Raw genomic sequence first — 462500 nt, 5'->3', positions numbered from 1 at the left:
TGTTTCTCAGCCATTTGGCATTCCTCAGCTGTGAATTCTTTGTTTAGCTCTGAACCCCATTTTTTAATAGGGTTATTTGTCTCCCTGCGGTCTAACTTCTTGAGTTCTTTGTATATTTTGGATATAAAGCCTCTATCTGTTGTAGGATTGGTAAAGATCTTTTCCCAATCTGTTGGTTGCCGATTTGTCCTAACCACAGTGTCCTTTGCCTTACAGAAGCTTTGCAGTTTTATGAGATCCCATTTGTCGATTCTTGGTCTTAGAGCATAATCCATTGGTGTTTTGTTTAGGAAATTTTTTCCAGTGCCCATGTGTTCCAGATGCTTCCCTAGTTTTTCTTCTATTAGTTTGAGTGTGTCTGGTTTGATGTGGAGGTCCTTGATCCACTTGGACTTAAGCTTTGTACAGGGTGATGAGCATGGATCGATCTGCATTCTTCTACATGTTGACCTCCAGTTGAACCAGCACCATTTGCTGAAAATGCTATCTTTTTTCCATTGGATGGTTTTGGCTCCTTTGTCAAAAATCAAGTGACCATAGGTGTGTGGGTTCATTTCTGGGTCTTCAATTCTATTCCATTGGTCTATCTGTCTGTCTCTGTACCAATACCATGCAGTTTTTATCACTATTGCTCTGTAATACTGCTTGAGTTCAGGGATAGTGATTCCCCCTGAAGTCCCTTTATTGTTGAGGATAGCTTTAGCTATCCTGGGTTTTTTGTTATTCCAGATGAATTTGCAAATTGTTCTGTCTAACTCTTTGAAGAATTGGATTGGTATTTTGATGGGGATTGCATTGAATCTGTAGATCGCTTTTGGTAAAATGGCCATTTTTACTATATTAATCCTGCCAATCCATGAGCATATGAGATCTTTCCATCTTCTGAGGTCTTCTTCAATTTCTTTCTTCGGTGTCTTGAAGTTCTTATTGTACACATCTTTTACTTGCTTGGTTAAAGTCACACCGAGGTACTTTATATTATTTGGGTCTATTATGAAGGGTGTCGTTTCCCTAATTTCTTTCTCGGCTTGTTTCTCTTTTGTGTAGAGGAAGGCTACTGATTTATTTGGGTTAATTTTATACCCAGCCACTTTGCTGAAGTTGTTTATCAGCTTTAGTAGTTCTCTGGTGGAACTTTTGAAATCACTTAAATAAACTATCATATCATCTACAAATAGTAATATTTTGACTTCTTCTTTTCCAATCTGTGTCCCCTTGACCTCCTTTTGTTGTCTGATTGCTCTGGCTAGAACTTCAAGAACTATATTGAATAAGTAGGGAGAGAGTGGGCAGCCTTGTCTAGTCCCTGATTTTAGTGGGATTGCTTCAAGTTTCTCTCCATTTAGTTTAATGTTAGCAATTGGTTTGCTGTATATGGCTTTTACTATGTTTAGGTATGGGCCTTGAATTCCTATTCTTTCCAGGACTTTTATCATGAAGGGGTGTTGAATTTTGTCAAATGCTTTCTCAGCATCTAATGAAATGATCATGTGGTTTTGTTCTTTCAGTTTGTTTATATAATGGATCACGTTGATGGTTTTCCATATATTAAACCATCCCTGCATGCCTGGGATGAAGCCTACTTGATCATGGTGGATGATTGTTTTGATGTGCTCTTGGATTCGTTTTGCCAGAATTTTATTGAGTATTTTTGCGTCGATATTCATAAGGGAAATTGGTCTGAAGTTCTCTTTCTTTGTTGTGTCTTTGTGTGGATTAGGTATAAGAGTAATTGTGGCTTCATAGAAGGAATTCGGGAGTGATCCATCTGTTTCAATTTTGTGGAATAGTTTGGATAATATTGGTATGAGGTCTTCTATGAAGGTTTGATAGAATTCTGCACTAAACCCGTCTGGACCTGGGCTTTTTTTGGTTGGGAGACCTATAATGACTGCTTCTATTTCCTTAGGAGTTATGGGGTCATTTAACTGGTTTATCTGTTCCTGATTTAACTTCGGTACCTGGTATTTGTCTAGGAAATTGTCCATTTCCTGTAGATTTTCAAGTTTTGTTGAATATAGGCTTTTATAGTAAGATCTGATGATTTTTTGAATTTCCTCTGAATCTGCAGTTATGTCTCCCTTTTCATTTCTGATTTTGTTAATTTGGACACACTCTCTGGGTCCTCTCGTTAGTCTGACTAAGGGTTTATCTATCCTGTTGATTTTCTCAAAGAACCAACTTTTGGTTCTGTTGATTCATTCTATGGTCCTTTTTGTTTCTAGTTGGTTGATTTCAGCTCTGAGTTTGATTATTTCCTGCCTTCTACTCCTCCTGGGTGTATTTGCTTCTTTTTGCTCTAGAGCTTTTAGGTGTGCTGTCAAGCTGCTGACATATGCTCTTTCCTGTTTCTTTCTGCAGGCACTCAGCGCTATGAGTTTTCCTCTTAGCACAGCTTTCATTGTGTCCCATAAGTTTGGGTATGTTGTACCTTCATTTTCATTAAATTCTAAAAAGTTTTTAATTTCTTTCTTTATTTCTTCCTTGACCAGGTTATCATTGAGTAGAGCATTGTTCAATTTCCACGTATATGTGGGCATTCTTCCCTTATTGTTATTGAAGACCAGTTTTAGGCCGTGGTGGTCCGATAGCACGCATGGGATTATTTCTATCTTTCTGTACCTGTTGAGGCCCGTTTTTTGACCAACTATATGGTCAATTTTGGAGAAAGTACCATGAGGAGCTGAGAAGAAGGTATATCCTTTTGCTTTAGGATAGAATGTTCTATAAATATCCGTTAAGTCCATTTGGCTCATGACTTCTCTTAGTCTGTCTACGTCTCTGTTTAATTTCGGTTTCCATGATCTGTCCATTGATGAGAGTGGGGTGTTGAAATCTCCCACTATTATTGTGTGAGGTCCAATGTGTGTTTTGAGCTTTAGTATGGTTTCTTTTACGTATGTAGGTGCCCTTGTATTTGGGGCATAGATATTTAGGATTGAGAGTTCATCTTGGTGGATTTTTCCTTTGATGAATATGAAGTGTCCTTCCTTATCTTTTTTGATGACTTTTAATTGAAAATTAATTTTATTTGATATTAGAATGGCTACTCCAGCTTTCTTCTTCTGACCATTTGCTTGGAAAGTTGTTTTCTAGCCTTTCACTTTGAGGTAGTGTCTGTCTTTGTCTCTGAGGTGTGTTTCCTGTAGGCAGCAGAATGCAGGGTCCTCGTTGCGTATCCAGTTTGTTAATCTATGTCTTTTTATTGGGGAGTTGAGGCCATTGCTGTTGAGAGATATTAAGGAATAGTGATTATTGCTTCCTGTTATATTCATATTTGGATGTGAGGTTATGTTTGTCTGCTTTTCTTCTCTTTGTTTTGTTGCCAAGATGATTAGTTTCTTGCTTCTTCTAGGGTATAGCTTGTCTCCTTATGTTGGGCTTTACCCTTCATTATCCTTTGTAGTGCTGGATTTGTAGAAAGATATTGTGTAAATTTGGTTTTGTCATGGAATTTCTTGGTTTCTCCATCTATGTTAATTGAGAGTTTTGCAGGATACAGTAACCTGGGCTGGCATTTGTGTTCTCTTAGGGTCTGTATGATATCTGTCCAGGATCTTCTGGCCTTCATAGTTTCTGGCGAAAAGTCTGGTGTGATTCTGATAGGTCTGCCTTTATATGTTACTTGACCTTTTTCCCTTACTGCTTTTAATATTCCTTCTTTATTTTGTGCGTTTGGTGTTTTGACTATCATGTGATGGGAGGTGTTTCTTTTCTGGTCCAATCTATTTGGAGTTCTGTAGGCTTCTTGTATGCCTATGGGTATCTCTTTTTTTAGGTTAGGGAAGTTTACTTCTATGATTTTGTTGAAGATATTTACTGGTCCTTTGAGCTGGGAGTCTTCACTCTCTTCTATACCTATTATCCTTAGGTTTGATCTTCTCATTGAGTCCTGGATTTCCTGTATGTTTTGGACCAGTAGCTTTTTCCGCTTTACATTATCTTTGACAGTTGAGTCAATGATTTCTATGGAATGTTCTGCTCCTGAGATTCTCTCTTCCATCTCCTGTATTCTGTTGGTGAAGCTTGTATCTACAGCTCCTTGTCTCTTCTTTTGGTTTTCTATATCCAGGGTTGTTTCCATGTGTTCTTTCTTGATTGCTTCTATTTCCATTTTTAATTCCTTCAACTGTTTGATTGTGTTTTCCTGGAATTCTTTCAGGGATTTTTGCGATTCCTCTCTGTAGGCTTCTACTTGTTTATTAATGTTTTCCTGTGTTTCTCTAAGGGAGTTCTTCATGTCTTTCTTGAAGTCCTCCAGCATCATGATCAAATATGATTTTGAAACTAGATCTTGCTTTTCTGGTGTGTTTGGATATTCCATGTTTATTTTGGTGGGAGAATTGGGCTCCGATGATGCCATGTAGTCTTGGTTTCTGTTGCTTGGGTTCCTGTGCTTTCCTCTTGCCATCAGATCATCTCTAGTGTTACTTTGTTCTGCTATTTCTGACAGTGGCTAGACTGTCCTATAAGCCTGTGTGTCAGGAGTGCTGTAGACCTGTTTTCCTGTTTTCTTTCAGCCAGTTATGGGGACAGAGTGTTCTGCTTTCGGGCGTGTAGTTTTTCCTCTCTACAGGTCTTCAGCTGTTCCTGTGGGCCTGTGTCTTGAGTTCACCAGGCAGGTCACTTGCAGCAGAAAAGTTGGTCTTACCTTTGGTCCCGAGTCTCACATTTGCTCGTGGGGTGCTGCCCACGAGCTCTCTGCTGCGGCAGCAACCAGGAAGATCTGCGCTGCCCTTTCCGGGAGCTTCTGTGCACTAGGGTTCCAGATGGCGTTTGGTGTTTTCCTCTGGCGTCCGAGATGTGTGTGCAGAGTGCAGTCTCTTCTGGTTTCCCAGGCGTGTCTGCCTCTCTGAAGGTTTAGCTCTCCCTCCCACGGGATTTGGGTGCAGAGAACTGTTTATCCGGTCTGTTTCCTTCAGGTTCCGGCGGTGTCTCAGGCGCAGGGGTCCTGCCGCTCCTGGGCCCTCCCTTACGGGAACCCAGAGGCCTTATACAGTTTCCTCTTGGGCCAGGGATGTGGGCAGGGGTGGGCAGTGTTGGTGGTCTCCTCCGCTCTGCAGCCTCGGGAGTGCCCACCTGACCAGGCGGTGAGGTCTCTCTCCCACGTGGTTTGGGAGCAGAGAGCTGCTGCGGGCCGGGATCCGCGGGTGTGGGACTTCCGGTAACGACTAAGGCAAATCTTAAGAATAAGAATAATGTTAAATTGTCCTTTGCTTACAGGTTCAGAGGTTCATTCCATTATCATCAAGGTAGGAACATGGCAGTGGAGGAGCTAAGAGTTCTACATCTTCATTTGAAAGCTGCTAGGCAAACACTAGCTTCCAGGGAGCTAGGGTGGGGGTCTTAAAGCCCCCCACCCACAATGACACACATTGTACAACAAGGCCACACCTACTCCAACAAGGCCACACCTCCTAATAATGCCACTCCCTGGGCCAAGCATATTCAAACCATCACACAAACAAACAGGCAAACAAATGAACAAAAAAGAATGCTTTCTGCTATTTCAGAGGACCAGAGTTTGGTTCCCAGCCTAATGTACAGTGACTCACAACTGCCTATAACTCCAAGTCCAAGCATTAGGTGCCATCTTCTGATTTCCAGATGCATCCATACATACATATCACACACACACACACACACACACACACACACACACACACACACGAATGAAAATAAAATAATCTTTCTTAAAGATATGTATTTCCATTTTCCTTTTTAAAAGTGTGTATATGTGCATATATTCTATATGTGCAGGTACACATGTTTGTGTACAAGACCGACAAGTTTGGCTATTCCTCCTCAGAATTCCATGTTTGTTTGTATGATTGTTTGTTTGTTCATTTTTTAGACAGGCTCTCTCACTGATCTGGAACTTGGCGAGGAAGAGTGACCTGCAAGCCCCAATGATCCTATTGTCTCCATGTCCCCTGCACAGGGATGACGAGCATGTACCACCAGCCCTGGCTTCTTGTTTTGCTTTGCATGGGTTCTGCACACTGAACACAAACCCTCATGCTTTCGAAGTGAGCACCTTACAGACTGAACCCTTTCTTTTTTATTTTGTAAAGATGACCTTGAAATTCTATTCCTCCGGCCTACCTCCTCCAGATGCTGAGATTTCAAGCCTTAACCTTTAGCTGAGTTTATTCAGTGTTGTCTTCAAACTCAGGAATTTGTGCATATTAGTCAGGTTCTCTACTAACTGAGCTCCATCCCAAACCTTCTAAAGTATTCTTAAATTTTGCCATGAGATGGTTGTTCTCTATTCTGTGCTTATACATGAGATCTCCCAGAAATGACTACATTGTCAGGGGTTAGCTTTTGTTAGCAATGGTTCCATACACATTGACCAATCTTGTGTTGGCAAAACTCATCTTGCTGAAAATATGGACAGGCAGTACTGCTTCTATTCATGGGCACTGATCTAGAGTGGAATAAGGAACTAAGTAATAAGGCTTTGGTTTACTGTCTGGAAAGGAATCACTTAATTACAAAGAAAGATAAGCTCTCCGAAGTAGTTCAAAAATAAATGGGACAATTAGAAGGACACAATGAATCACATGGATCTAAATGCAGACTTATGATTGGTCCTCCTGAAGAGAAAGGTCTCTTAGGTATTTCCCCTAAGAAGACAACAGATGTCTTTTCTTACCCTCTGCTCTACTGCCCATGCTTACATCCTCAAACCAGATTTTCCATGTTGGTTTGTCATAGAATATAATCCCAGCTCTCCCACGTTAATATATGCTACTATCATATGCCATCAAAATGCAAGTCCTCAGAAACCAGATGTCCAATGGCCATGAACAGGACAGTAGAGGAAATGTGCGGTAAGTTCTGGCAGCCTACAGAGTCTGTAAGCCAGGGTGTGCACTGCATGTCATTCCAGAATGTGTTAGCTGCAGATCATATTGAGAGGTGGAGTGTTTGTCAGCTGTGTACAGGCCCTGGACCAAAGGTCAAATCTAACATAGGCCTCCTCATCCACTGAACCAAGTGTCCAGTCCCTAGTACAGCCCTCCACATCCACAAAAGAACATGACCCTATTATGCTAGAAATATTTGTAACCCAGAGGGTAGATTTGAGTATATTCATTTCTCTAAAGTTTACAGAAGCCTAAGGGTGGATGGGGATATTGATTGCATTACAAATGTATTGCAAATTATCTAAACATTGCAGACAATGTTCTTATTTCAGCTCCTTGGTGGACACAGCTTAGCTGTACTTTTATTCTGATGTCTCTCAGAAAGTTGCAGTCAATATATGAGAGTAGGTCTTCAGCTTCAAGTCTTGATGAACAGCAAGATTTGCATAAAGTTGGCTCCTCCACATGGCTGCTGACAGGATGCCTCAGCTACTTGCTGTCAGAGACAAAGTGATCTCAGACAGAGAGAGAGAGACACAGAGAGACACAGAGAGACAGAGAGACAGAGATATGGAGACAAAGACAGATAGACACACACACACACACACACACACAGAGAGAGAGAGAGAGAGAGAGAGAGAGAGAGAGAGAGAGAGAGAGAGAGCATGTACTGTAACATATCGTCAAACATCATTCCTTCCACCATTCATGAGATGCCAGACCCTGCTCTGTGTCTACTTCCTGGTCAATATGTGAATTTTCATTAGATTCCACCCTTTGAATGGGCTGGTATTGGAGAATTTATGACTTATTGTGAAATCATCACATCTGAAGATCCATGCCACCCAGCCCTTGTCCCATTTCACAAACTACAAAAGGACTCCATCTGTCTACACAGAATCATTTCTTCTTATTTTTCTTCAATGACTAGTTAGAGGTGGAGATGTAGTTTAGTGCAAGAATGTCACAGCACTAGTAAGATCCTGGACACAGCCCCAGCATGTTGGGGAACGTTGAAAGTTACTTGTGATCTTTCCATAAGCCTCTACTTCCTCTCAGTCCTTCAGACAAACTTCCACTGCTCTGAAGGCCTGCATGTCATGCTTAGATTTCACTTAGATTTCGGAGAATCAGAGAATTCCTCTGTTCCTGGGCCCTCAATCACTGCCATTTGAATTTCTGGGGAGAACGGTTTCCTGCCCTCTCTCCAAGTCCACCTACACTCCCTGCCGGGAGGACCTCCTGCTTTTACATGATACATATGCATTTCCTCTTTGGAAGAAAGAAAGGAGGAAAAATAAGAGAAAAGAGAGGAGAGTGAAAATTAGGAGGGAGGGAGGGAGAGAAAGAGGAGAAAAGAGAAAAGAAGAGATTAGAGGGAAAGAAACAGAAGGGAGGGGACAAGAGAGGGGAGAGCAGGGGAGGGAAAGACAGAGATGAGAGGAAAGGAAGGAAGGACGCTTTCCTCTGGGGCTTCACAATTGTGATCTTTGTTTTTTTTTCTTTCTATTTTTGCGTATGTTAGCTCTCTATAACAATGGGCTTCATACATTTTGATGCATGTATAGAATGTGGTTTACAATGCGTTATCCTCTCCTCCAACCCCACCTCCACTTGTCCTTCTGCTTAACAGATAATCCCCTATTCTGTTTGTTTATTTTTAATCCAGTTTTTGAGTTTTATAAGACACTGGGTGAAGGGTTATTTAAAAGTGCATGAACAATAAAAAGAGCAAGTCCATCCTCCTAGCAGCTAACCTACTGAGGAAAATGCTTCTTTCTCCCCCAGGGACCTCTAACTCCGATTGATCATTTCGGGGAGGGTTGGCATTCAGGAGCCCCTCCCTTCAACCACACCAGAAGTGTATTCATAATGCCACCACAGTAGTCCGTTCACACTGTCACCACGAAGGACACCAGGTTCCTATTCCTATGACAGGGCTGTCACAACAACACATCTCACAACAAAACAAAGAACATAAAAATCAGTACCAGGACATCTCAGAGAAGGCTACAGTACATGGTAACATTTAATTCATGGATTAAAAATAATAAATCGTCTCTCCTTTAAATGACAAGTGACAAAGGATGTTAATTTGTGCTTTGGGGGAAAATCCCGTATAGTCTAGAATGAAGGAAAGGGATCAAAGACAGAGATTACAGCATAAATCCTTTCCTGCTAGACAGGAGTTAGAATTAAAACCTCATGTTTGAGAGATGCTTTTGTGTCAAGAATTGATGTAAGACTCTCTTTATAGCAGGCTGCAAACTCAGTGCTTGCATTAATGTTTACTGGGCAGCCTCATTCTGTCTGCTTGGGCATGATCTTCATAGCCACCATACTAAGAAAGAAAGGAAGCCGTAACAGGGAAGGGGGTGAGGAAAAAGGGAGGGAGAAAGTTTAGTCACAGAATTGATTTTATGTTGGAAAAGAACTTAGAAGTAATGTATTTCAGTCACACCATCTTGAAGGAGATGACACTATCATCAAATCATTACTATTCTCCACAAACCTAAGACCCAATCATGTTAGCACAAATTACATTTTGCCTGATGCATGAGCTGTTTGTGCAAAATTGGGAGATTTTCCTGGGCATGAGGCTTTTTATACTGAAACCAGGAATGTCAGCAGCTATATTACTCATTACCTGCTCCAAAACAAATTATCCAGAAACTCAGTAGCCAGAGCAATAGTTATTGAATTATCTCAGTTCCTAAGGGTCATGGAACCAGGAATGAATACTTGGTTTAGACCCACGGTTTCTCCTGGTGTCACATCGAATGTCTCCAGGCTTCAGTCACTTAAATCTCAATAGATCACAGAATTTGTCCTGCAGATGGTCACAAATGTGCTTCAAACTCACCAATCCCTTCTTAATCTGGCACAAGATTCTGGGGAGCAAATGATCAGATTAGAGATAGATGCAAGGGTGGCTTCATTATCTGGCAAGATAAGGGTGGTACCATTCTATATTCTGTTGATCAAACAGTCAACCCTGTACAGTGTGGCAGACAACAGCTACAACAAAGACCTAGTGAATGAGGACCATGGAACCCAGAAAGTTAATGAAAGCTGCCTTTGAGATAGATGTGGTCACTGTGTTCCTCAGTGCTATGCACAAATGCATGACAAATGCAGCTTCGGGAAGGAAAGCTGTGTTGGCTCACAGTTTGTGCATACCATGGCGTAGAAGGAATGGAAGGAATCTGGCTCTAGCTATGGCAGCAAAGACTAAGGCAGCTGGTCACGTTGCATCTGCACTCAGAAAACAGGGAAAAATGGGTGCTGAGGTGCAAACAACTCTCTCTCTCTCTCTCTCTCTCTCTCTCTCTCTCTCTCTCATTTATTTACGTATTTACTTTATATCATCCCCAGAGTTTCCCTTGCCTCCTTTCCTCTCCTTTCTGTCTCCTTCCCCTTCGCCCTCCACTCTCCCTGTTCTCTTCATAGAAGGGGAGGCCTCCCATGGACATTAACCAACCTTGGCGTATGAAGCGGCAGTAGGACTAGGTTCATCTTCTGCTATTAAAGCTAGATAAGCAGCCCAGTTAGGGCACAGGGTCTCCAAGGCAGGCATCAGAGTCAGAGACTGTCCCTGCTCCCCTGTTAGGTGTCCCACATGAAGACCCAGCTGCACAACTGTCACATATGTGCACAAGGCCTAAGTCTGCTCAGTTAAGGCTTTATGGTACAGTCTCTGTGAGCCCCTATGGGCCCACGTTTGTTGATTCTGTAGGTTTTCTTGACATGTTCTTGGCCACTCTGCCTCTTTCAGTTCTTCCCCCCATCTTCCACAGGATTCCCCGAGCTCTGCCTAGTATCTGGCTGTGGGTCTCTGCATCTGTTTCCATCAGGTGTTAGGTGAAGCCTCTCTGGTGACAGTTATACTAGGATTCTGACTGCAAGTAAAACAGAATATTATATTGACAGTGGCTCCTTCTCATCACTGGACCAGTCAGGGATTGTTCATTCCCTCAATTTCTGCTATATCTTTACCCCTGTACATCTTGTAGGAAGGAAAAATTATAGGTCAAACTGTTTTGTGACTGGGTTGGTGTCCCTCCATTAGAAGTCGTGCCTGGTTACAGGAGATGGCCAGTTCAGGCTCCTCATATCCTCCATTGCTAGGAGTCTTAGCTTGCATCACACTCAAAGATTCCTGAGAGTTTCCATTGCCCTAGGTTTCTAGGTTCCAGTATAATCCAGTAATCTCTCCCTCCATTTTCCCCAACCTGATATTTCCTGTTTCCAACTCCCCCTCCCCGTTTATTCTGCTCCCCATACTCCTCATAACCACCCTCCTTTTCACCCACAATTCTATTATAATTGTCCTTCTTACTGAGATTCGAGCACACCACTGTAACCTTCCTTGTTACATAGCTTCTTGGGTCTATGGACTGTAGCCTGGTTACCATTTACCTTATGGTTAATATCCACTTACAAGTTTGTCTCTATTTTTTAATAACCGAGTAATAGTTCCTTGTGCAAATGCAGCACATTTTCTTTATCTACTCTTCAGTTGAGAAACATCTAGGCTATTTCCAGCTTTTGGCTACTACAAATAAAGCTGCTACAAATGTAGTTGAGCAAGTGTCCTAGTAGGACGGTGGAGCACCTTCTGGATATATGCCCAAGAGTGAGATAGCTGGGTCTTGAGCTATATCTATACCCAGTTTTCTAAGGAACCTCCAAATTGATTTCCAAAGTGTATGGACAGGTTTGTACTCCAGCCAGCAATGGCAAAGTGTTCCCCTTGTTCCACATCGTCACCGACATGAGTTCTCACTGGAGTTTTTTATCTGAGCCATTCTGATGGATGTAAGATCGAGTCTGAGAATCATTTTGATTTGCATTTCGCTGATGACTAAGAATGATAAATATTTTTTAATTGCTTCTCAGCCATAAGAGGTTCCTCTGTCTGGGTCTGGCAGTGTGTACTCTTTGGATGGTGGTTTAGTCACTGGGAGTTCTGGTTGGTTGGTATTGCTGTTCTTATGTGGTTGCAAAACCCTTAAGCTCCTTTAACCCTTTATCAACTCCTTCACTGGGGGGGGTCTCACTTCAAAGGTTGGCTGCGAGCATCCTCCTCTGTATTCGTCATGCTCTGGCAGAGTCTCTCAGGAGACAGCTCTATCAGGCTCCTGTCAGCAAGCACTTCTTGGCATCCACAATAGTGTCTGGGTGGATCCCCAGGTGGCACAGACTCTGGATGGCCTTTCAATCTCTGTTCCACACTTTATCTCCCTGTTTCCTCCTGTAAATATTTATGTTCCCCCTTCTAAGAAGGACTGAAGCACCCACATTTTGGTCTTCCTTCTTCTTGGCCTTCAGATGGTCTATGGATTGTATTTTGGGTAAGCCAAGGTTTGGGGCTAATATCCACTTATCAGTGAGTGCATACCGTGTGTGTCCTTTTGTGTCTGAGTTACCTCACTCAGGATATTTTCTATTTCTATCCATTTGCCTATAGACTTCATGAAATCACTGTTTTTAATAGCTGAGTAACACTCCATTGTGTAAATGTACCACATTTTTTGTATCCATTCTCTGTTGATGGGCATCTGGGATACTTTCCAGCTTCTGGCTATTAAAAATAAGGCTGCTATGAACATAGTAGAGGATATGTGCTTGATATAGATTGGAGCATCTTTTCGGTGTATGCCAAGGAGTGGTATAGCTGGGTCCTCAGGTAGTACTATGTCCGATATTCTGAGAATCTGAAAGACTGATTTCCAGAGTGGTTGTACCATCTTGCACTCCCACCAACAATGAAGGATTATTACTCCTTCTCAACATCCATGACAGCATATGCTGTCACATAAGATTTTTATATTAGCCATTCTGACTGGTGTGAGGTGGTATCTCAGAGTTGTTTTGATTTGCATTTCCCTGATGACTAAGGATGTTAAGCATTTCTTTAGGTGCTTCTTAGTCATTCTATATTCCTCACCTGAGAATTATTTCTTTAGGTCTGTAGCACATTTTTAATAGGGTTATTTGATTCTTGGGAGTCTAACTTCTTGAGTTCTTTATATATTTTGGATAATAGCCCTCTGTCAGATTAGGATTGGTAAAGATCTTTTCCCAATCTGTTGGGTGCCATTTTGTCCTAATGACAGTGTTCTTTGATTGACATAAGCTTCGCAATTTTGTGAGGTCCCATTTGTCAATCTTAGAGAATAACACAGTGAATTTCGGGGTTGGGGATTTAGCTCAGTGGTAGAGCGCTTGCCTAGCAAGCACAAGGCCCTGGGTTCGGTCCCCAGCCCCGAAAAAAAAAAAGACAGTGAATTTCTGTTCAGGAAATTTTTCCTTGTGCCCATGTGTTTGAGGCTCTTACCGACTTTCTCTTATATTAGTTCAGTGTATCTGGTTTTATGTGGAGGTCCTTGATCAATGTGGACTAGACTTCTGTATAAGGTGATAACTATGAATTGATTGCATTCTTCTGAATGCTGACCTCTAGTTGAACCAGCATCATATGTTCAAAATGATATATTTTTTCCCACTGGAAGGGTTTACTACTCTATCAAAAATCAAGTGAACATAGGTGTATTGGTTCATTTCTGAGTCTTCAATTCTATTTGCCTGATCTACCTGCCTATCTCTGTACCAATACCATACAGTATTTTTTTATCACTACTGCTCTGCAATACAGCTTGAGGTCAGGGAGGGTGATTTTCACTATCCTGGGTTTTTTGTTATTCTAAATGAATTTGCAAATTGCTCTTTCTAACTCTATTAAGAATTGAGTTGGAAATAGTGATATTTTGACTTCTTCCTTTCCAATCTGTATCTCTTTGATCTCCTTTTGTTCTGATTGCTCTGGCTAGAACTTCAAGAACTATATTGAATAAGTAGGGAGAGAGTGGACAGCTTGTCTAGTCCCTGATTTTAGTGTAATTGATTCAAAGTTTCTCTCCATTTAATTTAATATTAGCTGCTGGTTTGCTGCATATGGCTTTTACTATGTTTAGGTATGGGCCTTGAACTCTTGTTCTTTCCAGGACTTTTATCATGACGGGGTGTTGAATTTTGTCAAATGCTTTCTCAGCACCTTATGAAATGATCATGTGGTTTTTATCTTTCAGTTTGTTTATATAGTGGATTACATTGATGGTTTTCTGTATATTAAAAAATCCCTGCATCCCTGGAATGAAGCCTACTTGACCATGATGGATGATTGTTTTGATGTGCTCTTGGACTCGGTTTGCAAGAATTTTATTGAGTATCTTTGCATTGATATTCATAAGAGAAATTGGTCTGAAATTCTCTTTCTTTGTTGGGTCTTTGTGTGGTTTAGGTATAAGAGTAATTGTGGCTTCGTAGAAGGAATTCGGTAGGGCTCCATCTGTTTCAATTTTGTGGAATAGTTTGGATAGTATTAGTATGAGGTCTTCTATGAAGGTCTGATAGAATTCTGCACTGAACCCGTCTGGACCTGGGCTCTTTTTGGTTGGGAGACCTTTAATGACTGCTTCTATTTCCTTGGGAGTTATGGGGTTGTTTAACTGGTTTATCTGTTCCTGATTTAACTTTGGTACCTGGTATCTGTCTAGGAAATTGTCTGTTTCCTGCAGATTTTCAAGTTTTGTTGAATAGGCTTTTGTAGTAGGATCTGATGATTTTTTGAATTTCCTCTGGCTCTGTTGTTATGTCTCCCTTTTCATTTCTGATTTTGTTAATTTGGACATACTCTCTGTGTCCTCTGTTTAGTCTGGCTAAGGGTTTATCTATCTTGTTGATTTTTTCAAAGAACCAGCTTTTGGTTCTGTTGATTATTTGTATAGTCCTTTTTGTTTCTACTTGGTTGATTTCAGCTCTGAGTTTGATTATTTCCTGCCTTCTACTCCTCCTGGGTGTATTTGCTTCTTTTTGTTCTAGAGCTTTTAGGTGTGCTGTCAAGCTGCTGATATATGCTCTCTCCTGTTTCTTTCTGTAGGCACTCAGAGCTATGAGTTTTCCTCTTAGCACAGCTTTCATTGTGTCCCAAATGTTTGGGTATGTTGTACCTTCATTTTCATTAAATTCTAAGAAATCTTTAATTTCTTTATTTATTTCTTCCCTGACCAGGTTATCCTTTAGTAGAGCATTATTCAACTTCCATGTATATGGAATATATTTTCCTTATTATTATTGAAGATCACCTTTAGCCCATGCTGGTCTGATAGGATGCATGGGATTATCTTATAAAACTGCAAAGCTTCTGTAAGGCAAAGGACACTGTGGTTAGGACAAAACGGCAACCAACAGATTGGGAAAAGATCTTTACCAATCCTACAACTGATAGAGGCCTTATATCCAAAATATACAAAGAAGTCAAGAAGTTAGACCGCAGGGAGACAAATAACCCTACAAAAATGGGGTTCAGAGCTAAACAAAGAATTCACAGCTGAGGAATGCCGAATGTCTGAGAAACACCTAAAGAAATGTTCAACATCTTTAGTCCTAAGGGAAATGCAAATCAAAACAACCCTGAGATTCTACCTCACACCAGTCAGAATGGCTAAGATCAAAAACTTCAGTGACAGCAGATTCTGGCGAGGATGTGGAGAAAGAGGAACACTCCTCCATTGTTGGTGGGATTGCAGACTGGTACAACCATTCTCGAAATCAGTCTGGAGGTTCCTCAGAAAATTGGACATTGAACTACCTGAGGACTCAGCTACACCTCTCTTGGGCATATACCCAAAAGATGCCCCAACATATAAAAAAGACACGTGCTCCACTATGTTCATCGCAACCTTATTTATAATAGCCAGAAGCTGGAAAGAATTCAGATGCCCTTCAACAGAGGAACAGATACAGAAAATATGGAACACCTACACAATGGAATACTACTCAGATATCAAAAACGATGACTTTATGAAATTCATAGGCAAATGGATGGAAGTGGAAAATATCATCCTGAGTGAGGTAACCCAATCACAGAAAAACACACATGGTATGCACTCATTGATAAGTGGCTATTAGCCCAAACGCTTGAATTACCCTAGATGCACAGAACAAGTGAATCTCAAGAAGGATGACCAAAATGCGAATGTTTCACTCCTTCTTTAAAAGGGGAACAAGAATACCCATGGGAGGGAATAGGGAGGCAAAGTTTAGAACAGAGGCTGAAGAAACACCCATTCAGAGCCTGCCCCACATGTGGCCTTTACATATACAGCCACCAAACTAGATAAGATGGATGAAGCAAAGAAGTGCAGGCTGACAGGAACTGGATGTAGATCTCTCCTGAGAGACACAGCCAGAATAAGGCAAATACATAGGCGAATGCCAGCAGCAAAACACTGAACTGAGAATGGGACCCCCATTGAAGGATTCAGAGAAAGGACTGAAAGAACTTGAATGGGCTTGAGACCCCATATGAACAGCAATGCCAAGCAACCAGAGCTTCCAGTGACTAAGCCACTATCCAAAGACTATACGTGGACTGACTCTGGGCTCCAACCGCATAGGTAGCAATGAATAGCCTAGTAAGAGCACCAGTGAAAGGGGAAGCCCTTGGTCCTGCCAAGACTGAACCCCTAGTGAACGTTATTGTTGGGGGGAGGGTGGTACTGGGGGGAGGATGGGGAGGGCAACACCCATATAGAAGGGGAGGGGTAGGGGTTAGTGGAATGTTGGCCTGGAAACTGGGAAAGGGAATAACAATTGAAATGTAAATAAGAAATACCGAAGTTAATAAAGATGGAGGAAAAAAATAGTAGAATCTCCTGAAACACAATTTGTTAGAAAACTCCATAATGATCTCTAATACTTGTATGCGAATTTAGATTTAGAAAAGATGATGTGGGGGCAAATGTAAAAAGTAATCTAAGAACAATAATAGCAGAAAGAAAGAAAGCTCCCCATTTTGCATTAGCAACCTTGCTTTCTCTTTAAGCAAGTCTACTTAAATCTGTAGTCACTGCAGCCTTGCCAGGGCACTCCGGGGCAAGCACTGTATTTTCCAAATGTGTATTAAGGTTCACAGTCTCTGGAGGTATCTATTAAATTGTGTTGTGGTCAAAAAAAAAAAATAAAATAAAAAAAGAATTGAGTTGGAATTTTGGTGGGGATCGCATTGAATCTGTAGATTGTTTTTGATAAGATGGCCATTTTTACTATCCTGCCAATCCATAAGCGTAGGTCTTTCCACCTTCTAAGATCTTCAGTTTCTTTCTTCAGAGACTTGAAATTCTTGTCATACAGATCTTTCACTTGATTGGCTAGAGTCATACCAAAGTATTTTATATCATTTGTGACTATTGTGAAAGATGTCATTTCCTTAATTTCATTCTCAGCCTAACTGTACTTTGAGTAGAGGAAGGCTACTAATTTGTTTGAGGAAATTTTATATCCAGCCACTTTGCTAAAGATGTTTGACAGCTTTAGCATTTCTCTGGTGGAATTTTTGGGGTCATTTACGTACTTTTCTAATTTGTATCCTTTTGACCTCCTTTTGTTGTCTGATTGCTGTGGCTAGGACTTCAAGGACTATATTGAATAAGTAGGGAGAGAGTGGGCAACCTTGTCTAGACCCTGATTTTAGTGGGATTGCATCAAGTTTCTCTCAATTTAGTTTAATGTTGGCTACTGGTTTTGCTTTCTACTATTTTTACTATGTTTATGTATGGGACTTGAATTCCTGATTTTTCCAAGGCTTTTACTATGAAGGGGTGTTGAATTTTGTAAAATACTTTCTCAGCGTCTAATGAGATGATTATGTGTTTTTTTTTCCTTTGAGTTTGTTTATACAGTGGATTACATTGATGGATTTCTGCATTTTGAACCATCCCTGCATCCATGGGATGAAGCCTCCTTGATCGTGATAGATGATGTGTTCTTGGATTCAGTATGGGAGAGTTTTATTCAGTATTTTTGCATTGATATTCATAAGGAAAATTGGTCTGAAGTTTTCTTTCTTTGTTGGGTCATTGTGTAGTTTAGGTGTAAGTGTGTTTGTGGCTTCATAGCAGGAGTTGGTTAGTGTTCTTTCTATTTTGTGGAATAGTTTGGAAAGTATTGGTATTAGGCCTTCTATGAAGGTCTGATAAAATTCAACACTAAAACCATCTGGTCCTGGGCTCTTTTTTGTTGGAAGACTTTTAATGACTGTTTCTATTTTTTTAGGGTTTATGGAACTGTTTAGATGATTTTTCTGATCCTGACTTGACTTCAGTACAAGAGATCTGTCTAGAAAATTTTCCCTCCAGATTTTCCAGTTTTGTTGAGTATAGGCCTTTGTAATAAGATCAATGATTTTTTTTAATTTCCTCATTTTATGTTCTTATGTCTCCATTTTCATTTCTAATTTTGTTGATTTGGATATTCTCTCTGGGCCCTCTGGCTAGTATGCCTAAGGGTTCATCTATCTTATTGATTTACTCGAAGAACAAGCTCCTCATTTTGTTGATTCTTTGTATAGTTCTTTTTGTTTCTACTTGGTTCATTTCAGCCCTGAGTTTAATTATTTCCTGCCATCTAGTCCTCTTGGGTGTATTTGCTTCCTTTTTTGTTCTAGAGCTTTCAGATGTGCTGTTAAGCTGCTAGTATATGCTTTCTCCAGTTTATTTTTGGAGGTACTCAGAGAAATGAATTTTCTTCTTAGCACTCCTTTCATTGTGTCCCATAAGTTTTGGTATATTGTACCTTCGTTTTCATTATATTCTAAAAAGTCTTTAATATTTTTCTTTATTTCTTTCTTGATCAAGTTATCCTTGAGAAAAGTGTTGTTCAGCTTCCATGTGTATGTGGGCTTTCTGTCATTTTTGTGGTTATTGGTGACCAGCCTTAGTCTCTGGTGATCTGATAGGATGCATGGCATTATTTCTGTATTCTTGTATTTGTTGAGGCTTGTTTTGAGACTTATTATACGGTCAATTTTGGAGAAGGTACCAGGAAGTGCTAAGAAGGTATATTCTTTTGTTTTAGGATGAAATGTTGTGTAGATATCTGTTAAATCCATTTGGTTCATAATCTCTGTTAATTTCACTGTGCCTCTGTTTTCTTTCTGTTTCCATCATCCGTCCATTGATGAAAGTGCGGTGTTGGAATCACTGACTATTATTGTGAGAGGTACAATGTGTTCTTTGAGCTTTAGTAAAGTTTCTTTTATGAATGTGGGTGCCATTGCATTTGGAACATGGATATTCAGAATTGAATGTTTATCTTGGTGGATTTTTCCTTTTGATAAGTATGAAGTGTCCTGCTGTATCTTTTTTTGATAACTTTTAATTGAAAGTTTATTATATTAGATATTAGAATGGCTAATCCAGCATGTTTCTTGGGACCATTTGCTTGGAAACATTTTCCCAGCCTTTTACTCTGAGGAAGAGTCTGTGTTTGTCACTGAGATGTGTTTTCTGTATGCAGCAAAATGCTGGGTCCTCTTTATGTATCCAGTCTGTTAGTCTAGTCTTCTTATTGGGGAATTGAGTTCACCGATGTTGAGAGATATTAGAGACCAATGATTGTTGTTTCCTATTACTTTTGCTGTTAGAGGTGTAATTATCTTTGTGTGGCTAACTTCTTTTGGGTCAGTTGAAATCAGATAACTCCCTTGCTTTTTCTATGGTATAGTTTCCCCTCCTTGTGTTGGAGTTTTCCATCTATTATCCTTTGTTGGGTTGGATTTATATAAAGATATTGTGTAAATTTGGTTTTGTCTTAGAATATCTTGGTTTTTCCATGTATGTCAATGGAGAATTTTGCTGGATATCATAGATTGGGCTAGCATTTGTGTTCTCTTAGAGTCTGTGTGACATCTGCCCACGATCTTTCATAGTCTCTCTTGAGAAGTCTGGTATAATTCTGATAAGTCTGCCTTTATATATTATTTTAACTTTCTCTCTTAATGATTTTAATATCTTGTTTGTTTAGTGCATTTGGTGTTTTGACTATTAGGTGACAGGAGGAGTTTCTTTTCTGGTCCAATCTATTTGGAGTTCTGTAGGCTTCTTTTATGCCTATGGGTATTTCTTTCTTTAGGTTAAGGAAGTTTTCTTCTATAATTTTGTAAAAGATATTTACTGGCCCTTTAAGGCAGGAATCTTTGCTCTCTTCTGTACCTATTATCCTTAGGTTTGATCTTCCCATTGTGTCCTGTATTTCCTGGATGTTTTGCGTTAAGGTTTTTTTGTGTTTTGCATTTTCTTTGATGGTTGTGTCAATGTTTTCTATGGTATCTTCTGTCCCTGAGATTCTCTCTTCTATCTCTTGTATTCTGTTGGTGATGCTTGTGTCTATGACTCCTGATCTCTTTCCTCGGTTTTCTATCTCCAGGGTTGTCTCCCTCTGTGATTTCTTGTTTCTATTTCCATTTTCATATCCTAGATAGTTTTGTTCAATTCCTTCACCTGTTTGGTTGTGTTTTCCTGTAATTCTTTAAGGGATTTTTGTGTTTCCTCTCTAGGGGCTTCTACCTATTTATCTGTGTTGTCCTGTATGTCTTTAAGTCCTCTAACATCATCATGAAATGTGATTTTTAAGTCAGAATCTTGCTTTTCGGGTGTGTTGGGTTTATCCAGGACTTGCTGTGGTGGGAGAACTGAGTTCTGATGATGCCAAGTGGTCTTGGTTTCTGTTGCTTAGTTTCTTTCCCTTGCCTCTTGACATCTGCTTATCTCTGGTGTTAGCTGGTCTTGCTGTCTCTGACAGTGGCTTGACCCTCCTGTGTGTCAGCACTACAGGGAGATCAGCTCTTTCCTGGCAGGATTTGGGTATGAAGAACCGTGGCACAGGGTCCGTACCTGGTGCAAAAGGAAACCTGATGGATCCTCTCCGGGACTGTTCTTGTTTCCTGAGGGCTCCAGGTGGGTCCCTCAGAGCAGAATTGTGCTCTCATGTGTGTCAGCACTCCTTAGAAACCAGCACCCCTCTGGCAGGATCAGTGTAAAGAGAGCTGGGGCACAGGTCAGCTCCAGGTGCAGCCTATTTTATTCTTTTGATGGTGTTCCGAAGTGGAAATTTCTCGTTTCTTAGAAATTCAGTGTGTCATGTGATGTTTTTCTGGAAAGTTCTGAAAGAATGTTTTGTTTAGAACAGAAACATATTTTTCTAGATGCTGCCTAGCGAAAGGGTATGTGGTACTTTACTAGAGCAGACATATGAGAGAACAGGGAATGTTTGGAAATGATACAAATGTAATCCAACAGAGAGTAGACGATGCTGTGTGGTATCAGTTTACCTTACTAATCTTTGCTAGTGTTTGTTGGGCTTGGCTGATGCTGAACTTTGCTGATAATGCTGTAGCATTGGTTCACCTTGCCTTCTTTGCTGATCATCATTTGTCATGACTTCTTAAAGAGAAATGCTCCAAAGAAATTCTCATGATGTCCCAATGTCTTCTTGCCTCTTTTGAGGTTCATGAATGGTGTTTGCTACTAGATTAAGCTCTTGTTGATAATCATGTGTACTGAATTGCTGATATCCTGACAATGATTGGATAATCCTGCATACTGGATTCAATGCAAAGAATTATTTCTACACATGTCCAAATCTTCTTTTCCCCTATTAACCCTTCCTTCCCACTACCTCTGCTGGGTTGTGGGCTAAAAGGGAGGTTAAAACATTTAAGTACACTTATTAAAGTAAGTTTTGAAAAGCATAAGCCTATAGTGTCCTTTGCCTTATAGAAACTTTTGAATTTTGTGAGGTTCCATTTATTTTGTTAATCTTAGTACCTATGCTATTGATGTTTTGGTCATAAAGTTTTACCTGTGCCAATCCATGGAAAGCTATTCCCTAACTTTTCTTTTATGAGGTTTGTTGTATCCAGTTTTATGTTCAGGTCATTAATTCACTTGGATTTGAGTTTTGTGCAGAGCAATAGATATGAGTCTATTTGCACTCTTCTACATGCAGACACTCAATTAGACTAGCACCATTTATTGAATAAGTTTTCTTTTTTCCTACTGTATAATTTTGACTTCTTTGTTGTAACTCAAGTACTCATAGGTGTGTGCCTTTACATTTGCATCTTCTATTCAATTTCACTGATGATTCCTCCACAAGTTCTCTTATTATACAGGATTGTTTTACTTATCTTGGGTTTTTTTATTTTTCCAGATGAAGTTGAATATTGTTCTTTCAAGTTTTGTACAGAATTGGCTTGAAATTTTGTTAGGAACTGTGTTGAATTATGCTTCAGTGAAGTGTTCTGTAGATATGTGTTAGGTCCATTTGAGTCTTAATGCATATTAGTTTTATTCTATCTACTTTTACTTTCTGTCTGGATGACCTGTCCATAGATGGGGATAGGGTATTGAAGTCTCCCACTATTAATTGATGTGTGATATAAGTTTTATAATCTTTATTTTATAAACATGTTTAGGCATTTGGAACATAGATATTCAGAATTGAGAAGTCATCTTGGTAGATTTTTTCATTGAAGAATATGAAGTATCCTTCCCTATCACTTTTAATTAATTTTGTTTGAAAGTCTGTTTTATTAGACATTAGAATGGTTATTCCATCTTACTTCTTGGGTCCATTTGCTTGGACAAATATTTTCCAGCCCTTTACTCTGAGGCAATGACTATCTTTGATATTGAAGTGTGTTTCTTGTATGCAACAGAATGATAGATCCTGTTTTTGCATCCATTCTGTTAGCTTGTGCCCTTTTATTGAGGAATGGAGTCCATTGTTGTTGAAAGATAATAATGACCAACGATTGTTAAGTCCTATTATTCTAATCTTGGTGGTGGTTCTCTCTCTCTCTCTCTCTCTCTCTCTCTCTCTCTCTCTCTCCCTCTCTCTTTCCCTCCCCCAATTCTGTGTGTGTGTGTTTCTTGGGTGTAGTTAACCTCTGTGCATTGGAATCTAGAATTGCATCTAGAATCTTCTGTAGGGCTGGGTTTGTGGGTAGATACCGTTTAAATTTGGTTTTGTGGTATAATATCTTGTTCTTTCTATCTGTGGTGATTGAAATTTTTGCTGGCTATAGTTGTCTGGTCTGACATCTTTGGTCACTTTCTGAAGTGGAAATTTCTGATTGTGGTCATTGATGCACATGGTATTTTTTGAGATGAGACCTATAAGAGGATACATGATGTTTGGACAGTATAAATAGGATTCAATGGATAGTTGGCAGGGTGCTTGCATAGCTAGCTGTACAGCTCTCTGTTGGTCTTGAGTCTTGGTTGATCTTCACTTTTTCCAAAGAATCTCAGCAGAGAACTCCTAGCATTCTAGCTGGTCCTAGTCACTTGATTCCAAGGAGGCCTGGCAGTTTCTGCTGGACTGTGCTACTTTTGCTGACTCATGTTTGGTAACACTTTTGAATTAGGCTGTTGGTATCCTAACTCTACTGAACTGAACTGATAAAGAGATTGAAATTGCCTCCAAAGAACTACTTCTAAACAGGTCTACACCACCTTGTCCTATTTACCAACTTTTCTACCCCACCTTTGGATGGTGGGCTAAAAGGGGACTTGAAGCATATGAGAACCCTTATTAAAGTAGGTTTTGAAAAATCTAAGCCTATAATTTAGAGTCTTCAAGATATCTGTTTAAGCCCTTCTGGCTTTTAGAGTCTTTGTTGAGAATTTGGGTGTGATTCTGATAGGTCTGCCTTTATGTGATACTTGGGTTTTTTTTTCTCCTAAAGCATTTAATAATGTTTTGTTTATTATATGAAAGAGGGGCAGGAGGCTTTCTTTTCTGTTCCAATTTATTTAGTGTTCTGTAAACTTATTGTATATTCCTAGGCATTTCTGCCTGGACCTTTGAGCTGCGCATCTTCTCCTTCTTCTATTCTTAGGTTTGGTCTTTTTATAGTGTCCTCAATTTCCCGGACATTTTATGTCAGGTACACTTTAGATTTAACATTTTCTTTGACTGGTGTATCAGTTTTTTCTATTGTATCTTTTACACCTGAGATTTTCTCTCTTCCATCTCCTGCATTCTGTTGGTAATGTATGGTATCCAAGGCTTGCTGTAGAAGGATAGGTGGGCTCTTGTGGTGCCTGCCACATTTCACTGGGTGTTGTTGATTGTGTTTTTATGTTGGTCTTTAGTCATCTAAGTTCTGGGCTTATAATAGGTTTAAGGCTGGTTTCTGTGTTTATCTTTGTTAGATAGATGGTTTTTGGACATTTTATCCCATGTGGCTTTTGCTGGTTTAGTTGGGGGTTTTGGGTGTTCTTTTCTTTTCCTTTTCCTTTTTTTTTTTTTTTTTTTTTTTTGTGGTTGCAGTGAGTTTGGGTTTTTTTGTTTTGTTTTGTTTTTAGTTTGTTTGTTTGTTTGTTTTGTTTTGTTTTATTCTTGGTCTTCTGATCTTAGAGGTCTTGGGTTCTGGTGACCAGCAACTCTTCAGGTTCAGTAGGGTGCCTCCACTGGAATTTTTGTGGCCTGTGTGACCTCTGAAATTTTGGGTACCATTGTTGCCTCTATGGTTCACAGTACTAGCATGGCTTTGGAAAGTAGCTGAAGGCCAGAAAATGTCGCTCAGGGCACGGTGCAGTTTGCTGCTATTGGATGTGCTTTGAGGGGGTGTTCGTAGGCATAGGAGGGAAGGATCTTACTTCATTTCCCTCAGGCCAGTGTGACTTCTGGGGAAAAAGTTGTAGCTGTGGCAGATCACTTTCTTTTATATTTCATTTTTATTCACCCTAAAACCTAAGCCCACGAGATGGGAAGTCTTCTTTTCTTGGGTAAATCTCTATGGAACACCTTCATGGACATGCTCAGGGGTGTGTCTACGAGGTGATTTTAAATCCATTGACACTGGCAATGAAGATTAATTATCACAGTTTGAGAAAGTAGAGTCAAGCAGATCAGGAAATGAAAATGTCCAAAAAGTTTCTTATATTTCTAATTTCTTCTTAAAATTCTTCATACATTAAGATTATTTTAAAATAATATTTTACTGCATTCCAAGTCATGTGCTGGGCATGAACCTGATGGAGCAATACCCAACAATTACCTTCAAAAAGCAAAGAAATAGGTTACCATGTGACATAGCCCAGAAAAAGGGGGGACAGGTTACAGTGTATGTACAGATGACTTTCTAAAGATAGTGAAGTCAAGACTGAAAGGAACCAGAATTACTCAAAGGGAATTCCACAGGAGGGTTCAGGCAAAAGTCCCTGGCAGAGAAAAAAATGTGATCAGCCACAGATTCTGCAAGGAGTTGAGAATAACTGACATGGAGGTTACACTAGAACAAAATTGAGAGGTGATTCAGGGAAGGAAGGAGAATGGAAATGACATTCAAAGATGTCAGACCCAACCAGGACATATGACTTTTGCATGTGTCATAACATTACCACCCCCTCTGGTAATGTAGTCTTAGAGCTTGGAGAATCCAGGTTCCTGACTACACATTTCCCAGAAAGTAGCTGCAGAAAAAAACCTAGGTTTCTGTTCGGAATCAGTAAAGAGAAACATGTCAGTTACAACTTGCCGACAATGTTGCATTTCGTGGCCAAGTTTAGATAAGTGTCTTTTGAAAGAGTTATAGGCATAACACTTGCATATAATCTTTCATCCCCAAGTAGAAAGATATTTACAAATGGTGTCTAGCAAAATAAAATTGGATATATGTACTGTCCTCAAAACACTTCCTCTCTTCTAAACAGCCCATCACAGTGTGTGTCTCCTTGGTAACCTGAGAGCTCCAGGAATACACTCTGGCCTGACTCCATCTTGGATGGCAGGCTGTCTTTTCCATGATGTCTACCCAGCATAATTCCACTAATTTCCTCCTAGTCAAAACGTACTTCTGGATCACCCCTGAGTTTTATTTTGAGCATAAAGGACACTTGCATAATAGATTACTTCAAGTAGTTGCAGTCACTGGAAATGGGAGTGTAACAGGCATAGAGAACTGATCTAGCCACCTGGTGAAGGTATGATTATTCCCTATGACAGGGTGGCCGCACTGAGCTATACAAACTGAGTGAAGTGAAGCCCAGACCATCTGCGCATGAGCCACTTCCGATGGTTCTGATGCACCTGGATCAGCCCTTTCCTGAAGCAATGAAGTCAGCAGCACATGTCCTCACGGAACCTCCACCCAGCAATGTGCTGACTGCCACTGACTGTGTCCAAGGCCAGACCATAAACAGAGAAGCTGCAGATATAAGCAGACTATTGGTTCTGTTTGGGAATGATGTTCCTCTTATCACTATGTAAGGATTTGGTTCATCAAGTACAAGAGGCATTAAAATCAATAAGAAGCACAACTGTGCTCTTAACTAGGCTATTCATTGCTACCTATGCGGTTGGAGCCCAGAGTCAGTCCACGTATAGTCTTTGGGTAGTGGCTTAGTCACTGGAAGCTCTGGTTGATGGCATTGTTGTTCATATGGGGTCTTAAGCCCCTTCAAGCTCTTTCAGTCCTTTCTCTGATTCCTTCAACAGGGGTCCCATTCTCAGTTCAGTGGTTTGCTGCTGGCATTCGCCTATGTATTTGCCTTATTCTGGTTGTGTCTCTCAGGAGAGATCTATATCCGGTTCCTGTCAGCCTGCACTTCTTTGCTTCATCCATCTTATCTAGTTTGGTGGCTGTATATGTATAGGCCACATATGGGGCAGGCTCTGAATGGGTGTTTCTTCAGCCTCTGTTCTAAACTTTGCCTCCCTATTCCCTCCCATGGGTATTCTTGTTCCCCTTTTAAAGAAGGAGTGAAGCATTCACATTTTGGTCATCCTTCTTGAGATTCATGTGTTCTGTGCATCTAGGGTAATTCAACCATTTGGGCTAATATTCATTTATCAATGAGTGCATACCATGTGTGTTTTTCTGTGATTGGGTTACCTCACTCAGGATGATATTTTCCAGTTCCATCCATTTGCCTATGAATTTCATAAAGTCATTGTTTTTGATAGCTGAGTAGTATTCCATTGTGTAGATGTACCACATTTTCTGTATCCATTCCTCTGTTGAAGGACATCTGGGTTCTTTCCAGCTTCTGGCTATTATAAATAAGGCTGCTATGAAAATAGTAGAGCACGTGTCTTTGTTATATGTTGGGACTGAACCCCCAGTGAACGTGATTGTTGACGGGAGGGCAGTAATGGGGGGAGGATGGGGAAGGGAACACCCATAGAAAAGGGGAGAGAAGGGGTTAGGGGGATGTTGGCCCAGAAACTGGGAAAGGGAATAACAATCAAAATGGAAATAAGAAATACCCAAGTTAATAAAGTTGGAAAAAAAGAAACACAACTGTGTTTTACATAGTGTTTGCCAAGCTTCTCACTAGAATATTTATATTTTTGTATTTATTTGTGTGTGACTCTATATATGTATGTGTGTGCGTGTGCATGTGCACACACGGAGCTAAAAGAATATTTTGAGTGAGCTACTTCCCTCCTTCCACCATGTATGTGGGATTGAACTCAGTTCATCACGTTTGGGAGCAAGTCTTTTATGTACTGAGCATCTTCCCTGCCCTGAATTATTTATAATCTTCCTAACCATCTGTGAAGTTGTTATTACTTCTATCTTATAGTCAAGAAATGGAAATGGAGAGAAACTGAATAATCCTTCTAAGATAACATAAAATACTATGTAATAGAGAACATTTGCCAATAGCACTAGTCTCATTCAAAAATGAGAAGAATCTAATCTTGAGGGGGTCCCAGAGAAAACTGCAGAATGGAGCTTAGTTTTCTTTTTGATATGTCCAGCGGTTAAAGAGAATGAAATTCTGGTAGATGTGAAAGGAAATTGCAGAGGTAGAGAAATGCAAAATTTTTCCAACCAGGCTGGGATGTAGGTAGAGTTTCCTTCAGTGCTATACCACATGTCCACTACTATTCCAATTCCCCCCTTCCCTTCCAAATGTACCTGAGAATGACCTTGAACTTCTGTTCCTCTTGCTTTCACCTCCCAAGACCTGGGCTTGAGGGATTTTACCTGTACATCTGGCCCCATCTTTCATCTTTTAGTTCTATGAGTTGATGAAAGAGCATATTTTCACAAAGCAACTATGCCAAAAAATACCTCATGGTTTTATCACTTCTCACAGACACCAGTTTTATCCAGGGATTTGTAAATTGAGCCTCAAAATCTCCTGAAATCACTGTCTTCTTGATGAAGAGACTTCTTGGTGAACTCTTTAACACTTCCTCAAGATTAAGCTGCAGATTAGGAATCTGTATGGTAACTGAGGAGTGCCCATAGGACTGTAAAATAATCTAGTGATTATGACTTGGACTCTTGAATTGTTTCTATAACTTTAACACCTTGTTTGTCAAAGGATTATTCATTTATTTAAAAACAATAACAACACACTTCTACTCTTCCTGGGAAACTTACCAACTGGAAACTGAATATGGTCTACAACTGCCAAATTCAAATCTACTCATCCAAAGTACACACACACACACACACACACACACACACACTCTCTCTCTCACACATACACTCACACACACACTCACTCACACACAGTCACACACACTCACACACACACTCACACACACTCACACTCACACACACTCACACACACTCACACACTCACATATACACTCACACACACTCACTCACACACTCACACACACTCACACACTCACACACTCACACTCACACACTCACACACTCACACACACTCATACACTCACACACACACACTCACACACTCACTCACTCACACATACACTCACACACACTCACTCACACACACACACTCACACACACACACTCACACACTCACACACACACACACACACACACACACACATTCATCGATGAGTCTAGCAACACCTCTTTTTCAGGCAGGACCTTGTGTCCAGGCTGATGATGAACTCACTGTGCAGCTAAGAATGGTTTTGAACTTCTCATCTTTCTGCCTGAAATTATAAATATTTGCTGTCATTCTCAATTTATATGATGCTAGGATTGAATCCAGAGTTTCATGCATGATAGGCAAACATTCAACCTTGCAACTCAGGCTAATGTGGTTAAGTTTGCTTGTTTACTTGTTTTCATTTGTTCTTCAAATCTAATGTATTAAAATAGTTTATTAGTGAGGTTATATTTGAGTTCAAAGGGAAGAAAACACAAATCGCAAAATCTCAATAATTCAGGGAATCTAATATGCCAAGTAAATGACATTTCCTGGTAGGCCCTATGTTTTACTGTAAGAGTTGGAGGACAGAGAGGAGATTAGGGTGAGGGGAGTAAAATCAGTTAGGAACCTTGGGCAAAAACCAACAAAAGATTGCTTCTAGTTACATCTCACCATGTGGCAACCACCATCTTGTCAGCCATATGTGTGAACCAGCAATTTCTAAACTGCAAAGCCCAACCCACCCAGAAGCAGCACTCACTTCCTCTTGTGCACCAGCAACCTATCCCAAAGCTTCCTCAACTAATGGAGATACAAGCAGCCTAGCTTTCCGTCCCCAGATTTTCATGACAGGAATTCTTAGGGGGCTGGAGAGACAGTTGTGTGCGAGCTCCCAGGGTGTGCTGCTCCTGCAGAGGACCAGGGCTTTAAACCCGGCACTTCCATCAAGGAACTCATCACTCCTCTGTCATTCCTGCAAATCGAATGCTCTCTTGTTGCCCCAGCAGGCAACATACCACATGTGTATGTGCCTGTGTGTGTGCACATGTGGGAACACACACAGACACACAATGATGATACGATGATTAATCAATAAATATATAAAAGCTTGAAAATACATCTAATTCTAGGTCTACTGGTTGTTTGTTTTGTTTTGTTTTCTAACACAAGCCGTGCTATGGATAGTTGTAGAAACTTGCTGTAGGGCTGTCCTTTTTCTTGCTAACACCTGAGACAGATAGCTCAATGGCTCTTTCTTTCAAAGAGCCCTCAGAGTGGAAGATTTGGGTTAAGATGGAGCCCAGAGACATGTACAGCTAAGGCCCCACAGTTGGTAAGCACCAGGTTTCATAACGTTATTGAAGATGTGCATTTTCTCATTCTCTACTTTCTCAGGATCTTGCCTACAGTCACATGCAGTCACAATGCTTGCTGCATTTCTAGGAGAAGAAAAGTCCCATTGCTTCTTTAGAGTGTCTCTTTATGTGAGAAAGTCTGCAGCAACAAGTGAAAAATAACAAAGAAAACAATAAGTCTGACAACACATGACTCTAATCTCAGCACTTGAGAGGCTGAGGCAGAGTTTTAGGCCGGGTTGGACTACACAGAGAAACCCTGCCTCAAACAAACAAACAAACAACAACAACCCCACAATGCTCCTTTATAAAAATCTCTTAGACTGAAATTTCATTTTAGATTATGCAACAAGATACCTCATCAAGGGGGAATAAGGATAGTGGAAAGACTTATTTTCTGTGTCAGAGATCATGGGTCCTAAGGACTAAAGTTCTAGCCTGTGACCCTGATGGCTACTAGGCTAACACTCTGTGTTTCTCCCCATACCACTGCTATTGAGCTCCAGTGGGCTTCCCTCAACAATAGCAAGTGCTACAACACACATGGCTAAGCTGATAGAATCAGCAGATTTATTAGGATACAGCCCTATCATAAGGAGGGGTTAAAATTTTACTTGTGATATTATCTATTTGCTCATTTCATCATTTACTTATAATTATTTTATTTTTATTAATTATGGATATGGATGTTTTGCCTGCATATGTGTCAGAAGAGGCATTTGATCCCTTGGAAATTTGATTGTAGGCATTTGTGTACTTCTCTGTGGGTACTGAAAAATGAATCTGGATCCTCTGGAAGAGAAGTCTAACCCTAACCTTAACCCTAACCACTGAGCCATATTCATTTTTCAAACAAATTCTCATTTAAACAGGTTGGCCTCAAACTAGCTATGCAGCATAGGATGGCCTTGATCTTCTAGTCATTCTGTTTCCTCCTTCCAAATGCATTTACTTTCATGACCACTTTATTCAGGGGTAAGGATCAAACCCAGGCTTCTTAACTGCTGATCAAGCTCTTTGCCAACTGATTACCATCCCCAAGCACACTGTTGCTTCTCGTATATGAACACACTCAAATTTAGTGGCTTTTCCCTCTGACCTGAAGACTAATTACAAACAATTACTGTGTTACAATAGTCTGAGGCTATAGTCTAAGATACATTTATCTTTACAGTTTCATGGTCTCCTATTAAACATCTGAGTAACCTCAATAATGAGAGTTTTCTTTCCTTATTAAGAACTTATACTTAAAGGAAATAAACTATGACTTTGTCTCTGCACATCTAAAGTGGCCAGAGTTACATCTACTGTACTTGAGCTGGACTCTATTTTCATGCTGATACTTTGACAACCTGAAAAAAAATCACCTTAGGGGAAGACAGTTTTGTTTCGGCTTATAATTTAAGGTCATAGTCCACCACCAAGGGAGCTCAAGGCAGGAGCTCAAGGCAGGAGCTCAAGGCAGGAGCTCAAGGCAGGAGCTCAAGGCAGGAACTTGGAAAATGGCCTCCTTGGTATACACGGCATCATCTTCAAACAATGAATTCATTCACAGCAACAGCAATGCAGGAAGGAACCGTGGAGAATACTGGCTGCCTGGCTGACAGATGCCTGAAGTGAGGATTTTGGTTTCTTTAAGAAGAAAGTGTCAAATAAATATGATTTTGTGTTATTCCCAGATATGGAATATGGGGCTGATTCAGATTGTCCACAGCAGCAGAACATGGTTTATCTCCTGCTGTGGCTGAGAGTGATTTTGCCAACTGCAGATCGTTTATGTTGGGAATTCTGAGGACTCATAAAAATACCAAAGCCCCAAGAGACTGCTGCTACTGCTACTGCTGGTGGGGGTTGTTGATGGTTGCTGTGGTTGTTTTGTGTTTGTTGCTTGCTGGTTGCTGGTTAGAGATCTTCTCACAATGAAGATTAGATATGCTCAAGGAATCGGATGACCCTAATCAACAGGACGTAGTCAAATGATATAGAAGACCCCTTTCTCTCTAAACCTTCTTTCTCTCCTATCTAGAGTTGGGAGATTGCAAGAGATAAGGGTGGTAGAAAAAAGAACCCAAGAAAGTGGCAAAAAAAATCCAGCTACAAATGCATGCTCAGCTAGTGGTCCTTATACAACATAGGACCACTCCCTATGGTGTGGTACTAGCCACACTGAAGTGGACCCCCTTGATCAACTAACATTCCCCATAGACATGCCAAAAGGCCAATCTGATTTAGTCAGCTCTTCCACTGAGATTCTCTTCCAACTTGACTCTAAATTGTGTTGAGTTGTCAGTCAAACCTAATTGTCCCAAGGCCATTCTTAAGTGAGATAACAGCTACTTGAAAACACTGCAAGTTGATCCGATGACCAAGACAGTCACTGTGAGACTGACAGGCAAGAGTCATATGAAACATGGATACATACACTGCACAGGGATAATTTGGGTTTTGAGGGACCTAGGTAGAGAAGTACAAACTTCACCCTATGAGGAATGACACATATCACTCTTGCTGTTTTACACCATTGACTGTGGATAAAGGGAGTTATCTATTTACTGATGTTTATTGAATTTTGCTTATGTTTCAATAAAGGCCATACTATCTACTAACAATTTTACCTAATATGACTGAGAGCTGAGAATCTTTACAATCATTCACCTGTTTCCAATTAGCCTGCTTGTTGTCACCTCTGGAAAAGAAAGAGCCCAGTGTGGTAGTGCACTCCTGTCATTACATACATGTCTTTAACTACAAGGAAAAGCTGTGTAAAAGGTCTAAGATAGTCTCTTTCCATTTGAAGAATGCCAGTGAACAGGGTTTCCCTTGACACTTGCCCTAATACTTCTTCTGTCTCCTGTCTCAACAGCAATATCTTAGAGCTTACAGTGCGATAGGGCCCATCTTACAACAACCAGTTTGGGCAAAAAGAAACACAAGCAACGATACCCACTTTAGCAGATTTAACAACCCACATGAATTCCTTCAACATGACTACCATGTGGGAAGCGAGCTGTGACAGACAGGAGTATGTTGAAGAAACGGAAATGTTGAGAGCCTCGTTTGTAGGTGTTTCCAGCTTTGGTTATGCTCTTGCACATGAGCACATGTAAAGAATCATTCTGACTTCTGACACGAGACTTAGTGCCTGACATGAGGAAGGCACCACAAGTTACCAATCTCTATCTATCTATCTATCTATCTATCTATCTATCTATCTATCTATCTATCTATCTATCCATCCATCCATCTAGCTATGTATCTGGGTATGTATCTGGCTAAGTATGTATGTATGTATGTATGTATGTATGTATGTATGTATGTATGTATGTATGTATCTATCTATCTATCTATCTATCTATCTGTCTGTCTGTCTCCCCTCCTCCCTCCCTTCTCTCTCATTGTCTCTCACTGTCTTTGACTGTCCCTCCTCTTCCTTCCTCTCTCCCTCCCTTCCTTTTGATCCCTTTTTCTTTTCTTCTCTCTTCCCTTCTGTAATATTGGAACTGTGGGCTCCCTAAGGTAATCTGAAAAATGCAATGCACAAATATCACATAAGAAATGCTCCTTTATCTGAAAGATAAGCATATCACACACTGGCAATCTAAAAGCCAGATTCTAGTATCTGTGAGCATCCCACTGAGGATAAGCAGAGTGTGAAAGGCAAACTGACACTGATGATGTTCTCACTGTTCTGCTAATTAAGATAGAATTCTACCACTGTCTGGATAGCCTTCTGTTCTTGATGCAAAAATGGAGGACTCCTTTAACTAGCAGGGCTTCCCCATTCTGTGACCTTTGTCTCCATATGCTTCTACCTGCAGAATGTCCATTAGCCTTAGATAAATTAAAGGTTCAACTTCCTTTCATCCTACAAGGACCCTTTCAGCTAGCACCTGAAATTCCTATAATACCTCCTCATGCTAATGAGACATCTCAGTAACTTAAGCCTTCAGCCAATGACATTTGCCTACCTTGGATATTTCTACCCACATTCCTAAAACTATATAAGCCTTTAATCACCTCCAAATAAAGTTGATCTGTCTCCCTGGAGCCGGTCCTGATTTCATGAATGCCATATGTACTTACAGGGTTTCAGAATGCTTCAATCTCTGTCCAGTCCTTCAATCTCTGTTTCAATTGTCCGCATGGATTGATATTTGCTTACAGTCAGTGGGGGCATAGAGGGTTATAGTCAAGAGTTCTTTGTCCAATACACTTTATCAATTTTATCACTACAGAAACCTGTAAGATACTTATGTGTGAGGGGAACCTATATGACTTCTAAAACAATTTAACATACTATGTGAGCATTATTATCAAGAAACTTAGGTTTATTAAGTTTATATTGAGAGAGAGAGAGAGAGAGAGAGAGAGAGAGAGAAAGAGAGAGAGAGATTTTACATGCATGTGGTTTCAGGGTATAGGTACAAAGCTCAGAGGATACCTTATGAGAGTCATTTCTCTCCTATTTCCACATGTGTTTTAGGGATCAAACTCAGATTGTCAGGCTAGTGGCAGGCACTTTTACCCTCTGAACCATCATACTAGACCCAGATACAATTATTGTTTTTTGTTTTGTTTTTGTTTTCTTTTTATTGGATTTTTTTAAATTTATATTTCAAATGTTATCCCCTTTCCAGGTTCCCACCCATAAAACCCCTATCCCCCTGCTTCTCAGGGGGTGTTCCCCCAACCATCCACCCACCCCTTCCTGCTCTCCATCCTGGCATTCCCCTAAACTGGAGCATAGAGCCTTGGCAGGACCAAGGGCCCCTCCTCCCATTGATGCCCAACAAGGCCTCTGCTACATATGCAGCTGGAGTCATGGGTCTGTCCATGTGTACTATTTAAATATTGGTTTAGTTCCTGGGAGCTCTGGGATTGCAAACCCCTTTATCATCTTCAATTCTTTTTTTTATCTGCTCGAATGGGGACCTGGATCTTAGTTCAATGCTTGGTTGCAAGCATCTGCCTCTCCCAGTGGGATTTGGGTACTGAGAGCTGTGGCACAGAGTCAGCTCCTGGTGCAGACAGAAACTGAAAGGATCCTTTCCCAGTCTGCTCCTCAGCTCCTGTGTTCTGAGGGCTCTGGGTTTGTTCCTCTTGGGCCAGGCATTTGAGCAGAAATAGTGGTCTCACCTGTGCTCTCAAGTGTGTCAGCCCTTCTGGGAGACCAGCTCTCTCCTGGCAGGATTTGAGTTTGGAGAGCTGTGACACAATGTCACCTCAAGGTACAGACAGAAACTGGAAGGGTCTCATTACTTTGTTAAATATTCTTAAAGTAATTCTGAAAGTTAAAAATAAACTAGAATAGGGAACAGGGAGTTGATGGGTTAATCAGAAGAAAGTGTGAATACTTCTATCAGGGCAAGTTGCTTAGCTGGCAGTCAGTTATGTAATGTTGAACAAAATGTTCAAAATAATAATGACAAATTCTCTAAATATCACTGGAAATATAAACTTCCAAATTCCAAAAGATGAACAAATACAAATACTATCATACTAAATAAGTCAATACCAAGAGGCAAACTCCACAACTCTACAACCAAAAACTATTCCGTCCTTGAAAGCAGAGAGAAGGAATAGCATCATCCAATGAGGCAATCCATCCAGCAGGCTTCTCCTTTGGAGCTGTGAGGCCAGTAGTTGAGCCTTTTCTCCAGCACTGAAATAGAAGAGCTGTCAACCCAGAATTCCACACTAGTGCAACTGTCTCTAAAAATGGCAAAAATCCAGACTATACCTCAGTTGTAAATAACTTGCTTACTGTACACATGCTCTGGCTTAATCCCTATAGTAAGCCCCTTCTACAAAAGCAGAACAAATATAAACCCAAGATAAAATAACAGGCTGCTATCAAACATCAACAAATATATTGAACCTATGTCTAATTTCACTCCCTTGATGTGAAAAAGCATTCCAACTAAAAGCAAGTTAGAGTAAACGAATAGTTTATTTCAACTACAGTTCCAGGTGACAATCATGGGGAGAAATCAGGGAAATAACTTAAGCAGGAACTCCAAGCACAAGCCTTGGAGGAATGTTTCTGACTTTCTCTCTGGTTCTATCATTCCGAGTTTCATGTTTAGTTAGACAACCCAGAAATACTTGCCAAGGGGTAGTGCAACCTGTGGGCTGACCCCCTGCTCTGCATTAATTACTAATCAATACACTCCCCAGAACCCCCATCAATTCCTCAATTGAGTCTTTGCAGGTAAATAGGTTACATCATGTTAGCAAACGAGAACAGTATGTTTAGTTCAAATACACCAAAGAAAGGATAAGTGGTTGGCCTGGTATAGGGCACTTCACCCATAATCCAAGAACAACTTTAAGGATATTGTTGGCTACAAAAAAAAATCTTCTTTCTTCTCTCGTCATTTATGAGTGCCTAACACAATCATCATCACAAAGGCTTCCTCCCTCATCTGGTGGGAACAATTCCAAGTAGCTTCTTTGTTAGAGATAGGATGTTGTATCCATGGAAAGCACCAATATTAGAGATGTGTGCAGCTATTTGAATGGATCTCAGCATCATCATATTTAGTGAGAAGTCAAGTCCTACGTTCTGCTTCAGGATTCTATTTACAGGAATTTCAGCCTCCTCAAAATGGGTGAACAAAGACATGAAAGAAAGCTGTGGCTACAAAAGCTTGAAAATAATGGGGGTAGGGAGCTCCATAGTAGAATTCCTATATGGTTTTCTTGGGATCTGCCTAGTTATCTTCAATTGTCTACTTGCCACAACTTTTTTTGAGTCATCAAAAAAAAAAAGACTCCACAGAGGGACCACTTAGTTCAGGATGTTCTGTGGCTATGTCTCTTGGAGGGACTGTTTTGAGTGTTAATGGATATAAGAGGAACCAGCCCATTTTGGGTAGTGCTGTTCCCTGGCAAGGTAGTTAGTCCTGAACTATATAAGAAAGCTACCTGAGCATAAGCCATTCTGTCAGCGAGAAGGCCAGCGTCTTCCAAGGTTCCTGATGTACTGTCTCAGCTAAGACGTGAATTCATTGGTGGGAACTAATGCTGTATGGAACAGTAAGCTGATCTTTCCCCAAGTTTCTACTTGAATTTCTGTCTTGATGTCCTTCAATAATTAGTAATAACTATAAGATAAATTACCCCCAAGTTGTTTTTGGTCAGAGTGTATTATCTCAGAAACAAGAAGGATATTGAAGCAAGACTATAAAGTGTTAATTTGATTGTGATATTCATCGTGTAGCAATTATCCTGCTCCCTGCGGATGTGGTTTCTATGCAAATATGCATACACTTGTGGCAAAATGGCATACAATTGTAAATATACCAATAATGAATCCCTAGTTTGGAGATTGTTTTGTAATTTTGAAAGATGTGACCTTTGGGGAAAGATGGGTGATGATCACGCAGTATTTCTCTGTGATAACTTTGCCAATACTTGTGACTCCATAATGTTGCAAAATAAAAAACATTTTTCAGTGAAGCAAAGCAAACATGGCCTTTCATAATAAAATTGGATTTGGGCCTAGAGATATGGCTCAGAAGTTAAGGGAGATTTATGTTCTTATGTTCTTACAGAGGACCCAAATATGGCTTCTAGCATCAACATGGTCTTCGATCTATTTTGAATTAATATTTGTATACGGTGAGAATATGGCAATGAGTTCATTCTTTTGTGGGCATCCAGTTTTCTAGGCACCATTTGCTGAGAAAACTAGGGGTTTTTTTCACTATATGGATTTTCTTTGGACAGTTTTATTGAAGACCTAATGGCTCTAGCCATGGGGATTTATTTCTAGATCTTTGTCCTGTCCTGTTTGTACCTGTTTCTGGAGCAGTGCCATGGCATTTTGTCACTGTGGGCTTTGGGGTAAAATTTGACGTCAGGAACCGTGCTGTCTCTGACATGGCTTTCTGCTTCAGCTCTTACAATTCCATGCTCTTTATTTTCCTTCTACCATTGGAATAGGAAAAGAGTTTCTATTAGGCATCTTGAAACACCTCAAATTATACCAGATGCTGATTCTTCTTTCATAGTTTTATTACCTTTGGTTGGCTTCCTTACACTGTGGCTTTCATTAGAAGTCCTTGCTTGTATCTTCCTAAGCAGAGAGAAGTCACTGCATCCAAAAATGGAGGAGCTTCTTCTTTTGTTTTTTTGTTTTTGTTTTTGTTTTTCAATTTTTCATGTAATCTCTCCCAGTGTATCCCTGGATGACATGATACTCACAATGTATTCCAGGATGACCTTCAACTTGTGGCAATCCTCCTGCATAGACTTACTTGGTGCTGAGACGATGCATGTGGCATCCCATCATGGCCAGTTTGACCTTATGTGTCCTTGTGAGCATTTTTATTGTGGAGAAGTCAACAAATGTAGTAAATATTCCATTATCAAACTTTTGGATTTGGTAGAACTTCATTGCTGAATCAGGATGGAAACCCAGTTCTCTGGGTATAAATCTCAAATTCTGCTAAGTACCGACTTCTTTTGTAACTCTTGCCTGTGACTCATACTGTTTGATGTAGAAGAGAATCTAGTATAAATCAAATCTGTTTTGGACTCTGTCTATGGGGATTGTGTAACCACATCATCAACCAACTCTCAGAATAGTCTTTGATTAAAAAAAAAAGTTACACACTACTATAATCACTCCACTTGAGAAATGAGGCTTCCTGAACAGCATGAGCTTACAATGTAAAACCCATCTCGTAAATACAATCAGGAAAGAAATATAAGGATGAAAAGAAGGGAGAAAGGAAGAAAAGAAGAGAGGAATGGAAAAGGAATAAGAAATAAGGAAGGAAAGGAAAGGAAAATAGGTTACACATATGCTTGGTTGATGGAACAATTTCAAATATGAATATTTGATTAAAGGCAAAAATGGAGCTGGGTATGGTGATGCACGCCTTTAATTTCCACACTCCAGAGTCAGTGGCAAGAGAATCTCTGAGTCTAGCCATCCTGGTCTAGATAGTGAGTTCTAAGCCAACCAGAACTACATATATAAATGCTGTCTCAAAAACACAGAAGAAAAAAGGAGTAAGTGGACGAGAAGGAGGGGGAGGAGGAGGAGGGGGAGGAGGAGGAGGAGGAGAAAGAGATGGTATTGCATTGACAAACAATTGTGGGGTGTTAGGCATAATGAGAACATCAAATACCAATCAACCATGAGATGATGTCAGCCTCTGTGATGTCACCACAACAGTACCACAAAAACACTTGATATTTTTGGAGTGTGTGCCTTTAATTATACCTCCGGTTGCCGTTATTACAATAATTACATTCCTTGTCTGTGAGAGGCATAAATGACAGTGGTGACACAGACAGCAGAAGTCACCTCTTTGTTCTGTCTGTTTTGTGCTCCCCAGGCAAACAGACTGGAGAGGTCAAAAGACTTGTCAACATAGAAAGCAAGAGGTTAGCAGTTAAATTTGGGGAACAGGACCAGACCATTGAGGAAATAGTTATGGGTTGCTGAAATGGTTCACAGGTTAAAAGTGTTCGCAGCCCCTTGCAGAGAACTGAAGTTCAGTTTCTATACCTATGTGCTGTGCCTCGCAGCCATCAGTACCTCCACATCCATGGGGTCCTTTCTAGATCCCACGAGTACCTGCACAAACACATACACACATCTACTTTTAAAAGGAGATGGAGTCCCTGCACATCAAATATAAGAGTAGTGTTAGAGGAAGGCAAACCATAAACGATCTCACCATCTGCATCCAAAGTCAACAGTTACGTCAGCAACCCAAACAGCTTCTTTTTAATTTAAGAGTTTCATGCTTAATATCTGAACTTTACCCTATAGTGCCTAAAAGCTTCCTGCCCAAGTGTGACTTTGTGCTTAACAGCCTGTGTGATTGCCACCGATCCTGTTCTATGCTGTAACCAGCAGACCAAAATTAGACCAATAATTTGACCTTCCCAGATGACCTCAAGGGGCTGTTACAAAATCCAGGGAATTGTGTATTTGGTGGGAAGATTAAAATTATAGCTTTTCTCATGGGCTTTTAAAAGTCCACAATTATGCCTGGAGTAGCACAGCATAATCGCTATTTTACTCCATTTTTCTTATGTGTATGTGATTTTGTTTTGAATATGCTCCAGATGCCAAAATTAGATCTGAAAAGTAATGTTTTTGTGCTGCTTTCTGCTTTCAGCCAGTTTTTTCAGGACACTTTCATTAGATGTTTGCTTCCTGCCACTCTCCAAATAGTGTAAACTGCAAGCAGGGTTCAGATGTTCAAAAGTCAGTAAAGTCAACATCACACAGAGAGACACAGGCACCAAAAAACCTATCAGCAACACCACTCAAGGCAGAAAATCTTTAATGACATTGAAATTGGAGGGTCCTTCGTGCATCAGGAGACTTCACTGACATAGTTACAAGTTTATTGTGTGTGCTTGAGATGGACCCAAGAGCCAGCTAAGCTCATCTTGTATCCCTCCACAGTTCATTACAATTTACCTTGAAGCTAATAATTTCCATTCTGGCTCCTTAAAACAACATTGCAAGGAAAGTTTTGAAGGCAGAAAACAGAAACCTGGGGGACTATTCCAATTCTTCACTAGTCTATAAACTTCATATATATATATATATATATATATATATATATATATATATATATATAGTTATACACGACTATAATCACAGACACTTGAGATATGAGGAAGGAGAGTTGTGGCTTCCAGACAGCCTGGGCTATACAGTAATATCCTATCTCAAAAATCCAAATAGTAAAGGAAAAGGGAGAAGGAGAAAGAAGTTAAACTAGCAAATGAGATAAAGAAAAGAAGGGAGGAAGGGAAAAAGGAGGGAGGGAGAGTCGGAGAGAGGAAGGGAGGGAGGGAAAAAGGAAGGAGAGAGAGGGGGGAGGAAAAATAGAGGGAGAGAAGGAGGAGGATATCTATGAGTTTGGAATCAACTTATCTATATAGTGAGTTCTAGCCTGGCCAGGGCTGTATAGTCAAAGGTAAAAAATAAAATAAAATTCATACTCAAGCTGGTAAACTGACTCAGTGCTGTTACTAGTCCTGATGTTTGATTTCCAGACCCCACGGCAGAATAAGAGCACTGATTTCCAAAAATTGTCTTCTGACCTCCAAAATGTATGCCCACACTCACACATACATACAACATATATAAACACCAAAGATAATATTTGGTAAAATTTTAAAATATTCATATATTATTAAATAGAAATATGGTTTATAATCTTACAATTATAAAATATGTATTTCACATGAACTAGCATCATTGTGTTGCTAAAAGGCTGATTGTTATGCATAAACACACACACACATACACACACACATACACATACACATACACACACACACACACACACACACACATATGCATTTGACTGAAAACAAATGGACACATTTTGTGGAAAGAAGAGAGCAGCAGAGGGTGAAATGGGAGACACGAGAATGTAGCCAGGGATTTTAGCAGACACACACATGCCAGCTAATTTTGATATGCCTTGACTCTCTCAATGGTTGGGCACTTCTAAACCTCCCCACAGCTAGCACATACTTCACTCTGGTATTCCTGACTTAAGACCTTCTAAATCTATATTTTATCTTTGCTGCACTGTTACCTTCTGGGTAGCCCCCACATAGAGCCACATTCCCTCTCCTCTACATTCTCTCTTGTAGCTATTAAATCTGATCTTCCTCCCTCTGTGTCATCACAATTCTGCTCTTAGTCCCCTCTCTCAGTCACTTGCCCATGTGACTAAAGGTTCCACCTCCATCTGCCTGTCCAGCTATTGGCTGTACAGCAATTCTCTATTCCAATCAAAACTATCCTTTCAAATCTAGAACTTCTACAATGCCAAACAACTTAGGTGAGATTGTAGAACTAAAACTAGTCTTCAACCCTGTCAGAAATCTAAGAATGAATTACTGTCTGAATATGTAGGAAGCACAAAAATATAGCTTCCAAACTTCAACAGATTGTAGACACAGCTGACTATTTGGGCAATCCCCTATTACTCAAAATATCTGAACATCTGTCTTTAGTTTTCCACTCCAGAACCATCTGACAAACCTTGAAATGAAGAAGAAACTGTTAAGGACTTCTCTACTCTGTTTTGGCAGAGCTAAACTGTTGACTATCCCACGTTGTGTATCCTTTCTTGCATAGTATTTTTTGTCTGTAGATGAATAGGGTAATTTTTGTCTAGTAGCTATCTTGCCATAATTGGAAAAACTCCACATGGAGGTTTTGATGTTCAGTTTCTTTTTTGAACATAGAATAGGGTACTGTAGGGAGCAGACATGTCTCCAGTCAAATGATCTTTAATAATGAATTAATATTAAATGTCATATTCTGTGGATTTCTGCTGTTTCTAAAGGCTATCTAGCTATATAAAGTATATCTGAATTGTTAAACCATGACTATTCTTAGCTAGTTCTATTTGAATATTATAGAAAGTACCTTAATATAATTAGATCAGAATCTAATATAAGCCTGAGTTTATTATCTGGATCTTAACTTATTACTTAATCATCCTAAGCAGTTTATAATAGCAGTTTAGAAGGACTGGGCCTAAGCCTTGAATTCTTAAATGAGTTGCAAAGGCACAATGTTTATATAAGATTACTAATATTAATTTCAAATTTTGTATCAATATAAGAAATTTATACCTATGAAAATCTCAAATCATCAATCTATTAATCTAAGCAATACAAAATTATAACGTCACATTGTATCAATTATAAAGATTTCTACTAATGTAAGATTGTGGCTACACAATGCTTTGCTTAAGAATAAATTTAGTAATCCATCCCATCTATTTACTTCCTGTTCAAAATTATAACTATTTCCAAATTATCTCTTAAAATGACAACCTATCCATTATTTATAAAATAACCACAACCAGATACCCAAATCCAAGGGATCAGGATGAGCACCCATAACTACTTTCTGCTGAATAGAGGTAACAAGAAATTATTTAAAAAGAGTGGAGAGAGAAATGAACCCACACACCTATGGTCACTTGATTTTTGACAAAGGAGCCAAAACCATCCAATGGAAAAAAGATAGCATTTTCAGCAAATGGTGCTGGTTCAACTGGAGGTCAACATGTAGAAGAATGCAGATTGATCCATGCTTATCACCCTGTACAAAGCTTAAGTCCAAGTGGATCAAGGACCTCCACATCAAACCAGACACACTCAAACTAATAGAAGAAAAACTAGGGAAGCATCTGGGACACATGGGCACTGGAAAAAATTTCCTGAACAAAACACCAATGGCTTATGCTCTAAGATCAAGAATCGACAAATGGGATCTCATAAAACTGCAAAGCTTCTGTAAGGCAAAGGACACTGTGGTTAGGACAAATCGGCAACCAACAGATTGGGAAAAGATCTTTACCAATCCTACAACAGATAGAGGCCTTATATCCAAAACATACAAAGAACTCAAGAAGTTAGACCGCAGGGAGACAAATAACCCTATTAAAAAATAGGGTTCAGAGCTAAACAAAGAATTCACAGCTGAGGAATGCCGAATGTCTGAGAAACACCTAAAGAAATGTTCAACATCTTTAGTCATAAGGGAAATGCAAATCAAAACAACCCTGAGATTTCACCTCATACCAGTGAGAATGGCTAAGATCAAAAACTCAGGTGACAGCAGATGCTGGCGAGGATGCGGAGAAAGAGGAACACTCCTCCATTGTTGGTGGGATTGCAGACAGGTACAACCATTCTGGAAATCAGTCTGGAGGTTCCTCAGAAAATTGGACATTGAACTGCCTGAGGATCCAGCTATACCTCTCTTGGGCATATACCCAAAAGATGCCTCAACATATAAAAGAGACACGTGCTCCAATATGTTCATCGCAGCCTTATTTATAATAGCCAGAAGCTTGAAAGAACCCAGATGCCCTTCAACAGAGGAATGGATTCAGAAAATGTGGTACATCTACACAATGGAATATTACTCAGCTATCAAAAACAACGAGTTTATGAAATTCGTAGGCAAATGGTTGGAACTGGAAAATATCATCCTGAGTGAGCTAACCCACTCACAGAAAGACATACATGGTATGCACTCATTGATAAGTGGCTATTAGCCCAAATGCTTGAATTACCCTAGATGCCTAGAACAAATGAAACTCAAGACGGATGATCAAAATGTGAATGCTTCACTCCTTCTTTAAAAGGGGAACAAGAATACCCTTGGCAGGGAAGAGAGAGGCAAAGATTAAAACAGAGACTGAAGGAACACCCATTCAGAGCCTGCCCCACATGTGGCCCATACATATACAGCCACCCAATTAGACAAGATGGATGAAGCAAAGAAGTGCAGACCGACAGGGGCCGGATGTAGATTGCTCCTGAGAGACACAGCCAGAATACAGCAATACAGAGGCGAATGCCAGCAGCAAACCACTGAACTGAGAATAGGACCCCCGTTGAAGGAATCAGAGAAAGAACTGGAAGAGCTTGAAGGGGCTCGAGACCCCAAAAGTACAACAATGCCAAGCAACCAGAGCTTCCAGGGACTAAGCCACTACCTAAAGACTATACATGGACTGACCCTGGACTCTGACCTCATAGATAGCAATTAATATCCTAGTAAGAGCACCAGTGGAAGGGGAAGCCCTGGGTCCTGCTAAGACTGAACCCCCAGTGAACTAGACTGTTGGGGGGAGGGCGGCAAGGGGGGAAGGATGTGGAGGGGAACACCCATAAGGAAGGGGAGGAGAGAGGGGGGTGTTGGCCCGGAAACCGGGAAAGGGAATAACACTCGAAATGTATATAAGAAATACTCAAGTTAATAAAAAAAACAATTGATAAATTAAAAAAAATAGTGGAGAGGGATAGGAAAATTAGACAAATTTGTTAGTCTTAATAAAGCTAGCTTTAGCATCTGTTATCCATTGTGTTTAGAAGACTTAGTTCTGACTGGATCTGTCTGAAAGGTTTGATAAAGTGAGGTCATCTGAAATCACCAGTATTCCTGAACCTGTTTTGGAAGAAGTTCTCTGGAAACAGTTTCAAGAGGTAGGGAACTGGAACATTTCAGTGTCCAGGCAAATGAATCTTGTCAGAGCTGTATATTTTACAACATATGAATCTCACAACTAAAATTTTAGTGCTACTAAGATATTCATATGGATTGTGCAAGGTGCACAGATCAGTTAAGGGTGAATTTTGTTCCTTATTTGAGGAGGTGAAAGACATCTATACTTTTATGAGTTAATTTGATCAATAACCAATTGTAATAAATCTTCATTCATGTCACATAGTGGAGAGCATGAAGAACATTAAGGATTCCATAACTTCAAGTTTTATTATCTAAATTTAGCTGAAGTTTTGACTAGAGATGTTTTTATAACTGTATATGTAAGTATATTATTGTATTTGGCTCACATTTATGTCTAAGCATGAAAATAATCATAGGGAAGCCCACTGTTTTGTATACACACAGAAGAAAATTCCTGTTGTCAATGGATAGCCAAGACCAATAAAAAATACAACTGTATCCTGTGTGTCCAGAATCAGACTAGTTAACTTTGTAAATGGTTGTATTATGTGGATTGTTTTTATACATGATGTAAATGTTCTTTCATTCATACATACACCAACAATGTATACACAGAATGTATACACCAATAGGTTATCAGTGCCATCTCTGGGAAGTGGAATTTCAGAGTTTATTTTCGGACTTGTTGTTTGGTTGGTTGGGTTTTCTCTCCACGTCCATGGATTCCACATCCACCTGACCAACCATAGATCAAATTATTCCAGAAAAGAGTGCAGCTCTCTTAACATGTATAGATGTTATAACAACTGCTTATAGGACATTCCTATTCTGTTAAGTGCAATAAATAATATGCAGAATATTTTAAAATATAGGAAGATGTATATGGGTTGTATGAAAACATACTATTTTATATAATTAACTTTATGTTTCATTTTTAGATTTTTAAAACTATTTCTTTCCCTCCCCCACCGTGTGTGTGTGTGTGTGTGTGTGTGTGTGTGTGTGTGTGTGTGTGTGCAGGTGTGTGAGTCCCATATACATGTGGAGGTAAGAGAACAATTTTCAGGAGCCATCATTCCTTCTATCATGAGTTCTTGAACTCAGACTCAGGGTATCCTTCTGTGTGGCAAGCACCTTTGCCCACTGAACCACCTGGTCAGTTAGGATACTTTAGTAACCATAGATTTTTGGTGTTGTCATGTGGGATGGGGATCTTGCAACAGTGTTCCCCACCAAATCTGAGCAATAAAACCATTTTTAAAGCCAAGCGGTAGTGGCACACACTTTTAATCTCAGCACTCAGGATGCAGAGGCAAGCAGGTCTCTTGAGTCCAGTACAGCCTGGTTAACAGAGCAAATTCCAGGACAGCCAGGTGTACATGGAGAAATCCTATCTTGACAAAAAAACAAAGAAAACAAAAAAATGGAAATAGAATTTAAGTAAAATGAAATTATTACACAAGACCTGTTGTGGTCATTTAGAAACAGGGTCATGGATATTTAAATAGATCTGAAGAAGAAGACTGGAAACAGGATGGACGTACCAGATGCAGGTCTTAGAGGTCAGCAAGTGTGGAGCCATCATGGCAGAACACAGAGACTGATTTGAGAGGACTTAAGACTTCTAAACACAGTGGCTTTGACTTTGGATATGTTTGTAAGATGTGTGGGTTTGGGGGGAATTTTTTTTGTTTTTTTTTTTTATGACAGAGTTGCAGAAAAGGCGACTTGGTTAAATGCTGTGTTTTCAGACTGAAGATGCAGCTCACAAATATTAAAAACAGTACATCAATAAGATCAATAATAATAGATGCTCAAGAAATAGCAAGCAGAAAAGAATAAGAGAATCTGGGAGTGGCCTAATGTGGGGTTTACAGGGGTTCTCAACCTGTGGGTCTAAATCCCTCTGGGGGTTTACATATCAGATATGCTGCATATGAGATACTTACATTGTGATTCATAACAGTAGCATAATGACTATCATAAAAGAGCGACAAAATAGTTTTATGGTTAGAGGTCACCACAACATGTAGAACTGTGTAAAAGGGTTGCAGCACTAGGAATGGCTGAGAACCACTGGATTAGAAGATATTAGAAGCAAAGAACTGTGGGTAAGTGAGTTCATTTATAGGCATCATGCAGAGTTAGGGGAGAGCACCATCTGGTATGTGATGTGCCAGTGGAATGTCACTGTCTCCAGCATCCTAGTCTATCAGTACATGAACCTCATTGTGAATGTTGGTCACTTCCCTGTGGCCTATTAACTGGGCATGCAGGAATAAATTTTGTGAAAGACCGGGGCTTATATGACATCCGTTTTCAGGGATGTCATATAATGGTTGGCTTAGGAACAAGGATGATGTATTTAGACCACAGAAATTGTTGTATGACCTAAGTCAGAATGTCTTAAGTCTGATTAAATACTTAACAACCCAGTACTCTTTGTGTACATGGACATATAAGAAGTTTGTGTGTCAACTTTGAGTTTAGCTGATCTTCTGTGTGGCCACTGATCCACTGACTCCTAAACACTAAGGATGTGTTCAGTGTGTCAATGCAAGGCCTCTGGCTTGGACATGACTCAGGAGTATCTTCCTGACAGCCTCCTTACCACCATCTTATGTTAGCAAAGGTAACCCTGGGGACTAGGGAGATTGCTTCATTAATAACATTATTGCCTTGCAAGTATGAAGATATAAGTTTTATCCCCATAATTCACTAAAAAGGCCAGCCATTGTGACATATTTATAATCGCAACACTGAGGATGCAGCAACAGGTAGATCACTGGAGCTGACTGGCCAGGAAGCTCCACCTGCTTGGTAAGCTTTAGACTATTAAGAGACCCTGTCTCAAAAACTACTGTAAATGGGCCAGTGACACATGTATTCTAAGCACTTTAAAGGTAAAGTTAGATAGGTCAAAGGCAACATAAGAAACAATTTTGGTAGGCAGGCAAAGTTTGACAAAAGCCTTCTTCTTCTTCTTCTTCTTCTTCTTCTTCTTCTTCTTCTTCTTCTTCTTCTTCTTCTTCTTCTTCTTCTTCTTCTTCTTGGCTTTCACTTCCAAAAAGTTTCAGCAGTCCAACCTACGGTGGGCCACTCCTAGGCTATTGGTCCTGGGTTCTATAAGAAAGCAAACTGAACAAACAATAGGAAGAAAGCCAGTAAGCAACACCCCCTCCTTGGCCTCTACATCAGCTCCTGTCTTCACTTCATGCCCTATTTGAGATTCTGTCCTGATTTCCTTCAATGTTGAATTATGATATGGAGCATAAGCCAAATAAAACCTTTTGGTTTCAACTTGGTTTCATTCATGTGTTTAATCACAGCCTTAGAAGTCACTAAAATAAAATGGTATTGGGGGTGGGGCATTGTTGTGCCAGACCTGACACAGGGAGAATTGCTAAAGGACTTTGGAACTAAAAAACCATTGCGTGTTCTAAGGTTGGTGAGGGAACTTGGAAGGGTGTTGGGAGAAATGCAGATGACAGAGGCCTGGCTTGTGAAGTTCCAGCAAGGAACTTGACGGTCACTTAAAGAGTCTGTCAGGGGCTTTGCATATTTTGAGAAAAGAATCTTCACTTCTCTTAGCTATGATCAGCAAGATACCAGAACCACTAATGTGAATTTGCCACGATACTTGATGCTATTCAGGCACAGCTGAAGAGATGGTACCACTATAGGGAAATCTTCTGGGATGAATTTCCTCAGAATTAGCACACAGAAGCCATGTCAGAGACTATCAAGATTGTACCTAATGCTGGAAGTCAAATTTAGTCACGTAAAGTGTCTCCCAAGTGGTACTGCTTTGGAAACTGTGTAGGGGTTAAGGAACTGTTGAGGCTTGGCACTGTGAAAGGCCAGTGGAAACCAGGAGAGAAGGTACAGCCTTGATAGCAGCTAAAGCCAAAGTCTTGAGGAGTCATGAGGAGAATTGGAGGCTTGGCACAGTGAAGAGAGCCCAGGAGAGGTTATTGGTGAAAGTGCAGTCCAGTTGCAGAAGAAGACCCCAGTATTTTCAAATTATCAGTACCATGGAATGACCACAAAGAACAGGAATGGTGGTAGAGTGGAGGCTTACAAGCTTAGAAGACAAGTTGTGGGTTTTGCAGAGGATGTAGGTAGAAAAGTGACCCAAGCATCTTGGAGGAACCTAGAAGTTGTGATGTTGGACATTGAGTTATTTTCATTATTGGAGTTTGGTTTTGTTTTGTTCAGATTGTGGCTGTGCCCAGGTTCTTCCTTCTTGAAATAAGAAAGTATTTAAGTTTATTTTATTTTTTAGGCTTTAGTTTCATGGAGATTTTTGGATCTCAAAAGAGGCTGAGTATTTTTTTACAATTTTAGAATGTTGGGATTTGTAAGTCTGTGAGGCTTTTTACATTTGTGAAATGTTTTATATTATGATGTTGATATTAATGTATGATCTTGGGGAGGGGTGGAAATGGAAAGGTTATGACTTAACAATGATGTGTTTGTATGTCAAGCAACAAAGGGTCAATTATGCTGGACAGTTTTTTGACACAAGCTATAATCATCAGAGAAGAGGGAGCCTCAGCTAAGAAAATGTCTCCATAAGATCGGCTGTATTCAGGCTATAGGGCATATTTTGAACTAGTGTTTGATGTCGATGGCCTAGACTATTGAGGGTAATGCCACCCCTGTGCCAGTGGTTGGGAGCTCTATCAAAATGCAGGCTGGGGTCTGGAGAGACGGCTCAGTGGTTAAGAGCACTGGTTGCTCTTCCAGAGGTCCTGAGTTCATTTCCCAGATGGTGGCTCACAACCATCTATGTGATCTTCTACTCTCTCATCTGCATGCAGGTGTACATGCAGATAGAGCACTCATATACATAAAAGAAATAACTCTTTAGTTTAAAACTGTGGGCTGAGAAAGTCAAGAAGAGCAAGCCAGTGACCAGCACTCGTCCATGACCTCTATGTAAGCTTCTGTGTCCTGATGGAATTCTTGTCCTGACTTCCTCCAGTGATCAACAGTGATGTGGAAGCACAAATCAAATAATTCCTTTCAACTTCAAGCTATTCTTGGTCATGATGTTTAATCAAAGCAAGAGAAAAGTTCCCAAGATAGAAGGGAACAGAGAGAATAAGAAACAAGAAAAAAGAACAAGTGGATGTAGCCAGGCTGAGTCCTCTACAAGTAACAGGTAAGGCAAACAGAAACCCCACCCAGAAAATCACCAGTCACCTTTGTGTTACGGGTCACAGACTTTGTGTTCTGAGAAAGACCGTGGCTGACTCATTCCCCCTAGCCCTCCCTCTGATATTCTCCAATCTCTTCCAGGGTAACCATGTCTGTGTCTACTCATCTCATGACTAAATGAACATCTTCTGGCGGTCCCCAGGCTACTCCCTTTTCTGGGTAGTTTTCACCCATCTGGAGCAGAACAGTTCCAAGAGATTTCTAAAGGACTGGGCAGCCTGGGAACAGTAACCAGGCAGGTGTTCCAGCGGGTGGTCGAACCTGGGCAACGGATCAGAAGAAAGTGAGTATCGCTGTACCCCACACAATAAACTCTGGGCAGATACTCAGAGAAGGAGCCAATTTTCCTTAGCAGTTAATGGGGTGCCTAGAAACAGTAGGAAGGCATGAGATACATCATTTAAAACCTCGCCATTCAATAGCGATGTTAGCCAATGTGAATTTCCCCTGGTTGCTTCTTTTACTCCTTTTCTTTTATTCATGCACACACTCCACTCTGTGAACATTTATTGAATATTAAATGGCACCCCCACAGCATCAGTCACAGAGAACTCCAATTGGAGTGAGGCCGGAAACAGTCCTCCTCCGACTTCCTCAGTGCCTACTTCTTTCTCCCTTCTGGCAATGAGGGATCATAAATCAGAAACTTCTTTGTGAAGCCTCTCAAATATTCAAAAGATTGCATTCCTGCTGGAATACACGGAGGATGCTATGAACGTTCAGATGTAAAGTGCATTTTAAAGAGAGTGGCAGTATTCAGTGGTGGAGTAGGCATCACAGCCGTCTGCAGCTGATGCTCAGAACGCCCAGTGGGACTGAGCTGACAAGAGCACAGCCTGTGAGAGAAACCGTGGGAAATTTTCTAGGAGAGGAAGTTGTATGTCCTGATGAACATAAAAGGATCAAAATACAGTTTCAAAAAAAGAAAGAAAGAAAAGCGAGCCTCAGTGCTGGACTCTGATGCTTTTTTTCCCACTAATTTATTTATTCACTTTACATCCCAATAACAGCCCCCTCTTCCCAGTCAGTCCCTCCATACAGCCCTCCCTCTGTCCCTTTCTTCCCTTCTCCTGTGAGAAGGGAGAGCTGTCCCGTATCCCTCCACCCTGGCACATCAAGTCTTTACAGGACTAGGTGCATTCTCTCCCACTGAGGCCAGACAAGGCAACCCAGTTAGGGGAATCGGATCCATAGGCAGGCAGCAGATTCAGGGGAAACCTCTGCTCCAATTGTTGGGGGACCTGCATGTAAATCAAGCTGCACATCTGCTACATATGTGCCAGGAACCTAGGTCCAACCCATGCTCTTTGCTCTTTGCTCTTTGGTTGCTGCCTCAGTTTCTGGGAGCCCCCAAGCATCCAGGTCAGTTGACTCTGTAGGTCTTTTTGTGAAGTCCCTATCCTCGCCCAGTTCCTCAATCCTTCCCCCAACTTTTCCACCAGACTCCCTGACATTGGTCTAATGTTTGACTGTGGGTCTCTGAATCTGTTTCCATCAGCTGCTGGGTGGAGTTTCTCAGAGGATTGTTATGCTAGGCTCCTGTTGGCAAGCCTAACAGAATATCATTAATAGTGTCAGGGATATAGTGACCTCTCTTGCACATGGTCAGTCTTCAGATTTGTTAAGCAAACCAACATGATAATAGTTATGTATTTCAACATTTAAGCCTTAAGGAGTTCAGTTGTAACTAAGGAAGAAGAGAAAAGAGAACTCTAAACTGATTGAGATCAATTTTTAATTAGGCTTTCAATATTCCATTATATTGAGAGTGGGCAAGATGGTTCAGTGGGTAAAAGAGCTTGCCTTTAAGCCAAACAACCTGAGTTCAATCCCCGAGAGCTACATGTTGAAGGAGAGACAACTCTGACCTTCATACCTGTGCCAAGGCACTCAAACACACACATGCACACATATATAAATACATACATACATATATGCAAATTCTAAAAGTTGAATATATATTGCCCTATACCCTGACATTTGAGTCTAAGATTCACACCTGCTACAATACTTTTATACATTAATATATATGATCTCCTTTTTTCCTTTTTGTTTTTTGGGTTTTTGTTTTTGTTTTTTGTTTTGATATTGTTTTGGCTGTTTGTTTTGTTTTTCTGTTTTGTTTTTTTTTACAATGTCTAATGACTACCCTTGCATTCACCATATATCCAAAGATGACCCTGAATTCCTGGTCTCCCAAGTGCTCCCCCATACCTGGCGATCCTGTATAGCAGTTCAGTTGTCCTTTTCTGAAACTGAGGAAGAAAAAGAGTGACAGGTGTTATCATGACAACTGTGTTTGAAAGAAAACAAAATGAAGCTGAAGATTGGATAGCACAGGACAGTCTGGGGCAACACAGAACTCTGCTCACTTCCTCTCCTAGTTAGCACCCAGTTTTCCTCTTCCCAGCCACTTCCTCCAGGAACCCCGTTCAGCTCCGAATGGGACTCTCTGCACAAAGGATGTTTTGATTTATTTTGGCTTCTTACCAAGGGTTGCTCTGTTGTAACTGTAGGAAGTCATGTCTCTGGGCTGTGACAGAACCTTAGGGTCATAGCCCAAAGGGAGGGCAGGATGCAGTAGGGCTCTGAGGGATGAAGAAGCAATAAATGCAATTGTAAGGCACAAACGACATAGTGAACTTGTCTTTGATTCTATCAACTATCTGTGTCCATGGAGACCTATTCTGGCATGTAGTCCATGATATCAGGCGTCTCCAGGAGAGGGTGGGTGGAAGACATAGGCTGCAGTGTCAGAGTTCAGAAGCTCTGTCTGCTGGAAGCAGGCCCCCAGCCAGAGCCAGCAGCTGGGACTATCCAGCTCTAATCCAGCCAGAGAGGAGAGCTGGCAGAGCGTGTTATGCTGGCAGACCTCAGACAAATGGGCTTGTATTTAGAACAGTGTGCCAGCTGAACCCAGGAGAAGGGTACCAGGAAGAAAACAAAGGATGTGACTGTCCTCTCAGTGACTGCCTGGAGCCAACGGCCGTTCCAAGAACACATGGCACACAATTCAAGTTTCAACATCTTTATTAAATGCATGGGCAGGGAGAGGGGAGAGAAACAGAGAAAAATATTAAAACTACAAGCCAAGAGTTCGTGTGTCAAAAGGGGGGGTGGATAATTATAGAGCTTTGAATGAGACTCTTTGAGACAGGGAGACGAAGAGAGAAAGGGATAGAGAGAGACAGAGACAGAGAAAGACACAAAGATATATATATATATATATATGTAGAGAGAGAGAGAGAGAGAGAGAGAGAGAGAGAGAGAGAGCTAAGTTCATGGTCAGCCTGGTCTAAATAAGCAAGTTCCAAAGGTCCAAGTCAGCTGAGGATGTACAATGAGATCCTATTTCAGTAAGACAGTGTAGGGGGAGGGAGAGAGAGGTTGAGGGGGGAAATGGAAGGAGGAAAGACAGACCCTTGTTTAACAGGGTCTGCCTCTGCAGAGTGAAACTGAAGGATAGGAAGGACTTTTCAAATCAGTGAGATGGCTCAGGAACTAAAGCATTAGCTATGGAAGCCTGGTGGCCTGAGTTTTCCCAGATGCCGAGCTGGAAAGAGAGTAATATCTCCCATGGGCTGTCCACACATACACCATGGCAGGTGCACATATGCCTGTATGCATGGACATGATGATGGCAATGACGAAGAAGATGATGATGACGATGGTGGTGATATAAAAATTTAAAGGTACTTAGGAAGGGAACTGCTGGGTTTCACTACATGGTTTTTAAACAAGTTTTGATAGTAATAAACTGAGATGCACATAGCATAAAACCTTTCTGCAATCATTGTATGATTATGGGAGAACACAGCTGAGTACGGTAGGCACACATACAACATCTTTTGAGATAGGGTTTCATTTAGGCCAGGCTTGTGTCAGGCTCACTGAGGATGACCTTGAGCTTTGGCTACTCCTGCCTGCATTTCCCAATGCTGGACTTACAAACTACTGCCAGGATATCCAATTTTATAAGGTGCTGTTGACCAAAGTCGGGGCTTCCCGCATGCTAGCCGAACACTCTGAAGTCCAAACTCTATGCCAGCCCACAGTTACGACCTTCATGTAGAGCATTTTTAAACTTTCATTCTTAATTATGTGTGTTCAAGAGTGTGCATGTGTGCGTGCATGCATGCCTGTGTGTGTGTGTGTGTGTATGTTTGTGTGTGTGTGTGTGTGTGTGTGTGTGTGCGTGTGTGTGTGTGACATGAGTGCCTGGAAGTTCTCAGATTCTCTGGAGCCAGAATTGGGGCAGTTTTGAACCAAACTCCAGTCTTCTGGAAGAACAAATCAAGCTTTTAGCCATCATCTCCAGGCCAGACAGTCACAATCTTGGATAACCTCTATGATTACTGTATATTTCTAAAATGTTCCTGTCACCCCAAACAAGCTCAATAGTAAGATAAAGTCACTTCCCCATACCACTCCCCAATTCCAGACAGCAAGTATTCTTCTCTTCACCCCTCTCTTGGTCTTATAGTAAACCGGAAGTAAAGATGTCAGAGAAGAAACCTGAGGGAAAGAAAAGCTCTGCTAGTCTAGAGGAAAGTCCCATAGGGTGTTTGTCTTGCACAGTTCAGATGCAACGTCAAGACTTAGAGCATACCGTGACAGAGGGCTAGGGCGGTAATGACAGTCAAAGATGTTTTAAAGCTACAGAGGAAACTTAGAAAATGTCAGTCATAGATTGTCTGGACTTCCAGGTAAGGTAATCGACTAGAAGCCATATCAGAACCAATGGGTGACTACAGTCTGGGAAATAAAGAGAGGGGGGATAATTTATCAATTCATTAGCTACTTCTGCCCCAGAATCAACTTGATCAACATTGCAGACTTCTATTAAGGGACCCATGAACTTCCTCTCCCTTGGGGAAAGTTAGAGGAAGTCTGAGTCTCCACCAACTGAGAGCTAAACAGGAGTTCAGGGATATAAAATCTCCAGCTACTGATAAGCACTGGGGAGCAATGGCGGACACTGAGAAGCATACACTGGAAGTCACTGTGGAACACTAAATGGCTTACATCACACACTACATGGCGATCTTGCATCTCTTCCAGTCTTTCGAGACCTGTCAGTGTTGCTGGCGTGTTCCCCAGTAACCTGCATTTCTAAGTGCCTAGTTAGATTGTTAGTTGACAGTACAGAGCTTTTCATTATCCTGAGCAAACTTTTTGAAATATCTGACTTTGCTTTCTGTGCACCAATATAGCACTAAAGCTTGATGGAGGTATTCTGTTCCTTTGCCACTGTGAACACTAAATGCAGCACTGTCTTAGCAATACGTTGTGATAGTGCTATTTGGAGAACCACAATTCAACACCAGCAAGCCCGGCTGTAAACATCAGACGTTTTCTTCTCTCCAAAGCACACATTGCTAACAGGTGGCATTTATGTAGACCACTAGGGTTGTAGTTAGGTCATGATGGTATGCAGATCACAGCCACCCCAAGTGTCTTTGACTTCTCCCTGATCCTATATTCCTGCCAGCAGGCTGCTCCCATCAGAGATAGACTAATTAAGGTAATACAGTATGATTCTTCAACATGCCCCATCTTCATGTGCACTGTCACAACTAGCAGTGTCTACCTCAGAATGTCCCAGAACTCTTTAGTTAACATGTGATCAACAAATGGATTCCACTCTTACATGCCTTAAAAAAACTGTTTACTGAGTAAATACTCATCCACATCCCAAGCCTCTTCACCACAGGCATGTGTATGCTTCAGTCAAGCAGACCCACCAAATTTATCAGTGGTCCCTAATCATAAGTAGCTCTGAGTCATTTGAGTTTAAACTATGAATCTGACCATTTGAGGAGAAGACAACTGCATTCAAAGGATTAGACCTAAAATAATTGCTAATGTTTATCGAACAGTCTAAGTGTTACCTTTATTGAAAGCATCTCTCTTGAACTATAGCCATTTTATATACTTAACCACTGGGTGAATGGACAAAGTGTATATGTCACCTCCAAAATTTTTGCATGGAGTCAATGTGATAGAATTAGAAGGGGAAAGGTCAGTAAGGAATGAAATTTTATGAGCTGGATTAGTGCTCCATAAGAAGGACTCCAGCCAGGTGTGCTGGAGTCTTAGCACTTGGGAGGTACAGGTAGGAGGATCAGGACTTCCAGGTCATCCTCTACTACACGAAAGTTCAAGGCCACCCCAGACTACGTGCCAGGAACCAGCCTCAGCTTGAGATAAGGAAGGGGTATCTGGAAGTGGCTAAAGAAACAACTCAAGAGTCAGTGATGGGTGCAAGTTGACAGCTCTGTGGTCTGCTTAAAATAGCTCTCTATACAGTTCTGTAATTAGCTCGTGGATTTTCCAAGGAGAACATTCACATAACATAATATTAGCATAATACATATACATATTTAAGCAATCAAGTCTTACACCTACAACAATCGTAACACTCACGAAGAACCGCTCTGATCCAGGGGCAGGAACCATTACACACCGTCCCTTCCTTAGCCATTCCAGCCCTGGAAGCTACACAAAACCATGAGTCTTCCCTCTCTCTCTTTCAAAGAATGGCAGTATGGAATCCGGAAAAGGTCTTCCTCTGCTGCGGACACTGTAGTTAGAGACTTGTCGACTCCCAAATGGAGAAATAAATTTCTGTGACCTGTTTGCCAGCCATTCTGTGATGCCAAGCTACAAGAACTAGAACTAAGATGTGATGTCCATTTTATCATACTTACTTTCACTGGGCAAACTGAGGCACAAAGGTATTAACTAACTAACTCAACATTGCATGTGTAGTTCTCTCCAGTCAGTCTGTCAGTCAGACTATTAGTAGGAGACTCTACATACCAAGTTGCAATGCTATGCTTCTTCCTTCAGAGAGATTTAAAAGAGATTGCAAAGGAAGCCACTGCCAAGGGAAAGCAGTGGCCCACACTGGGGAGGTGGAGTCAGGGGGTCAAGGTGTCTGTGGAGGATACCTGTCTTCCTTCTGGTGTGGAGGAGGGGGCAGCTCTTTGCTAACTACACGTTTCTTAAGTTGTCTTGGAGTTCCTCTTATAAAAGAGCACAGTTCAGGATTCTGACAACTAAGTTGCAGAAGCAGAGTCTGTGAGGACCCACTAGACTTGTGAGAATTAAATAGAAATGAGAAGACCATAGCACGACACTGAGCAAGCTGTATGACTCTAGTAATGTGTCCTAACTGCCTGGCTTACATATTTCTCTTGTTTAAAAGGTCAGGCTTTGAAGCACACTGTGAAGTCTCAAGGTCTGATTCCCTGGTCCCTCCTGGAACAAATCGGCCCCTTGCAGCTCAGTTCCCATATGTGTGGAATGCTCCTCTGACTCAGCCTCTGCCTTGTCCCATCCACCACCTCCCACTGTTCTGACACCATCTGTTGTGTTCAGATGTCCTGTTAGCCCAAGACTTTGTTTTTTATACAAAAGGGTTCTCTGATGTAAGATGAGTGTCTACATATGGAAGATATGTTATTAATAAAACAGCACAAATACATTCATTCTTATCATGAAATTGTTCTGCCAGAAGGATCTTAATTTGGGGCAGGTGACATGGTTCAGCAGGTAGATGTGCCTGCTGCCAACCCTGAGGCTGTGAGTTCTATCCTCCAGACTCACAGGGTAGAAAAGAGAAATGACCTCTGCAAATATTTCTCTATCACATACATTGTGGTATAAGGATATAAGTGCATGTTCACCCTGCCCACACACACACACATTCACACATAAAATATGCACACATACATATACACATATAAATACATACATATACACACATGCGCACATATATACACACACATACAAGCACACATACACACATACATAATACCTACACACACTAAATAAAAGATAAATAAATAAATAGCTAAATAAATGAGTAAAATGTAAGAAATATTTATCTCAAATTATATACTTTAAAGTATGCACTATTAAATTTGAATACATTTATTTATTGTAGGAAAAAAGCCTGTTATATGAATCTACTGAGTACTATATCTTATTTTCTAATACTACTTCTCAAAGATTTGGGGTGATTGCACTCACTATAAGAAATTTGCTTCTGAGAGCATTAAGAAGGGGTAAGAAGAAAAGAAATGAGACAAGACCTCACTACTACACTAGCTGACCTGGAATTGGCTATTTAGAACAGGCTGGTTTCAAATTCACAGAATATATATGTATATATTCTTTTCCTTTATGCGTATATAGTGTGTCTGTGAGTGTGGACATGTGTGTATATGTGTGCATGTGTTTGAAGCAGATAAAGCAAATAATCTTTTATAAAATTTTTTCCCAAATCAACAGATCATATTTGGCCATAGAAACTCAGGCCTCACCTAGTTCTCTGGAAAGAAACACTGGAACTCCACAGTAATTTTGCACAAGCTCCTATGCTCTGTGGAGTTCAGTGCTAAACCAATCTGGTTGACCATTACAATCTAGAAGAGCTTCCCACTCATCATGGCTAACTAACCTGTTCACGCCCTATCATTTTATACCACTCAAAATCAAGAAGACTCTAAGATTTTATTCTCTTTATTGTTGCATCAAGTTACTATAACCTCTGTGTTGTGCTGCTGGTCTCTGTTACATTCACAGGAACCAATTCCATTCCAGTCGCACAGGATCCAAGAGAGCTACGGACACAGACACCTATGAAACTGTGCAGTGCTAACCAGAGAGGTGTTAACTAAACACATGCCTGGCTGAGCCTGAAAGATGTGTTTCCATGCAAACTTTCTACAGGACCCAGACTGATTCCCAGGGAGCAAGCTCCTTTCCTCACAGCCAGGGCTGTCAGTAGAGCCTGCCCGTGCTTGCTTTTCAGCTCTCTGGACATGTGACTTGTTCCTTGGGAAGTTTGTTTATTTATGCTCGGATGCATCATCTGTTTTCCCACTGCAAAGACTGTCTCCACTCTCATGTGAATCTAGGATAGCTGAACTGCCCCTGACCTGGAGGTCCACAAGCTGCCCACTCCCCAGCTTCTCCCAGCCCAGCGTCTCCTCTGTCACCGCTCACTTCCTGCCCTACATCCTTCCCTGTCTTCTCACTTTGGTCCTAACCTCCCTACTGCTCCTCTTTACCTTATTCCTTCTATTACTCAGTGGTTTATTAACACATACTAATTATGCCCAATACCAGGTTTCAGTGTGACATTGGTCCATGCCTATAACACACTTTGATCATATGCTTCCTGGATTACTGCCTCCTACCCTGCTCCCACTCCTGGACTCCTTCATCTACATTACTCGTTCCCCTTGTGATTTTATGCCTTTCATTGTGAGCTAATGAGTTAGATTAGGATGGATTGCTTTGCTTACAGTTAGTAATATGAGTGTGGAGTTAGTTGCAGAAGCTTGAACAAGTTACTCGTGGATACATCATGAACATTATGTTTCTCCACACCCTAGAAATACTAACTGCCTGTAAGTTTTTTAGTGATGACTGCCTCTTGTACACATTTTGGATGTACAGCATGATATTTTGATATATTTAAGCATATGAATGGTTACAATACCCAAACATCTCTCACACAGTAAACGCTTCTTTTGTGTCTGGGATAAGAACACTTACAATCTACTGTCTGAAAAATTCCCAGGATATAGACATACCCAGTCATCTGTAACGAGTCAGGATACTGAAAGAGCACTCCACTGTCAGTCGGAGAAACTCTTCCAATATCCCAAACCAAATGGAAAGCAAGTTTGTTAAGCTCCCCACTGTACCCCCATCCCATTCCACCCCACCCCACCCCACCAGCGGAACGGCCCAGGCAGGGGTAAGGAACAGGAACAATGAACAAGGCTTGCCCAGTGCTACTCCCAGAACCTCTCTCCACAGCCACTTGCAATGACTGATTTAGGTTTAATTAGTTCTGGGACAGAGTTGGAGGTGGTGGTTTGGCCAGATGATAAAGTTCACATTAAAGTAGACAATGCAGATCGCAATCTGGTTGGAACAGTTCTGCTCTTTCATTACGACATCACATTTGCATGTGATGAGCCATCTCCTGGATTCTGTTGCTGAGAACAGACTTTCATACACTAAGAAAACAAAGAATGTGAAGTTCTTTCCTGGAATCATCATCTCCAGCTGGTTGATTATTTATGATACCTCTGTGTGTTGAAAACATAGAACTGGTCATAGTGACACATGAATGTGATTCTAAGACTAAGGAAGTCACAGCAAAAGTACCACGGAAAGTTTGAGGTCAGCCTTTGCCACGGAGTGAAATTTAGTTCAGCCTGGGCTAGAGAAGGAGACTGTGACTCAAAAATACAAAAACAAATTCTAAAATTATGCTGAATTTTATAATTGGTACATATACTTAATGTGGGGTAAGCACAGAAGTAGTTCCCTTATAGAATCAACTCAAACCTTAGATTTCATTACATCAAAACAGAGTCTTCTTTCCTGCATGCAATATTCAAATAAGAGTAAACATGATCCAGGCATGGTGGTACTTGTCACACCAGCACTTGGGATGGGGAGGCAGAAAGGTCAGAAGTTCAAGGACAAGCTCAGTAACAAGAAGATACTGCACATATTGAAGTAAATCTCCACATTATAAGATACCCAAGGACACACTTTTTGTTTAAAGCTACCAACTGTTTTCAGCATTTTCAAAATTTCCAGAGAATACCTTAACAATATAGTAAAGAAGACTGGCCACAATGCATTCCTTCTGAAGCTACATCAAACATGTTATGATTTAGGAGTTGGGCAGATGCCACCAGCAGCAAGTTGCTCAGCCTGTAATTTTGAAACCAACCCAGTTAAAATCCTTAATCTTCCTTTTTCTGTCTTGTAGAGAATCATCAAGACTACCAACAGTAAAGAATTAAATTCATTCAAGTGTGGAGATTCTGCCCAACCCTTTCACTGATAGGAAATACCTATGCAGTGGTCAGAACCTTAAACATGGTGCCAGCATCTGTCAAAGACTTTCCCACTATGTGTAGAAAGCCATATATCAGGCTGGAGATGACTCAGTGGTTAAGAGCATGGACTACTCTTCCAGAGTTCCTGAATTCAAATCCCAGCAACCACAGGGTGACTCACAATGATCTGTAATGAGATCTGATGCCCTCTTCTGGTGTGTCTGAAGACATCTACAGTGTACTTACATAAAATAAATAAATAGAAAAAATTTTAAAAAGGCATATATCTGATGTATATGTCATGAGGAGGGTGCCATGAGGAGGGTGCCAAGTGGAGCTCTGCAGACTCAGTCAGGTCAATTCTCATGTCATCTGCATCTTGAACCCCATGGCCATCATTAGAATGCTGGTGAGCAAAGCAGTGGATTATATTCAGAGCAAGGACTTCTGGGATTATCTCATGAGTACAAAATTTTGGGGTGTACCAACTGGGGACTCCCCATTGCTGCTATCAATGATGTGAAGATGTCTCCAGAGATTATCACTTGTTATTATTTGACATCCGTGAGATTTGCCTACAAGGTACAACCTGGAAACTGACTTCTGTTTCCATACCTTGTAACAAATGAAGTAGCTTAGCTCATTCAGGAGGATGACTTATCAACTATGAGATGATAAGCCAGCATCTGCATTGCAGAGCATGACCAACTCTTAAAAGGGACAGCACCCTGGGCATTGCTGCCAAGGCCCAGATGACATCAGCATAGTCTTATTAAAGGAACACAAAATGCTACCTCGAAGAGCTATGCCAATGTAATGCAATCGCCAACTCTCTGTTGACTTATCTCTTAGAGTCTAAGAGTTGCCCCACAAACCACATGAACACAGATATCAGTCAGACAGAGATGGCTTGTTGAATGCACACCTTAATACTGATGATCTGACAGGGCTAAGCCATGACATTGAACATCTTTCTCTGTCAGCTTATAAAGGAAATAACACAAGAACAACAGTGAGTTCATATGCAGGCACAGGAAGTGCTGCCCAGTAGTCAGCTCTGACTCAAGAAATTTTAGATATAACAGTTCATATTGACCTTTGACTTGATGGATACTACATAAAGCTTTGCTGTATTTCTTAAAGACTAACAAAACTTAGAACATACAGATTATAACAAGATATGAGATCAGCATGACGTTGCTCAGAGTTATTTTTCTGTGTCAATGACTGGCAGGCATGTTACAGTAACAGTATGAAATAGCTGGTTGGCATGGAACAAAATGGGTACAGCTATGCTGGGGGGTGTGCAGAATTCAACATTATCAATGCTGAAGTATTTTCCTCCATTAAATATAGTTCAAAATATGTACCTAATTTAATAATTTTGGATGATGGTTCTATCTATAATAATCTGTAATAATGCATATATCATCTATTGGGATTTGTGTAATATAATCTAAGGAAACAAAATTTTATAACTATAAGCACTTAAGTAATCAAACTTTTTGACTTTTTCTTTAATGATTACAGTATATCCATCAGTTGGTCACATGTCTACACATAACTTCCAGGGGTAACGAGTATCATTTTCCATAGTGTACACGTCAGATCTGTAATTTAATGGCAATAAATGACTTAAAAATATTTTTTTAAAAAGCATATGTCTGGGATGAAGAGATGACTCAGTGATTAAGAGTGGCTACTCTTGCAGAGAACTCGGACTTGGTTCTTAGCAGTTTCATGTCTGTGAAGTATTGCTATAAATCCAGTTCAAGGAATCGGATACCCTCTTCTGATCTTTGCAGGCACTGCATGCACATAGTACACGTACCTTCTCAGGTGCACACCCATACGCAAGAACATACATTTAACTTAACAATACAAAATAATAAAACGAATGAATAAAAAGCAGGAGTCATTGTCTGATACAAACCATTGCAAAAGAATGACTCATGAAAATGAGAAAAGAAACATGACGAAAACTCAGTAAGTGTAAATGCTCACTCATGAGGGAAATGAAGACTATAAATCACTATTAGAGCCAATCATCACGGCAGTCGTCCAAGTTTTCATTGGTGATGATTTCTGCTAAAGCCTTGTTATGTCACATTTTTAGAGATTTGCTTTTATTCTTATTACATGTGTGCATATGTATCTGTATGGAGTATGTACACATGTGTACAGGTCCCTGTGGAGACTAGAAAGCGGCATTGGGTACCCTGGAGCTGAAATTTCAGGAGACTATAAGCCACTGTGTGGGTTCTAGGAACCGGAGCTGAGTTTTCTGCAATAGCAGCAAGCACTCTTTGCTGTTCAGCCATCCCCCAAGCTGTTCTCTTCCTTTGAAAGTATGATCATCAGTGATTACAGTATATGCACAAAGTTATGCAAGCTTCACCACTATCTAATTTTAGAATATTCTCACTGGCCTGCAAAGAAACCCAGCATCCACTAAGAGTCACTATCAATTCCCTCCAACTCCTGGAAGCTACTAATTTATTTTCTGTCTCTGTGAATTAGTCTATTTTGGACAGTTCATATAACATGTGGTCTTTTGTAACTAACTCATTTTATTAAACATAATGTTTTCAATGTTTGTCTGTGAGAAAGCACATTCTTCACTTACCAATTCATTTCTTTTCACAGTTCTAGAAAACTTGTGTTGGTGTTGTGGCAAAACTGAAGTCTCCACTCTTACTCCTAAGGCATTGAATTGAGTTTTTTAAAGTCTTTCTGGGACAATAATTTGGTAATCCCCATGAAAACTATAGAACTCATTGAAAATTCAATTTTCAATAAATGATCTCAGGCTGGAGCAATGGCTCAGCAGATAAGAGCACTGACTGCTCTTCCAGAGGTCCTGAGTTCAATTTCTAGCAACTACATGGTGGCTCACAACCATCTTTAATGGGTCTTAAAGACAGCTACAGTGTATTCATATACATAAAATAAATAAATAATTCTTTTTTAAAAAATGATCTCAAAGAAGTAACCAGGGAAATGTGCATGAATTGAATTTTAAGGATGGTGTTTAAAGTAACCAATTATGAGACACTTGGAACAAGGTGGTGCTTAAAGATCTGGGACATTTTTCATAGATGATGCTGTGTCTTACTGTGGGATACTATATTTCCATTTGAAACAATGTAGGAGCATGTTTTCTCCCAATTTAAAGTCTTCAAAAGACTCTAAAGAGAGACTCATAGGGATTAAGGAAGTAGACAACCCATAAATTTCAGGAAGTCCCTGAAATTTACCAGAACCACAAAGCTTCTCTCTTCCCAAGTGTTGTGTTTTATAAAAAAGAGAATGAGACAAAGATATATTTGATAGAGATATGGTTCGGTGAGGAGAAGGAGTGCCTAGGCTGGCCCATGATGAAGCATCCCTTCCCACTGAGGTACCAGTCATATGATGGATTTAGTATAGAATAGGGTTTATTTAGGGCATGTGAAGGGGAGTTAGGAAGGGCGGGATGGAGGAAGTGGGAGAGAGAGAGACAGACACACACACACACACACACACACACAGAGAGAGAGAGAGAGAGAGAGAGAGACAGACAGACAGACAGACAGACAGACAGACAGACACGGGTGGGGGGGAGGATAGCCAGGAACACATGGAGAGAGCAGGCAAGGGGCGGGGGAGAGAGGAAGAGGGGGAGAGAGGAGGCAAAGGAAGAGAAGAGAGAGAGGAGAAGGTAAATAGCCCCCTTTATAGTAAGCCAGGTCTATCTGGCTGTTGCCAGGTAACTGTGGCGCATAGCCTAGAAGGAACACTAATACCAAGTGATTTGAGCAGTAAGCCCTGCGAAGCAGAAGATGGTCTCCAAACTGTTGAACATGTTGTTCAGAGAGCTCTGAGATTCATTAGGTCAGCTCACAGCATTCTTTTTGCCTGTCCTCTGCTTTTTAGTGAGTGTATTAATCCCACATCTCCCCAGGAAAAGCCTCACACAAAAGTAAATATACTGTAAAACTTGAGGACCTGCACTGGGACCACAGGATTTCCAAAGTGTATGCTGTAGTACCTTTTCTAACAAATAGTTATACCCTTTCAAACTCAAATACAAAATCTGACTACACAACAGCCATGTTTTAAAAAATAGTTACCAAATAAATCTCACAAAAGAATACTAAAGTTTTGATTAGTGATGATACAACATCTACTAACAAAAGCAATTTAGTGCACCGTATACGAAATTGGCTCCTATGCTTTAAAGATGTTTGTGTGTATGTGTGCATGCAGATATGAACGTTCACCATGTGTACCCAGGTATCATTGGAAGCCAGATGAGGTTGATAGAGCTCATAGAACTGGAGATTACAGGGAGTTAGGAGGCATTGATGTGCATCATCTTCAAGAGCAGCATGTGCACTGCTGAACAATCTCTCTAGTCTCTGTATTTGGCTTGGATAGAGTGTATATAATATATATACAATATACTTAGTATATGTCTACTAAATATATACCATATATGTTGTTTATATATGGTTATTTAGTATTATGTTAAAATATATTAAAATATACTTATTTTAATATATTTTGACATATACTTTAATATATTAATATATAAATATATTAGATTAATATCTTGTTATAGTAAAATATATATCATTCTTATGAATAACATATAAATATATATTATATAATTATAGATATATATTAATTATATATTAAATCTTATATAATATTATAATATATTTATTATATACTATGTGATATATAAATATGAATATTATTATAAATATACATAAATATACATAAACTGTATATGCAAAAATACTTGGAAAATGTGTCAATTTTGTGTTTTTATGTACTTTCTAGAATACATTTAATATTTTAATTTTATCATAAGAAAAATTTAGTACTTCAACTATTTTTTCATCTCTGTAATTCAAAAAGAGCACATTAAGACTCTGTTTTAAAAAGTATCTTTTGTTTACAATGACAGAACTTCCTGGAGAGTTTAGTCCTTTCGGGTCGTTTCCATTGAGAATCTAGCAGGTGTACTTCAGCATGTCCCGTCGGGATAGGCATTTGGCTAAGCAGGAAAAAGGTTGTTTGTCTTGTGAGGCTCCGGTACCACCTTTAGACCCTTCTCTCAAAAAAATAAATGAGATAAAATTCTACTCAGTGAGATTAAAAAAATGAACTACTATTTTCCCATATTAGTTTATTCATTTCTCAAATTAGTTTATTCATCCATCTTCCTAGGAGTGTGGATTTGTAGAACTCAGGAACATAAGTATGGATTCACAAAACTTCATTATTTGTGTTCTATTTTTGAGTCGTAGTTTCATTATATAACTCTCCTGCCTCAGCCCCCCAAGGGCTGGAATTACAGGTCTGAGCTAGCGTACCTAGGTTCCTTCCTAATCTTTTCTGAGTGTAATGGATTTCTAAAGTTGTGCAATCCTCTGAGATTAATAATATTCATGTATCTCTTACTTAAGCAGACAGGCTATACTATTGCCATAAAAATGTGGATTATAATATTTTTCCAGAAAATGAACCATTCAGAAAGATTTTGCTAAATACCCTACTCTACAGATATTTCAGCCCTTTCTTTCAGAACCAGGAAATAGACACCAGTCATTAAATTACAAGTTAATGTCAGCCACTGCAGTTTCAAGAGAAGCAAAGTGACTCTATTCATAGAAAAGAGGATGTGGGAATGTACAAGCTGTGAAAAACTCAAATTTTTTCTCACCCCAATTATAATTAAGCACATTTTTTGAAAAAGATTTGTTTTGATTTTATGTGCATGAGTGTTTGCCTGCATAAATATTGTGTGTGTGCTACATGTGTATCTAGAAGTATCCATTAGTGTTTGCCTACATAAATGTTGTGTGTGTACCACATGTGTATCTAGACCTGTCCATGGAGGCTAGAAGAGGGCATCAGATGCCCTGGGACTATAGTTGCAGATACCTGTGAGCCACCAGGCAGGTGACAGGAACCAAACTCTGGTCCTCTGGAAAAGACGCTAGTGTTCTTAACCACTGAACCCTCCCTTTAGCCCCTCAAGTTATTAAATAATAAATGCCCAAGCATTGTTGTATGACAGTGGACCATGAGATGTTGCAGTAATTATTTAAAAATGGAATCTTTTATTCCACAATAGTGCCAGCACCATAGGCCACGTGGCATCTGCAGGTTCCTTCATCTCAGTGGTGGCCAGCTTTAGTGTGGCACCATGCCACTTTACCTATAGCTATCCTCTAGCCCCTGCAGTCTCTGTTCCCACTGTTAGCCACTTTCTCTTGGCTGTCTCTCTGTCAGCCGGGAACTCTCTGGTCGCAGCTATCCAGTAAAATCAGGACACTAGAGGTACTGCCGTGGCTGGCCTATCTCAGTTCCCTGTCACGGACTCTGGCCACACTCCCAGAAACTGCCCCCTGGTAGTTATAGTATAAGTTCCCAGTAACCCGTTAAAATCAAGACTCAATAAGCTGTAATTGAGCAATCAAATTTATATATTAAATTCTCAGTTCACAATATGTCTACACAATAAATTCACAACCAATTGATAAAGATATAAACCACCCACCTAGATAAGATAAATTGACCTATAGAAATCCATTCTTTAAGAAATACTTATAACTACGTATGGCCAATTAAGACCACACAGATCTGGGTCATCCTTCTCTGCCCCCATCTTGGTTCTTCTCCTCTCAAGAACAGTATAGATCTGTAGGAGAAATAGGAAATTTCTGCCCAGTGGCCACCTAACCACAATGTACCTTAGAAATGTTCAACTGCTTCTTTGTGTCCACAGATGGGGAGCTGTTAGGAGCAGCTATGTCTCAACAAGTGAATAAATAAAATTAAATGTCACATTCTGTGGATTTCCAATGATTTTGGAAGCTATCTATGAAGAGTAGTCTGGACTGTTGTCTGTTAACTACTCTCAGCTATTTCTAATATAAATATTTTTAAAATACACTAATAGTAAACTCAGAGCCATGAATTTGCTATCTGACCCCTAATTTCTGTTTCATCATCCTTCTCTGCCTTCATCTTGGTTCTTCTCCATTTTTCCTCTTCTTTCCCACCTTACAAAAACTTTGTTCTCGCCTTACTTTTTCCTGTCCAGTCATGGGCCTTGACCTCACCTGCATAAAGACATCAACCTACACTGACAGGTGCCCTGTCCTTGGTTGAGCTTTGAAGCCCCAGAACCCCTGAAGGGATGGTAGGAACCTTACCTTCTCCCAGGCACCAGGCCCCAGTCACTAGCACAGCTCCGCATAGATCTGTGGCCATCAGTCATGTAAGGACAATGTCCCAAGCCCCTCCACATGTAGATGAGGCATCCCTAACATCTCAGACCAAGAAAATGAGAAAATAGATGTGACCTGTGGTCACATAGGCTAAAGACAGTGATCTCCACGATAATGAGTCACCTAGAGGCCTGGAGGGCATTGCCAATAAGATTTTCTTCCCAGACATTCCTTTCTGCAAAACTTATTTAATCTCAGGCTCACCCTTAGAAGGAGGGGGTATGGTTTTACACATCTACTTCCTATCATGGCAATAAATGGTTTGGAACCAGGGATTGTCTCTTTTCGTCGAGCCATGGAGTAGGCCTTCACCTATAGATCCTCCATCTAGTCTCTGGTAGAAGGCCTCTCTTAACTATCAGCCATGATCCCCACCAAATCTGCCTCTGTCAAGCCAAGGAATATTACCGTGGGACCAGTCGGAAATTCCTTTCCCCCCAACCCCTAGGCTCTGGACTAGATCCAGCCTGCGGCCCGCTCCATTCTCAGCTCTTCCATGGTTCCCAGCCACACCCGGCTTTCTGAGATCCCACACCAGCGGACCCCCAAAACAACTCCTGTGGTTCCTCATATCAGACTGCACTTTTCTGGTGGTGTCCCCATGCTAAGTACAGTCATACTCCCCTGGTCTCGCCTCCCCAAGCAGCTGAGCCTGGGGTAGAGCAGATGCAGGACCCACAACCCTACCTGTACCTCTAATCCAACTGTGGTAAAAAGGGTCTTGGCTTTCAAGTTTAAAGCCAGCCTGGGCTACACGTCAAGGTCCTGTCTCAAAATAACTAAGTATGTATATAAATAAAATTGAGTTCCTTTTCCCACTAAAACTGAAAATATATGCAAATCCTCTTTCTCACCAAAGGCTGATAGCCAGAATATGCATGTCAATGACAGAAATGACAGTTGAAGATACTTGAGCTCTGGACTTGCAGCGTTCTAATCTCTCCACAATCTCTGAAGTTCTAATCACTTAACCAACTTTATCCCACTTAATAGTCATTTGCTGCCTTGCACTTTATGTGAACTAGAATCCAGGTGAACAGTGGGTAAATCCTTTGGATTTCTATCATCAGAGAGCATCTGAGGCTGTGGAGCTGGGGGTGACCTAAATCCGTTTCCAGCTATGTTCATGCACATTTGGCTCCAGCATAATCCTCCATAAAGGTGAGAGTTCTGACTTTGAATTGGCAGGTCCTGAACATCGATGATTGTTTTGGAAAAAGGCAGATCCTCAACTGCCACCTTGCATTCACCATCACTGAAAGGACCTGAAAATTGGCGTGTGACAACTAGAGACCAAGTTCTCAACAAAGGAGATTTATTGGCCCCAGAGGGACAAAGGGAAGGGAAATGAGACAAAGACAGGAGACAGAGGACCGAAGGAGGGGAGAGAGAGAACAAGGGTGGGAATGGAATTTTACCCAGACGGACAAAGGACTGTCTCTAGAAGGAGAGGAGACAGACATGGCCCAAAGGCAAATGACAGTTTATAAAGAAAAAAGGACAAATGAGTGTTAGCATGAGTTGGTTATGATTGGGCATGTTAATTAGGTGAGCCAAAAGGGGACTTTTGATTTCTGGATTCTGTCCTTTGATAGCTGGATCTTGGTAGTCAGACTCTGATGAGGAAGGGCCAAATAAGGGAATGGACCTTGGTGGCCAGCTTTAGGAATGTAGTCTAATGGTTGTTAGCAAGTCAGGGGGAATGAGAGTCAGCCAAGCCCCACCACAGTCAAGTTTGTAGTGTTCAGGGTTTCTAGAGTTCTTCCACGATGACCACTACCGAAAGAACTAAAGATATCAATCATGAGGAATTATGTCTGCTGAGTGGTAGTGGTGCACACCTTTAATCCCACACTCCAGAAGAAGGCAGCAACAGGAGACTCTCTGAGTTCAAGGCCAGCCTGCTGTACACAGGGCAGCCAGGGTTAAACAGAGAAAGTCTGTTTCCCAAACAAACAAAATGATGTGGTCAACAGAAACCCTTGCTCGAAGGTAAACTAAAGCAAACACTAACCAACTTTTTCTCTATAGTACAGAGACTATAGAAAATGGTGAGAGACACTACCCCACTCCAAGAAGTTAAAAATACTACTATGATTTGATGAAGTTCAAGGATAGCTTAGTCTTCCGGACATACATCCTAAAGAATGCGAGCTTACAGCTAGGAAGCAGAAGTGGCTGCTAATGGCCCCAGGCTCTGGAAGCTTTGCTCCAGCTCCCTTGGTAAACACTAGAAATGTAAGTGTTTGGTCCTTTTCCAAGGAATTCCAATTACCATGTGATACGGTTACTCTGCCTCAGCTTTGTTCTGAGTTCCATCTCTTGCTCTGGGTGGAGACCTGGCATTCCAAACTATCCAAAACGGGATTACTGCCCCTATGGTGAGATGATTGTCTCTCCTTGTTGCGGTAAAAATAAAAACCGGTTCCCTGGTGGTCCTGCTCTCTCCTCTAGCTCTACCTCTGATGGGCCATTAGAACTAGTGCTAATTTATCTCAGCGGCTCCATGCTGCCCCCATCTGCTTTCTGACCCAATGTCCATGAGCGGCATGTCCAACATGGCACCTTGTCAAGCCTCTCTGTCCTCACCAGATATACACATCCTAATTCCATGGCAGGCCCAGTACATCCAGCCACCATACACTTTTGAATTCAATTAAGTCACCACGTGAAATAACACATCACACAATAGCCTCTTATCCAATTGATAAGATATAATTTGCCCATCTGGACAGCACAAAATCCTGTACACACACATCCATCCCTTAAGAATAGTCAGAACAACCTGTAATGTGTACAGAGAGGAATCTTAACATCTACAACCATGTTCTCTCAACCCTCCCACCCCTGCTCCTCCAGCCTCCTCTGCCTCTTAAACTTTTCTCCCATCTATCCTTCCCTTTCATCCAATGACAGGCCTCGTTCTATCCTGTACCTGCCTTCACCTGCATAATAACATCAACCTACACTTCACCCTTTCTGTCTAATTAATAATAAAAAAAACCACCCTTTCTCTCAAATGTAAGCTGAGCACCACTATTATTATTTTGTAGTGTAAAAGCATAAAATGTACCTAACACCCAGTCCAACACTTATTAGTTCTCCTTTCCAGAAGGCCCCTCTCAAGGCAGATGCTTGTAACCCCTTCTGCCTGGCAGCAGCATGAGCTTCTGCCATGTGGCCTGCCTGTTTCCCCGAGTTAGGAAAAGTATAACTTTTCTTTATTCCCTTTCTTCTCATGGGAGAAGGGAGATACTGTCCAAAGCCTGAGCACCTTTCCCGGGTATTCCGGGCTTTCTCAGTCCTTCTGTAGTCCACCTCAGCGGTGGGCCTCCACAGCAAGCAGTTTGGCCTTCTCTTATATCCCCTTTCCAGGCAACTGTCAAGATTTACTGCTCATTCTCCCTACTGTTTTTCTCTTAAATTTTAATAAAATAGTCTCCGAGCTCAAACAAACAAAACAAAACAAAACAAAGCAAACAAAACAAAATCCTAACTTCTTTTATTTCAGAGATTAAGAACCACCCCAAGAGAACCACAGTTCCCCCAATAACAAAGCATCTATGGATGAGTGGGTAAAGACATTCTGATGCACATGAAATGTAATTGTTTAGACATCTCTAAAAGTTTATATACCAAGGTGATGCTGTGTTTGTGGGGTCAGGTAAGGCTGGAACTGGGTCATGAAGGCTACATTTATATGGCTACTAAAGTTACCATGAGGAAGGGAAGGTAAAAAGCAGGGGTGTGGAGGGCAGAGAGAGAAAGTACAGGGTGGTAGGCAGGCAGAGAGGGAGGGAGGGAGGGAAGGAGAGAGAGAGAGAGAGAGGGAGAGAGAATCAGAATGTTTGGATTACATACTGCATAGCCACTGGGGGAGAAGAAGCCTAGCCATTGTGCTAGAAAGTTCAAACTAAAGGGTGGGATATGGCAGCCATGCCTTGTACTGAGGGATGTAGAAAGATCCTGAAGCCAGATCCACTTTGGCATGTTAAACAATTACCTCAGCTACTTGTCTCGGATCTGGAACCCAACAAAGTGTCCTATTCACTTCCAATCCCATAGGATATCTTCCTATTGTGATAAGACTAAAAGGGGCTCCTTTTTCCTATTTATGAGACATAGCTTCCTTGGTCTTGGACTCCCCTGGCTTAAGCACCATGAACTGAATAATATTCTAGGATCTCTGTTAACATAGTGTTAAGTCTCAAATCCCAGTACAAAGGGCTGAGGCCCTAACTAACATATCAGAGCGAACCTGTTCGGTCATTGGGTTCTCCCATCTTTTCAATCCCCACTGGTAACTGGGACTTCCTGGTATATATACCCTCCCTGGACCTTGAACTCTCCAACTCAGGAGTCTGGTTGCTCTATCCTTATACAATCCAGTCATTTCAACCACCTGTCCTCTTTATACCTTTGCCTTCTTGGTTGCTTCTCAATGCTCTCTCTTCCCTCTTCTTGCCTTACCCCTTTCCTCACATGGCTCAGGGACAGGTCCACTCTGGACTTTCCCAGATGTCCCTGCCTCTGGCTGTGCTCTCCCACAGACCTATAATAGAATTTATCTTCCACCATATTAGAAGCAGTCATGTTCTTTCCTTTCCTTCTTATTTTTATTCTTTTTTTCACATAGGCAACATATGCCATGTCAGGCAGCTTTAAAAAAACAAAAAACAAAGCCAAGTAGTCTTGCCACCTTCCAACACTGACCAACTCTCAGACATTATATTGAGTGAAATAAATCGGTCACAAAAGGAAAGTACTCTACAGGACACCAGATTTCTTGGAACTTGAGATCCACGTAGGTGGTAAGCTGTCTTGTGGGCTCTGGGTCCTTGGCAAAAGCACCAAGGACTTTCAACCCCCAGTTATCCCTCTAGCCCAATAAACAGAAATCTTAAAAAAAATGTTTAAGATGACAAGATGGCTGTTCTTAGCTGCCAGAATGACAGGATCTAGAATCACCCAGGAGACAGCATCAAGGACAAAGGTTCCCAATTTGTGGGTCGTGACCCCCTAGGAGGGACGATGACCTTGTCAAAGAAGTTCCCAACAGTGTCAGAAAACACAGATATTTACATTACAATTCCCAACTGTTGCAAAATTATAGTTAAAAGTAATAGCAAAAATAATTTTATGGTTTGGGAGGACCTGTATTAAAGGGTCCTCTATGAGAAAGATTAACATAATCTGAATTAATATCTGCATACTCCTTACTATTTGCTAATTTTATTATGTATTTGTAAGCAGAGCCATATATAATTAATACAATTCCTTGTAACTTCTTCAGTGATTATTGTCAAAGACAAGATTGACAAAGGTTTTTTAAAAATTAATTGATTTAAAGGTCTTTAATTTATTTTTAGTTCTTAAAAATTATTTCCAGGTGTAGAAGTGTCTGTTGTTAATTGCAGTACTTAGGAGGTAGAGAGAGTGGAATAACAAGTTTGAGCCCAACTTTGGACATGGAGCAAGTCCCAGGCCAATCTAGGTACTGAAACTCCATCTTGAACAGTTGTCTATATTTGATCTGACCCAAACTAATCTTATATGAAGACACACAGCCAGTGATGCCAGAAAACAAAAAGAAAGGCCAGGAATGATTTGTGACAGAAGCTTATAGAGACAGGGCTCTACAACTCAGGCTTCATCTCTGAGGAAGGAAGCCTGTCTACTCGGTATGAATGCTTCAGGTCTTCATTGGGCTGAACCTCAAGTGAGATACTTAAGTTCTCATCTGTACAGAGTTACTATGCGGTTTAGATGAAATCACAATGTGACCCTTGGTAGGTTATCTGTGACGAAATGAGCCAATTCAAGCCAAATTACAGTATAAAGGCAGGTTTATTGGGGGCAATTCTTGGGCAGGTTTAACACTCCCAAACAATAAGGCCAGGGAGTCACAAAGCACACAGGGAGACAGAAGGAAGGGGGCTAGAATGTTCAAGGTAGAGGGAAGTATGCCAATCCTGCCAAGCAACAGTAGGAACTGAGGAATGCTGGGAGAACCTGGAGGCCAGGTCTACTTTAGTATATCAAATATGCACCTCAGCCACTTGTCCCCTGTCTGAAACCCAACAAACTTCTTAGATGTATTCACTGCCAAGAAGTAAGTCAAGAGTTAAGTGCAGAAACCAGACTTTAATGGCCTGAGATAGAACCCCTCCTGTAAGTATTCTAGCAGTGTCTCAGAAAATCTGCTTTTCTTAGTGACTCTACATTGAATAGAAGTCGCTTAGTCTTACTAGAGTAGCAAACTAAACCATTTGTGATGAAATAATTCACAATTATCACTCTCTATATACAATTTTTATTTTCCCATCTTATGACTCAGACAACTAAGCATAATACAAGTCAAGCAATTCTCCCAAGGACATGGAAGTTTTAGAGCCTGTATTGACCTAGGATCCCCCATAAAGTATATTATGTCTTACTACCTGTAGCAGAACACTGCTGACTGGGTGACTGGCAGTGGGTAGAAATGTGTTCATCTGAAAATCCACAAAATTGAGTACTGAGGCATGGGGAGCTCCATGGCTCTGTTTCCAAGCTACTGGTTTGAATGCATTGTCACATGTTCAAACCAGATGAACAACAACAACAAAAAAAATGGCTCTAAGCTCACTTTTCATAACAATGTTAATCCCACCCTCTCTCCTGGGTAGGTCTCATTGATGGGAGCAAAAAGTGACAAGAAGGAACTTAAAGAAGGAAGGATCATGTTAGCTTAAAGTTTGAGAATATATTCTGCCAGAAGGCATGACAATGGGGGTAGCTATGGTTACATCAGCAGGAATGTGAAGCTGTCCATTCCCATGATTGAGATCCAGTAAGCAGAGGGATATGTGAAGATACTCCGAAACATATATGTTATAGTTATAGTATAATATATATTATACATATATTATATTTATATATGCTAAACACATATTATAAGACCTAAGACCCTCCCACAGCTTCTCCAGCTTCTCCAGTTTCTCCAACTTCTCCAGCTTCTCCAGCTGCTCACACCCAGGTCTCACAGCCTCTGGAAAAAGCACTGGGGGTCAAATGTCTGCATAAGAGACTTTGAGGAATACTCCACACTCAAACTGTAACAAATGTCTCACCATTTAACACTGGAGTGGTGGCAATTAAATGTTAACATGATACTGGGTGTGGAGGCCACACACTTGTAATCCTAGCACTTAGCAGGTCCAGGCAGGAGAGTTTCGCTGGGATGTTAAGCCACCTCACACTGTGCAGTACATCCAGAGACAGGCAATGCTATCTAGCAAGACCCTGTCTCAAAAAACAAAACCAGGTATGGTAGTGGTGCTTATAATCTTAGCACTTGGGAGACAGGAGATTGAGAATCTTGAGTTTAAGGCTAGCCTCTGATACATAGAAAAGTCCAGGCCAATCTGAGGCACAAAATGGTGCTTTGTCTCTAAACAGACAAACAAACAAAGGAAAAACATTTGGTCTGGACACAGTGGCCCACACCTTTAATCCTAAGCCTCAGGAGACAGAGGTTATTGGATCTCTGTGAGTTTAAGGCCAGCCTAGTCTACAGTAAGAGGTGCAGCCCAGCCAGAGCTATTAAGTATGTGTTGTAGAAAATATTTTATCTTAAATCAGGGCTTTCTACCCAGGTTTTGGTTCCCAGATTTAAAAAAAATGCAACTATTTTTTACATTTATAATAAGTATTTAATGTACTAGAGCTGGGCACACGTGAACCTTATAAACTATTATGTCTATTTCCCTGCCAAAAACCCTGAGATATGACTTGCTATGTTCCATCTGGGCTCTCCTAATCCAAAATGGCCAGCCCTCATGGCCATGTTTTCATAACTCACCTACCCCATGGTATATGTCTTCTCTCCACCCTTCTCTCCTCCCTCAGGCCTCCAAGCCCAAACCATACCTATCTCTTTTCTGCCCAGTGATTGGCTGAAGGCATCTTTATTCACCAATCAGGAATAACTTGGGAGGAAAGGGTACATAGCATTTCTCCATCCTAGGGGCAACCAGGCCTTGAGGGAACCAAACCTCAATAAGTGAGACAAACAAAACAACAAGAAATAAAAAATTGCATCATGCATTTCAGAGGGGACAGTCCTTCAAATCATAGCAACCTGTAACATACTATAGCTCTCTGCCATCAGGCCTGTGAGACTGCGTGTCTCGGGGAACACCATTCTTTTTTCCTCTTATTTATTTTATTTACTTATTGTTATATTCCCAACCCACCCCACATTTCCACCTTTGTCTTTCTTGAGACCCACTATGTCGCACAGGCTGGTTTTGAACATGTAATTTTTCTGCCTATGCCTTCTCAGTGCAGGGATTATGGGCATGTGTCACCAAACCCTGCCACCTAAGCCCTTTAAATAGACTGACACAAACTAGGCCTTTGACATTTCTTAAAAATTTAAGAGTCTAGCAGGGATTCTAAAACTGAACTCTGCATGCTCTGGACTTGACATTTCATTTAGTTACTTCTTGAGGTGGGGTGTCATGTAGCTCTGGCTGGCCTGGAGTTTCAGCCCTCAAGCTTCTGTTGTTGTTTTATTAAGACTGGATCTCACATAGTTCAGGTTAGTCATGTGCTCTCTTTGTAATTAAGGGCATAGTTGGACTCCTGGACCCTCCAGCCTTCCTCTGCCTGGTGTGAGGGACACAGGCATGCCCTACCACAGCAGGCTCTTATTCAGAATTAAGTGGTCAAATTTCTCTAGTTCTCTTTGAAAATCCTGAGTGATCAGTCATTTGAAAACCATGGGAAAAGATAAAAATGAGTCAGCTTCAATCTTCCCAGATAGCAGCGAGAGTTGTAATCATTAATTAAATATTCAAGACTTCAAAGCAGCCTTCGGAGAGATGGGGAGTGAGTGCAGCACAGGCACTGTGTTCACAGGGCTTTGTAACCTCGATTAATTAGTGTTTACATCCCACCATGAAGTCATTGCATAATAGCAGAGAATAATAATTACGTGTTATTATTACACAGAATGCGCTATTACATAGAAAGGCTCATGAGAATTGTTAATACTAAAAAGTGCCATCTGGCCAAGCCCATAAAAATATGTATTTATGTATGCAAGTATGGAGGGAGGGAGGGAGGGAGGGAGGGAAGGAGGGAGGTATTTTATAGAAATGTGTTTTGATGCTTCAATCTGGGTCCCAGAAGTGGTTTGAAATTGGATAAGTGTTTTGCTTTGCTTTGCTTTGTTTTTTTGCCTGGAGAAGGGGACTAGGAAGAGAGTCAGAATGCACACATATAGGAACACAGCACGATTTTACTGTGACTTACATGATCCTAATGAAGCAGGACCCACCTGCTTCATAAGACAGTAAGAAGTGAACCCTGAGCCTCAGGAGATCTGGTCGATAGTGGAGTGCATGCCTTCTTGTAAAACTAGTTATTAAAATAGCTGCTACTACTGGTGGAAGAGTACTGCTCACCTTAAGTCTTCAGCTGTTTCTCAAGTGGAAATCTATGTCACAGTCAGCAGGCTCGCACACATCTTCTCCATCCCCCCTGTCCCCCGTAACTCACGGAGCCAAGTAATGGTACCCATATAAGCATGGGTGTGGGTCCATCTATAGACTATAGGCAACCTACCAGTGACCTACTCCCCCAGTGAAAAATGACTCACCTCCCAAAAGCCATCACTCGTCAATAACTCTTCTACTACAAGTGAGGCCCCTTGAACCTCTTCTCCAAATACGATGAAATTTTGCTTTGCTTGATCTTGTCCAGGTCTTAGACAGGTAACCACAGCTGGTCTGGGTTCATGAGGACAATGCCATGTCATGTCCAAGTCAAAAGACAGCATTTCACAGCGCTTTTCACAGCAGCATTTCACAGCTTCACAGAGCTGGCTCTGGCTCTCGAAGACTCTCCTCCCACTTCTGTGATGCCACCTGATCTCTGCATAGGATGGAGGAGGTGGTTGTTATAGATGTCCCTTTTATTCTTGACCATTCAGTCACTTATTCTCAGTGTTTTGACAAGTTATGATCATCCACATTGAATGCTGTGCACTGTTTTTGCTTTCATTTTTATGACAGGATCTTTCATGTAACCCAGGCTGGCCTTGAACTCTTGATTCTTGTCTCTCAATGCCGAAAGTGGGGAAACCTGCCACTGTACTTGCCTCCTCCCAATAAGTTTTTTCTGAATGTCTGGGAAGGTAAGAAAATTTTCTTGTTACCAAACAGAACATATAAAAGTCTCCTTTAACTGCCCTTAGTGACATTTATGAACAGATAACAAGGTTTGGAGATCTTACTGAACTCATGGGACTCTGCTATGAGAATCTGTAAACAAAAGCATCAGCACAGGCCAGGAGCTCTTCCCTCTCCATTCCCAAGGCTCTTCCGGACCCATCACTCTTGGGAATTTGTCAGGCAACACCTAGATCCTGACTGACTACTGTGGTTGTAGGCAGTAAGTCTCTCTCTAGCTGTAACTGAATGCAGATGAGAACCCACAGATGACACAGTGGCCTTTGAGGGCTGGAAACAGGGCTTGCAGGAAAAGGGACGTGCTCATTGATCCTGACGGCCTGAGTTTGAACCCCAGGACCACATGATAGAAGGACGGAGCTCAGTTCCCCAAATCGATCATCTATGACCAATTTAGAATAAAAACTTAAATCAGTTGATGGCTGAGTTTTTATCCTTCTGGTCTTGAATAGGCTAAGAAATGGTAAGATGGTGCAGAAATATTTTAGAAAGGCTGATGATGAACAAAATAGGCCAAGTTAGTATAAAATGTCCACTATTTAAAGTCATTATATTCTTAAAATCTCTAGAAATATTTAAATCAGTATTTTATCTATTATCTATTACTGTGCATAAAGTTACATTGTCAAATCTGCAGCATGAGTAGGATCAGCCTGTTTCCATAAACCACACACTGAAAATAGCATGATGTTATTTCATGAACGGACAGCATATTTTAATTCTCATAGGACCATGTTCTCTAACACCAAACGCATTATCCCATTTTCACAAGAAAAAAGCCACACGCTTATTTTAAGCACTAAGATACCATTTTGAAATGCCTCTTAACTATGTGGCCAAGAGGTTTCTATTATTCATGGAGTATTTCTAAGTTATAGCTCTGTTTTTCTTAATCAGACCCCAAGCAACTTGGTATATGAATTTGTCTCCTTGAAGCTGTGCTGTCAGCTCCTCTAGATTTGTTTAATTTAGTAGGATCGCCCATAACTCCCACTCCCTTCTCTTTAAATCAACTTGTTAAACCCACTTTGGGGTCTGCATTTTCCCCCAAGTCTTTCCATCCAGTCTGAAGCCGAGACTGTTATCTCCACAAAGCTATTTATTAAAGAAATATGTATTGTATAATTTTATGTATTTGTGTGTGTGTGTACATGCACACATGCATGTATACTCTTGAAGGCCAGAGAAGTGCAGTGGATCCCTTGGCCTGGAATTGTAGGCAGTTGTGAGTGGTTCTTTTTAAAAAAAAAAAATAAAACTAATACTTTTTTAAAGATGTATTTATTTATCTTATGTATGTTAATATACTATCACTGACTTATACACACCAGCAACCAGAAGAGGGAACTGGATCCTATTACAGATGGTTTGTGAGCCACCATATGGTTGCTTGGAATTGAACTCAGGACCTTTGGAAGAGTAGTCATCTCTCCAGCTTCGTTTGTAAGCTGTTCTTTGTGAGTGTTAGGAAATAAATCCAGGTCTCCTTCAAGAGCAAAACATACTGTTAATCATTGAACTATCTCTCCATTCTCTTCCTCACAGGGCTTCTGTTGATGACTTTTTCCATTTTTGTTTTGTAACTTCTGAACAAGTCTCTGGAGATAGTTTGATACCTCCGAAGTGTGTTAGAAAGAAAAGCAACAAAGGCAACAGTGAAATTGTAGAACAGTCCGGCTGTTAACCTGGACGGTTAGGCATCAGCTGACTTATATGTTCTGGGTGTTTGTAACTACCACCCTGGCTTTATGGCACAGGCCTATAATCCTAGCTACTCAGAGGACTGAGGCATCACGAATTCAACGCCAGCCTGGGCAATTAGTGAGTCCCTATTGTCTTTGTCAGTTTTGCTGTAGTCATGATAAAATATACTTACACAAGCAACTGAAAAATGAAGGATTGATATTGGCTCATGGTCTGGGGGTAAAAGACCAAGGCAAGACAGTAAAGGCAACCAGGTTTGAAGAGGCAGCTGGTCACGTTGCATCTACAGTCCAGAAGAAGATAAATGAATAGTAGCCTGGGACCCAAGACCAGGGAACAGAGTGATTCACTGCCAGTGTGGATCCTTCTACCTCAACGAACCTGATCAAGTTCATACCTCAGAGGTGCCTAGAGGTTTTTCTCTTTGGTGATTTCTGAGCCTTACAAGTAGAAAATAAATATTAGCCATTATACTGATCTTAATTAAATGTTTAAAAGGACTCAGGCTGTAGCTCGGGGCGGGAGGGGGAGGGGGGCACTTGCCTCACATTCCTAAGGCTTAGTCCAGTCTCCACTAACAAACACACATTTCCGTCCCATAGGTTCCATTTTGTTTTAGGAGTATAAAGCAGAGGTCAAGTGTACTACCTTGTCATCCTACCTTTCTCCTCTCAGGTGTCACTTTGCCTGACACCAGCCCATGTGAAACTGCCCTTCTAAAGAAGCTACTTTCTTCCCCTTGGTCCTCTTTGTCCTACCTAACAGGCTTGCTCTCCCCTGTCCCAAGTCATTCTGGTGCAACTCTCCCTGCTCCCTGCCCCCCCCCCCCATACTCTAGAAGAATTTTTTTTTGGTTTCTTTTTTCAGAGCTGGGGACCGAACCCAGGGCCTTGTGCTTCCTAGGTAAGCGCTCTACCACTGAGCTAAATCCCCAGCCCCTAGAAGAATTTTTAAAGAAAAGGTTTATCTTAGTTAGTGTTTTACTGCTGTGAACAGACACCATGACCAAGATAAGTCTTATAAAGGACACTATTTAATTGGGCTGGCTTACAGGTTCAGAGGTCCAGTCCATTATCATCAAGATAGGATCAGGGCAGCATCCAGGCAGGCATGGTGCAGGAGAAGCTGAGAGTTCTACATCTTCATCTGAAAGATACTAGTAGAAGACTGAATTCCGAGAAACTAGGACGAAGTCTTATAACCACAGTGACCCACCTACTCCAACAGGGTCACACCTTCTAATAGTGGGTTGAGCATATACCAACCATCACAATGATTAACAATTTCTTTCTCTTCTTTCTTCCTTTCTTCCTTCCTTCCTTCCTTTCTTTCTTTCTCTCTTTCTTTCTTTCTTTCTTTCTTTGACACAGAATTTCTCTGTATGATACCCACTGTTTTGGAACCCACTGTGTAGACCAGGCTGGCTTGAACTCAGAGATCTGCCTGCCTCTGCCTCCTAAGTGCTGGGATTAAAGGCATATACCACCATGCTCAGCTCAAAATTGTATTTTAAATGTTTTCTGCTTTCATTTCTTTTTTCATTGCTGTGACAGAATATATGGTAGAAGTAACTTAGAGTAGAGGGGTTAATGCTGGCTTGTGGTTTAACAGGATGTCATCTAGCACAGTGGGGAAACCATGGTGGAGTTCTATTAATAGTACTGCATGGTTGAGATTCCTCACATCATGACAGGCTGAGCAAATATATCACAGTGTTTTATATTCTAACAATGGCATCGTAGTCTATTCATTCATTGACTCTTACTTTCACAGCACTGATGTTTTTGACATTTATTTTTTAAATGATAGCAACAGCAAAACGATAATAACTTCTGTACCAAATATTTCCAAGGGAAAAAACGTTGAAGATTTTTTTTTGATGTGCACATATTGGTATTTCTTTTTCAAATGCTGGGATATATTTAAAGAAATATTTTCTTATTGTTTGTAACTACTTGCAAAATAGTTCAAATTTCTTTTTAGGTCATAAATGCACCATTTTTTTTTTACTTTGAGAGGGAAATGGAAATACCTATTTATACGCCTTTCTGTTCAAAAAAAGAAAGCAGAAGGTTTCAGAGGCAAGGTCTCCTGGATCTCTGGACAGCCTTGAGTTCACTGTGTTGCTGAAGATGACCTTGGTTGCAGATCCTTTTACCTCTACCTGCCAAGTGCTGAGATTATAGCTGAGTGCTACCATGTTCTTACCTGGTAAGAGCAAACCACCACCCCAAACAGGTTTCTTTTCATAGGCTGTCTGTGCTGGGATTCTCTCTGCGTATCAGCCTGCCCTTAAACTCACAGAGCTCCACCTGCCTTTGTCTCCCATGTGCTGGGATTAAAGGCATGTGCCACCACTACCCTTCAAGATCACATTTTTAAAGTACCTAGTGTTGGTCAGTGAAATGGCACAGGGGTTCAGAACAATGGCTACTAAGCAAAATGAACTGACTTTGATCCTTAGGACTCACAAGGTAGAAGGAAGAAAGTAGGCTCCTGAGAACTGTCCTATGACCTTCAAGTCAGAAATCCACAAAATTTGAGATTTAAAGTTATTTATCTTTTGTTGAGACATATCTGCTCCTAACAGTTCCCCTTCTGCAGATTTAATGAAGAATGTGAACATCTCTACCTCCAGGTAAGGCAATACTTTGTGGCTAGGCAGCCGCTGGACAAAACTGCCTGTTTCATCTGCAAACTAATACTGTCCAGAAAAGGACAAATTATGCAGAAGAGTTGACTGATAAGCCCTGACAAGATGGGGTGATCAGCCCTTCAAAATCTGCATTTCAACAGTCTGTCAGTTGATTTTTGGGCCAGAAGGCTGAAGACGTGCTCACATGTTGCTAAACAGACTGTGCTAGTGGAGATTTATCTCTACAACCTCTCAGTTCTGGAAGCCGAGTTAGGCTTCCCATGTGTCATTTCTATGTGATATTTGGTCATTCTCAGATTTCTGATGAATTGAAGATTGATTATAGTCTCATAGCATATCAGGCAGTTTAACTCTGAAAATACATATTTTATTGGATAGTTATCAGATAGAATACAAGCTAGCCAAGATATAGATTTTAAGCCTTTCTTAAGCTGGAATGGATAACTAAATGTTCTGTTTAACTGATAGAGCATTGGACTGGGTGTTAGATATATTTTATGCTTTTAATTACAAAATGATAATAGTTGTGCTCAGCTTATATTTGAGATAAAAGTTTTTTTTAAATTAGACAAACAGGGTGAAATGTGGATGATGTCACAGATAAGGCAGGTACAAGATAAAAGGAGGCCTGTCATTGGATGAGAAGGAAAGATGGGCAGGAGAGAAGTTTGAAAGAAGAGGTGGAGACAGGAACGGAAAGGAGGAAGGGACAGGAGGGAGAGGGAGAGAAGCTGTGGCAGGACAATATGGCGGGTGACGTTAAGATTCCATGCTGTGCCTTTACAGGTTGTTATGAATGTTTTTAAGGGATGGATGTATATTGGGCTTTGTATGTTTAGGTGGGCAATTATATCTCATGAATTGGGCTAAAGGTTATTGTGTTGTGTGTTCTTTCATGTAGTGATCTAAGTGTAAGAAAGTGTGCGGCGGTTGGTGTGGGCCACCACAGAGTTGGGATGTGTGTTTCTGGCATGGAAACTTGCCTTGGGAACTAGATAGGTAGAGAGATTGCTGACGGCTCAGAGAGAGGCCTTTGGCAGTGTGATATGGGATGGAGCAAAGTGAATGAGAGGCTTTGCTGACTGAGACTTAAGATATCCAGTAGATATCTTGGACACCGCAGGGCCGGACCTATTGGGGACAAAAGACATCATTTTTTATTTTTTATATTTTTACAACAACATCTCTAAGCCCATGCAAACATGTAACATACTAACATAGACACAGACACAAACAGGCACACACACACAGACAGGGAGAGAGAGAGAGAGAGAGAGAGAGAGAGAGAGAAATAAAAGTGAAAATAAATCATTTTTAATCAAGGCTGTACCATGTGGCATCCCTGACACACATACTTATAACCATGATGTGGCCTTTATTTACATCTCAGATGGTTTTAAAAGTAAAGAGGGCGCTTCTCTCTAGGAAGGACATTTTTATATAATGACAAATGGCTTATGTCACAGTCAAAACAACATGTGTGTGTGCTCATGAAGCAGTCTACACGATGGTTCCAGGAGGGGCTAGCGAGATGGTTCAGCAGGTAAGAGCACTTGTTGCTCTTGCAGAGAACCTGGGTTCAAACTACAACACCAACTTTTTGACTCACAACCATCTGTATCCCCAGTTTTGGAGGTTATAATGTCCTCTTCTGACTTCCACAAGCATAAGACACACGTGACGCACAGACACACATGCAGACAGAACACCCCCCCCCCAATATCTAAAATAAAAATAAATAAACCTTTAAAAAATTTTCCTATAAATGTTCCCGAGGGAGCCATGGAGAAGGTTCAGTGAGTAGAGTTCTGGTCACACAAGCACAAGCATCTAAGTTCGAATCTCTACTCCCCACAAAAGGTCAGGCATGCAGCTGTGTGCCTATAATTCCAAAGCTAGAAGGCCAAGACTGTAGGATGTTCAGCCATTGTAGCCAATCAGTGAGCTCCAGGCCAGTGAGAGACCCTGTCTCAATCAACAAGATAGAGAAGAAATATGGGGGAGACTCCCAGAGTCAGCCTCCAGCCTTGACACATGTACAAAACATCCACTGGATACCCACTCCTCCCACCCATCATTTGGCCATGTTTCTGCCTGATGTTGCTCCCATCCCTCCATATATTGTATAAACTGGGCTTGCCTCTTCAACATGAACACTCAAAGAACAGATTGCTATAACAGCTTGTAGTTTTTCTTTCTTGCATAACGATGGTTTATCCCTAGTCCACCACCCTTCCTCTGCCCGAATTAAACTGGATTGCTACCTTAAAAGGCAAGAAAGAGTGACTGTGTTTGTCACTGCTGGAATGGGATAAACAAACAGCTGTGGTTAGTGCGTAGGCATTTGAGATCTTCAGAACGCACATTGTTTGGATATCTGTCTAAGCACTGAGATTTCCAGGACAGAAGTCCACTGAAAACTTAGTGCATAGGTAAAGTGAAAGCCTCAAGGGCAGATTGAACCTGGAGGCCTGGTTCATCTCCTTCCTCAGTTCAGCGTGAAGTGAGACAGTGGGAGCAGACATTGAATAGGCCCCAGAGGGATATGTAGGAGGGCACTTTTCTTACACATTAGAAAATAAATAGGGAAAATCTGGTTTTAGTCTGTGTTCCTTCTGGTTTACCAAATGGAAAAGGCCCTGTGATTTTTTCTAAAAGTCTTGCCTTCCTTCAGTCTTCCTGTGTAGCTAAGAATGACCTTAAACTCCCAATCCCCCTACCTCAACTGCCAGAGTGCTAGAATTACAGGTGTGTGGGATCATACCCAACTCAATGTTATTTTTAGTTAGTTGGGTGTAGTGACTATCTGAGCACACCTTTTAAAGGACAGAGAAAGAGAGTGATTAGTGTTTCTAAGGAGAGCAGTGAAACGTGGGTGGCCAACCTATAAAGGGAATCATAGAGAAATTTATGTCCTTGGCTGGCTGGAGGGGTGCTTACACAGTTGGGCTTAGGAAGATCAATCAGCAGTTAAGAGCACTAGATGCTATTCTTGAGGACCAGGGTTTGATTCCCAGCACCTGAATGGTGGCTCAAAACCATGTGTAACACCAGTTCCTCTAAATCTGATACTTCTTATTGGTCTATGTGGACACTGTATGTCTATGTGTGTCTGTGTGTGTGGGAAGCCAGGGGACATAAGACAAGACTAGAGGAGACAATATAATTCGGGATGACTAGGAAGACTGTGAAAGAATCAGGAATATAAGGCTTTAGACATGAGGCTGTGTTTTCCTTGTGTAGGGATGATTATTCATAAGAATATTACGCATGTGGCCTTGTGCACCTGTCTTCTCAGAACCGAGGAGGAAAGGGCTGGAATTCAAGATCATCCTTAGACATAGAGAGAGTTTGAGCAAAGACTGGGCTCCATGAAATCAAACAAAACAGACACCTGTGATGAGCTTGGTGTACTACCAGAAAGTAAAACCAGGACGTCCATAGGAGCTAAAGGAGAAACCCCTATCTTCAAGGGTTTAGTTTAGTTGAAGGAGAGAAGTGCTGGGTTGAAACTGGACCATGAATGAGTTATCCTCCCACGCCAGTGAAGCAAACAAGTTGCTATGACCTCTGGGGTCAAGAACATCTTGTTCTAAGAATTAAATGTAAGCAACTAGGAATAAGAAATGGAAATCTATACCTCTACTCCTGGAACCTGGCTTTGTTCCATAAAGCCAGTCTCCCAATTTGCACACTCCCCCATCATGAGGGGCTACATGGAGCAGGGGTTACAAGTGCTTATGGTTCCTCCATAAAATCAGGGTTCGAGTCCTCATCAGGGTTATAACAATTACTGTATGTAACCCCAGTTTAGGGAACTGGATGCCCTTGTCGGCCTTTAGGTACCTGCACACACTGCACAAAAACCCATGCAGTTACACATGCTTGCATACATAGAAATAAATAAATATTTAGTTCTGTTTTCACGTGGGGGACAGAATTAACCATTTAGTGTCTGTCACTCTTTATCCTAGTACCAATGGACAATTCAACTCTGTACCATCTCATATGCTTGCTAAGTCATATGAGAAGGTAGTTTGCATGTTATATGTAGACCTGAAAACTAGTCTCAGAAATAAAGCTAAAGGTTGTATTTAAGGCTTTGCCCTATTTCCCAAGGTAAACTGAACACACACACACACACACACACACACACACACACACACACACACACACACACACACTTTCTCATAATCCCAGGGAAAGGACAGCCAAAACCAAAGGACAGACTCAAAGTGAATGACAAGGCTGGCTATAGTGTCCCATGCCTGTAACCTCAAAATTTAGAAGGTAGAGGCAGGAGAATCGGGAGTCTAGTACTATCCTAGGCTACATAATAAGTTTGAAGCCAGCCCGGGCTTCATAAAAACATGCTTAAAAAACACAAAACCAGACAAGAACACCTGGAAAATAGAGATGTGGAATTGAACCCTTGATATTCTTTGTGGTTTGGAACTTGTCGTATGTGGTTGCAAGTTGAATGCCAGCCACCATTCTGCCTCATCTGTAATCTTTGAGCATGCCTTGGATGGAGCTTCCAGTAAAAATTTCCCATCTTTCCATCCTATTTTTAGTTCTGATGATACATCAACCAAAATATAATCACCAGGTTTCTTTTGCCTCATTTGAAAACTCTCTATACTTTAACCTTAATACAGTTCTGGAAAGTGAGGGCAAACACATTTTTCAGCACATTCCCTGAGAGACAAGTAAGGTTTTTGAAATATGATACTGGAGTCAAGTTACATTTAGAGGAAGATTATAATTACTCTATACTCTTAATTTTTCTTCCACTCATGTGTATGGTGAGTTTTGGCCACCTACCATGGTAGTGGATACAGTTCTTTCTGGGCTAGGAAGGACAAAGCCAAATTTCACTTTGGCTTCTTTTAGGAGATGAGTGTGGAGTCTGTGTGATACAAACAAGATGCTGTCTTTGTCTTTGACGTAAAAGCAATAGTCAATAAAGTAAGCAAACACATGGACTCTAATGGACAGAGAGCACTGTAGATGAATGTGGTAGTACACGCCTTTAATGCCAGCACTCGAAAGGCAGAGGCAGGCAGATCTCTGCATTTGAGCCCAGTCTGATGTACATAGTAAGTTCCAGGCCAGCTAGGGATACATAGTGAAGTTTTACCTAAAATGAAAGGCCAAACCCTTGTCAGAACTATATTCATTCAGCAAGTTGTAATAACATTTGAACTTTATCTGTAATGAGTATGTCATTGAAAATACCCTGCAATGGCTGGAGAGATGGCTCAGTGGCTAAGAGCCCTTTACACTTTTCTAGAGGAATCTAATTCAGTTCCCAGCACCCACATGGGACAGCTCACAACTCCCTGGAACTCTAGTTCCATGAATCTGATCTCCATTTCTGAATTCTAAGAGAACCTGCATTCATGTCTGCACCTCTCTCTCTCTCTCTCTCTCTCTCTCTCTCTCTCTCTCTCACACACACACACACACACACACACACACACACACACACACACACACACCTTTTAAAATGAAATCTAAAAAATTTGTTTGCTTTTCTTACTCGTTAGCCAGTAACAAAGAGATGCCTTTTGAGATGGCAGCAGAAGGCAGTCATCATTGCAGCTTTCCTTCCTTAAACCATGCCTAACAGCGGAAGTGCCACAGGATACCATGCTTTTCTTGGGCAACACAGCAGGACTTGCCGTGTAGAGAGTGCCATGGAAGAGGCTGTGCAGAAGGTCCCTCTCACATTGCCCTTGTATTTATGACTCACAACATGCTTTTATGATTTCTAAGGACAATCTCCAAAGTTAAAACATAAAATAGGAAGCTTCTTCTCTTGTTTTGTTTGGTTTTGTTTCAGTCCAGGCTGACTGAGCTATGAAGTTGACTTTGACTAAGAATCCCTTGTCCTTCTTGCCTCCACTCCCAAGACCTGGAATTCAGACTTTTGCCTCCCCACCCAGACGGAAATTGGCCCCTTTGCTGCCTCTTGACCACCTGCAAGATTCCTCTCACCAGCCCATACAACGCCTTTTCCGCAATGAAGCTTAACTGCAGCCTGACTTCCTTCAGATTAAAAAAAAAAAAAAAAAAAAAAAAAGACAGTCAACAGCGCCAGAGATAGCAGTCAGCAGGTTGGCACACCTAGGAATTTGGACTCCATCCATCAATCAATGAGACCACTGAAGGATTTCAAACCCAGAGAGTAAGACTTGCTTTGTCATAAAGATAAGCCCATCTTCAACAACTGATTAAAAGATGGTTCACAGGACCCATGGATAAGAGCCAAAGGCTTTTTCATTCTGCAAGCAATTCCTGAAGCCAGGACTAAAAAGAAAGACAATTGACACTGGAAATACCAAGGTAACTTGGTACTCTGGAGGTACCAAGGATGTCAAGTCAGTCCCTCTGTCAAATAAGGAGGCACTGGGGCCGGGTGGGGGTGGAGGAAGATAATGCAATTAGAAGATCAGGTTAAATAAAATGCTTCTGGGATGTCCACTGTAGAGACAGAGGGCTGCTAGGAGCTTGGAAAAACAGATCTGGGTACAGTAAAGGCAGCTACCAGCAGAATCATTGGGAAGTGCCAATTTGGAAGGAGAGGGGCTACTTTAAGTTATCATCCTTTAGTCTATGCACTTAAATGGATGGTTAGTCTTTGTGGAATGCTTGCTTATTTATTTGCTTTGAGATAGGGTCTGTGATGGTTTGAATATGAGTGGCATGATTAGGAGGTGTGGTCTTGTTGTAATAGGTGTGGCCTTGTTGGAGAAAGTGTGTCATTGTGGACATGAGCTCTAAGACCCTCATTCTATCTTCCTAGAAGGCAATCTTTTCATGTTTGCCTTTGAAACAAGATGTTGAACTCTCAGCTATCCTGCACCATGCCTGCCTGGATGCTGCCACACTCCCACCTTGATGATAATGAACTGAACCTCTGAACCTGTAAAGCAGCCCCAATTAACTGTCCTTATAAGAGTTGCCTTGGTCTATTTAAAACAACAGTAAAATCCTAACTAAGACAGGGTCTTAATATATAGTCAAGGTGACCTAAAATGAACTTCTGGGAATACAGGCAGGCACCCCATACCTGGATGAAAAGAAAAGGTTGTTGCTGTTGCTATTGGTTGTGTATGTGTGTGTGTGCATGTATATGTGTGGTTGTGTGCATATGCATGTTCTTATATGTTCTTAAATGAGTGGTTGCACAAGTCAATAAGGTGACAAGGTTGGTGTCAGTAGTCTTTGCATTGCTTTCCAACTTATTCAATGAGGTAGGGTCTCCTGAAGAACCTGGAGCTAGACAGTCTAGTCACTTGATATAGGGATTCCCTGTCTTGGTCCTCCATTCATTGGGATGATAGGCTGTCACACCCACTTGGCTTTTTGTGTGATTTGGGGAACTGAATTCTGGTGCCTATGCTTGCTTGGCAAGCGTTTTATCCACTAAGCCACCTTGCTAGCCTAATTCTATTTTAATGCTAACTCACTTGGTCTTATGTTAGAAAACATGAGTGGACCACAGTTTCCTTCTTACCACTAACTCCTCAGCCGCCTCTCAGTCTCTGGAATGGCAGGGAGAATCGGTTAGCAGAAAGCAAACCCTGTGGCAGGACGTTGCTTTGCCAGGACGGAACAGTTATTTCATCCTCTTCTTGTTTGCTTTGTTTTGTTTTCCTTCTCAAAACAGAGTCTTTCTATGGAGTCATGGCAATCCTAGAACTCACTCTATAGACCAAATTGACCTCAAATTCCCAGAGATCCTCCGAATTCTGCCTCCCGAGTACTGGGATTAAGAGTGCACCACCATTGCTGGCTAGTTCATTCTTCCTAAACTACCGTGATTATCCAGGAGCCAAGCAGCTCCTAAAGGAGAACCTGGCAACCCCTCCTCTTTCTTCCTCCTCTTTCTTCCTCCTCTTTCCCTTTCCTCCTCCTCTTCCTCCTCCCCTTTTCTTCCTCTTTTTTCTCCTCCCCTTATTCTCTTCGCCCTCTTCTCCTCTTTCCTCTCCTCCCTCTTCTCTCCCTTCTTTCCCCTCCTTCTCCCCCTCTCTTCTTCCTTTTTTCCTCTCCCCAGTCTTCTGCTCCTTCTCCTTCTCCCTTTCTTCTCTTTCCTCCATGCTTTCCCTCTACCCTCAGCCTTCTCTTCTCTCTCCTCTCCCCTCCCTATCAGACAAACTCTGTCACTATTTATATCTTTGTCTCTTCATCTTTCTCTATTCCCAACATGAAAGGAAAAGTCAGATGGTGAGTCACTCCTTAGTCTGCTGACTGAAGGACCTGTAGGACAAGTTTTCAACACACCCGTGCCTGGAGACACTGGCCTCTATGCCTACCACCAGGGAGCCTTGGTGCTCAGAAAAATTCTCCCAAAGGAAGGACATCCTAGAAAAGGAAAGGGACCCCATCTGTCCCTCATTTACACCTGGCACTACCTGTCAAGTACACCCCTCCTCTCTGAGTAAAGCTAAGCCCACTGGTCTAGAATGAAACATTGTGTTTTGTTTTGAGTTCATTTCTTTTTCTTTTCGTTATAATTTTAACAGTATTTGCCTAGAAGACATGAAGTCCAGGTTTAATCTCCAGTACCACAGAAAACAGGCAGAGAGATCAAGAGTTCACGGGTATCCTCTACTATGTAGTGAGATCAAGTCCATCCTGAGATACAGGACACCCTGTCTCCAAAAAGTAATAATAAACAGGACAGCTGGAGAGCCTTTTCTGCAGCTGCCGTGCTCTGGTGCATGGAAACCTTGTCTTCCCAGTGGAATGGGAGCAAGAGCTGGAGACGTATAAACAGAGTATCTAGGGGTGTCAGTCTCCTTGGCTCCCTGTCTACTTTTGTTTATCTAGCAAAACCAACACTTCCTCTCAGCAGTGCACATCTTTCTCCCAGTTTAATAAACTGACGGATAGAGAAAAAAATGACTAACAAATGTTAAAATATGTAAAGTATAAAAATAATAACTCTGCCCTTTGCTGAAACAATGATTTTGTTTTGTCATTATTTCCACTGATTTTGAAAAGCTTTCTGACTTATTGTCTAAGCACACTGACAGAATGAACGTCATTGAGAAGGGGATCCAGTCTCATAGGAAGTGGCCACTCTGATTCCCAGCCAGATGCTCTCTTGCATCCGTTTTCCCCCTGTTCAGCCATCCTCCAGCTGCAGAGACTGTGGGTCTCCACCTTCTGTTAGGTTTAATCACTCACGAGTGGGCAGCACTCCAGAGCTGACTTCTTTGTGGTTGACGTGGAGCTATTTGTTTGAATTAGCTTCTTTAAGCCACCATGGGGCATGATATTTTCCTTAAAACATCCCTCCCTGCCTTTGCTGGGGGTAGCAGGTTGTCAACTTGTCCAGCAAGGACACACTTTGGACCTGGAAGCAAACAATGATCTCTACCCTCTCTTTCTACACCCAGTCAAGCTCTACCCTAAGCAGGGTAGCCTTCCCCTGTTTCTGTTCAAACACATTCTAAAACCTCTTCACAATAAACAAAACTGGGAGCAAACTGGACAGTTTCAAGGCATCCTGCATTTACAACAGGATCACTTAAAAGTCTCTAAGTCAGGGGTTCCAACGTTTCGAATGCTGCTAATACAGTTCCTTATGTTGTGGTGATCCCAACAATAAAATTATTTTGTTTCTACTATAATTTTGCTATGGTCATGAATCTTGATGCAAATATCTGACATGGAAAATACCTGATATTCAATCCCAAGGCAGTTGCAGCAGTTGAGAACCACTGCTTTAGCCAGAAAAGGCTATAAAAATGGGGGCTGAAGATGTAGTTCAGTTACTAGAGGCCTTGCTTCAGATTCAGAAGACCTTGGGATTTATTCCTAGAATTACATAAATCAGGTTACATGTCTGTTACCCCAGTATTTAAGGTTACCCTAACCTACATAGAGTTTGGGTCCCAATTCCACTACATGAGACCCCATACAAGGAAGTAAAAAAAAAAGAACCATAGCTATTTTAAGGTTGGAGAGAAGACTCAGTGCATAAAGTGTTTACTTCATTAGCATAAGGACCTGAACACAGAATCTAGAACCCATGATGTGCTAGTGTCTGTGGAGAGATGGGAGAAAGAGACACAAGAAGTCCTGGAAGCTAGTCTGGAAGATATAGTTGTGAACAGATACTCTCTCCAGCAAGACAGACAGTGAAGACTGATATATTTTATATCACACACAACCTGTTCAACATGGGGATGTGGCTAGCTAGGGCTGGGAATAATGGATGGTACAGCCATTGCCTACCTTGTTCAAGATCCTACATCTAACTCCCAACACTATAAAAAAGAAGCAGAGAAAGGAAAAGTCTAAAATTCTAGTGACGTATCAACATGAACTCTGAGATTCGCACATGGTACACAAAGGTACAAAACCACTCCTTTAAATGCAATAAAATCATGTTTTTAAAAATGAAGATTCAAATATCTTTCTTTTGAGACAGAATCTCTCTGGCCAGCTATGTAGATCACAGCTTTCAAATGACTTCAAAATACATATTTATATTTAGCATTTGTTCATTTTGACAGCAATCAAAGGCAGGGGGAGAGATGCATACATTAGAGACAGCCTATGAGAACATTTTTATAGCCACAGAAGATTCTGTACTTCAGTGGTAATGTCAGATATCAACCAGTCTGATGATAAATGGTGGGGATAGAATATTGTGGAGTAAAATCATGATAGCAACATTTTTAATGATTTATTTTATTTTCGTGTGGTGGTGGTGGTGGTGGTGGTGGTGGTGGTGGTGGTGGTGGTGGTGTGTGTGTGTGTGTGTGTGTGTGTGTGTGTGTGTGTGTGTGTGTGTGTGTACTCAAGCTTCTGCATGCATGTACTTGTGCTCACAGAGCCCAGAAGAAAGCATCAAATGCCCTGGATCAGGAATCACTTGTGGTTGTGAGCCCACCTGACAAGGCTCCTGGAAATCACACTCCTGTCCTCTGGAAGAGCAGCATGTGCTCTTACCTGCCTCGACACCTCTTCAGTTCTGTAAATAAACATAATTAGAAATCCTTGGCACATCAGAGCCTAATCCTAATCTTTTTTTCCTGCTGGTAGAAGAGTATATTAGAGACTTAATTGCTTCAAAACTGAATGTAGGGGCATGCACAGTGGCTCAGTACTGAACGGCGTGTACTGAAAAGCCTAATGACCTGAATTCTATTCCTGGAACCCAACCAGTAGAAGGACGCAACTAAGCCCTGCAGACTGTCCTCTGACCTCCACACAGGCCATGGTAAGGACATCTCCCCGAATAATATTTGTTGATGAATAAATATTAATCACTGTGATAAAAGTACCTTTAAGAAACTGCATGTTGATAGAGATGACTTTAAAACATGTCTTCTTTGCCTCCGGTGGCAATGACTGATATAAGCAATAGTAAGTAGACACAAAAAGGCCAAGTGTGCTCCCCTCATCCGAGAGCCCAGGCTGTTGAAGTCACACAGGGTGGGGGAGAAAAACAGAGCAGGTCCTGCCAGGCTGTGAGGTGGGGCTATATTTAGTGACTGGCATGATAAGAATAGTAAAATTTACATATATTTAACTATAGTGATTGATTTTTAGAAAAGAATCATGCTCTTGAAAATGTTACTATTACTTTTTTTTTTTTTGAGTTGTGGTCTATGTCACCCTGTCCTTGAATTTTCAGAGACTGCTTGATACTGCCTCCAGACTGCTGGGATTAGAGGCATGTGCCCTCATGCCTGGAGCTTCGTGTGTGTGTGTGTGTGTGTGTGTGTGTGTGTGTTTTGTTTTTTTTTCCATGTTGGAAGTCATAGACCTGGTATAAGAAAGAAGCAGAATGCTGTGAAACTTCCTCTCAGGGAATTCCTTTGAGACCAGGCAATGCCTAGCTGGAGACGTCAACAGGGACAGTGTCCTATACTCTCTCCCTCAGGAAAGGCCAAAGAGTCTACAGTTGGTCATAGTTTAGCCATTTATCTTCCCCAAGTGTCTCTGTAGTCTGAGGAGATTTGCTCTTACAGGCATAAGTGTGTTCTCAGGGGGACAAAGAGACGGCTCAGTGGTTAGGACGCAGGCGGCTTTTGTAGGGGATCTGAGTTTGGTTGTCAGCTCACAGAGGAACGATTTCACTTGCTGGGGACTCAGCAACCTCTTCTGGTTGACAAGGACACCTGTACCCATGGCATGTGCAAACACATGCACACATATATGCATTCGTATACATATTTAAGAAATAAAAGTTAATCTCAAAGAAAGGTCTGTTGTCAGCAACCACAAAACAATACCTTCCCAGAAACACTCCTGGAGGCATCTACCTGGGACATGGCAAAGGTTTGGGGGAAGATTCACAACACTGTGTCTGCTTCCCACCCCCATTACCTACTCATTCTTGAAAGGAAGCACACAGCAAATCTCCTCACCGATCTATGAAGAAAACAGTAGAGACATTTCACTGTGCCAATATCCAGGCCAGTGCCAGGGGGTGTGTTCAGCCAATAATATCTGTGCAGTCAGCAATGCCACGTACTGCACAAGCGGAAAGGCTCCATTTCGGTGCAGTGAAATTTCAGATGAGACTTTTTACTTGCCGATTTGGAGAGCTAACCTTTCGTAGCCTGTCTTTTGCATGGAATCTAACTCATTTGCTCTTGTTGGAGACTAATAATGCACAAACAGAAGTTGAAAAATGTCAGTAAATCTGTTTCAAAGCTGAACCATTTCTAATGTCTCAGATAGCTGGGTTAATGTGGCATGAGAGAAGGCTGGACTAAAAGGCACAATTAAAGCATGAATCACAGACTGAGTCACCATAGGCAGTGTCCATTCCTAACACGCTGTAGTTAGACCCTATTCACTGAAGGGGAGGCATACAGTCCCAGTTCCAGAGCAGTGCTCAGATGGACTCCAGGGCAAGTGTTCAGGTTGCTAGGCACCCTGCCAAGCTCCAGCATCTCTACCCCTGTTGCAGGGAATATACTCAGTCATTCTCTTGCTCAGAATCTCTCAGGGTCAAGCAGGATGCTTCAATTGTTCTATCATCCTGGTCTCATATAAATCACTTTATCTGGGTCTCAGTGGTGTAGACAGCCAGCCTAAAACTTGCACTTACCTCTCTGCCTGAGGAATAACAACTCAGGTCTTAGAATCTAGACTACAGCTGCCTATATGACTCACACACCAACGACAAAATGCTGCTTATCAAAGAGTGTCATTCACTTTCCACAGAATTAGTTATAATGTTTCAAACCAGACCTCAGCATTTAGGTGCTTAGAACAGCAGCAACGTGCAAAAGTTGTGAGGAAATCATTTGTTAGGTCTTACTGGCTTTCTATCCCTCAGTTTGTGTGGCAAATAGTTAAATCGCAGTACCTAAAAGACAGCTTACTATAGCCCTTTCATAGTCCATAAACAGTATTATCACCTTCCCCTGTACTTCCAAGAGAGGCATCTATGAAACTGACTCAGAAATTAAAATAACTATGACTAGGGCTGGCAAGATGGCTCAGCTGGCAAAGGTGATTGCTGCCAGGCCTGAGAATCAGAGTTCAATCCCTGGTATCTACATTGTAGAAGGAATCTGTTCCAGTAAAGTGTCCCTTCACTGTGTTCCCCATCCCTAGAAATAAATATAATTAAAATAAAATAAAATGTATATAATTGTGCTCACACATTTTTCTAATGTGTGCAGACTAATACTGAAATATGGGTGTTAGCTTTTAAAAGAAGAATTTGAAACAAACCATCAAACATTGTTTACATGATTTTGTCTGTTTTAAAGTTTTCATGCTATTTTTAATGTTATTGTATGCCTGAAAAAAAATGAAGCTAGAAGTTTCTGAAATTTAATTGGGAAAAAAATGTAAAGCACGTCCATGGATTTCCCCATGATTTGTACAAGTTTCTTTTTTCCTTCTTTCTTTCTTTCTTTTTTTAAACAGATGGTTCAAATACACAAAGCAGTGGAAATGTAGAAATGAAAAACAGATCCTTAAGAAAAGGAACGGAGTTCTCAGAAATCCTACAGATGCATGCAGGATGGGATAGAATAGTAGACTCTTGCTGCCAGGGTTTCAAGAGAACATTTATTAGGTGAACCTCTGCTTCAGGGGTAATTAATGGCCTCTTTGCAGGAATTCGTACTTCTACCCCAGAGACAGCATTTCTCTGTGTAGTCCATGTTGGTCTTGAACTCTTGGCAATTCTCCTGCTCCAGCTAGTTGAGTGGAGGTATTACCTACCACCACCACCAAAGGAATTAATGATTCCTTTGAAATGCTTGGTCAAGTCGTTGAAAATCTCTGGACTTGTAGGCCCAACCACCCAGGTGGCAATTTGAGACACTAAAACAGGCGTATAAAATATGTGAAATAAGTTAATTAATAAAACCAATTCCCCTTTCTGACGACCGGGGAAACACCCAACACACCTCCCTGGTGGTTCAAAGCCGGGCTGGGAGACAGGCAGGACACCCTTTCTACATGAGACTATTGGGCAGGACCCTGAAGTGAAAATTGAACCGGGCTGGAAAGTGGTACGTTCCTCAGGCTTGAGGTTACAGACTTTAGCCTGAGTTAACGGGGGACTCTTTCGAGTATGTCTGAGGAAGACACTGGGGGCTGGAGATGGTTTGGGGCGCTCAGGGCCTGACGTTCACAGTGCCCGGAGGGGGACGGGTAGGAATCGGGTGAGCTTGAAGAGCAGTAAAGGGAGCGAACTGCGTACAGCAGGGACCGGGCGGGGACCGGGCGGGGACAGCGAGGGGCGGGGAGGGTGGAGGAGGTCGGCCCGGGAGCTGCAGCCCGGCCCGCGTGCTCTCGGCACAGGGGGCGGGTTTCCCTGCGGGCCCGAGTCGCCGCGGGGCGCCGCCGGCTAAGTGCGCGCCACTGTCCCCACGGCCAGCGAGTGGCGCTGCCAGGAAGCTGTACTCTGCGGTGCAACCCGCAGTCTCGCCACCCCAACGGTGCGAGCGAGCGACGATGTGCCCCGGTGACAGCGCCCGGAGCCTCCGCCCGGCCGCCGGGCAGCTGCACTGAGCCAGGCGCGCGGGGCTCGGTCCTCCGCGCTCCCCAGCGCTCCCGGGTGCTCCCCGTTGCTCCCCGGCGTTCTCAGTGTCCCCCCGCATCCGCCGCAGCTAGCGGCCGCCGCGCCTGGGCCATGGGGCTGCCCACTCTGGAGTTCAGCGATTCTTATTTGGACAGTCCGGATTTCAGGGAGCGATTGCAGTGTCACGAGATCGAGCTGGAGAGAACCAACAAGTTCATCAAAGAGCTGCTGAAGGATGGCTCTCTGCTCATCGGGGCGCTGAGAAGTGAGTGACGGACCCCCCAAGTGTGCAAGACCCCGTGGGGTGCGGGACTCTGGTTGGGAAGCTCCTGACCGAGCTTCTTTTGTTTGAATGGATTGGAGACAAAAGCTGAAGGGCTCCCCTGCTGGTGGCCAACAAAGTTTGCTCTTAGTGGTGCTGTTTTACTTCCCTGGCAACTCCGGGAAGAAAAAGATCCCTGCCAGAGAGTCAACTTTGGAGACTTGTCGGGGGAAAAGTTGTTGGGGACTTTCACTTTTGTTTGTTGTTGCTAAGATTCGGTTCCTGATTTCTTTTGTTGTTGTTGTTAGTGGTAGTGTTTTTAAAAAATTGTTTGGATTTTCGTTTAAATGTCGTGGAGAGAGTCGGGCAGGCATGGTTGACGCATGTCTGTAATCTTTGCACCGAGGAGGGTGAGTCAGGAGGAATGCTAGCACTTCGAAGCTATCCTGAGTTACAAATGACATACCGCGCCAACTAGGGTAACAGAGTGAAACTCTGTTTGAAAAACAAACAAGTAACAACAACAACAACAACAACAAAATACATCAGTGCAAGCAAAACTCTTGTGGGGAGTGGAAATAGGAGTGTAGAGAGTTAAAGTGAAGCTTTAGTAAAATTTAAAGTGAAGATTTAGTAATACTTTAGAAAAAGTAATTTCATACGACAATGACTCCTCATTGAGTTGAGTCTGCATTTTGGCCATTGGTAAGCTGTTTGGACACAGTAGGGTACCCGTGGATTTTAAAGCCTTTGAGGGTTTTGTGTTCCTGTTAAATTTTGGTCTGCTTCATGTGCAGTGTTGGTCGTCAGTGACAACTCAGGTCTAGATTCAGTCAGTATCAGATGCAGCCTCCTTTCCCACACTCCTCCTGTCGGGATATTCCTTTCTCCTCTAGAACTTCCCCTTTTGATTAGTATAATATATACAACTCAAGCTTTCTAATACCGAGAACCAAGTCGGTTACTTACTGCACACTAAACTTTATCATCCCCTTTCCCAGACCCCGTTTGTGTCTTAGATGGAAATTGGGGAAGGCTTCCTGTCTTTGGCCTCTGGTGAGGGCCCTTACAGTGGCTGGAGAGGCCTCTGGGTGATCTGGCAGTCCTCGGGGTGCTGTAATTGTACAGGTGGGATACCTGTTGTCAATTAATTGGGATTTGAGACTACTATGGTAATGATTATTTTACTGTGCTTTGTGAAAATATGGCTTCTTTGCAGTTCTTTGAGTTGTTTTCTACACAAGAGTGAAGTCTCTTGATCTGGTTGAAATCCTGGTTGAGGTCTCAGAACAAATCTTACTGAGCATTAGAGAGCAAATGCCTCCTCACAGACACCAAACCATTCCCGGGATGTTGTACCAGGCGGGCCGACTCACACTCGGGGATGTCAGGTGCCCTGAATTTGGCGTTTTGCACATTGAAGATACTTCCTGACCAGTATGTTATTTCACTGGTGCTATTATAAACTTTGCTGGGACTCCTCAGGTTTGCTTTATAAAGAGAATGTGTTTCTCAGTGCTCACTAGGGCTGTTCTGTCATGCATACCTAAGGAAGGCGAGCCTGTCAAGTCCTGGAGAATACCAGGAACGCTCAACCTTTTGCCATTGTATCTGAAAACACGCTGTTGTGCGTTCACAGCTACTCTGGGATGAACGCAGCCTGTGGACTGGCCCTAGCTAGGCTGGACACACTGAGACCCTGCCTCGTGAATTCAGCCTTCTGCCCTTGAATATATCAACCTGTTACCTTTCCAGAATGCTTTGTGATGACAGTGTATTGCTGTAACTAACACACACTTATTACTCTTTTCATTGTGGAAGAAATGTTTTATTTGTTACTAAAAGAATTCCCAGGACTGGTGAGTTGGCTCCTTGTGTAAACTGGGCTTGCTGTGTAAGCCTGACCACCTGAGTTCACACTCTGGAACCTGTGGTAAAAGGAGAGAAGGAACTCCCAAGTCACTGCAGTTGATCATAGGCAAGCCAGCATGTGCACATGCACGCACGCACACACACACACACACACACACACACACACACACACACACACACACACCAGTATCAGCTATGAAATGTGGAAGCAAAGGATCCTCGAGGTCACAGTAGAGAACTACCTTTTGCTCACCAGCACACTTTTCCCTAGGGAGGATCCTCCAGGCCAGGTTACAGCTGTGAGATGCCTTCCCTCTGAAGTTGTGAGGAGATTGACTACCCTGTTTGAAGGGTTGATGCTCCAGTCACTCTTCTGACTTTTTCCTACCTATCCGAGGGGGTCTTCAACTAGTTTAATAGTTACGCCTGTGATCCATTTCGAGATTCTAATGAAACTTGTTTTTCTAGTGATTTTTCTAATATAACCTTGTTTAATAAATGATATCAGTGCCTGGCTTCTATTCTTAATTACATGGTAACTTTTTCTCCATGCATTCTTGTGTTTATTTGTTCGTTTGTTGCAGAGCCTTGTGTAGCTCAGGCTGGTGCTGAGCTCTCTATTTTGCTGTCTCTACCTCTGGTCCTGGGATTATTGGCTCATGACACTATATTGATTGTGCGTACTTTCTTTTGGCTTATATGTACAACATGCCTGTTTCTATAAAACTACACGTTTCTTGACCCAAGTTTCTTTAGTTGTCTGTATGGAAGATGGCTCATATATTCAACTAGAAACTTTATCCTGTGGGCTTTTTGTGGTTGTCGATGTTGTTTCTTGTACTTTGAGACAATGTGTCACTATGTAGCTCAGACAGGCTTTGATCTTAAAAATCTAGCTGCTACAACTTCCTGAGTTCTGGGATCACAGTATTGTACTACCATACTGAGTTTCAAATTGTATTTTATGTGTATGAGTGTTTGCCCCCATATATGTATGAACCTTATGTATTCAATGCCTTCAGAGGTCAGAAAAAGGTGTCAAGTCCTCTGAGACAGAAGTTATAGACAGTTGTGAGTCACCATGTGGGGTGGTGGGAATCAAACTCAGGTCCTCTGGAAGAGTAGCCAGTTCTGTCGTCCCCCCCACTCTCTTTCTCTCTCTCTCTCCCCTGAGAGGAAGTCTCAATATGTTTCCCAGAACCAGAATAGTTTTGAATGCCTCAGCTCAGTGGATCTTCTCGCCTTCAGTTTCCAGGATTATTTGTTTGATAGGCTCATGTGATCATATTTTAAATGTGTACAAGATGCCAGAGTTATTACATTGCATTCTTTGCCCACTCTGAGGGAAAGAATGATGGTTTAGCATATTGAGCTTGACTTCAGTTCGAATCCCAGATATGCCAGCTGGCAAGGAGCTACAAACCTCATTGCTATGCTTGTTTATTTTGTCCTGTACCTTATATCTAGAAGTGATATTTAATAATGTTCTTGGTAATAGTGACTCAAGTTCTGTTTGAAAAAAATCTCCACCCTGATCAAATAGTACATAATATGAACTTTATTCTTTTATTAGGCTTTAGTCTTAAACAATCATAAAATCACTTATTTGTTTTTTTTCTTTTAAAGGATAATATGTGCTGGAATATTTCAGAATTATTCTCTTATATTCTTTCCTGTGTACTATTTTTTGTCTATACGTTTAGTTTAAAGAATCCTTGAGAGAGAACAAAAATGAGGTTTTGTTCTTGAAGTGGGCGGCTGAAGGAGAATATGGGATTGAAAATAACTGGAATTTCAACTGTTCTACTGTAAAGGAGAGAGATGTATGCATGATGCACACATTGCTTTATAGCCATTCTGGGGTAAATGCATATGCTAGAATGTAATTTTGTGTGCCATAAGTGTATACAGTTTTTGTCAATTTTATTTGTGTGTGTGTATGACTGCACACAGGTATAGATCAGAGGGAACTCCTAGGCTGTCATTTCTTTTCTGTTTTCCACCATGTTTTCAGAGTCAGGGTCTCTCCCTCCTGGAATTTACCCTCAACTAGACTAGGCTGGCTGGCTGTGAAGCCCCAGGTATCTCTCTGTTTCTGTCTACCCAGTGTTGTAATTGGACAACCATATGATCACACCCAGGGTTTTGTTTGTTTGTTTGCTTGCTTGTTTTAATGGTGGTTCTAGGATCAGAGCTCTGGTCTTCATGTTTACATGGTAAGCACTTTACTGAGCAAGCTATCTCCTCAACCTAGTTTTTGTCAACTAAAATCAATCAACTAATAATACAAATACATATAGCCTTTTATATGTATGAAGTGATATTTGATAATGTTCTTCACTGTTTATACAATAAGGAAAAACTAGGCAAGAGGGAAAGATCTCACTCTGTATATAGACTTTCTCTTCATCATTTCCTTACTTTCTGTTCTACTGCAGTGAAGAGACACCATGACCAAGGCAACTCTTAGAAGGGGAAGCATCTCATTGGAGGCTTTCTTTCAATTTCAGAGGCTTTAGTCTATAGCGGGAAGGACCACAGCATGATGCTGGAGCAGTATTTGAGAGTTTTGAATCCTGGTCTGCAGGTATCAGACAGATGGACAGGGAGGGACGGAGGGAGGGAGGGAGGGAGGGAGGGAGGGAGGGAGGGAGGGAAGAAGGGAGGAAGAGACAGAGACAGAGACAGAAAGAAAGAAAAAGAGACATGGAGAAAGAGAGGAAAAGAGTCAGAGGGAGAGAGAGAGAGAGAGAGACAAAGAGACACAGAGAGACAGAGACTGACACTGGGCCTAGCAGCATTGGCTATTGAAATCTCAAAGCCCACTCTTAGTGACATACCTCTTCCAACAAGGCCACCCCTCCCAATTCTTCCCAGATAGTTCTAATAACTGGGAACCAAACATTCAAACACGAGCCTATGGAAGAACTTTCTCATTCAACCACCAGAGTCGTTTTCCCAAGCCAGTATTGTGCAACAGGTATTTACGTTGCCTTAGGGATGGTAAGTGGTCTGGTCTTGAGGTACAATGTGGATGGGATGTATATGGTTCTATGCAGATGCTATGTTCCTTGACACAGGTGATGCTCTTAGATTTCAGTGGCTCCGTGGTCATGGAACCGTACCTTGTGGATACTAAAATAAGATGACAGGCTGTGGTAGAATGAGCATTCTTCAGTCCAGCCTGCCGTGCAGCATGGGGGCCAGCCCTCCTCTATCCCGGCTTTCCTCTCAGTAGCTTATGCTGGAAATGGCTAGCCATTTTGTTTGCATGCGTCATGACTAATCTTCATTGCCAACTTGAGAAGACCTGGTGAGAGGGAACCTCAGTTGACGACTTGTCTTCCTAGGAGTGGCCTGTGGAAATGTCTGTCCAGCTTGTTCTTGATTGGCTAATTAATGTGAGAGGACCAGCCCCTGGGGGACAACAGTATCCCTCAGAACTGCAAGAAAGGTCGCTGACTGAGATGAGATGGGAGTCAGTAAGCAGTGTTGCTCCTCAGTTCCTGCCCTCATTTTTCTCAATGACAAAATGTGACCTGGAAGTATAAGCAGAATAAATCTTTTCCTTCCCAAGTTACCTTTGCTCCTGTTGTTAATCCCAGCAATGCAAATTAAGGCACTGTGTAAGCATGAAACCATTTCTGTGTGTTATGTTCCTACTATTTTAAAAGTCAGTTAGTTTACAATTTTAATGTATGCAATACTGAAAAACCAACACAAAACTTGTCAGCTCCAGTTAACTGTGCTAATGATGTTCTTTTGCTGAAGTTGATTTTCCTCTCAGAGACTGTTGATAGCATCCGGTGGAGTTTCAGTGTTTCACTGCTTTTGCCAATGGGAACTCTGTCAGCATTGATGCCTTGTTGAGAACTTTCCCTCACAGTCTGTCATTCAATGGACACACCCCAAGAAGATGCATAACACTTATTCCAGTGCTGCAATGGGGCACAGGCTGATGTAGAATATGCCTCTGGAGGGAGATAACTAGCATAGGCTAGCACAGTTCCCTGTAGGTATGTATCAACACAGTCAGACCTGAGTGTGAAGCTCACAGCTACTCGGTGTATTTGTGGTATGTTAGGAGGTAGGTGTTAAAGGTCAAAAGAAAACTCAGTGTCAGTGACCACCCTGAGTTTTCTAGGAAGCAAGCTGATACTCTGGCTTGGACCTGCCATCCTAGTACTTGTGCGGTGCAAGCAGGAGGATGAGGAAAGATGTCATGGCTTCACTTGATAATTTGGCTATGCAGCAAGTTGGAGGCCAGCCTGGGCTACCTGAGAGTCTTCAAAAACAATACAAACAAAAAGAAACTGTGGTAGGAAAGAGGATGCACCCATCTCCCATTCAAACTCAGCCTCGTTCTGTACAAGTACAGATACTAAGGTAAGTCTCCTTGGTATACTCGGGACCCACTTTGCAGTCGGAGGTTTTGTGGTGTAAGGAAAAAATTAAGTAAAAGAGGAAAGGAAACCTTTACAGTGCTTGAGAGACCTTCCCTGGGTCCCTCCTGCTTACACTGTCATTTGCAGACTCAGAAGCGTGACCTTGGGCTGTTCCTGGTGTTTGAACTTGTCTTGGACTGGCCTTGGCTGCCTAGAGCACTGCTTTAGTGCTGTAAATTCCACAGAGGTGGTTTCACTTGCTGGACTGAGCCGCACCATCGAAAGTGTGAATGTGGAATTACCGAAGCCTTTCATTTGCTCCTTATTGTCCTGAGCACTCCATGTAAGTGAGCGGACACCTTCCAAACAAGCTGTAATTAATGTTAGGAGCTAGATTCAGACTGTGGAGCTTGAAGGTCATTTCAGGGACTTGTTCCTCTGGAAGGTAATTGTGCTAATTTCAATGGGTGCCTTGGTGCTTCTTGGAGTGGAGCTAAGCCAGCCTGGCTGATTATTCTAAGCAACCTCATTGCAGGTTCCACAGGAGCTCAGTGGGCACTCAGGAATGGTGTCTGTTTCTCTTGGTTTCCTTTGCAGCCAGTGGTCACTGGGGCGTTCTGTTGTGTAGGGGGAGGACCCCTTTTGCAGTAACTGCAGCATACAGGGCCTCAGTCACTAGGATGAGGACGTTCAGAGAGCGCAGAAAATTCCGGAACCACTAAACTCAGTGACTGAAACGTTGTTTCAGAAACATCCTTCCAATCCTCATGGTTTCACAGATGTCAGGCCTAACTGAGTTAAAGGTGATGTTTAGGGCTATGCAAGAGAAAAAAAAACAGAATTTACATTTAGTATTGTTTTGGTGACAGGTATACGTTTATTAGAGTTTTATGTATTTATATGGAAAATGGCTCCTTTTCCCTAGATTCCTAAGCAGAAATAGGAGATTTAAAAACTGAAATATTACACTGCATTGAGTAGACAATTTATTGTTGCATTTATGCAACACTGACATGCGTTTGGTAGACAGAGGAGAAAGGGAGAAACGATGTGAGTTTGCATACCCTTGAATTTCTTTCATGAGTCTTCTTTCTTGGCAGAGCTCTGACTCCAGTGCCAGCCGTCTCCGCTGCTTGAATTGCAATTCTGCCATTTCAGCTTCCAGGCAGGTGACGTATCCCACTTCTCCACCTGCCACCTGGCAGGTTCAGCTCACGACTCTGCCAGTTTTTGCCTTTCCGTGAGCCTGCCAGACCCCTACCCAGACTCTAAGGATCCTTACAATGTGTCCCCAGTAGACCAGGTCCCAGCAGCCAAGAGCTGCTTTTCACTGACTTTCATCATGAAAGTTAGAGCCTCTTGCCAAGTGCCTGGTCATGGAACCTCAGCTTCATCTTTCCTAGCAGCCAGACTGTGAGTTATGATGGCTGATTTCTGTATAGTCCTAGCAGTGCACATGAAACTAGTTCATCCTAAAAGCCCCAGAAGCGAAGAAAAAGGGCCAAGGTGCTAGGTAGCAGGACAGTTGGTGAATGACATTGTTTGCGGTGGTGCATACCTCTAATCCAAGCAATTGGGTCACTGAGAAAAGATCAGGCGTTAAGGTAATCCTTGGCTACATAGTGAGTCGGAGACCAACCCAAACTATGGATGACTCTGTCTCGGAAGGGGGAGGTAGAGAGGAAGGAGAGGGGGGGAGCCAAAGAAGAGCTGGAGGAGGAGGAGGAGGAGGAGGAGGAGGAGGAGGAGGACGAGGACGAGGAGGAGGAGGAGAAGAAGAGGGGGAGGAGGTGGAGGAGGAGGAGGAGGGGAGGAGGAAGAGGAGGAGGAGAAAGAGAAGAGGAAGGAGAAGAAGAAGAGGAGGAGGAGGTGGAGGAGGAGAAGGAGAAAGAGAGGAAGAAAGAGAAGAAGAAGAAGAAGAGGAGGAGGAGGAGGAGGAGGAGGGGAGCAGGAGGGGGAAGAGGAGGAAACAAAATTAAGTTATGTAAATCTCTGGCCAGGTAAACTTAAATTTAAAAAGATAATATTTTCTTTGTGTGTGCATGTGCACATGCAGGGAGAGAACCTAGGCTGCCAGGATTATACAGCAAGAAACCCCCATCTGCCGAGCCATCTCCTGGGCTGAGATTTAAACGTTACTTTGGATATTTCTCGGAGCCGTCTAATCAGAAGTGGCTGAGCAGAGCTCTCCTATTTACAGTACCTAACTTCACTGTCAAGAATCCATTTATTGAAGCTGGCTATGGTGGTATATACCTTTCAGAGCAGCATTTGGGGATCCTTAGGCAGGAGAATTGTGAGTTCGAGGTTGCCCTGGGCTATACAGCCAGACCCTGTATGGAAAAGAAACATATTCCATGACTACACTGAAGCAAGCACTGTGGTGGAACCGGCACACACAGCAATGTGTCAAGTTCATGGTTTGCTTCAGAACAAGTGCCACACCGAGTGGTAAGGTACAAACAGGCCTCGATCTGCCGTGTTTTGTTTGTTTGTTTGTTCCAACCATTTTCCTTTTTGAACAGACATGGATGCCTAGAAAATAAGAAGGATCTGATTTTCTATGTTTTCCTTTCCTGAGTGGAAAAAGGACTTTGGATTATAATGGACATGTGGGGAGAGACAAGAATCATGGTCCTAAGGAAGACTCTAGAACAATTTGAGCGTGATAGTTGTTTGTTGTTGCTGCTGTTGTAACTTTTAGATTGGATATTAAAAAACTACTGTTATGAGTGCTTTAAGAAATGCAAAATTGTTACATTTCAACATGGTTGGCTTATCTGATTTGGTTGATTTTCTGGTATAATGGGAGTTTCTCATAAATTATCTTAAATGATGATCCTACCTTGTACATCTCAAAGGGAAGTAGGTACGTGAGCAGTTTCTCTAAACATAATGGGCCCTGATGAGATGAGCTGCGGAGGAGAGAAGTTTTTCCCACACAGTTTCTTTTCCACAGAGGCGCAGATAGACTGTGGGTGATAGTGATGTGTGTGTGTGTTTGTTTATTCGTTTGAGACATGTCTTCTCTGTGTAGCCCCTAGCTGTTCTGGACTTTGCTTTGTTGTCCAGACTGGTGTTGAGTTCAGAGGCCCTCCTGAGTGCTAGGGTTAGCTAGGATAAAGGCGGTTGCCATTACACCCAACCGATTTTGACTTTGAGGTCATCCTGGCATTAGTAGTGAGAGAAGACTGAGGTAGGATTGGTAGGCTGTTGTGGACTAGTTGGGAGCAGGCAATGATAGGAAAGGACACTGAGTTTAGAATCAGGGAAGAAGATTGTTGTGTCTCAATGTAAAGATTAAGTAAATCTATGAGGGTTACTCAAGGAAGAGGGAGAATGAGATTTGGCATCAAAGCCACCAGGAGGGATAATTGGATGGCCACTGTTTTATGTATAAATATACACATACACACACACATACACACAAACACATATATACATTTATACATGTATATAAATATACACACATATATACACACATACATGTATACATGTATATAAATACATACATATACATACACACATGTACATACACACATACATATATATACATGTACATATGTATATACATATATACATGCACACATATACAAATACATGTACATATATATGTACATATATACATACATATGTATGTATTTATGTGTATAATCATTGCAGCTCTGACCTTAAAGGGCAATTAGGCATGGGAGAATGTAGACAGAGGGACAGAAAGTCTGGCCTTTGGGGCCGGCATTGAAAGATATGACTTTTAGAGGGTTAAAAAAAAGAATATTTAATAATGATTATATATTCTGAGTAACTCATGAAAACTAGGAAAGGTCCAGAAGACAATGAATTTTGTCTCAGATGGTCAAGTTTTAGACTGCATTGGGTACTTGTCTTTTCTTCTCAGTACTCAGTCATGTATCTATCCATCATCCATCTATCTACCTAATCTAGATGCCTCTGTCTATCTGTCTGCCTGTCTGCCTGTTTGTCTGTCTATCTATCTATCTATCTATCTATCTATCTATCTATCTATCTATCTATCTATCTATCATCTATCATCTATCTTACCACCACCACTACCACCACCACCACCACCACCACCACCACCACCACCATCTCTCTACCTCATTAAGGTATTACTATAGAACTGTTAATGGCCTAGGATTTAGTAGGTAACGTAGGCTATTTTCAAATTCAGGGCAAATCTTCCACTTTAGTGTCATGAGTGATGGTGCTACAGGTGTGGGACCACATTCCTGGCTTCGGTACTCCTTTAATTCACATTGCTCTAATGAAAATTACAGTTCTGTGGCTGGCTGAGCTGTGTTTTGTGACACCCATTTACAGAGCGTGAAACAAGGCGACCTCAGTCACGAGGTGCTGTCTCCGACGTGCGTCTTCCAGCTTCCAGCTGCGGTTCCAGATGCACTTTGTCATTTGTTCTGAGACTGGGCTTTGAACGTCAGTCAAGCAATCCCGGCTTACTCAAATCATCTGAGTATTGAACCTGAAGAAAAGACACAGAAAATGCTTGCTTTTCAGATGAGCGTAACTCTGCCCCTCACGGGGATTCGGGGCTGTTAGCGTCTTCTCTGACTGCTAGAGCACTTTCAGCACTTGATACATTTGTGGGAGATGTAGCATGAGCAGGAGCTAGTCCAGTTTCATAGAAAGACATGGCTTTCCACTTACATTTGCAGTTCCACTTATAATTGTGGGTGTATCCCTTGCTTCTCCTATGACTGCTGACTTCAGAGTAGTTAATAATGTTTACTTCCATGCATATATTTTTTGTACTGGATATATTTTAAATTTTTTCTTTATAATGCGTATGGGTATTTTGCCTAGATATATGACTGTGCACTACATGTGCACATGCTGGGTGCCCTCAGAGGCCCTCAGATACCTAGAAGTAAAGTTACAGTTGGTCAGCAGCTGCCATGTGGGTTCTGGGAAACGAATCTGGGTCCTCGGTGAAAAGCATCTAGTGCTCTTAACTGCTGGTCCATCTCTCCAGACTTATATTGGATACTTGATATCCGCAGAGTATCTGGTGCAACGGATGTTAATTTTCTCACGCCTTCCCTCTCTAGTTAATGTTGACTCTCAGGAGTGAAGGTATTTATTACGTGATCAGATTTATAAGAGATTGTGCCCAGCTAATATATCAAAATGCTGAAGCTGAGGGTTGTAATCAGACCACTTAATAGTGGGAATGATTCTGAAACTCTCTGGGAAGAAAAATCATTAAGAAAAACTTCTAGAATACTATAGAATCTCACAACAATGAAATTGATTAGGTTAGGCTTTTTTGATATGTGTGGGTTGGGGATATGACTCAGTTGGTAGAGGGCTTGCCCAGGATTCGGGCAGCTCAGGCGATTCAATTCCCAGCACCACATAAGCTAGAGTGGTAGTGCATGCCTGTATGGCAGGACTTGGGAGGTGGAGGATTGGAAGTTCAAGTGAGTGTGAGGACAGCCTGGGATACAGAAAACTCCATCTCAAACAGGAAGGAAGGAAAAAGGAAAGAAAGAAGGAGGGGAAAAGGAAGAAAGAAGAAAGAAGGAAGGAGGAAGGAGGGAGGAAGGGAGAAAGGAAAGAAGGAAGGAGTAAACAAGTTGGCATTGGCATTAAAGCTTCTTTTGTTGGGCTGGTGGGATGGCCAAAGACTAATGAACTTAGTTTAATCCCCAGAATCCAGAGGAGGAAAAGAGAACAGACTTTCTGACCTCCACATTGTGTGCTGTGGTATATGTATACTTGTACTCAGGTGCAAAAAACACACATGTGCTCACACACACATGCTACATGCACATGTGCCCGTGCGCGTGTGCACACACACACACGCACACACACACCTCAATAAAGAATATTTTGTTCATCAATGATAATATTGTGTAGTGACTCAGTTACAAGGAACATTGCTACAGAGGTGAAATTATACAATTATGATTTGTTGTTAAAATGCTGTTTTAGCATTTAAAGGATTGTTTTTTAAAGACAAGGTCTCACTGTGCAAGTTTGGCTAATTCTCTAAATGGAATAGTCAGTCTGTTCTCAAACTCATAGATGTTCACTTAGCATCTGAGAGTTGAGATTAAAAGCGTGTACCACCGTTCCCAGGTCAAAGTGATGACTTTTAATTTTGGGAGAATTTGTTCTTTAAATGTCATTGTGTGTGTGTGTGTGTGTGTGTGTGTGTGTGTGTGTTAACAGTTTCTTCAAGGCATAAGTTCCTGCCATGAAACTTACCCTGCTAAAAATTCAATGTTTTTTTTTTATATACGTATAGTGCCTCCATTCCACTATTTTTAAAATATTTTCATTGCCCCTGGTTAGCCTTCTTGTCTCATATTTTTATAAAGTAATAGTGCTATTAAAATGCTCTGAAAAGAATTTCTTCTAAGTCTTTCTACATGATAAATTTTATTTCACTTTCAATTTAACCTTCCCATGTTGAAATGGACACACTCTAAATACAGAGTGCACAAACTGTAATATATAAAGTATTCACACCATTATGTTAAATATTTTCATTGCATCTGAGCATCTTTTGTTAACGTGGTTATAGTTGAGAGTCCATAGAGTGTGGTGCTATTCACACGTAATTTAAAACAGTCTCCATATTAAATGTAAAGGGAGCCAGAGCAGGCTGTGTTTTATGTAAAGCGACATCTGCAGTTGGCTGTAGTTCACCAACAGGAAATTGGATCATGTATCCGCTATGTGATTGAATAAGACTTTCATCTTGGGAAGAATTCCTCCTGTAAAGCCTGCACTTGTCTGTCTTTCTGAACTGAAGCCTGTGGTGTGCAAACTGTGATAAGGAAGCCCTGACATGCTGGGGTGCTGGGGTGCTGGGGTGATGGGTGCTGGGGTGCTGGGGTGCAACCACGGACTTTCCTAGAAATAAAAAAGCAGTCGTTCACAGCCTCCTTAGCTCGCTCTAGCTGCTGGTTTTTGTATGTCCATCAGCTGACGCCAGTCCCTACATAGATTTTTTTTTCAAGTATTAAGTGAGTTTTTTTAAAAAAACAATAGATTTACTCATTTCACATTTCATGTGTGAGCATTTTGCCTGTACATACAGCGATGCACCAAATGCCTATTGAGTCTGAGATGTTTGTTGTAGGACCCGCCCTTCCTCACACCTTGGTCTAGGACACTCAAACAACACAGAATGCACTGTGCATGCCCTCATGCTGGACACACCAAGGACCACAGCCCAAACACCTCAGCTTGGATTCTAGGCTGTCCCACACCAAGGACCACAGCCCCAAACACCTCAGCTTGGATTCTAGGCTGTCCCACACCAAGGACCACAGCCCCAAACACCTCAGCTTGGATTCTAGGCTGTCCCATGAACCTTTTGTTGGGCCAGTAGGGCGCTCAGAGGGTGCAGAAGGTTTTTCTCTGTTCTTATAGAAACGTGATGGTTAATTACTGAGAGGACTGATTTTTTTCAATATGCTGTCACCGTCATCTTCAGAATGTATCCCTTCAGTGTATAGTTGGATTCTATAGTAGCAAAACATTTGATTTTTTTAAAAGTTGTCCTTTAGGCTGGGGAGGTGGCTCTGTGGTAAAAGCACACACATTACTCTTCCAGAGGATCTGAGTTCAGTTCCTGGCACCCACCTCCGGTGGCTCGTGACGGCCTATAACTTTCTAGCTTCAACAGATCTAAAACTTTATTGCTTCCGTGAGGAGCACACACGTACACATGAAACACACACATACACATACATACAGACACACACACACAGGCAGAGACACAGACACATACACAGAGACACAGAGAAACACACACGGACATACATACACACACACTTAAAAAGAATAAAAATAAATCTCCAACTCAAGAGATGTAAGGGTTTTCAGCCATTTTACTACCCTATACCACCATGTATTGGCTGTGGTGCACTGCATATAAATAGGATGTGGTCCCTAGCAATGTAATTATATTTACTTAGAATTGAAAATAATTAGAAATGGCAAGCAAGTGCTATTACAGTTTATTAACTTCTTGCTTATCTATTAAACATAAATTTTACAATCTAAATTTGAGAGAAAAGGTAAGGCGTAGAATTATTTATGTATTATTGTCATTACACAGGGCAAAAATATGCCCATGGGAACACAATGAAATAAATAAACTGAAAAAAAATGTGTGTAAATATAGGAGTGGGGTGGGTAGGAGTTAGTGTTATCAGGGACATCCCACCCTTGTCCCTTTATAGGAAGTTAAGGATACCTACTGGGAGGCCGAGGCAAACGTTGGGGAACTGCTCAGCACCCTTCGGTCAAAGCCTTTCTCTACAGTTTTCTGATATGTGCACTGGGGGGTGTGCGTGAGTGTGTATGTGTCAGTGTGTTCTTATGGGAATATATATGAGTGTATGTGAGTGTGTGGTGTGTGTGTATATCTGTGAGTTTATGGTGTGTGTGTGTGTGTTTGTGTATGAGTTTGTGGTATGTGTGTGAGTGTATGTGAGTGTGTGGTGTGTGAGTGTGTGTGCGTGTGAGTTTGTGGTGTATGTGAGTGTGGTGTGTGTGTATGTGAGTTTGTGGTGTGTGAGTGTGTGTGCGTGTGAGTTTGTGGTGTGTGTGAGTGTGGTGTGTGTGTGTATGTGAGTTTGTGGTGTGTGAGTGTGTGTGCGTGTGAGTTTGTGGTGTATGTGAGTGTGGTGTGTGTGTATGTGAGATTGTGGTGTGTGAGTGTGTGTGCGTGTGAGTTTGTGGTGTGTGTGAGTGTGGTGTGTGTGTGTGTATGTGAGTTTGTGGTGTATGTGTGGTGTGGTGTGTGTGTGTGTGTGGTGTGTGTGTGTGTGTGGTGTGTGTGTGAGTGTGGTGTGTGTGTGTGTGTATGTGAGTTTGTGGTGTGTATGTGACTGTGTGGTATGTGTGGGTGTGTTTGTATGTGAGTGTGTGGTGTTTGTGAGTATGTGTGAATGTGTGTGTATGTGAGTTTGTGTCGTGTGAGTGTGTGTGAGTGTGTGTGGGGTGTGTAGAAGGGTCCCATGAACTTCAAATCTCCAGCATGTACCTGTAAGTCAGTCAGGGAGAAACACAGCTTTTCAGTCTTTAGACATCAGTGTCTTTGTTCATAGTCCAGGAAAATTCTCTGTAAATTGTTTGCTAGCAATTTTATTTTGGGTCCTCACAAACCTTGCCTTCTTGATTTGCTACTTCTAATTCTGGCTATTTAGTTTGCCCTTTCTTTTTATCTATTTTTGTCTTAGAAATGCTTTTTGTCCTTCAGAAAAGACATCAAGACAAATCCTAAAAATAACATATCCAGGTCTGGTTTATTTTATTTGGCTGTGGTAATCGTAAAGTTTTTATGGGCCAATTAATTATCCCAGGTGTTCGGTGAAAACATAACTAGTGTCCCTAGCTATGGTTCTTCTGAAGTACAGAATCAGGCTTTAGGTATCTTGTGAATATTCTTCTGGCAAGGATCCCAGCGCAGAGCCTATAGTGAGTTTAATTTATTTTGCAAGCTTTCTTTTCGTAAGTGTCTGGAAAGGGTTCCAGTTTCTGTAGAACTCCCTCACAGGAAGACATAACATTATTGTCTTGAGGTAACACATGCTGAGGCAGGTGGATCACAGCTAACTAGAGAAAGGGAGAGACGCTGGATCAGTAACTGGCTTGTGCTGCCTCCTAAGGTTTGCCTTCTGTTAGTTACTGTTAGTTGCTTTGGGGGTGGACCTTGACCCGCACCCTGCACTCAGCCTCTGGTGAATTTGTAACTCTGTGAGGCTGTGTGGTACTTCAGGTTTGGCATTGCTGGCTTTGCTACACAGATTTTAGCAATTAACTCCAATCATTTATTAACCAGTGTGTCAATCAGCGTTTTATTTTTATTTTAATTCAATTTCATTCTTTTTTTATCACTAACAAAATATTTCAGAAGATCACCTCAGCAGGGGACAAAGTTCGTGTGAGCTCATGTTTCCCAGGTTTCCTTTTGTCTCCTGTGTCACTCAGTTGTTTTAATGTTTTGGGAGCTCAGGACAGAGCACCGAGGTGGGGGAAAAAACTGTTCAGAACTTGAGAGCTAGAAAACAGAGAGGAGAACCAGAGGCTGGGGTTCCTCTAGTTCCTCAGGGCACCCCACTGTGACTGCATCTCCCAAGGGTCCGGCCCTTTCCACTTGTGCCGGGATGAAAGGTAATTTGCACTTTCTCTCATTTCTGGTGAACATCTCTTGGACATTCTAAGGACTTTAGCCAGGAGGAATTTGGGATAATATGTTAGTCGCTTGCTAGTTCTGCTTTAGGGAATCTGCAAAAAGTGTTCCCGTGGGAGCACGGCTGTGGCCTGCCCCATCTCATTCCTTGTCTATGCCCCGCTTCACGATATTCTGTTCAGTCAGGAGATCCATGTGTCTATGTCTGTCACGTGGCTTGGATTTCATCATACTTATCAGCCTTCTTTTCTAACCAAATTATTATACCACAGTGTCTTTTCTGCTCATTTTCTCTAAAAAATAAATAAATGAATTAAGGCAAGATTTTTAACATTGACCCTGCCTGGTGCCTCTGAGCAGATATGTTTTTCTAATCTGGTATCCATATCCTGACTCACTTTCTGCTATTTAAATCAAGAGTGAGTGTGGTGGAAGAACGAAGCAAAGATTTCTGGAATCTTGTTTTTGTGAAAGGAGAATCTTTTTAGCAGATCTTCCAAATGGTCTTCAGTTGATGAATCGATTTGTTTAAAAGGGAGTTAAAAATCTACGCACCTGTAAAGGCATTTCGTAAAGGGCCTGAGGTAGGAAGATTGCGGTTAGCGGCATTTCATAGTCCTACTTCTGCTAAACGTATTGAAATGTATTGAAACGGGGTTGGGGATTTAGCTCGGTGGTAGAGCGCTTGCCTAGGAAGCACAAGGCCCTGGGTTCGGTCCCCAGCTCCGAAAAAAAGAACCAAAAAAAAAAAAAAAAAAAAGAAATGTATTGAAAGGTTTTGAAACGTTTTGAAACGTTTTGGAGGATTAGCTTGAATTCAGCTGCTAAGCTCACTTTCATGTCAAACAAACGCGAGTGTTTGGGTGCTGGTGCTGAGACCATCAGTGTCATCCAGAGTTCCAGCCAACTCCATCTCCAGAGTTGATTGTTTAGTTCTCCTTCCTCTGCTGTTAGGATGTAAACGTTCCAATTAAAGGGACTCTAACAAGCCGGGGCCTGGCTAACATGGCGCTGACAGGCCTTGCTCATCCCCGTCCCCGTGCCTAAAATAATTTTAAAAAAATGCTGAAAAACAGTCTGATTGCATTCCTAAAACTGACCACCAAGACCCAGCTGTCAAAGTATGGAAGCCCAGCAATCAAAAGGCAACTTTGGCTCATCTAATAAACATTCCTGATTAAAATTAAACACCTCCTCCTAACACAGGGTTTCCTCTTCACCTATGAGCCACATCTGTGTCCTCGGTATCCAGAGACAGTCCTTAGTCTTTTCCCCCTCCAGGACAAGTACCCTTCCCTCCACCTGTTGTTCCCTTCCCCTTCTCCCTGGTCCTTTTTCTTCTGTGTTTGCCTCTTATTCCCCTCCCTTTGTCTCTCTGGGGCAGATAAATCTGCACTGTGCTGAGAACTTGGTATTGGAGTGTCTTGTTCCTTCAGCAATGTGGAAGGGTTTGAGCGAGCAGACACGGTGGCCGGGCCTCTAACATCTGGGCATGGTTCTTGGACTTGGCCTGGAGATAATGGACACTCATTAGAGCAGACATACCTGGTTAGACTTTAGAGTGACATAGCTGAACGATTCCAGATAGACGACTGTTATCTAAACCAGACTGACTTGATCACAGATTAATCAGACCACATACATCTTTCTCCATCTCGTCTCTAGTTAGACAGTGTGAGGGTGAAGAACTTGGTCTTTCTGACTGCATATGTAGGCCTAGAACAGTTGACACAAGTGGATGTTAGTGCCTGTGAGGGAGAATTTCTCTTTCTGTTTATTTCTTCTTTTCCTGGGTGAGAACTGTCTAGGACAAGCTAGGCTTTGTCCTGGGGTGGTCACACAGCAGAATAGCACAGAGAAGCTAGTTGCCTTTGGGGTAGAAAACCTACAGCAGAATGTTTGCCGGCTGTCTCAGATCCAAACCTCTGTCCTAGGTGTCATGCACTAGAGAAGCATGGAGAAGGTAGCTGCCTTTGGGGTAGAAAACCTACAGTGCAGTATTTGCAGGCTGTCTCAGACACAAGACAGAGAAACAGGCTTCTGTCCTGGACAGGTACCTAAGGCTTGGGGCCAGATTATATCTCAGGTTCCGTAGCCTCAGACTAACTTTCTGTTTCTTTAGACTTATCCTCTGGCATATTCTGCCAGAGCAAGGAATTTAGCTATAAGATGTTTAGGGTCTTCTCAAGAGACTGAAAACTGGTGCTCCCTTCCCAGGGAATGTGCCCTGGCATGGCACCTTGTACCACTAAGGGACCTTACAGAAAGAAGGTCTGGAAACAACTGAGGTAGGTGAGTTTTGATGATGGAGACATTACTAGAGCAACTCTAGTGAGTAACATCCACTATTTTGTTTGGGAGGATAGTCTGGCCATACAGGCTACATGACCCAAGCATTGAAAAGAAAAACGAATTATCTTCATGACTGGTTAACAGAATATGAGGGGACACATGGGAACCGGGACTTGAACATCATTGAAATCTGTTCTAAAGTACAGAGCCAACTCCCATGCCTGATTTCACTGATGGTTCTGCCCTTAACTGTGCTGGGTTCAAACATGGCCTGCAGTCATTCCATGGTGAATAGAGGCCTTGTCCAGCAATGTAACATTTACCAGTACAGACTTGTTTATGGTTCATTGTAAAGATACCAGAATTTAATTAGGAGTAAATTAAATAAATGAGCAGATTCTGGATGAAACAGATGTCAGGCAGTTAATGAGAACTGTAGCGTTAGTAGTTATGACAGTAGTTAGGACAGAGAGGAACTTCTAGTTAGCACAGATGCCAGTTGTTGATTCTGAAATGGAATTAGAATTGTGATTTTGTGGTTTTTATATCCTTGGGGTAAACATGTTTCTTTAGAGGGAACATATTATTAGAAAGCGAAACCAAAGTTTGTTAAAAAATGCACTCAAAAATAGAAAGTTAGAAAATATCTTATGAGTGTGGATTGTTTTATTTATTTATTTGTTTTTTTAAATGGGTCTGCAAGAAAGAAGGGGACACCTCTACTCCTCGTCCTTTTAAGCGGTCTAAAAGTTATTTTGTGAGCAGATAAAAATAAAATAAATCAGCAAAAGCAGAAATACTGGTTCAGTGTCCAGCTCTGAAGGAGGGTCTGGGGCGGCATCCTTGGATTAGCTCTTGAGGTACTTAGACCTACAGAATTCTGTTTCATTGGGTGTCATCAGCCTAGATAACAGCCTAACACATTCCTAACCATTTATCAACTGGGGTTGGCTCTGAGCCGGACAGAAAACACATTCAAAAGAGAACCATGGAGAAGCCATTTTGGATTTCTGCATGTGGTGAAGAGATGTCATGTGGACTGTGATGTGGATTTCACTCTGTGAGAACTCTTCTGTTGATCCTTTGGATCCTCTGGCACCCTGAGCTTCCTTTCCTGGCAAGTGTTCCATGGCTCCAAACTCAGTTTGATCCTAGAAGGTTGTTTAAATCAATAAGTTGAATTAATGTTAGGGAAAAATAGCAAAGATGTAATAATTTACTGAATATCTGTAGGAAAACATTGTTTAATGAAACTTGACTAACAAGTCACATGCATAAGGTTGGTGGGTTGGAAGATTTGTTTCTTTTTAAAAGGTACCTGTTATATTCATATCTCTCTGTCTCTCTGTCTCTCTGTCTCTGTCTCTCTGTCTCTCTGTCTCTCTCTCTCTCTCTGTGTGGGTGCGTGTGCCTGTGCGTGTTCTCTCCACTCATCATGTGGACTCGGGTTGGAACTCAGGTCATCAGGCTTTACCCATTGAGACACCTTGCTGGTACAAGTTGTAATTTTCAAGGTGAATCCTAGTCAAAGATTAGGACTGAGGGAAGCCCCATGCTGACAACCACATCACATGGGGTGAGTTGTCTCTAACCTGAATGGGCTGATAGCTGCCTTCCTCTGCTGAGGTGGAGAACTGCAGGCTGAGAAGTGTGTGAGTACTCTAGAGATCGTGTAGAGCCACAGTCCACTGGTGAGTATTGCATCTCACCCGGCCTATGAGGCCCGTCAGAGTAAAACTTTGCTTAACTCCCTGCAAAAAATCTAGAGGCATTCAGAGGTGTGTCGTCCTGCTAGTGACCTGAAGGTCAAGAGAGCTTATTCACCTCATTTTGAAAGCAGACATTTTCTGTTTAAACTTAGACCTCTGAGTTTTCAGTCTATTCTACTGAGAGTTTCAGAGTTCTGGAGGGACATGGATTGGCTGTTAGAAAAGAAGGGCAGATATGCTCAAGTGAGTCGGTTTGAAACAAGAGAACAAAAATGTTATTCTTTGGTTTCAAGATGGCAATAAATAAATTCGACGAAAATTTCAAGAAATAAAAAGTGGGGAAATTGAAGTTATATATAGGTTGGGAATTCAAATGTGTGTTGCAAATGAGAAATCTAAAATGAGTTCCTGAAGAACAATTATATATTAAATTAGAACCATCTAATTTATACTACCATAGGGTGGATAATAATTTCTCAATCTTTAGGACATTTATAAATATTGTCTACATTTATTATCGATAAAAAAGTGAATGGTGGTCTGGAGGAGAGATGCCCAGCTAAGAGAGTTAGCTGTTCTTCTAGAGGACAAGAATGCAGTTTGTAACAGAACACCAATGGCTTATGCTCTAAGATCAAGAATCGACAAATGGGACCTCATAAAATTGCAAAGCTTCTGTAAGACAAAAGACAGTTAGGACAAAACAGCAGCCGACAGATTAGAAAAAGATCTTTATCAATCCTACATCTGAAAGAGGGTTAATATCTAATATATACAAAGAACTCAAGAAGTTAGACTCCAGAGAATCAAATAACCCTATTAAAAATGGTCTACAGAGCTAAACAAAGAATTCTCAACTGAGGAATATCGATTAGCCACGAAGCACCTAAAGAAATGTACAACGCCTTTAGTCATCAGGGAAATGTAAATCAAAACAACCCTGAGATTCCACCTCACACTAGTCAGAATGACTAAGATAAAAAATTCAGGTAACAGCGTATACTGGCACGAATGTGGAGAAATAGGAATGCTCCTCCATTGTTGGTGGGAGTGCAAGCTGGTACAATCACTCTGGAAATCAGTCTGGAGGTTCCTCAGAAAATTGGACATTGTACTACTTGAGGACCCAGCTATATTACCCCTGGGCATATACCCAAAAGATGCTCCAACATATAACAAGGATACATGCTCCACTATGTTCATAGTAGCTTTATTTTAATAGCCAGAAGCTGGAAAGAACCCAGATGTCCTTCAACAGAGGACTAGATACAGAAAATGTGGTACATCTACATAGTGGAGTACTACTCAGCTATCAAAACAATGACACCATGAAATTCTTAGGCAAATGGATGGAACTAGAAAATATCCTGAGTGAGGTAACCAAGTCACAGAAGAACACACATGGTACTTGGCCATTTTGAAGTAAATCAGTTAGTGTGCATAATTTATTGTGTTAAGTTTCATGCTAGCACTCTTATGAGCTAACGGGTGATGTGGCCACACTGAGTTCATTTTCAACTTTGTACCTTTACCCCTCCTGCCTTGCCCTTTCTTCACATGTTTTCTAGTGAGGAGCCCTGTTCTCAGAGTTGTAAGTGTACTTGAGAGGCAGGAGCAGAGCAATGAACCAGAAATGGTAGACCTTTAATTGTGGGAAACTATCAGTTCTCCTGTTATGGCCCTGCCATCCCTTGCTGTGTGTATGTATATAATACTTTGTCCTTCATATGTGAAAGATCCACTGTTGGAATTCTTTGATGTATATAAACATTTGGTTAAAAAAAAAAGGATGCAGTTTGTAGCTGTCATGTAAGTGTTTCACAACTGCCTGTAGCTAGAGATCTGAACAATCCAGTGTTCTCCTGTGGTCTTGGCAGACACTACAGTCACATGTGTGCACACATGTACAAACATAGACATAAATAAAAATAAATCTTAAAAAGGTGTGAACTAGGAGGGCTAGAGAGGTAGCTCAGTGGATAGAGTGCTTGCCTAGCATGCACAGGACTTGGGATTCAATGTCTGGTACCACATAAATCTGGAGGGATCTTGTTCTGTGCCGGTGGAAACAAGAGGATGAGCAGTTTTAGGTTTGATACTACAGGGAGTTGGGGATCACCCGGGAAGACCTTGTCTCAAAAAACAATAAACAGACAGAAAGTGAACTAATAGTGAATCCTGTGTTGAACAAAATGTCATGTAAATTAATATTTTATCCATGTGTATTTGTTAATTTTCTGTTTTGTGGAAAGCAAATTACAGGAGAAAATGCTTTCAGAGATCCAGTTTTGGGGAGAGGGGATACAGTCCATCATGGCTGGGAAGGAAAGGAACAGAATCCTTAAGTCCCACCAGGCAGACAGGAAGCAGAGAGATCACATTGCACATGTGGAGGAAACAGGAAGAACAGGAAGTGGGACAAGCTACAAAACCTCAAGGCCCACCCCCAACAACAAGCTTCCTTCCACCAGCAAGGCTGTACCCCCTGAAGCTTCTATACAAGTGAGCTGTGTGGCTAGATCTTACCTGAAGCCCATACCATGTAACGGTTCTGTGCTTAATGTGGAGAACTTATTTGAAAGGATTCTTTTTTTAGTAGTTCTTAAATTTACTTTAATCTCATTTATTCTCAAATGTGTTTGAGACGGGGGAGTAAGGGAAGATATTCTTGACAACTCATGCTTTACATGACTTACTAAGCAGTGATTCTCATATAGATAGAAAAAAACAGTCATCATTCAAGGAAAATGCACACTGCTAGACAGACGTTGGGTAAGACTCATAGGCTTATTACAACACCAAGAATAACAGTGTTTTGTGCAGGGTGACCAGAAACATTTCGGGGAATGTCGAAATGATGACTTTTTTCTTTTTCTCTGTTCTTTTCTTCACTGTTAGATATTATTTACTTCTGGCTGGAATATTCACCCTGTGCACTGTTGTCAGAAAGCAGTTACACATCAATTAGTGCCCTGTGTAGATACAGATTTGATGGAGATTAAGGCTGGGACTGAAAGATGTGTCCACTTCATGCTCTCTGGGAAGTTTTGGCTATCATAACTATTTAGCATTGGTCTCTGTGGCAACAGCAGGGAAATGTGAAGCAAGGCTAGTGGGAATCACAGCTGGCTTTTGAAGGGTCACAGTCTAGCGCTGTTCTTTGCTTGTGCATCTGCCTGGGCCGCGCTGGGAGCTCTGATCTACATTGCATGTATACTTCAGTCCTCTCCCCTCCCCCATCTCTCTTGCCTTTTCTCTCTCTGTCTTTCTCATCTCTTTCTGTCTCTCCCTCTTTTTCTGCATGTCTGGTACATATGTGCATCCGCCCGTGCCCATGTGTGTGTGTGTGTGTGTGTGTGTGTGTGTGTGTGTGTGTGTGTGTGTGTGTGCTTTTTGGTTCTTTTTTTCGGAGCTGGGGACCGAACCCAGGGCTTGTAGGCTCACAGTGATAGGTAGTAAATGCAGCTCTTCCTGCTTGCTGTCTCCTGTAGATTTTACACATCTTGAATCTGTTATCCAGCATAAAAGAATGGTGCAGCCATTTCACATTCACAGAGGAGCACTTGGAAAGAGAAGAGGACCAGAGAAAGCTTATCGGCAAAGCTATTTGTCACTTGTTAATTCCAGGCACCCTTCTTCCAAATTCTTGCTGTTGTCTGAGTCACTATACTCAGTACCCAACTCAGCCATTGTCTGTCACCTCAGGCATCATTGCCTTAGTGGAGCACCCTTGTTTCTCCCCTGTCTCTCTTGTCTACGAGATGGCAGCCACATAAAGCATGCTGGGATTCTGGACAGTAGTGGACTCCTTGTACTTCGCCTCTGACAGAATGTATAGTCTGGGTTCTTCTAGCCTTGGATCTCACTGATTGATACAGGAGGTAACCCATGCAGACTATCCACAGAGGAACGTTGTTTGTGTATATCAAGTGGAATGTTTCAATCTGTCACCCCTTAATCCCATTCTTTAAGCTTCCACTGGGTTTTCAGAAACTAAATGGGATCTAACGAAGGAGTCTGTTTTCTTACCACCTTAAATAAACTGGAGGCTTCAGGTGGAAGTCAGGAGACTCCAGGGACAGGTTGTTCCCATGTAATTATTCTTTTTTTTTTTTTTTGGTTCTTTTTTTCGGAGCTGGAGACCGAACCCAGAGCCTTGCGCTTCCTAGGCAAGGCAAGCGCTCTACCACTGAGCTAAATCCCCAACCCCCCATGTAGTTATTCTTAATAACACTGGAAAGAGGGGGGGAGAAAATTTACACAGATGGCTCTTCTGATGGTGGGAATATAATTATTTTTGTTCTGTTTTCTAAACTTTCTCTAACATTTCAGTACTGTTTATGCAATAATGATAATTTTTAGTAATAACAGAACTGTTTTTCTCATGGGGAATACAAACTCTCTGAGAGGAAAATTCCAGATTTACAAAACTAACACGGCTAAATTCAAAATCTAAAGGAATGTTTGAAAAAGGATAAACAAAAATAAAACAAAACAAAATCTTCACAGGACTTAAAATCACTCCCACCATAGCTGAAAATGGTTTGAGGGGTGGGAGGGAGAGCCAGTTTCTTTGAGGGAGGGTTGACCATGCACCCTTGGATTGCCCTGCAGCCAAGCCTCCATGAGCAGCACACATTGAATTAAAAAGACAGAAGACACGAAGTTAAGGAGTGGGGTGTGAATCTAGGGCAGTCTAAGGGGGGAAATGAGGGTAAATATTAACAAAATACATGGTATGCCTATAATAAATTCTCAAAAATTGATTAAAAGATATTAAAAGAAAAAACTTAAAGTAAGGACTTCTAATTTTAACTTTCAGTGGCCTTGCTACTTAATGTGTTTTGAAAGTTTGTGATTGATGAGTTGTGTTTATTTGACATACAAGCTCCTGACAATTTAAAATATATGTGTGTGACCCTTCCATTATTCTTTTCCTAGAAACTCCTACTGTGACCATTTTCAAAATATTCAAAACTTGATAATTACAAGGAACTACTGTGTACAAATTCAGGTTCTATAGCTGTATAGCTTTTAAAAAGATTTTTCTAAATTGAGTCCATGTAATCTCCCTTCTTTTTCCTCTTCATACATGTGAAGTTTCCCCTGTTAAAATATAGCATTAAGTGTGGTTCATTTGTTAAAATGAGCAAGTCTGTTGCAGGTGTTAACTAACCAAAGCCTGCAGATTTCATCGTGTTCTCTCTGTGTTTTGCAGTGTCCTGTGTCTGTCATAATTCACAGAATGTTCTCATAATAGTTTGCATTCTCATTGGTCTTTTACCCAGGTGTATTCATTTTGGGGTGTGGTAGCTCTTTAAGTGTTAAACAACATTCTTCTGCATGTAGCCCAGTTAGTTTCTCCAGTTTGGCTTACCTGTTTTGCACATGTCTTCAATCACACCAGTAAACGTGCTGGTACAAGCTACATCTAAGAAATTGCAAAGTTACCTTTTTTTCAAGATACTTATGTCAAGTCTTTTTAAAAAGTTGAATTTTATGAGGAAAGGCACTACAGAGATTTGTCTGCAAGGCTTATATGACCTTTCTTTTGTCTGTTGATGTATCAATTGATTTTTAATGATTTAAAATTTTAGATTGTATTTACTTAACGTGTACGAGTGTTTGCCAATATGTGTATGTGTATCATGTGCATGCTGGAGCTCATGAAGATAGGAAATGGGCACCAGATCCCCTGGGTCTGGGGTTTTATAGACAATTGTGTGCTACTATGTGTGTTCATTGTTGAAGATACTTTTAGATAGGTATCCAAAACAAAAGAAGTCCACGATAGATTTAAAATTAAAAACCTATTAATTCTATATCCTCCCTTGCTTCCTTCAGTAATTCTAGAATTTTTTGGATTTGTTGAACCATTAACTCTAAGTTAACTTTAGCAACCGTGACAAAGAGATTATGGTCAGTTGCTCTTTAATGAGTGTGTTGGTTAGAGAATATACCACTGTTTCTTTTACAGGACATGAGTAGGAATAACCTTAAGCTTTACCTTCAGTAAGTTAGTAAGTGTAATAGTTAATATTTATACAGATATATAAATTTTAGGTGGCCAAAGGAAATCCAGACATCAAAAAGCTGAAATCCTGATGACTTGGGCTGTAATCTCAGCTGTTTAGGAGGGTGAATCAAGAGAATCCCAAAGTCAAGGTGTGTCTAAGCTATGAAGTGAGTTCAAGGCCAGTGAGGTTTTCTGAATGAAAAGTAGCGAGAGGACTGGAAATAAAGCTGGATGGTAGAGCAGTCACAAGCATGAAGCGCTGGGTTTATGCCCAGGGCATTGTTACTTTTCTGCTGCTGTGATAAAGCACCATCGCCATGACAATTATATAAAATGAAGAGTCTACTTGGGACTATAGGACCACAAATTGATAGCCCATCATGGAATAGAGGCAGGATGGCGAAAGGTAGGCGGGCAGGCAGGCACAGGAAGATCAGAGATCACTTCTCAACCATGAGCACCAAGTGCAGCGTGTACAGGAAGTGGAGTAAGACTAATAACATTCACCCCCCTCCTGCCATGACATACTTCCTGACTGACTTCTTAGAGATTCTACAGCTACCCCAAATGGAGCCTCCAAGTCTTCTAATATCCCAGTCTATGGGGACAATCTTCATTCAAACCACCATCAACAGTACAACAGAAACCAGACCACACTCCACAACAGACAACCACAACATGAAGAACTCACAAAACTACCCACTGAGGGCTTTTTGCTCCAAAGGTGGATTTGGCCTGGTTTCAAAGCCTTTGGCAAGATCTGCAGGAAAGGGAGGGAGTGGATGAGTTCCTCTAGTCAAGAATAGCTTTTTTAGATGAACTCTAACAACAGCTGGAATCCCAGTGCTTTCTCGTGGACTTTAAGACATCAAGTGTTCATATGCAAATCTGAATTCCTTTTCACTCAAGCATTTTCAGAAGGCAATACATGTCTCTGATTACACCAGTATACGTTCAGGCATAGCCTACATCTAACAAATTTTAGTTAAAGTTTAGATGTATATATGGCATGTGTATGTGTGGGAAGCACACCATGGCACTTTTGGAGGCCAGGGACAACATTGTAGTTCCGTTCCCTCCTTTCCCCTTTACATGCAATCTGGAGATGGAGCACAGTCTGTCAGGCTTCAGTGGCAAGTGCTTTTCCTAATGATCCATTTTCTCAGCCTCAAAACTAATACTTACCTAGCTATGTTGCTAGACTTTAATTCTATCTTCTCCCCTTTAAGCTGATTTTTAAGGTTAGAATACAAAGCAGTGGGTTTCAACGTGGCATCTTCATTTGCGAGTCATCGTACATTGTTCTTGTTCATTGACCTTCCTGTTCTTTATGTTTTACCTTTTCAGCAGAGTGATTGATGCAAACAGTTCTAAAGTTAAGTAACGGCGTTTGTTGGTGCCTCTTAGCACCCAGATGCTTTCTGTTAGTCGGGCTCCTGCAGAGTCAGGACTGGGTCCTGGTTCTGAGTGACTGTGGACAATCTTCCCTGGATTTTGGAGTTTGACAGGGGCTACTTGGGAGCAACAGGTTCAACACGTTGGTGCCCCTGGATTTTGTGGGTCACTTTGGGGACCCAGGGAGCATTGCTGAGAGTTTCCTGTGACTTTTGAAGGCACTGGTCACCTGCTATTGACTCCCACACTTTAAAGCTGCTAAAAAAAGACATCGGTGTTGTCTCCTACCAGCACCAGTCACTGGTCATGAGCATACCTGCCTTTGTGGAGGCAGCAGCATGCTAAGCATGCTGAGGGTTCCTAGCAAAATTGCTTCAAAGTGGGGTTCCCAGAGGAAAGGTTGAACTACTCCTTGGCTTCACTGCCTGCATTCTGTCCTATCTCTTTCTTAGTCCAGGTTGGCCTTGAACTTGTGTTTCTACTGGTTCATTCTCCTTAGAGCTGAGATTATAGATTTGGACCACTTATCATGTTTGCTTTTCTTAACCTCATTTATTTTTCTCACACCCCCTACCCCTGGTCAATATTCAAGTAAAGGCTGAGTGAATGAAGGCTGAAGAGGTGTTAAGAGTTTGAAACAGGCAGATAGAGTTCTTATGCCATTATCCTTGCAAACTCACAACCACAGATACATTGCCTTTATCCTGGCTTGTGTTATGTCCACTTGACACAAGCTAAAGTCATCTGAGGGGAGGTCTTAATTAAGAAAATGCCTTCATAAGATCAGGTTATAGGAATTTTCTTAACTAATGGTTGATGGGGGAGGGCCCAGCCTATTGTGGGTGGGCCATCCTTGGGCTGGTGGTCCTTGATTCTAGAAGCAGGCTGAGCAAGCCATGGGAAGCAAGGCAGTAAGCAGCAACCCTCATGGGCTTGGCATCAGCACCTGCCTCCAGGTCCCTGGTGTGCCTGAGTGCCTGTGCTCACTGCAACTGATAATAAACTGTTATATGGAACTGCAAGTGAAATAAACCCTCTCCTCCCCAAGTTGGCTTAGCCATGGCATTTCAATACAGCAATAATAATTCTGAATAACACACCCACAAAGCAAAGAGCTGTACATACAGGCTTGTAAGTGCAGTTGGGCACAATAAACTGTGCTCATCTGGCTTGGGAGAATCTTTTCTCTGAGTTCCGAGGTACATTAATTCCTTTAGGATGGTTTTGGACATGATAGGTAGTCATGTTGTACACTTAGATGGCAATGCCTCTAGAAGGCCCCAGGAAAAGGGCTGTGGGCACACACAGGGAGCAGCATCCGTGGCATGGTAAGTATCCACATCTCATTTACAGTACTCTTCTCCACTGAGACACTTACAATACCTCTCAGGTTTGCAAAGGGAAAAATCAATTTTCGTTTCCTCTGTGTTGCTCAGTCAGATCTACAATCTTGAACGAGGCTTCATGTGTTGATTCTCCAGCATTAAGATCTCAGATCTGTTAGGGCTCAAGTCAAGGTCATTAGCCAACCTCAAGGACTGTCAGGCTGGCTTACACAGATATTTCCTGCTACTCATAGTGGGATCAACCTCCGTGGACTCAAGCAATATCTGGATAAACAAGCTTTCACTTGATGCAGACTGAGTGTGGAGATAGTGGTTCAGAGCTCTGATTCTGCACTTCTCCTGCTGGATTCAAGTCTATGCGCAGATTCCAACTAGCTGGGTGTCTATACTCAAGCTGGGGGGATTAGACTCAGCTCCCAAGAATGACGGGGAGGTACAGATTAGAATTACTTAACAGCCCATGGCAAGATGCTGAGCACAAACTAAACGGTTAGTAAACATTAGCTTTAAAAAAAAACCCCACAGTTGGCAGAGTTTTCTTCATTCAAAGAGAAGGGCTTGTGGGGTTTAATTTTCAGTACCCATTTTGGCGATGAATCAATCGCTTGCTGAGTGGAATAACAAAGATATTGGGGTAAAACCAAAATTTCTGGGGGACTTCAGTTTCCTGGTGCACGCAAGCATGTACACACACACACACACTCACACACACACACACACTCACACACACACACACACACACTTGAGCTTATTAGTACTGGAGCATGTAATGACGTTTTTACATATGTATATGCTGGACTTTGAACACATCCCTGCCCTTTCTGAGTTACTTTTATAAACATACTTATGCAAATTAGTTGTTGGCAGCACTCATTACCGATTATCCCACAGGAAGTCGAAGTCAAAGGTCCTTGGATTGCTTTCTTTTTAAGGAAACTTTGTCCCTGAACCACAGGTTTTAGTGTCCTCTGTAGTGATTACTGAACTCTGAACTTTAACCTCTGGAGGAGAAAAGGTCCAATAGAGAGGTGCATTTCCTGACTTTAAGGGAGCAGCCCTGTGTCCATCTGGATGTCTTAGAAAGTGAGAGTGTACTTTGTCCACCTTTCTCACTAGTTTTCAAATCTATAGACCTGCCTGAGTTTGTCACTCTAGCCTATGTGTGTAGAGGGCTTTGAACATTAGCTGAGCAGTTTCCTCTAGGGGAATATATGAGAGTAAAGAAATGGCGAGGTGTTAATAAGAATCTCCTTATCAAGTCATCACTAAAGCCAGTTTTACAAACAGTGATTTGAGAAGTTATGGGGTGGGCAGGAGTCTGGTTGTCTCAAGGCTCCCAACTCAGTCCTTTTTTAAAGGTTCAGCAGCAGACTTTACAGTCTGTTCTATTTTGCAAAAATTTTGTCATCTTTGAATTTCTCTACAATGTTTTCTGTCAATAGTGTAGTTTAGATGTGAAAAACTCCTTTAGGCTTCTGTACTTGAATATTTGGTCTCCAGCTGGTGATGTTCTTTTGGGAGGTTGTGTCCTAGCTGGAGAAAGTGAGCTGTTGTTGTGGGAGAGTCTTAGTGTTTGTGTCCTGGCTTCATTTCCTGTGAGATCTCTGCTTCCTGGTCTAAGCTGTGAAGAAGCAGCTTTAGATTCCTGCTTCCATGCCTTCCTGTTTAGAATGTGCTATGTCCCTCCAAACAAGGAGCCACTAGACCCTTCCTCCTTAAGTGGTTCCTTGTCATCAGGTCTTTGGTCACAGTGATGAGAAGGGTAAGAGAAGAGGCTCAGACAGGAAGGGCACTTTCCATGAAGGCTGATGAACCCACGTGCTGGCAGGAGACATCTGACTTCTAGCTGTTCTCTGTCTCCACATGTGCATGGGGCACGTTCTCCCATGCATACACACTGCTGTGTGAGCACATACACGGTGAATAAATGTTTGTAAGCATAACAAAAAGAAAATCTTAGAAATGTTTGGACTATGTATGGCAAGACGGCACATCAGGCAAAGGCACTTGTTGCCAAACTTACCCACCTGGCTTTGGTCTCCATGAGCCATGTGGTGGAAGGAGAAAAACGATTGCCATTTGTCTCCTGACTTCCACATGTGTGTTGTGGGGCTGTGTGTATACACCCACACAGATAGACAGACAGACACACGAGCACACACATACACACAAATAAAATGTGAAAAAATGTGTCAGCTTTCACTGTGGAATTTCATTAACGGGACAGGACTTGTTCGTGAGATAGATTTCGAACAGTGTAGGCAAATGTTGTGCTGCACTCATCCCACAAAACCTTCCTAGGTGTCGTAAGTGAGTAGAATAGACTTAGTCTTAATTATACCCACACTTTTGCCCGTTCTCAGGATGTTTTGTCTTTTCTTCTGGTAAAGCATGAAGCAGATGTTTACGTAGTGGGCAGCCCAACCTTTCCGAAGGCAGCATACCCCACTGTGGTCCAGTGTAGGGTGCTATCTCTTAGAGTCTTCCTGCTCTGAGTGGATCTAGGCACCAGCACAGATTATTGGCATCAACAGTAGATTTCACCTAATGTACTAAGCTTGGGTCTGCTGCAGGCTCTACCCACCAGGAGCTATGGATGGTAACTCCTGAGGAGTGTGCTGCTTTCACGGAGAGCATGGCTGGGAAATGGTGCAGTACACCTGGCCCTTTATTAGAGCTGTGGAACCCAGACACACCAGTTCCGTTTGCTTTCTCTCCCATGCATGTAATATGCACATTCTTCAGGAGTACATACACATGAGCAAAAACAAGACATGAGAGAATGTGCAGGGTTAAGGGCAGGTTACTAAAAACCCTTTTAACTTTAACTTGAACAACAAGAAAAATCAAGTCTCGATTTCAAAAGACAGAATAAAAGCCCCAATAGAGTTCAAACTGTACTGGCAGCTGAACCCCATACTGTATTTTGGGGTACTTTCATTCCTTCTGAAAAATCTGCTTCTGGAAGCTGGGAAGAGATTTATTTCAAGATCCAGCTATACTACTCTGGGGCATAAACCGAAGGTCACTTCATTCTAGTACAAAGACACTTGTGTCTCGTTAAGGACCCCACCCCCACAACCAATGACGATAATAAACAAAACCCAAAACAAAACAAGTAGGAAATCATGAAATGCACAGGTAAAAGCATAGAACTAGAAGGAAATCATTCAGACACCAAAAGATAAATAAGCCATGTATTCTCCTGTATGATTGTTGGCCTTTAAGCCTTTGATAAATATGCCAGTATTTGCATAACAGCAAAGTAAGTACCTATCGAGGAGGGAAGACACTCCCAAGGAATGGGAAATAGAATATATAGTTATGGAGAAATGGGATACAGAGACTGGAATGGAAAGATTAAATAGAGAAGGGGAATATTGAGAAGGACAACTAATGTTAAGGGCCATTTGAGGTTTCATATGAGGGCTCAGCAGAAATTTCTTAAAATATGAACATATATATAAAAGAAGTCTAAATGTAATCACTAAAGAGTAGGGGAGACAAAGCCCCAACTAGACCTCTCCTGCCACCAAGTGAAACCTCCATTGTCAGGAATAGGTCACAGCAAATTGAGTGGTTGGCCAAAGAGGCCCATGGAAACTCTCAAACAACTCAGGCGATTGCCAAAGCTGTTGGTTGTTCTCCACAAACAAATAGCAAAGACCTATTGCTGAAGACAAGACTTACACAACTCAACGACAATGGAGAAGTTGAGCTGGTCCCTAACTAGAACCTTCACCCATACTGACTAGTGTTCACGATACTGGAAGGCACTCTGCAAGCTGCCAGAGGAGAAAGGTAGACACCAAGCCAACCACAAGCCTTCAATCTGTAGTGTTAACCTGCCTGCATGATATTCTGGTGCAATGTGATAGGGGCACAAGGACTGTTGGAATTTACAAACACTGTGTGGTTGGATTTCAGGCCCACCCCATGAGCTAGAACCCATGCCTTACATTGCTTTGGTGGTCAAGAACCTGCACATGGACTTCGGGGAAAGCCAAATACTATTGTTCTGCTAAAGCAGTAGTTCTCAATGAATGGATCATGGTGCCTTTGGGGGGAATCACATATCAGATCTCTTGAATATCATATAATTACATCACAATTCATGACAGTAACAAAATTACACTTATGAAGTAGCAATAAAATAGTTTTATGGTTGGGGTCCCCACAACATAAGGAACTGTATTAAAGGGTCGCAGCATTCGGAGGGTTGAGAACCACTGCTGTAAAGGAATATAGAAATGTGATGACTTCTAATGATATTCTGCTATACCGATCAGCCATCACCAGAGATGCTTCCTCTTGCCGTAGGTGGAAAGAGAGACAGACTCCCACAACCGGACAATGTACAGAGAATGTGAGACCTTGGGACTCTCAGTCCTAAACGGGATGACTTCATTAAACCCCTCAGGGCTCAGGGAACTATGGGGAAGAGGAGGTGGGAAGATTGTTAAGAGTCGGTGTGCATGGAAGACACCAAGGAAACAGCATCTCCCAGACACAGCAGGACTGATGCACATGTGGACTCACAGAGACTGGAGTACGCGCAGGACCTGTACAGGTCCGAGGCAGAGGGACTCCCAGCACTTCTGGGAATCTGGTGCTATTCCTGTGCGTAACCCTGATTGTTAGTTAGGGTTAGAGATTAATGTCCAATTGAGAACTGTGAGCAGAAGTAAAATGAGTTTCTCCAAGGGAGTCTCACTAGCATTAAAAACCACATTTAAGGGAGGCCCAAAGCCCAGTGGTAGGCAGATGACACACAGACTCGCTGGTACTGTGGTAGGTGTTTTGCCTTATATGCTTTGTTTTGGCATTTTTATATTACTCATCTTTTGCTTATATATTAGTGTTTATGATTTTGTGAGATTTGTGTGTGTGCCTTCCCCTTCCTGTTTTTTTTCTAGAGAGACAGAGAAGGAAGGCACAGAGGTGGATGGATAAAGAAGTGGGGACAGATGATCTGGGAGGATGTTAAGGAAGGAAAACTGATCAGAATATACCAATTGAAAACACCCGTTTTCCAATAAAAAAAAAGAAAGAAAAGAAAATTTTTCTTCCCAGTGTGTTCTTTTTACCAACTGTGCTTTTAGTGTAAACACCCAGAATCCACACATGACGTGCAGGCTCAGGACTCTGATTCTTCTCTGGGGTGTGGGGTAAGTTTGGGATCTAGCAGCTGTGCTCTACCCAGTGTTTCTATCTTCCTCTTACAGACTTCACTCGAGTCCCCAGGGATTTTCTTCTTTCTGGAATAAAATAGTCGAACAACCTTAGGCCAGAGAGGTTGATTTCGACTCCAGGTTTAAGGTGGTATAAACATGTGGTGAAGAAAGCTACTACTGCCTTTTACCAGTTTGGCCTAGGGTGGAGAGCCTGTGGTGTGGATTCCTCACATCCCTGTTCATCAGGAAACAAAAGAACTCAGTCTGGAAGCAGTTCCAGTAGCTTGTCCTTTCTTTCTTCCAGCTGTGCCTCCGTTGGTTCCACATGTGTGGGACCAACTGTCAAAACCCAGGAGCCTATGGGAACATTGCACAGGCAAGCCATGGTACATGACTAAAGGCATCTATCTATCTATCTATCTATCTGTCTGTCTGTCTGTCTGTCTGTCTACGTACTTATCTATCTACATATCTACATATATATGTATATATCTACATATGTATGTATGTATCTACCTACCTATCTACCTATCTACGTATCTACACAAATTATGTATGTATGTATGTATGTATGTATGTATGTATGTATCTATCTATCTATCTATCTATCTATCTATCCATCACGATAGTTATCCCTGAAGGCTTCAAAATGCCTTTGTGTGAGAACAAAATTATTTTGCATTGATATGGTTCACTGTCCACTAATCATGAATGGCTTGAATCACACTGTCTTTTTTTTTTTTTTGACATTCAAAAAGCTTTAATTTAAATTTGTCAGGTATACCACAAATATTCATAGATTACAACTAGACCTGGTAACCCATTCTAGATTTGAACTTATGGCTAAAATCTTAGAGAACGTGGATACAAAAAAAAAATGAGGTTTAAATAATATGGTCCTGGGGAAACCTATTCGACCTCAGGAGAACCATGCTTCATTTTCTCAAATCTAGACATAACCTTTGGAAAAATGTATTTGCCAGACAATTAAGTAGGCACAGAGGCTTGTCTAGCTCCTAACAGCTGAGGCCCTAATACAGACGAGATTTCACCAAGCTGCACATAGTTAAAGGCCTCTAAGCCTTTTATCAAGTGAATCGGCCGGTGCCTGACAGATCCTCTTCTTTCCTCAATCAATGAGTTGCTCGGAATCACTCATCAGTTCTACAGCGAGCACAGCCAGAGAAGAACAGCTAAAGAGCGAGTCACACTGTCTTATAACTGGCATTATATCTGGACACATCAAAGGTTTTTAGGGTTTTTTGTATCATTAAAAAATATTTATTTTTATTGATATTTTGTGTGTATGTTGCGAACGTGGGTGCATGCGTGAGTGTGTGTGTGTGTGTGTGTGTGTGTGTGTCTGTGCATATTACTACATGTTGCTGTTCACATGTGGGAATCTGGAGACAACTTGTAGGATTTGATTCTTTCCTAATACCATGTAGGCCCTGAGCATTGAACTCAGGTGCTCATGCTTGGTGACAAGCCCCTTTGCACACTGAGCCATCTTGCTGGCCCCTCTTCTGTGAATGTGGTGATTACTTTCCTTGCATGGGTTTGGAGTTTAATACTAAGCACACACATGCTATAAGCCCCAGCTGTTTACTTTAGAGTCTCTTTGTCTTCTAGCTTCTTCCTTATGAGGCTTGCTAAAGTCTGATGACTCAGTAGGCTAGGTCACCTCAGAACCCACATGGTGGAAGGAGAGAACTGACCCCTGTAAGTTGGCCTCGACCTGCACAGGTGTACCCACACATATAAAGTATAAATGAAAATGTTTAAAATACATAAACTCTGGTATAAGAAATAATTCAAGTTTTGTAGTGGCATTTAGAAGTTATAGGCTGTGGGAGGGCAGAGTAAAGATTAGAGACAGGACTGTGCTTTATCTGAGCAATAAGTGTGTGTGTGACCCTACTGCTGTCTTTGTAGTGTGGAAAAGCTGTGTGTGTGTGCGCGTGTGTGTGAGTGTGTGCGTGTGTGTGCGTGTGTGTGAGTGTGCGTGTGCATGTGAGTGTGTGCATGTGTGCGTGTGTGTGTGTGCGTGTGTGTGTGAGTGTGTGTGTGCGTGTGTGCGTGCATGCGTGCGTGTTCAGCCTTGGTTTTATTTATCACCGTGGCTAAGAGAAAGCAGCCCCATGATTTTTGTACAAGCTTTTAATGTGCTCAGGGTTTCTCAACCCAGTCTGATTCCGAGGCCTCAAATAAGTCCAATCAACGCAGTCAGTAAGGCAAAGGAAGTCGTTTAAAATGAGTCAGCGGAGGCTGGAGAGGTGAGCTTGCTCACTCCTCTCAGAGGTTAGGAGTACCTGTGTCACGTGGCTCACAACCGTCACAGAGAGGCCGGTGCCTTCTGCTTTTGTAAGAACATATGTGGCACACACACACACACACACACACACACACGCACACACACACACACGCGCGCGCGCGCGCGCGCGCGCGCACTCACGCACGCACGCACACGAAAGATAAAAGTCCAAAATCCCTAACAAACCCAAGAATCAGTGGCTGTGGGAAGGCTTAGGGAGCAATTTACAATATACATGAGGAGGACGCTGAAAGATGTCATGAGACATGAGCCGGTATACCAGAGTATAGAAAACAAATATAAAACCTGCTTAGACACTTGAACGTGACCACCTCGACTAGTATGAATAGTTGCTGCTAATATTATTCTGAATGATCATTGCCATATGGTTGTATGCTGATGTCTATCCACTGTGCATCCAGGGAGGTGGCTTCTCTCAGGATAGCTTAGTTTTTACATCTGCTAAAGCTCGGATCTAGATTTTCCCCAAAGCTACCATATATTAAATAAAGGCTTGCTCAGCAGTCTATGGCTCTACTGGGAGGTGCTGAAACTTTGAGAAGGAGAGATACGGTGGAAGGAAGTTAAGTCATGAGGGGCAGGTCCTTGAAGGGGATACTGGAAGTGGCCCTTTTCTGTTTTCTGGATACCTTGAGATGAAGAGATCTTCAACAGGAGCTCCCGGCAAAATAGGGATATAACCTTAAACTGAAACCATCTGTGGGGGCTGGAGGGAAGGGCAGGAGGGAGGGAGGGAAGGAGGGAGAAGGAGGGTGGGAGGGGGGAAGGAGGGAGGGAGGGAGGGAAGGAGAGAGAGAGAGAGAGAGAGAGAGAGAGAGAGAGAGAGAGAGAGAGAGAGAGAGGTTGGACATCAAACCTCAGGAATCATGCAGTCCAGCTAAGTGCTTTTACCAACTGTCTGAGTAGTCTGGTCCCAGCTTGGGCTGAAACATTGAAACTGTGATCCAAGACAAACCCTTCCTCTGTTATTAATGGTTTGTCTCAGATAAGAGTGTCATAGTGATGTGAAGCTAGGGAACAAAGGTGCTTATCTGGATGGCTGTATGTAATCACGGTGCCTATAGAATGAGGTAAAGTCTGGACATGTGTTGTTACGTGACCTGACCTTGCTGTCATCATGTCACGAGGTTCTCATAGCCTTTGAAATCTAAGCATAGCTTGCTCTTCACAAGCTCTGTGTAGTCATAGATCTGTGTTGATTAGGGGGTGGGGGAGGATTGGAAGATTCCAGTCTTGTACTGGAAATGACTGCTTTTTGCCTCTCTCTCTCTCTCTCTCTCTCTCTCTCTCTCTCTCTCTCTCTCTGTCTCATGCTGGCCTTGAACCTGAAATAATGACCTTGAATTCTTGGTTCTCCTGCTTTAGCCAGCTCTGACTTATTCATTAATCAAGCCTTTCCTCTTCTGCCTTCCTTCTTGTACAGAGTGCATGGTGATTTCTCTCTGTTTACATTCCTCATAAACTGTGAATGAGACTCAGAACCTTTTGTCACGTTTTTCACAGAGTATGTGGCTGCTAGGTATCCAAGACTTTATTTTTATGCCTAATGTAAGTTTTGGTTGTTTCTGATGGGAAGGGAAAGAACAGGAAGAATAGTCAATGTGTTTCTTACCCCACTATCATATGCACTCTCAGCACTGGGTCACTGTTACTTGTAAGGGAAGCGAAGCCTCAATAGCCGACATGTTGCTGACTGGGCTATAGTGATCTAGTACTTGAGAAGCAATTATTTACATATGCCCCCATTATTTTTCATGCTAGGGTTGGAGAGAAGTATTTCTTTAACATCGATTGGAACTCGAGTGTGGGAGGGGCCAATATTCACTGAGAGAACAGAGAAGATTGTGCAGTTAGCTATCTGCTGCTGTTGGGAGCTGTTGAGTTTGGAACCCTGCAGCATCATGGGATCTGAGGGAGCAGCTGTGTGATGACAACTTGGTGCCACCTATCTTTTAGAACTAAAAACGTTACATGGGAAATAAGAGAACATTGATTCCCTGAAGTTGTCCTCTGATCTCCAATCTCTCTCTCTCTCTCTCTCTCTCTCTCTCTCTCTCTCTCTCTCTCTCTCTCTCTCTCTTTCTCACACACACACACACACACACACACACACACACATGGACACACACCTACATAGACTACATAGACTAGATAGGTGGTGCTTTTGCAGAGGACAGAGGTTTAGTTCCCAACACTCACAGGGGTTCATAATAATCTGTAACTTCATTTCCAGAGTATCTGAGGTTCTCTTCTGACCTCTACAGGTGCTAAACATGCATGTGGTACACATGTAGGTGAAAGATGCATACATATTATGGTGTCTTGAATAGTAATGGCCCCTCATGAACTCATGTTTGAATATTTGACCAGTAGGAAGTGACACTATTAGGAGGTGTGGCCTTGCTAAAGGAAGTGTGTCACTGTGGGGGTGGGTTTTGAGGTCTCCTACGTGCAAGCTATTCCCAGTGTGGCACAGTTTCTTGATGCCTTCGGATCAAGATGTAGAATTCTTAAGCTCCTTTTCCAGCACCATGACTGCCTCTATGTAGACACACTCCCCTCCATGACGATAATGGGCTAAAATTCTGAAACTGTTAACCAGCCTCAATGGAATGTTTTCCGTTATAAAAGTTGCTGTGGTCATGAGTCTCTTCACAGCAATAAAGTCAATAAAGCTGAACTACAACGCATGGAAAGTAAAATGAGTAAATCTAAAAGAAACGTTTAAAAAAAACTGTACCCAAAAGGACGTGATATCAGTTTAAATACTTAAAGCAGAGAAACTTGGCCAATCTTACATGCATATACATTCTCGCTTTGCAGGTAATCAGACCATTGCTCAAGAGTCTTGTCCTGGTCAGGTTCAGTTATCAAGTTGACACAGTCCAGAGTCATATGAGAGACTCTCAATTTGGGGGATTTCCCAAATCAGATAGGTTTATGCCCATGCTTGTGAGAGCTTGTCTTGACTGACAGTTGAGATGGAAAGAGTCAGCCCTCTATGGGTAACACCACCAACCCAGATGCAGCCCTCTATGGGTAACACCATCCCTGGGCACCCCACACTGCATAAGAGCTAGCTGAACATGAAGACAGCAAGTTACCTCCCTCCATGGTGTTTGCTCCGGACTTCTGCCTTGACTTACCTTAATGATGGACTTACCTGGAAATAGAAGATGAGATAAGCCCATTTGTGCCTTACAGGGTTGCCTTTGAGCCTGGAGTTTACCACAGAGCAAACTAGAACAGGTCTCTTAACTGATTTTCTCTAAGGAAACTTCCTTGTTTCATCAGAGCGGTGTGTAAGCAGTCTGCAGGCCGTATATCCACCTTGATATGGTGAAGAGGATGCTGTAAGGAATTGATACTTGCCACTCAGATGATGGAAAGAGAGGGGACGTGTCTTACTACAAATACAGAAAATGTGTGGAGATCTGTTTATTACAGCTCATGCTTTTTAATATTCTGATTTGCTCTTCTTGAAGAAGCAGCAGGAGGAATTGAAGCACACAGCATTCCATGGTGAGGCCGATGTTCCACATTCTGTCAGACTGTTCAACTTAATAACATTCAAGCCGAGGCAGTGAGGCCCGTTTCCATGGGTAAATTCACAGCTGCAAAGAAAATGTGTACCGGAACTGAAGTAATAGGCTGCTTCATGAGATCAACCTTCATTTTAAAAAGTGCTTGTATTCTTTTTAGACTTCCGGGATTAAGACAATGAACCATTGAATGTATACACATTTGGCCTGCCCTCCCTCCCTCCCTCCCTCCCTCCCTCCCTCCCTCCCTGCCTGCCTGCCTGCCTGCCTTTGTGTCTTTCTAAAAATTTAAGATGAGGTCTTATGTCACTAAGGCAAGCCTCGAACTCACGATGGGGCTGAGGCTGGCTTCGAATTCCTGACTTTCCTGTCTTCATTTCCCAAGTGCTTAGACTTGAGCTCCCATGACTAGCTTATACTCCTTTAAAAAATGGAAAGAAGCTGTCAATATTAGTTGTATGACTCAAGATTTGTTAATTGGTTAATATTTTTGAACTGAGGTTTTCCAAAGAAATAACAAAGTAAGGGGCTTTTGTTGATTAAACTATTCTTGGATTTTTATGAAATTCAGGTTATTTCTGCCTGTTTTTTAATTAATTAATTAATCAATTTTAGCAAATTTGTTTCAACTAGGAGAACTCTTAATTTGAGACCCTGCAATCCTGAGATATTTCTTTGTAGGACACTGGAAAGTAACCTCAGATTGTATACATATTGCTCTGAAGGAACACAGTGAGCAGCGTCTTTCCCCTTAATTGGATTTTATTTGTGCGATTAGCTGACGAATTCCTTGATTTATGTGGATTTATCAAAGCCGTAGGGATGAAATGTTTTGTGTGCTGAAATGAACTAAAGCTTGCAAACCGTCTCTAGTGCTTTTAAGGAGAAATCGTTAGAGTGCAGTGTAATAGGAGTGTGCTCTGTATCTGTGTGCTTCTTTGTCCCTTCCCCCACCCCGAGAGCCCCCTCTTCAGTTCCCTTTGGTAAACATCAGTTGCTGATGGCCTGTACACTGTGAATGCCGACAGGAAGTGGGGTGAAGGGAACTTCGTTTCCCATGACCCCTCACTGTCATGTCCTTCCAAGGGCTCCTTACTCAGAAACGCCTTGATAACCACATTCATTCCTTTCATGCCCCACCCGAGCTACAGCTGCCGAAAGCGCCTGACCCGTGGTCCAGCCGCGGTTTACCTAGAGCAGCGGATGTGTACAAATATCTGTGTGGTAAATGTGTCTGGAGGCAGGATAGTTTTGTTTTGTTGACCTAAAAAATTGGAATGTTTGTTAATTCTTTTGGACTCTCTAAAACCTTTGTATTTCGTTAGTGATTTTGTATAATTAATTTCTGGAGTTTTTCGTGTTTGACTGAAGTCTAAAATGCTAATTAGATTCCGTTGTTTCAGTGCAGTTCAGGTTTAAAAAGCTCCAGCTGACTGAGTTTGCAAGTTTCATCTTTTAATTTTATTTTTCTTGGATACTTTATGTATTTACATTTCAAATGTTATCCCCTTTTCCTCCTCTCCCATCCAATCTCCCTCAGCTTCTATGAAGATGCTCCCACTCCCACTCATCCAGTCCCACCTCAATGCTGCCCTGGCATTCCCCAACATTGGGGAAATGAGCTTTTACAGGACCAAGGGTTTTTCCTCCTATTGATGTCAGACTAGGCCATCCTCTGCTACACATGTGGTTGGAGTCATGGGTTCCTCCATGTGTACTCATTAGTTGGTGGTTTAGTCCCTGGGAGCTCGGATGGGGTCTGATTGGTTGAAGCAATCCCACTAAAATCAGGCACTAGACAAGATTGCCCACTCTCTCCCTACCTATTCAATACAGTACTTGAAGTCCTAGCCAGAGCAATCAGACAACAAAAGGAGGTGAAAGGGATACAAATTGGAAGGAAGAAATCAAAATATCACTATTTGCAGATGATATGATAGTATACTTAAGTGACCCCAAAAGTTCCACCAGAGAACTACTAAGCCTGATAAACAACTTTAGCAAAGTGGCTGGATATAAAAATAACTCAAATAAATCAGTAGCCTTCCTCTACTCAAAGGATAAACAGGCTGAGAAAGAAATTAGGGAAACGACACCCTTCACAATAGTCACAAATAACATAAAATAACTTAGAGTGACTCTAACCAAGCAAGGAAAAGATCTGCATGACAAGAACTTCAAGTCTCCGAAGAAAGAAATCGAAGATCTCAGAAGATCAAAGACCTCCCATGCTCATAGATTGGCAGAATTAATATAGTAAAAATGGCCATCTTGCCGAAAGCAATCTACAGATTCAATGCAATCCCCATCAAAATTACAACTCAATTCTTCATAGAATTAGAAAAAGCAATTCACAAATAACTGGAATAATAAACCAGGTTTGCAAGTTTCTAAAGCACTTACCTATCACACATTGAAGGCCCTGGGTTTGATCTCTCAGATATGTAAAGCCAGGCGTGAAGGTACATTCCTGCAATTCCCACATGCAGAAAGAAAGAAGCAGGAGGATCATACCCAGCTACATATCTAGCTCTCTAGATAGCCTAGGCTACTCAAGACCCTGCCTCATTAAAAAACAAAAACAGGGGGATGGGGGGAAAGGACTGTGGTAGGGAGTAACCAGGAGGGGACAGTGAGCTGGATGTAAAGTGAACAAGTAAAAATAAACGAATGAATGAATGAATGAATGAATGAATGAATGAATGATGTTAGAAAACCCAAATCACAAAGAAACACAAACAACAACAAACTTAAAGGAAAAACCTAGCTGTCTGACTAATTCATAAGCCCCTCCCCCTTCCTTTGCCAGTTTGCACATGATTTCTTTCAGTGTAGAAGAGGAGAAAATATATTCGATGAGAAAACTTATAAATTTATTTTTCTAATCTTTCAAGCAACACTTCTTTTTTAGATAGAAAATTGAGACTACGAAGAAGAGCTTAAGTCATCTGACTGAGATAGAAAGAACTAGTCACTAGTGGGAATGGGATTCGAACCCTTTGGAAAGGCCACATATGCTGAGTGAGTTCTGGGGTGAGAACAAATGGGTGAGGGAAGGAAGGCTTCACTGGGGCGCTGTGTATCTCAGGCTTTGGAATGAAGGAGGAGACCTGGAAACTCCTGTGGCCTCCTGTGGTCCAGGCTCCACTCTGTTGCTCCAGGGAAGGCTCAGCCACTGCTAGAGTTTGACACAGGGCAGCTATGACTTTGGATTTTTACTACTAAATGTGTTACTGTAAAACACACATTGGCACATAAGCTGTTTAACAGTGGTCAAGAACTGGCTGCATGCATATATGTGATTTCACTCCCGTGTGGCCTAGATGTGACAGACTGTACCATCTGGGGTTGTGTAAGTATGTAGTGGCTAAAGCGCCTAATGACGCATTTCTTCAAATGCATCCCAGACAGCCACATGCCTGTGTTCATGTGTGTGTGTGTGTGGTGTGCATATGTAGGCAGAGTATTAACATTAGGTAGGTAATTGCTACGCTTCTTATTGCTTGTCCTAAGGAGACAGGAGAAATGAATGGTTCTGTATGTATGAAGCTCAGTTATCCCTGGAGCAAGGGCATGTGGCTTCCAATAACAGGGCTTGCTTCAGGGAGGAAGACGGGTTTATCTGACAGGCTGTCTGGATGCTTTGCAGAGTACATGTGAGAGAGAAGGAAGAGTGTGTCTGCATCGGGCCCTCGTGAGACCTGGGGCCTCCTGAAAGACCACAGGCAGTCTGGAAAGGCCTGGAGTTTGAGTGCCTGATGAAGACAGTGTGGGAAAGAAACAACTCAGTACTGCTTCCTGCTCTGTGAGCCTGTCACATGAGCGACCTTTGCACATTCCCTTCCTTTCTTTCTCTCTGGGTCCCCTCTGAGAGACTGATGCTCCTTGAATGCCTTGATTTTAAGCCCAGCATCTTCCTGGGCTCTGAGTTATTAGCACACCAATTGAGTGATGGGTAGGGAACACTGATATTAAGATACTGCCCATGAAGCAGAATCTGTGGGGAACTGCTTTTCCACGGTACCCCAAAATAAAAGTAGAGATTAAGTTGATGAAATAACCTAGTGTGGGAAGTTTTTTTTTAATCTGAAAACCATTGTTTTGTCTTTAGCAAATCCTAAGAGTAGGCTTCACCTGTCCTTGTGTAATGACTGATGCTTGTGTGCTGTTCTGACATGCCCAGGCTTGGAGGGAGAGCCACAGGGTGGCTGTTCCAAGCAGAAACTCCCAGGCTTTCTGAATGCGTTCCACAGGTTTTTAAACAAGCAAACTGGAGGGAACCTCTGTGACCTTTTCAGGAAATAGAAGGGCGACTACAGATGTTCTAAACAGAATGGACTTTCTTTCCTTCTTCTTCCTGATATCAGTTCCTACCCAGGCTCTGAGACACCTCTTTGCCTCCTCATCACGGCTGGCCAAGGGTTAAAGTGATGCTGATTCTATTGATGGCAATAATGTTTTATTCTCCAGGAGACTCGTCCCTCCTGGATAAGAAACAAGAACTTGTTTGTGGTGTGGCAAACACATGTGCTAGTGTGACAGGCTTAACTGATTGCCCTTGTCACACTGCCACCCAGTGCTGCCTTCCTGAGTTTTCTTTGAAGCTGTGAGACAGGGAGGTGACCCTGAGACTGAAATAGGGTGGAGTCTCAATCATTCCTGCTTCTCAAAGCTGGTCACTCTGCAAGGACCTAGCACAGGAGCAGGAATGGGATATTATTATGCCCCTGCACTCTAAATATCAAGCTGTCCTGTGTGGGCTGAGTGTGGTAGCACCTGCTACAAGTTCCTTGAAATGAGAGTGATCTGTGCTTTTCTTAAATTCTTTTTAAAATTATTTTTTCTATTTTTTGAAAATTAATATATTGTTTTATGTGTGAATTTTGCGCGCGCGCGCGCGCACACACACACACACACACACACACACACACACACACACACACACACCCCACATGTCACGTGCATGTCTTGGAGGCCAGAAAGCCTTGGCTCCAATGGACTAGAGTAAAGATGGTCGTGAGTCATATGTGGGTATTGAGAACTGAGCCCAGATCCTCTGCAAAAGAACCAAGAGCTGTTCATTGCCACACTATCTCTTACAACCCCTGTGGTTCATTTTGAAGAAGATAATCAGTAAGGTACATACATACATACATACATACATACATACATACATACATACATGTAGTTGGTTTAGTATGAAACCTACACATAGCCCTCTTTTCCATACTTATAACTCATCAGCAAATGATGACTCCATCTGTAATGCATCCAGAAAACCTTTACTAAAGAAATGCCTAAACAACAGCTCTATTGCAGCTGAACTGTTTTGGTCCCAAATAGTAAATTTGCCACTGACTCAAGCACATTTTCTTATGCCATTTGCCATAAAAACATTCTAAAACACATTCGAATGCCTCCAGTTTTGGGTTCCATTAAAATTTCATGTAAGTATTACCTCAGTGCTTGAGAAAGATACCGACATTCTAGCACATCAGTGTCTACTAGTTAGGGGGCAGCCTGGACGTGCAGGCCAGCTGGGACAACAGAATAAGACCTGTGTCACAACAACACAACAAAACACCTAAAAAGTCTAACTTGGTGCTACATGTAATCCTGGGAAGTAGTCAGGAGAACCAGGAGCTTAGGCTTCAGCTATGCAGGAAGAACAAGGTTCGTGAGATCTGCCTTGGTCGCTTTTCTCCTGTTCTGATAAAATGCTCTGACAATATTACAGAAGGAGAAATGGCTTGCTTTGCCTTATGGTTCTGCAAATAGCCAGATTCTGCTTGATACATGGGATGAGCATTCAGTAAGGTTCTTCCTGTGTGGCCTTAAGATAGGATGTGTATATCCTGCACTCAATAACCGAGAACAGAGCAAATTCAGATACACTGTGGGATAATGCGAACAACACATTTTGAAGACATTTTGGCTCGTGATAAGCAGAATAGAGCTGTGACCAGTCCTTGTGGTGGGAAGGCATGGCAGAGGAACATGAGGAGGACCTGTCACAGTATGTCTGTCAGCAGTCTACAAGTGGAAAGATAGGAAGTAGCTCCAGGATATTAGGGCTCAAGTCTCCTCCATCCCATCTCAATAATGTACTCCCTTCAGTAAAGCTCCGCCTCTTAAAGCTCTGCCTAAAGCATTTTAGGACTTCCCTAATGCAAAGCTTAAAACTCTTCTCCATTCCTCATGCAAACCAGTTCCAAAAGCCCGTGACCCACACAGGCGTGTTATTACTGCAGTGATCCCAGTTCTGATACAAATTTCTGTCGAATATTTTATTTCCTACTGCTTTATCAAACACTTGGACAATAGCAACTAAACCCAGAAAGGGTTTATTTGGTTCTCAGTTATAGGTTGCTGTTCGTCATCCTAGGGAGTCAAGGTAGTAGGAACTTGAAGTAGCTCATCATAGCCACAGTCAAGAAGTAGAGAGGATGAATGAATGCATGGCTGTGCTCAACTCGCTTCCTCCACTATCATTCAGTCTAGGATCTCCTGCCTAAGGGAATGATGCCACCCACAGTGGGCAGATCCTCCCAACTCAGTCAAAGTAATAAAGGCAATCCCCCACAGACATTCTCAGAGGCTAACCTGATCTAGACAATCACTCACTGAGACTTTCTTCCCAGGTAGTTCGAGATTAACTAAGATTAAAACTAAGCACAAGACTGTCTCAAAGAAACAAGCTAACTAAAACAAAAGAAAAAACAACCCAGGGGTTGGGGATTTAGCTCAGTGGAAGAGCGCTTGCCTAGCGAGCGCAAGGCCCTGGGTTTGGTCCCCAGCTCCGAAAAAAAGAAAAAAGAAAAAACAACCCAAGGAGCTTCATTCTCATATCTAATAATAAGCTATGCTTAAGCAGGAAATAATTGCAAACTCACCCAGATACATTCTTTTACAAATACAGTTTAAACGGAGTGAGATGCTGGGCTGTGAGCTTAAAATGCCGACGGAGTGTACTAGGCTTTCAGTGTACTCATCTCTTAGTGTATTTTAATTCCACCAAACAGACGTGCTGAGTCTCCAGCAGTACCGTGGCTATATATGGGCAGTATGGTTATGGCAAAGGAGCCTTTTTCACATACTAATACGAAGAATGTTCTCTTAAAGTTTGGAAATATTTTATAATGAATGACATTTGAAAGGAGAAGACATAAGCCACTGCCTTGGACAAGATGTGGAGTATGTTGGCTCCATGCCTGGCTCTCCACAGAAAACAAGGAAGGACACTGTGGAGTGGTGGAGCCTGGGCTGCCTCGGAAGTCAGGGCACAAAGATCATTATTCTCTACTTACACTGTGCGTTTTGTGAGTTGTTTTCAATAAACTCATTATCCCACATGTTTACAGACCTCATTTTCTGCTATCCTACTCCATTTTGAAACACTAAAGCAATTCTGGAACTATTTGGGGGTTTTACAAAGCCCCACCAGCCTGCATTTTAAAGTTGAAGATTTTAATGCAGACCTCCTGAGTCAGCCCCATCTCTCATTATGTGATGATTCGAGGAACAGAACAATTTTATTACTTCATTGTGCTTAAGGCCTATGCCCCACCTTTAATAATCCGATGAGCTACAAGTATCTGTACTTTGTAAGGTACGTGATAAGGTTGTTCTGAAGCCATTTTTATACCATCTATCTCACTGAAATACCACAGAGAAACAATCCACACAGGATTAGTTTTTATGAGCTAGAGTCCGCTGAAACGTGCCCTAACACTCCAACACCACTTAACCCTTTGTGAATTCATTTAATCTTACGTCTAGGAAATGGCTTAGCAGTAAAGGCACTGGCTGCTAAGCCTGATGCACTAAGCTTGATTCCCAGGACTCACATGGCAGAAAGAAACAACTTCCAAAAGTTGTCCTTTGACCTCCATACATATGTCGTGGGCACACGCAAACACACACACATAGACACAGACACAGACACACACACATACACACACACATATACACACACACATACACACACACAACACAGACACAGCCACACAAACACACAGACAGACACACACACACTCTAATAAAGTCAATGAGGATTAAGAATAGTATTAAAACTGTTTATAGATTATGTGCATCTTTATTAAGTAATACTTTAAAAGATTCTTTAAGATTTGTCTGTGTATAAGTACTTCCCTGAATGTATATATGAGCACATGTGTACCTGGTGCCCATGGGGATCTGGGAAGGTGTTGATTCCCTGGGACTGGAGTTGTGGATGGTTATGAGGCACCATGTGGGTGCTTGGGGATTGAGCCTGGGTTCTGTAAGAGCAATAAGTGCTTATAACTTCTGAGCCATCCCTCTGGCCCCATAGGTAGTTAACTGCTACTCTAGTATCTGTTTATGAGGGATGGTTATTCTGGAAGTGGCTGAGAAGGCAAGTTCTGTCCATATAACACCAAAATTCATTACAAAGCAGCATAATGGCAGAGCTTAGTGACATCCAGTTCCCAAACACGGAGCTCTTTCCTGGAGCTACTCACTCTTGTGCACTCCAGTCATCTATCATTAGCAGCTGAGCTGAGACTACAGAAGGGAGAAGACTTACTCAGCAGACACCCCAGGAATCCCGACTGTATCCACTTGAGCAACTCTGTCTGGCTGTGGAACTTCCCACACCCAGGAAGACGAGTTGTTCCTAGTTATGTTGTTGCTGGGAAAATAGAGACTTTGGGGCAATGGTGTCTTCCGGAATGTCGGGGTTAATTAGACTGCACGTAGGCAGCCTGCTTGAGGTCACTGTGACATTCCAAGCTTACCAAAGAGACAGAGCTTCCTACCTTTGAAATCCGGCTTTCTTCAGAACTTCAAAACCTCAAACCTCTACCTTCTCAAGAACAGGACACTTTGGATGCTGGAATTGGTGTTTGCTAGTTTGTTTTTTGAGGCTAGGCCCCTCTGCTGGGAAGGTCAGGCTTGTCTGGAACTCACTGTATTGTTCCTCTTGCCTCAGCCTGAGATACAGGATTGTAGGCATATGTGTATACGTGTGTACATGTGCATGTGTACGTGTGAGTATGTAGGGAGGCTCGGTGTTTTGAGTCCCTTTGAGCTAGAATTAAGACGTGGGTTGTAGGACACTCAGGTGGGTGCAAGGGCAGTGTGAGCTGTAAAGGCTTGAGAGATGTCCTAGAAAGCTCCTTCTTACAAAGTGTTGAGTTATTGATAATGCAACAATAACTCATTAATAAATTAAAATAATAATAAAGTAGGTTATTCATTTGATCAGATTGTTCTCACATGGGACTTATTTTGGTCACTCAAACAGGTTTGTACTGAGTTCTGGAGAGATGGCTCTGTGGGTCAGAGCACTTGCTGACCAGGATCTGAGTTCTGATCCTCATACCCACATAGGACAGGCATGGATCCACACAGTTGTTGGGGTCCGAGACAGGACGCTCACTTGGGCTTGCCAACTACCAGTCTAGCTCCAGATTCAGTAAGGGACTGAATAAACTGGAAAGAGGCACATGGAAACACATGTGCACACACACACACACACACACACACACAGTGTATCAACTTTCTTAAATAATGCTACCATCCTGGGCCTACAAAGTAAATTTAGAGTGCCAGAGATCTGAGGACTGTTAAGGACACAGGAGGCAATGAGTTCTGCAGGGTTAAAGACAATGAAGACAAAACACATCTCTAGCCATTGGAGCAGAGAAGACAGCTCTTCAACTTGTCAAACCACTTACCCACTTCTAGACTCATTAAAGGCAGAGAAGACAGTGACAGTAGTAGTCCATTGGCTGGAGATGAAAAGCAAGGAGAATTCTATTCCAATAAAACATTGGGCTCTTGAATGTCATGACAAAGCTGGTTCTTGCTTCCTAATCCTTTTCTTTCAGATCTTCTTAGTAACTCTTCACCCAACTGCCCTGCTTAAATCATTGCACCCCCTTTATTTGCACACTCCTTTGTGTTCCTCCCTCATTTACTTTTCTGATTAGCATTTACCTTCAGGACCCAGTGGGCAAGCTTACTGCCTGCCTTCAGTGGGAAGAAAGCTGAAGAATGCAGAAAGTCAACTATCCTACATTAGCTCACTGTTAAATAGCCAGATTCTGCTTGACACATGGGACGAGCATTCAGTAAGGTTCTTCCTGTGTGGCCTTAGGATAGGATGTGTATATCCTGCACTCAGTAACCGAGAACAGAGCAAATTCAGATACACTGTAGGATAATGTGAACAACACCTTTTGAAGACATTTTGGCTCGTGATAAGCAGAATGGAGCTGTGGCCATGATTGGTCTAATACTGAAAGCAGTGATCAAGAAATGGGGTTTGCATTTCCTTCATGGTCCTGTGGGAGTGATTTTGTAAGACTGCCTAGAAAGGACTACATCACAGCTAAAACAGCACGAACAGGAAAAAATAACATCCTCTTTCCAGAAACTACACTAAGAAATAAATAAGAAATTTATTCGAAGGCAAATTGCCCCCATAAGGTTGACTTGTCACATCATCAGAGACCATGATTAAGATTTTATACCAGTTTATTTCCTATGGGTGTGGAATAAAACTCATCCAGGAATGAAGGAATTACTGAATGGCCAAACTTTAAAAAATAATCCCAAGTTTGAGTATTTATTTCATTTAAACACTTATTAAGTGTAAGGTCTTTAATTAAAGGAATTTTTCCAGAAAGTTCTTGTGTGTGTGTGTGTGTGTGTGTGTGTGTGTGTGTGTGTGTGTTTAAAGATTTTGCTCTCTCTTTTTTGTTCATTGAGTTGTTTGTGCTGGTGGTGGGCATACACGTACCATTGCACTGCATTGTGGAGGTCAGGGAACAACTTTCGTGTCACTCATCTTTATTTCTACCAAGGGTTCCCAGGATTTGGCAGAAGTTGCCAGGCAGGTGGCCTCTCACCTTCTCTGTTCTTTTTTCCCCTCTTTCATTTTTAGTCTTGGGGAAAAAGCCTAGAGATGTGGTTTTTTTGTTTTGTTTTGTTTTCTTTTTTGATTTTGAGACAGCATCACACTTCCTTGGACAGCCTGGGGCTTGCTATGTCAACCAAGTCATCCTGGATCTCCCAGATATTTGCCTGGCTCTGCTGGGATTAAAGGTTACCATATCCAGAAGAAACAGGAGTTTGTGCAAACTAGAGAACTGATCCAGCACTGAGCTGCACACTCAGGCCATTTTACAACCCGTGAAAGCTATCAGTGGCTTAAGCTACTTGCCACCAAGTCTGAAGGTCTGTGTTCTATACCTGAGACCCACATAATAAACGATATTAACTGGTGGCCTTTCTCTGGCAAGTTGCCCTTTGATCTCCACATATGTACCATGGCGAATGAACTTTCCTGCATTTATGCCGCTTTCCCTGAACATACTCAATAAAAAACGTAAAAGAATGTAGAAACAGATTGATAAAGCCTGTACTTACATTTAAACCACTGCAATGAGATACAAACTCATTGCCTTACCAAGAAAAACTTTTTTCCGATCGTCTCCCACTGACCAGTCTAAAGTTAGTGTGTACCCCTTTGATCACAAGGTTATAAGCAATTCTAAAGGGAGACTCAGAGTCTAAGATGTTAAATTTGGAGACTGGGGCTGTATCACGGTAGTGGAACACTTGACTATAACATACAAAGGCCTGAGTTCCAAGAGCATCAGGGCCAGCACTGTGGACATTAGTTTGTTATGTGACCCTGAATCATGACCTCGGAGCAGAGTTCACTCCAGCCAAGGACAGATACCCCAAGTCCTCATGTAAATAAATCGATTCTTTTTTCTATTGCTGAGATAAACAATCTTTATTAACTTCGGCTGGCTTGAAACTCACTTTGTAGACCAGGCTGGTGTCTAACTCACAGATCTGCCTACCCTTTCCTATTTGAGTACTAGGATTAAAGGTGTAAATGATCCTACATGACTTTCAGAACTTTTTTACAAGACCTATTTATAACTGTAAGATGCTGAAAGAAAACAGAAACCATATTTTTTTCTATAATGATTGATGCTGGTAAGATGATTTAATGCCTTTTTAAAATTTTTTATTATATATTTCTTTACTTACATTTCAAAGGTTATTCCCCTTCCCAATTTCCTGTCCATAAGTCCCAATTTCCTCCCCTCCCCCTCCCCTATATGGGTATTCCCACTATACATACACCTTATTGCCCTGGGCGTCCAACCTTGGCAAGACCAAGGGCTTTCCCTCCCACTGGTGCCCCAACAAGGCTATTCTCTGCTACATATGCAGGTGGAGCCCTGGGTCAGTCCATGTATAGACTTTCCATAGTGGTTTGGTCCCTGGAAGTTCTGGTTGGTTGGCATTGCTGTTTCTATGGGGATTCAAGCTCCTTCAGCTCTTTCAATCCTTCCTCTAATTCCCCGCAAGAGGGTCCTGTTCTCAGTTCAATGGTTTGCTGCTAGCATTGACCTCTGTATTGGACGTGCTCTAGATGTGACTCTCAGGAGAGATCTATATTCAGTCCCTTTCCGCATGCATTTTTTAGCTTCATCAATCTTATCTAGTTTTGGTGGCTGTAGATATATGGGCCACATGTGCTTCAGGCTCTGAATGGCCATCCCTTGAGTCTCTGCTCTAAACTTTGCTTCCATATCCCCTCCTATGAATATTTCCCCCTTTTAAGAAGGAGTGGGAGCATCTGCATTTTGGTTATCCTTCTTCTTGAGCTGTGGCCAAAAAGCACCTAAAGAAATGTTCAACATTCTTAGTCATCAGGTAAATGCAAATCAAAACAACCCTGTGATTCTACCTCACACCAGTCAGAATGACTAAGATCAAAAACTCAGGTGTGAGAAAAAGGAACACTCCTCCATTTTTGGTGGGATTGTAAACTGGTACAACCACTCTGGAAATCAGTCTGGAGGTTCCTCAGAAAACTGGACATTGAACTACCTGATGACCCAGCTATACCTCTCTTGGGCATATACCCAAATGATGCTCCAACATACAACAAAGACACATGTTCCACTATGTTCATAGCAGCCTTATTTATAATAGCCAGAAGCTGGAAAGAACCCAGATGCCCATCAACAGAGGAATGAATTCAAAAACTGTGGTACATCTACACAATGGAGTACTACTCAGCCATCAAAAACAATGATTTCATGAAATTCATAGGCAAATGGAATGAACTAGAAAATATCATCCTGAGTGAGGTTATTCAATCACAGATAAACACACATGGTATGCACTCATTGATAAGTGGATATCAGCCAAAAAGCTCAAATTACCCAAGATGCAATCTACAGACCATAGCTGTAGAGTGTTCCTTTTTCTCACACCTGAGTTTTTGATCTTAGTCATTCTGACTGGTGTGAGGTAGAATCACAGGGTTGTTTTGATTTGCATTTACCTGATGACTAAGAATGTTGAACATTTCTTTAGGTGCTTTTTGGCCATTCTATATTCATCAGCTGAGGATGTTTTGTTTAGCTCTGTACCCCATTTTTTAATAGAATGATTTGGCTCTCTGGAGTCTAACTTCTTGAGTTCTTTGTATATTTTAGATATACAAAGCCCTCTATCTGTTGTAGCATTGGTAAAGATCTTTTACCAATCGGTTCGTTGCCATTTTGTCCTAATGACAATGTCTTTTGCCTTACAAAAGCTTTGCAGTTTTATGAGGTCCCATTTGTTGATTCTTGATCTTAGAACATAAGCCATTCGTGTTTTGTTCAGGAAAATTTCCCCAGTGCCCATGTGTTCGAGACTCTTCCCCACTTTTTCTTCTCTTAGTTTGAGCATATCTAGTTTGATGTGGAGGTCATTGACCCACTTGGACCTAAGCTTTGTACATGGTGATAAGAGTGGATCGATTTGCATTCTTTTACATGCTGACATCCAGTTGAACCAGTACCACTTGTTGAAAATACTATCTTTCTTCCATTGGATGGTTTTAGTTCCTATGTCAAAATCAAGTGCCTATAGGTGTGTGGGTTCATTTCTGGGTCTTCAATCCTGTTCCACTGATCTATCTGCCTGTCTCTGTACCAATACCGTACAGTTTTTATGACTATTGCTCTGTAACACTGCTTGAAGTCAGGGATGGTGATTCCCCCAGAAGTTCTTTTATTGTTGAGTATAGTTTTCGCTATCCTGGATTTTTTGTTATTCCAAATGAATTTGCAAATTGCTCTTTCTATCTCTATAAAGAATTGAATAGGGATTTTGATGGGGATTGCATTGAATCTGTAGATTGCTTTTGGCAAAATGGCCATCTTTACTATATTAATTGTGCCAATCCATGAGCATGGAAGATCTTTCCATCTTCTGAGATCTTCCTCAATTTCTTTCTTCAGAGATTTGAAGTTCTTGTCTTACAGATCTTTGATTTGCTTGGTTAAAGTCACACCAAGATATTTTATGTTATTTGGGACTATTATGAAGGGTGTCATTTCCTTAATTTCTTTCTCAGCCTGTTTATCCTGAGTAGAGGAAGTTTACTGATTTGTTTGAGTTAATTTTATACCCCAACACTTTGCTGAAGTTGTTTGTCAGGTTAAGTAGTTCTCTGGTGGAACTTTTGGGGTCACTTAAGTACACTATCCTATCATCTGCAAATATTGATATTTTGATTTCTTCCCTTCCAATTGTATCCGTTTGACCTACTTTCACTGTCTGATTGCTCTGGCTAGGACTTCAGGTACTATATTGAATAAGTAGGGAGAGAGTGGGCAGCCTTGTCTAGTCCCTGATTTTAGTGTGATTGCTTCAAGTTTCTCTCCATTTTGTTTGATGTTAGCTACTGGTTTGCTGTATATTGCTTTTGCTATATTTAGATATGGGCCTTGAATTCCTGATCTTTACAGGACTTTTTTCATGAAGGAATTCCTGATCTTTACAGGACTTTTATCATGAAGGGGTGTTGAATGATCTGTCCAGTGATGAGAGTGGGGTGTTGAAATCTCCTACTATTATTATGTGAGGTGCAATGTGTGCTTTGAGCTTCAGTAAGGTTTCTTATATGAATGTAGGTGCCCTTGCATTTGGAGCATAGATATTTAGGCTTGAGAATTCATCCTGTTGGATTTTTCCTTTGATGAATATGAAGTGTCTCTCCTTATCATTTCTAATGACTCTTGGCTGAAAGCCAATTTTATTTGATATTAGAATGGCAACTCCACCTGGTTTCTTTGGGCCGTTTGCTTGGAAAAATTTTTTCCAGCCATTTACTCTGAGGTAGTGTCTTTCTTTGTCTTTGAGGTGTGTTTCCTGCACGCAGCAAAATGCTGGATCCTCTTTATGTATCCAGTCTGTCTATCTATGTCTTTTTATTGGGGAATTAAGTCCATTGATGCTGAGAGACATTAAGGAATAGTGATTGTCTTTTCCTGTTATTTTCGTTGTTACAGGTGAAATTATGTTTGTTTGTTTCTCTTTTGGTTTCATTGCAAGGAAATTATATTCTTTCTTTCTGTATGGTGTAGTTTTTCTCCTTGTGTTGGAGTTTTCCACCTATTATCCTTTGTAGTGCTGGATTTGTAGAAAGATATTGCGTAAATTTGGTTTTGTCATGGAATATTTTGGTTTCTCCATCTATGTTAATTGAAAGTTTTGCTGGATACAGTAACTTGGGCTGGCATTTGTGTTCTCTTAGGGTCTGTATGACATCTGTCCAGGATCTTCTGACTTTCATAGTCTCTGGTGAGAAGTCTGGTGTAGTTCTTATAGGTCTGCCTTTATATGTCACTTGACCTTTTTCCCTTACTGCTTTTAATATTCTTTCTTTGTTTTGTGCATTTGGTGTATCAACTATTATGTGACAGGAGGAATTTCTCTTCTGTTCCAATCTATTTGGAGTTCTGTAGGCTTCTTGTATGTTTATGGGCATCTCTTTCTTTAGGTTAGGGAAGTTTTCTTCTATAATTTTGTTGAATATATTTACTGGCCCCTGAAGTTGGGAGTCACTTTCTTCTGTACCTATTAGCCTTAGGTTTGATCTTCTTATTGTGTCCTGGATTTCCTGTATGTTTTAGGCTAGGAGCTTTTTGCGTTTTACATTATTTTGACAGTTGTTGCAATGTTTTCTATGGTATTTTTTGCCCCTGAGATTCTCTCTTCTATCTCTTGTATTCTGTTTGTGATGCTTGTGTCTACAGCTCCTTGTCTCTTCCTTTGGTTTTCAATATCCAGGGTTGTCTCCCTTTGTGCTTTCTTTATTGTTTCTATTTCCATTTTCAATTCCTTCACCTGTTTGGTTGTGTTTTCCTGTAATTCTTTCAGTGATTTTTCTGTTTCCTCTCTAAGAGCTTCTACCTGTTTACTTGTGCTTTCCTGCATTTCTCTAAGGAAGTTCTTTGTGTCTTTCTTAAAGTTCTCCATCATTATTGAAAAATATGAATTCAAATCTAAATCTTGCTTTTCTATTGTGTTCGAATATCCAGTATTTTCTTTGGTGGGAATACTGGACTTTGATGATGCCAAGTAGTCTTGGTTTCTGTTGATTAGGTTCCTGGGCTTCCCTCTAGCCATTGGGTTGTCTCTGGTCTTTGCTTGTCTTGCTGTTTCTGGGAGTGACTTGGCCCTGCTGTAGCCCTTTGTGTTAGCACTCCTGTAAAACTATTTTCCTGTTTTCTTTCAACCTTTCCTGAGAACAGGTGCTCTGCTCTCAGCTGTGGTGGTGCTCCTGGAGACTGTCTTCCAGCTCTAGGTGCTGGCAGGAATCAAAGGGTCCTGCCTCTGATTGCTCGTGTAGGTCCTTGCACCCAGCAGTCACAGTTGGCACTATGTGATTCCCTCTTGGTTCTGGACTGTGGGCATAGGGTATTCTCCTCTGACTTCTCAGGAGTATCCACACTTCTGAGATTCTAGCTCTCTTCCCCACGGGATTTGGGTGCAGGGAGCTGTTTGGCCGGATCAGTACGGTCCTGGGTGCAGACCAGAACCACGGGTACTGGAGGCTGTCTGTTCCTATATCCCTCTGTCCTGAGGCACTGTGCAGTTAGTTTCCCCTTGGACCAGGGATGTGGACTGAGGTGTGCAGAGATGTCAGTCTGTCCTGCGGTGTTGGGATGTCTGCACTTTTGGGTGGTCTGCTCTCTTCCCCATGGGATTTGGGTTGATTTAATGCCTTTTAACACATTTTTTGAGGCTTTAATTCTTTTTACTTTATGTGTATGGATGTTTTCTCCGTGTGTGTGTGTGTGTGTGTGTGTGTGTGTGTGTGTGTGTGTGTACCACACATATATAGTGCCTGTGGAGGGTAGAGGGTGAACATTGGAAGGTGTGGGACCCAAACCCAGGTCCTCTGTAAGCACAGGTGTTCTTAAGTGCTAAGCCATTTCTCCAGCCACAGTTTAAGTTATTTTTTAACCAATGTTTACTCAACCAGATCTAATGAATCATTTTTAATTTTCTTAAAATTTTTATTATACTTTTGTATTTATGTGTGTATTTGCGTATCTTTGTGTGTGTGTATGTGTGTGTGTCTGTATGTTGATGTGTCTGTGTATATGTCTGTGTATGTGTGTGGATATGTATGTCTGTGTGTGTATCTGTGTGTGTGTGTGTGTGTGTGTGTGTGTGTGTGTCTGTTTGTGTGTGTGTGTGTATTGGGGGAAGGAGGATACATATAAGCAAATGTTAGTTCTCTCTTTCTACCATGGGCGTCCCAAAAACCTAATGCACGCAGTCAGTCTTGTTAGCAGCTTACTTTACCCGCTGAGGTGTCATTTTTTATGATAGCTCTCTTCTAAGACAATGCTGAGATTTTAAGTTAGTTAAGTTAGTAGGTAAAATATCTATCTGGCATCAACAATCTCTCTCTGTCTCTGTCTCTCTGTCTCTCTCCCTCTTTTCCTCTCTCCCTGTCTCCCTCTCTTCCTCTCTCCCTCTCTTCCTCTCTCCCTCTCTTCTTCTCTCCCTCCTCCAGCTGTACAAAAGACTTTAAAGAACTCATAGCCATCCCTTTCCTCAGACTCCACCCACCAGATTTAGTATTCATTTACTCACCTGAGTTTGCTGGGACTCTGGTTTTCTTTACCTTGTCTCTCACAGCACTCTTTACAGCTGGAGGTGAGTTGCACATACCCACTGCCTTCTTATCTCTAAATGCTCTGTTCTAAGTCTAGAAAGGCCTCGGTTTACTTTCATAAATAAATACACTGAACCCTAAGTTCTGCTCCGCTTAGCTGATTGCCCAAGTTCTGTGAAAGGAGGTTCTTCATCCTTCTGCGGTTTATTGCCTGGGAAGCCTGAGGGTCTATGGATGTCAATACCTGTAATTACTAAATGGAAACTCACCTAAGGTGCTTTAGCAGGTTTTCAGTGATGAGGACAATATCAGCACAAGTAATTGTTAAACTTCCCCTTGAAGCTCACTGCTGTGTAACTCAGTATTGCCCTCGCAGCGGTGCAGTCCTCACAGTGATGCAGTTCTAGCTCCTGGTGATCCCAGTTACCATCCTACTGAAGGCAGCTGGACATTGCCCCAGACCAGAGGAGAAAAGCTCTCTGAATGTGAGTTGAGATTACCTTCTTCTGGCTAGAACATTCTGCATGAAATAGTTTGAGAGCGTGCATTTGTTAAGGAGAAGGAAAGAAGGTGTATTTGAGTATGAGAGGAGAGGGGAAGTATTGCGTGGGGAATCATAATCAAAATATATGTAGAGAGAAAGTAATGTTTTTCAAAACTATTTAAAAATTTTCCTGTCTACCCTTTAGAAAGAAAACAGGAATCTAAGTTATAATAATAAAATAAAATTAAATTAAATTAAAAGAAACAAAATTGAATGTGACAAAATAACAAAACAAGAAAAAGAGTAAAAAAAAAAAACAGAGATGCACATGTTTACACACCCAGAAATTCTATAAAAAACCCAAATGGAAGCCACAGTATATACACAAAGAACTGGTGATGTAGAAATGAAATAAAACAAAGTTTAAAGCTACCCAGACTTAACATTATGAGATGCAGAAGTTCCAAAGATGCCTTTGAGTTTGTTTTGTGTTGACCATCTACAGGTGGGCATGGACCCTTTAGAGTGGTTTGATTCCCTAGTGAAACTCACTTGGAGAAGTCAGATTTTTCATTTGCAAATGGTATCTATTGGGTATTTGCTTCTGAGTTAGGCATGAGGGCTTGAGTCCACTTCTCCTCTAGGACCCCATCTAGTTCAGACCCTGTGCACACTCCTCCAGTCTCTGAGCTAGTATGTCCACCAGCCCTGTTATGTGTAGAAAAGCTTGGTTTTGTTCTGTCCTCCACCCATTCATTCTGGCATTTAAACTCTTTCCAATCCTTCTTCTGCCGAGTTTCCTGAGCTCCAAAGGGAGGGATTTGATGGAAATACCCCACTTGAGACTGGGTGTTCCAAGGTCTCGTTCTCTCTGCACGTTGACTGGCTTTGGGTCTCTGCATCTGTCCCATCTGCTGCAGGAGGAAGCTTCTCTGATGGTGACTGAGCAAGGCAAATGTATAGTAGGATTCTGTTAGGAGTCAGTCTATTGCTGTGTTCCTTCAGCAGAGCAGTTGTGTTTGGTTTCCCGTCGGCTCATCTGCCTCAGGTTCCTGCCCTTCAGTGCTTCGAAGCAGCGTTGGGCATAGGGTTCCATCTCATGAGGGGAAAATATATTTTCACTAAAAGCAGGGTGGGGGAATGACACAAAGCCACTCTCTGAAGTAAAACCAACGAAACCCTAGGGGAAAGATGATAACCTAGAAGACAACAGCTTAGTGTAGGCTTTGCAGGAGAATGAAAGTAGCCAAAGCAGGTTTCAACAGCAAATACATTTAGCATGTGATGCCGGGAAGGGTGGATGGAGGAAGAGAATAAATGGTTAAGAACTGGTAATAGACTGGTGAATGAAGAGTGAGCAAAGGCAACACCAAGTCCTGTTCAAAGTCTTGATCTTGGGTAGATGGACATGCTATGTGCTCCAGAGAAAGGTAGCTGCAAGTGTGGAGGACGAGTCCCAGGGCTTGTCACGCAGGCAGGAGGTCCCGGGTCCACACCGAGCACATACCTGGTGTGGTGCTGCACACCCACCGGCCCAGCCCTCAGGAGTTCAAGGGCCTCCTTGAGTATGAGTTAAGTTTGAGTCCAGCGTGGGCTCTGTAAGATCCTGTCTCAAGCAGAGAGATGAAGAATGGTTTTGAAAGCAAGCAGAGAAGCTGGGGAAGCTGCAGCCCCCCACAGGCCTCCGCTCTTTCAAGTATTTTCCCCACGGAAAGAAGATGTGTGGTTTATTTTGTCGTTTGAGCTATCTGTTTTTAACTAGCAATAGTGAAATCTTTGAGGCTTTTTGTTTTTAATTTTTATGGAATTTATGGCTCTATAGACATTGTAGATAAAATCTGGGCAAGTATTGGATTCTTGTTGTTGTTATTTTTAGGCTGGAATCTTCTGGAATAGTTTCCCAAACACATAGTGTTCATGGGATTACAGACTGTTTGTCTTCAAGAGCAGTCAGTCCCACTATTTATTTTTAATGAAGCTCCCCTGAAGATAGGAATTGAATTCCAGATTAAATGTTTTATGCTTACAATGAAAATATTTCATCTTCTGTATCTGCTATCATAATAAATAGGGATTTAATAGTTAATGATTGTTCTGAGTCAGTATTTGTTCTGAACTAGATACTATGCTTAGGAAATTTCACATAATATCCTCAGCAGTCTTGAAAGGAGTTGGTGTCCTTTTTTTTTTTTTTTTCTAAAAGAAACCTGGGACTCGCTGAAGCTAACTTCTTGCTCAGAGACGCACTCTGCCAGAATGACATTCATGTTTGTTTGTGTCAGTATATGACACAAGAAAATGATTCTTTCTAACTCAGGGACTACTTTCCAGCACAGTCACCTTTATATAACATGATTTCTGTGCATGCTAGAAAGGGATGCCTTGATGATGTGTGAACATGACTTCTGTGCATGCTAGAACGGGATGCCTTGACGATGTGTGTTGCCTTTGAGAGGAGTGAATGTATCCTGTGTCACATGGGTGCAGAGATGAAGATACAGAATGTTTATCTGAAAATGAGTGAGGTCATTCACACTGGGATGATGGGTTTCACCGTCTTTGGATGATGCAAAGTTCACGTGCTCCACCCTGGTACTCTGACTAGTTTGGTGGCCTTAGGTAACCTGTGCTTCTCTGTGCCTCCATGGCTCTGTGAGTCATGTTAGGGCCGTGTGGCCTCTGCTAGTTCTTTCTGTGGTGCTGTGTTTCCCACCAGCTTGACCACTGTGATGTAGCAATGTAGCGGCATCTTGGGGAGAGACTTTCCTTGACTCTGCTTTAATTTACATTTATCGAGTGACTAACAATCCCAGAGCTTTGTTCTAGGTTCTTGTGAAGAAGATTTCTTTAAATTATCCAACAACCGTTATTTTCTGACACATACATAAAATAGAAACTTGCAAAATAAGCCTATAGAGACTTTGTTCAAGTGAGAGCCATAGAAACCACGAGTCGCATTGTTTTCATTGGATTGTGCCACACCCAGCATGCTTTTCTTAAGACTTTCCTGCATAGAACAAGCTGATCCTTGTGATTCCAAAGAGAATGCTAAAAAACATCTCTGAGATGATTAAAAACTGAGGCTTATTTGCCGGATGCCGGACGTGGCCTGTTCTGTAATATGCTGTGTGGTTTTTATTAAATTAAACTTTTGTTCCATTACCATGAGCATCTCAGCAACTTATCTAAAATGGATTCTTTATATGATGAAAACTCCTCTCTTCTATGTCCCTCTCTGTTTCTTTCTCCTCTTCCCCTCCCCCTTATGTATGTGTCAACACTAGTGAACTAAGGTGTTTGCTTTTAGAGAAGCAAAGAATAAATACCTATGCCATACTTCCTCCAACAAGACTCTACTACCTAAAGTTTCCACAATCTCCTTAGATAGCACCAGCGGTCAGGGCAGGATTCAAATATACAAGCCAGTGCAGGGCATTTCTCAGTCACAGCACAACTATGCAAAGTGTAGGCTTGTAAGAGCATAGAAGGAGATAGTCTCTGAGAGATTTAGTTACTTACCTGGCTTTCATAAATCTGTGCTTTCAACCATTAAACATGTACTAATGGCAAGATGTGACAGGTACTGGGTAGATTCCTGGGTGACAGCCTTTCTTCACTTTATTATTCTGTGCTGGAAAAGTTAGGTTTACCCATACCTGAGATAGAAGGGAAATGAGAGACAGCCTCTGTGTGCAATACATACAAGAACTTCTGTATGCAGTACATACAAGAGCTTCTATGTACAGTACATATAAGAGCCTCCATGTGCAGTACATGCAAGAGCTTCTATGTCCAGTACATACAAGAGTATCCATGTGCTATACATACAAGAGCCTCTGTGTACAGTACATATAAGAGCCTCTGTGTGCAGTACATACAAGAGCTTCTGTGTGAAGTACATACAAAAGCTTGTGTGAAGTACATACAAGAGCTTCTGTGTGAAGTACATACAAGAGCCTCCATGTGCAGTGCATACAAGAGCTTCTGTGTGAAGTACATACAAGAGCCTCCATGTGCAGTACATACAAGAGTCTCCATGTGCAGTACATACAAGAGCTTCTGTGTGAAGTACATACAAGAGCCTCCATGTGCAGTACATGCAAGAGCTTCTATGTCTAGTACATGCAAGAGTCTCTGTGTGCAGTACATACAAGAGCTTCTGTGTGACATACATACAAGAGCCTCTGTGTGCAGTATATACAAGAGCCTCTGTGTGCAGTACACACAAGAGCTTCTGTGTGAAGTACATACAAGAGCCTCCATGTGCAGTACATACAAGAGTCTCCATGTGCTATACATACAAGAGCCTCTGTGTGCAGTATATACAAGAGCCTCTGTGTGCAGTACATACAAGAGCTTCTGTGTGAAGTACATACAAGAGCCTCTGTGTGCAGTATATACAAGAGCCTCTGTGTGCAGTACATACAAGAGCCTCTGTGTGCAGTACACACAAGAGCTTCTGTGTGAAGTACATACAAGAGCCTCCATGTGCAGTACATACAAGAGTCTCCATGTGCTATACATACAAGAGCCTCTGTGTGCAGTATATACAAGAGCCTCTGTGTGCAGTACATACAAGAGCTTCTGTGTGAAGTACATACAAGAGCCTCTGTGTGCAGTATATACAAGAGCCTCTGTGTGCAGTACATACAAGAGCCTCTGTGTGCAGTACATACAAGAGCTTCTGTGTGAAGTACATACAAGAGCCTCCATGTGAAGTACATACAAGAGTCTCCATGTGCTATACATATAAGAACCTCTGTGTGCAGTACATGCAAGAGCCTCTGTGTGCAGTACATACAAGAGCCTCTGTGTGCAGTACATACAAGAGCCTCTGTGTGCAGTACATACAGGAGCCTCTGTATGTAGTACATATAAGAGCCTCCATGTAGAGTGCTTAGTAAAGGGAGAGGTGAAGTGTGAAGCTGGAACAAGCCAGGGGAGACTTTTGAAGAGATGGGGTAATCTCGAGGGGACCATTTTGATTCCAGAATGTGAACTAGATATATGTTCTTTAAAAATATATGTGTGATTTTTATTTTATGTGCATTGGTGTTTTGTCTGCATGTGTGTCCTCGTGAGGGTGTCAGATCCCCTGGAACTGCAGTTATGGACATCTGTGAGCTGCCATGTGGGTGCTAGGAATTGAATCCTGTCCTCTTAACTATTGAGTCATCTCTCCAGTCCGTAAGTACGTGTTCTAAGTGAGTGAGGTGACATAACTACAAGACAGAACATGGTCTATTTAAGATGGTGAGATTTTCTGCTGCATGTGGGTTTTCATAGTATGGTTGGCTTTGTCTGTAGAAGCTGTGCTTTAGAAGTTTCTGGAAGAACTTATCAGCCTTGCTGGTACCTAGCTGCATCTCTCAAGTCTCTGTTTATATTGACACCTATGAGAGTTCTCCCCTGGCTGGATAGACTGTGTCTTCTGAATTGTTACCACTATCCAAAGACTACAGACTGTGAGGGAGGCTGGAAGTGCTGGTGTGCTTTCCTGGGTTCAAATTCTGGTTAACTTCTAATGTTAGCTTGTGTGACGATGGGGAGCAGTCACTGCCTTTCTTTTCTTTCATCTGTCTGTCTGTCTATCATTTATTTATTTATTGAAGACGAGTTGCATGTACAGCACAGATAGCACAGGTGGGGAGATTAGAGGACAACTTTCAGATACTGGCTTTCTCCTACTGTGGGCTCCCTTACCCTCTGTGCCACCTTGGTGGCCTGTGCACATCTGTAATTCAGGTTTTTCATCTGCAAAATGAAAATGAATGTTGCTATCTAGTTCTCAATGGCTGCTGCAGACAGGACAGGGTTGGTTGCATTAAGTGCTTTGAAAAGTACCAGGTGCAAAGTACGATGTGTCTGGTCATCACAGTCGGTGTTGTTAACCTTATAGGAGAATGTGTTGATCACCTCTGATGTAGGTAATTGTATCCTTCATGCCTCGATTGGACTGTGTGCTTTGTTTGGAAGCATTGGTACATCTGCTCTGCTTTGATTCTTGGTTTTTTGTTTTTGTTTTTTAATCTCAGACCGACTGAAACTTGCTATGTAGCTGAGGCTGATTTCGAATCCCTGATCTTCCTGGAATTGTCGCCTCCCATGTTTTAAGGTTACCAGTGTACCCCACCAGGCCCTGCTTTGTTTTGTACTCCCATTGCACATACTTTCTGCCCTCTTCACAGCAGAGTGAAGTTGAAGACACACATCTGGGAATATGTCTCCTTGGAGTTCTGTTTAAACCTAATCCTGGAAATGCTGCATTTTGGAAACATGGTTCATAACAGTGGACTGACAGGTTATATGTGTTCTGGTAGAAACGTATCTTACTTCTACAGCTAACAAGCCATAGTAAATCCATTGATGCTTCCGAAATATAGGTAGGTCCCACCCTTAAGTCTATGTGGAAGAAAACTATAATTAAGTATTTACTTGGGACTTCATATTCCCCTTATGAGATGAGGTTACAGCATTATCATTAGTGTTCTCTCTCCTGGGTGGTACAGGTTATTATTGCTGACTAGAGCACAATGCCATGTCTTCTGAGTTGAATGTGAATACTCAGGAAGACACTGTGCGCATAACTCTCAGGCAGGCAGATGGGAAGGAAACCCTGTGTGTGGCACCGCAAGCCTGCTGACTGTGGGTGCCATTGTTCCCAAGGAAATGAATGCAGTCTCTGCCCTGGCTCCAGATGGAGTGGGTTCTCTTGGTTGTCTTTCGACCCCAGTGTCTGTGCTAGATCCTCTGATGGCATGGTTCATATTTGTTTTAAACTAAATGCTTATTTATTTAGTTTTAGGAATATGTGCTATCTGAATGTGTAGATGTGCACCACGTGAATGACCAGTTTAAATGGAGGTCAGAAAACGCCATCAGACCCCTGGGACTGAAATTACAGAGGGTTGTAAGCCTCCATGTGGCTTCTCTGAGTCCTCTGCAAGAGCAGTGCTCTCGACTGCGGAGCTATCTCTCCAGCCCATGGTTTATGCTATTAATCTTTTCTTTTTGTATGTAAGGGGAGAATTGATTTTATGTTGTTTGTGATCATTTAAAATTTAACATTAAAAAATTTTTTTTAATGATACAATCTCACGTAGCCCAAGCTTGCATTAAACTTTCTGTGTAGCCGATGCTATTCTCCCGAGTGCACATCCGGAGAGCTGGGCTTACAGGTGTGCACCACCACATCTGGTTTATCTGGTGGGCAATGAGAAGCAGAGGTTTGTGGACGCTACCCAGACATTCTACAACCAGAGCTCTAGCCCTAGCCCTTCATTCGGTTTAAAAACCCAGGTTATTTTATGATGTTAGTCATCTTTATCTAAAGGAGGTTGAACCTGTACTTTCATTTAGGGACTTCATCTGGACAACTACGGGGTTGTGTGTCTCTGATTTTGTTTTATATGTTGGATTTTTAGTGTTGGGATTGAACTTGGGGCTTTGAATATGCAAAGTCTCTCCTTTCTAGTTAAGCTACACCCCCAGCTTGTGTTATTTTCAAACCAATGAAGGATATCAGGGTTTCTAATTCAGAATTGTAAACCAAGTAGGAGATAGAGCCAAGATTATGGGTTTAGGAAGCCTTCCACATTTTCTTACGTTGCATTGCTAACAGCAAACACAAGCTCTTCACTCGCATCATGGCATTGTTTGGCACTTGACTATAACCTTGGCAGCTGCAGGGTAAGACTAAACAGAAGGGAGATCAAAGGTTCAAAACCCACCAGCAACTGAGTGCGTTTAACTCTAAACTTTTCCCTTTAGTCTTAAAATTGTCCCGTAACCTGCTTGATGTCTGGATTCCTGTATGTAATCCTGACTGATATGCTTCCAGAAACACTGGGGTTGGGGGTGAGAACTGACTTAATCAAGTGTTGAAATAGACCCCAACCTGTTACACAGAGACACACAGTAACACCTGTTGCAGCTGGATTACTTCATCAGAGGGGAAACCTGAAATTTCTACATCTGATTTCTTGAGCGTGCTCTAGAGACTGTGGTCTGCTACGGCACTCCGACGATTGAAAGTTTCTGTTCCCCTTTTTTGAGATGCTTGCCTTGAAACACTCAGTGTGTTCTCAGTACTCTCCAGTTGCCAGGAGACTTTTTGGTGCATTGTCGACCCTGTCTAATCCTTACAGAGGCCAAAGGTAAACCATAGCCTAGCAGATGAAGACATTCAAGTACAGATGTCACTAAAGTTTCATTCTAGATTCCTTTATTCCCTGGGTCATAGGATGTCTGTTGAATGAATTCAGAGCATACACACACGAAGCATTACATAGTAGACAAATTTAGTTTATTGCAGAATAATAAGGTACTCATTCTATTTCGGGAATAGTCTTCAAGAGAGCCAATGAGGAAGAAAGCACTCACAGCATGAGAGAGGCTAGTGGCCAGAGTGACCACTATGCTGCCTGTATGTAGTTTTTATATCATCTCTGAAAGTTTTGGGGACAGCTTTTCTGAGCAGCACATTTCTAACCAGCTTATTCACAGGCCTGTTTGGATTCACTTTTGTAGAAGGGTTCAGTGGTAATTTTGTTCTTTAACCAAATGTCTCCAGTTAGATAGTGTGTTAGCTTCCAGGCGATTCCACCAGGCTCCTCCCACATAGCAGTGTCTTATGTCATAACCTGCTGCCAACACCTGCCATCACCAGCCGAGGTAGGAGAGGCATACGAAAGGACTGCCGGTCACCCCAGTGATCCCTTGTGTTCCCAGCCAGTATTTCTTTCTCTCCCTTTCTGTCCTCTGTCTCCCACCCCTTCTCTGCCCTCGGGCTCTGCTCCCATTTATCTGCCTCTACCCTCATGCCCCCTTCCCCACAATAAACCCCTTATACCAGATCTGTTGCATGGCATAATTTCTCAGGGGGACACCTTGGCATGGGCCCCCTCTCTACATTATATTTCATACAGAGTGACCTTAGGATCCTTAGGCCTGTTTGTGTGTCATGTCTCCACTTACTGTAAGAAGTATGTCTTAGATCCTTTCTTTTGAGTAGCAGTCAGAATCCTACAGTTTCAGTTCCTGCTTTGACAGCTGCTGATTATTGGATGGGGGTATTCATGAAGAATCCAAGGCTGCTTATGAATGACTGCCTAACACAGTCACAGAACTTACCCACACTGTACCCCTAGTTACTGCAAATCATAGGGGTAGAAACCATTCAACCTTCTTGCAGGATCAATGTCCAAGTGCTTGCCTGCATTGGCCGTGTCACTTTAAGCAGACACTTTCTTGTTTGAGGATAAAAATCACCGTGGGCACTCAACCGCCATGTCTGTGAAGGGAGCTTTTCCTTTGCGGTTCAGGAATCCATAGAGCTAAGGAGGAGTTTAGGGAGAAATGGAGCTTATACCCAGAGTTCCATTGGACGAAGTGTCTAAGCAGCTCATCTGGAATTACAGGCAGCTCAGAAGGTCTCTTGATGGTGGGAGAGAGGAGGAAGGAAGGACATTCACTGGAGAATCCCTGGGCTCTTGACCTGCCAGAAGAGCATGAGTATCTTTAGCCTTTGTGGGACAATGAAGAGGTTAAATGGAGTGCTTCCCTCTGGTCTTAGCAAGAGCTCTCACAGACAGCTTGGCTTAGTATGTCCTAGGAATCCGAATCACAGTGCCTTCTGTCTCTTTACAGTATTCGATATGGCTGTTACTGTTAGTCTGTTTAGTTTGACCTGGGCATTTTGGTAGATGTGTGATAATGGCCTGGTGTGCTTTTTTGAAAGGCCCATCAGCTTTACTGCCTCTGTGAGGGAGATCAATGATAATCATGGATACTACTTACTGTCTTGTCTAATAAGCACCAGGTACAAACCTCCTGTAGTCTCCCCAACAGTCCTAAACTACTAATTCCCTGTTGTGCAGATCAGAAAATGAGCCTGAGGAAAGAGGAGTACAGTGCACACAGCTGGGAAGTCTACCCCTTAAAGCCCTTCCTTTTCTCAGGAATAGTTCACCAGGAGAACTAGGAAGTCTACTCCTTAACACCCTTGCTCTTCTCATGAGGGCTGGGAATTCCACCCCTTAAAGGTCTTGATTTTCTCATAAAGAGTTCACGAAAACCAGGAGGCTCTCTTCATCTTTCTCCTTGAATTCAAAGTATCCAGAAGTAGGATTTGTAGCTGGCCCTAGAGTTTTCCTCTTTAATAAGCGGAGATGCCAATGGTTTATTTTGTAAACAAACAAACAAACAAAACTTCCTCCTAATACATTTAAAACAAGATGTCAACAGAATCTCCAAAGTTTTGAAACTTGGAGCCTGTGATCCTCAGAACTGCCTTTGGGGAATGCAGCAAGGAGGCCAATCCTTTGTGTTGGAGGATGCTCCAAGTGTCTTTGTTGATGGCGCCTTGGGTTTAAGCTTTCATGAATGTTTAAGTGCTGAGCTATGCTGCTGCATTTACAGCTAGGAGAGCATTCCTTCTGACACATGTTAACCGGAAGAAGACAGGATAGCAGAAGTCAGGACCACTGCAGTAGACATGAGACTGAACAAAGCCTGACAGAAATAGTGGAGGGAGGGTCTACCGCCCTGAGCAGGTTTAGGAGGAACTGTACATTAAAGAAAAAGGCAAAGTGATGTGCAAGGCAGGGCCTTTGTGCTGGAAAGAGGCCAGGGATTCCTCATCAAAGAATGGTGGGCATGGTGTGGGGGTGTGCTGAAGAAGCTGACTGGATGCTGAGGCAGGGGATTCTCTCTCACTTAGCAGGATCCTTGCTAAGAGCAGGGTCTAGAGACTCAGTAAGGAAGGTAATGGGGTAGGACTCTGGTAAAAGTTTGATCAAGGAGAACGTCTTAGTTTCTATAGATTGGGTCAAATAGAGGGGTTTAGTATTGATTTATAACTCATGCAAGGATACTGTTAAATAGAATACATGTATCATTCAATTTGAAAAGGCTGTACTCTTAATTTTTACTATAAATATCTTCAGAAGAGTCAGCAGACAAAGGTCAGCGTTGCTCTGAGAGATGAGAACTTCATAGTTTCCCTGACGATGTACTGTGAAGTTGATTATTTTTAGTTTCATTTGACACATTTGAGTGGAGTTTAAAGACCTGTCAGTGTGTTATAAATCCCTTGCAGATATTAATTCATTTAATTCTGGAAACCAGTCATTGTTATTCCAGTTTTTCGTCTGAGAGCGGGAGCAGAGATAGGCCCAGAGCAGTTCAGTGAGTAGCCCAAAGTAACAGAGCAAGCTGGTGGAGGGGCGTGGCTTTCAATCTAGGCAGCACAGCTCAGGACTAGAAATGCTTAGTCATTCTCTTGGGGTGCATCCAAGGTGGCTGCTTACCGAGGATTTACTTTTTGGGGGTCATGTCATTTAAAGTAATTTATTCTTCACCCCAGAAATAAAAATGAATTACTTTTCTGACTTTTCACTCTGATCCTTGTTTGTATTGAAGTCTGCATGGGAACGCGTTTACACAGGTCTCCATAAATCACAAAGCTCTTTGCAAACAGTCTCCCAGATCACCTTTTGCCTGTGGTACCTAAGCCAGTAGTTCACTGGGGAAGACCCACTCCTACCTTTCTCACAGGTGCATGAGCTCTTCCCTTCCACCATTCATTCAGCTTCTTCTCAGCCCTAGTCGCCTCTCTCAGGAATCCCTTGTTTTCAAATAAGTGTCTCATTTGTGGTGTGAGTGGCCATTCCCTGATAGAGGCTTCCAGATAATCCACTCTGGTCTTGAAGGGTCAAAGGGCAGCTTCATACCTTAAAGCATGTACCTGCTTAGTAGTCTCAGTGCATTTTCTTCAGTTGGCCAAGCTGGGATTTTAAAACCATGTGCATTTTAAAACTGTGTCTTTCCTTGATTTCCTGAAGCAGCAAACCTCATGATGGGTCTCTCTTCACTGCAGATCTGTCCATGGCTGTACAGAAGTTTTCCCAGTCTCTGCAAGACTTCCAGTTTGAGTGTATCGGAGATGCAGAAACTGATGACGAGATCAGTATTGGTGAGTACTGGAGTCCACGAGTGGACCGCAGGTAGTGTTCACATTGAAATCACAGAAACTGCACAGATCTAAGTCATAAATACTTAGGGTGGCCTCTGACTTTAATTTTGAGTTTCTGTGAAAATAATTACAAATTATTTCTAAATTGGCTGTTCTCCCTCTGCCCCGCCGTGTGCAAATTACTTAATCATTCCAACTCAGGTCAGTGCTTTGAGAAAATACTGATAACAGTGTTTGTCTCTGCCTTCAAACATGGGCTGAGCATGTACTCAATATGGGCGGTATAGGATTTAAGAGGCATCTTTCTTTTTTCTTACATTAATACTGAATTCTTTGCTAATACTAGCATTTGTTTAAGAAGAAGACAAAGAGTGTTAGTCATGTGTTAAACAAGTGTTCTAACAGACTGTGGTTCAAGTCTCAGGCAGAACATATATATATATATATATATATATATATATATATATATATATTTTTTTTTTTTTTGGAAAATTTTTTAGACCAGGTCTCATATACTCCAGATTTCCTTCAATTTGCTAGCTGACTTTAAACTCCTGGTTTGCGTGGTATTGGGGTGAAACCCAAGACTTTACAGATGGTAGGAAAGCCAATGCTTACTTGGTAAGCTATATGTATAGGAGTGTGAGAGGCATATGGATATGACTGGTACCTGGGTTTGTATATGGTTCTTGCTTCTATATGGGTTGGGAAGTGGCTCACTTATGCTGTCTGAAGTGAGGATAGACGTGTTTGCTACATGAACGTCAGACAGACAAATGTTCCTTCCTTCATCCTCAGTGTGGAAAGGATAGCAGGAATGGTCAGGCCCCGTTATCCTCTGCAAATGGATGGTCACTTTTTTTGTCACACTGACACAATATGCTTAGTGTACGCTGTCCCACTTGTTTCTGGCCTCTTTACATTTGTGTTGTGAATATATACAATCAACACAGCCAGATAAAGCCTAGACTATATTACCCAGAGAGTAACACACAAGCATCACCATTTAGGAAAATATATAAAACTAAATTCTGTGAACGCAAAAGCCAGGCCCCTTTATGTAAGTCTTTGCATATGATCCAAGCTAACCTCATAAAAGACAGTCTATCAGAGATATGATTTAAGAAGCTTTCAATTTTCTATGTGTTTCTAATAGAATGAATTAGTAATTAGTAGTTTTCCCTTTGCAAAGGATTATGCAAACACTTCTGAGTCTGTACAGGCACCATTTTTTAATGGTTTGGTGAGTTTTTCCCATCAGATTTGTACACATAAGCTTATGGAAGTTAATAGAATGGTGTCCGGAGTACATAAGGTTGCTCCAGATTTTCTCTCATATGATTGTAAGAATGCAGGCAACAGCTGTCCAAATAGTCTCTACCTTTCCAATAAGCCTCTGCTGTGAGGCTTCTTTTGAAGTCACACTCGAGGAACATGGGAGCTGCAGAGGCAGGGTCTTAGTCACATGCCGGCCGCTCCAGAGCCAAGCAGCACGAGGTAACTTCCCAGGTGAACTCGAGCTCTCTTCTGACTCGTTCCACTTTGACTAAACAAACACTGCTGTGTCCTGCTTGCTTGTAGATTAGATTGGAAAGGCGTGTGTAGCTCAGTAGCTAAGGCGTGCTTTCGACTGCCAGTATGTAATTATAGTCACGGCTAAGGGCTCTGGGGATAAGACAATAGATGAGAGATGAGGTGAGGGTAATGAAGGGGTGAGTGCTGCCTGCTAATTTTACATGAAGAGACTTAAGGATTATGTGCCAGCTGCTTTACTCGCCTCTTTGTGCTTGTGCTCCTGAAGATGGAGCTCAGACTTTCACTGAGTTTGACCACATGTAAAAGCATAGTAAATTCATTTATGTTAATCACCCAACATGTATATCTTATAACTCAGCCTCCAAATGCAGGATTTTAAAATAAATTCTGTAGGTAATAGAAGACTTTGATTAATTTCTGATTGAGAATCATGAGATTATTCCAATGTGTTTCTATGGACAGGGAACTGAGAGAGATGCATACCTCAGGCTGAGGTGTAAGGCTGTTGGGGTAGAAGGGGATGCCCTGGCATGCGCTCAGTCACTCCAGTTCTGCAGGGGAAGCTACAATACTTCGTGTCTGAACCCTAACTCACTAGAGCTCCAGGACATCTTTATTTATTCTCTTTATTTCTCCAATTCAATGAAAGAGGAATAAAATAAAGGCAGAGCTGAGTGTGGTGGTGAATGCCTGTAGCACTTGAAAGGAAAGCGCAGGCTGCTAAATCCCTGTGAATTTGAAGTCAGTCTGGTCTGTACTGGACGAGCCCTGTCTCGGAAGAAAAAAAATAACAAAACAAAAACAGAGAGAGAGAGAGAGAGAAAGAGAGAGAGAGAGAGAGAGAGAGAGAGAGAGAGAGAGGAGCAAGCTATGATTAGTTCAGCAACTGACTGATGTAACAGCTTCAGCCACAATAGTCTTGAGACTGATCCATGGCATAAGTGTAAAATCTGAAGGACTAACAGTGACAACAGAAAGATCTCCACTCAGTGTAAGGTGATGTGTAGTGCCACGGCGATGTTTATGAGGAGGGCGGGAGCAGGAGACAGGGTAGCAGGATTCTCATGTGCCCATGGTGGATGGAGACAAGTTCAGACCTTGATTAAAGAAAAGGAGGTGCCTTCACATGAGTGAAAGCTCTTCTGGGGAGTCTGCTCAGAGAGGACATCAGTATCCAGCAGGTAAATCTTTCCTCTTCTCCCCTTGCCCCCTTCTGCCTACACCCATGCCCTTTAGACCTTTTTAGGTGTTTGTTTTGTATTTGCTCTTGATTGCCAGTGTGAAATGGTTTGGAACAGTAAACTGGAATTCCTCATGTAAGACCCACTGAGAACTTCTTGGGTACACTCCCGTACTGAAGTCCCAATAGAGCATTCTATTATGCACACACCTTCACACCCCAAACTGCTAGAGGCCATTGCTTCTTTGCACCACAGGTAGGTGAGCTGTGGGCTTTTTTGCTTGCACTCACGGCTTCCCAGATGCATGCAGCACTGCGAGTGGAAGCAGCTTGCTGAATGCATCTAGATAGCGTTTCAGTTGCTGCTCAGATTGCATGCTTGTGTACCGTTCAGGAGTTCCGAGCTAGAGGCTGAGTTAGCAATCTGGGGGTCAGACATTAGTGTGGTGGGAGGTGTCAACCTTTCTCTTAAGTGATATACTTATAGGATAGATTAGGAAAAAGGTGCTTAATTATTTTACTATGATCTATAACTATGCAGTAATATTTTCCAATCACTGCAAAAACATTGCATGTACGTTTTGCAATGGTATTCCTGGTGCCCACACATGCTGGGATTAACCATGTTTCAACAGGAGTTATATACAGACCTTGAAGACTAGTAGGAACAAAAGAGTTTGTATAGAGAAAACAGTCTCGTTCTATTGAAAACTGTTTACAGCAATTTGGCTTGAAGATTTGAAAGTTCACAGATACTACTGTGAGCCTATCTAGGAGTTGGGCAGTCTTGTAAAGATAATTACGCACTAGAGAATGTAGGGTAATGAATTCTATGCATCTTCATATATTACGTTAGCATTTACTCCACTCATACTGAGGACAGAGCATGAAAGTTCCTCTGACTTGTTTTTCTGCTTAGAACTTAAAATTTGAAATAGCTTTTAATATTCTTGTATATGTGATGCATATATGTGTTTGTGTGTTTGAGAGTATGTGTGTGAGAGAGTGTGTGCATGCATGTGTGTGCACAGGCCATCATGAACATATGGGGGTCAGAAGACAAGCTCAATTTTGGTCCTGGCCTCCAGCTTGTTTGAGATAGTGATTTTTCATTCTTTGCAGCTGAATATTGCAGGCTAGATGGCTTGTAGCTTCTAAGGACTCTCCTGTCTCTGCCTTTCATCTGACTGCACTGTTCTAGGTGTGCATTACTGGACTAAGCTTTTACATGGACTCTGCTCGTTTAAACTCAGACCTTCATTCTTGAGTGACAAATGTTCTACCACTGAGCCATCTCTCTAGCCCTTGAAATAATTCCTGAACACCCTAGTCTGTCTGTCTGTCTGTCTGCCTGTTTGTCTGTCTCTCTCTGCTTTAAAGCAGTTCCGATAGTTTTAGTTAAGCTGAGCTCAGCACAATTTGTCTGTTCTAATCAATGCTGGAAAGCCCCCTGCAGTGCACGTGTGGCTGTGCACGAACATCTTTGATAAGGCTGCAGTGTCCTGTGCCGAACTCTTGGAGACTCCTAAGAACATCTGGGAAGAGATGACACTTGCACTCAAGACTTAGACAATTACCAAGGAGAGCCTGTGTGCTAGTAAATGTTTTAGGTGAAGACTGCTTTCAGTTAGACACACCCAAACAGAACACTCTTGTGTTGCAGGTACGTAACTCAGAGCCACCTGCCAAAGAAGGTTCATGCCAAACCCTTAGTTGAGAAAGCGGTTGAGTGATTCAGAGCAGAGTGTGTTTTTGTACTAAGCATCTAGCTATTTCTGATCTGATTAGTGTATTTCTGTTCCTGCACTTAACTCTGTTTTGAATGCAAATGTGCGCTCATAGTAACAAGGGTCATTAGTATCTACTTGTCTAGAATGAAGAACCTGTTGCCTTCAAAAACAAGTTACCCATGGCAATACAGTACACATTGTATGCATGTCTTTCATGGAGGGGTTTACTTGAACCAAAACCAACCTGTGTTGTATATCTGGCGTTGTTTTGGGTGGTCCTATATAGTTTTGATTCTTTTTGTTCTGTCTTCAAGGGACTATGGTGAAAAATGAGGCTGCAACTGTTAAATTTAAGACAAACAGTTTCGTTTGCTCTCAGAGTACAACATTATGGAGTTGTTCTATTATTCCACTTTTTCTAGGGTCCCAGAGATTGAGCTTCGATCCCCAGAATTATGAGGCAAAGTGCTTTACCTCCTGAGTCATGTCCCAGGCCCTACTTTTGTTTGAGATAGAGTCTCATATACTCAATGCTAGTCTCGAGCTTGCTATGTGGCTAGGAATAACCATGAATCCAGATCTGCCTGCCTGCACCTCTTAAGTGTTGAGATTACTGGTGTGTACCACCACACCCAGCTTAGTAGGTGTATTTGAGTAAACATGACTTTATCCAAGTATAAATATGTATTGTTTCATATCTCCTTGAGGCCGAGGGCCTGCCCATGTGGTACAACAGCAAGGGAACTCTATAGCGAGTTAAAGTTAGCCTGAGTGATCCTGTGAGACTGGTCTGAGGGTGTCAAGGGAAGACGTTCCTCAGTGAGGCAGTTGGAAAAGCTTTAGTTTGATCAGCTACTTTCTCTGTGTTGTGAGGAAATTCTTATGAAGGGTAGAAACACTTAGAGAGAGAGAGAGAGAGAGAGAGAGAGAGAGAGAGAGAGAGAGAGAGCGAGCACTGTATTTGATGAAGGCTAACAGGCGTATGCTGAGGAAATGGCTCAGCAGCATAGATGCTTGCTACACAAGCAAGAGGACTAGTGTTCCAGCACCCAAAGCCCACGGAAATGAAATGCCATCCTCAGAAGGTGCAGAAGGGGATCCTTAGAAAAAGTTTGCTAAAGAAATGTTCTAAGCCCTGGGGTGAACTGAGAAACTTTGCCTCAAAGAAAAGTGTAAGAGTGTTGTAGGAACATTCCTAATAACATTCCTTGGGGCTGTCACATGCAGACATACACATGTGCATGAGGATACACACACACTTATGAGTACATACACAAAGACACTATATTCACATAGACATGACAAAAAAGAATAAAAAGAATCAATCTATTATAAAACCAGAATCTCTCTTCTACTTAAGAACTCACTTTTCTTCAAAAAATAACTAGTGGCTAAACTATTGAAAACACATAACTGCTTTCCTCAGAATTTGGTTACCTACTTGAATTACTCACCCATCCAAATGCTCTTAGGATTGTTAAATGATAGCAAGGTTCATCAAGTGGAACTCTTTGTAGCCATGACACTTTTCTTGGGCATTGTTTGACCGCTTGGGCCTCTGCCTTCTACATGCTGATTTGGGGTCTCTTTTTAAACAATATCATAAACCAAAGACAACGATATTGTGAAGTACAAATTTTCTAAAGAGACCTCTGATGTTTTATTAAATCTAAGTAAAAAGAATCCCTCGTCATTTGCTGATTTGAAAGACAGTCTGTCAGGTTTTACAAACCATTGTTCTAGCCCACTTAAGTGTGGTTATGTGAATCAGGAAGTATCCAAAAGTGGATTCTTCTTTCAGTTCCAAAAGCCTGGATTGTTTATACAAATAACATTTTCCTTTGAACTCTGGAGGGAGTATATTTTACTCTTTAATAGCTGTCAGTCAGACAATTGAATTACTGTTTTCCATCTCTCCTTCTTTGTTAAGTCACCCCTATTTTTGTATCCTGCAACACCACCCACAAATAAGGCTGGAGACAGCAGAGTGCAGCCTAACTGGAACTGTAGTTAGTGAGAGAGCGCTGCTTAAGTCAGATCATGTTGTCAGATTTATATTTTATTTATTTTGTCTTAACTTAATTGGTTTATTTTCTTTTAGACAAGTTCTCATGCACCACACACTGGCCTGCAGCTCTCTATGTAGCCAAGGAGGGCTTTGTCATTTCAGTCTTCTCAAGGGTTTGGGCCATAAACTTTGGCTCATGTGTATTTTTAAGAAACTGGAGATTATTTGAAATTTTAAATGAAAGAAAATGACTCAGAAAACTTGCAATGCCACAAGCCTGAATAAAAGACGATTTTGTTGTCGTCATTGTTGTTGTTGTGTTTGGTTATTTGTTTTATCTTATTGATATGCATGAGTCCTCCAAAGCCATGTTTCTTCCATGGTCTTATTCTATTGAAAGTGGTTTGATTTTATTCTATGGAGGCTCCAGCTGTCTGCTCTAGCTGTTTCAAGGGAATAAGTTGGACACCGGTTTCTGCACTTTCTCAGAGCTCTGAAGTGCTGTTTGTAGTCAATGTTTAGTATTTGTTGACTGACTGGCCTCCCTGCAGTGCCTCCTACACCATCAATGAAATAAGCCTTTCAAAGATAGCTAGGTAGAACTTTAGAGTCACGCTAAAAACAAACTAATTGGGCATGCTGGCACATTCAGTAAGCCTGGCTACTTTGGCAGCTGACACAGGAAGATTGTGAGTTCAAGACTAGCTCAATGAGACCCTTTTTTATATTTAGACATGTCTATTATGACTTTTAAGGTATGGTCTTCTAAATTTGAGAAAGTATTTCACACATATGCAGGCATGTATGCGCATGCATATGATTCTTACATATGTGTTAGAAACATGTGTGTTTTCTAATGTTTGTGAACATGAAAGGAAATTTCAAAGCAGAATTGAAGATGGTTTTCTGTTCTTTTGCTAAGGGCTACCTGTTCTATTTTAAGCTTTGTGCATCGCTCTGGGGACAGGACCATGTGGGGTGATCCAAGCTTTTGCCTGTATGTAGTGCACTGACTCAAAGGTGAAATAGTTGCAATATTCCTTCCCTGAGAGCACATGACTTTAAGAAGGCCTATTTAGACAGGCCATCATTTATGGTTGATAACACAATGTCACAAAAATAATCTCAGCAAAAAAAAAAAAGAAATAAGTACAGGGTCAGCTAAAACACAGAATGCAGCAATGTGCAGTGTCCGCAAGCTTGTGAATACAAACTCATCTCTTCTCAGAGCCATTGTTTACCCAGTATTCCTGGTGCTTTCTTAGCCAAGAACAGAGGAGTCGAAAAGTTGGGTGGCCTGACCCGCCCAAACTCGCCTGCTTGAAGCATGGGCAGTGTGGTGGTGGCCCTGGCCTACTGGGGACAATAATAGGATGGTTGTTTCCCTGCCTTCTCTCAGAGCAAGATGCCAGAGCAGGACTATTAGAGTCAGAAACCTGCTTTGCAGCTTTCTCTCCACTCTGAGCTTGCCTGTGCTTGCATTTCCTGTCTGTAAAACTCATTATTCATAATAACTTAGCAGGCAGCCAGTACTGAGGCTCCCTCAGTGGCTTGGATCATTCATATTTATACTATCACTGGGGAAAACAACAGTAAAAGTCACAATGACGTCAGAGTTCTGTTGAGTGTGTCAAATGCTGCAGAAGCAACTTCCTTGGGCTGAGACCCCATCCAAGATAGAGCAGTCCTGGCAGGGTGGGAGGGAACCGGAAGGAGACTAAGTCCGAGACAGCGCTGTCTAAAGCAGCTGTAGGGAAGCATTATCAGAGGAGGAAAAGCATCTCTCACCTTTGGAAGGGAAGAGATGGCAGCCATAGTAACTGCTTCCACGTATTGATGACTATCATACGTGATGGAAACAACTTCTGCGGAGCAGGATTTATTGTGGCTGACAGATTGAGAGGGTCTTAGTCTGACTGTTAGGGAAGGCAAAATGGATGGAGTTCATGGCGGTAGGAGTGTGTGGTACAGGCTCCTCACTTCATGGTAGACCATGAAGCCGAGAGAGGGTTGGGAATCAAGGGTCGGGCTATAACCCTTAATGACCTCCCACTAGTGAACTATTCCATGAACTGTTACCACCTCTTAAAGGTCCCATGGCCTCCCCAGGTTGTGCTACCAGCTGAGGAACAAATATTTCAGACCAAGAACTTGAGGGGGACTTTTCAAACTGCACCAAAGACCTGAGGTGGGAGGGAGGAGGGTAAGGAAAAATGGCATGTGCAGGTCCTGGGATGGTGGAGCTGGGAAGTGTTTTACTTGACTGTCTTCTGGGTGCAGGCCCAGGTGACGATTGGCTGCGACAGCCTGACAGGAACTGTCAATATCTGCTGTATACACTCACAGTGCCATGAATAGCCACTGCAGAACCCCACAGGCTGTGTGTTACGATGAGAATGGTCTTAGGAAGTGGAACTCATGGTTGGCTTAGAACTTCATGGTCTTTCAGATTTTTGCTTAACAACAGAGCCATGTACTATTTTGTTTTTAATTTATGCATATGTGTGTGTCTATACTCATGCCTGCAAGTGCCGTCAGAGACCAGAAGAGGGTGCTGCAGTTCTTGAAGCTGGAATTAGACAGTGTGAACCACCCGACTTGTGTGCTAGGAACCAAACTCTAATCCACTGGAAGAGCAGGGAGCACCCCTGACCTTGGAGCTGACCTCTGAGTTATCAGTCCAGTCCCCAAGACAGGCTTTTTAGCAAGTGAAAGTCTGTGCAGGAGACAGGTGCAGTCTGCAGTTTTGTTATGAGAGTCTCTCAAACATTCGCTGAGGAGACCTCTTTTATTGGTGTCTTCCTCATCTGCTTGTGAAGTCTAGCTTCACGGATGCTGACTGGAACATAAGCTCTGCATCACGGTCCATGATTGTGTTACACCACAGTCCTTTCCTGTGGATCGTTTATGCTTCTCTGTCTGGAAGTTAGATGCTTCTAAGGTTTTCTACTTTTCACCCCTTTCTTTTGGTCGTGGGGCTAGCAGGATGGGCTCTCACATGAGCTCCTGACTGTGTTGTCTGTGTGAGTAGAAACTATTTGTCAAAGAAATGTTGCTGTGATTTTATAGAATTCCAATGTCAGTATGGTTTTTTTTTGGGGGGGGGGCTAACAATCACTGTTTTATCATTTAAATGTGCTTTATGTTTACAAAATTTTGGGTTTCCTTGGGACATTTTCATACACATTAGCTATTAAATTTCTCCTCCTCCTCCTTTTTGTTCTGGCAGTTAGGTCTATAGCCAGCCACCCATTTTCTACTTTACAAGAAATTAGGAAAGAGGAATTGTAGAAGGGAAATAGATTTATCACATTTTGATCAGATCCTGGGGTATCTGATCACCCTCCCCCACTTCCATGCCTGTGGCCATCTCATAATTGAGAAAAAGACATGAGCCAAAGGCTCGGACATGTGTAAATTAAACTGTGAGACAGACCAATTGGTCTTTTCTTTGAGAACAGGAAACTTTCCTGGGCACTCTTTGTTACAGGAACAGTTTTTTGTTCAAGTCAGAGTCAAGGAAAACGGAAATTTTAAGTTTCTCCCTTTTATTCTTGAGATGGGGTCTTCCTATGCAGTTCTAGCTAGCTTAGAAGTTATTCAGTAGATGAGGCTATCCTCTAACCTGTAGAGAATATTCATCCATTTTTGAAAGAAAAACAACCAATCTTGTATTTTTGTGCAATGTATATGATCCCACCCATCCCAGCCTGGCTGGTCTTCTATGCCTAGTTCTTTCATGTCAATCAATTTAAGTAAACAGAAGTAGGGGGGGTGACAAAACAGGGAGGGCCCAGAGTCTCCCTAGAATATCTCTGCGACTTCTGCCTAGGATCATAATGACACAACTCCTACTTTAATCAATGGGTTGGTCACACAGAAGACCATTTGGTGGTGACTAGGTTGGGGGTGGTACCAGATGTGCTTTTTGTGACTATACTGGTAGACTGACCAATGCATGGTACAGGCCATATACTCAGAAGGAAGTTTGGTTGTTTCCAATTGAAGCCTGGAAGAAGATTTTGTTTGAGGTATGTCCGTCTGTAGAATAAAAGAGATGAGGTTACAGTGAAAATTTCCCAGAACTATAAAAATCAAAACTAGGCTTTCAAATTGAAAAGCTATGGAAGGCATGGTTTGTCCTGGCTTTGGATTGAGGGAGTGCTTCTGGTGAAGTAAGGACAAGACTGCTTTGAGTATACCAAAGTCAGAGAAGGGACTGGAGGCTGGGGACACCAGGATCTAGCAAGAGTGGTAATTTGATTTGGGACTGGACACTTAGGTCAGGTGCTTTCGAAGTCAAAATACCAAGGTTAGAAATTACAGTGCTCTGTATTAATATATGAAACCAGGTGCTTATGACTACTTCATGGAAGCTACACATAGTGCTTATAATGTGAAAGTTGGAATTTCCTTATCTGTTAAAGATGCTGAGCTGTAAAGTGGCAATGTCAAGGGAGCCTTGTAAAGATTTTTATGTCCTGATGTGATGCTAGGAATCGAGAATTGGTGCCTTGCATTTGGTGCAAATGATCCACCACTGACCTAGTCTCAACTGATGATCATGTTATAACTTCAGAGCTTCAAATGGGTTGCAGTCTCCGATGCTGATGGGTGACCTTTTTGAGTATGGACAGAGAGAGATCAGCATTTGGTGACCAGGTGTGTAGAGGGAGGAAGTGAAGATAATTCTTCAGATGAGTTGTTGAGGAATTATAGCCACACTTATGTGGTTTTATGGCATGGGTCCTGTTGGAAATTCCCAGCCTTTAATTTGACTTGTTAAACTTAGGATAATGACTTGGGAAGGTGGGTTTACCTCTGCGATAGTGGGAAAGTGTCTACATTTCAGTGAGCTAATGGAAGTCAAAGAGTTTAACTGTGTATATGACCATAGAGGCTCTTACGCTGATTTGCCTCAGTTTACCTATCTGACAGGTTCATATGCCCACATTTGACTTCCTCCTGAGATACGGTGAGCAATAGTTTTAAATCCCCTTAAATCCACCTCATGTCATTCTTCTCTATCCTCCTCCACTCTGGAGAGTAGGTTGCTTCATGTTTGGATGTAGATCAAAAGGAAGGAATGGTAGCTGTGTGTTCTACTTAGTGTTGACTGTTGCCCAGACTGAACCTAGAGTTCCCTGAGAAGGGGCTGGGGTCTCAGTTGAGGGATTGCCTAGCTCAGGTCATCTGTCACTAGGGAATTTCTTGATTGTTAATCCATGTGGGGGCTCAGTCCATTGCTTGGATGGGTGGCTCTGGGGGGGCACAAGGAAGGCTTATTCAGAGCACGAGTCTTTTAGAACCAGCAAGCAGCTGCCTTCTGTGGGTTCTGCTTCTGTTTTCTGCTTCAGTCTTGACTTGACTTCCTTCAGCAATGTGCAAAGTAATGTGCAAGCTGGAACAAACCATTTGCTTTCTCTAATTTGTGTTTTCTTGCAATGTTTTCTCACAGCAATAGAGAGAAAAAGGGGCACCATGTGAGGAAGAAAAAGTGGTTATGTAAAGAGGAGGAGGGAAGAAATGGGCAAGCAAGGTTTGTGGTGTGATGAGAGGCTCGGAGGGGGAGTTGCCAGCTTCAGAGAGGAAAAGCCAGAAATGGAAGAGTGGACAGTGTTGATCAGGACTCCTTGATGTGTCTGTGTGGAACAGGACACCAGGGCATCTGGTGAGAATGAGGGAAATTTGGGGCTGGGTTCTGGAGAAGGAACATTCTTTTGAGATAGCCACTGTGGGAAATAAGATTTGGAGTAAACTAGGGTTGAATAGCAGGATTCCCGGAAACACAAACCAAAGGGGTTAGATAACGTGAACTTTTAGTGTCTTGTGGCTCACAGCCAGGAGGTCACAGCTGATGAGAGGTTGTGGAGCAGTGAAGCTGGGCAGGGAAGAGGATGTGAAGGCTTTTGGAGCGGGTTGCAGGAAGCCGCTGAGGGATAGGAATGCCACTGCAGAATGTGAAGGAATGTATGGTGGGAAGTTACTTCTGATGGCAGCCAGCCTAGCAGGGCGCCTGCTAGATAGATGTAAGTGGATGGTTGTCCTCAGCAAGTTCCTCAGGGGTTGGTCCACCCTCCCCCTTGGTGCTTAGTCACTCTTGGAGAGCAATGGCCCTGGGATTGTCACCTTTAAAGATGGACAATTCTCTCCTGTAATCTGGCAGTGTAGCAGGCTGGTACTGTTATCCCACAGCCTTGCAGTCACAGTTGGCTGGAAGAGTTTGGAATTGATCAAGTTAAATACCTACTTTGTCTCACACTCATTGTTTTGGGGCTGTGGGGCAAGGTGTCCCATCTTCGAGCCGTCTGTTCTTTCTCCTTTTTGAAATGAAGCCAATGTTTCATATTGCATGTTGACATTAAATTAGAGAAATAGGACTCCGAAACTTTTGTTTAGTCTTGAGACAGGGTTTCTCTTTGTAGCCCTGGCTACCTTAGAACTCACTTTGTAGATTGGACTGGTCTCAAACTCAGAAATCCACCTGCCTCTGTCTCCTGTGTGCTGGGATTAAAGGCATGTACCAATCACACTGCCCAGCTGGTTTCTGTGGAACTTAAAGTCACAGAGGGAATGGAAAGTCATATTTGATGTTGTGGCTGCCAGAAAATAGGAACTAGAGTTTTGGCTACAAATAAGGTCAGTATGGCAGCTACAAATAAGGTCAGTATGGCGAAGTGGGTGGGGTGGTCTGACACTGAAGTCAAAGATGGACCATACCCAATGACTGATGGGAAAGGTGGGGCCAGTACTGATACTCATCCACTGTTTCATTGACACAGCATTCACTATTCGGGCATGCCACAAGCAAATTGTGTTTGTTGCTTTGTGCTGAGGTTCAACTGAGCAGCAGCCAAAGCCTTGTGCCACTGACACTACTTCTGCGCTACCCTTGAGCTTTGTAATTATTCAAAGAAATAGAATCCTCTCAGCAGTTGTTCCCCGAGTAAACTCCTTAGGATACTCCGCCTCATAAGTCCCTGCATGTGTCTGCAGTGTAACATACACCCATGCATGTGGCATGCAGAATCATTCTACTTTGTAACATACAGATGCTCATGCTGCATGCAGAGTCATTCGGTTTTGTAACTTACAGATGCGCACCTGAGACACATTGAGAGTCTTTTGACTTTGTCCACTGATGCTATTTTTATTTTTCTTAGTACGGTTAGTTTTAGGAACATAAACTAATGCACCTGTCATAGCTTATCATCAAGCTGTGTCTTCTTCCTGTGTGTAAAACTCAATCCAGAGGGCTGCTCAAGGGGGAGCTTCACTGCCCCGTTTTGTGCTTCCAAGTAGCAAAGGTGTTGTAATATTGTGGCATTCTTGCGGGAGACTCACAATGTAATTGCAGCAGTTCGATCTGACACACACACACACACACACACACACACAATACTTCTAAGGATTCTCTGTTCTCCTTGGTGCTCACTTGGTTCTTGGCGATGGATCATTGGAAAGCTACAAGGGATGTGCTTCCTCCAGAGACGAGACCTGGCAGGCTGAGGTTGTCTGTGCCACTGAATTGGTGATCTGTGCTTTTCTTTGGGATGGGCACTGTTTCAGACTGAGGACGGATTTCTGAAAGAAGCATTTAACCCAACATTTTGTTGTCATGGTTTAAAAATGTGTAGAGCACATGCTGAGGGGACTTTAACAACCGAGTAGTGTGTGTCTGTCAACAGTGAGTAGGATGCCACTTTCTGTCTAGTTCTGTTTTGTTTTAAAATTTCATTTATTTACCTATCTAATCCCTATGTGGGAGTTGTACATGTGTCACGTGGGGCTCAGGGAACACCCGTGAGAGTTTGTTTTGGCTTCTGTACTGCCGGTCCTGGGTAATGAGTTCAGGTCATCAGGCTTGACAGCAAATGTTTTTACCCTTTGAGCCACATCTACAGCCCTGTTTGGTTTCGAGCAGCTTCACTCTGTAGCTCAGGCTGTCCTGAAATTCACCATGTACGTCAGACTGGCCTCAAACCTTAACTGACACTCTGCCTCAGCCTCTGGAGCGATGGGAAGTAGGGATGAGCCACCACACCTGTCTTGTCCTCTCTCAGTTTTGCTTCATTTAGCAGGTTTTCTAGTTAAAAAAAAATTAATTGGGTGAATGTATGCTTAAAAATTTAAGTCAATTGCTTAAAAACTGCTTAAAGGGAAAAGATATTTTGGACATTCAAGAATGTTGAAAAGTGGGTCTTTGGCAAATATGTCCAATGTTATCACTAAATCTTTTCACTCTCTAAGGTGGGATTTAACTGGTGCCTTTGTGAGTCGTTAAATTCACATGGCCCCTCACATGTTCACTTGGAGGATAGATCTCGCTAGTTCCCAAAGTGTTTTTCCAATATGTGTTGTGGAGATAAAAGGAGTATGCATAATAATATCTGTGACCTCAAAAATGTCTGTAGCGTTAAAATTTGTAGGGGAAACTCTCCTGGTGGTTTGCCAGGTGTCATGCGCTGCAGATGGGCAGGAAGGGAGGATGGTTAGCAATGAGTACAGTCAGGGAAATTTTATGCAGGTGGCTGTAGTTTGGATAACATAACTTTCTGAGATATCTGGCTTATCTTTTTGATGATATTTTCTATGTCAAAGACTAAAAGCTGGTATTTTTATTCTTGAATGTACATTGGATTGGATATACTGCATAGATATATTGTTTTTAACTTATAGATTAACACGGTGTTCGCTGGTGGAAAACTCATTGCATATTAAGTATTATTTTTGGAGAAGTTCCCCTAAATCAAGTTCTCATCCTGAAAGTGGGTGTGGTCAAAATCTGTAATGACTGTTACAGTAGATGCTACTCTGGACCTAGACTTTTATTCAGTATCAGTATCAGTAAATAACACATGAAAGGTCATTAGCAGATAGTTCTGCCTGGGTACTAGAAAAGTTTGTACAATTAGCAATCTTTTTAGATTTTTGCCAAAGTGACACCTTTGAAAAAATGACTCAAAGGTTCATAGAAAGTGGAAGCTGGAGGAGTAACTTCATGTTTCTTGTGCTTAAGGTCTGGGGTACAGTAAAATCCTGTGGACCTCATGTTCTTTCATATAAAGTAGTTTTAATAAATTAAGTTATTAATATAAATCGGTTTTACATGTTCGTAAGGTTTGCTGAGATTTCCGTACATAACTTTAGGGGTCATGTGTTCATCTCTCTTTCTCACACACTCCCTCTTACCTCTCCCAGCCCGCCCCCACTGCCTAGTGCTCTCATCCCTCCCTAGTAGTCTCTGGACGATTTCACCTTTCAGAAAACTCCTGTTTCCACACATAAGAGGAAACATGGGGTGTTTGTCTTTCTGGTTTATTTGGCATTGTATGACATCTGGTTCCATCCATTTCCCTTCAAAGGAATTGGTACTAGCTCAGGACACCCAGTGATTTCTTAGCACAAGAGCCTTGTTTACCCCAGAGGGACAGAGGACAGAGAATAAGAGACAAGAACAGGAGATAGAGGACCAGGGAGAAGGGGACTGAAACAAGGGAGATGCGGAAGGGCATTTGTCCCAGAGGGAGAAAGGACTGCCCTTGGATAGAGAGGAGATGGATTTGGCTCACAGGAAAATGGGGTTTTATAAAGTTATAGGGGGAACCCTATGCTAGAGCAAAGAGTCAAATTTTAATCAGACATGTGAATTAGGTGAGTCAAAGAGGCTTTTGTTTGCTGAACTTCCATACTTTGATAGATAGACCTTGGTTGGCACCCTCAGGAGGAGGAAGTGGTCAAATAACAGAATAGACCTGGTGGCTAACTTTAGGAATGTAATGGAATTGTTTTTGTTTAGCAAGGCAGAGGGAATGGGAGAGAAGGGCAGGGCCTGCCAGAACCACATGCTCGAGTATCCTTTGAATGACTTCAGCTTTCTGTATGGCTGGGTAATAGTCTGTTCTATGTGTATGCACGAATGAGACATCTCTATGGAATGCACAGCTTGGCTACTGTGAGTAGTGCAGCAATAAATGCAAGTACTTGGGTGTATATGGGGACTTTGCCTCCTTCAGTGCAGACCCACAGATGGTACGACCTGTTTGTAGTGGTTTTGAGGAGACTTTGTGCTGATTCCCTAGGGGCTGCACTAATTTAACCCCACAGCAGCACACAGAGCTTTATGCCTTCCACAGCATCACTGCCCTCTCTTCTAATTGATGGATTAATTGACTATCTCCATGCTGAGAGGGCTTAGGCGGAACCTCCCTGCACTTTTGATTGGATTTCTTTGATTGCTGAAGGCAGTGAGCATTGCTCCTGTATGAACTGTTGTTTACAGGACTATAAGTGAGAAGCATCTACTAATCCATTGTTCACTTGTTCTCTGAGCTATTTGTGGGATTAGAAGTGTTTTGAGCTCCTTATACCGGTGGACATCAGTCCTCAGTCTGTGAGATTTTGGAGGCCATTTTCTCCCATTCTTTGCGTTAGCCATTCACAGCACTGATTATTTACTTAGCAGTGCAGAGTGTTTTGATACATTCTCATGTCAGTTCTTCCATTTGCATCCTAAGCATCAGGGAATGCTCGCCTGTGCCATAACACATCGAAGTGTTATCCCATATTTCTTGTGGCACTTTCAATGTCTTGGTTCTTACAAGAAGATCCTTGATCCACTCAGGTTGAGTGTTTTTTTGTTTGTTTGTTTGTTTATTTTTATTTTTGTTCTTTTTTTTTGTAATGTTAACTTTAACTGTTAACAACTGAGACTCTCCTGGGAAGAGAGTCTCAATAAGGGATTGTCTACATTGGGTTAGAGTGTGGGCATGCATGTGGCAGACCGTCTTCATTAAAACAGTGAGTGTGGAAAGATTCAGCCCAATGTAGGTGTAGACAGTGGATTCTGCACTGGGTACAAATGGAGAAGTTAAACTAAGCACAGGCACACAGGTGAGCATAGCACTTTTATCTTGGGATGTGATGTGATTGTGACCACTGTCTCAAGCTCCCTATTAGGTGACTTCCCTGCAATAATGGGCTGTAATACGAAATCGTAAGCTAAACAAACCCCTTTACGTTTTCTCCTTTAAGTTTCCCAGGATGTTTATCACAGCAGCAGAAATGAAGCTAAAACACATTTGTATAAGGCTCTAGCTGGAATCACCTCAGCAAGAACCGTTCTTTCTCAGCCCTGTCTGCTGAGAAGGCTTTCTTTTCCCCAACACATGCTTGGCCATGTTTGTCAACGTTGATACACTCAGTCGTAGGAGTTTATCTTACACTGGTGCATGCTCCAGTTTTCATGACCATTCCATGATGGTTTTGATCTTTATCATTCTCTAGCACATTTTGAGAAAGGTATTCTCTTTGCACTGGAGTTGTCCCTTTTGTTGACAATCTCCTCTACTATTTGGGGTCCTTTGCACTTCCATTGGACTTAAGAATTACCTTTTTTTGTTTCGGTACAGTGTCACTGATGTTTCATGCAGGCCTGTAAATCTCTTGTGCTCTAAAGGCTACCTACACAGAGTTGATCCCTTATGGGTGTGCGGCCTTCCCACCTTCTAGTGTCTTCTGTTCTTTACTTCTGTGTTTGATAATTTTCATTCTCAAGGTGTTTCCACTTCCTTACTTGAGTTTATTCCTCGATTCTACTTTCTTTCTAAAAGCAGTCATGAACAAGATTGTTTCTCTGTTTTTTATCCTTATCTATAGCCAATGCATAGGAAAACTATTGTGTCTGTGTGTGTGCGTGTGCGTGCATGCATGCATTCATGAGTGTGGTACAGAGGTCTATAACCAGAGTCTTGCCTCTTGAATATCATACCCATAAGCCACATCACCAGCCTGTTGCTCAGTTCTTTTTATTGATTTTGTGTCTTTTCTGCCTGACTGAGTTTGTTTATCAGTTCTGTGGAATTTTCAATGGTGTCTTTAGGATTTTCTCTCTTTTTAAAGATTGAATTCATTATTATTTATATGCCTGTGTGCATGTTCATGTGTTTTCCTGCAGATGATGCCATAAGAGGGAATCATCCCGGGAAGCTGGGGTTCTAGATGCTTGTGAGTTGTCTTCTGTGGGTGCTGGGAACCTAACTGGTTTTTTGCTGGAACAAATTCTCTTGACTGCTGAGACTTCTCTCAGCCCATTTAGATTTTCTTTCTTTCTCTTGCTCAATTACTTTGATTAAAATGGCAAGTAGGTATTGACTGGTGAGCATCAATGTCCTTGTCTTGTTTCTGATTTTAGAGGAATTGTTTGCAGTACCCCATGGTCTTGTAGTCTCTTAAGGCATTTGTGGCTCTGTGTGCTAACACTGCATGTCATCTCTGGTGGCTGTCCAGGAACAGTACACAGCTGGTTCTACCCAGCTTTTGACAGCTTCCTGTTGGACTTTGTGGGAGTGGGGTGGGTGGGGGGAGTATAATGATTGGAGAGCCCCAGAAACTTGTGCTCCTAAAATCTGATTTACGTGTATGATAATAACTTGAGACGTTTATGCTTATTTTGAGGGCTTCTTGTCTTATTTCTGTTCTTCAAGTGTGCTATTAATGCAGTACCCCCATGATTATTACAGTGGAGTTAGGAAAGCTTCCGCCACATTCTTCTGAAGTTGATGGGCCAACCGACCGATTTATGAGACAGATAGTCACTGTTCCCGTGTGTTTACATTCTCAAAGAACACAAATGTCTCCGTTTGAACCAAAAATATGTATTTTTTAAGTGGAACCGGCTTTAGAATATTTGAAAAAACGAGTTTAGCTTTTTTGGGTTTTGTTTGTTTGAAGACTTTCCCCTGAAAAGTCAACAAAAGAAAAAGAGGGAACAAAATTTATTGTCAGATTGGATCCAGTTTCTTAAAACCGCTGGAGGCGGGTGGGTCTTGTTGTGGGGAACCAGACATTCAATTTATTTTGTATGGTAAAGTTCGTCTTCTCAGACATTTACATTATAATCAGCTATTATCTTGCCGAGTGTATAAATAGCATTTATATGGGAAACAGACCAGTTCAGTGCAGATAGAAAGTGGCACCACTCTCTTTTGAACAAATAGGCAGTGGAGACAGACAGGAAAACCTCATTTCTTACTCAGAAACCAAACTCCACCTTAGTAGATTTCCTGATGGAGCTTGTGGGTGTCAGTAGGTGTCTCCTGGGTGACCCAGGAGCCTGCCTGTGGGCATCAGCAGGTGCCTTTGGAGTGATCTGCAGCAGGTGTCTCTGAGTAGTCAGGAGCCTGACGTCACTTTTAGAGTTGATTAGCCAGAGGGTCTAGGTTTGAATTCTAAAGAGAAGGCCTATTTGTTTCTGGGTTCTTCACTGTTTGTGGTAGATACAATGTAACTTTAGAAAACTGTATCATGTGCAACTTGGGCCCTTCAGATCTGTGCTGTTAGAAAATAAAAACTGTAGGATCTCCCTTTTTTGTTAATTCTTTTTAAAAGTGCAGATTTTTATTAAACTTAACAAAACCCAGAAGTCTCTGTTCCAGCTGGTTCTCACTGCTTCTACTTACTCCCACAGACAGGTCAGAGGTCAGAGGTCAGAGGTCAGAGGTCAGAAGCCGCCATTTCTTATGCTTGTTTGCCTGCTTGGTTTTTGTTTTTTGTTTTTTGTTTTTTTCCTTTTTTTCTTTTTTTCTTTTTTCAGGACCGTAAGGGTCCTATTGGCCCTTGATTTCTATTTTTAGGTACTACTTCCTGATATCCTGGCATTTTTTTGTAATGTGCCCTTATTTCAAATTGCCACATCATCTTTCTATTCTTTCAATTTAGTTGACAGTTTTAATATTCATATTATAATGAGTAAGTGTATTATTTCTGACACAGGTAGCTTGATACCATTATGCCATTTGTATATCTTTGTTTTGTGAGTTTGTAACTGGCTTTTTCTCCCCCTTTCCTCCTTCCCTCCCCCTTTCTTCCTTCCTTTCTTTTTTCCTTTTCTTTTTTCCTTTGATCCTTCCTATTTTCTTCCTACCATTATTTTTCTTTATTCCTTTCTCCTTTCCTGTCTCCTTCCTTCCTTCCTTCTTTCCTTCCTTCCCTCCCTCCCTCTCTCCCTCCCTTTCTCCCTCCCTCCCTCCTTCTTTCCTTCCTTCCCTCCTTCCCATTAGTCACCTTTTGTGATAGGGTTAATTGGCATCTTGACAAAATCTAGACTCACCTGGGTGATGGACCTCTCAGCGTTCTTGTGGGTGTATCATCTTCATTACTTTAATTAAGGTGGGAAAACCTGCCTACCCACTGTGGGTGGCACCATTCCCTAAAGGGGTTCTGGAATATTAAAGGAAGGAAGGAACCAAGGAGCAAGTGCCTTTGCTGCTTTTGAGCCCAATCACAATGTGACTAATTTTCTTCTCCTACTTCCTTGCTTGATGGACTTAGCTGAAACTGTAACCTAAAATAAAGTCTTTCTCCTTTAAGTTGGTTCTGTCAGATTATTTCAATGTAACAGTAAAAGAAAACAAAACAACCTTAACCCATCGAATTCTCCAACCTTGTTCTGGTAACTCTCTTTACTCAAAGGAAGTAAAAAAAAGTATAATATGCATTGAACTCTTTAACACTCTTTCTCTATTTTGAGATATGTTTTCCTTAGCATATTGTAATCATCTACAAGGCTGGTAGGTGGGTTTCTTTTCTTTTCTTTTTTTTCCCTTTTCATCTTTTCTTGTCTTCCTCTGCTTTTCCAAGACAGGGTTTCTATGTTTACCTCCAACTCTCCTGGAACAAACTGTAGATCAGCCTGGCCTCCAACTCAGAGATCTTCCTGCCCCCTGCCTCCTAAGTGTTGGCACTACTGTCCAGCTAAATAAATTTACATCTATCTATCTATCTATCTATCTATCTATCTATCTATCATCTAGTGTATCTAGGGTGTGTTTTCCTTTCATGTTATAAAATGGGTTTCAACTTGACATTTTCATACATTTACGTAATGTGTTTGACTTTTTATTACCCTCTTTTCTCTCACTCCACTCTTTTGGATTCTCTTCTACTGTTATGCCTTTTAAATGGCCCAATGAATTTCATCAGAGTTGCTTAGATCATGAGAGAGAGATTGTCTATAAGACATTGGGCACTGAATAAGAAAATGTATTTTCCTCTCCCTCAACCATCAGCAAATCCTTAGAAATGGATGGGGACTTGTGACTTCCTTCCTTTTTCATGATGAGGGTTGCTGGGGGCTTAATCTTGCAAGATTTTGGGCAGCTGCTGCCTCTCATCATGGCTGCTGTATGTTAAGAGTACATAAGAGGTCAGCAACTTTCCCTCCTCTGCATCCCCATATTTCCTTCTGGATCTTACATTCTTTCTGTCCTTTCTTCCACGATGTTCCTGAGCTAATAGAATTTAGTGGGGGTGCTTTGCATTATTGAACACTACTAAGTATAGCTGGACAGTATTCCATTTATTAGGCCCTGCACGTGTTTGTGCCTGAGTGTGCGTATGTGTGCATGCATGTACATGTATGCATGTTCTCATATGCTCATGTGTGAGGTCAGAGGAGGGTATCTTCTATCATTTTCCACCATATTTCTCATTTGTAGTCTCATTTGTCCCATATCATTTCCTCCCTCCTAGCACAGTGGTCACAGGCATGTGTGGCTATGCGCAGTTTTTTTATGTAGGTACTGGAGAGCCAAACTCAGGTGCACAGGTTCACACAAGTGCTTTTTACCACCAGAGTCATTTCTTCTGCCTGGCCTATTGCTTTTTATAGTTTTGAAAAATGTTTTATACCCACAGACCACTGTTGAAAGAGATTCAAGACTTTTAAATATATGTTTCATATGTTAAATATATAATTTGTATTTGTTTTAGGATTGTTATAGGCAAACTTATAGACTTTAATTTGTAGCTTACAGAGAAATATGCATCTCTTACCCACAGCTATTAGTCACTAGCCTCATACCATGTACATGACTTTATAGATATACAAACAAAACCACATAGTTTAAGATATTCAAATGAATAACTAGCTTCATTGTAATGTTTGCTCCTAGGTAATTAACTATGAGCATTGAAAGAGGATTAATGTCTTTCTGTCTTGTTTTTAACAGCTCAATCACTGAAAGAATTTGCAAGGCTACTCATTGCTGTAGAAGAAGAAAGGCGTAGACTGGTAAGTTTGTTCCTTATTTCTGGTGAATTCTGCTTTGTCTGAGCATGTCCGAAGAAGGAGTAAACCTGAGTTAGATACCCATACAGCATATGAGGGCCAGAAACCCAAAACGAATGCTACACGCCATTTTGAAAAGATTTGAGACTGTAATTTCTACTGTTGCTAATAAGATAAAGCATGTTTATTTCTTTCCTTTGCCCACCAGGAATAAATATCTTCATCTGCCTTCTCACTTAATCGTTGTGAGAATTTAAACTATTGGAGGAAACTTTGTTAAGAACACATTCTTCAACAGATATTCACAGGTTATATTACTCCTGGACTGTAGATGATATAATAGTGGTGTATTTTCACCTTGAAGAAAAGCTGACATTTTTAGACATTTAGCATGAGACTTTAGAAATGGGAACATTTGAGCTAGGAGGACTTTTCGGTCTGGAAAAGGGGGTTAAAATGTTCCCATGCTAATGGGTTAGCTTGTGTAGGATATCACAGCATGAGCATTGCTAACACTTCACTTAAAACGTAATTTTGGCCTGGGTGTGGTATTCCATGACTTTAATCCCAGCACTCAGTTCAAGGCCTGGCTACACATTAAGTTCTAAGACAGCGAGAGATACACAGTGAAACCCTGCCAGAAAGGTAAAACAAGAAAAAGCCAAAACCAAACAAAAATAAAGAACAAACAAAATCCCAGAAAGCAGCAAGAGCAGCAACAACAAAAACCCCAAGCCAAACCAAAAAAGAAAAGGAATATAATTGTGAGCTGCTGGAGAGTTGGTGCAGTGTCTGAGAACACTTGTAGAGGACCCGTGTTTGGTTTGCAGCACTCATAGGTGTACATGACCATGTGCAGCTTCAGTTCTAGGGAACCTGAGACCTTCTGGCCTCGGCAGGCACCTCATGCACATTGCTCACAGACACGCATTCATTAATATGGACATGTGGTATGCCTGCATGTAGCTTTCTAGACAATGGATTGGAGGTTTACTGTTTGTGTGCATATTATGCTTATGTGTGTACTGTGTTTATTACAGTATTTGTATGGAGGTCAGAAGATATCTTTATGGAATTGGTTCTCTCCTTCTTTCTGTTCATTTTGGGGATCAAACACAGGTCACCAGGCTGGTGTTGCCAGTGCCTTCACAGGGAGACACTTCCCTACCCTTCACATTAACCATTAGAAATAAGTTTTAGTTATGCAGGCCTTGACATGAATGTAGTAATGAAATGAATTTTCTAGAAATTAAAATGTAAAGAATAAATATGTTAGTGTCCCTTGGGGATAAAGTTTAGACTTTTGTCTCCGTAACACTGTGACTTGGAGGCTACCCCGAAGGAGAGAGTACATCACCTCAATCCATCATAGCCTCACCAGAGGTAGTTACAGTTTCCATCACAGCCCCAACAGAGGTAGTAACAGTTTCCATCACAGCCTCACCAGAGGTAGTAACAGTTTCCATCACAGCCTCACCAGAGGTAGTTACAGTTTCCATCACAGACCCAACAGAGGTAGTTACAGCTTCTAATGCCTGTTGTTTCTTTTACTCTTTCCATGATGATAAGACACCCCAACAAACAGTAACTCCCAAGACTGGGGCTTATTCCAACTTGCAGTCCCAGAGTGGATACAGTCCTTCTTCATAGGAAGGTATGGCAGTTGAAACAGGAAGCTGGTTGGCTACATTTTCATCCACATAGAGGAGGCTGGTAGGGATAGAGTGAATCAAGGAGTCTGGCTGGGCTGGAGAACCTCAGAGCCCCTGAGCAATGTGCCCCCTCCAGCAAGGTTCCACCTCCAAACAGTTCCATAGCTGTCTCAAACCCTTCCACCAACTGGGGACGGAGTGGCAACAAATGAGGCTTGGGAGAGATTTTTATCACATTACCGACAACCTCAATACTCATACTTTTTTTAAAGTATGCATAATGACAGTTAAAGTTGTCTTAAAATTCTACAAATACCTCTGAATAGAACTTGTATAGTGGTCAGTGAATGGAGCCTGTGCGGGCAGGGTGCCTGCAAACATTTCACTGCTTGTAGACCGCATCTACTCTGCAGTGTAAGAAAGGCAAGGAATGAGAGATAAGGCCAAAGCTTCATAGTGTAATACTCACTAGCTTTTGGAAGAAGGTTTGGAAAGTTGTAATTTTCCTTTCTAAAACTCAGGAAATATATTATTAGGAGTTTTCTGTTCATGTCTGGTAATCCACAGAAGACTAAGTTGATATTAACTTCAAAATATTTGTACCATAGCATTCTGTTTTCAGGAACATTCAGGCATGTTTTTTCTCCTTTCAGTTGATGCCATAATGGTTGTTATTTTCGTGGTTATATATAAAATTGCCGAATTTCAAGATATATATGTGGATACATGAAAATAGACCCCTAATCTTTCTATACCTTCCTGTCTCCTAAGGCTTCTGTGTTCAGTCTATTGATTTATAGCTGTTGACTATCGGGAAAGATTTCAAGGCCTTCTCCTCCCAGATAATGCAATCATGACCCATATAAAACAGAACAGGCTCGATGAAGTCCTCTCTCATTTTTAATGACTTCTCATCATTTTATATGTATATGGTGATGAAAATTTCCTTTTCTGTTTTGCTACTTCAGCATAACTCCTTGGGTAGGGCTTTGATTGCTTACAGATGTAAGTGTTCTTTTTCCTAATGATGGTTTCCAAATGGACACAGCACTTGGGCCTGGTGTCTTTCTCTCTTGTTCTTTATCTTAAAGGGTTCATAGCTGCTACTCTGTAGACTGAAAACTGTACATCATATTGGGAAATTTTAGGCTTTACCTTTTCTCACTTTTTTTCTTTGTGCTGTGTTTGTGTGTCTGTATGCTCCTGGGTGTGTGAGTGTTAGCACACGCATGGAGGTCAAAGTGCAGCCTTGGGAGTTGGTCTTCACCTTCCACCTTCTTTGAGACTATATATATATGTGTGTGTGTGTGTGAGTGTGTGTGTGTGTGTGTGTGTGTATGTGTATGTGTATTTCTGTGTGTGTGTCTGTGTCTCTCTGTGTGTTTATGTGTGTGTATGTGTATTTCTGTGTATGTGTGTCTGTGTCTCTGTGTGTGTGTGTCTGTGTCTCTCTGTGTGTGTATGTGTGTGTGTCTGTGTGTGTGTGTCTGTGTCTCTCTGTGTGTGTATGGGTATGTGTGTGTGTATGTGGGTGTGTGTATGTGGGTGTGTGTTTGTGTAAGGGAATGGTGGGAGGGTAAGTGAGTAACAAGAGATGGTAACAGCACAGTATACACATGTATATACAATGTGCACATGTATGTAAATGTCATTATTTTGTATGTTGACTGAAGACAACGTACAGTGCCTGAGAAGTCTTTGAAAAGGGATGGACTCACATTTTGCAACCACTTAAAGTGTCTTTCTCTAAGTGGATATTGTTCTGCGGGCTGAGATTATAGCAAGGAGCCAAAAGAGTCTCTGCTGTGCAGCTGGCAGACGCAGATTACGCAGGAGAGAGTCAGTGTCAGGTAGTGAGCTGTGCTCTCACAGAGGTAAAGACAGGGGAGCGAGTGGCTGAAGGAGTGTAGGTGTAGGATTAGAAGACACTCGGCTGCCATGGGGCAGTGGGAAGCGAAGACTTAGCGAATAAGCGTGTCGTCAGTTTTCGGGGCTCTGCTCAAATGGCTTGTCATCAAGGTCAGAGGGATGGGGGCCACAGACAGCCTGGGGCTGAGAAGGTGGAGTTGGTGAATCACAGAGCTCATAGGAAAAGTCAAGATTGAGTGTGGTGAGTGGGCAAAGCATGGCTAGTGTTCTGGAATGAGACTCGCTCTGCGCAAGGTCTTCAGAAATGGGCTGAAGGATTTAAAGACAGACAGGGACCGAAAGCTTTCGTTCCTATTGCCCCTTCTTTTCCAAGTCACTGTTCTTAGACACCCTTGCATAGCTGGGTATGTCCACTCTTTCGCTGTGTACATGCGTCATAATAGTTACTCCGACGGAGGTAATACATTCAGTTTAGAGTGCCTTTCAAAATGACCCCCTGCAAGGCAGATTGTACAGAAAGAAATAGGGTAAAGGGTGGTCTCTCCACTGTGCATATTGTTAAAACTCATAGTACTTAAAACTTTCAAGTCTTCTTTACATTTATTTGAAGGCAAATCAGTAATTTATTTTAAAATATCTCCCTCCTTTTTCTCCTTCAAGCCTTTCCATGTAACCCTCACATACATGTTGTGTGTGTATGTGTGTGTGTGTGTGTGTGTGTGTGTGTGTGTATGCAGATGCAACTTCCTGACTCTTCCTTTTCATTGTTTGTGTGTATATGGGTTGCGAATTGACAACTGTGCATTGGATAATGAATATGCCAGCTCATTCCTCTCCTAGCCGTTATTAGTTCCCCGTAGTCCTCGCTGGAGGAGTGGGGCCCCATGAAAATGTCCTCTTCCCATGTTCCTATGGCCACTGCTAATGCTATTGTCCAGGTCGTATTTATGCAGCCATTCTAGGGAGAGCTGTTTTACAACAGACTCTCCTGTATCCTGGCGCTTTCCTTTTCCTCTTCTGTGACGTTTTAAAGATTTAAGAACAGCAGCAGCAACAACAGAATACAAGCTGAATGTGTTACTCTGAGCTTAGCTCCCATACACAAGCAGCTCACTCGTGTCTAGATGTGTTACCTTAAAGATGTGCAGGAAATGAGGAGTAAATAGTTCTAAAAAGGGCTATGGAAATGATGTTACTAACTGCTGTCGATATTTTAGGTATAAACTATTTTATTTGTTTTTGCCTATGTATGTGGGTGTGCACACATGTATGTGTATTTGTGTGTTGTATGTTTTTTTAAAGATTTATTCATTTATTATATTATAAGTACACTGTAGCTGTCTTCAGATACACCAGAAGAGGGGACGGATCTCTTTACAGATGGTTGTGAGCCACCATGTGGTTGCTGGGAATTGAACTCAGGACCTCTGGAAGAGCAGTCGGTCCTCTTAACTGCTGAGCCACCTCTCCAGCCCGTGTTGTATGTTTGAATGTGTGTATGTGTGTATATATATATGTATGTGTATGCTCAAATGGCTTGTCATCAAGTACAGAGGGATGGGGGCCATAGACATGCATTTTGTGTCTATGTGTATCTGTTTGTTCCTACATGTGTGAGTGCCTAAGGAGACCAGAAGACAGCAGAGTTCTAGGCTACTTGATGCTGGGGACCAAACTCCAGTTATCCGCAAGAGTAACAAGTGCTCTGGACTGTTAACCCACCTCTGCAGCCCCCGATTTGTTGTCTTGTAATCAGTGGTGTTCTGGACACCTGTTACTGTGCCTCGCTCTTTCACTCATCACCAGCTCTGAGACTCTCTTCATTGAACAAACACTTCCGCCACACAACAGTGCTGTATTCTCCCTTCCTCACATACACAAAGCCATCCGGCATTTGGCCTTCGGAGCCAGGCTCTCTTCACAGAGAATAACATCTTCAGATTTCCCATTACAGTGTGGGCCAGAACCCCTGCTGTCCTAAGACTGAGTACTGTTTCCAAGCATCAATACACACTTTACAGTCATCTGTCACCAAATGATACAAGGTTGCTTCTATTTTTGGCTCTTGGGAACAATGCTAATATGAACATGGGTAAATAGATGTGTTTGAGACCCTACTTTATGCACATGCACAAATATACACACACTGTTTTAGAACTGTGTTTAATTATCATTCATATGACTACTTTTGGTAGATTTTATTCTCTGCATACATAGAATGTATTTTGATCATATGCAGCCCTCCATTTCTCTCTTGTACTTCACCCTGCTCCCTCTGGAACCTTCTTTGTCTAACACATCCCACTCCTACGTTCATGTCTCTATCCCACTGTGTTTAGTGAAAGTCGCTTGCCTGCACTTGAATAGTTGTGGGGTTACTTACTCAATGACGGGTAGCTTAGCAGTGGCTATACCTCTCAGTGACCGCTCCTTCCCAAGCAAATCCTAACTGCCAATCTTTGTGTAGCTCGGGGAGGGGCCTCACCACACTGGGAAATTGATGGAATTGACTTTGTGAGGGTTTTCTTTCTTGAGACATGGTGCTATGGTTTAGTTAGCCAGACTGTTATTGAACCCTCTTTGCAACTGAAGATGGCCTGGAATCCCTGATCCATCTCCAGATTTTAGGGATAACAGTCGTTCACCATGGAGCTCCTTCAGTAGAGGTGGAATCCAGAGCGTCATGCATAACAAGCCAGCTCCTCACAGCTGAGCTTCCAGACCCACCTTTAGTTTTCTGAGAGACTGCCTTATTGTTTGCCAAGGTGGCTATGGCGTTCCACATACATAGTTCACAGGCTGTATGGTCTCTCTGCATCCTTGCTAACACTTCCTGTTTCTGTTTTCCTAGTAGCCACAGCTGCAGCATAATTTTGCTTTCATCTATGCTGGAGTGGGTGGCAGACACTTCATCCATGTACTTACAAGTTTATCAGTGAGCATTCTGAAGCAAAAGGCAATGTGGAGTATTTCAGAGAACTTGCTTTGTGTAAGACACTCTCTTTGTGGTGGGACAGAGGGTGCCAATATGTTAAAAAGAACTGTGGTTCTCGGTGCATGTTGACATGTTAGATGATCATTGTTAGGTGAATGATGATCACTGTAGACACACTGAGTCAAAGCTAAAGTGTGTTTACACTCTGGGTATTGTAGTCATTTGATGCTTCATTATTTTCATTGGCAATAGTTAAATAAGAGTCATTTCCTTTGTCTTCTGTTCTTTCCAGACAAGCATTTTAAAGAGCTTTTATTGCCAGCCTTTGAAAAGCATGCTATAAAAATGAGAATAGTTTGATATTTCCACAGCATTTTTCTTGTTGTCATAATTGGAGCTTTGATGGTGAGAATGAAAGTCAAGGCAGTATAGGATGTGAACCTGGCCCCAGTGGACATGTACCAACAGGTGGCAGAGAGGTGGAGGACGCTGTAAGAGAAACAAGCCTTATGGGCATCCTGTCATGGGGAGTGGGAGGAGGAATACAGCAGTGACTGGGACTACTGAGAGGAGAGCAGAGCAGGAGGTTGACCCAGGACTGTTAGCATTTTGAGCTGAAGGCTTCTTTACTGCAGAGGACTATCTCCTACCTTGTAGGACACTTAATGACATCTATCAGTAGAGTCCTTCTCTGTGTCCTTCTAGTGGAGATAGCCCCAAATAGCAGAGCTTGCCAGATAGACACAGCTGTGATCCATTGTCTTTTGATTTACCAGGAGCCATTTCTAGTGGATTCTGATGGTATTCCTTGACATCATCTGACTTACAGTTAACTGGAGTAGTTATTACTCAGGTCTATTAGCCTTTAGCTCTTAAATGATAAGGCTGCTTCTAGTAGTCACTTCTCATAGTTACTATAGGTATATAGTAAGCGGGTGCACAGGAAATGTTTCCTATGTTACATTCTGATGAAGAATTTATGTAAGAGCAAGTTTTTGCAACTCAGTCATAAGTTTTCTGAGGTCAAATAATATAGCCTTTATACCTTTCTATTAAAATTCATATTTAACCTCTTTTTTGTGTGCATGGCCAGAACTCTAGGATGTGCCCATTATGGGTGACTCCACCCTCGATGCAAGGAAGATTACCCAGCTTCGGTTTCAGGAATGGACACATCGAGGCCTGTCTATAGTGACTGCATGGTCAAAACCTCAGCAGGCAACCAGACAGGCAATGCTGGACCTCACAGAACACTGCTTTTTCGGTTGTCTTTGTTGTTAACAGCGAACAGGGCAGGGACAAGCTTTAGAGAATGGTACTGACAGTTCACAGACCAACCCCACCGGTGGGTCAGAACCTCACCGGTGGGTGCTCCAGGTCAGCTGGACAGGCGTTTTCATTTTGTAGCTCTTAACTGCTGTTAAGACCCATCGCATCATCTGATGTCTCCTGTGCTGTAGCGGGATGAGAGGCAGACAAGCTAGGCAGTGTCTGCCTTTAGGTGTTGAGTTGGTGATGAGACCCTCCACAAATAATAGCAGTGACATCAGGTATGCTGAATGCTGGTAGCCAAGCATGTGGGAAGTGCTGTGTGAGCTCAGGGGAGGTGTGGATTATTTCTGCCTGGAGGGATTTGTGAAGGGTTTGTGTACCAGATCTTAAATGATAACTAAGTGCCCTCAGCCGCACATCTGTGTCACGAGCATGTCAGTAACAGATCAGGCGAGCTGCGAATGGAAGGTGACTCCGTGTCCTTCCCTGATATTCTCTCTCTCTCTCTCTCTCTCTCTCTCTCTCTCTCTCCCTCTCTCTCCTTCCCCCTCCCATTCTCCTATCTCTGGCTCTGCCCATGTCCCCATCTATCTAGAGGTGACTGGGCCATTCTAAAGGAGCAGAGTGATAACACAGTAAGTGAGAAAAGCCGTGAGTACCAGTCCGTCAGTCACCTCGTGGAGCTTTTGGACTCTTGAAGGCAGCCAGGATCTGTCTTTGTGGATTTGCTGAGCCCCTGGGTAGGAGGACTTTGTTTTTCTCACTAAAGCAGCTCAGGGTGTGCTTTACCCTTTCTGGAAAGTTACTAACAGTTTTTAAGATGAGTCTTTAAATGGATTAAAGAGGTTGCAGGCCAAGGGATCCCTTACAGACTTGGAGAACTCAGCGTGGTGACACTTGCTTTGGTAGCTGGTGGTTCCGTGTGCTGAGTCATCTGGGTAGGGTCAAGAGTTCTGATGATGATGGCATTCAGTGAACTTTGAGTTGAAGCCAGCAGTGTCATTAGCTGTCTGGAGCACAAACATTTTAAAATAATTTGCTCTTAGAATATAATTTGTAATTTTCTCAAACTATGCTCTCAAGTGACTCTGAGTCGTCTACAGATTTGGTATTTTCCATATCCTACAATGCCTATGATTTGTGAACTTCATTTGAGGCTTCTGGGCTGCTGTGTTTTCATGTTCATGCTAAGCAGCTCCAGGGAGTTTCTGACCTTCCTTCTATCTTCAAAACAGCTTAATTCTGGATGACTGTGCAGGTTTCTGTCGTGGAAAACTGAGCTCAACCCTCAGCACCCACAGGAACGTCAGAGTAGTTGGCAGTTGCAGGGGCGAAGCAGACTGGTGTGTAGAGTTGGGGTTCGTGCTGATAATTGAAAAGGTAAAGCCAGTTATTGCTTGCGTGGCTGTCCACAGAACTGTGAGGTTTTTTTTTTTTTTTTTTCATGTAGAAAGTATGAGTAGATTGGCTCTTACAACCAAATTCCTCTGTGAAAAAGTTTCACTCTCTAGTTTTCTCTGTTATGGAGGGATGAGTGAATTATTGCTACAGTTTAGAAACTTTAGTGACGTAATCTGAATGACTTCCAAAGGAATGAAAAGAGAGATATTCTGTCATCACAGAAAGCTCCTCACTGCCTGCCCCTTGAACGATGGTGCCTCCCACAGTGCACAATTGGTGTCCTATCTTCTTTTTTCTTTTCCTTTTAATGATGTATTTATTTTTATTTCATGCTTATTATTTTTGATTTTTGCTTTTGCCTACATGTATGTCTGTGTGAAGGTGTTGGATCCCTGGGAACTGGAGTAACACATAGTTATAAGCTGCCATGTGGGTGCTGGAAATTGAACCAGGGTCCTCTGGGAGAACCGACAGTGATCTTAACCACTGACTTAACTACTGAGCCATCTCTCTAGGCCTGCCTCTATCTATCTATCTATCTATCTATCTATCTATCTATCTATCTATCTATCTATCTATCTTAAAAGATCCTTATATTTTAAAAAAGATATATACAACTCCATAAGAACAACAATACCAACTAACCAGAGCTCCCAGGGACTAAACCTAGTGAGTAGTCCCAAAGACTACACATGGACAGATCCATGACTCCAGCTGCATATATAGCAGAGGATTGCCTTGTTGGGCATCAATAGGAGAAGCCCTTGGTCCTGCCAAGTCTGAACCCCCAGTGTAGGGGAATGTCAGGGTGGGGAGTCAGGAAGGGGAATTGGTTGGGAAGAGGGAACGCCCTTATAGAAGAAGGGGGGTGGGGATGGGATAAGGGTGGCTTATGGACCTGAAACCGGGAATGGGAATAATATTTGAAACGTAAATAAAAACTATCCAATTATATAATTGGATATATATATATATATATATTATTGGATATATATATATTATTGGATATATATATATATATACATATATATATATTAAAAGCAGAGCAGATACTTTCACAGTTTGTAAGTATCTACTTATAACCCCATAGTGGAACATTTTACATAATTAAAGAACCTCTAAGAGTGAAGGAGAGCATTTGCTCACACATAACAGACTGTAACACAAAGCCACACATTTGCTTGAGTACCCTTGAGTGAGAGCGTTGGCTGTGCCTTGAAGTGAGTCCTTGCAGATGCTAACCTCTGGGCTGGACTAGCATGCAGAGTTCGGTTAGAGCTGAGCCTAGAACCATGCGTGTTGTATTTCACCTGTTAGTCTACTTATTTGATTTATTATCTCAAAGCCGTGTTTGCCTTCCCAGCAGACACGACCGTGCCAAGTACAACTTAGAAATGAAACTTTGGAAAACCAGACTGGTGGGAGGCAAACACTGAAAACCTTTTGTTAGAGGAAAAAACTGCAAATCACATGTTCACTTTGTGTTTAGTAGCATAATTTTTGTTTATTTTTTTCTTTTCATTTAACTTTGGTTTGTTTTGCTGTAGAACTATGTCCCTTTTTTAAAAATAGTTAAATGAATCACTTTACATCCCAATTCAGCATCCCCCCTCCTCCCGGTACCCCGCCCACAGATCCTCCACCCATTTCCCCCTCCCCTTCGCCTCTGAGAGTGGAGGAGGGTCTGGGGTTCCCCCACCCCCATCAAGTCTCTGCAGGACTAGGCTTGCGTCTTCTACCACTGAGGCCAGACACAGCAGTCCAGTTAGGGAGGCAGGATCCATAGGCAGGCAACAGAGTCAGGGACAGTCCCCTCTTCAGTTGTTGGGGAACCTGCATGAAGACCAAACTGCACATGTGCTCCATATCTGTGGGGGAGAGGAGGTAGGTCCAACCCATGCTTGCTCTTTGGTCGGTGGCTCAGTCTCTGAGAGCCCCCAAAAGTCTAGATTAGTTGACTTCCGATACAGTTCCTGTTGTCTTTGGGTCCCTCAATACTCCCCCCCAAGTCTTCCACAGGACTCTCCAAGCTCCATGTAGTGTTTGGCTGTGGGTCTTGGTATCTGTTAACATTGGCTGCTGGGCGGAGCCTCTCAGAGGACAGTTATGCTAGGTTCCTGTGTGCAAGCATAGCAGAGTATCATTAATAGTGTCAGGGGTTGGTTCTTGCCCATGGGGTGACCCGTGGGATTTGGGCCAGTGAGTGGTTTTCCATCCCTCTGTCTCTACTTGATCTTCGTCTCTGCACATCTTGTGGGTAAGACGCATCTTGGCTTGAAGGTCACTATGAGTTCAAAGAAGCTAAATAACAAGGAGAGTCCAAGGGAGGATGTTTGAATCTTTCTCAGAAAGGTGGATGGAGGGAGGGGTCTGGATAGGAGAGGGGAGGGGAAAAGTGGCGGGGAGGACAAAAAGAGCAGGGGAGAGGGGACTGAAATTGGCAGTGGGAGGGGCATCTGGAAGATGTGCCAGACACTTGGGAAGGGGCAGGGGGCAACTCTAACTCAGACTCCTAGCAGTGCGGTCATGGATCCCAAAGGGGCCAGGCAGGACTCAGTGCAGAGATAAGGACAGCAACTCTCACACAAAACCTTCAGATCTTGTACTTTCTTACTCTAGATGGCAGCTTACGGGACAGTCTGTGGGTCCTTGTCATTTTCCTTGTTTTTTTTTTTTTTTTTGTTTGTTTGTTTTTTTGTTTTTTTTTTTTTTTTTTTTCTGAGCTCCATCTCATTTCATAACCTCCTTGGAAAGGGACATCCAGTCCTGCCTTAACTAGGAGAGCTAGCGCAGGCGTCAGCCTGACAGTAGATTTTTTCCCTCTTTAGTAGGCCTCCCTGTACCAACTTCATATGATTGGGAAACTGATACCACATATGGTTCCATTTTATGTTACAGAGGCGGGGTCTGGTAATTCCCTGAGGTTTTAACTGGCCCCAAACCCAAATCACCCATTTGATCCAAGTGTTATTAGAGGGAATATTTTCTTTGGAGTGTTCTGTAGGCCCTTGAACTGGGCTGCAGGCAGTGAAACTTTTGATCATTTTCATTAACCCTTTGCTCCTGAGTCTTATAAACTGTGAACAGAAAATGCCAAGATGATTCTGTTACCACGTGTCAGGCCATTGTTTAGTCTTGTGAATGCTGTCCTTGGAGAGGCTGAACCTAATTCCACGGTGAAGTCACCGGTCTACAGGAAGAGTCACTTCTGCTGACACGCCCACATTTAAAAGCATTGTCATGGTGACTGAGGACAGTGGAGAAGAAGAACGAACTATTTTTGACAGGTTCCAAAAGCAAAACTGTAAAACAAAGGTTTTCGATGAAGTAAATCATGACTGTAGAAAATGAGGACGTCATTTGGCGGCGAATTTAACCACAGGTTTCTTAGAGGCAGCAGGTTATAATTGAGAACACGTTTGTGCTTCTACAGCGTGCGTCTGGAGCCACATGTGTGCTCACCGCCCACGGGTGGCTGAAGGAAGTTGTAGGAATATTTGTCTGTGGGAAATTTCCCAGGGCAGCAAAGAGTTGGTATTCAGCAGTCAGAGGGCCAGATCTTTTCTGCTTATGCTGCTGTAGACTGTGTGGCTTGCCCTTGGCTTCTTGTTCACATTAATGTCCATTTAACGAGGCTTCCTTTCAGTTCCTCTCCTTGTTGTTCACTGAGACTACTAATGACTCCTTTCCACAGGAGAGGTGTGGCAAGAAAGTGAGAGATGTGGTTTAGAAACGGGAAAGAAAAGCCAGAACGTCATTTCAGAGGCTCAGGGTTAGAGAAGGCTCTATTGGTTGCTTCTGTTCAAGCCCCAGTATGGACCTGGGAAAGCACATGGATTCATAACTGGCTTTATGTTCGATGGTAACTTTATGTCATGCAGTAGGTTACTCAGTTTAGGTGAGGGAAGCCCACTGTAGGGCTTACGTCTCTCCCACCTAGACTTAGTCAGCTGTATTAGGAATAATGTTTGAAGATCAGGACTCATGCCATTCCCCTCCACACTACAAAGTCTTGTTTGAGTATGAGCTGTGAGGACATTAGAATGGCAAGTATTTCCTCTTCACCCCATTTCTTTCCTTCTACCCCTGGTGATGGAAGCCAAGACTTTGTGGTCACCACTCTTGGAGCATTGGCGTCCTTGGCTCAAGGCACAGAGCTCAGCATTTAGCATGAGTGACTATTGTTATGAACAAACTCGATAGAGAAACAAAAGAAAGTGGTTCATACAACTGAGAGGTGACTAATTCCTTATTAATAATAAGAAATGTCATTGTAACTCCAAAAAGAATAACAATAGAAGGGCTTATGAGAGAAAGTTTGGGACATCTCTGTTGTTTAAAATTGACAGAGAGCAACTGCTAAAAAGTAAAACATTTTCCTTTAAGGACTTGGCTAGCACTGCCCACTGCCATTTAATAATTAAGTAGTGTGAGCTCTGTCAGCCTCAAGTGGCTTTTGTTATGCCGAACTGTCTTGCTGATCCACTTGGGTGTTATTTCTGATAGTATTGTTTAGGATGAGAGCGCTTACCCATTTAGAATAGAGTTATCTTGTTTACCTTTCTAGGCCAACTGATTTAGATTTGGAAAACATTGAATCAGGGAGCCCCAGATTCAGTGAGAGACTCAAAAAGAAATGGTGACTGGCATTTGAAGAAGACACCTTATGTTTGCCTCTGACTTCCACCCCCACATATGCACTTACATATGCACCCAATTGAATGTGTGTATACACATATGCTACACACGCACACCCACACACACACATAATTAGACTTTGGGAACCTAGCTTGTGTTACACTGGGGAGTGGAGAGGATTCATTTGGGGGCACTCTCTCCTCCGATGCTGTGCTTGCTGTGTGAGCAGACCTTTCTTCATGGACAGAACAGGATGGCTGTCTCTTCTGTGCAGTCTGCTGCTTAGATTGTCTCCAACTACCACTCCCTGGTGTCTATTGTGTTGCTGCCATCTTTATAAGTCCTGCGTGTGTGGCATGTCCTCACATTTAGGGCCCATGTGTTTTTCATCACCAGCCCCAGCCGTTATTTTCAAAGAACGTGGTTGTATGTGTTTACGTATTTACTCTGAAATGTTCATCTTTCCCAGCTTATTCTGTATTATATCAGACAAACAAGTGTGGCAGCTCAGACTGTGGCTGTCAGCTCAGCCTGCACTTCATGGAAGTTTGTGGTCTCTACTTCTGAAGTCTGTTCCACATCCAGGAGCTGAAGTGATGGATGCGTTATTCTTGCTGATGAAGTTTTGTGTTTCCCACTGTCCTCCCCTCCCGTCTTCTTACGACTGTGACTTTGAATGAATTAATTGACATTTGTGACAGGATTTTTAAGATTTCTGTGCAAAGCAATTTGAGAGGATATTTCCAGAACCTGAAACACATCCTGTAATGTTTTATTAGAGAGGCACAGATGTGGCACTGAATGTGTTACATCTTGTGACCGTTGTGTAGCCCAATGTCTCTGATCTCTATTGACGACCCCTACCACTCAGGGTGCTGAATACAACTGCACTTTTCCCACCCATGGACTTTTCAAAACCAGTCATCTAATCTAGACACTTCAATTATCCCTGAAATTATCTTAGGGAAGAATTTAAAAATAATTGCTACTGTGTGGTGGTAAATTCCTATAATCCCAGAATTTGGGAGGGAGAAGCAGAAGGATCAGGGTAATCCTCAGCTATACAGTGATTTCAGGGCATCCTGGGCTACCTGGAACTCTGTCTCTAAAATAAACAAACTGGCAACTACATAGAATGTCTCAATGTATTTCAGTACAAAATGAAATATTTTGTACTGCAGTTTGTATATGTTGCACCCTTCCCGAGTTGACACAGTTGAAAACATGCTGTCATGCTACTCAGGTAAACCAAACATCGTAGGCAGTGAGTGTCAGTGAGAAGACCTTACCAATAACAACTGTTCACTGTTCACGCATCATTCATCCAATCTTCAGACTGTAAGGGCTGTAGGGATCCATGGTCTCTGTTCTTATGTAGTGATTTTGGGGATACTTCAAGCACTGACTGACTTACTGTCTCTAAAATGTCCCTTCAAGTTGATGTCACCTATGTCTCTCTGGTTTGTGCAGCTGGGAAGAATGCTTTCCTACTGGTGTCCTGTGCAGGAGTGGGTTGCCTGACCAAGGTTTGGGTCTTCAGAGGATCACACAGTTCTTGTATTTAGCATGAAGAGAAAAAGTGGCCATGGGAAGGGTTTGCAGAAAGAGCCTTTGGGATTCGTGTAAGTCACATCTTTACAGAAAGAGGTAAAGCCTTCCACCGAACCAGCTCCAGCACAGTGTGCTTTTCCTGTAGTTATGGGAACACAGTGATCTGGCATGGCAGAACGGCGCTCCTGGGAAAGGGTGACAGTCCCGCCCCATGACTGTTACAAGCACATGGATCCCTAACACCCATTAGAATGCAGGCGAAATGTTTACCTCTGGTCCATTTGTCCCTGGAGATAAGGGTGGAGGCAGGTGATAGGAGAGAGACCACATATAGAGACTTCTGTTCAGTGTTCCCAGGCTTACCTCATCCACAGAGAAAAGTCACTGTCTGTGAAACACCAACAAAGGCTGTAAACAGCCAGTGAAGAAAGGATACCACATTTTGTGAGTCACATATTATTGCCATGATGAAATGCATGAGAAAACAATTCAGAAAAGTTTCTGCGGGTTCAGCGTGTGGGCAGCTTGCCCTGTTGTTGTTGGGCAGTAAGAGGGGGTGGTGGATCAAAGTTGCTCACCTCAGGATGGAAAGAGGAGGCTAGGCACAGGAGGTGCCCTTTCTTAGGGATTTAACTTCTTACTTCCTTTAAATAAGTCCCCAACTCCTAATACTCTATTGAGTTAAACTATTGATGACACTAGTCCCCTCATCACTCAGTCACATCTCAAGTGTACCTACCACCAGCTGGGGACCAAACCAACAACATAGGAGTCCTTTTTGCTTCAACCATGACACATACTTGTCACAGCTACATGGAGCTAAAAGTTGAAGGTTCTTCCCCTGCCATTGTAGTCTGTGGAACACAGGAGCACACTGTTTCCTGAATTCTATGGCAAACTCAATGGCTGTCACTGTATGTGGACTTTTAATGATGAGTCTCTCATAAATACTCGGAAATATGGAAGCAGGGGTTCACTTCAGGCTTACTAATGTGAACCCTGATGTCAATTCTACAAAGAAATCAGTTCTTCTAGTCACTTAATGCTAGTACTTGCATTGTTGCTTGGGTAGAAGCTCAGCTTTTGATGAACAGTAAACCCAGGCATCTACAAGATTTAGAACCATCCACTACAATAATACCCGGTGGTTAGCATTAGCTAATTAGGAGTCTGGGACAGAGACTGGTGAGAATTGAGCTTTTTATTTCAGAACCAAAGGAAGAAAAGCAGAAGGAAACATTCTTCTTGGAATACACTGTTTCCTCCCATTTCAAATTACCAGGAATGATGAAGAATGCCTTCTTCTATAAGGGCAGTCCCTTCCCCATCTATCCCCCCTTCCCAGCTCCCCACCATTCCCCTACACTGGGGGTTTCAGCCTTCACAGGACCAAGGGCTGCTGCTTCCATTGGTGCCCAACAAGGCCATCCTCTGCTACAGATGCAGCTGGAGCCATGGGTCAGTCCGTGAATAGTCTTTAGGTAGTGGTTTAGTCCCTAGGAAATCTGTTGGTTGGCATTGTTGTTCATATGTGGTTGCAAGCCGCTTCGGTTTTTTCAATCCTTTCTCTAATTCCTCCAATGGTGGTTCCATTCTCAGTTCAGTGGTTTGCTGTTAGCATTTGCCTCTGTATTTGACATGCTCTGGCTATGTCTCTCAGGTGACATCTATATCTGGTTCCTGTCAGCATGCACTTCATAGCCTCATCAATCTTATCTAGTTTTGGTGGCTGGATATATATATATGCCACATGTGGGACAGGCTCTTAATGGCCGTTCCTTCAGTCTCTGCTCCAAACTTTTGCCTCCATATCCCCTCCTATGAATATTTCTGTTTCCCCTTTTAAGAAGGAGTGAAGCATCCAGACTTTGGTCATCCTTCTTGAGCTTCATGTGGTCTGTGGATTTTATCTTGGGTAATTCAGGCTTTGGGGCTAATATCGACTTATCAGTGAGTGCATACCATGTGTGTTTTTCTGTGATTGGGTTACACTCAGGATGGTATTTTCTCCTTGTTTACTTTTAGTCAATAAAATGTCAGACAGTACTCTCTGCATGTGTGACTTGTGGTCATTTCATCCACCCAAAGGGCCTGTGTGCAGGGAATCCCACAGTTCTGCTTCAGGGCCCTGCTTCCTATAGAAGACCTGGTTTCTACTGGTTTTGCTTTTCTTGCTTGGCATGAATGGTGAGGAATTCCTTGTCCCTGCTATGCTGGTGCCAGGATGTGGTTGTACTTTCCGGTTTTTCCTTGTGCCCTGGGAGAGGAGGGATGCAGGCATTCCCAGCTGACACACTCCCAGTATCCATGCCTTATATACACTGAGAGCTAATTTGGGAACATGTCAAATATATGACTTAAGTGGGAAAGTGCACTGTGGGCTTCAAGCACTGCACTGTGCTTTAGATAGAAATGCGCATGGGAACAAACTCTGGGGACAGCATCCACCTTTTCTGTTGGACAAACTAGGCCATTTGACTCAAGTCTTAGTGGACTTGGTTGAGAATTAGTCTTTTGCATTCTTTGGGTTCATTTCTCCTTGGGTAGCCTCATTGTGTTCTGTAGGATTTAACAGCTAGCTTTGCACCCACCAGGGTTATTGGGTCTGTCTAGCCAGAAATGACCCAATAGTTTTCAGCCTCAGGGAACATCAATGCTTTATTAGAGGGTGCCACTTTATTCATTCTAACAAGTAGCCAACCATGTGCTGTCTAGTATTTTATGCAAGTGCTGGCCTGTAATCCCAGTTGCTAGAGACACTGAGGCAAGAGGTGTGGGAGTTTTCGGTCTCCCTGACTGACACAGTAACTTCCGGGTCAGCTTAGGTAACTCAGAGAGACTATTTTAGAAAGTACAAAGGGTTTGGGGATAGAATGCTGTAGTTAGAGAGCTTGCTTAGCAGGCACAGAGTCTTGCCTTTCATCTCCAGTCTCAGCACTAAGGAAATAGAGGCTGGAGGGTCAGAAGTTCACGGGGATCCTCAGCTATGCAGTAAGATCAGGGCCAAAGGTAGATTCGTAAGGTGCTGTTGCTTACAACACAAACCATGAAAAGTAAATGTGAAAAAAGGGCTAGAGATGTACAGTGCCAGACAAGCACACCACAGACTGAGTTCAGTCCCGAGAGCCCCTCCCGCACAGTTACACACACGCGCGCGCGTGCGCACACACACACACACACACACACACACACACACACACACGCACACACATACACACATACACACATACACACACAGACAAGCACACACACACATGAAGAGCAGAGATGTACAGAGCTGGCAAAGCACAACACAGATCGAGTTCAGTTCCCAGGTCCCCTCCCCACAGATACGTGCACATGTGTACATGCACACACACACACACACACACACACACACACACACACACACACACACAGAGAGAGAGAGAGAGAGAGAGAGAGAGAGAGAGAGCGCAGAGGTGTGCAGTTCTAGTTTTCTGAGACTGTAGCAGACTAACACAAACATTAAAACTATTTGCCCTGTTTATTACGTCATTTGTGAAGCTCTCAGCTGGCACAGTACACCCCCGTTCTGCTTGGTGGTCAGTGCAAGCAGCACTCCAAGCTCGTGTATTTGCCTTTTGTCTGGTGCTAAAAAGGTTTAAATACTAGGCAGGCTGGCCTTGGCTGCTTTGAGTGTTTCCCTGTGGGACTGATCTCAGCATGGGAGAAGTGTTAATGGATTTACAGACTTCTATGACAAGTCTCATTGAATATCATTAGGAGATTTTGACAGTTTCCAGTACATGCTTGGGGCTCATAATCTTATGTCTGAAAAATAGCACATGGTATTTAATATTTAGTGGTTGGAGGGTCAATGCTTCCTGTGTGATAGATATTGATAGCACTTTACATGAATAATCTCGTCTTTGTAGCCATTCAAAATAATACATTATTACAGAACCGATTCGTATTCTCACTTTTGCATTGACAAGATTTGAGCTTCATATAAATGAGAAACCGAGTCAGGAATGTAATGGTGGACCTAAAAGCCTTTGAACCCAGGCTTGACTGTTCCCTGGTTGCTGTTATAGAATTGTACCGCATGCTCTTCTCAGCCCTACAGCCTTCCTGTTATGGAGTGTATCTGAGTAGCAGTATTTCCTTTTGTAGGGGTCAAAGTGTACGTTCTTTTGGTCAGTTTTAAACTGTGATCTCAAGTTCTGCATGTTAGGACCTGGACCTAGGTTCATTGAGAAAGCTACAAAAGCTCTTCATACCTAGGAGTACATACGTTGTCACTCAGTGTTCGCGTCACACACCAGAGTTGAAGTGATACGTCAAGGTTGAATTCTAAGAGCTTAAGTTATCCCAGAAGTTTCAAACTCACAGCACGTAAAGGCAACCTTCCCTCCTGGAGGCAACATCAGTAGCACTGGGAAATGTCAAAAGCCCAGGCAGACTGTAGCCAAAGAAGCCTCCATAGACAGCAATAAATGCTATGACCAAGATCGGAACACAGTGATGGGTGGGGCAAACCAGACTCGGGAGGCAGAACCCAGCACGTGTGGGCCACACTCCGCTCCGAGCAGGAACTTCCAAGTCCTTTCGTGTGGGTGTGGGATAGGGTCTCACGTAGCCCAGGCTGGCCTCAGATTCACTTTGTAGCTGAGGATGACCTGGACTTTCTGGTTCTTCTGCCTGTACAACTTGACCAAAGAGATTGCAGGTCTGTACCATCCCACCTGGTGCATGTGGTCCTGGAGATCCGATCCAGAGCCTGACTCTGTACCAGGCAACACTCCAGAGCTGCACCCCCGGCCCCGATCACTGAGGTTTAACATTCTAAAGATCTACAAATCCATGTAGACTTTATCCTATTTACCCGAGTTGCACGTTTTCATGTGAAGTCTGATTTGTGACCCAGGAGAGTGATTTGTCCTTATATTTTTATCTTTTAAACGAGTGTGGATATAAATGTGAAAATCGAGCTCTCCACAGGGTTCCTGCTCTGCCATGCTGTGTTCCTATTGTGGCCTGATAGACCTTAAGGCACCACTGCACTGCGGTTAGCATTGAGCTGCAGAGGAACTGAGACATATTTCCACCATTTTGTATTCTCTAACCGAACGCCACAATGCAGGCAATTTTCTAGTTTAAACTATTATGATGTCTTTGTTAATTTGCACTTTAAGTTCTTCATGCTTGAGTTTTTCAGTGGTTGATGGTGTTTTCTTTTTTTCTTAAATATGGTTTGCGTTTTAAGCTTTTCTAAAATTACATTTTTTCTGACTTTGTGAGTGTCTGTCTGTCTCTGTGTGTCTGTGTGTGTGTGTGTGTGTGTGTGTGTGTGTGTTGCTCTCGTGCACGTGCTCTGCCTGTATGTGCTTTCCAGCGCATGTGCGTGAGTGATGTGGTGCATAGCTTCAGTGGAGGTCAGAGGACAACCTGTTAAGCGTTGATTCTCCAACACCTGACTCCTGGGCCTGGAGCTCAGACTGTCAGGCTTAGTGGAAAATGCCTCTGTTGACTGATCCATTGTACAAGTTTCCATTTTACCCTTTTAATAGATCACCTCTCCTCTGCGGCTCAGCTGATTTTGTAGATGTGAACTGATTAGCATGAAATTATCAGGCACATCAAAAGTACCTGGAATTAGCACTTGCTGTGTCAATCCTGAGCATGGTCTGTGCTGTATTATATATAATTGAGGCACACTTCCAGAAAGTGTACAGTTCAAACCATTTCCCCTTATTATGGTCTGTATATGTCTCTTATCATCTCATTAAACATGGAGTACTCAGGCAGCTGTAAGCAAGTGTGCTATGTGTTTCTATGTACCCCCAGATTCCCCGCGCAGGAATCACTCTTGTCTTTCTCCAGGAATTAAGCTGGTATTTTCTAGGACTAAATCTGATTTTAAGTTTTACCATTGTGTTTGAATTGTTCTCACCACATGAAATGCTGTGGTGTTTCAAACTCATGCTGGCCCTGTAATTATACAGTTAGTGTGATTGTGAAGGCGAACCCACACCAGAATCTCTTCTTGTTAAATATTCCTGTGTAGCGTGTGTGTGTGTGTGTGTGTGTGTGTGTGTGTGTGTGTGTGTGTGTGTGCGCGCGCGTGCGCACATGCCTGTGTTTACCAATATTGCCAGGTACCTTCTCATGCCACACTCTATTTGATTCCTTTGAAGCAGAGCTTCTTTCCCTGAACATGGAAAGAATTAATTTACTTTAAATAGAGTGGCCAAACCATTTATTTTCGTGATTGAATCCTGTAAAAGAAAATGCTCTGAAATTTTCAAAGTTGCTTCTCAGTAACTTAGAAGAGAGGCGAAAGCTGTCCCTAAATCTACATTAATTTCTAATGGGAAACCCTGAGAAGTCATTCCTGTCAGATCTAGGAAGATGGTGCTCCGTTAGTGTTGTCTGCTGTCACATGGTAGAGCAATCTTACGATGATGATCTTAGTCTGTGCCACTGTCATTCCAGAAGGGACACTATCTGTCCTATACTAGCTATACAAAGTTGTCAGTTTGCTTAGCTCCAAATTATTTTCAGTTCAGTCTAACATGGACATGAAAGACGCAGACTCAGTGTATAGATAGGCTATGGTATATTGCTTCCTGGTAAAGCAGGACCTACGTGTCTGGATCAATAAACTTTTATATTATGAGACAACATCCAAGTTACTTATGACACAAAGCTGCCTCTCATTCACCCAGAGAGCAGTTGCTTTAATTTTGCCAGCCCTTCCCTGTGTGGAATCATAGATAACAATTACAAACAGTTGGGCCTGTCTCATGGGAAGTTCCTGGCAGCTTGCATCAGGGGGTTTTTCCATGGTGGTTTCAGGGTTCTTGCTTTTTTGTTTGTGCAGGCGTTGGGTTCAGTTTCAGGTCAGGGGATCCTCAGTGGCTGTTTCTCCTCTCTGTAGTAATGGACTCTGGAAACCTCAGGAGGGACACAACCTTACACACAATAGTGTGATGAACAAGGGGTGTTCACTGTAATATAATTCACAGTCTTGTGTCCCTTAACCACATTCTGCGCTCATGAAATAATCTTGACCCTAGCCTGTGAGTCTCGGGGCTTCATGTACTGTGGCTTTGCCAGAGCCTGTGTCATAGGCTTCTCTCTCTGCGCTTCTGCCACTCTGGCCATGTGTCCAGACTCTCAGTGTGGCGAGCACACATGTCCTGCTCAGGGCATTCATACCTGTTCTTCTTTTTACCTCAAAATCCTCCAGAGCATTGAGTAGGGGTTGGGGAGCATGGAGTTGTGGGTGAGAGGAGTGTGGGGTGTGGAGGTGATGTGAAGTGTGGGTTTGTGAGTGTGGGTGTGGCATGGAGGGGTGAGGAAGTTCAAGCCAGTTTCAAGCTTCACTCTCCCCAAGCCCTTTGCTTTTCTTTTTGTTTGCTTTGTCTTAGACCTGTGCTTTATCCAGACAGTGCTTTATCACAACAGTCTGAGAAGACAGTTGATCTACATCTTGAGGACCTCTTTACTGTCTTGTCTTTAAGCAGCCTGTACATGGGAAGGAAAACAGCCATGGCCCTCTGGTCAGGTCAGGGAGTCAGTCTTGTCTCTGAGGTGCCTGGTGTTAGTGGTTTTTTTTCCCCCCCTGTGGTGTCTCCTCCCCAAAGCCAGGCAGAGGTTTGCAGACCCCAAGGCCACCAAGGCATTTTTTTTCACACACAACCATTTTACCTTCACCATCTCTTCCGCATTTAAGATCAGCAGCAGAAGGGGTTGGGGATTTAGCTCAGTTGTAGAGCGCTTGCCTAGGAAGCGCAAGGCCCTGGGTTCGGTCCCCAGCTCCGAAAAAAAGAACCAAAAAAAAAAAAAAAACAAAAAACAAAGGTCAGCAGCAGAGGGTCAAGTTCTCAGAACAAATTGCTCTGACCTGTACCTGCCAGGTTAAGGTATCGCCCTCTCAGCTCTCTGTTTTGTTTTCATTCTGGTGCCTCTCCTTATTTGTTGCTGCTTTAAGTATTATTATTATTATTATTTTGCTTATTTAATGGTCTTCCTGAACGTCAATATAAGCTGTGGAAGAGGAGAGGCATTGTCTTACAGAGTACTTGCTTATAGTGCTGATTTACATTTATTAACATTTATTAACCCAGGAATTAGTGGTTGAAACATTGTGAGCTAATCCCCAGACCCACATCACTATGTTTTACCATACTTAGTTGGTGATTAACTGAATTCTTACCTGGCGGTTATAAAGTGTAGCTTTTCAGTGTTTCTTCTGGTTGGATAGTAATCTCGAGTTTTCTATCATACTAATTGATGTAGAAGAGACCACCCGGCTGTAGCCAGTACATTCCTAGGCAGGTAACTGCAAAAGGTACTGTGGTGATGTAGGGGCAAGTCAGAGAGTGCCAGCACGGAGGCAGCATTCTCAATGGCTCCTGCTGTGCTTTCCTGGCTGTGGGGAGTCCTGGTTGAAGGAAATGGCTGCAAGCAGGAGCCAGTGGTCCTGATTTGAGTTCCTTCCTTGCTCTCCCTCAGTGATGAACTTAGATCTGGAGGTGTAAAAATAAATGAATCCACTCTTTCTCTAAGTTGCTTTGATCAGAGTTTTATCACAGCAACAGAAGGAAAATAGAGTGTTGGTGGTATTGAGCCATCCGTCCTTTTCCAGGGGCAATTGTCTTTCAGAACACTGAACTCAAACTGGACTGCCTGGAAACCAGAAGATACGAAGTAAACGGAATGATCCAGAGAATGGATCAGGGTATTCACAAAGGTACTAGTAGAGTGGGAAGGACTGAAGGCAAACTGGCATGTCCTCTGAGTTGCAGATAACTAGACCATAGGTTCCCCAAGAATGGTCCTTGGTGAGTGTATTTAGTGAAGAGACAGGGTGTTGAGGGTCTGCCTGGTTAAATGTGCACAGGAACACTAGAAGGAAATCAAAGTAAAGCAGGAGAGCAGAAATGGGCCCTGTGGGAGCAGCTAAAGAGGTAAACAACTTTCCAGGTTGGCCATTGCCCTCCTCTTCTGTTACCCCCCTTAGTTTTGTGCACATGCTCCCCTTGTACTAGGATCCTGTAGGACCATGGATAGAGTGTTCTCTGCCTGCAAAGCTGAAGGCAGCAAGGAGCTATGTGTCATGACCCAGTCTTCCAAGGTTGCTATGTGTCTAATTGAATCGTTGGCACACGGTGATAGGCATGCCATTCCTCATTCATCCCCAATAAATGGCCAGGGACGGGGGTCAGATTGCTCTGCCAGATAGCATTTAGCATGCCTGGTCTCCCTGCCCCATTCCAGCTTCTTATTCAAGATCCATTTCCAAAATGGTAAGTTCCAGAAGATAATGTTGAGAGGCTCAGATTTCAACACCCAGTAGAAGGTGATCTGCATTCATTATTGGCCAGAGTGTTTTCTTTCTGCAAAAGTCACAAGGAGGAATCTATAGTCTCAGGCTTTATCTTTTCTGGTGGTTCATAAAAAAAAATCCTATACTCAGTTAGTGTGTAAATGGATGGGATGCTCTTTGAGGCTGAGCTGGAATTTGATTAGGAAAATGCTGTTAACATGCACAAATGCCAAGTCAACACTGAGCATGATCTCACTTAACTTAGTAAGAGTTAGCTCACTTGTTTAGTGTACCCCCCCAAAAAACTGTATCAATCTCCAACTCTGTATAAAGCAGGGTGACAAAGGACAGACATTTCAACTCAGGAAAGACACAGGAAGAAAGATCAGAAATTCAAGATTCTTCTTGGTTACTTTGAGAGTTGGAGGTCATCCTGGGCTCCATGCAGCCATGTCTCAAAAATAAATGAACAGTGTCATGACATTTTGTATACGCTGTCTCTTCATATCTTCTCCATCTCTAATCAGTGGATTTGTGTTGATAAATGCCTTAGATTTTTTTGTCTAATAGCTGCACTCCATAATGACTACTGCTTAAGCCACTAAGAGGTACAAAAGGAAAGTGGGAAGCACCCATGTTGTGGTTGGGAAACTGACACATAGCACACTGCCAGAGTAGTGTGGTGGTCTCTATCATTTGGGAATCTCAAGAAATTCCTTTAAGACTTAAACAAGGAGCAGTAAGGGCAGATCACTCAGGTGATGGCACAGCCTGAGGCTTCTGTGGTGGAAATGTTTCAATAGACGGGCAGTGAGACGGGTGAGCCTGGGAAGCAAGGGTGTGAGCTTGAGCCTGTAGAGACGGCTCTACCTGGGAGGAGAGATGGCTTGCAGTGCATGAGAGGAGGGGGACTTTTGAAGCTCAGGCTAACCACCTCTGAGGGTCTTTGGTTGTTGACATAAGAGATGATTAGAGGAAGGAATTAATCTCTCTTTTTGTTTAGATACCACCATCATCTCTGTGGGAAACCAAATACAAGGTGTGTGTGTGTGTGTGTGTGTGTGTGTGTGTGTGTGTGTAAGTTCATCTTGGTAGGTTTGCCCAGAGGATGCAGTCGCAGAGAGTCATGATGGGATGCTTTGGTAATGGAGATGTCCTAGAAGGAGAAGCCACAGTTACTTGACTGCTTAGACTGGTTGCTGATTCTGGTATTCACTAGAAAGGACAAGGCCTGAGAGGAACCCGAACCTATTGGAAGCTGAGTTCGTGAGATACCATGAGAGAGGAACACTTCTTTTCAGACTTGGAGCTTAGTAAGTCTGAGTCTGTCAGAGACAGGCCATGAATCTTTACCTCACCTGCCTGTTCAGGCATGTGCTTGGCTCCTGAGGAGAGAATGGGCATTCTTATCTTAAACTGTAAGATAAGTGCGGGTTCAGATTATCTATCTTCCTTTTGTCCTGACAGATAACCCCAGAGAATTCATCCACATCAAAGGCCCTGATGTATACCTAGATGCTGGCCTAACAAGAGACAGGGCAGGCCTGGGATAGAGACACAGCATCAAAAGCACTGACCCTAATAGCTCTGTCTCCACGTGTTCAGATTAGTGTGGACAGCTGTTTGTCTTTTGAAGGTTGTAGCACTCGGACGAGTTTTATTTCATTCCTGAATTCTCCATCTCACATCAATGTTATATAATTAATTGGCTATATCACTTAAACTGCAATATTGATTAACTTGTGACTAGTTAAAAGATATTGTTGAGCATTTGTATGCTAGGATCTCATAGGATATTATTAAAAGAAAAGTGTTAACAAACAGGATGTGGTTGCTGACTGTGAAAGGGACGGGCGATTGTCCAGTTGTCAAGACTGTCTGGGGACCTGGATAACCATGAGATAGGAAATGGTTTGACAGTCAGGAGCAGTCTTTCAGGGTATGTGAACTGAACCCCTGACGGTTAGCTCTTTATTTTTCAGGATGACAAAGAAGTAGACATCAATAATTTTGTTGTTTTGTCTCCTTTCAAGCTTCTTCAAGGTGAACTGGTTTCCCACAGTGTATTGTGAATACTTGCATGTGTGGGGGACACTGAGAGTGTCTCAGGCACTACAGAAGAAAAGCATTTGAGAAGCTTGGTTACCTGGAGGGCAATCTGAAGCATCAGTTTAGCTCTGTGACCTGAAAGTGATTACAGCTATGTCTGGAGATTAAGACCAAAAGAGGTCAGAAGTTAATGATGTGGTAGTAACCGGCTGTGTTTTCTCTGGGGTCTCCATCCCACAGATAAGGGAAAGGAATGTCGTTTTTCTGTTGCCCGTCATTATGTGAAGAGAATCTGTTTCATTTGGCAAATCACTTGTACCTCTCATATTAGACCTTGAAGAAGCGGGTGAAGGGATTTTCTCATTTGACTGGTCAAGAAGGGATTTGACAGCTGTGGAGTGTGGAAAACTGGCAGGTAGTTTATGACTAGACCTGGCTTTTAAGAAGACCAGGGACAAGGGTTACAGCATATGGGACTTATTTATGAGGTAACTCTTAGTCATGACTAAGAGCCTGTGCTCAAATGCCTGGGAAAGTTGAAACGAAAAAAATTCCTGCAAAATAAATCATATCCCTGTTTTCAGATTTGCTGGGCCAAGGCCACTCTTGGCTATTCATGGATCTCCATAGTTCTCTCTTAAAGAGCTGATCTCTTCTCTTTTGATGACTTTCCCCTGGCTTTATTGTTTTTAACATCACAGAAATTCAACCAGTTGGCTTATTTGATTAAGGAATTATTTATTCAGAAAGAGTATTTTCTTTTCCTCATATTCCCAGGAGATCTTTTAAATGCTCACATCCAAGCGGTCCCCACAGTGGTAGTTACAGTACAAATATGTTCTGTGCATTTATGTGTGCATGGGCACTTGCCCTCAGACATCTATATTGACCCCTGGTGTGTTATAATTACCAAGTTTCCCATGTTTATATCAAGAAAATGTGTGACATAACACCTCATGGAAGTTTTCTTCCACGGAGACTGAACCAAGAGTGGGTTGTGCTTGTATGGTTGCTTTTAAGGGATACTCCCTTATCCCCTAATTTCTAATACTTTAATTGGAAGACTTGCCTATAGGCAATACTTCTACTTGAGGTAAATAGCTGGAGAGCCAACCCCTTGCCCAGCCATGCAGATTCTTACCTCACTGCTATTTTATTGCAACAGCTACATAAGCCAAGAAAAATCATTATTATTCCACTCAGCTTGACTTTTTTTAAAAAGAAAATCATATACATATACATATGTATGTATAAATATAGCTTCAGCACCACATGAACCTGTACTTTATTTGGAATGTACTCTGCAGGACATGGCTTTCAAAATGATTTATGACAGGAAATAGAGCAGATGTATTTCAAAGTTGAAAGTCTCTGACAGTAATCTGTTAGCTCATAATCAAGTTCCACGGCTCTCTTTGTTTTTTAATTATTACTATTATTAAATATTATGGTTTAGGGTATACTGATCCTTCAGGTAATGGTGTTAGGGAGCGGCCTTGATTTGGCCATACGGCACATTTTTTCTGAGGGGTGTTCTAATGAACACTGGTAGAATGATTAGCAGGTTAGAGTCTGATCCAGACTGACTTCCAGCTCTGGCTTTGCTGTCTATGAGGTGTGAGTGATCTCTGGTAAGTTATTTTATTTCTTTGGGCATCAGTGTTCCAAGCTGAGAGATGGGAATAATAATTTTATTTACCCATGGAGAAATTCTCTGTCCTGCTGAAAGAAAGTTCAGGGTTGTTGCTACCTGTGAGTCCAGAATCCCATCCCAGCTCCCCTGTGGGAGCAGCCTGTTTAGCTGTTCCCTTTTTGTTCTCAGGCCTAATCCTTGGGAACTGCCCCCCACACATATATCCATAGTATTTTCTCAACCGTTGATTGCCATCTTAAGAATGCTGTTTGCCAAAGAAATACATTCTTGTCCCCAGGCAGAAGGGTGCTGAAATAAAGGTTAGCCCTTGCCACCAAGGTACATATGTAGACCTGTGTGCATATGCTAAACCTGATGTGTAGCACTTGCTGATTGACGTGGTGGAACACGGACCCAAAGCCACTTGTGCTCATAAGCTTCTTCCAGCATATCCCATGCTGCATAGCTCCTGCAACTTCTGGTATCCCTCTGTGGCAGGCCAGCTTCTGTGTTCTGTTTTGCTTTGTTTTGTCTTCTTACACACAGCTCTATCTTGCTAAATTCCTGTGTTCTTGGTGGACAGCTTCTCTTCCCTGCACCCTCTCCTGTTTCTGTTGAACCACAGTAAAGAGTTTAAGAAATCTCCTATCCGTGATGATATCCTCCATCTTTCCTAAGGTTTGAGCAATTGAAAATGACCTAACTATTAGAGAATTCTGATTAAAATATTCTGAAATCTAACTACTAAGACGTAATCGCTGTCACAACACTATGACTCCGGGGTTTGTTTAATGAAATTTTGTTCTTCCTATAAGCTTCTCTCCTTAAGCAAAGATTGTCAGAAACTTGCTTAAAATAATAAATTAGTAGTTAAATCAGATGAACAATTTTATTTTCTCATGCCAAAGGCATTCTTTGTGATAAATAGAAGGAAGGGTACAATAAATCACCAAGAAGAAATCGCATTAAAATATATTTGCTGCTGGGGTAGAGGTTAGAGAATATATTGAATTATATCAATTTACCTATTTGCTGAAACTCTCTCTTCCTGTCCTCATCCAAAAAGTCATTTTTCTTTTCAACTCAATTAGGGTATAAAACACACAAAAAAGAAGTTTCCTGAGGCTACAATGAGCTCATCTCAGAGCGCATTGTGTTTCTGGTTCTTGAGGTCTGGGAATGGGTGGAGGTCTGTTTGTCAGGAGCCTGGGGGTGTTGGTATGCCCTAGCTAGCTGTTATGGGTTATCTTTGGCCACCTCATAGAGAGTTAGCAGCAGACAACAGCACTGGAATCTAATAGTGGCGCCACTAGAAGCATGCAGGTCTGAGGGGCCCTGGAGTATTAGAGGCGTAATCAGAGCCACCTTACCAGTATCTACAAAGACGCCTTTTCCTGAACTGGGTAGGAATGACTCTTCAGGCACCTGAGGAGAAGCAGCAGGGATCAGAGCACTTTTTATCTTTGCCTTGAGAACTCAGGTTCTGAACGGTGTACACAAAGCTCCTCTGGAATGGCTTTTGAGTTCATAGCATCTTTTTGAAAAGTCTATAAAAATGCTAAGTGCATTCTCTTTTCAAAATTGAAACAATGTATTAAGGTACACATAGTTACAGATGGTTGGGCTAATTATTTTTAGTAACCTTTAAGGCACCGATTCTAATTTGACCTCTTTGGAGGTCTTGTTATTTTTAGCTGGAAAGCAACCTGGAATTCTTTTTTCTTGGATTCCTTTAAAGTGTCATCATTTTCAGTTTATGTACTAAGAGTCATTTGTCGGGACAATGATAAAGCAGACAGGGTAGGAGAAGACTCGCACTGCAGTTTTTACAGGTATTTCCTGAGTGTGTACTGACTTTAACGGGACTTTGCTCTGACGCTGGCTCTCGTTGTGCAGCCCATGATATTTAAATGTCATCCTCTTGTCTTAGCCTCCTATCTGATGGGACTATGGGTATGCAGCACCGCATCGGGCTCAAAAATATTCTTTGCTTAACCTCTCAGTGATCTCAATTAAGAACAACAGCATGAAAAAGCTAAAAGAAGTGTCTCTTGGTTCAAATATTTTAGTACTTAGGAAGTTCCATCTGGCACAGCCTTGAGTTGTGACCAACTCCTATCAGACGAGATGAACATCTGTAATTGACTTTCTCTTTCTTGGCTTGATTCTTTCATGGTGGAATGACTTTCTGTCTCTTCACTGTATGGGAAATATATGATTTTATTTTGAAACAGCAAGCTACAATTTGACTCATGTTTGTCAGAAGAAGTCATAAACCCTAGAAGCAGAGAGGCTGGTAGCCATTTGTCCCTGGTGACTGTTCTTGTGCAGTTACAAGGGCTGCCTGACATTGAAGATGTGCTAGCGAGATTTCTTACATTTGAATTACAGTAGTAGAGTCTACTGTAATCTTAAGAATTGACATGTGTTTGATTGTATCTCATTTGTTCAGCATGACAGAGTGGGCTTAATAGGAAGCAATTTATGCTTTGTAAATCTTAATAAATGTATGACAGATATAAATATAAAGATTTGGTTTCTATTAGCAAGCTGTGAAATGAAGTTCTGTTATCATTACCATTAGACTTAGTGTGAATAACTTGTTCAGTGTTGCATAGCATTGGGGAATAAACTCATAACTGATATGGTTAACACAAGGCATGATGCTGGACTCTTGAGTGTGGCCTTGCCTTTGAAAAAAGGGTAGATTCATGGGCATAGGTCTCCAAGCTGACATTTCCTTTCCCAGTATATTCCAGCATGAAATGGGTGTCACCTCTAGTAAAAAATAGTTAGATGGAAAATGTTACTAATTTAAATTAGAGTAAGAGTTAAACAGTTGATATCTAGGGTGTTGGGACTCACAGTAGAACAATGTCCTGAATATGAAGAGGCTAATATTCAAATATAGAAGCAACAGTTAAATTTAAGTAAGAATTAACTGGCTAACTGTGGTGTCCAGATAGCTTGAATAGCCTTTTCTTTTTCACCATCATTGCTCACACTTGGAAGACATAATAAAATGCATTTTTAGTTTTGAGATGTGATCCTTTACTATCTGTGAGTCCTGTCCACATGCTTCACTTCCACATCCTGTATGAGTTTTGATCTTTAGCTGTGGTTGACAAGTAGAAGAGATTTGGTTGGTGACCTGGGAAAGGATTGCAGTTTGCAATGTAGAAATCTGAATTGTCAATACCCAAGAGGTGAGCCCTACTGAAGCCTTCCGACATACCTTAACAACAACCGTGTCAGACAAGATGCTCAAGAGGAAGGACTGACAAAGATCTGGGACACAGCAGAGGAAGGATGCTGCTTTGTCATCCCAAAGGGAAGCTCTGGTGTGTGCTTTCCCAGTTGTAAATATCCAGTAGGAGAAGCATCCATTTTTGTCTCATTGTGGATGTCGTTCAGTATTGACTGTCCTATGTGTACCTGCATATACCTCTAAAGTGTACCTGCAGTGACCTCCTTCTTTGCATGGACTGGCTATATTGATATCTCACAGGACATTACTTTTACAGTGAGGTATATACACCCATGGTTTCATGTAAATGGCATCATCTCTTATAGCTGTCTCAAACATCTGCTCTGGTTGGTACTATAGAATATGTTTACAGATTTGCTTCAAATATTCGAGTGCTTTGGGCATGTGCACATGTGCAGTAGTAATATCTTATTATTAGAAAGTTGCCGTATAGTGAAGTGCAGTCCTTATAGTTAATGAGCAACTGTGGCTAGAAACAATAGCACTGGTTTTTAACCAGCCGGGGTAGAGGCAGTAGTAAAAATTTAAGGAATCTTTATGATTCCTCTCATTCAGTGACTCTTGCTTGACAAACAACTTCACAGCAGTGAAAAGCAGGAACCAGTCATTCATGTAGACCATCACTTGGTCTTCCAAGCTCTGTAGGAAATTGTATCGTGTATGTGTAGTGATTTTGAAGACTCTTTTTTTTTTCTTTTTTCGTTTTTCTTTTTTTTTTTTTCTTGGAGCTTGGGACCAAACCCAGGGCCTTGCACTTGCTAGGCAAGCGCTCTACCACTGAGCTAAATCCCCAACCCGACTCTTTACTTCTAACCACATTAAAACAGTGGAATCCTTCGCTTTTGAGTAATGTCAGAGAATCATTGGGGCTGATTACCAGAATCACTTAAACACCAAGAGAAACTTAACAGCTTGTTTTAATGTTACATCCCATAGCTGCAGGAGTCTAAAAATCATCATGACAGAGTGGATTTACTAGGAGTAGTCAATGCTTTATAAATCTTAATAAGCATATGATAGACAAAAAGATGGCATTTCTGTAAGCAAGCTATGAAATGAAATTCTGTTTTCCTCTTCACTAGACTGAGTTTTAGGGACTCATCCAGTGTTGTACAGCATCAGGGAATAGGCTGAGAATGGACTAAGTTCACACAGGGCATGGTGCTAGAGTCTTTGATCTGATTTGCTTCTCTTTTCCCGAAAATAAGTGGAGTCATTGGCAAAATATTTTTGAATGTTAACTATGAGCCAATATCTATAAAAATAAAGCCAACAGTTTAGAATTAATAAGGGTTATAAATAATGTCAAGTAAGATGTTTCTTTTTTTTTTAAGTAAGATGTTTCTAAGACTAAATTTTTACCACTATTTATCAAGACAATATTAAGATTGTTCTTGTAGGGCTGGAGAGATGGCTCAGCCGTTAAAGGCTAGGCTCACAACCAAATATATAAGATTGTTCTTGTAGTTTTCCTAAGTTACTCCTGCAAAGCCAAACCAAGTCACAGAAATGGAGTGTGGATCCACCTTCTCTGTGACTTGATTGCACTTCTCGGAGGGACTTTAGCAGACCTTTTGTTGTTTCTTGGTTTTGCTTTGTAAATATGAGGAGAAAGTGTCGTGTGTGAACCAAAATTGTATTTATCTAGATTAAACAAAGATAATAGTAAGGTTTGTCACACAAATGACATCCTCCTTACAAACTGACTAGTGGATTTTTGCTATGTTGAGCACCATTTTCCTTTGCTTTTCAGGAGCAACAGTGTCTTTTAATTTTCTCACAATATTATTTCTCACCTCCTTCGTTTTGTCTGTGACTTAGAACATAACTGGATACTTTCACACATGATTGGGAGTGTGCACAAAGGAGAACCCACATTCCCCAGAGAGATGCAAAGACCAGGCTTAGAATAGCCAAAGCTGGTCATAAATCCACTTAGTGACCTGTATTTAGTGTTGGCCTTTGTATCAGAATCTCTTGGACTTACATCCTCATATTACGAACAGCAGCCATTGACTGGACATATCAACTCTAGATGCAAAAATTCCACAATGTTACAATGGTTTAAAGGAAAAATTACGCTCAAGTTTATGAGCCGGTGCCAGGGCCCTGCTGGATAATGCCTTTAGATTTGTCCGAGTTTTGGTTTCTTTTACTTCAGAGAATTGTCTTTTAAATTGTTTGTGAAGATGAGGTGACTGCAGAGGATGGAGAGACAAATGTGAACTGAGAAAGTGGCATGTGCCAAAATCATATTAAAAACCGTATTTATTTCTCCTGCGGATTTTTGGACACCCCAAGAAGCTTAGGAAGGAGTCGTCTCGGGGTTACCAGTTTCTGTGCTAAGATGCCAGCAAGGCCAGGCCTGTCTACCACTTGAGCTCCTGGTACATTTCAGATGAGTGTTTGCAAGTGTGACTTCCCTCCTAGTAAGCGGTGGCTTTAATCTCTGCACTGGGCCTTCTTATTCAGTTCTTGACTTCAAGCCCTGGGCTGGCCCTGCCCACACTCAGGGTGACTCTTCCCTCTTGTGTCAATCCTCTCTGGAAACATGATTTTGGAGTTAATAATGCCAGGGTCATGGGAGTAGCATCAGCATTTTAGTTTTGCCTTTGTTTGCATTGTCTCTGGGCATTCAGAGTATGGAGTTTAACAACTAAATCAAGTTAGGTTGTTATCTCAGTGGGGAACACTTGCTGAACTTGAATCTGGATTCCCAGAACTTTTTAAAGCTGGACTTGGTGTCACACATCTTTACTCCCACCATTCCTATGCTGAGGTGGGAGGTGGAGAACAGAGAATTCCCAGAAGTTCACAGGCCAGCTAGCCAGTGTGCACTGTCAGGAAAAAAGAAGACCGTTTCTTAAACAGGAAACAAGTATGAAGGTGAAGTTAACACTCAAGATTTTCTCTGACCTCCACATGAACATGTGTGTCCAAAGTTCCAGAAACACACACACACACACACACACACACACACACACACACACACACACACACACAGAGAGAGACAGAGACAGAGACAGAGACAGAGACAGAGACAGAGACAGAGACAGAGACAGAGACAGAGAGAAGCATACACACAGGCTTTAAAAAGCAAGTACAACTCAACAGAGACTAACCAGAGTTATGAAAATAAATGATGAAATAAGTAAAAATAAAAATATTGGCATTTTATATAAGATTTTTAAACGCATGGAAAAACCATATGATTTCATGCTTACAGAAAAGCTGTAACTGGATAAAACCACATGTTTCAGTGAGCATATTTGAAAAGTAGGTTTTCTTTTCTCCTCAGCGTTTCACTTGCTGCATATAGAACAAGTTATACAAGTTCTACCAAGTGAGTGCCTTGTGAAAAGGCATCACTCATTTGGTCACTGGGTCTTTCTCTTGCTTGCTTGTTGAAAGTTGTGTATGTGTGTGTGCCTGTGTGTGTCCCTGTCTGTGTGTTTGTGTTTCTGTCAGTGTGTATGTGTGTGTGTTTGTGTGTGTGTGTTTGTGTGTGTATTTTATGTGTGTGTGTGTGTGTGTGTGTGTGTGTGTGTGTGTGTGTTGCCTCTGTTTGTCCGGTTCACGCCCTTGTGTCTTACACACCCCCTTGCAGTATTCTTACCCACCCGCACTGAGAGATCTATCTGTTTTAAAGTTTAAATGATTCTCCACTTGGACCATGGAGACAAAGTGTTCTTTGTTGAAATGAAATCAGATACTGTTTTAGTTCGGGTGGAAATATCACCAGAGCCTTCAGGCAAATCCCAAGTGCAAGGAAACTCATTAGGTAAGAGAAGTCATGGAGCCTTTTTTCCCTTTGTACTTACGGAATTCTAGCAGCTTAGTGACAAGTGGAAGAGCTGTGCCAGTTTTAGGATGATGCCCAGAGAGGCGACATTAAACCAGTGTAATTAAAGGCATTTTTAAACTTAATATTCAAGACACTGTTTCTTAGTTAAAATGTAGAAGTAATGTAAACATTCAAAACAGTTTCAGTACTCTAAGAACTTACTTTCATATTACCCATAGTTTTGTTAGTATTAAGAGAAATCATACATAAAACCCACTCCATTATCAGGTAAAAAATGCAATAGGATATGAAGTTTAGGAAGTTTTTATAGAATCAGGCTTGAGAACAAAAACCGCATTATATAGGCTAAACGGAGACCATTTTCAGTATTATTGACATGAAGTTGTATGGAGTTTAATATATATGCATTTTTAATTTCAGATTCAAAATGCTAATGATGTGTTAATCGCACCCCTTGAGAAATTTCGAAAAGAGCAGATCGGTGCAGCTAAAGTAAGTGTGACTTTTTCCTTCTGCCTTCTTCTTCTACTAATTACAGGTGATGTAATTTCAGATGCTAATGTTTTGAAATTAGAATGACCTTTTAAAATATTTTGTGTTTTTAAATATTTTGTATGTTTAGGATGACATCATTTTAAATTTTTAAAGAAATCCTATTACAAAGATTGGAATTCTTTTTAAAAAATAAATGATATTATTCTTCTGCTAAGTAGAGGAGATGTGTGCATGCTATGTGGGTTCCTCCTGCTCTGCAATGGTTGGGAATTGACTTTTTTTGAGAAGAGGATCAGGATGGGGATTCATAAAAGAAAAGAAGCTTTGTTCTTACTGGAAATAAAATAAAACATTGGTCACTATATACTGAAAATGTTATCAAAACTCAAAAAGAAAGTTTTAAAAATTATTTATTTTTTGTCATATTTTCATGATGAAGTTTTCTATGGGGAAAAAAACTTTAAATACGTTTGACAGAAAGCTTTTCTATTCCTGTTTATTGGGTCATTGTTGTGTGTAAATATTTGGAAATATCATGAGGAAACACACACACACACACACACACACACACACACACACACACACACACACACACACGTCCTAGAGTAAGCATGTGCAAATCTGAGGACATTTTGCAGCAATTGCTTCTCTTCCTCTACTCTGTGGGTCCTGAGGATTGAACTCAGGTCTTCAGCCTTGGCAGCATATACCTGATGAACCATCTCATGAGAATCCACCATCTTAGACTTTCGTTTCCTGCACTTGCTAAACTGTGAGGGTTTTATAACCGGAAGCATTATCTTTCCCCCACTCTTTTTGTAAAATTTATTCTTTGACAACTTAGAACATGTGTCTGATATAATCTGATTAATATTCGTCTTGCATTGCCCTCTCTCCCCTTCCCATGGTCACCTCTTGTGTTACCCTCTTTCCCCTCCCATGGAACTCCTTAGCACACCCCTCCTGTGTTTATCCCTGCTCTTCTCTGTATGGGACTTTCTTGTAGTCAATCTGTGACAATCTGGGGGATTATTTTCTTCCCTCTCCTCCATCTTTTATGGCTGTAGCAATGCCATGTCTTACTGATTGGTCAGCAACCCCCCACTTTTATTTGCCAACAAAATGTGTCCTTTTAGATCATGTCATTCTTCCTCCCAGGAGAGCATCAGTGGTTGTGACAATAGCAGACGATTTAATCCTAATATCTTCCATGGTTTGGCCCCTGGCTACATGTCATGGCACTCAGGATCAGACACAGTGGGAGCTTACTTTCCCCCAAGTACACATACCTAAGCATCACTTGTTTTTGCTCGTCTTTCTCTCTCCTGTGGTATAGCTTACCCTCTCCTCTCTGAAGTTCTACTGATGTATTATGTGCTATGGCAGTGTCAGGAAGCAGACCTCCTCATTCAGCCCCTTTTCCTACACTCTTTTTTCTTTGATAAGTGACATTTTCCCCTCTCGAAGGACTGAATGAATACTTCTTTGCCTTGTTTCCCATAATAAGTTATCGGTGTTTGGCTTGAATTAGAGCTTTGAGTACAGTCTTCCACCAATTTAGAGCAAATTTCATAAAGAATGAGTCAGAACACTTCCTGCTAATTAACTCAGCAAATGTTTACTTTTGTCATGGTCGCCCCACTTGGTAAGTCTAGTGTTTGATAAGATTAAGGAACGCAGCTGTAAACAAGAGACATATGATCCTTTCCCTGTGTCCCTTACATCTCAGTGGACAACACTCTAACGTCATACAGAATGCACAGAAGAGTGTGACCCAGAGTGAAAGGGATAAGTGTGTAATGAGTGGACATCGGGGTGTGGTCCTCAAGCAAAGCTTTTTCAGATGCAAGTGCTCTGCTTCCTCTGTGTTTCTTAAACAGGATCCTGAGCCTCATGAGGTCTTCTCTTCTGGGTTTAGCATGGGCCACATTTGCCAGTCGATCCTGCAAGAGGTGATTTCAGTTGTAGATTGCTGCCTTCTCCCAGGAAGGCTAAGGAAGGAGCCTCTGCCCTCAAGCAGGAGCAGTAACACCCACTGGTTTGTGTCCTGAGTATCCCAGTCACTGGTCAGAACAACTGCAGATACACGAGGATATTGTGCCATCACCCACTAGCTGGGATGCTAAATACAAACCCAGTGAGCGGGAATACCTGTCTGTCTTCTGTGTTGATTTTGTTTCATGTGCCTCGGACTGTTCCTACCGAATTGTTAAGAGATCTTCAGTCAGGGGAAAAGTGAATTAAAAGCAAGTATCTTTTTCTGAAGTCAAGCATTTATTAGTTTTCTTCTGAGAATATGAAGCAACCATACGTGAGGGTATATGTCTTATTTGTTGCTCATGGCTTCTTTATTTGCAGATTTCCTTATTTGGTGTGTAAACCTAATTGTCCAAAGGATACTGCAACTGTTCAGTCTGTCCAGTGAAATTTTCCCTATGCATTTTGGGGCCAATTAGCCATCTGGGATGGGAAGACCAGGATATGGATGAGCCCGAGTCTTCCGTGGCAGTCAGCAAACTCTCCAGCTTGTTCATCCTGTGGACTGGAGTGGAAAACTCTGAATCAAGTGTCTCTGGCCTCATAGCCAGACGATGGTGTTCAGCTGAAGTGGATCAGAGCCCTAACCACAGACTTTTCTGTTGTTGCTCTGTGGAGCTTTGAGACACCTGATCCTCCACTGTGGAAAGTCGGGCTCTTAGTGAGCTCCAGTTGTGGGAAGGAAGCAGGCTGTACCAGAGAAAGGCATTCAAGAAGATTAATGATAGGTGACTGAACTAGAGGACAGGAGACAGGTCCTGCTTTTTGTGCATAGCTGTAGATTAGAAGGCTTATCTATAAACAGTTGTCATGGATGTATTTACTGGAAGGTTCTTGGTCTGATAGCGTATGAAGAATTGAACTCTATTGTAGGACAGACCTCTTACATGTGTTAGATTGAATATTTGCTTTAATTTATCTCATGACAATGTTGTTTATATTCTGTAAACATGAAGTGAAAGTGGGGATTCAAAACAATTACTATTAGCAAGAATTCCCAGTATGTTGGATGTACCCAGAAAAGCATTCTTACAGAGCAAGCTGAATCATAGCCTTCAGGGCTACTGTGCTGGAAATCTCTTCCTTGCTTCCAGAAGGAACAGAGGCAAGGCACAGCCACACCTTCTCCTTCACTCTCCTTCACTCCTTGTTCCTGTGTAGATTCTGATGGTAAGGGTAGACAGAGCTCTTCGTTTCTTTTCCTTTTTTTTTTTTAAGGCAGCACCTTGCTCCGATTTCCAAGTTGGCCTGACAGCTGATTTTGGTTCCAGACAGAGTGTGGGTTCAGTACATGTCCTTGCTTCAGCTCCATGAATGATAGCATGAGAGGTATCTGTCATAGCATCTGTATTCACCTGAGTTCTTGCTCAACAACCACATGTCTCAAAAAATACTGCAAAACTAGAATGCACAGCTGTAATTGTCACACATTTTTAAAATGGAAGTGACTTTAAGGAGGTCCAGGGATCATTTCTTAGTGACCCCCCCCCCTCTAGTGGCAAAATTGGCTACCACACTAGCAGTCTGCTGACTCTTCCAGGCTCCCGTACTGCTCCTCAGAAAACTCGTTTGTGAAATATTCAATTCTACTCTTAGTAAGTAGAGGATTGTGCAGAATGCACATTAATTACCAAAAATCCTAGGTGTGGCCAAACCTCCTCACTTCAAACTCAGCTAGTTAACAGATTCCCAGGCTGGCCCTGCAGTCTCCCGGACACACTAGATGCTCAAGACTGACTACTTTCCTAAAGAAAAGCAACTTGAGAATTCCTGGCCATAAAAATTGAAAGCTGTTTTCACTTCGGCTAGAAATGCTTTTGAAGATGCTGATTTTCATTTCTGAGAGAGTTTGAAGAGTTGAAGAGTTGAAGTCATGTGAACATTCGTCTGTGATTTTAATACAGAAATAAACAACGCAGCCGTAGTCACTGTGAAGTTGAGCTCCATTGTTCTACATTGACTTCATGTTAAAGACTGTAACAGAACACAAACATCCCTTTGTTCTGCCCGTAGTAGTTCTGTCTCTGAACATTGCTTATTATTTTTAAATGTGCCTTGCATATGTTACTTTACTTTGTAGTATCTAGCAGAGAAATCCAGGCAGAACTGCCAGAATTATATCACAACCACAGCGTCTGTCCATGTTAAAAAAAAATGGCTGTAGTCTGCTTTGTTGTCTCATGCATATACATGGCTTCAAATGATCTTGGAGAATTGAGGATGTTCTGAGTGATAAAGCTACTTTTCACCTTGTGAGTTGTCCATGCAGTGCAGTGGACAGTCTTGGACATGTGGGGAGAGTAATCTGGAGGGGGTGGTTTATGGTTCTCAGTGCTGGTTTGGTAGGTTATGGCTTACATTTTCTCCTGTTGTCAACAGGCCCCATAGGTACTGGTATGGTTTTCATGTGCTGTTTATGACTGCCCAGTGGCGAATTCTTCAATAAAAACATTTCAGTTCTCCAGGCAGATAATAAGCCATTGAATAGATTGAATCCACCTGCAAATCTCCTTGTTGAAGTTATTTTCTTAAAGATGTTATTTTTAATAAAATGAGTATGGGTTTCTGTGCGAGTATGTGCATGTAAGTGCAATTGCCCATAGAGGACAGAGGAGGGCATCATATCGCAGTGAGCTGGAGTGATTGTTAGCCACCTGACATGGGCGCTAGGCACTTAATTCAGGCCCTCTGAAACAGCAGCACATGTTCTTTTGTCTTTCCTTCCACCCCTCCTTCCTTCCTTCCTTCCTTCCTTCCTTCCTTCCTTCCTTCCTTCCTTCCTTCCTCCCTTCCTCCCTCTCTCCCTCCCTCCCTCCCTCCCTCCCTTCCTTTTCAAGTGTTTTCCAGACAGGGCTTTTCTGTGTAGCTCTGGCTGTCCTGAAGCTTGCTTTGTACAGTAGGCTGGCCTCAAATTCACAGAAATCCACCTGCCTCTGCCTCCCATGTCCCAAGATTAAAGGTGTGTCCCACCATGCCCTGCTCAGTACAGGTTCTTAACTGTTGAGTGCTCGCTCCAACACCAGCTGTAGCATCATCAGGAGAGCACACTACCTGTGCGAGCCTGAAAAGTTTTGATGGTTAGTAATTAGTCGTATTTGTAAACAATAACAATGGTCACCCTTTGCTGTAACTAACTGAATACCCTCCTAAGCACTTTACATGTAAACTCCTCACTGCTCACAGCCACCAGCATAGATGGGAAGCTGTTAGACCATTCTTAGGTAAGGAACCTGAAGAATGTAGAAGTTAAGCAAATAAGCTGAGGTGGGGTCAGATTTTAAACAAAGAGGAGGAAATTCACATGACTGTTCACTAACAACAGCATATTTAGGTAAATGCAAAACATATTTCTTTTTTTTTCTTCATCAAAATGGATCATGCATGAGCTCATTTGAAGAGTGAGGTCCTAGGAATACGTTTTATGTTAGTACATGAATGGAAATTGAAGCCTTGTTAACTAAAAACTATCTTCTGAACATTAATTCGTGTTTACATAGTAAGGACAAAAACGTTCCCTGCTTGTATTTCAGAGTTGCTAGTAGATGTGACCGTTCTGTGGGTTTTGTCTAAGCAGGTCAGCAAATATGTAGGGCACTTTACCTCACATTGTATCGTAGAGGAGACATGCCTATGTTGATCGTAGAAGGTTGATACGACGTGGTTCTCAGGGGTACCTTGGACGGACATTGCTTGGGTTAGACACACTGCACAAAGGCAAAGCACTACCACAGGTAGCAGCTTTAGAGTGGAAGCTGCCACTGTTTTTACACGACTCACCTGAAACTCCAAGAGACTAAGGGGCATTGCCAGGAACCCAGAGGTAAGCATGACCTCCCTCTGGGACTTGAGTCCAGAGTGTTTGGTACTGAATTCAGCAATCTTGGCAATGTACAGTGCCTGCCTCTTTCAAGCCAGCAGCATGGGACTGTCTTGGCAGCTAATCGTGTGTTCACACATGTACAACTCCTTCTGAGGGATCAGCTCTGGCTGTCCTCATCACTGCCACTCAAACCAGCCAGATGACATCACAGGAAGATAAGGTTGTCTCTGATTAGACAAGTGTCATCGTCCCTAGACTCCACATAGAGTCTGAAGAGACAGTGCAACAGTTAGGCTCACGGCCTCCTGGAACTCCTGTTGCAAGGACTCAACATTCCAGCCTCCCAGAGCTCGGGAACACATGTGCTACATATACATGTGTGAAAGCAACACAATCACATAAGAGAACATTCCAGCCTCCCAGAGCTCGGGAACACACGTGCTACATATCCATGTGTGAAAGCAACACAATCACATAAGAGAAAAATGAAAAAGAGACTTATGTCCTGATGTGTTGAATGTTTTTATGTTAGTTGTTGACACAGCAGAGCCATCTATGAAGCTAGTGTTTGAAATTAGATTATAACCCAGAGCCCCCCTGCTGAACAATTTTTAATTTAAATAAAACAAGACATTAGGTGCTCATATTATAATTTAATTAAACCTAAATTATAGAAGAAATTACCAATATTTTCCCTGTGAGCAATGCTTTACATCACTGGGTGAATTCCCATACTTCGGAATGTTTTATGCATTCCCACAAGTTTTATTTTTGTTTTGTCCTTATGATCCATTTTTAGGTCTAATACATACTTTTTAAAAATGCTAGAACCATTTCCATGTGTCATATATAAATTGTAGTTGGCTATAAAGTACAGTGGAGCCTTGCTTACGTCACGGTAGTATCTGTGCGGTGAGATCTTGAGAAATACTGCTATATATTAAATTTATCTGCATTCTTCAGTGGTCAGGACTAGATAGGAATCAAACTTGTTTTCTTATAATGAAGCCTTTTTCCCCCCCTTACTTTCTTTTCTTTTTTTTTTCTTTTTGGTAACAAATCTAGTTTCTTCTGGTAATTCTGGGAAAGATGTTTCTTGACAAAATGATGACAAACTTTTAAATGTTTGTTTTGCTTTAAGACAGTGTTTCACCACGTACCTCTGTGGTCCGCCTAGGACTTGCAATGTAGACCAGGCTGTTATGTAGACCAGGCTGTTATGTAGACCAGGCTGTTATGTAGACCAGGCTGTTATGTAGACCAGGCTGTTATGTAGACCAGGCTGTTATGTAGACCAGGCTGTTTTATAGACCAGGCTGACCTCAGAGTCACAGAGAAAGGTCTGCTCTGGCATCCCAGGTGCTGGGATTACTGAAGTTTCCTACGTTGCCTGGCTAACTTAAATCTTTGCTTTCAATGGCAGCTGAACACTCCATAGACTGACTTTTGGCCTCTGTATGCATAGTCACACACATACAATTACACCAATTTAAACACACATGCTCAGACATAAGAAACCAAAATAGAATAAACAAGTGTCCATGTAGTGCCATTCCTCACGTCGTCTAATGAGATAAAAATTGAATATTAGAAACCTCTAAGTTAGATTCCCTTCACCCCTTGCTTAGCAGACATTTTGGTGAAATTCTGATAAAGTTTCAGTTTCTTTATTCCAAAGTCATGAGACCCTTGGCATACAGACATGATCACACCCAGGCTGCACTTCCCAGTCCTGAGTCATTGAAGTGTTATTAGCATGCTGTCATCTGTCCTAGACATTGAAATGCTCTCTCTGCAGGCAGTACTGAGCTGTTTCATGCTCAGTCCCAAGGACAGACAAATAGCCCATGTTGCTACCCTCAGCACACACACACACACTAAGAGAAAATGTCAGAAACCAAGAGCTATGACGGAGCAGCATTAGCAGACTGTTTCCTAAACATGGCAGAAGAACAAATCTAGTCTGCTGACCAGTGGGGACCAGCAGAGGACTGAGAAATGTCAGCATTTATCAGATGCAGGTCTAAGACTGGCAGAGTCCTGGATGAGGTAGCACTTGGCAATAGTCCTGGCATTCGGGAGGTAGACACAGAAGGAATAGAATTTTCAAGGCAAGACTTAGCTTCAGTGAGTTTGAAGCCAGCCTGAGCTATTTGAGACTTTCTCTCAAAAACTACAGCAAAAACAAACAAAAATGCCTGAAGATTTCCAATTAGTGCAAAGGTGAACTGACTTCCCAGGCAAAGCAGAGGGCTGAGAAATGAGGAACTGTCACAGTGTAGAACATTTGTGATGTGTCTGAGGTGCTTCCTGCACATCGGGGGATTAGAGGTTTTGTTCTTCTTTGTAAGTTTTTAAAAATATGAACCACATTAAGTAATATGGTTTCCACCATAATTTAGTATGTATACTAACTGCATACTGATGTTACTCCTTGGGATAGATTCCTGTACTTTCCGTTGTACTGTTAGAAACTAAACATATGAATTACCAGTGTCATACAATCCATAGAGTGACTAAACCCTCTTAGAATTCTCTGTGTGTGTGTGTATGTGTGTGTGTGTGTGTGTGTGTGTGTGTGTGTGTGATATATACATGTGAGTGTATGGCCGTGAATGTGCAGGCAGAAGGCCACTTGGGCTTCATTCAGGTCATGGATGTCTGTGCTCTAAGCTGCTACTGCCCCGTTTCCAGTGACTCACAGATGTCTTGAAGTCCTCTGTCTTCCTTGCAGTTTATGTTGGGTCTCAGGTTTCGTGACATGTCACCTTTGTCTCTGCCTTGGCTTTGTAGCTCCTTTCCCTGTACTGTTTTCCTTTGTGTGCCTGCACACAGTAGGTCTCTACTGTGCCATGGTTTTTCATTACTATAACAAGTGCCTGAGATCAGTCTTTGCTCTTTCATTGAATTTGGTTTCAAAGTTCAGTTCGTAACCTCTCAGTTCCGTTGCCCTGGGTACGTTGCCCACAGTACTGCACACATCACAAAGGATGGTTGGCAGAAGAAAGTGCTCTCTGCTGTAGAAGGGGCACGCCTGGAGTCCCAAGATCCCCTTCAAGGACACAGCTCTAGTAACCTAAGTTCTTTCCACAAAGCCCTACTTCCTGACTTCTCCCAATAGTGTTACAGGCTGGTACCAAATATACAGTGGGGCTGTGGGAGGCATTCAGGTTTAAAATATAGCTGCCTTTAAAAATTATATGGCACTGTTTCTTGCTTCTTGGATGCTTTTAGGAAATTCCTAAAGGGAGTGTGACATCTGTGTCATCTGGGCTATGATAATGGCTCTTACCAAATATCTCTATGATGGACCTGGGGTGGCTGCTCTCTCTTCCTAATTCTTCCTTGTTGAATTAAGGGTAATGGTTTTTTCCTGTGATAATCCTAAACATGAATTTCATCTTTTAAGGAATAGGTTGAAAGCTATAGGCCAAGCAAATTACCTATCTGTGTCTGTGGACCACGAGATGTGAACAGTTAGTATTTTTCTTAATTTTGTTATAATTTAGAGAATAATATTTTATATCAGGGCAAATTGCATGAAAGCCAGATTTAGTACTCAGAAATGAAATCTTTGTTGCAATCCGGTACCATTCATTTGTCTGTTTTCTAACTTTTTCCATTCCATTAGCCAAGTAGAACACTTGCACAAGACAGCATGTGTCCACAAAGAATGAAATATTTACTCCCTGGCTCCTTACTGAAAAAAAATAAAAAAAGATTGTGTCTTAAAATAAATTTCAGTTTTCATTTGGTAATACATTCAGACTTAGTACTTGTATGGTGATTTGGCTCCTTTATTTTTCTACTCTGTGTTAACAAAGTACCCGAGGTTACCTTACAAAATGAATACGCTTCTTTGGTTAATAATTTGAGTGTCTGGGAGGTCCCAAAGAGACAATGCCGGTGGCCCCATGACAAATTCACAGATAGGGAAGTGGGCAGGAGCAGAAGGGAGATCTGTACAAGGAAGGAAGTCATCGAGATTTGGGGGAGGTACCCCCACCTGACTGTAGCCTTCTGCTCTCCTAACAGTGAAGAGAGCACTTTCCGCTAGCTTCCTGATCCTTTCTGAGTCAGTCTGGTGTAGCCCAGGCTAACCTCAAACTCACTCTGTAGCCAAGGAAGACTTGAACTTCTCATCTTTCTGCCTCTACCTCTGGAGTACTAGTGTCTGCTAGCCTGCCCAGTCTATGCCTTTCTGAGAATTGAATCCAGGACATCCTGCATGGTGGGCAAGTGCTCTACCCTATAAGCTACATTCTTTTTTTTTTCAGAGGTGGGGACCAAACCCAGGGCCTTGCTCTTGCTAGGCAAGCGCTCTCCCACTGAGCTAAATTCCCAACCCCCTCTAAGCTACATTCTTAGTCCCATAAATTCCCTTCAGATATCTAATCACCTTCCACCTTTTAAATGTTTTCCCTTCTTTCAACTCCACCAGACTGGAACCAAGTTTTCACACAAGTACCTGTGAGAAATGTATACCATACTCAAAGCACAAGTGTCATGCTTGAAGACCAGAGCATTTCTAGAAAGAATACTTGGTTGTGACTTTGTACAGTTTGCTTACAACTCATATTTGTAACACAAACAGCAGATTTCCTTACTTCTGTAATATTTACTTTCATGAAATTATTTCCTCGGAAACAAACTTCTGATTTGCTGCTCATGGGTGTGGCTGGGCCCAGACCATTGGGAAGAGAAAGATGAAGAACTATTTGTCTTGAAATAGTCACGGGAAAACCACGCCACGTTTGTGACAGGCAGGTTTCATATCAAGACCACAATTACTAAATATAGTAGGTAACCCTCTCCACAATACAGTGAATGCGAGGTAAAAGGATTATAGATTTTGCCATAGATTTATTAGATACAATGTAGTTAGAAATTTTGTCTTTGTGTAGCAGTTTTCTATATAGAAATGGTTAAAAATGGAAAGCCATTTCTTTGGAATTGAGCAATATGAATGAAGTAATTTGTTAGAAAATTAGAAATCAGTGGACATGGGTGTGTGGAATCCTGAGTGGAAAATGAGCGACAGTTTCGGCTGTTGAGAGGTAAAGTCTGCCATATGTGGGCACAGGAGCAAACGGCTCTCACTAATTCCCTTAATGGGTTTAGTCTAATACTGCTCTTTTTTTTTTTTTTCGGAGCTGGGGACCGAACCCAGGGCCTTGCGCTTCCTAGGTAAGCGCTCTACCACTGAGCTAAATCCCCAGCCCCCTAATACTGCTCTTTACTGCTTGCAGTTGGGCTATATGTTGCCTCTTACACTTCTATATGCAGCCAGGAGTGATCTAAAAACAAGCTGAACGAAGCTTGGAGACATTCCTTTCACATCCAGATGGGAGCTTCCTGATTTACGGACTGTGTGGGAGTCATGAGCATGACCTGTGGGGACTGTGGAAACCCAGGAAGAAGCAGAGTGAGCTCACTGTAGAAAGATTCCAGGCATTGAAAAAACTTGCCTTATTTGGTAAATATGGCTAACTGGTTTCCCTGGTGATGCTGGCAAGTGCTCTATGGAAATCTGTTGGTCTTTAAACCACTCATTTGTACTTAAAAACAAAAATCATTAGAAGTAGAATGCTAAGTGGTGTTTACTCAATTTTTCTCAGTATGTGATGGGTACAGGATGGAATCAGAGATAGTAAGAATTTGAGTCTGATATGTAAACTCAAGTTCATTGAAGCTTTAGCATTCCCTAACTGTCTTTTTGGTTTCTGAGGTCACTTGACCTCTGGGGATTTGGGGATGTAATTGATGTCATGTAGAATAGTGTTGGTTTGGGAAAATGATTGCATATGGACCTCTGGGCCTCAGCTGTGCCTCTCAGCTTAGATCTCTATGCAGTTAGAGTTTGGAAGGGGAATTGGTGCTGGATTTCCTTTAATTACCCAGTCAAGCTTCGTGGGAGATAAAAATGGCTTCTCTTTAAATTCTTCATCTCTTTGTTGACTATATCCTGAGTCTGATGTTTGAGAGATTTGGTTAGAAACAGTTATTGGTTTTAATATGGGCTCTGCCAGGTGTGAACCAGGTGACACACATAAAAGTGATAGTGACCCTCTCTGAGGTTATGGGAATCAACCCGTGCGAAGACTCCTGGTGACTTTCTCTTAGTCTCCAGCTCCTTCTTGCACAGAGGTGCTCCTTTTCCTTTTGGTTGTTTCTATTAGGATTCACCTGTGTCTCCAGTCTCAACTCTCTCTTCTCCATGTAGTAGCCAGAGGCAAAGAGTACTCCGTACCTTCCCTATTTGGTCTGGTCCAGGCCTGATGTGGTGGGGTTTTTGGAAAAGTGATTGCTTTGCTAGTACAAGGCCGTGAGTGTGATTCCTAGAATGGGTGTAATCAAAAAGCTGGGTGCTTGTAGTGCTATTGCAGGCAGGGCAGAGTTGGGGAACCCCAGGGCTTCCCTAGTGGCTCTATAAGAGGTGATATAAAAATTAGGGTGGATGAACCCTGAGGAATAACACTCTAGTTACAGACAGACAGACAGGCAGATACACACTGTGACATTTTCTCATAAACACATATACCCACCACAGCATCATCATCATCATCAAAGCAACAACAACAAAAAAAAAAAAAACAACAAAAACAACCCCATCCCCCCCCCCAAAAAAACCACCCTAATCTGCTTCTGAGAGCTAATTGTCATTCCTGTCACTGCCAGAGGACTATTTTTGGTTCCATTTCAAATTAGTCAAGCACTTCTCCAAAATTTAAGGCACTCCCTAGTCAATTCATATGCATGCTGGGATCTGAGCCCCCATTTGCGTGGCATTCTCTGCTCTGGTGAGAGGCTCTTCCTGTGCATGGCTTTATCACTTGATTTGGAAGTACCTAGATGGCTAGGGAGGTGACTGAACTGAAAGAATGCTTCACCCTAACTAGTAGACTTATCTGTCTACTAATTCCATGCACATGACAACTTCTAGCTGTCCCTATACATCTTGTCCGGCATCACAAGCACCTGGCTCTCTGCCCCTCTGATTCTAGGGAGCACACTCATTGGTTTGCACTAGCAAAGCAATCACACAGAGAATCATGGTCCTTCTTACTGTAAGATTGGTCTCATAGGGAGGATGACAGTAGGCATTCTCCTGGGACAGAAGATGGTTGCCTTTCTCTCTGCCTAGTTGCCCTCTCCCACATGCAGATCCTTGATTTAGTCTCCCAACCCTTACCAACTGTGCTGGCCTTTAATTCATTGGGGTAACCTCTGCTTGTTCTCCCTCCCCTCCCCCTCTCCCTTTACTTCCTTCCCCTCTCTCCCCCTCTCCCTCCTTCTCTCCATCTTCCTGTCCACACCCCCCCCTTGTCTATACAGAGAGGCAGACACACAGGCACACAGACTGTCAAAGTACACACAGTTTCCCTTCCCACGTGATCTGAGCTCCTCCACGCTGTGTTCCCCTGCAGGTTTTCCCTCTCCATCCTGTATGATTTCCTCTTTGCTCTCACAGTTTTCAGCTGAGAAAGTCATTTGACAAGAGGCATAAAGTCTAAAATAAAACTTGGATTCGAATAATCCGCCTATGTTTTAGCATGGGATCTGGAGGTCTGCTGTGACTGGAGACTTGTCCCTGTCCATCCCGAGTCACAAGGTTTCATTTCATTGACCGACTTAGCTGTCCCACTTGACTTATTCATTCAGAAATGCCCAGTACTTGGCATAGATGTTGGTGTTGGTGTAATTCATGTCTACTTTCTCATTAATATTAAAATTCTGAAGATTAGTAACTTTGGATGCTTTTTGAGATGAATGGATATTAACTATCTTTTCCCTTATACAATGTTGGTAGGCCTTGAACATTCCAGGCAAAGATTTTACCACTCATCTGTGTCCCCAGCTAGGACCTCATAGACAAGTGAAGTGACATTAGTACCTGGGTTTGCAGGGAGGAATGGTGTGCTTTGTTGCCCTCTGTGGGGGACTTGGATAACCACAGAGGTGAGTGTGGTTGTCAGAATGCAGTATAATTTTAGAGAACACAGTCTAGGGTGGTTTACTGTGTCTAGACCACACTGAACCATTTAATGCGTGTTATTTAACAGTTTGTACCTGGAGTTCATCCTTACAGTCCAGTTCATTATGGAGGCATTATGTTAGCTTCTTTTCTTTTTGCTGTGACCAAATACCCAACAAGAGACCACTTAAGTACAGAAAGGTTTCCTTCGGTTCATGGTTTGAGGGGACAGTCTTTAACTGCAAAGGCATGAAGAAAGGGTGGGTGGCTGTCACAGGATGCCCATGAGACTGCTTGTCCATTTTTCTAGGAAGCAGGAAATAGGGAAATGCTTGTGCCCTGCTCACTTCCTCCTTTTCCTGTTTCATTCATTCTAGGATGCCAGCCCATAGGATGTTGCTACCAACATCCAGGACAGGTTTTCCCTGCTTTGGTTGAACCTCTTTGGAAGTGTCATTTTAGATGCAAAAGTGAGGTTTACAAATACCTTTGTGGTTTCCTAATCCAGCCAAGCTGTTAATTAAAACTAATTATCACAAGGCATTATTAGGCTGGGACTTCAGAGAATGTGCACTTCTGAGGCAGCGTTCCAGAAAGCTGCCTGGAGCTCACTGGTTAGTTCAGGCTGCCTGGCCAGTGGCCTGTCTCTGCCTTTTCAGCACCAGAATTGCATGCATGCACCCTCATTCCTGTCATTTTTAAAGTGAATCCTTATGCTTTGAAGTCAAGCATGGTGGTGATTGAATCATCTGCCAAGTTTGGTTGGCTTGCCTTTGTTTTAGCATAAGCCATATTGGCCCTTCCACTCAAAAGACCCCAAAACTGAGTCTAAGGTTTCTATTGTAAAATTTTCCCCCTTTTAATCTGTCACATGTATTTTCTGAGGGCCTTTCTTTAGTAGGTAGGAATTCATCTTCATAAACAAGGCTATAAAACCGATAAATTTTAAAAAGGTTGAAGTGATCCATTTAATGTTAGCTAACAAGTTGATAAAAAATGTTTGGTGGCAGCCAGAGTGGGATCTCTTGCTGATGATATCACCAACGATGACGTCACCACTGCTGAGCTGTAGCAGAGTTCTGGTACTTTACCCAGGGTTTATGTCAGGTTCTCTCTTTGCACACTTCCCTCTCAATTTGTGCATTCCAGTGTGGCTTTTCCATAGGGAAATTTATGGCTCCTATTTCAAAATGTTTCCAAATTCTCTGTAGGCACTCTCCCCTAGAGAACTGACAGTGACTCAGAGCAACTTGGAGATTCAGGAGAAATGTGGAGTATTTTCTATTTGCGTTTCGGGGATGGACTGTCACAAAACTCTAGGAATTCTGCCTTAGTCTCCACTGTGGACAGACAGCAAAAAGCAATTCTGAGACCACAAAAACACTGTATGTGGCCGAAGCCTGTGAGCACAGAATGTGGGAGAGAGTGATCAAGACTTTGCCTGTTGATGTCTCAAACAAACAAACAAACAAACAAACAAAAACAGCGGAAGAGAGTCAGGGCCTGGGGGAGTCATGGTATTCTGGAAAGTGGGTTTTTAATATTATCTTTTATTTGTTTTCAGAATTTCAGGCATATTTATGATCTGTTTTGATCATGTTTACCCTGCCCCTCTAACTCCTCCTAGAACCAGCTCTCTCTACACTTCCCAACTTTGTTTTAGCTTTTTAAAAATTACTTAGTTATTTCTCTTATCCAATGAGTCCAATTTGTGATACCCATATATTCCTGGTGTAAGATTTACTAAAGCTTGACATCCAGAGGCCATGCCCTTAGAGAAAACTGACTCCTCCTCTGGAAGCCACCACATGAGAGCAGCATCTTCACTATCAGTGGACTCATGAGCTTCGTATCCATGGGACACTGATTGGCTCAATTTTTCACAGGCAGCCACAGCTGCTGTGGTACCATTCAGTCCAAAAGATCCTGCTTTTCTCCCGGTACTTCATAGCTCCTGGCTCTTCTACATCACCTTCTGAGAAGGTCCATGAATCTTAGGGGCGAGGGGTATAATAGAGATGTACTGTGTGCGACTTATGACTCTGTAGACAATTAGTCTCTGTGTTTTGGCCAGTTTGAAAATACTTCAGCCTTTTGGGATAATGACTTTGTGGATTTGAAGCCAAGCTGTTTCCCTTGCTTCCTGATTATTGACCATAAGCCTGAAACATGATAGGCTGTACTCAGAGTGATTGAATTTGTTCATTGACAGACTAGATACTGGCAGCTGGTCCAACGCTGCTCTGGCAGCCTCCAAAGCTGGTCCAGTGCGGCCACAGGTGGATGAGGGAGTGCTGGTTGAATTCTTGGATTGTCTTGCAGATTTTCTCAGACTCCAAAGCTTTGTTTCCTCTGTACGTCCCTTGACACATGCTTGTGGGAAGGACACATCTTAGCGGTCACTTTCCCTTGACATTCTAAACCTGAGCTCAGTAAGTTTAAAGTTGAGCCCTTGGGTGGAATTTACAAAAGCAGTTCAGATGTGTAGGGAGCAAAGCGTGTTGGTCACAGCCTAATCTTCTATGGAATCTTATGGGATTTTCTATTGACTGCTTTCTTAGGTCAGGATTTGCCATACTGCTTTTAAAAACATGAGTAGATGAGCTGGTAAGATGTCTCAGCCAAGGGGGGCTGGTCAGATGACTTAGAGGTAAAGTAACTTGCCATCAAGAGTCACAACCTAAATTCAATCATGGGACTCACCATTTCCTGAACCTGTGGTGTATTCAGATTTCAGTGTTATGAAGCCTGTTTAAGCCAGCCTCCAGTGTGGGTTGGGATATACAGGGGCATTTTCATTCCTTTCATTTTAGAAAGACTTTTCATCAAGTTGCTGCCTTATTTTTTTCTGTAGCTATATAAACTCGAAGTTGGTTTCTAAACCTTCTTAATAACATACACTTTTCCCCAAAATTTGTTTTACAGATTTTGTGGTTACTTAGCATCTCCACTTGCTTTGGTCAATTTAAAAAAAATAACAAAAGGATCATTGAGAACTCTAATTGCCAGGTTAAGTTCAGATTGAGATTTTATAGCTTTGTTACAAGTACATAGGTTAATGATGAACTTCTTTAAATTAGTCTGGCATGACTATTGCCAAAGCAAAGTTATAAATGTCCATGGAGGTCAAGCTACAAAATGCAAAGCCCTTTGAAGTTTCCACAAGAAGAACTAAATACATGCTTTGGGGAAAAGCCACTGTGACACCCTCATCTAATTACACTGTATCCACATTGTTCCCACCGGGCTAAGTTAGAGGCAACAGGACAAGATGAATTTTCCTGCCCTTTCTAGCAAGTCCACCTGTCATACATATGTAGATCTTTAAATCCCAAGATCAAAATCTTTAAGACTTGTAATTGTGTAACCTTGGATAAGTAAATACAGAAGAAATCTTTTAAAAGGTTTTGATTTTTAAATGATGTGTTCATGTGTTTCTGAGAATGTGTACATGAGAAGATTACCCCAAGAGACCAGAAGAGGGTAAAGGATCCCTCTGGAGCTGGGATTAAAAGGGTTCTGGGAGCTGAGAAGGAAACCGTGGTTCTCAGTATGAGCCACAGCAAGTGCTTGTAACCTCTGAACTATCTCTCCAGCCCAGATACTGAAAGGTTCTGATGAAACCATGTGACATTGGTGATGTGACAGGTCTGACATATTATGAAGTATATATTATAAGTCATTACTTTTTTGATCTTCGTTTTCTTTCGAAGGAACCCTTTCTTTTATTCAGTGAATCAAAAACAAGACATTGTATAAGGAAAGATGTTCATGGAAAAAATCTGTGTGTGTGTGTGTGTGTGTGTGTGTGTGTGTGTGTGTGTGTGTGTATGTGTGTGTGTGTGTGTGTGTGTGTGTGTGAGAGAGAGAGAGAGAGAGAGAGAGAGAGAGAGAGAGAGAGAGAGAGAGAGAGATGTTTCCGAGGAACTGTTGAATTCTGTGCAAAAAATCTGGAGTAATGCCTTTCTTTATAGGACTGGTCTAAGCTACCACTTCACAGCTGACTCAAACCATGAACATCATTGATTGCTTAATATTGTAAATGTTTAGCTACTGTGAAATCTCCCCCTTTGGGTATGCCTTGGTTTGAAAAGTATTTTCTTTACATTTACATCTGTACTATTTCCCTTATGTAAGCAAGCTTTGGAGACAACATATTATTGTATATGAATGATGAGGTCTATGAAGGATTTACCAGGGCACTTTTTACTAGTTTGCCCCCTTGAAGACAGGTTAGTGAGACTACAAATATTCGAAAGAAGGCATTCGTCAGTTCTTTGTGAAAAACATTAGAGATAGACTGACGATGACTTGGGTTCAGACTTGTTTACCATCCTTTATTTAATAGTCTGTGCTTTATAGGTCATTTAAAGGAAAATATTAGCTATAAATTACAAGGTCCAAATGGGGACACTGTGCGTCTGTGTCCATTCTAGTGCTGGGCACAGCCTCTTGGGGAGCCAGAGCACAGGGAGTTTGACTGAGCCCGTCCTACACCACCACTTGAGTGGGTGCTGACCTATAGGGAAGTGTGGAGGCATCACTCTTTGGGTGAGAAAATGCAGTCTGAGGCATGGGACAGCCAGAGCTGGTTCAAGGGTCCCCGGGCCTGTGAAGAGACCAGGCCATGTGGTTCTCAGACTCTTAGACATCTAGGTGCCACTGGGAATTGCAGAAGAGCTGAGAAAGGAGTCAGGGGTCCGTGGGCTGGGGACACTCTCAAGCCCAGGCTGGCTGGGGGAGGGGGGTGTAAAAGGGGAGCTCTGGCTTGTTCTATGGGTGATAGTACTTAGTTTGGTGGAGGAAGGCTTGGTAGCTTACAGTTGTGGCTGGGAGTGCAGAGAGATCTTCTACGTGAGAATTAAGGTGGGACCCTGTAGGCGAAGGCCTTCTCCATGGCTCCCCATGGCAGATCTTGATGACAGTCCATGATTCTAAACAGTTTATTGGTTGTTCATGGCAGAAAATGGATGCATACTGTACCATACCCATTTCTCAGGGTAGACCTTTTGCAGGGAGGGATGTCTGGGAACGGAAGCTTATTGGCCAAGTCTGGAATCTGGCAGGGAGCTGGGAGTCACCTAAGTCTCAGGTGTGTGTCCACTGATTCTCAGGTCTCAATCTGCTCTACCTTACCAAACTTCCTGGCATGGTTTTACTGTCCAGCAGGTGATCATTCACTAACAAACAGTCCTGTATCTGCCTAGTACCTGAAGTTCTTTATCCCTCTTTTACTGACTTCCCCAACTCTGCTTACAGTTGTTAATAGCAACAGCATCCCTTGCAGCATCCCTTGCAGCTATTTGTTTTGTCTGCTGACAGCTTTGTTTGAAAGCTCTTGCTTTTTTTTTCTCTGTGTGTTTGGATGTTTATTTGTGTTTGAGAAGGCCTGGAGCCCTTCCTGGCCTTTGACTTCCTGTGTAGCCAGGGTTGACCTTGAAATTTTTTCTCTTCCTGCTTCCATCCTCTGGGTGGGGGTCTTACAGTTGTGTGCCTCCATGCCCCATGGATGTGGTGGGAGGGATCAAACCAGGGCTTCCTCAGTGCTAAAAGCTTGGTGCTGTTAAGGTTCCCTCGGCCTCACTGTAGACCAACACTGCTGAGCTGGAGATGTTTGTGAATGTAAGTCCTTGGTTTTCCTGTGGCTTCCCTTTTCATGATGGCCCAGGGATACTTTTCCTCACTGCGTCTCATCAGTCTCATCTTTCCCATAACTTCTATGTAAAAGTCATTGCCTCCTTTTATCTCCAGTTTCTGTTTTTGTTTGTTTTTGTTTTTTCAAATGATATTAGACTATTTCTTTGGGTTATTTATTTATCTATCTATCTATCTATCTATCTATTTATTTATTTATTTATTTATTTATTTATTTTTAGCACAAACCCATTGAAGTACTTAAATGATAGTCTTAATTTCGCCACCTGACCCATTCATCTGAATTAATCTGACCACCTTGTGAGCTACTTATGGGATAGAGATGTGCACAAAGCACAGCATGGGAAGAGTGGGATAGAGGATGGAAAACAAAGTGGAGGCTGTGGAGGCAGTGGGAGAGCCATGCATGTGGACAGTGGGAGAGCCATGCATGAGGACGGTGGGAGAGCCATGCATGAGGATGGTGGGAGAGCCATGCATGAGGATGGAGGGAGAGCCATGCATGAGGACGGTGGGAGAGCCATGCATGAGGACTGTGGGAGAGCCATGCATGAGGACTGTGGGAGAGCCATGCATGAGGACTGTGGGAGAGCCATGCATGAGGACTGTGGGAGAGCCATGCATGAGGATGGTGGGAGAGCCATGCATGAGGATGGTGGGAGAGCCATGCATGAGGACTGTGGGAGAGCCATGCATGAGGACTGTGGGAGAGCCATGCATGAGGATGGTGGGAGAGCCATGCATGAGGACTGTGGGAGAGCCATGCATGAGGATGGTGGGAGAGCCATGCATGAGGACAGTGGGAGAGCCATGCATGAGGACTGTGGGAGAGCCATGCATGAGGATGGTGGGAGAGCCATGCATGAGGACTGTGGGAGAGCCATGCATGAGGACTGTGGGAGAGCCATGCATGAGGACTGTGGGAGAGCCATGCATGAGGATGGTGGGAGAGCCATGCATGAGGACTGTGGGAGAGCCATGCATGAGGACTGTGGGAGAGCCATGCATGAGGAAGGTGGGAGAGCCATGCATGAGGACGGTGGGAAAGCCATGCATGAGGACGGTGGGAGAGCTACGCATGTGTTTGTTGTTTACATGTCTGCTGTCTTTCCTGCCAGCTCTAAAATTTTTCAGTTTTAAAGACACATGGAAGAAAGTAAATTACTATTTGTTTTATGACACTTAAAATGTATTTTAAAAAAGAAACCAATTTATCATAAAAATGGCTAATTGATTTATTGCAGATAGCTTATAGATTCAAAAAGCAAGTGGTTCTAATATCTTCAGAGAGGATTATATACTTTATGGAAGAAGTGAGGACAATATTCTTTGTAGAATAAGTATGATTTAATAAGGTCTTTACAGAATGTGCTTCAACACTGGCATCTTCTACGTGGTGGGTGGAGGGTGGAGGGTTGAGCAATGACTTAGCAATTAAAAGTACATACTGCTCTTACAGAGGATCTAAGCTCCATTGGGGGTTGGGGGGCTCAGAGCCTCCTATTACTCCATGTGTAGGGGATCTGATGTCCTCTTCTGTCTTCCATAGGGACTTCAGTCATGTGCACATTGTCCCACAATGCATAAAAGTAATAAAATAAAAATGAACATTAAACAGATTTATCACGGAGGTGGTATAGACTCACTATTGCCTGTAAGAGCACAGTAGACTCAATACATACTTTGATGTGTATTTTCTCATTTGTTTCCTAGGAAGATTTTGGCAGCCCCACTGCAGAAGCTACCCTCCCTGTTGAGCTTTGTGATGGCTGTAGCATAGTGTGCTTGCCATCTGACTTTTATGCACTATACTCTGTACTTCAAGACCTCTGAAACAATGTCAGTGTCTTTTTCTTACGTGAGCATGTTTTCAGCAAATACTCCATGAGTCACTTAATGTGACTTCATGTGTTGAACAGGACAGTTGTAGACGTTCCTGCTATTATAAATGAGGGAAATGAAGTTAGTGGATATGTCTCTTATCTTGGGCCACATGATAATTCTATCACTAATACACGATGGCCAATAATCCTGGTTTTCTGACTTAGTGTTGTTTTTGCTGTTGTTTGCTTGGTTGTTTTTCTATGCCAGGGTTTAAACATGTGCCTGGCCAGTATTCTACCACTGGACTAAATCCCCTGCCCCAGCTCTTTTCCTTTCAAAGTGCAGGTGTTTAGTGATGGTAAATAATTCCTGTCTGGGAGAAGAATCAAGTAGTCCTGAGGTAACCATGTTGTCTGCTGTCCCTTGTTCTAGTGGTTCACCCTGTGCTCATACAACATGCCAGTGATTATCTGGGCCCTGACTCTTAACTCACATCGTTTACAGTTCCAAGACCTAACTATTTTTACAGTCCCCAACACACCACTCTCAGTGTGGAACAGGACAGTAACTCGATCCAGGGTGTACAGCCTCAGCTCCTACATCTGCATGTAGGCTCTGTTTTTTCTAACTAGAAACCTTCACCGTCCTTTTGTGCCTCCTCTTACCCTTGTGTGAATATCACCAATTCAGTGATTTCCTGAAGTGGTCCCTTCATCCCTTTTATTACTTTAATTCAATCCAGTTATTTCTTGTCTACACCTCCTTTCTCAGATCATTTCCAGAGAAATCACACTTAAAATAGATGTGATCTAAGCATTCTTCATCTCTAGCTGCACATCCCATGATATACGTGGTGTAGGCTATAAGAAATTTCTCCATGTATAGAATTGGTTGTAACTTGTCAGCCCAGATATTGTTTAAGTTGCTCTTTACCGTCATCCTAATTTGCTGATGTTTCATTTGCTTTGTTTTTTTTTTTGTTTTTATATGTTGTCTATTTTATTGTGGTTCATATTATATGATGAAGACTTCAGGCGGAGGGAATGTGTCTTGTTCTTGCTGATATCCTCAGGGTTTTCAGTTGTCACATTCAAGGAATAAGTAAATCAAGGATTTGGTTTTATTTTGCTTGGAGGGTGGGTAAGTAGCCCCCTTTTGAGTCATTTCTTGAGATGACCCACACATTGTGATCATCTGTCCATCAGAGAGGTGAACCTTGGCCTTCATGCACTCTATGTATTTTATTCTGCCGCTTATACCATCAAGAAATGGGAAGTTGTTTGTGGGCTTGAGTGCTGCATCTAGAGAGAAGCTTGTGGTCCTGAAACCCAATGCTCTTTAGTAACTCTTGATGTGAATGGCCACTGTGAAATTCTGTGTCCACATGAATCAGTTGTATTGTACTGACACATTCTAAGAAGGAGCATTGCCCATCTCATTTCCAAGGCTTGCCATAAAATTTGATGTTTTAGGTTTTTATTTACACAATTTTATTAAAAGGAAGCCATCCTTGCAAATACAACTGGAACTGATTATATGCAATGCCTGTTTAGAATTAAATGAAGAAGAATGCTGCTTTCACTATGAAAATCCCATAGATGGTTCTAGACAAGCCTTAAAGGGAAATGTCAGGTTTCTAATCAATTATAATGATTCCCAAATACATTAGCTGTTAAATGCCGCTTGCTCTTTAAAAAGAGACTAGGCTCCCATACACAGCATGACTAACAGGAAGAAGATTCCCCGACTGCTTCTGTTAATTAGCTCTTGTCCAGCGTAATCTGGTATGCTAAAGTGGTTTAACAACCCTTCCTGATGAGTAACATAAATATCTCTCATTTGGTCATTTCCCTTCTGTCTCCCCTCTCTGGAGATGGAGAACATGTGGTCACCATGTAACAGTTCAGTTTTGTGTGCAGCTAAACAAATTTGTAAGTTGTTTCCTTTACCCTGCTTTTGCTCCAGAGCCCATCATATGTTCTCCAGAATGCTAGGAGTATGTGGGTAAATAAGATTTCCATGGAGGGATGAAGGAGTCTATAAGAAATGGGAATCTTGGGGTTGGGGATTTAGCTCAGTGGTAGAGCGCTTGCCTAGGAAGCACAAGGCCCTGGGTTGGGTCCCCAGCTCCGAAAAAAAGAACCAAAAAAAAAAAAAAAAAGAAATGGGAATCTTTAACCAGTGCTACACTTTAGAGCTATATTTAGGAGTATGTGCATATGTGTATGTACATGTGTACATGTAGTTATATATATATATGTATATGTGCATACATGCTTATGTGTATGTGTATATGTGCATGTATGCTTATGTGTGTGTACCTGTGTGTGACTATGGCTGAGAGTATGTGCTCATGTATGTGGGGTGTGTGTGTGTGTGTGTGTGTGTGTGTGTGTGTGTGTGTGTAATTTGTATGTGTCTTTGGGAGATTGTTTTAAATTTCATCCCTGTTTTATGTAACTTAGTTTTAGTCAGATGTTCCTAGTCTGGCAATAAAGTTAAGACTTCATGATACAGAGAGATATCTTCAGAATTGATAGGATAGATAAAACGTGTTTTTACCCTTTACTTTGAAACAAACTGGGTTTTGTGATGTTTTTATTTGTAAGGTTATTAGAATAACGTGGCTTTCTTAGAAAATAAAATGAACTTTTCAATTATCAAGGTATGTTAATATTCATGATGGATTAAATTGGATAAAAATTATCTCTAAAAAGTTTATTATTATTATTATTATTTTATTTTTATTATTTGAGATGATACATCATGTCATGCAATGCATATAGAAGCCAAACAACTTGTGAGAATTTTCTCTTTCTATCATGTGGGTCCTAGTATCAAACTCACATCATAAAAAATTTGGCTGCCAGCATCTTTACTCATTAAACTATACTGCCAGATTCCTTTTATGTAGCCATAGCAAATGACCAAATGGTTCTCAGTAAAACTTAAAGTGAGAGAAAAAAACTAAAAGTTGTAATTGACAAAAATGACAAGCCATCACCATATTCACTGTGATTAACAGCAGGAGAGGTCTCAAGTAGTATTTTAATATTAAACTGTCTTTTAATAGGTTCATGTCTTATGGAAACAAAAAAATCCTCTGACAATTAATTTAAATCTGAGAAAATTGCCCAACCTAAAGGTTGATTTGTATTGACTGGTGTGTTGACAGTTGGAAAAAAAGAATTATAAACCTAATAATTAATTTTGACTTCTTTGTTAATAAAGTTAATTCTTTTAGAGTCATGTCTGCTAATTATAACTGCTAAAGTCTCAAGAGTGTCTCTCTTATTGAAGTTACCTGGCATGCGCACTTGAAGGAAACATGCATTCTGCCTTCTTCCCCTGTGGCTTACTTTTACCACTACGTTGTCTGAAGTCCCAAACATGATCAGAGATCACTGTTAAAGATGTAACGAGAAACTGCAACCTCTCTGTGCACTAAGTCACAAGCCACCAGCTACTTTCTATTTCTTTGGTACATTTTGCAAATACATAAAAGGGGTGAACTTTGTTCTGGGGCCTTGGGTTTTGTTTACGTTTTATTTTGTCTTTGGAGAGTGAGGACTCTGCTCTGTAGTGTCCCTTTCACCTTGGGTGGCCACAGTATCTCCTTTCCTACTTTCAGCCTTGTGCTGTCCTCACCAGCTGATGTGAAATTTCAGGAATGGGAATGGGGCTTTGTCCTTGGAATCTATGACTAAAAGGCAGACCAGAGAGCAGTTAAAGTATCCAGAGCTGGGGTGCAAAAGCAAGGAATTCTCACAATTCACACTTCCTCAAGGAGGTAACACTGGAGACATTGTCTTGTCCATGTCAGCTGGCTTGTGTGTGGAGAGAAGAACAAGAAGAAGGAAGAGAAGGAAGATAGGAGAAAAGATGGCCGCTATTCTGTTTGGGAGACAGGTCTCATGTATCCGGGTTAGGCTCATTGTATAGCTGAGGATGCACCTCTGCAGGGCCTGCCTTACAGACTTTTGCTACCATCCTTGGCTTGTGTTTCGTTAGAGATTGAACGTAGGGCTTCCTGCATGCTAGGCATATGCTCTACTCACCACAGGCATATCCCAAGCCTGACATCAGGGCTTGTTTGTCAGTTCACAGGGCTTGGCCATTACAAACTTCTAAAACCTTTTCTCTCCTCTCCTCTCCTTCCCTCTCCTTCCCTCTCCTCTCCTCTCCTCTCCTCTCCTCTCCTCTCCTCTCCTCTCCTCTCCTCTCCTCTCCTCTTCTCTTCTTTGTGCTTTCTTCCTTATTTTTGTAGAGTCATGCAATTTAGCCTTTCATCTTTTTGACATAATCCTTCTTTAAAAAGTCTATCTATCTATCTATCTATCTATCTATCTATCTATCTATCTATCTATCTATCTATATGTCAAAAGTCAGTGGAGAGATCTGGAACATGGCTCAGCAGTTAAGGATGGTCATAGCTCTATCAGAATGAAGTTTGAGACCCACTACCCATATCAGGTGAGTTATAAATGCCGATAACTCCAGCTCTAAAGGATGTGATACCCCCGTATGACCTCTGTGATTACCTGCACACACACACACACACACACACACACTTTTTTAAGTTAAAAAAATACAGTTAATAGAAGGAAGTCAGGGGTAGGCAAGGGCATTTTACAATCCAAGTTGGGACGATGTCCTCTCTGTGGTACTAAAGGTCAAATGAGATAAAGCCTTTTACAAAGTTTCTAGAAGTTTCTTTTGATGCTGTACTCAGGCACTAGTCGGATAAACACATCTTCCTAGGAGATTGGGAACTGTGCTGTCTAATCTTGGTACCTATTTGTCCAGGTACAATTCAGAGGTTCTGTTACTGTGAAAAATTCTATAAGCTGGTATTCAGGGGTGTACAATGTCCAGAACTTCACTGTGTTCTACCTCTGACTCTTTCTCTCTTTTGTTTCCTTTACATATTGAAACTAAGCAGTCCACTCTTTGTTTTTTTTTTTTTGTTGTTGTTGTTATGATGTGGACCTCAGAAGCAGTCCACTCTATGTTTTTTTTGTTGTTGTTGTTTTGATGTGGACCTCAGAAGCAGTCCACTCTTGTTGGTGTTATGATTTATTGGTGCTGCATCACCCATAGTCATTCATTTCTAGGAACGTCAAAGTCTTACTTTTTAGGTGGGAATCCTTATAATATACTGTTTCCTATCCATAAATATTTCTGAGTGGCCTGTCATAGGAAAGAATAAAGACTGACTCAAGGGAAGGTTGTAAACGAGCCTGCAGGTCACGTGAAGGGCGTCCTTCACCTTATCTCGAAGTCATAAAGATAATATACAATGAAGATCTTATGTATTTGGTGCTGAGCCCAGTTTATCCCTTAGGTCTCCCTCCCTGGATCTCTCCTCTTGTCCCCTCCACATGTCCCTTTTCTGAACTTTGGGTGAGAAGTTCAACATTCACTGGCCCCTCTTGTCCTTTAGACTCTTGACTGGCCAGCACACTGTTGCCCTGTATTTTTCAAGACTTTGGGAGGGGCGTTTTGACCATCTGAACTAGACTCCTGACAGAGCACCACACTACTGCTCTCGGTTCTCCATGGCTGCAGAAGGGACCATTTGAACTGCAGTAGGCTTTCTGACACTCAAGAGAAAAAGTTTGATTAATAAGAAGGAGTTAGACATTTGAGTGCCCTCTCTCGTTGCTCACCAAGGTACAATGGCTTCCTAAGGAGTGAATGAGATGTGTTGTTTTGTTTGAGCACCTGGCTACTTCCTCCTACTGCAGTGGCTATTTGGTCATGGACTCTTGTGCTGACTGTCCTTCCTGCTTGTACATCCATTTCCTTCCATTTTGCTGCTTAAGGACTACATCAGTCACACACAAAACACACACACACACACACACACACACACACACACACACACAAAGACACACACACACACAAAGACACACACACACATCCTGTGCACATACAAACATCCACACATGCACACACCTGCACACACATACACATATACACATACAAACAAAAGCACACATGCATGCACAAACAAATACATACATAAAGTTTTAGAAGAAACTTTCTCCTCAACCAATGTTTCTAAGAGATTTTATGTAGAACAGCATTACAATTAACACAATATAAAATTTAACTTCTACCTGCTATTGTTTGACCCTGGGGACTAGAGAATACCTTCCTGAGTTCCAATCATATATTTCCTGTATCAAAAGCATACTATTAAACCTTTGTCACAATATTTTATTACACCATGTTTTTCTACTCCAGTGGTCTGCAAAGCAAAGGGAAATTTTAATGCTTAGTGTGGAAAAAAAGTTTGGGTAACTAATTAGAACATCTCAGAATGCAGTTGCCCAGGGTTATTTTCCAAATGTCCTGTCTGGAATACAGAGTTACGCAATCATAATTTTATTCATACTGTTGTGTCAGAGCCTATGAGACCATAGCCCATTCACATTGCCCCTCCTCCTTATGCTCGGCCCATGCAGACCAAGCAGAGATGAAAGATGGACCCTCCTACCCACTCTGCGGCCTTCTGTGCCAGTAGGCCTGAAACTTCAGAGTTCGTTGTCCAATTGCCTTCTCTGCCCCAAATCTTTCCCTCTCCCTCTCTCTCCTTGTGTTCCTCTTCTCTTCCCTCCCCTTTACACCCTCTCTCATTTTTCCTCTGACCCACCTTCACCCCACATTCTTCTGGAGGAAAGAAAAGTTTCTGTGGTTTATTTGCTCCATTGTGTGTGTGTGTGTGTGTGTGTGTGTGTGTGTGTGTGTGTGTGTGTGTGTGTGTGATAGCCTGGGCTTGGGGACCACACAGGCTTTCTGCTGATTACCCATAGTGCTTCTGCTGACACCTGGCCTTGTTCTGGCGATGCTAATAGTATCAGCTCACCAAGTCAGAGTTGGGTGTGCTTATCTTTTAGAGTAGACAAATTGTTTTTCTCCAACTTTAAGGAAGGTTTGTTTCCTTTTAATTGTTCTAGTCATGGTCACCTCAGAGTATAGGTACCATATATAAGATAAGACGGTAAAGGGACCAAAGTTAGGTGAGGAGAGAGCGCAAAGGGTACAGGGCTTACTGTTTAAGTGTGAGTATGCGAGCTTCGGTCTGTAAAAACCATGCAAACACCAGGTAGGCACAAGAACCTACAGAAATTCCAGCACTGGAAAGGCAGAGAATGGGGATCTTCAGATAAAGCTGACTAGCAAGATTAGATATGTTATGAGCTTGGACCTAAGGAGAAGACCCTGCTTCAATGAATAAAAGTCACTTGAAGTCTATCTCTGCCTCCATGCACACACACAAGCTATATATACACATACATGCATACATGTGACACAAGAATAGAATTGGGGAAAGGCTCAGATTGATGAGTTATAAAAAGTGTACTCATGAACAAGATGTCAGCTTGTCCTTAGAAAAAAATCACTCAGAACTTGTTTCTGAGGGCAGGTCTGTCTGGAATGGTTATGGTAACCCTTCCCTCTAAAATGGAAGGTTCACCTTTAGTTCCAGAAGAAGGAGAAGACCAGAGTCCTATGTGTTAGTGTTCACGTTTCTTCAAATTTATTTATTCACCTACTTACTTTATGTATGTGTGTGATGCATGCCTGCTACAAGTGTGTAGACTATCACACCACAGAATAAGTGGTGAGCATCAGGTCTCCCCATTCACCATGTGAGTCCCAGGGATCAACACTTGGTCATCATCTGGGTGGCAAGCATCTTTTTCCTCACTGTGCAATCTTGCCAGCAAATGTCATTCAATTCTGTAATGTTTGGCAACATCTAATAATTCTAATATGAACATCTTATGGATTCATTTGGTTTTCTCTGTTAATGAGTTTGAGCATCTCTTTGTATCCTCATTATGCTTTGGGTGTTCTGTTCTGTGTGTTGAGACTTCATTCATGTCTTATTATCCATGTCTATTCTCGTATCCTTTTGTCTGGTGTATAGGACACCTTTGCTGTCCAAGGATGATATTGTTTTGTTATGTTGAATATCATTTACTCGTGGTGATGTAATTGGGAAAGGGGCAATATGGGGATGAGAACGTTGCAACTACTCTGGAAGAAGCCCTCAGGAATGTCTCTCTGTTGTCAGTCTGGAATGGGCACGTTGGTGGGGAATGGATTGATGAGATTTTGTTTGAAGTTGAGAGAGAGAGAGAGAGAGAGAGAGAGAGAGAGAGAGAGAGAGAGAGAACACAACACTGGGAATGTCACAAGTCTTTTGAAACCTGAAAGATTTCCTCCATTGACCCTCCTCCTCCAACAAACCCACACCTCCTAATCCTTCCCCAAAAGTTCAACTTGGTACTGAGTATTATATATATGAGTCTATGAAGTCCATTATATTCGAACCATCATACTGTTCTTCAAAGTGTCTTCTTGAAGCCAGCAGAAGGCTTTGAGTTAGTATGGTTTTAACAACAGTGTGTTTTAATCTCATAGATACAGAATGCCTAAAATTTTATAACTATTAGATATTTTGTAATGAATAATTGCTCTGATAGTGACATTGACACTTGGAGTTGTCATGGCTCCCCCAGCACTGTGTTCTCTATGTAATTTGAAGGTGTGGTCCAGCCACAGTGACTCAGCCATCATGGATTTCTTCAGAGGCTATCACTGTGTTTTGAGAAGGAAACAGCTTACCAGCCATGCTAATGGCTGCCCCTCCTTGCTATTGTGTGGACTCAGGACTGAATTGATACTTTGGATTATTTTATTTAATATGTATGTACATAACCTTGATCTTTGTGTCCACCTTTTTGTGGATTTTCACACACATATATTTGCCCCAACCAAGGTGCTAAACACAATGCAGCTTATATAGTACGTCACCTATGACTGTAGCATCTTATCAAAAGCCCTTTCCACTGCCACTTCTCTGTCCATCCAATCATTATTTTCATTGGTATTTTTTTAAATGGTGACCTAGTACAAAAGTGGCCTTCAGGAAAGGGTCATGATGATAGGTAGGTTTCTGTTTCTCTAATATTTTCATAACACTAAGAGGCAGTGATCATATAATCAAATACATATAAATAAAGATTTATAGATCAATTTCTTTTCTCCCTCTGGGACACTGGTTTCAGAAAAAAATTATTTGTTCATCACTAGTTGCACAAGACACAAGAGTTAGTTTCTGGAGACATACTATCAAGTTCTCAGGCAAGACCTGGCTCACAAGAGTGCTGAATTGTACCTGTAGGGTGGTGTGAATTACTATTTTTGGTTTTCTAGAACTCACTTTGTACATTATAGCCTCCTTTATATGTTCCAATCTTTTGTCTCAGCTCGTGTCAGGGTTTGAATAAGAATTCAAAAATTGCTTCTAGGATTGCTCTCTGTGTTGCCAGATGTGCTGATGTATTGGCATCAAATTAACATTTCCAAAAATGTCACCAAATGCTAAGGGAAAACAGAGATGTAAGTGTCCTTCCAACAGCTGCATGCTCTTCCTGAACCCAGTTCCTTCCTCGTCAGTGCCCAGCATGGGACTCTAAGCCCCTTTGTCAGCCTGGCTCTGCCTGTGCAGCTGCTCACACACAGATATTAGGTCTCTGTAGCCATGTCAAACAGTTACAGATTGTTTGGAGAATGACCCCCGGGTCTTGTGTTCCAGTTGACTGAGCAGGTAGAATATCTTCGCGCAACTGAGGTGCCCACCGGTGCAACCAAAATTTCATTTGCTCATTGAACATCTGCTGTTCCCTCATGCCAGCATGAAAGCAGAACTCTCCCTGATAGGGGACAGGAAAAGACAGTTTATTCTGGAACCAAATATGAGTGTCCATGGCTGAGAACGACGGAAGTGACTGCAACCTCTTCCCATCCAGAAGCTTGGGCTTGTCTGGTCTTTGGAGGGCTGGGTGTCTTTTCCACATCCTGTGTTGTGTGGGTTCTTCATCCTTTTTTTTTCAATGGAAACACAAGTATTTTTCATTGTGTTTCTTATGGAAATACTATATGTTCTCCTGAGGTAGTAAATATCTGTAGAGGTGATGTTGTTTGTTTTGTTTCGTTTTTGTTTTTGTTTTTTGTTTGTTTTTGTTTTTGTTTTTGTTTGTTTTGTTTTGAGAGGTTCTTGTCTCCTTCATCACCACTTTTCCCTCTCCCTCCTTCACAGATGTAATCCTTCACTATACAGATACTCAGTGTGTTTCTCATGTCTTCAAAGTGACCTAAACCTCAGCTCAGATGTCTCATCATCTCGGTAGTAGTTACTCCTGCTTTCAACTGAGTCTACCTGGTTGTTTGCAAATCTGTCATTTGGGAACAGGTCCAGAACCATCCCAGTCAAGTAGCACCTTTCTTCCCCCTGACGGGATGCACATGCTGAATCAAGGCCTGGTGCACTCTAACCACAGGACCTTGCTTTAGAGAGTCTGGGCACTCAGTGTCTTAGTCAGGGTTTCTATTCCTGCGATGAAACAACCACGACTAAAAGGCAAGTTGCGGAGAAAATGACTTATTTGGATTATATTTCCACATTGCTGTTCATCATTGGAAAGTCAGGACAGGAACTCAAGTAAGGCAGGAACCTGGAGGCAGGTGTTGATGCAGAAGCTATGGAGGGGTGCTGCTTACTGGCTTGCTTCCCATGGTTTGTTTAGCCTGCTTTCTTATAGAACTCAGGTCCCATGGATGGTACCACGCACAGTAGGCTGGGCCCGTCCCCACTGACCACTAATTGAGAAAATACTTACAGCTGGATCTCATAGAGACACTTCCTCAACAAGGCTCCTTCTCTCTGATGACTCCAGCTTGTGTCAAGTTGACACAAAACTGGTTCACAAAACCAGTACACTCCACATGAAGGAAGCAGAGATAGCCATTTAAACAAACTGTGAAGTGCTAGCCCTTGAAAAGCTTCACCTGGTCAAGACTGCACATTGAAATGGCCAAGGTGGTTTATGCACGGAATTTTTTACATGACCTCACAAATGGAGCAAGATTCCCTACCACTACCAAGAAGAAAAGAAAAAAAAAAGGTTTAGGAAAAAGAAAACACCAGCTATTAGAATTCCATCCAGGGAGTGTGATAAAAGATATCACTAATCTTTTATTTGATTGACTTTTAATTATATTTAATTATTTAAAGCCGACAAAAATCTAAACATCTTCCTTCTCTGTAAAAAAGAATTATTTGAAATAGCAAAACTTGACTGTATGTGTTGCTCTTGTTACTGCCCAGCCACCCTCTACTGCACTGAGGAAATTCTAGTCTGGTCTGAAGGGTGAATTGTCTTCCTTGTTTAGTGGTGGCCAGTCAGCTGCACTGATGGGGGATTGCTGGACTGGTTTCAGGCTGAAATACAACTGAGGATGGAGGGAAGGATGGAAAGAATAGGAAAGAAAGAAACAGAAATTATGGGAGGATAGGAAAAAAAAGGGGGAAGAAGAGGGATAAGGAAAGGAGAGAGACAAAGTCAGACACCTTTTCCTGGTGAAAGAAGATCATGTTGTGAAGAGTTATGTGGGTGATTTTCTAGATTGGTTATGTGATAACTAATTTGACTTACGAAAACAGTCTTTAAAAAATTAGACATTTCCATCCTGGTCACATTGCAGATATGTTATGAAGGTATCCTCTATTAAGCTAAAGTTTTTACCTCATAAGTTTTGCCGTTGGCGAGAATGTTGAGGATGGAGAAGATGGAGGTTCCTTTGATGTTTTAATCTGAATCTTTTTTCTTAAATTGCTGCTCCCTAGGATGGAAAGAAGAAGTTTGACAAAGAGAGTGAAAAATACTATTCTATTCTGGATAAACATTTGAATTTGTCGGCTAAGAAGAAGGAGTCTCATTTGCAAGAGGTAAGCATGCACATTAAATCATGTGACCTCAACATTCCCAGCCTGGCTGTATGCCCACCCGTAACTTCTTAAATGATCGTCGTCGTGGTTAGCTGGGCGAGTTCACACTGTATGGCAGTCAGTACTGATGGTTCCTTGTGTAAGATACAGGTTTCCTTCAATAATAAGAAAGCCTGAGACAAGATTTTTTCTTTTCCTTGGACATATTTTAAGTAGACAGGATCTATTCAGTTCATACTGTAGTCTTTAAATTAAAGTTGAAATGTTGGTGATATTACTTCTTAAGGCTTTGCTCCAGCAACATGAAGGACATGGACAAGTGCATGTTCTGAAATCTCAGTGACTTTACATTAATTATTTCAGGGACACTTTACTGTCACATGCCTGCTAGCAATTTTCATCTTTTCTTGTTTTGAATCATTTTGTTCTTGCTATTGGTAATGTAGATAGCACTGTCAAGGGCAGCCCTGACAGGCTGGAGCTATGCAGCACCAGTCTCAGAAGAGGGAGTTTAGAAAAAAAGAGAGGGGGGGGGAGAGAGAGAGAGAGAGAGAGGAGGAAGTTCTACTTTTGTTGACATTGGTATCTCAGAGCAGTAAAACTGTGGAGCACCACCCTGACCCCTGAGAGCGTGTGTGGCATAGGGTCCAGTCAGTGCAGGAATATGTTGAGTTCTCTTCCTGCTCAGGGTCTTAGAACTTGCTTATGTAGTTGTCCACTTTAGCCCCTTTCTCCCATCTTTGTGTTTGCAAAGTCCACAAGGGAGGAGGACCTTCTCAGACACATCTCCCAGGAAAGCCACCTACCTTTATGAACTATTTCCCGAGTTCACTCTGCTCCTCTGCTCTCCTCACTCTTCCCACCTCACAGACTACCAAGTCCAGCCACGATGGCTGCTTGACACTTAGAGGTCGAAGAATTTAGTCCAGTGCCAGGAAAGGACCTGGAGTGTCCTGTTGCTCACATTCTCCTAGAGGATGTCCAATATCTTAGTTTAAAGCTGATTAGGACCTGGAGATCTGGCTCAGCAGTTCAGATGCTCCTTGCTGAGGACCTGGATTTAGTTCCCAGCACCCATATCTGGTAGCTCTCAATCATGTATAAGTCTAGTTTAGAGTCTCTTCTGGCCTCTGTGGGCATTGCACACACATGATGCACATCAATTCCTGCAGACACACTACACATACACAGAAAGTTAAAAATAAAAATAATAATTTAAAAAGAAGATTGGTATTAGGAAGTTTGTTTTACTTGATGTTTTATAGCTGTTCATTTACATCTCTGCCTTTTACCATTATTTAACTGCAATACAAACATTATTCATTATATAGTTGTGCAATTGTGGGACGCTTGTGGCCAAAAATGAAACAAAAGACCACCTGATATAAGCCTGAATTGGGCTCTCATAATTTTTTGGCCATGTCTAACATTATCAGACTTGGCTCTATCTGGCATCATTTAGGATTGTCTACGTATTACAAATATATGAAGTCCCACATGTTTCCTTGTCTACTGCATTACAATTAACTTTGGAGAGACATGTTTATAGTATGGACATAGATGTAGTCATATGGCTGAAGTCTTTACTGAGTGTCATCGGTGAGCCATAGCAAGTGCCTGCCGTGGCAGGAAGCATAGCCTGGAAGTTCAGGATCTTTACAGATAAGGACCATGCTTACTGAGATGGTAGATGGTACCTACATCCTCTTCAGGAAGCAGTAACTGTTCCTGAAATTCAGTCTCTTTACAGGGTGTCTCCCATCTTCCTGACAGCTTAGCTTGGTATTAATACTGTCCTTGCTAGTGGCTGTGAGTGCCTTTTACTTGAGAATAACTAGGTATTTGTTGGGGGTCTGTATCTAGCTGGAGATGGAAAGGGATTACAGGGTTAACAATGTTATCCAGAATTACTCTCCAGCATGCAAGCCCATATTATGGGCTGCTGTTAGGAAGCATGGCCCATAGCACAACATAGCTGACATTGAATTAAGCCAGCTCCTGGTATGGAGTACAGAGAGTGTGGCGTGGAGCCTTTCCTGCTGCTCCTCCAGGAATCGGACCTGTTGGGGAGCTAAGTCACCACCCTGTGTGTAGTTCTGTGATATAGCATTAAATGTCACCTGCTTCTTTCCCCGGGCAGGATCAGGCTATTAACCTGCTCTCAAAAGGACCCCTGTCTTCTCACCTGCATAGCTGCATCCTTACTCAATTTTCTTGGAAAAATCAGGTGCTGACACTGCATGAAACTGTCAGTTTGTGTTGACAGCATTCCAAGGCCAGCAACTAAAAAGGCCATTGGAGTAAGTAATGAGCGAGCTAGAGTCAGACACATCAAGACCACAGGCTGGACTTAAAAAATAACATTTGATACGTAAATGATTAATTTCTTTCCAGGATGAAACAAAAAATACCCAGACAGACAGACAAACAGATGAAAGGAAGGAAGGAAGGAAGGAGAGAGAGAGAGAGACTGTGAAGAAAAAAACAGAAGAGCATGAATGCATATAAAATATTGATTTTAAAAGATATTAAACTAAATTAAATAATAAAGTGTTAGGGAATTTATATACCATAGAGCAGTTTCTAAGCCTCATATATGAGAAACATTTGCAAAGCAATGATAAAACCAGGTGCGGATACAAGAGGGAGGTGATTAATGACGGCATGTAAACGACATTGCCTTTTTCCTTCCTTCCTTCCTTCCCTCTCTCTCCTTTTTCTTTCTTTTTTGTTTTCTTTTTCTCTATCTTCCTCTCTTCCTTTCTTCCTTCCTTCCTTTCTTCCTTTCGTTCTTTCTTTCTTTCTTTCGCAACCTCTCACTAGGTAGCCCTGGCTATCCTAAAGCTCAAACCAACCCGCTTGCCTCTGTCTTCCCAATGTTGTGCTTGAAGACCTGCATCTCCCCCAGCCTATGGTCATGCACTGTTTGACTCACAGGACATAAAAAATATTGACTATTCTTCATTTAACCTAATGGATTATTTCCACAGATTTAAAATGTGCCAGGTAGCTGACAGAATTTTTACTGTTAAGAGTTTGCCCTGCAGAAATGATGAGAGATGAACTTAGAGTCTATAACTCATATAGACAGCAAACATTCATAGTACCAACAGTTATAGACATTGCCCTGGTACAGTTAAACCACATAGTGTGACTCAAATGGTATGGGTATGGCTGTTAGAATTGCTTGTGTGTTTGGAACTGGGAAGATGTGGCAGAGGATAATGTGTTTGTTTTGCAAATATCGGGACCTGCACTTGGGTCCCTGGACTCCTGAGTTACAAGTTAGGAGTGATGGTTCACACCTGTAACTCTAGTGCATGTTGGGTAGAGACCAACTGATTCTAGGGCTAGTGCCAGGAGTCTGCTGAATAAAGGAGCTTCGGGTTTGGTGACAGACAGTGTCTCTCTTACACACACACACACACACACACACACACACACACACACACACACACAGCTAAGTACACACTCCCAAACTGCCAACCCTCACACATGTATAAGGAGAAAACCTAAAAATATTGTTCGGCAAATCATTGAAAGAGTTGAGAAATACTGAACTAAGCCAGAATATAGAGTATGTCTCAGATTCGTTTGATGAGGGACTGTGTTGTGTCACAATACTAAAGGTTGCATCCCAGCATTACTTGTTGGGGCTGTATTTCTAGGCTTTATACCTTTGAGTCATACTAATGGGTAAAGAATGAGCTTAGGACAGTAGATATTCATTGACTTACAGATAGGAAATGTAAAAGGACAAGTGGATTCCTTTTAGAAATGCGGTTCAGTTTTCCACTGAAAACTTCAACAAATGCCTCTTACCTCACCCCTCAGGGAGCCACGCCCTTCATTCAGACCCTGTGTCCTGCTCTTCACCACCATTTCATTGCTAAACCCCTTCGTGCACTCTAATCTCTGTACACTCTAATCTCTGTGTACACTAATCTCTGTGCACTCTAATCTCTGTGCACTCTAATCTCTGTGTACACTGCCTGTGTCAAAGGCCATTATCCTGCTATGTCTGGGCAGCTTGCACCACTCAGAGGTCCCAGGACAGCCAGCTACCACTCAGTGGCCTGAGAAACCTTATGCATCCTATGTGTTCCTTTAATTTTATTTTAGTGATCTGTTCATGCTAATATTCTGTCCTTAGGTGCATGGAATTCATACTCAATTTTTTTCTGTTTTCCAGTCATCCCACAGCTTTCAACTCACCTTTGTTTATGGCAGTGCACCAGCCACTTTGGCTATAACCACAAAAGCCATCTTACCTGCAACTGACCCCTGTTTAATCCATTTATTATGCAGTCCCCTTACAGAAATCTTCTGGTTCCTTTGAAATCCTTGCACTGTCTACAGGATGTGGTCTGTTCTCACTCTGTCATTTCTACTGTAAGGTCCCTGTTCAACATGCCAAAGTAGGTATTTTGTAACCACCCTTTTGATCCATCTGGATGTAACTTCTGGGGCTGGGGCAGTGGCGCAATGGCTAGGAACACTTGTTGCTCTTACAGGGGACTCAGATTTGGTTCCCAGTACCCACATGGTACCACACAATTGTATGTCACTCCAGTTCCAGGTTATCCTACACCATTTGACCTCTCTGGATGCCTGCCTGCATTCATGCAGGTCCACACATACATAAATAGACAAACACGTTTCATTCCTTCTGATTCTCTGTCTCGTTTTCTCTCTCTTCCCTTCTCAACAGGCTCTTGCGGTGTATTCATGGCAGAATGTGCTATGGATGACCTCTAGATTCCCGCCAATCCCCTACCTTAGCCAATTGGGATTCCAGGAATGCAGCACACCCTGCTGTAGTTTCTGCTTTTGTTTGTTCGTTCCCAGTCTTCTCATATACCCTCACCAACTCTAAACTTCTCCGTTTCTTTTCTGAATTCACCACTCACAGTTTTCCCTGGAGGGCTCATGCTTCACCAAAGACTCCCTGAGGCCTCTCCATGCTTCACCCCAAGACAGCACATCGGCATCCCAGAGGACTTACAGCTACTATGGAATCATGATTAAAGTCCCTTCTGCTCCATGAGCAACAGGGCACACCTCTGCTCAGACATCATGGCTGCTGCCGTTCACTGTTAGCTTTAAAACTGTCCCACTTAGAAGCTGAATCAGTGTTGTTTCACCTAGTCATAAGAAGGAGACAACGCTTGTTGCTAGTATTATAAACAAAGTCTGTTTTTTAGTTACATTTATTTATTTATTCCCTTTTCATTCTAATATCAGGCCCCTCTCCTTCCAGGACCTCCTCAGCAGATCCTAACCCTATTTTCCTCCTGCCTTCTCCTCAGGCAGGAGTCAGATTCAGGGACAGCCCCCACTCCAGTTATTGGGGCTCCTACGTGAAGACCAACCTGCACATGTGCTGTATATGTGTGAGGGGCCTAGTGTCCAGCCTATACTTGCTATTTGGTTGTGGTTCAGTCTCTTGGAGTCCCTAAGGGTCCAGGTTAGTTGACTCTGTTGATCTTTCTGAGAAGTTCTCTTCCTCTTTTCGTCCCTCCCTCCTTCCCCTAACTCTTCCACAAGATTTGTTGAGCTCCAACTAATGTTTGAGTGTGGATCTGTCTGCTTGTTGGAGTTTCTCAGAGGACAGTTATGCTAGGCTCCTGTCTGCAAGTATGATTGATAGTGACGGTTCTTGCCCATGGAATGGCTCTCAATCTTGGCCATTCTTTGTTTGGGTTTCCCTCCATCTCTGCTCTTTGTCCCTACATAACTGTAGACAGGACACATTTCTGCTGAATGGTTTTGAGAGTTGCTGTCCCTATTCCTCTACTGGTTGCTTTTGTTTTTCTACATTTGTTGAGACAGAGTCCCACATTGTAGAGTGTGGTTGTGTGCCTTGGCTTTGAACTTGCAGCAGTCCTTTGGCCTCCATTTCCTGAATGTTGAAATTATGGGTGTGAGTAATCCTGACTTAAGTATTTTCCAGTCAGCCTCTAGCTAAGGGAATTCATGTCAGGTGGAAAATGCCCTTCTTCATCTTGTACTGAGAAGAAATGGAGCTGTCGTAGTCTTTATGTATACTTCCCTCTGGTGGCCTTTTTATTCCCTCTGAGAATCTTCATTGAGTTGATTTTTATTGCATATTAATAAGCAAAAGCATCTAAAACTGAAAGCTGGCAAAAATAACTATCTGGATTCTCTCTCTGCAGTCTCCATTGGAAGGGCTGGGGCCTTGAGAGGAATGGCTGCCTACACAGCAGCCAAATCTCTAAAGAGATGATTTCAGACTCTTATGTCAGGGGTGCACTAGACTACAACTAGGGCGTAACTGTGTGGAAAAGCTCACAACAACCACTGGCTTGTGGCTGTGATTCATGTGGTGATAAGACAGAGAGACAAGAGTGGGAAGAAGAGACAAGCCCGGAGGAGGGCAGGTGCAGAGGCCTTCACCCTTGGAAGGCACACAGGCGTGCTGAATTCTTTCAGTCAGAGTTCCAAGTGCACACTTGAAAAGCTGTCATTACAAGGCAACATTCAGACACTAGAGAGTCAGTACCCAGGGTTTCACTGCAGGGTGACCACATGACCATCATTCACATCTCCCCTAGAAGGAAAGGCAGTATTTCCCATAAGCCATATTGCTTTCAGGCACAATTTAGTTTAGTTTAGGCACATTGCCATTTTTATCAGCTAGGGAGAGTTTTCCACATTTGGAGTCACATTCTGTACCCCAGGAGACCAAATTAGTTCACCTGTCCTCAAAAAGCCAATTAAAAGAGCTCAACTAATCATAAAAAAGTCAGGTTTATTCAATGTTGCTACATTGGGAAGAGGGAAAATTAGATCGAGTGGACATCCCCCACCAGGTCCATCTTTCGTCCTGAGATGAGATTAAAAAGTAAATATAGGGCCAATCAGGGATGTGCAAATCTAAACAGTTCTGGCCAAGGTGTTGGGGACAGGTTCTCCTGCCTGGAGGCAAACTCCCAGACCTTTTTTGTCTCCCAGTGTGAGATTCCTAGGATATCCCCATTTCTTGGGTGCATTGTTTTGGAAGTCTGGTGGTTGATTTAGGGACACAACTGTCTCATTAGGTTATTTTCAGCAATGCCAGGCTGGTTACTATGGGACTCTTCTTGGCCAGTATGATCCACTACTGGCCAGTGTCAGTCTGGTTAGCAGCCTTTCTGATGTCGGCGGTCAGGCCTGCAGGTCTGAGTCTTCTGCTCAGTCCTTGAGCTAGAAACAGTCACTTTGACTCTGAAGGTGCCTTGGGTTTCTACTGTCTTCTTAGGTGCTTGGTTGCACTGTCTATGATCGATCACACCTTTTAAAGAAAATTGAATCTTTAAATGGGATGCTGCCTGAAACAGAATGTTGTGCTCAGAGCTTGACCTGGAGAGACCACTGTCTCTTAGTTCCAACTCTTCGTTCACTGCTAGTGGTTTTTGTGGTTTGAAGGTGGTCATATGGAGACGACTGGTGCCACAGAAAACAACATACAGTACAAATTAGATGTTGTCTCTCAAGAGCTAGCCCCTCCTTCTGATGCCCAGCTTAGCTCATTCTCCTCGATGATGATAAGAGAAACAGTGGTACATTTATCTGGAATTTCACTTTTCTTCCTACTCGGGACTACATTGTTCCTAAATGATTTTCCAGAGCCAGAAAAATTTTGGCTAAAACCTACCTAATTTTCAACATATGTTAGTTTAAACTCTGGAATTCTCAACTTTAAGCCCCAAGTGAGTTGCTGATAGTATTGGATTATTTATAACTCTATGGCCAAATACATACTAAGTATGTGTCATCTTGAGAGGTTCCAAGTAAAACCCTTGTTTCTGTGATGACCAGGACAAGAAACTGAAGCCGCACATTCTTGTGCTACCTTGCTTGGCTACATTAGCCTTGTCAATGGCTCAGAACCACGGTCTGTTCCCAGGTTACGTCTCAGTGGACAGCCGGCAGCAGAGCGCCACTCAGCTGCCTCCATCAATCCCAGCTGCTGCTGGAGAACGGAATGGGGCAAGAAAAGTAGCCTATGTGCTTCTACAGGTCCAGCGCCACTCTTCCAAGATGTCTGACGACGGCATGGAAGAGGAGACACAGAGAAGCAGTGAACCTGTGTCAGTAGCTCTGGCCTACCCCGACTGCAGTCAGGAGGAAGAGGCGCCCCTGGTGTTGCTGGAACAGTTCGCTATGGAACTGTTCTCAGCTTTTTGTTTGGTTTTGGCTCTGCGCAGAAATTGCTTATGCCAGATTGTCTGTAATGGCGTGTCACCTTCTCGATTAACATCCTCAAACACTTCTTTTATTAAAACCCAGACTTGCTATGACCTTACTTTCCCTGATTCCTCTGCAGGCAGCTCTGCCGGGCTTGTCTACCTCCAGTCTTTCACGACGGTGACTTCTGCCCACCCTTCCTGCCTCCTTTCCTCTCTTCTTTCTTGCCTTCCTCCCCCATCTCTTTCTCTCTCTTTTCTTTCTTCAGTTTTCAACTTACAAGGATGGAGATTCCAGTGTGAACTTCTCACACGTGAATCTAATTATTCGTTGTCCAGCCCACCCACGCAGAGTGCCCTACTCCAACCCCCATTGCCCCACCCCACCGCTCTCAAACACACTCCTGTTTCAGGACAGACACGTCTATTCCATCACCTTCTCTTGCTTTCCTTCCTCTCTGTTCAGACATCTTTGTTCCCTTCTAGGCTGAATTAATTCACTGTCAACTGTTGATGTCGAGAGCCAATTTCTGCCATTTTCTCTCAGAATTTAGGGCTGTCTCTAGATTCTTTCTGTAGATTCTCATGTGCCTTGGTATTCCTCTCTGGAGATTTCTCCCCATAATTTTACTGTGATTTTAATAGAGCTCTTTTTTTTTGTTTACTGTAGCATTTTCATTTCATTCGAGAAGGTATTGTAGCTTGTTGTATCCTACCCTTTGATGGTTAGCTCTGTGTATGTGTCTGTATTTACCTTGACTCCACTCACTATAAGCTCTAATGAGGTGAAGCTGCATTAAAACTATTTGCAGAAGTTAGTATTTAATGAAGGTTTGTGGGGTTCCCACTCCCACTGTGATAGACTCATGAGAGTTTGTGGGGTTTACCCTGTGCCCACTCCCTCTGTAATAGACTCATGAGGGTTTGTGGGGTTCACCCTATGCTCACTCGCTCTGTGCATAGACTCATGAGGGTTTGTGGGGTTCACCCTATGCCCACTCCCTCTGTAATAGACTCATGAGAGTTTGTGGGGTTCACCCTGTGCTTACTCCCTCTGTATATAGATTCATGAGGGTTTAACCCTGTGTCATATGCTGGGCTTTCCTTTTTTTAGGCTGATTCACAGATTGGCCGAGAACATCAGAACTTCTATGAAGCTTCATTAGAATATGTCTTTAAAATCCAAGAGGTTCAAGAGAAAAAGAAGTTTGAGTTTGTGGAACCGGTAAGTTTTAGCTTTTAAATGTATAAATAGCTTCAAAAATGATCTATGAGAAAAATGTTTTAGAGAAAAATTTTTCATTTGAAATTATGTTGAATGAGAATTTTTTTAAAAGGGAAACTGGGGAAGGACAAATACCTTTAGGGCAGCAAATTCCTCTCTGTCATTTTGTAATGGCGAATGAATGAAATGCACCAGTAAAACCCATAGAATGCACAATTCAAACACCAAATTTTGGATTCAGTTAATAATGTATCCATATTGACTCATGACTGTAATAACTCTTCCACAGGAATGCAGGCTATTAACCATAGAGGCCTTATGTGTGGGATGCAGAATGTGTACTTGAGGGAGCAGAGGAGAACCCTCATTTCTTGAGGAAACATAGAACTGTGCTAGAAATAAAATCTATTAATTTAAAGCTAAACATTGGTGTCCATTGCATGGCAGTGAAGTCTTATTTGTTAAGTTGATTTGGTGGGAAATGCTCTGGGAATGAAGGATGCTCCCCTTTCGTTATATCTGGGAGTGCCTTTAAGAGAGAATTAACTGGGGGTATGGGAGGGGTGTGTTAGTCATGAACGTGGGTGGCACATCCCGAGGGCTGGGATCCTGGACCTAATTAAGCTCATTCCATTTTCTTATATTTTCCCAAGTATGGTCTAATTTGTAACAGTGTTGCTCACATAAGAATTTTCATAAGGTGGCATCTGTGATAGGTAAGGTCAGCTCTGGCACCAGGGCAGTCTTCTGATGTTGATCCATAGACACAGCTCAGTTCCCATGAGATGAGAAGACAGGCCTGTGCCTAAGGAAACCATAGAGCAGCTAACCGTTTCTTCCAATGATACTCATGCATAATGAAAAGTACTAACCTGTCCCTGCTTTAGAGAGACGATGACCTACTGAAAAGTCACATCTGTCACAATCTGTTTCTTTGTGGGATCTCACCAGACATATGCAATGAGGAGGAACAGAGGCTGCAAGAATGTGGGTCCCCTCCTGAGTTGCAGGTTCTCAGCTTTGGGGTCCACCAACTCAGTCTGGTAAACAAGGCCCTCTATATCTTATAAGGCTAGTCCCTGAGCCAGGAGGATTAGGAGCTTTGGAAACACAACTCAGCTTCAGGGATTTAATTTTCTACCAACTTCATTGCTTGTTAAAGTGCTAAGTTGTTAAATTCCCTTAGAATGAGAAAGTAACTTACCTAACAGACCATCTGATCAAACTCCATACGACTTTAGGGGAGGCCTTCTGAATCTTATTGTGGCCTGTGGATGGCTTCCCAGCCGAATGAGCCATATTCTATGGCAAAGGCTGCTACTCATGACTCTTGGTCCCCTCTTTTTGACTAAGCCGTGATAGAGAGCTCCATGATGACTATTTTGGGGGGGGGGGAGTCGGGTAAGATTTAGAAAAACTTTATATATGTGTACGTATATATGTATACATGCGTGCGCACCTTGGAGGCCAGAAGAGGGCATTAGATCCCTGGGAGCTGAAGTTAACAGGTTGTGTGCCTACTGTTTCGGGTGCTGGGAACCAAACTCGTATCCTCTCGAAGAACTGGAATCTCTCTGAACCACTGATCCAGCCTCCTCCTGGATCACTGTAGTCTAGAAAGCCACACTTCTTACTTCTCCCCTAGTTTGAGAACTCCTGTCACACGTGCCTCTCAGCATTTCTAGGTTGAGGCCTATTTTTTGCACCATAGCATGAGAGCCCATTAATTCTGACAGTTCTGCATATTTCTTTCCATGTTTGCCTGTCTTCCTGACTCTGCCTAGTGGTTGGGCAATTATTCCTTGTCTGAACATGAAATGAAATTTTGTTATCTGTATACCTCTTGGAGAGTGACTTGGGGGTTGTCTGTTGCCTGATCTGAACTTCTTTATGGCCCATTCTGTCTGGCGACACTCAGGTACATCTTTATATGATATGACCTTAGTTGTATGAAGAGGAGATTTTATAGTAATTTGTTCACAGATGGCAGGCAAAAGATATGATTAGTATTCTTGAACTGTGGGGAAATGCAAGCTGATATTCACTTTAAGCAAGTGTGTGTGTGTGTGTGTGTGTGTGTATGTGTGTGTGTGTATGTGTGTGTGTATGTGTGTGTGTGTGTGTATGTGTGTGTGTGTGTGTTTGTGTGTTCATTTCCTAGTTGTGAGACGCTGGAGAGTCTTGTGAAGCGTTGGTTGACCAGAGATTTGTGGTATATGGGGAGATAGTTTTGGCTCATTGTTTCAGGGGACTCAGTCCTTTGTGAAGGAGAAGGCAAGGTAGCCATGGGCGCTGGCCCAGATCTGGGCAGAACAGAGGACTAGAAGCCAAGTGGGTGGTAAACTCTAGGTCCAACTTGCAGTGACTCATTTCCTCCAGCAGCATCCCACCTCCTGAAGATTCCACAGCCTCCCAGTTCCAGTGCCACCAGCTGGGAACCAAGTGTTGTCCATCCAAACTCTCCCATGGTGTCTGATCTGTCTGTCTTTCTGCTCCTATCACAGCATGCTGCACATTTATAATGTCTGGCATTAAGTTGGAATGGCGTTAAAATGTGTAAAGCATCCTACTCTGTTTTTACTGAGAGCTCTTTGGTCAGCTAGTGTTGTTTCCCATTCTACATGAATTTAGAATCACCAGGTTCTGCAGAGATGTGAGTGAGATGTGCATCTGATTTTATTGTACCTGTTCATCAATGTGGAAAAAAATGTCGTCTTAACAGTTTGAAGTTCTTCAGAGTGTGAAGGGGAGAGAATTTTTATTTGTTTAAATCTTTTAATTTACTTATGCTGTGTTCATGGTTTTCAGAATATGTTTTGAATTAAATTTACTAAATTAATTCCTAAGTATTTTATTCCTTTAAGGCAGTTGAAGATGAGAGTTTTCTTAGTTTCATTTCAGATTGTTTATTGATGTGTATGCCAGTGTAAAGTCAGTCTTTTACACACTGATCTCACAGGAGTAGTTTATTAGTTCTATTGGTTTTCTTTAAGATGGATTCTGTTGCAGTAAAAATAAAAAAGCAGCAGAACTGGTTCCCACGATTACCCAGGCTACCACTAGTTCTGGTTCCAACGGGTCATTGAAACTAGTGCTAATTTATCTCAGATTAGTAGCTCTCCCAGTGGCTCTCTGCAAGCCTCTAATTCTCTGGGTCCAGCTACCTGGTAAAATCATGGTTCTAGAAGTCCAGCCGTGGCTGGCCTATCACAGCTCCCTCCCACATATTCTACCCACACTCCCAGCAATGACCCTTGGTCGTTAAAGTATAAACTCCCAGCTACCTGGTAAAATCAAGGCTCAACAAACTGTAACCCAACAATCAGATTTACACGTTAAATTCTCAACCCACGATACATCCACACAATAAACTCACAACCCATTGATAAGGATGTAAGCTGCCCACCTAGATAAGATAAATTTGCCTACAGAAATCCATCCCAGCAATCTTGGCAATTCAAGACCACCCAGATCTGAGTCATCCTTCCCTGTCTCCATCTTGAGTCTCCTTTCTTCCCCTTCTCTCCCACCTTACAATAGCTTTGTCCCCGCCTTATTTTTTTACTGTCCAATCATGGCCTTGACCTAACTCGTCTGCCTTCACCTGCATAATGACATCAACCTATGGGATTCTTTCGGATTTTGTGTACACAAGTTCAGGGCAGTTGCAAATGGTTAGTTTTGCAATTTGCTTTCTGGTCTGGACGTCTTGCATTTCCTTTCCCACATATGTACTTTGGTGTGGAGTGTCCTGTCCTCCTTGTGCCCAGTTTCCAGAGGTTGTGGAACTGTCAGGAATTAGTGTGTGGCTGGAGGAAGTAGGGACTATGGAGGCCCCTGCTGCGGCTGGTTCTGCCTCTCCCTAGACACTGCACGCACTCTATCCTCTTACTTTAGCCCAGTGAGTTGTGTGTGTAAAGATGAGTAGCAAATGCATGCCTACCACATTCGTTTATATTTCAGTCAAGCAGCAACCAATAGGTGGGAAAATTATGAAAGTATTTTTAGTTCTAAAAATTATCTGCAAACACGGTATCTGTGTTGACTTTGGTCTGGTTTGGTCTGGTTAAACAATAATAATAATTTGACTCTAAGCATTGTGGAGATAATAAAGAGTGATAGGAGGTTTCCCTGGTGCTGAAGCAATGTGAATCTGGAGTAAAGATGCTTACCTGCCACTAAGCCCACATGGTCGGGGGAGGGCCATCTTCCTGATGGTTCTGAACAAGTGCACCTTGACACATGTATATGACAATTAGTAATGGTTATCTCTGACATTTTTGTAAAGGTCACATTTATTCCACAGTGAGCTTAAGCCTTCTTTTCCTCTTTGTTTGTTTTAACCCCACACTGACCAAAGACGAGGAGGGTCTGGGAAGGTCAGTTCTTCACAGTTCCGGGTCTTTCTACGGAACATCATTGGCTTAAGGCCATGGCATCTGCTCAGTGCACCATCAATGTGTATGTGTGCGCACTCCTTTCTGAAAAGTTGAGCTCTGCTGCCATCTAGGGACCCTTGTTTCACACGCATTTCTGTTTAGATTTTCAAGCTGCTTCCAGGGAAATGCAGCACGGAGAAAAAGGCTCTTGGTGTGCCATTAATTACTATTTCAGTTTTATTTATTTTATTTTGGGTGGGTATGAGTTTAGCCTGCATGTATTTGTGTGGACATATGTGTGCCTAATTCCCATGGAGGCCAGAAGAGGGCTACTGAGATTCCCCGGAAACTGGAGTTACAGAGGTTATAAGCCGCCCTTTGGATGCCTGGTATTGATACCCAGATCCTCCACTGAGCCATCTATCCAGCACCTGGTGTGTAATTTTTATGTACTTCAATAAAAATTTTCACTCCCCATTGGGTGCTTAGAACATGTCATGAGAGGAAATGGATTCCTCCGACTAAGCGATCCTGCAGCCCCACTAATGAGGTTGGCAGGTGGATTTCTGTCTGTGGCCGTCGCTGTCTCGGGAATGTTTAGGATACAGAGCAACCTCGGGGAGACAGAGGTGCTGGAATCGTGGGTTTTAAAGCTCAGGTAGTAAACAGGTTTCAGTGGAGAATGACGGCTCATTGCGATCCCTACCGAATTGCTTCCTGACGAGTGACTTGACAAATGTCAGCGTGTGCGAAGGGTAGTCGTGAGCACAGTGGCAAGCACGTGACACTTCTGTATGCATCTTATCTTTTAATATATAAACTAACTTTACTCCAGAGCCTTAAGCCAGATTCCAGGAATCCACACACACTATTGAGATGCCATTATACTTCTGACACACACAGTACAGTATGTCCTTTCCCGCCCACCCTCATGCTCTGAGAAGTCAGAATATTAAAAAAGTGGATTTAGGGGTATTATTTATTTTATATATTTATTTCAATGTTTAAAAATATCTTCTCTGTAAATTTAACTAGCTGGGTGGCTTCTTATGGCTTTGAAATGACACCAGCTCCCTATGATGTCACAACGAGACAGTTTCTCCTCGGGCTCATTAGATGCCACCAGAGAAATACTCTTCTGATGGCAAGCCAGAGGACTCCTGTAGTTATGCATTTCCAAAAATTTTACTGTTTTTAACCTTTGGAAAAGTCTAGATTTATACATGCAGGGCCTAACCAGAAGGGTTTAAATCCAGCTTTAAGCTCCAGTTTGCTCTAAACTGGAGGTTTAAATTACATGAAAAAGAAAAAGAAAACAACTTAAGAAAACATTTTGCAAGTGTCAGAATCCTAAAATGAACACAACTCCTTACACGTTGAAGAAAAGCATGACGTCATCATTTTCTTTTACATCCGGCTCATAGGGATTGGCAGTCCTAACACCCATGTGAGATGACTCTTGGGGTACTCTTGCCTCCCCACACAGAGGAGGTGGGAGAAGCTACTCACATAGAAAGGTCTTTCAAATAGTCTAGTCGTTCTCTTTTAATTTGAAAAATAACAAGTGAAATAGTATAAGATTCTTATGAAAATCTTTTCCATTTTATTGCAGCAAGAAGTTGTAGGCTGACCAAGCCAGTGGCTAAGACTATGGAATAAGACTGCAGCGAATTATATAAAGTATCAGAATCATGATGTTTTCTAGATAAACTTTCTAGTAAACATACCTGTCGCATAATTTTATAAGCTCTCTCCTTATTTACAGATACAAGTATATAGTAATTAAGCACAAAAGAATTTGTGATTTCAAGGCTACGAATATGGAATGTCTTTTCTGAAGATTTAATTTTGAGTAGAAAAGATCATGTAATTCTAAGTTCTGCAAACCTGCTTTGAATTCTTGAAAAGTCTTCCCTAGCCAAAACAGGATCTATACTGCCACCTTGTGGTAATTTTTCTTCCCTCCCTCTGGACAAATTGTTGCTGTCCATTGGCCAGCTCCTTCCTGTGATATCCTGTCCTGTCTCTAAATCTGATGCTCTTTCACCTTCTGTTTTGTCTCGAGACCATTCCCAATTCTCTGTGATCCCCTTAGTGGCTCCCGTAGTTGTCTCATGGTGCATTTGGAAGCAGGACAGTGGACAGTACATGTTCATGACTTCTCAGAGAGACAAGATAAAAAGGCAATGACCTCTTGTTTCCACCTCACACCCGTTTCCGTGGCCAAACACTGATAGAAAACTGTTACTTTGAGAAATTAGAATGAAATATAATCTCCTTGATATTTTGTATTGAATGTTGATTTTTATGATTTTTTTTATGTGTATGTTTTTATCTTTGCAGCTTTTGTCCTTCCTTCAGGGTCTGTTTACATTTTACCATGAGGGATATGAACTTGCCCAGGAATTTGCACCGTACAAGCAACAGCTACAATTCAACTTACAAAATGTAAGGATGCTCTGCCCACCCTGTCGTTCCTTAGCCACGACCTCACAGTGACTCAGTTAGGATCAAACCAGACCTTGTGTATATGTGGCCAACTGCAGTAACTCAGGGAGTCCTCTTCACAGACATCCTCATGACTTATTTCCTAGCATCCAGGTGAATGTCTACCAGAGAAGAACTAATGTCATGTTAGAAAAATGTGTGCCACTGGATTTTATAAAAGTATTACAAAGTAGGTCCTTGGAGAGTAACTGGTATTCTTGTTAGCTCAGTGAGTGACTCAGGATGAGTAGGGTCTACGATTCACACATCCTCTGTGTTTAGTATAGTTAGTATAGTGTATACGCCTAAAATTTTTTTATGGAACTTAAATTCTCCTCACCACACACAGACAAGAACAGAAAATACATGTGAGGTCCTCTAGTTCTTTCGGTCTCTGAACACATAGCGACACTTCTACCATGAGCCAGCATACTTCTGTGGGAACAACAGCTAGGGAAGAACAAAGCCTTCATGTTAAGTCTTCAGTCACTGAATACCTGAGTGGATAGCAATTTAGCCAAAATAACCTTCACTTAATCATCTGTAAAAGGTGTGTGTGTCCCTGCTTATCTGGGTCTTATCATCATGGTGTCTAGACACCATGCTACCCAGATGGCATGTCCTAGTACAACTATGCAATTGCATTTTTCTAATCATGTTCAGGTTTCAGCTTTTGTACTTTGGTTCCCGAGCAGGAATAGTTAGTTTTGCCCTTAGTATCCCCCCGAATGTGGAAGACAGTTGTCTGTCTTCAGTTAAAAAAAAGAAAAAGGAAAATTGCAGATGCCAGAGAGTTTTTACAAGTTCTTACAGTATTAACTACAATTACCTCAGTAGAGATAGGGGAAAGGAAACACTTGAAAGAATCAACCAATCCTTATGTTTAAAAGAGAGAAACAGCTACTCTGAGGCTCACTTCTCTTGCTGTGGACCAACGAGAGGCCTTGGAGGTAAGCTGTGCGCTTTATTTTTGGCACACTTTTGTTAGGGTGAAATGCTTCGAATGCAAACCACACTCTTTTAGAGAAAACCTTACTTTCCCCCTACAGTTTAAGCAAACTTATTATCAAGTTCATAAATTACTAGTCTGAAAAGAAAGAACTTGGATTTTATGTGAGTAAGTTTTACACTGGCCTTCTGACAACTGTCCTAGCACTTCCAGAAAGGAAATCATGTGACACGTCACTTAACAAGCCCTCCAGTTGTACACTTCACTGAGAGGTACACTCTGAAGCTGAGGTTTTCTGAGTGGCCACCTCAGTCTATCCATGGGAAGCTTTTATTTGTGAGTTCATTATAGTAAAACGATTTTCTTTAATTCTAAAAAAAAAAAAAAACTAGAAATTAGAATAAAAGGCTTGGGACAAGAAGGGATTTTATTTTAAATTTGCTCATTGTCACATATATCTAAAGCATCGTTTTTCTTCCTCAAAAAGAGATTAAGTTCTTATGTATCTACTTTTAATCTTAGCTAATCCAAAGCTTGCAGATGGTCAATGATTTCATTTGTTTACCGACTTGGGACTCTACGCAGAATCTCTCACACAGAGAGACTTATTAGAATTGGACTCAGCACAGCAGAGTCCTTTACACTGAGTAGAACTCGAGATCAAGGTTACCCTGCTATCTCTAGCAGTTTGGAAACTAGTTAATACCTTCCTCAACCCTGGTGGGAAGTGCTAAGTGAGTTTGTGGCTTCTCTTCACTAAGACAAGGAACAACTTTGAAAGTACTCGACAAGAGGTGGAGAGATTGATGCAGAGGATGAAGGCTGCCAACCAGGACTACAGACCACCCAGCCAGTGGACCATGGAGGGCTATCTTTACGTCCAGGAGAAAAGTGAGTCCCAGAGACAGACTTGAGGTCTCTCTTTTTACTTTCCTTTAGATATTCCACGAGTGTGGGGCCCATGTGTTTATATGGATGTCTGCATGTGTGTGGACACAGGTGGTTACAGGTGCACATATGCACTAATGCATAGCAGCTCATGTCAGAAACCATCTCCTACATCACTCCACGTTGTCACATAGGTAGGGTCTGTTAGTCAAGCCCAGAGCTCTGGGGCTAGTCCCATTATCCAGTGCATTAGTCAGGGACCTAGAGAAACAGGTCGAAGAGATTTATAGGCTGTGATCCATCTATTCCAATAAAGTCCGATTGTCAGACATGGGAAGTCCAGTAGTCCTGCAGTTACCCAGTCTGGGATGGCTCAGCTGCTCATTAGTATACACTGGAACCTCGAGGAGGTAGCTTTAATGACAGTGGAAGAATAGCCTTGCCAGTGCGAGCAAAGGCAAATGTGGGTTCCCCAGTAAAAAGAATGCAGGGGTGGCAGCCCTCTCTATTTAAAGTCCCATGGGAGATTGAGAACGTCCCATGAATGCCCTCATCAGGATGATGCAGGCTGGTGACTGTATTAGTCATCTTTCTCTCAGTAGCACCATGTCATTAAATTCTGGGCTCTGCCAGTTTTCAGAAGTAAAAGCAGAAATTATGCCATGTCACATGGGCACTCTCTGCTTCCTGAAGTGAGAAAACAAATGGCGGATGCAACAGAGACCCGTCACAGCCACCCACCCCATGCCCAGGATGTTCTTCCCACAAAAATCAACATAGATCCACTCAGACGTGGGTAACTGGGGCCTCTTCTCTGTGTGCTCATTAAATGAAACTGCCTTGAGTATTTTGACTAAACCAACCCAGTTTCACATCACATGTACCGTAATGTGCCATCCTCACATTGTGGTGAGCGAGCTGTTATGTCCGGCCTCCTGGATCAGTATGTGCTTTGGAAAGTAGAAAACTGTCTCAGTGCCTGTCTCAGTGCCTGCTGCTCAATGCCAATAATCCTCAGCTTTGCTGAGATCTGTACTCAATGAAAATTAAATTACTCTCAGGTAATGCTCATTCCGACCCTTCAAAGCTAAGAAATTTAAAGTAAACATCCCCCCAAATGCTGTGTGCCAAGTCAAATCTATACCTCATATTATCTGAACCAATGGATTGATCTATGGCCAGTGGATGGACCTATGAACCTGAGGCTCAAAGCTATTTGTTGAGGGTTTGTATGTTGCTGTGTATTGGAATGCTAAATTTTGTGTCTGTAGGTCTAGGCCTAGGAGTGGATTTTCCCATTTACCAGCTTTTGTTGTGCAAACCCTGCTCCTTAATTTAAAACTATTGGTTGAATAAAATTAGCTATAGTCAATTATTGGAGGATTAGAGGTAGGTTGGTTTTGAGTTACTTTGGTTGGGGATGGAAAAGTGACAGAAGGAGGAAGAACAAAGAACGAGAGGAGAGGAGAAAGCTGCTGTGAGGAGAGATGGACCACAAGCCCACGGTGGCTAGGAGAAAGAGGAAGTATCCTCAGTATACCATTGGGAAGGTAGTCAGGTCAGCAGTTAAAAGTAAATTAGGGATTACCCTCCAGGAAATGTCAAAGCCAAAAATAAATAAATAAATAAATAAATAAATAAATAAATAAATAAATAAATAACCATAGTCTAATTTATTTGTTTTGGTCAAATTTAAAATAGTTGGACTCTAGCTATTTCTTATGCTCTAATTATAAAATAACTAGAGTGTCATCAAGATTCATAACTTCAGATCTGAAAAGATCATACTGCTAATGAGAGGGAGAGTCCTAGCTCCTCACCTGAGCCTAGGTCCCTTGTCCATCCAGGCTGTGTGGTAAGGCATGCTTGCCAAGTCTGTCCATCAAATTGGTATGTGCTTGTATGACACTATTTAATGACTGAGCACAGCCTGAGTATCACATGCAACCTTCACTGTCATGTTACTGACCATGTTACAAATGCACATCAAAGTTCTTCACAGTCAGTGCTGCAGCTCTGGGTTCTCTGTCACAAACCTTTCAACTACAGTATTTTGCCAACTAAATCAACCTTTTCCCCCATTAGCATGGTGTGATTGTTTGCATACGCTTGACCCAGGGAGTGTCACTATTAGAAGGTGTGGCCTTGTTGGAAGAAGTGTGTCCCTGTGGGGGTGGACTTGGAGACCCTTCTTCTAGCTGCTTGGGGATGTTCAGTCTATTCCTGGCTTCCTTTGGGTGAAGATGTAGAACTCAGCTCCTCTTGCACCATGCCTGCTTGGATGCTGCCATGCTCCCGCCTTGATGATACTGGACTGAACCTCTGAACCTATAAGCCAGCCCCAATTAAATGTTGTCCTTTATAAACTTACATTGGCCATGGTGTCTGTTCACAGCAATAAGACCCTGACTAAGACACATGGAGACTGTGGAACATGTCCCTTGAGTATCTTACAGTCTCAATGGTCAGGAGAAGAAATGGAAAGGTTATGGTTGAAGGTGATGTGTTTGTGTGTCAGTGCTGACATATGTAGATATTATAACTTTTGATTTAATTCAAAGGCTAATTTATTTGTCATTAGAGGATTTATTTTAGTATGGCTTACTAAGTAGGATGTTAGTAGTTATATCCAGTGATTGAGTTACCTGTTGACTTTAAACTAAGTTTGTGTGTTGTTTTCCTTCACACGGTGACTCAACTGAGTTCCAGAGAAAGGTACGGTGGCAAAGCACCCCAGCTAGCCACCAAATTTAATGAGTGGGGCTGCCATGGTAGCTACCTGCCATGGAGACTTATTGAGTCAGGTGGAGAGAATTTTAAAGGGAGAGTCTACAGAGATGAGAACATTTTTATGTGGCCCGCCATTGTTATGTGGCCCACAGGTGCTGGGTGTAGTATGGGATGGTGTGTCCTTTTTTTTTTTTTAATATGTAACGCTACAGAGAGGCATTCTGTATGAATATTTTATTTCATTTTTCCCCTAGATAATATAGATAGTTGCTGCAATCCTGGCATACACACCATTTATTTATTTTTTTAATTAAAACTTTTGTACACTGTATTTTGATCATGTTTTCCCTTCCCCAGTACTCATCCCAGAAGCCTTCACTTCCCTTTCTACCCACTCAGGGTCACAACTTCATGGCACATCTCTCTCCCTCTTTCTCAAAACAGAAACAAACAAAGCAAAAATTGAAAGTCAGGACAAATTTGTTTTGTCATTTTTTTGTCCCATTTTCATTCTAAACAGAAAGGCAGGAAGGCTTTGGATTAAAAAAAAAACTAACATTATTTTGACCTTACTCTTCAAATCTGTGTTATTCAGTCACTATCTAGTAGTTCATTCAGTGAACGGGGCCATGGCTTGCTGACCCATCTACAGATAGTGTAGCATTTGTGGACAAGTCTACTAAGTGTGCACCTTTTAATAATGTAGGGTTGAGGATTGCCTGAATAGACCTAGTGAGGACTTAATGTACTTATGTTATTCATACCTTATTTTTTAGTCCTATAATTTTTTCAATAATTTTTATTTACATTTCAAATGTTATTCCCTTTCCTGATTTCCGGCTCATAAGCGCCCTATCCCATCCCCCTCCCCTTCTTCTATGATGGTGTTCCTTCTTTTCAACCCCCCCTTCCAACCCCCATGACATTCCCCTGCGCTAGGTCATCCAGCCTTGGCAGGACCAAGGGCTTCTCCTATTGGTGCCCAACAAGGCCATCCTCTGCTACATATGTTGCTGGAGCCATGGGTCTGTCCATGTGTACTCTTTGGGTAGTGGTTTAGTCCCTAGGATCTCTGGTTGGTTGGTATTGTTCTTATGGGGTTGCAAGCCTCTTTAGCTCCTTTAATCCTTTCTCTAATTCCTCCAATGGGGACCCCATTCTCAGTTCAATGGTTTTCTGCTAGCATTAGACTCTGTATTTGACAAGTTCTGTCTGAGCCTCTCAGGAGACATCTATATTGGCTCCTGACAGCATGTATTTCTTGGCTTCATCAATATTATCTAGTTTAGGTAGCTGTATATAAATGGGCTGTATACCCAGGTGGGCCAGGCTCTGAATGACCATTTCTTCAGTCTCTGCTCCAAACTTTGTCTCCATGTCCCCTCCATATGAATATTTTTGTTCCCTCTTTTAAGAAGGACTGAAGCATCCACACTTTGGTCATCCTCCTTCTTGAGCTTCATGTGGTCTGTGGATTTTTATCATGGGTAATTCGAGTTTTGGGGATAATATCCACTTATCAGTGAGTGTATACCATGTGTGTTCTTTTGTGATTGGGTTACCTCACTCAGGATATTTTCTAGTTCCATCCATTTGCCTATGAATTTCATGAAGTCCTTGTTTTTGATAACTGAATAGTACTCCATTATGTAGATGTACCACATTTTCTGTATCCATTCCTCTGTTGATGGGCATCTGGGTTCTTTCCAGCTTCTGGCATAAATAAGGCTGCTATGAACATAGTAGAGTATGTGTCTTTGTTGTATGTTAGAGCATCATTTGGGTGTATGCCCAGGAAAGGTATAGCTGGGTCCTCAGGTAGTTCAATGTCCAATTTTCTGAGGAACTTCCAGATTGATTTCCAGAATGGTTGTACCAGTCTGCAATCCCACCAACAATGGAGGAGTGTTCCTCTTTCTCCACATCCTCGCCAGCATCTGCTGTCACCTGAGTTTTTGATCTTAGCCATTCTGACTGGTGTGAGGTAGAATCTCAGGGTTGTTTTGATTTGCATTTCCCTGATGACCATGGATGTTTAACATTTCTTTAGGTGCCTCATGGCTAGTTGATATTCCCCAACTGAGAATTCTTTGTTTAGCTCTGTACTCCATTTTTAATAGCCTTATTTGGCTCTCTGGATTCTATCTTCTTGAGTTCTTTGTATATTTTGAATATTAGCCCTCTATCAGATGTAGGATTGGTAAAGATCTTTTTCCAATCTGTTGGTTGCCGTTTTGTCCTAATGACAGTGTCTTTTGCCTTACAGAAGCTTTGCGGTTTTATGAGGTCCCATTTGTCAATTCTTGATCTTAGAGCATAAGCCATTGGTGTTTTGTTAGGAAATTTTCCCCAGTTCCCATTTGCACATGGCAATAAGAGTGGGTCGATTTGCATCCTTCTACAAGCTGACCTCCAGTTGAACCAGCACCATTTGTTGAAAATACTATCTTTTTTCCATTGGATGGTTTTAGTTCCTTTGTCAAAGATCAAGTGACCATATGTGTGTGGGTTCATTTCTGTCTTCAATTCTATTCCACTGATCTACCTGCCTGTCTCTGTACAAATACCATACAGTTTTTATCACTTTGCTCTGTAATACCTTGTTATAAGACAACTAATTTTTCTCAAGGTTATCCTGAGCATCTGTGGTGCTAACCTTACCCTGAGTTTATTTCACTTTTTTAATGGCACTCTCCGAGGCTACAGAACCTTTAGTTCAGTCTCTGCGTCGTGGAATCTAATCTGTCTGTTGTGTCTTCCTCTCACCTCTCCCTCACCTCCCCCTTCTTAGTCCAGGCTAGACCTGTGCAGCGGCCTCTTCAAGGCTTCTCCTCCACCTTCAGGCTTTCCCCTCAATTTTCCCCTGCAGCAAGGCGTCTTAGAGGTCATCATGAAAGGCTCCTGTGTTAATGTCCTCTTGTGAGGGAGCACTTGGACAGTGTCTGTCATTGGAGACCTTCATAGGCAAGATGATTGATTCCTTTATTTTAATGAACCCCTCTCTGATATGGCTTTTCTGTCCCAACACAGTTTCTACTTGGGATCTCTCTGGTTCTGCCTGTGTCATGTATACAATGGCACTAGTTGTATTTGGCCAACAGTAATTTCTATAAACTAATGCTTTCCTATTACCTCTGCAATCATTGGTGTAGTCAATATAAGACAGGGTAGAGACAGTCATTGTCTTCTGAATATAGAGTTCTTTATGTGCATGTGAACTGCTGACATTGTCTGCCTTTGAGCAGCATTAAGTCTCATCTAATAGTCTTCAATCAACATGGGAAGCAAATGAGTCTCATAGTCAGAAATCTATTGGAATTCATTGTCTGCCATCCACCTTTCGGATTTTGTTTAGTTTTTCAAACAGGGTCTCGTGTTGCCTTCAGACTGGGCTTGAACTTACGATGTATCTCAGGATAGCCTTGAACTACTGATCGTTCTGCCTCTCCACTTCCCTTGTGTTAAGGTTTGATGACCCTGTCACTACACCGAGTGAAGAAAGCTGGGGAATGAACCTAACTAAGGCTTTGTGAATGGTTAGGTTAGCATGTTACAAACTTCTGTATTTCCAGCTCTCTGTTACGAACTTTTGTATTGTGTATTGTATTGTTTTGTGTTGCTTTCGTACATAGTTTACTGAATTTAGCCTCCTTTTCATATTTATTCCTATTGTGGTTCTATGAATTAGCAATAATATGTATCAAATATCTCAACTTCCAGTGATGCTATTAAAAGGACTACTTCTCCTGAATCCTTGTTAGTCTGTACAAGACAGGGTTGTTTAATTTAGTTCCTAAAATGACTTAGAGCCCATCGTGTCAGCCACATATATCTAGAGACACTCTCTACCCATACTCCCCAGTGACCACAGCTGGCAGGGACTCGGGTAAAGATGACATTATCCTTTCAGTTATCCAGGATGACCTCTGCAGTCTTACTCTCAGCCTGGTAAAAACCTTCTTACAAGTGTCTTTTCTTCCACCTCAACTCCATTCACTGGGTATTTTAATTCTTGCATCAGACACATGGTTCTCTAGCCCTTGCATTCCTGTCTCTCAGACAATCCATTGTTTTACTGAATCCTTCTTGCAGGATCCTTTCTTCCCACCACACTTCCAGGGTCTTGGGGACCCTAACTCTAGATGTGAACAGAATCTTTTTAGCCCTTTCCTAAAACCTCTTTCAGCTATTTCTCCTAATCCATCTCTATTCCTCTCTAACACACACACACCACCACCACCACCACCACCACCACCACACAACAATAAAATAAGAGGGATTAACAAACACTGCTCAATAATATTTCTCAATAATCATGTCAATTTAATAAAAAGACAATGACTAATAGGATGGATGTGAAAATGAGTTCCGACCTTCTACAACATCCAAGAAATACATCTGACCTGTAAGAATAGATATCACTTCAGGGTAAAATGATGGAAGGGGATATTCCAAGTGAATGGACTAAAGGAAACAGGTATAGTCATGTCATTATCTGACAAAATAGATTTCAAATCCAAACTTATCATAAGGGATAGAAAGGACACTATGTAATCATCAAAGAAAAAAGTCTATCAAGAAGATACTGAAATTCTGAACACATATACACCAGACATAAGGGCAGTACATACTACTACAGCTAAAATTACATATTGACCTCACATAATGATAACGGGTGATCTCAGTACCCCACTCTCACCAATAGACAAGTCATCTAGACAAAAACTAATCAGAGAAATACTGGAGTTAAATCAAATGGATCGAGCAGATATTTATAGAACATTTCACTCAAACAAAAAGAATATACTTCTCAGCATCTCACAGAACTTTCTCCAAAATTAGCCACATATGTGGACATGAATCAAATCTCAACAAATATATAAGAAAACTGAAGGGAGTCCTTGTATCCTATCTCATTACCATGGATTAAAACTGGAAGTCTACAAAAGCAAAAACAGCAGAAAGTATATAAACTCCTGGAAACCGAACACCTCGCTAGTAATAGCAAATTGCTGAAGACATGAATTAGTAAAAGCTTAGAAACATTTTAGAGTGTAATGAAAATGAAAACAAAGGAAAAACATTGGACACAATGAAGGCCAATCTAAGACGCAAGTGGTTAGCACTAAGTAGCTACAGAAAATAGTGGGAGGAATCTTACATTAGCAACCGAATGACACATCTAAAAGATAGAAAACAGAAAAAAGAAGAAATAGCACCAAAAAGTAGTAGGTGGCAAGAAATAACCATATTCATGGCTGAAATCAATAAAATAAGAACAAATAAATATAAAGAATAAGTGAAACAAGTAGTTGGTTCTTTAAAAAAAATATTGCAAAACCCTTAGACAAATTAAGTAAAAGACACAGAAAGAAGATCCAAATTAATAACTTTTGAAATGGAAATAGGGATATAGCAACTGACACCAAGGAAATCAGAGAAAAATAGGGACATATTTTAAAAACCTATACTCCACCAAACTTGGAAACCTAAAAGAAAGGGATAAATTTGTAGGTATGTACTGCCTATTAATTAAGATCATATGAGCAACTTAAGAGCCCCTTGTGAGGGGCTGGGGATTTAGCTCAGTGGTAGAGCGCTTACCTAGGAAGTGCAAGGCCCTGGGTTCGGTCCCCAGCTCCGGAAAAAAAAAAAAAGAACAACAACAACAACAACAAAAAGGAGCCCCTTGTGAGATAGAAGCAGGAAATAAAAGTCTCCAAACAAACCAACCAAAGGAAGAGCTCTGAGTTGTGGGTCTCTCCATAGACTGATGGTCAATTCAGTCCATGAGGGCAGCGGGAACAGAGACATTGAACAAGGAATCAATGGACAGACAAAGGTCATTGACTGGGGTACCTGGAATGCCTCATTAGCATGGGGAAGCATCTCAGGAATCTTAGGTGCTGGTTGAGCAGGTTTTGTCAGGAGTAAGGAAATTCAACCTGTAAACTAATTGAGGCTGCTTGTCTCCGGTAGAGACCAGTCTGAGGGCTTAGAATACCCCAGACAAAGTCATAGGAGAAACTCTGTTTAACAAAGGAGTTCCCCTATTACACACTGAGCCCCAGAGGCTATCTGGACAATGGTAGATTTCCACCTGAGTTAGCAGAGTTTCCCACACTGAGGCAGATGGATTCATTACAGAATCCACCAGACTTTCAAGGAAGAGGATCCTCAAATATGCCACAAAGTAGAAACAGAAGAAACAGTGCCTAATTGTTTTTCCAAGGCCACAATTAATTTGATACCTAAACCATACAAAAATCCAAGAAAGAAAGAACATTATAGTAGAATTTCCCTTATGAACATATATTCAAAAAATTCTTAATGAAATAATTGCAAACCAAATATAAGAACACTTTAAAAAATTATTCATCATGCTCAAGTAAGTTTCATCCAAAAAATGAAGGGACAGTTCAGCATATGTAAACTGATAGCTGTAACCTACCACATGAACAGACTGAAAGACAAAAACCATATCATCATCTCATGTGCAGAAAAGGCCTTTGAAAAAATCCAGTGTTTCTTCCAGATAAAAGTCCAAGACAAACACACACACACACACACACACACACACAGACAGAGAGACAGAGAGAGACAGAGACACAGAGACAAAGAGACAGATAGGGCAGAGAGACAGACTAGGGATACCAGTGATAGATTTCAACAAAATAAAGATGATTTACAGCAAGTCACAGCCCAAATCAACCTAAACAAAGAGGGACTCAAAGCATTTCCATTAAAACCAGGAACAAGACAAGGTTTTCCATTCTCCCCATACCTATAATATAGAACTTGATCTTAGCTACATTAATACAACAACTGAAGGAGGTAAAGGGTTATAAATTGGAAACGAAGAAGTCAAAATCTTTTTTTTCTGCAGGTGACATGATTCTATACAAATTCAAAAAAATTGCTGGGTACAAAATTAACACTCACAAGTAAATAGCCTTTCTATATAAAAAAGACAAATGAAATAGGAAAGAAATTAGGAAACAAAATCTTTTACAATAGCTTAAAAATATACAATATATTTTATAAACAAACTCTTAATTCTAAAAAAGTGAGACTTTAAAATATTATAGAAATAGATATTTTCCTTATAAGATTTTTCAATGCAATTATTTCAGTTATATATAATATATAGTTATATAATTTTCAATTATATAAACTTTCAATTATAAGAATATAATTGAAGAAGGTAGCAGAAAATGGAAAGATCTTCTATACTCATGGATCTAGTACTAATATCACAAATATGGCTGTTCTTCTAAAAGCAATGTAAAAATTAAACACATCAAAATTTCAACACAATTCTTTGCAAACTGAAAGGACAGAATGTAGCTTTCTATGAAAACAGGGAGAGAGGGGGGAGACAGACAGAGAGACAGAGACAGAGAGAGAGACAGAGAGAGACAGAGACAGAGAACCAGGAGAGCTAAAACAATTCCAAGTAATAAAAGAATTCTGGAAGCATCACCATCGTGAAATCAAGTTACACTACACAGTTACAGGAATAAAAAAATCCTTCTCAATGAGATAACGCAGACCCACAAAGAAATAAATATGGTACACGTTTACTTGTGTGTGAATGAATATTAGCCGTTAATCCTTCAATAGAATGCTATTATCTGAATAACCACAGATGTTAGGTATAGAGTAAGGAACCAAGTGGGAAAAAAGATCTCCTAAGTAAGGGAACATAGAACTTATATAATTACACAGGGGGACTGGAAAAGGAGCATTAAATGAGAAGTGAGAAGTGGAAAGTTAAAGGGCATTAGGAAAGGGAATAGAAGGAAGGACAGCTAACACTTAAGGGCCATTTGAGGACTCATACAGAAACTTACTACAGCAAACACACACACACACACACACACATATATATATATGAAAGAAATCCAAATGGAATCACCAAATAACATGGGAGTCAAAGTCCCAATGGACATTTCCTGTCTCTTTGAGAGAACCTCTAGTATCAGGGATGGGTTATATCTAGTTGAGTTGTTGGTCAAAGGTGCCTTAAGGAGACACCCAAAGAGCTCAGGCTATTCCCAAGGCTGTTGGTTGCTCTCCACAAACTGATGTGCTATTGCTGAAGATAAGGCCCATATAACTAACTCACTGAACATGGAGAAGTTGAGCCTCACCCGCTACTGACTGGTGTTTAGTAATGGGAGCGTCTCCGCATGCTACTAGAGGAGAGTGGTGAGCACCAGCCCAGCTACAAACACTGTACAATGGTGGGTGACCTGCCTGCAAGATGAGCTAGTGCAATAGTGGACCAAACGTGGCTCTAACCAACCGTATCTCATTGGGTTTAAGGCCCACTCCAAGAGATGGAACCCATCCCCAACACCGCCTAGGCGGCCAAGACCCCGACACTGGACAGCATGGGGATCTAGGGTAAAACTAAATACTACTGTTCCGAAACAAAAGCAAAACCAAAATAAACAAACTATTGAAACAAATGAAACCCCACATCCATTGATCATTGTCTCAATCAGTCATCACCAGAGATGTTTCCTCCTGCAGTAGGTGGGGAGAGAGACAGACTCCCACAACTGGACAGAGAGTGCGAGACCTTGGGACTCTCAGTCCTAAATGGGATGCCTCCATCAAACCCCTCCCCTCAGGGCTCAGGGAACTATGGGGAAGAGGAGGTGGGAAGATTGTTAAGAGTCGGTGTGCATGGAAGGAAACAGCACCTCCCAGACACAGCAGGACTGATGCACATGTGGACTCACGGATCCTGTGGCAACAGGCAAAGGGTCTACACAGGCCCAGACCACATGTGTCCTAGTGCTGAGATGGAGAAGCAGATGGATGCTCCTGTCCCTAGACACTAAGCTATCTTCAACTGATAACGGCTTACAAATGGTTCTCCAGTGAGTCTCACTAGGCTTCGCCACTCTTAAGGGCAGGCCTACGGTCAGAAGTAGATGACCAACACAAAATGAACTCAGGCATTTTTGTACAGTTTTTTTTCTGGAGTGGGGGGTCTTACATTGCTTTATTTGGGTATTTTTTAAAAAATCTTATTTGTTCATTATTATTTCTAATTTTTAGAGTGTGTGTTTGTATGTGTGTCTGCGCCTGTTACTCTGTGTGTGTCTATATTTCTTCATTTCTTTTGTTGTTAGTTTGTTTGTTGTTCGTTTTTTTAAGGGAGAGAGAGAGTGGATTTGGAATGGCAGGGTGTGGGCTAGATCTGGGACGAGATAAGAGAAGGGAAACCATTATCAGACTATATTGTATGAAAATAACTTTATTTTCGAAAATGAAATAATAAAGACAATTTAGCATTTTATTCCTTTAAAACTAACACCTAACCCCTATGCAGGGCTGACGGATCTGTTTTCCTTAGGAGTTGAGTCATGCTCCTTTGTCAAGTCGAACATGAAGGTTCTGGGGTAAAGGTTTGTGTTCATGAACATGATGCCCACTCCCACCCACACCCGACCCCCAAAGATCTGTCACTGCTCTCTGTGATCACTGAGAAGGGTGACTGGGATTCATTGGTTTTGTAGCCTTGGAGTTGGAATAAAATTTAATTTTTCAGGTACTTTAATAGGGGGATTTTAAGCGATTTATCTAAGACCATCTCCCACACCTGCCGGTAAGCCTTGAGGGAGGCGGCGGGATGAAAAGCAAACATCATCACGAAGTGCAGGAGGTTACACATGTAACATAAGGCAGGAAACAACCGACACTTTTCCGTTTCAAATCTCATCAGAGCATGGTGGCTGCTTCAATTTAAAGCAACAGCTGATCCCACCAATTACATCGCTCCCTAAGTACCAGTCGCTGCCAGTTTGCATCAGGTTTGTCCCACTCAGCGCCCCTAGCTGTTAAGTAGTCGCATGACATGGAGTATCAAGTGTGGAGCTCTGTGGTATGAAGTGCTCTCAGAACAGAACAGGATCTAATTGCGGTAATCCCTCGAGTTGCCAAGTGTTTGTGTACCCTGTCATTTAAAAATCTAAAGTCGCTTAAGTATTTACCAAAGTTCAAGCTGACACTAAGGACACTATCATTAACACAAACAAAACCCAGCGCTCCTGAAGCACTGTCTCAAGGGGCGCTCTTTTCTGTTCTAATTGCTTGCCTTCCAGTGCAGGGTTCTGAAACCGAGCCAGCAGTCACATTATGCATACAGGTGACTAAGGGATTCTGTTTGAAGTGGGTGGAGCAGAAGCTGAAGAAGCTTCAAGAAAGGGAGCCCTAAGCTCTGTTTCCAACCCACACAGCCCATCATGGTATTTGGATTCAGGACAATCTTCTGGGTAATTGCAAGCTCTTGTACTTCATCAGAGGAAAGCAGAATGAAGAATACACCCCACTGTAGACACAGGAGCATCTGATTCTTCAGAGACACTAGCAGCCCATGACATGGAGTGCTGTGTTGTGAGAAGGGGATAGTATTTATAGGAGAAACAAAGTGAGCATTACTGATAATACACATCTTTTTAATACAAATGATATAAATAAAAGAACTTTTTCATTAATTTATGTATTCACTTTACATCCAGATTGCAGCCCCCAGTCCCACCCTTACAAATCCCTCCCACCATTAAATCCCCCCTTCTCAATGGAGAAGCCTCCCTTGGGTACCACCCGCCCTTGCACATACTGTAGGACAATCGCATCCTCTCCCACTGAGGCCCAGCTAGGCAGTCCATGTAGGGAAATGGGGTTCCATGGCAGACAACAGAGTCAGAGACAGCTCCTGCTCCAACTGTTAGGAGACCTACGTGAAGACCAAGCTGCACATCTGTAGCGGCCCCTGCATGGTCTTTGGTTGATCGTTCATTCTCTGTGAGTCCCCATGGGCCCAGGTAGGTTGACTCTGTAGGTCTTTGTGTGCTGTCCTTGGCATGCACCCCTCCAGCTTTCTCAGTTCTATCCCCTGCTCTTCCACAAGACTCTAGTAAAATTACTTTTAAAAACAACAAGGTTTCCTGTAGCCCAGGTGAGCCCTTGCCACGTAGCTAACAATGACTGTGAACTTGCCTTACTTCTGACTCTTAAGTGCTGATTTCAGCCCTGGAGACCCCTCTCTGCTTTTGCGGGGATCAGGAGGGCACCCTACCCTCCAAGCTCCATCTTCTGCTTTATTTCTCTCACATCGACAGTAAGAGGAAGTAACTCCAAGGGTGAAATGTCAGAGAAAATGATCGTTCACTCTTAACTTATTTGTCAGTTGCTTACTGAGTGACTCTATGTCTGTCTAGGTTCTAAGTAATAAAAGTATTCTAATCAGCAGCCAGGGATAGTGAAACCCACTGGTAATCCCAGTCCTTGGGAGCTGAAGGCAGGAGGAGCATGAGCTCAAGACTGGCTTTAGCTACATGGTAACATTGAGAATAGTCAAAGCAAGATCCCCCCATCTTTAAAAATAGTTATATTTGTTAAGTGTCTTTGTGATTGGGTTTTCAAATATTTTCTGTCTGTAGTTGGTTGGACTTATTGACCAAATTCCACTCTTATGGATAAGGATAAGATAGCTGAAGTTTACAGATAGGCTCACTCGTGGGTTTCCAGATTCTTCAGAGAGCTTGAGTGAAACCCTTTGAGTCTGTGATGCTGTCCTCAGTCACCTTTCCTGGCCAGACGCACAGAGAGTGTGCCAACTACACTGATGTGTGGACACTCTCCATGTGCCCACGCACACACTCAGGTACAAACCATTTCACCAAATCTGAAGTGTTCTTGCCTCCTGCACTAGGACCACTGGGTTTCACCTGGACTAAACACTACTGTACTTACGACAAAGGAAGCAAAATGTTCACAATGAGCGTCTCTGATGTGAAAGCCAGTGGGAAGATGGTGAGTGAGCTCTCTCCTTTTTAAATTAAGCTTGTCATTTTAAGGATGGAAGATAAATAAAGTGTCACCTGTGCTTCCCTTCCCTAGAAACAGTATGCATTTTTAATAAGTGAAAAGTTCACTAAAAGAACTTTTAGTGACTTTAATGACATTAAAATAATGCACAGTATTTCTACCTAGCTGGGGCTATCATGTATTTATAAGCAGTTCAGTTGCTGGTAGGAGTCCTTCAGTACATGTCTGGGGTACCCCTCGTACATTCCTGGCTTCAGAAGAGGGGTCTACACTGTGGGTTGATTACCAAACAAGGAAGGGATTGCCAGAGCCCGGACCCAGCTTGTCCCCAGGATTCTGCACCCTGTCACAGCTGGCAATGTTATAGATGCCATGTGTGCCCTAGCCTCTGACCTTCAACCAATTCACATACCAAAATGCCAATGAACAAACCTTCAAACCAACAAATCAAGGCTCACTTCCCCAAAAGATTAAATTTGTCACTAAATATTTCACGGCGAGCCAGCATCATAGGACATGATGATGCTCCTTATTGGATGAAATGGAACACTCTGTACTCCATGTCAAGTGTAACTCACTCTAACTTCTCTTTCGCTTTCCGTCGATGTGTCATTCCTCCTTTATGTCTGTTTGTCTTTCCTTCTTTCTTTTTCCTTCCTTCCTTCCTTCCTTCCTTCCTTCCTGTCTGTCCATCTATTTTGCCATTCATTGTTTTAATAAAACTAACCTTAACCTTAATCCTGCTAACCCTAACCCTAACCCTAACCCAACCCCAACCTTAACCCCTAACCCCAACCCTAAACCCTAACCCCAACCCTAACTCCAACCCTAACCCTAACCCTAATTTGGTCATTGGCTAAGAGTTCTGTAGGTGGATTTTTCTCCTAAAGAGAACTTGTTCCAACCTTATTCTAACAGATGAGGAAGTTGTTTCTAGAAAGTAAATGAGTCACCCAAGTACTTCATCATGTGGAACATGGCAAAGTGAATGACGGAAGGTAGAAATGTTAAGATATATTAACTGAAACTTCTTGTGCTCAGGCATCCATCAGAGCCTAATAATTCAAAGTGGGAGACACATGTGAAAGAAGGGGAACCTAGCAGAGTAAAAGAGCCTGTGGGTAGCTTCACCTGCAGAGTTATTAAGTCACAATTCACATTTATCTGTGACTCACGTAGAGTAGCAATTGACAGAAATTCAACTTACATGACAGCTGGAGTGTTACAATGCAAGCTAACCAAGCCAAGTCCTGATACTAAATCTGTGACAACCACGACATGGTTAATGATCATTGAACTAAACTTTTCTGCATTCTAGATGGGCGTCTCACATGTAGAAAAGATCTCCTGAGAATTCTCAGGCCCCTGTTCTGTCCCATCCAGAGAGTTTGCATTTGATTCTCCAAGAAGTGGGTTAGCAGTGAAACCATGAATGTTATGGCTGCCTGCAGGAACAGAATGGCGAATGTGAGCTTCCCTATTCTGGAGGCTCCTCTGGGACTTGGTGCAAGCCACTGTTTATCACCCCAAGGCTCCAGTACAGAACCATACCCATGGCACTAATCTCTTAGCTATATGGATTATGATTACTTTTTTATGATAGAGGATTTTGATGGAGAAATAGGGCAGTATCTTAGCACATCTACCTCACATGCAGCTGTGCTGTTACAGTGACTGCAATGTCGGATCTTCCCAAGTCCAAGAGTGTGTGCACTGTACAGTATCTGTTCCCATTCAGAGTAAACGTGTCTAAAGGTACAGGGGAGTCCTAGGACAGATTTCTTTGAAACAAAGCACAGTATATTGTCAATGCGAGGAGAGGATTAGAGAGCAACAGGAGTTAACTTTCCTTATGACTTATCTGTAAGTTAACAGTTCCAGTTGGCAACTTTGAATCACTGTACTCAATCCACTCCCTGATGTTAGTAACTAGATACCTTTCTTTTTTTTTTCAGAATGGCCTTGTTACTGGTTCACCCGAAATGTTTAAGTTAAAGTCATGTATCCGACGGAAGACAGATTCCATTGACAAACGCTTCTGCTTTGACATAGAAGTGGTCGAAAGGTTTGAGCACTACTTTCCACCTTTAGTTTTTACTTCATTTCTGCTTCTAAGACTGGAGAAGCACAACATAAAATGGTGTAGAGAAGAGGTTCTCAACCTGCAGATCACAATTCCTTTGCTGGTGAACGACCCTTTCATAGGAGCCACAACAGACCATTGGAAAACACAAGTATTTACAATTCGTAACAGTAGCAAAATCACTGTTATGAAGCGGCAATGGAAATAAATTTGTGGTTGGGGTCACTGCAACATGAAGAACTGTATTAAAGGATCGAAGTTTAGGAAGATCAAGAGCCACTGGTGTAGAGAGTGTGTGATGAGACCGTCAGCATGCCTACTTCAGACTTTCACATACTTATCCTCTACATTTTCATTGTATTATATTCGAAAAAGAAAAAACCATGAGGCATAATGCTGCTAAAGAGTTGCATAGAAGAACTTAAATATATATACATATACATACATACATGTATTTATGTGTGTGTGTGTTGTTGGTTGCCGGTTTAAAAACAAATCTTTTTACTTTTAAAATTTATTCTCTCATATCTTACATCCTGATCACAGTTTTCCTTCCCTCCTTTCCTCCCAGCTCTACCCTCCCCCCAGTCCACTCCTCCTCAGTTTCCCTTCAGAAAGGGGCAGACCTCCCAGGGATATCAGTCAAACAGGGAATATCAAATTGCAGTGAGACAAGGCGTCTCCCTTCACAATAAGGCTGGACAAAGCAACCCCGTAGGAAGACAAGGGTCCGAAAAGCAGGCAAAAGCTCAGAACAGGCATTTTTATCATCCCTTGAAGCCTGATGGTTTTGCCTGATGATAATGGACCATGAAGATTCTAGGGGGATACGACACACTGCAGAGCTGGCCAAGTTCAGTGCTGCTAGAGGGCTGCTGTGTGCACAGTGCCTTCTATTTCTGCATTATTATAATTACTTAAACTGTGCTTTTGGCATTTTCTTCCCCAAGATAGGGAAATAAACCCAGGGTGTGCTGAGGGTTAAATGAGGTAATCAAATGTTCCTATGAACACAGCACCCAGAAGCATCCAGCATGTATTGACCGTTGTTACTAATTGTATCATGCTGTGATATTGACTTAAACTCTGGACCAAGGCTGGCACAGCATACATCTGTAATCCAGCACTCTGGAGGCTGAGGCAAGAGGATCATGCACTTAAAATATATAAAGCTGGTCATTCTTAGAACTTGTCCCAGAGAAAGAAAATCAATTCAACCACATCAAACAACCTGGGCCCTTCCGTATGTTTTTCTTTTCTTGTCCTTCTAGTGAGCCATTTTCATATCTCAGAAGAAATATAAGTTATTTGTTGACAGATTATGCTATTTTAAGTTTTTAATCATTTCATATAAATAATGAAGGTTCCCAATGTTTTACAGAGGAATTGTGGGTATATTATCAATTTTTGTACATGAGTTAATCTATAAGTTTTTATATCACCCTCAACTTCCTTTTATATGGTGCCTTCTTTTATCTGGAAATGCAGGCTTAGATAACTTTTCACAGTGGCTGCATTGAAGAAATTTGGGGACATTGTTGAGACAGGATCTCATTTTGTAGTCCAAGCCTGGACTCAGACTCATTGTGTAAGCCATGCTGGCCTTGGGCTTGAGATCCTCTGGTCTCAGGCTCCCCGGTGCAGACATATACCTGCCTGCCTGACAGGAGAATTATATTTGGACACTTCATTTCATGGTGCTGAGAAACGCTAAGGACCATGGGCTAGGTATGACCTGACGCTTCTTCACACGTTGCCCTTGTTAGTGACTGGCTGGTCCCATCAGGCTCATGAGCTTAATCAACCCTAGCGGGGACTTTGAGCAGCAGTGGGTACGCGTTTGCCATCTTTTTGACCATTTCAGGGGAAACTGAATTAATCCCTTCAGACAGCCCCGTGCCTTACACATTCATGGCTTACCTGTTAGCATTTAAATTTAAAAAGTGTGTATGTGTGTGCTTGGACATGTGTGCATGTATGTGTATAAGTGTATATGGGTGTCCATGTGTGTATGAGTGTGTGTGTGTGTGTGTGTGTGTGTGTGGGTGGGTGCGCGCGCGTGCGTGCACGCACATGTGTGCATGTGCTTGCATGTGAGTGTATCTGGGTTTCCATGTATGTATGTGTGCAGGTATGTGTGTGTGAATGTATATGTGGATGCATGTGTGTTTCTATGCATATATGTGTGCAAGGGTATATGTGTGCATATATGTGTGCAAGTGTCATGTGTGAGTATCATATGTGTGTCATGTGTGACTTTTCCAGAAGATGGCTGTAGAACAAACCTTCCAGTTTTCTATTTCCATTGTGTTCATTGCTTTGATCTTTTTTCTTTCCAAATTATGAGTTTACACTTAATGAATCAAGGACTTGAAAATTAGCAAATGCTGAAAGGCACAGTGGAATGAAACTCACATGGAGGCTGTCTGTTTATCCACAGACATGGCATCATCACACTACAGGCATTCTCAGAAGCTAACCGGAAACTCTGGCTGGAGGCCATGGACGGGAAAGAACCGGTAAGATCGGGACGCCATCTCTAGTTTTTGTTTCCCTCTAAAACTTAGCAGTTCTGCATTTCCTTTTTATGTGTATATAATTTAACTGGAAGCATTAAAGTAGCAAAGAAGAGAATGGCCTGTCCTGCTTTCCTGTTGTTTGCTCAGTCATTAGCACGTAACTCCTACTTACAATTTGTCTCTCAAGATTTCCAAGACCAATGTACAACTCTAAAATTACTTTAAAATATTTATAATCATGAATTTGGCTGCATGCCTTGCCTCATTTTATTAGGTTCCTATTTAGAATATGTGTGGGGTCATTTTTTGTGGTCCGTGCCTCTTTAAAGAACAGCAGTTTACCAGAGACATCCCCATGTGGTGCACATCTTGTCTGTAATAGTCTGTAATAGTCATTTCGATGTCTGTGTGGTAATTTACTCACAAACACCAGGGAAGTTAAGTGGGAAAGAGAGAAGCTACTCCTTGCTGTTTGCTTCCGTAGGAACACTATTCCCAGTTCATGGAGTGAGAACAGATAGAATAAACAGACACTAGAGAGGCTTCCACTGATGGCCGAGAACAACAACAGTCCAAGCTCAGGCCTGAGCTTCGGCACTAGCTAGCATGTTCTGTGGACCCTGAGACTTCCCCTCAAACCCTATTTCTAGGCCACAGTCAGTTGTGCCAGGCACTGGGAGTGCATTCTCGACTCGAAGTTTAGAGTCTAAACACTAAGCACACAAGGACATGATTTTAAGTCTACCAAACTAAATAATAAAAGGACCTGGCTCTGTGTTCATCGCTTTTTTTTTTTCTACTCTGTTGTTGTTGTTTTTGTACAATGTCAATCAATCAAAATTTTCAACTAGTCGTAGATTTTAAATGTTTAAAAACCTTTTCACAAATGGCTAAGAATTCCTGAACTAAAGCAGATGTGGGGGTGACTAGTTATCTCAGCAATGCCATGAAGACGGTGCCCACATGAAAGAAAGCCCAGGCGGCTCATTTGAGGAAGCAGCAAAATCAGATGAATCTCATGGTGATAGACAGCCCCCTGAAATCAGTTGGTGGACTGTGAGCAAAGTCCTTTTGTTTTAATGTAAGCATCACCTTGCTGCTCTTCCACATGGCCATTAGCATCAATCACTAACTGATGTCCTTTCTTCTCTAGATTTACACGTTGCCCGCCATAATTAGCAAGAAAGAAGAAAGTAAGTCCTTTTTCTTCTTCCTTTAGATCTTTTGCATGAACACTACTTTTTGGCCTAACTAAGACTTTTAAAGGAACAGAAACTTTTCATGAGAAACAAGCTTTTCTACGTTCTGACTTGCCCTGAAGAGTAAATCGTAAATCAATCCAGTCATATTTCCTGACAGAAAAGACAAGGAAGTCACAGAAATAGTAATATGAATTCTGAACATGATCCTTGCTGGTGTCATCCCCTCAGCTTGGTCCGTTCCCTCAAACACAACCAGAGGGAAACCCTGATCTCCTAATTCCACAGAAAATCATGAAAACAAACAGTAAGGATGACCGGGTTTTCAAGAAGGCTGTGCTAGGAGTGTTCCGAGACAGCCACAGAGCAGAGGTTGTGCTGTGCTGGTGCAGCTAAGAGACCTCTAAGCCTGAGCAGGAAGAAGTCCCTTGCTTCGCAGTCACACGTGATTCCGTACTTGCTCTCCATGCTCTAAGTAAAGCTGTATAACTCACTGGAAAAGGAAAGTGTGATCATCCTTAGGACAAACCTCCACGTGAGAAATACAACAAGAAGCCCACAAAGAACTGGTCCGGGATAATGAATATATGTCTTTGTGGTTATGAGATATAATGTATTATTCTTGAGATGATGAGACATTGTTAATTTATCTGGGGGAGTAGTTATTTTCAGTGTTAAATAGATGCTGTCCAGTTGAAAGGATAGTGGGACTTAACCTCAAGTGGGACCATCAGGATAGACGTTCACTAGGAAAGCGTCATGATTTTGCCATCTGAGCTCATTTTTCAGAAATACAAAATCATCTTTCTTGGCTAGTAGTCCTAGCTCAGTGCCTCCATCTAGGTCCTTAACAAAGAAAAGACAACAGTGTGCTCCAGTTTTACTCCACTGCCGCGTTAAGCCTGTCTCTTCTCTGGTGGCAAATTTTGTGTGTGGATTTTCCTTAGCTGGTCCTTTACTCCTGGATCTAGGTGAAGCACCAATTCCTGAAAGCCACAGTATTGAGTTCTACATTTTTCTGTTGGGCACCTGTTTTTTTCCTGGATGGCTAACGGGTACATTTCAGAGGATGAGTGTGTGAGGTATATACTTTTAAAGTTTCCAAACAGCTTTAACATGTAACCATTGTCTGGATGACTTTCTCCAAGCATGCCTTGGGGTGTGGTCTTCCTAAGGGGAAACAGACAATAGCCTTTCTCTTCACATTCTGAACAGTGGCCATCTGTGAAGTGTCCTCCTCCTGGACTTTGTGTTGCCTGGATAGTTTATCACTGGGACTTCACAGGCGGCCCAGGCAACTTGAGCCACCATTTCACTCTCCAATGGGGACAAAGCTCTGTAGGTTCAAAGGCCATCATCAAAGGGACTTCTAGCTTACATGCATTGCATGAGTCTGACAGGTGTACAGGGCCAACTCTTCATCCTTCATCCTTCTCTTCTTCCTAAAGGATGAGGAGTTGACCCTGAGGACCACTTGAGATAGATGTGCTCTTGTCTCGTTTCCGTCTAAAATCACACATGGTATGATGTTGGGCATCTGTATGTTTTAGTCAGAAATGCCAGATTAGAAATGTGATTGGGGAATTAAAGACAAGCATTGCTTTTTCTAGGCAGCCCTGGGGAGGTGTGGAGAGACCCCAGGGTCACACCCAAAGGGACAGCTGGGTTTTGAGTCAGGAGGAAGTTGAAAGAATAAGGCCTTTTGCTTCCTTAGCTTCAGAAAGCCGCTCTTGTTCTCGGGCTGCTGGAACTGTGTTAAGATGCATAGCTTTTGTGATGCGAAATGGCCTTGTGGAAACTTCAGTTGGATTTTAATAAAAGCTTTGGCCCTGAACAGTTTCCAACTGCTTACACTTAACTTTTGATTGAGTAACTTAACTTTATTATATTAGTCTGTCTTCAGGCCAAATGCCATTAGTACTATAGGATTTCATTGTCTGGGAATTTGGTGGTAGGTGGACTCTGAATACTCTTCTGCTCTTCTCCAAAACAAGGAGAAGTAGGCGTGGGGCACAGGGCAGTCTCCAGAGAGTTCACAGATTGTTACTCTACCCCTTGAGAAGCCACCGAAAAAGCTTGCTCAGACTCAGGCATGGTAGAGAAAGGAGACCAAAGGAACATCATTTGGTTGCTTGTCTTGGTCCCCTGTTCTAAAGCAGACATTTCTCCCAGAACTCCAAGTTTTTACCATGTAGGATGAATTCCCTTTCTTTCTACCCCATGCCAAGACTACTTTGTCTTCTACCACAGAGAGCTAAGAGAAACACTCACTGTCTGTGCGTGTAAGTGTGGGACCCCCATGCCACAGCATTGTGTGCAGGTCAGAGAACAACTTCCCTGTTGGTCCTCACCTTCTACTTTAACAGAGACAAGGCCTCCTGTTTGCAGCTGAGCACCCCAGTCTACCCAGCCTGGGGCTCCCAGGGGGTCTCTTTTCTGTGGCTCCCATCGTACTGTCTGAATGCTAGGACAGTTGCATCTCCCGAGTTTAACCTCATGTAGGTTCTTTGAGTTTAAACTTCAAGCCTGCATGGCAAGAGCGTTACTCCTTCCACCCCTCTGGGTCATGCACACTCTTTTTAATAGTGTCATTTAACTTATTAATGAAACTTCCCACACTGTCTCTTCTGAAATTAAGAGTAAGTGGTTTCTATTTTTTAGCCACTAAAAACAACATCTTTAGTTGAATTTTTCTTTGCACTAATGAAAGCAATGTACTAACCCTCTCACAGCGTTAGCGTATTGCTCATTCTGTATCACACAAGTTTCCTAAAATTTGACCCTTCCCAAGCCTATATTTTACAAGTCAACTGGAGACAAACTATACTAACCACACGCCCTTCATTTTTTCCCACCATAGCACTGAATGCTGAGCTCTGTAGTGAAACATTGTTCAGCAGGTCTCTGGGACTATGAGCTGACACAAAAAGTGCAGAAGGGCATACAATTCTCAGTAAGAATACAAGTTTTGTTGGCTTGAATTTGTTTCCCTTAGTCTGTTGTTGTCACAGCAAAACTTGGTTCAGTTATACATAATTAAATGAGAGAAGGTCAGGTCAGGCTGTGGTGACAGCGGATCTGCAGATCTCAGAGCCTTGCAGCAGCAAGAGTTCTGATCCGGTTCATAGTGCATGTCCACACAGGGACTCGGGGACTTGGGAGGTCAGAGAGTAACCTCCTTCCACATCGGGCTGATCTTATGCCAGTTGTAGTGACCTTGGTCTGCAGGATGTAGGATGACTTCCATTCCATCTCACTGGATAGCAGTGATCCCACAACCATAACTAGTCCTCAAGATTCCAAGAAGTACAGTCTTCCTGCTTGAAGGACAAAGCATGAATATATGTGAACAGCAGCACAGTGTGCACAATCTGTTCAGATCACTGATATGTTGCATTAAATCACTGTGATTTACTGGAGTATAATAAATCCAGAGGAACATGTCTTAATCTTTTCAGCTGCCTCCTCTGTTCACAAGGCTTCCCCCACTGAATGCTTGAGCTATGACTATTCAAAGAAACAAAGCTTTGTTTTGGCCCCAATTTGCTCTTTGTTTTTTGTTTTTGTTTGTTTGTTTGTTTTGGTTTTTGGTTTTGGTTTTTTTGTTGATATTGTTGCTATAATATGATATGCCTCTTAAAAAAGAAAAATGACATGGCTGGTTGACAGATCCTCAAGCCATAGTTGTTTCAGGCATAGCCCAAGATTAAGGAAGGCCTGGCTCATAAAGCGCTCCCCTACACACAGAGGTTTACATTATACTGCAGTCAGCAACAGGCGTGAGCGAGCACAGGGCCACACTCCACAGCACCTGCTCTACTTAAGTAAACACCACTGTCGTCGCTTTCCAAGTGTTATTTTAATTCATCCTTTAGCGTCCTATAAGAAAGAGATTTTTATACTTAATAAAAGAGATTAAAACCATGTCAACTAACAAACACTTCTCTTTTGCCATTTTCATTATGTGTTGTCAGGCAAGTGCCTGGATGTTTTTACATGTCTCAGCATGTTTGTGTATATGTGTGCGTGCTTGTGTGTGTGCACTTGTGTGCCAATGGTGAGGCCTAAGGTTGTGGTCTGGAGCTATCCTCCATTGCTTTTCCACATTATTCCCTGAGTGCAGGTCTCTCAGGCAAATCCAGAGCTCGCCCCTGTGGCTAGTGTCACTAACCAGCTTAGCTGGAGAATCTCTCTCTGTCTCTGCTTTCTGGGTTTGGAATTATGTCTGAGCCACCAGGTCCACCAAGGGAGAAATTTTTCTTATTGTTTTATTTTTTGTATTTTTTGTGGCCTGCTGGGTATCTGAACTCCAGTTATCCTGCTTACCTTGCAAGCACTACTGAGTCTTCTCCTCAGCTCCTAGTGACATGAATTTTAAATGAAAGAGTACAATCATCTTTCTCTCTTTCTTATCTGGTTTTAAGCATTTCTTCTGCCTTCCGTCCTCTCACCTCTCAGAACCCTCTTGCTTCTGCATTTGAGAGATAGCCTATCTATTACTTATTTGTCTCAAAATGAATATGTGACAAAATAATTCCATTTTCATGATACTGTTTTCTTTGTTCTATGTGCTAAAGACTGGTTTTATTGAAACAGTTTGAAGATGGTTTCTTCTTCCTATCCAGTTTTATTGATAAGCTGAACAATGTGCTCAATTACCCAACGTTTTACATTAAAATTAAAACCATTTTAATATTGGAAAAATTTTATTTTTATTGGTTTCAATTACCCTTATTTATTACTATTTTGACATACTAAAAAATTACACACCTCCTACATGTGATGAAAATTACTACAATATAAAGACTTTTCAAGTTTTTCCTCTTGCTTAGCATTTTTAAATGTTTTCCTTTATGTAATTATCTAGTTTACTTTTGCCTTCACAGCTTATGTATTACGTGATTGACATTGAATGATGACTGTAGTTAGTGGGCACGTGCTGTAGTAGTATTTGTGTGGAGCTCAGAGGACAACTTGCAGTGATGATTCTCTGCTTCTTCATTGTGGATCTCAGGGATCAAATTCTGGTCATGGTGTCTGGCAGTCAGTGCTTCTGTCCACTTACCATCTTGCCAACACTTAGCCTGATTCAAAGAAAGTCTAGGAAAATTATTTCCTATTTTTTATTTCAGGACTAGGGGTTGGGGAGGTTCTGAACACAGAGGTCCTGCACGAGGACTGACATCTGAGTTATTCTGAGTGTAAAGCATGACTTCAAGAGAGGCGAGCTTGAAACTCAGATCCTAAATGAAAAGAGAGCACTAGAGTTTTCAGCAACCTGATGAGTTATGATAAGGGCCTCATGATGCTGTAGTGACCTCATGAGTAAGAATGAGTGCTTGGAAGGCCTTACTCTCACTTTTCACTCTCCTGGAAGTGGGGATTGCTGCCCCAGGAAAAGCGGAAGGCCTCAACACAACATGGAGAGGCCCATGCTTCCCACTATGCAGCTTGATGAAGTGACTGAGTGTGAGGCTCCCTGATGAATTAAGATATTTGATGAAGGCTGTAGCAACCACCATACTCATAATTCTTGAGAACAGAGCAGAGTCAGCTGAAGTGGGGAAGGCAAACTTCACATCAGATCATAATTCGGCTGTGTCTCACTTGCAGTGTACTTAAATGAAGCAGGGTTCAACTTCGTGAGAAAATGTATCCAAGCTGTGGAAACGAGAGGTGAGTTTGGGGATGAGTGCATGGTTATCCCCATATGTATGTATGTCTCCCTCTCTCACTCAAACCCCTCAGTGAGAAATGGAAGTGAGCTTTGGGGCATGAACACAAAAACCATTTTGAGAATGCTATAAATTTAAACTATTTGAATATATAGCTAGCTATATTTTCAATCAGATTATATGCTTTTTAAAAAATTTATTCTATTTTATATGAGTATCTGTAAGTTCCAGGATATAATTTTATGTGCTGTGTGCTTGCCTGGTAGCAAGAAGAGGATATCAGATCCCCTGAAACTGGAGCTAGCCATGGTGATAACCATCTGTGGGCGCTGGAGCTAACCATGGTGATAACCATCTGTGGGCGCTGGGAAATGAACCTGGCTTCTTCAGTAGGCAGTGCTCTTAACCACTGTGGCCTCTCTCCAACCCCTTTACTATTCCTCTCAGCTTTGTCAAACATTTACTTCTAGCTGGAGGGCAAAATACCATCTATCATTGCAAGCTTTTTCAGTTTTTCAAATACTAGAGGTCAGATCTTAAGAAGATTGCAGCCATAGTCTATCTGCCTTATATTCTTCCCCTCTGTGACTTAAATGGCTGTTTGTTTTTTGGTGTCTTTCAGCTTCCCCTGTGGAAATAAATCATGACCCCATAAAACTGCCCCCAGAAAGTGGTTACATATGTTTACCTCCCGAGATACTTGCTTAAAGCAGAAGTCCTGTTGTGCTTCGGAGTCCTTTGAACTCACATTCAGAATTTTCCTACATGTACATGGTTTAGGGGGTGGAGTAGAATCCTTGAATTCTCTCAGTCTGCACTCCTGCCTTTGAAATAAAGACACAAATGACATTTGGGATCATTGAATGCAGAGGACTCTAACACAGAAGAAATAGACGAGAAATATTGGTCTTCTTTGATTTGTGCGTTTTTATATTCAAAGACTGATGAATAGGCAGCTTTCCTTCAGGACTTTGAAGATGTCAAAAGACATAAATCGCGGTTCAGTTCCAGTGTCTGCTCTGAGATATCTGTGCTGGCTGCGTGCTTTCAGGGAAGAAGCCACCGCAAAACTGGATGAGCGCCTTTCAGAGTCCGCTTGGGCATGTTTCTCTGGGAGTTTTACACTCTGCTTGAGATGCTCCTTAAGTCATTCTCTTGTGAATTTCTTCCCACTAGGCATCAACATCTTGGGCCTGTACCGAATAGGAGGAGTGAACTCCAAGGTCCAGAAACTCATGAACACCACATTTTGTAAGTGTTAGAGGAAACTGGGGTGCCATTGATTTGGGATATTTGTATAGGTAATCCAATTCAGGTTTCTCCGTAACATAGATAGTTTCTTATTTCTGTTAATTCTTACATCATATTGAAAATTAACTTTTGAAAGTTTGCTTCGAAATGTGGGGGTGCTGCTACCTGAACCCAAGATCATGGAAGTAAGAACCCATATTTTACCAGTCTGCTAAAACATTAGTTCATTTATTCAGTTTTAAACGTTGCTCTGTAACAGATGGCAATTTTGTGAGGTTGGACTCTTTTAGGTGTCCTTTGTTGGCAAGTGATACAGGAACATGCATGGGCCTATAGACGCCCTTTATAGTTCTACACTGTTTCCTGACTCAGAATCCCAGCTCCAACATTTAAAAGCTTTCTTCTATCTGCAGTTTGCTTAGCTTCTCTGGGTCTCTGTCTCCTCCATTTTTAAACTGAGGGTGATAATACAACCTGCTTCTTCAGATATGTGAGGGATGACTAACTTGGCCCACACTAACACTTAGAAGCATGCCCCATCCTGTCAGCCATTTCCAAGAAATTGATTCAGGAGGCAACAATGCTACATGGTAACTTTGAGGGTAAGAAACAGTGAGTTTTCAATCAGATCACAAAGGCAACTTTCTTACTGGAGCATAGTTTCCTGAACTCTACTGGAGTCCTAAGAAGGGAATTTCTCTCGCTTTGGCCCATTTGAGTTGGTATATGTTCTTGTCATGACACAGGAAATATTTTGAATTGCAGTTTAAACATTTCAGTTTTTATTCTTTCTAGCTCCGAAGTCCCCTCCTGATATGGACATTGATATTGAGCTGTGGGACAATAAGACTATAACGAGCGGGCTGAAAAACTACCTCAGGTGAGGAGGGGTTAGTACTGGGAATACTGGGAATTCTGGCCATGCATGCTCTCCTCTTCCTTGGAAAGTAATCACATGATTACATGGAATCCATGCACGGGGTCCTCACTCCCCAAAGTTAAAGCCTTTACATAAGAGGAAGTAGCACCAGTGGCATTTACATATTCGGGAACTCATAGTGCTTTTGCCAACAGTAACTTAAAAAGCTGTGCGTCCCTAGTTAGTGTTTTCATTTGCTTAAATATTTAGGCTTTGTGTGTGTTTTTAAATATATTGAAATGAGGTTTTCTAAAGTTATAGCACCAATGTTTCCTTGTTTTCTTTTTGTTTGTTTTTGTTTTTGAGACAGGCTCTCTTCTATCCCTGTCTGTCCTTCAACTTATTCTTCCCATGGCCTGAGAATGGCCATGAACTTGTGATCCACCTGCCTCTACTTCAACAGTGCTAGGACTGCAGGTGTACACAGCCATGCATGGGTTACTAGGGAACCAATCTTTCAGGGTGTTGTACATGCTAGGCCAGCTTCTGCCATCACTGTAGCATTCCCTTTCACACAACTGTGATAAGAGCTCTTAGGGCTAGTGTCTGTCTGAGGTCTGTAGTTTAGCACCGTCAGGAGCCCCCTTCTAGGACTTTCTCATACTACCTAACCAGCCAATTATTCTGTTAGTCATTGTCTTTGATTGGCTAAAAGCAATCACAGGGTTTTAAAAGAAAACCTGGAAATGCAGGGAGACCAAGGTTTGTACAGTTCTAGCTGTCCATTGATTATCTGTTGCAGGTGCCTTGCAGAACCACTGATGACTTACAAACTGCACAAGGATTTCATCATTGCTGTCAGTAAGTACCCTTTACCCAAAGCACAGAACCGATGCAGCTTTAGTGCCTGTTACTTACATATGCACATTGAAATCTCCTCAGCATTTTTTCATATGCTGCTTAAAAATATTGCCAATATGGCATATTATAGCATTTGCTGTGGTTTCCAAGCCAATAAAAAGTACACAGTAAACTAAATATTTTGTCCTTTAATAACACAAATCATGACTACCATCACTATACCCCAAAACCCATTGTTATTGAAGTGACAGTCTTATGTGATTTGAAAAGACTGTAGAAAAAAATTCTAATTTCTTATTTAATTAACAAAAGCATGTTTTCTATGACAGGAAAATTCTTTTTGGCTTTTTGAGACAGTATTTCTCTGTGTACCTTTAGTTGTCCTGGAAATCGCTCTGGAGACCAGGCTGGCCTCGAATTCAGAGCTCAGAGTTCCACCTGCCTCACAGTTTAGCAATCAGTCTAAACTGGTAGCCATTTCCAGCCTCCCAAGTGCTAGGATTAAAGACATGCATCACTACCACCACCAGCCAACTGACAGAAAAAAAAATTTAAATTTTATTAATGTTTATTTATGTGGGATAACTTCATGAGTTTATGTATATCAGGTGTATGCCCTTGAAGTTCAGAGGGCATTGGATCCTTAGAAACTGGAGTTACAGGCAGTTATGAGTTTTCTGATATGGGTACTGGAAACTAAACCCAGGTCCTTTATAGGAGCAGGAAGTGTCCTTAACCACTGAGCCACCTCTCCATCCCTATGACAGCAACTGTGGTTATCATAAGCATGATCACGAGTGTATGAAGGAAGTTATGTCAGTGTTCACACTTACATACTATACTCCTAAGGCTGAAAAATAAAGACCAAACATTATGAACCAGTGCAAAATCTTGTATAAATTCCCTTCCCCTGAAGTTACTTGTTATAGTCTCAGATTTGTGTCATGTATTTATGTCACTGGGGGGGGGGGGTCAAAGTGTTTAATTTAGTGGTCATGGTTGATTGGATTAGGAAATCAGGAGTTGGGAGCTTGAAGAGAATAAGAATGTAACCTAAGGAGTTAGTAATTCATACTTTACAGCTATTGGAACCAGACTGCCAGCTGGGCATCTGATTGGTTATCACAATGTAAACTATAGCAACCTACGCTAACACTAGTTGGCCTTTCATTGTCAAGGTGTGACTGTGATTTAAAAGTACTCTTCATTCTTCACACTGAAGAAAAACAAAAATACTGACAAATCCTCCAGACAGGTGCCTTCCTTTCCGCCAGGCTTTGGGATGCCAAGGAGACTCAGGGAGCACAGCTCACTTGGTTTGAAGGTCAGCAACCATGGCTGGCCATATGCTAGCTCATCACCTTCCTAAGGCTTTTTCCGGATGCTCTCCGTTAACATGTGTTCATATGAACACATCTTTGCAAAATGAGTAGGGCCCGAGGAATAGGACCTCATTTTTTTGATGAGCCAGTCAGGACCTGAAGTAGGTAAATGACTTCTCTAAGACACCAGTGTATGATACCAGCCAGGGCTATAAGCCAGGAGCTGTTGTCATTTATTTTGGTTTTAGACTCTTAATCCAGAGATTTTTACTTGGTGATATTTGAACAACTGTCTAAAATGTATAAAATTGAACTACAACTGAGCTGATAAAAGTTTTTGACGGGAAGTCTTCTTCACTTTCACCTTTGAAAAACATTGAGTAACCTGATATTTAAAATACATTTTTAGGCAGATGAGTTCATCTTTGGTCTTAGGCAAGGGTTTGCTTAGTGTAAAGCCTCACAGTGTAGCAATCTAAGCTGGTAGCCATTTCCAGTCTTGAACTGGGGGCCATTTTCCTCCTTCCAGATCTTAAAGGCTACTGTTACAGTTGCCCCTCCTCCTCACTCAGTGAGGGATCTCTGTCCAGTGCATTTTCAGTCCATTCTCTTTGCCTATGCAGTCATATTTTCTTGTGTAACTTTGCTTACTCTGGCCTTGGTTCTCAATGTTCTTACCTTCATAGACTTAGCTGGTATGTTAGAGTCTTGGCCTTCATTTACTTAGCTGGTATGTTAGAGTCTTGGCATCTCTACTCTACCAGCTTAGAGAGTCCTCAGTATTGACCTGGGTGCTTTCCTCCTGTCTCCACACGGGTGTGTGTAGGTGGCCTGTGATGTTACAAAGAGTTTGAGAAAGAGCCTGAAAGGCCGGCCACTTTACCCAAACTTGCTACTGATAACGGGGTAATGTCAGTTCCTTCTGAAATGTTACAGGCACCCAGGCTTTTAGTCTGGCAGCACTGGACTTGCTGAGGTGATTTCTCAAGTTTTAGATGTCCTAGTGTTACTGTGAGGTCACTGTTTTCTGTTTACATAATGCCCATACTTCAGGAATGTCATTGTGTTATGCTGTGGTGATGCACTGTGACTATGGCAAGTTTTATAAAGGAAAACATTTAATTAGGGCTGGCTTACAGTTCAGACTTTCAGTTTATTACCATCATGGCAGGAAGCATGGTAGCATGCTTCCTCCAATAAGACCACACCTACTCCAACAAGGACATAGCTCCTAACAGCACTACTCCCTGTCAACTGGCAGGAGCCATTTTCATTCAAACCATCACAATTACACTGAATTTGCCCTTGGACTATGAACTGAAGAGAGGAACTCTGGCTCCTTCTGGTCATACAGGCTTAGCTCTAGCATATTTCTGTGTAGGGATGTGAATTATATCAGCTAACAGACTGGGCAGTCTACACCAGAATCTATAATTCATATCCCCTACCACATACATGTATACACATGTATTATATTTATGAAGGTCTTATTGTTAAACTCAAGCAGGCAATGGCTTAGGCCAGAACAATAGAGTTTAGTAACGAGGAACAAGGCACAATACAGGTTGGTTTAATACTTCCTAACACTACAGCCATGGGCAAACTCATTCAGCATTTCTTAGCCTAAAAGATGTGTTAATAGCATCATGTGAAGCAACCGCTTTAAGGCATGAATGGCAGGATTGAATGTGATGTTCACATGACTAATGTTTATGTCACAGGTTTGAACATAATTACATCTGTAACCCTTTTTACATAACAGAGTCAGACGACCAAAACTACAGGGTGGAGGCTGTCCATGCACTGGTGCACAAATTGCCGGAGAAAAACAGAGAGATGCTGGACATCTTGATTAAACACCTGCTCAAGTAATTCTGTGACTCACAATGTTCCTGTAATGACTTGCTAGTCTTGCTAAGATGAACTTGTTCATGTCTTCTTAAAGTAAATGATGCTGTTATGTGATTGCTGTTGTAATTGGACTCCCTTGAGGGAGCTTTAGAAAATGGTATGCAGTTTGTTTTTAAGATATGTGTTTGTCTTTGTATCAATCTACATGTCTCCAATATGCAGATGATTGTGTCCCCTGTAACCATGAAACTAGTGATAAAACATTTCATGTCAACTTAAAAATGTATGAAGGAATGTATGTTATTTTATAGTATTCCCAGTTCTTTTAAGTGTGTTAGAATAGTGAGTTTGTAGACCAGTGCTAGGTATGACTAAGGTCAACAAGTTCTCTCAGATCATAAAGATGATGCAGATTATTCCGTGGGGCCCACAGTTTTTCTTGAAGATTTTATTTCACTTAGATTATCAGATAAGTAAGTAGGCAGGTAGGTAACTGGGATTATGGGCAAGTAGATGATAGCTAGATAGATAATTAGGTAGATAGATAGATAGACAGATAGATGTAGATAGGTAATAAATAGATGATACATAGGTGATAGACACATAGGTAAATAGATGTAGATAGATGATAGACAGATTATGATGGATGGATGGATAGATGAATGGATGAATGGACAGATAGATACATGATAAGTATATAGATAAATAGATAGATGATTGACAGATGACTTTTTATTTGTATGATTTGATGACTCACTGTAGTGATTTACTTTGGTTTTGCTTTGATTAGAACTGGTGATGTAACTCAGTGGGAGAGCATGAACCTCACATTTGCTTTCTGCGCCCCCTCAGTATCTGAGATGCTGGGTTTCTATCACCAGGCCTAGATTTTTCTGAACTTAATCCCCAGAATTTTCAAAAATGGTAGAAGAAGCTAATTAAGAACTGGTCCTAAGAAATTTCTTTGAATCAAAATATACTGTTAACTCACCTACTCTCAGTTGTCTGTTTACTAGAAGTACAATACAGAAGTACCAAACAGTTGATGCTTCTCTAGGAAAATTGCATCTAATTCAGGAAAAAAAAAACACGACCAAAAATTAAAACCCCTAAGACATCTTTCCTTCAGTAATTTGATCTTTTTAGTTATTAGCTTTTGTCTAGTGTTATTATTCTGTGATTTTTCTATAAATTACTATAAATATAAATACTTATTTATATTAATATGGAAGATGGCGTGGGCAGGCACAATGCACCTGTGGAGTCAAAGGAGACCTTTCAGGAATCCCTTCTTTCCATCCATCTCAGGGCTGAGGAATCAAATTCAGGTCATCAAGTTTGCATATCAGAAACTTCTTACCCTCTGAATCATTTTGCCAGACCCACCATTAAATCTTCAATTGACATAGAACATTGTGCCATGTGAAAATTCAATGAGTGTTTGTACATAATTTATAAATATTCTAATATTATTTCTATTTTCTTAAACATTTGTCATTTTCCTAGGGAGTCAGGGGAGAAGAGGGGATGGGAAGCTCCATAAGCGATGCCAAACTACAGTAGGCTAGTGGGAATGTCTAGTTCTACTATACAGCAGTGTGACCTCTCCTATAAAGCAATTAATTACTAATCTTGTAAACACCTTTCTTCCCTTTTGTTCTATTTCCTACTCACATCCATTGGGAATGGGCAATACTGGTCAGGGAAACTGCCCTCTAGTGGCATATATAGCTTAATTTTTTAATACACCAATACTGATAGAGAAAGAACATTTCATACCTATTGAAACTTTACATTAAGGGTTCATGTTCTTTTTTTTTCAGAGTATCTCTACATAGCCAACAAAATCTCATGACTATCTCGAATCTTGGCGTCATATTTGGTCCAACGCTGATGAGAGCACAGGAGGAAACCGTGGCTGCTATGATGAACATCAAGTTTCAGAACATAGTGGTGGAGATCCTGATCGAGCACTATGAGAAGGTAGCAGAGACCCTTCCTCGCATTGCTAGCTGGATTTTAAGGACACTGTATTTTCTGTGAGCTTTCCTTTGTGATCTGAGATGTAAAACATCCATCTTGTCAGTTCCTTGCCAATTCCTGTTGCTGTAAAATTATAAAAAAATATAATGCTGTCTTTTAACCCATACTGGGTCCTGCACTGCAGTGCCCCAAGGAATTTGGTTAATATCTTCATTTCAGTCAGCAAAGTGTCTCACCTGCTTTGCTCCATCCCATATCACACTGCCGATGGCCTCTCTCTGAGCCTGGCAGCAATCTCTCTACCCATCCAGTCCCCAAGGCAGGCTGCCACCATACACACATCTCTAGCCGCCACACACTCCCTTGAACTTAAATTGCCACATGAAAGAACACACAACACAATAGCCTCTGATCCAATTGGTAATACATAATTTGCTCATCTAGACACACAAAGCCCTGTACACATCCATACCTTCCTGTAAGGTGCAGAGAGGAATCTTAACATCCGCCTCCATGTTCTCCCAGCCGCTTCTTTCTCCTCCAGTTCCAGTCTCCTCCTCTTCCCTCAAACTTTTGTCCTGCCCATCCTTCCTTCTCATCCAATGACAGGCCTCGTTCTATCTTGTACCTGCCTTCACCTGTATGACATCATCCTACATTTCACCCTTTTTGTCTAATTAAAAAAAAAAGAAAATTTTTCTCTCAAATATAAGCTGAGCACAACTATTATGATTTTCAAATTAAAAGCATAAAATATACCTAACACCCAATCCAACATTTTATCAGTTAAACAGATATTAGTTATCCATTCCAGCTTAAGAAAGGCTTAATATCTATTTTATATTCTGGATAGCTTGTATACTATCTGATAACTATCTAATATAATATGTATTTTCAGAGTTAAACAGCCTGATAGGCTATGAGTCTACAATCAGTCTTCAACCCTGTCAGAAATCTGAGAATGACCAAATATCTATACACATAGGAAGTCTAACATGGCTTCCAGAACTGAGAAGTTATAGAGACAAATCTCCACTAGTACAGTCCTCTGTTAATAACATGTGAGCACAAGTCTTCAGCCTTCTGGCCTAGAATCAAGTGACAGACTCTTGAGATGCAGAAATTTGAAGGGCTGATTACCCTAATTCTGATGGCTAGCCCACCTCCTTACAGCCCAGAACCCTCAGCATCTCAGGGCCTTCCCATGCATTGCAAGAGCTCCTTCACCAGAAGGCACACAGAACCAAGTTTGTCCCAGGTTATACTTTCCTGAGATGAAAGAGCAGTGCCTTATGAACAAGCAGAGGTTCTTGGCGTAGACATTCGCTCATGCAATAGGCTCCCTAAAGATGTCAGATCTCACTTTCACCATAAGCTATGGAGAACAGCAAAGATGAAAACCCAGAGGTGTTATTCATTAGATGCAAAGGAAAACAAGAGTTTTGAATCAGGCTTCTCCTGCACCGTTAGGATGCTTTTTATAGCCAATAGAGTTTCTACGGTGTGGATGCACAGGGCAGTTTCACTCTTTCTTGACAACAGTCCATTTTTCTCCTCTGTAGATTTTTCATACTGCCCCAGACCCAAACATTCCTCTTCCTCAGCCTCAGTCTCGATCTGGATCCCGAAGGACGCGTGCCATCTGCCTGTCCACAGGTTCTAGGAAGCCCAGAGGGAGGTACACACCGTGCCTGGCAGAGCCTGATAGTAAGTGTGCCTATTGCGGGAAGTGGCTCCCCTCATTGTTCTGATTATTCTGACTTCACTGACTATAAATAGATGTCCTTGTGGGTACTTTTTTCCCTAGCACCCCTCTTTTAGTGCTGAGACAGTCCCTGTCAGCATCATGGTAAGGTTCCTTGGGCAAGCAAATTCATTATTGCTACAAAGGGAAAAAGTAGTTTGTTCACTGCTCTCTTTTCTGTGGCTGTGATTAAGGACACTGGGTGCTACTTGTGGCAGGTTTTGTCCTGTTGTCAGAGTAGCAGATGAGAAGCTAGCGGATGTTGGACTGAAAAGACACTTTTCCAGCTTTCTTTCACATTATGTTCTTAAAGAATCCACTCTTGGATGTCAGACTGTCCCAAAGAGCATTAGGAAATAAAGCAAACCAACAGCACACAGGAAATCACAGATTTCTTATTCTGAACCAAGCCTCCAGGCAGGGTGGGCCGTTGCTTGACCTGATGACAAATGTTAAACTATGGTGATTCTCATTTTTGATGTCTTTTCCACCAGGCCCCCAGTGTTCCCCTGTGATCCATATTTAATAGAAAATTGTCTAGTAAACTTTGATTTAGGTGTATTTGCAAGATTTAGCGTAATTTTTATGACTTTTGATACTTTGACTTTTAGGAACATTAAAAAATAAACCTAGTTAAATGGCAGACTAGACAAACATTCTACCCTTGAGTCACGCCCTAGTCCAACAGCCAGTCTCTTGTGTTATTATATTCATAGTAGGAAAATGAAAAAAAAATCTTTCCTTCTAAAGCTGGGAGCAGCTCGCAATTTGCTGGTGAAATTCAGTGGCACCTTTGAATGACAGAGACCTGGTACCTTGTAAATCAGAGCCATCTTTGATCAGCAAAATAAAAGAAGGCAAAAATAGGCCTTCTAATAGAAATGAGCCTTTTCCATTGATTCTTTTTAAAAATACACAATATCATGGAGGGAGCCTACTTCTCTTACTTCTGAGTCTTCTGTCACAGGCAATTTTTGTTCAACTTCCAGTGAGTTCAAAAATGTTTCAAAGATCCACATTCGTTCATAGAGACAGTTAGTTCATAGAGATGCATAAAAAAATCATCCTGGAGGATGCATGGTCTGTCACATTTGCCACCATCAGAGGCAGACGTTAAAGCCTTTCTTTAGTCCTGAGGAATAATCTACCACACCAGGTAAAGGCTCACCATGCCTGTGGGGTCGGATGGTCATGAAAGGCGCGATAAACATACTGCACAAGGTGGTGGGTGCTGTGTTAATGACCATAGCCACTGACCCTTTTTTCTCCTCAGGTGACTCCTATAGCAGCAGCCCAGACAGCACACCCATGGGCAGCATAGAGTCACTCTCCTCCCACTCCTCTGAACAAAACAGCACCACAAAGTCTACTTCCTGCCAGCCCAGGGAGAAGTCAGGTGGGATTCCCTGGATCGCAGCCCCATCATCTTCCAATGGACAGAAAAGTCTGGGTCTCTGGACAACTAGTCCAGAATCAAGTTCTCGAGAAGATGCAACCAAAACAGACGTGGAGTCAGATTGCCAGAGTGTGGCCTCGGTCACCAGCCCGGGGGACGTCTCTCCCCCCATAGACCTAGTCAAGAAAGGGCCCTATGGGCTCTCAGGACTGAAAAGATCCTCTGCTTCCTCCTCTCTCAGATCCATCTCTGCAGCAGAAGGTGAGGAAGCCAGGAGCCCATGCTGGAAGGCACAGTCCGTGTTTCTGGCTAGCCCATTCAGGGTGACTAATCAGGGACAAGGTTAATGGGGAAACCACCTGAGCTTTCTTGCTTTGTTCTTGAGCATGGGTTTTCAAACTTCTCAGCACTGTGACATTTTCCCCCCTGAATCTTTCCATCTTTGTGGGTTGGTTGATGTCTTGTAATTACTATAGATTTTGATCTCCCTAAGTGATGGACCGCTGTACCCAAAGAACATTCTGTACCTTCTTGTTTCTTGGATGAAAATGCTGCCTTTTGTGATGTGCTGTGCAGTGTTTTTGCTATTATTTTGGCTAATAGCACCATGCCTGTTTTCTTATGCTTTCTTTGTAGGAAACAAGAGCTACAGTGGATCCATTCAAAGCTTAACTTCTATAGGCTCCAAAGAGTCACCCAAAGCCACACCAAACCCAGAGCTGCCTCCAAAAATGTGCCGGAGGTTAAGGCTAGACACCGCCTCCAGCAATGGCTACCAGCGACCTGGCTCAGTGTGAGTTAGAATGAGTTTGTATTCACTGTGCCTTCTAATGGTGCAGAGGGGTTGAGCCTGTACTAAAAGAATCAGGGAGTTCTATATTTGAATGGCTCATCTATAAAGCCTGTATCGTTAACTTCTGTAAGACTCTGTTCACTTCAATAAGTAATGTAAAAGTTACTGTAGGGTTAAGGTATCACTAATCTCATGGGTTATTGCTTCAAAAGCTAGTCTACATTCAGAGTCATGACTTAATGTGGGAATATATATATATATTCCCACAAGTGAGGGTTTTCTACCTCCACAAGGTTAAAGACAACTAGGGTCATGAAGGCAATAGGACGAGGGCACTTCTCATCAATACAGTGCCCAAAAAATAAAGCTTATAGAACACAGCACATAAATGGGAGCAAAAGAGGGTGAGGAGGGATGAATGGGAACCTGAAGAAAGAATTTATTAACATCCAACTAGGAAGCTCTTCTTCCTCTGCTTCCATGTTCTTGGCAGTTGCTGAACATTTCCGGTGTCTGTGAGCCCTCACCCATGTGTGGTCTCCTCTGAAGGTCTATAGTCTCATTGCCATCAAGAGTGGCAGTATCAGCGAAGGCCTCGTCAGAGACCAGAACAGATGTCTAAATGTTTAAGTGCCCTGGGTTCTCTGACCATCAGGTTCCCTACACAGTACTCATCTGTCCTAGAAGGGCTGAAGGTTTAGTAAAGCATTTCACTGGCCGAGCTCATCTCCATAGGAATGGGCTCATAAACTGTTCTGCACATAATTGATTTTCTGTGTCTTTAGCTGCAGACTGTGTCCAACTTCCCCTGCCCGTCTCCATAAGTCCAGTTAGATGAATCTGTTTGCAAGTCTGTTTGCTTGGTGTTCATTTAAAGCTCTTAAAAGAAATTAAAATTTAGGTGGTTAGTCTGTGGAGATAAGAAAATATATACTTTATCTTTTAGGAGACAGAAAACCTTCTGGGATTTTGGGGGTTGTCTTTTGAGTAAGATGAGGAGTGGTCCTCAGAATTATCTGTTACAGTTCTATGAGGAATACTAATAAAAGGTTGGGACTAGTGAGATGGTTCAGTGGATAAAGGGTCTTGCCAACAAACTGTAGGACTTGAATTCCATTCCAAGGCATGCATGGTAGAAGGAACCAGCTCCTAAAAGTTGTCCTGTGACCTCTTCGTGCATGCAAAAAGTTATTTAAATAATAATAATTTAATGACTTAATTAGAAGGATTAAAAAGGTTATTTAAAGACAAATTTAAAGCCTCATTTATGGAGTTTAAATTTTTGTGTGTGAATTTATCAAGGATGCTTTAAGTACACTTGCTCTGCTTGTTCTGTAGCCAGTTCTATAGCCGGAACTCCACCTTGCCCTCCCCACTCTCCAACACACACTCCGTGGCTAAGCGAGATGCAAGCCAGCACGTTCATTTACTGAACGTATTTTCAAAGGTTTTCCTTTATCCTTTTGCTTTATAGCAAAATGTCCACCTTACAAACACAGGAAAAAATGTCCCTCTGCAGTCAAAGAGTAACAGCTCCTCCTGTCATGTCAACTGTGAGTCTTCTTTGTGGAAGCACAAGAGCCAATGACATGCTTCCTGCTGGGAGCCTAGTGGGAGGGAATGTTCTCTCTGCTGCAACCTTTGTTTTCAGTGATAAAAAGGATGAGGACCCTGAGAGCCCAGGGAGCAAACTGTAGGTCCATTACAGTCTCAGGCTCTGTGAGCCACAGACTGAGCTCTTTCACATCAAAGCAGGAAGCAGTTCTACTGTGCTTCGGTCTTGGATGGCAGTTTCTGTTTTCTTTTGTTTCCACAGTAGTCCTGGGAATCCCACTGAACAGAATGTCTTGTTTTTCTGATTGACTTCATTTAAAAATATGAAAATATTGTAATTCTCTAAATATTACTCAATACATTTAAAATTGTTTTTCAGAGTGGCAGCAAAGGCTCAATTATTTGAAAATGCTGGGTCGCTCAAGCCAGTTTCTTCTGGACGGTATGTTCTCAAAAGCATTAACACATTAACTAAATAAAACAGTGGTGGGGGCACTGCATTTTGCTGATACAACACAATTTGTGACAGGCAGGACCTCAGTTTTTCAGATAATGAAATAATAAGCCCTTACCAGGAAGAGTATGTCAGCCAACAGCATTGTATCAGATTGTCACCATGATACCTTTCTTCTGAAATGCTTGGGAAAGACTTCTACCTGGACTGTAACCCAGTTGGTGGAGTGTTTGCCTGGTACATGAAGCCCTGGTTTGATCCATAGCCCACCATAAACTATGTGAAAGTGCACACCTATAATCCTAGCTCACAGGAGGCCAAGTTGAAGATCATCCTAGACCAGCCTGGGATACATAAGGTCCTGCACTCTCATCCAAAAGAAGGATTGCAAACAAATTTTCTAAGATTGGAAGTTCCTGTAACTTGTCTCTTAGTACATGTTTAGTGAAATTTTGGGATCAATGTCAAAAATATATGCTTGACTTTTAAAAGGTATTGGTGCTCTGAAAGAATCTTCCAGAAAATAATGCACAATACATCACAGTACTGCAGAGCTAACTAGCCAAGGAGTCTCTGTTTTTCTGGCTCCATTTCCAGTCTTGTGGGTCTGCTCCTTGCTGCTTCTGTCTCAAGTTCCAGTTTCCTCTGTCTTTCCAAACTCCTCTAATCTGCAGAGGACTTCGGTTTTAATTTGAATAATGGAATTGCACGAAACTGGCCAGTTTACCAAAATGTTCTCTTTAGAAGAGGTACTTCATAGAAGCATAAAAATGAGCTTGCTTGTCGAACGAACCTGCCTCTCCTCCTCATTTTTTCAGATGTGCTGGAGCATTTCTGAGTTTCCACAACTGGGTAGTTGCTATACATGTATGTGTATGTGTATGTATGTGATTTATATGTCTGTCTTCTGGTAGTTTCTCAACCAAAGGTTCTTGGTGTTAATTTTTGATTATACTCATGCTGATGATTGCTGTTTGTCAATTTTACAAGTGTGTGAACTTCCCAGCAAGCCTCCTTTCAGTACACACAATCCTATGATGTTATCCTCACTGCTAGCGTCAAAGCTCAGGCTCATGCAAGTCATTCCACAGAGCTTTAATAAAATAAGCCAGGCCTGCCCACCTGCCCTCGGTAGGCTAATTAAAGAGACAGGAAATGGAGAAAAGCAGACAGATGAGAGTTATTGAATAAGGATACATTCAAGAGAGGAACAAAGAGTCCTGGTAACATCCTCCAACAAGTCCCTTTTTGGAGTGCAACAAAAGATCTGTGTTTAAAGAGCGGGCAAGAGACATGTATAAACAAAGCAGTCCTAATCAAGGAGTGGGCTGGCCCCATCATCTCTCTCTTACAGGGTGTTCTACTAAGGTGTCAAAACTGTAAAATCTCTCCAAGGAGAAGAGCCCCTCTGGGGATACCAGGCTTCCCTTTTTACCATTGTCCAGTATGAGTTGCCTGGAGGAATTCCAATTCCTTGGAACCCCATTGTTTCAATAGTCTGACAACAAAAGGGAACACAAGTATTCCCCTTAGGGTACTTTCTGCCTGGAAGGTTATAGGCACATGCTAGTTATTAGGGATGACAATGACCGTCTTGGCCAAAGCCTGAAATACAGTTTGCATGTTGCTTTTGGGTTTGTCTCTTTTGAAATCCTCAGTGGAATCACACTGCTATTTCAGTAGGATAATTGCTGCACTGCATGAACCCACGCCACAGCACTCACAAATACCAGACTAGGTATCACATCATGGCTTCCTTCCTGAGGAGGCACAGGGTACCGAGCCGCCATGCCACAACAAACCTCATTTGCATTTCTTTGATACTGTTGTTGCTTTCTGGCCTCAGGTAGAGACTTAACCTTGTTCTTCTGCCTGTCTGGCCTGCAGAGGTTCTCAACCAGTGGGTTGCAACCGCTTTCACATATCAGATAGTCTGCATATCCGATATTCACAGTATGATTCATAAAAGTAGCAAAATTGCAGTGATGAAGTAGCAACAGAATAATTTTATGGCTGGGGTCACCAGCGTGAGAAACATCACTAGGAAGTTAAGAATCAGTAATGGAGTCTTAAGGTTGCTTTGATTTGTATTTCCCTGATGACTAAGGATATTGAACATTTCTTTAGGTTCTTTCGTGACCATTTGATATTCATTAGTTGAGAATTCTTTGTTTAGCTCTCTGTACCTTTTTAATAGGGTTATGTGATACTCTGGAGTCTTTCTTGATTTCTTTGTATATATTGGATATTATCACTCAATCAGATGTAGGATTAGTAAAGACCTTTTCCCAATCTATTGGTTGCCTTATTGTCCTAATGACAGTGTCCTTTGCCATTCAGAAGCTTTGCAGTTTTATGACATCCCATTTGTCAATTCCTGGTCTTAGAGCATAAGCCATTGGTGTTTTGTTCAGGAAAATTCCCCCAGTGCCCATGTGTTCGAGGTTCTTCCCCACTTTTTTTCTATTAGTTTGAGTGTATCTGGTTTTATGTTGAGGTCCTTGATCCACTTGGACTTAAGGTTTTGTATGGGGGGGGGGGATAAGAATGGGTCAATTTGCATTCTTCTACATGCTGATCTCCAGTTGAACCAGCAGCATATGTTGAAAATACTGTCTTTTTTCCCACTGGATAGTTTTAGCTCCTTTGTCAAAGATCAAGTGACCATAGGTGTGTGGGTTTATTTCTGGGTCTATACCACTGATCTACCTGCCTATCTCTGTACCAATACCATACAGTTTTTTTTTTAATCACTATTGCTCTGTAATACAGCTTGGGGTCAGGGACGGTGATTCCCCCAGACGTTCTTTTACTGTTGAAAATAGTTTTTGCTATCCTGTTTTTTTTTTTCGATTTTCCAAATGAATTTGAAAATTGCTCTTTCTAACTGTATGAAGAATTGAATAGGAATTTTGATGGGGATTGCATTGAATCTGTAGATTGCTTTCAGCAAGATGGCCATTTTTACTATATTAAACCTGCCAATCCATGAGCATGGGAGATCTCTCCATCTTCTGAGATCTTCAATTTTCTTTTTCAGAGACTAGAAGTTTTTGTCATACAGATCCTTCACTTGCTTGGTTAGAGTCACACCAAGTTATTTTATGTTATTTGGGAATATTATGAAGGGTGTCATTTCCCTAATTTCTTTCTTAGCCTGTTTATCCTTTGAGTAGAAAAAGGCTACTGATTTGTTTGAGCTAATTTTATATCCAGCCACTTTGCTGAAGTTGTTTATCAGGTTAAGTAGTTCTCTAGTGGAATTTTTGAGGTGAGTTAAGTATACTATCATATCATCTGCAAATAGTAATATATTTGACTTCTTCCTCTCCAATATGTATCCCTTTGACCTCCTTTTGTTGTCTGATTGCTCTGGCTAGGACTTCGAGTATTATACTGAATAGGTAGGGAGAGAGTGGTCAGCCTTGTCTAGTCATGTCCCTCATAGAGGTAGGGGTTGGTCATATAGGATTGGGATTTTCCAGAGGGGAAACCCAGGAAAGGGGATAATATTTGAAATGTAAGTAAGGAAAATATCCAATAAAAGAAAAGAAAAAAATCAAAAACAGAAACAATAATGGAATTGTTCCACTAGATGGAGCCTTTCTATTATAAAGTGCTAAGTAGTCTTGTTAAGTAAACACTGAACAGCAAGCCTCTCTCTCTTTCCATAAAAAGATTGGTTCTGAGAACTTTCCTCCAATGCACAAAATCCACGGCTGTTTGGCCTCTCATAGGCAGTGTATGGCATTTGCCTTGATATAGCCATCACTAGAATATTGTAGATACCTACTGTATACATGCTTTGTATATAGATATTATATCCATGTTGATTAGGAAATGCTTACAAGAAAAAGATCTGTGTGTATTCAAGACAGATGCATATTTTTCCTGAATACTTTCATGTGGTTGGTTGAATGTGTGTTTGGGGAGGAGCCTACAGATATGAAAGTTGGCCAGAACTATAGTTACAAAGATAACCCATGAGTATTAGCAAAGTAAGCTGTTAGTGAAGTCAGAGGGCTGTCCTAAGATAAAGACCACTTAGATGTTTAGTAAACAGACTGTGCATTTGTAATAATTTTCTGTACAGTCTAAAGGTGAAATCAGCTTTGAATAGGCTTCAGCAGAGATGTCTAGGTTCTCTTCATCAACACTGTGAACCACACTTCACTCTCAGGGTCAAGTGGACCCTCACTCAAACTTTTGAGCCACCATATGTAGTGCCACATAGTTATGTCCTCTGCTTGCTCTCTAGATAATAGGAGAGCAGGTAACAGAAAAGGAAGCTCAGAGTTTGTAGGGTGCCAGGGAAGCCATCAAGTCAATAAAGACAGAAATGACCATGTCTTGGTCTCCTTGTAAAAGACATGGTGGGTGGAGTCAGGGGTGTGGCAAGTCTTTCGGGATGTAATGGACTGTGGCAGAGGAAAGGGGACTTGTCTCTTAACTTCCTCCCTGGCCAGCATTGGTTGATAGAGCTCTAGTGTTGTCTCTGGTGTTTGTAAATCAGATTTCATATGAAAGTCCCAGATTCTGGCTGCTCTTAAAACAGAGGCTCTGGCTGCCCAGAGTTTGGTGCTGGCTGTGTAGGGGTTTGTCGTTGTTCCTTTTAAGAGTGATATAAATACCTTTCTGGGTTGCAAAGCATCCAATGGAGTCCATCATCACCCAGACAATGAGGTTCATCAACAACCTCCACTCTTATTCTTCAAATATCACAATTACTCAACGTATTTACCATATCTTTTAGGTATAAGATAACTTGAAAATTAAAGTGGAATAAAAAACAAAACCACAACAAAAGCAAAAACAAAGCAACGACAAAGCAGCATTCTCAGGAGCTTTCTAACAAATCACAGCATATATTTGTTGTCATTGTTTTTTAAGACTAAGTCTTTCTTTGTAGCTCTGGCTTTTGAAGAACTTGCGCTGTAGATGAGGCTAGCCTCAACCTCATGGAGATCTGCCTGCCTAGGCTCCCGGGTGCTGGGAATAAAGGTGTGCACCACCACTGCCCAGCCAGATCACAGTATATTTAAAACCAGCTTATGCTATTGGCTGCCAGTTGTTTTGCCTGCTTAGGATATGTTGAGTAGAAACAGAAGAAGAATTTCCAATGTGTCAGTGGTATACAGGGTGTGATCTGCTCACAGTAGAATCATACACAGTTTGTGAAGAATGCATCGATGTGGACCCATCTGTACTCATCTTTAGGTTACAGTCTAAGTATTATTAACATTAATTAAGAGTAGTTTTATCAACTTGATATGTCAGGTTGCATATCAAGAATGCCCTCCTCTTTTCTGAGGAGACAGGGGGACTGAAGTGAAAAGGAGGGAGGGTGAGAAGGAAGGGAGGGCAAGCTGCTCTCAGGATATAAATAAGTTAGTTAATTAGTTTTAAAAAGTAGTTTTAGCTACATTTGAATTTAATGTTGTTTTTATGAACTTTCTTGATCTTCCAGCCAAGCCAAAGCCATGTACTCCTGCAAAGCAGAGCACAGCCATGAGCTGTCCTTTCCCCAGGGGGCGATCTTTTCCAATGGTGAGTATCTCTGTCAATTACTGCCATGACTCTAGGAGAGCATGAAGGAACCGTAGCACAGTTAGAGAGGGTTCAGATTCCATCCCACACCCCGGTTCTCAGATCTTTCTCAGGGAACACATCTTTCTAGATCCCAGCCTCCATCATAGGAACCTTTCCTCACAAGACATGGTAATACACTCCTGAGTCTGGCGGGAGGACCACTAGCTTGAGGACAGCCAGAGATACATAATGAGTCTGTCAGGGCTAGCCTGGAAAGTATATTATATTTACAAAAACATATAGAACGGGCTATTTTAGACAAATATGTTTATCTAATTGATTGTGGGAGTCCAGAGAGTCTTCCAACTATGTAAGGGCAGTAATAACATGAGTACATAGATCCTTAGCTGACTGTTTAGTTTGCAGTAATTATTTGAAGCTGCATTATTATTTGGAGTAACATTTATTTGCTTCTTTTTTGACCAGTACATCCATCAGTGGAGCCGGGGTGGCTAAAGGCGACTTATGAAGGCAGAACAGGACTAGTCCCTGAAAACTACGTTGTCTTCCTCTAATAGTATTAGTGGATGGCAGTATCTTCATGGTATCCATGGTAACACATAATCAGTGCTATAATTTTATCTGACACAGATATGGGGGACCAGCCACTAAAAGAAACATCTATGTGTCTCAAGTTTTTCACCAGCAGACTATGTAGCTCCTACTTGATGGAAAGAGAAACACACATATTTGCATCATAGCTATTCTTTTTGCTGTTTTCTTACTTTTAAGATATGCTTCTCTCTCTCCCTGTCTCTCTCTCTCCCTCTCTCCCACTCTCCCTCTCTCCCTCTCCCTTTCTCAGAGGAAGTGATTTGTGACAGAGTCTGCTTGCTAGCAGTTGCAGAATCCTAGATACCAAACCCAATCCTGCATACCCCAAATTTGGAAGTCAGAAATCTGCTCTGCCCATGTTAAAATCTGTTCCTTATTGCCTGATAGTCTCTGGGGAACCTTGAAATCATTACTTTAAAATTGTAATTTAAATTGTTCATTTATTATTTTTGTTTTTTTAATATACTGTTTTTATATGTGATTGTTTTGCTGGTCCTAAACATTTCAAGAAAATCAGTCCTTATTTTATCATAACTATATTTTATTTGTTTTCTAAGATGATAGTATTTGAAAGCAATAATGTATATGAAGTCTGTAAAGTAAGCCGAGTGTAAGTCAAACACTGATTCCACCATAAGCAGTCCATCCAGAACAGTAGATGGTTTCTCTGATTCCAAGCGCAAGTCGGAGAAACACGTCTGTAAAGCCTGTAAGGGTATATTTTTGTCGCAGGCTAGATGTGACTTATGAAGCCCAGATGAACCATCCTTCCTTTAGACGTCATGTAAACTGATCTTGGGACTTTTATAAAATTTTCCATTAAAACACACGTGTTAATAAATCACATGTGCACATCTTTTGCTTCCTGTCAGTATGGTGACATTGTAATGGCCATTGTGGGCCAATGTAAAGGTGTGGTGTACCATGCAGCCAGCCCACTGGAACTGCTACGGCCTCTGGTTTTAATGATGGGGAAGTTTTGGACTCAGATGCTGTTGTACAAATGATAAAGACATTGTTTGAACTCTTAATTGAGAAACTGTGCCTTCTAAACCTTTTTTTACTGGAAACAGGAAATGAACACCTACTCGATTCTTAGACCACAAAGTGTGCTTTCTTAAAAAAAGATTTATTTATTTATATGAATGTTTTGTCCACATGTGTGTATGTGTACTACATGTATGCCTTTTACCCATGAAGGTCAGAAAAGAGAGGCTAATAGCCTTGAACTAGAATTACCGAGGGAACTGAGTTACTAATGGTCGTAACTCCAGCCCCCGACCACAGAGTTTGAGAGCAAGCCATCATTGTTAACAGGAGTGGAATTTACAAGGTTTTCTAGGATGGCATTCAGCCATAGCCTTTCCTATGAATTCCACTGAATTATAGACCTCATACAGCAGAGAGGTATTTACTCTTCCTTATGAGGTTGCAAACTAAGGGTTGTATATCAGCCACTCCTTCTATCATAACCTATTTCAATAATTCCAATGAATATATACAATGACAAAAAGCACTTCTTCTCCACAGTCTGAAAGGTTGTCTGCCCAGAGCATGTGCCCATGTGGCCTTGCTATCTAACTGACTTCTTCAACCTTTTCTCTACTTCATAGACACGCAGGTGTCTAAAGAGCTACGAAGCTATTGTTGTGTGGTATAGGCTATAGTCTTGGTTTATTCTGCATTACATCAGCACTTCTAGAGAAAATAAGCAGAGTATTCACACAGCGCTATGCCTCAGTGCATTTATGCTTTTAAATAAGTTAAGATATGGATTAGAATTAACGAGTAGAGAGTAACACTTGACAAACAGATGTATCCAAAAATAACACCAGTGAACTGAAGGCCATGAGTGCAAAGCATCTCACAAAGATTTGACCTGAGAGGAAATCGATGAAATCTTGGCTCTTTCTCTTTCTTTCCTCTGGATTCTAGTCTCTGTACACTGCAGTGAGGTATTGTTAAACCCTTTGGTCAAGGTGGGTATCTGGTGGTTTTTAGTATACAAATGGCATTGCTGCCTCTGGTCACCGTTTTCTGGGACTGAAAGTAGCCTTTGTAATGCACCAGTTGCCTCTCTGCAGGGCTTTCTGTTGAAGCCCTTTGTCATCAACCCCTTGCAACCTGTTAGATCAGCACCCCTGCAGGGAAGCTGGTTTGCTCTCCAAGACCAACTTGGCAGTAAGTATCCAATATCTTTCTCCACTGCTGCTGCACAGAGAAATCCCAACTTTTCATTTTATTTTAATGTAGACCCTAACATTCCTGCCTCCCAATTGTGAGCTAAACCCATGGATGCTCACTTAGAGCTTTGTAGGACTAGGTTATGAAACACAGCTTTCCTTTCTGCTGGTGAGATCTACTCTGTCAGTATGTGTTTGAGGCTCCTTCCCTGAAACAAGACACAAACATGCTGGTTCATGTTGCACTTGCGCTTTAAGAGTTCTTTCTTTGTGTTGATTGCATATGTGAGGAAACCATGAGGATATATGGGAGAAAGGTTAAGGGCGCTTTCCCCTGAAGTAAGTATCCTGCAGATGAGGCATGCAAGAGCACTGCAGAGATGAAGATGTGTGCTCTGGAGTGCCCGGAAGGAAGCTGTGCAGGGCAGGAGAGCATCGCTGGTGATGGAAAGAGTCCCGCTCCAAACTGTGATGCTATCAACTTCATGAAGAACCTGACCTGCTCAGGGACAGTGAGATGTGTTAGAACTGTCATACCCACACTCTGAATGCTACAGTATGCACCCAAATAAAGGCCTATAGTTTGATGGATGTGAGGAAAGCATTGGGGACTGATGTAATTCTCTTGGGTGTTCTGTATGAGTATCCTTGGGTTTGAAACACTGGTATATTCGACTCTTGGCCTGTGCTGCCATTCTACTCCATTTGGTTCATACAAGTTAGTCATTCAACTGAACGATTTTCCTAATGTATTGTTTGCCAGTTTCTGAAAAGTAAAAGAATCTTTCAATCTCTTCAGTGTCTGTGCAGTGTGAAGAAGCATTGTCTCTTGCTTACTGATATGGTTTATTGTGTTACAGGCAGGACTGAAATATTCACCAATAGCCCTTTTGCTGTCAGACTTTGTCAGGGATAGTGGGTGAAAGAGAGAACAAGTATTACTTTATATTTCTGCTAATCCCCAACTACTGGGATGCCAAGTAGTAACAATAAAAATACATAAGACTTCCTCCATTTTCTCCTCAGTAGTTACCGATCCATACAGTGACTGCCTTTAGAACACACGCTATGTCGAGAATACATGAAATCTCTCTCTGCTTCTGTGAAGATATCCTGCTGCTAACTTCTCTTCCAACCTCAAATCCTTCTCTTACACAGAGGCTAATTAGAAAAGTTGTCCTAATAATTCAGAACATTATCTGATAGTGCTGCCTGAGCATGCCTTATTGAGAAAGGCCTGAGTCTTTTCGATTGCGGAATACTGTGTATAAATAAGACACCTTATGTTCTAACAGATATTCTAAAATATGGATTGATTGCAGGCATGGAACCCAGCTCAAATCAGGAAAACAATTTCTGTTCATATTTGCTATACATAGCTTAAGAGTCATTTCAAACAATATGTTTAATATGTACAGAGGCAAGCTTCACAAACTGTAATTTTTCAGTTGTAGAACCACGCAAGTGCTCAAAATAAATTTTAGGGTTTGTGGACCGCGATTCTTTCCTGTGTAGCATGTTTGTGCCATAGCAGCAGAGTTCAATATGATTAGTTTATTAACTAATACCAGAAGCACTTCACCTTAGGAACAGACTTTGTCTTTTGAATTCACAATGCATTTCTTCTTATCATGATCTCATGTCACTGTGTGAGACTTTGAAAATCATCTCTCAGTAGAAACAAAAGCAGAGGTTTGACCTCTACCTTGAAATTACTTCCCTCTTGACTGTAGATTTTCCAATGAGGGTCTAATTTCACTTCCTTTGTTTTCTCTTGCTTTCCAAAATAAAAACGCGTTTAAAAAATGAGATTAGCATTTCCAAATAGTCTGACCCCAGTCAACCTGTCTTTTTCAGTTAATAACAGGCATTTATCAACTTCCTGACCACACTTGACTTGTTTGTCCTTCCTGCTTCGAGTGGTAATACCTTTGGAAAAACGGGCTTATGAATGACACAGCACTTTAAGCACTGAGTGATACTTCAAAAAGAATGATAAGACTGTTGCATCCATCTTTTTAAGAAACCACTGTAGGAATGTTGCAATATTCACTGGAAGACACTTGGCAGGAAACTGATCAGTATTTGCACAATCAATAAACTCCTCCTATAGATGAGGGTATGTTGTCATGGGCCCAGAAGGGTATGATGTCCTTCCTTGTATGATAGACAGGCCATGCTTGTGGGTAGGGATCTCTTAGGGTTATAAGAAGAAGTCAAGTCTTTGTGTTTACTGAATAAGCCCAACAGGCAAGAAGCATTTTCATGGTTCAGAATGTTCATGAGGAGGTCTACTGAGGCAGTGAAGTGTGGGATGGAGTTGTAGCGGAGCATCCCAGAACACCTCAGTTAGATGGCGGTGTTCCCACCATTGGCCATCTCTCCTTGGTGCCTCCCATAATCTGTGCTCTTCCATAGTTGATATGGAAGCCGTGGCTGAATCTACTTACCTCTGATGAAGACTGCACTGCTCTCTATGTCACAACATGGTGAAGGTTCTGTGTGCCATAGTCCTCTCCCACCTACCTTTTGAGGTAAATGGCATGTACTTTGCTGGATCTGGGAGCACCACATGTTCATACTCCATGCTTAAAACATACAGTACCACACACATCATTATAAATAGGGAGTCTAACAGGGAAGATACCTGTGTCTTTATTTGGAGTCCATTTATGTAGTGTTCAAGTTTGAGATACTATTGTCTGTGTAAAAGTCAGATATTTAGGTACCAAACCAGGAGCTCCTTTGCATTAAAATGAAGAATTAAGTTATAAGTATGGTGAAAATTATAGTCAAAAAACTATCATGCTGATCCTTTGCTTGTTTTGTCGTGTTTCTGTATTTATCTGCACTCATGTTATTCCTGATCTAAGTTGGCACAATAACTTTGCTGTACATTTATACTGTGTCTCAAATGCCTTTAAAAACAAGCTAACTTAGCCTTTGCATTTGAAGACCCACTCCACTGGAGAGTAGTTGTCTGGACTTCATGTTAAGGAAAACCAAAATTTTCAGTCAGCTCAGAAAACTATTAATTTGGGATTTAGTTACGTGGGGAATCATGAACGCTTGGTGATGTTCTCCTGATAAACTAGAAAGAGAGGTTAGGAGAATATTTCTTATGATCTTAATAATTCACTTATCTGAGGAGAGATTAGAAATGGGCTGTGTAATTATAACAGCCTGTACCTGATTTTTTTCAATATACCACATCATCGTAAGCATTCACCAGTCTACTATGGAGGAAGTGTTCCTGTATGGCTGGCTGGCTGGTTTAGAGTGCATACTGATCTTCCAGAGTTCAGGCGCCAGTATCAGTGTCTTGTAGAGGAGCAGCTAAGTGTTAGAGCAATGATGTTCTTAGACCTTTCAGTTCAGCTCAGGGGTCAGCTTAATGAACTCACCTGAGTGAGATGCCCCAGTCAGCTTATTTGTAAATCTGCTCAGCCAAGTTGTCTCAAGTTTCTGGCAAAGTCACATTGCATAATAAATTATTGTAGTAAGCCAACAAAATTCAGCGTGGCTGTTATGGAGTAATAGAAGTTAAAAGTGGTTTCATCGTAAGGCCAGAGCCCTAGATTTCATTAAGCTCAGGCTTGGGGATGGAGAGATGCCCATGCAAATATTACACCCTCAGTCAAAATCCCTACGAGGTGCATAAAGATGTGTGCAGTCGTCCCAGTGCTCCTGTGACATGGGAGGAAAAGAAAAGAGAATCACCAGAAGTTTATGGGACCCAGCTTTGTGCATGTAATGGTGAACAACGAAGAGAACTTGTCTGAAACAGGGATGAAGGCAAGGACCAAAGGACCATCATAGGTTGCCTTTGACAACCCTTGCATACCACATGTATATCTGCACTCACACAGCCAAACCTTGCATGTGTGTGCACGAATGCCCATGCATGCATGAACTCACATGAGTGCACACACCTATACACACATATACACAGCATATATACACACATCATAATAAATGCAAAAGCTTATTTAGAATAATTTTATCAATCTTTTCTCTCTGACTGCATAACGTAGTGACTGGTGCTCCTACAGTCTCTTATTTTTCTTCTCAAACGGAAGCTTCAGTTCTTAGTAGAAGATACAAAAGCTGAAAATAAAGTTTACATTCACTAGCCTCTTGACTTTATGACCAGATTGATGGGGAAATATACATACAACTTCCTTGCTAGTTCTTAAGGGCAGGAGACCTCATTCCTCCATCTTGCTGCTGAGATAAGGATCAAGTTTGTGTCCTAATAGTACATACAGTTCAGATTGGGGAAGCAACAAAATAGGACTGTGGATCTTTGGACAATTCCATGGAGGAGAATGGCATTTACCAACTTTTGACATTGTGACATGATGTCATCATTTACAGAGTTTGTGCTAAAACCCTTATAATAAAGTCACCCCCCCCCCAACCTCATAACATTTGTATTTTGTATCCTTGGGCTCAAGTGGTCCATTGGTTTGATACACGAAGGAGAAAGTTGGATGTTTTATGTATTTGTTTGGAACTGTTCTCTATTATATGTAATCGAATTTTTAAGCCAACTGTTTCATTGGGGTTCTTACAATCTCGTCATGCTGGCAGCAGGAGTGACCAGTAGAAGTTGCACGTGCATCATTCCAGGTGCTGCTCTGCCTTGATGGGACTTGGAAAGATACATGCTTGACTGCTTGCCTTGAGGAGTTAATGATGAACACATATGATGCCACATGTGATGGGAAGCTGTGCCCTGCTGCAGAGTGTGTTTATAGCTCAAATATGTGCTGGATTGAGGAACAGATGCCAAGTCTTGAACCCTTGATTTTCCATGGCACCCTTCACTGTAGTTCTATTGTAATCATGCCTGGCTTACATCTGACCTTTACCTGTTTTCAATCCACCAGCCGGAGTTCCATGTACCCACATCCAATGAGCATAGGCAGGAACTCCATATGAGTTATCTATTCACTGTCTGGGCTCTCTTTTCTTTAATTAATCCTAGAACTTATGTAGGTTTGTTTGAAAGCCACCTTTCCGGCCTTCCAGTGCAATATAAGGGTTTCTGGATACTTTTCCAACCAATGGGACTCAAGTAAATGCAAATGGCATGTCTCCAGGACAATCTGTTTTCCTTGTAGGAAGGGCTACCCTTTTCCTCCCATGAGTCTCCTTTACCTCATCATACCTAGAAAACAGATGAGAGACTTAACGCAGAACACCCTGCTTGTGACCCTAAAATTAATGCAAGAAAAATTCTAGGACAAGTCAACACACAACCTAGAGTAGCTAGCTACAATCTGATTGTTTGTGAGGAAAAAACATTATTTGGCTAAATACTGCAGCAGTTTATTTTAATTCCAGTCTGAAAAAAAAAACATGCCTTGCTTCCCTATCAACCTATTAAGTCATTCTACACCAGGTACCACAAGGGCCAAAACTACTTAATGTCACCTGTTTTAGAAAGAGCTGGAACTCTGGTCCAGCAGAGTCTGTGTTTGTGAGGTACAACTCACCTGTATGATGTATTTTAGATCTCTATTCTGCTTGTGCTTGCCTCTGTGTTCAGTGGTTAAAATAAAAAATCCAAAGGCATAGCACAATTGTGAGTGTTTTCCTTATACTAAGGACATCTATGCATGATGATAGGAAGCTATCATTTATTGTTACACACTGAAGCAAATAGCCCAGCTTCACCAGTCTGCTGCAGTATAATCTACAGGATAAATGACCTCTCAGTGCCTAGTGTTAGACACCCACTTTCTGAAGGACATTTCTGCTTCAGGTACAGAAGGAGAGTTCATAGACAGAAGGCAAAGGGAGATTTGGGGGCTAGGAAAGGTAGACTTGAGGGGAAGTGGGAATAAGAGAGAAAGGTGAGGACATTTAGGAGCAGCCTATGGTCAGATGAAGAATTTTCAGGAGAGCCTTAAAGAGACCTCACAGTCACTTAGAACCAGTATGTTGTCACATGTTGAGGACATTGCGTGTGAAGCAGCCTTCCCTCCTAGCTCTCTATGAACACTGCTGCTAATGCCTATGCTGATCATGAGAGAACCAGACCAGTGAGTGGCTGTTTCTTAGGGATTTGGCTAAGAAAGACATTTCACAGTATGTGTTTAGCAGACATGTCTCCAGGAGCACTTGGAGCCACAGATGAGACTCTGCTACGTCCATAACGAGTGTGAGAACAGTGAGGAAGAAGGAGGGCTTCACACATCAGGTCTCAAACCTTCATGCCCTGGTAGATGGTAATAGTATTGTCTGCACTTGTTTAATACCTTCTTGTTCTGCTAATAAGTTTGGGGATATAGCAGTGGCTATATTTCCACAGTAAGCTAGTGTCCCAGTAAGTCATTTCCAAACTGATCTGCTCTAAGAGGGAAGAAACAGGTCTAACTCAGAAGGCAAAAGTAGATTCGGTTTTAGGGGAATGGACCAGGAGGCAGACTGGGGCCATGTTTCCTTTGTTGGATGTAAAGGCTACTGGAACCTCCCTCATTTTTCCATCTGGAAAGTGCAGGGGTGCCAGGTGCCTGCCTTCCCTCAGGACTGCTTTTCCACATAACCGAATGCATGGGAGATGGTCTATTCAGGAGCAGAAAGTTTGTCAAATGCTGGAGGTCAAGCTGGCCTTTGTAGATAGCATACCCTGGAATCCCAGTACTGTGGAGAGAGGCAGAGGGTGTAGGATGGATCAGTTGCCACATATGCAAGAGATTGGGGCAAGCCTGGGCTACACAGTGAGACTCTGTCTCCAAAAAAATGTTGGGGATTCATGCAAAGGTAAGTGCTTCAGCTATAGTTTGAGAGAAAGAGGGGAGGGGAGGTTGGAGCATCCTAAGACAAAAATCTTATTCTCACAAGAAGGGTTTTCCTTGTGGTTGTTTAGAAGCAACTATCATGGCTGGTTAGTTAGCTAAGCCTTGACTTTCATCATTAATTATGCTGTTCTTATTTCTCTTAAATGTAGAGATTTGGGCTAATTCCCTATGACTTCTTTATAGCTTCTTGGCCACGTGGGTAATTTCTACATGCTAAATTTTGTTGTATGGAACAAATGCAACAAATACTGTACTTAGGATACCTCAGGAGCTCCTCCTCTGGCAGAAAGCTGTGCGGGAGCTACTCGTGAGCATGAAAAGGAGATGTAGGTAGTGATGTATCAATATCAATATACATTATATGAATATATGGAACTTCCAAAGAATAAAAAATATATATATACTATGAAAAAAACCATGGCAAAGCAGAGCATAGTGGCTGGATTAACCCAAACTAAGGGCTTCCGCAAAGCCTTTAGAAAAACCAATGGATAGGATTTGAGAAAAAAAAATTATTTCGCATGTGTGAACTGTGTTCTTCCTAGAAGACATGGGTTGTGAAATTAAAATCCCAGTGCCAGGCATGTGATACCTCCTTTCTGAGTTATTGGTCCCAGGTTTCCAAAACAAGACAAGATATTGTCATTGCCCATGGTTCACCACCATAAGTCCTAGGTAAAACTCAGTTCTTTGGAACTCTTACTTTAGAGAGAAACTCCTGGCTAGCACTCATAGTGTTGGAAGGTGTAATCCAGGACACTGGAGTGGTAAAGCCACAGTGGAGTCTGCCCAGTTTTGAACCCTGCATGCTGCAGCATTGAGCTGCCAGGTAACAAGTGCCCACTGGTGTAAGAGTGGCAGGATTGTTATGGGATAATGAAGCACTTTCTGGCTGGATTGGAGGCCTGCACAGTAGGGAATCTCATGCCTGGCACCATATTTCTGGTCAAAAAACCCAAAGCTGAGAAAATCATAGGTTTTTGGGTAGAACGTGCTATTATTATCTTGCTTAATGGTCATACTGTCAAACTGCCTTCTGGATATTTATAACTGATTTGCAAAGAGACCAATCCATGTATAGAGGATTAGAACTTTTAAACCTATCTCCTATCCTCCTGGAATTTGAGAGAGGAGAGTTGGAGTGTGAAATAATGGGTACTGTATCACAGAGGGATTTCCACACAATCTCCCAAAGGACCCTGTTCTGAGAGCTTCTGCTTAGTGACCCCACATGATGAGAGGATAATGAAACTCAGCTCAGTGGGAAAGCATCCTTCCTGAACTTGGGATCCTTCTGAGTCCCACCCAATGTTCTTCAGAACCTAGATCTTCATCTGGGTGCTCTATTTTATGGGAAACTGGTGAAAATAAACGTCTGCCTTGTTCTGTGAGCTTTAGGGAAATAACTGCACCTGAAGGGAGAATCTTGATATTTTCTCATGTGTAGGGAAGTTGTACCTAAGTTTGGGGTAACTTGTATGCACCTGGCACGTGAGGTGGGACTTGTCTCCTGTGAAGGAACTGTAACTTGTAAGGGCTGAATAACTGCACGTCCATAGTGTTAGAATTGCATCAGACCAGAGGACTGCTTGTTTGTGTCTACAATGAATTTGAAATTTGACAACAGAAAAAAAACTTTTAATATTTTTGCTAGTGCATCTTGCTCCATCCCTCATGACATACAATTCAGCACCTAGGTCCAACTCACCTCATCTACTCTGGCCTTAGATGAGTGATGAACTCTTTTCAATCTCAGAATCTCTTTGACATGGGTAGTGGAGATAATTCTCATTGTTGATCTCTAAGAAGTTCGTGGGAACTATGAAAAACATCATTCATTATCCAGACTTTAATATGTGCTAGAGTGAGATAGGATTACTACTGCTTCAAAAAAAGCAGTGATGATTCCATAGACCACATAATATTTAGGCTCATGCTGCACTCCCATCCTGTGGTTCTCTGATCATATGATCATTTGAATTTTGCATCAACAGTGTACTGAGAGGCTAAGGAACCACACAAAGAAAGGAACAATATTTATAAGCAAAGTATTTCAAGTGCGACACATATTTGGGTAAGAAATGCCAACTTGGATACTAGACTACAGTTTTAGAATTTGCTGAAAGTGATGAATTTGGAGTTCTGAAATGAATAGATTGTAGAAGAAATACAGCAGAGGGAGCAATGCAGCTTTGCATGAGCACTTGCAATTATGATAGAAATTTATTTCATGACCAACTATTTCTGCCCATGATTTTCTTATTCAATTCAAAAGCAGCAACACTAATTTAAATAACAAATTAATATATAATACTTCGAATCAATAAGAAGACTTTACCCATTTGAAATATGTATTTGATCTTTCTTTTAGACAAGTGTCATACACCCACGTTGGCTTTGAGCCTTAACTATCTACTAACCTAGGTAGTTAAGGTTGGCTTTATGCTCTTGATTCTTTTGTCTCTATCTCCCAAGTGCTTGGATGGCAGGTGTGCATAGTTTTAAATAACTAGTTTATTATATTTGACAGGCACACTGTTAAATGTTCAGTTCCGCTTATTTCACAATTATTTTTAATCAATAAAACTTCCACATTTCTGTTTGACAGTCTATCCTTGAAGTACAGTGTAAAGAGATTTACCTTTTTTTCAAGCAATAAAAAGATGGAAATTTCTAAATATAGCTGGAAAGAATTAAAGTGTAGATTGATATTTTGAATTGTAATGGCAAATTGAATTTGAGGAACACATAGTGGGAAATGCTACTTGCTTTAATGAGCCAAGGTTTTATCAATGAAGATGGATTGAGGAATAGAAAGACAAAAGGCATTTTTTCAGATTAAATAGTTTTTATCTAAATAATTCAAATTTACAAAAAACAAAATTCAGAAAAAAATGAAGAGAAAACTGCTTTTGGTTTGAAAGCATCACAAATCAAAATATCGATATTTTAAGTGTTTTATGTCTTAGAATGAGAGTATCCAATTTTACAAAATAATGGAGGAAAAAGATTATAAAATTAATTGAAAGAATTCAATACTATAAGTAACTTTAGATTGTTTGATGATGTATAGGGAATTAGGAAGAAATTAAAAGTTTCTATCATTTTCCAATTAATATAATTAAGCAGATTTAAAGAGAAATTTACAGGATGAAATTAAAAGAAATCTATTAAAATTTTCATTAAATCATTATTGTATAGATTTCAGTATGAGCATCAAGCATTAGAAGTTTAAATAAAATGCAGCTAATATTAGTCCAGTGGTTTACAAAACCAAATTATTTTGGAATATTTCATGCAGCCCATTCTTCATACAGAGACTATCATATTACTCATTTTTTAAGTAGAGAAAATGAAAACAAAGATTAGTAAAACTTAATATTTCTGCTGGTAACTAACTCAAACCAGTTCGATAGGGTTTGTTGATCACTGTGTAGAGCACTAAGCGTCCAGACACTTGGCTCTGTGCATTTGTTAGCTGCGTGGTAATATTGTCCACACCATTCACTACGCTGACAGTGTTCATTCATGAGCTCAGTAACTAGGGATTAAAAACATAATGGAGAAAAAGATCTCCCTGACACATGTAACTGAATTCAAACCAAACTTTTAAAACGTAAAAATGATGCTACATGTGATGCACCCCTGAAGGTAAGCCCCCCATGAGCTGCACTGTGTATGCCAGAACTCACACCAGCACACGAGTCTATCATCACAGCTTAACCAAACCTCCCCAGGCCAGCCTCCTCCTTACAGATGTTCGCTACTCAGAAAGAATGTTAACATACCAGTATAAATTTCTTATACATGAACTTTAAGTATAATATTCTTTCCTTTTTCACAAAATTTATCCAAAATGGGGGAGAACATCTTACATAATAGTGAATCTGATTTTCTATTTGGAAAGTGGGGCTAAAGTTGCACGAGAATATGCATTTTCGGTTGTCTTTCTCAAAAAAGCATCACATTTACAAAACATAGCTTTTCACAGATCTGTTACCTCAGAACAAATTTATAGACATGTCATCCTTTTGAATATTTCACTTTTTTCAATGCACATCTATATGAATAAGCTTTGGGTGTTTGAGTTCTTTAAAAAATGACATATTTGGTAATCCACAATTTATTAATCTGTTAATATAATCTTATTATGATGTATGAAATTCTGTGGTAACTTGATGTTTAGCAGTCATTTGGGAAAATGTCCATGTGCGTGCCAGTGTTCTAGCATGTGAGGTGGTTTCGTCGTGAATTTCCCATGTAAGTATAGAACTCTTGGTTGAGGTGTCACCACCAAGTGTTAATCGACACTGAGATCTGGAGCTTAGGTCAGGTTACGGAAATAACAAGAAACCCTTGTTCAAACAGTGGCACACCCATCTTTTAGAACCCTGGGTAGAGCGCTGCTTTTGATTTACTGAGGTGAACAGACTGTCTACTGGGTGATCCGTAAGTATCTATGTACTCATAGTGTCCATTTCAGTGTCCTAATCACGGTCTTTAAGAGTCTTATAATTTTAAAGGAAATTCTCAGTGATTACTTCTCTTTCCTAATACAGCAAACACCAAGGCTGAATGTTATCACTGGCCTATAACGTATGAGAACTGTTATTACAGAACAGTAAGTGTGAGAGAAACTTGAAAGATGAGCTTTTCCATCGATCTTCACTGAATATCAAGGGCTTTGATGTCATCATTGCCTCCCTATTTTGCCAGGTTGCAACTAGGCAGGACCTCATGATGCAGCCCTGATTAGCCTCAAACTTATTATGCAGACCTGGCTTGCTGCAAATTAGCACACATCTCACTGCCTCTGCCTCCCAAGTGCTGAGATTGCAGGCATGAGCTACAAAGCTGGCTTATAAGGAAAGGTGTTTGCAGGACAGGCAGGGTTTCCTCTTGACTAGGACCATTTCAGATTTTAAGAACTATAAATTGCAAGCTGGTTTAGCGTCCATGAGAACCAAAAGCGATGATGAAAGTTAACATGGCTTTCATGATAGGGAGAAATCAAAGCATGCAAAGGAAATAAAGAGCTGCGCTGCTCACATCATTCCCTAGAGTGACAATCAGCACTCTTAATCAGCTACCAATGATTACTGTTAATTGATTGGTCAACAGTGGTTATTGTTGATGGTGAATTTGTCTTTCCTTTAAATATATTGCATTCATATGTGATTCACATTTTATTAGAAAAATTTTAATGTTCAGGATGTTTATCATGTTACACAAGCAATACACAATAGAATACTTCTCACAGTAAAAATCTTAGCTTGTGTGTTTCCCCGGTGATTTCTGACATACAAATGATACCAAAATTCTTTAATGACAACAAAATAAAAGTTTTCATTTGGTAACTTAATCTTGTCTATTTAACAATCAGATTTTACATTGCTTTTTAAATTATGCATCTTTAATAAACTCAAATTTCTTCCATTTGTTCATATTTTCTTTAAAAAATTTTATGTAATGTACTGGGGAGCTAGGTGTGCAAGTTTGAGATGTATGTGATGTGGTAGTTCTCCAGTGTTCCCCATTTGGGATTATTTCAAACATAATAATCCAAAAGTATGGCGACTAAGGGATTGACTGGATCATGTCTGGTTTCAATATGCTCCTCAGCCATCTCAGAGAGAATGAAGCAAACAGTGAGAAGGGAGGAAATAAGTTGAAGGATGTTTGAGCAAAAGACACAGAACAGATGGTTGCAGGTGGCTCCCCAGTGTGGCCTGCCAGTACTGTGCCACAGAGTTTTCCTCTGCTACAGCCCAATCACATGCAAGTAATGTAAGCTGGACACAAGAGGGCTTCGCTTTTTCGCTGTGTTCATGTTGTTTAAGCATTTTGAATTCCAAACTGCTCATGCACAGTGGACTTCTGCACTTTACAAAATAAGCCTGCTAGGATTAATTGATTATAAGATGAGATTTCACCACTTCTGATCAAGTGAAATAGCATCGTGCTGTGTAGGTAAGACATCGTTTTGAACGTAGACATTCTGTGCACCAGTAATACAGAGAGAGATGCAAACACCCTAGCCTGGTAAGTGACTCCAGAGGGCAGCATTTCAGACAACTGCTCTGAAGCCTTGCCTACACATTCTCTGGGGATTACTGCAGTTTCTTCTTTTAAAATGTGAGGCCGAGTGTTATTCTGAAGCCCTGGCCAGCCTAGGGTTTATGACGTGGCCTCAGCTGGCCTCATGTTTGCAGCTGTGGCCCTGCCTCTACTTACCAAGTGTTGGGAATGCCTACATGCACCAGCGGCACACCCAGGAGCACATTTCCCCTACTATCCATAACTGTAATCAAATGTTTACAAAATTCCATTATATAGCATATGATTTCATAGATAAATGGGGAGTTGCTCGATATTATTGAAAAGTTGAACTGGTGAGGTGGGACTCGTTTAATGTGAAAACATAATGCCAAGCTAGCAATGCATGGTTTATGCTGTAAGAACATTTTTCCAACTTATTACTTGATGGAAATTAAATAGATATGTTTATTACAAACAATTTGGAATATTGGGCATCCAATCAAGCAGAAACACAGCAAAAAAAATCTACCCTTTTATCCTTTTGTCTCAAATTCTCTGAAAATTCACATACACTGTAGGCACATATTTTATTTATTGACTACCATTTATTTACATTACTCTACTAAATTATATTACTTTAATGAAGCCAATGCAGGCTAACAATCTTAACAATTAGATTACACCTCTTGAATATACTAAAGTTTAGTACACAATTTATTATGAAAATTAATATTTGTAGAATAAATATCACATTTGACCACAGTAACAATACATATATATATATTATTATGTCTCACAATATATAAGGTACTTTGTCTTACATGTATGATTAAAACAACTAGTTTGCTTCAATTTAATTATCTTGAGAATCAATTCTTGCTTTATTAAAATGCATAGATTATCAAAAACACACCTATTGCCAAATCATATTAACATCCTACCTTATACCATATATGTTCATATGCAAGCTGAAATAATAACTAGAATTAAAAATATGAACAATGTCTTGACTATTCATGTGTGTCTGGTATGTAATTATAGCAAGGGTTGGGGGTGTTTTAATTCATTGATAAAGAAAGAGTTTATTCTTTATCATGACTTGGTATTACACTAGAATCATTTAAATTCCCAATGTTTTTTGAAAAACAATTTATCTGAAAATCATTCAAGCTGGATAGGCTGACTCAACTTTCCTGTGGGAACCACGAAACCTTTCCTGTGAAGTCTACCCATAGTGGAGAAGTCGAGAGGGAATTCCGAATGGGTTGGAAGTAAGTACACGATGATACTGTTCAACTTCTACGGTCATCACCTGGCCATCTCCGGGGACAGAGAGCCAGGGCTCCACAGACCGGGAGGCAATTTTACCTTCCTAGCAAAGACCCTCAACTTTCAATATATTTTAAAATACTTTCTTTCCTAATCTATGTGTGCTGAATATACTAATAGACCTATTATTTACTTAAAGTAGACTAATGGCAAAATGTTCCGAAAGGGTATGGACAGGACAGAGCATTGATGGTTTCCTCTTCCCAGGCCACCATGGAAACTAGTTTAACCCACAAAGAACAGAGTATATTCTGTTGCTATGAGTCTTTCAACAGCTTTGGCATCAACTGCGGAAGTGAGCATTCAAAGCAGTGAAATTATTGCAAGGGAAGCATAAAACATGAATTAAAATGGTATCTGACCAGTTTTAAATATCTAAAGTCATTCTTCCTTTCACAGTTCTGAATGTCTCGGCACTCAATGGGGCTAAAGCTTCATTGAGATGAAGGGAATACTTCACCCTCCTGACAGAAATTCCCAAAGATCTGTGTAGTCTATGCTCACTGAAGTGCATCAATTTGTGTTGGTCTTTTTTGGCAATGAGTCCTTCTCTAGGGACATTGGAGGAGAACCACTTAAAGAAAGCCAGAGCTCATCTTCTGACTTCCTGGGTTGGTCTTTGAATAGACCAGAACAAGTCAAGTTAGAAGAGCAAGGTCTTCTAAAATAAAAACAAATGGAAACTCCTGAATATTAAGCAGACGGACCTTGAATTGGACTAGAATACTGGGCCAGATGGCATACACAATTAACCTCAGCACTCTGGAGCCAGAGGCAGGTGAATTCTGTGAGTTTTGGACCTACCTTTCTACACAGTGAATTCGAGGAGAGCCAGGGCTACATAGCGAGATACTATCTCCAAGGAAACCAATAAAGTTGAGCTTGACCACAAGTAGCTCTTAAGAGATATGGCAAGAATTTAGTCTCAGAAACAGAATCCTGTAATTGTCAGGAAGAGAAAAGGAAGCAGCCACAAATGTAGTAAGCATGTCAGAATTCTACACTCAGGGACTAACCTTGAAAAAGAAAAGGTGGTCCACAGATAATCTAGACCAAGAAAGAAGAGTCCAAAAATGTGGTGGCTACTGTCCTATGAAGCTGCAACATCTGCAGTGTCTCAGAGACACATACATCTTGCTTGCTGCCAATGCATATATTATCAAAAACATAGCATGTACTGAGAGCCACAGTTCCCTTGAAAGGAGAAAAGGACCCTTTAGCAGAGGCCAGACGGTGAAAAAAGCTCCTGTAGCAGAAATCTGACAGGCCAGAGAATAGAAAGCATCAAGCCAGTAGTCAAAGTGCTCCGTAGTGCTGGTGAAGGGAGACCTGAGATGTTCAAAAGCCATCGCTTTCTACATAGCATTACCCTGATGTATTTATGACCAGGTTTGGCAATTGCCTGGAAGTGAAGAAGTGGCAGGAGAGTGGCTGGGAAGCCATACTTTCCCCTGGTACCATGTTCACAGTCAGCTTCTTCCTCTCCTCACTGTGCTTCTGTTAGTGGGCATAAGATGGGAGGTGAGGCCTTAATAGGAACTGACAGGACAAAGGATATATTAAATCAAGAGAGCTGGACATACCTCAAACTAACAAGTTTCCTTTCCAGACTACCACCCATCAGCTTCCTTCTTACCAACCCCCCCTCCACCCCCCAGACTTCTCAGATGGTTCATGAGGCAAGATCCTGTGCAGGTATTTAATCTTTTTATTCCTACCCTATACTGCCGCACTACTGGATAGTGTCATCTTAAGAAATAGTTACACTTGGATGTGTTTGTTTTGTATTTGTAGGCAAAACTGTGTCTCTGTTTCCCATTGGCTGAGCTTAGAGCTCTTCTGACCTTACCACAGGCAGTAAATACCTACACCAGAACCTTGTGGTTGCAGGTACTTGAAACTCTGGGGATGTTGGAGGAGGGGTGTTACAGCTTAGTCCTCATCTGGACTTTAGTGGTCAATAAAACTGAAGTTTCTTCGTCTTTATGATGAGGATTTTCTGTTTCAACACAGAAGCCAAACAATGAGGCATCTGCCTGGTGTGCAGCAGGTTATCTGAGTGTTCATCTACTGTCGTCATTCTGTCAGTGCCTCTTGGTAATGTCTCACAGAGCCTTCTGGAAAACTAATGAGGTCACCGTTACCCCAGCGCTGTATGTTTATGACCCATCATTTGCACAGAATATTGCAACTTCCTTCAAAACATGCTCCCTGCCTCCAGGATGAGTCCTCCCCAACCCCACCATCTGTACTACAGGAGGACATTTTCTAGAGCATCACATAGAGGACACTCTTTTCACACAGAGTCATGTCTTCATATGATATGATGGTGTGCAAGGCCATGGATATTTGGGACTTGGATTTCATTCTGTGGCATTGACTTTGGCTCCATGCTCTCTGGCAGCATCATGTCCACATGCTCTTTCCTTTTCTTTGTGCCTCTATTGTTTAGAAGTGTGGAGAACTCTTCCCTTCTTTTTGACTGAATGCTAAGCTACTCAACTACTTTACATAGATTTTTCAGGATGCCTTGACTCATTTTTGGAATCTGCTATTGTAAGAATTTTCCCTGTGTTTCCCACTCTCCTCTCTTTCACTGTGCAATACTCAGCTCTCTAACCATCGGCCTTTCCTTTCCACCCAACTGTAGCCCAGAGAAGAAGGAACTGGGCACTGCCACAGCCCAGTAGGGTGATATCTTGCAGTTGAGACTGGGATGATGCCTAAAGTAACACTGTTTATCTTCACCATAGTTACCGGCAGCAGGGGCAGCAGGGGCAGCAGGGGCAGCAGGGACAGCAGGGGCAGCAGGGGCAGCAGGGGCAGCAGGGGCAGCAGCAGCGGCAGCGGCAGCAGGGGCAGCAGGGGCAGCAGGGGCAGCAGCAGCGGCAGCGGCAGCAGGGGAAGCAGCAGCAGGGGCAGCAGCAGCAGGGGCAGCAGGGGCAGCAGCAGCAGGGGCAGCAGCAGCACCATACCAGACCACGACCACCATTTTGTTTCTGTGTTCAGGGCAAGTTTTTCCTTTACTTAAATAGGTAACGGAACTGGCCATGACACACATTTAGAAAGTTGGAAGTTTCAGAGTTAAACCGGGTGCTTTGATTTACTGTGGGGGTTAGAATAGTTAATTTGATTTTAGACATTTTTCTCTTTGTTTTAAGGGGAAATGTTAAGATCTTAAAAACAAAGAAGCAAAGATCAGCAATAACAATAACAAGAAAACCCCTCAGTTAGCTGTCATTTAGACAGAGATTATGGATCAGTGACTTTCCCCCTAAGCTATGCAGCCCCAAGTTAGAACAATGAGCCCCTTAAACCCCACAGGGGCTGGCCCTGGGCATATTTGCATTTCATGTTTGCATAATGGCTGAAAATTCTTCCAACCTTTTTCATGTTAACTAGGCGCATTGCCTTCTGGGGTTTGCACCATCCTGTCATGGATGGTGCTCAGTAATCAAAAGGGCAATATCTGCTTTTATGTCAACAAACTTTCCAACTGACCCAGTGTGCTGGACCTCTCTTTCAAGCCCTTGCCAGTTTCACTTCCTCTGTTTCAAAGCATCAATTTGGAAAAATTGTTTTTTTAAATGGCTGTTGTTCTTTTGAAATACCTTAAAATTTGATGTCACACCTCTCTGATTTTTCTTAGGACTGTGAGCACCCCAGAAGAGTTAAAACACAAAATATTTAGATCAAAACATGACACAATACTGATAAAAATGATGGTCCCAGAAGGCAACCTGTAGAACTCCGTCTATACACACCATCTGAAGTTCTAGGCAGCGTTTCTACCCAGTGGAGACTGAGCAGCACACATCTCTGTTTTCGACAACTACAAGGTACACTACTGTTCACTCACTGTCTGTCTCTCTTATAAGTCATAAAACCCTCAGAGGAAGAAAAGCTAATATTCTCCAATGTTCTATGGCCTCCAATTTCTAGTTGCCAACTTCTCGTAGGAAAGCTACGAGAAGAGTTGATTGGCTATTTTCATATTTTAAAAAGCTAAAAATTAGATTTACTGAGTTATGTCTGCTTTTAACATAATCCAACCACATCAAGTGTGTTGCTGCAGGGCTCGGTAACTCTAAGTGGCATGTATATGAAGAAGACATTAAGAAAACAGAACAGCTGTATATGCAATAGAAACACAATTTGATGAATAGATACTTTAAAATCAGTCTTGGGGGGGAGAAAGATAGCAAAAGTTACCTTCAGTTACAAAACACTTTAAGCCACTGCTGTATAAAGTAGCTAAACATGAGAACTCAAAGGAAAGTAACCATGTGTTAAACTTTATATCTTACGAAAGAAAATCATATTTGAACACATTTCATTTGCAATAGTGTTTGGAAAAATTGGTTACCATTGGGGTTGAGCAATTTCAAAAAGCAATTAAAAAGTAAAGTACAATGTATTCCTGAAAACTATTTACAATGTGGCTTACATATTTTACTTATATTTGTCTAAATATGGGCCATGACACTGATGTCACCCCGAGAATTAATAATACGGCAGCTTCCTGGAAGTAATGAACAGAATGGTCTTTCATGGCTGGTCTCTTCACATTTCTCTGAAAGTGCCCTGTCAGTTAAAAGCTTTCAACTAGTTTAAAAGTAATGCTTCCCCCCATTTCGCCATGAGTCGTAAGGCAAACAAACCTGTGTTTAACAATAAGGTCAGCGTGACATGAGGGAACCAGAGCCAGTAAATCGAAAATGAGGTTGACATTCTGGGACTCATCCAGCAACCCTGCAAGAGTTTTCCAGACACCCCAGCTGCACAGAGCTTGAAGGAGCCTGGGAGCAGCCTCCAGTCATGGCCAGAGCTCTCTTTGGAATGCTGTCAACTCTAGGAGGAGAGGGGAGCTTGCAGTAAGCAGGAGCTTGCTGTTACTTAACTGTCATTAATGCCCCCATAAACTCTTAAACTCTTGCAGGGAAGAGAAGGATAAGCAATGAAAAAAACCGCTCTCGGCATTTTTTTAAAATGGAGACAAAAATCTAACTGTGTGGCCCAGGCCGGTTTAGATTGTGAAATCCTTCCTCAGCCTACACAGTTCCGGGGTTCCAGGAAAACATCACCACATAACGTTTAGCTTCAGTTTTGAAGAACTAACTTTGCAGAAACATAGTCCAAGGAACTGGTGGTCTGCATGGTGCCCACCCCCCAACCCCTGAGTCTAAATAAATGTGGGATTCAACATGAGTCTGGTTGTCTAGGTCTTGTTCAACTTGGATTCATATCAAGTGGACTGCAATTCCTATCCAATTGCATTCCACCCTGTGGATGGATCGTTAGCTGCTCTATGGCTTTGTACTCATTTTTACTTTAAAGGCCAGAGGGTATGAAATGATGCTCTGGTAAATAAATGGCAGGCTGAATGTAGAGGTAGACATTGAACTTGCCACCAACCTCAAGTAAAGACAAAAGCAACATCATGGATTCCTGGCAATCTTCTGCTAATGAAAATTATGGCATGACCTAGTTTACTGTGTGTGAGAAACCTGGGAGTTGACATTCTTTTCCTAGAGTATCCACCTTTGGTTTTCTTTCGGAATTTAAGAGATGAATATGTTTTCTATGTCTGAGAGGTAGATCATAGGAAAGAGAAAGTTATGTCTTCCCTAGTGTCTTCCTCTTGTCCAACTCCTTCTATCCTTAGGAGAATGGCTGCTGAGTTATGCAGTAAAAATGGTGTGTTTTAAGATATGGAGTAAAAAATTATGAAAATATATTCTTAAGTCTTGAGTGCTTCATATACATGAGGCTATGAAATTTTTAAAGAGATTTAATGGGTTCATATTCTAGCCCAAAATCTGATTGACAGGGAAGACAGAAATGATGCAAATTGTCTATGTGTTCCCAGCAAAAAAAAGAAAATATACCAGTTATCGAAGGAATTAAAGCTATCAGATCAAGTGGGCAGGGGGAGCTCTTATAATAATCAGAACAGCAATTCTATTTGGGGAGTTGATTTCATCATGGGTTTTGAACCCTATTGTCAGAGGTTATACATGAATTTAGAGCCACGACAAGAATAACTTTTAGCACAGAACATAGGTTTATGAGAGAGCTGTGCTCTGTGTAAGCTGTCTGGATATTTAAGAGTTATTGGGAAATGTCAAAAATTAAAATACTATTGCTATTAGATATTATAACAAAGGGTGATATGCTCTTTAAATTTCTTATGAATCAGGCCCTAAACTCAAAGGACTATATTTCATTCAGGAAAATAAATAAAGTAAACATATCAAATTAAAACAATTTCATCGTAAACAGTGGGAGAAGGAAAGCAACCAGACTTTCCAGATTCCTGGCTTCACCAGTGACTAGGACAGATTAGCATGACAAAGTTATAATAAAAGTATGGCATAATGAAGATAAGACTATGGAAATGCCATTTCTGAGCATCTGTGCATATATGCAGATATATATCCTGTGCCTATTATTTGCAAAGCAGTTTGGTAAGGTTTAATGAAATATGTCATTATTCTTATAAGTACAATAATATATTACCTTTATATAGCCAGCAAGCGACCAAGAAGTGAGCAGGGTCATAGGTTAGCCCTTTATATGATGTCATTAAGTCTGTCTCTATAGTTGGCAATAATTTAGAAGTTACAAGTTGATTTACTGTGGCTATTTAAAAATATTTTATTTCATACATGTACAATAGTAAGATGTAAAGTCAAGTGAGAAAGTACAATGGAAAAGCATCACCTAACTAAACGTGCCATGTTTTAAACAGCAGAATCAAAATAGTTCCACAAAACGATACTGGACACAGAATCTCTTTAGACAGAAGTCATTTTCTAACTTTGTAAATGAAATATGTCAGGCAGCAAAACCGTCTAACCTTCAAGTGTTTCCTGTGTTCCTACGCTTTGATTTTACCTTAGAGCAACCCAGAGAACGTGACCTGCAGAACGGAGATAAAGGCTACAATGACTACACACGCATGGAGTCATCACAGTTGGAAATTGTAGAGTAAAAGATCCAGAGATGAGATAACTTCCATTTGGTCAAGCCATGCTCTTCTGAGAATGTTTTCTTTCTAAGCTTAGAAATATTTTTAAATATTAAAACTTGGTGTTCAGACATTTAAACTATGTATGGAGATCAAGATCAAGATCAAGAATATCAAATGTTTTTAGGCAGCTGCAAAACAAGGGCCACACTAAAATCCAGTCCTGGGGCCAACATACTTTATTTCCTCATTGTTGAATGAAATCAGAGAGTTTTCATTATTTTGAAAGTTAAACTGTGCTGGTATACAAAGATAACTACTATCAAATTAGTCCTTTAACTCAAAGGAAAACTGATTGAATAGTGAATAATAAATAATCGAATAATGATCGTATCCAGTGTTTCAGAGTCCATCGCTTGAGGAAAAGGACTCGTGACATTGTTCTTGGCCACAGTCATTCACCATCTCTCACAATGAATACAACTGCCACAGAAAAAATATTCCCTAAGTATCCTATTTGAGAGATTTTAAAAGTATTTTATTGTCACTATATTTTTGGAAAATGGTATTAAAATCTTTACCAACATACAAAAATACACTAAAGTTCAAACCAAATGAATTGGTGACAGTTGCCTGGATTAAATAATTATTAATTTAAAAATACAATCTTTTCAAGCACTTATCTCATTCAAGTTGTACATAAGTAATGCCTCACACCTATCAAACTTTAAGGATATATTTATATACCACAGATATCTGATGATCCTTTAGTTAGCAGACATTAGATTTGTACAACTCATAGCTATAACCTCTTGAGTTATATACAGTTTTCCTTTAGCTCCAGGTTCTATTAAAGCTTATTCGTGTGTTTTCTTATGCTCACATTAGGCACTCCAAAATATTTGTTGAATACTATAAAAAACGAGGGAAAATTTTTACATCGAAGTTTCGAGTACAAAACGATGTCAGAGTATTTAACTGCCTATAGAATCTTTTATAGGGAAGAAAATAATATTCCATTCATTCAGTTCAGAACAGGAAACAAACCATTCTTTTCCTAAATGCATATAAAATGTGCTCCCATGATGTAGTCAATAAAAGGCAAGTTGCCATGGGATAGGGAAAATATAGCTTAGAAATGAAGAGAAATTTTCAGATAAAATGATTGATAAAGACACAAGAAGAGGTTTATCAGTATCACCCAGTAGAACCTCAGCAGGACAAGTGTCACAGTCAACTCTTTGTCAAGAAACACTGCCATCTGTCCTAAGCACAACCTCTAGACCTATGGACCATCAAAATGATGCAGTTACATATTACCGTAATTTAAACAACTTCTGGGGAACATACGAGGGATCCAATCACTATATGAAAGACAGAAAAACTTTACAGGAATGATAGGGGGTCTTGAAGATTGATATGTGCATGGATCTGGAGTCAAGTTCTAGCAGAAATTTGTTTTCTTTTTTCCTTTTTTTCCTTTTTCTTATGTAAAGATTGGCATCGCAGGCACATAACAGCAGCAGAGTAAGTTGATGAATTAAACAATAATGGTTAGGGGTATAGCCCAAGGAATCAGATCCTGCTTTGGCCTGTAAAGTGAAGTTTGCGTGTGTCTATGGAGATTAAGAAGTGCCACGCACCAGTAAAGAATGCGATGCATTTCAGACATATTGCAGAAGGAGGCATGTAGGTCAGTCAGTAGCAGGAGCATCTATTTTCTAACGCTGACCATTGGAGTGCCTGGGTAAAACTGACTGACTGCTCTAACCAAGGTACTGCTGTGCAGGGGGGCCATTATGACTTCCACACGCATGAAGGGAACACACGCCAAGGGTCTCCATTAGTCCCCATTTTAATCCCTATTCCAAATATGCTGAAGAGCTCACTATTTATACCATGGTGGTGTAGTTCATATGTGTGACTTGTTTTATTAACTAATATATCTCTAGTGACTCATCTTGGAAAAGAACTGTCTTCCAAATGAATATTTTAAGTAGCAATGACTAAGTGAACTGTGTGTTTTATCATCACTGTACCTGGCTGTGTGATTTTAAGCAAGTATCTAGGTTTTCCTGAAGCATCTCACTTAGAATTGGGTCATAGACACTCAAAACTTTTCACCTGAGACTTGTCTATTTCTAATGCATCTTTCAGATTTAGAGGCACTAAAAATACTTTCCTCCTGAGATTCACTCTCTACATTTCCCAAGAGAAACACATAATAAATAATGGTATTTATCCCCCCTTTCTTTTCTCCCTCCTTTCCTTCCCCCAGCCTTCTTTGATAAAGTGTCAATAAGACAATATGACCAAAGAAAGTGTTTGTCAAGAGAATGCTGTCATATCGTTCTTAAAAAGCAAGGACATGGACCTACCAAGGGAGACTTACTTTGTAAGGTCAGCCAACCACAGGGATTCCAATGAAAGAACAGACCTCATGATTTCTGTCTCTATTCACAGGTCTTATTTAAAGACAGCCTACCCCTAAACCCATCCTCAATAATGTCACAGAAACTGTATGGCTGTCATTAACTCTGTCATAAATCTGCTTCCAAACAGCCTTGAACACAGTTCGTCTAACGTTAAAAACATCAACTCGTTTCATCCCTGGTTTGTTTTTGTTCCTTTGCTGCTTTTTTTTCCATTAAAAACCCTCTAAAAATCTGTTTCACATCACATTTTTGGCTGCCGTTTTGAGAGTTCCCCTTTGGAAATATAAGCAGGAGACCAAAGGTACTACGTAGCCATAGCCCGTTTGGTAGCCTGTGGTAATTGCAGGTAGGGGGTTTCTGCCCTTCCAGTGGAGAGCTGTTAGATGTGGAAGCTAAAGATCCTCATCTGGAAAGCTCAAAATAACACGGGTGAGATATAGTTTACTTATACAATCAACTTTAGTCCTTTTTAACCATGTAAACTCTCAAAATATGGGTGCACAAAACACTTTAAAAATTCTGCTTAGACATCACAAAGGAAAATCCAAATTTCATTGGTTTTCTCCTAAGTTTACAGTGTGATATGTATACACGTAAGGCTTTCAGAAGGACATTATAAAGACACAGAGCTGACTGTCCTGACTGAGACAAAATGACACACCACAAAATTCAATTTTTGCAGAGGAAACAAAGAAAAGTCATCACTTTTTGTGAAAGAGGAGAGGCTTCACCATGCCCGCCAGGATCTTGGGCAACTGGGCAGCAATAACTTCAGACATCATTTCCGGAAATTCCACAGCCAGTGCCCGGGATTGGATGAACGTATTCAAGCAGTACAGGTGGAGCTGTTTCACAAGCTGTTGGTTCAACACGTGGGTAGAAAACGTGAGAGAAACAATAAAATCACACTGTTCAAGTATGATAACATTTTTCTAATGCTGGAAACACCTATCTAGATCCTTGTTCTTACCAACATGCAAACAACGCTCTCCAGGCTCCAGGGTAATATGGAAAATGTTTTATGTGTATGATGGGGCATGCTGATAGTATGTTATTTTACAGATTTACTTATTTTTGTGTTATGAGTATGAACATGCATTCCTTACATGTAGTGCCCATAGTAGCCAGCAGACGGCATCAGATGCACTGGAACTGGAATTACAGATGCTTGTGAGCCACCCTGTGTGTGCTGAGACCTGACTCTGGTTCTTCTGTAAGAACAGCAATGGCTCTGAACTGCTGAGTCATCTCTCCAGGCCCAAGCTTGCCATATTTTAAGGTAGTAAAATTAGCTACTTTCTCATCACTTAAAGTAAACATTTTGATTTAATTTTCAACACTTTTTCTTTTCAATGCACGTATGCAGATAGAAAGGGAGTATTAAATACCTAAATTTTCAAAATGCAATTATTTCATAAATCCTATTTGTTAATCATACTTTTTCAGAACAATGGACTGTTTCTATGTCAATAACCCAACATAAACCAGGCATGTGCTCTAAGCAGTGTATTGTTGAGCAACACAGCCTTGCTTTAATACTGACTTTTGAGGCAGGGACTTGCTAAGTGGCCCAGATTACCTCTTTCTCTGTAGATCAGAGGAGTCTGTAAGCATGTGAGCTCCCTGGGGACTACAGGTCCATGCCAACAGGCTCAGCTTCTATTACAATGAAATATGTTATGTACACAATTTTAAAAGTGTCATACTACAAGATCGATCACAAAGGAAAGGGAGGAAGCAGAATCCAGAAACTCTTCAACAGGCATCTTGCTCAATTATGTTTCCATTTTTGACTGATTCAGTGCCCTTGGTTTTTACCGGAAACGTTGGTATTGCTTCCTGCTGCCTGGCATTTCACTTCTTTTCTTGATCATTTTTATTTTATTTTATAACCTTGTATCTCATTTCCTTAATTTCCCCTCATTTGTCACAAAGCCATAATCAGCTTCTCTGAAGGACTGTGAGAGGTCACCCCAATATGGTTGTGCTTATTAGCCACTCCCTAGCTCCACTTTCATCCTGGAGCTGATGTTCTGGAGACCCGTGAAGTCTTTCTGGTCCTGGTCCAGCGCTTCTGACTGATCCTTCCCATCATTATGCAAGGACATCACCATACATAGCTTCTGGCTGGAATCCTCCTTGCCTCCAGCTCTTTGTTCCTTTGTGACACATCCTAATGCACTTTCTAGGAAAGGCTATATTTGAGATAAACTCTGTAAGACTTTACAAGTCTGAATCGCTCTGATGGTGGCCTTCCCATTGTTGGAGTATTTGGCTGGTGGTTTTGCTCCCCCAGACACTGGTCAATGTCCTGTCATTGTCATAGATGCAATGTCATCCAAAATTCTGGTAATTTGCACATGACTTGTTTCTTTTCTCATTTGTATGCTTAGAATGGTCTTCTCACTCTTGGTATGATGAGTTTTTGTGGTGTACCTTGAATCAATTTTGAGTTCCCATATTCTATTCCCGTATAGTTAGAAAACTCATATCTTTAGCAAAGAGTAGGCATGCAAGCCTGGAGGATTGTTACCAGTTGAAGGTCAGTATAAACTACAAAGAAATCCAAGTCTCAAAAAAGGGAGAAAAAAAGAACTCAGAACCTTCAATTTCAACAACTTCAGTAATAATTTCTCTGACTGTAGCTTTTCTTCTGAAAATTCGTATTAAGTTGAATTTGAGGATGAAATTTGTACTACTGATCTCTTAAGATTCCTACCTTTTTCTCTCTGATTTATGTCTTAGGTTTTAAATAATGTTTCTACTGAGAATGTCCTTTGTATTTCATTACTTTTGTTGAATTTTAATGTCTTCTATTTTGAACTTAATTATCCCAAAGTTTCACTTATTTATTTAGTTAGATAGTTTTGCTGAATACCCGCTATTGAAGACTCTCTGTTGTTTGTTTGTTTGTTTGTTTTGACACAGTGCCATTGTGTATCCTTGATGCTCTGTGAATTTGTCTTCTGCACTGGTGCTTTCTTCCTCAGGTTGAGCTTTTAAAGCTTCTTTTACTTTCTGCTTTTCATCGTAAAGGTTTAATTCAAGTGGCTCATCATCTTTGCAGGTTGCTCATGATTCAGGCTCACAAGCTGGCCTGGTGACTGGGTAGCTTTTTCATGACTTTGATTCTCATTTTATTTGTTTTTTTTTATATACCAGCAATAAAAGCTTGTATCGAATATGTCTCAGATAACCATATATGATTATATGGTTAATGTAAGGTCAACATTGGTCAATATATGGTCAACATCAAACACAACTTTATGATACTGTCTTTTAAAACCCAACTACAAACGAGAATTTGGGGGAACCACACTGTGATGACTAATACTGGTCATCAACTAACAGGATCTAGAATGACCCAGAAGATAAGCCTTTGGACACATCTAAAAGGGACTGTGACTTTATATTAGCTTCTATGTAAGATGTGAGAGTTTAGGTTAATAGCACCACTTCTTAGGCTTGGGGTCCAGACTATCTAACAAGGAAAATGCTTTCAGAGCTCCCAGAGTTCATTGTATGGTATGTGGTGGTTTGCAGTGTTTGACCCATAATGCCACTGCATTATTAGGAGGTATGGCATTATTGGAGGAAGTGTGGCCTTGTTGCAGAAAGTGTGTCATTGTGGGGGTTGACTTTGAGGTCTATGCTCAATCTTTGCCCAGTGTGGAAAAGACCTTCCTCCTGGCTGCCTTTGTATCAAGATGTAGAACTTTCAGCTCCTCCTCCAGCACTGTGTCTTCCTGGACACTGGCCATGATCCCCACCATGATGATAATGGACTGAACCTCTGAACCTGTAAGCCAGCCCCAATTAAATGTTTTCTTTTATAAGAGTTGCCTTGGTCATGGTGTCTCTTCACAGCAATAAAAACCCAACTAAGATGAGAAATTCACAAAGTTGTCACCAATAATCTGTTAGACAAAAATATTTACATCATGCAAGCTGTCAAGAAGTTTTGTAAGTTGATAGAAGCGTTGTGAACTGGGGACCACCCCTTTCTGTCTTAAGCCAATTGCCTTGATCAATTCCCGAATATAGCTTGACCTCATCTCTTCAAACTGGCTTTGACTCCTCAGGCCTTCCAAAGGAACTGCACAAAGTTAACAAGAAATAGCAGTGAATATACTTCTGAGCCAGATAACTAACATATTATACATAATTTCTAAGTTTACACGCGCGTGCGCACAGACACACAGACACACATACACACACACACACACACGCACGCACACACACACACATAATTTTAAATAGAAACAATTTAAGAAGGAAAATAATGGTGGAAGACAAAATCAAAACAGAAATCTTTTAATTGTCAAAGAATATGTGAACAACTTGCATTTCAGACTTATATCTATGAATTATGCATTTAATGTAACATTTGCTCAAAAGAGGCCTTGGCATTACTATAAAGTCTTTTATATACATTTTATTATATACATTATTACATTTGTGTTTCTTTATATAGCTTTGTTTTTATGTAAATCTCAACTGTTTCTTATTAAAATTGATCTTGGCAACTTTATCTTCTTGTTGTAGTTTTAATATTGCTTTATTATATTTATTACTGCTTTCCTGCTGCTATGCGAAAAGTTATTATATTTGAGTATTTATTTTATATTCATTGATTTAACTCTTATACCTGGCCACTTTGTTTTCTTTGTATATTTCTAATAGTGTGTCTATTGTCTTCTTTCCTGTAATTGTACCTGTCAGCTGTCATTCATTTCCTTCCTTCCTTCCTTCCTCCTTCCCTCCTTCTTTCCTTCCTGACAGGGTTGCATGTAGCCCAGTATTCAGAACATTATGTAACTGCTAATGACCTTGAATGCTTGTTCCTGCCTTCCCTTTCCAAATGTTGGATTATAGACATAAGCCAACATGCTCAGGTCTTCTAGCTGTCACTCGTCAATCAATTCATTGCACTGTTCAACACTTACATAACAATATTAACTAACAACAGTGGTGGGACGTGTGTATGTTGGATGATTTATTTTGAAGAGAATTGACTTTGTCATATACATTAACTAACAGTTTGGACATTAACCTTTGGTCTGCCTTCGTGTGGATTTCTGTGCTGGGACTAAGATGAGCACTGGGGTTACTCCTCAGCAGTACACAGTTTTAGCTCCTTTCTTCCAAATCCTCCATAGATCTCTTATACAACAAGAACATGGTTATCCACTCTCCCCCTCCACACCCTCTGATTCCAGAGGCCAGAGTTTTGTGCAATTACCTCTTCTTTTTTGCTCTCCTACACAGCAACCTTCAGCCTCAAGCAAACGTTTTCTGAAGCCATGTGTAGATCCAAGAGAAAAATAGAAAACCTCCTCCAACGATGGTTTTCCACATTAGTGACATTTATTCTGCACTATTTCTGTAAAGACGTGCTCCGAGGTTAAAGATACTGCTCATACCTAGCTTTAAAGCCCAATCCTTCCCCTGCCTCTCAGTGTCAGCTGCTTTCTAAGTCTCTGGGATAAGGAAACAAACCAAAGAGAAATCAAAGAAATAACACTTCGGCTTTCAGTTTGCAGCTGCTCAGATTCTAAATATAGAGGGGTTTCTCAGGAGTGATTCTTGCAAAATTCAATAAACATGAAATTGTTTTTACGCATCTCTATGGATGTGCAGCATGCGTCCCTACCAGACCTACAGTCTGTTCTCTTCAGTTACGTCAGACTCTAGTCATTTCACACAATGCACTTCTATAGCTTCCAAACCAATCCTCATAAGTAAGTCACCCTGACATGAGAACAGGAAATCATTCTTAGTGATCCCCTCATTAGGAGATTTCTCAGAGCCTGTGTGACCCTGTGTGACCCTGCTGCCTGTTCCTGCAGAGTTTTCCATTGATTTTATGGCATACAGCGACTTTAAGTTTGTAAGAAATTAGCAAACATCCCCTTACAACTTTGCCACTTCATTCATTCATTCGTTTATTTATTTATTTATTTGTGTGTGTGTCTGTGTGTGTGTGCGTGTGCGTGTGTATATGTGTCTGTGTGTGTGTCTGTGTCTGTGTGTGTGTGTCTCTGTGTGTGTGTGCGTGTGTGTGTGTATGCGTGTGTGTCTGTGTCTGTGTGTGTCCCTGAATATACTCACACCCACGTGTGAGTGCTTGCAGAGATCAGAAGAGGATGGAGGATTCCTCTGTACCTGGAGTTGGAGTGGCTGGGAGCCACCCTGCAGGAATGCTGGAAGTCAAGCTGTGGTCCTTTCTCTGCAAGGACCATTCAACTCTTAACTTCTGAGACACATCTCTAGACCCAGAGTTTTGGTTTTGCTTTTGCAAAGGTAGTTCCTATTTGAGGTTTGAAAAGCTTATATTTCTTCATAGTTTTTAAACAATTTCAATATTTGTATTTAACTTAATTATCTGGATATATAAAGAGCTAAATAAACTAATTTTTCTAAATATGAAGTCATTTCCTCTTAACACCACTAATTTTTTAATCATTGACTTTTGCTATATTCGCCACAGTATTTAAATTTCTGCTTGACAATTGAATGTGACCATCCATCTCGTGGACAGTAAGAAGTATGTGGCACTACAATTCTCCTATCTTGTAATGCTGCACAAGCCTAGCATTAAAACCCAATATTTCCCCTGCCTCTCAGTGTCAGCTGCTGATTTAAAGATGCTTTTCCAGAGATGTTGTATAGTTCTCCCCACTGGCCAAAATGTTACTCCAGTTTTCACTAGGATGCATAAGATATGTAGGCGCATTCGTGTGGATTCCACGAAAGCACCTTGCTCCTAAGGAACTGACTCTTCCTTCCCATCCCAAGCTCCCTTCCTCAGCCAACTGAGATTTGTGCTACTAGCAGAAGTCCCTGAAAAGATACTGCTGAGGGAAACACTGAGGTGACCTCATCCTAAGTTCTTAGCGCCCAGTGACTCACTTTCAAATCAAAGAATCAATCATACAGCTGAAGGCTGAAGCTGCCGTGTGTGGGAAGGGCACAGAAAGGCTCAGTGCATGCATGTGTCTCAGGTCTTGCATCACCCAAACTTCCACCCATTCCTTATCTGTTCATTTCTAGTCAGATGCAACGGAAGGCTGCAGGGCACATGACAGTGTAGCCACTACATGGGAGGAAGCTACGTCTTTCTTGTTTACCCCTGGGACTGTTCGAGTAACACACACTCTGCTGATGCTCCAAGTCACTGATCCCTGAGGCCATCTGCTGGAACAGTCAAACTGTTCTCACTCACAGAAAATAGTTCCAAACAAGAGTGTGCGCGCAGGCGTGGTATGTTTAATAGGAAGCATAACTTGATTTCATATTAACAAGCTTGCGAAATGGAGTAAGCAAATCAGTTTGTAGTCATATTTCATGTAAAATAAAGAAATTGGCTATGCTATTTTAATGTTGTGTGACTATATATAAAAAACATCAAGTCACTATTTTAAGGTCAAGGGCAATATATTGGAAATTCATCCTTCACAGTTACAATCTAAATTGTATACGTGGTATGTGACCATATGATGACATTTTGATGTTTACCTTGTGAATTTAAAAGTAAGGCGCCAAGTGTCTTTAGGCTTGGATACTCACTTGTGTTAAGAAGAAGTAAGACTTTCATACAGAGGAACTCCTCGTGGGTCACCTGGAGCTTGACAAACTCCTGTGGGATTTGCCACATGGTAAGGCACAGCGAGTAGAATGACAACTCCTTCATCCTCTGCCTTGTACCACACACAGCACACAAAAGAAAAAGCAGCGTAAACATAAACAACCAATGCCCATCAGCCAGGTAGTAATGTAACTTGTCAGGGAGCAAAAGGTCAGGAACTGTCTTTCCTGCATATTTAATCAACAAACTTAATATTTTGAATTTTCGATGTCTCTAAACTTTTTTACATGGTAGCACTACATTTTTAAGGCAAAGAAAATTTAGACTTAAAAATATTATTACATACACATTGACCAAAGTTAATATTGTCTCTTGCTTTTATTAGGACACTTGAAATACCTAGATCTGCTGTGAGCAATGTTGAAGGATTTGGAAGAATTTGGAGCCAGGAACTGCTGTATTGGTGGACTAGTATATGTATTTATTTGTATGTGTAAATATAATTTTGTGCACAGGTTAATGGATTACTTCAGTTCCTAAAACTTTGCAACACTGACTTTTCCTAGTGATGTATGTAGTGACAGAGAAACAAATAAAAGCACGGTAGCACATGTAATTGAAAGGTTAGTGCAGGCTCTGTAGACAGGGTTCTCTGATATGAGGGATTCTCTCGGCATGTGCCATTTTGTAAGGCCAGCATTAGTCACTGTAGCGAGTAGAAATAGTGGGATGAAGACAAGATACCCACACTGAAGGATTAAGATTAACCCTGGCCCCTCAGGTCTGTACCAGGTTATCCAGTTCTCCCGAGCCCCAGTTTCTTGAACTGTTAAGGTGGATGATGCTGAGTCCTTGCCTATGTCAAGGGACTATCAGTTAAAAAAGAATGAATGGAGCATGAAGATTGTCAACTGTGAAGATATTAGATAGTAGTGTCAATTACTACTTAAATGCACACAGCTTGACATTCACCATTAGAACAGTGTAGGCATTACCTTGGACGAAATCGTACCATCTAAACACTACATGCTAAAAACTACTCAGATATGATAAATCAAATTGAAATAGTCATAGAATATTTTATGTTTAATTTTTAAAAGTAAATTTACTGTCAAGTGATACTATTTGATTTATTTCAATACCTCAAGTACAAGTCTGAAAACTTAATATGATAAACACTTAATATAACATGATATATTGAATTGTATGTCTCAGATTTTTAAAAATAAATAAAAATATTAGTTTGAGATAAAAACATATTTCAAGACAAGAGGAATGGGGTTCAAACATCAAATAAGTAACTAACTCGGAGTATTTAACTTAAATTTTCAAGCAAATAATCATAGACAAAAAACTTTCTGAAAAGCTCTCCAAGTTCTCAGGAAGTAATAGAGTTGGCCAATGGGATTGCATGAAACTAAGTTGCTTCTGTACAGCAAGAGAGAAATGTGATTGAGTGAAGAGAAAACCTTAAAATAGGCAAAAATATCTGCTAACTAAACATTTGACAGAGGATTAATATCTAGAATATGCAAGGATTATAAACCAAAAAAATCAAGAAATTAAAGGACCCAATCGATAAATGAATTACTGAACTTATTATTGTGAAATGAACAGACAGTTCCCAAATGATAGAGTACAAATGGCCAATAAAAACATAAAAATGTTCACCCTCATGAGTCACCCAGCAAAAGTTAATTACAGCTACAGTGAGAGTTGATCTTACCACAGTCAGAATGACAGAAAATCATCGTGCTGATGAGGATGTGGGCAGAAGGAAGCTCTTAAACCCTGCTGCTGGGGATATAAACCAGTCCAGCCGCCATGGAAATCAGCCAGAGGCTTCTTGAAACACTAAAAACAGATCTACATATTACCCACCTAACAATCTCCTGAGTATTCACCCAAAGGTCTCCAAGTCAACACATTACAGAGACCCTTACATCAATGGCGATTGCCACATGATTCACCGTTGTAATGCCGCTTTCCAAGTCATACTGTTGATGTACCTGTGTCAACAACAGAAGCACCAAAAGTCACAACTTACTCATTCAGGATTAGATCAGGTGCAAAATATAGCATCTGTCCACTGACATGCTTGTACGACCTCCACCCCAGGCCAAACACCATCAGGCTCATCCAGGAGTACTGAATCAGGGTTATCTGGTCATCGATGTGTAAGTTCCGGAAACCTGCAATGTTTCGAAAGAAACCAATCACAGAAATCATGTGAACCATGTTAAAAATTTGTAGGAAGTCGAAACTAGATACTGATATATTTTTCTAAAAATCAGAAAATGCTCATAAATAACACAGCCTATAAAGAGAAAAATGGATAGCCATTTTGTAAGTCATGAATATCCTCAATGTGATTTAGTGCTAGTAATAATCATTAACTGAATTAATTATCTGTTCTGGATTTATGTAATACCCATTTCCATGCTAGGCACTATGTTAACATGATAAAAATCAATGCCAGAATCCGCATATGGGTGAGAACATGTACTATTAGTCTTTCAGTGTCTTCTTGACATGATATTCTCTCACCATGAACCCACAGTTTCTGTGGTGCCTATACAAGACCTGTACAAGAGCAAGCCTGTAAGCATTCCAGTATGCAGAGAGAGGGACTCAGAAGCCCTACCCCTGGCTGAGAAACTATAGACAATTGATGGCTTCTAGGAGAGGGAGAGTCAGTTTCATTAAGGATATGGTCCTGATAGGTCAACCACACCCCAGTGGTTGCTCCCATAACAATGAGTATATGAGCAGCATGCATTTGACCAAGTAGTTTATTAATGAAAAAGGAAAAGAAAAGGGAAAGAGGACATAGTGTTGAAAAAGGCATGGAAGGAGGGGAGTGGATATGGGAGGAATTAGGGAAAGGAGGGAGACTGAGTTTGCATCATCCCAACACTTAAAGAATATATAAGACACTTGGTTCTCTTGTGGAGGCAAGAAGGATTTAAGGCCTTTCTTCAGTAGTCCTCCTCACATCTGAAATAAGGGCAAAGAGACAAGTTGGGGTAAAAGTAGCACATTTTGGACATACTGGAGAGACCTTATTGGTCTCCATATTGGAGAGTATTGATCACATTTGGGTATACGGACTTGAACCTGGGGATGTATTAGGGGAAGAATATGATGTAGATGCCGCTGTAACATACAACAGTTGAATAATGAAACTGTATTTAATATTTTGTTTAAGATTAAGTAAAAATGTTTTAACATGAGCATCAAATCCTTTCCATGAAGCTCTTTGAAAAGTAGTGATTTTCCTTAAGTCCACTGCTACCCATTTACAAAAGATCTAATTCAGAAATCAAGCCAGAGTAACACTTAATCCATTAGCTGTTGAAAGAGAAAGCATTTCTTTCTGTTAAACATTGAAAATTTCTGCATGTGCTCCTGATGGCCCACCATCAGTTGGGGAACTGACTTACTTGTCTTTGTGCTTCTTAGTCTCCATAGAGATGAAAACTCAAGTGTGCCTCCCTAACTAATGGTAGCTGGGCAACCTCCTGACATTTGTGGCACACTCTTCAGTGTCTAACCACCCTTCCTCATCATTCCTCTCTGTTTCTGCTTGACTAATGAGTCCTTCTGTTTGGAGTGTGATAGAACAGCAAATGCTGCGATCAGGGGAAATGCATACAATCCCTGCTGCCCTCTGCATGGTGCCTGGGGAAGGTCTGTGAAGCACTCACTACCAGGACTCTGTCTCTGAGTCAGCAAAGACAAGGTGTGGGTTTTTATTGTGAGAGAGGTAGAAGTCTCAAGGCATCTGAGGAATGCATCTCTGTGTGACACTTGTTCATTGTCCTGCCCATGACAAGTCTCAGTTTGTGCTGGATCCCTAACCTGTCTTTCACTCCAGCTCAGTGAATTCCTGGTGCCTTCCAGAGGTTGTTTCCTTTCTTTTCTGTTTTGAGAGCCCAGGGTTTTCTCCTATTATGATTAGAATAGTTATTTTTTCTTTGTTTTGATACTTTTAGCATCCACAGATCTAACTTATTTTGTGGCAGAAAGACACTAGCTTGCCAAGAAAAAAATGTTGCTTGTGATTTTTTAAGTTTCTTATTTTCACATGACTTTGCTCCTTTAAGCTCATGTCTACACGATATGTCATTTTAGAAAAAGTGTGAATCTTAATACAATTTATCTAGAGCACAAGTATTGCTTTCATTAAATATTGAGCAAAATGGATAATTCTTTCATAAAATTCAGAATTAATTGATGATAAAAAATCAATTCTTTTTAAAACATGAAGATTACGCAAAGGAGGCATGAGTAGATAGAGTTGTGTGATGGTGTGCAAAAAGGCCTCAGTTCCACTCGTGACTCTAGCAGCTGAATGCTACTTTGAACAAGTCAGGCCATGAGGATAAACATAACTAAATATAACTGAATTAAAGATTCAGGATAACTATATACTTTGTTGAGGAATATGCAAATATTTATTATCCCAACTGTGGATCCTGGTGACAGATCACTAATTGGATTAATGGCTATAGGAAAACCACTAATCAATTTGAGAAAAAAATCCCCAATTTAAAACAAATGAATCAAAAATAAATAAATAAATAAATAAATAAACAAGCAAACACAAAAAAATGAACCACATTGTAGTAGTGTACTCTTGTAATCTCAGCACTGAGGAGGTGGACGTAGGAAGATCAAGAGTGCAAGTTTATCCTTGACTACAGAGTAAGTTCTAAGCCAGCCCTGGCTATGTGAGAACCTGTGTCAAAATAACAATATGAAAAATAAATAAATAAAAAGGAAGAAAGAATATGGCTTCATACAAAATAAAGTCAAAATTATAAGCTAGAAAGCACAATCCTTTATGTTACGGAAAACACACATATAATTAAAATATAAATGCTGTGAGTGACAATAAATCCAGAAGACATATTAGGCATGCCTGGCCTGGGAAAACAGCCAGCCAGCAAAGTGCTTCTCACACAAGCAAGGGGAGTGAGTGTTCCTTCCCAGCATGAGAGAAAAGCCAGGTGTGTGGTGTTGCATAATCCCAGAGCTAAGGACAAGCAGAGACTAGTAAATCCTGGGAACTCTCGACCAGCCAATCTAGACAAATCAGTGAGCTCCAGACTCAGTAAAGAAACCCTGCCCTTAAAAGTAAGGTAGAGAACAGCTGGGAAGACATTCAGGGCAACCTCTGACCTCCACACATGCACACATGTGCTTCTATGTGCACATGGACATGAATATATGAATAAATTCATAAAATTACACATATACATACAAGTAAACATTAGTAATGAAATGTATATTTAAAATATTTTCAGAATTTCATTTCATATGTATTATTTTATTTATCAGCTTGTATCATATGCAAATATGAATTTCATCATATACAAAATGACAGGTTGGTAGAAACTGAGATTCAATTAATTGAACATATTAAAGTATTAACAGAATGATCTCTAGTAACTCATTAGTCTGTATATTTGGTTCTCAATTCTAACCTCTCTAATATATTTTAAAACATCTAAGTATTTGATGTAACTCTGATAGATTTTTTCATTTCAAATCATTGTTTTATATTAATCTATGCTAGTTTTAAATTTTCAAAAAGTTATACATACATGATTCTGTTTTCTTTTCTGAAAATCAGACTCTGTTTATATTCATTTTATCCCTGTGCTTATCTCTTTTTCTTGCACTTCTGGAATCTAGGTCTATCAGTGTCTTGAAATAAAGGAACACTTACTTTTTGTAGTGTAAAAGGCAACTTTTATTGAAATATTTCAAAAGTTACTCAGTTACTAACATTCATAGCAGAACACATATTTCCATCTAACAGAAAACCTCCTTCCTCCACCTTTTGGAGGTGAAGCTGTGGAAAAAGTCCAATGTTAAATTGACTTGAACATGGCTGGCTCACAAGTAACGTTTCTCCCCATTGACTGTGATACCATTCCATCATTTTATACTGAAACAAAGCCAGGAACATGGAGATCAGATTCCTGTGGTGATACTGATCAGAGAAATTTCATGCATTTGAGATGATAATCAAACTGGAAAACCTACTCTTTGGAAAGTGATGGATGATTGCTAATTGTGCTTAAGAAGTAGTGCAAAAAAGTAATTTTCTCTAAGTGTCTTGGCCTAATAATGCTTGAAAAAAAATGACTGTGAATTGTCCAATTCTCAATACTTAAAAACAAGATAATGGAGAAGACAAAGGTGACTCATGAGACTTGCTGTGCTTCCAAGGTTCTGATAAAAAAAAGTATGAGTTCTACCTCTGTTTAAAAATGTGTCATATAGTTGAAATGGTGAACCTCAGCCAAGGTTGGAGGATTACACATCTCAGAACCTTGTGGTATAAGGCATCAATCTCAGTATGTATATGGATTTTCAGATCAGAGGGAGACATAGGCGATGCATCACCAACACATTCCGTAGCTTAGTCTGATCAAGAATGCTAGAGTTCATCTAAGATAATATAGCTCTCTGTATAAATCTCCCACTTTAGATTTCTATACCTTATTTGTCTTTTCTTAGACAAGATCTTACTTGTGTCAGAGGCTGGTCTTGAACCTAAGACCCTCACTTGCCTCTGCCTCTTCCCAAGTGGTGGGATGGTGGGAATGTATGGTGAAGATGTAGGGCAGATTAGACTAGTGTGAATGCTGGAGGGTAATTAGGAGCCAGCCAGAAGAATATGTGTATGAACAGAAAACAACAGCGACATGGGAAGAGAAAGGCAGACAATGGAGCAAAGAGCCTTTCAGCACATGCTCCTTAGTTCTGTGGTCGAAGGGAGGGGAAGAGGGGTGCTGTCAGTTCAGAACTGGGTTACAGAACGGCCTTGATTTGTAAGGCCACATAGTTTAAAATTTATTCTGAGGTGGAAAAAGAAAAATATGATTGGTTACAATTATTTTAGAAAGCTGATTCTTGGGTTGGAATCTTGGATTAGATTGTTGGAGAGCTGAAATCTAGGTAAACAAAGAAAGGGTGGGGACCAAACTAAGCTGAGTCAGCAGTCATGAAGCACCATGGGAAGAAGCCGTGTAGTGAATAGAGGTGTTGGAAGAACTGACAACCACCCAGGCAAGAAAGGAAGGAGAGAGCCAAAGATGGTTCTGAAGGGCTGGCTGAGGACTTCTTTCAGGATACAGAAAAAGAAAAATGGCTTTGGCATATGAGCAGTAAGTCCATGTTGACTTGGGAGGTCATCTGGGTGGAGCTGTGTTAAGAGCACTTGAAAAACACGACTGAGAGTGGTGGACTGATGCCATTATTTAAGTGTCATTGGAGTGGAGTGAGAACATCAAGGCTATACATCTGCCCGTCCAAAATGTGTAGCATGAGAAACCAGTGGAGGAGAGGGCAGAACTCAGGAAAGTAAAATGTATGGTGAAGAACAGTTATACAGTGACTAAAACTTTGTGGGAGAAACCGTGTTCCTGGAAGGAATGCATGGACACCGAAGGACAGTTTCAGCAGGAAGTGGTTACTCATGGGCACTGAAGTGTGTCATGGCTGAGGACAGACTTGGACCTGACAATTTGAAGACGTCAGCATTGGTGATGACAACTTCAGTGCAATACAGTTAGGGAGTGGACTTTGACAGTTGTCATAGATGCTCTGGTCATGTCTGACTTTACCCCCAGCAGACCGCCTTCACTCCTCTCCTCAGGCTTTGAATGTAGTGATTTGCCCTATCCATTGCATTGGGGAAGAAGGAAAACAGTCCCTTTTCACACTGCCACTGCCTCATGCTGCAGAGCTAGAAAACTGAGAAAAGGTTGTTCCTCCCTTCAGGCTGTCACCACAGCAAGTAGTCTGCATCATTGAAAGCAAAAGGAGAAGCACTCAAATGGGCAAGTGGCAGCATGGCCTGGGGTGAACATTTCACAAAGTAAGGGCAAATAGCAAGACACATTCATGGTAAGAAAATGTTTACTCTGCTCTTCTCTATTGTTTTGAATCTGGTACAATTCACTGCTAGAGAAGGTGCTCTTGCTTTTTGAATGAGTACTTATTAATTTCTGTCTTACTATGCCTTTCAAGACCCTACCTGATTTCCACCTGTGCCATTACTTTGCACTACCAGTCCCCAAATAAATTTATTACCATTTGTTTCTGCGTGAATCGGTGGTGAGATCCTCAGAAGACCAACACTCACTGCAACAGTATCCACCAGTTCTTCTACGCAGATGCATTCTCTCAGCAACTACTAAAACCTTTCATTGGGCAGGGAGAGGGGTAACTGAATAATTCAACTCCTGATGTTTTTAAGAATCCCTGTATTTGAAAGATGGAGAGCTACTGACTGTCTCCTGTGTTTTCATTTATCACTAACCAAATTTCACTCACAGTTTCTTTCCTATACTCTCGGGCACACTGATTCTTCCAATGACCGTGCTTTCTCTTTACACAGTTAATGAGTCTCCTTGCCATTCCTTTAGAACCCCGTGCTAAAGCCATTTATCTGTCCCTGTTTTCTCAACTTCTGTGTCTTCTATTGTCAGGTGTCTCCGCTCTCTCCCTAGGTTGAAAGTTCTTTAATAGAAGGAATGTGTATTGTTAAGCTTTAAAATTTAGTAGGTAACACCTTGCTTCACACCTTAACCAGGAACACAGTGCTTACTCAAGACAATAAAAACAATATCACACAAAGTCATCCATACACAGATGTTAAAATGTCGGCAAATGGAGTGTATCTATGAGATGGTCTATAAATATAATACCTTGAGGTTATGGCATCTCACATGTTCTCATTAAATTAAAACATCTCTGAAATATTATTGGAGAGAAGTAAAATTAGCTGTAATTATGGTAACAGGTCAGTGACAACTAGAGTGAGGAGAAAGAGAGAAGAGCCTCTGCCTGGGAAGTGCAGACCCCAGAGCCCCTGCGGCACCGCACCGAGAGCCTCACTGATTACCTCGGCTTCTGAACTTGCTCTTTTCATCAGACTTTGATGTACACTTTACTGTCTCAAAAGAATGAGCTGGTCTGTCACCAGGTTTTCCAACAGCATATATACATGAATGAATGCAGCTACATTTTCACGGTTAATATGCAATTTCACAATCTGGCTTATTGTTAAGGCTCCTTTAACAAAAGTTTATTTTCCACATAATTAATAACATCATTGTAAACAAGTAACTGAATAAAATACACTTGTCTTCTGTGCAAAGCAGGTGCCCAGATGCAAAGGTGTGCAGCATCCAGTCCTTACATGCCGTGAGCTCGCCTTCTGGCTTTCTGTCCTAGCAGCACGATTTAATTGCTAAGTTCTGCTCTCCGCAGGCACGTGGTAGCATTCATTTAGTCACTAAATAAGAACCATAACCTTGTGTAAAGGCAGCTGACATTACTTCAGAGTATCTAATAACACTGAATCAATGTCATGGTTACTCTTATTAACTTGCCTGGATTTCAAACCAGCTAGGGACCAAAACCCTGGGCCTGCCTGTCAAGACATTTCCACAGTGTTAATTGGAGAAAGAAGATCCACCCAAATCATTGTCAACGGTTATGCCTGGGATTTCCAACTGGACACAAAGGTGCAAGTTCACTGCACACCAGCATTGACCTCTGTCTCCCACTGACTGGGCACAATGGGACGGTTGTCTCACACTCCTACCACCGTGTCTCCCCCTCTGTGATGGCCTGTACCATCTTCTAAGCCCAAACAATCCTCTGCTTCCCTACGGGACTTGTTAGTAGGCCACAGCGACGAGAAAGGCAACAAGAACAATCTTAAATGTATGTCCTTTCCAGCTCTTCTCGGAGGAGTTAATCACGGCTCCTTGAGCGTGTCTGCATCCACTTTACAGTGTCCTTTTTAAAGTCACCGTTTGCCAGTGTGGCCTAAAGAAAGTGCAGTCCACACAAACGCTTGATCATCTCAATGTTGCCTTTGTGAATCATTGATAGAAACTGAGGGAATCGTAAAGATGTGACCACTGTTTTGATGTGCCACCTGTAAATTATATTCTTCAGCACTTAAAAAGTCCCTGCCAAATTCAGTCCTCATATTTCTTCTCATTGTTTCTTCAAGGATGTGTGGAGGTCAGAATATCTTGATCTATAAACATTTAAACTTAAAACAGCTTTTATCTTAAGTGAATAAGTGTTCTTTTTAATTGCTCTCTTTTTAAACTTTACTAGCTGATGGTAAAATCATCTTAAACAATAAAGAGTCTCCAAAAATACAAGCTAGAGAAACAATGACCCAGAGCAACAGCGGCCAAGGAAGCCAGCATTTTCAGATAATGAAGACAGAAAATCAAAGCACAGCTAAACACCCACTTTAAAAACAGAATTATTTATATCAATGCTATTAAGCCACTTACTTAGTAAAGATCTATCAAATGTGATAGCCACTTTTTTTTTTGTTGAAGAAAACCGTTAACCATCCAAGGCCTGTCAGCTATGGCAAAGCAAGTGAAAAGCTGGGCGCTCTGACTCATCTGTAGGATTACTTCATCTCCATTAGAATAGCAAGTTTTATTAATTTTTCTCAATACATATCCGTTTGAAGGCCTAACAAACAAGAATCTGTTTTCTGTTTCATATAACCTTGGATGTTCGATAACAATTCATCCATTTTATTTCAAACCTTTTAGGTAGAATAATAGCCAAGAAATGTATTCAGATAAATTGGGAGGGGAGTCTTAAAAAGATAAAAATAAAAACTGAATTGGATTTCTTTCAGGACAAAAAGGACATAATGCATTTGATTCTTGACCATGTGTCAGAAAAGTGAGCATTACAAGGATGCTATTGGTGTAAGGAACACATGATTTTTGAAGGAATCATTCTGTTCTAATCACGAGGTTAAGGCCCACACAAACAACTGCTAGTCTTCACCTGTCTCTGCATCTAAGGCTCAACCAGGTGAGAAATGCATCGTTGGAATGCGAGCAGCCATGTGGCTGCTGAAGAGCCACACAGAGGGACACATCTCACCAGTTAAGTCAGTGAAGCACTTCCGTAAACACACAGGTTCTCGGGATTGCTGGTCCATATCCTGCTTCTCTTGGTGTGATGAGAAGAACCAAGATTGAAGTCTGTCTGTCTTTCCAGACTCCTAATGACCTAGGACTTCTGTATTCCTCACTGACTTTATATAGGTACTTCAAGTGCTGTTTTGATGTGTTACAGGAGTTACATGTTGTTACATGTTGATCTTTTCTCCAACAGATCGAAAGCTTCAGTTAGGTTTTAGAAAGAACTAGGTGATCTAAAGGGATGGCTGACATGTCTTTTTCTGAATTACTATATTTGTGATTTAACACGTACACTTAGCTATTCTTAACTATTTCATGTAGGTAGCAGTTGGCCAACCTTAATGTGTTCTCTACTTCTCTGGGTTCCCATAGTCTATATGAGTCTTGCCTGAGTGCAAGTGTTGTTGGGGATTGATCCAAGGGCTTATGCATGCTAACCTGGTGCTCTATCAACTAAACAAGCAAAATGTGACATTTACCAAGCATTATGAACCACTAAAGCATATGGTGCTCTTTACATGGTGGTTGACTTTTTGTACGACTATTTTCACATTCAGATAGTGCCACAAACATAGTACCTTTTGATGCATGATACCATGTACCAATTACCTGGCAGAGACTTAGACCATTTGACTACTGAAAGCAGCTGCCTCTCGCCTAGTTGGTTGAGACTGGTCAGCAAAGAGCTGGAAGTGTCGGGCTTTGTGTTGTCATGCCCTGCATAAACCACATCAGGTTCAATGCTCATGAGCAGGTTGATGAGTGGCGGAACCAGTTGAATCTCTTGATTTGGTGAAAATGTGATTCTCTGGCCCAGGGTCTGGCTCTCATTAGGAAGGCCCACTGACTGGGGGAGAGCAACACCATCGAGGGCTCTCATAACTCGGACTTTATTGAACTTCTTAAACTTACGACCTACAGAGAAGACAAAAAGAAAAGAACTTTGTGTAAACACATAGGAATCCATTATTCTAGCAGTGTATTTTTTAAGCCTTATAACCACTGTGCTGTATACACCTTATCATTAATCTGGAAGTGAAACAGAGTCAGGCAGGCATGGTGAGAGGTGGGAGCTCTCCAGGCATCCTTACTTGAATGATGTGGTAAGTCTAAAGCCAGCCTGCACTACATATGACCTTATCCCAAAGAGAGAGAGAGAGAGAGAGAGAGAGAGAGGAGGAGGAGGAGGAGGAGGAGGAGGAGGAGGAGGAGGAGGAGGAGGAGGAGGAGGAGGAGGAGAATGTAAATGATAGGCATCAGATTTGGGGTAAATAATAACAGTACTGTCTGGGTTGACAGAGTGCTTGTATTCACATCAGGACCAAGCAGAGGTTATGGAGCCTTGAGTGAAAAGATATCTACTAAGGTGAGTAGTGTTTAAAAGACACCAACTTCAGGATTGATCACTTGTACAACAGGATTGCCTTCCAAAGCTGGAGGCCCAGGCTACATTCATGCAAACAGGGTTCATCACCGTTGTGAGTCTTCTTTTGGGTTTTATTCTTTATGAACCTATTATAATTCACGTCCATTATGTAAAGCCCACAACATCTTCCATACAATTTCAGCAGATTCATTTGTTTCTTAAAATAACTCTACATACTGCTGCAACATCTAAATAACCAAAATTAAGGGAAGACACAATTTTCACCCTATTATCTGTGCTTGCAGAATATATGTATTTCTAGTTAACTTATAGAATTCCTATTTTGGTGAATGACTGTATATTCAAAAGGAAAAGAATGAGGGCAAAGCTCAGAAGGAATTAGCTTTTGAGAACAGATTGGTTGTTGTCAGGTTACCCTGAATGCCTCCATACTTACCAATCTCAGAGGCTAAGCGGGATTGGTCCTGGGTAAAGCTTGGGTGGGAGAACATATAGATGGGCACCTGTATGCTTATGAAGACCGCTGCTTCACAACATGTTGGGAGTGAACCAGAGGAAGACTTTGTGACTGAGAATGGGCTAGATTTCAGCTCAAGATATCCTGAATCTGGCATAGCTTTTCAATGTGAAGGCCTGTGCCATGGTTCTGGGAGAGTCCCAGTGACTGTAATGTCCACCTATGGCCGATAGGCCATATGTGTTTGGGATAGCAATCACTGTATATGAACACATCTCAAGATGACAAATCGTTGCACAGCTCAGGAGGCTCATGACACTGAGGAGGTAAAAAACATTAGTGAGTTTGGGAGAACTCAAAGATTCCTGATGACACCTCCAAGGTTTAGATGCAGTGGCCAGGGGAGGAAGTCCTTCCTTCCTACCTTGAAGAAGAACTCTTCAATATGTTGAGCTGCCTGTAAGCCATGAAGAGTACTTCAGGGTTCCATCTTTCCTGAAATGTCACCATGTTAGGGTGGCCTTTGGTGATATAGGTGCTTCTGGATTGTCAATGGTTCTATAAATGACCCCAATAATCTCACTGGTTCAGCACATTGGACTTTGAAAGTATCATTTATATTTGTCTGTTGTCAGTTCCTTTCTGGGACAAGCAGGTATTTGCTCATTTCATTCTGGGAACATTGTCACACAACACAGGTCTGCAAAAGGTTGGACTCTCTTGGAGCAGAGATGGCAGTAGCTTGGCTCTTGCTCTTAATGTGACTCAGACATCTGTTTGCTTCTACAGCACAGAGCCCAGTTAGGACAACACCCTTCTATATTAGGCATTAGACTGGGGGACCTGAGTGGACAGAAGTTACTGTTGTAGGTGGTGAGATATGGTTGTCCCAGTTCCTACCATATACTGGTAGTAGACAGTGCTAACGTACTTCGTTCTTGGTTCAGGCGCTGGCATAATGACAAAGAATGAGAGTTGTGCTTTGAAACTCCATGAACGTCTCAGGGGCAGAGTTCCCAGAGTCAACAGGAGAAAAAGTTGAAAATCCCGTGTAGAAAGCAGACAAGGTTCTTGGGAAAGAAATATGTCACTAAGGAGAAGAAAAGTCAGACGTACAGAGCTCGCACAGTAAACAAAGTTTGCAGATGTGTAATATAGTCTCACTGCAGTCTTAAAGTGAAAACTATTGACTTCATTTGTAGGTTGGGAAGAGGTGAGGAGTGGGGTCTTTACACCTGTTGTTGGAGCAGGAGAGAAGTGCTCAGCTCAAGAGCTCAGGGTATCTGATGTAAAGGCCCTGGCTAGCCTGCTCCTTGCCCCTCTCCCTGGGATACATTGTGGGCCAAGTCTTCATGGAGTGAGGTTTTGTGAGGAGATTTAGGGAAGAATTTTCAGGCAACAGCACAGAATTGGATTTGGATAATTTTTAATGGTTGGTTCCTATTTAACAATGCAATAGTTAATAGCTAATATGACATACCCTCCCTCAATCCTAATGATAACTCGATGTAGTTTTTCTTCTGAATTCTTATTTCTTTTAGTACACTTTAACTTACAATGATAATTATATGCTTAACATTTTAATCACATTGCTCAAACAGCAGACATTCAAACTGACAGTATAAAATGTTGGAATTCAAGGCCAACTTTGGCAACTTAGTAATGAAAACTCTTGTCTCAGAATATAAACTATAAAGGCATCAGGAATGCAACTCAGTGGCAAGGTAATTGTCTGGCATGTGTGAAGACCAACACTAGAGAGACCAACAAACAGACTGACACATATACTCTCACACGTACACACACACGCACACACATACACACTCTCAGAGAGAGAAAGAGAGAGATGGGGGAGGGGAAGAGACAGAGACATAGACAGAGGCAGAGAGAGAGGGGGAAGGGAAGAGACAGAGACATAGACAGAGGCAGAGAGAGAGAGAGAGAGAGAGAGAGAGAGAATAAAATGGACAAGAAAAGGAAAGTATGGGAAGCACTGTGACCTCACCTCTTCTCTAACCCTCCTCAGCACACACCTCCTAAGTGTTTCCTTACAAGTATTTAGTTACACTTTATGATATAAACACAGAAGAAAAATGTAGAGCAAAGCATTCACTGAAAAGTAAATACTTAGATGAAAAGATAATTACTTAACGTGGCCAGCAACACGGAAAACCCTTTTAAACCCTAGTCCCCTCCATGTGACAGCCACCCTGTTTCCTATGGCAACCCACAATCCTTTGCTTTTTACTATGATGCACTTTCTCCCTCTTTCTTCTTTTCCCTGTTCTGGGTTAAGTATTTGATTACACTGAAATACTGGTGCCTTTTTCAAAACCAGAGTAAACGTTTACACACTGATTAGATGTTTTATAAAACAAAAAGTCTTCCCCTGTAGGATGATTTCATTATGCAGGTGAAGGCAGGTACAAGATATAGCAAGGCCTATCTTTGGATGAGAAGAAAGGATGGGCGGGAGAAAAGTTTTAGAGGAAGAGGAGAGAGGAGTGAGAGGAGGAGAAGCAGCCGAGAGAACATGGAGGTGGATATTATGATTCCTCTCTGCACATTTACATTTGTTATGAATATTCTTAAGGGATGAATGTGTACAGGGCTTTGTATGTCTAGATGAGCAAATTATATCTTACCAATGGATCAGATGTTATTGTGTTGTGTGATCTTTCAGGTGGCTACTTAATTGAGTTCAAGAGAGTGTGTAATGGCTAGACACTGGACCCACCATGGAACTGGGATGTGTATGTCTGGCATGATGGCAGCTTGCCTTGGGAACTGGATGGGTAGAGAGATTGTTGCTGGGCACAGAGAGTAGCCATTGGCAGTGTGATATGGGATGGAGCAAAGCAGGTGAGATGCTTTGCTGACTGAGATGAAAATATCTAAGAGATGTCTTGTGGCACTGCAGTGTAGGATCTAGTGCAGGATAAAAGAATCATTTTTTTTTAACATACCGCAACATTCCCCCAATAACAACCCCAACTTCTTGGCATACTGATTATCTAAAATGTAACTTGAACAAATATAGGAAACATTCATGGTTATGCTCAATCTTTCATAAGTCAATGAGTAACCCAATGTTGAACTGGGTTATTCCAGTGTCCTGATTAATAGATTAAACTTTTGAAGAAATATTAGTGTTTGCATATTAGGGATGAGATTTGTGGAACTCTAGTGATTTGTCAACTTTATGAGGCGCAGATGGAGCAGGGCGAATGTGCCACTCACAGGCCATTTTCATTTATCTTTTATTTTCAAGGGAAATGTTTAGTGGTGCCATGCGCCAGACCTTGAGTACGAATCTGAGTTCACAGCATTGGATAGCACAGAGCCTTCTTTAATGGGTATTTTATTTTGATGTTACAAAACAAAAAAGGCCCTTGAACAAAGAAGAAACTCATGCTAAACACTGGACATACTACAAACAAAATAGATGTAGCACAATGCATAGTGAGCTGAGGGAATATGGCAACATGAGCTAATGGAGTCACGGAAAGATTCTCACCTGACCCCACCGAGGCTCTCCTAAGTGCCTTTATTTTGAAACCTTCAGACTGAAGAAATCAAGCAATTTATCTAAGGGAGGACTTTGAACATTAGGAGAATTATTTTTAAGATGCAAAATAGTATTATTAAGAGATCTTTTCCTAAAGAGCTGAATTGTTAGAATCTTACTAAATCTATAATCTACCTCCCACCATGAGTGTGTCAGCCTGTTCTTCCAAAAGTGCTTAGAACAGATGTAATGACTCTTCTCATCGGCAGTAGTATATTATAATAAATAATGAATTATGGTATGGCCATATCTTCATGCAAGTTCTGCAATTTTGTAAAAGTTGTATTTCTAGTGTTATTATTTTACCCAGTCAATACTAAGCAACTCGTTTTTAAATTAGTCACAGGATAAAGTATAATTATGCATATTAAATGGCTCATATACAATGACAGTCACTAATAATAATCAATTACTTTCCCCCATTTTCCACTACATGTGCATATGTGTGAGTGTTGTGAATGTGTGGAAACACATGTGTAAGTGTGTGTGTGTGTGTGTGTGTGTGTGTGTGTGTGTGTGTGTGTGTAGCATATATACAGGGATACATGTATAGGTGTGTATGTATGAGTGTGTGTGTGCTTGTGCAGGTCCGTGTGCATGTATATGGAGGCCCGAGGTTGGTGTTTGGAATCATCCTCAGGTGTTCTTCACCTCGTTCACTGACACAGGGTCTCTCAGTCTCACCAACCAGCTTGAGGCTGGAATTAGAGCAGGGTTGCTTCACCTCCACAGCACCATGAAAGGTTTTAGGAGATTTGAACTCTAGTCCTCATTCTTAGGCAGCAAGCGCTTTAACCTTGAGGCCAGCACTGTTAATTGTGTTTGATACTTGATGGGGAAAAATGAAAGGCGAAGGAAAATTACTTGTGTTTGCTTTTCATTTTCCTCTTCATGAATTGTCTCTAACAGTCACATGTACAGTGGCATCTTCTGTCATAGGTGATCAGTGTTTGATTAGAGGAGCCATCCTTCCCTTACCTAGATCATTCAACACATAGCAAAGAGACAGTGGCATCTAAGTGTTAAGAAACACAAGCATTGAAGATAAACAAAAAGGAGAATAAGGCAATATGAGGTGGCAGGGCAAACATCGGAACCATCTTGGAATAAGAACACACTTGTGATACTGAAATGAGAGCTCATGAGTGTAACAAATGGTGTCAGCCATGTGAATTTTAAAGGAGAAAACTTTCCCTACTAGTTTGTTGAAGGACTAAGACTCATGGGAACAGAGGAAAGATAATGGGTGTAGAGTCAATGTTGAAGTGACAGTTCCGAGATTCTGACCAGGGACCATGAGAGGGAGAAGGAGAATGGGCGAGCCTGCCTTTAAGGCAGACACTAAGGCATCTACAAAGACTCCAACTTTCAGATCAAAAGTGTTTATCACTGCCCAAGAAAAACAGGCCGGGGCAGGGCAAAACCTTTACAAAGTCACTTCCTAAACTTCAAGGAATATATACATATACAAATACATGTACACATACACATACACACACACACACACACACACAGAGAGAGAGAGAGAGAGAGAGAGAGAGAGAGAGAGAGAGAGAGAGATTAGATAGAGAGAGATTAGATAGAGAGATATAGATATAGACATTTGACAAGACACAGTAGCTCATCAAGGGAAGAAAGCAATACAGATGGCTGGGGGCTTGTTCACTCATATTAGACACTCGAAAGGCAATGTACAGATCTAGGGGACAGAGGAAGGGCAGTGGCATGCATGATCTTCTCAGAAAACTTTAGTGAAGTTCTGAGCAGTTGAAGATGCACACACAGCTGATTTCCCCATCACCTCTTTGTGCACATGTGCTCCTTCCCCAGCAGTATAGGAGCCCATCTCTTGTCTTCAGTGGGTCAAATTAGCAAATACTTTAACTTCCTCGTGCTCCTGGAGTCATAGACTCTATCCCAAGCAGCCCGCCAAGGCACTTCTAACATCAAAACGTGTGACATTGTCCTCTAAACTGTGGGAGAGTGAAAGGGACCATGGTTCCTCGTTGAGTTTTGAAGGGATGGTAGGCATTTTCGCCTGACTCCCAGGAAGTCAGGCTGCTCAATAGCCTGCAGCCGTCCATAGATTTGTGACCATCAGTCAGTAAGGGGAATGCGCAAGCTCCTTCACAGGTAGAGGATGTGAACACAGGTCACATAAGCTCAAGACAGATCTCCATTATAATGAGGTATCTAAAGACCTGGAGGCTTAGCCAATGAATTTCCCTTCCTAGACACTCATCCCTACAAAAGGTATTTAGTTTCAGGCCCACTCTGAAAAGAGGGGTACCTTATTACTCATCATTTTCTGCCATGACAACAAACGCCTTGAAACCATGGACTGCCTCTTTTATAGGGATCCGTCCTGGGGAGTCACGGAGAAGGCCTTTGCCTACAGAGCCACTGTCTAATCTCTGAAGAAGAAAGCCTCCCTGAGCTCCCAGCTGCAGCCACCACCAAGCCCAAGCCCACCACTACTCACCAACCGAGGGACTCTGCCTGCGGGACCAGCTAGAGCCTCCCCTTTTCCCCCTTCCGCCCTGGGCTAAATCCAGCCCCGCAGGCCCCCCATTCTGATCTCAGCTCTCCTGCGGCATCCCAGTGGCGCCTGGATGCCCAAGAGCCTGAGAACCTGACAGCCCTGACCTCCTTGCAGGTCAACTTCCCACATCCTGCCTCCTCAAGCGGCCAAGCCCTGTGGTAGAAAGGAAGCCGGACCCCACCACTAACCTACATAAATGGAAACAAAATTTTCAACTGACAGATAGGTTTATTCATTTACATGATTTTTCTATCATTTGAAAAATGTACACAGTGTCCTTAAGATTATGCTTTTATATGTAAATGTAATTGGAGGACAGAAGCATATACTGCTATTAAATCAAATACCTCTATTGTTGTGTGTCTCAGCTCTTGGAAATGTCAGTAAGTTGCCTGGAGGTCCCTAATAAAAGGACACTTTGTGTGACTGTGGATGAAGCAATTCTTTCTCTCTCCACTTGATATATGGTTGTTCATAATTCAAAATCACAGGCTCCCTCATGAGGCTCTGACGCTTGTCATCACCCTCCTTGCAAGACATGGGAAACCAAGGGCAAAAAGTCAGTGTTAAAAGTTGTTCTTCACTGTTGCAATCCCCAAGTGTCTGGAATAGCCCAATGTAAATGCTCTGTGAAAGACACAACTTCAGTCAAAGCCACACAGAACTAAATTCTACTGAATAAGGAGCCTGTGGTCCAAAATTTTAAAAGTACAAGAAGTGAAAAACAGCAGTCAGTCACCACTGTGCTGTCCTTGGCTCACTATTGTATATAAGACTTGATTGCTAGCTCTTTAAGAACTTTAATGGGCTGATTGTTAAAAATCCCGAGTGACCAATGGAAGCCAAATGGAATACTGATATCACCATCAATGGGAAATAGATTGGATTTACCAGCATGCTATAATAGTATTAAGCAGGTAACTGAATATTTGGATTTTAGAGTTATTGTTTGCAATATAATTAATAAAGAATTAAAAAATAAGTTATTCTCACAAAAGAGACAACTTTGTTAAATAAACAAGTACAACGACTGATATAAAATAAATACTAGGTCTGGAGAGACAATTTGGTGTATCTTCAAGTGTAAAACAAGCTGTCATAATTCCAGCATTTATTCGGAAGAGACTAGTTCCCTAGAGAAAGCTGGCTAGCTAATCCAGCTTGAATTAGGAAGCTTCAGTTTCAAAGAGATATCAGCTGACTAAATTAAGTGGAAAGAGATTGAGAATGTCACCAGGCATCAACTTTAGGCCTCCACAGACACATGAAAAAATGCATAGACACAAACACGCACACATTACACATAAATACACACACACCCATATTTTTAAACTCCTCATTAAGATAGAAAATATAAAACTGAACTACACAACCCATAGAAGAATCATGAACTAGAATACTGAACTGACTACAGTATACAACCAATTAAAGGTTCTGAGTGGGAAATGACCAGGGAGAGGCACCAGTGAAATGCTACGTCTAACTATTCTCTGAAAGAGGAGCAAATCAGGAAGAGCTGTTAGAAGGATGCTGGTCTGGTGTGGTCCTCACACCATGGGCTGTGCACATGAACGAGAGCAGTGATGAAGAGAACTCTGAATGCTTGTGGCTATTTGTCCACCGGCACACCCTCTCTTTTGCTGTTTTTCTTTATTCCTGCAGGAAACATTTGGTCTTGAAAGTGTGGTGTGACACCTTCATGCGACAGCACTCGTTGTTGTAGGAAATGAAGCATCGGCATGGTGTCAGAAGCTAAAATGCAGCCTCGATGAGGTCCCCAAGCTTCTGGGAATAGGACAGGGACACGGGATGAGGCTGAACAGGCATTAAGGATCGACGGGGATCCTCTGACTTCATGAGTGTCTTAATGCATATCACACTAGTCTGGGAGAATTTTTACATGTCTCTCCCCAGTATTTGTAAGGAATCATGGAAGAATGTTTTTGGAAAAGTTATGACTTCAGATTAACAGGGAACAATGGCCAATGTGCAAGGCCCGGAATGCTGCCTCATACTAAGCTCTAGCAGCAACTAGTGTACTGATGCCACTTGGTCCCTCATTGTCATGCCAGGATCCACCTACAATTTCCAGTCCCCAAAATGTGTCTACATATATTCAAAGAGAACAAAGATGTCAATGCAATCATTTGGTCAACTATGTAAGAGCTGAGTTTAAAACATTTGTGTTCTCTCAATCACTCAATATTACCTGAAAAATAAAAATTTGAACCCCTGTTTCTCTACTCAATCTGTACCTGGAGAATAAAAGGTTCTGGCAGATTCTTCACACAGCTCTGGACAGCAGGACTAAGAGTAGCTCCAGATGAACAGAGAAGAATGTTAAGCTGAAAATTGAGACTGCAACTCAGTGGTCTCTGCTTCACCTGTGAGAGAGGCTGTGTAGCAGACACCTAGACAGTGATAAGAAGACAGCTTGATGCTACAGAATTCAGGGTAGTGGTGGGCGAGCAAAGCCAGGGGTATGGTGGTTGTCTATCGTAATGCTGGCTCAAAGGATAGGAAAGAATTTGTCTGTGAAGGGGAAGACAGGGTGAAGTCCAGAGAAATAAGAAACAGTCATCATCCACAATTGCCTCAAAAAGAGAATCATGGCTTCAGGGTTTTTGTTTTTTGTTTTTTTGGCTTTTGTTTTTTTAAACAAAGGGTCAGAACAAGCTCTCAGACTTCTGAATATATGTTTGCACATTTTTGGGTCCAGAAATTCATATTTGGGGATTCTCCAGAGGAAGCATGGATGGAAGTGCGGTGTAGGAGAATTTGCCTTATGACTCATTCTCATCATCCCAGGACATCCTCCTCTATGTGAAGAGAAGCTCAGCTGAATGTGGGTGGAGGAGAGGTGAGGGGAGTCAGGCAGAGACTGGTTTCCTCACTCAACATTAAGTGTATGACTCTCTACAGAAAGAACCTTAGCTACAACAACATTCCAATGAACATTCATTTAATTAGTGACTTGTTCATTTACTTATTGCTCTATTCAGAAACTCATTATTTTTCAAAGAGCTAGTCATTTTCATGGTGCTATAGCATTCTTCCTACAAATGTAAAAGGAATCTCTCCTCTCTCTCTCTCTCTCTCTCTCTCTCTCTCTCTCTCTCTCTCTCTCCCTATGCCCCCCCGTCTTTCTCCCCAACCAGTCTTTGAGTCATTATTCAGAAATGTTTTTCTAAAGGCAAGAATTTAAGCACATGAAGCCTTACTGAGAAGATATATTACCATCCTTAGGGGTGGAACTATCTTCCTACTCAGTAATGCACAGCAGTGAACTAAATGTAAAAGTTCACTGTGACCTGTGAAAAGCCAGGGAAGTGATTCATAAAAACAAGAATCATGTGCACTGAGAAGACCAGAGGGCCTCGACATCATTCCTAGGATGAGAACAGTCATTGGGGTAGATAGGAACAAACAGCCCATTAGCAGAATCTATGTCTTGGCATGTCAAAACCATATTTCTTCTGACATTCCCCCAGAGGATTTTATTAAATTCTGGGCAAGATTTTCCAGTGTCCTCTCATATTTCACCTTTACTCAGGCTTGTATAAGAAATCAGAAACCTTAGAAAGGAGGATCTAACTGAAGGAAGAGGGGAAGGGATGAAGGGAGGAGAGGAAGGAAGACAAAAAGGATGGAAGGAAGGAGGTGGAGGAAGGTTCTAGTCTCCTTCAAGCAGTGTGCAAGCTGTGATTACTTCCACAGTCTTCTCCTGACGTGGGAGGACCCAGCTCAGAATAACTCAGATGTCACTCCAAGGAGGATGCATCTCTTACAGCTCACAGAAACTTAAGAGTGAGCGTTTCTACTGCTAAAACTTGAACTGAACTTAACCTGTGTTGACACTTCAAATCTAATCTTTTTCACTAATGACCTCCCTTCTGGGTGACATGAATTGTTTTATTTATTGTGCAGATTCTTGCCAATGAAAGAATCAGCTATGATTGAATCTCTGCATACTGTGCTAACAAACTTCTGTATAATTCCATTTATGGTGTAATACGGTAGGCCACTGCTATGCTTCTGTTCCTCATAGAGTTCTTGGGCCACTGTGTATTCGAAAGCTACAATTCAATGTTTTTTTCTAATATATAGCCCTACAATATACTAATTTTTTCAATCTCCAAATAATCTCACAAAAACTGCTCAATCCCTGGTGCTGGGAACCTCGATAACTACTCGGTGCTAATAAAGCCATGGCTATTGGAAGGGAATCCACAATTTACTACCCTACCACAAGTCCTAACAGTCATCTATAGACAACTGTCCTTACATCCACCATTAAGTGTAGTCTTCACCTCTCATCAAGGGAACTTCTCTTTGTGACAGATAGGGAGCATTACAGAAATCCACGGCCAACCAAGATGCAGAGTTGTGGAGGCTAGACTCAACGGATACATCTACAAGACATCCCCACATCTAAGGCTCATGGGCCACTGTGGACAAGGAGACAGAAAAGTATAAAAGTCAGAGGTCAGGGAGTTCTCTGTGACATTATATCTCCTAGCAACAAGTATTAAAGTGTCACCAACATGGCTGCCCAAAAGTGAGTTGAACAAAGATGATACCAATGAACATGACGAACTGGATGATAGAAAGCCCAAAAGGACTCAACCCTACACAAAGAGTTCTAGGCAACTGAAGAAAGCTGGGAGAGGGAGAGGAGGCCTTCCCTAGGACAGAGCACTAGCTGGTGCAGTACCAATGGCCATCACTGAAACATGCATACAAGTTACACTATTCAGAATCTACAGGTTCTATTTAGGAGTTTACATGCATATGCAAATATGTATTAGCATGCGATAACAAGTAATGAAAAATGAGATCATGAATCTGAAGGAAAGTAGTAAGGGCTAATTGAGGAGGAGAAGGGAAAGGGGAAACATTGTAACTAAAATACAAACTAAAAAACAAAACAAAACAAAAAAGCTATACTCTGTTAATCTTTATGGGCCATGCACACTGTGAAATTGAATTGTTTGGAGACAGCATGCTGTTTGAAAAGACAAACTGGAAAATGAGAAACATCTTCAGGGGTGGTTTGGAACATTGCTGAAAATATCTGGTTTTTAAAAAGGAAAAATAATATATCTTTAATTATTCCTGGGGGCAAGAACTCATCCATAGAATAAGCAGGAGGAGACCATTTAGTTAAAATATAATTTAAATGCCATTTTAAATAATTAATTCCTGTATTTAATCTACATAGCCTCATTCAATTGACTTTAGGCATTAGATACTCTATAACAAAACACAATATTTCATTCACATACTCAAGAGGATATATATTTGTTTTAGTTTGTATTAGGGAAATGGAGAACACACCCTCATGTTAGGAAGCCCATAAAAGTTCCCATTTGTAATTCTTGTCACATTTTAAATATTGCTAGTTTCCCTTCATTCTTATAGACCATGACACATAAAAGAGGTCAACTGATGGAAGTATGCTATGCATAGGGATTGAATTCTTTGTGATTTGAGAAGATCTGGGTCCTAGGATGGCAGTAAAAATGGGGAAACGAAAGAGTGGACAAAGAAGCTTTGCCAATATGCTCCTAGCTCTGCATCTTTTCTGCTCTATGAGGCTGCAGCCCCTGGGCAGTGAACTGTTGGCTCCAATCCCACCATAAGCAGGAGAACTATAAAGAAATTTGGAGCAACTGCAACAGATTTATCCCAAGTTAACCTTGCTACTGCCTCTGGTCTCGGGCTACTTGGTATATAGCTATGGCATGGAATTCTTCTGTCTCCCAAGTTCTGAGTCTTTTCCTTTCCTTTCCTCTCTCTCTCTCTCTCTCTCTCTCTCTCTCTCTCTCTCTCTCTCTCTCTCTCTGTGTGTGTGTGCATGTGTGCCTGTGTGTGTCACACCAGAGATCAGCCTCACTTCCTCTCCTCGGATGCTAGTCACTCTGTTGAAAGTCACATTTGAAGCCCGAGTCAAAGCTCCTGAGTAGTGAAGAGAGAAGGCAGGCGGAGGCAAACCATGTATAGACACAGAAGAATGCAGGCTTCATAAGTGGTGGTAGAGATGGATGACGACAAGAGAAAGACAGTTTTGGGAATGGAAGACATGTTGCCTGTGAAAGTGGGGTTTATTGGCAAACAGACCAAGAGTAGTTGCTTTAAAAGACCACTGCTACACTCTCTGATGTACAGACTTCAAACCCCAGGTTCCTGCTGCTCCAAGCTTATTTCTTCCAGTTCCACTCCCTACAAAAATCCTCACGAAGCTGTAAAATATTATACTTTTTGGACATACACTATTACTGGATAAACGCCTCTCTCCCTTTTCTTCTAAAGGGTTCATACTCTGGGACTCTCCTTGAAAACTTTGGCCATGTCTCTCAGAATTTCCTTTTCCCTTATCCTTATCATAACACTGTGAAAACCTTAAGTCTTGTGTGCTGCCTTACTGGAGAGGTGGGAGTGTTACAAGTAGAGAAAGCTACATAAAGATCATCATCTGGAGGAAACCAGTTTGCAATGGAAGCCCTTAGGTACCTGGGCTTCACTAACTAAAGGGCTCTGAGAAGCCAATTGTATGAACTTTCAGGGCACTATGAAAGGGGCACACAGAAGGTCCAGGTGGACCTGCTTCTATTCTCTCCCCACTTTTATCCCCCTTGAAACCAGGCCACAGGCCGGATACAGCATACAGCCGGGCTCTTCTATGAACACCCAGGTAAAAACTGCCCTTGCTTTCCAGACTCAGACCCGCCTCTTTTACAACGTAACTATCTAAATAGAGATTAGATGGAACTGTGGGCAAGAGCAGCAAGGACAGGTCTAAGCAGAGTGTGTAATACACTAAACACAAACCATATTGGTCTAGTCCATTCTTCCCACAGATGAGTGCAAACCACTACATAAGCAGTTTCTTGGCAATACATTGGATGTACATTTAGACTGTTAGTAATGTATGCACACTGCTTTAGGAAAGTCATCACTGTCAAACCCATTGTCTCAGAAATAGCTCTGCTATGGAATGAAGGTGTGAAGTGGAGTAAGGCTGAGGGACTAGCTGTCTCCTCGACACTCATTCATCCATCCACCTGTTTAACATTTTTCACAGAACCTGTTGTTCTTTGACCTATGGGTCACCTCCTGCACTGCAGAGTGTAAGCCCTGTGAGGGCTGGAGTTGGTGAGACTGTCTGTTACAACCCCGGACAAGTTGGCTGGTCTTTACTGCCTAAAACTAAAATCACTATGCCCGGCCATTCAAAAGAGTAAGTTCTCGATATCAAACAAATGGTCCTCCTGCTTGCAAGGTAAGCATTGGACACAATGAAATATTTATTTCTCTGATGATATAAAGAAACAGGAAAAAGAGGGAGGGAGGCAGGTAAAAAAAGCAAATAAGAAAGAGAAGTGAGTTGAGAGAAAAGAAGTCAGAAGAGGGAGAAATTTTAGTTAAAAGTAATAATGTCGAATTGTGGCAATACAATGGTAATTATTGAGGTGGTAGAGCTTGGCTTGAGAATACTCAAATAATGGAGTGAATGGACAGGAAGACAGGAAGTTTGTACAGAGAGGGCAATGAAAGACTGTACAAACTTGGATGACAGGGCAGAGCCCAATAACATCATGAGACTCTCTAGATCAGACCCCACATCCTCACAGAGAACCTGAAGAATCGTCTGTCCAAGCATCAGTGGATGACCTCATACCCAGAAGTATGTGGGAAGTCAAACTGTACTCTGTGGGTTATTAATTTGAGGAGGGCAGAAGGGGGAGGGAGAGAGAGAGAGAGAGAGAGAGAGAGAGAGAGAGAGAGAGAGAGCAAAGTTGAGTAGGATAGAGCTAAGAGGAGTTGGGAGAGTAGCAGGAGTTAAGTATCATCAAAATCCATTATCAAATTGTCAATGATTGATAAATTATTATAATCCTGGTGGGGGTTGGCCACTGTATTAGAGATAGCAGTGCCATAGAAAAGGAGGGGTGGAGGCAGAAGAAACCACAGCATCTCCAAGTCTTTCTCATAGCATGAATGAGATACATGACTTGTGAAAAAGGCTGGTTTTCTAACACATGGGAGGTCACAAAGACTTCTGGAGATAATGTGGATACAAAGGAGTAGGAAATTGAGACACAGGACTTGAAAAGTACTGAAAGTGGGTGTACTGATATAGTCACTGCCTTCTGAGTACCTCCCCAGCCAGGCATTGTATGAGCACATTTGAGACCTGGGCGTTGACTTGGGGAAAATAGTCAGTAATCATGAGACCATAAAATACCAGGAATGCTCTAACTCAGTGAGTTACTGCAAAGTGGCCAGCATGTTGACTGGGTGTTAATCTTGCCCAAGAACACTGGCAAAAATTTTAGGGAGGAAATAGCACTTGGGTGAGGTTTTAAATCTGAAGAACATTGGTCTAAAAATAACACATCCTGAAGGAAGAAATATGGGACACTGAGGGAACACAAGTAAGTTTGCCTTAGGCAGCACCAGGAAAAAGAAAGCTTTTAATGGCAGCATATAATGCATGGTTTATTATGCTTTTTACAGGTTTATCCTCGTACAAAACGTATTCCTAGGCATTATCCTGTAGGATACGACAGACATCTCCCAGTGGAATGTCATTAGGGTCTAACAATCACATGCCAGGCCAGGCCCTGGATAACACATCTTTTTAATTTTAAGAGAGAGAGAAAGAGAAAGGGAAAAACAGGTAGAAGCTACGTGGGTAGGGAAGTAAGGAAAATCTTGGAAATATTATAGATAGACCTAATATGATCAAAATATATGAAATATCTGAAAAATAAACAAACCATTATTTTGAAGTCTGACTATATTTTCATTTGTGCGTGTGCGTGTGTGCGTGTGTGTGTAAAAGAGTGTGCATATTGCGCATGTGTTTGTGGAGGTCAAAGGATAACCATGGGTGTTGCTCCTCTTCCTTTGTGAGACAGTGTCTACTAACAGCCCTGGGGCTTGCCAAGTAGACTATACTGGCTAGCCACCAAGGCTCAGTGATACTTTAGTCTTTGTCTCCCCAGAACTTGGGTCATAAGTCAGAGTTACCATAGCCAACCTTTTAAAAAAGCTATTCACGGGTTTGCAAAACAAGTATTTCACTATCTCTACAGCTCATGACTTCAGTATGTCTGATTGAATGGCATATCCACATGCCATGCTGTATATATGGATAACAGAGTACTACTATAGAACGTTTGCTTTCCCCTTCCATCACATAGGCTCTGGGGTTCGAACTTGAGTGAATGTGGCAAATATTTTTGCCTACTCAATCATCTGCAGGTCCAACTTTTTTGTATTTATTACCATTTTATTAAATGCCTTAAGGAGTCTAATAACAAAGACATGTACAGGGAACAACTACATATCCATCAAGTGGATTCTCAGCCTGATGGTGGTGATGGACATTTATTTTGTCACTGTTTAGTCTGCATCTGACACACCTTCAGGATCAAGTTCTAAGCTCGAAGATAACTCTGATCTCTTATTCTACAGTTAAGGTGCTAAATGTCCCCCAAAGGGCATTGAGAATCATTTAAAATTACACAGGTAATAAGCAGCAGTGGCTAAGCTCCAACCCATCCTACCTAAAGATAAGGCCACACACTATCATAAAGTCTACTGATACACAATAGAACTTAGCATGCTGGAAATCCACAGAATTAGCAAGATTGTACTGTTGGTTGCTTCAAATGGGAGTATGAATTGTCACCAACAACAAACAAGAAAAAGTAAGAATAAAGATGAATAAAAAAATTGGGAAAACAAAGACTTCATGAAGTTCACAGGCAAATGGAGGGAACTAGAAAATATCATCTTGAGTAAGGTAACCCAGTCAAAAAAGAACACATATGGTATGCTATATACCACAAGGACACTTGCTCAACTACGTTCATAGCAGCTTTCTTCATAATAGCAAGGATGTGTAGTAAAACAACCTATATGTCCCTCCACTAATGAATGGATAAAGAAAATACGGTATATTTACATAATGGAATACTACTCAGCTATTAAAGGCAAGGATGACATGACATTTTCAAGTAAATGGATGGAGCTAGAAAATACCATCGTGAGTGAGGTAACATAGACCCAGAAAGACACAAATGGCATGTACTTACATCTAAGTAGACATTAACCATAAAGTATAGGTTAACCATGCCAACCCACAGGTCCAAAGAAACTGAGTAGGAAAGAAGGCTCAAGGGAGGATGTGTGAATCTCACTCAGAAGAGGAAATAAAAAAGACATCAGAGGTGGCTGAAGGGAGGGATTTGGATGGGAGGGGGGTGAAGAGGAGAACCAGGATGGGGATCAAGTTTGGTTAAGGGGCAGGGTGTAAGAAAAAAATTGTTGGGGGACATCTCTAGGACTAGCAGGAGACTCGGAATGGGGAAGATTCCTACCAGTGGGGGAATATGAAGACTGAGGTGCCCACATCCTGTAACAGGTGGGACTTCCAATGGAGGGGAGGGGGCATCAACCCACCCACAAAACCTTCAACCCAAAATTTGTCCTGCCTATAAGCTACTCAGGGATAAAGATGGAGCAGAGATTGAGGAAAGGTCAACCAATGACTGCCCAACTTGATACCCATCCCATGGCAAAGAGCCAACCCCTGGCACTTATTGATGTTCTGCTATGCTTGCAGACAGGAGCCTAGCATAACCATCTCCTGAGAGGTTTCATTTAGAAACTGATGGAAACAGATGCAGAGCTGCTTCTCAGAAATAAACCCATATACCATCGCCAAAACATCAGGCAGAGCTTGGGAGTCTTACTGAAGAGTATGGGATAGGATTTGGGAGCCAGAGGGGTCAATGACACCACAAGAATACCTACAGAGTCAACTAACCTAAGCCCATATTGGCTCACAAAGCCTGAACAGCTAACCAAAGAGCATGCACTGGCTGGACCTAAGCCCCCTACTTATATGTAGCAGATGTGCAGATTGGTCTTCATATGCATCCTCTAAGAATTGAAACAGAGTGGGTGCTGTCTCTGACGCTATTCCTGCCTTTGAATCCCCTCCCCCTAAGTGGACTATCTGATTGGACCTGAATGGGTGAGGATGTCCTTAGTCCTGCTGAGACTGGATGTCCCAGGGCAGGATGGTACCCAAGGGGAACTTCCCCTTCTCTGAGGAGAAGGAAAAGGGTAATGGGGGAGGGATTTGTTAGGGTGAGTCTGGGAGAGGCACTGTGATTAAGATGTAAAGTGAATAAATAACTTAATTAGTGAAAAAAATTGGGATCCTTCTGACTCAGTGTTATAATAGAAGTGCAAGACACACTAAAGTATCAATGAAGACATCAACATTACCTCCAAGGACCATGCCAGCCTGACAGCACTTTCTCAGACGACATGCTGGACAGTTTTTTCTGCGGATTTTATCAACAATGCAATCATTTCTTCCGGCACATAAATAGTTATGCTGCCCTAAAAATGAGAAAAGTGCAAGTTATTCGTAGGTTCTAAAGACTAAAAGTCAATAGGTCTACACAGAGCATCAGGCTCATGGCCCCTGCAGCCCACCTCTTGCTAGCCACCACTGCATGCTAAAAGTGAGACAGACCCACTTTGTACCTCACCTTTGAGTTGAGGGCCTAAATGAGATAAAAGTGAGTGCTAAAAACATTTAAACAACTGTTTACATGTAAATAAGGAAACTGTGACTATTAAACTGAATGAAATTTTTATGTCATGGCAGACAAAAGGCTGGGCATTTCAGCATGTAAATTTAAGTGGCAAGGGGCATTCTGACAGTTGAGCACTCTGATATGAAGTTGCAGTCTAAATGGGTTGATATAACCCACATCTCCTGCCATGTGTCACTCCAATGGGCACCTACTGAAGACTAGAATGGATACACAAATGGTACTAATGGATCCACAGGACCAGGAAGCTCAGTTCACTCTAATGATAACCATCTTTGAAACTAAATGCTGGGCCATCAGGACTGGGAAGCAGACACACCATCACCCAATGTACAGTTACGGGTTAGTCTCCATGTAGTCTGCCTAAAAGAACATGGCATGCATGCAAGAGTCACCTATGAAGGTAGCATGGAGCCCAGGCACTGTCTCTGAAGCTCAATGCTGGCCAGAGCATCCATCCCTTGAGAATGTAAGGGGCTTCATTTGGGTACCATTCCTTCAGGTACATGGGTGTATGTTTAGGTTTAAATTGTCAAGAACAAATGGACTGGCTTTGTTCCAGTGTTACTATGGAAATCTATACAGTTTTATACCTTGGGATGATAATCCAGTAAAGTATATGTAGCCTCCACTTTTCTAAGAATAATCTTCCCAGCTTATGCTCCAGTTTTAAGACGGAGCACACTATGGCCTATCTGCTTGTTGGTTGTACATCATAACTTTTCCTTGGTCCAATATGACATGGTCAGTCTGCAAGTCTATAACAAGGCAACCTATTAAACTACTTAGCTATCTATCCACATATTCTCCAACAGGAGATAACCACATGCATGTCAAAATGACAATCCCAATAGGAGATGCTGTCTAGCTCCCAATGAATATTTACAGCAATGAATGACACAACATGATGATATTTCATCCTCCTGGGGAAATTGGTTGTCTATTTCAGAATGGGAAAAGAAGGAAAGAAATAGCAACTATTACATTATACTATGCTTTTCCTTTGTATTTGTGTGTGTGTGTGTGTGTGTGTGTATGTGTGTGTATGTATGTATGTATGTATGTAAGCATGTGTGTGTATATTGGGGGGGTGTACAGTTGAAGGCAAGAAGTCAACCTTTAGTGTCTTTACAAAAGATCTCTCACTGAGAGCTGAGGCTTGCAAATTAGACTATGTTGACTCCTTAGTAAGTTCCTGGGAGCCATGTGCCTCTGCCCCTTGAACACTGTGATAAAAGGCTCACACCATCATACATGGCTGTATGCACTGTTTCAAATGTGCTACCTCAGCACTCCCTCTCCTTTTAAATGTTTATACCCTTTCATGTTCTTCAGAGTCTAACATGCTAAGTACAGCAGTCTCACCAGTGACTCCCATGTTCTTTGATTCCCTCCCCTCCTCTGATTCATCCTTCAGGGATTTGCTTACCCTTTCCTGTCTAGTCTAACCTGGATGATCCCATAAAACCTTCGGTGCTTTTCTGTGGACCAAATGCTTGTTTCGTACAATCTGCATGCCTGTTTTTCCTAGTGGAAGCTGAATTTTAATGCTTTAACACATTTGTTAAAATTTTGATAAACATTTGTTGGATAAATATATGCATCTTAATGCTTGTTGTTCACTTTTGGACATTCAAATATAGTCATACACAGCTATATGACCTATACAATTTTATGTATTGTTATGCATAGTAAATTAAGATAGTCATTGTTATCCTGTCCAAGCATTTTATTATATACCATTTATATATATAATCCATTGCCTTTTATAGTACTACACCATGAATTAAATGTATAATACAGCAATTCTCTCTCTCTCTCTCGCATGATGTGTATTTGTGTGTGTGTGCATATGTGTATGTGTGCATGTTTGTGTGCATATGTGTGTCTGTATGTTTGCATGCATATGTGTGTGCATGTCTGTATATGTGTATGCATGTGTGTGCATATGTGTGTGCATGTCTGTATGTGCGTATGCATGTGTGTGCATATGTGTGTGCATGTCTATGTTTCTGTGTGTGTGCATGTGTGTCTATGTTTGTGTGCATGTGTGTGGGTGCTTCTGTGTATATGCATTCATTGATGGGTGGGTGGGTGTATGCACATGGAAACGAGATAACAACTTTGATTTTCTCAGATATCTTTTGGGCTCTTACTTTTCATAATTCATTATGTATTTACTTCCACATTTTTAAAATCATTCTATCACTATAAAACATAGCTGCTGTCTAAAACATTCTTTTGTTTTTACCATGGTAATTTTTAAGTTATATTTTTATTGTTTAAAATAACTTTTAAATTTAAATACATTTTGATCATATTTTTCCATTCCCCCCAAGTCCCTCCAAATCCTCTGCTCCTCCCAGCACACTCAGATTTAAGTTCTTTCTCAAAACCACATACAACGACAAACCTCCAAATGAAGACAACAAAAGAAAACCACACACAAGAAGGAAAAAAACCACCAAACTATAACAAAAGAAAACCACACCGACACATGTGGTGTCCGTATATGTTTGTCAACTACTCCTGAACAGAAGGGTTGTCTTGGGATGATTGATATAACCAGTGCTGATTTTTCCCAGCATGGATAAATGACAATTCAGTTGTCAACTTTTACTTTTGTAGCTAGGTTTTCAGTCATTCATCCATTATTTTTTAAAAAATAACAAAATAAAATATAGTAAGATAAAATAAAAACTATCATATTACATTTAGACAAGACAAACCAACAGGTGGAAATTATCCCAAAAGAAGGCACTAGAATCAAAGACCCACTCAATTAACACAAATGAAGAGTGGGAGGGCATGGGGGATGTGGGAGGCACTATGGGAAGAGACTGTTAAAATTAAGGGGCATTTGAAGGGTAGAGTGGAAACCGAATGAAGTAGAAACTTCTTAAAATATATACATCCGTGAAGTTGACCTAAATGAAATCTCCAAATAATGGGGGAGAAGGAATCTCCAGCCAAGCTCCAGTACTCGGATTAGGTTACAGCTAATGACGTTGTTGACCAAAGGGCTAATGGGAATCCCCAAACAGCACAGTCTGTTGCCAGTACTATTGGGTCGCTCTCCACAAACTGATAGCAAGGACCCATTGCTGAAGACAATACCTATATTGAACATGATGGTGAGCTGGTATCTCCATAGAACCTTCACCCCATGCCTCTTTGGTACAGGAAAGTAATCTGCATGTTATCAAATGAATAACACAGACACCAAGGCAAGCACAAGCCCTTTACAACAAGGGTATACTGCCTGTCAAATATGCTGGGCAATGGTGGCACAAACTTGTGAAGTAACCAACCCAATACTGATTTGATTTAAAGCCCACTCTATCAGATGGAGCCCATATGTAGCACTGTTGGGTGATCAAGAACCTAAAACTAGACAGTCCAAGGATAATGGAAAAGCCAAATAATACTGGTCAAAAAAGGGAAAAAATGTAGAGATAAAATGTCCCCTAATGTTATTTCTCTGTACTCATAGATCAAGGCCTTGCTCAACTCTCACCAGAAAAGCCTCTTCCTGCAGCAGATGGGAAAAATACAGAGACCCAAAGCCAGACATTACACAGAGAGTGAGAGGCCTTGGGACACAGACTTAACTGGTGAGTCCCCATCAAATCACTCCCCTCAGAGCTCAGGGAAACACAGGGAAGAGACAGAAAGAGTGTAGGACCCAGAGGGAAAGGAAGACACCAAGAAAACAAGACCGTCTAAGTCACAGAAATTTAGCAACTGAATTAGGTCCTGTGTGTGTGTGTGTGTGTGTGTGTGTGTGTGTGTGTGTGTGTGTGTGTGTGTGAAGAAAGCAGTAGAGGTGAAGAAAAAGAGAACATAAAGTTGGGTAGGTAGAAAGATGAGGAAGAACTGAAAAGAGCTGAGGAAGGAAGAAAAAGCATGATTATATATATAATATATTATATATATTTCATATATACATATATATATAATATATATATGATGAATACAATTTCTAACAGAAACAAAAACACAGGTAATGTAAGCAGGCTCAAAGAAGAACACTAAAAGTTGACCTCTGCTTAAAGAGTAGACTTTCACAAAGCTACTGTGTCCATGAAAACAGGAGTAGAAGACAGGACACAGCAAGCGCAATGAAGTCAAACTTCAGATGAGAAAGAGAATTGTCTAGGACTAAAATCATGACAAAATGAAGTCTTGGTTATAGAGCGGTGCAGCTGTATGTAGTGGGAGGCAGGAAAGGCTATGTAGAACTTTTCTTGGCTCTTTCCATGTTTCTTCAAGGTGAATGGCTTAATCCTCTACAATCCTTCCATGATTTGGGGCCCAACTTGGGCCCAATTTCCATATACTGAGCCCTCCAAAACTGTGAGCCAAAGCAAGCCATTCTCTCTTTAAGTCACTCTGTCAGTTATCTGGTCACAACTGTACAAAATCAGGACAATGCAGTTTACTTCAATGCGACTAGAAATGTAAATATTTATCAATTATTTCTAACTAAAGGATATTTTGTAGAATTTAAAGGCTTTATACACTCTTAACAGAAACAGGAGCAGCTAGAGTCAATTTTCCTCAACCCTCTGTTAGGTATTCCACTATGGATGAAGAAAAATTTGATTGATACACTTAAGTAGGTACCTATGGAAGAGAGTCCTGATACTCTGCCAAGCATCCTACAATGGACAGAACATCCCTAACAATGAAGAATTATGTGGTCTCCAAATATCTGCAGAACTGTTTTGTGAAATAATGGTATAAATTCTTGGCCCCATCACTTTTCAACAGATATTTTCTACTTCTGTCTACTGTTGACTGGACTAGGAATCAGACTACTAATCAGATTATTGACGTGTAGCCTTTTCATCCAAAATACCCTGCAGTCTTTGGAGAATTTGTTGATTAAATAATGGGCAAGCAGATAGGATGCTCTTTCGTGGCAAAGAATTTGGTTTTGTGGAAGGCTGTGTCAAAGCCATGAAGCTTATAGACCATTTGTGTCCTCCAGAGATCATGCTATGGAAGCATTTAATACCATAGAGAGGCATAAAAAGGTGAGAGCAGATGGGATGGGCGATTACAGCTAATCTGCGCATGCCATTCAAGGCCCGAGAGAATAGTGATTTCATGCATTACTTCACGAGAGGGTTGGCTATTACATCCAGTTTTCTGGGTCTCAGTTTGTCTCTTTGTATCAACATGCATCATTCTCTGCCTCAGAACTCAGAAACCAAGAGAGTACTAGGTGTGTCCCCTCAACTTGGATCAGAACCATGATCTCAAAACAGATCACTTTTCTTGTAACTCATCCGGCTTGTGGTATTATGTTGTTAGCAACAGAAAAATGACCCAAGACAATAGCTAAACATAATTTAAATAAATTCAAGAGATTAAAGCACATTGAATGTATAAACACCATGATTATGTAAAAAGGAACAAATGAGAGAAAGACACAAAACTCACTGGAAAGTTCTAGAAGATTTTAGGATACAAATTACTCACTTTGGAAGTTGATAATTTAATTTAAATAACTGCCCAGCTCAAGGCTTCCATTATAAATTGTATTTTAAAAATAGCAAATTTCCATTTTGAAGAAAGAAACAGGAGAGTGATTTGTAGGAGATAAAATCAGAAAGGATAATAAAAGTAGAAATGCATCCTTTTGCTGTCTCCAAAGAAATAACTACCCCTTGTGATACCTAAAATGACCATCAAAACACCCATGCATTTTACAACTGTGTGTCTTTGTGGGGTCACTTCTTCATTTACTTCAACCAAAACAGCATATTGGATGTCCTTGCAGACAGGAGACGCCATCTGTCTTCTATGAAGACTAATACTAAAGTGACTTACAAACTTGTAAAACAGTGCCATCCTTTCAGCTTTTAAGCATATTTTAATTTCACTTTGAAATGAAACAAGTAGGATTTGTTCTGCATGTACCCTGTCAGAGATTCGTGAAACACAAATTAAGCAGTCATGCTAACAATCAGACACTTGTAATCAGAATTTTACTGCGCATTGGATTCTTTGTTCAGAAAAAAATAATATCTGATAGATTGTTATGGTTTAAATGAGGAAATCAAAGTCTCAAAATATACAAAATCTGGGTGCTGGAAAGCTGGCTCAGTGGTTGAGAGTGTGCCCTGCTCTTCCAGAGGACTGAAGGTGGGCGCCCAGCATCAACTTGGTTAGCTCACACCACCTGTGAGTGTGGCTTCAGGGAAGTGAGTGCCCTCTTCTGACTTCCATGGGCACCCTCACACAGCTGGCATGCAGTAATACACACACACACACACACACACACACACACACACACACACACACACACACACACGTGTGCACACACACGTGCACACACCAGCAATTTGAGGTGCCAAGCACTGGATCTAAACTCCTGCCCTAGCAGGTGCTCACAACCACTGAGAAATCTTTCTAATTCCTGTAACATCAGCTTTAGTTTCTAATATGGTTGGTATGTATAATCTTTATATACACACGATCTTTGAAGGTCTCAGTAATTTTAACGTTTCTAGGATGCTCTACATCTCTTTGGCCTACTAAAAACAATTTTTATATAACTATTGAACTTACTTTCACTATCCACATTCCCACCTTTTAGGTCCATAGCCTTGAATAACACATTTAATATCCCGGGGCTTTCATTTCCATATCAATAAAATACCATTTCAGTACAGCAAAGTAAATAAAACCTTCCACACTTCAGCAGGTGCAGTCTAAATGCTCACTAGGTAGTAATTCTGATGGTTCAATAAGCAAAGACTTATTGACTACCTACTATTTGCCTGTATAATTTTATAAGAAAATATCCCAGAAGTTTATCTTTACTCCCATTGAATGCTTTTTCTGGAGTCTGGTTTCATTACATCCTTCAGAGACTGATTTTTTATTGAGTTAAATATCCACCTTTTTTTGTTCACCAGGTTTGTTATCTAACTACAAAGCCAACACGGCAAATTCATTACAGCCTAAACTCTAATTCAGTTCAAATGGTATCTACCCCCTAGAGAAATGACCTGTTCAGTCTATTTTGTATATGCAATTAGAGATGAAGACGAATGTTATACATGGCTTAGGTACTGATGAAAGGAGCTAAAAAGAGGCTCTCATAAGGGCTGAAATGCAGTGTAAGCCATAATTTATCACATAATTTCCATCAGTTGGCTATTTTCTCACCATTCTGAAGAAATATCTTTAATATGGGGTCTACATAGTTGGAGGCACCTTCTGATCTTTCTGTCTTCCAGTATAGATTTAAATTTCATTACTGAAGTTTGGACTTTACTGTTAAGTTTCTCTCATCTAAGTCTCTTAACCTTATCCAGTTTTTTTGTTTCTGACATTAATTCTTGTTTCTCAGATGCTGTTCTCATTTATAGTAATCTGAAGTTTATTTTTTGTGGCTTCCTTCTGTTTCTCCCAGTAAATGCATATTAAGTATGCTTTTTTAAGGCTAGTATGCTATTCTCTGGAAATAGCGTTAAAATATATAATCTGTTAGCATGCCACAGAGGAGAACATGGAACAAGAAATTGGTGGTCATCAAAACTTGACACACTTCAGTTCATGCATCCGAGCTGGTATCTTGAATGAGTGAAAGAGAAACTAGAGAAGAGAGAGTGAACTGACTGACAAGAAAGTGAGACTCACACAGGGTCAGTCCATGGCTACCTGTGAGCCTACCAGGTCACAGCGGCAGAATGTGCAAAAGAGATCATCGGACAGACTGGAGGTCACCATCAGGGCTGAGAGCACTCAGCAGAAGCAGAGTGCATGGGAATGGGACAGGGTTGAAGAGAGGAATGGTGTATTCTGACTTCTGTTTAAAAAGCATGACTTTAGCATCTAAGATGGGAACAGAACCGGGAAGTAGGGGTAGAGACAAGACCATCTCCAGCTGTTACAATAAACCCTAAGTGTAATCATTGAGGATCACAGCAATGTGGTCAGTCAGGAGGTTAGAACAGATGAGACTTTTGTAGACATATGCGGAATGTAGGGACAGATCAGTCACAGAAACCTACTTAGGACACATCCCAGCATTTTACATTCTATTTAGCAGTTAGCCTCTGTGGGAAAAGAAATGGAAGGGGAGAAAGGAAGGGGAGGGGAAGCATTGGGGAGGGGAATGGTGGAGTGGGGAAAGGTAGGGAAGGAGAGGAGATGAAAGGAAGGGGGAGGGGTGGGGAGAAAGGGAAGGAGAGGAAAGAGAAGAACAGGAGGGGTGGGGAAGGGGAAAGGAGGGGAAAGGGAGGGAAGGGGAAGAGGAGAGGAGGTGGAAAGGAAAGAGAAGAGAGGGGAGAGGAAGGGGTAGGGACGGGAAGGGGAGGGGACCTCCCAGACAATGTGAAGACATAATGGTCTGCTTACAGTGAAGGATCCTAAGTTAAGATATTAATTTTTAATATCTCCTTACCCCAAAATGAATTTTTCTTCTAAAACATTCAGGTATGTAATGTGAACCTTCATTGATGTCGATGAGCTTTTATCCTAAGTGCTAAGGAGCACTAGACACTAGTAGATGAACAAGACATAACATCATGGTTAGGAGAGAAGGCTCCCGCTACTATCTCAGCTCCGCCATTTTTGCACTGTTTGCTTAGGAGAGTTCCTGGCATTTAGGAAGTATTTATTAAATGACGCTCTGGTTAAATCTGCTCATTACCCAAATGTTGAAACTCTCAAGCAGATTAACCATCTAGAATATCTGTTTATAAGTGTTTAAGCATGTAGCTCTGGGACACTTGACATCGTGGAGTGCCTCTATCTTGGGTAATCATACCCAGGCACTTTTGCTTTTTAAAACCTTCTCTATACAACAAAGATGGCTCCTAACAGGGAGTTACATTTTTTTATCAAAAATGTAATTTTTATCTCAAAGCAATATTATATGGGCTGTAAACTCAGTATCTGCCAGGCAACACAGTCTACTGGGAAGGGCGTCACCATGGACAATGTCAGCATTTTAGAGATGTAACCTTCTATGAAAAAATGCTTGGCTTTAAAATATAAAAACTATTTTTAGGCACCATATCTGTGTGTGGTGATAAAGTGTTTAGCATCATACTCTCATAAACATTCTAATGGTTCTTATGTGCCTTCTGTTTAAAATTAATCACAATGGCTCCTGCAAGGCCCAAGATGCCCGCTGCACTGGTTCAGTTCTCTGAAGGAGAATGTTATTCATAGTATTGTCATTCTAGTCATGTTATTCCCTGTCTTGTAACTCAAAACCTAAATTTGAAATCTTCGTACATCTTTCCAGCACCTCACATCCCTTTTGCAGCCCCATTAATAAGATATTCTTTGCAGTATAAGAAGCAACTAGTGTTGGAACTGTGTCTTTTTTTTTTTTATTAACTTGAGTATTTCTTATATACATTTCGAGTGTTATTCCCTTTCCCGGTATCCGGGCAAACATCCCCCTCCCCCCTCCCCTTCCTTATGGGTGTTCCCCTCCCAACCCTCCCCCCATTGCCGCCCTCCCCCCACCAGTCTAGTTCACTGGGGGGAACTGTGTCTTGTCTGGACATATCAACTTCATTAATTCATCAGTCATCTTCATATACTTCTTTATAGAAGCAGGCAACCTCCAGTTGGAAAAACTGGGACCCACTGAGCAGAAACCCAAACACATCTGATCTAAGCTGCCGTCATGGGCCATGTCCAAACATCAGTGGACAATGATCTTGACCCCTGGACAGTAGGAAGCTTCTGCTTAGTTTCTGGTTTGCCAGCTCACCTGGGAAGATTGGTAAACTGACTCTCTGGGGTTCTCTTGTTTTTCTCTACTCCACTCTCCTCTGCCTTTTTGAGGTAGAAACTAGCTATTGCCATTGAGGACTGGATTAAGAATAGCATAAGATGCATTGCGATGTAGTTTTAATGGCTCCTAAGTTCTGCTTCAATAAAGACATAAATTTCTGTTAGATGAAATGTGTGGTCTCTTCCTGTTTTCTTTCTTATTTGGGGAACTTGATGACATCTGAGCCCTGGCCTACTTACCTCTGAAGTGGGAATGGTAAATTCTGTTGAAGGATGTTGTGAAGGATAGAAGACACAAATCGAAAATATATAGCAAGGTTTCTACCATAGAAAGACAGTAATGGCCATTTCTACTCTCCTCCACTTCTACTGACTGCAGGTCTCCAAGTCTCCATTCCACCACACTGCTGTGCTGAGTGTTAACCGGCCACTTCCCCACAGTCCTTAGAGCCAAGGACCCTGTCATCTGCTACAGAGGCAGTATTTAGCGGATGTACAATCCTAGGACTCATGGAAGGAATCAGCTCCACTGTTTCTTAATGCCATCTGTACACTAGGGAAAGAGAACCTGCCTCAAAGTCTCGGTGTGATGGCTAACCACACACGTTAGTGCACCGAGAGACATCAACAGAGTTCCTTCCTTTACAGATTAGTAATAACCAGTCTATCCTTTCTTTTATACTGTCTGCAAACATTTGAGAACAGCTTGGGATTGGTGATCACTGAAAAGGGACAAACTTCCCAAAGAGAAATTAAATGGAGCATGCATCTATATTTAAATGCATGAATATCCAGCAACAGTGAAATTGCATTCATCTTCCCTTCCATAAGTTCTTAGGTAGCTGTAGAACAAGTTCAAAATATATGACTTACTTCTTTTAGAAAATAGGGCCTTCTCCTGTAGATTAAGAAGGCTTTTTTTTTAATAGTATACATTGGTTGCGTTAATGAAAAATGCCACATAATCCAAACTTCTCAAAGTTTAATTTAAACAGTGCCTAAAGTATGAGTAACTAATTACTGAATACAATTTATTTTTTATTTTTTACGACCAAACCCAGTCACTATTGCTGATGTCAAGAAGTGCTTACTGACAGGAGCCAGATATGGGTGTCTCCTGAGAGGCTCTGCCAGAGCCCTTCTGATACTAATGAGGATGGTTGCAGCTAACCATTGGACTGAACAAAGGGACTCCAATGGAGGAGTTAGAGAAATGACTGAAGGAGCTGAAGGGGTTTGCAACATCATAGGAAGAACAACAATATCAACCAACCAAACCCCACCAGAGCTCCCAGGGACTAAACCACCTATCAATGAGTACAGATGAGGGACCCATGACTCCAGCCACATATGTGGCAGAGAATGGCATTGTCCAGCATCAATTGGAGAAAAAACCCTTGGTCCTGTGAACACCTTTTCCCCCGAAATAGGGGAATGCCAGAGTGTTGAGGTTGGAGTGAGTGGGTAGGAATGGGAGCATCCTCAGAGAAGCAGGGGAAGGGGTATGGAAGAGGGGGGAAAGGGGCTAACATTTGAAATGTAAACATATAAATATCTAAGATGGCTTTAAACACGGTTTTCCTGCGTCAGTCTCCTAAGACTGAGATTACAGGGCTAAACTACCACTCTTATAGGTGACTTTCAAATGCTTTAAATGATGACAGTGACTCATGTGTCCACTTTAATGTCTGTCTGAAGATCACTGGAGACACTATTTTGCTGAAAAAGAGTGGCAGTCATATGTCTCAGGCATGGTTTTCAGGTGTCAGTGTTGATGGCCTACTGACTGTGGGGCAATCTGGTGCTAAATCTTCACCAAATGGTGCTCACCTATCTTTATTCAGATGTCAAAGATGTCCCCACATAAAAAATCCTCCTGCCAAGGATTTGCTCTGATACCATAATCACTCAACTGAGACCTAAGGATTTCCTGTCATAGAAGAGGCGTGTGTGTGTGTGTGTGTGTGTGTGTGTGTGTGTGTGTGTGTGTGTGTGTGTGCGCGCGCGTTTGCTTATAATAGTTTGTTTAAATAAACTTTGGAGTGGAAACATAAATCAAAAGCACAATGAAGAGACACTCTGAGCACAGAAAGGATTAGGACAGAGTTAAGGAGTCAGTCTCCAGAGAAAAACCATGGTTACTTCTAAAAAATGTAAATTAATATTCATTCAAATGCAAAATAATCTGGTAAGACATCAGGGAGGTAGGAGTTAAAAGACAGAGGAGAGACACTGCTGTCAGACTTAATGCATAGTGGTAATTCTTTGTGTATTTCTTGGTAAAATTTAGATATAATATAGTATCTCTACTTTATTGTATTCATAAAGGAGTTACAGATGTTAGACCAGTGCCCAGATTAGAGTCAAGGCCAGTCAGAGTCTGTTAGATGAGAGATTCCCTTGTGTAACATCAGATATTTGATCCTGCATCCATCCTGGACTTCTGCAATGTAGTGTTGTCTCCTATAGCTCCAGGATACGGCAAACCAGAACATTCACATATTCTTTTCACATAATGCTGTGTGTATGCACATGTGTATGCATGCTTTTGTGTGAATGTGTGTGTCTATATGAAAGTGGAGGTTCATGGGTGTATGCATACATATGGATGTGCTTGTGTTTGTGCATGGGTATGTATGCTTGTGTGTGTTCATTCATACATGCATGGCATGTGTGTGTACATTCAGCAGACTAGATGCACAGTTGAGTTTCCTTTTCCTACATTTTCAGTGGTTGAAGGCAGGTCTTACATATTTATCTCTGTATCCCCAATACAATCATGTAGCATAAATAGACACTTTTAAAATAAATAAAATCACGTGGCAGCAGGAGGACTTTGTGTGTTAGGAGCTTCATCAAAGAACTTAAATCCCAGAGAATGGAGCAGACATTTACCAAGCACAAGAAATACTACCTCCAGCAATGCTTGGAGAGAAGTTGTTTAATTCCATGAATTACTATAGAAAGCTTTGAACAGAAAGTTAGAACTACACCAATCCTCTTACACATGGACCCCCACATGCATACATACATACAGTACACACAAGCATACATACAAAAGTATGCTTGTGCCTCAAGCCATACACATGTATGAACACACACAGCTACATATACAGGCATGTGCATTCATATGCATGTACACACAAACATGCACATATAAGCACGTATACACAAATGCCATGCATATATGAATGAATGCAGTCATGCACACACATTGTGGCAGCGTGAATATGAATGGCCCCCCAGAGGCTCATGTCTTTGAATGCTTAGTCACCAGGGATACAGTACTTGGAAGGAATTAGGGGGCGTGGCCTTGTTGGAGTGGGTGTGGTTTTGTTGGAGTAGGTGTGGTTTTGTTGGAGCAAGGACTTTAGGGTTTGAAATGCTCAAGCCATCGCTTCTCGGCCTTTTGGCTAAGATCAAGTGAAATGCTCAAGCCAGGTCCAGTGTCTCTCCCTTCCTGCTGCCTTAAGATCCAGATATTGAACTCTCAGCTGCCGTGTCTGCCTGTGTGCTGCCATGCTCCCCACCATGAAGATAATGGACTAAACATCTGAAACAATGAGGAAGTCCAAACTAAGTGTTTCCCCTTATCAGAGTTGCTATGGTCACTGTGTCTTTTCACAGCAATAGAATATGACTAAAATACACACACAAACACAAATGCATACATATGTATTTATACACACATGAAACCCCCCACTCCCATGTAGGCACACATATGAACACACACATTCATACAGAAGTATGCACACATGGCCAAATGTGCACATGCACACACATGCATAAACACACATGAAAATGCAAGTGAATTCACATCATTATAGGAAAGAAAGCATTATGGCTAATGATTCAATGACACATACATTCTAATAAATGATACTGCTTATGTTTTAACAGTTCCCAACATTATATACATATATTGTAAAACATTGACGTAGTCACTGAAGAATCAGTGATAGGAGACCAAGTGTTGAGCATGAGGACTTAAGATTGATCAATAACATTTTAATTTTTTTTAAGTACAATGCTCTGCTGTGTTCCTTGGGCAGTAGGAGGAGAACTCAGGACTCAGAGGCCTCAGCAGGAGCACGGCTGCTACTGTCAGTATGGGGTTGGAAAACTCTGCTTTCCTCAGAACAGTGGTGTTAATGACACACAGGGCAAAGGGCCATTAACAACTGCCATACGGATATCACACAACGCACCTTTCTGCTTCTTCCTCACTTCAGTGTGTCACAGCTCTGCCTGTGTTTATTTATTTTCAGTGTTAGACAGAAAGACCTCCAGCTTGAGAGGAAATTGGCTGTAGAGTTTTGAAATGAAGTCCAATGAATTACTGCACATTTATTTTTAGGATAATGGGAAAACTGCCCAGGTTAAACTTTCTGAGAGCACATTAAACCAAATACGATGATTGGTGAATTATCTCCTCCAGAGCCCAAATGTTAATTACACAAATTACAGTGGAGAAGACTATCAGTTATTTTTGTGGACTGCAAATGATAAAGCCTTCCTGAGTTTAGAGACAGGGAAGATCCAGCTTCTGCAGCTGTTGGTGGACAGCCTTCTCTCATTTCTCTTCATGAAATGGCCTCGTGGGAAAGTCTGACTCTAAGGCAGTCTTGTTTAGATGCTTAATTATCCTCTCCAGTTGAAAGAAGCATGCCGTTCATAGAAGCAATTTCATTTCTGTCCTGTTTCAGCACGGCCTACCAATGACAGTTCTCCTATAAAAGTTTCCTAAGCCTCCTTGTTTCTGACAAAGGGTCAGTGCTTCAGGCTGTGCAGCACTGCATGGCCCAATCACTTAGCATATATGTAATTAATTGTGGCCATCTATTGGTGGCATGTCCTTTTCTGCCAGGGGTATATATTCTGTTTAATGGTCTCTCACTTGTACCTAACCCAGGGCCTGGGTATGACAGATAGTTAGTAAGTTAGTACATGAGCTAAGGTCCTTCAGGGAATTAATTTCTGAATAATTAATACCCAAATGAAAGTGTTATAATGTTACAAAGCAATTACAAATACATCCATTTTATAAAGTCTTGCCTTGTAAATAATGCATTTCTATTATGTTATATTTGTTTAATCATACTGCATTCAATGTCTATCCTACTAATGTTGTCACACAGTGAACCATCCAAATGAGAATGCAGCATAATTAGTTATGATGACCAGTTTACAGAGCAAAATATTGACTTACTGAATATTCAATATATTTCTGGTCATTGGGCATATTAAAGTAAGCCAATAAAAATGTCCCTGTCCCCCACAAGGCCAAGTTCCAGGCCTGAATTAGTAGAATTTGCGAGTGATATTTTTCATCTCTTTGAGAGACATTGTGTAATACCTGACCATGTCCTGGTTCACGCTGACTCTGTCAATGTCTTTGCAAAGGAGTGCAATAGGCTTTTCAACCAACTGGATTCATTTACTTAAGGGGAGGCATTTCTCTCATTTATAGTCTCTATTTCCTGAACGTTATTTTTTCTCTCTCTCTCTTCTCTCTTCCACGTAAAACCAGAAAACCAATGAAAACCAGCTGTCCTAGTTGACTGTGTCTCCCACTCTTACCCTGGGAAAGGAACACTCAACATACTTGCTTGTCAGCTGGGTAAGCCTTTCTCGGGGTACTTCACCAAACGTGAAGAAAACGTGATGTATATCTTTATACCACACACTTCTGGTCTTTACATTCTCTCTTAATTCATATTTAGCATTCTAGATGTTTCCCCACTTGGCCAACGGGTTTGACGGTGTTTCCTATATGAGAAAGGAAGTGCTGTGGTTGAGGGGCTGGAACCATCTGGGTTTGAATCCTGACTTTACCACTTCCTAACTGTCAGGAAGGCAGCTTGATTTCCTCCTGAATAAAGAGTGAATAAAAACTCGTCTCTCTTGAGGGGCTGAGGTGAGTCCAGTGGAGCCTAGGACATGGGCACTGGATGGTAGGAAGCACTTTGTAATGCCACGGTTGTCAGTCACATCATTGGTTCAGTGAACACGCCTGCCATCCACCTCTGGTCCTCCTGGCTTATGCACAGCTGTCTGCCATGAACTAATGCACAACCCAGCTCTGTTTCAGCTTCTTCCCAGCCACTAAAGTCCTCCGCTTATGTCTCATTCCTGGACACTCCTAGAAGCCTCTATCTACTCTATTTGAAACTTGCTTAGCAATAAACTGGAAGGAGGATAGAAGGGACTGCTCCATTACAAGATTATAATGTTCTAGAGATCCTGTAGGGTACAAGAATCCTCCCACGAAAGAAGTTAACACTCCACTAATGAGCCCAGAAACTTAAGGTCCTCTCACTTGCCCCCATTCTCACATGTGCTCTTGGACGGTGGCACAGTGAACCCTGTGCTTGAAGCTGAATGCATTCAGTTTTACTTAAATAATCTGTGACTTAACCAGAACATAAAACCAAAACCAAAACAGGCCTCTAAAAGCGAACAAAGTGCACACATTTTTAGAAGAGCCTTCGTGGAAGCCTCTGAATGCTCCAGCCCCTTTCGGGCTGCCTATGAGTAGGGGCTGCTGGATCTCAGAATCCTGGGAAGGAGGACAACTTACTGCTGATGCCCAGCCCACGTCCACCTCCGCACTCCATGTCAGCTTCTTAGAAAACACACTTGTCTCCAGCAACAAACTATGACACAATCTGGAAATGCATTCTAATCTTCAAAGGCAAACATGTTTCCTGGAGTTTACTGAGGTGGAAGGAATTTTAAAATGTTTCTACGGAAGGTAAAGTCTGAAAGGTACCCTGCAAACTATTGCAAAACCAGTGGCTAAGTGGGTAAGTAAGATGTTCTTTAAAAATGTGCAGGTTTTACTGAAAGCAAGATAGTGCCAGGGAAATTGTATTACTGCGGAATTCAGATTGTTCATTGATTCCAAGCAATAATTCCTATCCTCCCATATACATGAAGCTATGCTAAACAAAAAGACCAACTAAATTTTTGTTTAGAAATAGTATATCAATATTATATCAAAATGCATTTATGGAAAAGACAAACGTGTAGATAATTTGCAACTGTATTATACATTATATAAATGCCATATATTTGTACATATACTGTGAACATGTAACACATGTATATAAATGTATGCACAAATATACAAATATGCACAAATATGTACCTTTAATTACTAAAAACCCAGTGTTTTGTTTATACAGGAGATACATATAAACACCTCACTAGAGTTGAAGCTGTATCTTGAGAGGAAGAGAATCCCTGGCCAGTGTCATGACTTGGGTACTGTTTGAAAGTATGAGTCACAGTGTAAATTTATAATAGCCAACCACATTCATTCTTCGATATTGTAGGCAATGCATATGGTTAAAATAGCATCATAATTTCAGGTGTAAAGAAATGTCACCATTTCTTAGAAACAAGCACAACTAAACGGTATAAAGTGTTAGGTGGTCTCCATGACAATGGGATGAGGAGGAAGAATGAAGAGGAAGCTTCCTACCTTCCATCGCCCTCTTAAAGAAGACCTTGCAGCTCCCACAGGTAAGCACACCATAGTGACAGCCAGATGCTTCATCCCCGCAGATTAAACAGATCTTCTGAGGTAAGGAATCAAAGCCATATTGTGGGCTCTGGCTGGCTTCTGAATCTGGCCTTGAAACGCAAACAGATTCTGTTTAGTTTTAGGTACACTGCTATCTGATAAAGACAGCTTTCTGGTATTGATGAGAACAAAGTTTTTGTTTTGTTTTGTTTTTTAAATAGAACCATAGTATTTATTTATGGGGCTTTTTGTTTATGTTTTTGTTTTTTGCTAAAGGTCTCATGTAATTGGGTTGGCTTTAAACTTGTTCCTTATCAAAGCCTAGCCTTGAACTCATGAAATTCCAGCTTCTAAGTGTTGGCAACAGAAGCACCACCATTCCCAGTTTATAAGTTGCTGGGGAAGAAGTCTGGGCTTAGTGTATGATAGGTAAGCAAGGTTTCTAGGAACTGGTCCGCATCCCCAGCTCCTAGGGCCATAAACACACATACAAAACTACACACACACACACACACACACACACACACACACACACACACCACGTGTACACACGTATTTGAATGTCAGTGGACTAAACTTGATGCTTGATATCATAAACTCCCTAAAATGGATTCTTTGGACTCACAAATCATTAACATTCATCAGCTTAATAAAAGGAGAGCCTGTGGGTGCACCCTTTCATGTTCATAAAAGCTAGAAATGCTCCTTTAAAAAGAGCTCCTTATACAGAAGTGATTTCGCCTTTGGCAGATGAAATATGACCTCCTTCCTGAATGCTGGGTCACAACAAATACGGCTGAGCTTCAGGAGTTTAACTGGAATTAGCAGCAGTTCGGGCTTGAAAACTCAGCCCTGGAAACGGTCGACTGCTCCAACATATACATATAGATGTGATGTTAAGGCTTTGTTAACGCGCTGACATTACTTTGCCTAGTTACTGTGTCTGAGACTCCAAACCCTGGGCAGTTTTCCCCCTTTCGTGTCCATTACTTCAGTATGTGGGAGTAAATGTTCTTGAAAACACATATGAGGAAAGTAAAGGCGTCTGCACCAGTGTGAGGATTCAATGCTCTGGCAGCCCTGCCCTTGGTGTTAAACACTTACCTCCTCACTCTTGATGTTCCTAGGAAAATTGGGCCAGAGATCTGCCTAGATCCCTAAGGTGTTTCTGATATCAGTTCTGAAGTCACACTTAAGCCCCACCTCTCCCAGAAAACCTGGGCTTTTGCACCTCAGTCTCCCAACACACACACACACACACACACACACACACACACACACACACAACACACACTCACTACACCATACCACACACACACCCGTGAGGGCATTGCCCTTCTTGCAAGAGATTTATGAAGCTCCTAACAAATCCTCACCACAATAAAAGGTCTTGAGTGGCGCCTCAAGTTTTGAACCTGGGTGCTCCTGGTTCAGGAAGTTTGCAGGCAATGTTTGGGAAAATGGTGCACAACAAAATGGTATCTCTGCGCCTCCTTTTACGCTCCTCCCCCGAAAAAATGTAAGAAGAAGGGAGGCACTGGAGAATGGGTGTCAGGTCTCCAAAATCCAGTTCTCCCTCCCCCACTGCCCTGGCCACCCTGCTACACCGAGATGGGGGAATGGAGCATGGCTGGGCTGATGGCAGGTGCTCACCTCAGGTAGTTGAGGTAGGGCGGGTAGACTTGGGGCAGGCTGTCCTTGAGCACCGCGGCCTGGTAACCCAGCTGAGGGAGCCCATTGAGGCCGAGCGGCGGGTAGATGGCCGGTGCTGCGGAGGAGGTCGGAGCGGCGGGCAGGCTGTCCCGGGGAAGCAGGCAGGAGCTGGCGGCCGGGGGTTTACAGGGCAATGGGGCGAACGAACCCTGCGTGGGCGGCGCGCCCTCCGCTTTGTACAGGATGCACTCCAGTGCGGAGCCCGACGAGGACACTGGCGACACCGCGGCGCTGCCCGGGCCGCCGGCTACCGCCGCCTCTCCGGGCCTGGAGGGTGGCGCTCGCGGCGGCGCCGGCGGCAGCGGGAAGTCTGGGAAGGTGGCGGCGCTGGCTCCGGCCAACAGGTAGGGGCGCGGCGAGCGGGAAGCAGCCTCCGTGCCCTCCTCCTCCTCCTTGATCTTCAAGCCGGGAGGCTGGAATTCGCCGTAAACTGGGAACCCGTCCTCTTTAGGGTCGCCTTCTGGAGGGTAGGTGCAGTCTGGGAAGTCACCGCAGGGCACCGGCGGGGAGGGCGCGGAGGGCGAGCCCCGAGGTGGAGCAAAAGGGACCTGCGCTGCAGCCCCGCCGTCGTAGCTGTCCCCCTCCAGCAGCTGCCGGGTGCGGGCGGCTAGGAGAGCGTGGTTCAGAGGCAGAATGGGCACGTGAATGAAATCCACCACTGTGGTGGCCAGTGGGGAGCGCCCGGGGGCAACTGGAGCGTCTTGCTCCAAGGAGACCCTGGGAGCAGAAAACCGGGAATCTTCCTTGGGGACCAAGGTGACGCCTCCTGGGGCCGCCGCGGGCGCGTTGGCTGTGACTCCTCCTCCGCTGCACATGCCTTCCAGTGCTCGAGGTTTGCTCTTCAGAAGCGGACCCGCAGAGCCCTCGGTCTCGAGACCACCGTCCTCCTCCACCTCCACCGTAGCAGGCTGCTGAGATGGCTTCACCCCTGCCCCGGGCCAGTGAGCACTCCCCGAGGTCGGGAGCAACAGCTGCCGGGGTGGTGACAGCCCTTTGGGCAGCACCTTCTGCCCTGCTCCTGTCCCGGAGCTGTCGCCAGCCTTGCTCTCTGGCCGGCTCATGAGCGGGGACAACAACCCCTTGGTAGCGGGGACACTGCGGGGGTCTTCTGGAAGCTCTGGCCCAAAGAGACACCAAGAAGTGATGGCCTCGCAGGCTGGAGGGCTGGTTTGGCTTTGCTCGGGCCCCGAGGGCGCCAACAGGGTGTCTAAGACACTGTCTAAGAGTCTGCTGTCCTTCTCCGGAGCTCTGGGATTTCTGCTTCCTTCGGCGCGAGCGGCTTCGACTCCAGAGAAAGCTCCCTCCACGTCGGACAGCGACTGCTGATTTTGTGTCTTTTCGTCTGGGAGCTCCTGAGCCTGGCAGGACCGAGAGAAGAGCAGCCGGTCCAGGGAGATCGGTATAGGCGAGACTACAGACGATGCGTCCGAGTGCTGACTTCCCTGGAAGGGATCCGGGTCCAAGCGTGCAAGCAAGGGAGACCCGACGTGGGTGGGGGAGGGCGCGGCGCCAGATGTGTGGAGAGTCCGCGGATCCTTTGCCTGCAGCTCAGTCATGACGACCCGAGATCCCCTTTTCTCCTCCCCTGTCTCCTGGGAGGAGGGAAAAGGGAAGGAGGAGGGGGTGCCGGTGATATAGGGGCACAGGGAGGGGGAAGTGGGTGTTGAGTCGCCGGACCCGTGGGATCTCCACCTCCTGGTCGGGAGGGGCAGTCTTGGTCAGCTCCTGTTCTTACCCTCCACCCAGATGCAGAGGAAGGGTGGTAGTCGCGCTGTCCCGGCGGCGTGGGGTGAGAGCAGGAAGAAGTAGCTGGATCAAGCTGGTCTCAGAATTGGGCAAGTTTTCAAGAGACTTTTGCCCTGTTTCTCCTTGGATGGGAGACCCGGTGCTGAAGCAGCCGGTGCTGCAAAAAAGGGCTCCCGCTCTCAGGACTTCTTACGTTAGTTGAAAGCTAGGCATCTTAGGAGGTTTACATCACAGTCCTCACCAAAACCCTGGGACTAAGAAGTAGCCCGTTCTTAGTCGTTTTCAGGCTGTGACAGTCAGTACAGTCCCTGGGTTTTCTACAGTCTCAGCGAGTTCTGGTTGCAGGTTGGTCTGTTAAGCTAAGTGAAGCTAGCAGAAAGGCAGAATCCTCACACCAGTAAATACTACAGTGCCTGATAGTGACAGTCTAGACTGGCTCCACAGCTTTCTAGTAAGCCTCCGCGCTCTAGGAAGGCCCGCCCCAAACCCCTCCCTAGCCAATCACTGGCGAGATCCAAAACTGGAGTTGGCATTCCACCTGGAACATCAGACTTCGAGAAGAAAATCTTCTAAACATATCAGAATTTATACTGCCAATTAAGAAGTATGCCAGTCCCGAGGGGAGAAAAACTATACCCTATCAAAAGCAAAATTTTTGTGAAGACTTCAGAATTTGAAATTTGTAAAAGTTCAACACAGACAATGACATAGGGTGACATTATTTTTATGTGTAAAAGGTATAAAATGATCACCAATTTTTTTCATTTTTATTATGTATATATGTCTCTGAGTGTATGTCACATAGTTACATAGTTGCTCAGAGGCCAGCAGAGAGGGTGAGAGCCCTGAGAGGTGAAGTTACAGGTGGTTGTGAGGGGTCTGATGTAGGTGCTGAGACCCTAATTGGGGTCCTCTGAAGGAGCAGCAAGTGCGCGTGTATGTATGCATGTGGGCCACTGCATGTGTCACTGTGCATATAGTACCAAGACCGCTCCCAAGACCAGGCAGTGGATTTCCTCCTTCAACCATGCCGATTCTGGAGATATAAATCGTCCTGAGTTTGGAACCAAGCACTCTTACTGGCTACCTGTCCAGCCTGCCTTTAAACATTAACACATTCAAACTATTCCTGTGACAAGTGGGCCACCAATGTGACTCAGCAGTTAAGGATAGAAGACGGTTGGTAATGCATCTGCCTGTGTGGGGAGTCTGGACATCAAGTGTCACATTTTGGTTTGTCCTAATGAGCAAATTTCTGTGTTTTCACGAGGTTCCCTTCAGTCCTTATTAAATATCCTGCATCACATCTTAAGATTTCCACTGGGGAAGCCAAACAGCATTTTCTCCCTCAATGTTTCTCTACTCTTAGAATAATTATCATTGAGCTTTAAAAATAAATCACTTTAAATTCATGAGAACACTGTAGAGGGGAGAGACTATATATTCTATATATAGTCATAAGCTAGTGTCCACGCTCAATCCAAGATCAGTGGACATCTTGACACTGTCTTAAGCATGCCCTATTCAAAACTGAGTTGGTCATTTGGGAAATGTCTTTGAGTGTGTCCAGGTCCTTTTTCATGCTGACGCCTTGCAGTTATTCTCAGCCAGGTCTAGAAGATTGGGAGAACACTCCGAAACTTCAGAGCAGGTGGGGCTCTTGGAGGCCAACTACCCGGGTGTCTGAATCACCAGGAGGTCCTACATGTGGGAAGGGAATCTCTGTCACATTGGACCATTGGGTTTGGGTGTGGACTTTTCCAGCAATGAGTTATCGCTGACTAATTTTAGATGTATGAGAATTAGGGAGGAAGAAGAGAATTCAAAGAAGCTGTTATTGTATGTCTTTACAGTAAAAAATGTCCTTACAGTATGTCCAAATGGAAAAAGAAAAAGAGTGTGGGAATTGCAGTGGGTATTCTGGACAGTGCATAGAGTAAGTGTAGAAGGCAAAGAAATGAGGCTAGCAGGTAGCCCCCTATATGAGCATATGCATGTATAATGTATATGGGGAACCCTGACTGAAGACAGTGTGAGACATAGAACCTTTGCCTCCAGACGTGTACTCATTCCCTCTGCACACTGTCCTTCCCCTCCCTTCCTTGCAATACTGCTACCACACAGTGACCAATGCTCTGCCTTCTATCACTGTATAATAGGACTTCTAAAAGTTCCTGTCTGCTTTACTAGGTGTTCTGTAAGCTATGCTCTGGGTCTTAGACATGAGGGTAATTTTTGTTTTTTACTTTATATTAACAGGCATCACTTTTCAGAATAGTTTTAGCTTTCTAGAAAAATCTACAGTGAATAAAGAGTAACCATATTCTCTCTGTATGGCTTCCTGCGTGTTGCTATTAGTGAGTTCAGACTGGTGTGTACTTGTTAACTAATACCCAGAATATATACAGTTTTCTTCCAATATTCATTTATTTTCCACATTCCACCCAGGACACATTGTCTCATTGTTATCATGGCTTCCCAGCATCCGCTGGGCTATCATGGCTCTCAGATATCCCTTGTATTTCATGACCTTGATACCTCTGAGAGCTCTTGTAGGGTGACATTCTCTAAGTAGTCATAGATCATGGGTTTGGGAGATAAAGTTAAACTTGGCATGTGCTGCTTCACCGCCTAACATAAGGGTTCACACTGAACAGGGATTACGATAGGATGTTGGGCTTCAGCACCTGTGTGTAGCGGTGGTTCCCAGGATCCTTCACGGGGTATTAGTTCCACCCTTTGGTAGGAAGTCACTAAGAGCAGTAAGAGTCAATGTGACGGGGAATGTGTGGAAGCAGGAAGTTACATTCTCTGCTCCAAGACAGAGTAAGTAACAAAGGTTTATCTGTAATTCTGCATGAGAGAACACACTTCCACCCTGGTACCACTGTATTCTGTCTTTAGTGTAGACCACTATGGATACATTTTGTTCCTCAAGTGTTCTTCAGCTTTGAGTACTGGGAGCTCCTTTGCTGCCCTCTGGGCCAGTTGACTGCTTCACTGCTAGTATGGCAAAGATGCTAGATGGAAAAGGAAAGTACTTTGAACACCAGAGAAAAGGTTCTTTTTGGTTCTCCAAATTTTCTTTGGAGACGGTTTGCATGCTACCTCTCCCTCCTAGAATCAGTCACTTCTCCTAGAATTCCAGTGTATTATAAATGAAGACTTCCATTCCAGTTTATATCATATTCTCTCCTCTTTTTTTGTATAGTACTTTGTCTTGACTCTATTGTACCATACATCAATAGTTTACTCTATTGCCAAATTATAAATACAGTGAATGAATATAGCATGTTGTGTTTGCCTATGTTGACAGTGGTATGATTTATGTTTTGGTAGAAATTTACTATGTGTGTGACTGTCTTTGTATACATATGTTTTAATTGTTTTTTAGATAAGTATTCAGAAGTGAAATAGCTAGATATATTTATGTGTTCTGTGGCTGCTTGTGACCTCTGTGGACATCATACATAGACTCTTCATTGCTTGGGTGACAATTCCTGGAGGTTGGGCTGTTGAGAGGGCAATGTATAGTGGACAGTTGCTTAGTTGCTCCTGCCCCATGGTAAGATGGTAAGAAGTAACATCCATTAACCAGAAAGAAAATCTCACCAGAAATTGAATCTGCCACTTGGATGATACTCTGATCTGTGCACAGTAACTACCCTGGTGTATCTAATCTGCCCACCGAGGTGCTTTATCATAGCATTTCCAGTGGACCTACCTAGGCGTGCACACAACACCATATGTATGCAGACAACTGTCAAACCGCTTTCCACAGTGGCTGCACCATTTTTCATTTTCCATAGGGTGTTGGAGTTCTAATTAGGCCACAACCTGAGAAACAGTTGGTCAATTTTTTTTATTTCAGCTAGTATAAAAGTGTGTGATGGAATCTCAGTGGGGTTTTGTTTTTTCTCTAGAGACTTATGAGGTTCACCTTCCTTTTCTGCCTTTGTCTTCTGTATATCTTCTTCCATATATCTCTGGGTCTGATCACACGTTTTATTGGCTTTTAAAAACTTATCTGTTTAAAATGTTGAGAATAAGTGGCAGGTAGATTTCTAGTATGGATTGGGAGGGGCTCATAAGGCCCCACTCCTAGCTAGTTGGCAGCTTCTGAGTAGGGGTAAGTGAGAGTGACTGTATAGTCACTGGGAGGTTATGCATGATCCAGTGGACAGATCCATACTCATGTACATGTGGGCAGTGCCAACTGAGCTTACTGATGTAAAACAAAAGAAGAGAGCATGAAGGTGGGTGGGAAGTGTGTTGGAGGTAGCCAGCATTAGTAAGGGAGAGATGGGGTGTTTGGGTATGATCAAGAACGTTATATATGTGTGTGAACTTGTCAAAGGACAAGTAATATGTTATTAAAAAGTCATCTGCTAATATATCTTCTAGTTCTTTTAGCAACTGATACAACTCATTTATGTGTTTGAGACTGGAAGATACTACCTTTAAGTATATTCATCTTTAAGTTCTTTGGCAACTACAACTGTCTGGTATTGGTAGAAATTATTTTGATCAATTTATAGTTTTGATAAATTACATTTTCAGTGTCAAAACAAAAATTAAAGAAATCATTACTAAGTTGAGTCTCAGAAGCTTTGTGTCATGTAGGTTTTGTATTATATCTATGATACAATTAAATTTGACTTTCATGTGGTATAAAGTCTATCCCTCTGCCCATCTTTTTGTGGGTGTGGCTATTGAGTTTTTGTCAACTTGACACAATCTGGAATTACCTGGGAAGAATTGTTTCTATCAGTATGGCATGTGGGCATGTCTGTTGGGCATTTTCTTGAGCAGTTGAGCCTATGCCATATAAGAAAAGTATCTGAGTATGAGTGTAGTACAAGCCAGTAATCAACACTGGTCTGTAACTGCTGAGTCAGTTCCTGCCTTGGTTGCCCTCCGTGATGGAGTACAGCCCTTAAGCTGTGACAAGTCCTTTCCTCCCCAGCATAGCTTTGCATCACTGTCTTACAACAGTGGCAGACAAGCAGACTGGGACAGCATTATCATTTACAGCAGGGTTTTCTTGTAGGCACTCATATGCACCATACGACTTGGGGTCATTCCATGAGCCTGACATTTGCTGTGGACTTTAAACACACCAGGCTTTCTTCAAAGCTTTGTACCAGCTTGACTTTGAACACATGTGTGCAAACTTTGTACCTCAAAGGTAGTTTCTCTGTATTAAGTCCTTCTTGAAAACTACTTTTCCTTTGTTATTCCATTGTCTTTATTTCCTTCTATACCATCTTCTGAACTAGTGGTCTGACTCATTGCTATGATGAAATCATCTTGAAGGGAGATAGAAAATCACTTGTAACCTTTTATTTCCTTATTCCATGGCTATTTAAATGTGTTGTGCCAGGCTTTACTTATTCTCAAAGTAGATTAGTTAATATCTGTTAAGATGCTTTAAGACCACACTGAGACCCTAAAATGTAATGCCTTGTAAAATGGTAAGTGCTTACTTGAAGGTGTTCCCTCCAAGTTCACAGGCTGAATCACTCACCCACAATGTGATTGGATCTCCCCATATTAGAAGGTACCATCACCTGACCCAGGACATGAGACTTTGAAAATGAAATTCCTCCACCTTGATCTTGACTTCGCTTTCTAAACCATGGAAAATGAATTTCTGTGGTTTGCATATGATTCTGCTTGAGTATGTTTACATAGCAGCCTGGGTGGACTGGGATAACATTCTTATTTATGTTGTTATAACTGGCATCATAGTCACAGAGCCCTGTGACATTGACCTGAGTTCTGGGAAGCAAGAAGAAGTGGGGGGAGGAAGAGGAGGTCAGGTAGAAGGAGAAAGAGGAAGAGGGAGGAGGAGGAAAAAGGAGACCAGTAGAACTAGGGAGAAATTAGCAATGGTGTCCCCCACAGTCTCTGAATGTTAGGAGTCCTTATCCTTAATCCATCATAGAAGGATTTTCTTAGAAGTCTCTGTGTGCATTTCCCTATTTGAAGATAAAGCAAGAATTTTTATCCAAACATGGAGTACAGACCTCCTCAATTCTATATTACATATATAGATCAGTGTGTGTTTGTGTGTGTGTGTGTGTGTGTGTGTGTGTGTATGTTGTACATATTTCATAGAAAGTCTCCAATATTGGGTGTCATATCACTTTCTAAACTTATGCTACTTGTGTAAATTACAGGTATTTACAGACAATAATATCAAATGAAGAAAACACAGACACATACTTAAGCATACTTAAGACAAAAGGTGAATTTTTTCATTAGGTTTGGTGTTCACATGATACTCTGAGACATTCATAATGATGCTGACTATATGAAATTGAGGTGAACTGGCTTGAATATTACTAGGTAGGGAGCAGAAAGCAAGATGCGAATATGTTGAAAACATGTGCCTCAACTTTAAAACTGCCTTGCAAACATGTAATTTTGCATCCCTATTTAATACCCAGTCGTTTCCACAGAAGAAAAAAACATATAAAAAGGCCATGTTCTAGAAAATCAGAACAGAAGACACAGTCAAGCACCCAGTATCACTTGTCATCCAATCCAGAAGGAGCAAAGGGGACCAAGAATACCACTAGGAGATTGAGGAGAGAAGGCACTAATAATGGAAAAGGTTTTGTGTTGTTATTCTTTAAAGAAGAAAGACACTTGAAAATGTGTAAAAGAAAGAGGCCCATGAAGATGAGGAACTGGAAACATAAGAGAAAGAAAAATTAACCCTTGGCAGATCTGAGAATAAGATGGTGTTACAAACAGAGATTGTAAACCAAATATCAGTTTGTGCTTAGGTTTTGTTTCATTTTTTTTTACAAACAGCTTTTCAAAACTCACCTAAGGTTTTTATTCTCAAGACAAACCTCCTCCCAACACAATAAGAAGGCAAGATTTTCTCCTGTTTGTAGCATGTAATTATTGTGATCAGCATTTGGTTTTCTGTTTGCATTCTTAGTTTTCTCTCCCACCTACTTGCAGTCGAGTGAAGCTGTCAGCCCGTGTTTGTGCAGTGAAAGCACATGTTGCACTCTGAGCAACGTTTGTTTTTGCCTCCTTCAATTTCCCTTGTAGATCTCCATGTCTACTTTTGGTTGCAACTCAATCTTTGTCTCATATCCTCTGGGATTTTTGCATGGCAGGAACTTCATTTTTACTTATTCATTGTAAGTTTCAAGTAGAGCCTTCACTCAGGGATGGGTACCCTATCCCTCTGCTGGGGACCACAGAGTGCAATCCTGTCATTTCTGCTTTATTCCTGTCCCGATTTGAAAATTAACATCTTACTTTCTAGTTCTGGCTACCAGAATTTCGAGGTAGCTCTGGAGATGGAGGTGTTAGCAGAGACCTCTGTCAGGAACAGAGACTTCGAGAAGGAGCTAAGACCGAGCTTCCAACTTCCTTTGTGCTCAGCTATGAGTATCATTCTAATATCATAAATTAATGCACCTTATTCCGTACCAATCTCACTAGGCATCTGTTTTCCTCTACTTTAAAATTTTTAAATAAAAGTACATTGTTGCTAAAGCAAAGTAAGAAAAATGATGTGTTGCCCACCTTACTATTTCAGACGACCTGTGTATTCAACCGCATAGCTTTCGGTTCATGCGGAGGAGCTTACCCCTGGATGACAATATCAATAGGATTAAGTGAACATTAACTGTCTTCATACTTAGAAAAATAGTCAATCATTTAAATGACATGCAAAATATTCTGGGGACAGTAGGATGACTCAGTAGGTAAAGGTGCCTGCTACCAAACATAGCCTAAGTTCCTTGGGATCCAAGGAACTCACTCCTTGGTGAGTAGAGAGAACTGACTCATGCCAGCTCCACTGTGAGCTCTACTATACTCCACTCCATGGTAGATGGACAGACAGACAGACAGACATACACACAGAGAGAAAATATGAATAAATAAATAAATAAATAAATAAATAAATAAATAAATGTATGTATGTACGTAACTGAAGTTATTTTATTGTTAGTGTTTTCTCTTCACTTTGAATGCTCTACACCATTTAGCTTTTCCAGCACCATGTTTACCTGGATGCTGCCAGGATGATAAGTGAAGTCTGATGATGGGACTGAACCTCTGAACCTGAAAGCCAGCCCCAATTAAATGTTGTCCTTTGTAAGAGTTGCCTTGGTCATGATGTCTCTTCACGGCAATGGAAACCCTAACTAAGACACTTCCTAATACCATATCTCTTTTATTAAGCACAATCTCTGATAATCTAGGTTTTCCTTTTATTCATTCAGTTCTTCAATAATCTTATTATTATTGTTTTTTAAACCAAGAAATCTCAAGACTTTGAGATGAACAATAAGACATATGTATAGAGGAAAATTCAAGGTGGAGTTTTTGAATGAAGATACAGACAGACGTCAAATCTCTAGTTGCTTGGCTGACAGACTAGAATATCTATTTTGACACCCCCTCCCAATGCAGCCCCAACTAAGAAGCAGCTGCTGTATAAGGTAGGGGGAGTGGATGAATTTCCATGAGCTCTGTAATAAATGTGCCTTCGTCAAGGGCTCACAGCTTTCTCCCCTGAGGCTTACTTCTGCCAGGAGCATTTTGTGTCTGTAGGGAGTCATTTGAAATTTGAAGGTATTTTCTTCTATAAAGGTTCTAGATTTTCATAATTTTGGGTATTTCAAGGAGATAATGACACATTTCCAATTCACAGATACTCGTATTTAAAAGTTGGGTAGTGTTTCCTATTCCTGTTCATAATAGCCAATATCTAAGAAACAATCTAGATGTTCCTCAACTGGAGAATGGATAAAGAAAATGTGGTTCATTTACACAACGGAGTGTTACTTAGCTATAAAAACAAAGATATGATGACAGTTGCAGGCAAATGAATGGAACTGCAAAATATCACACTAGTTGAAGTAACCCAAACCCAGAAAGACCCATGGTATGTACACAGTTATAAGTGTACATTAGCCAAAAAGTACAGGATAGCCATGCTACAATCCACAGGCCCAAAGAAACTGAGGAATAAGGAAGGCCCAAGGGAGGGTTTGTGAATCTCACTCAGAGGGGGAAGTAAAATAGACTTCAATGGTGGATGGAGAGGGTGAACTGGATGGGAGAGGGGTTGAGGAGGGGAACAGGGATGGGGATCAGGTGGGGAGATGAGATGGTCGGGAGTGCCGACAGAAATTGATGGCCAGTATCTCTGGGACTAGTAGGAGACCTAGGTAGGGAGGCTCCCATGAGTTAGTGGGAATGACTCTAGCTGAGACTCCCAATCAGCAAGGGATATGGAGCGTGAGGTAGCCACCTCCTGTAGCCAGGCAGGACTTCCATGGTGGGAGCAAAACATCAACCAACCAACAAAACCTTCAGCCCAAAATTTGTCCTGCCTACAAGATTCTCAGGAATAAAGTTGGAGCAGAGACTGATGAAAGGCCAACTAATGACTGGCCCAACTCAAGACCCATCTCATGTGAGAGAGGCAACCCCTGACACTTGATGATGCTCTGCTATGCTTGCTATTAGGACCCCAGCATAACATCTCCTGAGAGGCTTCATCCAACAGCTGATGGAAACAGATACAGAGACTCACACTCAAACATCACACAGAGCTTTGGGAGCCTTGTCAAAGAGTGAGGGTCGGGGGGAATTGATGGAAACAGAAGGACCAAGGACACCACAAAACCTGCAGAGTCAACTAACCTTGGCCCCAGGGGTTCACACAGACTGAAGCACCAACCAAAGAGAATGCAGGGTCACATCTTGCCCTCTGACACATTTGCAGCAGATGTGCAGCTTGGTCTTCATGTGGACCCTTAAAAATGGAGTGAGGGCTATCTCTGATTATTTCATGCTATTGAATCCCCTTCCCCTAACAGGACTGTCAGAGCAGGGTGGTATCCAAGGGGCCTTCCCCTTCTCTAAGGAGAAGGGGAGAAAGTAATGAAGGGAGGTAGACTGGGAGGAGGGGAGAGAGGGTGGCTGTGATTTGGATGTAAAGTGAATAAATAAACTGATGAAAATAAATAAATAAAATAATGAAAAAATAAAAGTTAACTAGATTTTTTTCTAAAACTAATAAACAATAAATTCAAAATATCTTTGTAAATAATGGATTTGGCATTGAAATTGGAAGCATACACAATTACTATAAATCTGATAGTGTGTTAGTACATCGACTTCTTCTTAGGATTTAGTACTGATACAAGCACATCCTTCGGCTTCACAGAGGTTAACAAGAAGCACATTTACATTTCTTTGCATGGAAAATTAGTACAGATGTTTTGTTTTGAATCTTGCACAGTGTAGAAAAATCCTGTAATATACTGACTAGGGAAAACACTTTAAAGTGCTCCTGCCCGAGTTAAGTGAACCATCTCCAGTACAGTTCAGTGTCCTCTTGCCACTCTTAGTTCTCATCTTGGGAAAATGTCTTGCTGAAGATGAGTTTTGTCAAATTCTTCACTAAAGTCTCTGCATAATGCATTTCAGCAGGCACCTTCATTCTCCTTGGATACATTTCTGTGGATTCATTTTACTTAAAGGGTCTTCCCCTGACAATTTCAAACTAACTTAAATACATTCTTGTTTGGGAGAAGCTTTATTTTTCTTTTTCCTGATGAGTTCTGTTCTATTCATCTATGTGTACATTTCCTCCAGAAAAAAATCTCTTTACAAAGCATGTGACCTTCAAAGCCTCAGGACAATGCTATTGCTGCAAACAAGGCACCAAATTCTAGGGCTTCTCTAACTAAGCATCACTCTCACAGAAGTCTATTACTGGTGGACGGGACCCCTCATAGGATTTCTCTATACCCTGGGACTCACCCTGTCCGCCAGAGCCCCTGAGTCCTCTGAATTTACCCTACAGAGGAGGAACATGGGCAGTTTTACATGGACCAAGCCTGTAAACAGGAATTATCCTTTGTGCTAACCTTACACCATTCAGACTTTAGCTAATTATCCATCTCATACTAGTGAAGGCTGGGAAAACTGGTCTAATCAAGTGTGGGAGAAAAATAGGCTATAAGCTTGGTAAGCAGCTTGTAAATGCCCGTGACTCTGCCACCTCTTCTTCTTCTTCTTTTAAAAATGGTTTTTCACTTCTTTCAGTTTAACAGTGTATTAAATAAACAGATATGCAGTGACTGTAAATTACATGATGTGCCCATGTTTCTGTCATGGGCAATTGAGAAGCATGGTGAGCATTTCTTATCTGGAGTCTGTTTAACCTTACATGGTAGGCTTTTTTGTCCCCTTGGACCTTGTTGTTGAATGTACATCACAGATGAATTTTTGTCTTCCCCCACACCCTGACTAGGTTCCAAATACCTCTTAATTAGCACTCTCCTTTAAGAGCCTGATTGCCAGAGGTTCTCACCAGCCACAACTGTGGTTTGAGAAGGACAATTTCTGGAAAGATGGTTTGGGAATGAGATCATTTGATATCTGAATGTGAGGCTAACACTATCACTGAAGGTAGGTAGAACACTATCCTGGGTGCGTCGCAGTCATCTGCTAGTTAAAACTTCTGCTCATGAGATACTAGGCTTGTAGATTTGAAGAAGAGAATAAGAAGCTTTTTCTGCATACCAAGTATCTGTAAATAAATAAAAAGGAATTACAAGGGCACTAAATGGCTCTTGCCAAGTTCCCTCAACACTGGAAAAACAAGGGAAGACTGAGACCAATTTGTAGTCAGTTGAAATCCAGGGTACGAACCTGTGGGTTTCCTCTGCAGCATGAAGAGGCCATTATTGCTAGAAGAGTCAGGTCAGGAAAGAGTGGATCAAACATACAACATAACTATGGATCACATTTTGAAGAAGGCACTTTGAAGGATGATTGAAAAGATTTGGACTTCTGTAATGTGATTATGTGGATTTCAGCTGCAGAAAGTTTCAGTTCCCAAAACTTCCCTGACCCTTAGCTCCAGCTCTCTAGACTTCTGCAAATCTCCAAGTCCACAGAATTAGGATTTAGGCAAGGTCTGGTGTAGTATGTTCCATTAAGCATGTTCCCTACTACATTTACATAAGATGCTGAAGTGCATTCAATGTTGTTGTGGTCGTCTTTCACACTCTCAGAAAGCTACACCCCCAAAGCTACTGACTGCAGTGTGAGGAATGTTTATGGAGATAGCACCCGTGAGCCTGATTGTAAGTAGGCCAACACATTTTACCAATGTGTCATTGTAAATGGGTTGAAAGCCATACTATAAAGTTGATAGAAACAATAGATTATGATGTGCAAATATCACCAGAGGACTACAAAAATTTGAAAATAAAAGCAAGATATGTTGATGCTTCTCAAGGATCACCATTGCCCAGACCCCAAATCAGGAGAAAATTGAACAACTATGTGATTAAAAAACAAAAACAATGATTCTAAGGAAACTTAATGAGCTGCATTGAGAAGATAACCATTTCAAGCAAATCAGGAAGGTAATTCAAGATCCAAATAAGAAATTCAGCTGTGGATAGAGAGCATTTTCCTAAACTATGTCAGTTGCACAAGACACAAAGAAAAGCAAAAATGAAGAAAACCCAATCCCATATGATGTATTCAGCAAATACTGACATTCTGGACCATCCGGAACAGGTGAAATAGGCATTCACATCTTAGGCAGTGAAATATGTCCAAACTTATGGACACTTATGAGAAAGATACGGGCATTTAGGTTTTCCAGGCTCAAAAGACTGCAAGGAGAGTTGACAGAAAATAGTAATACAACAGCCTCTGAAGGCCAAAGCATACCTCTCACAGTCCAAAGTCTAGACAGAAAAAGGATGCTAAGCAAAAGAACAATACCAAGTCCAGCTTCCCACAAAGATCCCCACTAAAATCACAGCAGAGTTTGCAGAAGACAAGAGGATGACGTTGTCAAAGCCCTAAAAAGAAAGAGGGGGAAATCCCGGCAAACAATGGCTACTGAACTGAGCTCCCCTTTAGAAACACCTGATGAAGACATAAAGTCTTACCCAGATAAGCAGATTGAAGGATTAATTCCCACTGGACTTGCCTTACAGTGCTAGCCCTGTATCTAAAAACATCCCAGTATGCGGATGTCCCAGAATATGAACATGAAGAAGAAAAAGAGGAAACAAACATTACCCAGAATGCCACTAAACCACAAAGACAAGCAAGAGAGGTACATAAGCAGCACAGAAAGAAACTCACAGGAATGGGATATTTAAAAAAAATCATTGGACATAAACAGAATAGACATCCTAACTAAAAAGTGTAGCTGGGTAGAGTAAGTGGCATAAACTTTCTTTTCTTTCTCACCATACACAAAAAATCAACTCCAAATGGGCAAAAGGCCCATATACAACATGCGAAGGGGTGAAATGACAGAAAGAAACTATGTGCTTTAAGATACATGTATGGAAAATAATTTTTTATCAAAGATTCATAAAATATAGACATCAAATATAAAATAAATGATACTGTATCAGCCCATGAAATTGCTATATAATTTAAGAAACATGCAATTAAATGTGTGAAGAGGATGGCAAAAGATGTTTCTAAAATATGACACTTGACAAGGTATTAATATTTTCATTTAAAAATTTCTTGACAATTCTTATGTCTGACATAACCTCAGACATCCAACAGTGTGATTCCATGTGCTTGTCAATAGCCACTGAAGAATTTTTTTTTCTGTCTCACATCTTCAATTTTACAGATTTATTTCAAGAGCATGCATTTTGAACACTCAGTGGGATCTCTAAAAGTAACCACAGCCACATGAGGTAATATATTTTGGTGAGACATATATTTTTATATGATCATATCACTACTTCAGAAATTATTTTTAATTTTTTCTTTTCTTCCCATCTGCTCTGCACATTATAGACTTGGCTGGCACAAACCCCATCTGAGTTAAGACCAGCAGAATAGTGTGATTTCTGCCCTGTCTATGTTTAAACAACACAGCCCATGTAAACATGGCTTCATTTGATCTTGTTCCAAAAGAACTCACAAGTATTTGTCTGTGGTTTTTCTCTGCTAATAATAAAAAGTTGAAATATTTCATTTTTTTATTTTAATTTTTTTACACTCCTGATTTTATTCCCTTCCTGGTCTATCTTCTAACTGTTCCACATCCCATACCTTCTCCCCATCCCTGTACCCTGTCTCCACGAGGATATCCCCACCCCAACCACCCCACTAGACCTCTAAACTCACTGGTTCCTCCAGTATCTTGAGGGTTAGGTGTATCTTCTTTGACTGAACCCAGACCCTGCAGTCCTCTGCTGTGTTGGGGGCCTCATCTCAGATGCTTGGTTAGTGATCCAGTGTCTGAGGGATCTCAGGGGTACAGGCAAATTGAGACTCCTTGTCCTCTTATGGGTCACCCTTCTCAGCTTCCTCCAGCTTTTTCCTAATTCAACCACAGGAGTCAGCAGCTTCTGTCCATTGGTTGGGTGCAAATATCTGCATCTAACTCTTTCAGTTGCTTATTGGGTCTTTCAGAGGGCAGTCATGATAGGTCCCTTTTTGTGAGCACTCCATAGCCTCAGTAATGGTGTCAGGCTGTGGGGGTTCCCCTTCAGCTGGATGCCCCTTTGGGCCCATCTGTGGACCCTCTTTTCCTCAGGCTCCTTTCCATTTCCATCCCTGCAGTTCTTTCAGACAGGAAGAATTATGAGTCAGAGTTTTAACTGTGGGATAGCAACCCCTTCCCTCACTGGATGCCCTGTATTTCTGCTGGAGGTGGGCTCTGTAAGTTTCTTCTTTGCACAGTAGGGCATTTCATTTAGGGTCCATCCTTTTGAGTCTTGAGAGTCTCTCACCTGGTACACTCTAGAGGGTTCTCCCAACCTTCTTCCTCCTGAGGTTGCCTGTTTTCCTTCTTTCCACTAGCCCTCAGGGCTTCAGTCCTTTCCCCCACCCAGTACCAGGTCATGTTCCCCTCACCCCTCCTCCCTCCCAGTCCCCATTCTCTCCTAGGTCCCTCTGTCCCTCCCCGCTTATGGTTGCTATCTTCCCCCTCCCAGGTGGAATTGAGGCATCCTCACTTAGGCCTTTCAGCTTTTTTATTTTTTTGAGTTCTATGGACTATACCCTGCACATGCTGTTCTTTTTTGGGGGGAGGATAATATCCACTTAGTGAGTATGTACCATGCATGTCCTTTTGGGTCTGAGTTACCTTGCTCAGGATATTTTCTGGTTCCATCCATTTGCCTGCAAACTCAGGATGTTCTCACTTGCTGAGTAGTAGTCCATTGTGTAAATGAGCCACATTTTCTGTATCCATTCTTTTGTTGGACATCTGGGTTGTTTCCAGCTTCTGGCTATCACAAATAAGGGCACAATGAGCATAGTAGAACATGTGCTCCTGTGGCATGGTAGGGCATCTTTTGGGTACATTCCCAAGAATGATATTGCTGAGTCTTCAGGTAGAGCTATTTCCAATTTTCTGAGGAACCTCCAAATTGATTTCCAGAGTGGTTGTACCAGTGTGCAAACCCACCAGCAATGGAGGAATGTTTCTCTTTCTCCACATCCTTGCCAACATGTGTTGTTACCTGATGTTTTGACCTTAGCCATTCTGATTGATGTAAGGTAGAATCTCAGGGTTGTTTTGATTTGCATTTATTTGATCACTAAGGACATTTCTTTAGATTCTTCTCAGCTATTTGAGATTCCTCTGTTGTAAATTCTTGGTTTGGTTCTATACTCCATTTTTTATTAGGTTATTGGCTTTTGGAGGTTAACTTCTTGAGTTCTTTATATATTTTGGATATTAGCCCTCTATCAGATGTGGGAATAGTGAAGACCTGTAGGTTGCCAATTTGTCCTATTGACTATGTCCTTTGCTTTACAGAAGCTTTCCTGTTTCATGAGGTCCCATTTATCAATTCTTGATCTTACAGCATGGGCCATTGGAATTCTGTTTAGGAAATTCCCCCTGTGTCAATGTGTTCAAGGCTCTTTTCCACATTCTTGTCCATTAGGTACCTGGTTTTATGTTGAGGTCCTTGATCCACTTGAACTTGAGCTTTGTGCAAGGTGACAAATATGGGTCTATTTTCATTTTTCTACATACAGACAGCCAGTTAGACAAGCACCATTTATTGAAGATGTTTGCTTTTTTCCGTTGTGTATTTTTGGCTTCCATGTAAACAATCAAGTGTGCATACATGTGTGGTTTTATTCTGTCTCTTCAATTCTATCCCATCAATCAACTTGATTGTCTCTGTACCAATACCATGCAGTTTTTATCACTATTGCTCAGTAGTATAGTTTGTGGTCAGGGATGATGATTTCCCCAGCTATTCTTTTATATTTAAGCATTAATTTTGCTATTCTGGGTTTTTTGCTTTCCCAGATGAATTTGAGAATTGCGTTTTTTTTTCATGTTTTTGAAGAATTCTGTTGGGATTTTGATGGAAATGGCATTGAATCTGTAGATGACCATTTTTACTATGTTAATTCTTCCAATCCATGAGCATGGAAAATATCTCCATTTTCTGAGATATTTTTCAATTTATTTCTTGAGAGACCTGAAGTTATTGTCACATAGATCTTTGAGTTGTTTGGGTAGAGTTAACCCAAGATATTTTATATTATTTGTGGCTATAGTGAAGGAAGTTGTTTCCCTAATTTCTTTCTCAGCCTGTTTATCATTTGTATAAAGGAAGGATACTGATTTATTTGAGTTAATTTTATACCCGGCCACTTCACTGAAGTTGTTTATCAGCTAGAGAAGTTCTCTAGTAGAATTTCGAGGGTTGCTTATGTATACTACCAAACATCTGCAAATAATGATACTTTTATTTCTTTTTTTGCCAACTTTTATCCCCCTGATTTCTTTTGTTGTATTATTGTTCTAGCTAGCACTTAAAGTACTATACTGAGTAGATATTGGGAGAGAGAGAATCCTCATCTTGTCCCCACTTTTAGTGGGATTGCTTTAAGTATCTCTACATTTAGATATTGGCTGTTGGTTTGCAGTAAATTGCTTTTATTATGCTTAGGTATGAGACTTGAATTTGTGATCTCTCTAGTACTTTTAACATGAAGGGGTGTTGAATTTTGTCAAATGCTTTTTCTGCATCTAAGGAGATGATCATGTGATTTTTCTTTGGGTTTGTTTATATAGTATATTATGTTAATGGATTTTTTGTATACTGAACCAACCTTGCATCCTTGGGATGAAGCCTGCCTGATTGTGGTGATAATGGTTTTGATGTGTTCTTGAATTCAGTTTGCAAGAATTTTATTGTGTATTTTTGCATCAATATTCATAAATGAGATTGGTCTGAAGATCTCTTTTCTGGTTGGGTCCTTGTGTGGTTTAGGTATCAGAGTAATTATGGCTTCATAGAATAAATTAGGTAGTGGTCCTTTTTGTTTTCATGGAATAGTTTGAGGAATATTTATATCAGGTCTTCTTTGAAGGTCTGGTAAAATTCTGTACTAAATCCATTTGACCCTGGGCTTGTTTTGTTTTGTTTTGGTTGTGTTTGGTTTTGTTGGGAGGTTTTTAATGACTTCTATTTCTTTTTGGGATATGGGTCTATTTAGATTATTTACCTGCTCTTAATTTAACTTTGGTTTGTGATATCTGTCTAGAAAACCATACATCTTTTCCATATTTTCCAGTTTTGTTGAATATAGGCTTTTGTAACATGATCTGATGATTTTTTGAATTTCCTTTGATTCTGTTTTTCTGTCTCCTTTTCATTTCTGATTTTGTTAATTTGATTACTGTCTCTGGGCCCTTTAGTTAGTTTGGCTAAGGGTTTAATCTATTTTATTGATTCTCTCAAAGAACCAGCTTTCCGTTCTGTTGATTCTTTGTATTGTTCACTTTGTTTCTATTTGGTTGATCTCAGCCCTGAGTTTGGCTATTTCCTGCCTCTACTCCACTTGGGCGAGTTTGCTTCTTTTTGTTCTAGAGCTCTCAGCTGTGCTGTTAACTTGCTTAGTGTAAAACCTCTCCAGTTTCTTTATCAGGGCACTTAGTGCGATGAATTTTCCTCTTAGCACTGTTTTCATTGTTCCCAAAAGTTTGGGTATGATTTGTCAACATTTTCATTAAATTCCAGGAAGTCTTTAATTTCTTTATTTCTTCCCTGACGAAGTTATTATTGAGTAGAGAGTTGTAGAGTTTCCACATGTATGTGGGCTTTCTGTTGCTTTTGCTGGTATTGAAGACCAGCCTTAGGCTAGGGTGGTCTGATAGGATGCATAGAATTATGTCAATCTTCTGGTATCTGTTGAGGGCTGTTTTGTAACCAATCATATGGTCAGTTTTGGAGAAGGTACTATAAGGTTCTGTAAAGAAGGTTTATTCTTTCATTTTAGGTTGAAATGTTCTATAGATATCTGTTAAATCCATTTGGTTCATAACCTCTTAGTTTCACTGTATCTCTGTTTAGTTTCTATTTTAATGACCTGTCCATTAGTGAGAGTGGGGTGTTGAAGTCTCCCACTATGATTGTGTGGGGTTCAATGTGTGTTTTGAGCTTTAGTAAACTTTCATTTATGAATGTGAATGTCCTTGCATTTGTGGCATAGATGTTCAGAATTGAAACTTTCTCTTGGTGGATTTTCCCTTTGATGAATATGAAATGTCCTTCCTCATCATGCTTGGTAACTTTTGGCTGAAAGTCTATTTTATTGGATATTAGGATAGCAACTCTAGCTTGTTACTTGGTACCATTTGATTGGTAGACCTTTATTCATCCTTTTACTCTGAGATAGTATCTGTCTTTGTTATTGAGGTGTGTTTCTTGTATGCAGCAAAATGCTGGATCTTGTTTGTCTGCTAGCTTATGTCTTTTTATAGGTGAGTTGAGTCCATTAATACTGACAGATATTAAAGACAGATGACTGTTTTTTCCTGTTATATCTGTTTTTGTAGGTGACTTGATGTGCTTGAGGCTCTCTCCTTTTGGCTTTGTTGTGAGATGCTTAATATATTTTCTTTTCTTTGGTGTAGGTATCTTCCTTATGTTGGAATTTTCCTTCTAGGATCTTGCATAGGGCTGGATTGGTACATAGATACAGGTTGAATTTGGTTTTGTCCTGGAATATTTTGGTTTCTCCATCTATGTTGATGAAAAGATTTGCTGGTTATAGTAGTCTGATCTGGCGTTTGTGTTCTCTTAGAGTCTGCATACCCTCTGACCAGGCTCTTCTAGCTTTCATAGTCTCTGTTTAGAAGTCCGATATAATTCTGATAGATCTACCTTTGCATATTACTTTCCCCCTTTTCTTTGCAGCTTTTAATATTCTTTCTTTTTTCTTTGGCATTGAGGGTTTTGATTCTTATGTGATGAGAGGATTTTTCTTTCCTGGTCACATTTGGTGTTCTATAGGCTTCTTTTACCTTTATGGCCATCTCTTTCTTTAGGTTGGGGAAGTTTTCTTCTATGATTTTGTTGAAGATGTTTTCAGATCCTTTGAGCCAGGAATCTTCATTCTTTTCAATTCCAATTATTCTTAGATTTGGCTTTTGCATTGTGTCCTGAATTTCATGGATGTTTTGGATTAGGATGTTTTTGTTTTTGAATTTTCTTTGACAATTGTGTCAATCTCTTCTAGGTCTGAGATTCTCTCTTCTATCTCTTGTACTCTCTTGGTGATACTTACATATGCAATTCCTGACCTCTTTCCTAGGTTTTCTATTTCTAGGTTTGCCTCTATTTGTGTTTTCTTTGTTGTTTGTACTTTCACTTTTAGGTCTTGGACCATTTTATGAAATTCCTTCAACTACTTGATTGTGTTTTCCTGTATTTCTTTCAGTGAGTTATTTATATTCTTCTTAACAGACTCTATTATCTTCATGAAATAGAATTTTAGGTTATCTTCCTGATTCTCAGGTGTGTTGGCATCTTCAGGGCTTCCTGTGGTGGGAGAATTGGGTTCTGATGATGCCCACATATATTGGCTTCTGTTGCTTATGGTCTTGTGCTTGCCTCTTTCTCGCCATCTGGTTATCCATGGTGTTTGCTGGTCTTGAAGACTCTATCTGCAGTCTGCCTCTTTTGTCCCAGGGTTGCAACAGGTCTCCTGGTAGACCTGTGGTTCTGGCTATAGCAGACCTCCTATGGGGCCTTCTAACTGGAGGGTCTTCAGATGGACAGACAAGCTGCTGATCTGTTGCCTTGGCTGCATTAGATCTCCCGAGAGGCCTTCAGACTTCATCTTCAGAGGAGCAGTCACACTGTTGTCCTGTGTGAAGCTGTTCTGCAGGGGAACTTATGGACTGGGATTTTTGTTCCCCTGTGTGCCACAGAACTCCAGGGATGCTTTCTGTCTTTTGGGTCAGTTTCCCTACATGCCACAGAGACCCCAGAATGTCTTCAGACTGTGGTGTCAGTTGCCCAGTTGCCCTGTATACAGAGTAACTCCTGGGATACCTTCAATCTGTGGTGTCCTGGGTTCAGTAGATCTCCTGGGATGTCTCCGGCTGTGATGTCAGATACTGTGAGTGTAGCAGATCTCCTGGGATGCCTCAGGATGTGGTATGAAATGCTGTGAGTGCAGTGGATCTTCTGGCATGCCTCAGGATATGGTGTCTTCTGGAGAGCAGACTAGCTAGCAGTCTGTTCCAATAGAAAGGACTTGGAAGAAAGGGCAAATATTTTATCTTTTACAAATTGTTTTGAGGATTTTAAACATGAGTACCATATAGACATCATTTCCACCCCTTTCTCTCCTCTTGTGTCCCTTCATGTTCATGTCTCTTTCACTATTATATTACACTCAAACATTCTCTCTCTCTCTCTCTCTCTCTCTCTCTCTCTCTCTCTCATAAGTACAGCCTATTTCTTTTATTTAGCATTACTTGTATGTACATTTGTTTAGAGCTGACCCCTTGTGGAGATAATATTTATATAAAGGAAGACATTTTCCTAACTAGAGTTGTTCTAACACTATTACCACAGTCATATTTATGTTAAAATCAAACATTTTGCTCAAACATAGTCTGTCAGATCCCCATATCCTCTTCAGCAAGCATGGTTTGATTAAATGAGAACCTCGGCTTAACTTAATCTTGTAACATCAGAAGTTTGACATTTGGCCATGAAAGAATGATATTATTTTGAGGCCACATTTTATGTTTGTTTTTAAAGTTCCCCTTTCCTCTCTTAGTAATCTAGAAAACATAGATTTTTGATGTAATAATGGCTGTGCACGGATTATTCAGACATAGCATTGCGATGACTACATCACACTTTAGCTAATATGGTATTACTATGACCTTACAAAGGGTCTCATATACACACAGTGTGGTAAGACCTGAGATTTAGCACTTTTACTTCTGCCCAGTATGCTGCTTCACAGAGCTCAGATCTCTGAGGCTATTTATGATGATTTCAGCATCCTGATGCTTTGCTATGCTGTCTGTGTGGAGGAGAAGCTCTCAAGAGTGATATCTTCCTATTAGTCCCTTGGGAGCCCTATAAAATGAGAACAGCCTTTTGGAATGCTTCACTTCAATCCCATCTCAGGCTCTGCTTTTCTCCATTCTGCACTGCCTGCTAATTTCTTAATTCCTAGAGATTGTATCCTAGCATCAGCATCTCTGCCTATTTTCTCCCTATTTATATTCCCTGCTCTGCACAAATGCCATGGCAGTTTCCTCAAACATAACGTTTAGACCTTTATCACCTGCATAGAAATGCCATGTATAAATATTACTGTTACATGCGCTCTCCCCCCCCCCTGTGTGTGTGTGTGTGTGTGTGTGTGTGTGTATGTTTACATATACTTTGGCCATGTGCACAGCGGTCAGAAGAGAAATATTTGGAGTCCCAGAGACTGAACTCAGGTAGTCAGTTTTGGCAGGAGGTACCTTTATGTGCTGAGTCATATTGCAGTCTAAAAAATGTCTTCTTTCCTATTGAATAAAATTTTCTGTATTTTTCTCCAGTTATCCTGTTTCATCATTTCTTATGAATCTATGTGACACTTCTCAGTCCTTCCAATTTCATTTAGTCTGCACTTCGCTCTATTTCCAGAGTTAGTCATTTCAGTACTTCCCATTTTAATCACTCCCCCTACTATGCTTCAGTATTTAGCACTAGTTCAGGGAGAGCTGGATTTATAAAAATATTTGTGACTTAAAAATTAGCAAGGCAGATCATATTTCAAATTCACTCTAGGGAGTTCAAAACTTGAACAGCCTCAGGGGATTGTAACAATATAAGAACAACAATACCAACCAACCAGAGCTCCCAGGGACTAAACCTCCATCCGAAGAGTACGCATGGACAGACCCATGGCTCCAACTGTGTATGTAGCAGAGGATGGCCTTGTTGGGCAACAATGGGAGGAGAAGTCCTTGGTTCTGCCAAGGTGCAACTCCCCAGTGTAGGGGAATGTCAGGGTGGGGAGGCAAGAAAGGGTGGGTGGATGGGTGAGGAACACCCTCATAGAATGGGAAGGGGGGATGGGATAGGGTGTTTATGGAGGGAAAACCAGAAAAGGGGATAGCATTCAAAATGTAAATAAAAAATATCCAATAAAAAAAATAAACCAAGATTCCTTTAAACAAATGAAGTTTTAAACTATTCCCTACCCCACACCCTGGACACACATGTAGCAGAGGGTTGCCTTGTCTAGCCTCAGTGGGAAAAGATGTTCCTGATCCTGTAGAGAAGCCTCAGGGTAGAGAGATACCTAGGGTGGGGAGCATCCTCTTGGAGGTAACGTTGAGGGAAGATGGGTAAAGAACTCTGCAGGGAGGATTGGGAGGGTGCAACATTTGGGATGTAAATTATTAAAATAATTAATTAATTAAAATGTAGTAAGAAAAGAAATGCTTTTAGAAATACTTCATTAATTTGAATCTTTTGTCCTGAGTTTTTGCAGGTGAATAAGTATTACATTATCAACAAAATTTAGTTTTAAGAATACTTTATCTTAAATATTTATTTAAAGCAGTAAAATTTAGTTATTTAAGTTTTATTATGAGCCATTTGCATGTTACTTGGAGCTGGGATGTGAATGTTAGTGTTCCCAAAACATCAAGTATTGAAATCTCAATAAGTCTGTATAGAAAAGCTATGTCTTGAATGCCTTACTTCTTCTGCACAATAAGGAGGCTCTGAGTAAAGGACCCCAAAAGACATCAGATCAATCCATGTAGAGCTCATTCAGAAGTATAATAAATAGCAGGATGGGATAACTTTAGGGCAGCCTATGAGTAACGTTCTCTAAATTATAGACTGATAGATTTTGCTTTGGCTTAATATGAAAGGAGACATTGCTTTAGCCAATAATGAGGGGGCTTCCTAGCCTGATGATGAGTTTGATTCTTGGGACCAATGTGTCTTAAGAAGTTCTTGTGCTTCCAATCTCTAGGTCAGTAAAAATAAATTTCTGCACTCTGGCTCAGGATTTGCAATCTTTAGATGAAGAATATTTTATATTACCTTGTCTTCCTGTTGGCTTATGCAAAATGTAACTCTGCTAGCAACATTTTCCTCCATTCAGTGACTTAGGCCTATTGCAGGTTATTTGATCACACTGTGAACCCCAAGATTATGAACTGGGAAAACCTGTTTCTTGTTGTGGTATGGCTCAGCCCTAGCAGACATCATTAATCAAACAGCTTTCTCTTTTCTGTTAACAAGTAGTTATTATATGGCAATCTGCAGAAGGGAAAGGAGCATTTTTCCTTCTGGGACATCAGTGGAGTAGGAGGGTCAGATAGTTTCGACCTTTGAGATAAGAGTTTTTCACCACAGTGTTTGGCTCCTAAGTCTTCAAATGTTGGCGATTTTGTTTTAAAAACAGTACACACCAGAGACCCAGATGCCCTCAACTAACTGACCTAACTCAACATTATTCTCTCTCAGAATGAAGGTTAAAATGCATGATCACCATTCTATACTACTGAGCCTAGCACTAAGCATATGCGAGCTAACCAAGAATTACTGAAATTAATTAGTTGTAATATCCCTTATAGTTGTTATCTTTAATTATAACTTAACACCACCTAGAGTCACCTGAGAATTGAGCCTCAGTGAAAGGTTGTCTACATTCAGTTGGCTAGGTCTGTGGAGAAATTATATTGTTAAGATAGTTGATGTGGGAAGGTGTCCCATTGTGGGCAGCACCATTCACTGGCCAAGAAGACTTCAAGTATATGAACAGAGAAACCTGTCTTAAACTGAGTCCAACAAGCAAGCAAATGAGAATATGTTTGTGTGACTCACAATAAATATGCCTTCCTCCAGATACCTCATGTGACTGACTACTCCTGAGACTCAGAGACTTGGAACCTTTCAGCTACACGATTAACTCTCTTGCCAAAGCCAAACTCCTGAACTTGGGGAAAGTTACAGGATAGTAAGGAAATCATGCTGTCTAGCTAGATTAATGTAATGTTGTTTAAAACCAATGTTAATACCCTCAAACCATACAACTCATGGAACAATTACTTGGTTCAATGATTCTTTGTTCTCTCAACTCTCACCCTCATCCCTTTGTTACCAATCTAGCTTAGCTGCACTACCCCTCCGGCCTGTTTAGTGTTTTCTTTTGATACTTCAATCCCACCAAAAATTTTCACTACAAATGACACCTCTTATTTAAAAAAGTAAAAGGGGTAATTGTGGGGCAGCAGGCAGTGAAAGGTATCCTGATTCCTGGTCAAGACAGGTCGAATCCCCTTGAGACCCTAAAAGGGACAGCAGGTGCATTTCCAGACTCCCAGAACAGAACCTCACTAGCTTCTGCCCCCCACAAGCCCCTGTAGAGAGGTTTGAGACAGACCAGTCATGTAGGCCAGTGCCCCAAGCCCCTTTTCCACAGGTGAGGAAGTGACCACAGGTTACATAGGCTCAAGACAGATCAGTCACAGAGGGCAACACCCCAAACCCCTCCCCAACAGGCGAGGTGACCTGTGGTCATGTATGCTCAAGACAAATCAGTGGTAGAGACAGGACTATGCCCCCAAATATGTAAATAAGTTCTGACCCATCTAAAAAACTGTATTTAAGTGTTGCATTCAGAATTAAAGGTGTGTAGGAATTATTCCATCATCTGAGAGCTTCTGTTATAAGAGCTGTAACCCACTTGGGGAAGAAATCTGCTTTCCTCAAAATCACCACCAGAAGCTCCCCTAAACCTCTCCCTGGCTAGTCAATATCCTGCTGGCTCAGCTCAGCCCAAGCAACTGAAGTGGCAGGCAGCAGCAGAAAGGAGAACGACTGGCAACTGGGGGCAGGGAGCCATTCCACCTCCCTGCCTGAATTCTCTTCCCCTTGCCAGAACCCACACATCTAGCTGGGTGAACGATCTCTGTGGAGAGCACCCTGGTGCCAGAGCCCTACAATGTTCACCTATTCTTCTCTGTCTTTGACCTTTGATGTCATGTGACCAGATCCTGCTTTGGTTTTTCCATAATAGTGAACTATAATTTGAAATTGTAAGTCAAATAAACCCTTTTCGTGACCAAATTGTTTTTCTGTCAATCAATGTGAAGCTAGAACACACCTTTTCTCGTACTTACAACTAAACTATTATCAAGGGCTTATGTCCCAAGTAGTTCTTTAGTAGGTTCTTCTTCTCACTCCTGCTATGCTCAGGTTTATATTGCCTCTCATCTATACTATTCACATAGCTTCTAGCAATTTAAAAGGTTGTAAACACAGCAAATTGCTCACTTGAACTTCAAGCATGATGCTACGTGAAGATGCTTTTGTGTTAAGTAGTGTAGCTCAGTCTATGACCATCATTTACTTCGTCATTCAACTACCTTTCACTACACTTCTTTTATATGCCATCCACTCTGTTTTGTGCTGAACAGGCAGAGGGTGTGCCAGCGAAGTGTGTGCTTCGACTGATAGAACAGACAATCTAATAACTCATCCTCCAAAGTCTTAGTCCAAAAGGTTTCCTGAACCTTTTGACTGATCATTAAAATTCTAAAGAGCAGTCTTTACTTTCTTACTTATTTTGCTCTTGTACTGAATCGACTAGGAATAAGTTACAGTTTAGTTATTTGCATATTTATTTATTGTTATTTTATGTCTGCCTATGAGTTTTTGTCTGTGGGTAAGCATGTACACTATGCATATTTCTGGTGCCTGAATGGGTATTAGGGGGCATCTGACCCCCTAGAACTAGAGTTCCAGACAGACAGTTGCAAGTCACCATGTGGGTGCTGGGAAATGACTGTAGGTCCTCTGCAAAAGTAGCAAGTGATCTTCTTTGTTGAGTTGTCTCTCCAGCCTCTAAAGTTCATGTCTTGGTTGATCTGGTGAGAATAACAAATACTTTAAACTGTTTTCCAGTGAGTCTTTCTTCTAGGCAAATCTCCCCCCTTTATTTATTTTGCATGTCTGGGTGTATATGGGTTAGTGTGCATGTATGGGTGCTACAAAGCATGTGTAGCGATCAGAGAATTGCAGGAATTGGTTCTTTCCTTTTGTCAGAGTTTCCAACAAACAAATTCAGCTGTCAAGGTTGGTGATGGCTTTACCTGCTAAATACCTCTAGGTGAATTTTTTTTAAAAAAATATCTTTAACATTATTTAGAGTCTAGTCATTATCCCCCTCCTGGTCTGCCTCATCCCATTCCTCCTTCCCTGACCCCTGTCTCCAAGATGATATCCCAACCTTACCACTCCTCCCCACCCTGCCAGACCTCCCCACTCCCTGGGGCCTCAAGTCTCTGGAGGGTTAGGTGCATCTTCTCTCATTGAGGCCAGACCAGGCAGTCCTCTGCTGTATATGTGTTGGGGGCCTCATATCAGCTGGTTATGTTGCATGGTTGGTGGTACAGTGTCTGAGAGATCTCAGGAGTCCAGGTTAGTTGAGACTGCTGGTCTTCCTATAGGGTCGCCCTCCTCCTAAGTTTCTTCCAGCCTTTCCCTAATATAACCACAGGGAGCTCCAACTTCTGTCCATTGATGGGGTATAAGTATGTACATCTGACTTGGTCAACTGCTTTTTGGGTCTCTCAGAGGACAGCCATGCTAGGCTTCTATATGTAAGCACACCATAGTTTCAGTGATAGTATAAGGCCTTGGAGCTTCTCCTTGAGATGGAGCTCAATTTGGTCCTGTCACTGGACCTTGTTTCCCTTGGTCTCTTCTCCATTTTTGTCCCTGTAATTCTTTTAGACAGAAACAATTCTCGGTCAGAGTTTTTGACTGGGATGGCAACCCCATCTCTCCACTTGATGCCCTGTCTTTCTGCTGGAGGTAGATTCTATAAGTTCCCTCTCCTCACTGTTGGGCATTTAATCTAAGGTCCCTCCCTATGAGTTCTGAGAGTCTCTCACCACCCAGATCTCTGGTACATTCTAGAGGGTCACTCAACTTCCAAACTCCTGAGCTTGTATATTTCCATTCATTCTCCTGGCCCCCCAGTCTTCACTCCTGTTACCCACTCCCAATACTTTATCATGTTCCCATTTTCCCTCTCCATGCCTCTCCCGCCCATTCCCCTCCCTATATCTGCCACACCCCCATGATTGCTTTCTTCTTCCTCGCAAATGGTATTGAAGTATCCTTACTTGGGCCCTTCATCTTGTTAAACTTCTTGAGTTCTGTGGGTTGAATATTGGGTATTTTATACTTTTTTGGCTAATATAAGAATTCATTTGTTTCGATTTTGTAATAGTGGTCCAAGTACAATTGTATCTTTAAGCATGGACAAGTCACAGGAAAACCTAAAATGCAAATGAGTTTAAAGTTATGTCAATATCATCACAGTACTTTTAAAGTTGGAACCAATGTTTAACGTTCCTTTGAAGCAAGATAGGAGGCTTAGCACATTCTTAGTCCCTTGCTGGATGCATGGGATCAAGAGAACGTGACTCACATCCTGAACTGTTCTTTGAGTTAGAATAGGTTACAAAACAAGCCTTGAAAATCTTTGGTTTTGATTTATTAGAGTTTGAGTATAACTCAGATCTAATCCACTCAAATAAGTTGTGGATAGAGCTATCCCCATTTATCTATGACTTCAGTTATCTGCAGCCAACAATAGTCCAAAAATACTAGTCAGAAAGTTCCAGAAATAAAAAAGTCATTAGTTTTAAATTGTGTTCTTTTCTCAGAGCACAGTGAAATTACATTCTCTGTCTTGTCCAGGACATGATTTCTCTCTCTCTCTCTCTCTCTCTCTCTCTCTCTCTCTCTCTCTCTCCCTCTCCCTCTCCCTCTCCCTCTCCCTCTCCCTCTCCCTCTCATATTTCCTCTGTGTATATTACCCAATTGCCAATCAGTACATTGCTCTCTTAGTTCTCCAATTCACTACTGCAGTACCAAAATACGTATGTTTTAGTGGATCTTATTTTTAATTGAATTATGACATCAACAATTTAGAAATGTAAACAAAAATGTAAAGTAATTTTTTAAAGTAAGTGAAAAGACAAAAACTCCAGGCTAGTTAAGGAAAGGAATGTATGTGGAGCTGGAGATCTATAATTAAAATGTGACACAGCATACACACACACACACACACACACACACACACAGACACACACACACACACACCACACACACACACACCACACATAGCACACCACACACACACACACACACACCACACACACACACACACACACACACACACACACACACACCACACACACCACACACACACACACATTCCTAGCCCGATGCTACTTTTAGTTTTAGGCATCCACTAAAGGATCTTGGAACATATTGCTTACACATAAGAGGTGACCACTAAGTATTAAGTTTAATTATATTGCCAGTATTTTAGTATCAATCTTAATATTATTAATTGATTTATGTATTCCCAGGGTATATCCATAGGGAATATTATAGCTCCTCTGTATGTTTTTAATTTGATGTTTGTTTTGGGCCTTCCTCCTACTGTGCTAAGCTACTCAACAAAAACACTTAAAGGGAAAAGGCTTTGGCTTACAGTTCAAGGTTAAATTTCATTGTGGCAGGGAAATCCTGGCATGAGGAGCTTGAGGCAGCTAGTTACAAGGCATCTACAGTAAGGAACTAGATAGGATTGGTATAGTGACTATAGTGCTCAGCCTGCTTGCTCCATTTTATACAGACCAAACCTCAAGTCCACCAATGGTGCTCCCACATTACAACATCCAAAAGAAAACTTTACCAAAGGTTTTCAGTATTTCAAGTTGTTATTTACTAGTTGCTTTTTACTCTTTCCTGAAGTACACTATGAAGTTATTTTTAATAGCTATATGAAAAGTTTACTAAGTCCTTTAATTCATTGGAACCATTTTGTTCCTGAGGAAGACACCCCAATCTAGTCACATTGCCACATAATTAATGTATGCAGAAAACAGTTAGATAAACCCATGCAAACATGGGGGATGCTGAATCAGATCCCGAATGGGCTGTATTCTCAGCTGGGAACAGAAGACATATGTACAAGATGATGTCACAAAAGATGAAGCTGCAAACACTGGAGAATGCACTCAAGCCATCTAAACAGCTTACAGTGTTGCTCATCGTCAACTTTGCCAAGAAAAAGAAGGACATAAAGAATTAAGGTCACCATAAGACTGAATGGTGTAAGCATCCAATAAAAATATTATATGAAATTGGAGAACCATGGAGTTGGTGTTTAGAAAAGAAGACGAACTGAGCAGACAGGAAAACAACATCCGATGGCTAGTCCACAGACTGTCATTTCCACCGTGTGGCTTCACATAGCCAGTGCTCACCAGAACATTAGGAGTCAGACATGTACTGGTGATTCCGTCGACATGCTTTTCATGTCCCATGGACTAAATATCTCTCGCTTCTTGCCACTACAAATAACCTGGTAAAGCTGACTACAAACTTTTTTGAATAAAATTATTTAATTTTGTATTTTAGCTATTCCTCTACAGTTGGTGAGGATGAAATAGAACCCAAACTAACAAGATGTAATTTAACAAACAATGAGATAGAAGAAAAATTGGTAGAAACTAAGAGACAATCTTTAGTTAGGAACTCAGGTAAGAGAGAAAACATGGTCTACAAAGAGAGTTCCAGGACATTCAGGGTTGCACAGAGAAACCCTAAAACCAAAAAGTAAAGGAAAATAAATAAACAATATGAAAATCCAATGAGTCAAAATATGTTTAAAGAATCTGTAACATGGTGAGTACAGTTAATAATATATCATATCTCTGAAAAATCACTGAGAGTAGATTTCAATGTTCCTTTAATGCCAAGTATATGAAACAACACCTGTGTCAAATAGCTTAACTTGGCCATTCCAAATAGAAACTTATTTTAAAACATCAAATAACACGAGGGACTGAATATACATACACTGGTACTGCTTGTAACTGTCAAGTATTATAACCAAAGCAGTGAAAAAATTTTATTTCTGAAGTAAATTATGATACAATGAAATGTTCTTCAACACATAAACTGTAGAGAATGAGGAATTCAAGAAAAATCCCACAGAAGCTAAATGTACATAGTACATTGCCATGTGAGTGAATCTTGGAACTGTATAATTATATGTGTGCTATTATTTTAATTTTTATTACCTTATCTATTTTATTACTTATGGGGAGTACGTACATGCCATACACACATATAAAGGTCAGATTGAAAACTGAGAGAGCCGCTTCTCTTCTTCCACCAGGTGGGTTTGAAGGATTGTGCTCAGGCGCTCTGACTTGGCAGAGTGGCTTTTCCTGCTGTGTCATTTTGTCAGCCCATGTGTTTATTATAAAATAATAAAACTATATGCACCAACGTTTTGACAGCTTTCTTTAATTCTGTCATGGTTCCTGGGAGGCATCAGGGACATCTAGCCATTCTGCACTATCGACATCGTTTTTGCATGTTGTCAGAACACGGTCCGTGAAGAATTCTGGAAACCTGCGAGAAAATTACAGAGAAACAAAATAACATCTTGTAATCTCTGATCCTCCATAATGTGGTTTATTTTGAGAGTATGCTTTCTTTTCCCTTCCAGGTGTAATAGATCAGAGTGGTTTCCTTTAGATTGTTCAGCATGGGACCTTGCCCTAGTGACTGCATACAACTTTATCTCAAGTGAACATTGCTCACAGTGACCTTGCTCAGCCCTCAAAGTCCCCTCAGAATATAAATTATCTGATGCCCTAAATAAAGCTGACTTTTGCATCAAACTAGTCCACCTCATTTTTGTACCTGCTCTCACAGGTTCATGCCACCAAAGAGAGCTGTAACAGCATGTTAGTTTAATTGTCCTGTGGTTGATATTCCACGGTTCAGGATAAAGGGTAGGGTCATGATATTGCCACATGGCATACTAACTTTATTCAAGCAATGTGTTTGATGTATATCACATCTCTAAAGCCGGTCATTCTTACTTCCTTCATGTTCTCTTTCACTTCCACTATATTTTCTAAAGAGGATCTAAAACACTGATACTGGGGCTAGAGTTATAACACAGTAATAAAACATTAGCCTAACATGTGAAGCTATAGGTTCAGTCTGTACAACAACCATAACCAACTAAGCAATTAAATCCAAATAAAATCACTAATATTTTTACTTTGTCATCCAACTTTCACCTTTTTCTCTTTCCCAGCTGTTTGACATATTTGATATTTTAGTACTAGAGATATTGGAAAAATAAACCAATAATGTCATTGGAGATTATCATTTGTGTTCACCTACCTGTTTTTACTACATCCTTTTATTTAAATTAGCCATGATTTCCAAGGAACATTTACCATGTACATGAATTTTTTTTAATAAAATGAAGACTTAAATCAGAGTAAGATGCAAGATTTCAAAGTGATGTTTAGAATTGTCCATGGGACCTATCATTTATGAGTGCACATGGACTAGTAAGGGCCTAAGGATGTGGGGGAAGACAGAAGGAGGATTGCATGGCAGAGAAACCTCAGTGCTTCCTGGAGCACATGTGGATGTTTAGAAATACAGGCAGCAGTGACTCTGATTTTTTTGTTTGTTTTGAAAGTTTTGTCCTTTCAGCTCTTCCTATCTCAGCCTTGTGAATATAGGCGTGGGACTATTTTTGAATGGAAAAGGTTATAAGAATAATGTTTAGCCTTCTTAAAAACAGTGTATTGAAGACCACCAGAAGATAACTAAAGAAGTGTTTAAGTGTGTAATAAGTGTAAATTTTGGCAGTGGACATGATCCAACAGTAGATCATGTGGGCTAGAAAACCACTGGCATTGGGGAATGACAGTTTCCTGTGGGCATAGAGTGCAGACAGTATAGAGTATTACTAGTCAAAAGCTGGAGTTTGAGTCAGCACAGAGCATCATGCTGATAAGATAGAATGTGTAATACTTTTTCATGTAAACTCAAATGCCAAGATAAGCAGTTGCTGCTGTATGCGCATCATAGTGCTTCATCTGAGACACATCAGAAAAGTCAGGGTTGCGAACAGTAAGGCAATCACTCCTCATGCGCTATGTGCCTCAGGGCTGCTTGGCTTTGTTTTGCCAAGGTCAGTGTTAGTGTAATTAGATTAATTTACTCCAGTCTCCTTATCTTGCTGTAACACAAAACACAGATCCAAGAAGAACAGCTACTCTTGTTTACTAAGCATCAAACCCACTTGTTTAAATTATTTATTATTTCATTATTATTTCTCCAAATAATAGGCATAACTGGGAAAACTTAAGTCTTATCAAGTACAGAGTAATTGCCAGATAACATAAACTTTTCGTTTTACTATGGCATAATTTCCAAAATTCTCTACTTTTCATATATTTATAATTCATTACAACTTCACATAATGAGGTATCTATTCTTCCCAAAAAACAAATCTATGACTACTCATTAAGTAGTCTTTTCTAAAGAAAATAATAATCACATTAATCACTATGTGATGAGTTAAATAATTTAAGATATGAGGACATTAATGAGAATACACTTACAATCAGAATTCTTTCACTTAAGAAGGAAAATGTATATGTTTTTGTATGCTGCTTAGTTTTTTTTTTGTTTTTTTTTCCGGAGCTGGGGACCGAACCCAGGGCCTTGGGCTTCCTAGGTAAGCGCTCTACCACTGAGCTAAATCCCCAGCCCCTTAGTTTTTTTTTTTAATGTCACTTAATTATACTGTTGAAGAAATAGTTTCCATTTTAGTAAATGAGTCATTAGGTCATGGGTAAATATTAGTGAAAAACAAAAACATTACCAACATACATACATCTACAGGAGGTTAGTCTCAGTAGTAGGAGTGAAGACTTAGTCTTGTTAACATTTAACGAATCTATGTAATGTATCACTAAAAAATCTGCTTTGGTACAGAGTTTGATACAGTTCTTGGTGTTTGTCTTGAGGTGAAGATATCTCCCTATCTAATTTGAGTTAAGGATTCCCTGTGCATAAACAGGAGCCTGATTTGTGTCAGAGTGTGAATCAATAGCTTTAAAACATGCCACAACATTTGATCTTGCTGTAATGGCCAACTTTAGATCTTGATTATTGTACTCCCTGTTGAAGATGCTAACTTTTGTTTGGAGATAACATAACTGTCTTCATCTTTGGAAAAAATGAATAATGAATTACACCAAAACAAACATTTGAATCATCTTTTATATTTTAATGACCTTAAGGGTGGATTAAGTAGAGATAGCGTAAATTACACTGATATTAGGAGGGAATTTATGGTGCAGATTTAACCACATTCTGTTACACACTGTTCCTGAGGAGTTTTATAGTTTTGTTTTTGAGGAGGAAGCCTAGGAATTGCATCAGGGATATCAAGATTTGAGAAGCAAAGGAATTTCAAATTATTGTTGTGACCCAGCTACATAGCACTGATCAGATACTCAAGTAAGGATCCTAAGCAAAAACTATATATTGCAGTTAGTAGGATTTCACATGAGTCATGAATACAATCATATCACTCTACATGCTAAAGTCATTCTTTTAAAATGTAAAGTCAATTTTGTGTAAACACAAAAATAAAGGAATTATTTTGAAAAAATGAGAAAACTAATAATTCTCTTGAACCGAGATATACTTCAGCTCCTTCTCCTGCTGTAGTAACATGGTCAGGGCAGGACTGATAAACTGGAAGGACTTTGGAAGAAAGCAGTTAGGAATGCAGGATGTCAAGATAGGATTTCAGATGGAAATGTCTTGGACCCCATATCCATACATCATACCATGCTGATCGAGGCTGCACTCATGCATGCTGGATGGGCTTCCCTTCATCACCTGGGCTGGGATTAGGTAACTCCATAGATAATCAAGCTAGAATATTTCTCCCAGTTCTCTCTCTCCCTCTCCCTCTCCCTCTCCCTCTTCCTCTCCCTCTCCTTCCCTTTCCCTCTCCCTCTCTCCCTCTCCCTCCTCTCTCTCCCTCTTTCTTTCTCTCTCTCTCTCTCTCTCTCTCAATTTTTCATTTTTTTATTTATTTGCTTTACAATCTAATATGGGCCCTTATTTTTCCCCAGTACCCCATCACATAAAATTCTCCCCATTCCTCTGAGGAGAAACCTCCCACTGGATGTCAAAAATCTACACCCCCATCCCACCAGCCCCTGCTCACTCTTTGGTTAGTGATTCAGTCTCTGGGAACCTGCATAGGTCCAGGTTAGTTGACTCTGTTCGTCTTCCTATGGAGTCCCTGTCCTCTTCAGGTCCCTCAATCTTTCTCCCAACTCTACCTTAAGACTCCCCAAGCTCCATTTTTATTTGGGTCTGAGTCTCTGGATCTCTTTCCATTAGATGTTGGAAAAATAATCAAGCTAGAATATGTCTCTTGGTTCTAATGATCCACTTCACTGGATGTATTCCAAACTACATGTTAATTTTCATACTCTATTAAGGTAAGAAAAAGAAGCATTATGGATTAATTATAAGAAATATATAATATATAATACACATATGTAATTATAAAGAATGTATATTTAATATGTGTCTAATGAGCCAAAAATATATAGATATGTCAGTTTTATTACTTATAAACATTGTTTTCACTTTAGAAAGTATACTTCTCGGTCTCTGACCAAACCTAACCTTGAGCCACAGCTCTCAGTATGCAGATCCCCCTGGGAGAGAGCTGGTCACCTATGAATGCTGACATACCTGAGAGCACAGGTGAGACCACCACTTCTGCTCAGAGGGACTTTCCCAGAGCACTCAGGACACAGGAACCAAGGACAGTCTGGGCAGGATCCTTCCAGTTTACATCTGTGCCTGGAGTTGACACAGTGCCACAGCTCTCTGTACCCAGATCCTACCACAAGAGACATGGTCTCCCAGGAGTGCTGACATACAGGCTTACAGGAGAGTCAAGCCAATGTCAGAGACAGGAAGACCAGCTAACACCAGAAATAACTAGATATCAAGAGGCAAGTACAAGAACCTAAGAAACAGAAACCAAGGCCACTTGACATCTTCAGAACCCAGTTTTCACACCACAACAAGTCCTGGATACCCCAACACACCAGAAAAGCAAGATTCTGATTTAAAATCACATCTTATGATGATACTAAACAACATTAAGAAGGACATAAATAATTCTCTTAAGGACAACACATGTAAACAGGTAGAAGCCCTTAAAGAGGAAACACAAAAATCCCTTAAAGAATTACAGGAAAACACAACTAAACAGGTGAAGGAATTGAACAAAATCATCCAGGATCTGAAAATAGAAATAGAAACAACAAAGAAATCACAAAGGGAGAAAATCCTACAGATAGAAAATCTAGGGAAGAGATCAGGAGTCATAGACACAAGCATCACCAATAGAATACAAGAGATAGAAGAGAGAATCGCAGGGGCAGAAGGTACCATAGAAAACATTGGCACAATAGTCAAAGAAAATGCAAAATGTGAAAAGCTCCTAACCCAAAGCATCCAGGAAATCCAGGACACAATGAGAAGACCAAACCTAAGAATAATAAGTTATAGAAAAGAGCAAAGATTCCCAAACTAAAAGACCAGTAATATTTTCAACAAAATTATAGAAGAAAACTCCCTAACCTAAAGAAAGAAATGCTCATAAACATACAAGAAGCCTACAGAACTTCAAATAAGTTGGACCAGAAAAGAAATTCCTCCCATCACATAATAGTCAAAACATCAAACGCACAAAACAAAGTAAGAATATTAAAAGCAGTGAGGGGGAAAAGTAAAAGAACATAAAAATCAGACCTATCAGAATTAATACCAGGCTTCTCACCAGAAACTATGAAAACTCAAAGGTCCCAGGCAGATGTCATACAGAACCTAAGAGACAAATGCCAGCCCAGGCTACTATATTCACCAAAACTCCCAATTAACATAGATGGAGAAACCAAGAAATTCCATGACAAAACCAAATTTACACAATATCTTCCCACAAATCCAGTCCTACAAAAGATATTAGATGGAAAAATCCAACACAAGGAGGGAAACTACACACTAGAATAAGCAAGAAATTTATCTTTGAACTAACCCAAAAGAAGATAGCCACACAAACATAATTCCACCTCTAACAACAAAAATAATAAGAAAAAACGATTGATCCCTAATATCTCTCAGCATCTATGGACTCAATTCCCAAATAAAAAGACATAGACTAACAGACTGGATATGTAAACAGGACCCAGCATTTTGCTGCATACAGGAAACACTTTAATCACAAAGACAGACACTACCTCAGAGTAAAAGGCTGGGGGAAAGCTTCCAAGCAATGGTCCCAAGAAACAAGCTGGAAAAGCCATTCTACTATCTAATAAAATTGACTTTGAACAAAAAGTTATCAAAAAAGAAAAGGAAGAACACTTCATATTTATCAAAGTAAAAATCCACCAAGATGAACTCTCACTTCTGAATATCTAAGCTTCAAATGCAAGGGCATCTACATTCATAAAAGAAACTTTACTAAGGCTCAAAGCACACATTACATCTCATACAATAATAGTGGGAGACTTCAACACCCCACTCTCATCAATGAACTGATTATGGAAACAGAAACTGAACAGAGACAGTGAAACTGACAGAAGGTATGAACCAAATAAATTTAACAGATATTTATAGAACATTTCATCCTAAAACAAAAGAATATACCTTCTTCTCAGCACCTCAAGGGACCTTCTTCAAAATTGACTATATAATAGGTCACAAAACAGCCCTCAACAAATACAAGGAAGTAGAAATAATCCCAGGCATTCTATCAGATCACTACAGACTAAGGCTGGTCTTCCATAACAACAAAAATAACAGAAAGCCCACATATACGTGGAAGCTGGACAATGCTCTAGTCAATGATAACTTGGCCAGGGAAGCAATAAATAAAGAAATTAAAGGCTTTTTTAGAATTTAATGAAAAGGAAAGCACAACATACCCAAACTTAAGGGACACAATGAAAGCAGTGCTAAGAGAAAAACTCATAGCTCTGAGTGCCTCTAAAGAGAAATGGGAGAGAGCATACATTAGCAGCTTCACAGCACATCTGAAAGCTCTAGAACAAAAAAGAAGCAAGTACACCCAAGAAGAGTAGAAGGCAGGAAATAACCAAACTTGGGGCTGAAATCAACCAAGTACAAACAAAAGAACTATTCAAAGAATCAATAAAAACAGGAGCTGGTTCTTTGAGAAAATAAACAATAACATTTGAAATGCAAATAAAAATATCCAATTAAAAAAAACAAAATGAAGAAGAGCAGGATGCATGTGTGTCTGTGTTGAGCTCAATTTCCCCCTTTTTATACAGTCTGACATGCACACATGGGGAATGGTGCCACTCATCTTGGCCCTGTGTTTCTTCATATCAGTTAGCACATTGAGGATAAGCCCATACTGGTTAAGCAGACAATACCTATTTGAGACTCTTTTCTTGGGCTAATTCTATAGATTTATTTAATTTTCTATTCATGTATATATCTTGAGTATGGCCACCTTTGTGTAGGTGCTCACAGAGACTAGATGAAGGTGTTCAATTTCCTGGACCTGAAGTTAAAGATGATTCTGTGCAGCCCCACATGGGTTCTGGTATCCAAACACAGGCCCTCTAGAACAGAGTGTGCTATGAGTTATTGAGTCGTCTCTCTAGATACTAATGATTCTAGATTGTGTCAAGTTTACAATTTAAGCTCACAATAGATTCTAAATTTTCATTCATTATGTTCTTATTTCAACTATATGGAGACCACACAGATGGTGAGGCACCAAAGGTTCTTGGGCTGTCTCATACCTCAGCAGTTCAGAGTTTTTATGGCGTTAACCACAAGACGTATGAAAGAATATGAAGTTCCAGCTGATTCTATTTTCCAGCAATTGAGTTGCTTTTAAAGGACTGAGTGGGATAGAGATGAGGTTTTTGCCATCTGACCAGGACACATTAATCACATAAATTGATTTTTTTATTTATTGCCTCCCTAATAGGTAACAATTGAATATGTCCTTCTAAGCAGATGTGTTTTGAGAGATTACTAGCATGAAGAGGTCACCTTGGCATTTCCTGTTTAACATTTCTGGATAATTTCATGTAGTACTAGACTTTGTAACCTTTTATCCCCATGGATAGAGCATGACAAACAAAGAAAACTACAGGTACAATGCCACCCCCATAGTAGATGTCAATAAGTGTGCTTTGAATCTCTTCTATTTTATTCCAGGTCATTATCTGCTTTCTTCAGAGTGACTCTTTGACTTGTTGCTGCTAAAATAATTCTGCTCATTTTGCTCTATTAATTGGGAGCTTAGTGGTTACAAGACAAACGACCACACAGCCATGAGAAGCTTTGTGCCATAATTACATAATTGGAATCTTTATCTCAGCAAGATGCGTTGCTGACTGAAAATATAACAACTAACAGCGAGGCAAACATCGAACATCACTCCTTTTCTCAAAATGGGCAATGTATCTCCAACTGAAAGCAGGCCGAGTTTAAATGGTGTTCAGTTTATCAGAATGAAAACACAAATGGTTTTGAAAGTGCATCTGTTATGGTGATTTTATAAGGACACTGAGACATTTTGGAAAAATAGTATTAACTACTCTAAAAACAAAACAAAAAGAAACACAGAGTGAAAAAGAGATGATTACAACACATAAAAAATAAAAAGAGTGATATTGTTCCAATAAGAGACCAGTTAGTTACTCTGAGAACGACTGCACCAGCACTGTCCTATGGCTGTCCCATGGCTGTATTACTGCTGTGCCATGACTGTACCATGGCTGGACCACTGCTGTACCATAGCTGTCTCTTGGCTGTCCCATGGCTGTCCCCCTGTTGTACCACTGCTTTACCATGGCTGTACCGTGGCTGTCCCACCCACTGTTGTCCCACTGCTGTCCCATTTCTGAACCATGACTGACGACTGTTGTACCACAGCTGTACCACGGGTGACCATGGCTGTATCAATGGGAACATTTTGTCTGACAGGTTGGTTCACAGCTTACTAGTTCCTGTGAATACAAAGACTAGAATCTGGAACAGTCGCATGATCATAAATTTTCTGTCTCTACTAATATGTTGAAGGATTGCTCATTAAAACACACAGGCCAAGGAGGCCTCTGAAGTGTAAGCAAGGAGGCACATCTCCAACCCCTGAATAACTGAAGCAAAGACTTTCCCAATCAGTTCAAATCAACTAGATCTGAAATAAAACACTCTTTCATGCTTTTCTATTACATTGCTGAGCTCAATAACAACCAAAGTCCAATAGAAATTGAAGAGACTGTTAAAGAATCAGAATGCAGGACGTGGAAGTAAGGCAACGTCCACAGAGACAGCAGCCGAGAAATCATTAGACACAAGGGCGCACACAAATGAATGTAAGTAAACACTGAGCAGTGTTGTGAGGAAGAGACAATTCCACACTTTCCACTGAGACATCAAACAACAAAAAGCCAGAGCAGTTCAGTGAGTGGCCAGAAGCTGGGCAGGTCGTCTCAGAGGCAACATCACAAGCCAGTAGTAAAAGATCACTGAGGGAAAGGCAGATGATCACAGACAGAAGGGCAGACAACTGAAGGATGTCCAACTATGCTGCAAGTGTTCTGGTAAACATTGCCATTATAAAATAATAACAGAGTACTTTCTCATTCAAGGGTTAAAGGAATAAAACAAAAAGTCAGTCATGTTAGCTGGGAGGAGAGCTGGATTAAAGAGGTTTGAAGAGTATCTAATATGCATTCACTTGGAATGAGTTGTAATTCAATGGATTCTCATTCTGTGGGCAGCATGGTTACTTTGAGAACTTGGGCTGCTGCTCATTCTTGGGTGTTGGGCTATGGGAGATTGTCTGTGCTTCAGTAAATGACCCCACACCCATGCACATATGAATATCCCTAATTAATTTAGCTAATTACTTTATTTTAAAAGAAGATAGAGTTGGGAGGGGGATGTACTGGGGAATTCTAGGGAAATGGAGGCAGGAAATGGGGAAATGTGATCATATCTTTGAAATTCTCAAAGAATAAATTGAAAATGGAAAGAGTAGAGTAGACTTCACTGAAATGTAATTCATTTCTCAATATAGATGGCGAACACACAGTGTCTCCCCTCTTCCTTTTCTTCCTTCCTTTTCTGTCTCTCCCTGTGTGTCTTTCTTTGTGTGTTTGTCTTTCTCTCTCCTCCCATAGAAGATATCTACAATATCTACAGTATAAATATTAAAGAGGAGTCTATGTGTCACACTTTCATAGTTAGGAACTGAAGAACTTAATGTAAGAGATGATTAGCAAAGGAGGGTGACCTTCATAACTTCTGGTTTGCTCATAAAGTTATTAAAAATTAACATTGCCTTATGGACTTTTGCCACTGCCATCTGCTAATATACTCATGTCCAAAATGTTTTAAAGTTTTTGGCTTCATCCTATTTGAAACATGTAGGTATTTTTGTATTTAAGTATGTTAGTGAGTCACATGTGTGTGCATGTTCACATGCACATGTATATTCACTAATTCACTAATATGAATTCTCACGTGTGGGGGATCCATCAAGTCTGCAGACACCAAACCCAACACGGTTAAGAGGTGCTTGCTGACAGGAATCTAGTGTGGCAGTTCCTGAGCAAGTCCAGCCAGCAACTGACCAATGTAGATGTGGATGCTTGGAGCCAACCATCAAACTGAGCTCAGGGAACCTGGTGGGGGAGCTGGCAGATGGACTGGAGGACAGGACTGTTCTTTCCATTGGAAAAACAACATAGGCTGGCCTGACCACCCAGTTCTCCACGGCTCCAGATACATATGTAGCAGAGGATGACCTTGTCTGACAGCAACAGGAGGGGAGGCCCTTAGTCTGGGGAGCCTTGATGACCCAGCATTGGGGAATGCTGGAGCGGTGAGGTTGGAGAGTGTGGGTGCATGGAGGAGTACTCTCATACAGGCTACAGAGAGGGGGAAGGCAGATGTAGGATGAGGGTTGTTGAAGGGGTAACGGAAATGGGATATCAGTTGAGTATAAATGAATGAAATGATTAATAAAAACTAAATATTTTTTTAAAAATTGAAAAAAAAGACCGGAGTTCAAATTCCTAGAGCACAGGTAAAAGTTGGCTGTATGGTGTGAGCAGCTGTATCCTCTGAACTATTCTGAGGGGAAGAAAGGGGAGACTGGAGACTCTTTGGAAACCTATCAGCAGGAAAAAAGGTATTCTTTTCAAAGGCACAAGTCAATAACTGACACAAGAATTTGCTCTCTGACCTCTACATATGTGCACATTTGTGCAAATGAATGCACATGTGTATACACATTGCACACCAAAATTGTTAAATAGAATATCAAAATACCAACTGTATGAAGCTAAAACATCTTTAAAACATTTTGGATATTAATGCAGTAGCAGATAGGACCATGGTGCTAGGGATATATTAGAAGTCCATAAGGCAAAGTTAATTTTTTCCAGCTTTATGAACAACCCAGAAGTAATGTCAATTAGCTTCTACAGATTTTAGTTAAATTCTACAGTTCCTAACTACCAATGGATGACCCATAGGGTATTATTTATTAATTAATTTATTCACTTTACATCCCAATATCAGCCCCCTTCCCTACCAGTTGTCACCTTTCATAGCTTTAATCCCCATTCCTTCCTCCCTTTCTCCTCTGAAAAGGGGGAACACCCCCCCCCGTATCCTTTTGTTCTTGTATCTCAGTCACTGCAGGACTAAGCACATCCTCTTTCACTGAGGTGAAACAAGGTGACCCAATTAGGGGATAGAATCCACAGGCAGGCAACAAATTCAGACACAGCTCCTGCTCCAGTTGTTGGGGGGCCTACATGAAGACCAGGCTGCAAAGTCTGCAGTCTAGTCCATGCTCACTCTTTGGTTGGTGCTTCAGTCTGGAGGAGTCTCCAAAGGTGCAGGTTAGTTGACTCTGTTGGTCTTCTTGTGGAATCCCTATCCTCAGGTACCTCAATCTTCCCTCAACTCTTCCACGAGACTCCCCTAGCCCCACCTAATGTTCAGCTGTAGCTCTCTGCATATGTTTCAGTCAGTTTTGGGGTGGACAGAGGTTAATTACATCAGACTTCTGTCTGCAAGCCTAACAGAGTATCATTAATATTGTCAGGGATTGGCTCTCAATTTGGAGCTACTCCATCTCTGCTCTATCTTTGTCCTTGCACATTTTGCAGGTGGGACACACTTTAGATTGAAGGGTTTGTGAGTGGATTGCTGTCCTTATCCCTCTACTGGAAGTCCTTCCTGGCTACAGGAAGTGTCCACTTCAGGGTCTATATCCCACACTGCCATTAGTTTTAGCTAGAGTCACCCCCATAGCCACCTTGGGGCCTCCTCCTTCCTAGGCCTCTGCTGTATCCTAGAGATGTCCCTCTCCATCCACCTCTGATTTCTATTCAGTCTTCCTACAGCTGATTAGCTCCTGCTCTCCTCCCTGTTTCCTGTCCCACCCAGTTCCCTCCCTTCATCCACCTTCAATATCTATTTTATTTCCCCCTCTGAGAAAGATTCAACCAGCTTCCCTTGGGGCCTTCATCTTTGGATCTCTGAATCCATAACATGGTTATAAGTACTTTTTTAAAAGTGTGTACTTATCCATGAGTACATACTGTGCATGTCCTTTTGGGTCTGGGTTACCTCACTCAGGATGCTAATTTCAAGTTCCATAGTTTTGCCTGCAAAATTCATGATGCCCTTAGCTGAATAGTATTCCATTGTGTAAATGGATGACATTTTCTTTATCCATTCTTCAACTGAGGGACATTTAGGTTGTTTCCAGTTTCTGACTATTATAAATAACACTGCTGTGAACATAGTTGAGCAAGTCTTTGTGGGATGGTGGAGAATCTTTTGGGTCTATGCCATGGAGTGGTTTAACTGGGTCTATAGCTGGGTGTAGGTAGAACTATTCCTAATTTTCTGAGAAGCTGCCAAATTGATTTTCAGGTGATTGTATAAGTTTTCACTTCAACCAGCAATGGAGGAGTGTTTCCCTTGCTCCACATCCTGACCAACATGTGGTTTCCCTTGAGTTTTTAATGTTACACATTCGGGTGTGTGTGAGGTACTGTAGATGTTAAGACTTTAGCTTTCATTTGCTACTTGCTGGATTGTTTTAAGATAAAGGATTTCCTGACCATGAGGAAGTCCAGCAAGGCGATGTTGGAACAATTAAGGTGCAACATTCTTCTTTACCCTATATTATGCTTCCTAACTCCCTAAAAGGACAGTGTGCTGTGTCTACATTTAATGAGATCTCCCAACAAGACTGTGATGTAAAGTGCAGTGTGGATGAAGACAGCAGAGTTTTAATAGCCTGCACACTTCAGGAGGCATTAAAGGTAATTTAAAGCTTATTTTGAAGGGGCTCAAATGCTGGTCAGCATTAGGTCATCTTTGGAGAAGATTATTTTAGTACATACTGAATTTCTAGTTGTTTCCAATTGTAAACCTACTTCTCAGGGACCATTGCTGCTGTTGTAGTCTGTGTGATTCAGACTTACGCTGCCATGGATTTTCCCTTCTTTTGTTTCCTTTTCTCTTTTCTTGGACTCTATCCTTCCTTCTCTTCCTCCCTCCCTCCCTCCCTTCTTATCTTCCTTCCTCCCCTCCTTCATTCCCTCCTTTCTGATGCTCACTGGATTGCTTTGGTGCTCAGTGGTTGCCTCTTCCCCCTTCATACAATTCTCTTCTTCAAGGAAGCTTCAAATGAAACATCCTGAATCCCAGCCTTTCTCTCTCTAGTGAGTGTGTAAACCATTGCAGGAGCTCTTTGTGTTTCCCACCTATCCTTGAGGGTCTGGTTTGGTGCTGGTGGCAAAGGCACAGAGAACGGGAGCACCAATGCAGTTTTGTAAGATCACAATGAGTCACTTGCATTTAGGAGTGTGACTTCTGCATAGCACACAACTGCTCTTCCACAGCAGTGGCTACGCAATGAGCCATTGTATCTCACGGGGCATCAGTGTTTCTCCTCCGTGCTCCCAAGAGTAGAGCTGACACTGGGTGACACAGTCAATTAGCAGCCAGAATAAGTGTTCCTAGAATTATCACCAGGCACGGCTTATGCTGGAATCAAGATATATAACCCACATACACAGATAGGTCTGGGGTGACACGTGAACCAGGGTCACGTTAGGGAAGCCATTAGTACTATACTTTACCTTAAATGCCAGTCATAGCTTTGGACTTAGGTTAATCAATCTACACAAAGGCTCAGTAGGACTCATCAAATGCATCACTAGCCCAAAGTTAAAGCCAGCCAACAGAGGAAAGATCCAGTGAAGAAAGCAAAACCAGAGGTAGAGGAGTTCTGATGATACAACTATGGGATACACAGTCTATCCTCCTCTGCTCTTACAATAGTTCCAAGTCAACCTCTGTTTCTGATCTTTGAAATAATCCCCTGACCTGTGTGAGAAACACTCTAGTCTCTATACTAGGACTTATTATGTGAGTCTAAACATTTTTAAACCACGTGTGTGTGTGTGTGTGTGTGTGTGTGTGTGTGTGTGTGTGTGTGAAATTATCTGTCATGGTATTAGAAGTGTATTTTAGATGGGTCCTATCATTGGATTGGATCCTCTGCACAGAGTGCTTCCTATCGTCCTATCTAGCTATAGCATGGTGCTCATGATCTTCCTTTCCCCCAATTGCTCATCTAAACACAATAGAAATATAGGGCCACGTGTCATACAGGGACTCAGAGAGTCCTAAAATGTGGCTGGACGTGGGCAAGTTTGTAAGGAAATTCAAATTTGAAAGTGAACAGAGTAGAGGGAGGAGAAGCTGGCCAGGTTGTGTTGCATGAAAGAATAACCTGCTTTCCATTTTAAAAGACTGTGTTACTATTGATTTAACCCCTCAAGTGCTTTTCTGACAACTAGAGTTGGCTTCTCTCCATTTTGATCCATTGTGGTTTTCTGTAATACTCTTCACCTGTGGTAAGAAACAAAACAAAACAACAACAACAAAAACTCCTTATGAGGAGTGATAACTTTACTTACCTATGGATATATGGAAAACCTCAGAATGTAGATATAATTTATATTGGCTTGGTAAAGTGGCAGTAGTAGTTTCTCCTTTACGGTCCATGACCTTAGCAGTCACAGATAGCTAGCTGCATAGCTTTATAGTAGAAAGCATAAATTCCCTCTTAGTGAATCTAATTAACTGCTATTGCTTATCAGAAGACATCACTGTTGCTGGTGCACCTTTGAGGCTGGTCACTGTGGTCACAGGCTACAGCTGAACAGGGTTGTGGATTGTACTATGTTTTATCACATTTGGCTGTCATCTCTTGGACTCCTCTCTTTTCTGAAGAGGAAGTGTTACAGTGGATCTGGAGGAAAGGGTGGAAGCTTCTTTCTAAGAAGTTTGCATTACATCTTTACAAACAGTGAGAATTAGTCTTCAGGGTGGTCACTTCCAGGTCAAAAGCAGCTCTATTCTTCCAAGTCCTATGTCCAAAGTGTTTGTCGCCTTATACATATCATAACAGGAGGTTTTGCCTTTTAAGGAATTGTGAATGTGTGTGGCTGGTGTGTCTGTGGTCATGTGTGTTCATAAGGCATTCTTTTCTGCCACATAAACTCCTGCCACATAACCTGACAAAAGTCTGAGGCCGTATCCTTTTTTTTTCTCCAATAAGGTCTTATGCAACTCAGGCTGGCCTCAGATCTGTGAACCCAGAGATGGTCTTGAACATCTGATTCTCTTGCCTCCACCTCCCAAGTGCCGCCGGCACATAAGCATTCACCATCGTGCCTGGTGTATGCAGTGCTGAGGACAATGTCCAGTGTAAACAGTCTACCAACTGAGCTACATCCTGGCCCCAGCCATGTCCTTTCTCAGTCTGACATAGAGCGTTTCAGTCACTAGAGGGTTTGATGACCTGGAACAAGCAGTTCAGCTAACTGGTCAAAGGCTTGGATACATGAAATTGAAGTGAAATCAGAAAAGAGTCCTGCATCCTAGGGTGTGCGGTAAATGAAATATATTCCGCTGATAGCTTAGAATCCTCGTGATTTTGGCACATGATATCCAGCTAAGCATTATCCCACCCCTTTATAGCATATTTTACAAGGTTCATTTTCCCTGTTACTTACTCAGATGAAGTCATGGTAGAGGGTCAGTGGCTGCAAAGTAGTCTGGTGATTTTTTTAAAACAGAAATTTCCTAAAATATTTCTGTTCTTCTGTGCCCTGGGTCACGGTGTTCTGTTGAGTAAGTATGGGTGCTACAGCAGAGAGCCAAACTGTTTGCTCTCCTCTTTGCAGACCTAGATTTTAGCAGGAAATTTTCAGTATTGAGTCACTATATTCAGCCTATATTTCAAACTTCATGATTTAGCTTTATCAAGCTAAGGATTATTTATCTAAAAAACCTGAGAATTGGGTAAAAACGCATGAGTTACCAGAAAGAGTGCAATGAATGAATAAGCCTAAATAATAGTCTTTATTAATTGCTTTTAAAATTTGTTTTACTCTTTGTTTATTTATTTATTTATTTAGAGTGTGTGTGTATGTGTGTGTGTATGTGTGTGTGTGTGTGTGTGTGTGTGTCTGTGTGTCTGTGTGTGTGCATGCTTGTAGCTGCTGTTCTTGGAGGCCAGAAAAAGGCATTAAATTCCCCCAGAGCTGGAGGTACAGGTGACTCTAAGCTGAGGAATGAGCTGTGTTATAAACTGGGAGCTGATTTCTGATCTTCTGGAAAGGAAACCAGCATTCTTAACTGCCAAGTCATATCTGTAGCCCTTTCTCGCCAGTTTTTAATTTTGTTCCTAAGTGATTTTAAGGTCCTATAGCTGCATTGATATGGAAATTTTCCCCAGACTAAATTTGCAAGCTAGAAATATTCCTACAACAGATAGTGAACAAGTCACCCAGAAAACAATTTCAAACAAAAATTGAGGAAATATGAATTTTATAGAAAAGCAAAGAGTATTGAGAAAGAGTGCCCAGTGTTTCTCAGAAACACTGCTGAGAACATGGCTGTCAGGAATTGATGCGAGATGAGCAAGCTCGAGTGTCTTTTCTTTTTCCAGCACGTCACCACGAGGCTAGCTGAGCCTGACTGAAGTAATGGTATCTGTTTAAACAATAAGTATTGATTTAACTGGGGTGCGTGTGTGTGTGTGTGTGTGTGTGTGTGTGTGTATGTGCGTGTATTTGTATATGTGTGTGTATGTGTGTATGTGTGTATGTGTGTGTAGGAGTGTATGTGTGTGTATGTGTATATATTTGTATATGTGTGTATGTGTGTGTATTTGTAAATGTGTGTGTATGTGTGTGTATGTTTGTATGTGTGTATGTGTGTGTATTTGTAAATGTGTGTGTATGTGTGTATGTGTGTATGTGTGTGTATTTGTAAATGTGTGTGTATGTGCGTGTGTGTATGTGTGTGTATGTATGTGTGTGTGTATCTGTGTGTGTATGCACACGTGTTTGTGTTTATAACTGTTCTTTTCAGTTTGAAAGCTAGGTATCCTACATTAGGACACTTCTGAATTCAGATCTTAACGTATTTCCGAGTCCCAGTAGCAGTCGTGCACAGCTAGTGACCAATATGAACAGTACAGTTCTACCCAAGTTCAGGAGGAGCATGGATGCCTGCTGTCTGCAGCAGGGACATACATGTATAATTTTTCCCCATTTTTAAATTCTTTGACTTCATCCATGAGTGTCATAAATTTTAGACATTTTTATTCCCCAATTCCCCTTCCTCATCCTCATCCTCTCCACTAAGGTCTTTTTTACTCCCAAGTCCTCTTACTCTGCTGCACTCCTTCACCTATATTTTTAGTTTACTCCCAAGTCCGCTTACCCTGCTGCACTCCTTCACCTATATTTTTAGTTTACTCCCAAATCCGCTTACCCTGCTGCACTCCTTCACCTATGTTTTTAGTTTACTCCCAAGTCTGCTTACCCTGCTGCACTCCTTCGCCTATGTTTTTAGTTTACTCCCAAGTCCGCTTACCCTGCTGCACTCCTTCACCTATGTTTTTAGTTTACTCCCAAGTCCGCTTACCCTGCGCGCTCCTTCACCTATGTTTTTAGTTTACTCTCCTGCTCGGGTTGTGCCATGCAGCTTCCTTTGACAGCATTGCCATGTGTCCCTCTTGGTTAGAGTCTATGTTCCACCCCAGTAGTTTTGTTTGGTTTTGATTTTTCTTTTTCTTATGGGAAGGTAACCTCTGCTGGAATTGGTGCTGGGTGGCAGCACTGAACGTCTTCCCTGCGACATTTCTTTGACACTGTGTGTACAGCACGGGTCAGCGTATTCATTGCTCTTTGTAATTCTGATATACTATCCTGACTAAAGATGCTATGGACTGAAGGACCGGTTTTCCCTTACAGTTCCAGAAGGTGAAAATCCATCACGGCAGGGAGGGATGGCAACAGCCAGGGAAGGCATGATTGCAAGACCAGGAGTCGGTCTGTTAACACCGCATCTATTGTAAGGAAGCCAAGAAAGAACCGGGAGTGGGGAAAAGCTATAAAACCTCAAAGCCCACGCCAAATGGTGTATTTCTTCAGCAAGGCTCCACCCCTAAAAGTACTGGAATCTTTCCAAACAGCACCACCTGTTGGAGACCAAGCACTAAAATACCCCAGCCTATAGAGGACATTATACATCCAAACCACAGCACTTAAACTGTCAGACTTATTGCTTAATTAATCCATAAATGGTATAAACTATTTCATTTTTAAGTTTAGGTTAAGTAAAAAAGAGAGTGCATGATTTTTTTAAAGTTTTCAGGGAAGAAGAAGGATAAAAGAAAAGAAAAAAAACCAGCTTCATTTGGTAAATCAAAAACAAAAACCAAACAAAACCCTTAAACGAGAAACTTCAAAACATTTCTGGTAAAGAGTCTGAGTGATATTTTAACAAACTATGTATAATAAATAGAGGCGGCCATCATTATGCCAAACTAAAAAATATTTATAAAATGGAGGAATCTGAGGGTAATAGTCAGAAATGAATCCAGACTTTGGAGTTTGGTTTCATGTCTATACTTTTCAAGTTGCATTTAAAAATATTCTTACAGTTAAAACAATCTACTCACTGTGCAGTCTTTGAGGTTTTCTTTTAATAATTTTTATGTTAAATGGTCTCCAGAAACCTTGTTTAATTTTTCTTTTACTATTTATTCTAAAAGAATTCCTAAGATATGTTATGTGGCTCTTTCAAAAACTATACCGCTCCTTAGAAACTCATTTGGTCTAAGGAGTGACAGAAAAGGAGTAGAGCTAGGCGGAAGGGGCGATGGGGAGGAGCTAGGAGGACTAAAGGGAAGAAAACCACAATCAGGATATATTGTATGAAAAAAATCTAGTTTCAATACAAGAAAAAATTATTTTTATATTTTTTCTAAATTAGTCATTACTAACACAGGTATTTTTAGAGAGGCTCTGACTTATTACTTATGCTATAAGTTTTAATAAAATGTATTAATAAATAAAATGTATTAATAAAATATTATGTTATTGATTCAAAGGTCTAATGAATGGCTTTATCTTCAGTCAACTTAGATCTGCTGGAGCAGAATAAAAACTGTGTGAGAAAGAACAGAGGTAGTGGAGAAGTGTGGGGCCAGAGTTCTAACGTGAAGTGGTGGCTGCTTTCACTGCACTAGCTGACTGGTTGAATGATACTTATTCTTAAGTAGGACAGGGTAAGTCCAACCACAATGCCGACTTTGACAAAATTGTAGGTATTTACTACGGAGATCTCTATTCTGATCAAGTATTTTCTTGAGTTATGAGAAAAGTTTGTACAATTTCAGGTTTTATCTGGTCTGAACAGTAGTCTCAGGGATGCCTGCTTTCTCAATTTCTGCAAATCAAAAAATAACTCAATTCAATTGGAAATCTCAATTTATCCTGGATTTTAAAATAAAACTGTAAGAGTAGCTTTTTAAAAATAACTTCAATGATAACAGAGAGAGTATAATAATGAAAAAACAACATAGATCATGTTCTTGGTTTGTCTTTTGTTTCAATGTAAGAGGAGTCATGGATCACAGGTTGAGAACAATAGTCTTTGTTGTTGGAGCTTTGGGCTGCTCAAGCCACTGTAATTAAATGGATTAAATACATAAATCTCTTTCCTTCATTCTCGCCTTCTTTCTGTAGGCCCGACTTAGTCCCTTCTATTTTTATTTTTATCACGAATGTATGTGTTTAATAAGCATTAAAATTCCTCTAACAATGGATTCATCCTGTACCAGCAAAAATACAATCAGTGTTCTGGAGATCATGTTTACTGATCCACCATAAAATCGATGTTTCTACAGAAGTTTAGAGATATTTTAGAATATAACTAATGGCAGGTTTCTGATGTGAGCACCCTCCTTCCTCTAAAGCACCATTGATAGTTGATGAAACTTGTTTAACTTTAGCCTCTGATGTCATCTAAGAATTTTTGTCAGGGGGCAAAATAAGAAACTACAATGATATACACAGATGAAAATGCCAAAGTAAAATTTATTAGTTTATAGTCCAACTCAAAAAGAACTTTTAGAAAGAATCATGTCATACATGTTTACAGTGAGTAATCTAATTTAACAAGAAATCTAAAATATTTTCATTATCTTTAATGTTTTAATATAAAATGCTACTTTCTTTTACTTTTTATTAAGAGGTTTGTTAGAAAAGAGAAACCGAGTCTGTGCCTCAAGAGCAGTGCACCAGCTCCCTGGTTGGTGATTCACTTGGTAGTGATGCACATACAACTTAGTGCATTCAGTTGCTCTGAACAGTGAACTGTAGTGTGCTATGATCAGGTGAGTAGCTGTAACAGAGTAGAAAGTATGTGAAATTGCTCAATACCAAATTTACTCTAGCAGTTCTACTTGGAGAAAGTCAAAGAAGACACAATAGGAATTCTCTTCACACAGGCCTGTGAGCCTCTATCATGTTCACCCGTTGAACACATCGAGTCTCCTAATAAGAGCATGATGGTATTTGAAGAGGTCAGCTCTTTGTGCATAGAACTATCCTTTACATTGTATGATGCTAAAGCCTCCCCTGTTCATATCCTATATTCCAGTCCCTCAAATCTTATTGTAAATGAAAACCAAAGAGCTGTCTGCCTTTGCTTATGGGCTGTAAGCATAATAGAAAGATACATCATATCAACACCTGTCTTCTTAAAGTTGCATGTAATATGCCTCATGAATTAGGCACAACATATGGCCTGACACTTTTTAGCAGGAATACTAAGAAGCATCATTTCTGGTGTGTGGGACATAAGAATTTAAATTTATGTTTAAGTAAAAATGCATAGAAATCAAGTCCTACAGAACTGTTTGTTTACAGATAATTTTAATAATTATTTAATAAATAATAAAGTAATATTCAATCATAATAGTTTAAATAATTTTAATCTAACACTGTGGCTGCATAGTTTTCAAAGAAAGATGCACCTAGTTGGGGTTGGGTAGCTCTAATGAGAGAGAGGGTGTTTTATAAGGTTAGTTATTCTAAGGTAGAATATGTTACACATAGGCAGAAGTCCAGAGGAAGGTAAAAGGTGATGATGAATGAGAGAGCACACTGAATCTACCCCCATTTCTCCGTGTTGTTTTAAATAGATGTTGTTGCTATGGTAAGGAGTTGAAAGACCGTATATCATTACACAGTCAATCCTTCTCTCGCTGGCTGCCTGTCAACTCAGGAGATGGCCGATTACAGTAGCACAATTGCTGATATTTATAGAGCTCAGTGTGGAACTCTTCCCATTAGTGGTTCTGTAGCCCAGTCTGGCTGCCCTCCAGGGGCCAACTTCTAGTCCTGCTTGACCATAGCCTTGCTGCAAAGGCAACTTGGGACTCCACAACATCAACCCCCACCCCCACTGCCACCTCAAGCAAGCTTCCATGGACCACTGACCAAGAAAGATATAATCAGTGTTTTTCAGGGTTCAGTCAAGCACACTCCCATCTCATGCCTCCCAAGAGAACAGTTCAATATGTTGTCTTCATCTTATTGTTTTCATATAAAGTTCCTTTAACCATCAGACACTAGGTTGTGCTTGCTTGTCCTTGCCTCTATAACTCCTCTGTTATGGCACATAAGACAGCCATGATCTTAAACCTGTATACAGCACTTTACATAACAAAGAGTCTTAGTGTTACTGGACACTTTGCCTCTTTAACCCCTCCAGTAGACACCAACTCTTAACCCAGCCATCTTTTGAGTGACAGGGTCTTGAAGTCCACTTCTCAAGCAGTTTGTCACAACACCAAGCATGCTCATCCTAAAGAAAGAACAGAGTTCTTTCAAAATCCCAAGGCTGAGTTCTGTAATACGTCGATGCATCTTCTCAAGACTTGCCTGAGATTCATTTAAAAATCGCAAGAGTGGAAAAAATATATGCAACCTTCAACACAACTCCCCTCATTTGATCTGCACAGAGGGAGCATTGTTCTCAGCTTCTAAAATCGGAGGATCAGGGCAGCTCAGGGACCAGCTCCAAGATACATAGCTGTTTGGAGTGGGACTTGATCCCAGATACTCTGATTTTAATCTAGTGTCCTTTGTACTGTATTGTTTCAGGTTTTTCATAGATTAATGATCATAGAAAGTAAAACTTGTCTTAGTTTTTTTTTAATGTCGAAAATAAATCACCCTAGCTTGAGGAGGACAGGGTGCAAAAGTCATGGCCTTTGACTTAAAAGTCAGCTGGAAAGATGATGTCAAGCAATAGAGAGAAGAAGATAATGTTATTGGCCTAATCATTCTTCTCTGTCATTTACTCACAGTGGCATAAATGAGAAAAGCCATTTCTATGCCCTCATTCCCAAAGCACCAACCCAGTCCAAGACACCGACCCCACTATGCAATTGTTATCTCAATGGGTATTTAATCTTCTTACCCTGCACCAATGCAGTGATGATTCTACCACTGGACTTCTGAAGGGGGGCCT

At 41.5% G+C, this 462500-nt stretch overlaps 2 protein-coding genes, 1 non-coding gene and 1 pseudogene across 4 annotated transcripts; 3 read left to right on the top strand and 1 right to left on the bottom strand.

Moving 5' to 3' along the window:
- The first annotated feature begins 13065 nt into the window (after positions 1-13065).
- On the top strand, positions 13066-13146 carry Trnaa-agc60 (transfer RNA alanine (anticodon AGC) 60). Its single transcript has one exon. It is a non-coding gene; the product is annotated as a tRNA-Ala (tRNA).
- A 48061-nt stretch (positions 13147-61207) lies between these two features.
- Positions 61208-61523, top strand: Mpc1l-ps2 (mitochondrial pyruvate carrier 1-like, pseudogene 2; annotated as a pseudogene).
- A 35908-nt stretch (positions 61524-97431) lies between these two features.
- Positions 97432-327542, top strand: Arhgap42 (Rho GTPase activating protein 42). 2 transcript variants are annotated; one of them, XM_576354.9, is made up of 24 exons: positions 97432-97987; positions 168585-168680; positions 191145-191206; positions 226992-227063; positions 260082-260183; positions 269487-269597; positions 276320-276424; positions 278174-278303; positions 292762-292862; positions 294833-294942; positions 297401-297479; positions 298633-298672; positions 304292-304354; positions 305530-305604; positions 306400-306484; positions 307266-307324; positions 310409-310514; positions 312321-312480; positions 314043-314187; positions 315498-315881; positions 316257-316413; positions 318347-318409; positions 323889-323968; positions 324437-327542. In XM_576354.9, exons 1-24 carry the CDS (start codon positions 97834-97836, stop codon positions 324523-324525), a joined length of 2628 nt encoding a protein of 875 aa, XP_576354.3. In that variant the 5' UTR covers positions 97432-97833; the 3' UTR covers positions 324526-327542. The 2 variants fall into 2 exon arrangements, with proteins under 2 accessions (XP_576354.3, XP_006242577.1); XM_006242515.4 differs by lacking the exon at positions 97432-97987 and adding an exon at positions 106204-114414.
- Positions 327543-350748: 23206 nt separating this feature from the next.
- Positions 350749-409622, bottom strand: Pgr (progesterone receptor). Its single transcript, NM_022847.2, has 8 exons — positions 407464-409622; positions 405769-405920; positions 388177-388293; positions 369525-369830; positions 359966-360110; positions 357900-358030; positions 354269-354426; positions 350749-351187 (listed from the first exon to the last, which is right to left on the bottom strand). The coding sequence occupies exons 1-8, from the start codon at positions 409077-409079 to the stop codon at positions 351032-351034; spliced, it is 2781 nt and encodes a 926-aa protein (NP_074038.2). The 5' UTR covers positions 409080-409622; the 3' UTR covers positions 350749-351031.
- Between the last annotated feature and the right edge of the window lie 52878 nt (positions 409623-462500).

This window comes from Rattus norvegicus, chromosome 8, assembly GCF_036323735.1.
Source record: "Rattus norvegicus strain BN/NHsdMcwi chromosome 8, GRCr8, whole genome shotgun sequence".
NCBI lineage: Eukaryota > Metazoa > Chordata > Mammalia > Rodentia > Muridae > Rattus > Rattus norvegicus.
This window is presented reverse-complemented; position numbering and strand designations above follow the sequence as displayed.

What these genes read in the sequence shown, in the direction of transcription:
- Arhgap42 (XM_576354.9), top strand. Translation starts at nt 97,834, where the DNA reads ATGGGGCTGCCCACTCTGGAGTTCAGCGATTCTTATTTGGACAGTCCG. An exon ending in AGCAGATCGGTGCAGCTAAA is followed by an intron (nt 227,064 to 260,081) that starts GTAAGTGTGACT and finishes GCTGCTCCCTAG; the next exon opens with GATGGAAAGAAGAAGTTTGA. An exon ending in TGATCGAGCACTATGAGAAG is followed by an intron (nt 312,481 to 314,042) that starts GTAGCAGAGACC and finishes TCTCCTCTGTAG; the next exon opens with ATTTTTCATACTGCCCCAGA.
- Pgr (NM_022847.2), bottom strand. Translation starts at nt 409,079, where the DNA reads ATGACTGAGCTGCAGGCAAAGGATCCGCGGACTCTCCACACATCTGGC. An exon ending in CCCTACCTCAACTACCTGAG is followed by an intron (nt 405,921 to 407,463) that starts GTGAGCACCTGC and finishes TTGCGTTTCAAG; the next exon opens with GCCAGATTCAGAAGCCAGCC. An exon ending in GGCTGGCATGGTCCTTGGAG is followed by an intron (nt 369,831 to 388,176) that starts GTAATGTTGATG and finishes TCTTCTCTGTAG; the next exon opens with GTCGTAAGTTTAAGAAGTTC.